This window comes from Falco biarmicus, chromosome 12 (genome assembly GCF_023638135.1).
Source record: "Falco biarmicus isolate bFalBia1 chromosome 12, bFalBia1.pri, whole genome shotgun sequence".
NCBI classification, from domain to species: Eukaryota; Metazoa; Chordata; class Aves; order Falconiformes; family Falconidae; genus Falco; species Falco biarmicus.
In genome coordinates this window covers 4,333,254-4,892,925 of record NC_079299.1, presented here as the reverse complement: position 1 = coordinate 4,892,925, position 559,672 = coordinate 4,333,254, and the positions used below count along the sequence as shown (strand labels likewise).

The 559,672-nt window shown below is 44.4% G+C and overlaps 9 protein-coding genes across 20 annotated transcripts; 2 read left to right on the top strand and 7 right to left on the bottom strand.

Moving 5' to 3' along the window:
• The first annotated feature begins 80,043 nt into the window (after positions 1-80,043).
• ALK (ALK receptor tyrosine kinase) lies at positions 80,044-361,279 on the top strand. 2 transcript variants are annotated; one of them, XM_056357022.1, is made up of 29 exons: positions 80,044-80,176; positions 128,929-129,048; positions 140,298-140,462; positions 194,019-194,220; positions 257,672-257,799; positions 285,575-285,706; positions 293,583-293,714; positions 295,177-295,277; positions 305,881-306,050; positions 316,938-317,032; positions 318,499-318,642; positions 328,050-328,212; positions 332,637-332,787; positions 335,182-335,313; positions 336,291-336,435; positions 337,302-337,484; positions 338,980-339,078; positions 340,059-340,211; positions 341,429-341,527; positions 343,267-343,453; positions 345,711-345,801; positions 346,730-346,794; positions 347,734-347,863; positions 353,513-353,610; positions 354,670-354,762; positions 356,492-356,593; positions 357,804-357,938; positions 358,504-358,594; positions 359,904-361,279. In XM_056357022.1, the coding sequence occupies exons 1-29, from the start codon at positions 80,128-80,130 to the stop codon at positions 360,606-360,608; spliced, it is 4,260 nt and encodes a 1,419-aa protein (XP_056212997.1). In that variant the 5' UTR covers positions 80,044-80,127; the 3' UTR covers positions 360,609-361,279. The 2 variants fall into 2 exon arrangements, with proteins under 2 accessions (XP_056212997.1, XP_056212996.1); XM_056357021.1 differs by lacking the exons at positions 80,044-80,176; positions 128,929-129,048; positions 140,298-140,462; ... (10 more) ...; positions 335,182-335,313; positions 336,291-336,435 and having other exon boundaries at positions 337,303-337,410.
• Positions 361,280-361,336: 57 nt separating this feature from the next.
• CLIP4 (CAP-Gly domain containing linker protein family member 4) lies at positions 361,337-400,664 on the bottom strand. Of its 11 annotated transcripts, none has more exons than XM_056357015.1 (19): positions 400,490-400,664; positions 398,806-398,840; positions 397,885-397,970; positions 396,476-396,537; positions 395,739-395,885; positions 392,857-392,996; positions 391,855-391,948; positions 390,944-391,105; positions 387,527-387,645; positions 385,374-385,610; positions 381,879-382,014; positions 381,012-381,152; positions 378,299-378,382; positions 374,981-375,121; positions 374,464-374,598; positions 372,125-372,248; positions 371,268-371,332; positions 370,558-370,630; positions 361,337-369,919 (listed from the first exon to the last, which is right to left on the bottom strand). In XM_056357015.1, the coding sequence occupies exons 5-19, from the start codon at positions 395,869-395,871 to the stop codon at positions 369,598-369,600; spliced, it is 2,106 nt and encodes a 701-aa protein (XP_056212990.1). In that variant the 5' UTR covers positions 395,872-395,885; positions 396,476-396,537; positions 397,885-397,970; positions 398,806-398,840; positions 400,490-400,664; the 3' UTR covers positions 361,337-369,597. The 11 variants fall into 11 exon arrangements, with proteins under 11 accessions (XP_056212990.1, XP_056212988.1, XP_056212986.1 ...); XM_056357013.1 differs by lacking the exon at positions 397,885-397,970 and adding an exon at positions 398,330-398,457 and having other exon boundaries at positions 400,490-400,663; XM_056357011.1 differs by lacking the exons at positions 397,885-397,970; positions 400,490-400,664 and adding exons at positions 398,330-398,457; positions 399,819-399,910.
• A 7,305-nt stretch (positions 400,665-407,969) lies between these two features.
• On the top strand, positions 407,970-418,734 carry PCARE (photoreceptor cilium actin regulator). The gene is made up of 2 exons (XM_056357835.1): positions 407,970-412,015; positions 416,083-418,734. The coding sequence occupies exons 1-2, from the start codon at positions 408,243-408,245 to the stop codon at positions 416,213-416,215; spliced, it is 3,906 nt and encodes a 1,301-aa protein (XP_056213810.1). The 5' UTR covers positions 407,970-408,242; the 3' UTR covers positions 416,216-418,734.
• A 9,291-nt stretch (positions 418,735-428,025) lies between these two features.
• TOGARAM2 (TOG array regulator of axonemal microtubules 2) lies at positions 428,026-455,339 on the bottom strand. The gene is given in 18 exon segments (XM_056357548.1): positions 428,026-428,303; positions 430,545-430,631; positions 436,211-436,427; positions 437,622-437,821; positions 438,751-438,758; positions 439,247-439,350; positions 440,089-440,206; positions 441,258-441,416; positions 442,631-442,709; positions 442,712-442,856; positions 444,622-444,727; positions 446,369-446,510; positions 448,557-448,730; positions 450,439-450,491; positions 451,729-451,875; positions 452,910-452,982; positions 454,292-454,426; positions 455,312-455,339. Coding segments are annotated over 18 exon segments (2,253 nt in total).
• A 28,494-nt stretch (positions 455,340-483,833) lies between these two features.
• Positions 483,834-488,025, bottom strand: LOC130157662 (ribosome-binding protein 1-like). Its single transcript, XM_056357547.1, has 7 exons — positions 487,641-488,025; positions 486,944-487,092; positions 486,597-486,719; positions 486,261-486,413; positions 485,808-485,926; positions 484,935-485,088; positions 483,834-483,872 (listed from the first exon to the last, which is right to left on the bottom strand). The coding sequence occupies exons 1-7, from the start codon at positions 488,023-488,025 to the stop codon at positions 483,834-483,836; spliced, it is 1,122 nt and encodes a 373-aa protein (XP_056213522.1).
• Positions 488,026-497,792: 9,767 nt separating this feature from the next.
• Positions 497,793-504,923, bottom strand: LOC130157660 (ribosome-binding protein 1-like). The gene is made up of 7 exons (XM_056357541.1): positions 504,319-504,923; positions 500,760-501,164; positions 500,063-500,211; positions 499,716-499,838; positions 499,380-499,532; positions 498,927-499,045; positions 497,793-498,207 (listed from the first exon to the last, which is right to left on the bottom strand). The coding sequence occupies exons 2-7, from the start codon at positions 501,142-501,144 to the stop codon at positions 497,793-497,795; spliced, it is 1,344 nt and encodes a 447-aa protein (XP_056213516.1). The 5' UTR covers positions 501,145-501,164; positions 504,319-504,923.
• Positions 504,924-524,114: 19,191 nt separating this feature from the next.
• LOC130157659 (ribosome-binding protein 1-like) lies at positions 524,115-528,307 on the bottom strand. The gene is made up of 7 exons (XM_056357540.1): positions 527,923-528,307; positions 527,226-527,374; positions 526,879-527,001; positions 526,543-526,695; positions 526,089-526,207; positions 525,216-525,369; positions 524,115-524,153 (listed from the first exon to the last, which is right to left on the bottom strand). The coding sequence occupies exons 1-7, from the start codon at positions 528,305-528,307 to the stop codon at positions 524,115-524,117; spliced, it is 1,122 nt and encodes a 373-aa protein (XP_056213515.1).
• An 8,939-nt stretch (positions 528,308-537,246) lies between these two features.
• On the bottom strand, positions 537,247-545,216 carry LOC130157658 (ribosome-binding protein 1-like). The gene is made up of 8 exons (XM_056357539.1): positions 544,614-545,216; positions 541,055-541,459; positions 540,358-540,506; positions 540,011-540,133; positions 539,675-539,827; positions 539,221-539,339; positions 538,348-538,501; positions 537,247-537,285 (listed from the first exon to the last, which is right to left on the bottom strand). The coding sequence occupies exons 2-8, from the start codon at positions 541,437-541,439 to the stop codon at positions 537,247-537,249; spliced, it is 1,122 nt and encodes a 373-aa protein (XP_056213514.1). The 5' UTR covers positions 541,440-541,459; positions 544,614-545,216.
• A 5,162-nt stretch (positions 545,217-550,378) lies between these two features.
• Positions 550,379-558,422, bottom strand: LOC130157657 (ribosome-binding protein 1-like). The gene is made up of 8 exons (XM_056357538.1): positions 557,816-558,422; positions 554,257-554,661; positions 553,560-553,708; positions 553,213-553,335; positions 552,877-553,029; positions 552,424-552,542; positions 551,480-551,633; positions 550,379-550,417 (listed from the first exon to the last, which is right to left on the bottom strand). Exons 2-8 carry the CDS (start codon positions 554,639-554,641, stop codon positions 550,379-550,381), a joined length of 1,122 nt encoding a protein of 373 aa, XP_056213513.1. The 5' UTR covers positions 554,642-554,661; positions 557,816-558,422.
• Between the last annotated feature and the right edge of the window lie 1,250 nt (positions 558,423-559,672).

The window sequence follows — 559,672 nt, the reverse complement described above, 5'->3', positions numbered from 1 at the left end:
CTTCCACCTTTCCTGTATTTGAGAATGAGAATCTGATTCAGCTTCTCTCATGCCCTGGCAGCTCTGCTGAGGCTGACCATCAGGGCACTACCAAACAGCTCCAGCAGCTGAGGGAGCCCTGGGCTGACACATCCCTCAGAGACAGTCTCATCTAGGTATCAGGTTTTTTACAACTGTACTTAGTTGTAGCCCACGCACCAGCAGGCAGCAAGACAAGTATTTAAAGAAAGAGAGAAATTTAAAGGGTATATTCCCTCGTGCGGGGGGAGGCACTGTCAGAAGCAGATGATGCATTGACCAAAATGCTGCCCACACCTCAGTTACTCGGGTGCACTGCCCTGAGTGAGTCACCCCAAATGCAGCTGATACATTGGCATGTCCCATACTAGCCCCTGCCTATCTGGCCAGCACAGCAGCAACACCTTCTGGGAGCATGCACTGCGTTCTGCTGCACCACCACACTCAGATGATGATATGGATGACTGCACGCACCCATCGGGATCCAGCTCCCAGGACGCCCACAGTTTTCTCTAGCACTTCAGAATCCGCTCTGAAGCTAAGAAGCCAGGTTTCCCGGGGGGTGACTCCCGAAGACCGCTTGAATTGGAAAATCAATCATAATTTTCCAGACTGGGTTCCAGTTTCAGCTCTGCTAAAGCGTGTTCATATTTTCCTATGGATCTGTGAAGCAGAGGTTTATTGCTAGTGGGAAGGCTTTTGGGGAATTTAATGAGAGAATATAGCTGTGCTCTGTACACCAGCTATGGCCACCCACACCATCAGATGGGCAGATTCCTGTGCAGAGCTGTGAGGAGGAGGAATAATTATCACAGAGCTGTCAGACTCACAAAAAAAAAAACCAACCCAAAAACCCCACAACCAAAAAAATCCACAAAACACACACAAACACACACACACACAAACAACCAACAAACAAATCCTGGGAGAAAAGAAGGGAATAAAAGGGTCAGGAGAGACAGTATGGCAAGATCCCTTCTGGGAAGCAGATCTTGCCATTAAACAGAAATGGTCTGGAGAATCCCAAACCACAGTACGAACTACAGGAAGCGCAAGGGCACAGAAACCACCCCCTGCCACCTTGTCCTGGAGCTCAGCTTCATCAGGGTCACAGAGGACGTCAGGTACCAGTCTCAAAACTGAGGCAATATAATGCCCTCACTCTTTACGTTCCGGCTGACATCTAGATCAGATGGTCTTTGTCTCACATGAAGAGACATCGCTGTGAAACCTTCAAGCTGGCGTAAGCAGGTGCTGGCATAAGCAGATTAGAGACATGGGTCCACCCTGCTGCTGCCTACCTGCTCCCTACCTGCCCTCGACCAAGGAAGCCCCAGCAAAGCTGGGTCACAGTGCTGTCACACCAGTGCCAGTGCCACCCAAGGGGATGGGGGCTCTGGTAATGGGAATAAGCAACCAGGCAGGTGATACTACTCCTTTCTGAGGTTGCTTTTAACTTCAGCAGAAGATCTTGTTCTTTGATGCAAAATTAAACAGAAGAGATCTCTAGTAATGCTGAAGCAAGCCCCCCTCTATCATGCTGTACTTCACATGCATGTAAGAAATATCTTAACTGTCTCCTTAGACAGAGCAGATCTGGTACGCTTATCAGAGTGAAGGCTCTGAAATGGGAGAAGAGGCTGACAAGCATCAGGAAAGGAAATAATCACTAGAGCTTCCTGGAAATGAATGTTCCTATTCCACCAAAAATGACAATATTGCAAAACACCCTTCAATTTTGATTCAGAATGAAAAAACAAAATATCAAAATTGGTATGGACTTATTTTTACAAGGAAAAAAAAATCCAGATCTATCAAAATATTTCTCAAAGAGTAGCAAACTTTTTATAACATTGTAATAATTTGCTTTTTATTTTTAATATTTTATCATATATTGTAGTGTTAAAGCACTATAAAATAATGAAAATAGCATGCACTTAAATGCCTCAATAGTGGCAAAATTTTAAAAAAGAAAGTCAGAATTTCCTCTATCAAAGCGAACTATTCTGATAGTTGAAACTCTTTGTTCAGATTTTCTTCTACCAGAAATTTTGTCAAAATAGGAACATAAAACCCGCACTGCTGGGTCCACCAGGCACCATGCTGTGTCTCCAGCGCCAGCAATAGGAGAGCCAGGTAAGGAGAGCACCTTTGTCGGCCACTTTCCGCAGCGTGTTCCCTGCTTATTCCCTCAGTACCCACAGCTGTTGGACTGGGGATGTTAAAGGGTACACCCTTGCCTAGTCCTTTGGTCTTTTGACCTGGTGTCCCAAATTTGTCTAATCCTTTTTTGAGCCTGTTGATGGCAGCAGGTTACATTTATCTGCTTTGAAGCTCATCATCTGCCACTTTTTTGCCCGCTGAGTTTAGTGAGGTCCCTCAGGTTGCTTTTGCTGCCTGCGTGGTGGCTGCATACTTGAAAAGGTCCAGTACCACTGCCAGCACAGAGATACCGCTGTTCACTTCCTTCTCCTGTTGTTGTTCATATATTAAACAAAACCAGTTCTAGCACTGATTCCTGGGGGACCCCATTGCTGGCTCTGCTCCGTGCTGACCACTAAATCCCACCCCTTGCCATGCTGTAACCAGCTTTCACTCCATGAAGTAATTCCTGCCATCACATGACAGCTTCATCTCGCTAATAACCTTTGGTGTGGAATGTTGCCAACAGCTTTTTGAGAATCCAAATGCATTATTCTCACTAGATGTCTCCTTTATCCTCTGTCCTTTTAAGTTAGAGAAGTCATTTATAAACAATTCAATTTTTATGAAAGTACATTTTCCAGTAAAACCTGTTCTGACAGGAGACATCAGAATTCAAAAGCATTGTCCATCAGAAGGACCTAAAGATTTTTAAAAATTGTGCAAACTCTGCATACAGAAGATTCTCCCCCAGCATGGAAGTGTTGCCCTGTGTGGGATGGAAGCCTGCAGAGCAGCTCAATACCTCACCATGGTACTTCTCCATCCAGTTGTCCTTTCCACTGAAGACTTGTAAAGCTAGATTTTAGGCTTGTAAAATACAGCAGTGCATATACAGACCTCAAATCCTTATTCTCTATATATCTATCTTTGGTACTGGGACAAATACAAGTGAGACTGCCTTTTCTACTTCTGTCTCTTTACTGACCTCATCCCAAAACTTTCTGAAGAACATGATTGTATTATGTATACATGATACCCAACGTAACTGGGCCCAGTTAATGAATGAAGTACTTATCAATACGGTAATGCATGTCCCTCGGAGCAACTGACACCACAGTGTAAAGCACATTATCTTGAGATTGCAGGGGAAATCTAGATGAGATTTTTAAAACGTCTCTTCTGATTTTAGGCTTTGACTGAAGCCAAAAATGAGCAACTACAGGACAAAAATCTCTGTTCTTCTGCCTGCAAGGTGTTAGGCAGTGACACTGTAAGCAGTCTTTTTTTCTGAGTTTACAGATCTTAGAGAGATGCTGTTTTCAGCTGCGATGCAGATATTTTCAGACACTAAACTTCTCACCGACTTAGTTGACTGCTTGATCAAATGGTTTTTATGGGACTCCTTCTGTGGGTAGAACTGAGCTTCAGTGATAGCTACAGGCTTTGGCTTACTTCTGTACCAGCTAGCAGAGCCCTGCGTGGTGACAGACAGAGATAAAATTACATTCCATGCATAATTTGGGCTTTAATGAGGGAAAGCAGACATTATAGGAAGAAAGAGCTCTGCCTAAATTAAGTTTCTGCTTAAAGGTGTGTTTCCTAAGCGCTCAGAAATCTACATGCTTTCTTAGACCACCTCATTCAGATCTGGTGAGCTTCAGGAAGGGGCAGGGTATGGTAAGTAACCCAAATTTGGGATCAGGGAGGCTGAGGGTAGCTCTCCTTTTGCAGAATTAACAGATTCTGGAAGCAGATTGGCGCTTTGCGTTCTTTGGAAAACATGAACCAGGCCTCAAAAGGTCTCAGTTTTACCCCAACACACATCCAGGCCCATTCTTAGCCCCCTTTTGCTTTGGGGCAGCCCAGTGACCTGGGAAGCCTTTACCCCCACTGCCTCGGGGGGAATGAACACTCAAATTTAAAGCTCTAATAATTACCACACATGATACACAGCACACAGCATGAAAGCACCTGCAAGCATCATGGCTGATGTGAAAGAGGAGGACCTGCATGAATCTTAATTGTTTTTCTTACTCTTTCTTTGGCTCTCTGGGTAAAAAGACCCTGCCTTGGCCAGGCAGGACTCCAGGAGTGATGCTGGGGACAAACAACATCCCAGTTCGGTGCTGGTGCCAGCTTGTCAGGTTTTGGTGCAGCTGCCAAGCCTCCATGCTGGGTCTGTTGGTGCAACTGCTCTAAGAGTGATGAAGGCAACTCCTTGCCTTTAGGGAGACGAGGTCAGACCTTAAAAAGGCAAGTACAGCTTTAGTTTGTAGTAGCTACTGCTTTATTCTGCATGCAGACCTTCATACCATCCTCAATAAAATCTAAAACCCATTGAATCTGGGAGAGCTGCAAATGAATGTGCTTTCCCCAGCTAAAAGCAAGGGGGGAAAAAAAGTGTATTTTAAAATAGAAGCCCTGTGTTTAAGTTTTACATTTCAAATATTTAAGCGCTTTTTCTTCTTTCATTCCTGCAGCATCGCCTAAAAGGCCAGCTCTGCCCAGCTATTGTCTGATTCACCACATGGCTCCCTGAATTTTCCCTGTCAGTCCTCAAATCGCAGCAGCTTTGAAGCGGATCCATCCAGACATTTTCCTCCACCTCTCCTTATAGTCAGTACCGCAAGAGCCCTGTGGGGCTTTTGAACTCAGATGCCACCTTCTATTATAAGGGAAAATAAAGGTTGTAACTCATAAAGCAAAGGAAACTCAGCTGGGCAAGGCAGGAGAAAAATTAAAAGCGATTATGAGCAACCCTCCCTTCCTCCTTCAGTGTGTTGGCTGCCGCAGCTGCAGCACATGAGAAAGTAAAACCAACTTTTTACACCTGTGCAGCTGCTACGGGTGAGCATTTCCACACCCGGCAATCGGCTCTGTTTTGTTTTTGTTTGTTTTTGTTTGATTTTTTCCCTTAACGACTCTCAATGCCCCCAGAGGAAGCCCGAGCGCCCCGGCGGGCCCCGGCGCTGCCCACCAGCCGCCTCAGCCGGGCGCGAGGCCGCTGCCGGCCGCAAGATGGCGCCGCGGCCCTTCCGGCGGGGCGGGCGCGGGGCGGGCGCGGGGCGCCGCCAGGGAGCCGGGGCCTTGAGGAGACCCCGCCGCCGCCGCTCGCCCCCGGTTGAGGATGGCGGCACAGCTTGGGTGCAGCGCCCAAACTTAACTCCAAGTAAGCGAAACCAGTTACAGGAAGGTGGTGCTGGTGTCTTTACTGTCAGACGCTAAAGATTTGGTGTTTATTCCAGCAACAGAAGGGCCATAGGTACTAGAGAAGTTGACCCGGGGGCTGGGCTCTAAACAAAGAGCCACAAACAGCAGGAAATTATTTTCCACGGTCTTGGAGGGGCGGGTGGCAGGGCTGAGATGAGTTTCGGCCCTGAAGGGCCGCCAGCCGTTTCCTGTCCTCTCATCGCTGCTGTCTCCGAGGGCCAGAGGCAGCTGTGGTGGTCAAAGCTGGTGGTGGGCGGCTGAGGGGCTCCCTGGCTATTGGTAGCAAAGCGTGTAAAATGCAGGCATCTGAGGCAGCCCCGCTGGTGCATTACTCCTCCAAAAAGCTCATTAGAGAGGTGGCGGAGCTGCAGCAGCCGCCATTTCCCCCTTTGTGCCAGGGAGGCCTGTGGCGTCGGGGCGCTGAGGCCTCCTCGGTGCAAGGAGCCTGCCCGTGAGCGCCGTCCTCTCCTGAGGAGATTGATACCTGTTGGGAGCAAGGAAAGGTACCGACAGAGGTGTCTTTAGCTGTATTTCTGGCACAAATAGATCCCTAGGCAGCGGTAGCAGGCCTGATAGCCTAAAGTCTCAGCTAACAAAAATCCTTATATCCTTCAGGAGCTATTGCCCTCTGATCTGGAGGTCTGTCCCTGTGTTTTAACTCCTTTCTGCCTCAAGGCTAATCAACAGAGCTTGCAAACCAATAACAAATCGGTTAAAAATCAACTTTATATGCAAAGCTTAAAATAAAACATCTGTATATATCCCAGAAGCCTTCACAACCTCCTGTTTTATTAGTATCTCTAAAATAACTTTTCTTTCCTGACTCTAATTCCAGCCAGAAGCACTCAGATAATCCTCGTAGGACTGTTATGTGTATTTCCAATTAAGCAATTTATAAGCACTGGCTGCGAGGAGCTTTTTGTTCTTAAGGAAATTATTTCTTCATTAAGCATAAAACAAGTCTTTTTTTATCCCTGCTTTATCTGAAAGCCCTTGTGCCCCTGTCACATATGGTTTAAGTACTCAACTATGTGGAAGGAGATTAATCATCTTGTATCCCAACAAGCAGGAAAGACACGGCAGCTGGGTCAGCCACACAGGGAATAGACTTTTCAGTGTTTGTTTTCAGAAAGAAATAAAAGTCAGACAGACAGACACTTACTTTGAAGCTACTTGCCTTTGCCAGAGGCAACCTACACAATCATAAGCCCTTCTGGAGTCTGAGTCATGAAGAACTGCTGCAGATAAAATGAAGACAGTCAAGAGGAAAAAAAAATCCCATTCATACCCAGCTAATGAGTAGAAGTTCCGAATTGCCTCTTGTTTTCCAGGCTGTATACCTTAATTAGATGAATCACAGAACACTGAGGGTGGAAAACACAGGCCAGAGAACTCATAAGAGTCCACTTCATTCTTTTACACTAGCAGTATTATCTACGTCCCCTCCAGGGAAGAATGTCCCTCCGTTTTTCTCGGACAACAAAGTCTCCTGGCATGAGGCATGGACTAGTATGGAAAATGAACAGCAGAAATGGTGTATGATTGACTTGAGCCAGTAGCATGAGTACGCTATTCCTATTCTTCTCCCCATATCCAACTATTCACACTTTCTGTAAGGGCACTAACTAGCCCACTTTCTGGTCAAGGTCAGACCCATGGAAAAATAGCATGAGTTGCAGTGAGCAGCAGCATGAGGGACCAATTTCAAAGTGATGGCCCACTTGCTAGTATTAGGAATTGAGTCATCAGAAAGCCTTCTGATGTGGTAACAGGAAGACATTATGAGCCTTGGGCATTCCTGGTATCCTGTTTTTGGCAGGGACAGAGTTAATTTTCTTCGTAGTAGCTGGTGAAGTGGTGTGGTTTTGAATTTAGCATGAGAATAATGTTGATAACACACTGATGTTTCAGTTGTTGCTAAATAGTGCTTACTCCAAGTTAAGGACTTTTCAGTTTCCCATGCTCTGCCAAGGAGGAGGTGCACAAGAAGCACGGAGGGAGCATAGCCAGGACAGCTGATCTGAACTGGCTAAAGGGATATTCCATACCATAGAGCATTGCGCATATAAACTGGGGGGAGTTGACTGGGTGCTGCCGATAGCTGCTCAGGGTCTGGCTGGGCATCGGTCAGTGAGTGGTGAGCAATTGTGTTGTGTATCACTTGTCTTTCTTGGGTTTTATTTCTCTCTTGTTTTTTTGTTGTCTCCCTTTTCCTTAAATTATGAATATTACTATTATATTTTATTTCAATTATTAAACTGTTCTTATCTCAACTCATGGGGTTTACCTTTTTTCTGATTTTCCTACCCATCCCACTGGGGAGGGGGAATGAGCAAGCAGCTGCATGGTACTTAGTTGCTGGCTGGGGTTAAACCACGATTCCTGGGACTCGGGGAAGAAGCCCCATGTTAGTGTAATAAGTAAAGTGCAGTCCCTTCATCTCTGTCTAAGCCAGGTGCGAAGGAGACAGCCTACCAAGGGGACAGTTCCTGAATGTCTGAGATTGATATTTGATATGTTTACAGTAACAAGTGTAGAGACATGGAAGAACTGATAACAGGAGATGTTAAGTAGTAGAGCTAGTAAACAGCTAACCTACAGAAATGGGTAAGAGACCAACACATCACATCATGTAAGCCTATGCCAATGCTTCGCTTGCACAGGGTCGGTGGAAAATGTCATGTATTGTGGTGGAACAGCAGCCCCACATGTTCCTCCCAGGAATGCTTGTATAAAATGGCTGATGGTAATGGAGCTAGTAGTGGTGTGTTCAACTGTTTAGTTCAAGGTGGACACCATATAGTTCAGCAAAGAGACAATGAGGTCAGAGTGAACTTAAAACCCTGAGGTTTCTTTCTTAGTCTCTGTATATCATACCATGCTCAGTAGCACCATTTATCATCTCCCTTTCTGTTACTAAGTGGATTTTATTTTTATCAGCACAAGGAAGAAACACATGACTCTAGTTCCCTCAGCAAGCCCAATGGCATTGTGTATTTTGGTTATTCTGGTTTTATGATGTTTGTCGCTCTTAAAGGGGAATAGGTTTTGAGGAAAGATTTGATGGAAGATGGGATAGTATGTGTCATAGTGCACGGCTCCTGGGACAGAGACAGCTCTACTGGCAAATGGAGAGTCAGTGACCTGCTAGGTTGGGGGAAAAAAACCAAAACCAAAACCCCCAAGTAAGTCACTTATGTCATGGCAGCAGGAGAGAAAGGAAGAGGATAGAGTGACAAGTAATACTTGGTGCTTGGTCAGCACTGTTGTCAGAATGGTGAGAGAACAGCAAAGTAAATGTCAGAAACAGATAAGCAGGTTGATAAAGGCACCGTGGAAAGCAGAGATGTGTAGAAAATGGTGCTGTTAGTGGGAAATCAAGGATGAGAAGGGACAAAGTAAATGTTAATGACACTATCATTTTGTAGGGTACAAGGGTGATCTGGACACTGTGCTTTGGGTTGACTGCAGTTTCAGAGGTCAGAAAGGGAGGAGATAATGTCAGGCAGAAGATAACGTAAAAGTGGGCAAGAGCATGATCTGTCCTGAGTCTTAGAAACATGGCAGAAGAAGAAGAATCACTGGTATTTAGGTACAGCCTAATGTGTGAAAGAGTATAGAGAGCAACGGGAGCTGTCTGGCTACTGACCTGAAGGAAAAGGGACATGGCAGCATCTTAGTCATAAAAAATAAGGAGAACGGGAGGAGGCAGTCGAGAAAGATCAGGATTTAATTTACTTCATGTTCAGTCAGCAAGAGACGTGGAGGTGGCAATATTGCCAAAGCAAAGCTGAGTTGAGGGAAATAGATTAGCGGTGAGTCAGATGTGTGAGCTCACAGTTGCACAGCTGATATTTGAACCTGTAGGAAGAGCGAGGATCTTATGAAGCTCCAAGGGGGCATTTCTTCCTGGGTGTTACAGTTCAGATCCCATCAGAACACACACAGTTCAACAACCCTTAGTCATCACAAACCTGCAAGAGCACATCGGAGACAGAGAAGAGAAAGGGAGAGCAGTGGCCAGATATGCAGCTGCAGGAGTATTCCTTGGATAGAGGTAGGAATTTGAGAGAAAATCCCTCTCACATTTAGATCCTCGCTGAAGACCTCACCTCTCGGGGGACTCTTTTGTGAGTAAAGGTTTAGAACATGTGCGTCAAGTGCTGTAGAGTATCTTTTGTAGCCAATCCAGGCAGTACCTAACCAGATGATGCATAACAACACGTGGACCATAGAGGCACTAGTCATATTTCTGTCTATAATTGCACTCATTAAAATCATTTTGTTTAACCAGCTTATCTTTGTTGGCTTTCCAGCAATACCGCTGAAATCTCTTGTGGTATTCAAATGTGTTTTTCTCCCCTTACTCAAGCTTTTGTGAAAAGGGAACCACTTTGTGACATCTCCTTGATTTTTACATGCCTGCTTTAGTGACTGCGATAGCAACATGCTCCTCTATTGCTCTGGAAACTAGCTTTACATGCACTGTTTCATGTACTCCTTTAATTCTTCCACTGGGGCACTAAATCTGGACTAAGCTGAAATACTAGGACAATAATTCTTAATCCACTGTGGAACATTAACTGAGTGTTAAGACAGCGATTTGCTGTATATTATGAACGTGGCTCCATTTCGTTTCCTCTCTGGAGATGCTGATTCACTGATGGAGTGATGTTCTTCCAGGCAGGAAAAGATTAAATAGAGACAACAGACTCAGAAGTAATAAATAAGGCTGTAGAACAAAACTGCCTGATATTATATTATTTTAGAAGCCGTATATAATCATGTCATCAGAGATGTGTTGTGATGCATGCGCACAAGGGAGCAGAGTTAAGGTGGTGCCTCTAATCTTATATTGTGCTGGTTCGTGACGTTACAGAGTTTACAACTACTGTACGTCACATCAATCCAGCGCTGGGAAGGTTTGCATCTATTTAGCTACAGCAGAAGTGTTTCCTTTTGGTTCTCTCTTAACCCTGTCATGGTCAAAGTGTTCTTCAAAGGAACTTGCGTACTGTTTCGACTGCCTCCCAAATGCAAAACTCAGGTGCTGGGGAAGAGGCAGGTCCTTTACTCCCCGAGATCAACAGAACGTGCAGTATAAAGCAACCCTGTTTCCTAGTCCCCGCTTCTGTATGCGGTATGTGGCCACTCTCTCCTTAGTAGTGCACTACTGCAGAGAGGCTGCATGGCTGAAGCTCTGAAGGCAAGTTTGGATAGTGCTTCTCTAGTTCACACAGAGCACAGGCTGGAATCACAGCCAGTCTGCTGGAGAATTGTCACATCACCTTGTCTTGAAGGGACCACCTTCAAAACCAGCAGCAATTAATGAAAGACAAGGCTGTTGCTTTTCTTTCTTGATTTTGTGGTTCTGCAGTCCAGACAGCAGCTGGGCTGATACTGTTGCCCTGGATGCTGTTCATACTGGTGCTGGGAGCTTACCAGACCACCCTTCCTTAAGCTTGGGACAGGCAGCACATAGGGAATATTGAGCATAGGCAGAAGGAAGGGGCTTGCTGGACTCTGTTTCTGTCTTTTCAGGGATAATGGCCAAATGGCATACGTGTCAGCAGCTTTTTGAGTGCACTAGTCTACTGCAGGGCCAAAAATTGGTCCCTGTAAATTGTGAAAATCAGGCAGTTGTAAAGGTTGTAATTCTCCTCCAAGTGGATCAAGGTGCAGAAAAGAACCTGAGGTTGCTTGTTCATTACAAGAAGCCACATTGCTGTAGGACCTAAAGGAAGCATGCTTCGTTTACCCTGAGCACACAAATGTCAGAAAGCTGATCAGTGACTGCTTGCAGGTTATCAGAGGGTTTGGGTCTCAGAGTTTTATGTGTGTGCAGAACTCCACAAAAGCCCTCCGTCTGTATCTGGGATTCCATTCCACTTAATCCAGACTTTCTTTAGAGAGGACTCGACCTCTATTCCTAAGCCAAATCAGGGATGCAGAATGCCCCATTTGTTTTTGATAGTATGTTGTGTAGCTGTGAGAGATCAAACTTCCCAGACATGCTCTGAAAGTGACCCTGCAGGTTAGGGTGTTGTCCCAGGCTTGGAGCATGTATCTCTAATGCCCAGCCCTTCTCTTTTGCTGTAGGGTGGGCTGGATGCATATGCTGGTGGGTTATAGTGCTAGCCGCTCTCAGTCCATGCTTTGGGGAACTTCAGCATTTCACAGCAGGGGCGTAGTTGACATTCTTAGCACATTCATTTCTTTCCCCTGGCATAGCAATTGATATTCCACATGGTGCTGCCTCATTTCTGGTCAGGCTGCTCTTTACAATTTATTTTTAAGGTTTCCCCCCAAAACTTGCCTAGTAAGAGCTTCTGTATAATTGCTCCTCAAGATTTGCATTGCAACACAGTATTAGTTCTTGGATCTGGCTGCAGGCTCCTATCACTTCCCCGCAAGGTTAATCCACACAGCTAACTTAATTGAATGATCTAAACATAGGAATATGCCTTTGCTTCTATTCTCAGAGCAGCATCTTTCTTTCTTGACCACTTTTAAAAATTATTTTTAATTTTACTAACCCTGTTGCTTCCACAATAGGCCTTAAAACTCCCCTAATTGAAGGGGGCTGTAGTGTCTGTCAGAAGAATTTTTTGGTGTATTTTTCTAAGTGCTTGTCAGATTCCCCGAGTTTTGCAGCCTTGAGTTAGGCCTGGCTGATTTGTGACTGATGGTGCCAGAGAGGTAGTTCTGGTTTTCCTTCCTCATTAGTCATTGCTTTAAATTATCATCAGCGATAGGTTTGTTTATCTTCCTCCTTACAGGTTCGCAAGGCTTCAGCACCACCTATGTCACTGGATTCAAAGAGAAAGGATGACAGACTGAACTGTATTTGCTTTCCAAAATCTACCTTTAAAGTTTCCCTCTGGACTGGGACTCACAGATTTTAATTAAATTTATCCTCTCCCCAGATAAATGATCCTCTATTTATGAACATTCTGCCTACATTTTCCCTTTGCTTCGGATCATTTTAGAATTGTTTCTAATTGTTGCTCCCATTATGATGTTTAGACTCCTGCTTCACAATTTAAAAACATTGTCTGTCGTCTTACCTATGCAATTATTACTTTGCCGTGTTCTTTTTGATCTTTCCATGCTAGCTCCAATAGCACTTTTTTTTTTTTTTTTTTTTTTAATTTGGCAGGTAATGTTCCTTAGGTTCAGACTCTTGTGATCCTATCTGCTCCTATCTGCCAGCATCCGTAACCTTTTCCTTATAAATAGTTCTTAGCACTTTGCCAAGATGTCATAATAAGAACGAAGTAGGAAAAAGTACAGATGCTAATGACATTTACTGAATCCTCCAAGTAATGATCCTTGGCTTCATCTCCTGCCAAAATATGCTTGATATGCTATCTCTTTGGTCTCTTGTTATGGTTATAAAAATGACCTTCCTCTTTATTCTTTTGCTGTAATTTTAAAAACTCTTGTTCCAAATAGATTCCAACTGCTTTACCTGGCAAGTTTAACAACCTGAGTACCACTAGCCTATTTCTTTGATGATAAGTGGAAGGGAAAGTAAGTGGGGGGTAAGCTGCAGTCACACCATCTGCCTGGGTGATCACAGTCATTTTTTTGAGTTATGAGCCTGTTTGACACTCTTTCTGCTAGTAAACAAATTGTCAAGGCAGTAAACAAACTACTAGTAAATAAACAAGGTAGTAAACAAACTAGTAAACTCTTGACAAGACACAGCTAAACTCACACAGCCTCCAAAACAATGGGACTGCATCCAGACTGCCTGTCGGGAACGATCTGTAGCCTTCCCCAACTCCCAAACCACGTGCAGGCATTGTCTGGAAGAGCGTTACCTGACCCAGAGCAGCCCTGTGCTAGGGCTGTACTAGCGGTTTGACAGCGCAGAGACTCCCTGTTCCAAGCCTGTGTCCAGGCCTCGACTTTATGTCCTTTGGGTGAGGTGTATATTGTGCTTTGTTCCTTAATTTTTTCTGGTGTGACTGTTGAGAATGGAGAAAGAGGTTCAAGATGCCTCTCCTGTGCTTTGTGCTCTGGGACTGAGGGTAAGGGGAATGTTTCCATTACTGCAAGGAGGTGTGATTAGGCTCCATGTGTGATAGAAGGCAGATGTTGCAGAGGTATCTCAAATGTTTTATAATACTGTCTTCCCAGGCACCCTTTCTCCACAGCTCATGTCAACCAGAATTTGGAAAACTATCTAAAATTGTTCAACCACACATAAAAATGATAAATATGTTGACCTGGTTAAAAATCTTGCAGTATTTTGACTTGGAACTCTTATTTCTTCCAGGCTTTATAGAAAAAGGCTTTTTTGGTATCGAGTAAGCCCCTCTCACTCTCTCCAAGAGAACATGAATTGGTCAAATCATAAACTCTGACTAATTTTAATTTGGACACCCTCAGCAGAAGCTTGTTAGAATTTGGCAGCTAAATTCCTGGCTGGTGAAATCTGCGGTGAGCATCCTCCAGCCCTCCAGCTTCTCCCTGCCAGCTCATCTGCCTGTGTGCAGCTCCATATTGTAACCTATAGCTGGGAGCTTCTCCAGTGGAGGGCAGAGCACTGCAGGGTGAGGAGTGGGGAGCAGGGCCAGCAAGAAGGCAGAGCAGATAAAAAGAGCAGAAGTTGAAGACTGTGCTAGGGCTTGATAGGAAGGAAGGGGAGTAAGCAGGGACAAACCGGAACCAGCATTTATACAGCCCCACGTCTGTTCTTTCTCATCCAGCATTGAAATTATCCAAGGCTTTTTTGAGTCTGCATGTTTGTTTGTTGGCAAATATCTGAATGTTCTGGTGATGAAGCATGTATCCTACATCCCTCAAGTCTGTTGACTGAATTTCTCCCTCATGCAGCTGATCCCTATGTGGATGATAATGGATATCTACTGCTACCAGTCACTTATTACCACATGTGGTAGAGATGTGTACTGGGGACCTAAAAGGTTTCAGTTCCATTTGGAGATCAGTAGGATTTCATATAATATCAATTATTTTTGATTAACATGGGAAGTGACTTGATAATTCCAATAAATTACTAGATACTTAAAGTAAACCCACCTGGAAATAGAGATTTTTATGCAGCTGAAAATTTTAACAATTGCCATTTCACTTGAGATAAAATAGAGAAAAAAATTACTGTATTTTTGTGGTAGAACATTAAAGCAAAATGCTTTCCTAATTTTTCTCTGAGAGCTGTGTCTTCAAAGGGTTAACAGACGAAGAAAATGAGGTGATCAAAGATTTTATGGAAGGATGACTTGGATCTCATAGATGGCAAAAGGCAGGGCTTAATCCAAAATTAACACACTATATGGGTTAATTAAAGGAAACAACTGTGAGAAAGCTAGTTCTACTCTTGAACAGCTCATTTAGTTTATCTTTAATGCAAATTGTCAGTGCAATTCCTGTAATGAAAATAAATCTCATTAAAAATACATCACTTCTCATATGTGAACCAAGGAAAGAATGTGCTCCTACCAGGTGAATTTGATGTTACTCAGCTGCAGAACAAAGGTAACGTGGAGTTCAAAATCCAGTCACTGTAGCTTTCATCTAGGTTTACATTTTCTGAAGAATCTTTCTAAAGGGTACTATCACTCAGTGGACTATCCCTTAATGAATGTGCAACAATGGGAGGCTGTAAACTGGTGACTAAAGAGCAGATTTGGAGCAACAAGAGCTTGAAACCCACATTCCCTCTTTACCTGTGGACTCATATTGCCGTAGGTTATACGTCTTTAGGTTTACAATCTTCTTGAGATTTTCTATGACTTCCTATTGAGTAGAAGTTCAGATAAAAGGAAACTGTGAAAGCAAATACTATTTGAAACTGTATAAAAATGTAAAAAACTATATTGGGCTTATAAATCATGACATCATATTATTATTATTCTCTTGGAGCAGTTTATGGAGCAGTAAAGCCAGAATTCTGTACAGAGATGAAAGTCAATATCTATCTCCATCCCTGCACCAACATTAGTAGGAAATATTGCTAGACATTGCAAGCTAGGAGGGAAAGAAGAAGAATATTAACTAGAGGTTTTTTTCCATATTATAGTCCCATGTTACAAAACAAACAAGTATATGTATGCTTACAGAACTTCTTTTCCACAGAGCAATAAAGAAGCAGATTCCTAAACATTTGGGAGGGCAAGGTCTGACAACTGCAACGTCGGGGAAACCTCTGGAAGCAGTGATCTCCCTCCCCTTTAAGGTGAGAAACTGTAATAAAACATTTGTATGGGAAACAGGCATAAAAAGAATTCTAATTATGTTTTCATTGTATTTTAAAATGTATGTGTAGGGTGCAGTATAAAATCGCAGCAAAGCTTTTCTCTCATATTTATGGTCCAGAAGGCATTATCTGTGCCTCTGGTCACTCTGCACGTACTGTCCAGGGCCGGGTTGAAGCTTCGGCATCTCAGTGAACCTTAAATCAGGCCTGTGACATGAGAGCGAGTTAAGAATCAAAGTAGTTGTTGAGCGTTTCGCTATATGTTCGGTATGTGGTACAGCCAGGAGGTGGCAGAGCAAGTCTAGTTTACCGCGTCTGAACCGCAGGCTCTAGGTATTTTCCAGTCTTGACGCTGTGGAAAGATGGTGAGTTGCTGCAGTTCTCCCATTTGCACCGTTTAGCGGTAACTGCCTGCACACGACTCACAACATTTGCAAGGCTATTAAGAGGGTCCCAGCAAACTTGCAGAGCTTTCTAGGAAATGCTGCCTGGTTATTTTTTTCTTTCTTTCTTTCTTTCTTTCTTTCTTTCTTTCTTTCTTTCTTTCTTTCTCTCTTTTTTGTTTTGTTTTGGGTTTTGTTTTTTTTTTTAATTATCATTTTGTACTGCTGACTCGACTCAACCCCTCCTTTCAGTGGCAAGCATGAGTCTTCTGTGTACGGATGTCCTTGCAAAAAAATGACATTGGCTTTTGCCCACAACAGCAAGTGAATGAAAGCACATCACTAGAGCAATTGCTTGACAAGTAGTAGTATATAATTCTTCATAACTATTAATATATATGCCCTCTCCTTTTTACCCTTGGTTACTGCTTAGCGCAGTAGGTGACCCACATGAAAAGCAGAGAGAAACCATATGAGAGGGCAAAGCAGATGAGCAAACAGAAAGAAAAAACAAATAGAGAATGACAAGCTGGCCAATTATCAGCTGGGGTATCTCTTGTATCAGCTTGAGTTGCAATCCGTGGCTTTTAAACTGAACAGCTCTGGGCTGGGTCAGCCCATGATGGGGGGTTGCTTGGGGAAAAACAGATGTTGCACAGAAGTATTGCCAATAGTTTGGTAGTCTAAACTGTATCTGCTTGTGAAATGACTCTCTTCAATAAGCAATACTCTTCAGCAGAATCTGTAATCTTTTTCTTAAGAGCTACTGCTGCTGCTTAGTAACAAAAAAGCAAAGATTTTTAACAGAAGCCCCAAGATCTCTGTCTTCTAGGTTTAATGGGATGCAGCAACCCCAGGACAGATATTGCTGCCTCCACAAAAAAAGGCATTTACTGTCCTCTGCCTTAAGCAGAATTTTCTGTCCCTTTCCCTGAGGCAGGTGTAAAAGGGGAGGTAGAAGAGGGGCAAGAGAGGGTAGAAAGTATTGCCTTAGGGTTTGACCACCTTTAAGAAAAGGCAGGAACACTTTGGATCTTACTGTTTTAAAGGACTCAAAAAGCTGAGTAGATGACAATGGAAATAGAAGCTCATTCAGTTAAGACTGCAAGAAGAGCAGGTGATTGCAGAGGTTTTTGAACACAGGGTCAGATACAAAGGCAAGAGAACATGCATGAGGGAGACAGGCAGTGAGAAGAGGTGAACAGAGGATTCTTTGCAGTGAAAGTACCAAAGTTATATTATACTCTAAATTCTGCATTTATTGTCTGCCCAAATGTCTGCTGGTTTCCAAGCAGCAATGAGTGATAGAATCTGACCCTAAATGGATGTAGTTGTCAAAGTCAACAATAGGAAGCACAGACAGGAAGAGGTTTGAGATCTTCTCTGCAATGCTGCCTCTGGTGATAGTTATTGCTAGAACTAGTCAGAGGAAGGAGGGAGACTGTATTTCTTCCAATCCCTCTGCTAACAGTTCCATTGTTTTTTTAAATTCTAAGAGAGGACCAACTATTATAGCTGGGGAGAAATTGCAAAAAAATATCACTGATATTCTCCTGGGGTTTTCTCCAACCTTCTGAAGTTTTAGCCAACCACAGATAAGATTTATGCCCTCAGTGCTAATGCAGGCAGCACCCGCCAGGCAGATGGAGACTCAGCTCTTGACAGAACTGCTTGGGTGAGAGAAGAGGTCACCTGCTATGGCCTGTGTGGCCCCTGACTGCTCTGCTAATACCAGATGCAGAGATGGCATCTGGAAGACCAACTTATGCCCACAGGCAACTGAAATGAGAGCAATTAGCACAAGCCGCCAGACAGACTGCGGAGATCCTTGTAACTTCCAATTGCTCCTAGCCAGGCTGGAGTTAAACTGATGTCTGTGACTCAAAGGCTAGATATCTTGTGGTCCCTTCTCTGAGTTTTGCAAACAGTTCTGTGCAAGTCCTTTCACATCAAACCGAGGGCTGCAGCTGCCAGGAGGTCATGCATTGCTCTAAGCATCCAGGTCCAAATCTCTTATAAAACAATGGTGTTTGGATTGGAAATGCTATTTTGATTCTCCTCTTTTTTTAGTTGCCCCCGCCTTGAGGATGATGGCTTAGAATAGCTGGAATATTTAAAAACTCCGCCAAGCGCTGTGCTGACAAAACAGCAATTTGTATATGCTCAGTACTTCTGGCTCATCTCAGCATAGAGTTCACATGCTGAATGAATCTTTTTCTTTCATCATTAAATGTATTAACTCGAGGTCATGCTCCAGTGACACTTGCACACAGCACCCGTTTCTGTCAGTCACAGCCATGCACAGAAGGAGCTTGAAAGGAATTAGCTCTGTCTAATAGATATACCCAGCTTGTACACAGCCCTCAGGATGGGAGCGATAGCATTAGGGACTGATGTGAAACTGTGGGAGGAGGGAATAGGGGTTAGCCTGCAGAAATGGAAACGCTCATGTTCGAAATGGTATCACAAATATATAATGCAGAGATATTTCATTTATGGCTGGTTTTGAGAGATCTACAAAACCTAGTAGTTGTGGCAAAGCCAGCTCCTTTTGTTTTGTATAGTTACAGTTATTAAGGCCAAATGACACTTTGCAGTACTGTGAACCGAAGCACAGTGCTCTGTATCGCTTCATGAGAAAGAAATGGTGACTGCATTTAGTCCAAAGCTGTAAGAAAATGGAGAGAGCAGACCAATAATACCAGCAGTAACAGAGCTATATTTCTTAAATGAAAATTAATTCAGCAGCAATAAATAAAGGTGGCTATTCACAAGCAGCCACTCATATTGCCGATGTGCAATGTCACATAAAGTGAGGTTAGGAAATTTGGGAATTTAGGTCATTTGTGCAATTGATATCTGAGGGCAGATCCATCCTTTCTTCTCCTTTCCACTTTCACTCCACAAGCTTCAGGAGACTTCTTCCATTGGGGCAAGACTAATTATTTTGGGACTGAGGACAATTCCACACTTGATTAGCAGGAACATGTATAAATTAGCAGCATCTAATTCTGCATTTATATTCTCATCCCAGAATCACCAAGTACTTTACTGAAAGTTTGATAAGGCCTTACTGCATATGTGCTGTAGGGAAATGGTTGTTTGTATTTTGTGGTCCAACAAATTGAGGCTTGTGGGAGGAGCTACTGAAGACCACTACAGGCAATATTCTGACCTAGGATAGGAACTCAATACTTTCAGCTCTTGTATGCTACTCCCTGAGTAATGCTTTCTCTCACTAATGGGCAAATCTGTCCAGAAGAGGAAGGTTAGGAGTGTTCTATTCCAAAAAAGAAAACTTGGATGCTCTGACTCTTGTTTGGCCTCCCTTTATGTCCAGAATAGGTTTACTAAGCTGATTGAAAGGAACAGGCCAACTCTTCTGTGTTACTAACGTTACTTACTTGTCCATAGAATTATCAAGAACTGTCTCAGAAAAATATTAAAGCTGAGTCATATACGAATAAAAGAAAACAAATTCACTCTGGCAGCTGCGATAGTGAATTTAACTTACTCTTGCTGTGCCTAGGCAGAGTGTGGCATATGGTACTGTGGTGATTTCATTTCATTTCAGAGTTTCTTTTTGACATATTGTGAAGTCTAATCACGTTTCAAATGGAGTTACTGGAAAGGCAAAGGCAACTCTTTCAATAAACTATAAACAAGGGACTCTGTGTGTCTTACTGGCACATGTAAAGCCACCTATGAGTGTCCCTAGAGAAGTGAACAGGTGTTGTAAACGTCTACATTCAATCTGTGCAAGGACCTCTGTGTCTCTAATATGTATAGGCAAGCAAGCAGCGTTCTCCAGAGGTTGAAGCAGAGGTTGTGTGTGGATCTCCTCCTGACTATCTGTTTTGATAAAATCTTCAAAGTGTGAAAAGCACAGGTGCTGCCTCAATTTTCCTATACATTCAGCAAGATACAGCCTATTCATTGATGATGACTCTAAGATTTCAAAGTGAAAAGTGATGTGTTAAGCAGGAGATAGGATTGTTTTACTGATTGAAATCACAAGTGAAAATACTGTCTTTTGAGAAGTATGCCAATTTTTAAGGCTATTGACAACAAAAATAAAGATGATTTTTACAGGCCAGAATGCAAATTATTGAATGGCACAGTATTACTATGGATCTTGGAAAATGGAGGTGTTAGTAGAGCTCTCATATTAAAACAACTGAGTCGTTGAGCATCATTGAGTGGCTATTGCTCAGACTGTGTGTTGTTTACAGTAATCTGGGTCTTGCTCATGTCTGACTCACGTCTCCTGCATTCTCATCAGGGATCTGTATTTTTTGCCATTCTGGCCTCCAAGGTACTGAGCCTCCTGGATCGTGCCATGTGTGGGAGGCTGGGATCAAACATCAGGGAGCAGTACCAGTCACTGCTAGTTTCCTGACGTGAAGATGTCAGATAGTGCCCAGCTCTAGGGATCCAGCATGGATTTTTCCTCTTCTAGCAGTTAAAAGTGCACTTAAGGGGAGTGGGGGCTGAGAAGCCAGAATATGAGTCAGAAAGGTGCAAACTTGTAGTTACAGAAGAATGGGCTTTTCAGCTCATGTTCTTCTGCGTAACAGCCCTATCATAGGGAAACTTCCAGACCTTGTGCATTAAGTATGACAGAAAGTGGATACCCATGGAAATGAACTGAGCAGGCTTTCACTAGACAATGTGCGTAGCTGAGATTCAGGGTGAAGAGTGGAATTGTTTTTATACCACAATTGCATGATAGTTCACGTATCTGTTTGGATAGATTTGGATAGGAATCCAGTCAGAATCCCCAAGGTCCCCAACAAAGGTGTCCTTCAAAGCAAGGAAGGTGTCATTCAAAGAGCCATGCTTCTCCACATAGGCAGAGACCATGTTAGAGAGTCAAGGCTGCCTTGTGGTGTCAGGCCAGAATCTCAGGAACCTGCTGCCATCAATGAGCAGATCCGCTTACTCACAGCTTTTGCTGGTATTAAGGGGAATCTTAACATTAAGATAATTCTGCTAACATTCCTGGACCCTTTTCTGGAGATGATATTGAAGTATGAGGAGTGGAGTCAGACAAAGAGAGGTCAGTTTTCAGGTGGTGAAAGAGAAAATGTGACAGCAGAGCACAGTAAATTAAGCAGGTTATTTAGTATGTAACAGTGACCACCATGCATGTGGTGATGGTTTTCTCCATGGCTCACAAGTCATTTAGTATGTAACAGTGACCACCATGCATGTAGTGATGGTTTTCTCTACTGCTCTCTGCATGCCTCTTACTGCAACTGAACAAAACTGGCCCAGAGTTGCAAATTTTCATAGAATGTGTAAATTTTGAAACCTGAGTCCTCCGGAATCCTTATGGTCTTTGCTGTAAGGTGCCCATCTGCACCTCATCAAAGTTGTCATAAATTTCTGGATAGGTTTGGAATGGATGACTAGATTACTGCTCTCATTAATCCACATATACTTGTTCTTTTAATTAGGCTAAAATTTGCCAAAGCATATGAAAAATTGCTTATCCCACTGAAAACAGAATTATATGCTGGGAGCTCGCAGCCCATTCTTCAGCTTTTGCATATTTTTATTGTATGTTTTTATGTTCTGCATTAAATGTGCTTCCGTGGGAATGTGTGCTGGTTGTGGTCCCTGTACCTTCCACCAGCACCTGCTTCTTGAGCAGGCAAAATGTGGAAGCACATTCTAGTGGTTGAGCTATGCAAACAGTTTATTCTCTGTTCTGCAACAGCATGGGTGAAGTGGGAAAACCTGTAACTGATCTGAGTTGATCCACAGTGAAACCTGACTTAAGAGGCTTTAGTTTTGAGCTTCACTTGTGTGTTGCAGGGAGACTCATTTGTTGTAACTTTTGAAAAGTAAGTGTGACTGAATTTGGCCTTGAAAGATCCCGTTGGGATGAGAAATAAAAGGATTTATATTAGAAAGTGTCAAAATCAAAAGTATCAATTTTCCCTCGTTCTTTTTTCTTTTTTTGCCAGTCATCAATGATTGTCCAAAATGCGTTCAGACTTCACTAATAGCCTAGGTTATGTCATGACACTGCATTTTTCTGCAGATAAGCTCTTCATTCCACGTTTGTGGCTCACCTCTTTGTTGAGTTAAGGTTTGCTGTGAGGATGATGCTAGAGCAGTACACTGCAGACTGGAGGGAGGGGAGCTGCACCAGCAGCAGTGTCACCGCCTGTGTGGTGCTGCAACCCTGCAGGCAAAAGAAAAAGAAACGCCAAACCCTGGTAGCAGTGGGATAAAACTGCTTAGGAACCCTCAGCTATGGGTTGCCTTGTTGCCCAGCTTTTTGTAAAGCAAGCCGGTTTGTCTAATTAATTGGGAAAAAGTAGGTGAATTAATTGGACTTAAATCCTTGGATGATAAATATTGACCTAAGCTTCCAAATGTCTATGCAACAGCTCTCCTTTTTGCACATGATATACAAAGAAATGCCACATTCTCCCAGTTCCAAAAGCCTTGCAGAGTTTCAGGCGTGTTTCTCCTGACAGAGCTTATGCTGAGCATGCCTGCTTTTTGCTGTGGTTAATTCTTTCAAGTCCAGCAAAAGGGTATTGCATATTTGAATTTCCCTCTCCCTTGAAAACCTTGTTGTCAGACAGCGCTATCTCTGAGGAAGACCTTGGCTGGGAGGCTGGGAGGCTGCATGTGTTTGCCAGTGGGGCCATAGGCTGACTGAGGACCCACCAAGGCAGTCACTGATTGACCCAGCATCTCCTCTCCTCAGATCTCCACAAAGAAACTTCTTTGTGAGGGACAAGCCTTGCTGTAATGAGTGCAAAATGAGGCTAAATTCCCTTTTTGTTCCCTACACACTTACTTATTCGCTCACTTCCCTTTGGATTTTACTGAAGTCAAACAAACACTGGTATAACCTAGAATAGAAGCAGCTTCATCGGTAAAAAGTTGTTTTTCTTCTGGGATCTTTCAGAAGACCACTTTGCCTCTTTTCCTCACCTCTTTTGAACTGGTTAATTAAACAGACATACTGGACTGGCCACTTGTGCCACAGATTTTTACTACACTTACTGATTTTAGAAGGACTTTTTTGTGTGTGCACAAAGTAAAGCAAGACTTCTGTAAATTGGAGGAGGTCCCATTTGCAAAATCAATGTAGTGAAGAATATAAGTGCAGCAATATTGTATGCTTTTATTAAAAATAATATCCGATGGTTATTTCGGTGAATTGTGGAGACATGAGTCGATGTTGGAGCCTGTGGTGAATCTCTGCTCTAGGCCAAACATCACAGTTAGTATCACATGCCCAGTAGGACCCTTGAGAGACACCGTGGAGACTGATAACTTTCTACACAGAGATGATACAGGATAGCCTCACACTGTTCCTTTTCTCCAAGTCCCTTCTCTCAGAGCACAATTCCTCCTAGAAGGGAGAACAATATTTCATTCTCAGTGGTCTGGGGACTGCGAGCAAATTTTATTCATTGTGATCCAGACAAACAATACCTTGAACTGGTTGAAAGCCACCATTTCACATATTGCTCAATTTATCACGACTGTAAGACTATAAAGAAAACATTAGATCATGTCCCACATAGCTGTATGTTCATTACCCGCATAACCATGGGGCAAATACTTACGTATGTCAGATTTGACATCATTCATTTTCAGACTGTGCTTTTGTTGCGAGGGAGGCCAGAGTTGCTTCAGTTCTGATGTTGCTTGTTCACAGAAAAATGTATGTTGAATTCTGAAAGAAAAAATTAAAAAAAGAAAAAATCATACCCATAGGTACTTTAACGGCCATATCACACTCCCAGAGCAGCAACAGATATCACCAAACTGCAGCATATCAGGGTGGTTGTTCATGTCAAAGGCAATTTTGATCAAATACGTCACCAAGAACACTTCTTTTGGAAGTGCCATGTCCTTACACCAACCAAGAGCTACCCGTCTGAGCTCAATAGATGTGACACCCCCTCTGTGACATCTGGGGGCGGCTTTGGCTGGCAATAACCTCTAGAAAAAAATATAATGCATGGGCACTTCAGAGAACAGCACCATACAGAGGGCACTCTGGTGGAACAGAAACATTTGGAAAATGCTCCCATCACTACCCACAGTTTCAAGTCTCTGCAGAATCCTTCTTCTCTACTACGTGAGCTGAAAACATACTTCAAACATACATCAGCATCTTTCCATTCATTAAGGTATTTATGTAGAGGTAGGATCTGCACTTGAGTCTACCTTGAGGGTGTAATTGTGTGTTGCTAATGTAATGGCTAGAGCTGGTGATCCAAACGGCAGCATATGAAAGGTCAATATGCAGAATGCAAGGTTGTGCGGAGCAATTGGAGGAAAAATGGAGTCTGATTTAACAGAGTAAGAAGGAAGAGGGAGGGCAAGGGCAGCAAAGGAGAGAGTGACAAGATGACTTTTAAAAATGGACCCTGCAGAGGTGAAAACAAAAACCTTAACTCCATCAATTATATGCAATGATGGTCTTAGAAAGAAAGAAAAAGGAAGAAAGAAACAAAAACTAGAATCAGAGCCAAACATTTAACTGATGTAAGTGGGTGCAGATTTCAGAGAAGCTGTTTCCCTGTATATCAGCATGGAAATATGCGTATATCCCCATCGGATGCCCTTAAAACATCATAGGTAATGGCATGCCTTAAAAGGCAAGTCACTGCATAAAATTCTGATCTCAACTACCCTAGTGAACATCCAAAAATGGTTGTTACCAAGAGTCTGCATGGTGCAGATGAAAGCAGGACTGAACTTGACTTCATGTCATGTTTGCCACCATACTGTGCATTTACATGCACATACATGTGCCATCTGATAAATCCATGTGACACTCAATTCTCCTGACAATCAGAAAATGTCAGAACCCAGTGCAGTGTTATTACAGATATTTATTTGATTTCCCACATAAATTTAAAGTAGTATCATATCTTAAAAAAAAAAAAAATCAAGCTGATTTCCTTGCCTTGAAACTATCCAGTTGCCGCTTCTGTGCCTCTATCACTGCTTTGAGATGCTCTCTTTCACTGTAATGTAAAATGGCTTGGACACTTGTGTAAAGTTCATTTCAGTATCTGATTAAATATTTCAGTTCCTACATAGCTCTCATCCCTGTAAAATTTGAATGAGTGCATCACTTGTCTAGGCCCAACTCCAGTGGAAGTAAGAATTTAAATCTTATTAAAATTATGCAACCAACCAAAAAAAAATTGATCTTTTATTTTCTTTACTGGTTCTTCCCTTGCTTCTCTGCAGATACAAAATCTAAATGTGTCATTTTGGGAAAGAAAAACTCTATCCAACAATATTAACCTGATTACTTGTTATTGTGGACGGGACAGTTACAGGTGGTATCAAAGACAGTCACAAGTCAATGTATCATGTACTATAAATTGATTTGAGTTTTTTTATCCTTTTAGTGAGACAGAAAGGAGTGCTATGGGTCTGTGACAGTGATAATAAAATAACAAAGGAAACAGGCAGGAAAAAGAGAACTAGAACTTTCTCCTTGTAAATGCTACTCCTGGTGTTGATTTTAAACTACAGATGGCTTGAAGACCATGGTACTGCACTGATTTATGTCACCTGAAGATCTGGTCTAGTGTATTACCACTCATTTCAATGTTGTCATACTCTGCTGAGGCCACAGAAGGGCCTGGCAGGAGATGCTTTTCATGTACGTGGAGTTTTGTGAAGTACTCTGGGTTTCTTCAGGTCACAATTTGAAGTACTGCTACATGAACCTATACCTCATGAGGGAGGCAATTAAAAGCAACTATATAAAAATGAAGATAGGAAGAGCAAGCTAATTTTTTGGCATGCCTGGGTTGCATGGAGGTGGTTCCCAGAAAGCCCTTATTCCCTGCACAGTTCCAGTCATGTGGTTGCCTATTAAGAAATTTGGTCTTTGAAGACACTGTTGCTACAGCGATTTCCAAAGGACATTCCAGGAAATATGGGCTGCAGGTGTGTTCAGAGGGATCCTGGGCCACCCTGGGGATCCATCATCCTGGAAGGATGGACCAGTCTATCCATTCAGAGTTAGAGACCTGACGCTCAGGACAGTGTTTGTTGTGTTTGCTGCATGTGCCTCATCTGACGGTAAACCTAACGAAGCCTCTGTTACTGGCCATTCCAAACACTCAGAAAAAGTGCAGATCTGTCATTTCTATTACAAAGTGACATTTTTACGTATAAGAAACCAAAAATGTTCTTTCTATAGTGTGTCTCAGATCCACTAAGAGCTGTTGTTCACCTTCCTCACTTTTAAATATCTGACAGGTGAAGCTACCAGAGCAGTGTGTTCAGCTGGGCCTTACAACTTCTCATTTTCTAGCGGGGTGTTTCTTGCATGCATTGAGATTGTCTTTATGGATCAGAGGAAGCATGAGAAGGATTTTTCAAAACAAACAAACTAAACAAAATCCAACTGGTCTCTTTATCCTTTAGCTGGAAGCCAGTTCTTCTAAAGGAATCTCATCCAACAAGAGAGCAATCATAGCTGTGGTGCTGAGAGCAAAACAACAAGCAATTTCCTGTACTTTTGTCTCTCCAATTTTCCACAAGTGCAAATAGCTTCAATTACTTCCTCAAAGTTTGATGAGTTCCACAGTGTGGCCACTGCTAACTACAAGGGAAATTTTTAGCTCCCTCCTTGACTCCTGCTTTTCGGTAACGATAAAGCCATGTCACAGAAGCATTGAACGTCAGTCCTACCTAATGACCTGCACAGAAACACAAGGGGAAAGGAAGAGGTGGTGGCAAGACCAGCCCAGCTGAAATGCTGCGGATGAAAGCAGTTCTGTGTGGCTGGCCTCCAAGTGCTGTGTGGTGTGAACGAGTTGAGTCATGCTCTGAACACCAGAGCATGAGTAAGAAAGCTCAGCCTCCTCTGAAGCTTGGTTTTATTGATGAGCTGACAACATCAGCTCCTGTTGCCAGCCTAGTTCCCCTGAGTCGCTCTCTGCGTGACTTGCTCTGCAGTAGTCCTCTCTGTCTAAATAGGTAGTCTCACCTGCCTGCAGCCAGGGCCAGCCGGAGCCACCTGCCATCGTGACTCAATGGCAACTGTAATGAATTTGGCATGACTAAGCATCATGGTAATAACACCAGAACACAGAGCAAGGGAAGAGGCATGCAGGAGTTCTGCCTCACCTTCTCGTACAGCATTGCCATAATACATGAATAAAGACTGACTTCAGGAGCAGTGGGGGAAGAGGCGGTAAGTCTTAATGTGTGCTGGCCCCAGTTTACGTGCTGAACTCCTGCTGCTGATTGAGCTTCTGTATTTGAGAGGCCCAGTGTTGACTGGGAAACAGTTCAGGTAACTTGGAAGTGACCATGATATAAAATATCTTTAGAGCTGGAGTTTTCAAAAGAGGTAGGTTCCTGATGAAGTACCAAGGGCATTGGGCAGTGGGTGCCCTGACATTCATAGCAGGTTTCAGGTTGGCAGGAGGGAGGAGGCAGACCTTGGTCCCAAAGTGTGGGCTTCTGTACCAAGCCCTGGGTGATGCTGCTCTGAACCCAGTGGATCTGCCCTTCTGAAAAGCACTAAGAGCACTCTACTTATGGAAACCACATCTTCTAAGCACACTGGAGGAAGCAAGCTTTGGCTCACTTCCTAATGTTTCCATTAAGAAGGTGATTTTTTTCAGTCGGAGTTGGTATTTCTTCAGTCAGTGTAGGAGGAAGACCACCTGTCTAATTGTGCTGATACACACTGTGTTAGTACTCACCGTGACTTCTTTGTCAACAAACTCCGCTGGGGAAGAATAACAAATGGATTGTGTTCAGTGAGTAGTTTGGAATAACAGTGAGAAGACAGTACAAGATTCACAAATCAAAAGGAGGGCAGCATTTCTTGAGTAGCTTATTTACTTGGGTTTATTTGCTCTGTGAGCTGAGAGTGAATGTAGAGTCAGAGAAAGGTGCTGAGGCCAAATAGACAGTGTGCCAGGGAGGTGGCAACCGGGACTGCAGGCAGTCTTCCAGCTCGCTTGACAGCTCAGGGGCCTTAACAAGGGGACCCTGGAGTAAGAACAGCATCGCCTACAGACCATGAAAACCTCTCCACCCATACCACCAGCATATGGAAGAGTACTTCCTCGTTCTAGTGGTGAATTTCTCAGCAGCTCACCTAGCACTGGCCTTTTTGCCAGCATTGTTGGGCAGCAGTTGCTACACTAGATGATAGGCTTGTGAAACAGGAGTTTGGGCAAGGCTCTCTTTGCCACTCTGTCTCCTTTTGCCAACCTCCTAGGTTAAAAAGTCATCCTAAATGGGAAACTGAGAAGCACATAATGACAGTGCTACCTCTAAAACTCTCTATCCCATCTTCTGTATGTGCTTATTGGATGGGTGAGGATAATGATTTAGATGCACTGGTGATTTTCCTTGACCTAATGACTCTCTAGGAACTGTTGCAAGCCTTCAAGCTTCCTTAAGCTGTATGGAATATGAGGACAACAGAAAAATGGTACATGATCTCACCTGCAGCTCTCCCTTCTCCGATGTTTTCATTGCTTCCTTGCAACTCCTATATGCCAAGACCTGGGCTAGGAGTTTACACAGAACATCCACCCTTTAGAAATGCATCAGCACACGATGCAGATTTCTTAAAAAGAGATTTTATTGCTCCACTATCAGTTGTCTGGCACAGAAAGAAAATTAGGTGAATATTCACCTACCCTGGAACATTGCTTATTTAAATGCAGTTTCAACTGAATACAAAGTTCTTTACTTCTTGGCCAGATTATTCTGCAGAGTCACTTGCTCTACAGCTGCTGCATCCTCCTGCTCCTACATGGCAGCATTTCAGCAGTATCTGGAGGGGAAGCGTCTGCCTGTCACAGCATTACACTGAGCTTTGGGATTCTCCCAAGTGGCAGTCATTATATCACTGTAAGGTGATATTATTAGTGTATTTTCATCCAGCAACAGTCAATGTCAGATTGTTTCACGATGTGTTCAACAGGCATCAACATTTCAAAAAACACCAGACAAATGTCTTTTTACCTGACCTCTTTAATGCAATGTCATAGATCATTTGTGTGTTTAACAGCTCTCAAAACATCGATGCGGGTGTGCTTACAAAATAGATATCTTCTCACTCCTTTTTTATCTCCTTCAAGTGCCATGAGAAATTATTTAAGGAAGTTTTAATGAAATGCATCTGTCACTTATGAAGATAAATAGCCATAGTATGGCTTTCCATTACTGGAAATGGCAGAATTAAATTAGAAAATTACAATCCTCAGCATCTTCCTTGACTTGTTTTTGCATAATGTGTTAGAAAATATGCCCACATAGGCAGAATGCTGCAATACCAATGGAGCATGTCATAAAACAAGACCTCTTTTAATGGTTGTTTTGTTAGTTTGCATTGGGGAATTTTCTCCTGTGGATGATTTTTGGTCCTGTTTCTGGGCAAGGATGCCCAATTAGTAAAGGAACCTAACTAGAGTGGTAAATAGATAAAACCCTCCCTCTCTTCCAAAACCCAAGTTCTGAACTTCAGTCTGTATTGTGTACAGCTCTCAAGCCAAATGGGAAGACCATGGTAGAGCATATGATCCAGACTGTATAATTCCTCATATCCCGTCTAGAAGGCAGTGTTACCTCCCAGTCCTTGGAGCCATACTTTGGACAATAGGAATAAATATTGCATTAATTTGCACTCTTAATAGAGAAAAAGATGGCCATTAAAGGATACATTTAAAGAAACAGTGGGGTGGTGTGAAATTGTCATTTCAGATGGAATGGGCTCCTCTTAGTCTCTCATTAGCAAGCTGGTCTTTTTGTCCTCAGAAGCAGATTGTTGGTAATTGGTTTTGTCTTTTTAAGTGAAGAGTTAGACTCCTTAGAGTCTGGCCCATTTAGAGTAAGCCAGAATATGATTTGCAGCCTTTAGCCCTGCTACTTCTGGAAGCAAAGAAGTAGCAATTGAAATAAGCACACAACTGGAAGTCCCTTGTGTTTCTCACCTGCGCTTCCAGCTGGTAATGGAGGATGCACGCAAAATACTTGTGTCCCTCAGCCCTCACGCCCGCTCCATACCAGCAGCATATGCGCTTACTCCCCTGCTCCATTGACCTCCAACTCACCCAGGACTTTGCCACTCATTCTCCTTGTATTTCTCTCTCTTTCCTTTTTTATGGCATGTGAATTTTGCATTTTTTGTTGCACAGGAGATGGCTTCAGCAGAGACAGGAGTGTTTTATCTGTGCCTGCTACCCAAACTCAAGTTTCTTTCTAGGCACGTTCCTAATGAAGCCTCATCCCTCAGTTCTTGAATAATGCTTTAACTACTCTGCTTTTATTCAAAGCTGGTCACCAATGCTGTAATGCCCTGCACCAGCTGGCATGTAGCTGTTACGCTACAGTTCACGCTGAGCCCAGTGCTGTCTGTGCATGTCGGTAGTGTTCAGCCAGGAGTCCTGCAGAAATGAGGAAGGACTGCCTTGCATCAGATGGCGTGGGTAGTCAAATGCAGATGCAAAGGTTGATGTGAGCAGAGAAGGTTTTTGCAACTAATGAATGTAGAAGGTTAAAAAGGGAGAGAAGGAATTTCCCTATCATCCCTTAAAAAAATGTGCTTATTTTCCTTCCAGATGAAATGGATGTAATTTTTGTTGTTCATGTTCTTTCCAACCTACTAAATTCCTGAAACATCCCAAAGATCCTTCTGAGGAAAGACAGGGGGTAGGGTGGGGGGAGCAGTAACTGAAGGTCTCAGTATATTGAATACATCTTGGGGAATCCCAGCGCTCTCTGAGAACAGGAGGCAAGCAGATAAAATGTATGGGGCACGAAGATGGGCTTGTTGAGAGATGAGGGCTTTTAAAGCCCCAGCTGCTTTCCTTTCAGCCTCATCTTAATTGAACTGCTCAGATAACAGCAACCCTGCATGAAGTAAATGCTGGTTATCCTAGCTTTGACCTTCAGTAATCCTCCAGGACCGTGGATAGGGATGCACATTGCTTCACTTTTTCCCTGACTATACAAAGGAAGAAATACTTGGATTTGAATACCCAGATGAACAGGAACAGCATAATTGATGAGCACAAATAGCACCAAGGTCACAGGGAAAGAGCATAAGCAGTGGTCAGTGTGGCAAGTGCCTGGTCTCCAGCAGGGATCAGTATTTGGTTCTTGCAGATGGCAATGTGCCCCTGTAATGCTCCCAGTTAGCAGTGGGATTTTGTTTGAGCACTTACATCCCAAGGGTAGCATGTCTTGCTGACCCTGGTAGGGGATGCTTTATCCTAGGAAACTTTGAAATTTGATTACCTTTAAGCTACCTGGCACTGCTCTGCATGTTAATAATCACACAATGATTAAACTCTTATAAAAATCCAACCTCACTATTTAACTCTATGACTTTCTCTGTAGCATATTCTACAAGTTGACTGCATCCTGTGCAGAGAACCGTTTCCTTTTATTTTTTTTTCTACATGTAATGCCCTTTAATTTCATCAAGTTTTGCTTGTTCTTTGTTCCTCCATGCAGTCTGGCCAGAGGTGGGATGAGAAACTTCTCCTCAGTGCCTCCTGCCATGTGGAACAGGCTTGTCTGTATTTCTTTGCTTCATTGGCTTTCCATCTCATTTCAAATCTCAGCTGAAAACTCCTCCCCCCTTACTTCTTTCTGCTCTTATTTATCTCTGAAGCTACGCTACTGGTTTCTGTAAAGAACTGGAGAGATGGAGTTTGCAGGACAGAATACAAAGGCTTAATCCTTTAACCTTTACTTACTAAGACACATGGCTGTACTGGAGGCAATGGGCTAACTGGTGTTAAGTAAAACCTGCAGGACCAAGTAGGTCTGTAGACCAAGTGGACATTCTTCTGGGATACATAAAGACTAAAGAATTTAGTTAGAGCATTCCTAAATGTAAATGCTAACATCAGCTCCAAAGCACATGGGCTACATGAGCAGTGTAACAGAGTATGCTGGCCCCAGTATGGACCAGAGCCAGATGGCCCTGTATAATTAGCAGATCAAGAAGATAAATGACCAGTAAGTGAGCTGTAGGAAGCCACAGACAGGTTGTAGGAAGGAAATGATCTTTCATGTCAAATCCTGACACAGCTCAGGTAAAAGGGAAGGAGAGGCTGGCAATAGTATCCAGAATGGACAGAAAGGCTAGGATTTTTTTCAGAGGGAAAGGCAGGACTGAGTTTTGCCTAATCTTTTTTTTAACGTTCTGCCTTGCAAGAAACTAAAGCATGATGGTACTGGGCTGGAGAATGAGTGCAGCTACCTTATTAAAACGCTGGCAAGTAAAGAAAGGAAAATGCTACAGGAGACTGACCTTAAGTTGTGGACATGGGCTTCCTTTGCACTGTGTGCTTAACAGCTGATCCTGGAGGGGAAATACACAGTTGTCTAGTGATAATGCAGAATGATTACTGCCTTGACAAAATGCTGCCTCTTTCCATGTCTCTGTATACTGAAAACCCTGAGGATTTTCCTTCAGTTTTGAATGCAAGGAAAGGGAAACAGCACTGCACATCATGACACGTTGCTTTTTGGCCATAAGACAAAGAGGATACAATGAATGCTGGGTAGGAGGCATTCTTGTAGCAACAGCAACAACACGTTATTACGCTTTGTGTTTCAAAGTGTCCAGACTCACAGTTAATCCAAGCCTGGAAGGCCTGCATGCTGGTGTGTCATCCTGTGCACTGTGGAACAGCTGCTTGGCCTTACTCCACCAGCCCTTGCCCAATACAGAACACTTTTCGCACCCCATCATGAATTTCAGGCTGTCGTCAAAGCCTTTCAGCTGCAGCCATCATTTATGACAAAAAGGAAGCAAGATACTGACTTTGCCAATAGTATTTTGCACATAATACTACTTAGGATATGTTAGATTAAGTTCTCAGGTGATCTTAGGTGGTAGACAAGTATGCTCTTCACTAAAAAGCCAAACTAGAAGCACATTACCTACTGACATAAAATCTGGGTCATTGGAAAGCCAGGTATGCAGGTAGTAACATCATCAAAGCCACTTGGAAGATTTTAATACTTTGAGGAATGCCTGTGCATCTCTCTCTCTACTTCCTTTTTGCCTCTGTGGCTATTCTCTGATGCTTCATAGCAAAGGGAAAAAGGGATAAAAGCCTAAGAAGCAAAACTATGTATGAAGTGGAAAAAGATTCTTCCTACCCCTGGCAGATAATCGGTAGAAGCTCCAGAGGATGGAGTAAATTTTATGAAAATATATAGTGTAAGCAACACCTTCAACAAATAGTTGATGAAGTTTTTTTTTTGCAAACCCACTTGGTTATGTAAGGACTCGTATCACAAGTTTAAATTGCAGTTCTTCACCCATCACTACTCTGTTTGAAAGGCTATTCCAGAGTGTCATTCTTCTGATGGTTGGAAACCTTCCCCAGTTTCCAGTCTAAATTTATTCGTGACCAATTTATATCTATTTGATCTTGTTTCAGCATTATCCTTTAGGTTAAATGATTCTTCTCTGACCCTGATACTTACTCCTAGATGTATCGATAAAGAGTCATTATCTCTCATCTGTAGCCTCATTTTGTTAGGCCGAATAAGACAAGCTCTTCGTACGTCTTTCTGTAAGATAGATCTTCTGTTCCTGAACTCATTTTAGAAACTCTCCTCTGCACCCCTTCTAATTTCAGTTGTCTTTTTTTGAACAGAGGTGACAGGAGCTGTAGTATCTCAAATGAGGCCTTACCAACACTGTATATGGCATTTCCCTGTCTCCACCAGCGAAGCCTGGCCTGATGCACCTTAGAGTCGGACGAGCTTTTCACCACTGTATCACACTGACACCTCCTACTCACCTGGCACTGGGATAGAAGCACAGGTTTTCCATGTGGGCAGCATGTTAGTTCTGTGTGATTTGCTTGGATGTCAAAGGATAGGTGTATTAGGAAGATGGAAGTTGTACTTTCTTCTATGGCAAATTTGTTCTTTTATGCAGAGCAGTTCCCAACAGAAATATTCTAGGGAAAATTCAGAGTGGAAATTTCCCTTCTCCCTTCACATGAATACAACATGCTTTTAAATTGGAGGCCTAACTCCTAAGAGGACCTAGTAAGCAAACACAAAGAGACAAGGCTATTTTGGACCTTGCTTTGCCAAACTGTGGGATTTTCTGACTTGTTTTGTTTTAATTAAAATAACTTTAGAGGAAGATGAAAAACAAAGACTTGCAAGTCTGAAGTCAATGGAAATAAAACAGTCTCAGAAGTCCTAATCTCTAAGGGCCTTGTCTCGACTTTAGGAGGGGCTGAGCTTGCTCTGCACCTCTCTGGATTAGGGCCTGAGGAAAGCAAACAATCTTTCCTGCCAAGGGCACTGTCTTTGTGGGCTTTTTTGTGCCAAGTGCAGAATGCAACAAAAGCTTAAATTACTTTTAAACAAGCAAATATCTAAGAAAAATGTGTGATCATTTGTTGGGGATAGCAACAGAAATAATTATGTAGGGATGCAGGTTTGTGTCTCGTTTTTTTTGTTTGTTTGTTTGTTTGTTTTTAAAATTATAAAGCAATCAGGAAAGGATATACTGCAATGGTGCAATTCAACACATGGTTAAAATGTAGATATTTCTTGTTTCAATAGGATTTTCTGGTTTTCTTGCTTGGATGTCTAGCCAAGCATTTAGTAGAGTCAATGTGGTGGTTCAGAAATGTTCAAGAAGTTCCCAGCACCTCTAATAAACTGTGTGAGCATTCTGCATGGCCAGAGTCTGCGCTGACTTGTGAAAATAAGTCACAACTTCACACTGGTTGTACTGAAATTTGATGCAGGTAATGGTGACATAGAATTGGATCCCTTCTTTAGGCTAAACATTTGGAAAAGAGAGAACAGATCTCATACTTTTTGAGGCTGTGCACACGAAATCAGCTGTTGTAACTGCTGTGCCAGTTCAGGGTTGGACACTTTTCTGTTTGAATATTGCACCTGTTGAAAAATGCAGATTTAGGTCAGTCAAAATCTGATGAAGTGATGTTGGTATTAAATTTGTTAGCAACAGACATTTCTGAGTGAAGGCTAAAATTGTTTGTTTGCTGTTTCCCAAAGGGGAATATTTCATTAAAACATTTACACTTAAGTTTTGAAATAGAAGGACAAGCAAAAACAACCTAAAAACAACCTGACATTTTATTTGATGGAAAATGATTGATGGGAGGAACCGGAGGAGGGGAATAAGGCAGTATTTCGCTCTGGAAAACTATTCTTTGTTTGCCTGTTTGTTTCAGGTCTGAACAAATCAAATCAGTTTTTGATGGTTTGGTTTGGCTAGTGCCCTTGGTCCTCAGGGGTGCTAATAAGACTGTGGAGACATGCAGATCAGTCTGCTGTGGTCATACTTACTTGTCCCCAAAGCTGATGTCTAAGGTTTTGGGGGGAAGCCATGACTTTCTTTTTAATAGACCTTGATGCATTTTTCTGACATGAATTTGTTTCATCGCCCTTTGAATCCAGTGAAGCCTTTTGGTATACAGAAAGCAATCTGGACAGTGTTACCTGCATTCCAAAAGCCACTAGACAAATTCATGGAGGAAAAAACCATAGCTCCATCCTTCCCAATACCCTTTCATGTTGCCTTGGTGGACCCAGTGTAACTGAGAAGCAGGTCCAGTGTCACTCCCGACGTTAGTCTGGCATGACCTCTCAGATCTTTGCAAAGCATGATACAAATTAGTACTTGCTGCAGTCTCTCAACTATATCCCATGTATACAAGAGTGAACTCAGCTCATTTTCAACACGGACAATTAAGATTCAGTAAGATTAAATGACTGACCTATTGTTACTTAACAATTCATTTGTGAAGTGTAAATGATTAATTGGAAGCTCTTGTCTTCCTTTCACCTGGCCAGAATGTTTTTATCGAAATGTAGGGAATAGACCATCAACAAAACTCTCCATCAGAAATCTGTAATCCTTTGCTGACGGCTTGCTTGGCAGGCTTTATGGATACTCTGGGACATCGTCCAAGAAGGGTGCGAAGAAATTAATTGTCTCCTAGCCTGTTTTGAAATATAGGTCAGCTTTTCATGGCTGTGCTAAAGCAAAGACAACCTTAATCACCTAGGACAGCCAGTAAAACCTGGAAAAGATAGAGGTTTTCAGACTCTCCCATTGAGGATCTTTCAAGGGAAAATAACGTTCTGACTGCCCTGGAAGTAGCCTTAACCGGCGGGGGTGGGGGTGGGGGTGGGGGGGGAAGACAAGCAAACAAGGAAGGCAATTATGCTAAGGTCCGGGACCTCTTGTTAGCTTCTCCTACTCTTTCAAACTCTTTCTTCCTAGCTGCCTTTCAGTTCCCAGAATATGAGGCCATTTTTTACAATTAGAAACTGAAGTAGAAGTGTTAAGTGACTCAGGCAGAGAAAATTTAACACAGCATTTAGAAACTCTGGACTCCTCCTCCAACATCTGAATCAGCAATGGAACCACTTCTGAAATGGTTAAATCATCATATGGGAATGATGCAAACAACTCCATTGGGCTGCTGTTGATGTGGTTCTGACAAAATTTTGCTCTTTAGCCCATTATGAGACTATCAATTCTTCTGGCCCCATCTGCAGCCTTTGCAGGGGAAGCAAAGTGACCCTGTTCAGACACAGTATTCCTCTGCAAGGTTCTTACAGACCTGGTTGGCAGCAGCCCGGAGTATCTAGTAGTGGGTGTCTTTTCCACCTAGGCCAGTCACATCTGTGAACACGAATGTACATCTGCTTGGCTTATTTGCAGAACATTTTGTGGTGAATTTGCTTCTTAGAACACATTCTTCATCACATTGGGGAAACAGCGAGTTAATTTTTAACCTTCCCCCACTGAGAGATTTAGTAAGTCTTTATCTCCTTGATGCAAATTTGCAGTACCAGTGTCAGAAAAGATGATCATCAGCACTTATTTCCTGGATGACTTCAGAATTATCAAGACAAACTGCACTTATTTAAGGGTACATTTCTCAATGCGCTCAGGCTTTCCTGCTGTCTTAACATCAGCAGCCATTTAACCACTCTATAAGCGTTCAGTATTTTTCCTAACTTGGTGTAAGCAAATATTGATCGTGACTGAGATAGTAATTGAGTTCATTCATGATAATAGATGGTCCATTGGCTGCACCCATTAAAGCTTCTTTAAAAGCAAGAAACAACTTTAATTGCTTGGAGAGACACGGGATATTACAGCAGATTGGAACCTATTAATAACAGTAAATTCAAGGTTTACCCTGGCTTGTTTATGCTTGTTAGTATTAAAGCTTCACATGGAATAGAAAGATGACTAAAAAGGGTATTCCAGACAGAATACCAGCCTGATTATGCAGCTTTTATAAAACATCCTCTTTAATCACAATATCTTCATACAAAGCTGCAGAACTTTCTTGAAAAGAGTCTGTTCTCAATGAAGTGGTTTCTTTTCATTATCTGAAAGATCTGGAAATTTAGCATTTGCTTTATGCGCTATCATTTTGTTTGCCATAGGAACAAAGGACCAGAAGGGATCACCAAATTCCTGTGAGTTAGTGCAGAGGAAGGATGCACACAGTTTATAAACTTCTAGTGTCTGTCTCTACCTGAAAACCAGAAGCAATTTACAAATTTGTCTGCATGTCTCCATGAACAATTTGATGGGCTTTTGCAAGCCAAAACCTTTAAGATACTAACAAAAAGCTGCTTCAGGCTAATGATAGTGGCTGGCAGGTATATCTCAGTACCTCTCAAATTTCAGTAAACCTTGGTACACAAGCAATGAGTTTCATTTTTGTAAATATCCAAGCAGAAAAAACTTGCCAAGAAGAGAGGATTAGTAATCTAGGGGCGAGGGTAGGGTACCTTTCTCATATATTATTGCAGAACCGTATGGTCTTCCTTCAGTCCTCAGCATCACCAGTGCTTCAAGGAAGAGAGCTGCTGAGCTTCCTTAGCTTTGTCCTGGAGCTCTGTGACCCTGATAGCATGGCTCCTCCTTTATCTATCCCAAAGCACCTGTGAAACAATACCAGATTAGGATGGTGGGATTTCATAGCCGTGATGCACCAAAATAAACAGTGAAACAGATCTCTGATTTCTTCAGTCTATTATCTACAATGGGTATTATCTGAAACCAACTGCTTCATTAAAATTGGCAGGCATGTGAAAAGGACTCTTGAGGACAGTTTCCATTGCACTCTGCAATATACGCAACTTTGTTTTTTTTCTGGATTTACAATGAAATGAAATATTATATTTATTATAAGGTCATTCCATATTTTTTTTAATAAAAAAACCCTCCTGTGGTTGGCAGCGTCTCTGAAGCTGACATCAGCAACATCTGGGAGCACAGAGTAACACCTCACAGATGCTGAGCAGCAATCTCATTGAAGCTAATGGGAAAGGCATTTGTTCATCGCATATGAAAATTAGGCCCCCAGCCAACATTTTCCCATTTGAAGTTAGGCGCTGCAATTGCTACTGAGTATCACAAACACATTGCCAATGTGCCAGCAACAGTATTAGATTTTTCAGGTATGAAAGAAGGTCTTCTGCAGTTAAGTATTACTATTCTTTTTATCCAACCTGAAAAGTTTAGAGCAAAGGCAAATGGATATTTGACAGTTCTGTCACACAGAAAGGCAGTATCCCCACAAATCTCTTCAGGAATTCCTGACACTACCCTCAACCCCGGCCCCCCAACACCTGAGGGAGGCCCTACGGCCATCAAGTCTGGGGCAGTCATTGAGTGTTGGGGGAGCATTACTTTAGGAAATTAATGAGGAAAAGCAACCCCTAAGTGCAGTGGGTTCATCTTCATTAAGCTGTTTGCTGACTCTGCTGTCAGTGGACTGAGAAGTCCACTCCCTAAAGTTTCTTGCATATGCACTTACTGATCATTATTTCTCTCGCAATGCTTGACTCAGCATTAAATTAGCTTCACAGACAGAAGGAGCATAGCTATGACTGGTTTTTGCTCTGAAATGGGAAAAATCATCCTTCTGTGATAGCGCAACAAATATTAAACAAAACGATCGGATGTATACAACTGCCTGAATTTAAGGTCACAGTACACCTCTGAAGAAAGGTCATTTTCACTCCATTTGCAGTAAGATACATGACCTATGATCCTAACATGATAATCCAAAGAGCCTCAGTGAACTTGTTCCATTTCCAGAGAATGAGATTTAAGAGTGTTACTACTTATAAGGAATTCAGAAATTGTTTTAAAAGCCACTGATGTGCCAAGCCACAAGCCTAGAAAGCAGACCTGCAATATTTTATTCACAGTAATTTTGGGGGGAGTATGTCTGTGTACTAAGGAGATAGTCTGGCTGCTGCTCTGAAACAGCAAAACCACAAATGCTTGGGTTTTATGTGAAATGCATTCCAGTGTAGCTTGGCTACGGAGTCTGATGTTCAGAGTAGAAAAGTCCCAGACAGGTGATTCAAAAAGGCCACGCGTCTGTAGGAGCCTTGAAGACCATAGAGCATGATGACCTGGACAAAATTCAGAAGAATTACAGGCACGTGAAGTCTGGACAGGAAAGAGGAAGGCGGGGGGGGGGGGGGGGGGTGCTAGCTGAGGGAGAAGGGATGTAGCTACACAAGGAATACAGGTTCTGTGTTTCAGAGGAAAAGCCATGACCTCAAGAGGATTCCTGAGCACCTCAAAATATGAGAGCCTATGACAGCAGTAAGGGAATGGAGGCAGAGAAATGTACACAGTGTTTTATTATTTCCTTGCATACATCAGCAGGTAATGTAAAAAGTGGTTGTGCTTCTACATCTTTTCATGAGCATGTCTGTATGTTTTAGCCATATGTTTAATTAAAACCCTGAAGAAGTGTATTGTAAATCCAGAGCACCTACAGGGAAAATCCTTTAAGCTATAAAGTGATTAGCACTAGACCTGTGGACTCAGATAAACTGAGCTACAGGTAGCTCTTTGCCTGCAAGGTTCAGAGCCTGGGACCCTGTGTCCGACACTTCAATGGTTCCGCAGTCTGTTCAGAGAAATGTATTTGGGAGAAGGCAAGACCCAACTGGGGGCTGCCTAACGAGGACCTGGGCAGCAAGAGCTCTTGCCAGTGTTTCACAGTCCACACCAACAGCTTTTCAGTGAGGCCTTGTTTCTGGGAGCTGTGGTTTGTACCAGTCAGTATAGGACCAGGCTTCACACTGGGCACTTTATGCTGAAATATTTTTGATTTTCCAGTATAGCTCTTTTGAATTAATGTGGTCAACTGAGTCTTCTTGGAGAAACTGCTTCCCAGACAGAGAATTCCTCTGCAAGGTCCTTTGGTATCTGTGAGACAGGAATGTTGTAGCTAGCTTGACTGCTTTTGAAATTTCAACCATCACTTCAAATGCCATAAAATTGGCCTTTTCCCTCTTGTGAGCACAATTCACTTGAGGGCACTGAAGCAAGGCAAGTTCATATTTGTGCCTGTATATTGCTCGTTCAGGTGATCAGGAAAGAACTCACACTTCATTGGTGATGTGTTTGATCCTACATGGTACAAAAATCACAATGCGGACTGCACAAACAGGATGCTTACTAGCTTCCACCCTGCTCTGTTCTCACCCATATACTTTATAACCTCCCTTGTGCACACCAGCATCCACAGGGATGTAAACTCTGGGGCAGATTTAGAAGCAGACCCCTGCATTTATGCAAGGTGAAGCAAGCAGAACTGCAGGAAAGGTAATGCTGGCAAATGTCTCCATGCTATTTTTTATAGTGTTAAAAGTAAGGTGAGACCAGGAATCTTGGGGGTTTTTTGGCAATGAGAATGGTGTTTTCCCCTGTTATAAACACAGTAATTCATCTTACTCCATTTTTGTCCCAAAACCTGCTTTATAGGGCGGTTTTTCCCATTCTATAGCCTGACAGATTTTCAGCATTGATTTGTTTGTTTTTCTTAATGGGGAAAACTATTGTACTGATGCGCCCTGGTGCTGGGTGATATTAACAATCAGTGGTTCATGGCTGACACTCGAAAGTCTGGGCATTAAGTGATGGATTAAACTTGTCATTCAAAAGCTCCATCCTGCTTTTATCTGTGGCATGCTCTGTCCTTGATAAAGATCCTCACCAAATAAGAAAAAATGCTTGGAGTATTCAGTAAGAAAGTAGGAGAGATGAATCTCGTTGGAAGTGAGACAATATTTCATGGAAGTGATGACTCATCTGTTTTTATTTTCCATGTATAATTCCAGGAATGTGTAGAAAGCTGTGACTAGGGGATACCCAATGAAAAAGAAGCAGCTTGGCTGGAATTGAGCACCAAATTTGCAATCAAGCTCTTAATTAGAACACAAACACTGTCAAATAGTAACATTATCACCTATAATTGCTCCAACAGAAAGAAACACTAATTGTGACATTAGCAGCCAGAATGCTTTCAGGCAGGATCTCTGTTAAAATGCAAACACACTAATTGACATGATGAGGAAGATGAAAAAAGAAGGTAATAAAAGAGGCTATTATGCTTTATCTTGGCAAATGGAAGGCTACTTTAGAAACACTCAATAGCTAAAGAAAGGGCAGGTAGCTTAAGCAAAGCAGTAAATGAAATAATGAGCATTGTTGATTCACTGCTTTTGTTTCAGGGAGCCAGAGTGATTACAAAGTGATGAGCAAGAGCCAGAATCTACTTTCTGCCTCATTAGTGTAAATTCTAAGTAGCTTCATTGAAGTCAGTACAGTTGAGATTTACAGGCTTTCAGATCTGGCCCCTCAATTACAAGCTCTGGATCAAAGTCTTGCTCTTCCTAGGACTTAGAGCAGCAAGGCAGAGAGTAAGGACGTCAACACATGCCTTTCATAAATTGGATGCAAATTGATCAGCAGTTGTTCTGCCTAACCCTAGCCAGGGAAGATGTACAGGAGTAAAGGTTGGGCTGTCAGCTGGATCCCATTGGTCTAAGATGCCTGTCAGGCAGTTTAGCTCAGCAGACTTAAGAAGCAAGACTGCACTGAATGGAGGGGCTATGGCTGCTGCTTCATGAAGTCTGCTCTCTTCCTACGCGGTCCCAAATAAAACGTCCATCGCCAGTTCCCTCTGTATTCTTTCTGCCAAGCTGACGTGTCTAGGTACAGAAAGTTTTATCTGGGACTGGTCCCCATTCCTCAGCTCTCTTGTTGAAATATTTGTTGTGCGCAGAGGCCTTGCCACTGCACCTTGGGTCTAATGTATCCCTAGAGCACAGACAACCGATGACTTGTACTGGAAACTCACTGGGAGGGGGAAAACACAAATGGCATCTCCCTCTGTTCTGTACACCACCAGTGCTTATACACAGTAGTCGCTATTTCTTCCCAAAATGTAACTGAAAAACACCGTTCTTAAATACCATCTCCTTGTTGATAGCTTGGCTTAGTCCCTCAGCAATGTTTCTCTCCTTTTGCTTTGCTGACACTGACATGCCTGTCGAAATTACCATCTCCACGTTTGGCTGTGGTGAAGTCTTCCCAAGGCAGCGCTGCCTGAGGAGCTGATACTGTTTACATTCTCAGCTAAGTACCAGCAGAATTAAAACAAAGCAATTTCTGATGCTTGCTCAGTCTATTATATACCCATCTTCCACTCACAGTACTCCAGTTTCCAATAGTCTTCTGATTGATTTTGAGGCCGCACGATAATTGCTCTGCTCTATTACCCTAGTAATATTTCCCATGAAGTTCTGGCAAAGGTTTGCTAGAATGTGGATATGTGAAGTTTACTAGGTCTTTTCCGACATCTACAGTTACAATTACAGCCCCAATAGGTAATATAGTTTTCCTGGCACAAATTCTTTAATGTTTGAGGTTTGTGAGTCTTTTATTGGCAGAGTGTGCCTTCTGGGGGTGTCACAACCTCAGCTGGCACACTGTTACGCTTCCACTGAAGTTCCATGTCTGGCTTGTTCTCTTTCACTTTTCTGCTGGCACTGAAATGTAGACCTACCAATGTGACTTTTTTCCTCCATTGTAAAGGTTAGTACTATATTTAATTCCCTTCCCCCATCCTTTGAGACTTCCTTGGTGTTCCTCTGCTTTTCAAAATTAATTGCCAGTGACAGAGTCAATTCATTAGCTAAATTAAAAACCTTGGAAGCATATTGTCGAGATCTGCTGATCCCAACCTATCACAGAGTTGAACAAAGTATTTCCTTACCTGGCCTTTATTAGCAGCTGTATTGGCCAGGCTTCTATTCCTTCCCAAATGTCCATAACACTCTCCCTGTTAAAAACCAATTTAAAAAGGAGATAAAAAGGCAGGCCAGAAACTCAACCACTGGAGATCCCTTATTGATTTCTTTGCCTCTCTTCATTCACTAATGGGTCCATTTTCACTTTTACTCTTTCGATGTATGAACAGCTGTTCCTATTTCATTTAAAGCCTATTAATAAAGACACCTCTTAATTTCAGTTTTCAGCTCTAACCTTCTTGTGTTTGGTAGGAATGAAACAGGGCAATACAGTGGGAAGAGTACACATACCTAATTTCCTTGGGACTATTAAATAACAGACTGTTAGCTGCCATGAGTCTCAGCACCCTACTGTTTTTTTCCCCAAGCACATGCAGATTATTTCATTGAGTGCCCTGTGTGCTTTAGGAATGCAGGGCTACATCACCACCCAAATGCAGGCAAAGATCATCCTCCCTTTGTCTTCTCCCCAGGCATCTCAGGGCTTTTTCCGTATTGTCCCCAAGGGAACATCCCCCAGAAAGGTCACCCACACCGATGACACTGACCAGAAACAAATTCCTTTACTCCTAGGTCAGGAATGTCACAAAACTTCCTCCTGCTCAACAGCTTTTTTTGGCAAATGTAGTAGAGAAGGCAGAGGCTGAAAAGATGGAGTGACTGATTCAACTTCAGGCAACAGCGCCCACAAATATGAACAGGGAGTGCAGGAGAAGACTGCAGTGTGCCACCACGCATTTTTTATCTCATTCTAAGGGGAGATCAGAGAGGAAAGTTTTTAGTCATGCCAGCCTGACTTATCGTTGGCGCCAGCTTTGGTTTCCCAGCTAAGATGGTCAGTGAGATGCCTGTACAATTTCCAAAACAAAGAGTAAATTTGAAAAGACATGGTCTGTCTTAGCAAGACATTGAGCACAAAGGAATCAATTAAATTGTTCTGTTCCTAGCATGAGCTGAAAATCTGAACTGTGTCCTGGGTCTGCCCAGTTATAGTCAATGGGAGACTTACCAGTGACCGAAATGAGCCCAGTATTAGGCTCAAATCGATTGAATCCTGGAGGAAAATACTGAGAACTGAAAACCATAGAAGTCCCACAGCAGCGACTTCATGTGATGGCAATCTGATCTGCGCAAGCAGGAAAGCAGTCCACAATAAACTGTTCGTAGAGATTTTTAGAACATTTCCTGTGCCCAGCATACCATTTTCTGCAATAATTGGAATTCTTCTCACTAGCATGTGATACTCAGGCAGAGCAAGATGATAGTCCAAAATGATGTGGTGAAGAGGGCAGGTTTGAGGATGTAGTTCTCGATGCGTGATTGAGATAGTGTTTATGTGACTATCCGCTAAAGAGGAGGATGAATGAAAAGACCAGTGGCTCATGATTAATTCAGTCCATTTAACATTTTTTACCAGTAAGGAGTCTGAGCTCAAAGGAATAGAAGCATACAGATCAATTTGAAATACTTCTGTGTTGGATTTTATGTTACAGAACACTTATGTGTATTTCAGTAAGTTTCCAGTCGTCTTCCTCCTCTAACAAAAGGAAGACCGAGCCCCAGAGTATTTCTAGAACTCGGGAGTGAAGGGTTAGGGTACACACAGTGGGTAAGTGCATCTAACGGGCTGTGAAATAAGAAGAGCTGGGGGAAAACGCGGCTGTGTCTGCAGCCCGTTACCTCCAGTTGGGGAAACGGCACCATCTTGGACGGGTTGCAGGTGAGCACATGTGTATGAGGCTGAATGCGGCACAAAAGGGGCTTTTTCTGGTTGAAGCGTGTTATCTAACTAAGCCTTCAGCGCTTGCCCTGAAGTTACTTCCTCAACTCTTCTGCACAGAAGAGAGCTTGGTTCCCTTTTCTAGCATCACGCCTGTAATTATGGTCTTCGGCACGACAATTATGGAGGCATTACACTGTGGTTCTGCCTCACAATATCTGTATATTAACATTAATTTGATATAAGCAGAAGAATAACTGCATGACAGAATAATTGCACTCTAATGATTATATAGTTAAAGTACCTGGATTATAAAAATATACATGCATTAAGTATCAAACTAAAGAGATAATAATAAGTCATTAATTCCTATAGGCAACTTCCAGAAATATGAATGAGTTATGATTAGCTATCCTAAGGCACTAATGTAATTACAGTAATTATATTGTATTTATTAAAGGTAAAAAAGGGGGAGAATTGCTGCATGAACCTTTCTTAAGGCTGTTGTTTTCATTCCGAAATGGAAGATTTTTGTTCGTTTTTTTAGAATCACTTATGCTCTAGGATTTCTCCCTCCCTCCTCACCTTTTTTTTTTTTTTTTTTTTTTTTGACATCCAGGATTCTTTTGAGGACATCAGCCTTTAAGGAGGTAAGGAAGCAAGGGAAGGGAAGAAGGGAAGAAAAGGAAGGAAGGGGAGAGAGAGGGAAGGGAGAAAACCGAACAGCTCCGTCCATCACCTGCACAGAGGGACAGAGAAGAGAGAGCAGAAGCGAGGGACGGGACCTCAGACCCCCACACCACCCGCGCGTGGCGGCAGGGCCATGTGGAGGTGCGGCTCCAGCCCTGCTCTTCCCAGAGCGCCGGCCTCCGGCTGCGGGCCGCTCCCCCAGCCCCGTGCCCGGGGGAGCGCCGGGGGCCGCTGGGCCATTTTTTTTCTCAATGAACGGCCCCCCCCCGCCGCACGCCCGGTCTCCGCTCGCCCCGCCCCTGGACATTTGCATAATGACGGCTGCCGGGGCTGGCATTGGCTGCTGGCGGGCGGGCTCGGGCGTGATGTCAGCGCTCGCTGGGTAATGCCTGCGTTGTGGCGGGTAGTTGGAGCCGGCAAAGCCCGCGCAGCGGCGGCTCCGGGCGGAGCGGCCCGGCGGCGGCCCTGGGCTGCACCGGCCTCCGCAGCGGCTCCGCATCGCGCTCCCCGGCGCCGTCTCCGTGGCCGCCGGCCCCGCGGGCGCAGGACGGGGCGCTGCCGGCCGCCGCGGGCGGGTCATGGCGGGGGGCAGGCTCCCCGCCCGCTTCCTGGCCGCCGCCTGCCTCGCCCTCAGCTTGGCCCCGGGGGCGGCGGGGCCGAGGGAGACCCCCGGCCTGTCGCGGCTGCAGAGGAGGAGCCTGGCGGTGGACTTTGTCGTGCCCTCGCTGTTCCGCACCTACGTGCGGGAGCTCGTGCTGGGGCCGCCGGGGCGAGCCGCGGCGCGGTGCCGCCTGCGGCTGGACTGCGCGCCTCTGCTCCGCGCCGCCCGCGGGGGGCTGCCGCGGGCCCTGCCGCCCGCCCCCCCCGGCGGGCCCTCGGCGGCCGGGCGGCGGCTGCGGCGCGCCAAGCAGCTGGTGCTGGAGGTGGGCGAGGGCAGCCTGCGGGACGGCTGCGCCGGCGAGCCGCCGCCGGGCTCCGCCGGGGCGCAGCTGGAGTTCAACCTCACCGAGCTCTTCGCCTGGTGGCTCCGCGCCGGCGACGGGCGGCTGCGGGTGCGGCTGATGCCCGAGCGCCGCGGCGCCCTCCCGGGCAGCGAGCGCGGGCTGTCGGCGGCCATCCGCGCCGCCCGCCCCCGCCTCCTCTTCCACGTCTCGGCGGCAGGTGAGCCGTGCGTTGCATGCCGCGCACCGCGCCCCTCGCCCGCTCCCGTCCTGCCCCCGCTGCGGCCGCCCCCGCGGAGCCCCCCGGCGGTGCGGCGCGACCCCCTGCCGGGACGTAGCTCCGCGCCGGAGCCCCACTCGCTGCCGGCCCGGCGACTGCGGGCAGCGCGGCTCCCCCGAGCAGTCGCGGCTTCCCTAGCGGCTTGTCTTGAAGGGCAGCGCTCTAGCGGCGTGAAATGTGTGGAGGAGCCTCTGTGGGGCCAGGAGGGTTATTCTGAAAGCGCTGAGGGATTTTTGCGAAATGCCAGGAGTTGGTTTGTCCCAGACAGCCGCAAGCCAGACTCGGAGGTTAAAGTGTCCTTAGTCTAAGGACAGCAAGATCGGGTTCTTTGAAACTTAAAAAATACCATCTTAAAAAGGGAAGCCTCCTCCAAGTGCTGCAAGTGATTGCAAGGTTACATGCAGGCAGACTTCAGGGAACAGCACAAAGCTTTCCATAGCTGAGGCTGACCGCTAAATTGGTACGTGGTATGGGCTATTGATATCAATACTATTAACTCTTTACACATACGGGGTAATGGCTGACGGACAAACCTGCAAGAAGCAGGTTTTCCTCTGAGTTTCCTGTATCTGGAACAAAGTTAATTTCTGTCCCTTTTAAAAGCACAGAAGAGCCTTAGCAAACTGCACCGTTACCAGCTATAGTGAGACCAGTTGTACATCTGAGGAGGCTGATACATGTAGCCCTGGTACCTCTGTGAAGAGAGGACCTGGCTTAAAATTTTGTTTCTGGGCAGTGGTGATTTGCAGTCAGAGGCAGCTCTGTTGCCTCACATGAAAGCTTTGCTTTGGGCCAGTGATTGAGGGAGATTTCCATTCTGTGTGTGCATTGTACTTTTAACACAAGCTCTGATTCGGGATCTCCCACTAAAAGAATATAATACCTAGAGGACTGAAGGGCCAAATAATTTGTCACAGTGAGTTAAGTTTGGTAGCTTTTATGAGGCTGTGTAGAAGTCAATGGTGTGTTCCCAAGTAGTCACATACTTAATGGACCACAGAATATACTTAACTAAACTCGCAAGATGTGACAGAAGCAAGCGTTGGGCTTTGAATACAGAGTTGGAGCAACTGATTTTTGATGCTCATCTGAAAAGCTGGGCCAGTAATCTTAATAACTACAAACTGAACCCATATCATTCTTTGCTGCTTGAAACAAAAATCAAAGCAGACCATTGGAGGGGGCTGGGTGCAAGTCAGTCTTCGGCTTGTAGCTGAGGTGAGATACCTGGGCTAGCTCTTCGTGTGTCAGTTCTGGCAGGGATAACACAGAGGTACTGCCTGCCACAAGGTGGCTAGGTGAGGCCACCACACCCTACCTTCCAGCAGGTCGTGCCTTGCCATGTTGCAGTAAAAAAAGAACAATTAATAAAAATTAAAGACACCAAAACCTACCGTCTCTTTCTTTCTGTTTGGGGAATTTATTGTAAGTAGCAGTTGTTTTGCTTTATGGATCTCCCTCATTGGCAATGAAGATACGGCCTTAGCTTTTAATGCCATCTTGACTCCCGTGCTTATAGTAGCACGGGAGGTGGAGGGCGTGCATTTGTTGTCTTTGAGGAGGAAGGTGTGCTTAACCCGGGTGAAGGGTATACAGGTGGACTAACAGGTGCCCTGATCTTGTGGATACAATGCAGATGGAGCTTTAACCAAAGTTAGTAAAACCCACAGGCTCTGGATGTTGTCTGTTGTCTCACTGTTGAGAAAAAAATGCATGTTTTTCCAGATGGATTAGTGGTTAGCAATGCCCCTGAAAAATCGTGTTGGAGACAAGGCTCTGCTGTCCTTACTGCAACGCAGTAATACGAAGTCAATCATAGGGGGTGCAGGAGAAGGAGGAGCAGAGGGAAGGAGTATGGACCTCATTTACCTATTATCACAGTAATAACTTCTGCTAGCAGCTGTTCATAACATGTAAAAATCCTAGTCTCTTCTTGGATTCTCCACCAGGGTTGCTAACGTGCTGAAGTTGTGTCACTATAAAATTGCATCTCTGCTTTTTCTGCAATAGCGTCTTAGTGTTACATGGCTTGGCACTGGATTTCTAACGTGGATTTGTTTAAAAACATTAAACCCCCGTTCCTTCTGCTTTGCAAAGGTGTTGCCTATGTGAACACCATGTGTCACTGCCATGCTTAAATTTGTGCTGTGTAGCCCTGCCAACAGCAGGATGTGCTGACACAGTGATAACAGTATGCACAGCATCCACCAGCCCGTAAGTGTGCAGATCCCAGCAATTATTAACACCATTGCAGCTAATGTGTATGGGGCTTAACTAAAGCCCTTCCTAAGGCAACTGAGCCTTTCCTTCATTGGTTAAGCTAATTGGAAATGGATTTCAAACAACACAATCCTCCCATCAACAATGTAAAGCTGCTTCACTTGCGTTGACGCTTAGCTTTTTTTTTTCTTTTTTTCTTTCTTTTTTTTTTTTTTTTTTCCTCCCCCCTCTCCTCTGCTGGAGATGCCCAGGATTTCAGTACTTCCCAGGAAAAGATGTAATTACCTTGCTAAATTATTTTTGCCAAATTATCCTCTGTGTGAATGGAGAATGAATTATGTTTTAGGAAGAGAAAAAAATTGCAAGGGAATGAATTCCTATTGACTTTAAGGGTGACAACAGTCCTGTAAATAATGCTTTATTCTCTTTAACTGTTACACTCTCTGATATTGGCTCAAAGGTATTTAACTGGAGTGAACCTTTTTCCTTTTTAACAGCATGTTTGCACAAAGCGTAAAGCAATTTGTCTCAGTGTGTTACTGAACAATTAGTAAAGGATGTACTTCCTGGACTGCTGTTTTTTAACTGACAAACCATAAAGTTCACAGGAATTTCTACAGGGCTTTCCTGCAAATACTGTCAATGCCAGATTTCTCTCACACTCATCCTCATGGGAGCAGAGCATCCTGCAAGAAAAAGCTTCCATTCAGAGAAGCTGTGGTCTTCAGCCCATCTACCATTTCTGGGTCAGCTTGGCATTTTCAAAATCGGGTAAGAGAGAGTTTTCCTCTCCTGGAAATGCTTTCAGAATTAGTATTGGCTTCTCTTTCCCCCAGTGCTTCTCTGGGACAAAAAAATCAAATTTATTTCAATAATTTCTGTGGAAGAAAACTACAAAAAATGCAGAGGAAGGGAGGGGCAAGCTCAGAGAGGATCACAGTGCTGCAGATCTCCCATATTTTAGGTGAACCTCACAACTACTAGGTTGCTGTTGGCTTTGCTCTCATCGCCTTTGGTGTTGACTGGAAATTCCACCCTAACTCCAAGGAAACCTTTTGCAAAATAGTTTAATCAAAACCAGTGCTTTGCCCTGGGAAACTGAACAGCTAGTGAACCTTTCTGTCAGCAGAGTCCTGGCCAGTTTTAGTTCTGGCCTTACAGGATTTGCTATATAGTGTTGAAACACAGTGGGTTTCTCTAGCAGTGTACCCTCTGGACAGGTTATTGAGCTTTCTTGGGAAAAAAATCCTCAATTCTCTCTACATAGAGACTGTCAGTTAAAGAGCTGTGAGCATCAGGACTGACTGTCCCTTCCCTCGCGTGACTGATCCTCTGCTGTTGGGCTTAGGATTTTGAGGGTCAGATAGGCTAGCATGTGTTGTGCAGAGGTCTTGGGAGGGCCACCTTGGCAAATCCATCCCACAAATAATAAAGTGTGGGTGGCCATGGGTTTGGGTTGGTCCAAGGTGAGTGCTCTACACTCGCACAGCCTCCATGGTGGTGCACAGCCCTTGCACCCTAACCCTGCATTGACGTTTGGATTTTTTTCATATTAACGTCACAGGTAACCAATCCACTCACTGTAGGGCACCTGAGCCACAAATGTTGCTAAATAGATTTCTTGAGAGTTTACCCAGGAAGTTTAATAAGCTGAAATGGCCATAAAATAACTTCCCATGAGAACTAATTGCTACTTACATATGCAAAGGTGGGAAGCATATGTTAAAAAGGGGCATACAGGGATGAAAATGAGTCATTCCTCCCTCTAAAGGTCAATGTACTTTCATTCATGGAATAGATTTAACATTCCAATTATATTTTTTAAATAGCAATGCATAACTTTTCATCCTCTGGCTAGGCAAAATATTACTCCTGCACTGTGGCCTTCATCTAAAATTTTATTAACTTGCCACATGTATTCTCCCTGAAACTGTCTGCATTCACTACATACCAGTGCTATTATAATGCTGAGGCAATTAGGCTTTACATCTTTAGGGTACTGCTACCGTGCACCTGAACTCATTTGCAGGAGGAACCCTTTGCCTAAAGATTAGAAGGCACTTCAGACTAGATGAAAATGTGGGCTTGAAAGTGGACATTTTGTAAATGAAAATCAGAGCTCCAAGCTGAAATCTGACTGTAGTAAAGCCTGCAGAATTCTTTCTGCATATTCTAGAGGTATCAGAGTTTAATCAAGGTCTCTTAGTTACGTTTTTCTTTTGTTATTTTTTAGTTTTGTTTTTCTGGTTTCAAAGAACACAATTTGGAGCTGTGCCGTACTGAGCAGAAAACTGGTAAGAGATGTCACTTTGCAGTTGCTCTCTTTTTCTCTCATCCTTGACTGTATGCAACATCTGAAATCTGACCTTCTGACAAATCAGTGGCAAAACTTGATAAATAAGACTGAAGCATTGCAGTAGGGCTTCTGAAAGGCTTTCATTGTAGTGCAAGTGGTTTTGTTCTTTTCTGTTGGGGTTTTGGGCTTTGCCTCAGCTATCAGGCCAGCTTTGCCAGTCCAAAGCTTAAGGATGGGCCTGAGTTGCACTTGGGTTTATTCTAGACATGAACTAGTGCAAAATGAAGTTTTTCTTTTCTGCCCTCAGGTTGTCGTGGGTGCCAGCATGCTGCATGCTGAGTACCAGTTGCTAAATCACAGTGAATTCTAAGTGTGCTTAGGAGCATCTTTCCCCATCCTTCCTGCCCTGAATATTAGGTGTGTAGCACCTCCCTCTAGGGCTCCAGTCACCGGTGCTCTCCAGGAACGTGAATTTAGTCAGTCCACAGTGCCTCTTCTTGAACTGTAAATACCTCTTGAAGAGGAATCCGGTTGCCTAGTGGTGGGTTTGCATGGCTTCATGGGCGGCATGATCCTTGGTCCTGCTGCTGTCCTGCCTGTGTCTGTCCAAGTCACTTTCCTCCTCTGTCAGCACCAAGAAAACTCATAGCATATGACTCTCTTGACTGATGGTGCCGTGTTCACTCTTTGCATGCTGACTGCAAAGATTTAGGGCTTTGCAGCTTTGTTGCCAATTATTTGGCAGATAGTGTTAGAAATAGTGCTCAGTCTTTGAGTGGTTCATGGAAAACATGCCGTGGTCACTATTCCACGTGGTTTTGCTTGGACCAGAGTTATGCAGTGTTGCTGACCTTTGATGGGAGTCTAGATAACGCTTAATGTGTTTATGACTTCCAGGTCTGTTTTCCACAAATTTTGCTTACTTTTAGGCTCATTGTTCTTATGATCGTTCTTATTCATAAGCCTGTTCAGTAAAATATCCATAAACAAACACCAGCAGAGGCACAAGTATCAGTTTATTGTGTTTATTTATTTTATTATTTTAATGGACATGTATGGCACATTTTTAAAAGATGTTTTGTCTAAACTTGCTGTGTTTTTATTTCCTCATCCTTAAAACCAGGGAATAAATACAGCAAAGAAGTGCACTGGGACACTTAAGTCATTAATTATACAAAAGTGGAGACATTTTTCAAGACGAAAGGTGGTTTTGCAGCATCTGATTGAATTGTATCCTGAAGTAATCTGGTCATTTGGTTCACTGCACATCTCACAGGAACATTACATGACAGGAAATAAAATCTGTGTTTGTGAATTAGCCAAAAAAAAGTAGAAAAAGTGAGGGGAGACTGGCAGTATTTAGCACTTACAAAATTCCCAAATAAACGAGCCTCATCATAGTAAAGACAGTATTACCTTTTCAGTATCAGTGCCAAATCGTTTGTGGTGGTGGTGTTTTGGGAGTCCCAAGTTATGGTTTTCCTCCCAGCTGGCAGCAAATTCCACATGGTGCCTGGATATTTCCTGTCTTTAAATCTCATACCAAAGTATCCGCTTGAGTTGCCCAGAACTAGAGTACTGTGACCAGGAGATCTACTTTTTTGGCACAAGTCATTTACCTAGCAGCGAACAGCAATTCAGGTGGCCTGCTTCCCAAATTTCTTTCTATCCACTGCACCACAGCATCTGTTTCCTGAGAAGCCACTTCTGAGCTCAACGGGGCTGCTGAGACTGCAGTGCTGAGCTGAGAAAGGTCCTTTATGAAATGTGCCACATTTGTCTTGCTTCTCTAATTCAGAAAAATTTGGTTGGAGAAAAATGTCATGGAAGCATAAATGCAGATTTGATAAGTCTGACCTTTCTTTTCTTGCGAACAATAAATGTCAGAAAGCTTAAAATGACAAGCTGGAACGGCTGGAGGTTATTTATGTGTTTAAATATTTAGGCAAGAAACACATTTTGAGACTACAGTCTAATTTACATGAGTATTTTGATTTATGACTGAGGCAGCCGCGTAGCTTCATGGTTGTCACTATCCTCCTTAGCATGGCTACTCAGAAATCCCCTGTGACAGCATGGATAGGACTTGGGTATCGCTGCTTTCAGGAGCTGTAAACTATGACAGTTGTAGTGAAAGAGAATCATCTTCACTTGTTAGACGTGTAGGATCTGTGACATGTGGTTGAAGTGTTCTAGCTGTATCCAGTAGAAAGAGCTGGTGGCTGGCTGCAGGCAGACTTCAGGCAAGTTTCTAACAACAGGTGTTTGAAATGAAATGGTAAATTATTGTACAAAGACAGAATCGAGCATGGAAAAATTGGTACCGAATATCCAGCGATCCTTACAGTTTGAAAACAGCATTCAGTATTTTGCATTTATTTTTCCTTTTGCTGAAGAACTTCAGTAGGTAGCTGCCAAAGTAGCTGCAAGAATTAAGTTCTGCTTTGACTTTCAGCTTAATTATCTTGTGGTATTGGGTCTGTCGTCAGTGAGCGTGGCACAGAGCGAGGAGGAGAGACTCATGAGGAACCGGGCTCAGAGGAGGGGTGGTGTATACACAGCTCTGCCATTAACGTGTCATGTCACACAAAATACTTCCAGAAGCAAGAGTAGTTTTGACTGCTTATGAACTCTGTTGGTAGAAGGTGCTTTTTTTTGTGGATTACTGGTGCTTTTGCTTTCTAAGAACGTCAATAGAGACAATAAGGTGCAGCCTGAACTTTCAGATTTCTAAGGGAAAAGCTAAACCAGCCTACCATATTGATTTATTCCCATCTCTACAGCACTAACCATAGGACTGCTATTTCCCTTGCTTCATTGATAGCAAACTTCTGAAACTTAAAAGTGCCATTGGTTTTCTTTGATGCTAAAAGAGATTGAGTTTCTGGGTTTGTTTTTTGGAAAAATTACTAACCCTGCCTTTGACTAAAGTCAAATGGTCAAATTTAGATTTGCAATTTGAATACTTTGTGAGGGCTTGGTCAGGGTTACTTGTAGCCCCGCAAGAGGTGAGGGCGAGTAGGATAGGCTGTGATTAATTTGTCGGGGGGCAGCTGGGCAGGGTGCATTTAGGAGTTGCAGCTGGGCACCGTCTCATTTGCAGTGAGGAGCTGCAGGTGGTGGTTGCTGGTGGCTGCTGGGGAGAGCTGAGCAAGCTGAGGGAACTGAGTGCTGGCTGTTCCAGGAACAGAAAACATCATGGAGACATCGGGGAAAAAGGTTTGTCCTTTATGATTTCTTACTTAAGGTATCAGAAATTAACAGAATGTGGGGTTTGAGGTTGTGTAAAACTTCAGTGGCCTGCCTTTTTCCTCCTGGATTATTGCTGGTGGCAAAGTGGAGATACTAGATGAACCTTTCATCTAGATGGTTCTAGGAATGTGGTGCATCCCTTTATAGCTTGTCTCTAACAGCTCTCCAGTTCAGTTTGCAGCTCTCAAAAGTCTTTTAGTGGTAGTTGAATGTTTCTATCGAGGCAGCAGAACTACCTTTCCTGCCCAAACAAGGACCTATGCTGAATCTGTTTCAGACTGTAGCAGTGCAGTGTGAAGAGAGGTGCAGGCTTTTCCTGCAAGCTTCTCCCTGTTTTCTTATTGACAAGCAACTCACTCTGGTCTCATACCTTAAAAAACCTTGTCATGAAAGAAAACCATGACTCCAAGTTACAAGCTGGGTAAAGGGAGAGAAGGTGATTCTGTGCAAGGTGAAGAGCAGAGAACATGTGGTGGTGAGTGTAGGGGGAAAAAGCAGGGCTACTGCCGTGGTGGGAGCACGGTGCGATATGGCTGTGCGTGGATTTTTGTGCTTTGTATTTCTTGATGTCTGTTGGGAAGAGGTGATATTAGCCTAACTACGTACTGAATGATGTGCGTCCGTAGGCATATCAGAAGTGGTGTTTCTCTGTATGTCATACTCCTTTTCAGGACTTCTACGTTATTGTAGATTTCTTTCCAACTCAGTTTTTAAAGCTTGCGTGGTTCTTCTGAATGCAGCCAGTGTAGTGCCTGTGACATACAACCAAATGAATATCTGTGACTTCACCTATCAGAAATCCATGGTGATCCTTCAGAGCTCTGCAAGTTGCAGCAGACCTCTAATTACAGCTTGTACATTGGCATTCGCCTGCTGTTTCTACTGGCCTGTTAAGTAACAGGCTATCTCAGATGCATCAGAATGTCTGGGCTTTTTATAGCCTCTTTCATGTTAGATCCTCAAAGTACTTTAAGTCTTATCACCCTGGTGACAATGCTAAGCACTATTATATCTTTTTTACAGAGAGATCATAGAAGCCAGGGATGGAAAAAGCATTATTTGATTATGTTAGACTGCAAGTGCTGAATACAATTTTCTCATATAGAATATAGTAAATTGCGATGTCTCTTTCTGCTTCAGCCAAAAGGCCAAGAAAGAACAAAAAATTAGAGTTGAGAGGCTTGGTAGCTCACTGGAAATACTGCAGCAGTTGTTGGCAAAACCACCTTCCAGTCTTGTGTGCTCCACCTTGTGTTTGCAATACTTGTCTTGCAAATAAATCTGGTTTTGTCATATTCCATGCTTTTTACAGTATTGTTTGCTTTTTGGTTTTGGGAGCATTTGTGATCTGCTGAGCCTCTCCCCTTTGGACATCGCCCTGTGGCCTTTCTGTTGGTAGGGCAGCGTATGTCAGCATTAGAGAGTATGATGCAATGGTTATTTCTGAGGGACATTTCATTATTGATGCTAATTAAACTTGAAACTAATGAGAAAGGATTACTTTTCAAGGCTGAAGAGGAGGCCAGAATAGTTATTATAGGTTAATTATTCTAAAAGACTCGGTTTAAGTAACGACTCATTTTGTCAACTTTTTTTCTTACGTTGTACAAGAACCTTGTTTGAAGAGGATTCGAAATATAATTGCTGCACTGACCTCATCTAGCTCTCAATCAGTAATCTCCTTCCATCAGCAAAAGGTTAATAAAATCTTTAAGGAAAGGAATTCTGTGCCTTATCTATGTGTAGACAATTCAGAATAGGTCTCCCTGCAAGTATTTCCTATTACCCTTCTGCATGATTTCCTTGGCATACTTTTTAGATTTCAAAAATGTCATATTCCATGAAGCTTCCAAAGTTAATGGTTGCTTTGCAAAACAGGTACATCACAGACGCAAAGAGTGAATCCAGTCAGGTCTGGCTAGAGAGTGTTGGCACATAAGTCATATAACCTTGCTTCCCTTTGTTTTTAAAGGACTCGAGCCTGTGATCAACCTTAAAAAAAAAATCCCTCCTCACTTTACAGGGCACCAAGGTGTCCATGTGATGATTCGTATTTCCTGAGTAACTAAGGAAAGGAAGAGACAAGGCTCATTTTACGCAGGAGCCAAGGTCCTTTTCTTGCTGGGAAGCGCTATGGCTTCACTCTCATGTTGTCGCTTTCTTCCTTTTGGCTCTTTGTAGAGATGAGTAATGGTTGCAGACTGTTGCAATACTGTACTACAGAGAGGGAAAGGGAGAGGTGGCTGGGTGATATTGTGAGTGCAGAAAGCGGATTGAAACGTTTGTGGACAGGGAGGGTATTAGCTGTAAATGCTAAGGCATCTTACGTGCTCCATTAAACAGTTGCCTGATGCCTTCTGTCTGGGCACCTGCTTTGCAGATGTGGAGCTCTTGTATTAGTGTGAGGGCTGGGAAGGCAAATACCTGTTTTTGAAGGGGATGCTGTGAGCAGCAAGGGCTCAAATGGGTGTGGGAGGTTGCTGCTTAGGAAAGCCCCTTGGTGGTGGGATGACGTACCTACTAAGTGCACGTTACAGTCTGAGGTGCGACACAGTGTCTTGAAAGGGCAGCATTCAACAGTCCTGAGTTCAGGAAAAGTTACATCCTCCATCTGGGCATTGATACCAAGTTAAAAGATAAATCCTCCTCTGAGCAATCGCTCTTGCCACAGGACTCTGCTTAGGCCAGCTCTTTGGATTTTGGATAATATTTGAAATGCCGAGTCCCTTTTGTGGTTAAAGTTTTAAATTGCACAAAGATTGATCAAAAGCCTAATGTTTCCTTCTCTGCCTTGCCAGCCTACTGTTCTTTATCTCCTGAAACAAAGCAGCATTAACTTTTAAGATCTGATTCAATAACATTTTATGGATAATAATTATGACTGATATTAAGCCTTCAGCAACCAGTCTGTATGGAGCCTTAATGTATTGAGGTTTATTACCAGCATAACCTATCTTTTTACATCAGTTGTAAAGCAGTATCAACGATACCGATAAGAGGAAAAAGAAATATCAATGAACTATTTGCCTCTGCTTCTCTGCAGGGTGTTCATATGCTTGCCACTTAATATTGCCAGCACGCTGGGAGTTTGCTGGTTGAGAGTTCTTGTTTACAGAGTCTGTTTGCGCAACTGCAGAGTTGTGATGAATGAATGAATGAATGAGAGAATGAATGAGCTACAGCAGTCCTGTGCTGGGAAAAGGAATCCATTAGTGTACAGACCCTGGAGACCAATTGATCATCCTTTCCTTTCCAATATTAAGTGTGTGAATTCGAAGTTTTCAAGGATGCTGTTTAGAGACAAGCCTCGCAACTTCCTCTGAGGCTTATCCCAATAATGGAAGTTCTTGAATGTACGAAACTTCTTTAGACACCCTATATTTGTGATTCCCACCCTGTCCAAGTTTCCCAGTTTCCCTGATCTCATTGGGACATAGTTGTATGTACACGTGTCCTAACTGTATATGGAGATGGTCTCCAACCAAACTGAAGATCAGGTTGAGCAGAAGAAAGCTCTGGTAGTTTCTAAGTCCTGAAGTTCTGTGCCTACCGATCTAATATAAATTACAGTATGAGAAAGGAAACTCGTCTTAGTTTCCATATGGAGTTGTCACAGAAAGTTCTATTGTATTGGCACTGAAAAAGTCACCTGAAGGACCCAGGACCGGGTCCTTGCTCAGCTGAACCATGTGATGTTCATGCATCATTAACTGTAACTGTACTATATAGTTGCCTTTTTTGCTTTGCTCCTCCTCATAACTTTCTGCATAAGGAAATCTGCCTCCCTGGTAAGTTCATATGAGATGCTGTCTGCTTGTGTCCTTTTGCCTTTTTGATGGGAAAGCAGAAGGGAATTCTAAAGTGCTCTGGGAGCTACATGGAGGTCTTGCTTTGACATCTCTAAATATGTGAGTAATGGGGTGCTTAGAACTGATTTTACGTGTGATGGATGCTCAACAATAAGGAATCACAAATTGTGGGCAGCAGAGCTTGGAGAGGAGAGCTGCTCAACAAGATTAATGGGAAGGGAGACCTTTAGTGTAATGAAAGACACAGTTCAGGCTTGAAAACAGACAATGACACACTAGATGGAGTTTTGAGGAGTTGGACAATCAGGTTCCCTCTGCAGGCAGTAGTGCTGAGCACTTGTGGAGTCCCTTCCTAGGTGGGAAACACAGAACAGCTGTGAGACAGACACACTAACTCTCACTCTGTCCACCAGCGAGTATACTGGTACTCCAAGGGACCAGTTGTCAAAGGGCTATCTGTCAAGCTGGTGTTAGGTGAAGGAAATGGGAATCTTGTTTTAAGAAGTGCAAGCCAATATGAAAACCAGGATGAGACTGTGGTAGAACATAGCTAGGTCTGAGCACCGTAGGGTTTATTTTGCAACCAAAACCCAGTACTTTTAAGTATCTCGCTGAGCACTTGGTGTAAGGTTGAGGCTGAAGTCAGCAAGATCGTCCTTGGATCTCATCTAGCCAGATTTTCCTGTGGAGATGAAAACTCAGGACCTTAGGCAAATCATGCAAGTGAAAGGTAATTAAAAAACCCAAAACCAACTAGGTCCTCTTTCAATCAGATATTTAGTAAGAGTTTAAAGGTGTATTTTATTACTAGTAGAAAGATCAAGTTTAAAAGACAACAAATATCTTGGTATTTTTATTGGGAATAATAAAATACCCAACAGGTGAAAGTGTGATTCATCTTTCCCTTCCACTGTAAGTTGTAAGCTGTTATTAATTCTGAATATCACGACTAAGGAGGTAGGAGCAGGGGGAAAAATTAGCAAAATGTTAGTGGAGCTGGCTACAGGATCATTGTTATGACTGCAACTGTTATTCTCTATCTCTGACAAGGATAATAGTGTGTGGAAATGAAGCCAGCAAACATGTAAAATACATCTAAATACAGAGGACAAACTAACAAATAATAACTGGACCAGTAATCAGATGCAGGAGGCCTTATCTGTAAGTACAGTGGCTTGAAAGATGGCAGTGCTGGTAGATAAACATTAAGAGGACTATGAAGCTGAGAATAAATAGAGCAATATCCTCTAAACAGTAAAGAGCTGGAGCATAAGACCCTGGAAAGACATTCAGGACTTATTGCTTGAGAAAGATCCCTAAAGCTGTCAAGCAGATGTGCAGCTGGTAAGTAGATGACTCGCTGGGACGTTGACTGAAATGGTAGAAGAAATAAATCAAAGGGGATTGCATTAGTGTAACTGAAGGCACTACATTACTTTGCTTTGAAGTATAGTGTCCTGTGGAGAAAGCAATGACTGTCATTGCATAAGAATGATCAATCTGAGTGGAGACAAGTCCCAGATTTAGGCTGTAGCATAGGGAGGGGTTTCTCTTCCATCCAGTCATAATTTCCAGGTTTTGTTGAAGGACTTGGACTGGTGTTTGATGGGAGGCATGAGGGGCTGATCCTAAGCCTACTGAAGCCAATGGCATCTTCCCATTGTACACCTGCTCCAGTCTCCTGCTCTCGGGTAAGGCCAGGTTGGGCAGGAACCACCTTTCCTGCTCTTTGCTATCAGGCTGTCTGCTGTGAGTGCCCGGGGAGACACAGCACATCTCGTTTTTTGTTTCAGAATTAAAAATAGATCTGGCATTTTATGTCAGCACTTAGTCTAGATGGTAAGCAAAAGATGATGTTGATGCTAAGTTTAGTGATCAAAACAGTATTGTCTGTGCTGTCCTTACACGGGCCAAATGATCGTTCGAGATGCTGAGAGCCCTTGTTCTTGAATTCTCACTATTTTGTGGAAGGGGCTTTTGGGCATAAACTGTTGCACTGTAGCATGGATCTTAGCCATTAAACAGTGTTGCAGCACTCTCCAAACTATCAAGCTGCAACAAGGTCTTTTACCATCTCATACCAACATACTCTTTGTGCCAGTCCCTCTGCTGCTTTCTCCTAGTCTCTGCTCATCCCAGGTGTGCGTTCTCTCTCTTCTCTCTGTTTTTTCCTCCCCTCTCTTCCTTGGCTCTTAACCACTTCATTGGCTGCCCAACCCCTTAACATAACCAGCCACAGCTGCACCTTACCTACATCGGCCAACCCCCTGCCCCTGAAGCCAGCCCACAGCTGTATGTTATCTATATTAATTAACCCAGCTTCATTCCTCTACAAAACACCTCTTGCTGTAGCCAGCTCTTACACCTTTGGCATCTTACGTCTGGGATTTGAGTTGAATGAAAGCAAGGGAAGCATCAGCCCAATAAGGGTAAGGAAGGAGTAAGAACATCCTAGTGCAAGCGAAGGGAAAACCCATCAGCTCTCCAGAGTCCAGTGATGGGAGGAAAGCACTTGTCAGGCTTATCAGAAGAAACAGAAAATTCTGATAAGTTACCATTTAAAATTTTTATGCCTACTGTTTATTAAGCATTTCATTGGGTGGGGTACAGATTAAAATGCTCAAGGGCAGGGAGAATAATATGAAAGTCAGACTAGATTATATTAAAGCCCCATCAGGAGAATTCTCGGCAGGAAGAGCAGGCAAAGTACTTAAAGCATAACAAAAACTCTTACAACTAACATGGAAATGCCTTTTAATCTTCTGTGTTACTTCAAGCTAGAATAATTCAGAAATATTTTTTCCTGGTCTCTAAACTGGTCCATCAATTGTTCCTTTGGGGCAACATCCTGGGAAACATCTGTTTTATTTATAGTTTTGATTTCATGGCAAGACCAAGAGTTCTCTCCTGGGTGCGCTGCAAGCCATCTTAGTATAAACTTGTATTCTAACTCAGGATTTTCATGCTGATGCTCTCGGAGGATAAGCTTTATAAGGTGATTTTTTTAGCTGCTCCAGGCACATCCCTATCCTAGCAATGAAAGCCTGGCTTTCAAGGTAGCTTTGAGAACACAGTTGTCTAGAGCCTTATCGCTGACCTCACCGCCCTGGTCGGTGCTTCCCTAAAGCCTGTCTCCAGATCCTCATGGATGCTTCCATTATCCTGGAACGATCACTGTGTCTCTTGAGAACAGAATCCTGCAAGGTCTGGAAGCAATTCAGTTTTCTCTGCATAAACTGCAGGTATTTCTTGCCTCTCTGTATCATCTGTTGTTTGGTGCAGGTTGCTGGGGTCGCACACAGGGGATTGTCAGTTGTTCCTTTCAGTGCGTGCCCAAGGACAGGGAGGATGTTTGCCTTCTGGAGCTAGTTTTTTTTGACGGCTCAGTTCTGAAAATCACCTCTGTAAAAAGTTGCAGGTAAAAGGCCTTCTGGATCAGAGCTGAAGCTGGAGCTGCAGAGGGACAAGTTCAGCTCTAGTGATCTGAATCTCACCTGCCTTAAATACAGAAACAAGTTTGGTTTTATTTCTTAGGCAAACCCATTTGTTCTTGAGAGATAAGGGCACTTTCAGTGTTTCACAATCAGCCACAATCATCCATAAAATGAAGAGTTACTTATTTTTTAGACTGATGCCTTGATAGTGAGGGACTCCATTTTTTACCAGTATTCATGCTTATTCCTGTGCTATTCAATAACAGAATATATTTACTAATATATTAAGCAACTAAGATTTCACCTGTTAACTGTTTTCCTTGAAATGCATTTTTAAAAGTGTTTATAAGTGGAGCTGTTGAGGAGGTCAAAATAAGTATGTGACACCCAAGAAAATGACAAATTGCTAGAGTTGAGCGTGGTGGAAAGTGAAGTTTTTCAGCAGTTCTATAGTTTTTCACGATCCTAATTTTTCAGTAAAATAATGGCATCAACAAACCTTGCAATGTTGCAGAAGCAGGAGGGAATAGAAGTGAATTTGGCTTTCTCCTAAGGCGTTACACTGAATAGGTTGTGCTGTGATCTGTGTCATTGGGGAACATCTGTGATACTGCAGGGAAGATAAGCTCTTGTCTCCTGTTTTCTGTATCTCTGAACACTTCACGTAGTTCACTCTATTCTTTTCCTCGCTCTTTTTGGGATCTGTTGTAATTTACCTGTTAGTTCTGATAAATGAATGTTACTACCCCAGTTAAAACCAGCAGTGAGTTGCAGCCTGGTGCACCTGCCAGGTCAGTGCTTGATTATGTGTGGTGATGGGTGGCATTGCCAGCAGTGCTGCCATAGGCCTGGGCTCTGGCAATGAGGTTCCCCAGGTCACTAAAGCTCTTGCCCCAGTTGGAACTGGGTATCTGTAATAAAACATCCGCTGAGTAGTACCCAAAGATCATATTTTTCCTCTCTACCTGGATGAGATACGTGAAGTACAAAAATCTGTTGTTACAGTTTGTTCTAGGAGCCGCAGGTCAGTTTCTTGGCACGCCAAAAACTTTTAATGAGTTCTGTCTTTGCAATTCCTAAACAGGTCCAGAAGTCCCTTCCAACCTCAACCATTCTGTGATCTGTGACTACATGGTCAAACAGGATTTGGCCAGGCCATTTCAGGACAGTTTGAGTTGTGCTGTTACCCTGTGGTACTTGTTCCTAACTGTATGATTCTGTCTTCTTGTGAAGGCCAGCAATGTGAGCATCGCTGCTTGGAATATTGTGCTTGGATTTATGGTACTCGGCATAGGTGATTGCTTTCCACACACGTCAGCAGAATAAAGCGGTGTCTCTCATTGGGAAAGTGACAGATTTCTGATGAGATCATCGAATCCCAAGTCATGCGTGAGTTCTCTAACTGCTTTAGGGCACGGCTTGGGTATCTGGTGGTTACACAGGACTAGTATTTGGCTGACTGGCAGAGACAGCAGGTCAGCCCATTGACGCCTGCCCACTCTGTCAACAGACCAGTGAACCTGCTGCTGTTTAATATTTGTATGATAATACCACACAGTTGAGAATTGAGTTATAAAATGCAGGTCACTTGGTAGATGCAGCAGTCGGTGAGGGAGCACGAGGTGACAATGAATTCAGATTAGCAAGCAGGGGCATTGCAGCTGTTTGTGCTCTAATCGCATCTCTCCAGATGTTCCTGTGATGTGCAGTAGAAGCCAGGCAGCCTCTCAACATAACTGTATTTCAGTGTTCAGCTTTCCAAACACTCTTCTGTGGTCTGTAGAGAAGAGAGAATTTAAGGACCTAAGCCATTTCATCTTCTGTGCTGTCAAATAAACTCTGTCATTCTGAAGTAACATTTCCTCTGTGTGTGTGTGTATATATACATATATATATTTTTTTTTTAGATTTCTTTTCACATTAAGATCAGCAAAAGCTCTTTCTGGGAAGCCTGATTAAAAATGCAGTTCCTCCCAGGAAAGAAAAGAAAATAACTTTTTCAGCATCAAAAGGCATCACAAAATTATCGTGAAAAAATGAAATTAGTTTTGAACATTATGCATTGCAGGAAAGTAGGTAAAAGTGACCTCAAGGCTTTCAGCTGTGGTTTGGTGTTTTTTGGGTTTTTTTTTGGTTTTTTTTTTGAATAGACATCTGCTAAGAATATAGGTGACAAAGCCTCTTGGAGGCAAGATCTGTACTGTATTGGGATTAGCTTCAAGACATTGATGTAGATAGCTAATTTCTTTGTGATATTTATCCTTGTCTGTATATTTAAAGTAAAAAAAAACAAACCAAACACCAAAAAACCCAGCAAAAGCCGTAAGAAACTGCCGTTTCTTTTCAGCTACATGCTGTTAGCGTTACTGGGAATGCCAACACAGATGGCTGCCAGCCCCGTTGCAGACCTTTGCCTCCTGGGATCGGGCTGGGGCATTGGCGAGTCAGGCGGTGGGAGGACAAACACTGCTTTCCTCATTTGCTCTTTGAGCTGGGTTGTGTTCTTCTGTGGCTGTATGACTAATCACGTAACTGCCTGCATTCTACTTGGGCCTTGACTCTATTAAGAAAGTAGACAAAATCTCAGGAAAAGGAGTAATTTCTTGGCTGGCCTTTTTGGCATTGTACAAAGGGTATAGAAGAGAGGATTCCAGGTGGCTTCAAATGTTACTTTCTATGTTGCATATGGCTCAAATCTCTTTAAACGGTGTCCTCCTTACATATATATGTTGCCACTCCACATCTTTAGAGAAAAATGAATTTGGCAAGATATTCACCGTTTTGTTTTGCAAGGCCTTAGCATTGAATGCTTCTCCAGCTCTAGTCTAACCTTCATCTGTAACCCACCCCTCTTCTGGTTCATCCTCAGACATCCTTTCAGATACACATACATTTCACAGGATTAGAAAATGTTTATTGTTATTAGCAAAAAATAATGATGCTTCCCCAAGGCCCATGTTTTATCCATGACTTTTATAAAGTGTGTGTTGCATCCTGAGGTGTGTGTGTCTAGCATTTCAGCTTGGAGCAATGGATTGCATACCTGAAAGGCAATGGTGACTGTCTTTCCAGTGTCTTTCATCAATCATTTAAGATGAGTTGTGTAAAATCCAGCTGACCCTTCTATAATAACTAGGGGCAAATAGCTTTGAATTGTCATTTTGATAAATTCTGGAGTATTGGCAGTGTTATGGGCTAAGGAGCCAGGCATTCAAGCCTTTCATCTGTCAGTGTCATTATGAAATGCCTTAAAAGAACAGGGGGAATGTGTCCTAGCCATTCAATAAATCTTATTCCCATGAATGACTGGATTTTGTGTGGTTTCATAATCTACTGAACTCTAATAGCCTATATCCTTTGCTTCAAAAATAGCTGTTAGAACAAGGTGTTTGATGCATCTGTATATTGTTTTTCTGCAACCCTTTAGACTTTTTTATGTCAATGAATGACTTTCAGTGGTGAATGCCATAGCAGCTATTGACCTGTGTAGTACACACATGGTTTTAACGATTTATTGTGTGATCAAAGCTAATTTTTTACTGAATGGATGCATCATCAGTCTCTTCCCCATGTTTCTGTCTAGGATGTAATACCAAAGGCAGGCAGAACACTTTTCACAGCAGCATTGCAAAGAAAAGTTCAAAACTAGGTGAAATAATTTTTGTTACATGCATTACCAAATGAAATAACGGGTTTAGTGTCGTATATAATGCCTACCACATGGTTGGGGCTTATACTGATTATTTAATGCAATCTAAGGACCTATTGCATTTGACTTGTAGTCAATGTTGAAAACTATAATTTTTAGCACAAATGAAAAGATAAGTTCATAGCTTTACACGCCATTGTTTAAATGGAACACAAATAACAATGATAATTAAAATTAAAATAAGCTTCAATGATAAGAAAGGATGGTTTGTGGAAGTCTAGTGGCCGCCTTCTACCCACTATAATGGGATGTCACAGTGCTTTGAGAACTAGTTCACCAAGTAAGCGACTGATGATGGGGACCAGTTTCCAATCACTACAAGATAGATCCTTAGCTCTGGTGAGGTCTGACTTGTTTTGCCAGCTGTGTTACCATTTCTTTTGGTTTTTTGGGAGAAGGCAGGAGGGGAAGAGTGGAAAGAAGAGGAGAGAAGGTAGTGATGCTGGATACTGCCTTGCAGTTAACGTGTGTTAGACTCATGGAAGCTCATTTCCCAGACACAGGATATTTCTAGCAAAATGGGAATGGATAGTACTGCAAATGCCAAAAGACAAGTCCATACGTAGGAATCCTATGTCGAAAGACCCTTGCTTCTAGCTAAATGGTTTATAGGGTATCAGGTTAGGGAACAGCCCATTATTTGAATTATATTAGGTGTCTCTAACTCTTACTAGGCTATTAACCATTCTCTGCAGTTTCGTGTTGGGTCATAAGGTCCGCTCTTCAGCAGTGAGGCCAGGAGAGCAATGTTCTTATGAGATACATTGTCCCAAAGAAGTTGCAGGCATTGGGCAGGGGGCAGTGAGCAATGCAGGCATCTGTGTGAAGAGATTTGTGAGCAGATGTGATAGTGGAGGAGTGACCTGCTGGGATTCCAGGAAGGAATGAGACTTTCTGTCTCTGGGGAGATAGTAGAACCAGGGCTTACTGGTAAGCTTCAGGCTTACTGTGCTTGTATTTTATGGCTGTGGTACATGTCCCTGTGCTGTGGATGGCAGAGGTTTCCAGGTGCTGCCTTTTGAGGAAAGAACCTGATTCTCCTGAGCATCTCCACATAGCACTAGTGTAACAGGATGAGTATCTTCTACCAAAGGTAAGGTTCCCTCATGCTCTGGAAGCCTGGTCAAATGTAGCACTTCCTCAGTATGTACCTGGACAAAACACCTGGGACAAAAACTAGAGCCTTTGCTGGGAAGTAAAAAAAAAAAAAAAAACCAACAAAAAAAAATACAGCACTGTCATTTGAGAGGAGATTAAAGCTGTGTTTAACATAGCTTCTTAAGCAAGTGTTAATTAATATAAACACATATGTAAATTTTTTGCACTAATTCAACTTTTTAACTGTCAGATTTGTGTGAATCTGTGTTCAAAAACGAGGCTGCTTAAGTTTGATAACAAATGAGATGTTCATGAAGTAACTTAGTAGTAAAGAGCAAATTGATGTGTTATTTTGAATACAGTGCAAAAAAAGCTTGCCATGAGAGAAACAGGAAGAGGCACCAGCAGTATTCATGCAATGCTGATAAATGGCAGGTGGCCACAAGCCTAACTGCGTCTTTTTGGTTGCTGCTAGTGATTTGTAGGCAGGTGGGTGAGAATGTTTAAGGCCTGACACATGGAGCGACAGATACCCTTAGTGCTTGTGTGCGCAGTGCAATGGCATGTCTTAAAATAGAGCCAGCTGCATGCATAATTAAGGAGAAATAATTGCAATGCACTTATGTAAATTATCTTGTGCTCCAACCCCACCACCCGTTTCCGTCAGGAGGGTCTCCTAGTCAGAGATTCACCTGATCAATGAGAAAAACTAAAATACTATGTTTGGAGCAAGAAAAAAATAGTCATCTTTAAAAGAACAAGAACAACATAATATGAGAGATGTATGTGGGTCCAAAGTATATAGTCTCAACATTAGCAATCTGGCAGTTCGTTATATGAACAAAAAATAATTTTAGAAACCTGCATGTGAATTTAGTGGTTCTGTCATTCTCGCTGTCTTGTAACTCAGATAAATACCTCATATTTCTGCTCACTGAAATTCTGCCTACGTAAGCTTTTTTCATTCAGCCTGTTAGACTTGTTCTGGCAATATATGACTGTGAGTTTAACCTCGTTTCTCTTTGAGCTAATTACAAGTTATATTGTATTTTTAATTTCTTTGGGAGGAACACAAAAACTCTATTCTGCACGTCATGGTTTTACATGTCTCCTGGATGACTCTTCTGGATGCATCTGGAGTATTGTTTTCAATAAAATATTCTTTCACTCCTCTTTGCTCATATCCCTCTTTCTTTATCAATTGAATAAAACCTCTGTGTATAGCTCTAACAGATTACTGTATTTCCAGATCACTGGTGACTGCATGCATCGGGTCCAAAACCAGAAGCTGGTGGATGTATTTCACCACTTGGGATGTTTGTAAAATGTTTGCATTGGCTATTCACTCTTCTCTGTATATGATTGATCACATAGCACAGAATATAATTTTTAAAAGCTCTGATGCCCCTGAAGTTCCTAAATCCTGAACTCCTTTTGCGGAGCTGTAACACAGATGGTGGTATGACCAGCTCCCGTCTCCGAGACCTCATTCTTGCTTTTATAGGATTGTTCTTAGAAGCAACAAGGAATTGAATCCCACTTAGCTCACGGTCTTTGGACTTTGCTAAGACTGCTACAGGGAGTGCAGGCTGCAGTGGTGATGGTCTTAGGGAGTGAGCAATTGCCCATTACACTTTTCACTCAACCTGGTGTTAAATATTGAATATGCCAGTTGGCAACTATAAAAAGTTGATTGTTTGGAAGTATCCCTGATATAGTTTGGACTTAAGCTCATACTGTGCAGTTTGTTTCCCGTCTGTAAGGGCTTTTCTGCAACAGGAGAAGTGTGCACGTAGTGCTGCTGTCCAACTAGAGAAACACGGTGACTGTACCATCTCCCTGCAGAAATTCATCCACTTTCCCATAGGACGCAATGCAACAGGGCAAGGAACAGGGAAGGCAGCAAAGCAGAAAAAATATAGCATAAAGCAGGAGATGCACATCTGCTCATTCTGTGCTACGTTTTATAATCAAAGCCCTGGAAAAAGTAAAACATCAAGTAATATATGAAGCATGACCATTGATTTCTATTTAATAGTTTCTACCCTTTTCTCACTTAGGGAAGCTGAATTCAAAATATTTATGGTTGGCTGTACAGCAAATGCTGGAATAAGCCTTTCCTTGCTCTTTTTGTGTTGCAGTGTTCTAAAATGCAGAGCTTGTGAAACTTCAGAATTTATTTGAGAAAGATATAAGATGTGGTGCAATCATGTAAAACTCCAAGGTGGGAAGAGTTCCTCTCATGCAGCAATTATCAAGTAAATCTATTGAGTGGTTCATCGACCTGACTTTTAAGTTGATTATCTCTCCTTGGAGCCGTTATTGTTGGTCTGTACATGCAACTGTTTTTGAGTAGTGGGTCTAGGGAAGAACATTTTCCCTTGAAAGCTAGCAATATATTGAAATAATTGAGCCGCTGTATAAGTGCAGTATATTGTGGATATGGAGTAGTAACTCCTGAATGAGTACAGAGTATGGAACTGCTAATACCACATTTTAGTACATGCTACAGTGTAAAACATATCCTGTGCTAAAAGACATGGTGTAAAAGCTACTGAAAGGATTAATTTAAATGCAGTATTTTGAGGAGGCATCTTATAGCACTCTAATGTTACAGCAGCCCAGATCACGGTGCCTACAGAAAATGTTGCCCAAAACTTTCCACTTACAATGTTCTTTGCTTATAATTTTCAGCCTTTAAAGCTTAGAAAAGAGAATTCTCCATGCTGATCATCTGCCAAAGACTCTTTTCAAGTAATGTTTCAGCTAGAACATGTTATCCTCTCTCAAAAATAAGCATATTAAGGTATTTTATTATGGGAAAACTTGAATTCTAAAGAAATTGATAACTCCCTGCACTCTTTTGAGTTGAGGAAGATGGAGCTAGCACTGCAATGGAAGGACTGATGGCAGCATCAGCAATAGTGAAGTCCCACTACTTACAAGAGTATAAATAAAACAGTGGGAAAAGCTTTGCCAAGCCATCCTTCGGTCTTCCAAAAGGTTGGCAGCAATTTTAAGTCAATGTATTGATTAAAAGGAATTGCTTGTTCGGTAAGTAAAACCTGCAAAACACTTATAAACTATATCAATTTCCCCCTCACATGGTGACTGTTAAATCTTCAAATGTAGTTGATCTGTGTCTATTTTAGGAAAATATAATTGAGATGGAGCCCATGAAATCAACAGCATCAGTTTGATCAGTCCCTAACATTTGCTTGGTTTTGTGTGCATGTGTGGTTTTTAAGGTTGGAATGAAGTGAAAGTGCAAAAACATCTCTGTTAAGGGTATCTGCAGACACTAATGAGATTAAATCAATCAAATGTCCTTTTTAGAAAAAGAAGTCAGGCTTCCATCTGATACAATTTTTTGAAAAATGCAGCCTTGAACTGCAGGGACAGGAACGGTTTCTTCAGAGCGGAGGTGATTTTTGTGGTGTGCATGCCTACGTGTCAGTGTGTCCTGCATGTAGCTGTGACACAAAGTGTTTTTATTTTTCCCCTCCATTTTTGGTGAGTTAGAGCTGACACTGCAATTGCCCCAGAGTACAAGAATATGGACAGCTGCTTCTGTGTCTGAGAGCAAAGATCTGAAAGGTCACTGCAGCCATGGACATCGCTTCTTCCTAGTTCAGATAATGGTGATCTATTTTGGGTATTCAACACTTCATGACATGCTTCTCAGGAGCTTTTAGTTTTCAGTACGTAGTTTACCGTTTTGAAGTATGACTTATACTGTAATCTCCATTTTATATAGATAATCTATTTAAACAGCTCTAATAACTGAAACATCTGAAAGTTTTATGTCTCACATGTCCAATTGCCAGTTCGTGTACTGAATTTGTCTTGAAGAAAATTGAAGCCTGAAGCTAGATACTAGTAAATTAACCCAGTTTCTAATCTTCCTACATGCTTTTAAATAAAATATTAGTCCAGGAATTATTTGGGCCTAAGTATTAGGCATTAATATATAAATTCAGTGTATAATTCATTAATCAGATGAATAATTTCTAAAGTATTAACAGAAGTAAAAAAGATCTTAAGGGACATGTGTTTATATGCATATGGACATTATAATGTATAAAATTATCATCCTAATATCCTATTGTGAGTTGTGTTTGATACAAATACTGCACAGAATGCAATGGAACATTTGTTCCTCTGCTCTCTGCTGCCTGCTTTTTTTTTTTTTTTTTTTTTTTCCCCCTATTAAAGCACATATACGTGGTCTAAAATAGGTTGAAGTCTCTAGAGATTGTGATAATCAGTCGTGTAAGATAAACTTTTACAGAGCTTCTTGAAGTTAAGGCTAAGTCTGTCTCCCAGTAGGACACATTTCCTTTAGGGTGTCCTTGTTTTATTTTATTTATTTATTTAGCTTGGCTTGCATAACTGTGGCCACATTTGAATTTTTTTCTGAATTCTCTGAAATGTTCTTTATTCATGAACAAGTGATACATCTTTCTCATGTGATATATTTGGACACCTTGGAAGTTCTGTGACCTTCTATATGAAGATGGATCGTTCTGTATGATCTCTTTTTCTTTTTCTCCTTTGGTGAAGTAATCTCTCACAAATCCTACCTTTACCTCTTGAAAAAATTTAACGAGTGCAGCCCTTTGAATGTGTAGACCACCTTCTTTATTACTTAAACAGCTTCTGCAGAGGGACATCATTCTCTGTGTGAAAAACACCTAATCCTACTGGTGGATAGTTGCATTCTTGAGTGGTATACTGAGGTCTTACTGATCTTGTGGCAACCCAGTAATAATTTTTGAAGGTCAGTCTAAGAAACACGGGTCTTGTGTTACTGTCTTAAGGAGAGGCCTGTGAGCATGCATCTGCCCTGTGGCATGCTCTTAAGTAAACCATCAGAAGCCCCTGGGTCCTGTTGTCCCTGGTGGCTATAACATATTTTTTTTGGAGTGCTGTGAGATTTTTTGGTCAAGTTAAACAGAATTACTGAAAGATTTGACTCCATACAGTACACAAAGGTATTAAGGACTGTGTATGGCTAGCCTGAAGATGGCTGAGAAAATTCCCCCAGATGGGGTAAAAGTCCATAGAGATAGTCTATGTAACGTTTCAAGCCGAACAAAAAATTGGAACCACTGCTCTCCTCTACAGACCGTGTATCCTTCTACATAGTGTATGAAATGCAGTGATCACACTTCTGTGAAAGTCAAAACCCAGCAATGCCTTCCCGCTTCTGCATCTCCAGTGTGGTCTTAGTCTAAACTTGGGATTAAGGAGGCGTGAAGAACTTGGTTCTGTGTGGGTTTGTTAGAAAAATGGCAAATGAAATTGTGTCAACAAAAGATGCAAGTGCAGCCCGGGCTACCTGTGCATGCAAAGATAAGCAACGTATGCAGGTGCCTGAATGTGCGCTCTTGAGTGAGCATTTCGAGGCTCAGCTTTTATGAAAGCTACTCTGAATGTATTATTTCCTTCCAGCCTCCTGTTTTAGGAATCTTAACTGTCATGTGAGGAACTTCAGGTTTTTCTGAACAGCTAAGTTTCTTTTGATTTTCACTATTTGCATATGACTCAAAATTTAGATTAGGAGCTTACCAGAAAAAGGGATGTACTGAAGTTCTGTTTGATATATAGTGGGAATTGAACACATAATTTGCTTAAATGCTTTTACAATTTTAGATTAAAAGCTACTTCTGAAAAGCAATAGATAAAACCTGGGATTTGAGTAAGATGGAACCGAATGTACAGATGTTAGAGAGGTCATTTTCCGTGCCCAGAGTGACAAAGATTTTGGTAAAAGCAAATTGTTAGGGCTTCCAGAAACCATGAATGGAAAGAATTAAGTCAGGTCTGTGTCACAAAAACATACTGATTAGTAAACTGCAGTAGTAAACTGTCTTTAATCAATTTTTAGTTCAAACAGGCTCCCTGTTACCTGCTGAACTAATGTCAGGCCATGGATGACAAATGGGATTTGAATGTGCCATATCTGGTAGCCCAGTGACGTTACACATTTCAAATCAGCAGGAAGATCTTTGTCTTCATCCGCCTTCCCATTCTCAGCATGAAATAACCTTGTGAGGGGTGGTTCCTTTAAATACATCCAAGTGGTAACCCTTGAGAATGGTATGGTCTTGCAAAAAAAGTCTTAAATAGATTTTCCTAGTCTGAAGTATTTAACGTCAACAGATGTTATGAAATTTCCCTGGAAGTGGCCTAGAATGGGAATGGAACATGTCATTTTCCTCTCTTATTTCAGATGGTATAAAATATGGCTGACAGCCAGCAATTCCCCCAGGTTAGATTGATGCAATCTCCTTCTGAGACGGAAATACTTCCTGGGCTTTTTGTTTCGTTCATGTCCCGTTTCCTGAGAGGTAGTCTGGAATTAGCAGGGTTAAAGTACTGCAAGGAAAAAATCCTGCTTTCATTCAAGGATCTCAAAACACTTGAAAAATTAATGATTACTCATTACAGTTCTATTAGGTAGGCAGATGATATAAATGTGTAGACTACACCTAAGTGATTTACCTAGGATTACTGAGCGGGGCTTTGTAAAGCAGACTGTCCTGCTGGTACTCCTAACTGCACAGGCGTGTTGGCGTCTGATCTCGTGGGATCTCTGGTTGTGCCCCAGCGTGGGTGGGGGGGGGTTCACCAGTGAGGTCCTACTGCACCTTCTGCTGAGAGATGGCTCTGGGCAAGTCTGGATGAGACTCTTGGAGCTGGCCTGAACTGCCAAGCCTGCAGTTCAGGCAACAGTAGCACTTTGATTATTTAGCAAAAATTCAAAAGGCACGGAATCCTCTGGATGTTAAGGTGGTAATGTTGATGAAATTAGAACCAGTACTTTTACATCTGATTTTATTTTTCTTTTTATTAATGGAATAGGGGTTATATCTTGCTATCTCTTCAGAAAAATGTTTTCTCTCCCTTCGTGCACTCTTGTCTTGTCTGATTCTGAAATGCACTAACTAATGGCTTGGATCTCTTACGCTAATTCTCCTAAAAGTTCAAGGATGTTGTGCTTGGATGTCTGCTAATTAATTAAAGGTTATGAGTTGGCTCTTAATCAAGGATTTCTTCTGAAATCCAGAGTCCCAAATACTCCAAGTGTATAATGTTCATGGTTGAAATGGGTAGGTAATGAGACTATTAGCACATTAAAATGGATCTCCATCTGTGATGCAATAGATAAGTCTAATACAACAGTGTACACAATTGCTTATCAGCGTGTAAATCAAAGCTCTGTGGCCCAAACCTGGATACCGTAGTGCTTTGTGTGAGCATTCACACAGTCAAACCGTATGGCAACAGAACGCCAAAATAACTGGAGATTACTGGGGGTGACTCGGGACGTGGCTGCTCTGGCACATGGTTATGGCAACCCAGGCACTGGAGCAGGCAGTGCTCTGCACGCGTCAGATCCACAGTAGGTGATGTGGAGCTTGCTTTCTTTCCTGAGCTAAACTACCTTTATGTATGTTCATGCTAGCAAAATGACCAGTGCGGGAAGGTCTTGGTCCTCTGGTGATGCTATTTATAGAGAATAAAAAACTTTTCCCTGCAAATACTTTCTCTGACGTCACAAATTGGACCCCAGACCCATACGCTGAAGGCTATGGCAGGTCTCTGCACAGGCATCGTGAGGAGCAGGGCAGGCACCAAGTGAGGGACTTGTTCCAAGAACAGGGGGAGCACAGGGTTGTGAAACAAAGAGCATTTAGTCCTCTGAGAGATCAGGGCCTCTGGATTCATGCACACAAAGTGGTTCAGACATTAGACATGTATTTATTTTTATCATCTATATATTTTTCCCCCCATTATTTTAGGTGCAGAGTTTAAATCACACCTTAGCTGAATCTCATATTCCCTCAGTCCCAATTGTTTTTTTTATGAAAAGAAAAATATTTTCAGGTATTATTTATTGTTACCTCCTCCAGGACTGTATTTTCTCAGTAGTACTCACTTTCTCACTGCCCTTCTCCCCCCTCCCCTTCTTTTGTCTGGTTGTCTTTTTAACATGGGAAATGCACGGGTAGGAATTTGCAGAGGAGCACAGAAGAAGAGTGAGGGGGCAGACTGTCCCCTCTTCTCTCCCATGAGCTGCCCCCTTACCTTGGACGTAAGGTATCCTTCAGCACTGTCTTCTCATTCCCCTGATCTCTTACTCCACAGTGTAACTGTACAGTTTGTTACTGAAGTCTGAGTGACTGGAAACTGGCTGAGAGGATGCTTTTCTATTTATGTGTCTGTTTTCCTCTAGGTGCAGGTTATTAATGGGCTTTTGTCAGCTATACTCACTAGTATGTAAATTAACTTTTTTTTTTTTTTTTTAAAGTGGGAGAGGGGTCATCTAATATTTTCCTTAAGCAGAAGTTCAGCCCTGAGGACTGCCACCATTAAACCAATCCCACTTTCTCCTGACCAGAAATGCCCAGCAGATAGAGGTTCAGAACATGAGGCATAGTTGCTACATTAATGTGGCAGGTTTCCTCCAGGGAATTAAAACCAATGTCAAGCTGCAGATCTGTTTCTACAGGCTATTTCAAAATGGTATTTCTAATCCAACAATAATTGGAGCCAGGCTATAGGAACTCTTCAGTGTGTGGAAAGGCTTTATAGGAGTGGAGTAAGCATTTGTTTATACAGGTATCGGACAGCTACACAGATTTATTTGGCAATTAGAGATTAGTCAGTCATGATCACTATTTTCATCACCACTTCATTGTTCCTCAGAAACATGAAGTACTTATTCTTTCCTGCCTTGAATACAAAAAATGTTAGGCCAACCTTTAAAATTGCTTGGTCAGTGGTTCTCAATATCTCATATTTCATCCAGCCCCTGAGACTGTATAATTAGGATATTAAGACATGCTCTTGATTAGATAGATAGATCTAATTGTAATTCAGATTCTGCTTCCTAGAAATCTGATTGTGCTCTAGTACCTGCTGCCCTTGTGTACTCAAAGAGAATCCAAGTTCTCCATAACTAAGCCAAAAAACCCCAGGTGTCAACCAACTACATGTCTAAATATACAGCTGAAATATGATACTTTCTCTTAATACTGGCTAAAGCTGATCTCAACATTGAACTGTAGCCATCTCACTTTTATCACGTAGAAAAACAGTTTAATCATGGTTTTGCTGCCTTTCTTTCTAGAGAAACCATTGCACACTTGAAAATGTGGATGGATGGCATGCAAAAAGATAATTCCTAACAGTCTTAGTGTTAAATCACAAATACTGTTTCTGTGAAGACTAGATCTCTGCTTTTGTAATCCATACAGCTAAAACTTGTATTCTGGGCTGTTGCAGCACCAGCAATTGTGAGCAAAGCTATACTGATGCCATGGAGATGGTGCTGTAGATGGTGCCTTGGTATTGGGCACCCGAAATGGCAGGCACCGGTGCTGCCAGCAAGGCTGGTGTGCTGTCTGCTGCCTGGCACTGCTCCAGTGGCTGTCTGGGTGCTGGGGTGTCTGGTCTGTTGGCTTCTAGCTGATGGATGCCACCCGTACATAAATATTCTGCAACTTCATAGAGAATAATAACCCTTTATAATTACAGCTGCACTTTTGCCAACTCCTGCAATTTTACTGTGAGCCTTACAGTATTTGATGTTTCTTCTTAAAAAAAAAAATAAAATCCCAATGAACAAACCAACCCGCCACTCTTGGAATTGAAGGAACTGTTAAGTTTTTGTGAAGAGACAGCCTCTTCCTCATGTAGCAGAGAGGAGGAGAAGTAAAGTACACCCAGCCTCCAATATTTGGGTTTAAAATCATGAGCTTTCAAAAATATATTGACTTGGATGCTTGCCTGTGAGTATTTGGAGAAATGAGCCCCCCCGTGGGGTTGGCATCAACTCCGCTACACCCTCCGTGGTGCATGTGAGCCAGGGATATCAACAATAGCTGAGCCTGCCTGACCCGGGAGGTTCAGTGTGCTGCAGGGGCTGGACTGCAGCAGCGAGCAGCAGGTTGACTTGCTTCAGCTGTGGCGGCTGCGAGCCACTGTAGCAACGCTTCCAATTTGGAGTCATACCTGGCTGAGCCAGATCTTTCAAAAAGAATTTTCATTTCTGTTTTTATGTAAGGGAGGAGAAAATTTCCCCCCTTTCTTTGCTCTTCTTACTTTTTTTTTCAGCCAGTTTCTGTCAAAGGGCAGGGGAAGAGTTGGCCACCACTCAGAAAATTTTCTTAAGCATTCGAGGAATTAAATACTATTTTGAAGAAGATGCTGCACTTGTGTACAAACAGGTATACTTTGGTCACATACTGCCTGAAAATATGGCAGTATATCCTCTGTAACTTGCTAATGTGTCATTAACAGGTTTCAGCATCTGCAATGAGCTGCGTGTAGTTTTATGTTGCAGTTGTTCTATTTTTGTGTCAGTTGTGCTAGCAGCTTAGAGCTTAGCTAATGTACCATTGACAAATCGCCCTCTTTGAAAGGAGGCTGTATATATTACATAAATTCATTTACATTGTATATATTCATTTAGAAATGAAACACAGAAGAGAGAAATCAGTGCTTTTCAAATCAAATACGACAAATTCACCAGCGGAAGATATTTGATTTTCTAGCTTTTAAAAAGCAGACAAGATATTTACCGTCCTGATGTATTTTGTTTTAAACTTAAAAAGACTAAAATATGTTCTAAAGCTGAGTTTTTTGTATTTGATTGGGAGAACTGTTCTTGTGGGCTTTTTTTTTTTTTTCTTTCTCTCTGGTTTTCAAGATGAATTTGAATTTACAAGGCTGTATTTTGAACACCTTGATTGAAATGCTGCAACTCCAATATCCTTTGGGCAGTTCTAATGAGACGAGAAGGAAGGAGGTAGCTGAATGGGCAATTACCTTCCACCCCAGAAACATTAACACTTTAATATATTGTTATTAATTTGTGTTGATACATTTTTAAAGTTTTCTGGGCTCAGATCCACAAAGGTTTCTGGGCGCCTACGTTCCACATAAATCCCACTGAGGCAATTCAGCTGAAGGCTGAGAACCCCAAACCTGCTGTCTGGTGCATTGGGGACTGTCCACGCATCACCATGCCACATCATCTTGAGCTATTTAAGGCAGCTCCAAGTGAGGTAGTTCAGCACAAGTGGGTGCAGTGCAGGAGAGGTGCTTGCAGAGAGCCCAGCCCCGGAGGAGCTGCATTCCACAAGGGCTGTGGGGAGCTGAGGGTGTCAGACTACCGGTCCCTGTTAACCAGACTTCCTAGTGCCTTTTGCATTGATTGGGAGTTTTATCTCATAGCACCCTAATTGTTTGAGTGTAAGTTAATAAAATAAATATTGTTAATTCTTTTCTTGAGGGTGTTGCCTGAGGACAATATCAGATCTTGATTCCACTGGTGTTTGGCGTTAGGTAAAGAGTATGGTTCATTCATCCTTGCTGTGGAGAAGTCACAGTCTAAATTACAGTTCACTGTTCTTTGGCTGTGCCTCTCCAGAATAATTTCTTTGATGAAGTAAGAAATCCATTCTTTCTGGGAACTATTTACAAATTCTGGATCTATTAAATGAATAGCTGCAGCTGGAAAAAAGTATCAGGAGTTAGATTTATTAAAAATGCCAGTGGTTTTGTTTTGTCTGTTTAACTAACTGGTTAGAGTGGTCACCCAGGCTGCAGAAATTCCAGGTTTAATTTCTTTCTGTGCCCAAAGGAGTTTGAACTTGCAGCTCCCACATTGCAGGAGAGCACCTAAGCCATCAAGCAGCGCTGGATTCAGTGGGGGAGGTGGGACTCTGCATCCTTGTCTGATGCTGCTCTGTTTTGTGCAGAGCTCTTGAATATTTGTTTCAGCAGTGTCCCACCTGCCAGGTGAGACATGTCTCCAGAAGATCACTGTGTCGTCATCTTTCCATTGGACTGGCCACCAATATTCAAGCGTTTTGTAAAAAAAGGGACAACTCCAGCAGGAGAACTGAAGGTGACCTATCTCATAAGGCTTTGTAACTTACTGGTTAGGGCACTTTCCTGGGAAGCAGGTCTCAAGACCTGGATGAGAGCAAGGGATATTGGATGCAAAAAGATTGCACCCTCTTTCCCACGCTGACTTCCCCTCCCTGCCACACATATACTCTCCCAGTTCTGCAGCAGAACTGAGAATTCAATTACTCATGTAACATTAATCTGAACAGAGAAGAGCTGTGCAAGTTGGGACTTGGAGAAGCAGAAAAGAGCATGAGAAGGCAGCAAATCTTTCTGGAAGGAGCAGTTCAGGGTTTTGTGTTGCGGGTTTTTTTTTAAGAGCAAACAGCTGAGGCGATAATAGAACAAGTGTATTTAGACTGATTTTTAGCTGTCTGTGACATTAAATGAGGCAAAGCTATGCCTAGGAACAAAGTGGGAAACACTGCTGGATATTTACAGGTGTTGGTTTCCTACGGCTCTTTTGGTAGGCTGAGTGAATGCTACATGGAGTCTTGTCGAGCCTTTCATTCTTTCTCCCCTTTTGTGAAGCCTAGTGTCTTCAAACTCTTTCAGAAAAGAATCACTTTTAAGAAGCTCTGAAAGTAAACAAGTTTGAAAAAAATCAATAATCTTGGTTGGTTGATACATGGAATTCATCACTGGATGAAACAACCAGTGCTAATGCATGTTGGACTGTGCATTGCCAGGAAGTGTCTGGCTGGGTTAAAAAGAGCAACTAGAGGCTGTGCTTAACTGTGAAGTGTGAAAACCTCAGACTGTTGCTGATGTGATGGCCTGGCTCGGAGCAGGCAGCGGCAGTGTTGGCTGCAGGCGTGCTACCGGGTGGGCTTGGGAGACGGGGGCTTAATGCGTTCTTTGTAACAAGCACCGCCTCATTAGGAGGTCTGCAAACCCATGATTTCCAAACTGTTACTGAAGGATGCAAACCCTGATGTTCTAATGAATCAAACTTTAAGGTTTTGGGTTTTTTGTTTTTTTTAAAAAGTAATTGAACCCTTCTTGTGGTCATCTCAGAAGGCTGCAGTGTGGGATTAGAGAGTCTTCTTGGTGCCTTGCTGAAGTGCAGTTTTGAGCATTGCTGCTCAGCCCAGGGGTGCCTGCAGGGCATTTGCTAGTGCATGTGCAGCTCGTTGTGCTCAGCGGGGGGGCCCCCAGTCAAGCATATCAGCAGCTGGGTGAGGCATGGTCAAATCGAGTGCAGAGCATAAATTTTTCAACTTGGCTTTATCAGAGTTCTGAATCTTTAACGGACAAACACATAGTAAGATGTTTAACTTAACTGTTGATGAGGAAATGTCATAAAAAGAGCTGATGGAAATGAAGGTAAAGAATTTCTTGATTGTCATCTAGACTGGTATTAGTGTCTGGCTTCACCATATAGATAAAGCGTGCTGCTAAGCAGTAGGCAATGGTCAAAAGAGAGGGTCGCACGGTCCCTTGTGTACGTAACCCCAACCTACGACTAAGCCTGGCTTCTTTGCTATGGTGAGACTGCAGCTAACCGTGAGAGCCAGACGTGAGCTGGGAACCGAGTCTTGAGCTTTGCATGCAATGTAAATGGAGCATCTCTTTAGTAGAGAGGACCAGAAAAGCAATATGCTGATGAAGACCTGCATGGTATGGAGGTCTGCTGCTTCCATCTGAATCGTGATCCAAGGCTTCAGGCAGGTATGTACGGGTACAGACACTGGCACAAAACTTCCAGAGGGTACAAGTGTACCACTTTCCTGTAGAGCTCTGTTTATCCCATATTCTCTTGTTTCAGCCCTCCCGGCATCTGAAACAGTCCCATTCCAGCTGTGTATTTGAGCAAACTGGTCCTCTTAGCACCAGTGTCCCTTCACAGTAAGCAGAATCCTATTCTGCCTCTTTTTTTCTCTCTCCACCCACCCACCCACACCTCATTATACTCTGTTCATGATAGTTTGCTGTGAAGCAATTCATGCTGCTAAGTCAAAGTCCACGTGGAGGTCTTCTCCAGATCACCCTCTGAAGCTTGCTGCCTATAACGCATCTCATTAAGCATCAAGTGGTTCTGTAAAACGCAGCTTAGGTCAAAGTGGCATGCTTTTTTACATATCTTAATCTTTGACTCGTCATATGTAGCTTGAATGCTTTACTTGCAGGGGCAGAATTATTTTGAAGAGACAATTTCTTGAAATAAAAGCATGTTCTTTAGCTTATTGATGCATCTGAGCCCAGAAGCAACTTCAAAACACATGCCAAGAGAGGTAGAGTGGTGGAATGCAAATGGTGCTAATTGAGCAGAAATTACTGCTCTGATTAATCGTAAGATGGCTCGGAGACCATTGTTTGACTGGAGTAGGGTTTTCTCCTGAGATGTGGAACCTATTTTTTTTTCTTGTTCTCTGCACACTCAGAACTTGTTGTTGCTGCTTAAAGCACAGAAAGGGGTTGCATAAACACTTTAATATTGCATGAGGCTTCTGTAAGCCTGAGTGATCTTATGAATGCTAAAACCATGACATACAAGCACAAATGAAAGCAAGCAGCAAAGATTGTGTAGTCTTATCATCTGGATGAACTGATAGATAAGCTAGCACACTTTGGTGGCTTGTCATGTTTTGTTTTCCACCCTGGGATAATTCAGCCACAAGCCTTAAAAATACTCTGCGTCCCATTATTATTATTTTCAGCATTGCCTCAATATTTAACCTCAACTAGAAGACCAGTTACACATCTCTAGATACAGCTAGGTACTGTGACTTAACAAAAATTAATCGTGTGTGAATGGAGTCTGTCATTTGGCTGAATCGCATTGCACTTTCTGATCTTATTAACTGTGCAAGTAACACTGAAGACTTTTTCAGTTGTTCTTGCTGAGACAAGGTACACGGCTGTAGTAAAATACCAGAATATCTGAGTAATACAAATACAGAAATGAGAAAAGGTAAAGACTTTGAATGGCAACCAGCTGGGACAACAATCTGTACTTGGTGACTCTTACCCTTTGCAGTCTTGTAATGACATCCTCTATGTAGTAGCTGTACCACAATTCTGAGACTGAGGCAGAAGTCTGATGGTACAGCTTTATAATATTGATTTTGTGCAATAAGTGGGCATAATCATCCTTGCTGGCTTCCACAAAAAGCTGACAAGATTCAAAGATTGAATGATTATAGTTGATCAGACCAGGAACCTATGATGTCTGCCTGTGGTCATACTCTCTTTTTTTTTTTTTTTTTTTTTTTAAAGTGTAAGAACAGAGCATGTATAAAATGTTGCATTCTTTGGTATTATTATAACCCAGTTTCCAGCAGTTTGTAGCAGAGGAACTTCCTTAGATGGAAGTTTCCATCAGCATCATCTTGTTTAATACTTTTTAATGGCCCTTTCTTCCAAGTATTTTTCTTATTGCTTTTGGAACCCTTTTACTTCTATGACATTTTGTGGACCTGAGTGTCAAATTTAATAACTGTATCATTTGAGAAACACTTGTGTTTTAAAAGTAGTCAGATGACTTTGCTCTGAATTCCTAGATTTTGACTTAAGAAAAATAATTACCATCTTTCCCCTGCCAGTCACTATTTCATATTTCCTTATTATAAAGCACTTCAGTCACCTTTTTTCCAGGCTGAAGAATTCTGCCTTATTTTAAGTTCTCCAGGTCTGCCATTTGGCTGATCATTTTTGTTGCCTTTTGTTGCCTGAAACTTTCTTAGCTCTTTCATGTCTGTTTTGAGAATGAGGGGAAGATGTAGGCATCTCAGAGGGGAAAATGGGACCAGAATTGTAATACAATGATGTTTCCTGGTTTTTCTTTATTTCTTTTTGCAAATTTTCTGAAGTTGACTTTTGACTCCTGTTGAGTGTTGTGATATTTTCAGGGAACTATGAACAGGAAGTCTAAGGCCTCTCAGAGCAGCACTGGGTAATTTACTCCTTGTTGGATAAATATACTAGGGCTGTTGATCACTATCTAATTAAATTTTGCAGCAAGGAGTGCTAACTATTAAGCTGTCCTGCTCTCCCTAATAAAACCTAGTGTTCGATGCTCTTTGTTGAAGAGGTTAATGGGTACCCTCTGCTTCTTTTTCTCCTCATTCGTCAGCCTGTTTTTCATTGCAGCTGTGATGGGGATACAGGCAGGGACGGTGTGGTTGAAATCTTGTTTATTTCCTGCAGTGATCACTGCCTGAGCAAGCAGGACTTGGTTGTGGGAGGATGGAAGGTACTGAAGAGAAATATGGATAATTAGGGAAGATTAGTGTGCTTCAATTATCTCAATTTACCTTTTTCATCTTGCTTTTTCAAGAGAAATGAAGTGGGCCTTGCGTAGATTCTTCAGTTATCTACTAATTATCAAGGCCATGTTAAAAAGGCTGACCAATTTCTGTCAGTCTTAAGTTATTAATATCGTAACATCTGGGTACTGCACAAACATGCAGTAACCGTGCAGGGGAGGTAGGGAACTAGCGGTTGGTATTCCCATCTTCAAAATCTTAAATAAGGTTTAGAAAACGTCAGCCCATACCATGTGGGTGCCTAGACTCGCAGAGTCCAGAGGCCCATCGGATCAGCAGGAGATTGATAACAAGTCCTATGGCAGAGAATTGAACCTTCGTCCCCAAGGATAATAGTGTATCTCCCCAGTGAACAACACATGCTTTCTCTGGCCAAATTTGAAACCACAGCACAAAAAAATGTTTGTCTGGCACTCCAGGGCTCCTACTATCCACAGATCGATGCTTTGCCAGAGAGCCTCAGGTGGGCTTCTGGTGGCAGCAGGAACGTAAGCAGCCCTAGACCTCCCTGGATGCACTGTTGGTCCCTGTGCCACCCTGTCCGTTGGGCTGTGGCCCAGGTAGATGTGAGTATTTTCCCTTCCCACTGCTTGCTGTTTTCTAATACGTAACACTGAATTAGCCTCCTTGCAGCAACTTTTCTAGCACAATTCCTTCCTTCACTGGATCCCTGAACAGATCTTGGGTGACCACAGTTTTCGGCTGCTGCTGTGATTCTCACGCAGACAGGAGTTGCCGTTACGGCAGCAGGAGCACGCGCTTTGTGGTTTACGGTTCTCTTGCCAATGGACTACCGAGCTGCTGAGCACGGCTAAGAGCCATGGGCTGGCCGGCTGTGTGGGCAGTTCTCCGTAGCCTTTGCTTACTGTGGAGGTAGTCTCTGGGCCACCTTACAGTAGTCTTCCAATTTATGCCAGGGTAATAAAAAAAAAATATCTGATTGTTGATGTGTTATGATGATTTCAATACATGCCCAAGGTTAACCTCACATAATGATGAGAATAACATGTTTGACTGCATTTTCCCCAACTTTCCTCCTTGTTCACAATCTCGTAGAAAACTCAGAAGACACTGCCACCTTGTTCACACGATGCAGGAATGACAGCAATTGAACCGTAGTGTCTTCCTTTTGCTTGGTTTGCTGTTTGGTTGCTTGTGTGTGCTGTTCTGTTGGGTCCAAATACATTTACAGCGAAACTAGATGCTTTATAAAAGGCCAAAAATAAGGAAAAGTTGTGAAGTGACAGAGTGGCTGTTAAGAGCTGAATAGTTTTCAGGTGCTTGCTATGTACATGGGGTTTCTCTGGAAGATGTACTCGTGTTAAAGGACTTGGTAAAGTCCCTTACATCAATTACTCTAGCTGCTATTGATTTTCATGTGAATTGAAGGGCTTTAGAACCATCCAAGATCATGCCCGATGTGATGGTATTACAATTAACCATTGCAGTGGCCAAAGGTAGCATTGCTAACGCAGGACTCTTAACAGTCCTCTTGTCTCATGACAAAGAAGAGATGGTCTGCACAGAGAACAGGGAGGATTCATTAGTTCACAGAACTAAGACAAACCTAGCGTGGGAGCAATGGTGTACTGGGTCATCATGTTTGCTTCCCCACAGTCTCAGTTGTAATCCCATTTAAGATTTAAGTAACCCCTTAAAAGCAGCTGAGATTCTCTTCCTGCTTCCCATTACTGCTGCAAAAATGTTCTTGCTGAACCTTATGCCTCTGCTGTTCAGAAGCTTTGTTTTCATTTCCAGGTGTACTTTCTTAACATCATTTTGTATTTGTTTGCTCACATGCTAATAATGCCGTTTGGCTTTGATGACTCTGTTTTCCCCTGCTCTTTACCTCCAGACATATTGAAGACAGCAGTCCTCTACTTCTTCACTCTGTATTCCTATCTGGTTTTTGGTCCCTTTGCTTTTTTCTCTTCACACTAAAAGCCATGCATGGGATTCAAGTCAAACTCATCCTGCTGGAATGCACCAGAGCAGATAAGTACCGACGGCTCAGATGTGTCTTAAGTCTCATTTTGGCTGATAATTACTGTTACTCACTAGATATATGACAGTACAGGCACTTTCTCCATAGTCTGGTACTTATATCCAGGCGTCCAAGTTTTCATTTAAGGCTTTATGTTCCTCCTCTTCCCAGAAGGATGAGCTACTGTCATTGTGAATAGCACTGAAATAGTCCCTGTTTCTGTGTGCAGGTAACTTCCTCAACACTCCTTACAGCTCTGTAATACATGGTTGGTTCAGTTCAGGCTGGAAATCAGCTACAGAATTCGTATCCAGCAGTTTTTGCAGGAATGGTGTGAAAATGTGTCATTGCGAGTTCCCCTAGCAGGACAGCTGGTTATCGCTACTTTGCTTTTAGCTACTGCCTTGTTTCTCTCTTGGCTTCTCCACTAACTTTCAGCTTTCCCAGTCTCAGATTCCCTCCATGGCGCTGTCTCAAATATTTTGTCTTTGCAGGTGGAATCTAAGGCACTGCCCTTGTTTAGAAAATCAGTTACCTTAGCAAATATCTGTGTTAGATCCGTCAGCTTTTGCTAAACCTAAGACACCTTTCAACCCTTTTTCCATTCCCACCACAATCTTCTGTGCTTCAGAAGCTGTTCAGCCTTGAATTCTGCCAGGGTCATGCTAACAGGTCTGTATATCTGGATCGCCCACCTTTTTACTAAATATAGATGCTGTATCTCTGGTCGTATGGTGCCACCACTACTTGATAGATATATTTAAAAAAATCTTTGCTGCTTACTTGCAATTACATGTGCCTTATGGCAGAGAACAAATAGGAACAGGCTGTAATGAATATATTAGGAGACTCTAAGCAGAGAGGTTGCTGGACAGAAACAAAATTCTGTGTTTCTTTTCCAGTCCAAGACTGAAACAGCCTCTATAGTATGTAATGGCATAATTCAGAGGTATCAGGAAATTCTTTTCTGTTTTTTTTATAGGAAATTTCAGTGAAGAAAAGCAATTCACTTTCATTAACAAAACGGTACTGAAAATTCTGACTCCATGAAAACCTTGCTTTTTCCGAGGAAAAAAACCAGAATGCTTTCATTTTTCTGTCCAGAAGCTTGCAAAAATGGTGTAGTCCTAGGAAGCGATGATGGAAAGACTGGGCCACAACCCTACACCTTGCCACTTCTGATTTTCGTTTTAAAAGCTTTGTGGCTTTTCTTTGTTCTACCGAATTTCTGCCGTATTCATGAAGCTGGCTGTAGCAGTAATCTTGGGTTTGAGGGCAGGTAGACCACACTAAAGAAAGAAGGCAAAGTAAGAGAGAACAATGTCATTCGCGATGGTCCTAGATGCTGTGAGGGCTCTTGTCACCAAGTCTGCAGGCTGGTATACATGGACCAATTTGCTTAACCCCTTTGCCTCCTTTGCCTGTAAACTGGGATTGCTGGTAAAACCTACCTTTTTAAGTACAGTATGTTGAAATCCTTTAAAGATTATTTGGTGGTGTGTTGGTTTTTTTGTTGGTTTTTTTTGGTTTTTTTTTTTTTTTTTTTACTTTTTAAAGTGGTAAATACTAAATCTACGTAAGTCTTCAAGTTTGATGACTCTTCTCACTGTAGGGTATATGCATTTCCTCTGCCTGGCTCTTGAAGATGCAATGAGAAATGTGGAAAGACTCATGGGCTCAGGGCTGGATAGGGGTGGGAGAGAGTATCCCTGACTGTTTCTGAGCTATTTCTTATCTCGTTGTGGCCTTAATCCTGCAGCAGTGGTCTGCACTCCCGCATGTAATGTGTAACGTTGCCTTCAAATCCTGGATATGGAAGCTCTCAAACCTCAGAGGATGTGTAAAAATTAAGTTTTCAGCGTAGCATCCATGTGCTGCATATAATATGCTGTTTTGTATTATTGTTTGGTGTAAATTCAGTAAGTTTTCACTCTCTAAGAAGGAAATATTATTTTCTTCCTTTACGGCAGGAGTGAGGGAGATTAAGTATTTGGGCCACCAGCAACGATTCCGAGGTTGGAAGTGTTAGGAGGCATTTTGACCGTTTCCTAGGTATTGTGCTCCTGTTAGTGACTGTTTAGCTCACTCAGCACCCCAGTTTTGTCCCCTGTGGACAAGAGAGACAAAGAGTAAGGTGGCAAGTAGTTAATAATTTCTGTAACTCCTGGTTGAAGCGGATTATCGTTTGAGATAGCTTGACTGTTTAGGCAGTATTCCCTTATTAATGTCCAGCTGTCCATGGGTACAACTTCTCTGTCTAAAGACAAAAGACCTCTCTTCTTCCATTGCTTTCCAAATTCTACCTGAGGATTTTCTGCATTTTGAGCAGGTGGAGGATAACCACTAACGTGTTCTTTTGCTTTCATGAAGAGTACATGGTTTGCTAGGGCGACAGGATAAAGAAAATGTTTCAGATAAGACTCAGATGATGTTTTTGTTCACACGTGTGCATGTGCCTAAATACTGTGCAGCTGGGCACATAAGAGTCTTGTTTCTTTAAGACTGTTGCCAGAGAGCTACTTTCTAAATGATGACACTTATATATTTTAATATAATGTATTGTGTTCAGAGGAATGTCCAATACAGTAATTTGGTACTCTATATCAGTTCTCAGCGAGTGACTAATCCATCAATTTTGTTCAGCACTACAAGTCAGAACATGATTTTTTCTAACTGCCAATGTGGCTAGCTTATGCTGCTTTTAGAAAAATCAAGTTGTGGTTTTTTTCCATCCCATATATCATAATCTCTGCCCACAGTAAAGAGTTTAGAACCTGGGCTTGACTGACTGGCTATTTTTCTTAGAGTCACATGAGGCAAAGCAGCGCACAGCTTACTCGTACAAACCTATTCAGAGTTTGAAGGTACCCTGTCATACAAATTTACTGAGCAGATAAGAAAACTTGGAAGGCACAAATGGGGCAGATAAGGACGGCTGCAAAATCCCATGGATTCTTTCAGCATTGGTTTGAGAGTTTTTGGTATTTTGCTTTGTTGTCTTTTTCTGGCATTGGTGCAGTGCATTTTTGACAAGCCTCAGCAGTTTTAGAAAAGCATTCAGAAGTTTTTGATGCTCATCTGAACCAATTCCATCTAATCAGAACAAGAGCTGAATGTTACTATTCACAGGAAGCAATTGTATTCATAGAATTTAATCTTTTCTCGTGTCCTCAATTTGTCCTCTGACAGAAGCAACTTTTATTAATCTGTTCGTTCACTGTTATTGATTGACCATTTATTATGCCAATGCATCCAGCTTATGTTTACGCATAAGCTGTTCAGTGAACGTAGTTGACAGTCGTAATTTGAAACTCTCACAGATTGAATGAAAGCACTGTCATATCCCTGTCACTTGCTGTATTTCAGCTTTCAGGGGTGATGGTACAGACTTCCACTGCAAATGCTTGTGATTTCAAATCTTAAACTTCTTCCAGTTGTCAGAGTATTCGCCTCCCGTTGCTGCTTTGGGAAGTCCCCATATTAGTAGACCCAGCAGCATATTCACAAGAAGAGACCACAACAAGGATACGGATCTGCTGTCAAATTGAGCTGGTGTTAAGAGATCGTACTGTGGTACGCTTCAGGACTACAGAAGACAGCTTTCAGCTAGCTTACCCATGGCATCGTGGAGCTCAGAGCTGGGCTATGCGCCTTGCCCTTCAGGTGGGCTTTTTGCAGCCTGCGGTGGTTGGATATTAAGTGTTACTTTAAAGCCGGCGCAGTATATATCTGCATTAGCCTGCAGCTGTTGTGGTGACTGCGGACTCCACACATGGTGACTGGAAGTTGACTAATGAATGCTGGAGCGCTGAAATATTTACCCAAAGCTCATTAAGGTTGTTCGTTAATGCCAGGCTGGGATAAAATTGTGAAGTCGTTGGCTTCTTTCTTTATATGTGTAGCTGTGCCAGATGCGTAGGAACAGTCCTCGCAGAGTTGCTTGTACACCATGTGTATAAATGGCAAAAGGCAATGAATAACCAGACATTTCTTCAGCTCATTATTTTTGTTTTGCATCAGCAGCATGATGAAGCATGGAGTTCAGCAGCTCTTCACTCAGAACAGACACTGCATGTGACCTTTCCCCCAGGTCATCTCTTTTCTTTGTGAGAAACGTGATTGTGTGCTCCCAGCACAGTGGAATAACGACTGCGTAACTAATACCCACGGTAGCTGTCCCACCTTGAATCTCTGGGCTTTAAGTAAATACACGGCCAACATAATGGCTATTTACACAACTTAATGTGATTTATCAAAAGTCACCAAGAATGAAGCTCTGCTGGTAAATATTGCTGCAGTTTTCCCCGCACATCGCATCTCACTGATCTTTGTCGTAACTTCTCCCCTCTTTACTAATCTGTTGGCCAACTCTACGTTTGCTCAGGTTGGTCACGGTTGGTTTGCTTTCCTCTGCGTGGTTTGGTGCCAGGGCTGGAGGTGCCTGCCTGTCCCTCCAGAAGCTGGTTTATATCCATTTTCCCCGTATACCGTGTGAATGAGTACAGAGGGTAATACCAGGCACTTGCACATAGATGCCAGGCAAAAGTTGTAATTTGGAGGTGGTTGCCTTGGTTGTACTACCAGCGAGCTGTGGTTGTCACTTGGGGAGCGCTGTGATGACTCTTGATCGATGTTGCCCAAGGTACCAATTCCTCCTGTTACTGATGACCCATGATTGCAAAGTGCCCAGGGTTTGTCCGTGGGTTTGGGAGGAGGAAACAGCGTTATATCTGAGAATCAAACAGCTGTAGGTTTGAAATTTGTGAAGAAAAGTGTCTGGGGAAATGGTACCATCTCCACAAGCACAGTTTTGTTAGGTCAGAAATGCAATTTATGTGGCTTTAGCAGGTGCATCTGAAGTTAAAAAAGCCCCGAACACTATTCTCGAATGAACGTTTTCCTTCTGGTTGTATATTCACTGCACTTTTTCAGTGTGAAGGTAAAGCTGTTCGATTTCACAGTGAGGTTATCGTTTTCCTGTTGAAACTCTGGTTTCTTGAGCATTGCATCTTAGTATCAAATCCCTCTTTGTCTCTGAATGGTTCCATAGCATTTCCTTTTAAATGATTTCTTAGCTGTTTTTGGGGTGAGCTGGCAGGAGGACACAGTGCTATGCAGATGATATGAGCCCTTCTGGCAAAACCTAGCAGCTGGAAGAAGGTAAAGGTAGGGCTCGTACCCTGACACATCACTGGTGTTTGGCCGACGGAGGGTTTCCTCTTGGGGAGTTTGTGCTTACAAGGTTGCTTGCTGAAAGGCTACCTGCAGGGCCTGATGGCAGCTCTTGTAAGGGTGATAAATTAATACATTGCACACTAATCTCAGTACAGCTACTCGCAAAGCAAAGCACTGATCAGCAAGGGAGAAGTTGGCTGCACTGTATTCCTTAGATGAGGAAGAAAATAAGACATGCGAGGTGTTCTCTCCTGTAGCCTCAGGGATAACTTTCCATGGTTTTGTGGACCAGCTTTATTAACTGGGGTTGGTCCTGCAAGAAAGTGCTAAATGAGTCCTGAAGGTGACTTGCTAATGCCACTCTGGGGAGACGGCGCGTTTGAGGGAGGCAGGGCGCAGTGCTCCGCTCGATAAAGTCCTGAGGGCAGGCAGGAGCTCCGGGAGAACCTGAAGCTGAGGAGACTGTTCAGGCCAAGCCTTGCTCTGTTCTCAATGTAGTTGATTGGTTTCCTTGTTTTAATAAAACCAGTTCTGAGGGAAGGTGAAGAGAGGGCAATGTGGAGGAAAGGAGACAGAGGAGGAAGCTAGAGTCGTTATATGGAACAGATCTGGAAAATTTGGAAAGCCACGAGACTGCGTCATATTTGGGCACTTCTAGGATGTGGCAGTGGTCGCAAATAGCCTTACTGTGGCATCATCTGTTAGGCTTTATTATCCTTGTTTGCTGATGACATTCCTGTTAGTCCTTGAAACATGCTGGGCATTTCTCCATTTCCTTCCTTTCGGTTATTTCCCCAGCATGCTTTGTCTACAGCCTCATGTTATAGCCAGAGCCAGGAGATATGCAGTTACTATTCTGCTTGAAAATACATTTTGAATAATGCTGCATATATTTCACAGATTTTATATCCATTCTGTAATATTCTAACTGCCGCCTTCACTGATGTACAGCCTCTAGATTTGGTCCTATAGTAATGGGAAAAAAATACTATATTACTTCCCGGCTCTTCTCTCCTCATTCTCCAATTCTCGCTTTCCTTGAAATATGATCTATTTTGTTCTTTCTATTTCTGTTCCAAACATATATTATGCATCCTGATCCCCATATACACTTGCTGTTACTGCTTACTACTTGGGATTATTTGACTTTACTGAAGCTAGCTAGCTGGCTTAGCCCTCTTTCTGTCCCCCTTCTTTCCTCTGCTTTCCCCTCTTCTTTCCCTTTCCCTCTCTGCCCTTCTCTCCACCCCCCCACCTCCTTTCTCGCCTGCTATTCATTTCTTTGCCTGCCTACTTTATTTGCATTGTTGATGAAATACTCTCAGGATAAAAATAATATATTTATGAAAAAAGCGGTCTTGCAGATTCACTAGAACAACATTGCAAATTACCAGTTGTACAAGTGTTTTGAAAATCTAGTTTCCGTTTTTCAGAGGGGAAAAAAAAGGTGCCTTAAAGCATTGTGCTATGTAAGTATAATTACTTTTAACCATCTATTTTGTTTATTACTTCATCATTTATTTCCCCAGTGAAATAAGACAAGTGAGTTTTGCTTTTTTGTTTTCCTTGTCAGTCCTGGTTTGTGCACTGGTGCCTTGGTTAGATGCTGAGTTTACAAGTACTGCAGAAAATACTTGATTGCTTTGTTCCTTTGCATTGGAAGGACTGATACATAAAATGCTAAAAAGGTGAAATTTCAATATCTTTTCTTCTGTGTGGCTCTTCCTGTGTCACTGGAGAAGAAGGAATTTATGTTTTTTTTTAAATATTTGATGGTTTATGTTCCATTTCAAAGCAAGATTTGGAAGGATCAATGCTAGAAACTGTTTTTGGAAAAAGAGAGATCTGTATTGTTCTTCTGCTCTGAAGATGGGAATAGGCAGGACGTTTCCTACACTCTTTCTAAAATTTTTAGGAAGTGGGAGGCAGCAAAGACAGTGCTCAGCTCCTTTGCCTGGTAAGAAACAAGGGCTGGCCCTGTTAGCGTAGGGCTGATCACCTAAAAGGACCTCAGCTGGTCAGCTCGTGCCTGAAGGTTGGCCTTGAAGAGGGATCTACTCACTCATGCAAGTACCTCTCTTTTTTTTCTTTTTTGTGTCTGTATGTAAGCTACCCTTGGAGATTATACCCTTTAGATACTGGCTCTGCAGACACCAACTTTTTTTGTAGATGTAAGCGAATGCTTTCCAAAACAGCTCTTTTAAAACAGTGGGCATTTTGTAACATCCCACCAAGCTTTGTTTCTGACCACCCAGGAAATCAGCAGGGAGGCTCTGAGATTTGCTTCTCCTGCAACATCTCAGCCTACATCCCCCATGTCCCTTTTCCAGAAAGTCACTTCTGCCCTTCTTAAGCCTTGAATTATTCTCATCAGCGTGACTGCAGAATCTGCAAACATGTCTTGTAGGGGGATCTACATGCCTGCAGATAGACGTCTTGCATCTTGGACAAATGCTGCCTGCCTGCGAGAGGTCTTTGCTTTTTAAAAGCAATATCCATTTTCTTCAAAAAGGCTGATCTGTCCCATTTGTGATGTATTTTCACTTCCGTGAAACTTGCTGAAGCAATAATCAGCCTCTTTAAAATTCTAGTCTCTGCTCACTTCTAAACCACTTGAATATTTTCCTCTATCCAGGATCTGAGTAGCTCACTCCTGTGCTTGCTTTCATTTTTTAAAGTAACTGAGAGGTTTGCATGAACAATGAGCTCATGGAAATGATGAGCAAACAGAATTACTTGGCCAAAAATTCTATCTTTCTGTGAACTGACAATATTACAGATTATCTGCTGGGCTTTCTGACTGTAATTCAGAGAAATACATGACTTCTCTGGCTTTATTACTGCATCTTCTGCGGGTGAGCCAGTCCTACTCCCCTGCATTTTACAGGCGTTGCTGTTATCCTCGTGTCGACTGACATTTGGGTCTGCCGATACAGTGCTTTAGCTCCCTCCTTGAGTGTATTTGATGGCCTCACTGTCTTAAGTAGTGGCTGGAATAAGAATTACGACTTTCTGGTTCAGAACTTCTGGAATAACCCTGTCTGGACCATTTTGTTCCCATTTGAGAAGTACTCATATACATCTCTGACCTGCTGTTACAGATAAGAGGAGGATATAGGCCCGTTCTGGTGGTTGTTCTCTTAAGACATTTCCTTTAATAGCCAACCTGAGATGGCCAAGACTAAGTCATGCTGACAGGATGTCATCCCATGAATTCTAAGGAGAATGCGTTACTCTCACAAGAGTTTTCCATTTAGTCTCTTGCCTGCTACTGATCTGAGCCTTCTTACCAACTGGACCTCAGTTTTTCCTTCCACATGCAATGGCGACAATGACTTGCTGTTTATCTCATGCTGAGATTTACTAATTCATAGTACTGTGGGAGCTAAATAGGAGAATGGAGAGGATTTATGGAGGAGGAAAGGCTTGTAGTGCTATTTCTTGCATGTTTCCTTTACTTCCATTGATGTTTATTTCCAGAGAGATCAGTCTTGCTTAATTTCTGCTTTAGATTAATAAAGATGTAATTTGTCAAGAAAACTACATAAGACAAGTGAGGCGTTAGATTTACTCAGTGGCCTGCAGTGGGCCTGGTGCTGTGTTCTCAGTGTGCACCTGCACAGCACGAGCACGGTGCACACCTAAGCACGGTGCAAGGGTTGTTTTAACCGTGAGTAGTGGCTGCTGCAGCTGTTCTCTGGCTCTGGACGGCAGGCACAGCTGCTTAAAACAGTTGTGAGCAGCGTTGTGCGTTATATGCCTCCAAATCCAACTGGCTCCTCTAGGAAACGTTTTTATTAGTGTTCAGATTCTGCCTCATCTTCCGAGCAGGTCCTACAGAGCTTCCCCTCAATTGCAATGTCTGATGGATTATGAAGACTGTGATCCAATATCCTGACTTTATTTGCAGTTTGATGGGAGCATGATAACTTCCTCCAAGTAACTGCATAGGGAGGATGGAAGTAAAGCAATCCAAAACGCTGAATAAATATGAATGGTAGAATCCAAAATAGGAAAGCACACACAGGAAGGTCAAGGAAAATGGATGGCTCAAGATTTCACTCTTGAGTGGCAGCTGTGGCAGGATTCCACCGCAGCCCATTCATACATGGAGTCATCAGTAAGTTTGCAAACGACGTGAAGTTGCAGGGGAGTGTTGTTCTGCCGGAGGGCAGGAGGCTCTGCAGAGGGATCTGGACAGGCTGGACTGATAAGCTGAGGCCAACTGCATGAGGTTCAACAAGAAGTGCCAGGTCCTGCACTTGGGTCACAACAACCCCATGCAACGCTATGGGCTTGGGGAGGGCTGGTTGGAAAGCTGCCTGATGGAAAAGGACCTGGGGGGTGCTGGCTGATGCTGAACATGAGCCAGCAGTGTGCCCAGGTGGCCAAAAAGGCCAATAGCATCCTGGCTTGTATCCAAACAGTGTGGCCAGCAGGACGAGGAAGTGATTGATCTCCTTCTACTCAGCACTGGTGAGGTCGCACCTCGGACACTACGCTTAGTTTTGGGCCCCTCGCTGCAAGAGGGATTCAGAGGTGCTGGAGCGTGTCCAGAGATGGGCAACGGAGCTGGTGAAGGGTCTAGAGAACAAGTCTGATGAGGAGCGGCTGAGGGAGCTGGGGTTATCAGGAGAAGAGGAGGCTCAGGGACTTACCGCTCTCTACAACTGCCTGACGGGGGCTATAGGCAGGGGAGGTTGGTCTCCTCTCCCAGATAACAAGCGATAGAACAAGAGGAAATGGCCTCAAGCTGTGCCAGGGGAGGTTTAGGTTGGATATTAGGTGGTGCTTAAGGACATGGTTTAGTGGTGGACTTGGCAGTCCTGGGTTAGTGGTTGGACTTGATGATCTCAAAGGTCTTTTCCAGCCTAAGCAATTCTATGATCACCACTGCTTTCAGCAGCCTGTGTGTAGCTGCTCCTCCACAGGTGCCAGATACTGCCTTCTTGATTGTGATAGAAAAATCCTAATACAACTAAATTGCCCAGGACTGTGTGTCCTGTAAAATGTAATTCAATCAAGTAGTTCCATGGGCCTGAATACACCTACCAGGCAGGGTGGGGCTGTCATTTCATGAAAGTCACATCTCTGTAGGACCTCCGCCAATATCACAACCTGTGTCGCCTTTGACAGTAGGAGAATAATTTTTCCTTCTACAATGCTTTGTAATATTACTGTTAACAATAGATAGTCTTACTCCTTTTTTTTGATACATCCTGACCAAACTGTTGAAAAACTGAACTTCACATGGCTACAGGGACAGAAAATAATGATTTATTACATAGTCCTTTACGTAGTGTTGTGTCAATGCACAGGCAAAGTATAAGTCCTAATACTTCATTCTTACAGCAAAGAAAAAAGGACTCTGTATAGTTAAAATGAAAACAGCATTGAATTAACATGTTATTTTGTTGAAGGCCACTGTAAAATCCAGGGCTTGCAGAAGGGAGACAGAATCAATTCATCCTTATTATAATTGCAAGGCTATGATCTTGTTTGCTTAGATGCTATGGTGATAGACTCAAAATTGGCTCTTGGTAAATACAACATACTTTTTGCATAATATTGGTTTAGCTGTTCCAGGAATTTTTCATCTCCAGGTGAAATTGCCTGCTAAAGCAATGTTGAAATTGGCCTTGGTTGTGTGGCTTTTTTGAAGCTTTGCCTGATCATTTTGTAATAGATCATGGTAAATTTGTTTTGTGATCCTATTAAGAAAGAACTGAGGAGACTAAGCATTCATCATTATAAAAATTGCCAGTTTTTTCTGAAGATTCATTCACAAGTGCAAATCTGCCTTGTCAATCTTCTTTTTTTTTTCTTTCTTCAATCTTTCTGTTTCCTTTACCCCTGCTGGTACCATTGCTCAAATTTTTGTGCAAAGTGCAGATATGCAATTTAGTGAGTGTAGAAAATGAAAGCCCTGAATCAGTCAGGTGTCATTAAAAAGCCCCTTCTTATCTTCTGAAAACCCTACCAGGGGTAAAGGTTTGACTCTGTGGTGTCACCAGTGGCAAAGACAGTTTGACTTTTCACCATGTCCACTCATTCCAGCCTGTGTCCTTCTGGCCCTCCCCACAGCTGTACCAGCGTGCTTATTTGAGGGTCTTAACTGGAAGAAAAATCAATGAAGTGAGCAGGATTTAAAAAGAAATAATCCTTAAGCTACTTAACATAGTGTGCTGTTCTTTGGGTATGATCCAGTTCAGCTGCAGCCCTGCGCACATTTGCATCAGTACAAGGTGACGAAAGTGAACAAGGAAGATGGGGAAAAGAGAAGGGGAAGGAATGAGGTGTTCTTAAGGAAAAAAGGACAAAATTGTGGCTGGACCAAATGCAGCATGGCATTGCATGCTGGCTTGCTGCTGGGGAGACTAGATCCTGTGAAGAAATCAGGAATCTGGCCTGAGTTAGGCCACTGCTGCAGGAGTGCGTGTGCTCTGCTTCGTTTTGATTGAAGGTAATAGCTGCTGAGGCAAGAAACAGGATCTCAGCTACAAAAAGCGTTGGCACGATGGGGGTGTGGGTGTAATGTTAGTAAACAGTTTAATCAAAATGAAAAATGAAAGAGAAGTTAAAAATGATGACCCCTTGCATCTTGCTGTTTAGATGCACGAGATAGAGGAACCAAGGAGCCTTACTTCTCCCTGCTATCAGAGGGATTGATCTGTAGTAGACCTGTGTTCAGATCTTTGCTCAATTCAGGACAGCACTTTTGCCTCTGAGACTCCCTTCCTGCCAAGCTGCAGGGCACGTTTCAGCATTCTTTCCCTCCCTCCCTCCAAAAGCAGTTGAATTTAACCTAAAATAATTGTGTATTGATTGAGATGGAGAGCAAAAGTAAAGCTGCCCCAGCAGCTGCGTTGTGACATGCCCCTGAGCCTTCCCAGCCCCGCTGCGAGCCAGGTAGAGTGGGGGCTGCAGCCCGTCTTCACACCACGTCTGAGCCATCACCAGCAGGTGAGAAATTGCACGGAGAGATCATACTTACTGGGGCGCTCTTTTTCATGGTATACCCATTAGTTGACCCCAAATAGATTTGGTTTTTTCCCCTTTGCCCATCTATCCTTTTTTTATTTTTATTTCCTTGTCAAACTACAAAAATAAAGATTGAACAGATTCAAATAGCATTGCTCTTAAATTGACTCAGTATAAGCTTTAGTCATAGATTCTATAATGTCACGAAGTTACTGTATTGACCCAGCACGGCTTAAGATGGGTTTGAGGCATTTTACATTATCCAATATGACAGGTTTGATAAAGCACTACATAAAGCAATATAGTCCGTCTTAAGTAAATTAAGCACTTTGAGATAACAAGTTATTGTACAAAGGGAATGTTTCTACACAGGATTTCCCGGAAACTTCTTGTTACCTAACATTATTGTATCAGAAATCTGGAGAAATTGTAAAATAATTGCAAAATTTGCAATTGATTGAATAGATAACTGGACTTTTATATATGAAAATGAGGCAGATAGCAAGGTAAGGTAAACAGCAAGCTTAATGCTCTGGATGCATCAGCTAGACTCGAGCAGTAGCAAGGTGAGCTCTGTTAAGCAATGAGCATTGTAACGCAGCCAGACATAAGTTTGCTAAAGAAAAGGGGCCATGTCTCATGATCTCGTGTGGGATGAGGATGCAGTACTTTGCAAAGCTGTGACATTGAAAAGGAGATTTCACCTTCGGGGTCCTATTTTTTGGAGCGTTTCTGTGGTTTCCTATTGTTAGATGCTCGGCACAGCTAAGCCTCAGAGCATTTGTAAAGACTTCAGTGTGGATTGAGTTGTCTGACTTTCCAGTCCTTGACTTTGAACGCTGCATTTGACTTTTTACTCCAGCGAGGTCTCTGTGATGAGCCAAATGTGAGCAGGGCATATTGCTGACACTGCTTCTGGGAACAGTAGGAGCTGAGCAAAACACAACGTGCATATTTATTTTGCTCATTTAACATGCGACAAATAATTTAAATAAATTAAAATGCTAACACCTTAATGGTAAATCAATGAATCACGTAATGGCAATAGATTCTCCTGTACCTTTTGTGTCTGCATTAATGCTGCATTAGATCAAATTACTTTTATTATGATGGATATGAACTGAACTCATTTAGCAACAGGACAGCCAGCAATTTCTTACCATAAGTCTCAGTGTTTGTCGGGGGCCTTAATTCAAGGAAACATGACAGTTCAAGGTAGCACTTGATTTTCTATACTTCAGGCTTCTGTGGAAATACCTTTTAGAAGGGCAGCTGAGGTTGGGTGTGCGTAGAGGGCTACACAAAACCAGTGAAATTGCTGAAATCCACATAAATTCTTGTTGTTTGGAGGATCTCTGCTATCTGGAGAAAAGGCATGGAAGAGTTTTGGGTTGGTCCTGTGTGTCGTCCCCGCCCCTTCCTCCCCCCCCTCCCCCCCCATCGTCCGTCTCCCCCAGTTATCTATTCAATAATTACAAAAATACCAACTTTGGAATTACAAAAATCTTGGACAGCTGATTTTGCTTGCAAATTGGTCCTCTTCACAGGAAAACTAAATGCTTTGTGTGAAAAACTGGCCTGAACTTAGAGTTCTAATCCCTGTTTTAAGACTCGGTGTCAGCCGTATGGGACTGATACCCCACCCTAAGAAAACCAAGGCCCCCACAACTTTTGTTGTTAATTTGTTTTGTTAGTCCTGAACAAAATTCCCAGGAAATTTCCCCCATCAGAAAAGGCAGTTTAGCTTAGCTAAACGTTTCCCAGCCTGTCTGGTTTTTTTGGGGTTGTTTTTTTTTTTTTCTGTTACAAAGATTATGATATCACTGTACATTTTATTAGGAGTGATCTTTTGTTTATAATGTACCACGTTGGCATTTGTATGAGATAATGTTCATCATCCAGGAGGCTTGAAGCAGGGACAACAGGACCGAAGAGCCAGGCCTTTATGTTAGCTGCGGGTCTCATACTGCCATGGAGAAGTAGCAGGTTCTTCACGTTCCTCTGACCATCTTTTAGAGAGGCATAATCATGTGCATTAAACCCTGCATCCTGCATCTGAAAGTGATGTTTAAGAGCATATCGGTGTGGATGGACTTGGACATCCTGGAGCTTGCTCTGCCTGTATTTGACATGGTCTTAATACAGCAATGTGACAAATCGTATGTGTCCTATGTACAGGGCATCCTCAGAATGAGTAGGCTATTTCCTCCTGTACTGCTGGGTAAGAGTGCAGACGTGCTCAGTTATGGAGTGGCTAATGCATTGTAAATCCATGTGCTAGTTTATCTTGCCGTAATACATCTGTCTAGCCAGACCCTTGAATTTGATTAAGTGAATTTTGGGTAAAAGCTATTGTAGTATGTGTAAGGACATTAGGCTTTGTTAAAAAAATCCTCCATGAAATTCAGAGCGTAGTACCTAACCTAAATTTACAGCAGTGGGACTTTGATGTGACTTTTTACTTGCATCTGAATCCTTACAGAGAGGTGAATTTCTGCGGTGAGATAGGCTGATATTTACTGAACTTGCTTTTCATTTGTTGCTGGCACATCACAAGCCATTTAAAAGACATCCTTTTTGCATTTCTGAACACAGTAGCGAGTACTGCAGCTTCATGCATTATTGAAGAGTGTGGCCTCAGCTCATACAATATAGTGGGGTTCCAAACGATTGACAGACACAAGCTTTTTATGCACACACAGGCGGGTCAAGAATGAAGTTCCAGAGAGGTAGAAGAGTGAAAGGACTGAAAGCAGATGCAGAACGTAAATAAAAGCTTGCGCTTATGCAAAAATGAACAAACCATTTTTACTGGGGAGGCAGCAGATGAAAATACTGGACCTTAGAAGTCCAGGTGACCTCTAAGCCCTTTTTTGTGATAATCTCAGCTGGCCAAGCACTCTTCCGCTCAATTTCTACTCCAGAAGCTATTTTGCTCGGTGTATAGCTATTGAATATTCTTTGAAGCAGAACCTCAGTAACCCATTTCCTGGTTGAATGCTCTCACCTGAAGGTCATATCTAGTCATCCATTCCCTTCACCTGCCCTGGACTGTAATGAAGAAAAGCCTGCATGTTGTTTAATAGCCAAAGGAAATGCTTTAGCATGAGGGAATTGAAGTGCTTGGTCCCTTGAGGTGATCAGGAAAAGATCAAGGGGTCACTTTGGGAGACTTCGTGTCCCGTTTTTCTCCTTCTGGCAATAGCTATGGATGTTAATCCAACAGAGCAGGGTAGGAAAAGGACCTGTGTGTGCAAAGTGACAGATCTCAACTTGGAGCACAGATTTCTATCAAGGGGAAAGGGGGCAGGGTAGTGTTGAAACAAAACGTAACAGCAGGTCCTTCCCCTGTCAACACCTTCAGGTCAAGTCTGGATGCCTTTTCTGGCAGATCTGTTCTAAACAGAAGGGATGATGCATAATAAAGGGGCAACAGGCTGAAATGTAAGGACGGTTGCTACACAGGAGCACAGATTAGATCTGAAGCTATGTCAATGAATTTATGACAAGGCTTGCTTCCAGGTGAGGGCAGGAGTTATTTCATGTCGGGCAGGTGTATGCATCTGAGATTTTGGAAGTTATCTGTTTTCCTGAGCAGCATAGCCTGAAGATTCTTTAATTTTTTTTTTTTCTCTTCCCATTGAAAACAAACAAACCAACCCACCCAGAACCAGGAGCTAACTCTGGTCTGCCTCAGCAGCTAAGCCAAGTTCTTTCCCTCTCGAAGATCCTCCAGATGCAAGTTCCCTCATGAGCTTCCCCCTTCCTGTGCATCAGCTTTAGCACCTGTACAGCCGCCTCCTTTACTGTCCACTCATTTGCTGGCCTGTCATGTTCCTGGGTTTGTGGCAACACATGGGTCATTGCAGATTCTCTTCGTATCTCTGTTTGTCTTTGCATGTGTTAATGCTAATTGGGCCTGGAAAAATACCATCTACTTGCATGCTGGTGTATACCTATAAAATATTCATACTAACATTGGCAAGTCAGTGTAGCTGGGACCTAAGTTAAGCGAGTAATATAATTTTAAGACTCTGGTAAATATACCAGTGGCTTTTGTTATCTGCTTTGTTTTCGCAAGTGTTAGTTCTACATACATATGAGATGAGTAAGCCAGACTTTTTGTTTAAGAGATGCTAAATTATTTCCATAAATCTTATATTGTTGGCTGTTTAAATTATTATGAGCCAAGGTGCCTGGCACTAAAGGCTACACACTACAATGAAACGCGTTCATATTTTCTGTGTTTATGAATTTAAATTATGGCAGGGTACTTTCTTTCTCTTCTGTTTCACGCTTTTTTGCCTCAGAGCACTCCGCTGTGGATATTCACAGATGGGCTAATAATAATCGCAAGGGCTGCCTATTTGTCACCCTGTCATGGCTTGCCAGAGATTCTTTATTTGTGCTATTAAAAGCACACAAATAAAAACACCTTTTAGCTGTTCAGTGGTCCTGCTTGAAGGCCTATTTAGTTTCCAGAGAGGAATTTAAAAATCAAGTTTTTAAATCTCAAAAATAATAAAGAATGAGAAATAATCTTTCCTACTTAATTGTAACTCATCTAGGTCTGCTTTCTGCAGTCCTACCAACACATACCACTTACGCAGTGTGTTTCCTTTCTTTATCCGAAGGTCAGGTATGAGAGTTGAGATAATAACCAAGCAATGAAGAATGGGTAACACAATGCGCTACCGGTTTGACAGTATCTTTATCTGTATCACTTATGTGTTAAAGAATCTTCACATGTTGAGCTTTTTTAAAGCAAAACTTTCTCTTACTTTTCTCAGCCAGGTGACTTTCCTTTTTTTCTCACACATTTTCCACCTTTCCCACTGAAACAACTGCTGGAGAGTCATAACATAGCAGCTATTTCCCAGTGTAAGGGAGCAGTGTACCCAGCCATTGCAAGACAAGGTGTAATGATGCATACGAAATCACAGGTAAAACTTGAGTGTGTAGCCCCAGGCAATTCTCCCAAGCAGGACTTAGCTGGCAGCCTGTGCTTCACATCCTCGTTTGTCAAAAATATCCTAAGAGTTTTTCACTGATTAGAAGTTATGAAAACTGTGCTCTCGTACCTTTGGTGCTGGTATGTGTAGCGCCACACTCATTCCTGTATGCTGAGCCAGGGGATTAGTTTTGCCAGTGTCTTCAAAAGTACCTGTGCAGCGGTACCCAGTTCTCTCCTGCCAACACACGTCGTCTGTGGCTTTGTTTGCAGGGGAAAGAAAGTTTTTGGGGTGGCAGGGAATGTATTTCTCACACAGAAAAACAGAGCTGATCTTGGCTGCAGATGATCGGTCAGGTCACAGCAGTCGGGAATGCTTGTAGTGCCAATCAATGGAATTCTCCTCCCCTGTGACTGGACTTTTTGTATGAAAGCTTCAAAGTTTTTTTCTGTGATGCTGTCTTCTAGGATCCTGATAAATTATGTACACTTGCTGGAGTTGGCTATCTGATACTCTCCCTTCTGGTGCTCTCTCTTGCAAAATTACTTCCTCTGGGAGCTTCTAGTAATGGGAAGAAATGGCCAAGATGAAGTGGGAGCTAGCTAATTGGTAGATGTAGGCTACCTAAGCATTAAGTCAAGTAATCCTACTTTATACTGGTTTTCTCAGACCTCATTTCTGTTATCTAAACTTGCTGCTATGTCTCCAGCTGGAAAACAGAGCTTAGCTTAATGAAGATGCACTTTCCCCACGTTTTACAATTGATCCCTCATTATAATAAATATATACAGCACATTTTCAGAGTTCTACCCCTGTTACAATCTGCTGTTCGCACCCATGCTAATGTGGCCATTTCGCTTCGGGTTTTGCTGTGTGCAAGTGACAAAAGCCATTAGTATTTCCCTGGAGTAGCTGATGGCCTCTTTCGTAATTTGCATGTCCCTTATTGGCATTGGGTGACTTGAGGTCCAGGACAGGTGCTTCTTTCAGCCTTTGCAGGAACCATAATGTTGTTTACTCTGAACAGTAGAGAATTTTCCTAAATATAATGCCACCAAGGGGGCCGAGTTCCTTCGAGTTGAGAATCCACAGAATTATAAAATCTGATCACCAGTTAGGGATCCCAGTCCTGACAAGTAAAGGAAGTCAAAAGGCAGGTCAGCACCCTCCATCTTACATGTGAAAGAACAAGCAGGTAAATGTGGAGCACGGTCTTGTAGACTCAATCCTAAATTGTTTGATGCTGCTGAAAAGCACCGCAGCTAATGAGCAGCTGTACTGGGTCTGCAGAGTTCTGCCTCCATACCAGGGGACACCCAGGGAGGCTGTGGCTTGTTCTGAAATGTTAGACCCTAATGTAGACAAGTCAGACCTAAAAAATGAGGTGCCTGGTCCTTTGAGGATCAGAAATCTATGGAATCTTTTATAGTCATTAGTGTTCTATTGCACGTAGTTGTGTAAGTTCAGTAGTAACAGACAAATTGCTGATGAGTGCAGTGGTGGTTGTCCTTGATACGTATTTGCTTTTGACATTCAGGATAATCTTAAGCATGTTCGAAATGTCAGAAGAAGGAGGTACCATGAAACACCCAGACAATTCATCTCAAGCTTAACTGTTTTATTAATTTCAAATGCTTGCATCCTATTATAATAATCCTTTTCTCCACCTCATCCTGCTTTTCTGTCCATCACCACCTTTGCTTAGCAATGATTATTTTTATTTACTTGAAATTTCAGGTCTTGGCATCATTTGTGAGCTGCCCAGTGCGGGCACAGTACTGAGTGTGTGTGTGTGTGCACGTGTGAGTCGCTCTAGTCGTGAAGACACTCAAATGTAAATATCTCTTAAGTTCATCTTTTAGCGAAGGTTGCAACAGTTTGTACTGGTTGATACAGGGCTACTTGTCAGATTTCCCTAAACCTCAGTTGGCCTAAGGAACAGCTTAAAGGTTACTATTCACAGTGTAGAATTTACTACCCAGATAAGTATCAGTGTAATGTACTTTGCTGCCTCTTGGCCTGCTGTGCTTCTCCAGCTTCCTTCTCCATGCTTTTTTTACTGTCTTTACAAGAAAACTGGGGGTTTATTCTTACTTGTTTCTTTCCAGCTCCCAAGATACTGTCTGTATTTTCCCCCACAAGAGGACTGGACAAAGGTTGCGATGGGTTTCATGTTTCTGTGGACCCTTGTTTATGAAAGCCCATGCTGTGAAGATGCGCAGACTACTGAAGAAATGTGTGTACTAGGGCTGTGATTAATTTCTGTTGTGTGAGCAAGGTTGGGCACAGCTGAGGTTTACTTTATTAGCAATAAACCAGTATTTCTATAGTTTTAATATTGTATAGTTTGTGATGTTAGAAGTTATATCACCCTTTAAGTCTTAAGTTCAAAGGTCCCAGTGCTGGAGATTTTTTTTTTTGTTGGCTGAAAAGAAACTCCTCACTGTTCTAGATTTAATGGCAATAGCACTTTTAGCTTTGAGTCGGCACTGGGGAAGGGTGATGTATTAAGGCCATCGCAGTGTTGTAGTTGTAAATGACCAGGGCAGTAAACAATGTGAGAAGCTCGGGCACCGGCAATATTCCAGTATCCACACTATTCATCCAGCCGTGCCTGTGTCTCCCCAGGGTTAAAGTGGTGGTGCTGTGCTGGGGGCTCTTCTTGCTTGCCCAGGCAGAGTGATGGAAGAGAGCTGCTGTCCTTGGGGGCTGAACAGGGAATGTGGGCATCACAGTGGTGGGCAGGGGAGTGGGGATTGTGCTTTCGAAGCCAGAGAGAGGGAAGAAGCCAGAAAGAGGGAAGGGTGCTCTCAAGCGTCTTGTGGGCCTTACTGGCAGCCGGTCCCAGACCCCCAGCGGGGTCAGATTGACTGGAAGCAAAAGAGTGAGAGAGAAAGAATTGCATCTTCCTACAGCACTCCCAAATCCATGTCCTATGGACTTAATGGAGTTGTGATAATTGGCAGAGGTACAGTCCTGTACCGTGTGTGAGTCTGATAGCATCACCAAGGAGTAGATGATGTCGTGTTCAAGCCATTTGGTATTTTTCATTGTGGTTCTCATTGTGTGTTTGGAGATATTTGCAGGGGAGAATAGCTTCTTGGTGTATTGTTGCTTTTTAGGTATGCTTCAGTGGGATTGAGACAGAATATCTTGACTTATTCTACAGCAGTGTGTTTATGGCATAAGTAGTGAGGAGATGCCCATGAGACACTATTATACTTCCCTTCCAGATGATGGATTGGTTATTCCAGCCACAAGGCCCATTGAAGGGAGATCAGAAGATAATTGACTGTCAAGCTTTTGAGCAATGTTAAGGTCAATTGCTGCAGAGGTCAGTTTATTTGAACAATGGGCCCGTTTACAAAGGGTTACAAAATGCTAATAATAATTTTTGCTTTAATGGAAGTCCTCAGCATTGTCAAGGGAGAATTAACTTTTAAGTGTTAAGCTTAAGTATCTTTTTGAAATCTGAAGGCTCTTGGACAAAGGACCCAGCATCATTATTTTTTTTATTGCAATGAATGTGAAGGTTTTGAAAAAAATATTTGCTTGAAGTGCCAAAAGTAAATGCTTTGATTGCATGCCAAAAATAATTGAATTTTACCTCCAGTCACTCAGCTGACTTGCTCGTATGTGCATGTATACCATATGCATATAGGTATGTTTATGGTTTTTTAAAATTTCGCAAGGCTGGGGAAAATAACTTGGTAGGAATACACAGCAACATGACTGAGGGAGGCAGTATGACTGCGTTAGTACTGTGAGGGAAAAAATATATCTTACATTGGTAGTAAGCAGAAGAGAAGTTGAACTACTCAAACTGCTGAGGCTTCTGCCCTGAATAACCATGGAGTCCGAGGCTCAGGAAGCTGCTGGTCAGGCCCTGGAACAGACTGGAATGGCAGACTCAGAATAAAACCTCATTTTTGTTTTTTTTTATGGGGCTCACTATAGCTTTAAAAAAACCCACCAAACACCACCACCACCACCCCCTCAAAAAAAAAAAAAAAAAAAAGAGGAGAGAATTCTTTAATTGATCTGTGCCCGCTTCACGTATGTCTAATTAATGGGAAAGCTGTAAGACCACGGAGAACCAAACTGTTGACTATTGCATACCTTTCTGTTTTCAAATCAAGCTTAGTATCAATGAGGTTTCTGGTAAAAATCAGCAAGATTTCTAGGTTGATCCATTTGTTGTGTTCACAGAGTCACCACTTGAAGTCACCAGAGGAAGCTTGCAGTCCTGCTTCTATCAAAACGTTGGAAAGCACTGATTTTGACATCTCTGCTTGCTTGAGCCTCTCTGCTTCTCTTGCAAGTGGGAGCCTTTGAAGGGGGAAGGAAATCACTGTCATACACACGCATGGAGATTAGTCTTTGTTTTAAATATCTCTTTATTTTTGTGTGTATGTAGAACGCCACAGTGAAGCAACATTAGTGGGAGTTCCCACGTCTCTCAGCCCTCCTGTTCTGCAAGAACTCTTTCTTCTTCATCAGTTATTAGTGTGTTTTGTCAGAAGGCTCAGGTGACCTAACACGGTTTTCAGGGAGAGCTGCTGCCAGGATGTTCCTTGGCTGTGTGCAAGGACCATTAGCTCAGTTCCAAGGATGCCAGTTTCTTTTTGTTACTGTGACAATAGTTTTGAGTTGTCTTTTGGGGCATTGGGGAGTATTGAGCCTGTGGGCTACCATGTCTGCTGTAGCCAGAACTGCACCTGTATGAAAGGTATGATAGATGCTGAAGGAGTCTGAGGAAAATCAGCAGGCTTTTTAGAAAAAACCCAACAAACCAGGTCTTGTTCCTATGGTGGGCAGGGTTGGAAGCCCAACAGAGGTTTGAACAGCTTTCAGAGGAGTGGCTGTGGGACTGTGTCTAGTGTTAGGAAGTACAAGGTTCCTTCAGGCAGGTCTGCGTGATGTTAGGCAGGCAGATGGGAGGGCGTGTGCTGGTGCTCTTAACCTGCTGGTGGATACACGACCACAGGAAAGCTACACGTGTGTGGAGGCGGTGTGCCCTGCTGAAAGGGGGAACGTACGCGCCTGGTTTGGCACCGGTAGTGAAGTCTCTGTGTTGTTACTTTCTCCACCTGACTTAGGCAAGGTGGGCTTGCAGAGCCAGGTTCACACCTGCCTGCACAACACCAGAAGACCAGATCCTTGAATGGATCTTGCCACTTTGAGGGATATGAAGACCTCCCAGGTTCCTAGCCTTTTTCCACTGCCTGAGTGGTTTGAAGAGGTGGTAAAACAGGAAAATCCCTTTCTCCTAATTAATTGCTACACGGTGGGGAACTCGGAGACCGAATTATTTCTGTAATGCCCCTAGGCAAAGGAAACAATCCGCATACCTTTGATTTTTACATTAGTTGTCATTTTCTCCCTGTCCTATGTGCTTCAGGTGGGCCATCCTGGATCAGCGTGTCACTTTTATTTCTTTTCATTCTTTATAATACTCGTGCAAGCTAAACCAAGTTTAGGAAGGTGAACAGTGCCTCTATGTAATTGTCTTGCTTTGTGGTTTTCATGTGCTGACGTACCCCTGAAATGTTTGTGTTGTATGTTGCTTAAAGGAGAGCTTACTGCTTGGCTCCCAGTCCAAACAAGTGAGATCCTAAGAAACCTGGAGATGTCCAGAAAGCTTAGCTGCGTAAATGCAATTGCAAGACTGGAGCAAACATTCAAGTGCCACCCTTATGTCACCTGTGTATGAAGAATCCTGTATAACTGGTTGTGGGAATCTGGAGCTAGCTGTGACCCTTCTTATACGACTGCAACCTGAATAATGGCAATGAGGAGGGGAAAGTGCTGATGGATGTAAAGCACATGAGGACTAACTCCATGTTAGTCACGTGCTGGAACACAAATACTGTGCTATGCAACCTACCGGGCTGCTCCAAGTGGATCTCTGTGGGTTATACAAAGCTAACTCTGTTTAGAATCCTCTGAAAATCCAAACCTCACCTGAAGAAAAAGCAGGGCTCACGTATGAGTTCATATCTGTGCAAGATTCCTGGCTAACCTGGAGCCAGGGCACACTGGGGTCCCTGCAGTGTCTGTGTTTTCATGTGCAATGAGAGGTGGTCTCTGTAGAAGGGGGAGGAAAAAACAGCAAGAAAGTGCTGCAATGCAAGTAACGCTGTGAGTTTAGATAGAAGCAATATCAGCAACCTGTATATTGCTATATCTGCTCCAGTTCATTCATCTGTACTTAATAGACTTCTGGCTTGTGACTGTTAATAGAGTTATAAAATACCACTTATCTGATTATAGTAAATAACTGATTGTTCTCTGTATGGTCAGATGTTTTCAAATTTTTAGCTATATTCTGCGTTTCTAAAATAAGATGTTTTGGACAGAAAAATGTAAAGTTTTAACATATCCTCTTCAGTTTTTGCAAGCTTAAATGATGGCACAAAATACCTGCCAAAAGAGAAGCAAGGCTTAAATGGTTACATGATCTGTTGAAGGTCACCACGGGCAGAAACAGAACTGAAAGAATTTGGAAAATGATATTGTCTAGGAAGGAGTGAGTTGATCTTGCCTGTTTCTAGGTACATATTGGAAGATACAATAAGTTTCTCTCACATTTTTTGTGTGGTGTTTTTTTTTTTTTTTCCTAATGTGGTTGTTATCAGTTGTTTTACGTAGGTATCTCAGTTTGGTGAACTTTTTTATTTACATACTTGGGAGTAATGGATTTCTTGCATACAGAGATGAGCAAAAATGATTGTAGCCGTGGCTTCTTAGTTGCAAGGCAGTAAAACAGTATGATGCTTATTTGCAGTGTTATACAAATGTATTAAGTCTGTTCATCACGTTGCCTGGCACTAATGCATTTATATGACTACAAATTCCATTACTTGATGCAACTGAAAGGACAGAGGACTTTGCCAGATAAGGGAGAAATCCCAGAGCACTCTTATTAAGAACCTGATGTCAGTCCAGAAAGGGATGGTATATCTTATTTTAAACACTCAACAAACTAAAGCTGAACAAAAGGGAAAAATAACAAACTCAAGATGGTTTAAGTTCTGCTTCAGGGCATAGGCAGATTGCCATAGAAAGGTAGAGGAATAATTGCCTGGTAAGCAGGCTTCATCTCTGAAACAGGCATAGCTTCGAAAAATAACGACACAAACCTCACTCTTCTTCTTATTCTTCAGTGAGTAGAAGTCTTATATGCTGCATGAGGTTGTTCTAGAGAGAGTTTTATTGAAGATTAGCTTTCAAAATACTGACATAAATTATTTTCTAAGACGGTCAAATGGGGCCTAGAAGTTTCTATGGTAGTATTCATGTTAAAATATTGCTAAAATCAGAGGGAATAGATTTGCCAGTCTTATGGTGTTCTAGTGCCAGATACCAGTATTTAGAGAAAGGCCTTTCCTAAAAGACTTCTGCTTCAGAGGTTGGTTGGATCCTGGCCACGACTGAGGGTGGCTCCTACTGACGGTGGGTGTGCAGGAGGCAGCTCTTTTGCCTGCCTGGAAGGTCTCAGGTGGAGTAATGCTGAGTCTACAGGCAGCAGGATCTGAGCAGGTGGGTGAGTGACGTGGAGTCAGGAGAGCTGGAGCAGAGGTAAGGAGCTCTGGGAAGGCAGACTGAGGGATCTTTCAGCAGACAGTTTGCTGTCGGCAAAAGCTGACGCCTCCTGACATGGTTGCCAGTGTACAGCTCTCACTATGCCAGCTAACGGTCCGTGTTCCCCAGCTTGACCCTTTCCAAGCTCTGCTGGGCACAAGGTGGGACAGGAGGATATGCATGCAGGTATAATATTTTGCAGGTCCTCCACATGACTCATGAGCATGGAGGGAAAAGGAGAAAGGGAAACAAGTTGTAAGGGTAGTTTAGAATTGAGAGGGATTCATATAAGCAAAAATAGGAATCATAAACTTTTTTTCCCCTATTTCTCAACTAGAACACAGCCACAACCTGGGGAGTCAAAGTTGTCAAAACCCCTCTGAAAACGCTGCTGGGTGCCCCTGCATCACTAGGTAGTTAGTGACACCCAGTGACACTTTGGCACCTCTGCCTTGCTGCAGGTAACACACAGTCCCTTTGAAAAATCCTTTCTTTGTGAATGAAGATAAAGACTGGGAGAGTGTTTTAAATTTGTAAATTTATTTTCCTGGTTGGTAAAGAGAAGCCTTGAAAGAGACTTGAGAGTGAAGTAGAATAATCAAGCAAGTCATTGATCTAAAGTTAATCTGCTGCAACTGCCTCAGCAAGTGCTAAAAATGGTCTCCTTTCCTCCTTTCCATAACTGAGGAAACGGCTTCTGCCAATATCCCTCCAACACCAGCAGCCCTTGGCGCTTTTGTCAAACACACTATGTGTTTGAACAGATCAAACAAAACTCATTTGTTGTTATTGTTTAAGATTAAGCTGTACTTACAGAATTACTGTGGCATTATTAGGCCAGTTTCCTAGAACACAAATAGAATGAAAAAAAAAAAAAATAAAAAGGAGGAAATTCTGTTTGGTTTTTGTTTTAAAACTCGATGCTGAGGTTTGAGTATCTGCTATTCTCAGCAGTGAATTATACAGTATTGTATTCTGCAAAGAAGCACCAAGAAGCTGTCTTAAAAACATTCTAATTGTTACACAAAGGTTCTATGTAGTATATGAAGCATTCAAAATGTTCCCCAAATGCTTGGAAGGTGTGTTTCTGGTGCAGAATAAGAGCAAATCATGCCTTTTAGCTTTGGACTCTGGTATGGTATTTGTACAAACATGGGCAGGTCTGACTATAAAACTGAGTGTCTGCTGCTCCAGCTGCAAAATGAAGCTACTGAGTGCCTCAAACTAACCAGGGAAGCCAGAAAAGGTATCTCTAGGCAAAATATTTTGGTGCTGACCTGCTGGGATTCTTGCAAGCAGAGTTTTGCTTTTGTGCTTTCACTGACGGAAAGCATTCAAAATAGGTTTTCTACCAAGCTATCAGAAGTCATAATTTTCTTAAATGAAAATTCATCAGTCCTCTAAGTACTCTTGAAAATGCACTATGGCTCGCAACAATTATTTTCATAAGATCTTAGAGCAATTCATGTTGGAAGGGAGCATGGGAGGTCTCTGTTCCAGCCTCCCGCTCAAAGCAGCGCCAGCAATGAATTCAGACCAGGTTGCTCAGGGCTTTATCCACTCAGGGTTTGAAAACCTGCACGTCTTCTCTGGGCCCCTGTCCTGCTGCTGTATCATTCTTCCAGGGAGGTATTTTCCCCTCCCCCCTTATGTCCAGCCAGAATTGTGCCAGCTCCAATTTATGCCCATGTCTACTGTTTTCCCACGACACATCTCCACAGCAAGGTCCCCCCACGTCTGTCACTTTTCCCTGGGCACCGAGGGCTGCTGCCAGCCCCCCACAAGCCCTCCCTTCCCTGGGCTGGAGGAGCCCCAGCATCGCAGCCTCTCCTTACAGGGCAAGTGCTCCTTCCCTGAACTGCCTCCAGTTAACTGATGTTCTTGTACTGGGTGTCCCAAACTGGATCCAGAGGTCTAACAATTGTGAAGTAAAAGGGACTAATCACTTCCCTCAATCTACTGCCTATGATCATCTTGATACAGCCCAGGGTGCTGTTGGCCATCTCTGTGTGCCCAGCCTGCACGGCTGCAGGGGGTTCCTCCTCCCCGGACAAGGAGCTTTGCATTTGTCCCTGTTGGATTTCACAAGGTTCCTGCTGGCCAGTTTCCCTGGCGTGTCCTTGTCCCTCTGGATGGCAGCCCTGCCCTCTGGCATACCAGCTGTACCCCTTCCTTAGTTGTAATCCACATACTTTATTTTCAAACAATACTGAATTTAAATTGAAAAAAATACCTAAGCACTGGTGGCCTCTACTCATCTTCCATGTAATTCCACTGATTTTACTAAATTTAGCAAGAAGAAAGAAGATTCTTTAGAAATGTTTTACAAGGAATTTTTCTTGTTTAAGGAAATTCACTGGTCTGCAAACCTTTCCTGTCTTTGTTTTCACCAGTGAGTAAATTTACCCCTCTAGCTCCTTCAGAGCATGGATGCCTGCCAGATCACAACTTTCTTCAGTTAAAAACAGAAAAGCAAATAAATATTCTATTCCTCCCTACATACCACCATTTCAGGATGAAGTTTAGTTCCAAAGAATATTTGTTCTACAAAAAAAAAAAAAAAGAGCCAAGCCTGGAAAAATCAATACATTGACAGAGAAAACTTTGTTTTTCTGGATCTGCCAGAGGATGCAGGCATTAGGTTGTATCCCACTTGGTTTTAGTTTTTTTTACTAGTTCTGCATTGCCTGGAGTTCAGCCATTGCTAAACTACTGGTAGAGATAATGCTTAAACCACACAGGGATATATTTTTTTTTTTTTCCCCAGTTCTTCAGTAAAGTATATTGCTGATGTTTAGCCAGCACATGGAGTCTTTATATATGTTAGCAGTATCTTTGGCTTTTGACCCCACAGTAGCTATGGATTGTGCTGAATTTTTGCTTCTACTTCAAGCCAGCCTTGCAGGCAGGTGTTGTAGGATGTTTTGCTCTTACTGCAAGACTGGAGCATGCTGAAATCGTGGATGCCACAGCATCCTGATGAGCTCCCCAAACGAATGTAATTCACTACCAACCTTAAAATGCTATTCTACTCTAGAGAATGACTATTCAAAAAAGGTCCTTATTTAATCAATAAAGTAACTCCCCATGTACATTCAGACACATATAAAATTTGTTAGTGACAACATGATGGCTTTTATTGCTTTTTACTTCTATTAGCACTGCAGAACCAATTCAGCTTTGAGCAAGCTGGAATCTCCACCTTCCTGTATTGTATACACCAAAAATAACAGCGGGCACAGCACGGAGGCTCTCAGGCACCTGAGCACTAGCAATAATGGTGCTGTTAACCCAGGTTCTGGTGAGTAACCTACCCTGACCACTGAAAGCACTGGGACTGCGCAGGTTTTACTGACATCATTATTTCAGTTTACAGGGTTTTTGCTACTATCTGCTCTGTACAAGGACAGAAGCAGCCCAGCTTAACTCTGACCCTAGGTTGTGTTTGCAGGTTAGGAAATTATTGCATTTTTCACTGTCCAGCTACGTGCTGCTGCTGCATTACTATAAAGTCCTATTATAGTATTTTTACATAGCTGACTTCTGTGCGGTAGATTTATATTGAAAATTGGGAGCTGTCATTCAGTTTGGTTAAGGAAGTGATCATTTGGATACTGACCTCCAACACCTGCAAAACTAGATGGAAGAAGAGAAGAGAGTCTGTGTACCTGCAGCATTCTGATCTGTTTCTGTGGCTGGTAAAGATACAGTTGGAATCTATATTACGGGAAAAGCAGCATTACTTAAAAGAGAGAAGAACTCAATTAAGGAAAAGAAAAAGGAAGAAAAGCCGAACAGGTTATCTTAAAAAGCTCAGATGAAATTCCAAGCAATCTTGCTTATTTCATCCGTATCAATTCTGATTGTCCGGTGTCAAGGTTTCACAAAAATTTTCTTGTACTTAAAAGTAGCAGTTTGGATTTTGATTACAGCACTGTGATGGACCTGTCAATCGTGACAGGTCTGTGATAAATCCTTTTTAGGCTATAATAGAAGTGGCATCATATTGTGCAGTTACTGGATGTGAGATGATACAGACCCCTCCAAGCCAGGGTTCCAGTCTGGATTTTGGTTTTGCACATCTCAAAATTCAGGAGAGTTTGACTGAAGGGATTTGACTTAGTTTCACTTTTAGCGGATGCAGTGTAGAAACCTTCCAGCTCTAGCTGGCCATCATGGAACTGGCAGGTTAGGTGCTGCTGGAGACACGGAGGGCAGTGACCTGAGATGCAGGACAGACTGCATTTCAGAATAGGAAACGGAGAGGAAGGAGGGAAAGTTCTTGACTGCTCCCACATGCAGCCCAGGATGCAATGGTCAGAAAGCAGAGGAACTACTGGCAGATTAAAACTTAGAGCTGGGAAAGTGAATTTGCAGCTCAGGCAGTCTGTACGAGGAGATAATGGTGTTAATTCCTGGGAGTAGTGAGCTGGGTTCTGATCAGCCTTGTGTAAGCAGGTGTACTCCAGAGATAGCGAGGAGCAGAGAAACAGGTTAATGACTATTTTTAGCAATGCAGTAAGGGCAGACTGGACAAGCTGGCATTATTTCCCTGATAAATCGTAGATTGTAGATGCTCAGGGAGCACAAGCATCTGAGATGGCAACTACTAATTGAAAGCTGCACGAGCTGGATGGAGGCAGGTGTCATCCACAGAAGAAGATACTCAGTTCCTCATTGTGAGAATCGGTCTGCTTCCATACTCTGTCATCCCTTCAGCGTCCAGGTGCTCTGGACCAAGCATTGCCCTTGTGAGAGGCGCCTGGCTGCTAAATGCCTGGCTAGACCTCCCCTCAAAGGCAGTACTGCCTCTGGTCCCAGCTCCCAGAGCCAGGAAGCAGTTCCCTCCCGATGGCATGAGAGATCCTAGGCTTCCCACGCGCGATCACTGGGCAGGAGCAGGGATATAAAAAAAGAGGGCAGGGAGAGAGCCTGTCCCTAGTACTCCTCTTGAGCAGAGGAGGGGAGGGGAAGAAAAAATGCAAAACTGAAGCAGATACAGCCAGTTCCTGAAGACTGCTGTTAGCAGCCCAGAAGAGTGACTGTAGGACATCCTTGAGCAGGAAGGCATAATGGCTTAGGGATGCCTGAGGTGGAGGCAGATAAGCACTGAGGAGAACCAGGGGGGGGAAAGAAAAGATGCTTTCGGTATTAAAATACCTTACTGGGGCCCTTATTATCATCAAGATGTGGGAGAAGTGTCCTAGAGCAAACAGGTTCCTGACGACCGAACTGTATTATTAGAGTTGTCTTGATGACCAAGTGGAAAAGTTAAGTGATCTGGTGGTAAAAAGCCTCTTACCATGCTTGGTTCTTTTGAGTCATCTGGTCACCTCTGTATAATTCAGGAACTTTATAAAATTATTCATACCCTCTCTTTGCAAGTTGCAACGCGTCTGTAGGATGGTGGTCTCTTTCTGTATTACCTGCTCCAGTTGTCTTTACGGACTTAAGATACCCCTTGCTGAGCCAGAGTCTCTCCTGAGATAAGGTTATCATGGCAGAAAAGCATGTTCCTGTTTTACTTCTTGCCTGAATTTCTTTTAGTAAATGGGGTGGAAAGAAGGCTGCTTACGTTCACAGAGTACTTACTTTCTTAGGAGTACAGACTTGGGATTCTAAGATCTATGACACATCCTCGGAGTGGGTTGAATCTGGGGTGACTTTTGCCATGTGCGAAGTGGGACAGTTTCAGTTTGTGCCTACAGCCCGCATGGTCATCTCTATGGCAGGTGGATTAAAGGTGGGGGAGATGCTCTCAGACAGCATTGTGGCATGCAACAACTATTTTAAAGCATGATAATTCTCTACAACAGTTTTGAATAACAAGTTACTACTTCTTTGTGTAATTTTATAGTTTCCCAGAATGTCTCAGGCTGTAGTTCCGGATAATGCATAGTCAGTTCATTAACTAATTGTGGAGGGCTGACTGTGATACTGGCTGCTGTTTATCTCTACTTGTTAAGCCGTATGGAAAGAGCCTTCAAAATACCCCAAATCCTGATAGTTTTTGTGATTGCTCATACTGTCATTGACAGAAGGATATTTGGCAGGCCTTGCAGCAAGTTTGTAAAACTGAATGTTTCAAAAGACTTCTCTCAGTTCAAACCCAGCAATTATGAAAAGGCTGAGTGCTCTTGCCTCCCTGGTGGGACGCAAACGTGCCGAGTGTCTCTCTGCGGCTCACTGAATTCAGTGATGGATCAGCTGCTTGCACGGTAAGATGGTTAAAGGTACAGCTAGGACTACAGGTGTGGGCAGCTTGTAAACAGAAAGGCCGATTTTTTTTTTTTTTTTGGCAGAGGAAAGAAAAATGGGTGTTTTTCATTCTGAAACTGCCTGCCGGTATCGAGGAAGGGTATGGATGTAAGAATCAGTGGCATCATTCTGGTGGGGATTCAGTCTGTTGTAATTCCTACAATGTTTGTTGTGCCATCTCTGACATGCAGCTCCCTTTCTGTCAATAGAAATAAATATCCATCTGAAGTTTGTAGCTAATAGGGAATTTATTTCATTTGAATTTTTTTCATGAGTTTACCATAGCTGTGCTCATTCTGGTTTGCTCTTTACTAAATTTTTTAAGAGACCTTGTTGACTCTTCACAAGTTTTTTTCAGACTGGCCAAGCTGAGTGGCTTCTCCAGTTCACGGTCCGTGTCAGGGGATTTTCGGAGAGATGCTCTGACAGCTGCATAGCAAAGTCATATCTTGTCAGATGCAGAGGAACTAGAATGACTTCAGTCGTTTTCTAATGGCAGATTTTCCATCATTTTGAAAACTAGACTTCCTATGGGAATATTTCAATTTACACGAAATGCTGAGGTCTTTTCAGTCTGGGAGAAAATAAAAATTAAATGCTTTGACCTTACCACAATGAAACATTTAGATCATTTACTTAATTTGGAATTATACTACAGTATACTTTACTGTAAAATTGACATGAAACACATTTTGATTCCTTTACACAAAAGCATTTGCTCCTAAGCTATTTTCCTATATAAGGTTTTATTTCCAGGAAACTTTGGATTTATTCTTGTTCCTTCCAACATGTGGAATGGAAAGAAAGAGAAATCATGGAGTTTCCTGCAAAGCAGAAATTCAGACTGCTGCTCGGATCCAGCACCTATTCAATACCACAGGCATTTGAAAGACCAACTGGTGCATAGCTGGAGTACCACACAAAGCAAACAAACAAAAAAACCCCAAGGGCTGAAATCTGTTGCCAGTAAATATTTGAGTAATTTCAAAGTATTCATCAACTGCGATCTGTCCATGAACAATTTGCAAACAGCCAACGAGTGCCAAATTTCACAAACAAACTGTTCATTGCAAATAGTTTGCCTCTTTGTGACTGAGAGGTATGTTATTAAGAAGCCAACTGTTCTTAAACAAGCTTTTTACCCTCTCCACAGTAAAAACTATGTGTGAGGAGCAGGACAAAAAAGTTTAATGGAAATGATATTTTGAAAATCTTGCTTAGACATTTCTTCATAAAAATATTTACTCTTTTTTTCTTCAAGGATTCCCAAGCCCATTGAGCTTCATTACTTCTGTGTTAGTAGTAGAAAAAAGAAGGCAAAAGGAGAAACTACGCAATTTATCTGAGATCTCATTGCAGATAAGAAGAACTGGAAATGGAACTGGCTCTCTTGAGTTCCAGTTCCCCAAACAGTATCTATGGAATGATAAGTAGGCTTTTATTTATGGCGGGTATTAGTGTGGTGCGCATCACAGAAGGTGCTGTATAACTCTCTCTCTCTCTATATATATATATATCTATAAAAATATCAACTTACCGATTTCTGTAGCAGATTTACAATAGAGGTCTGTATACTCTTCTAGATGCCAAAAATGAGGCATAGGTTTGTTTTACATCATTTGGGGCTGGCAGTGGAAAAGCAGCATAAGGCTAGCAGTGCTGCCTCGGCCTTTTCTGGCCTCCTCTCTCTTCATTTGTCGCCTTATCATCATCTCTAAGTTCACCTTTAGAGCAACTGATGAAAGTACTTTGATTTCAAGATGTGCACACAAATAAAACATTCCACACTTGGCGACTAAAGGTAAAACTTAAAAAAAAGAAGCCCCAGCACCAAAGCTGCTCACTGAAGGCAGCTGGTGATGCTTCCTCCTTGATTATTGCTTAAGGACCGCTATTTGCAAGCACCTTATCCCAGGAGGATTTTCTTGGGGAAAAGCCGTGGGAGGAAGGCTTCTTGAAGAGGTGTCATCTGTCATGACAAGTTGCCTGTCCTGATGAGTCTGGTGCTGAGACCACATTATGATGACTGATGAGGCCATCCAGAGCAGTTAACTCAGCCATTTGTAATCATTTCTCTTATGGGCCTTTCAGTAATCACTTTGGAGAATTCTTTTTGAGCAGCACAGGTTCTGGGGGGAAAAGAAACAAAGTTGTTTCTCTTTTGTAGAAAAGGATTTAAGTAGACAGAAACTTGAGGAAAACTAAACCCCAAAAAATCGGTATAGAGTATCTTCCTGTTCCCCTAGATATTCCTTCAAGGCTCCTCTGGTTTTATTTTCCTGTAGATGAAAGCCCCATCCACACACTGGTGCTGTTCCAGATGCACAGAATTTCACTTTCACAAGAGTGAAGTCATTTGCCAAGTGACTGGGGCTGGATTACCAGAAGTGGGGACCGCTGGGGAGAAGGAAATAGTAAGGATTGTCGTCTTTTCTAAACTTTGCTAACTTTGAGTGATGTAAATTTGAGCAGGTCATTTAATCCCATGGTTTCTTAGTACCCTCGCATATAAGAGGTACATAACTCTACCATATAGCCGTCATGTCCAGTTTTCCCCATGTGGTTCATATCTTCTGCTAGTTGTTTCACAGCTCCTTATGTTTCCATAAAGGCTAGCTTTTGGGACCAGCCCTTCTCGCGCGGTTTGCCACTTCTGAGGAAGGCTGTGTCGGTATGTGGGCACGCATAGCAGAGAGAACAGAGCGCTCCTCTCTTCTGCGATAGGCAGATGATGGTAACCTGCCTCTTCCTACATGTGTGGGTCTGGCTGAGCCCTACAGCAGCCCTGACGGTGCTGTGCTTGTGGGTAGCTACACAGGTGGTGATAACACACCAGTGTTCTGGCTACTGCTGAGCAGTGCTCCTCAGCATCCAGGCTGTCCCTCCAGCCTCCCCCAGGCACCAGCAGGCTGGGGGTGGGCAAGATCTTGGGAGGGGACATAGCCAGGACAGCTGACCCAGAGTGACCAACTGGATATTCCATACCATATGATGTCTGCTCAGATAGAAAAGCTAAGAGAAAGGAGGAGGAAGGGGAAACATTCGTTATTTACGACATTTGTCTTCTGGAGCAACTGTTATGTGTACTGAAACTCTGCTTCCTGGGAAGTGGCCAAACATCACCTGCTGATGGGAAGTAGAGAACATCTTTTGTTTTCTTTTGCTTCTATGCACGTGACTTTTGCTATTGCTTCATTAAACCGCCTTTATCTTGACCCACAAGGGTTTTTTCAATCATATTTTCTCCCCTCCATTCTGCTGAGGAGGGGAGTGACAGGGCGGTTTGGTGAGCACCTGGTGTCCAGCCAAGGTCAACCCACCACGCTACTCATCTTAGACTGTATGTCATTGATATTTGGACGGTGGTCTTTATACTAGCAGCCAAATAGAAGGCTGAGTAGGACTTCACAGCAGCATGGTTTGTATCAGCAGAGGTAACCTGGGCCATCCTGCCCCACAGAGAAGGCCCTGCCTGGAGCTGAGCACTGTCTTCTGTATCTCATAACTGAGCTGCTCTTGTGCCATCCAGCAGAGGATGGTGGCTGGTGGTATCAGCTGCTTCACAACATCACTCACCTCTCTTATGCGAATGTTGAAGATTAGTTAATACTTAAGATCTTTGGAAAGCAGCTATACAGAGAAAAATTGTGCCACAATGGTAAAAAAAAACACCAAACCACTTTAAAAAATCAGAGTATCTCCAGAGATACCGCTGCTCATTTTTCTTTTGTACCTGAAAGACAGAATGATGAGCAATCTCCCTTTTACAATTTTTACTCATAGTCAACTTGGAGGTGTCTATCTGGGTGAAGACAGCAGTTTCTCATGCCTCACTCAGGTGCTTCATGGACTTCATTTTGGCAGCACTTGCAGAACTTCCTTGAGAAGTACTTTCACATCTAAATACACCCCGGTTGTAGTCAGAGATGCTGTCCTTTACCTTAAGCAAAATTAAATGTTGCAGTGAAAATAGACAATCTAAGCGCATTGGCATCTTTCCCAGTAAAGGGAATATGAAGTAGTTTTTATTGTTACTGCCAAGACAGCTGTGTTTTAGATTGAAATAGTCATCGAACCCTTTTGCTATTTCTAGAAATAATGCAGCTTGCCTACCAATAACAAATGTCTAGTATTTTCTCTGGTACCAAAACACCCTGCACATTTGTTGCTATTCTGCAGCACTATATCTTAACAGAAGTGCCTAATGCAGCAAATAAATGGTTTTAACCATACAAATGGCAGGAAATTTATAACTGTCACTGCTTCACAGTTTGTGTCTGTTGTACATATGTAGGGCTTCATATAATTCCTTGGAGTGTTCACTTTATGTTTTGATACGACAGGCATTTTTTAAAAGTTTCTTTTTCTAAAATACCATTTTTGGATTGCAAGGTTTCAGAATTATTCCACGTATTAAAGCTGGACAAAGCCTCTGGAGCTGCAGTGACCTTTCTAAAGGTGTTGCTTCTGTCTACGTGGTACAGTCAAGGCACAGTTTCTATAGGAGACATCACTTCAGGATTTCTGTGTCTTTTGTGTGGGAAATCGCCAGTTTTTACCTGAAGTTCCTGTATTTTATTTTCTTTGTTTGTGATCTATTGTAATTGTGAAGGGGTGGGGACATTTGATTTAAAAAAAAATCCCTGGATTTGTATTTCTATATGTGGGACCATTATTAAGCCTTCTGCAAACACTCTCTTTCACATGCGCTTGTGCAATAAACATAGAATTTCCCTCCTTTCACAGAAGCAATAATGGTAATAATGATAGTAATGAGGAAAAACAAGGCTGACTTATGCCACTGCTGTTCTTTCTTCCAAATAACTAGTATTTAGTGACCACCATTTGCAGCTGGCACTGTTGAATGGTTCCAGGCAGCAAAACAAGACTTACGTTTGTGCCTGAGGTAGGTTTATGCCAGGTGGTGGATGAGTGACTGTTCTGGATGTTACCCCATGCTCTTTGAGGAAGAAGGATTGTGCACATGTCCAAAAAACTCTTTTCACGAAGAAAGGGACATATGTAGTAGTATGGGATATGGGGAATGTGGGTTCCTGGGGAAAGATGGATAAATCAGCTGGAGTTAAGTAAAGACACTTCCCAAATTAACTTGGTCTAAACTGGGACCTTTGAATTGTCTCTTGTGTCTGTGTTGGGAATGATAGGAAAAAAGTTTGTCCTTCCTTCTGAGATGCAGTAAGTGTGTGGAAATGAACTTTGTTTCCTCTCCATCCCCCATCCAAGCTCAATGCTGCAGTGCGGTGGAAGAGGTGGGTTTAAATGGTGAGGTCCTGTGTGACTGTAGTTGGATTTGGGATTGAAGGAGGGCATTTAGTGGCTATATATGGAAGCAAAAAACGTTCCCTAAACTTGGTTACAAATGTCTCTAGAGTTAGAGGTACCGACCTGACATGAAAGCGTGGGAAGGTGGAGTTACCACCATTTTCATCCTGATCAAAGAAGTCTTTACAAGGTAATGCAGGCTGCCGGCTCTGAGGGTGAAAAGCCTCGTGCAGACCACAAAAAATTTGGTGCAGATCTGCACCAAAACCTTCAAATACTAATTCCCCCAGAATTTAAATATTCAAGAAATTTTTAAATGGGTCCATTGACACTTAAGAAACATGGAGGCAAAAATAAGTGAGCATCAGATCGCCACGCCTTGAAAATAAGAGAGACAGATCAAAAGGTAGCCGTTGAGAAAAATATGAGCTTGTATTAAAATTTGTAGGGACTGTGGGCCACTGAGTATCTAAAATCTGTAGCTGTGTTAGTGATAACTGCTTAGTGGTGTAAGTTTGTGCATGTGTTCCAGGTTAGTACGCAGTCAGTGTAGTACAATGTAGTAGATGGTTTTAAGTGTACAAAGAGCAGGAGGTTGTTTCTAGGTTTGCTTCTTTCTTTTTCCTTAATCTCACTACCTAGAATGATTAGGAAGCGTGCAAATCTGTATGTGCAGCTGGATGTATGTTTTAAATATGGAAGCAGCTATGCAGAAATCCAAGGTAAAGGCACTAAACGGTTTGAAGTCAGTATGTGTAATGAATTATTAAAATGCTGTCAAAACAATTTTTTTTCTTTTTTTTTTTTTTTTTTTTTTCCTTGAGCCTGGCCACTACGCTTCTAGAGGTTATGTTAACTGGGTACAGGCTAAGGGAAAGTTCCATACAGAGGACTGATCTGAGATGTGCAAATATATGGACGCTGAGAACGTGTGGGATCAGGACCCCAGCTGTGACCGATGAGAATCATACTGATATAGCATATATACTGGTATAGGAATCATACTGGTAAGCAACTGCTCTGAAGTCCTTCGGATGAGGAACGCTGTAACAGAGAGTCCTTCTAGGCGCTGGCCCAGCAGGCACTGGAAGGGCTTCCAACAACTGCACATGGAGGAACTTCTAATGTTGACACACGTGTCCTCTCAGTGGGTTTGCTGGAGGTTTTTCTAAACTACAGTAGACAAATACCTCAGACAACCTCTCCAGAGTGGAAGGGCTCGCTTTATTTTTACACATAGAGAAAAAATTCAGAACATCTGCAACCAGAAGTACTTTAGTGAGCCTTAGTAGGAAGGTTACCAATTCCACAGGCTTTTATCTTGTGTTTTCCTGCTGTCTGCAGTGTCTGGAGGTCTGTCCGTGCTGCAGGGAGAGTTGGACATAATGGCTTGTGCTTTTCACTGCGTAGCTGGTTGGTAATTCAGATCCATTGGTTATCAGTCCAAACGCGAGGACGTGTATTGCCCTGTGTTGAACAGAGCAGCGCCACAGTCACCCCCCAACACTCCTTTTCTAGTTGTGATCCTAAAATATCTAAAAGCTGATACAATGCGCAAGCATCCAAAATTCAAAAGGTACATTTATACACGGAGCTTTGCTGCCAAAGGGCTTTTTGCCTTTGTTTAGCAGAGCTGCAGGCTAGACAAGCAGGAGAAGCACATCCCTTGGCGTGGTCCTGCCAGCGGCCTCAGCTTTTGAGGGACAAACCAGAACTGAGAGCAGTTCAATTACTAACACTCAGTCCTTTGTTTTCTCTGTGTTGCCCGCAGAGATGCTTAATTGTGCTGTAGAAGATTATTACAGCAAAGATCAGATCACTGTTGGATTTTTTTAAAGGTTTCTTGTTCGCACACAGATGAATAACAACTTTAAGCCATTCATAGTCTGGTCTCTAATTGAGACCCTGAGCTCTTTATCAGTGATTCATTGCCGTTTTCTGGTGTCTTACTGGGCAGGCCTTCAGCAGCTGCAGAGCAGCTGAGGTGCAGCAGGATGCTCTAGATGGCAGTAGATTTTTAAACTATGGTAGTTGAACTGGGTAGAATATAAGCTTGGTCATTTTTATTTATTTATTTTTAAATACTCTTTGGATGCCACTTGCTTTCAAAGTAGAAATTATAAATTTATTGTATTTTACAATAGATATGCAAATGCTAAGAATTCACAGAAAGCAGCAAAGAAAACAAAATTGTTTTCCCCTTCGTTTTAACAGGAAAATGTAGGAGTTTAAATTCCACCACCACCACACCCCCCCCAGTAATGAGGTACAACACACCAGTACTTGGTTAGTATTTTGCTGTTGTAATGCCTTGGCGGAATTGTGATTTGGGTGTTTCGTGCTCCTCTTCCAAAGCCAAGGTCTGCTGAACAGACCGCATCTCCGAAGACTTAGCACTGACTCTCCTTGCATCAGTAAATGTCCACAGAGCGTGGTAGGTAGGGACTGCCCAGCTGGTAAAGAATGGAGCTGGGACTACCTGTCTGCTGATGGAATAGTCAGGTTTGAGGCATTTGGGGTTTTTTCAATCAAAAGTTAAAATTCTCTGTGAAAAGGAGATGGAGAAAAAATACATTGCTAACAGAAAGGGGTTAAAAGAAAATTTTAAATAAGCCTTACAAAGACAAAAACAAACAAACAAAAGTAGTCAGGGCCAGAAGGATAACACAGTTGTTGAGATAAATACAGTTTTATCAGTGACACATGCTTCATGTACAAGAACTATATGCTATTCCCAAATTTACTCATCAAGTATCTGCCAGTAAGCGTTTTTGATCGCTTCTATGCCTCGTGCACCACGTCTGACTGAATCCACTATCCACAGGTCTGCTACAGCCCACTAAATGCAAATTTCTTCTCTGCAGCAATCCAGCACGGGTTCGGTGACACACACATACTATCGTTTATTTGCACTCATCAGGCTTTCAGTATGACATAAAATCATTGTAACATAATGCATTATTAAATATATTTTCCAACTGAAAAAGATAAACTTGACAGACTGTCAGTGAACATTTTCATACTTTAGAAAAGGGTTGTAAAAAGAAACCTGGGAGTACATCCACCCATTAACGTAACTAAAGCTTACCAACTATTGAGAGCAAGAAACTGTGGAATGAGCTTGCCCTTTGCCTCATTCTCTGGCTTGACTGCAAACAGAATTTGAATTTTGCTTCTGAATCTCATTTAGACAATTATTTGTATGAGCATAGTTGAGTCTCTGGATTATTCACCAGTTTACTTGGGCTGTTTGTTGGTTCTGGTGCTGCTTGGTCACCTCAATATAATGTGGGTTTTGCGCTTTCATGGACGACTGGGTATGTTTGTAGGTGGGAAGAGGAGAAAAATGAAAATTTCTAAGAGGCTGTATGAGTACTGATCGTGAGGATCAGCTGTGAATTTGAGAGCTTACAGGGAATCCTCAGAGGATCTTTTCCCCCTGATTGCATCCCCTTACCCCCTAAAACTGAAACCAAGAACTTTAGTGGAGCCAGAAGCTCAGGAATCCTTTATCAAAAACCTCTGGGGTGTACACTCTCAGCTAGACTGAGGTAAGCCCAGACATCTTGCTGATCATAGCCAGCGAGGGCTTCAGAAAAGCCAGGGTCCTGAGAGCGCTTCTGCAGGGTGGAGAAGGGTTCAGGGCCTCACGGTGCTGGATCTGCCCTTCCCAGGAGGTCCTGGGCCTGCCTCTGGATCTTAGGAGATGTCTGCAGAGTTTTCCATACCTAGGGCAGTCAGCTGCCTGTAAAGGTTTTTTTGTTTGTTGAAATGAAATGGAGTCGCCTTGGTCCCAAGTAATTTGGCTTGGGTTTTTTTTTTTTGTTTTGGGTTTTGTTTTTTTTTTTTTTTTTATAATAGGGGAGAAAATAACTTCTGTAATATTCTTTCTGTGGAAAATTGGTACCTTTTACTTAGAATTGGAATAACCTTTTCTGAAATGTCAGGCTTTCCCAGAGACTGGAAAAATCCACATCTTAATGGAGGCTGTTTCTAAACATATCATTGTAATATTTGCTAACAACTACTCTGTTGGTTGCTGTTATCAATCAGAACCACAAATACTACTAATGTTAGTTTCTGATTTCCATGCAAGCATGAATGATTTTGAGATGTGGATCCCAGTTACTAATTTACACATCTGTTGCAACTCTGAAATCTAGAGGACAGGTATATGCAGGTTTGTCACCTCACATTTACCACTGAGAAACTGGCAGTAATACAGCTGAGCAAAGGGAGAAAGCTTATCCTCTGAGTAATGAAGCAATATCCAAAGGTAGTAATAAGCAGTATTCGGTTACATGTAGGTGCAGGTTTTGGTTTAAAAAGGCATGGGTGTTTTCATAAAAGTTCAATTACATTTCTGCACTGCACGGAACTTTAGAAAAGTACATATGTTAATTGCTGGGGATATACTTGCTTTTTCTAGAAAGGGCAAAAAAGGGAGGAAATCCTGTTTGTTTAAAAATGACCCAAATAGAAAGCTTTTCCTGTTTTCCATTTTTATGTGAACATGCCAGGTTATTCTATTAAAGAGATATTTTTCATTAAAATGATACGTAAATATTTTATTTAATGAATTTGTGGCCTTGAGGCTTGACTGCAGTACACGAGCCATTTTCTATGTTTTTACCAAAACTTGGTGAGCTGAACGAATTTCACATCCCCTAAGGAGATTCCTTTGCGCAAGTTTAAAAACAGAAATGTCAAATGTTCTCTTCAGGTGCATGTTTCTTGCTGTGATGGAGTACTTGGGTCAGGATTTGGCCCTGGATATTCCTTTAGGCAGAAATATCAAAGAAACATCTGTTGTACCTTGCCATACTTTTGGCTACTAAAAATGGAGCTGTCAGCTTCCAGTGTCTAATCCATTAATTTTTTTTAAAGGTTAGGGTTACTGTTGACAAGTGACAGAGCACCCTGGTACAAACAACCAGAATGGGAGGATAGCATATTTAAAAAGGAGGAGGCAGAATTTTCTTAGTGCTATTTGGCTTCAATAGGAATAGTTTTGGAGAGGGGGAAAAGCCTTTGTTTTGTAAAAAGGCTGCAGCGTGATCTACGTTTGCATTGCCCTTGCTGCACAAGATGCGTTTGTTTAGCTGATAGTCTACTGTTATTGCCTTTCTGGACGTAAAATGCCCTGGAGGCGGGAGAGGAAAGGTCTCTCCTTTTCTTAACCTATAGCTCACTTCAAAATCAAATCATTCCTCACCGTGAAGAGTAGCCTCTTGGCTATACAAAAACGTTTTACCTAGCGTCTTCCTCGGGAGATAACTTAATTGGGAAAGATTCATAACTTCTGATACAATCTTCTTGTCTTCAAGTTCAGACCAATAGCCCAAGCGGATCATTTGAGATGAAGTTCCAAAATTAATCCTAAAGGATATGAGAAAAAGGAGTTCTTAGGTTAAAATGGACTGAACTGAATACATTGCAATCCTTAAAAATAGAGAAAAACTTCCAATTTTTCATGTTATCTCTTATGTGCCTTTTGCTGCTAATAGAGGGGAGGTTCAGGTGCCTGGACTGCCCTGTCTTCTCTGCCCAGATGTTCAACTTTATTTTTTATCATGATTCACTGCATATCTTGGTGACAGAGCGAACATTTCCACTTAGCTGAGGCTGAAGGTAGGCATGATTTCTGAAGAACACAACGTGCAGAGGCATTTTTCTGAATGTGAGGAGTGCCGGGGAATTTGGGGTACTGCAGCTGATCGTTGTTTCACTGGTTCCCAGGTGAGGCTGGCCAGGGTAGCAGCAGTGATTTAATGTTGAGTTCTGTGGCTGCAGTGTTAGGGAGGGAAATGCACCTCAGTGACTTTCAGGTTATTTTGCCATGGGAACAGAGATGGGGAGCAGTTCAGTTTTTCAGGTTGGTGTGAAATTTTCACAGGATTGCAAACCCACAGCTTGGCTCTCTATCAGTAGTAAATGGACAACGTCTGCATTCATTTGGGTCCGTTAGGGGTAAAGAGGCCCCAGAGTCCTTGTCTGTGGGAGACCTGTGATCAGGGCATTAAATCATTACCCATTTTGGAGAATCCCTGGGTACAGGTGTTGTATAACATGGATATCCATACTGGGCAGGCATCTCACATGTGGCAAAACATACATTGCTTTTAACGCTAGCTTATTTCAGGAGCTCATTTTTTATCAATATGCTTCTTCTTATTATTATTTTATGTTAGCATGAAAGTGAAGCACATTTGTAGTAAAAAAATCTTCTTCTAGCAACTATTATAACTACTGTAATGAAACCTGACGTTACTTGCCACAACCAGCTGTCCCAGGGGCTACTGAATGACACGTCATCTATGTCTTGATGTTAGGAAGGAAAAGCCAATATAAAGATTATTCCATAGTTACCTATCACTTCATCGTTCACAGCTGAAGGCAGGACACTAGGTGTGATACCTACCCTCATAAATCACTGGCCTGATCTTCTGTGTTGCTGTGTTCCAGGCAACAATAGGGGATATTTAGTTATTGTACCATAACTTAGCATAGAGACCAGGTTTACTTGAGCCATTTAGGCACATTAAGTTTTTTCCACTCAAGATTTGCTTAAAATACTGCCTGAGGCCCATTCTTGTCTTGAAGATTATTGCTCTAAGCAATGCGCGAGAGTTACAGCTCTTACATAAGAATGGTCATTTTTCCCTTGGTTTTGCTAGCATTACTCAGTTACAGGAGTGTGCTAAAAATGAGCTTGCACTGAGAATGAGATGGGGCACAACTAACACTTGGTATTTAAGCTTCTGACAAGTCCACCTGAAATTTCCAAGTTTTTCTTCAGTGGAAGTGGGAAGCAGAGCTTTAACAGAATCAAAGCAGTGTTTTCCCCAAGGCTTCAGCCATTTACCTTGTTTACTATTAGCCCCTTAAATGTATCTTTTATTATCTGTCACTATTTATCCGTTCAATAGGACAGTTCTTCAGCACTCTGAATTAATTACTACCCTAAGTTAGTTAATGCCTATTGTTACAGAAAGTTTTACCAAACTTTTTATTGAGGTAGTACCAAATTGTTTTACTGTTTTTACAGGAAAGCTTAGCATTGCATCTAAACTAGAAGGATTCAAGCAAGCAACTGCAGTATTTCTTACTTGAAAAAAAATTTACTGAATAGATCAAAAATGTACTTTTTGTATTCCTTCTGAAAAACAAATTCTTTATGGCTTCTGTGAAAAATCAGAACATATCAGCGATTCAGAGGTTTATTTTGTTCCATCAAACAAACCTCCCAAATGCAAGTTTTGCCTGTCTGTATTTCTACAAAGTTAAATCCTACCTTTCCCCTGAGGACCTCAAAAAATGAGATGAGAATACTCAAGATCCTGTTGTCTTGAGAAAATCCAACTTAAACGTTCACAGGGAAAATCTGTGCTTTCTGAGCTTATAGAATTCTGCTTTGCTCATTGACCTTGTGTGCTATTTCACATACTGTTTCTCTTTGCCCCTCTAATATCATCATGGTCTTGCAGAGTCAGTGCAGGTTTGTACAGCTTCTTGCCTATTGTGGGTCACTGTCGTATTCTAATTCCCCAAAGCATCTTTGAGATGGATTGGGCTGTTGAACAGAAGCTGGGTACATTTGCTTGTCATGCGTACAGGATCTCCTCATGCTAACAAAATTTTAAAAACCTCAAAGAACAACAAATTGAGGGACTGAAAGGTGAAAAAGAACTTGGAATCAGTGTGGGATTAAACTTGACAGTTCTTCTAGGTGATAGTAATTTTGTGATGTAAAGCAATTAATCTCCTGTCTCTCTGTGAGTGCACGTATCAGGAAGGAAGAACTGACCAAGAAGTAGTTGAATATAAAGGCTTATTGCGTGCGTCTATAAAGCTGTTTAAGATCTTTGCATTTGATGTGTACCATGCAAACAGCTGTGTCATACATAATGTTTGTATTTTTTTTTTTTTAAATGAAAGGTCTGAGCAGTTTGGATCTCCCAGCAAACAGCCCTCCTCTTCCTCCTGGTTACTCTGCTTGGAACTTGACTTGGGTCATGAGAGATACATCCCCTTTCTACTCCCATAGAGGACGACACAGTAAGTAGCATTTATATGTTATCCTAAAGAGGCTGTAACTAATTGCCCAAGGATATTGGTACAATACTAGAGCGAAACAGCACAAGTCAAATGATTCTTGATAAAATAGGGCACTAATAAGCCTTAATGCCCCTTACCAGCCACCACATGGGCCTTTCCCCGCCCTGCCCGTGGGCCCAGGAGTCCCATTTCAGCCCAGCCCAGTCCGATGTGGCCTTGGCCGTGCCATCTCTACAGAGGTACCTGATGGCCTGGGCTGCCGCAGCCTGCCCTGTTCCCCCAAAAGCAAGGGGCTGTAGACTGTATTGCTAGACTGTGATATTTGAGTGGTATGTTGGAATCCAGCAATATTATAAAGAGATGAGCTGTGTACCAAACTTATTTTTTCCTGCCATCTCCTTTTGTAATTCTCATCCCTTCCAAAATCTGGGAATGTGTTTTCATCTGTTCTCTGGTATGACCTACTTACTGACTATCCATAGCCATTCCACTGTGAAATACAATGGTTGTGGTTAGGACTGGACTGCATAAGGCTGTATCTAACATGCAATCCAGAAAGTGACTGAAGTAGAATATATTTACTATATATCTACTACCACTCTCTATGAGGGGAGATAAGGTGCTGAGAGGCTAATAAGATTTACTCACCCCAAGCCTGTAATTATCTGCTTGAGGGAAAAGTTTGACCTACCTATATGAAGGAGTCCCATATTTCTTCAAATTTATGTTGCAGCCTTTTATGTGTGCAATATATATTCTTTCCACTGGCATACAATATCTGCTCCTAGCTGTTGTATCTGCTTGAATGATGAGGACACACCAATTTCCTTTTGGAAGGGACAGTAGTACAATCTTTTTCCCCTCACTTGGTTTTCTCAGAAGTTGCAAGAATGGTTTTTAATTTATCCTTTATTACTTCTTCCTAAACTCTTTCAGTTTCTCAGTAATACTATTCTAAGGGAAGGCTTTGTTCTTAAAACCTAAAAGCATTCATTCTATCTGACAACATCACATGGAGATAAATGTAACTGCATCTAAGCAGAAATGATTTATTATGATTTTAGCTGGTTGCACAAGACCAAATTCTACCATATTCCAACCATCTGTTTTGCAAGGAAAGGCAGGAATTTCATGAGGTGTTTCACAAAATACAATCTTCACTCAGGGCAAGTCTGAACTGCTTTCTCCCTCAGTAGGTGTAATTCAGGACAAATACCTTGAAACTACTGGAGAATTTTGAAGAGGGGCAGGATTAATTTTTCTAGCTTTACACTTTTAACATTTCTAAAAGTTGTCAGAACCTCCTTTAAATTAAAGGGGAAGCAGTAGCCCTCAAAGTTAGGCATTTCTGACTGGAACACCCCATAGCCATCACTATGCTGACCACTTCAGGTGCGGGGGACTAGTGTGGGTACATGGAGTAGAGCATGTAAGCACAGTCCAAGCCTAAGAGGGCAATTCTTAACTCTCTATTCCTCTGCAAACCTGCTGCTTATATCCATCTGAATGTTCATTAGTAAACTTCCCAGGGATCTAGATTTCTGTCCAGAACTGCTGTGAGCATGACAGGGATGGACAGTGCCTTTCAGCAGCTGATTATTGGCTCTGGGTCTAAGGAGCTCCTTGAAGGTCACACAGGGACTCGGCAGAGCGAGGCAGAAGATAAAGCTAGACTGCCCAAGCTCTAGGCAAGTAACCTTGTCCCAGGACACACCCCTGCCTTCTGATTAAGTGGTTAATCCAAAATCACACAACAAATCATTAGCAGAAATAAAACCCAGCAGTCCTTTACTACTAGAGTGTTTTCCTCTTCTGTCAGAAGCTTTCCTTGCTGCTCCCAGTGTGACGGTGATTACAGTGTGCTCAATAAAACTTCTGTCAAAACTTTGTTTGCCTAATCATCTGATGGGACCTGTCTAATATAACTGGCTGACATTGCTAGAGTGGGGCAATATTAGTTGTCTTAATTACTTTTCCCGCTGTTTTGCTATTGGAGAAATCTCTTTGATTGAAAGGCTGAGTAAATTGACGTGTAGGGTCCCTCTCCCTCTGCCCAACGAAGTTCTCTGCTCCTTCTCTCAGAATTAAACATTCTGACAGACTGCATCTAGTAGTTCTGGCAGGAACCATGCTTGATGATATCTTTGAAAGTATATGCAGCAATCCTTAAAGATAATCATTGGCACAACAGGATACTTTAGTGTGATGCATTCACAAGACCTTTTTTTTTTTCTATTTTGTCTAGAGGTTTCTAGATTTGTCTCTATCCAAGCATTGATTAATTATCTACCATCTCAGAGATGCAAAATCCACCTGCCTTTCAGAAAACAAAGACTTAAGACAAACCACATGAAGTCAAAATTATCTGGGAATTCAGCCTGCAGGGAAGGAGTCTTTAAATCTCCATATTTTTGTGTTGTCTTTTGTTCTCTTTGAGGTACACTCAGACTATTTCCTGTGGCTAGAACAAACTTCTAATGCATTCTGCATATGTGAACTTACGGTAGCATATTAATCTCCCGTTTGCGGCACTGATGGAACTCTGTCCTGAGGCTTACATGATTAACTGCACCCAGCCACATATTTCATTTCTTGTCCTGGTTGGTTGAATATTAATTTTCCTTTCTGTATAGATAGGTATTGTATAAGGAATCAGTTGTCCACTGCATAAAATCCATTAAGCTTCTGTAACAGGGGTTCCAGATGATGGGTGCCCCTTAAGGCCTGGAAGCCTTCGTGCAGTTAATACACCCGTCTGTGCTCCACCCTTCAAATCCCCCCGGCCAGCCAACAGCACTGGATCTGGAGCGTGATCCTGGCAGGGTACACTGGCAACTGTGGAAAGTGCTACTGATTGGAAAAAAAAAATAAAATGCACTTCAGCCCATCTAAATTCTCTTCTGAAAGAAAAACGTTTCATGAAAGTAACAGGCATAAGTGTTGCCATGTTGGACTGTTTGGGAAACAGCAGATGGGTTTTGCTTTTTAACTATTCTTATGCCACCGTGCTGATTGTGCATCTCTTTGCCAGATCCCCCAGTAGCAGCTGAACTCCTTGGCTGTTCTGAACCAGCTTTGTGCAAAATACAGAAGTACCTCTTTCAGGCTGTGTCAGACTTCTGCAGTATAATTTAAAGATTTTTTTCTTTTCTTTCTTTCTTTCTTTCTTTCTTTCTTTTCCCTCTGAAGTTTACAAAATAGTGATGGTTTGGATTCCAAAGTTAGCTGGGACTAAAACTCAGTAGGGAAATAGCAGATTTGGCTACTAAACGACTAGTGTGCTTAAAAATGTCTACAAAAGGTGAGTTCAGAGAGGAGGAGCACATACCTTCAAGGGTCCATAATTATTCACAGCTTTGATTTTATAGGTACTGAAAGCATAATCCAAGGGATGGCCTCTATTAACAATTTATTAATAATTTCACTCAGCCCTGTGTCTTCAGAAAACTAATTTGACAGGGTGGTTGGTTTTGTTTTTTTTGTTTTTTTACACTTTCTAATGGAATGTCATCTGTGATGAGTTCATGATTTCCTGAATTGGGTTTTCTAAAAGGAAAAAAAAAAAAAAGTGTTGGACTAATTTTAGTGTGGAATAATTTGGGGTCATTCTCACTGCGTATTTGATGCTTAGTGGCACAGCAGTTGCTCAGCGAGGTGTCAGATTATTAATTTTTTTTTCCTGGTAGATTGTGTGCAACTTGCTGAATTCAAATACTCATGTGCATCCATTCAAAATACCATTTCATTCATGTGAGTTGGATATCAGATAGATACTGCTGACACGAAACTCAGTGAGTCTGAATGGCAAAGCAAAGATGGAGAGAAAGAGGGCACCAGCCAGATGAATTTGTGTTATGGTTAGGTTCTCATGACTACTCGTTTTATAAATCTACCACAAATCAGACTAATACTGACAACTTCAGAATGATAAAGCTATCATGATACTTGGCTCAGCATGGCACAGTGAGATGCATGGATATGAACTAATTGTTACAACAAATTCCTGTTTGGAGGGTGAGAGAGAGTCAGGAGAGGAATGAGAGTAACACTTTGTCCCAGAGGAAAAATGAATCAGTGCTTTCTCAGAAAAGAGAGATTGCAAGAGTGATATGCTACCTTAATTCAAACACATCCTTTTTACAATCTTAGAAGTACTTTGACATAGTTTTGGAAATAGTGTTATGAATATATTAGGGCAAGACTTCAATTAAAAGCAGTTATTCACACCAGATTAATAGAATTGCTCCATATAAAATAGTGGATGCTGTGACCCCATATACATATGCAAGAATTCTTGTTTAACAATTAGATGGTATTTTTGCCATGTGCAATCATGCTGAAATCCCGGGGGAGGAAAATTACAGGAAAACCTAGCTAAACTGAAGGCTGTGCTAAGCTAGAAAGAAAAAATCTTATTAGGGACAGATTTTTACTTTCTTTCAAATTATTCTTATAGACTCTTTCATCTGCAGATAATACACCAGTGACAGCTCAAAATTTTTTCAGTAATAAAATAGCATACAGAAAGACAACAAATGGTTTTTCTCCCTGTCTCTCAAGTATTCATTTTCTCTAGAGATCTTTCAATCTTAATGCAAGAGGTCCCTTGTATGAATTGTCAAAATATGACAGTTAATCTAACCACTGTTTTGTGCCAGCTGGAGCATATTTTCTAACAATCGCTGTTAGTTGGTACTTCAGTCCTTTGGCCCGCCCTGGCATTAGGAATGCGTTTTAATTTATTGTTTTTGCTGCATGCATGGGAGACTTGGTGGACAAATGTTTCTTGTGTGGAAGATGAGCTCTGTCATTTCTTGGAGCAGGAGGAATGAAAATAAGAGCTATTGCTGCTTGTTCTCCCAACACCCCCTCATCGCACCTCTCTATCTAGCTGTCTTGAAAGACTGTGCTTATAATTGATTGATAAAGGAGTCCTGGCCCTCTTCTTTGTAGCTTGATTTCCACTGAACAAAGCAGCTGTCAGAGATTTTGGTGATTCAGTCCCTGGTGCACACTGAGGAGCTGGGTGGATAGAAAGTACATGCTGTCATTTTAAAGAGTCTCTTAACAAACAAATGAATGATTGCATTATTGCTGTTTTCGCTAAGCAGTGGCCCGTCCAGCTGTGGCTCGCTCCCCAGAGGATTAATTGAAACGCTTGTGGCATGAGGGGAGGCAGGCAGCTCGCCCTGCGCCGGGCACCCAGGCCCCAGCGCTCTTCCTGGGGGCGATTCCCTCTTCTACGGAACTGGTGGAATTATGCCGCCTCTAAAACATTTTTCCTTCAGGATGCAATCTAACTTTGATAGCCCCTCCTGAGGAAAAGCTGAGCATTTCTCCTTCAAGGTGAGTGTTGAAGGGATGAGCAGTGCTGGCGCAGCCAGCTCTGACCCTGCCTGGCAGGGAGCATGCCCCTGTGACACCCCCATGACACCCCCAGGATGGCGGGGACAATCTGGCCACGTTGAAATTCTCCTCGCACACAGCAAGCTGTGACGAGCCCTCAGAGGTGCGCACACACAAGGGCCAGCCTGCCGCCCGCCGGTCCCCTCATGGGTAAGAGCCCAGCCCCTCACTGAGCCCCACCGGGACACCTCCTGTCCCCCTCCGTACCCCTGCGGGCTGAAAGGACCCGTCCCCGTCACCCAGGTGAGGCGAGGTGAGGCTGCCTCACCCTGCTCTGGGGTTTGGCTGGGGGCCTGCGCCTGGCCCGCTCCACAAGGCCACAAAATGGCGGCTGCGGTGGCGTGTGGCTGAGGCGAGCTGTGTGTCACGCCGAGGAGAGGCTCGTCATGAGGGAATGGCGACGTTCCTGTCAGTAAACTTAAGGTCAGGGCAGCGTACATAAAGCCCTGCTGGTGCAGGGGGATGCTGGAGCGGCAGCCCAAAGACCCGGCAGTTCTGTCGGCACAGGCAGTTGCTAGGGGTAGTAAGGCCTGGGGTGCCCAGCAGGCATATATGTGTCATACTATCCCTTAAAACGTGCCAGTTTGCCCTTCCTCAGTGCTGAGCAATGGAAGAAGGTGAACATGGCTCTTTAGGCTTGCTTTCTCGGCAGGAAAAAGGCAGTTAAACCCTGCCATTGTTTTTCCTCTTTAATTTGCATGGCCACGGACATCTTCTCCCTTTCCCCTCATGTGGTTTTTTTTTTTTTTTTTCTGTGCTCTTCCATCTTGTGGGGTGGCTTTGCTCATGTTAAATTGCTGCTGTATCTCCAGTTGCACGGTGGAAAGTGTCACTAGAGACCCACTGGCAAAGGGTTTCACCCCATCTTCGTGCCAGGGGGGCGATGCTCGCTTCCAAGGCCCTGGCCTCCATGTGCTGTCTCCTTGGGCATTCACCCGGCCGGTGAGCTGACAGACAGAGACCACAGTCTCCTATTTATGCTCCATTTTGGGGGAGAAGTGCTTACTGCTGCAGGCTTCCTTGTGTCACCCGACATGTGTACCCCTGTATTGGCGGATAGGAATTCACAAGGACCTGATGAGGCAATCAAAACCCTTAAATTGAATGCCCTGTGCCCTTTTCTATCCAGAGGGAATGGGGAAGGTTTTAGGAACTGGTTCTGTCCGTAGGATTAATAACTGGGAAATCAATTTGTCGTTTCCCTGTCATAAATTAAAAGCTTATAGGCCTTATAACATGAGTATAATAGAGGTTAGTGGGTATTGATGGAGGTCTCAAAGCTCACTCAGCAGAGCACATCTCTACTATACAATTTAAATTATGTCTCTTCCACAAGGAATATCTGTCAATATTTGTATAAAACGAGACATCCTGCACAAGAATATTTTATCTGTTTCTACACTGTTGCTGCGATTGCTGCTGCTGGAGGAGGTGTGTTCATGAGGAAGGTTGTGATCCTGTTTTGATCAGCCAGTGTAAGTGACCTCTACATCGTGTGCTTGTGCTGTAGGTGTAGTACAGATTAGCGTGTTTAAGATGATGAGATGCTTGTTAGGATGTACATCTCCAGGCTGGTCCTTCTGAGAACAGAAAACCTTTTACCTGCTCTCTTGTCTATTATAGTGAGGTAAGAAAGCAACCACACCTTTTCAAAGAGTTGACCAGCTGAGAGTAATGGAGGAGGAGTGATTTGTAAGAGTCAGCAGACCAGGAGTGAATTAGGACCCTTTTAAGTCAGACACATGTAGAACTAGAAAGGAGCAGGCTAAGTGGAAATTACTTGCTGGTAAATTTTTTGTGCTTCAGAGGACTTGTGGTTTAAAACAAATAAACCTAGCCTGTTGTTGGGCAGCTGAAGAAAAGATAACCAGAATAGCTTCTTAACAAGAACTGGCTTTTTTTACCTCTCTTTAAATTAGATTATTTTTGTTCTAGGTAAGGCATGTTTCTGTGACCTGTGGTTACACAAATGATCTAAGATGATCCAAAGACCGAATGATCCATAATCTGACCTGCAGCAATGTAAAGGGATATTTCCTGCATATTATTGTGTTTTGGGGTATTATTTATACTACTATTTTAAGTCATTTGTTTATTAGAAAACAGTAGTCTGTTTAACTGAAACAGAAGTAGTTGCTGCTCATAGGACTGACATCATCAGGCACACACACACAGATACCACTGTCTTTTCAGTTCGATAGTACTTAGTTTACTTTTCAGTCTATCATTGGTATCCTGTATCTTCTCACATACTAGAAACTGAAATGATTGATACCTTCAGCTTTTCTTAAACAGATGTTTATCTTGGTTTGATTATAAGCATCACTTTTGTTTCCTCTGTAAAGGTGTAATGATGATGAAATAGACTTCTAGTAAGTGAGCTGTTCTGTCTCTCTGGTGTCGAGTGGTTGCCAGTGCAAAAGAATGTTGGACAAGGGTTTGAGGTTTTTGCAATATATTTAAAAAGATACTTTGCAATTTTCTGGAATTTAAATTCCTATACAGCATTTAGGATCTATAATGCCAATATAGCTGTGGCATAAATACATATACCAGATATAAATCTCTGTGACATCTCTTTAAAAAAACACACCAAAAATCACAGAAAAAAACACTTTACTGACCAAGCACACTATTCAAGGTCTAAAGCTCTGTATCTAGTCAATGTATATTGGTAGTAGGTGTACAAAATAATCACTAAAAGTTGTGTTGGATTTAATTACCTTTCCTGAAGTGACTGTTGTTTCTCAGAATAGGGCAGAATAGCTTTATTCAGCTTCCGAAGGCACATGGTTACTTCTTTATACGCTTAGCTGGGCAACAAAAAAGTAAACTTGGTGTCACATTTAAACATTTAAGACAAAAGTAAAAAAGGAAAGAGAAAGACCTTTTTTATGCATAAGCATAAAAAATGGCAGATGACTTGTGGCAGCAATTCAAATTTTGTAAAAGTTCTGTATTTTCAGATTTGGTTTATATGGTCTTATAGCAGCTGCCACACCAAGAGCAGCTTATCAGTGAAAAAAATGTATGTATTTTATATAATGTTTTTTTTAATAAAGTATATTACATTGTCAGTAGTGAAAGACATTGTGAAAGAAGGAAAGCCTGAGGGTAGGAAGCTAACGTTAGGCTTGGAAGACTGGATGCTGCTTGCATAGACTTTGCTGTGTTGCATCAGATAGCATGTCTTTGTCATCATTTCTTTGTACTGAATAGGATAATAGCACTGAAATTTGTGTCTGATACGACACTAATTTAAATAAGAGCCTATGAAGAGTGCAGATATTCTGGTGACGTGGGGTGACTATCAAGTTCTGTAAAAGATGCAAGTATGTTTTCATTAAATAGCAGACACTCTCAGATGTATGAGCCAAAGGCGCTGCTTCTTTCAAGGAATAACCTGTTATAAAGGCCATTCAGCTTGACCATAACAGGCATGTTAGATCATGTCCACTTCTCTGTAGGCTATTCATTGCAAGGGAAGGAAATGGCATTGCTACTTGCCTTTTTTCCTTTACTTTTCCCCCTTCAGGCAGAGACTTTAGTTGTCTGCAGGGGTCATAACGCTAAATGTGACGACTGTTATTTAATCACATACCGCAATTAAGTTGTCCCAGTTGTAGGTCAGAGGCCTGCTGCGTTAAAGGCTCCACAACTGATTGATAGCTCTCTTTTGAGGAGGAGGTTCTGGGAAGACTGAATGGGGGAGCCGAGCTGGCTATCGAGTATGTGTAGGCACCATAATCAAACTGTCAGGGGGAGAGGGCCGGAGGAGGAAAATGAAAGTGCCTGTGGATGTCCATGAAGGGCTTCTCTGCTTGGGGGTAAGAGAGCACAAAGGCTTCTGTTCCCAGGAGCTGCACAGAAGAGGAGTGGAAGCAAGCAGTGACTGCTGGAAAAGTTCACGAAAATAAGAGAGACTGACCGGAGAGAGAAGCCCACAAAGAATGGAATAGTTGATTTGAAACGATTGCTCTTGCCACGTGTTGTCCTTGGCCTGGACTTTGCTTTATGTCATCCTGTGGGTTCTGTCCTTGCATGAGCTGTGTTTCTCCCCCTGCTGGTTTTTTTGACAGTGCCTTAAAGCTCGTGCTACTGAAGGTAACAAAACTACACAGTAACGATGATCTGTCTTCTGTAACATGTAGTTGGGAGTTTGGTTCCTCTTTTGCCTATTTGGGCTTTGAGACAAAGTTTAATAGACTCTAAACACTTTATAGGGTTAAAAAAAATGTTGGGTTTTCCTTTATTGTAAAGAACATCTAAGGGACCAGAAATAAGTGGTCTGAGGTTTGGGTATGATATTGCAGTAGTAAGCTGTATAGCATGAATATACCCACTGTTCCCTGTGGCCTAAATTGAAGTGTGCTTCATGTATCATGAAATTTATATTGATACTATAGAGGCCTGAAGAGTTAGAGACTTGTGCGTTCAAATTTAAGAAAATCTGTATAATCCTTGTTATTGCTGCTTGTGACATATATGGATTCCTTACATTATATGGTTTCCATGGTGTTGTGAGGCATTCAAAAAGCTGAGTGAATGATAAAGCACCTTATTAAGAAAATCAAATATAAACTGGAAAAATAGACTCTGCTCCTTCTAGCTTGCTGTTAAAAAGGCAAATTAGCTGGGAAGAGTATAGTGAGAGGGCAACGGTATTAACCTTCAGATTAGAAAATATTATATCACCAGGAGGATAGGCTGAACTACATAAATCTGTGCACACTAAGAAGAAATTAGATGTTTAATAGAGAATGTAATTGAAATTTAAAAAAAAAATAGTTAATTTTACTAATGTAAATTCAGATTTTTTTTTCCACGTGCATGGCTATGGCAGAACAGGAGACAGTGTAGAAAACTCCAAAGACCTGGATTTTTTTTTGTTGGGCTTTTTCAAATGGATCTAGATTTTTCAGAAATAGTGAGTTAGTTTAGAAACAGTTTCTTTCCATTACTTTCCAGAATATCATGTTGAGTGCTGACTGTGATGACAAAAGTAAATATATACAGGGCATTCCAGAAAATTTAGTAATCTTGATGATTAAAAGTAAAATCTGTGCAGGTTATCGCTGCGTGTTGTGTTAAGCAACATGAATTACGGTGTGATAGTAAATTGGACACTGGGAAGTGAATCACCGTTGCACTGGCAAGGTAATTGGTTTCTCAAAAAGAAACATCTCGGAAAGAAATGTCGGTGTTGGAGGCAGATGTTGGTTGTGCTGCCTGGAGGCTACAGTTTGCAACACCAGATCAGGCTTCTGCTGCCTCAGTAAAGCGTTTCAAACCCAGGGGGTCAGAAGGTTGTTCTGAGGGTCCAGTCGCTATGGCTACCAGCATGTCCCATGTGCCCAGGATGTATGACTTGCTTTGCAGAGTGTCATGCGCACTGATATGGAACATGACTATGAAGCATGTTAACAGTCTGTACGATAATGGTCCTGGTTGAATTTGAACCAGCATCCCAGAAGAGGCTGGTTTTCTGTCTGATTTTATCAATTGACTAAGCTATTTCCTTTTCAGTCTAGATGATACCTTTCCCTGCTTTAGCCTATGATGCCCTTTTATCTGAAGGGAAATTACTGGCTCTTGGGCATTCCTCTTGATTTGTTGCTACCTCCACAATGAACCTCTCTGTGCAGTCCATTTCAGACACATTTTTGCCTGTCTGTTTGTGGACTTCCTCCATTTCTTTCTACCTTGTTATGGAAAGAAGCAAGCCCTAACTTAATAAAGTGTAAAATGAATGTGTATACACATGTGTGTATACACACCTTCCAGCACAGAGGAAGCTGGATTTAATTAACCTGGTATGTTCTATGTCTGTTTTCTTTTTCCAGTATTTGACTGCAATTTTGAATCTCCTTGTGAGCTGGAATATTCCCTTACCTCAAAAGATCAGGAAACCCCCAACAGCACCTGGCTCAGAGTGAGTGCAGAGGAGATCTCACAGCTAAACATCCCAGATGGGCCAGAGAGAGATCACTCTGAGAATACACCTAAAGGTAAGATGAGTACAACTATGTGATGTCTTCAGTGTAGTGTTCAGTTTAAAAAACAAAACACCCTTACTCCCACCCCCAAACAAATCCCTAACAAAAAAATCCAAAACCCCACCCAAACAAACATGTCCTCCTAAAATAATAACACAGCTATAATCCTTTTACTGCAGCAAACAATGAATGCAAACAGTGTGGCAAACAAAGGAAGTAATTCTGCATATGAAAGATCTGGTTTTGTCTAAAGGCAATCTGCATCATATATATGGGAAGCAAATTATCAAATATAGTATTGTGTAAAATCTGATTCAGGCTGACCCATGCCCTGGATGGTATTTGGATGAGAACAGTACTACGGTGCCTATGTTTGAGTTCATTCAGTGTTTGGGAGAGATGAATAAAATAGTGTGATTTCAACTCTGCTCTAGGTCCTGTTTACTGCTTGCTTATTTGCAGACCATTTTAGGCAATATCCTTGTGTCCAGGGCTTAGGTTTTCTGTTTGGTAAGAAAACAAAAGAGGAGTTTTGCCCTTAATATAAGAAAAAAGTTCCTGTCTCCTAAAGAGAGCTGGGAAGCCTGAAAAGAGGGGAGTGCAACAGACTTTTCTCCTTTCTTGGAAGAAAATTTGGTTTGTTGGAATTATTCTTTCTGCTCATCATCATGTCTGAACAGCAACGTATTTCATTAAGATTATAAGTTCCAAAGAGATTTTTAGATCTATTTGTGCTCTTTTAATCCTGCTGGGAACACAGATAAATTCTTAATGTCCTTCCTGCTGTTAGCAATACCTGTTTGAAACCTCTTCCTGTGAGGGTCAGGTGGTGTTGATGAGAATGAAGCTACAAAATGGAAACGAGGGAGTTGGGACTACAAGCTTTATCCAGTTTTGTATCATCCACGAATTTGCTGTGGGTATACTTGGTCCCTTCATCCAGGTCATTCTAAGTTGAACAGAACTGGACCCAGTCAGAGATGGCATTTGACTTTGACAGCTTGCAGTCTGACTACTTGTAACAGTTCTTATGTTCAGGCAAATACTCAGGAAAAGTTTCAATGCCACTTTCGTGCATGTTCTTTAATTCTGTTTTCTCATCCATATCAATAGTACAGTAATTTTCTCTAGATAGCCATTATAAATTAACTTCTAAGGCCCATTGCTTGAGTACTGATTGATCAGCAAACAGTCATTTTGGTGAGATCTGTGTAGTGTGTAAAGCAGATGGACCACATTTGTGATGCATGCGAGTATCTTCTGATTTTCACATCAAAGAACATACATGCGCATACCAAATTTCTTGCTACAACGATACAGTCAAGCAAAAGTTTGAGGTAAATCAGAATGTTTGCTGCTGTTCTCCTTTTTCTTAAATTCTAGTGTAAGGTAGCTGCTGCTGAAGTTTAGGAATTAAAATGTGCTTGCTTTGAATAGGGAAGAGTAGCTATCACTTTCCTGGAATAGGGGAAAAAATGGGGAAAACCCATGAAGAAATAAAATACTGTGCCAGGTGAAGAGCAGTGCTGCGTGTTATCAATGTATGTTTTGGATTCTTTTTGGCAAAGCTGTACCTTTTTCTGTATTCAGCTTTATATGTCTGTCAAAGCAGAAGAAGGGGAGACTGTTGGCTGATGCTTAGCCCAAAACTCAGTGTAGTATCAGTTGATGATTTCAAATTGCCTATTGGGATAAAATTCCATTTCTAAGACCAAAATTTTAGGGTTTTTTTCTTCATCTGGAATATAGGCAATTTAGGTTGAATCTTGTATTCTGTTTTCACCTGTTCTGAGGGGCAGGTACCCAGTGTCACATTGATTGAGTGGATTTAGATTTGTGGGGTACCAGGGTAGGTTGTTTGGGGTGGTTTATTTTTTTCTTGTTTGCTTGGGTTTTTTTTTGGTTTTTTTTTTTTTTTTTTTTTAAATGATCAGGCATGTTGGACTTAGTAGTAATTTTCTCTTAAGCCCCCCAATAGGCCTGTAGGTCTGCAACTCATAGATGACTGTAACTCCTGTGTATATAAAGACTCATTTGAAAATCAACACTTGGAGCTAGCATCTCTCTATTTTAAATCACTTTAATTACAGCTGCTTGGCACAGATAGTTGTGTGGTCTGTTTCAATCTGAAATAATTAAGCCCAGTAATTCCAACCCCCACTGTTTCCTGCAAATTGTACTTCCAATTATCTCAATCTCATTTCATCTCCTTTGCAGACAGTAATGCACAGAGATAAACAGATAGCATAACTAGATTTTGGGATGGTTTAGCTCATCCTTGTCACTTGGCTATCAAGTCATGTCAAGACATTGATAGAAACAAATGCCTTGGGAATGATTCATTGTGCTTCGTATAAGTTTCTGTAAAAGGTTCAGTAGGAAATCATTGGTACGTCTCCCAGAGAGAGACACTGGAAGAACTGTATTTTTGCCCCTGTCTCCACAGCATGATACAGCTCAGTCTCAAGGAATCGGAACACATCAGCATGGATCAAGCTACCTAAAGGTAGAACTAGTTTCAGGTGTCTCAACATCTGGTTAGTCACATCAGAGTGCTCCGCTCACTTGGCATGCTCAGCATCTTGTGTCACGAAAATCATTGGCCTTGTGAATAGGGATAGACGGTGAGGTGGCGGTGTTTGATACTGAGTTATTCAGGGTAAAAGATTGGAGGTCTGGTTTGCAAGGAATTGAAAAAGGATGCTTAACTGGATAATAGTGGCAGGTGAAATTTAGCGTGGACTGTTTGAAATGAGGTGGTGGGAGTAACAGAGTTGGCATATATAAGGACAGATTCTGAGCTGGCTGTAATCACCTAAGCTGATTATGGGGTAAGAATAGAGCTGGGAAAACATCAGCTCAGTAGCAGTCGCAAAGTAAATGCAATGTTGGGACTTACTGGGAAGAGAACAGAAAATAAGAACAATATGCTGTGGTATAAATGTGTGGGGCAGCTGTATCTAGAATACAGCATTCTGTTCTGGTTCCCATGCATCAAAAAATTATTTAGTACAGCTGGGAAAGTTATTAAAAGAATGGAAACATGGATGATCTAAAGTATGTAGTGGCTGTCTTTTAGGAACACTTAAATTAACTAGGGCTGCCCTGCCCTGCAAGAGACATCTGAAAGAATACAAGGCAGAGTTTTGTAAAAATCACAGAATTTTATAAAATATGTGTAAAGGTTTATAAACTCCCAAGTCTCTCTAAAACACCAAACGGATGAGTACAGAAAGAATATTCATTATTTCTTCTAATGCAGAATTGACTAGTATCAGATTAAATTAGTAGATGTCAGGTTCAAAACAAAAGGAGATCCTTCAGTATATAACAGTAAAACTGTGGAACTTTTCTCCACAGGGTATTTTTGGTGCTAAAACCTTCTGTGGGTATGCAAATTGACAAGATATGTGCGTGGAAGAAGAACAGTTACAGCTATTAGATTCTCAAGTATACTTTTTCTGGCTCAGAGTCCTGAAGGCCAGTGGTGGGGAAGTACAACATTTTGCTCGCTCTATGTCCATGTTTCTTTCCTATATATCTACACCTGTCCGTTTTCAGAGCCAGATGTCTGAAGTTAATGGATCTTTGGTCTGTGCTGGTAGAATTGGTGTGGTGGTGTGAGTCCCCCTCACCTCCCAGCCCAGTTGTTTCTTCCCTTTGAAAAAGTAGAGAAATGCACTGAGGGTTGCAGGCCAATTTGGAGAGGCGGAGAAAAGGTGCTATTTAAACATGTAATATTATTTGCTATTCTGTTAAAGCTTTGTAAATAGTATGAAATCATGCAAAAATATTGGGTATTTGGTATGAAGAACTGCAGGACTGTCTGTTTTTAGAAGGCTGTGGAAGGAAGGCTATCGAGGTACTTTGCGGGGAGGGGGTGGGGAGTGGGTTGAAAATTTTGTGCTAAAATGTTTCGCTCTCCTCCATTCCCCGCCATCTTATAAGTGGACCAGTGGGTGATGGAACCACTACTGTATCTGCCAGCTGGGCCTTGCACGCTACGTGAAGATCTGCTGGACCTACTAATATTTCCAAGTCAAACTTAAGTAACTTTCTGCAGAATCAGAGATTTAAGGTTAAAACTCCACTGATGTGCAAAGATTGATAGGAAAACCTCCAGCGTTGGGATCTGAATCAAGCCTGTATGAACTGTAATGAGTAGGCAATCCATTGTGAATTACTAGACTTCTTTTCTTTTAATTCATGAATAAGCAAAAAGATGCCATGAAAAATTCAAGCATTCTGCAACACTGACTGCATTTATTTATTTTGACAAGTGTGATTAATTCTTAATTATTTATGATCCTTCATAATAGATTATACCAGCAAATGTACTGCAGTCTATTGTAATGAAATCCAAGGAACTGGAGATCTTGCAACTGGGCATTATTTCCTAAGGAGGCAGGTTAGACAACCCATTTTGTGGTTAGAATGGCAGAGTCTGTAGACCAAGGAAGTTACACTTTGCAGCTGTGTGGATGTATGGATTTTGTCATGCTCAAGTCAGAGAGTCATTTGCCGTTGATAAACCTGAGATGGGTCAAATGAGTTATAAATTCTGTGCTTCTCAACTCTTTGGTTCAAACCCAGGGTTTTCTGTGCTATGGGGGCCTCTAGGATACAGCTCTGAGTATCCTAATGTGGTTTAACATCCATCAGAAAGTGTGCCTTGACAGAATTCATCTCTCCTGCTACCTCGTTGCAGTGCTTGTATCTTCCTTCTGGCTTTCCTTCCTTCTTTCCTGCTTTCCTTCCTTCTCCACTGGTTCAGCTTCCTGTCAGCAACATTGCATTGCTGTGTTGCCGGTGGACGTGTGGAGGGCAGTAATTGTGGTCTGTCACCTGGGAGCACAGTTGTGCTTTCCTTCAGACTCAAATTTTACAAGGAAGAGGAAGAGAGAAACCACTAGTAGAAACTTAATCTTGTGTATTTAAGAAGGAGGGACCAGCCGCAGCTGGACCCAAAAGAAGTACACACAAACTGGATCCACATCTGTGCTTGATCAAGTGTCAGTGTGATCTGTTTCCAACCGTAAATACAGATTTAAACTTAAGAAGGATTAGAGGCTTGACCACTCCTGACTATGGTGATGCAAGCAGGTTGCGTGCCTCTCTTTTAAATCTTGTGATTCTAGATAAAGTGAGTGAATTTCTGCTTCTGTTATCTGAAGATTTCAGGACCATGAAAATATGCAGCTACCTGATAAAAATTTCAGAGATAAGTTGGGGCAGTATGACCACCATTTCAAACAAGAGTCAAGTAATAAGCCACCCTGCCAATGTGAACACCAATTGAGACAACTCCTTAATGGAAAATGTAGATTAAACTTTAATGAGGGATGGCAGGGAAAGTGGGAGATGAATGAGGACAGTGTCCTAACGAGCCACTGATTAGTTGAAAAGCTTTTACATAAGTTCTAAAATAAGAAGTATCTGCACATTGCATTAATGTGGTTTTTATTTTTGTAATTATTACTAAAGAAACGGAGCAAGGCTAAGGTACCGAGCATATTAGCAAATGGGAGATAATGAACTGAAGATTATAACATGGCTGTTGACTTTAATTTATGATTCCTCAGACAAAGAAGAATGAGGCAGATAATAAATACTGTTTTGTTTCAGATTATCACTTTATTAACAAAACAGTAGAGTATAAATCAATGCGGGTTTGCAAGAAGTAAGTAGTTGAGAAGTTATTTTTCATGTAGAACTATTAAGAAGAAAAACACTTGTAACACAATTCCACTAAAAATTGGGGAGAAAAACTTATTTCTGAAAAGATAGCTATTTACCTGGGGAAAGAATAAAGGGTAAAGAGTGTAGCTGGGCTTATGCTGGACAGACAAAAATCTTCCCTCTACATTAATCCTTAAGACTGGTTTGAGGATACACCTTGATCTCATAGAATTGATCTATCTTATGTGTCTTTTAAACAAGAAGTCAGGCTATTTCTTCTTTTCTTTAGTAAATCATTACATGGAGTTTGAGGTTTTGACAGAATGGGTCTGAAAAAAGCCCAGAATTGTATTCTCAGGAGAATTTCTGTTTTTGAAGAAAAGTGGTTTTGAACCTATCACAAATTTTAACAAAAAACTTTATTTTTGTTGTTTATTGCCCCCCTCTTTTTAATGCTGGAGAACAATCTGGAATGTCCTAGTCTGCAAAGATTCAGTCCAGATGGTTGAATAGTCCTTAAAAAGATACTGCTATGGTATGATGCCACCTTAGTGTTATTAAGTATTATTTATTCAGATAAGCTATAGGTATTCCATGAAGATTTGTAAACTTCACGCTTTTATTTAGCCAAAGCGGGATTCGGTTTTCTGGTAGTTATTTTCCTCTTTAAGATTTAGCCATTGAGTCTGTGGAAAAAACTCAGTTGAAGGATCAGCTACTTACCACAAGTAGAATAGTAGAAGAATTAAGTGAGATCTGGAAGCAACACATGGACTGAAAATTTTTTATGGATCTTATTGTGAACGAGAGATTTATGGATTTGTAGGGAAGACTATCAAGTTCTTTGTAAATAGAGAGGTTTTAAAAATAAAATATATTATTTACAGTGAATAGTTCTGTCTGTTCTAGTTCATTTAAATTTTGATACTTGGCAACATGTACATATCAAGTGTTACAACACAGTCCCATAGGAATTTATACAACATTAATACACTAAACGCAAACCAAACTTTCTTCCAGAGTCTATTGGGCTGTGAAGAAATAATAATAATAAAAAACCAGACTTTTTATAATGGTCAGATTCCAGCTTATACTCTGACAGTACAAGAAATGGACCAGGTGTTCTCAGCATTTTGCAGCTTGCTCTTCTCATTAGTACTACACTTGTGCTTTGTTATTGCAAAATTATTTCCCTTTAATGAGCCTGCTATAAAGAGGCAAATTATTGTCTCACTGTAGGACAGTGTTTGTTTATAGATTAGGTATGTATTTATATGGACTGTGGATAAGCACATGGGTTTGTTGATTTTAGAAATCTTATTTGTTCATTCCTTAATTCAGTGAAGACTTGCATGCAAACTCAACATGAGGCATTCTGTTCCCCAAGCTGAAAAAGAAAAATTAATTTCAGTGTGCATCAGATGTTAGTATGGTCTAATGGCTTGCTGCATGCCTGTGACTAATGTACTTCAACAAGTATATCAGAAAAGGCATAGACAATGAAGAATAAATGGGTTGTAAAATGGTCTCTTTCTCACTCCTAGAGACGCTTTCTCCTTGGTGAGATGAGAGGCATATTAAAAGGACAGCTGGAGGGAAGCGTAACCTGCTTTTGCCTGTGTTTGACCTTTTTATAGGAAAAGACTACTGGATTAACACACGTTTATTATTTTTTTCCTCTGTGATGTAGGGGCAGTGTTATTTATCCCCAAATGCTTGTGTACATCCATGCATATGTTGTGTTTGGGAGTTTTTAATTGAACTTTTCAAATATAGAAAACTCATATTTATGCAAAGAATAGTCAATTAACTAAAAAATTGTTATTTGATAGTTTTATTTTTTTTCACTTGCCTGCTACCTCTATTTTCTGTGTATTTTGTTACCGTGCCAGTGACAGCTCATGCATATGGCTCTGTATGTAAAAATACAATGTATGATAAAGGAGTATGAGCAAGCCACTTGGCTGCATATTTCCACTCCTTACCAACCATAACCTAATTAAATCTGTTGCCAATTACTACAATAACCTGTGCTTCTTTAGCAATTTACCTATAAGGCTCTGAGAATGCCTTACTGAATAAGGCACTTCGTATGGTTTTAAAGAGTTGGGAGAAGTGTTCTCCATGTCATCAAAGAGAAACTAAAGCACAGTGTGGTTAAATCAATAGCCCAAGGTGGGTTGTGCTCCTAGCTATGCCAAAATTCTGGTACCTTAACCTGTACTAACTGCTAGGTGCCTGTTGCTCTACAGTATTTTTGTCATGAAGTTGGCTCAGCCCACTTATAATAAAAAGACATCATCATATGGGATTTTCTACAGAACTGTTCTGTGAGGTTATGTTCAAAGCATCAGTAAATTGACGAGAACTGGAATATTTTTGCTATTGTTCTTCGCATCAGTGGTAATGTGTCTGTTGTGTTGCAGTAGCTATCTTACACACCTATGCTTGACTGAATTAAGAGTCACAGAACTCTGAAAGCTGAGAGGTTTTACTGCTGTGACTCTTGCCAAGAGCAAAGCACAACTAATTAAACAGCTTTGGAACTGGGATAGAGAAAATATCATGATTCAGTCAGGATCTTAGGGCAGGCTAAGCTAAACCCAAGTACAGTTTGACCACTTTGCGTAATCTAGAGAAGTAAATTTGGGTAAGGAAAGATAAAATAGATTTTTGTTACTTCTGTCCTTGGTTTTCTGGTTAAATTTGTGTTGTTTTGGATGGATATGTTGGTACTAATGGTTGCATGGTATCTCATCTTTGGGAAGACACAATTACATGTACTACTTCAGAGGTGTTGCAAGTATTCCCCAGACACGCCTTCAGAGGTTAAATCTTACTCTCAGGAATTGTTAATGTTGGAGCTGACCAAAGTAGTTTCATTTACCTTTACCTTGAAGGGGAAGAGGACCTGTGAGTTTAGCTGTATAATCCTCAACTTTTCTCTTATAGCAGCTTGAACTGGGCATGCTTAATTTATCCTATTCAAAGTAACCGAAGAATGTTGCAGTGTTAAAGATACTGAATGAGAATGGGTTTGTATCTTTAAAAAAATATTTTTCTTAATACCATGCGATGCCTGTTTAGGTAGCCCCAAGCAACTTGCCTAGATTCTAATGAATAATCATCCATTCAATTATGAGTTAGAAGCTATCCCTGAAGTTTCATCAGTTTTCTTTGTTTGCTTTTTTTGAGAGCACAGTGATTAAACAGATGGTATAATGTATGAACATGAGAATGGCCATCCTGGGAGAGCAGGAAAGGGAAGTAAATTTATGGCCAGATTTGCCAGAATGTTCTCTCGCTCTCCAGACCTGCGTGTATCAGAGATTGTGCACTGAGGGGAGCAATAGAGTATAGCCCTCCATATAGACCCCATTCCTATGTTGAGCAACACTGCCTTTCCATGCAGTGAATGACACTGTGCATCCCTCTCCTTGTAAAGAAATCACTTTCTCTAAGGCCTGGTAAGTCCCTTTAGTCTCAGTGGCAGTCTTTCTTGTCTATCAAATGCAAGCAATCTAGAAATGCTTGACCTTTGTCTTTCACCTTCCCTAAATAAACAGAATGTAAAAAAGATAAATACAAGTGATTCTCTTTTTTTAAAATGAAAAAAGACTATTAAAAAAAATAATAATTCATTTTGGCTCAATATGAATGGCTCGTATCACTTGCAAACCCAGATGGAAGTCAGCTTTGTTAGCTGAATGCTCCAGTGTCAAGAGATGAGAGAAGCAAGCACCACCTAATTGTAAATGGCATTTCCTTAAGAATTCAAGAAGTGTGATAGTGGGCTTTTAGCCATTGTTCTACGTTTTTACTTCTTCCTATTCTGTGGCTGTGAGCAGATCTTCCCACTCTTCTCACACAGTGAGAGGCTGTCTTTCTAAATTATCTGCTGTAAACACAAGTAAACAAGACGATGAGTAGACTTCTCCAGATTTGAAGAGGTGTGCAAACAGCAGAACCAGAAGGCTTGTTGCTTGCCATTGCCTGTGTTAAAAATAATAAACTTGATGCAGGAGAGAACTACAGTAACTCTGTATGTTGCTTTTAGTGTGGGTCATCTTGATGCTTTTGTGTGCTTCCAGTGGGAAAGTGGAAAGGTCGGGCAATGAAGGGAAGCATTTTGCTGCGTACCACAGCTAGTCATCTCTGGCAGTCATTTGGAACCTTGCAAGGCACATAAACAGGATAATAAAGGTTAGATCAGAACTCCTTTTCACCTGTCACAGTAATTTTGTTTATCAGAGAAAAGCCTAAGCTGCAGAACTCCACTATTGATTTTAAGCAGCTGAAGGTTCAAGGATGTTCTTGTTTCAAGGTGTTTTTTCAGAGCACTGAAGGAGATAAAAAGGCCATGTTAAAACAACATTATGATGCAGGTTTAATTCCACTCAGTCTTTTTCCTGAAGGTGTGAAAGTGTTTGGGGAGGAGGCAGAGGATGGTTTATATTTGACTGCCCTAGAAAATTACAGCTTTTCAGGCTGCCAACTGTGGATGGGGCAGGCTCTGCCTGCCTGAGTTGATCCTGCATGTCAGCAAGGTCACTTCTTCACAGGTGAAAGTTTACAGAGCTTGGAATTTTATGTACTGAACTCTCTTAGATTGGGGGAAAAGGAAAAGTTATTCTGTTAGCCACACTGCCTAATTACACACTAGTGCAAAACCATTTAAATTCTGTACTTGTTGGTTTATCTATCCAGCTGGCTAAGGGCAATATATTTAGTCTTGTCATGTAATGTTCAAATCAAGATTCTTGAAGAATTAACAGTTTAAACAATTTAATTAATCTTTGTTTTATCATCAATTAAGGGTTAAAAAAAAGAGTCCTAGAATAAGATACTGTAAACTATGATGGCTTCCACCTAAACTAATGACCTTTCCAAAGACTAACCAAGCCAAAGCAGTATCTGTTAAGCAAGAGCAGATTGTAAAAACAACTACTTAGTAAAGATGACAAACTATTTGCAATTAATGGCAACAGCTGAGTGAACAGAAACAATTAACATTTTTAATAGCAATTTTCTTTAGAGACATTTATTTAAGTATGAATACTCGTGTAGTGTAGGTAGCTGGCTGTTTCATCCATCCCTGGAGAAAAGTGAATAGAGGTGTAGAAGGAGTTTTAGCTTTGCTGAAGGAATTGATCACCTGTTTAGAGAAAAGAAAATCTGGATCACAGTTACCTGTAAACATCATGAAGAAGTAGTAGTGATCAGAATGGCTTTGAGGCGAAGGATGACTAAAATGTCCTCCAAGACTTTTCAAGGTTGCTGTTTGACCTGCTGCAGGCGGTTCTGTCTGTAGGCAGCATGCAGAATGAATGGTTAACAGTAGGTGTTTGCTGGCCAAGGGGCTCAAGTGATTTTTGTCGTGAATTGAATATGGACTTCTGGAATATTTGTGGTGCTTGGATTCAGAGTGTTATTCTTGATTGCCTTAAAAATCAAGGAAAACTCAAGAACTAAAAGTTAAAAAGTTGGCTGTATAGAAATTGAATTTGGGCTTCTATTAACACTAAACCTCCTGTTCCATTGTACAGCAGGCATTTGCCAGGATGCGGTGACAGGACTAAAGGGTATTTCACTGCAGATGAAACTTTGGGGATCAGCATTCAGGTTTTCCTTGTAGTGATGAGAAATCCAATTGCAAAGTCATATTTAATCTATGGAATTAAATCTATGGAAAAGACTCACATTACAGACAACAGTTTTAACTGCTCTCTACTATGTGTTTGGTTTTTTTAAAATCTGAATGTTTAAATGATACATTTCAGAGTACTTTGTGGGTGGGCAGGTGAATGTATTGCATTAGAGGTATGAATTGATTGCATTCAATGTTACAGCCGGTAACTCTTGGGGAGGGTGGGGCATCAAAGAATTACCCTGAGTGTGAAGCTGTTAATGGGCGTTGCAGCAGGAATGATCTAAATTACTTGCAAAAATTAACTTGTTGATTGCTTGGTACACTACTTTTATCAGCAAGCCAAACTTTTTTTTTTTAAAATGAAACTGAGTTACTGAATCATTTCTTGTTGCTAAAACAACTATTCATAATACTGACTGCAGAAACTTTAGTGAACTACAGATTACCCTTTCACTCTTGTAGTGTAATCAAAGCCTTGTTCTGTTTTTGGTTGCATTTTCTGAAAAGCATCATCCGATTCCCTCCTCTGATCTTTAACAGGTATTGTCCTCTTTTTCTCCTTTGAAAGCATCTTGGGTTTGCTGGATGAAGGGATACAAACCGCAGGAAGTGGCATTTTGCTAGCCCAGGTGTATTTGGAATGGGCCTGTTTGAGAAATTGCTGAAGTAGCTCCCAGTTTCTCATCATTTGGCTAAAAGATCATGTTAAGCTGAAGTCTGGGATGTTCCTTGGCACCTGACACTGTCATGAGGCCATACAGATGTGTATGGTGTCGCTGGCAGCCTTGCTGCAGGTGAGAGCAAGCATAGTGACAGCTTTTTCTTCTTTTTTTCTTTTTTTTTTTTAACATGGGTGCAATGCCTTTCTTAACTTAGAGATGCCAGCTGGGGTGGTAGCATAAGGAAGCAATGTTGCACCACTTTCTCCCATCTCTGTATACTTGAGGAAAATGAGTGCTTGTTATGTGCGTGGATGTTCCACACTTCCTGCGTGGGATCAGGGACAGAAGAAAGGCTGGAGTGAGGTTTGTTTCTGCACAGGGTGTTTCTGAGTGTGATCTCCAGCTAATCATCACTGATCCCTTACAGAGCTAGTGATAGACCAGCAACTTAGCCCAACGGCAGCTTGACAGCCTGTACTGCCAGCTTGTGAAACAGGTTCAGGAGGGAAGTAACATATTTTGCAAACTCTTTTGCAGTTTGGAAAATGAATGAAAGGATTGGTGGGACTCACCATTTTTATATTTTTTTTTCTGGAATTTAAACCTAAGCCAATGGCATATAGCTCAGGGAGGGGAAGACTAGGAGAGTAGCAAAGGGGGTGCGTCATGTAGAAACATAGCATATCTGGTTACTGGAAAAACTCTGCTGTAGGGCTCAGTCCTGCTGAGGGCCAGTATCTGCTGTGTGACAATAAAATACACAAAGAACTTCTCTGTATTTCTTAGGACTACTCAAATACTTAGAGCATGTGCTTAAGGGGTTTGTTAGGTTGAAATACATGGCTTGCTTCTTTGCAATGTGGTGTTCACAGAACGTGTTGTCTGTTTGATACCGTATCATCTCTGCTACGGAGACCTGTGCTTTGGTCACCACAGAACATATTGATAGAAGGAGAATGACTTGTCACTGGCCCCAACACGATGGTGTTCCTACTCCTTTTCGGGTGGAGATAAGGATTTCTCCCCTGCACCACCTTTGGTCTACAAAGTACTAGCAGTGAGACGAGGAGATAATTGATCACCTTTTCCATATTACCAGATGGCTCTTTAATTGATGAGAACCTTTTTACAATCACTTTTTTAAAAAGAAAAAATATTGCTTTAGAGGAATTTTCCCTTAATTGACAGCAACTTAATGAGGGGTTGTGACTTTGTAATCGATTTTCATTATTGTGTAGTTAATAGTGCTAAAAATAACAACTTCAACTTTGATATTGGATGATTGATTTGTGAAGCCACTTGTAAATAATTGATCTTTTATTCCCTAATGGTTTTTCTGTTAATGCTTTTTAAAATAAAGAGAAAAAAATTCAGGGAAACATACCAGTAGCTAAGGCAGATAATATAATGTGTCATAGGAACCACTGCTGCCATAGCTGGGTTTCTATAAGCTAAGAGCTCTATGTTTTAATAATTAAACCACGAAATTGGAAGTCAGGATTTCTAGGTGTTTTTCCCATTCTATCACTGACTCAGTAGGACTATGATCACATACTGCAGCCATTTTGTCCCTCAGTTTGCCAATAAGCAAGACTTTAAAATAGTCAGCAGACTGTCAAAATGTTGAAATGCTAATAAGGATCAGTTCTGGTAAGACTATTTTACAAAGACAGAGTAGAAAACTGCATCATCCTGTTATTTTAAGAATACATGTGCTCAGTTTACAGATGACAAGATCACTTTTTTCCTGTGCTGGTGACTGTCAATCCAAAAGACCATTTTCTTCTGGATTTTTTTCCCTGTTGTCAATAACACTAGAGGGTCTCTGACTAAGACCTTTGTGTAGCCTGCACTTCTGTTGAATCCTAACTGAGAGTTTTAATATTTGAAGTGGAGGAGCACCCTTCTTCATTCCCAGAAGCTGTCAGCCTTGTGGCATCGGAGATTTAAATTACATGTTAGAACAAGCCTGTTTGCTTGCATGTATATTAAATGAGGTGAGAAAGAACAAACCTTTTCAGATCGTTGTTTAGAGTAGGGCCACATCCTGTATCTCTGCTAAGTACTTTGAGTTCCTTCAGAGGGAAGGTGCTATAAGTTAACATTACTGCTCTGTGTGTAAGTGATAGTGGGTCGATGACAGTAATGGGACGGTGAAAATGGATTATCATTAATGTCAGCAAATACAGTTTTAACAATGTTAAACCCATATCTTTGTGAAACTAAATGAGATTTCTCCTAACACAGCTACTTATTTGTATTCACTATGCATTGCACAGAGTACCTCACTATTCTTAAAGCAACTACCAATCACCACGAGGAGTCAAGCAGACGCTGCATTCTCCATAATTACAAGCAATTTTCCAATTGAATTATCCCATGATTTAATTCCTTAGCTTGCATCTGGAGAGCATCAGCAATGTGCAGCTGTTTTGGCTTTGAGAATTAATTGTTGCTAAATGCATTAAGAATGGTCTTGCTGTAATGATCTCAGAAAAGAGTTAAATCCCAGTTCACTTCTGGATTAAACTTTTACTTATTTCGGGTTCTTCTGACTCAACATCATGATACGGGCGATGGGTTTAGTAGCATTTGTCTTGGGTAGTTGTGAATCTTAATTCAAAGTAAACATGTTGAGTCACTGAATTGAAATCATATTACAATGAAACACGAAGTTTAATAGAACCATGCTGTAGTCAGTAAAGGCTGGAGGGCTGGAGATTAATAATAAATTATGTTAGTTGATACTGCTGGTATGACTGCATAGCTATGGTTTGCAAATGAAAAAGATGGTAACTTTGTAAAGTACCCAGTGAAATAAGTATAACTTTTCACATCACAGGGTTCTCTAGGCAGGCCAGGTACTTCAAATATATAAAGAGCGTCTTAGTCATTTGTCCTCGAGGGGACATGCAGACTGTATGTAGACTGGGAGTAGCATGTGGGTTTTTTCTGAAACTAGAAAAAGAAATAGTAGGAATATTGAGAGCTTTGTGAGGCTGAGATTATCATCAGGGCTTTCCATAGTCTGTTAGATTCCAGTGAGAACAGATTTTTTTTTTTTTTATCGAAAGTCTCAAATTCTCTTTTTATTCTTTTTTTCATTAAGTATGAAGACTGTAGCCAGGGGATTTAAGAATCCTAAAATACAGTCGTGTATTTGCATAACTCCTGTAGGTTAATGAGAACATTCTTGAACTGTACTTAGTTAAACAATGATATGAAGATGTGGAACTTGTAAAGCATGCATTAAGTTTCTAGCTTTGACTTGTGTGACCTTTAGATTAGTTATATAACATCTAGGCCACTGTTGTAAACAAATACGTTTTGTGAATTGTTGTTATAAGGTAAGGTTGATATACTCAGTTGAACTGGTTTTGCTGTGTTAATTCAGGTAGCAAAAAAAGTCTAGGTTTTTAGCAAGAAAATGTTACTGTTAAATGAATATGGTTTAAAAGATATCCATCCTCAGATAGTTATTTATCCAAAGCTCTGGAACATAATTATGTGGCTAAATATATATATAAAAAAAAATCTGCTGGTTTAAGAGTTTTGAGATCCTGCAAGTCCTGTTCATGTGAAATGTGCAATGTGTATGATTAACTCCTCTGAAAGCTTGGCTGTTTTCATCCTGGTATTTGGAGAAGTTTGGGCCATGGTTTATACTAAGTCAAATTAGCTTCTGAGTAACATCCTAAACTACCTTAAGGTAAGGTAGCATATCCCTATTGAAATTCAGTGTTTTTTCTATTTAGCATGAGACAGATCTGCATTAGTATAGCTGCTTATAAAGAAAATTAATTTAAGGAAATAATTTACTTAATACCTGCAGGATATTTGATCTTACTCTGTGGTATAGAGCTTCTAATTATATTAATAATGGTGAATTTATATGAACCTAGAATAGAAAATAAGTTCTGTTTATGTATTGGTTATATTTCCACTAAATTTTTAAGACACTGGTAGAAAGTGTTACTGTTGCAGAGCGTATACACAGTTTATCACAGGTTCAGATCAGACTTCCTTTCTCAAAGGCAAGTTGTCTTTGCTCAATGACAAATATTGTATACAATTACTTCAGGGTTGTTTTTTTAGACTGTATCAAAGTGTGTTATGCTGAATCGCATCTACAAAGGAATTGAGAATCCAGTATTTGATCTTTTGCAACCTTACAATAGAAGAAAGGGGGTCTCAAGCCCCCTGTTATAAACACTATGCTTATCAAACATATTACAATGATAAGGAAAAGTAGGTTCTTATTTATTGGAATAATATAAACAGGATTGAGTTTGCCTAATGGTATGTCTGGCTCGTGATTTCTCCTTCCAGTGGAGAATTGTGTTGTGCAGGTTTAACGTAACCAGGATGCTAAGGCAACAGGCAATTGAATTACCTGCTTCTTGCAAAAGTTTCTTTTGTTCTTATCCAGAAAGCAGCTTTCTGTAGAGCTTGTCTGTTAAAGAATTTCACGCTGTTATTTTGGTTCCTTGAAGGAAGGCTTAATTTGAGAACATTGACAAGTAGCAAATGCCCTGAATTAACAACTTTCTTCTCTTAAAAACTAAACAAATTTTATCAGTTCTGTTCTGTGGCTGGAGATGTCTTACCCCATTCCCATACAAACGAAGCATTGTAGTTGCGTTTAGAAAGCCTGTGTGGGCAACTGCGGCTTCTTCACAAGCTGAAGAGAGAAACTCCTGGAGGAGGAGCAGTGAGAAAAGTGTAGGATTGTTGGACCAACTGATACAATAATTGGTGAGTTATTGCCTCTAGACAGTGTAGAGAACACAGAAGCAGTGGGATAAACGTGGCCACATAAGATTGAGAGGCGTTGCTAATGTAATAGTGGATAAATTAAGGAAGAATGTGATGCCTTTAGGATTGGAGTCCTGGAGGCAAAAACTGTAGCAGAAAATGAAAACTCTGGTACATGGAGCATAGTAAGAATTTCTGTTCCAGGCAGGGGTTTTATTGGCTAAAAGTCAAAGTAGTAAGAAGGACTTGAGAGTTTCTGTTCATTGCCGCAGCAGTCAGCTGCGAGGCTGGCGAAGATTTTCTGCAAGAGAGCAGAATATGCTGTTGTCAGTGCATAAAACAGTGACAGCGCCTAATGCAGAGTACGGCGTACCAGCCTGGCCAGCTGTGTTTGAGAAATAAAATCTAAGCCAGGAAAAGATATAGAAAAGGGCTCCTAAAATGGTGCTTAGGGAGCAGGGTTCTTGCCACACCAGGTGAGATTACAAAATGGCCCTTATTGGTCTGCTGAGGGGAGGAGTAGATACTGATGTTTATAAATGTATTTGAAGAAAGAAAGGTAAGTGTTGAATTACAGAAGAGAGCTAGCTGAAGGAGGGCAAGTGTTGACCAAGGAACATGTGAGCAAATACAGGCCACAAATTGATTTAGCATGGAAATGTGACCAAGATTACCAAGTATCAGAGCTGTGCATCAGCCTTGCAATGAAGCGAGCTGTAATCTAGCTAGTTTTAACATAACGCTTCGTGTTGTCCATCAACAGTTGAAAGTACTGCCTTTCCTGGTATTACTGTTATGTGTACTTCTTGCTCGAAAGTTTCTACTGTTCTAACTTCTGAATTGGTGGTAAGGCAGTTATTAGAGCAGGGTTTAACTGCTCGGCTGTTTACTGCACCTGTCCGTTCATACAGAACTGAAAACACCTGTAGCTCAGGCCATGCAGAACCTGTACAAAGTGCTGCACCATGTGCCACACGGTAGCGCTGTCAATTCTGGCACTGATACTGTTTCATGCAAGTATATCGGCTCTGACTTGCCATTGTCCAGTAGCTGGGGTTTCTCTGCTTTTCAGAAATCCTGGTTTTATGGTTTTATTTTCATGTGGATTTAGATGTCCTGATATAATGCAATTTCTTTTTACACCACAGAATGAAAGAGCTTCCACCACCACACAAGAGAACAGGGTGGCAGTAAGCCACTGGTGCTGTTTGCTTAGCTGTGCCATGAAGAAGTAAAAGTGGGCACATGGCATGTGCATTAGTCCCCCCAAGTCCTCTACCAGTCAAATACTGTCTGGTGCACCATTTACAGTTGGTAACTGAGCAGTTAAGGATCTTGTATTCTAATTACCTGGCCAATTATGTGCTGTGCAAGATTCCCTGCTAGTACTGCTGTGATAGCCTGAATTGCAGACAGTCTGGTGATTACACTGTCCCTCGATGATGAAGTCGATAATTAACAAGAAGGCATTTTGCTGAGTAGTGAACAAAGTCAAAGAAAGAACAGAATTAAGTTTTGAGTGCTGTAATATAGTTTTTATAGTGCTCTTCTCAGGGACAAGAATTGTCTTTGACCTCCCCTGAAATTAAAAATGCATACAAATGTGCAAAAATGTGGACCTGATTTCTTTACACAGAACATAATTTTGATGATCAAAGGGCTGGAGAACCTGACTTATGAGGAGAGACTGAAGGAGTTAGGTCTTTTCTCCCTGGAGAAGAGAAGGCTCCGGGGGACCACAGCGCAGTACTCCAGTACTCAAAGGGCAGCTACAGGAGACAAAGTCTCTCTCTCTTTATGCAAGGAGCCACATGCAGAAGACAAGGGCCGACAGATACAAGTTGCACTGGGAGGTGTTTCATCTTGACATAAGAAAAATATTTTTTTTACAGTAAGAACCATCATTCACTGGAAGAACTTCCCTGTCGCTGGAGGTTTTCAAGATGCGATTGGACGGGGTGCTGGATAATCTTATCTAGGCTCCCTTTCCCATAAAAGGTTGGACCAGATGATCTTTTGAGGGTCCTTCCAATGCAGGCTGTCTATGATTTTAATTTTAACTGTGTAAAGCACCTCAGCAACGTGTTTTTACTGTAGTAGCTTTATCCCAATAAAACCCAAGGCAGCCCATGCTAGGCCTCTTGACGAGCATTCATAGCTGAGTGTCTTTGTCATTTGTGCTACTATGTGGAATTCTGTGCTTCCAGCCCTGAAAATTTGAGTGTTGCTGTCCAGTGATGACTAAAGATGAAATTTTAATTGTTTATTTGTCCTACAGTCTCAAAGTAGGCATTAGACGTTACTCCTCACAGTATCAGGTGTTGTGTGAACACGCAGTAAACTGAACAGAAAGCCGCACAACTTATCCATGTCAGCCTGGCATGAGCTAGGAGTCAGGCAGACAGGGAAAAATTATGCTACATTACAGCATTTTACCTGAACTGATTTTTCTGAACGTCTGCTTGAGCTATCCTCTTTGGAATTTATTAGTTTTTATTGAGGGCTATCCACCTAGAAAATTTAATCCTTATGAAGGAGTTAGCTGAGAAAAATTAAAATAAAGAGTGTACTTTTCTGCCTTAGAAATTTCAAAATATTAACAGAAGTGTAATTATCCTGAATGAACAAATGTTACAATTACAAGTTATCCTCAACATTGTGAACATAATTAAATTATGGTAACTGGTTTAAATGAACTAAACCTGGATTTTTTTATTCTTGCTAAAAGTTAGAGCAAGACAACTTAAAAATATGCATGAACTTGTATAAACATCCTTTGGTCTGCTAAAAATCAGTTTTGTAGACAGAACAAGCCATTTTCCTTAAAAGAAAAAAATTAAGGAAAACATTAATTTCAGTCCAAAAACTAAACTTCTGGCAAAGATCTTTCAAAGACAACAAGTTAATTCAAGGGCTCTATGTTGCAGCTAATGTAGTTCATAAAAACAGCAATCATCATTTGGTAAATTAGTGCCTGAAAATGGGTTGACAAACATAGAAAGTATAATGCAGTAATTGCATGAGGTCTGTGGGTACCAGGTTATTATGGCATTGAAATTATCAGCTAAATTAAATCTGATTAGTTTTATATGTGTGTTAAACTTTGTGCTTAGATTCTGAAAATGCTTCTTGTGGTTGAACATGGTACCATCTTTTGTAAAAGTGTGGGTTTTGAGTCATGTTTGTCCTTTGAACAAGTACTTTATGAGTTCCCACGTGCAGCAGCTTCTTCCTTGATGTTTTTTAATGGCCTTAAAGGCAGAGAAATTTGCATCTGATCTTTCTAAGGGAAGTCTTACTGTTCATCGCCTTAATAAAATTGGTAGAAATAAATTGAAGGTATACAGAACTTCAACTGTTAGGGCAGACATACTGGCAGGCTCAACTTTCCTTTAACCAAAAGCAAACTGAAGTAACTTCCCTTAATATCTTTGACATTTGTGCATGTCAACCATCCATACCATTGACGTCAGACTAGGCTGGACTTTTAGAAGGAGGAATACTTATGCAATGTCTAACATCAAATCTGGCTGAAAGTCCTGCAGTGTGATAATATGTTATTGTTCAATTTTATTTTCTTTCCCTACCTGTAACTTGGGACAGAAACATGAGAATATGAAGTATATTAGATCAATTCATTAAGAATTCAGGCTTTTCCTTAGAGGTGTATGACAGTGTGGGAGAGAAATTAGCATTTCCTAAGTTGTAGGAAATTTCTCTCGTTATTCTACAGATTTTTATCAAAGCACAAAAAATCTGTATGGCCATAAACTTGTTTTTTTGTTTTGATTGTTGTAAGCATATATGTTTAGGTATCTGTGGGTTGTACTGTTAGAGAAGCCTTCATAACATGACTTGTCTGCCTCTGTAAACTCTTAGGAATGAAACCAGAATCTCCTGCTAGTTTTGAAGAGGCTGAGAGTAAATGGTGATGTCTGGTGAAGTAACCTGTGGGGAGGCCCTAATTTGGGAACGACAATGGTAATATCTCTAATTTTGTTTGAGACTGAAGGTGAGAGCTCTCATGCCACAGACCTAGTATCTCCCCACACCTAAGATACTGTTGCAGCACTGGTACTGTATCTGCTATATCATACTCTTTGCGGGGCTGGTGGAGAAGCTGTCATGTTGTGTAGGTATGGAATAAGCACCTAAAACCAACTTCCAGCCATGTCCAGCAGGGATGGCTTACGTTGTCATAACCAAGCGTTCATATCTCCCTACAGCTGTGGATATTTTTATCTCTGAATTTTTTTTTTAAATGCTTTTGGCTTCAATGCCTTATTGCAGTGAGTACCAAAAGCTAATAGTGTGTTCTATGTAAGTTTTTTCTTTTATCAGTTTTCAAACTGATAGATTTCAATGGCTAGACTTTTCTTCATCCTATGTTAGCAGAGACCTATTTAACATACAGGAAATTATGTTCTCCTTGATTTAAAAATAAAGAATAAAAAGAGAAAAAGCAGACTAAGTTTATTGAATTATTTAAAAAAAAAAATTTCAGAACCTGACTCTGCTTTATCTCCATGGGATTGAGATACCTGAGCAGTGTTAGGTACTTAACAGCCTGTAAAAAAATCTGTCTATAGCAGATGTGTGCTATTTATTTGCCTTTTTTCTTTAAGTCTTGCCAGACTTTAATTACAATGTTTTATACAAATGGGTTTTTATCTGGACAAAGCTTTTCACTGATTTTGTGGACTTCTTCCATAGTTTGCAAGGTGATTTGTGCTTCCCTTTTCAGTGAGGTTTAGCAAATCTGCTAAAAAGCATTATTGTAATAGTTTGAGTGCAAGTACATCAGGTCTGTGGTACTTCAGAAGCTTGCTATTGAACTACTGTGGCTTAATTAATTTCTCAGATAAAATAACATTACTCTTAGATCACTCAGCTTTCAAAGAGCGCAGATACAGATCATTGCTTTTTCTCAACAATGTGACTTTAGCTGGTCATACTCTACTGATTGTGTAACTTGTACATATTTTTATAATTCTTACTACAAAAAACTCAGTTATAAATGGTAAAAATCAGAGGCAAATGTAAGGAGTTTTCAAGTTACAAAACTCCCTCAGAGAGCTGGAGTGCCTAGAAAGTTAAATAATGAGTGTCCTCCCATTATTCTAAATAAAATGCACTTGGAAAACATCGATGAGAGGGACAAGGAAATATATTACAAGGGCCGCTGCTCAAAAGCTGTAGGTAGACTCCCACTTGTGCAGTAATTCTGGCTTCACAGCTTAAGGGTGTCTCTGTGGTTTTACAAAATGGGGAGATGGGAGGAGGACTAAGAAGGTGAATACTGATTTTGGTCTGCATATCCTTTTTTTGAGCTTAATGATTGAAAGGACGTGTAAAAATGTTGAGGGAGGGATGCTCCTATAGCAGAAAGGTAGGGCAGTGGTGTGGGATCAAGGTACAACCAAGTCCTGTGCCCAGCACTTGGGTATACTCTAACTTTCCAGAATATCAGAACTTGCAAAACTTGGCATTCAGTTGCTATAATTTTATCTGGTGATTAGAAGTAGACTCATTACACTGGGACCACAGAGACGAATGAATCAACATATGAGCCTTGTAAGAGACAAGTAACTAAGTTGCTGGGGAAACTGGGAATTGTTCCTAGTAATCTTGTTTACTAGTAAATGCTGTAGTCTGTAAAAGCAGAAACATTTTCCTCTGCTAATACAAATTCATTAGTTTGCAATTTACAGTGTAAGTTGATATAAAGCCAGATTCTACAAGAGCAAAGTTTATTTGTAAAGAGATTGTGCCATCAATATGGTAGCTAACTGACTGGAAGGTGTATTCTTTCTTTTCTCAAAATTCTATTTAAAAACCTAAATAAATGCATGTGGAATTGTACCTAAGTTTCATTAATGGTACAAAGCAGAGAAGGTGGCAACAGATTTCTGCAAGCTAACGTGAGACCAAACTATTTTCAAGAGCTGTTCAAGGGAAGGAGGAAGCCTGGAGAGGCAGAGGAGAGGGGGGTCGGTTAGAATCGCAGACTCTGGACTGTCCTATCTGCTGCCAGTGTGGAGCAACACTGTCAGGGGGCTGAGCAGATGTTGTGATGGTGAAATTTATTGCAGAGGAAACAGACTTTAGCATGAGAGCTGTGGATCTGCAAAGGTTAGGGCATAGCAAGAAAAGGGGGCAAGTCCTCTCCCATCAGTGGCATAAAATGGGGTTAGTGACTGCAAATGAACAATTATAACAACTCCTTCCTGGGAACCTTCGCTGGCATGCTTTAGGACATATACAAAAGTGCACGCGTTTTAGGCACACAACTTTGGACAAAAGTCCTTTATGTAACTAAAATGTCTTGGGAAATGAGCGGTTTTTTTAATTGAAACAACAAACCGAAGTTTGGAGTTAGGGTGAAGAGACGAGGGAAACCTTACACCCTCAAATCTGAAGTAAAACTGGCTTTTCTGGAAGCACTGTCTTTACAGGGAATCAATGTAAGAAAACAATTGGCGTGAATGATTGAAAGTGCTTAGAGTCTATACTTAAAACAGAAAGGTTCAAAATTTCTCCCTCTAACTAGTCATAGCTTTCATGTCCTTGGTATCTCTTTAAAACAAAAAGCCTGCATAAGGTCTGTGTATGATCTTATATGCTACAGAAAGAAAAGGTTTCTAAATTACTATATATGAAATCAATATAAAATGGTAGAAATTCAGATTCTTTGTTGAAGATGCAAGAAGAGCAGTCAGCCACACTGATTTATTTTTTGATGGTGGCAAAACATGTTTAAGTAGCACAGTCTAGATCTTGCAGACTGTATTTTTTTTTATTTATTATTCCACAAAATTTCTTGTATTTTCCTTGCAGAACTACCCCTTAGGGTTTCACAGAAAGAAACCCTTTCCACTGCATCTGGTTGCATACAAGAAGACTTGTAATCTTTGACTAAAGAGATGTCTGTGATTAAACTATCCCAAAAGCAAAGGGGAAAAAATACCGTTTTTCCTGTTCAGTTTTTGACTAGCGACCCCCTCCCTGATAGAGATGCCTTCTCAGTGAAACATTTGTCAAATAAGCTTAGGAAGCATCCTGGTTTCATAAAGATTGCACATTTCAGTTGGCTTAAATTGTTTCATTGGAGTTGGGTGGATCAGTCCTGCTTTGGACTGCCCTGGGGCATCCTGGGCACTCAGAGAGCCTCCTGCTCTGCCTCTGCAGCCAGTTCTCTTCTGTCTGTAATACATTCATCATCGTTGGGGTTTTATGCTTATAATGGCAATTACCTGTTCTTGAGTTGAACTGTATTTGCAGCTTAATAAAAATTTATAATGGTCTTTGGTAGTTTAGATAGCTTGATAGTTTTATGAGAGAAAGGACATTAAAATACTTAAAAATTGTATCCATTTTACAAAAGACAAGTGGTCTTTCCTTAAAGGATTCTGTATACATTACTGTACAGAGTAACTGCTGTTAAAGGGAATGATCAGACATGTTTTTATTAATAATTCAGGGTACAATCACACTCCTAATCATAGTCCTGCCTAGCAAATCACAGTGTCAGCATTGGCAATTCCATATTTCAGCTCAGTGGCCTCAAAATAAGAATTGAAGTATGGCATGATCATGATATTACAGGACTAAACTTGGAAAAACTGCAAAAATATTTTCATGGACGTTGCTTTAAGTAGCAATCTCATATAGTTTGGTGCCCACCCCCCCCCCCCCACCCCCAAATACAATTGTTTTGTTCCTTAATTTTCTCCATCTTTTCTAATGATTTCTTGTCAACCTGGCAGTGGCACACCTGCACTGTCTTTGCATTCTTATAAATCTGGGCAGTCCTGCTTCAAAATGTTCTTGTCCTGAAGATGGGGATTTACTCCCAAGCTGCTGCCGGTCGGTGTTCAGGCACACTTCACAGGATTGCTGGTGCTGCATAGCATTTCAAATAAGATTGGGTATTGATTGAGATCCTGGAGTTCCCCCCCCCCCCCGCCATGCTGCTGCAGATGTGATCATATAAAGAAATCAAGCCAACCCTGCAATTTAAAGGTTTTGGGATTATTGTGAGGGTTTTTCTTAATGAGTAGGTCATTCTTCAAAGTTCCTTTTGGGGGGAGATTGCTTTTTGTGGGAGTTTTTTAGGTTTGTTTTTGGGGGTTTTCTTCTTCCCCAGAATGTAGGTTTAGCAGTCATTTGCCTTTGTAGTCTACCAGTTTCCTATCTTCGTACGCTTGGAGGTTCATATGGCCTGGGAGCTGTAGTAGGAGCCGTACTCGTTGTTAGGAAGAGTACTTGCAGTATGTTCAAGTCAGCCTCCAGAGAGATTGCGTTTGCAGGCTGTTGTTTTAAGCTTGGGAAAAGCTTTTCAGTGACATGATTGTCTTGACATTTGATTTAATGTCTGAGGTTTTTTTTAAATTGGTGAAAGTAGTTAAAGATGATAGGATAAAACTAAATGAATACCATCTTACACAGCAGCAGCAGGGTACTTTATATAGCAACAAAGCATTAAAATGGGTGAATAATTTCAGATGAAAGGATAGACCTTGCATATTGTAATTGAAGTTCACATTCACTTCTCTAAACCTTTTGCTGAATAAAGTTACTGTTAGTAATAGTATAATACAGCAGCCTTCAGCCTTCTGAGAAAAGCTGGTGAGTCATGTTGCTAAGAAATTATTTCTCATGGTCAGTATGCTGCTGTTGAATTGCATGCATGCATTGCATGTTGAATTGCTTTTTTTCTTATTTATTCTATTTGCCACTGTTACTCCAAGGGAGCTACACCAGTGATCATATTATGCATTGTAAACTGTAGTTCCTATATTAATCACTTCTACTTTGGACTTCACCGTTTTTTAGTATATCTTTAATCTTTTTTCTTTTGGACAGCTTCTGCTATGGATTTCTAATCAGTTTTGCCATAACTTTTCATGTTGGAAAAGACAAAACACTTAATCTAAATATCACTACTGATAGTATGCTTGTCTGGGAGTTCCTCGCAGACATCTAGAACATCATTCATCGTCTCGGGTCAGTGCTGTCAGATTCCACATTTATATCCCAATTTATACCGAAACTGAATGGTATCAGTTGTAAATTAATATATTCTAGTAACAAGCATTTCCCCACCAAGGTAGCTTCCCTGTGCTCTTTCCTTGGCTAGGGTAGTAGACTGTGAAGACTGTTCTTGGAGTCATGTTTGGTCATCTGTGGAAAACAAATTAGTTAATAGATTTTAAGGCCAAAGGGGAACTTTAGATCATCTGACCTCCTGTGTACATGGTGTATAGAAATTGACCTAGTAATCTCTGTATTGATTCCAATAAGTTATTTATTAAAAATACACCTTGGTGAGAGATGGCTAGTGTTTGCTTTGCTGTGTTCAGTGGCAGTGTGCAAAGTACAGTAAACATTGTCAAAGTCTTGCATTGTTTCAGTTTTTGAAGAGGGAAATTGCCAGGTTTCTGATAATGTGGTACATTGCATTTATAATTTTTATTATATATATATATATATATTATATATATATATATATATATAATTTATATTATATAATTTATAATTTATATATATATAATTTATAATTTATGTGGGGATCTCAACAGACTCAAAAGATATTAAAAGGGTTTTGGGGGGTGGAAGGGACATTGGGATTATCCTTTATACAGCAGTTATTCTGAAAAGTAATTCATTACTTGGCTAAAAGTGTGTATTTTTGCCTTATAAAAAGAACAGTTTTGAAAGATGTCAAGTTCGGGACCTCTGTGTAAAAGAGTTTAGCTGGCTATAGTACGACTTCTTCCAATCTCTGCTTTGTCTCACTGCCTCACCGAAAACCATGTTGCTGATACTGAGAGCTGGGTACGAGCCCCCAAAAACTTCTGCATGACCGTGCTTGAAGTCCAGTCATCATGTCAGAACAACACAGGTTGAGCCTCTCACACAGCTGGTGGCACTGCGTGACTGCAGCCGCAAGTTCAATTGACCATCTGATGTTATGACTGTATTCTTTTCAGTGTCACTGCCAGAACAAGTATTTTCATATAGTCACTACTGCCGTGTTTTTCTTCCTGCGTGTCATTTGGTGCTGAACAGTATTAAAGTATAGGTTGCTTGCACTGGCTTTCTTTTTAATCAGTGATTTGACCTTTTATTTATGATTATCCTACCTTTGTGCTAATTGCAGGCTTTATTGCCGATTGTATTCTTCTTGATGTATATTACATAGCAGGACCTGTTCCCCTCTCCATTGTGAAAATATGTTTACTTAGTAGCTGTCTCCTGCCTATCATGTTGTAAGACTCATCAGTCAGTTCTGAATCCATTTAACCTGTCCCATGTTGATTCTCAGGATCACCTCTTCAAACCTTTTAAAAATACTGGTGTAACGTTGCATTTCACTTGGAAATTTCCTGTTATTCTAGGAGTTATAAACCCTAAGATTTTAGAGAACACCTTTAGCCATGACTTTCACAATATGCCAGTGTTATCCCTGAGTAGACTGACTGTGTTAAAAAACCAAAAGCAAAACAAAATAAAGGGGGGGGGGGTGTTGCAAAAAAAAAAAAAAAAAAAGCACAAGTTCAATGTACAGTGATTTGCTCAAAACTGTAACAAAGTCACTGTTGTCTGAATTTATTAATAGAATACCTGTAAATAAGATGGGGTTGCTGCTGAAAAGTTAAGAGTTAAACAATCAGCAAGCAGTCTTTTTGTATACTTCATACCTACTTTGGTACCTTAAAAAAAAAAAGCTTTAATTGCTGTTGCTAAAGACTGCTTCTGAATCGGTAGTTGAGTATGTTGGTTTAATGGTAGGAAAGTGCTCAGAAGGCTGGACTGTGTCTGAAAAAACCTTTTGCTCGCCACCATTTGAGTCTGTCAGCAGAGCCCTGCCTTGGCAAGAGGCTTCCATTTTGGATGTGTTCAAGATGATGTTCAAGGAGTCCAGCTGCCTTAAAGTGATATGAAATCTGGATCCCTGGCCATTGTTTTGAACCAGAAATAGCTTAACTGCTTGTTTGAATTTGTTTTAATAACGTGTTCTGCTGCTTTTAAAATGCATTATGGCATTTGGTCAGGCTGAACAGGAAAGATATTTATACAGCGCCCAGCAGAACTTCAGTTGCCCACACGCTGATGCATCTTTTCTGATAGCAGAAACTCAATTTTAAGTGATTGCATAGTGCTTGGATAGACACCAAGGGGGTGAGTCTTCTTTTTAATTTCAGTTTGAGGGCATTAGAGGTTTATATACAATTGTAGAGTAAATGGTGAATGTCGAGTTTGTTGGTTTTGTTCTTAATTACTGTGATTATGTTCACCTGAAGGTCATGTATGTCCCTAAAAGTAAATTATGTTCATTTATATGGCGCTTAGGGGTTTCACATACTGTACCTAACAGGTACATCGCTAAGCCAGTGGGTGTTCTTGTGTTTAATATGATACAGTTCTTCCTTTTTTTTCTTTCCTTCTCACTTTCTCCTGCTGCTTCCAGATCCATGGTGAAGGGTTGGATATTTCACTATTTCATCTGATGGAGTGAAATGAACACTTTCTGGAAGCTTTCAGCTTTTTAATTAAACATGCAGATAGCCGAGAAGCAGTATATATTAAATCTTTTATTAAAAACATGGGTAAGGTACAACGTTAATCAGTGGAGAAGATCTTGCCCTTGCTTTTCTTAATGGATTATATTAGTCATTAGATCATTAGAATGAGTTCAAAGCACTCCCTCTTCGTCTCATACTGTCACTTTGTTAATACCACTCTCTTATGAGTCACCTTCCCTTTTAGGCAGTAATAAATTTTACCTCTCCTCTCTTCTTTTTTTCCCAGCACCCACTTATTTGATTTGTTGTGTAACTTTCAAGGAAAGGCCATGTTACCTGGCTGAGGAGATGGAGAAAGATGCAACTGAAATGAAACATCTAGGCAGTGAATTAGCTTTGCCAGTTCATATTCTGCTTTGATTTATATTCTTTCAAATGCTTTTGAAGCACAAATATGTGCCGGTCTCTGGAAATGAACACTTAATCTCCTTCCCCACTTCCCCCCAAGGTTCACATTACCTACTTACGTTAAATCTGATTTATGCAATTGGCCAAGGCTTTATTCAACACCTCTATCACTTCCAAGTGGGGAGCTCAAAACAAAACAAAGTGCTTGGAGAAGTGCTCTTTGCTTCCTTACCGGTACAGGTGTGTGCTTGGGTGCAGCATGGCAAACCGGTAGGACTAGCTTTCTGCTTTCACAGCAAAAAAAATATTGGTAAGACAGGAGTCTGGCAGTGGGTTTTGAGACCTTTTCAGACCTGAGTCATCAGTTCAGATTCAGCCAGTCACCAGGTTCTGGAAGTCATTGCTGTCTGCAGGGCATTTGGTAGTCACCGGAAAATGTGTTGAAGGACTGTCTTTTCCATCAAAGAACTGTCCGCAGGAGCTGGCACTAATTGGCCACCCCTGTTGATAGCTTCAGTAGTGAAGCCAAAGATTCTGAGCTACCCTGTCAGTCAGTCCTGAGTGGACTCATATCATGGTAGCAAGGTAGCATGTGGGGACGTTTTCTTAAGTTTTTGCCTATATGCTTGTTCTAAGAAAAGCAATGATTTTCATACTTTGAGCTGGGAGATTGGCTGTGAATGCTGCATTTATTTGAATCTCTTTCCAAAAAAATACAGGACAGCAGTTTTTGAAAACCGTATTTTCCTTTGATGTAACTGAAAGATGCACACCCCCCATGCCCGAGCAACTGTGTGAGTAAGAAAAACTGGTAGCTGCATAGCTGGCTAGTGGGACTAAATCAGTAGTAGGTCACGGAGTGTCTTGCAGGATAGGATTCTGGTAAGGAGGATTTTTAAGGAAAGCCTGCTGTCCACGTTCAAACGAATATTCTGCACCCTGGTTCTAGTAAAGAAGAGGTCTCCAGTAACAAGAATGTAGTGAGCAGTTTCTTACCTGGAGAATGCAGAATGGCATGTTTTTACAAAAACTGTCTTAAGCCAGCTGCTTACTCATCTAAAGATTTCTGTTTGAAATAGCTTATTTGTATTGTGGCTTAATCTCTTCCTCCTGTCTGACTCTTCTTAGGTGGGAACTACATCTTTTATCTTCTGTTGTTTTGCATAGAAGTGTTGCATTCAGTCAGTCCATCTTAAAAAGGAGCATTGCCTCCTAAGAGTTAATGCTCATCCAGTCAGAGGGTGTGTTTGCATTACAGTGCAAACATAAAAGTTCAAACAGAGAATTAAGAATATTGAATTCTCTAAGACGCATACTTACTAAGCAGTTGAGCAATCTATATTGCACACAAAACACTCATCAGATAATTTCCAGTACAGAACATGTTTGCAAAAACTTCCCATCTGTTTGCAGATAATTCATGGCTAAATTAATAGCATATTCCTACGTTACTCTCTTATGGCAGTGTGCACCTTAGAAATGCCTGGTAAGAGGTGCAGCGAAGACCAGCTGTATTTAGAACAAAACAAGACACACCAGTTCCAGTGGTACATCGAAGGTACACTTACTTCATGATTCGTATTATTTGTAGTACAGTGGTTTCCAGGATCTATATCCCTGGGGAAGGGAAGTACTAAATTCATTTAAGAAACGCTCCTGTTGTAGAAGATTACATGAAAAAGGTTATTCAAAGCTCCCTGAAACTGATGAGAAGATTACAAAACCCAGGCCTTTCAATGGAAACTTTTCCAGTAATTTCAGTGCTCTTTGGATGAGGCCCAGTATTTATTTTCTTATTATAGGATTGCATTTATTTATAAGGAAATATTTCTGATTGCCTGCCGGTGTTTTCTTGTGATTTAAAGTTCTTAAAAGAAAGTCTAGTTCTGAATTTACAGATCAAGTATAGGGGGAAAAACATATTTTCTTGAACACTCATGATTTTGCAATTGTTGCTGTGATACCACCACCTTCCTGAGCAGATTCTGTAGTAGAGACCTGCTTGTTTCGGCATGCCATTAGATTTGCACGTGATGATTATCTGTCCACCGAGTTTCAAGGATCAAATGTAGCTGGGCATAAGTGCCCCTTTCTGCTGGGGGAAGAAGGAAAACTGAGGCAATATTGTGGGATCCAAAGTCTATAGATAAAAACTTGTAAAACAAACTGCTTTTCTGGAGGGCTTGGGGCATGTAAGTGGTCAGCTGGCGTTAGTAGCTTGGTGAAGTGTCACACAGACCCATTGTGTTTGCTTGCTCACTCTATTACTGTCAAGTTTCTCATCACCTGCTTTAGGACTCCTGCCTCAGTTGCCTTTAAAAACAAGCACACAAGAAAGTCTCACCAAAGACCACAGTCTGCTTCAGAACTGAGACTTGATCTGCATGGCAGTTGTACTTCCTCAAAGGCAGTCTTTGCTGCTGGGTCTGCTGTGCTGGAAGCCAGATCACGTTTGAGTTACGGCCTTGGCTTCTACACACTTTATTATGCGTTTATTAGGCTGTGTATGCCTTCTAGCATAGCTTGGTTACAGAGATAAATTTGGTGGTTATCAGATGTTTCATAGTATTTTCTCTTTTTTTCCTTCAGTTTCACTCATTACAGCAATGGAACATGTAGCTGTGATAAATTCAATCTGATGCTAATGTGTATGTCTGGTATCTGATTCATCTTTGATTTCATGGCTGAATCCCAAAGAAGGGAGAGAGAAGGAAATTAGTAGAGGATCATGGTGGCAAGCAGGATTTAGAAGCTGGTAGAGATGATGAAGTATCAGGAAGACTACTTGCAACAGAGAAGGTGATAGCTAAAGAGAAACCAGCATGCACAGGATGGGAACATACCAAAACCAGAGATAAGAAAAATGCAAAATTAATGTCAGTGATTTAAGACTGAGAGTGTGAGACCAGAAAGAAGGCGGCTGTGTGCAAGCAGCTAGAGCAGAGAGAGGAATTTGCACTGCGCAACTGATCCAGTTGCGTCAACAAAGTTCATTCAGACACCCCCTTCACCTCTCCTAGACCACTTCACAGACTACAAATACCTTTGCTGTTGCCATTGCTGAATGCTAAATAGATAAGTTGATCCTCTAATAAAATTTAGACATGAAATAAATAGGTCAATCCATTTATTCTCTAACTAGAGTTCAGAAGAATAATGAGGTTTGGCTGGAGGCAGCATGGTGCCCTGGAAGCATGTTGCTGTTTAGCCTGTTAATGGTCACAGTATGCTTAATGCTAATTCATTTAAAGCCATTCTTTTGTTTAGGCTAAAAAATAATAACTTTGAGCGACAAGCCCACCAACAGACAAACAAACCTTCAGTGTCCTGTCCTTCTGCTGAGAATAAATCTAAGTTTCTCTGATCCTGGTTCTGTCTTGTTCCGTAGGTACTCACCTTGCATCCTCTTGCCACTCTTTGCTACTTTTGTAATTTAGCTGTGGCAAGTCCTCATGTGCATGTCTGTGTGCCATGACATTTACGTGTCTGTTTAGCCCCTCCATTAATCTTGTAGGTGTGCACATTTCTGAAGAACATCTCTGTGAGGTGCGTTGGCAGTTAAGAGTAATGCTCTCCGAATGACCAATGATAGTAACATCAGTAACATTTCATTTTGTTTCCATCTTTCTCCCCAGGGCAAAATGTGTCAGTTTGTATTATATAGTGCATATGTGATTGCCATAGTGAGGACATGAGTGATGGAGGTGGATTGCCTTCAGCAGCAAAATGGCAAAGTCAAAAGGTATTCCTCCTTTTTGAGGATTTGTAATCTAACAGAATCACAGAATGGTCATGGTTGGAAGTGATCTCTGGTGATCGTCTAGTCCAACCCTCTGCTAAAGCAGGTTCCCCTTGAGCAGGCTGCAAAGAATCGCATCCGCGTGGGTTTTTACTATCTCCAGAGCAGGAGACTCCACAGCCTCTCTGGGCAGCCTGTCCCAGTGCTCTGCCACCCTCAAAGTAAAGAATTTTTCCCTTATATTCAGATGGAACTTTCTGTGTTGCAGTTTGTGCTGGTTGCCCCTTGTCCTGTCGCTGGGCACCACTGAACAGAGCCTGGCCCCGTCCCCTTGACACTCGCCCTGAAGACATTTGTATGCAGTGATAAGATCCCCCTCAGCCTTCTCCAGGCTGAACAGCCCCAGCGCTCTCAGCCTTTCCTCAGCAGGGAGATGCTCCAGCCCCCTCATCATCTTCACAGCCCCCGCTGGACCCTCTCCAGTAGCTCCCCGTCTCCCTTGACCTGGGCAGCCCAGCACTGGGCACAGCACTGCAGGTGTGGCCTCGCCAGGCAGAGTAGAGGGGGAGGGTCACCCCCCTCGCCCTGCTGGCCACGCTGCTCCCAATGCACCCCAGGATCCCACCGGCCTTCTTGGCCACCAGGGCACGCTGCTGGCTCATGGGCAACCTGCTGCCCACCAGACTCCCAGGTCCTTCTGTGTAGAGCTGCCCCCCAGCAGGTCAGCCCCATCCTGTACTGGTGCCTGTGGTTGTTCCTCCCCAGGGGCAGGACCCTGCACTTGCCTTTGTTGAACTTCATTACAGCCCTCTCCACCAGACTCCCCAGCCTGTCCAGGTCTCGATGCATGGCAGCGCAGCCCACTGGTGTGTCAGCCACTCCTCCCAGGTTCGTATCATCAGCAAACTTGCTGATGTGTGTGCTCAGTCTCCTCATCCAGGTCACTGATGAATAAGTTGAACAAGACTGGCCAGTACTGACCCCTGGGGAACACCACTAGCTACAGGCCTCCAAGGAGACTCTGCTGAGCTCGGCCATTCAACCAGTTCTCAGTCCACCTCACTGTCTACTTATCTAACCCACCCTTCCTGGGCTTACTTGTGAGGATGTTACGGGAAACACTGTCAAAACCCTTGCTGAGGTCAAGGTAGACAGCATCCACCACTCTCCCCTCATCTACCCAGTCAGTCGTTCCATCGTAGAAGGCTGTCAGGTTGGTCAGGCGTGATTCCCCCCTGGTGAATCCATGCTGACTACTCCTGATAACCTTCTTTTCCTCCACATGGTTAGAGATGACCTTCAGGATGAGCTGTTCCATCACCTTTCCAGGGATGGAGGTGAGGCTGACTGGCCTGTAGTTTCCTAGGTCTTCCTTTCTGAAGACTGAAGTGCCATTGACTTTCCTCCAGTCCTTGGGCACCTCTCCTGTCCTCCATGACCCTTCAAAGATGATGGAGAGTGGCTTAGCGATAACATATGCCAGCTCCCTCAGCACTTGGGGTGCATCCCATTGGGGCCCGTGGATTTGTGGGTGTCAGGTTTGCTTAAATGGTCTCTGATGTGATCCTTCTCTACCAGGGGAAAGCCTTCCTTTCTCCACACTTCCTATCTTGTCGCCAGAGTCTGGGAAACCTGATGGCCAGCCTTGGCAGTAAAGACTGAAGCAAAGAGGGCATTCAGTAACTCCGCCTCTTCTGCATCCTTCGTCACCAGGGCACTCACCTTTTTCAGCAGCGGGCCCACAGCTTCCCTAGTCATCCATTTGCTACTGATGTACTTGAAGAAGCCCTTCATGTTGTCCTTGATATCCCTCACCAGATTTAATTTTAAACGGACCTGAGCCTAACATTTATGAGATTGCAAGGAAGTCTTACTTCTTTCGCCTGAGCAGCAGACAGCTGTGTTTTGGGAAAAGACAGTTGCAAATAATAGCTGAGGTCTTGACGTGTGGTACATTCCTCTCTCTAGATCTTACTTGGCTGGATAAGAACTTTTTCATTTCTTACCCTGTTTCCTGGTGTTACTTAACACCATTACAGGCTTGCTGGCCTTTCCTTAAAATGTGATGCTTTTCTGAGCGAGGAAATTAAATTCCTATATGACATTTGCTTACATGAGGTAGGTACTGAGAATTAATATATTATGAATCATGTTTTAAGACTCCGATGAAAAGTGCTACAGAAATGCAAAATATTACTGTTTTTATGTACAATTCTCTTGTAATGTATGCGTATTTGCTACAAATTCATATTGACATTTATTATCTAAAAATTTTCAGGCTTTTGCTGTTAGTGTTGCAGGATTGATTTCAGTACAGTCTAGGTTTTGAAAGGCTTTCTTTTTTGAACTGCACTATGCAAATCACAGCAGTAGCAGTATCTCCAATTTCTTTTTCCTTTAATTGAATTTAGCAATTACAAAGCCATGGCACCTATGTGAACTACCATATGTTATTCATCTTTCTTATTGTTCTCAATTAGGGTGTTGTCTGGTATGGGGTTCTTTGTCTGCTGCTTCTGCAGTGATTAATATAATAGAGTTATAATCTCACTTATAATCAAACTTTCAGGAAAGCTTATTGGATTTCAGGTGACTTGTATGCAAGCAATTTCCCGACAGCCAAACTGGATGCTTGCAATTTATGGGATGTCAAACCTTTATGTTTCTTGGTCAGATTACTAGTATATGTAATAGTCAGGTTTCTGGGTTGTTGGGTCTTGGGTTTTGGTTTTCTTTTCCATTTTAGGGGCAGTATCTGTGCTTGATTAACTACAGGGTAATTTTATAGGAGGCCACTTTTTTCAGATACTTTGTAATTGGCTGGTTATCAAGGTAGCACAAAGCAATCACCTGTCAACATGAGTGTTCCAGGCATGGTGAGGTAAGGAAAGCTGACTGGAGAAAAAGCTTTGCTTGAATGAAAAAACACAAATAGGTTTCTTATGTAAACTATATATCCTGTCCATGTAGTAGGAACATTGTACTTATACATATATATATATATATTCAGTAGCTACCTTTACATGAAACAGGAAAATTAGTACTAAATTATAGGTTGACACAGTACACAAGTGTGTGTATTTCAACCTTTTAAACAAATCCAGGACATGGATTAAAATATCCCCAAATTGTGGGATGTCAGAATTCTGTCTTGTAAGTATTTTTACCCCATCAACAAGTAGCAGCCCGGTGCTGGAAATAATTCCTTTTGTCCAGTTACACACTGTTGTGGTTTAGATCTGGTGGGCAGCTAAGCCTCACACAGCCACACACTCGCTTCTCGCCGGTGGGGTGGGGGAGAGGATCAGACAGGTAAAAGTGGGAAAAGTCATGGGTTGAGATAAAGACAGTTTAATAGGTAAAGCAAAAGCCCCGCACGCAAGCAAAGCAAAGCAAGGACTGCGTTCACCACTCCCCGTGGGCAGGCAGGCGCTCAGCCATCCCCAGGGGAGGGGGGCTCCAGCACACATTAATGGCTACTTGGGAAGGCAAACGCCATCACTCTGAACATCCCCCCTTCCTTCTTCCCCCAGCTTTGTATGCTGGGCATGATGCCATATGCTGTGGGACATCCCTTTGGTCAGTGGGGGTCAGCTGTCCCGGCTGTGTCCCCTCCCAACATCTTGTGCCCCCCCAGGTGACTCGCTGCTGGGGTGGTGTGTGGAGCAGAAAAGGCCTTGGCACTGTGCAAGCACTGCTCACCCATAACTAAAACACCCCTGAATTATCGACACAATTTTCCTCAAATCCAAAATGTAGCTCATACAAGGTACGGTGAAGAGTCAACTCTATCCCAGCCAAAACCACTGCACGCACATTCTCTGTATGTGATCATCTTGTTCTCTCCTTGCAGCAAGTGCTATGTGCATTTGAAGAGTGGTGTAGTTAGTAGCCTTGGCACTTTGTGTATGAAAATACACATTTAAAGAGGGAGAGGGAAAATGTGGAAAAGTTCCTTTCTTATAGAAGACAAAGATTGATTTTATTCAAGACAGAAGTAGGGTACGTTGCTAGTTGTAGAAGAATAAAGGTTGACCTAAATGTGTCTTGGTTTTCTCACTATATAAAGTTTTTAGTTTCAAGTGGTCCCTGATAGTAAGGAACTATGATATGACATAATTCTTTCTCCCCTAAAACTAACAATTCTCTTATAATTGAGATCCTCTTAAGTCTCCCTGATACACTAAGTGCTAAGGTGGTGGTGGTGGTAATCTTCCTAATCAATCTGAAATAGTAGCTGCAAAGTTGAAGAGAGTGTCACAGCCTGTGAGAGGATGCATCATTGACAAAACAGAAAGGCAGATATGATTTGATTTTTTTGAAGCTGCTGGCTTGGGGAGAAAAGGTACTATATTAGAAGTATCTGAATTAAAAAGGCCAAAATTTACCAGCTGTGAAGGCTTTAGGATGATCTACATGAAATAAATAGCAGCTGCAACTTGGTTCTGACTGGGTAAGTATCCACATGACAGAAGACCTCTGTCATGAATTGATAGCCCTGCTGGAAGTCTAGAGGCCAAGGAACAAATTGTCACTGTTATTTCTATAAAGACGAGATTATTCTGTATGCTGTAGTGTAGGTGGTGCTAGCTTTACTCAGTACTTTAGCTCCCTAGAAAATATGAAATATTTTGATTCTTTTGAGTGCTGTTATATTTCAATATGGTTTATGTTCCAAGTGTTTATGAACCATGATCTTTGATCAGCCTTCATCTCTCCCCTGCACAAGGTATTACAACCTGCAAATAGCAGGCTGATGTCAATCCCTTGAACACCCTTTATATTTCCAGCAATAGCATCAAATTGAATTTGCTGTATATTGCTCTCTTAATTTGAGGACTGCAGACTGAACTGTATAGGACCATGAAGGTTGTCTTTTATGGCTTTGTATATTGTTCTTCACCACCCTATTTGTGTGGTTTGGGTCTTGTGTGCTTCATTTACTATAGAGATGATGCTTTTATTATAATACAAGGTGTCATCTGATTTCCATCTAGCTCTACCAGGTTGTATTTTCTCAAGGGAGTGTTTCTTGGTTTTGTGGACTGTGTAATGATGTAAAATGGCTATCAAGTTCTACTTTTCTTCTTGTTCCAAATAAAGGAAGACATTGCTCCAGTTAAAGACATTCTGCAGTTTGTAATTGAAACCTTCAAAAGTGCTAAAGCTTATACAGTATTTTAAAGAAGAAGAGAATATATGCGATGTAATTCATAATTTTGAGATTTTGTAGTAGCCTTCCAGTACTTAAAGGGGGCGTACAGGAAAGATGGGGAGAAGGGACTCTTTATCAGGGAGGGTAGTGATAGGATGGGGGGTAATGGTTTTAACTGAAAGAGGGTAGATTTAGATGAGATATTAGGAAGAAATTCTTTACTTTGAGGGTGGTAAGGCACTGGCACAGGTGGCCCAGAGACATGGATGCCCCATCCCTGGCAGTGCTCAAGGCCAGGCTGGACGGGGCTTTGAGCAGCCTGGTCTAGTGGAAGGTGTCCCTGCCCATGGCAGGGGCATTGGAACTAGATGATAGCTAAGGTCCCTTCCAACCTCATAGGATGGTTTGCATCCTATAATAATTTATTTTAGGGTCACCCTGAAAATGTTTGTGGATTTTCATTAATTTCTTTGCAAAATTAGTCAAATGTGCTATGTTGACATTTTTGCAAATAATGCCACTCATATTCACTAGACGAGTGTAGTACATGAAGCAGCAGTGAAAACTTAATTTACCGTTGTGCTTCAAACTTGGTTTCAGAAACTGTCCTTAGAGTATCTACAGTGTGTGAAAGCCTTTATCCTTGAAAGAGAGTGCTAGAAAGGGATCCCAGGTAAGGGCCACTTCAAAAAAACCTTGCTGGAATTGGCTCATTTTATTTAAACTTTCTAAGTATGAGGTCCAGTGCTCATCCTGGCCTTAATACTATACTCTGTGCAAACTTTAAAAATGGATGAAGACTCACTGGCACATTTATACATGTTCAGTTTGGTTGCGATCTGGAACATGCCAGTGTCTGTAGGACAGCAAGAGATGCTCCCTGTGAGCCAAGCTTGCCATGTTTGGCTATCATGTAGGGGTGCTTACCTTCTGTCAGAGGCTTTGAATAGCAAGTATCTCAAACCACAGTGGTCCTAAGATTCCCCATCTCATCTGTCTGTGCTTGAATGCTGAATTATAGCCCTGAAAGGAAGATGCTGGTGTCATGCATCTCGCCAGCATTCTTGTCTCCATCTCTCTGCATTCAGAGCTGCCATTCAGTTGGTTTTCCTACTAGAATGCCAAGAGCTGAAAATGACTACTGTACCTTTTCTCTTGATGCAGGAGTCACGTTGGGTGGTAGTTGTTCAGCCACCAAAGGGTGGCAGCTTTTTTTCTGTTTCAGCAGTTCTATTTGTTTCCTTTCACACATTTGTCCTAAAGGAAAAAACCTGTCAACTGTATCTAGCACAAGGGCTACAACCATACTGAGACTTAAATAAATTAAGTACCTTGATAGCTCATCTTCAAAGATGGAAATGGTTTGAAAGCCGCCTCAGCCTGAAAGTCTCTGCAAGGTTCCCTTCAGGATCAGTTCTACATTTGTAATGAACAGAATAACAATGTTATTCCCTTTTTCAAAAAAAAACCCCAGTTTAATAAAAAGCATTAAAACCTTGCCAGTTAGTATGAAAAATACTGCCTGCAGGAACTGTAAAAGTGCATGCTGTCAAATATGACATATATGCACAAATACCTATGGGCTTATTAGTGCCTCCGTGTAGTGATGTGCTGTCAGCATTGTATTTCTACTGTATATGACCTTGCGCTATTTACTTTTACCTAAAAGGAAAAAAGAGAAGGAGGAAGAGTTATTCAGTGAAGCTTGGGTATCTCCTGTAACCTTTATGGAGTCTCTGCCAACCACTTCGTAACAGCCCGTAGCACATTTGCTCTGTGTAGGACTCGGGTTATTGAAAAGCCATAGCGGTAAATCCTATGTGGCTGGATGTCACAAGAAATAGCAGAACTCTCTGTTTGCTCTTCATTGCTGTATTACAGCTTACGTGTCTGCTGCCTCCGCTAGCTTATTCCTAGGGGAGTTTATTTTCCATCCTTAAAAGAAGTCTTCCAGACTGATTTAAGGCCAAAAATAATGCTTTCAAAAAAACCCATGGGTTTATTGAACCTTGGATCATTTGACAGGTGGCCATAAGGTTTTATTTGAAGTCAAAGAAGGCAGAATCTTGTCTGAGTTTAAATAACTTATCCCTTGCCACAAGTTTTGGCAGCCTTGTGCTAATGCCTCCAATTAGGAAAGGAAGGCAGCATGGTCAGGCAAAGAAAACTGACCCGCCTGTGAAATGCCAAATGTAGGCAAATTATGTGAATGGTGTAAAAGTGGAGTAACAGGTAAGATTCCTCTCTTAGTAATACGGTAATGTACAGTACAGGCTTTTAGAAGCAGCCTTATTAAAACTAAGTCTTCAGCATCTTTCCATATCGCTCTGTAGAACACCAGTGACCTTTGTGATTTTAAAGATAACATGGGTGGTTTCCCAGAGGTACCTTAAATTCATTCTGCTTACTTTTGACTGTCATCTATGCTGTATTGCATAAACCACTGCACCAGTTTGCCATACTGCATCAGTTTGTGAAATGAGGTGTTTCTACTAGTGCTTCACTAGCAGATAAGTCGTCTATCACCAGAGTGAAAAGCTGAGGGCAAGGATAGTTGAGTTAAGGTAAGCTGTCCCCACTAATGGGCCAGATCTCTTTGAACTCCTACATCACTTCTGTACCTCTTGCACATACTATCTTATGTACCTGTTCATTTCAAAAGTAACATTTGCTGTGGTTTTGCTCTATAGGGATAAGCAGTGGGAGGCATTTAGGGCTTAATGCAGGTAGAATGAGACAGCACTGAGATCAAAATCCACTATGTATCTGCAGTATGGAACTACGCAAGTTTCATTTACACCACCTCACCAAAATGTCGCTTCAGTACTGATAATGGTAATGGCTTTGCGATGAGGACTCACTGAAACCATCAGCTGGAATCACTCTGTCAGGCAGAGCCAGCTTCTAAACTCTGCAGTGCCATCCTGGGCTGTGTAAAATCCACGTTATGAGTCACAATCCATTTCCAGTTCACCCTGCCATCCAGTCCTTGTTCTCTTATCTCCAGCCTAAAACTGGAGTAGGGAGATAGTCTTTTAATAAGACAGTAGTTCTCAGTCTGCAGCCAACAGAAAACAAAGAGAATGGAATTTCTCATTTATGCTATATCTTAGGGAAGTGAAAAGAGGATGGAATAATTGTAACCAAGATAGATACACAAGTCATAACCTTCTTAGCATAACTGTGCCTGTTTCTAGAAAATTAGAATGTCAGTGAGCTAAAGGTAATTTGTTCAGGATGCCAACAGAATGATAAGTCTATTTGATTTTTTTTCTCTCTCATTAGGTAGTTTCAGTAAGACTGAAAAGTGAATGTAGGTGGTCAGAAGAGCCTTGTGCCACTCTGCAGGTACACCTCCACCCATCTCTTCCCCAGCAATAATTCAATCTTCAATTCGATTTTGAGGCAGAGATGCTTGGTAGGGCTGTGATGACATTTCAGAGATTTTAAAGCGTTCTTTTCTGATTGTTCACGAAGAAGAAAATGTGTATGATGTGTAATGGTTAGTGCTGTTTAATTGATTTTCATGTAAAATTCCTCCATTATAGATAGGCTTTGTGCTGTCCAAATTTGTTGGGTATTTTTAAGATAAACATTTATCTTTTGAGAAGTAGAATTGATTTAGAAGTCATAAGGTAGGATTACAACATGTGAGATGATTGACATGCCCTGTTCAGTGGGCAGATCCCCTGTGGCTGTGTTTTTGTTTTCAGAGCAAAAATGCTGTACAGTCTTTCATCCATAATGTTCATCGAGAGCTTGAACTTCTACCATTTGTACTCATGTGAAACCCACATTGAAGCCCCATGGGTATTTGCCTGCAAGAAGAGTGGAGGGCTTGGTTGTCTGCACTGGAAAAAGCAGTGTCTTTATTATTTCAGTCAGTTCATTGTATTCCGAGCCCAAAAGTGTGATAGGCAGTTTGCAGAATAAGTAAAGAAGAAATGGCTCTTCCTCAGCAGAAATGTAATTTCTAAGTGAAACACAGTGCAATCACAGTAAGAATAGCAAACTGAAGAGAAGAGACAAGGCATGGTAATTGCAGTTTGGTATTATAGTAAAAATATTTTGAGATACATGTGTTTTAATGGTCACTGTTGACATGACTGAAGCTCCTCTTTGTTTCCTTGTGTGCTGTTGTCACTGTCTGTCCATTCGTAGCTGTCAGCTGTCTTTTCCCTCATCCTCTTGGACTCTTTGGTGCAGCGACTTTATAAGGTATTCTCTGCAAAGAGGTCTGGCCTTCGGTAAGACCCTTAGGCCCTGTAAAAAAAAAAAAGGTATTAAAAATGATCCATTGGTCTTCCTTGGTACACCTTAAAGCATTTTTAGGAGGAGATGACAGCACGACCTAGTGACAGATGATACTGATAAGGTGAAACTAGTCAGTGATTTTCTTTTGCATTTACAAGCCAAGACAGCCCCCAGACCTTGGCATGTAACCACACAGTTTCAAGAGAGGGGCAGCCAGGACTGGGAGAACACAAATTTAGGGACTACTTAAAGAAGTGGCATGCATTCAGATCCCTGGGACTAAGTACACCCAAAGGTGCTGTATCTAAAATCTGTGAGAAATTATTGCAATTGAAGGAGGACCTTGACAACTGGAAAAGACTAGTAGTGCGTTCGTTTCTAAGAAGGGCAAGATGGAGGACTTGGAGAACTATAGGCTCGTCTGCCTCATATCAGGCCTTAGAAAGAACATGGAGCATGTCCTCGTGGACTCCATTCCCAAACAGGCAGAGGACAAGAAAGTAATTTGGAACACTTAGCATGGATTTACCAAGGACAAACCATAGTTCACCAGCCTGATGTCCTTCTGTGTCAACTGACTGGCTATATGAGGAAAGGAGAAACCATGGCTGTACTTCACCTTGAGTTTAGTAAAGCTTTAGGCACCATCAGCCCTAGCATTCTCATGTGGGAGCTGAGGAGGTCTGGGTGGCTGAGCAGCCCTATTGGGCAGGCTGAAAACTGGCCATACTTTTGGGCTCAGGGCCTAATAATACTTGGTGGCTTCATGCCCAGCAGCAGCCGGCACTGAGCAGACCTGAGCCAAGGAGTCAGTATTGGGGCTGGTAGTGCTCAGTATCTTCATCCATGACCCAGATGATAAGGCACTGCTCAAATTTGTAGATGATCCTCAGCTGAGAGGAGAGGGGGCTTGGCTGATGCAGTGAACAGCAGAGCTTTGCTCCAGGGACCTTGATGAACCTGAGGACTGAGGTAACAGGAGCCCTGTGGAGTCACCAGAAGTGAGAAATTCTGTCCTTGGATTAGGACCTGCTGGTGCAGCATCCCACCAGGCTGGCGAGCAGTGGCCTGAGTAGTCCAGCTGAAAAGGACCTGTAGGTTACAGAGGACCCAACCCATCATGAATAGGGTAGGCAGCTGTCTAACCTAAGTGAGGTAGGAGGAAGGCAGGCAGCACAGAGAGACATTATTTATTCTGGACCGCTTGGTGGTGGTGAGGCCACACCTGGGCTGCTGTGTCCAGCCTTGGATCCCCTTCCCAGGTCAAGGGGGATGTGGGGAAACCGGCCGGGCCCAGTGGGGGCTGCCCGTGTGTGCAGGGGCCCACAGGACATGCCCCTGCGGGGAGGTGGAGGGAGCTGGGCTTGCTTAGGCCGGGGAGGGGTGCCTGGGAGGTGGGCTAGTCGTGGCCTGCCACCCCCACTGGGGAGATACAGAGGCGGCAGAGACAAAAAGTTCTCAGCCGTAGCGGGCAATACAATAGGTGGTGGTGACAGTTCGCTGTTTGGGGGGCCCAGGCTGGGCTTTAGTGAAGACTTTCACCAGGATGGGGGTGCAGCACTGGAACAGGTTATCCAGAGAGGCTGTCAAATCTCCATGCCTGGAGGCTTTGGAGACTTGGCTGGACAAAGCTGCAGCTGCCCTCATCTAAGTGTTGGTGACAGTGCTGCTTGGAGCAGGATGTTAGATGGAGACCAGTGGAGGGGCCTTCCAGTTCATGTGGTTCAGTGATTCCATTTTAAAAGCGACAGCAGTGGGCAGGCCATTTCCTTCCTTGGGCTGGAAGAGCTTCTCGAGGGCCAGAACCGAGACCAGATAGCTGGAGTCCAGTCTATTGAGATCTGATCTCAACAGGACATGTACCTTCATCTCAGCCTTCCTCTTTCCTTCACCTGTGCCAATATCTCTAGAATAGAAAGGAGAATCTGCAGGATTTTTTTCACAAACAAGACAGATTTAGGGGGTAGAGTTCTAATTAAAGAGCTAACTGCAAGAAGCAGATGAAACCAGCTTTTTCAAATGAATGTTGCCATCGTAAATAATGCTGTTGGCACTTGAGCAGTTCAAACTGCTAATTCTGTGTGATGCCTGATTTTACTGTATTAAGGTAGCAAGCCCCTCACTTTTGTGCTATCTTTTCCAATTTGAAAAATGAATTTTCAGATTCCTAAGGCTTAATCAGTTAATGTTTGTGCAATGTTTTGAATTTATAAAATGCTATCTAAATGTGAAGTTTAACTGTTGTTGGGGAACATTTTTTGTAAGTGATCTGGAATGGCCAGGGAGAAGTCGTTATGTGTAAGCTCCTGGACTCCTGTTCTCTTTTATTGATTGGCATGTCATTTTTCAGAATGTCTGTCAACGCTCAGAGAAGCTTTAACCCGTTGTCAGACCTGGGGGAAGGGGTGGTTGTCCCCTCACTTGTCTGCTTCTTGACAAGTGGTGTGTGGGCGAAACTTGCTTTTTTCCTATACCTGAAGGTCAAGTGGGTTTTTTGAATCAGCAGAAGGAAAACCATCAGCCAGCGCAGTTTTCACAGGAGAGAAGAGTGGTCCTCAAAAGGTTTCTTTCATCTGCATTTTTTTCCATCTTATAACTGGTATGCCAAGGCATTCTTCTCCCTTTTCATCCCTGCAACGATGACTTAGGAAAGCACAGAAAATATAAGGAAGCTCTGGAGCAAAAAGATGAGTGGAAAAGGGTCTGCCAGACAAAACTGGTATGCAGAATTGATAGTGCAGAGCTGGTCACTGAGTCACTGAAAGGCAGATTTGGGATGGAAGCAGCATGGAGACTAGAGGTGGAAGAAGGATGTGCAGGGATATGGCTACAGTTGCTTTATGCTATCAGACATTCAACAGGCCCTGGCTAGGATCATCACCTTTTCCAATACTTTTGGGGGAGAGTTGGCCAACTAATTCTCTCCTGGTATTGTGTGCATGGATGTACATGTATGTATGTAGCCGAGAGGCTGACAAGGACAGATTAAAATGTGTAAGACATTAAAATACACCATCTCCTCAAGATTTATCTTATTTATGTTATCTGTGGACCAATTTCACGATTCTCTGATGGCCTGAGTTATGATTCTTGTGCACTTAGAGGCTGTCATGTCAGCTTTATGTGATGAGTTTAATCCTGGCACAGATTGAAAAAGGAGGACGACTACACCAAATAGATTTAATTATGTGCCTTCTCTTGTGTCTTTTCTAATTCTTCAGGGGAATAATTCATAGTGCTTGCTACTTGTCTCATGTGGTCTCTGACATTACTGAACTGTGAGTTGTTGCAATACCCATTCTGTTGCAGGCTTGTTTCTATTCAGGTAGTTGTGCATCAGCTTATTGTCAAACTTCTTAATTTTTAAGCTTCTAGCCTCTTGAGTGTAGTCAAATAAGCACACTCCAGAGCGAAGTGGCAGCTAGAGGCACAGCATAAGGCTTCCTTTCACACCTTCCCCTTAACTACTGTGCACACTGTGAAGCACTGAACATGCCTTCTGCCTCTCTGTTTTTAATGACAGAACCAGCTTCCTCTTATCTTTCCCTTTAGGTCTGTCTTGCTCATGATGACAGAAAATTCTCCCATCTTTTAGCCTCAGAACAGAGATCTCAAAAGTAACTTGCCATTTCCCTCTGTCAGCAGCGAAAGAGAAGATGCGTATTAGTTAATCAGCTGTCCGAGGGTGAATTACTTAAACACTCTTCTGTTGTTCTCCAGGAAAGATTTTAATTTCAACATTGAAATTTAAGTTTTTAATTAACTAACTACTTTTTTTCAGTTTGGTGCTTTTCAGCTGGAAGCAAACACTGCTGAGATATTTAGGAACTGGGCTGTAACAGCATCTGGCTTTAGTTCCCACTACTGAAGGCAATACCTGGAGCTTTTGATTGTTTGGTTTTCTTTTTCTTCTTACTTGTGACTTTTCCCTTTTGAAAAACCGGATGTAAAATGCGTGTGAGAAAAACATCTTTTATTGTTGTCAATCTAAAGTAAGTAGTGTGACGGGATTTAGCTTTCCATATGGATATGCTAGGGATTATTGAAATTTAAACTAACAAATAGTAATAAATAGTATTCCTTTGGACTTCAGCGCACGCACTGTGCCTCAGTTTAGGGAAGCAACAGGGGAAACCTGTAAAAGAGCTGTGTGAAGGTCACTGCCAGGAGGCTGCTCCCTCTGCGTAAAGCTTCAGGGTTGCCTCTAACGGAGTAGGTAAATTAATAAGGAAAATTTCCGGGACTGGAGTGTGAGAAAAGGGAGGACTCCTGTCTTTCCTAACTTGGAGTTATGTTTCTGTAGCACTGCTGCAGTTCCCAAGGATCACAGTGAATATTGGTTGTTTGAGAGAGGTTTTGTATGAGTGAAGTCTTTGAATTTAAGAGAAATCATTTGGAGCAAATCAAATTTGCCTGTTGACTTTATTTTGCTTTGATGGAATATTTGTCTTCACTTTATATTCAGGAAATGAAAAATACTTGAATAGGAGGCAATTTTAAAGACCTTTGGCTTGGAGATCTCTGCTCTGATACCGATCTTGGCCACATGCTGTTTGCAGTTGTTTAATGACTGCCTTAACTTGTCCATTTGTGAAATGTATTACATGCCTACAAGAGTTAGTATGAATTCATTAGCGTTTCTGAATTGCTCTTGCATCATCTAAAGAAACGTGCTCACATACCTGCTAGGTATTAGAAGTGAAATCCTGGTTCTATTTAAGCTAATAGCAAGAACTCTGATCGACTTCAAAAGAGGTAAGATATCATCCAATTACCATAATTAGATTGTTAAGAATTTTCCAGCTCCAAATTTTGTAATAATTCAAAGGCCGTTACCTTCATGAATTTTAAGTCAGATGCAGTATAGCATGTTGCAAATCTTCTGGTGCTTATGCAGTCACATTGCACTCAGCACTGGAGACTATTCACATTCTTAGTGTTCAGCACATTTCAGAGCCTTGATGAGGCAATTAGAAAATCCGTATAAATAAGCCTAGAAAAAGTATAACGGTATTTTTTCTTAATGTTGTCACTCAGCTAGTGCCCAGTTCATCCATGACTTTTATCAACTGCTGAGCTCCTGCTATGAGAGTTTTCCTTAAATAGTTAATTTGGAAATTAAGTGTAAATTGACGAATCCAAAGACCAGCTCTGTGGGATGTTTTGTGAGACTAGTGGAAACGTTCTCTCCAGTCAGCATCTCCAAAGACCATAAAACTTGATTTAAGTTTTTTTTTTCTACTGTACAGTCCCCATCAGACATTGACTGTTAATAGTTTTTACAGCTCTAATTTAATCTGCTAGAGTATTGAACTTGTATGTGAAAGGTAATAAAATCCTTTTAGTGGGAAGATGGAGTTTATGTTCAGAACAACAATCTATCAGTTTTGCAAAGGATTGCTAAATTACTGCTTTATAACTGTGATCAGATTAAGTCAGCCTAGATGTGTTTTGAGACTTACTTTTCAAGGAAGTCAAAATAACAAAAATATGGTCTTTAGCTATTAGGGAAGAAATCTGCTTGAATTGGCATGGGGACACTTTAATTTGTATCAGGTATATGGACGTCTGTGTGTATTATTGGCTTGGGTGTGATGCTAAATACTTTCAAATAATGTGAACTTACCTAGTCATGGAATCTAATGCATGCCTCTTCTGTAACTGATTTTTATGTCCCATTTCCCTCTTTGATGTTATGCCTTTAGGATTAATTTGACTGTGTGATATCAATAACATCTCATGCTGAAAATCCTAGACCTCAGGTGCAAGTTGAGGAGTTGCCTCCATGTGTTTGTCTCAGAAGAGCTGGTTGCTGCTTTCTGCAGTGAACATGTTCCTGGAGAACCTTAATTTCCGTTGTAAATTCTCAGGCTGACATCTTTTTGGGCTGCAGCTATCTTTCCTAGACCACTGCCTCAGAAAGGTCAGAGGTTGCAATAGGGTGCACTGACCTTGCTGAGCATCATGGGGTTGTTTAGCAGAAGAACCTGACCTGACTCTGTACTGCATTTACCCTGAGACTGAGTAGGAAGGATTTGGGGTGTAAGCTGTTGGCAGGGTGCAGTCAGATCTGTTGGGTAGCTATCAGATGACTGGCTTTTAAAGGAGCTAGCAATAGGATACTAAGTCTGCCCAGTTCCTAGGGCCAAGTGATGGCTCTGTCTTTTGAACATCTCAGGGTTGCCTCAGCATTCGTTGGCACAAATTTCAGATTTTTGTGTGTCTGTATCAGGCAAGAATATTAGGCCAGGAATGGGCTTCATTGCTAGTGTGGTTTAGAGTTGAAGCCTTACCAGTCCGTATCCCTTCATTTGCAAACGTTTTTGGACAGGTGCTTTGTTCATAACGTATCTGTACATGCACAGTACATCAGCATTGGTTTTCTTGTTTACAAATATCTCTGTTACCCCATTAGTCCTGAACGGTGCAACTCAGAGCTGTCTTCATCATCTCAAAAACATCTTGCTGCTAAGATGATAAGCCACCCTTCCCTTTTTGTGACATGAATGTAAAAATGTTGTAAACAAGCTTCTAAAGGATCAACAGCAATGTTTAATGCAGGATATATTAATTTGTCTTGTAATATTCCTTTTATGTCAACTGCAGCAATTCCCTGTGCTTAAGCATAAATATCTTTTCATGTATGTTTGTCTGGTGACAGCAAGTTGCCAGAGATGTTATCAGACACAATGCAGGAAGATGAGTAAAACTGTTGCATTATGACTGCAGGTATTAAAAAGTAGGGAAAAATATGATTAAAAGCTGAGCATTATTGGTAGGTTTCTCTCACGGTGTTTAGAGGGGATGTGGAAAATAAAGTATTTGCATTTAGAGCAGCTTCTGAAGCACCCCAGAGCAGTATTAGCTAGTAGGGTTTCTGTCGCATAGCATGAACACAGGTGTATTTGGTGGAAAATGCTGAATGATGTTCCCTCTGCAGCCACGCGGCTCTGCGTGATGATGATAAATGAGCTCAGGACCCAGGAAGTGCTAAGTGTCTGGATCTGTGGCTGTATATCTAGTTACAACATGATTATTTTAACTGCATCTCTTTAATATCAGCATTGCGCTGTGCAGCCAAAGTCCAATTTAAAACCTGTAGTGGAAGCCTCCTGAAATGACTGATTGGTGAGCATCTTTCTGAAAAGTGAATAGACCTTTCAGACTCCTGAACATGATGCTAGCAGCATGTACTGTGAAGGGGCCTTTTATCTCTGCTTATATCCCTTGATACCTAAATAGCAGCAGAAGTTTGTTTGAAGCTAGAGTGCTTTTTCTAGCTATTCACCCAGGAAGATCCCAAGAGCCCTATTAGAGCTGCCAGCTAATAGGAGAAAATAAGTGCGAGGAAATTATAGCTGAAACCTTAGTCTTACAGGTCCACACAATGATCTTGGTTAGAGCATGCCACATGGATTCCCTCCCACCAGAGGGAAATACAAGTGAGCACGTAGCTTCTAATTTTGCCCAGAAAGTCCATTGGTGTGAAACAGAATATTCTTTCCCTTGGTGTGGATGGGGAATTGATCTTCATGTGATCTTTTAACTTTAAGTAGTGATCTCTAATCTGATCCTGGACATTGTGGTCATAGTGATCCCGTGGGAGGTCATGAAACAGTGACAAGCAGTGACTGAGAGATTGTGCCTTAGAGGGAAGGGAGAAATATAAGGATTTGTATTTGAAGTGTATAATTTCTCACTTCAGACATGTTAAGTACTTCTTTGTGGGTGTTGTAGGTGTTGTGGTTTAACCCCAGTTGGCAACCAAGCCCCACACAGCCACTCGCTCACTCTCCCCCAGTGGGGTGGGGGAGAGGGTCAGAAGGGAAAAAGTGGGAAGAAAAGTCATGGGTTGAGATAAAGACAGTTTAATAGGTAAAGCAAAAGCCCCGCACGCAAGCAAAGCAAAGCAAGGACTGCGTTCACCACTCCCCGTGGGCAGGCAGGCGCTCAGCCATCCCCAGGGGAGCGGGGCTCCAGCACACGTTAATGGCTACTTGGGAAGGCAAACGCCATCACTCTGAACATCCCCCCTTCCTTCTTCCCCCAGCTTTGTATGCTGGGCATGATGCCATATGCTGTGGGACATCCCTTTGGTCAGTGGGGGTCAGCTGTCCCGGCTGTGTCCCCTCCCAACATCTTGTGCCCCCCAGGTGACTCGCTGGTGGGGTGGTGTGTGGAGCAGAAAAGGCCTTGGCACTGTGCAAGCACTGCTCACCCATAACTAAAACATCCCTGAATTACCAACACCGTTTTCCTCACAAATCCAAAACGTAGCCCCATACCAGGTAATGTGAAGAAAATTAACTCTGTCCCAGCCAAAACCAACACGGTGGAGTTTGACACCATTGATTTAAGTAGCGTAAGTCCAGTCAGCTTTAATGAAAGAGGATTTGGGCCTTTGATAATGGGTTGTTGTCTTTGTGTATTTGTGAATATGTATGCAGCTGACTGACAGATGTGTCATGTATGCTCTGGAGACAGCAAATTCATGAAATTGGGTTTGTTTGAATTGGTGTTTTGAGTCTATTGCTTATGTGGAAGAGAGTATGTGTGACGTTAATGTACACTATATGTGTCAGGCCCGGTTACTATAGGAACTCATCTGTCTGCTCTGGAATAAGCAGATCTAACTTGTAGTGCGTGAACAAGAATCTTCAAATTCTGCTGTCTAACAAAGCCTCTTCACGTTCTGTGTGGTTTCATAGCAAGTACTCCTCATTTCAATTTTGGAAACCATTCCAATAATGCTGGAGCCAAATGTGGCTCTGAGAGTTCTTTCCTTAGCGCTTATGGACTAGACAATAAAAAACTTAGTGCTTATGGACTGACAGTAAAAGCAAAACCAAAACACCGCAGCAGGCAGGGAAGTCACCCACAAGATGGTTGAGCTTTCAAAAGTAAGAATAAATAAAGTTACATTTATTCTCTCCTTTTTTAAAATAAAATTTTTAAAAATATTTTTTTTAAAAAATAAAATAAGGTAATGTGTCATAGCTCTAGCATCAGCCCAGGTAGGCGATCTCGCCACAAGTATGCACTAGGAGGGATTTTCTGACAAGACTGTGTACGGGTGGTGAGGCCAGCACTGTGTGACAGCCGTGTCCTTCAGTGATGTTCTAGGTACCGCTCCACAGCAGCACAGCGTGGGGCTGTTCCCCCTAGCATCCTGGGAGAGCTGGCAGGGTAGCCCTCACTATGGCAAAACTGTATTCCTTTTAGCACTGTAATTTGGTAGGTGGAACTGGCCTTATGATGAGTAATAAGCCACAATTGCAAAATGTGAGCCCTGTAAATAGAAAAAAATATATATATAAATAGAAAAGCCAAAACAAAGGAGGTTAAGTGACTCTCACAAATTGGCTGTGGCAGCTAGCCTTGTCTCCTACTAAACAGCACCAATGTTTCAAGCCTGGCCCCCAGTCAGGGCATAAGAGGGACTATTCTTGGAAGCTCTTTTTATTTAGAACCATTGCAAGAAAAGAAGGAATGAGAACTGCCTTTGCTTTGTTTGTTATTTGTAAAATCTGACTCCCTGTTGCATGGCAGTAAGATGAGCAAACGGCTCTTGCACCTGGCAAGTTACCATCAGCTATTATTGCAATGCTTAGTGTCTTTCTGCCACCAGCAGAAGTCTCGTTGCTCCCTTTCATGTCACAGATTTCAGTGTTCTTATGGGGATGGTACAATTAAAGCCACAAGATTTAGTGCTCTAATTCTCTTTTGTTTGCAACAAAAGGGAGAGACAGAGAAAGATGATACATGTGGCTGGGGTTTTGTTTTTATTTTGCTGACCAGCAAAAGTACTGTGTATATATAACTGTGACAATAACAGAGTTTGTTTAAACTCATCAAACCATTCCATTAGTAACCGGATTAAAGGCCATTATTTCACATAAAGGAATCTTGTTATTAAAAAAAAAAATATGCTGCAACTGCATTTTACTTCTCTCAGTTTACAAACCTTGACATCTGAGCAGGCTGTACCTTATGTATTTCTGCATGTTTCTTTCAGTACAAATGTTTTCTAGCTTTAGATGTCGTTAATGTGACACCTGTGTCAAGAACGCTGCTTTTGACAAACATGGCAAAAATGCTGTTTATGATAAATGTGTGTATGGGAGGGGAAACGTGGTGGTTGGCAGGAATCCAGGTTTCATTTTTAGCCCTCCCGTTATTAACCTGTGTGTGACCTGAGATAAATTGCCAGATCAGACTTTTTCAAAGTGAACATCTGTGAGCACGAGTGCAATTCCCTTCTTTGAAACTGCCACCTGACAGTGCTCTTGACCCACGGTTCAGTGGAGAGAAATGGGAACAACCAAAGGACAATTCACCAGATCCATTTTAGGATGAGCTTAGAGTGGCCAGTTTGCATCTTGTGGTCCATAGCTTAGATACCGAGGTGAAGGTGAGCAGGATTCAGTTTCTGGCCCCTCTACAGGATTTCTTAGACACCCTGGATCTCAGCTGAGCCATCTCAGTGATGTAGATCATTCTTCTGATGGTTCAACCTTGGTATTTTCAAAGCTGAAGCTGCTGCTTCTGCTAAAATTCATATACACTTAGGAAGAGGTTTAAATTACAGCCCTGTTGAGCCTTAGTTTCTCACCCTGTGAAATTAAACTGTTAATCAGAACTGCATGTTTTAATAGATGGGCTTTATTAATGGGTGCTTCAGGAAATGAAATCTTGTTGTCTTGATTATCTGACCAGTCTTGCTAGAATCTGTGGAATGTCACAATTCTTTTGCTTCAAGGGTTGGTCCCTTTCATTTACCTAACTGCACCTTTCATTTACCAGCTACACACCCCAGTGTGCTTGCACTGTGGGCAAATTGGTAAATTAGTCAGCTGCCAAAAGGGAGTAATTTAACTTGTCTGAAATGAGCAACAGTGTGATGAAAATACATTACCTCTGTCCCACTGGATAAGCCTCAGATTGTATTGAAATAGAATTAGGCCAAGGGAGTCAATGTATTGGATAATGATGAAATGTTTAATGTGGATTAGCTGCATATAAAATTAATACATTAGAATGAAATACTAAAGAAATAAAATTGTCAGGCCTTTATCCTGCTCTAATGACTTAAAAATGCTGCACTCTTCTGTTTATAGAAGAGCAAAAGTAAAGCTATTGAATTTTTGTTCTTTATTTGGATGAGAGAAATAGATACAAAATATTATTAAAAAAGAAATAGTGTGTGTATATATATCATCAGAGCTGTCAAATCAGGATCCCACTGAACCAAGGCCATAATGTTTGAGTCTGAACCATACTTGAGAGGTTACAGAGATGGGAATGAAGTCCAGGAAGACTAGGTACATGAAAGCAAAATTCTAAACCTAAAACTCCTTAATCACCTGCCTGGACTTAAATTTCAAATGGTTGATTGAGTTTTATTGTTACTGTTTGTTATTTTTCCCTGCCCTTAATGTTTGTGGCTTTTTTTTGTTTTATGCCTTTTCTTCTGGGAGTTAAATCTAAATGTAGTCTTTGTTTTGGACCTGCCCAAGGTGAGTTGAAATATTGCCTGCCTGGGAAGACCTTAATGGGTTTAATACAAAATGGGCAAACTTTCCAAACTAGTTGGTAAAGATGATCTTTGACGACTGGGAGTTATGGAAGGGCTGCAGCATAAAAATTGTGAGTGTTCATCAGCACTCGGTGAGGCCTTTTGGTTTGTTTGGTTTTGGGTTCTTTTTGTTCCTAAAGCTTTCTTGTTGTCTCTGTTCTAGGTTCATTTCTGTTTCTCAATGCATCAGAGAGACCAAGCCCCATCATCCTGAGCCCTTGGCTGAGAAGCAGCAGTGACCAATGCGTAGTTCAAGTGGCTGTTTATAAATTTTACCAGCAGAGCGGAGAATATATTGCTCGTGTCCTTCCCATTGACGAAAGCAGCAGTGAAATCTTAGCAGCAGAGAGTCCAGGGAAACATGGGTAAGTCTCATCCCCTCATTTGACTCACAGCTTGGGTTGAGAAGAATCAAAACAGTGTGTAGCAATACAGCCACAACATGCATGCTGCACATCGGACAACACACCGAGTAGATGTGTGTCTTGCATGGGTCTAAATTATTGTAGAAACTGGAGATAGGTGGTTATTATACAAAACATCAGCAAACTACTAGATCCGTGTAACAGTGAGTCTCTAAGTCAACATCATCTTTACTCTCAGCGCTTGCAAGAACAGACATAATGTGGATACTCATCCAAAGTTTAAAGCTTTTCTGTCTAATTTGCTCTGTCTGGTTTCTTTTTACTGCTTCTTTACCCAAGTATACTATTGGGCTTAGAATATCTACTGACTCTTTGCAGTTTCATGTGTCTGCAACATTTTAAGTTTTGTCTTGGATTTGTGTTTTGTTTTTTTTTTTAAATGCTGTCTCTTGCCAATAAAGCAGTTCAGAGCTACTGCCAGAGGAGGAAAGCTTTTGATCTTTCAAGGGTGCAACTGTTTGAAATGTTTTATCCTCTTTGTGCAATTAGTCTTAATTGTTGATGATGTCTTAATTTGTCAGACTTCCTGTGCATTCTTGTAAATTTTGGTTAGCAGCAAAACAGCAGGAGCTGAATGCAGTAAATATCTCTAAATGCTATAGTAGTGGAGTAACTTAGAACTGAATTTGGATGTATGTGAAGCTAATGTTCTGCTTGTTAAGTATACTGATTTTTTTTATTCTTACTTTTTACTTCTGCTGTGAAATGTGTGTTAAGAAGCATAATTTTTACTAAGCATCTCAAATGTTCTTTGTTTTGATGTGATAGATTAGAGAGTTTCTAATAGCAAGTCCTGCTGGCTTGTGCTTGTAACAAGATGCGATTATCTGATTACTGTCTACAGCAAATTCAGTATTTTCCAGTAGCAAAAGGAGAATGTGCAATAAAAAACCTTACAGGAGATAACCTAACTCATAGAAACAGTTTGAATAGTTGTAATTCTCGTATAACACATGGCCTATAAAAGTGAGGAGGAGAGCTTGTGTGCAGATCTAGATCATACTTAGTTCCAGCAACATCATCCAAATTGTAAATTACTGTTGATGTCTGGGGAAAGGTAATTAGGGGAGCTGCAGCAGCTGTCTTCTTCCTTAGGTCTTTGCAAATGCTGTGCTCTATGTCACAGCTAATAAACATGCTTTGTGCGAAGTGCCTTCTGCATTGGCAATGTCAGCGTTCCTTGGCACTTGCAGAGAACACTGCTGTGTGCAAAATGCTTTGCTGTGCGGCATGGAGGAACTCAAGCTTGGATTTCTGGGCAGGCAGAACTCACCAGGAGCACAGGGCAAGTGCCAAATGTAAGGAGCCTTGAAGGGAAGGGAAAGATCACTTTAACTACCATAACAAATGAGTACCTTTGCCATCTGCTGGAGGTAATATGGACTACTCAGCTGTGCATTGCAGATGGAGATTGTCACCACAGTAAAGGGGGTCTGTGCTTTTGAAGAGGATGGTTTTGCTTATAGCTTGCCTGTCCCATACGCTGGCAGGAAGTGTAGCTTGCTCCCCAACAACATTTCTGTGGCACGTAGGGCAGTAAGGATGTGCCTGTGGCTTTCATGGTTTGGTATGGCTGACTCCTTGGTACCCTGTGTGCTATACAGCTTCACAGTTAGAGTAACTGGCTGGCTCATTTTCCCCCCTCTGGTCTTGTCTCTTCACTGTAAGAGGCAGTAGCTCTTCCCCCAGCTCAGCAATGCAGAAAGGCTCTGATATTGTGCCCACATAAATGTCACACAGGGATAGTTCAGTGTCTACCCACAGACTGCAGCCGCAGATGATAGGGTAGCGGTTTCTTATAATTGGCCCTGAACCTTCATTCCAGAATTTGAGTGTTCCTGTGCCCTGTTGGGAGTGATAATATTTGACTATCCCAGCTCTGATAACAAAACATGCAAATCTCACTTTTGTAAAATTTTTTTTTCTTTAGATAGGAATCAAGAGTAGCTGATCGGAAGTCAAGAATAATTCAATAAAGCTCTTAAATGAACTGGCAACCCTGCAGTGGAAATCTTTTCTGTTTAATATTTTATTTTCTCTTGGAAATTACAAAGAATTGTACTGTTTTGGAACAAATTCTTTGATCATGCTATAACCAAATTATTTCTAAAATGTTATATGGGTTTTAGCTCTGGGTGCATGGTAATGAATTCCTCAGTGATGAGCATGTGCTAGAAATAAAAACACTTTAAAGTTTCACAGGTGACACTTTGACTCTATGCACTTTACATACTGCAAACAAGAGGTGTAAAGTGTGCATAGTTGTATGTGCAGTAGTGAGTCCATGCCATTGCTTAAAATCAAACTCATAGGAGGAAATGTTTTATTGAAACAAATGCACCTGAAGTGTGGTAAAGCAATGAATTAATTTCAGGGTGGATTTTCTCATATCTTGGACAATGCACAGTGTCACTATCTTTTTACCCTTCTTTTTTTTTTTTTTTTCTTTTTGTCTTTTTAAAGTGCGTAACACATATATTAATATCTTACAAGGTCTTCACAGTTCACCTACGTTTACAAGGGAAAAAAGTAGATGCTGTCAGGTATTGCTATTTCATCCAGGGTGAAACCAGGCAAGCAAAGATTTCAGTTGACAGCACTTGGAGCTGATTTTAAGTTGAATATATGTAAAGCTATGACATTTTATTAGGTAGAAGCAGCATGGCACCAAATATTTGTTTGTTACCAGGGTTCAACTGTGTTGTCTTTGTGTGCAAAATACCAGGCGTAATTTTGATGGATACTCGACATGCATAAAGACTCAAAGGCAGAACTAGTGATGTTCTGTTTGCTCCTCTGGTCTCATTTGCCCTAGAAAAAAGTACCCCAAGCCTGTGGAGTAGAGTTGTACCAATTTCATAGTGATGCATAGTCATTACAGAAATTGTTGTGTGGAAGACACACATTTGTTTTATTTCCTTACTTGACATATTTTACTGCAGCGGATCTATTGCACATAGGAAAGCTAGCTAATGTAAGATGCATTAAATAGCAGTAGGATAGGGCAGATGGAGCAGATACCAGGAAGAATATGCCAGAAGTGATAGCTGTGAATGGTTCCTGAGTGATGAAACACTGGAGGCTGGCAAAGGGATGCTTGTTTTTTATTATACAGAAACTTTGCCAAATGCAGTAATAACTTTTCTACATACTATTTGCAACAATGCTTACCGTTCAGAAGATAATTATGTCCTTGTTTATCAGTTCAACAGAATTGTATGCTTTTTTTTTTAAGAGCAGAAGGATCTTGCTCTGTGTTTAATCTATGGCCTTTGGAACACCTTTGGTTAGACCTTCTCTAAGCAATCAATAAGACTCCTCTAGAGAGACAACCCATTACTGTATTCTGTTAGAATTAGATTTGTTGCATGATAGAATTTCTAGATGATCTGACTTTGTGGATGTGTTATTGGCATGGTTAATCTCTTCTGGCATCTCTTGCAATTCTGTTGTGTTATACAAGCACCTGCAAATGATACAGAGAGAGCATCAGTGCAATGCTATTGATCCTTTGTAATGGCAGAAGAGTTGTTATAATTCCTGCCATGGAGCACAGCACTTTCTGATTTATCCCGAATGCCCCTAGATGTGGGTACTGTCTCTCGCAGTTTTTCTGCTCCTGTGGTGCTCTGTACAATCCTTTCTTGTTGCTATTTAATCAACTTCCTTTTTTCTGTTACTGGAGGTGAGGAGACAGCAAGTACATTTAGGGAGCATATTGGTTATTTAGCAAAGCAGAGTTATTGCCGCAATTTGAATGTTGACTTCTGGGTGTTTTCAGACTGTCACTGTGGCCACTGATTTCATTTCACCTCTTATTTGTTTTGCCATCTGTTAAATTTATAATGATAAAGCTCATAAGAGTCTAAATCTGCTTAGTAACGTGGGGAAAACAAAACGAAACTTGTCAACAAGGTCTGAGTTTGTAATAGAGGATTGACTTTTGTTTCTTTTGAGCTGTGTATTTCAGAGAAGTTAGAGTTGGGAAAGGACAAAAATAGCAGTGTTCATTTTAATTACCATTATCGTTTTACATCTCTACCTGCACTATTAATGGTAAATTGCAGTATTATATGCTTTATATCAAACCAAACTTTTTTATAAACCCATAGCAAATGACAACATAACTTCAGTTTGGTCTTTCATTGTAGACCTTCCTCATCACTAATTCCACTAGCATCTTCTTGCCCCCCAAAATAATGTAGCAAGTGGATCTTAATAGTGTTCACATGACTGAAGGTAATTGAGGCCTCCCTGAAGATATGAGGCAGGAAAGATCCTCAGATCAGCTACTTCAGCAGGAATACCAGGATGCCAGCCTTGTTCAGGTGTGGATTCAAAAGATAAGACTAGAACTACTGGACTGAGTTCACTTCTGACACCTATCCCACGTTTCCTGCATGAGCTGGGCACACTGCCTCTTTGTCATGTTGCTGCTTTTTCTCTATAGAAAAGGGCAGGGTGGTTTTGCTGAGATATTTTTGTGTGTCTTTCTAGATTGTAACTGCTTTATGTTAGCGGCACTCTGTCTCTTTCTGCAAATCCTCATGGTGCTTTAGAGGCAAAGGGAGGTTGAGGCTGTTGCACTGACAGATCAACATGATCTGTTCTGTCACCCCACGCTTAGGTGGTGTGGGCAGTAGAATCCCTGAAAAGAGTTGTTGGAACTGAACTAATACATCTTTTGACTTATGCATACCTATACAAACCACGCAAAATTACTTGGCAGGGCATATGTGATTTTTGAGCTGTTGAGTAGGACCTCTATAGACTATTCTAGAGCCTTAACCAAACTTGAGATTCACCTGAAGACTTTTGTGTAAATATGTGAAGTAAAAGGTGTCTCTTAAATAAAACCTGAGATCTGAACATGCATGCATGAGCAAGGAAGCCATAAAACACTGCTAGTCCATAGAGCCGGTACTTTAGTAGGTACGTGTATATTTCTGCACAGAGCATTTCCAACAGAGACAAAGCACCTGTTTTTGAAGGTTACTACAAATCATGATAGGCTATTCCCTTTCTGGCATCTACAACTTTACTTGAGATTGATTGCATTGATAGATGTCAAGAAAAATATATGAAGAAATCACTAGCATCTGTCACATTTGACCTTGGGTCTTGAAGTCTGAAGGTTTCTTCTTGTACTAGTGTTGTTCCTGTTCTTTTTTTTTTTTTTTTTTTTTTTTTTCTTTTTTGTCTTCTTTCCAATAGCTTCACTAGTCTGTCTCACAGACCATGGGCTTAGTAGAAGGAATTTACTTTCCTGGAACCTTTTAACCTTTAAAGTACCTTTCTCAACTTAGTAGTAATATGAATTTTCTTGGCTTTTTTTGTGGATGAGGTTTTTTTCCTCCTCTTCCTTGAAAAAACACTTTACTAAGTTCAAGCCTTTGTTTTGTAAATGCCTGGACTACAATATAAGGAGAACAAAGACTAAAGTGTGTGTATTTGGGGTACTTCATATGGGCATTTGAACTCATTTTTATGCATCAAAATATGTCTCAAAAATTTATAGCACTTTTTACTCTCTGAGAATTCTAAACCAGGAGTTTAAGTCATTTAGTCTAAATTATATATTTGAGAAGTTCAGGTAATCCAGGAAAATAATCTGGATTTAGAGATTCATTACAAACTAAACTCTCCTGCCTTAGTGACGAGGCACTGCTAATCAGAGAGGAAACCAATTTTCTAGACAGAAAATTAGCACTTAAACTTCTCCCGTGCTGTTATCTACTAGACAACTTTTAGTCTCTTTCAGTCTGCCAAGTTAAATGCAAAGGAAGAAGAAGAGAGAGAGGAAAAAAAGGTATATTGGTGTCCCTTTTCCCATTCCCTTTTCAAAAGATACTGTCCTTGATACCTGTGAGGAGTTGGAGTCAGTCCTTTTCATAGCAGTTGTTGTACTTGGAAAAAAATTTTTCATCTCCACCTAACAAAACCTTGGTTCTTTTAGTATCTCAAGCCTGGATCTGAAGAAAGTTTTAACTCTGTTGGTGTTGGCACCTTGAGGAGTTCATTGCTAATTTGTTTTCAGTGGATGAGGAGGTTTAACTCAAACCCCCTCAGAACGCATCAGGTGAAATGGGGCCCGTCAAAGCTTTATGAAACAGTATGAACCTGATATACAAAAGTCTGCAGATGCGGAAAGGTTGTTTTCCCATTCCACCTGAGCACTAGATTATGTAGATTAAGTTGTCACTTTAGCACTAGAGGTAGGTACATGTCTGTATGCTCCTGCTTTAAACTTCTTAGTGTTTTTGCTGCTGATGAAGTGCTATATTATTTCTGGAGATAAACTTCGATCCTTTTTGTTGATTTTCTGCAGCATTAGTTTGCTTTAGAGCGTGCCTTATTTTTGCATGTCACCTCATGTACAACAAAGCAGTAGCTTCAAACTGCTCCAGAAGGATCTACTGTATTGTCAATTGCGATTGGGCTGTAGCAGTTTATTTCCTCTTACAGATGTGTATATGGAAGCGAACTGTTTATTACGAAGAATGATATATTAATATTACCAGAAACTGAATTTTGAGTGCCGTTCACTGTTGTGGTATATCATATTGTGAAGCAACAGTATTGTGTGACCTCTTGAACCAACCAAAGCCAATCAACATAAATTCAATAATGAATAAGTGCAATTACTTTTTTTTTTTTTTTTTAGCAGTTGATTACAGTCCCAATCGAACTGATTGGAAATCAGTTTGGGGCAGTAGCGGAGGGGAGTACTCTTTCTCATCTTCTAACATGTATTATCAGACAGTTATTAGGTGGCAGTGCTACCTTTTATTGATGTTTGCCAGGTTCAAACGCAAACGGGAAGGTCAGAGTTGTGCAGTCTACTTCCAGTTACAATTATAAAAAAGGACAAGGAAAAAAGCCATTTTAAAGTTGAAATAACAGTAGCAAATGAGGAAAATCTCTGTCAAACATATCACAATTTGGCTTACTACAGAAGCAAATTACTTATTGCGTAGAGAATGGAGCAGTAGAATCAAAATAAACTTATTTTTCAGGGTAAGATTTCAAGTTTATGGATACCTAGTGGAGTAGCCTTTTCTCCTGCTTTTAGTGAAGTGCTGAACACACTGTAGCCGAGGAGGGCTAAGATGGTGAGCTGGATGCCCAGTGTGTGCTGGCACAAGGGTCCTTGTAGCTTCTGAAATAATCACAGCACCTGTTGGTGACCTCCTTGAGCTCTGGAAGCTGCTTCTGTGCATGAAACACCAGAGGCTGGCACATCTGACCCTGTAGGAATGATGCAAAACTGACCATAGTAACAGTTGGGGCATCCTTAAAAGTGGCTGGTTTGTGTATTTGTTCTTTTGAAACTAAAAGATTTCTTAATATAAACTACTTCTTACGTGGCTGAAACAGTTTCTTCAGACCAGTTGAGCAACATAATCCCACTTTTATACTGGGCAAAAGAATCTTGTAATCTTAAATTTTTATACATTGTATCCTTCAGAATTATTTGCAGGCTCTTCTTTTCAGTTGTTATGTCGTTCTCACTTTCCAAAGTCTGGGTTTGGGTTTTTTCTCCCATTCTCTCATTCCTTCTCCTTGTTTCCCTTGTTTGATAGATACCTTATTTTCTTCTCTACCTGAGCCTTCTACTTCAATTTTTAAAAATCATCCCAAACTAATCTTTACAGCCCCATGTTGACGGTAGCCCATGTTGCACTTACAATCAGTGTAGACGTGCCAGGATGAATTTCAGTTTCCTAATACCTAAACAAGCAAACAGCCCACCACTCTTTCTCATCTTCTAATACATATTATCAGACAGTTATTAGGTGGCACGCACTACACACACTACCCAGCCTCTGCTCCCGAGCACGCACACACACTTCATTTTATCATCTTTCTTTTCTTTTCTTTTCTTCGTTTAGTGTCCCTTCTGCTATGTAGAATTGCAAGCAGTCTCTTTAGGATCCTTTGCTACATAGTGTATGCTTGTAGTATGCTTTCCCGCAGCCAAAATGCTTCCAACGTTTGTTTCCAGACACTAGGCAATGCACCTCATTCATATTGCCAGCCTTGTTTCTGGTTATTTTTCTGCTCCCCTCAAGCTAAGCTCTCTGACATTCTGCTGTTGCAAAGTTTTATAACTACTTGTGGTATAATTCCTTTGTGTCTCCTACTTATTTTTGACCTTAAAAACCTTCTGAGTTCTGTGCAACCTCCTCTGCGGCTGTCCCACCTTGGAGTGTGGTTTTGTCATTGCGCACAATTCCCTTGGGGCTTCCCTTGCTAATGCTTTAGAGTCTCCTTCTCATCCAAGGCAAATCTACCCTGCCGTAGTAAGTACTGTAGAAGATTTACAAGGTAGCATGCCTTCCTTCAAATTCAGAGAGAAATTATTAACTAAGTGCTGATAACCTTGCAAGACTTAACACTGTCCATACTGCTGCCTCACCAAAAATGGTGCCTGTTATTCTCAAGTGCTTGTAAATCATATATTTGCCACTCAAGAAAGAAGAAAGAACTCTGATAAACCTGACCACTAGCTTACAATTTACTTCTGCATATTAAAAAAAAAAAAAATCAAAGATTTATTCAGCAGGAATTTCAAGTTAATTCTCAAAAATGTCCTAAGTAGAAAATTTAAGGAAATTAAGGCTAAGAAACTGATTAGATTCTGGTGCTTGCTGTAGTGGTAGAGGAGGCTTGGGGTTCTTCTCAGTGATCAAGGAAAATACTGAAGAGACTTTTTTCTTGCAGGAATACAGTGAGGACTGCAGTGTTTGACATCAGCGTGAAGCACTTTGCAGAGCTTCAGAAGAATTTAGAACTCATGTACCATATTTGTTAAATAGTATTGCTAATGCCTGAAAGCATTTTTCTGTCAAACAGCTACCTTTATTTGCTTTGCAATTTTATTGTTTTCTATGGCACACATCTGGTACAGTAGAAACTATATCCTTGTAACAAACAATAATTTTTGTACTGACAGTGGCAAACGGTTAATGTCAGCGGCTAGTCTGGCAAAAACATGGGTTTGGGTTGACACCAACACCAAAGGCACAGGTTTCAGAAAGGGTTGTCAGATCCGCTTCATACTGCTTATTTCTCGACTTGTCCACTGTGGCAGGAGGGTTTTCCCCACACTGCTGAGTAATGCTTGTTCTTAAAATGAATCAATATAGCAAAGCCATAAACATTCATGGCTTGCACAGCAGCATTTTGGTATCTTGTACACAGAAATGAACAGTCCTCCCCATCACATTTAAAAGTACTTGCCTTTTCCCTACCTTTTTTGCAAGGGTTGTGTTCATCTGTGTTTCTTTATGGACATTAAATTCTCTGAGTCACCGAGTACAGTTGCCAGCTCTTTATAAACATCAGTCCATAACCTTATATTTTTTGCCTCTTAAATCAGGCTGACTAAATATGATTTTCTATTGGAAATAGCAGCAGTGAAGTTTGTTTAGTGAATGTAATTGGAGCTTTTCCTGATCATCCCTGGCTTGGCATGCCATTCATGCTGATGGATTGAGGCCACAAAGATGCATAATAAGGTTTCTTTTGATTAGGCAAAGCATTCTAAACTGGGACTTTGAACCAGCAGCACTGTCTGCCATCCTTGATGAACTTCACATGAGGATAAGACTGCAGAAGATCGGTGCAAGTCTAAATCTTTCATGAGGCAATGAAGTTTTTATAACTATGCTTCATCTAGCAAGGAATACAAGCAGTAAAGTGAATGCTGTCTCTCGTGTTCAGATCAGTGGCCAGTTATTATGATGCCTTTATAATAGAACAAAATTACACTAAGGGGAAGTTTTTATCAAAATATTTACATTGAAATACTTTTTAATAAAGAAGCCAAATAATCTGATTTTCTTCAGCAGAAGAAAAATAAAAAGTGTAGAAAAACTCCCTGTGCAGTGTGCTTGCTCAGAGATGTTCAGATAATTTTAGCTAGAAGATTGCTATCAGTACATTAAGAGCAATGGATGACCTGATTATTTTCAGGATGTTAAACAACCTAAGAGTGTCTAGCTAAATGTGCTAACACACCAGAAAACAAAAATGCAAGATGATCCATCTGGATATTGTCTTAGTTTGAATGGAGACAGTGTTCTCAAATCTAGCAACTGTTTTTTGCATCTTTGCTCCTTTCCTTTGTAAATGCCTGTCTTTCAGGAGGCAGTGGTGTGGGAACTGTGGGCTAATGCTTTTGACAATTCAGATCCATATCAAAACCTTGATGATTGCAATTTGTTATTATTTCATGCCAGATGAGCTATTCAGAGGCTCATTTCTATAGAGGTCTCTCGATAACATATGACACAAGTTGATTTCCTTTTTTTTAAAGCCAGTTGTCTGGGAACTTGGGCTCCTTTCATTCCTTTAGGCAATTTCTCCAGGTCAAGGCTGGGGCATGTATCTGAACTGTTTGAAAGGGAATTGACTTTGCTCTTAACTATTCCTGGTTTAGATAGGGGATTTTGATTGCCAGTATCAAGGCAGTTGCAGTTGACAATGACTGGTAAAACAGCCCTGTTCAAACAATGAGAGATACCATCAACTTCAGTGTTTATCAACAATCAGACCGCTATCAATTTTTAAATGTTTTTTTTTCTTGAGAACATCTTGCTTTCTTTTCACTTACAGCATGCTTGCTGTCAGTATTCTATTATGAAAGGAAGAAAAAAATATCCTATGTAATTTTGCTGAGTTCTTTCCTTAATTTGAAAATGGGGAGAGTGGTGTTGTCTTGGGCAACAGAATTTCTGTCTTTCCATCAGCTCTTTTATCTCTTATCACCTATTCCCAGGGCTTATTCATTCCCTGCTGTCTCTGTCTCAACATACTCTTCCCTTCTAGTTTTGTCTTCTAGGCTTTTCTTCTAAGCAAGCCTTCCAGCTCCTCAACAAGTCTCATTCTCTCTCTCCCTTCATCTTTACACCCTGTTTCTTGCTCCTGTCCTGCTTGCCCTTGACTCGGGTATGTATATTTATTCTTCACATGTTCTGGGCCTAGAGGCTGGGGAAGGCCCAGAGTGGCTTATTTGGCGTGCCCACAGCTGGTAGTAGTAGTGCCTGCTCGTAGCTGGATCTCGGGATCGAGCGGAGGTCCACGGTGAGGCAGGCCGCTGCCTGTCCCAGCCCCTGCCTTTCGGCTCCCCCTCGGTGCTCTTTGCTGAGTGCTCCGTGCAGCCTGAAGCATTTACCGTGAGAAAATTAGTGTCCAAGGCAGGCCAGCCACTGCCATAGTGCAGCTGGGAATAATGGGAGGGGGCCCCACTCCTGTTTTGTTGGGTTTTGGAAACTGAGCCATGATTATGGGGACCAACCCGTGTCGGTATCTGTTGTCCCTATACTCAAGAATAAAGGGGCACGAAACCCAGCTTGTTTAGTAAAGGAGGACAAAGCAGGGCCACCACAAGAACAGGAGGAAGCAGAATAAGAGGTAACCGCTCAACCCCTATCCCTGTATGACCACCCCCACCCCGGGGGAGCGCTGGACACCTTACCTCGTGCAATTCATCTGCTGCTTCTGGAGGAAGATCTCTGCCGAGAGTACACAAACATCATCTGGGTAGAGGCTTGCAAACCAGCCTCACTGAGGTGAATTTTCACAGAACGGGCCACACAAATGAAGCAAGTCATGCTGTAGCGCTTCAGCAGCGCTTGCATCAAGTGATCTGAAGGACTCTTAAAAACATTAAGACCCCGCTGAAGTAGGTGGTACTGTACAGGTGGACACACTCAAGCATTAAAGGGATAATCTGGCAACTCATTAGTGAGGTTGGTGTTCAACAGAAGTGTGGCTGAGTGGCACTGTATTTATGGAATTATTTTTACTAGAGTGCAGGTTTTAATGGGGACAAATAACGATGTCTGGATTTTCAGAGTCAAAGGAATTGTTTCCAGCAGAGATGTTAATGTGTATCTCCATCACCTCAGGTAAGTGGCCTAGCAATGTTTGAGGAGCAGGCATTAATCCGCTGAATTTCAGCATACGCAAAAAATCTAGATTCTGCATTTATTTGTAGGGGCAAAGTTAAGAGAAAAAAAAAAATTGTTCATAGGCTAGAAAAGTTCTAGCTGTGCATCTGCTCCTGCCCTCATCATGAGCAGCGCATGGCAGATACATTTCTACCCTGCAGGGGACAGGCATTGCACATACTCTTTCCATGTTCTTTTCCCGATGCCACTCCCGGCTCACCTTATTGCATTAATACTCCCCATGCCTAAGACACAGATGTCTGAATTGTGTCTAACTGAATTGTGAACATTTCTTTCCCAAATTAATCACTATCCAATCCTGATTTCATGTGCCTTTGATGCCTAGCTTTAATTGCCTTAAAGTAGAAAGCTTCAATGAACAGAGAAATTAAAATTGCAAAATCTTGATGGCTTTTTTTCAGTTGAGTTATCAGCCTCCACAGTCAACTTAAATGGTATGATTTTTAGTTGGTTCTTTCCTTTTTTTTTTTTTTTGTGGTGACTGTCATATTAGTTTTCCTTTTCTGACAGAGCTGCAGGCTTAACTGCAATGGGTATGCCACGTTTTAGCTCCAGAATACAGAACATGTTGTGCATTGCTTACGTTCTGGGAGAGATGTTGCAAGTCGGTGAAATGAGTTCTCCCTTTCTTTTGAAGCTGGACTTAGGAAGGAAATAGCCATTTGGAAAAACTGAAACCCCTGGTATATAACGGAGTCTCAGGGATGTCATGGAAGGGGCAAAAGCAGGAATGAAGCATGTTGTATCCAACTGAAAAGCTGGAAGTAATTTACGACAATCACATGATTTCTTTTATCCAGAAACTGTACCTTCCATGAAATCAGAACTTTTCATAGGAGAAGTTCAATTTTGATGAAGTGTTTTCCTTTAGGGCAAGCTAGGTGAAATACTGGTTTATTGGGCTGACCCCCAATACCTGGTCAGGATTACAGTGGGTGTTGTTTTGCTGCCTTAGTTCATGTATACCAAAGTTTGTATGTCCTTTCCCAGAAGGATTGTTCTTCATCCCTCTGATGAGACAGCATGTCTTCCTCAGCCACGGTGTGGTGTGCCATGGAAGTGGCATGACTTGAGGAGCATCGTCATGAGTGCTGGTGGGAAAACTTTGTACCAGGAATAACAGCACCATTTGAGTGCCTCTGTAGGACTGTGCCATACAGCAGTATGGTATCATAAGGGAGTGCAACTGAATGATGAACTGACTCTGAGAGAAATACTACAGGTCAGCTATATAAAGCAAAGTAAAACGTGCTGATAAATGATTACCTGTATTTTGCTTTAAAATTGCAACTGTGATGCTACTTTACAAATTCTTTGTGTTTCTTGAAGTTAATGAAGAGTAATAGCAAAGCCAAAAGGTCCCATGTTTTCTCAGACTGAAGAGTAAAGTTACTTTGTGGAGAAAAATCACCCTAGTTTAAGACAAGTTTATTAATTATTGAGTGAAAAATAAGTTGTCTGTCAAATTGCTAGATTTCAAAGTGACTTGTTTTGTTTCTAGGACTAATGTGACTGCATTTTCCCAGTATTGACTTTTTCTTAATGACTTCTGCTTGTAGACTTCTGTAATAATTTATGCCATGATTGTGCTCAGTTATTATCTACTGACTGATAATAGAGTTTGTTTTACAAACAACATTCATTGTAATGTAACTGTTCAGTATTGGCACAGCAAGCCACGGTAATAACTTTTGCAGGTTAATAACTAATAACTTCTTTACTCAGCTGTTGCTCAATTATCCATCAGAAAGTATTTTGTTTGCTGTTCCTTGTCTGTGACAGCCCTAGTGAGAGTGCTTTGGGTTTGTGGGGTTTTTCACTGTTTAGATGTAAAATGGCTTTTTATGCCTTTTTACCTTAGAAAGGTAATTTAAACATCCTCTTGGAAAGTCCAGGCTGTTCTTTAGGGGCAAAGACATAGCCTAGCCTTAATTGACTTCTTTTTATACAGTTACCCTTTTTGACCAGAATAGTTATTCAGAGTTGAAGGATCCACAGGTTGTCTTTGTAAGGAAGAAAAGTTGGCAACGAGACCGATGGTTTTGGTCATCCTGTTGATTTGAAAGCCTTGTGTTCCTGAAAACTGGAGACGTCAAACACCATAAAAATTTGCTGTTCACAGCTCATCTAGCCCAGAAGCTTCTCTAGTCTTGTTTCTGGGCCACTCACAGTACTTACTGAGCTATGGTGGATGTTTGCTCTTTTCTGTATATGATATTCCTGGTTTTGTTCCTCATTGTGCCTTCCTCACATGTGTATTATACTATATACAGGAACTGGCCTTTTCTGTCCCATTTCCTAAAAGTTACTGTTTTCTCTCTTTCTCTTTCTGCTTGACTTTATGTAGTGTGAGGGATTTTTTGTTTATGGGCTTGTGCACGTGATTTGTATGTGTGTGAGAGGCACACACACAGACATACACATACATACATACATACTACAAAAATACATACTTTTTGCTTTCTGACTTTGTTTCAACAGTCTGGTACTGTATCTTCTTACATCCTTCATCCTGGAATGATTGCTGAAGGGTGGCTTTGCTGATCCTTATTCCCTTTTGGAAAAGCCATCAGTGTTATTATGCAAGTCCCATCCATCTGCTAGGGAATGCAATTCTAAAATTATTTTTTAATGGTGTAGAAGAGGCATAAGCCCAATATGTTTTCAGCCACAGAAGGAGAAGGAAGGGAGGGAGTGTTCCTCTTCTCATTAATCAGAATGAGAATGCGAAATGGAAACAGCTTCCTAGTCATTTACTATTTGCTCCAAAGTAAATCTATCTAAATATTGGTGTGCTGATGATAGTAAAAATACGAGGGTAGCAGAGGAGGCAGGAAAAAAAGCCTTGTCATTAGCTTGTCATGCTCTGTAGCAAGGTACATGTGGGACCAAAGATATATGTACTATGGCATTTCTGTAATGAAAACTTGAGCAATAAAAGTGGTTTCTACTATGTTCTGGAAAAGGAACTCTCAGAGGCAACACATTAACAGTATTTCACATTACAAATTATTATTGCGAATTCAGCTATTATTTCAAATGAGAATTGTGTGTATTACAGAGCGAGGGAAGAAAGACAGCAGTTACTATTTCTTCTGTAAGCAGAATTAAGAACTTATTTATCTGGTTATATCAGTTATACCTTATAAATTTAAGATAATGCTTTCACAGAATGATGGGTCAGTTGACCCTAGGCTACTTGATGGACTTACACATGTAGTTTGGGTTACACTAATAGTAGTCAAATATGTGAATCTCTTCACTTTCATTGTGCTTAAACGAAAAAAAGGTATTCCAGAGTGAAAATGAGACTTGCTGGATATACCTAGTAAAGGGTGGTTTCCCATGCTGAACTTGCAGACCTCATGTTGTAGAAGTTGGATATTACCACATAACAGTATTTGTGCTCTAAGTGCAAATTATGTTATTCCTACCATGCCTAAAAATTTTGAGTTGTTTCATCCACTCCCCTCTGTCTACCCAGGAAGTGTCTGTGTTTGGAAAGCTGCTTATTTTCATTACCTTCTTACACTGTAATTAATTTTATGACCTTGCACAGGAGGTCACAGTTGTCTTCACAACAATTTGGAAGAAGGTTTACAATATCATTGAGAATTTCTGTATTAACATGTTGCTAGCAAAAAGCTGTTTCTATGTTGTTAGAATGATGAGTTTTCTCCTTCCTCCACTAACTTCCTTCCTAGAGGAAGAAGTGTCCCTTCTTCATCTTCATCTACCCTCCTCCTTTGAGTGGAGAGACAAGTGGTCTACCACTTGGCACCTTTTATGCTCTCAAGAAGCAGCCTCCAGCTCTTATCCCTGAGCTGTTTAGTTGGCTCTGACTGCACACCTCAGTTTCCATTTTCTGATTTCTGAATGAAATCATTGATATGTACTTGCACTTTGGAATTTGTCTTCAAATACATGTGAAAGTGAGAAAGGGATAATTTTTTTTTCTTAGTGTGTTAGTTGCTAGGTGTATAAATTGAAAAGTCTTAGTTAGAGACAACAGTAGTTCCAAAAGTGGTATGTCAGTGAAGTTTCTAGTTCTTTCTTTGCCCTGTTAAGCTGCAGAAAACTGAGTCTATGGGGAACAGGGTCCTATTTCCAATTTCTGCAAGAGCTTATATAAAAGGCAGGAGGAAGAGATGGTGGTTTGTTTGAAGGTTCTTCAGTTTAGCAGACAGGCTGGCTAAGATTAGATGGGGTGAAAGTATCATCTTAACACTTTGACTAACTGATCACTCTGAACTTACAGAAGGCCCAGGCTGATGTTAGAAGTCAAGAGATGCAGTTAACATTGGTTTCATTCCACTCTTCTAATTACTGCTTTCTGGAAACATTCCATTGTCTTACCTGTGCAGCTCTGTTGTGGCCTGGCAGAATGGGATGCTGGATGTAGTTGCCTTGGCGAAGACTCCAAAGAAGCATCGCGTAAAGTTTGCCCCTCAAATCTTATGTACTGCTCGCATTTGTGCCTTAGTGATGTAGCATCGAGATGGCAGGATATCTAATCCATATCAGCAACACCATTCCTTCATTTATATTTACATTAAACTTACGTTAACAGTATCATTAACATCTTAGTAATGTTACAGCATAGCCTTATCAGTGTATTTTCAAAATACTTCTTGTTGAAAGAGATTTGCAAAGTATTTTATTGCTAGCCAGAAATGGTTCTTACAAACCGGTGAAACACTCTCTAATTAAATGAAAGTAGTTAATTTTCCTTTTTCTTCTACTGAGATTGCAAGCCACAGTGGCACACCAAGATACCCTGTCTCTGTATTCAAAAGGAAAGTGAATTTTTTTCCTCTTTGCTATCACTTGGCAGAGGATCTGAGCCACTCAATTTACTTGCAGTCCCACATGTTGTCAAGATACAAGCCCCCAAAATTCTGGAGAAACGAGGGTGAGAGTGAAGCACTGTTGCAGAATGAGTTAATTTGCTATGAGGTTGCCTGGCTGAAACAGGTTAATCTCGGAGCTCAGGTGTGAATGAGGACATCTCAATTAGCAGTGTACTGAAGACATACTGTGATGAAAATACGGAATTTAATTTTGTAGAGGAAATGTGGCTGCCCAATCTGTGATGCAAGTACAGTGTATTACCCAGGTGCTTATCAGTGTCCAGCTCACTAGAAGTAAAGCAGCTTGACTCAGGAAATAATCTAAGAAAGGTTTTTGTATTTCCCTCTGTATTTCCTTGAATATTTCAAATGTTTTGAAATTAGGTTTTTCCTGTGGTATTCATCATTCCCCAAAAACAGAGACACCGAAGAGGCATTGTTATGAATACTCTGATGTTTCTTCTAAAATTGCTCTTCCGTGACTATTTGTAGTAGTAAATGTATTTATAATTATACTTGCAGGAAACATACATGGAGCAGGTACAATGTGAGTCAAAACAGATTTTAAAAGATCAGATAGCTGCTGAAAACATACTTGCTGCTTTCTTCTGTAGACTATAACCTGTCAAGTATAGGTGCTGTAAGGCTGAGTTCAGCAATGTCTGTAAAACACTTAAAGAGGCTGGTAACTGGAAGAATATATTCAGCTGTGCGTAGCATCAGTTACGTGGGGCAGGAGTTTTTTAATGTTTAGAAAAATTAGTATCTTATGGTGTATGTCTTCAACAGGGTAGCATCAGGTCTTTTCGGTGGCTGTTTCAAGGCCTCTTGATTATGAATCTGTCCATAGAGCTTAGTAGCCTTTCAGTCAAGTCTTAGTCATCAGCCAGGAGTGCAGCCCTGTTTTAGATGTATTTCACTTTTCTAACATCCTTTGAAATATGTAAAACCAGAGGCTGTGTCTATGTAGTATTTTTACATCTTTCAGTTTTAATGTGTGCAACATGTGGCAGATAAGTTTGATGAAAGAAATATGTGGAAATCTCTCAATTTCCTCATCTCTCAAATCTCAAAAAAAACCCCAAAACAACAAACCAAAAACCAGAAAACCCCTAAAAGTCTCACACACACACACACGTACACACTTTTTTTTCTTCCTTTTTAATTATTTTTTTAGCAGAATGGGAAATTGGCCTGTATTTCCCTTGCAATTTACAGAAAGTAAATTTCCATACATCAGTTTCAAGCGGTAACAGTCAGACAAGTAAATTGTGGATATAGATGTTGATTTTAGGTACTCTGAATGCTGGCTGCTGGTAAACCTTATCCTGGGGGTGGGGGTAGGTAGTGTGAGAGGTTCACCAAGGCAGAAAGACAAGCTACTAGAGAACAAAGTTATGCTAATGGTTTACCCATATATAATTTAATGCTTTGCACTTCAGCAACACCTTTCAGGTAAAAATCTTCAGGCCTCCATCAAATAATGAGGTTTTTTTGTGACAGCTTTTCTGCTGTCTTACAGATAGCTGATCAGAAGACTGGCAATGTTAAGGGACTGCTCACAGCTCTGTATTCGGAACCCAGCAGTCCTGTGTCACAGTTATGTGTGGTGGTGTAGCCGTTGTCCTACTGAATCTTTGCTCTGAACCTTGAATTTTTGTCATCACATTGTTTATATTGCCTTTTTTTTTTCCTCTGTGAGTGCTGTTTCTTCATCAAATCACCATAATTGGGATCCCAACCTTCAGCTCTCCAAGTGCTAAAAGCGAATTTTGTAATGAGAGGGTTTATGGCTTTAGTCTGATAAAACAGAGCAACAGATGGAATCACTTCGCTGTTCAGGATAAACTGTTGCTCAGAGCAGGTATGACATCTTAAAATATCTTCCAGAGTTCATTGGGAAACAGTAGCAGATATTTGTCTGCATGAAGCAAAACCTGCCCTGATTCTGAATATTGGGCAAAGCATGACAATTAGAGAGATTCCAAAATGTTTGATTCCTAGGGAAAAAGTATAGTGCTCTGTACCACTGCCACCACGGAGCCTGGAGGTGTTTTGTGCCTGTAGACAGACTAGAAGAGGCTGAAAGAAACACATGTGACAATTTCCTATTTCATTATTATTATCCATCTGTCTTGCTATAGCGAGTGTAATCCCTTCAAAAAGCGATCAGTGGTGGCAGTGGACTCTTACCAAGTCTGAATACAGGTTGCCAGCACTAGTCAGTATGGTGACATAGAATATGTTCCATTAGGTGAAAAGGCTCGCTAGACCTGCCAGAATGTGCTCTTCCTAGCATTGCTCATAACCTTTGCTGTTGCCTTGCATGAAAAGGTGGTGGTCATCAGATGTAAGTACCTGATAGTTTTACAGCATAAAGGGGGTTAGGTCAGGCTTGGGACCGCTGGCTAGCCCAGTGTCCCTGTTGTTCCCTTTTGTACTCCTAGCAAACAGAATCTTTTTTTCCCTTGTCAGACTAACAAATAAAATTCAGTAGTTAAAATTAAGAGACCAATCCTAAACGTTCGGTGCGTAGTCTCTGCTGCTATAAAGACTGTAAGGTTAACCCAAATCTCTACTCATTATAATTAGCCATTGACGTTCATCTCTCTCAGAAGTTGCTGATAGAAGTGTCAGATCAATCCAGGTTTCCTTGAGTAGGATGAGTGGCAGGAAAGCTGTGTTCTGGAAAGATAGGCAGTACCAGTGGTGCAGAGGTACAGTTGTAAAGAATGAAATTTTGAAGTCTGCTGAGCTCTCTTTTTATCCTTTAGCTCTTTTTCAGTCACTATTTTCAGCTTTCTAGTTTAGTATGATACTTAAGCGTAAGTTGAATCTTCACAGCACAGAGTGCTGCTGTTGAAAACTTTTATGTCCTTAAGTTACATACAGTTTCTTCAAATCTCACATGGTCTTTGGAAATTCATTCATTCATTGCTCCTGACTGAATCAGTAGAGATGTGTCCACTTGTAATCTGCTAAATTAAATACTCTTCCTTTCTATCATTTCCTTTCTTGTTTCTAGTGTATAGTGTGCAGATCTGCCACATGGCATTCCATTAGAGATGCATACAGCGATTTTGGAGGGCATTTAGCCTTCTGTATTACATTCTGCAGGCTGCCAACATCTTGTGACAGATCCAAGCACACAGGTGGTAAGATTGTGTCGATGTGCGGCATGGCTTGCCCTGTTTTCCCATGTAGGCTTGAAGAGTTGGCCAAACATTGGAATTGCCCAAATGTGAAAGCTGAGATTTGGCTTTGAGAGTTATAGGGAACACAGGCTGGATCAGATCTTTCTAGGTCTAATACTGTGTTTCCAGGAGTGGAATAGTCTTTTCAAAAAACTGTGCATTAAGTAGATGCTGGATTATCTGCTTTTCTACATCTTAGATTTTAACCTATGTTTTTACCCTAGTATTTTCTACAGCTAGAAATTGCTTTAGGCTTTGAAAGAATTAGGTTAATAAAAGAACATCTTAGGAGAGTTTTTGTTTGTCATTAATTCATTTTTTGACTTTAACTGTTTTACGTTGAGACAAAGCCAACACCTTTTCAAGTGTTGGATGTGTTTCCTTGTGAGGCCCTTCCCTTTGGACCTGCAGAACAGCCTGGGGTATATCCTGATGCCCACAGCCTAGACTACTCCCTGCCCATGAGTATCAGCCTTGAAATACTGGTCTGTCTGACTCATAGCTGGGATTTGTCTATTCTAGTGCTGTTTTGGGTGAGGTGAGTGTTGATCCCTCTTTTTGCTAACAGAAGTTCCACCATGAAATGAAAAATTTTTTTGAGAAGGCAGCATAACTGAGATAGGTATGTTTCTATCAAAAATTTGTTCTATTATATTTTCATTTTCAGATAAAAGTGTCTTTAGCTAGAAAATTCCTGACAGTGTCTTCTTAACAAATTATTTCTAATGATTTTAACATTCCATGCTATTAGAAAGATCTAGTCCCTTTCTGACCAGGGGGTTTTAATGCCATGTATTACAACTGACAGCTTGTTTGTTAGCATTACTTGTCTCCCAGCTTGTAACATTTGGAAGCATTGAGTAATCACTGTTACTGTGGAAGGAGGCTTTGAGTTCTGACAACTATTATAGCTGTGTATTGGTTTTAGGAGGAGTAAGTAAATGTGTGTGCAAGTGAGTTAACAGCTTAATCTGCTCTGTTTCTCCCAACATGACTCACTAGAGCGTTTCCGTATGCACTGCTGCCACTTCTGTCCCCAGTTGCTGCTTGACTGACGTTAGCCTGTTTGAGATCTCCATGCATGCGTTACTCACTCTGCAACATACAACATTTCTCATGCTGCTGCTGCTACTGCCTTTCAGATTCTCATTGTGAGATTCCCCTGCAAGAGGATCTGACTCACAGACACCCCTCCTGAGATCCAGTTAACACACTGAATTAAATTCAAGTAGTTCTTGATGCTTGTTAGTATCTGCTGTCTGACTGACTGGGATCTTGTTTCTTAGTCTTGAGATTGTTTGTAATATTAGATGTGTACGTGGTGTATCACAGATTTATGCCACTCCAGGGTTTATTTTGGTTTATTGTTTTGGGTTTGGTTTTTACGCTGACTGTGTATCCATGAAGAGCTACAGAATGTGGTCTTACTGTGCAGTGTGTCCTTAGTCTGCAAATGTTTCTCCACTTGCTTTGTTAGCAATTCATACTTTTGTAATATTATATTGTGCTCTCAGTTTTGTATACAAGCAATGCACTCCAGTGCCATTGAAGGAGCTGGGAAGAGAGCAAAGGTCTGCATCCAGTTCAGCTGTTGACCTGGTGGATCATCCTGAGCAAGGCTTTTTGTTTTGATTTCCTCAGCCTTGAGGAATGTTAGGACCTTGTTAAAGAATATGTGATCTTGGACCACCCAAAGTATAAACATTTGGCTGCAGTGTCTATTGGAAATGTTCAAGTGCTCACATGCAGTTTTGAAATGAGGCCCTAGTTAGAAGTTACTTTAATTGTTTCACAGAAATCATTGTCATGAGGCACTGTAAATCACAACTTTGTATCTGCTAAGTCTAAATCACACCTTTGTACCTGCTAAGTCTGCCTGAATTTTTGGTCAACTAGGTGCCAGTGCCACTGGGGATTTTCACACCACTTCTGCAAGCTCCAACTGCACTGTCTGTTGTTTGTTTCAAGGGATTAGGTTCCTCACATAGAACCCCCAAGTTAAGTTACATCGTAAGCTTGTGTCAGTTCTTGCCTTCAAGTCAAATTATTAACCCAAAGCAGTAGGCACCTGTGAAAACATTGACTTAAGTAATTAATCCAAAATCATATCAAAGTCCAGCTGGAGACAAATGAGTAACGAACATGTAAGCTAACAAGAAGGTACTGTAGTAGTATAAGGAAATGCAGCAAAAATGTTTGTCCATTGGTAAAAGGAAAAGGCAAAAGTAATGGATATTTTTTTAACTTGAGTCTTCACAAGCAAAGCCTGATCTGAGGTCTGTGTGCATATTGGCATGGTTTGGGAAGAAGTGCAGACAGCATCAGAGGAGCAGTAAGTCAGGGACTGATTACAGAAGGTGGTTGTATTCAAATCCATGGAGCTGGCTATTCCCAAGGGTCCTGAAAAAGCAGGCTGACGTGTTGGTGGGGTTGGTGTATAATGTCTGACAAATTATGGTAATTGGGAAGGAGGCCAGCAAATTCCTGATGACTAACAAGTGTTATACCAGTTTTTTAGAAAGGGAAGAAGGTGGAGAACCTGGGGAACTCATCAACCCCCATTCCCGTCCCTGGAAAGGGCATGGTGCACATCATCTTAGAGTCTATCGGACTAGATCCAATCAACTTTTTTATGATTTTGTTGTCTGAAAATGAAACCCTGATCTCTGATGTTCATCTCTTCGTTTCAGCTAAAGCTCTGTTTTGTATCCCCAGATGTGTTTTCCTGGATGTTGTATACTCATGGTGGGCTCGATGTTGTTCAGTCAAAATTCCTGTGAACTTTCAAAAAAGTTAGGTCCAGTCTGAAGCTACACATTGCAGCTTAGGTAGTTTCTGTTTGGTGTTTATTATCCTTAACAAATCAATTTTCAAAAGTGAATTTCTTTTTTTCTGTGAGGTCATTGAGTTTGGGTTCATTCAGTACCTGGGAAGAGAATAAATGCAGGGTATTTAATACCTTTCAGAGGTCAGAAAAAAATGATCTCTTTTTCAGTTTATTATGCTGTAACAATTATTTAATGTGTTACAGCACTGCTGTTCCTTATCTCTTTCCCAAGTATTGTGTAGTGGCTGGATGCTAGAGGTGGACTGCAGAACTAGTGAGATCAATAGTCTGGCACGTCTAATGTTCAAGCGATATGCAAGTAGGAAAAAAAACCACTGCCCTTCCAGAGCACAACGTAAGCTTATTTATTACTTCTTTAGCTATAAAAATATAGTTTAATTTTTCCAATTATATGTTACAGTTTCATATTGTTAAATGTTTCAATGTATACCGAAATGCTAGCAGCTCTGAAATGAGGAGAGGCTTTTCAGTTTAATGCGAAGGACATTTTTGTTGCTGTTTGTACACTTCGATTAAATAGAAGATACAGCAATTTGTCTGATGGTTATATTTTCAGGATAACATAATTAACAATAATTTGCTCTTTTCCTGATCCAGTGCATATATTTGAGAGATAATATTTATGAAATGCCAATGCTCTCCATGAAACGAAGACAGTGTAATCACACCAAAAAGTGAATTTCACATTCCAGGACTGTTTCCATTAACGCTAAACTACTGCCCCAGCAACCTCACTCTGTTGGTCCAGAGCTGCTGTCTCTTACATGCACCTTTTCCTGCCGTGTGGAATGCCAGGGGACACAGCAAGGTTGGAGCTCCTGTCACCTATGTCAGAGCTGCCAGCCTGGGATAAATCAGCCTGCACATGAAATTAAATTAATTAGTGCTGTAATGTAGAGATTTACAGGAAAAGCTGGTGGCAAGGCTGATTTTCATTCTCACACTTCACTGCTCCTGTGCCCTTTCGGGCGCCTTCCTGGTCTGCTCTGACACCGAGCTGGGTATGGGCTCAGCACAGAGGCAGCCCAGGCTCCCACGCTGGTGCTGGCTGCTGCTGCGTGCCAAGGCTGAATGCCATGTCGCGCTGTGGCACAGGACCGAGTCCCGCTAGCCAGCCCAACTGAGGGGACAGGACTTTACAGCAAGGGCCTGCGAAGGTGTACAGATGGCACTGAGTAGCAGTTCGCACGTGCTGTGGCTGCAGCCCCTCAGTGGGTGAAGCTGTTGTGCTACTGTCCACATCTGCGTGTGTAGTTGTGCTTGTTCTCTGAGAGTGCAACTCGGGACTCTCAAAGGAGTTACTGTACTAGATATGTCCCACCTCTTGGCTGGGAATCACCCAAACCATCTGATTCCACAAACAAATCTGCTGCAGGAAAGGAAAGGAACTGTTTCCCTGCCTCCTGTGCAACTTGAGCAAGAGAGTAGCTTTATTTCTTGAAATTCAAAAAAAACCTGAACAAAACAACCCCCCCCAAGTTCTGTGCTGGTATTGATCAGCTTCAGTGTGATACCACTGCTGCTGGCTCTGTGTTTATGTTCCCTCCTACTACATATATTGCAATTCTATCAATAAGAGTGATATGGGAGGAAATAACCATAGGGTCAGCATGTCATTATGGAGGAGAAGGAATCATTGTGTTTTATCCAAACCTCAACAGCTTGGTCTGCTGGGGATAAATGCTTTCCCTTACTGCTCTCTGGAATCCTGGTATTCTTCATCCAGTACGATCCCATGGTGTGCAATTGAATTGAGATTCATACGGTGTGGATTGCCGTCACAAAAGCATATTTGAGGAGAATTGCCTGGAAAACTTTGCATCTGAGGGGGGGCGTTTACAGGATAAATGCCTTCTCCAGCTTTAGGTACCTTCAAAACTAAGTCAAAGGTTGCCATATCCAATATACCAAACTCTGGTGGGTAACTGCCAGCACACCAGTGATCCTGTAATCCCACAGGCAGGACTCTGCCTCGCCAGCCGTGACTCGGGGAGGGTCTGGCTTGATTTAGTCGTGCATTTCCTAACAAGCCTTGGGGAAATGCGTAAAGTTACCAGTGCTCTAGGGCTGTAAATCAGTGTTCTCGGCACCGAGTTCTGCCAAAGAGATCTGTTCAGGGATGGTGGCAGGATTTTGGTGTTCTTTCTTGCATCGTTATGGAAGTGATCAGAATTGTGATGTTAAATGAAAGCAAAGTTAATTGTCACAGTGGGGATTTCATAGTAGTACATTTTTTTTCACTTGCTTCACTAACACGTTTCAATTTGCAGCTCTTGGAAGAAGGAGGGGCAGGAGCTACCCAAGCATCTGTAGCTAATGCCTGCTTGTGTTGGAGTTTGTCAGATTGCCTTAAAATACCTGTAATTTATAATGATTATGAATGGAGAGTAGGGCTGTGGTTTTGGTTCTTATACATGATTATCTGCTCAAATTCTTTATTTTGTATACTTAGTACTGTTAATTAGACCATAAGCTTTATAAAGCATACACGTTGGTACTAAATTTCTCTCTTGTTTCTTTTTATTAGCCATATTTCCACTCCCTAGTATTAATAAATCATGCGTCTGGCTTGAAAATAATAATGTTGGCAAGTTCTGTTAATTTGCCTGAAGCTTTTAAAACCTTTACCTCACAGTTTTAAACCTTTTTTCCCCAAAGCAATGATGACTAGAAACTTCTAGAGAGAGTTATTTGACATTGAGAAAGACATCAAATATCACAAGACTTGTAATGAATTCACAAGAGATGGCAAAGTAGAGCATTTTGAAGACATAGATGACTATGTACCTATTACATCCACTTTTCTAAATTATTAGTAAGTAGCTGTGTACAGAAAGTGTCACTCAGTAGTTGCTCATTTTCACATTCAAGCATCTGTCTTGCTTATAGACCAAGGGGTCTGTTTTGGGTACAAATGAGGCTTCCACTTTTGAAAGCCTGGCTGAAATCTATCATGATCAAGAGCAGTATTTTCTCCTTATCATAACAGAAACCATTTGTACTTAGTGCCAAACACTGTTGCTTGTACTTTTCTGATGGAAGAAGACCAAACACATTAAATGATCAGCAAAACAACGTTCTTATCCTTTAGCTGCCAAGTTGACTGGTCCTTGTGGACTGGAGCCCACCATGGTGTTCAAGCATTGTGTCAGATGTCATTGCCACAGAGCAGCCTAGCATTTCGTCCCTGCTCCTATTGACATGTGACTGCATCTGGCAAGACCTAAAAAAAGGTGTGCTTCGTTTCTGTGTTAGCACACAAATGGCAGTATGTGCATATGAACTTAATGAAAGTGTTGAACCTTCTGGATCTCAGTCCCAGAGGTCTGGGATAAGGTGGGAGGAGGAGGAGTGCTTTAATTCAGTGCTATGGCTGGTAGGTCCTATGGCAATACAAATGCTAATGATTAAGTAATAGTTTAAATGTTTCGGGGATTAGACTGAAGTTTACAGTGGTTCATGTGTGGTGTAAAATGAATTTAAGGACAACTTGCATTTCATTTTCCAGCTGACTGTCCATTTACGTGGTTAAAAGTTCAAGGAAAAGTTGGAAAGCAATTAGCCTCTAACGATGAGATGCAGCCATTTGCGATGCTATACTTTTTGGTTTTTTTTTACAAAGACATACATGCCGTTATTCTTTGATCAAACCAGTTAAACTTGCTTTCTCTTAACAGTAAAGGAAACAAAGTTCAGCTCATCTCATCTCTTATTCTTCACACTTTGCAGCACTTAGAGTGTTTATAGTTTCCAACTGTACAGCATTTTACACTTCCTACATTTAATTTTCCCTTTACCCCCCCCCCCCCCCCCCCCCAGGGAAAATAAAATTCAGTGTAAATATCTGTAGTCAGGGAAATGTGGTATTAAATGTGATACATGAAATAGATCATTCTGATATACTTTTAAGTGTTTGCTTGCTGGTTTTAATATGGTGTTAGGCTACACTGTCAGCAAAATGTTTGCTTTTTCATTCTGTGCAGTATCTCCTGTCTCACAGTGCAGTCTGGTTCAAGCTGTAATGACTTAGCATGCTACCTTAAAATGTGCTGACTCTGGTTATAAACACAAAAGGCGTATGATTTAAAACTGCCGGTAACTGACTCCCTGTCCCTCTGAATAACCATTGAAATGGTAAGCTTTTTGCCTAGATACCAAAACGGTAGAAAGTCTGTAAGCAATTTAGCCACCTTCTGCAGATACCAGAAACCAAGGCATGAAGAGTAGAGGGAATTTCCTAAGGCCCCACGTGCTTGAATGACACTACCAGAATTTACAGTATTATTTTTTTTTAGCTGGTTCTCCTTTTGTAGGTCCCTGCTTATCTTTATCTTTGCTTTACTTAGTTTTCTCTTCAATAACAATTTTTTTTTCTCCTTCAAAAATTTCTGAAGGTAGCAATAGGGTCTCAACATCTTGGATCCAACCACTTGAACACATCAGCATCAGAATATCGAACCTCTCTGAATTCCCCTTTAATGGGCCAAATCTGCACATTCAATGTGAACATCTCAAACTCTTTGATTGTGTTTCAATTTGCATTCAGATCAGATTGCTGGCCATTTAAATCTGTCTACAGTTAAAGCTGATTTGAAAGAAACATCAAGTACACATGTTCAATTAAGCTGAAGGTATTGTGCAGCATATAAATTGCAATCCATCATTCTTCTCAGCCTTCCTAAAATTAACTGACTGTATTTAATTCAAAGCAGCTATCTTTGTGGTTTAGGAATATACCGCAGTAGCACAGGGGAGAAATGAGCACAGCTCTCTGTGATGCTTAGCTTTGGTGGTCTCAAAATAATGGATCTGAACATATCTGTGGTCAACTTAACAGTAGAATAGGCAGCATATCATTTCTTTCCCCTGCTTTCCTGCTGTAACCATGTCCCATCAGCCTGGGACTGATGCACAGGTCTGTCCCGCCTGCATTATGTTCTGCTACCTTTTAGATTGTATATGTCCCAGGAACTAAAGTGAAATTTCATTTTCATTAATTTCATTTATTTCAACAGCTTCTTTGCGCTGCTTGCTTATTGTCATGTGTCGTGTCTTCTTAGATAAGCATTCCAAAAATGGACTTTCATCCTTGTTTTTTATGAATGTTTTGTATGAAAAGAGAACGAAGAGGAGATGATGTGAATCAAGTCATGCTACTGTGAGCAAAGTAGCTCCCCTGGAGGGGAGAGCTGCTATGACCCATGCTCACCTGCAAGGAGAAAACTAATTCCACCACACTTTCATATTACTTGTTTGTATGCATATCCCAGATGATTTTACCTTCCCGTTTCATTTAATGTAACCGTATCCTATTAAGAATGCAAAAACATACAGATTTCAGAAAAGATCCATCTAATCCAAATTGTTGGAGTCAGAGGTTGAGCTGTGTAGTCACATTAGAGTTCTCTCTGTCACCTGTTAAGAGAGGAAGCTTAATGGTAGCAAAAAGCTAGAAAATTTTCTCCCGGTGTGTTGCTAGCATTTCCCTGGCATGCAGTTGACTGAGTATTTAGCATGTAGCAAACTTCTTAGAAACACAAGGTTTATAGGGGCTTGCTTTCAAGAGAACTGTAAGTAGAAACAACTCCCCAGTCTGTAAGTGAAAGCTTCTGGGTCTAGTGGCCTGATTCATTGTAATATTTATAAACAGTAATTTAAGGAAAGTAAAAAATGGAAGGAGGAATTTTGGCCATCCTTAAATTTTCACCAGCACGTTTAAGACACCAGACTGGGGCTGAGAAATATGTAAACTGCCTTCTAATTAAAGTAGTTCAATATACAAAGGCTTCCTGGTGCTGTAATTCTAAGGTACAATATACATTTAATTATCCCCAAGGCAAAAATGACTTTCGGAGTGGTGTAATTCTCCCCATACACAGAATAATATGGTTTACTGAACTGGACACAAGCCCTGCAAGAGCAGTCGTTTTAGTGGTTCCTTGGAGATTACAGAGTAAACATTTTAAAATCTCATTTATAGTAAATGCAGTATTATTTTGGTCAAGCCTAATTTATTGTTAACAAGATTATTAAAGTGATATAAACTGAGGTTTGTTCCTGCTGGGTATTATGCACCCTCTGCTCCCAGCAAGGTTGACCAAAATTCAGCATCATCATTTCACCACCTTATACAGGTGTATAATACTTTCACGACAGTAACACTTAAAAGACTCTTTAAGTCCATGGAAGAGTAACACTCTTCCATAAATAAAATACTTTATCCCAAAGTAGCCATCTCTCCTTTTTTATAATTTCTTTTGCCTTGAAATTAGAACTAAACAAGGTGGGGAATGTGTAAAACTGTCTAATAGCAGTCACTATTTGATTTACTGTTACGACTGCCCTTTTAAAATCAATTGGATTTTTTTCTGTATTTAGCATTTGATAATCAGACACCTGAAGATTTTTCAGGAACATAGTCTAAGTTGCTTCAGAAACTTCAGAGCAGACTTTAGGTTTATTTTTTTTCATTTAGCTGTCAAAATCCAGGCGTAATACTTGTTCTTTCTTTTCGTATTGTTGAAGCGTGTCTTTTTTCAGGCAAAGAATCTGAACCTGGTTAAAAGTTGTGCTCCTGCTGTATATTTCTGGGGTTTGTCCTTCTGTAAAATGACCTGCGAAGCTGGATTGACTGAAGATGTGCACAGCTGGGAGCAAATACCTTATTTTAAAGTATCTTAGTACTGTTTTAAAATGACCAGTAGGTTTATTGAGGGACATCAAAATGTACCATGTGCTGTATTTCTTATTTACTCTTTTCAATTTAATTAAGGAAGGGGGAAGAAGCAGAGGGAGAGATTTCTGAAGCTATGATTCCTTTGGGAAGCAGGGATGTGTAACAGCTACTGAAGTCACTAGCCCGTTGAAGTGTTTGAATCTTCTCTTCACAGGTCCTTTATGCCTGGTTGTTCCTGAACTCTCTTAGTATTGTATTGGGTTTGTGTGGCAAGGTTTTGGTAGCGGGGGGGGTGCAGGGGTGGCTTCTGTGAGAAGCTGCCAGAAGCTTCCCTGATGCCCGATGGAGCCAATGCCAGCGGGCTCCAAGATGGACCCGCCGCTGGCCAAGGTCGAGCCCATCGGTGATGGTGGCAGCACCTCTGGGATAACGTATTTCAGAAGCGGGGGGGCAGGGAACACTGTGTGACAGTTTGCAGTGGAAGAGAGGAGTGAGACTGTGAGAGCAGCAGCCCTGCAGCCCCCCAGCTGGGGCAGGAGGAGGCTGGGGGGCTCCAGGCACCGGAGCAGAGTCCCCGGCAGCCTGTGGGGAGCCCCCGGCGGGGCAGGCTGTGCCCCCAGCCCACGGGAGAGCAGACCCCCACCTGCAGCCCATGGGGGACCCCACGGCCCAGGGCAGGGGGATGCCCGCAGGGGGCTGTGACCTGTGGGGACCCCACACTGGGGCAGGGGGGTGCCCGCAGGGGGCTGTGACCCATGGACAGCCCTCGCTGGAGCAGGGGCAGAGTGTGAGGAGCCCTGTCCCTGCGGAGGAAGGAGCAGAGACACGTGATGACCTGACTGCAGCCCCCATTCCCTGTCCCCCTGTGCCGCTGGAGGGGAGGAGGGCGAGAAATCGGGAGTGAAGTTCAGCCCGGGAGGAAGGGAGGGTTGGGGGGAAGGTGTTTTTAAGTTTTGGGTTTATTTCTCATTATTCTACTCCGAATGGTAATAAATTAAACTCATTTCCCCAAGTCTAGTCTGTTTTGCCTGTGGTGGCACTGGCCGAGTGATCTCTCCCTGTCCTTGTCTCAACCCATGAGCTTTCTCTTGTATTTTCTCTCCCCTGTCCATTTGAGGAGGGGAGTGACACAGCAGCTTTGGTGGGCACCTGGCATCCAGCCAGGGTCAGACCACCACAATCTGTTCTTGCTAGTTGATCGTGGGAGAAGTAACTTACTAGTTACTAGTAAGGTACCGGTTACATCTAGTAACATACCTTGTTGTACACTAATAGTAACTGACCTGTCACAGCTGAAGAGGGCCAGACAGGGTCAGGTCAAATGTGACTAAGTAAGAAACCTGAGTGCAAACTCACCCCTATATTTTGCAGAAGTTCAGGAATTGCAACTGATCTTTTTAAAGAGAAAGTGAAGTTTCATTTTGGTGTTTCTGGCTCCTTCTGCGACCAGGAACTGAAGAACTCTGAGCTAGGATTTGGAACAGCTTCTCAAGAAATTTCCATCTCTATTTTACAAACAGGACTACTTGGAAAGGTTTACACCCTTCTCAGAAGTCTTTGTTTTAAATCTGAAGCTGTGATGTATTTTGAGCTACTGATGTTGTGGTAAATGTTTTAGAGGTCAAGCCTATCTGCAGGAAGTTCTCAGTGGTGTGAAAACTGTTTTCAAAGGTGCTTTCTTTCTCAAAATGTTGCACAGTTTGACCACAAGTTCATCTCTGACCATCCTTTGGAAATTATTATTAAAGGACAGGTTACACTGGGTAGTGGTGGCTTCTTTTTTGTCTTGGCTTCCTTCTGAAAGCTTGTGTAGCTGTTAGGGCGCTATCTGTGGCTTGAAAGGAAAAATAATAGGAATGGAGGTTAATCAAGCTTTTTGCTACTTCTGTTTTGATTTGCGTGAGTTATTATTTTATTACTTTTCCAAGGCAATACAGTTATCTCAGTTGAAGGAATTTGAGGTCCTAGGTGTGAAAACTTATTGTTTGTGGTGTGTTGGGGGTGCTTTGGAATAGATGGCTTCAGTGCTTAGGAATGAAAATTTCTTCAGGATTTTTCATTTGAATTTGTTTCAGTTATTCAAATAAACAAACCCCAGAGCTCACACCTGAGAGCTAGGCCCTGCTTCGGTTTCTTCACTCTAACGAGGAACATGCTCAGAAGTTAAACCTCTATGTCTTGAATTCTGGTCAACTATAATATGTACAAAGCCATCTTTTTTCCCTGGCAGAAGGGAAGGAAAACAGCAACAAAACCCACTTGTGCTCATCCTGGCATTAAATAGGTGATAAAATCCCAATACCAAACTCATGATTATTTGCAATCTGTAGGACAGCTTAGTAAAGTACTTGCCCATGTTTATATTCATATTTTACATTTGAAAAGGACTGATTTTCCAACACACTGTCTCTTAAAATCAGCTAATCATCAACAATGGAGAGCTGTTCGTAGCTCTTGGACTGTGCCATTGATGTTGGGTTTATGTTCTGACTGGGAAGTTCGTCACCCTTCTTGCATCGGGAGGAAGGCCTGTGCACACAAATACATACAAGCAAAAGTAAAAAGTGGTTGTGATTTTTTTTTTGTTTCTGTGGAATGTTCAGAATTATGTGGAATGTGAATATATCAAGGGAGAAAAAAAAAAACGTATTACATCTTTTGTTCCCAAGTACTCTGGATACAAGTATATAAATAACATATGCAATTAACTGAAGCCTCACTGGGTTTGCATTGATGTACCAGAGTTCTGCATGTCACGGTGTATTCTGAGATTAATTCCCTTGTTTTATGCAACAGTTATTAGAACATCAGTGCAGTTGGTAATGTTACTGGTCTAATGAAAACAGATAAATGTTAACCCTGAGAATGCAGCAAATGAACTGGTCAGGCAAAACCCAAATCTCCAGTTACTCATTTCACTTCTGCAGTGACATTTAATTTGAAGCGTGTTGTGCACATTTCATTCTCTGATTCTCTGTACCGGGTGTTTATCCCTCTCTGAATTTGCCTCTTCTTTAATTAACTGCAGATATATCTGAAGTTCTCTCTTTTGAATGCTCCTTAGCCTGTTTTGAAGGAATGCAAAAGCACCTAGTATGCTGATTTTGGTCTGTTGCTGCCAGCGGGCCTTGAGGTACAATCTGTGTGCAGGTCATTATGTCTGATGCTCTCCTGAATCGAGAGGATTCTGTAGCCACATGCCCAGCCCTTGGACGAAGTGCTGTCCCTTCAAACCTCTCAAAGGTGGTGTGCAATCTGCAGCATACCACCAATGGTTTGGGCACTTCTGGTTCAACCACTTCTTCAAAAGAAAGCAATAGGGACATGTGCACACAGAAATAGCCTGTGAGAAGGGTTTCTACACGTGGCTGTCCTTGAAGAAGTAAAGCAGGGCTGTGCTAGGGAATGAAATGAGACTGTGAACATGACAGCCCTTTGTCCAGTGCCTGGGAATCAGTGCATCACTCAGCTCTGCTGCCTCCTCTGCCAGGCAGGGTCCTGCCCTTACCTCAGTAAGCTTTGGCAGGGTTTCCCACGGCTGTAGCTCATGAAAATGAGAGCAGATATATGACTGCTTTGCCTTCTAATGACTCCCAGTCCTCCTTATCTGAGACTGGCCTGCCTTTGTGAGTTACGTCATGGTCAAGCCATATCCTACTGATGGGTCAGTTCTGTTTGGCAGGAGCCAGACTTTGGTTCAGCAGATCTGAAGGCAACCCCTGCTTCATACCAATAAATACCTTAATGAACAGAAGAACATAAAATCCTCTTAAACTTTGTCTGCTGAAAGAAAGAGGTCACTGTGAAGGTTTCATCTTAGTGCATGTTTTTTTTTTTGAGGGAGACACAAACATACTCTACAGAGCTGAAAGTTCTGGTTTTTATTAGAACTGCTCAGAAACATTTGTACTCCAAGTTGCTGTGAAGTACTGGATTTTAACAGAAAAAGAAAAGTTTGTGAAACCTTTAAAAAAATCTGTTTACTATACTTTGACTAGCTGTATTTAGACTAATACAGTGCATCTTTATCAACTTCTGGGCCTCTTTTTGTGGCCCAAAGTGTTTGGGAACATTAAGTGATAAAAGTTTGAAAAGCATACCTAGCAGAGAAGGGACTGCATTTCAAGTCTTGTTTGAGCAGATGTGGGAAAGTAATGAAGTGTGGTTGTGTGAGATCTGTTCCAAGTGGCAAGGTCTGCAGTACAGGGTGGCTTTTGGTACCAGCAGTGATGGAGACAGCAGACATGGTGCATAAATATTTTGTTTGAGTAGAGCAAAAGGTGTAAGATACAGAACTCAAAAGAAACAAGTCTGACAAGGTAGGCTGGGAGCATACAAATACAGGTTTTTAAAGTTTGAGGGGAAACGGCATCATTCTCAAGGTTGGATGTGCTCCCTGCCCTTCTCCCCAATCTGTAGCAGTGTGATTAAGCTCCAGGCTCCAGAATTACTTTCTGATTAATAAAATTTCCCTCGGTGATTTCAGTTCAATGGGTACACTGACTCAGCCCCCTTACCCAAGAGCAAGTGAAGTGATCTATGTGCAGTTGGTTCTTAAGGGATTTCTTGGGAGAAATGTGCAATACAAATTCTCAACCACCTTCTTTATCCCTGTGGTTTAGTGCCCCACTTAGAACAGAATGGACCTTCTGGAGTGAGTTCTGGTTGGTTTGCTTTCAGGAGGAGGGAACCATAGTTATATCTTACTTGTTTTATGTGGCCATGTGCAAGACAGGAAATTTTAGTTATTTCAGTAGCATCTTCCTATAAATTTATCCCATCCATGGTGTTCTATAGTCAAGGAACAGAATTGGTTTTGGGTTTTTTTTTTTTTTGCAAATGTTCATCTTTAAATGGGACTGATATTTTAAATTGAGTATGGTGATCCTCTGATAACACAAAGTGGGTTTTGCTGGTGGGAGACTTGCTTCGCTGCGATGATCTTAGCCTGGGCAGCCTGGCACAACATGCAGACAGCAGCCTTGCAAATCGGGAAGTTCTGTGTCTTTAAAAGTGAAGGAAAGTCTATTTTCAGAGGTTTGGTGTAGAAGAGATCTTTTTCCTCCTATATATTGTCTGGTTGCAGACTTTTTAAGCTCTCAAGAGGTAAGTTTAAAACTTAAACTGGAAAACACGAGTGTTTTTTTGCCTGACTCTCAAAAAATATTTCCAAAACAGATGACAAGTTTCATGTATTGATTCCATCCTTTGCCTTTGTACTGCTTTTTTGCTTGTGCCATCTGAAAAAGTGTTTTTCATGGGATGGTTATTTTGGTTTGCTTTTGCATGTGTTTTATGAGACAGTAACACTAGATCCCCTAATCTTAGCCTATTAAGAGGTATTCAGGCCTTTCTGTATTCGAATCCTTAAAACCAAGTCAGCTTTTTACTTCTGGCTGTTTTTCTGGTTTTCAGGCATCCAAAAGGTAAAAACTGCTTTAATTCCATTTTAGTCTCAGATGGCAACATGCATGAGGCATCCTGTGTTTTGACCAACACCACTGTGAGATCTCACAGCTTCTTCCCCCCCTTCAGTGTAGACTTACTCTCCAAACCTTGCAATTAAAAATGAGATTAAATTCTGCATTTTCCTCTGAATGTTAGTCTCAGACTTTATTGTTTATATTCTTTCCTGTTTATCATACTCTTACATATATACGCACATTCAAATAATACTACTGAAGGATAAAATCAAGCATTAAAAATTTATGAAATGCCAGAATGTTTTCCTGTCCAATCTTAATTCTACCTCTTGTAATTATATTCATTATGGTACAGTCTTTAATTATGTGAATCATAGTATTTTTAGTACAAGACACATACTTGATTCAGCACAGAGGGTAGATGATGCTCACATAATGAGTAGCTATGCAATATTTTTTGCTCTCATTGTTCAGTTAATGCCTCTGTGGTTTATTTACTGAAATGATTCAAGCCTTGCTTAGAAGAAGTAGTTGTTCATTTCCTTAGGGGTTCTATTCTTATCACACTCACGACTAGAATTTTGAATACTTCAGATACTGATTTGTTTCTACCCCAGCTCAGTCAGGTGAGGAGATTATTTTTATTATGGAGTCATAAATCTGGTCATAAAACCTGTGCATGTTGTCATTTTCCTTTGGGAAACTGAGAAAGAGGGGGCTTCAAAAGTATTCATTGATTTTTAAGTGCCCAATCTAAGATGTGTATGAGCAGATTTTTATTATGTGACAACTATTCAAAAAGCATCTCCCATGTATTTCACTAGGACAGTGAAAAACTGGCAGAAGGGCAATCTTTCCTCACAGCTGCAAGATTACCACATTTCCCGTAAACCCATCTCAAAAAACCCCCAACCAACCAGAGAAAATAATTAACCCAGGAATGGTTTAATTTTTTTCTGTGCTTTGCTTGAGGCAACTACTCATCATGGAACAACTCTGAATGGGCATCTACCACAAGATTCCCCAAAATGGAAATTCACATTTATGAGAGATGTTGGAAACTACTAATAAGTCATTACGATATCTCTATTTACGGTTATTGTAAACTTTTTTATTAATAGTTTCTGGTGAATACAAGCATTACAAAAGTGCAGTGTATCATTCTTTTCCTCAGCTCTTAGTCAATGGTTTTGTCATTGCACAGTTTCATTTTATGGTGTCTTTTTTGTGTAGAGAGGAGGGGGATTTCTCCTTCTAAAAAGATTCTGCTGCAGTCTAAAATTCCCAGCTAAACATTACGCTCATAGGAGAAGTTCTTGCTTAAACAGAACACCACTTCTTGAAAAGAAATTAATTCCTAAAAAGATCTTGGCTGGCTGTATTGTAGAGTTCATTTGAAGAACGGCTCAGTAGATGGGGCTTGAGGAAGCTACCAGTGACACTTCTTATGCCTCTGTCTTTCCCTTTTATTTTTCAATCGACTGGGATTGCATCCATGAGCTGTTCCACCGTCATTTTGGCATTGTAACTCATGTTTTGATTTCTTGAAAATGGTGACTTACCTTTTCCTTCACATAAAATTTATTGTTGGCATAGTGAGTAGTTAATTCTTTGTCCTTATCAGCATGAAAAATGCACTGTCCTGATTGTGATCATTCTGCTTTGAACAAAAGTATGAAAGTCATTAAAGATCCTGAAAGAAATGATATTCAGAACTGCATGAGATTTTGTTCTGAGGTGATAGTGGTTTTCCCTAGGGCTGTGTCGAAAGAGTTTCTGTTTCTGGTACAGGCTAAATGCTATGGTGTCTGCATAGGCGAAACACCCACCTAAACTGCTTGGAATCCCTCCTGGCACAAAACAGAGTTTTGATTGAAAAAACAGAACGAGGTTTGTCTTGTATGATCTTATCCTAGCTTTCTCACTTAAATGAGAAAAAAACCTCCAAACAACTCTCTTTAAATGACAGGGAGAGCAAATTATGTTAATCATTTTAATTCTGTTTACATAGTGTGATTTTTTTTCAGCGTAGGCAAGCAGCATTTTTAAGTACAGCCTTTCTGTCACAGCTCTGTATGCTGTGAAACAGGCCTGAACCCAGACTGACCCAGGTAAGGTCATTGGGCCTGGAAAGCCAAATCTGCCGTGTTTAATGCACGGTAAGGCCACGCTAGAAGCCTTATTTCAATGTCTAAGATTTCAACAAAAGAAACAGAAGACATGTTAAACTTCAGTTTCGATTTAGATTAGATTAAATCTCTCCCTATACATTTAGGACCACAAAACTTCGTCGTTTTGGACGTGTCTGTAATTATTCTCCAGTCAGGATGCTTTTTTTCATTCTATGCTGCTACCATCCATGTGTGCCCTTCCAAAACAGGACTTGGCAAAGGTTTAGTGCTGAAATCCCAAGCCACGGTTTGTCTAATGACTGCCAGTGAAATTTGCACATCCTTTTTACCCCGGTTGCATACTTGCTGACCCTATATTACTAAGAGCTAATTTGTACCGTTGTGAGTTCTGCCTTACCCACATTGCCTCATCTAGAATTTTTCTGGACTAACAAAGAAACGAAGTTTTAAAAAGTTTGAAGCAGATCTGCATTAACAAATCCTGCCTCAGTTTTCAAAAATGGGTGATAATTCTGACCACCCAAATCTTGCTCTAAGTGTTATCCTGTGGCCTGTAAGTCCTGATCTTTTCAGAACTCTGGGTGGGGGTGCACAGCTCTCAGTGGCTTTCCCGAATTTTGACTCTCTCTGCAAGATCAAATGGTTTCTATCAGTAGGAAAAGGCCAGTATCAGAGACAGTGCAGTCCACCTCAGTGGGGTCCCACAACATGTATAACTGGGTATAAATTTGCCATGTATGTGCAAAAAAGCAGAGATTTATGAAGGTGTAACACGTGGCAGAGGACAGGCTATCCTGACGCATAACTGTAGCAATCCCCTGCCTATATTCCTTGCTGTATTCTTCTGCTTTTTGTTATACTTCTATTACCAGTTGGCAATGTTTGCTTAGTTGGCAACTTAATGATGATGCCTAAGAATCCCAGGATGTGACGGTAGAACACTGCACACTGGAGAATCTACCAATTTAGATTTTGCTAATATGTTCAAGGAGAAGGTCAAGTGGTGGTATATAACACACTGGTTTTGACACCCTCTGGACTTTGTGTTTAGATCAGTGTCTGAATTTCCCTGTGCTGCCTGTGGAGACTATTCTTCCCTAGTACTCAAGTTAGTCATGTAAAAGGAGTTTGACTTTAATGGTATCCTAAGAGGGACCCATCTATACCTTCTCTCAGCCAGTGTCTCATAGACAACGTGGCACTGTGGTCAAAGCAGCTGAGACCCTTCACTTCTGTTTAGGCTAGATGCAGAATCATTTTCTCAGGTGTTGAAAAGTTCAGAAGGAGAATGAAATAAGATCGTTTGCAAAATCCTACAAAGTAGGATAGGCCTTTTTGCTCTAGCATCATTATGTACAGATAAAGGTTAGGCTTTCATTGCAGACTTGCACAAGGCACATTATGTGAACTCGAGAAGAAAGTATGCTTGAAATTGTCCAGCACAATTTTCAGGAGAGAACAGCAAGAGCAACAAGAAAGTAATATAGGCTTGAGCAAACGCTGAAATAATGAGTGTCAATCTGTGTTTAAAAACCCTGAAGCAGATTGAAGTCATCAGTCTGCTTCGCAGCCCCCATCCATATTCTCTCCTCATTTCATCTGCATCTGCACAGCGATTTGTGGTGCTCGAGGAAAGGACATTAGAAGAGAACGGAGAACCCTGACAAAACCTGTCGGGTGTGCTCTTGGGCTGATCTTCTTCGGAGCTAGAGAACTGTAACTGGATCCAAAAAGCGTGGATGGTGAGCATTTGATATTTACCACAGAAATTTGGAGATGCTTACAGGGACAAGCAGCGTGAAGACAAGCTGAGGCTCTCCTGCGAGCTGCTCTTCCTTGCCTGGGCCTCCCTGTGCTTGCTTATGGCTTGTGCTGCTGACGGAGCCTCCCCTCCACCGCCCGGTTTGGTAGCAGGCCTTCTTGTACCTGCTGTCCTCCCAGCAGCTCCCTCTGGGTCTCTTCAGCCTCCTCGGCCTTCATTACATGTCACCTCAGCAGCACCCAGGGATCGTGGTGAGCATTGAATTAGCTCAGTGTTATAAAGGTGCAGAAAATGTTGCTTATGTTCACTGCTGTTAAAGAGAATTCCAGTTTCCCACCCTTCCCTCCTGACACTTTCTAAAGGGAGAGATGGGATTGTATTTCTGAGGCAACAGAAAAGGAAAATCCAGTCTTTGTGTCTTTATATTCTGGTCTGGAGGAACCTCCTTAAGACAGTTGCCACAGTTGCAGCTTCTTCAGCCTTCAGATGAATAGCAAGACAGCTTTTGCGAAGTGTTTTTTTCTAAACCTTGTTTCTCAGGAGTTGAAAATAAACCTTATGTCTTCCTGACTTAATATTCCCTCGGGGCTGTTTGTACAGCAAGGTTATACCTTTTGTGGAGTCATAACCTACCACCTAATGAGCCTTCCAGCGCGAGGGAAGACCTGATCTTCTTGTAATGAAAGGCAGGCAGGAGAGAAGAAAGAAACAAAACAAAACCCCTAAATAAAAACCTTCTGTAGGTTCTCTGTGCCTCACAGAGAGATGAGTCAGTGACCAAACTTTTTGGCTGTTGTAAAAAGAGCATGACAAAGGCAATGATGTCATAATCATCTTTTAATAAAAAATAAAAAGTTGAAAGACAATTTTATTGTCTGATCCTGCTGAAGTGCTGATCCACTTATCTTCTTCCTTACACCATCAACACTGGGGAAAGGAAAGAGGAGGATGAGAAGGCAAATGCTGAAGCGGAGAAAGACAGAAATAAAAGAACTGCTTCTGACAACCAGTAGCATTTTTGTAAGTTAAACTCTTTGCAGTTTGACAGAGCAAAACTTAAACTTGTATTTTAGAGGAAGTCTCACAGCAAATGCCATGTGTGTTGGAACTACAGCTCTGATTTCTCCTGGCAGTGATATCAGTCTGAATAACCAATGCTGAATGCTTGCTGAACCAGGGATTGGTGACTTCCAGGTGACCATCCCAGTCAGGAGAGCCACTCTCACCCTCTTGCTTGCTTTCTCCCTGCACCTATTTAGTATATTATATAAAATGAAGCAGGTACCACAGAGGGGTGCACTTTGGAATGCCCCACCAATGATGGTTGAGGTGGGATTTTGATTTGACCCTCTAAACTGATAAAGGGCTTTTCAGTTAAAGCCCTTTCTTTTTTAGCCAGACTGTCCTTGGCATTAGTTAGCGGTATTTTCAGAGTTCTGGGCAAGAAAAGTTGTGAGAAAACTTACTGTCAGCACCTTTGGGACCTCAAGCGGCCTCAGTGTAGTTGCAGGGAACAGACTCATTGCGGACCACAAATTAGAGTAGCTTAATTCTATGTCTGTGTGAAAGGGACATGGACAAAATATTTCCCACCTTTCCCTGCCTCAGTAAGAGCACTGATTCACATTCGAAGTCACTCAAATGAATGATGAATTACAGCTATCTGTAACTATTGTTAATTTTGCTTTTCTTCTTACTTCCTGTTTTCCCTAAGACCGAGCTATTAAATTCCCAAACAGTAAGTAGAAATATATCTGTTAACATTACTAATCTAAGGATTTACTTGCAAAGTAATGTCTTTTCTTCTAGGGTAACTACCCTGAAGTATTTAATTTGTACATTACATTTTTTCCACCCTTTCCTTGGTAGACCATAAAATACTAGTTGAGCATTTGGCTTTATGGCTTCTGGCAGAGTTGGGAAAAGATGGTAAACATTCAGTTCCGTCCTCTTTCTCCCCAAATCTAAAAATCCAGTCACAACCATTTTATTTTGCTGTGCTGTGTTCTTGCTGTACTGTGAAAAATTTTGACATTAAAACCACAGCACACCTTCTAAATTGAAATTCTCAGTATTTTCTTTTTCCTGTTTTAAAATGAAACTAAAGGTAACAGTACAGGTTTACCAGAGGGAGAACTTCCCCTAGAAGGAAAAATGATTTTTTTTAATGAATTCTTCAACATGTGCCATTTATTCTGAGGGTAGAAGAGCTGTAAAAATTTCATGAAGTAATCAAAACTTGAGAAGAGCAGGGAAGCATTGTCCGATCGATGGCTTCGAGAGCTGTGTTTCCCAGCACATTCACTCCCTAAATTTGACACTGAGAGCATGAAATTTCTGGTTTTAGGACACTGCCCTGAGGATTTAAGCAAGGCGTTTTACAGAAAGACATGTTCTAATGCTTTATAAAGTGACAAAATTTGCTTTCATTCTGTCAAATTGTAGTACTGTGAGCATTAATTAACTGTTGTGGTGCTGGAGTGGAGCCACGTGGATTAGATACCAGGATTATGGTCGTGCCCTTTACTGAAACTTTGTATGTCTCCCAGAGCTGTGGTTTGCAGCATGATACGCCAATTACCACCAAAGAGATTGGTAATCAGTGCTGATTAACAACAGAAGGCTTTTTGAACACAGAATTGTACACAGGGAAACATGCCCAGCAGGTGCCCTCTCTGATATTTAATTATAAGAGAATCTGATGGAGAGATGTGTTTACAGGACCAGCTCTGAATTACCTATGAGGGGGTTTCTCACAGACAAGGTTTAAAAGAAAGCACACACTAGTATCAGACGAAGGTTAGGACACCAGCTCAGTTAGAGCTAATTAACATCCTGTGAGTGCTTTGCCTTTTCAGCTATGCTGCCTAGCATCAGGTGTGGTACTTCACTGCACAAGAACTTTTTGTTGTGGACTGGAAGAGTCTGATTCCGAAGCACCTTAAATCAAAGATCTCCAAGATACTGCTACTGTAAGCCAAGGTTTGCAAATGATGTTTGAGGGATTTAGAAGGTGTCAAGGCTATGACTAATGCTGGTTTTCTGACGTGTGGGTGGATGCTTCAGAACCACATAGAGGTACGAGATACTACAATTAATGGATTGATTTGGTTGATCATGGGTGTTTTAGTGAAGTTCCAGATCAGGTGGTGTACTGTTCTGTGATGAACTAGGTTAGAGGAACTGGAAGTTAAATAGAAAATTGAAATATGATATTCTTTATGTACAGAAAATGGAAAGATTTTGAACACTTGATAATTTGTGACACAGATAGAAAATTAATTTTGTCCAAAGGCTCTTAGATTTGTTTTGAAATGAGTCAGTGAACTTGGCATAAATCTTAATGAAGCCAAGTGGGATTTTTGAAAGATGAACATTTGTCTGACTCTTGTCCCGGTGAAGCAGGCAGATGTGTTCATCCCTGACTTCATCTGGGGTAAAGGTCAACCACATCTCCACACCTGTTTTGGAGAAGCCTGTACTTAGTGCCCAGATCACAGTGACCTCCCTGACACCTGACATTACTTGGCACTCTTGTTTGCAGTGCGAGTGGATGGGTCAAGGACTAGAGATGCTGGATACCAACCTTGCTTTCTGCTTCTTAATGAAAAGCTGCTGTTAAGGTCATACTGGGTTGGGCTGGTGGGCAATGAGCACATACTTGCAGCGCTGCCTCTAATCCATAACTGCTCTGAAAACAGCAAGGCGTGTCAGGCCAACACAACCAAGATGAAAATGATAGAGGTAGGATGAGAATACTGTACTAGAGCTTACACGTAAAGCTTTCTTGAAGTGAAACTTCGCAAATCATTTTCTTTTTTCATATAAAAACTGGGGAAATAGGAGCATCAGTTTGAATAGATTCTCAAATTGGAACGGGATGGCTGCTGGAAATGTGAGAAGTAGCAATGCCAATACATGCTTTCTGACAGCGCTGGTTTGTGAGAGCGGAGACCTGTAGCCTTTTCCCAGCTCCTCCAAATAGTTCAAGTACTTTGGGGCAGGTGTATTCTCACAGTGTCTCTGCCCTGTTTTCCGCACAGAGGTGCCTTGGACTTGGTTAGAGCATCAAGGATTTACAAAGGACTTAATGGAAATGCATTCTTCCCACCCTCCTTTTCTGTATCCTTATTTTGAAGACTATTTAAGATGTCTTTTGAGATAGTTGTAAAATCAGTATCTTTTGCTTGTTGCATGTGTTTGACTGCAGCCAGAGCATGCACTTTCTTCATTTTTCAAATTATATTTTGATAAATACATGTTCAATATTTTTCAGTTTTTTGCAAGCTTTAACAATCTAAACCTCATTGCTATTATTCCGCGAGTTAGTCACCCAGAAGGATAGAACACAAACGCTCAAACTTGGATTACTGAAATATTTGTGTGTCTATGCAGTGGTCTCAAATCTTGCCCATTTTTATGTACAAGTCAAAAAATAAAGCACCTTAAAGTTTGTTATAAGCATTTCAAGGTTTTGGTCAATTAAATGATCACCTAAACATGTAATGAGTATTTAATTTTCACAAGAGAAGTGTAAGAGGATGTGTTGTTGACAGAGCTTGGAACAGGCTGCCCAGAGAGGTTGTAGAGTCTGGAGATGTTCAAAACCTGCCTGGACAGGACTCTGCAACCTGTTCTAGGTGAACCTGCTAAATTTAGCAGGGGGTTGGACTAGAAAATTTCTAGAGGTCCCTTCCAACCCTGACCATTCTGGGATTCTGTGATCCAAAGGTAATTGCTTTGAACTTAAACTGCAATTTGCAGTTTGTTTCACTTGTCACCAGATTGGCTTGTTTACTGACTACCTTCACAGAACCTGTTCTCTTAAAGGTAGGAGTGCTTTTGTTTTGAGGTAGTTACAATATTATTTTTTTTCCCCTAATACTCTTCTAAGCAAAGAGAATGAGAGTAACCACTGAGAAATCTGAATAACAATAGGGAAACTCTGAAGCACCTTGGAGCAGTCTTCTTATTATTTAGTATGCGTCTTGCCTGAGAGACAGGGTGGACCAGGACAACCTAGAGAGTGATGCTTTTAACAGCTGTGCCTCCCTCAGAGCTGTTTGAGTAGCTTGTGGTGCCAGTTGCCAGCAGGCTAATACCTCCTGCTGAGCCTGTGCCGAGCTCCGGGCAGTCCGCCCCTCCAGATGCCTGCTCATGTACGCGGTCCAACAACCTGCTGTTTTGACAGCATGTCGTCAGGTACGCGAAGGTGAGAGGTTACTCACTGGAGAGTGTAAAGGTGGAACTTTTTCCTAACCCAGCAGTACACTTGTACCCGGCGCCCATTTGGGGTGAGCCTTTGTAAATCTGGATGAAAAGTACCAAACAACTGTTGTAAATGGGTGTCTTGGCAAGCTAGCAAATGGTACTGAAGCTTTCCACATTAGTTTTTTGTTAAAGGAGAAGTCAGTGATGTGAAGCCTGAATTTATGCTCAGGAAATTGCTTTTCATCCTACAGCATGGCTTCTTGAGCAGAGGCGGGCTCAAACAATATGTCGAAAATTATCTTTTCACAGAATTTTGATCAAAGTACGAATGTCCTTGCCTCAGGAAGCAGTTTGTTTTTCCCCTGAGAAGTGATGCTGGAAAAATCAAAAAGAGCAAAGTCTGCTTTTGTTGGTCAAAATTCACCTATGAATAAATTGCATCACAGAGCTACTAACAACATTTTCAAAGACCATATCATGCTGTTGCTATAAGAAAAACTATTTGCAAAACTCAGCATTGCATGGGGACTCTTGCCATAACAATATTATTAGAAACTATTATTGTTTATAATGCAATAGAGTGTAGACATCTAATAATATTTGTTCTGATTTAGTGGAATCCAGACCTGAACCAAGTTATGCTGTTTTGCGGTTTGCCTGTTTTGGAAGTTTCATGTAAATTTTTTACTGTGAAATTATGTTAAGGCCTTTTGTAGGAACATATATATATATTTGGTCATCTCTTATTTTGAATAGAAAAAAAAATATTACTAGTATACATTTGAATCCTGAAGAATCCAAAGGAACTATCCAAATAATTCTAAATGCCCACTGATGTATGAATTTACTTATTTTAATTTTGCTTGTTTGTCACAAAGCTGAGATTCAAGGCTTCTTTTTTGCTCTTTAGTACAAATTTTTAGAACCTAGTAGTCCTCATGTGTCAGGAGCTTTTGAATAGGCATAAATAATTGTTTGTGACATGTAATTTTTCTTTTCTCTTAAAATTTCCCTTTTACTGAAAATACCTGGTTCTCATTCTGGCATGGAGTGACACAGTTCTAAATAGAGAAGCTCAGGTGAAAAATGATTCTGTTTACTAGTTCTTTTTTGTATCCCAGCATTATTTTTGTGTGTTTTCATAAGCTTTGGAAGATAAGAATTCTTCCTCCCATCCAGACTCTCTCTGTAAATGGGCATCTGCACTGCCGGAAGACTTTCAGCTCAACTTTCCTTTGTCACACCCTGAAAAGAAGGGTGCATCCACAGCTGCGACCTGTGATGGGGTTGGTTGAAAGACTAAGCTCTCTTGGCAGTGGTTCCTTCATCTCTAATTCCATACCACACTGTAAGATTGAGTAATACTGTTTAAGTCCTTTCCCCAGTAATTGGCCAGTGGAACCCCTAGCGAGTTACTGGTGGGCTTCTAAAAGGAAAACTTTTCAAATGCATGTTCCGTTCGGCTGCTGGCAGTTTTTGCTGAATGTTTCAAGTTGTTGTGTGTAGCACAGGCTGGCTGCCACTGCTGTACATTGTCAACTTAGTAGGCTTAGCTGAAAGAACATCTGAAAGTGCTGTTCTGGCCACCTGTTGCTTTCATACATTATTCCACAGAAACCTACCTCTGCGGAATAGAAATTATTCAGCTCTAGTTCTCTGCTGTGTGCAAGTGAAGAGAGATGAAGAAAATATGCATAAGAAAAACAACTTAGGGGAAAACTCTGTTACAGCACTCCAAAGGCCCTGTCAAGGAACGTTCTTTGGATCAGGGTTAAGTGTAGGTAAATCTGTTCAGATAAGAAAGAAGAATTTAGATAGGAATCTGAACCTTTATGGGAAACTTGTACAAATACGTGCCCAGTTTGTCATTCCCTCATTTGTGGTGGTTGGTGCAGTACAGCATAGCTGGTGGTAATCCCAGATCTGGTCAGAAGGCAGAGTCATGCCCATTTTCATTGTTCTTCAGGCACAACCCTAAAGACTGCAGACATTTAGCATGCTTCAGGCATTTTTTAGCTGTTTTTAATGCATTAAGTGGAACTAGCCTCTTTGGAGACTTAAGTGTTCCATTTGTTCAGAGATGTCTTCCTGCAATGCCAGTATGTTTCAATCATAAACTATAGGAATAATTGTTAGTGACAAGAAGAGGATTTAACCTTCACAGTCTGAATGCTGCCAGCACAATTTTCAAGAGAACCTGATCCTGAAATGGGGAAGGAATAGGTAGGCTGAGAATGTGAATCTTCATCTTTTGTGCTTCATCAGACATCACATAATACGAATACAGCATCCTTGTCTATTGTGATTAGGTCTGTGTGTGTCACTTGTTCCTATCTCTAGAAATTTTCCTTCTCTGTGTGCCTCACCTGACGTCTTTTGACTGTCACCTGAGCTGCCCTGGGCCCGTATGTACCTTTCTGTTGACACCTTGACTTTGTTGCTGATGCATAACCCACATATTCTCATTACCTTTTCTTCAGGATAAGTTTAGAAATGAGGGATTACTGAACTCAACTGAGTTTTGTAGTTCTTTTGCATAAAAATATTGGCTTTTTCTCACATTTAACATATGTTTTCCAGCAGAATTTGGAGATAGCTGAAATGGTAGTCCAACATGCAAGTCCAATTTGTCCTCAGAGGGTGAAAAGCTGTATCAGGGTTAGTAATCTAGAGACTTGACAGTTTAAATAAAGAAAAAGAAAAAAGAAAAAGAAATAAAAAAGGAGGGGGGGGGGAAGGCTTTGACCCTTCTGAACTCTTTGAATCTAAAAAGCTATTAGAAGCAAACAGCTTTTGATCACCATCAGCTTATGGCTGAGTTAAAACATATGACTTAAAGTTAGGAACATAAGACTGGGAACAATCACTAGGATTGCAAGAACTGGGACATTAGTTAATCTGTGCCTTTCTGGTCTCTCCACTGTAATGGAATTTTTTTTTTCCTTTCTTCAAATGAACTGAAGTTCACGAGTCTCACACATTTCTACACAGATTGCCTATTTCAGGAGGCGATGTCCTCTCTTTAATTTGCTGTCTTCACCTTGTCCCCATTCTTTTTTCTTTTCCTTTCTCATGGGTCCCTGCCTCCATCCCCCCATTTCCCAGAAAATGATGATGTTGAAATTCACTATTAAAACTCTTTTTGGTGTAGTATTTTTTCCCTCAGGCAATTTTAGATGGGATTTCTGATTCACACCTTTAAGTTTCAGCTATATGCTCTTTCTGATATTAACAAGGTATTTCTGTGAAGGTTGTAAATACAGGATTATTCATAAAGATTATCTGAGAAAAAGAACAACAGCTGAGGTCTCTTCTGGACTGCAATTTCTGCAGCTCGGTTCCCCCTCCCCCTAGCAAGATCACTCTACTTTTTTTCAGTGGCTTTCTTCCTGAAATGTTTCACAGGTTGCCTGGTGCCCTTTCAAGAATGCTGGATAGTGCACAGCATGTGTCTTTGCTCTTGATTCCTGACTGTATGAGTCATACTGACATCCCAAGGGCTGAAGGAAAACAATACAAGGCTGAGGCAGAAGTTTACATAGAGAAAGAGTCAGTCTGCGCTGGCCTTCCAGTATTTAAATACACTATTTTGTTTGTCTTGCACTAGGCGATTGTTTTCATCTGGCTGTTCAAAGAGCACCTGTTTTTCCCATCTCCTGTGAACCACAAACTACAACCAAGTGAGAATGTGGTCACAGGCTTGGGTGCCTCTGGGGCATCACGTCTGAGGCAGCTAGTGCTGTCGCATGTACTTTGGCCAGCTTGCTCTTAGCCATGTGCTTGTCTGTACTCTGCCTGATTCAATGCTTGCCGGTGCGATGGTTCTCCAACTCCCTCTCTGTCCTTCTCCCTGGCCCCTAGTCCTGACTCCCTTGCCAACAGGGTGAACTGTCTGGCCTGGATATGATCTGCCCATGCTCTCCAGTGCGGTGTTTACAAACATGTGTGGAGATTTTTGAGTTTTGAATGTTGCCCTTTGCTAACACAAAGTAACAAGAAGAAATAACCTTTTCTCCTTCCTTCCTTCTCCTCTGTTCATAGAGAATAGGGAGTGGAAAAACAGCCCAGGGTAAACCAAGCACAGAACAGAATGTCTAATAGGGTCTGAAGGGTTTCCCTCCAGGGAGCAGCTGCTGGAGACTTTACTAACTTTTGCACATTTAACAGGAAAATGGTTCTTTCACTCTGAAATTAATTTCAGAGGGGAGCAAAGTTTGAAACATTTGATAGAAGCTTCATTAATAACTCTTGATGCTCTTATAGCTCTTTGCGTTTTCAAGGCCTACATCAACAGGAACAAAGCAGAAATTACTTTAATTAGCTGGTAATAATATGTGTTTTCTTATTCATGTATCCTGTTCAGGGCAAGTCAGGTTCATTCAACCGAAACTCTGAGTCTATAGCTGAAAAAGAGAAATTGGAGCTGTGGCTACTGTTGAGCCTCCCGTACCATTGATTTGGGAGCACCAGTAATTGAGCATGCTTTGTTAAAGAGAACACCAGTGAAGACAGAGATCTTTAGCCAGTGGAGCATCTTCTACCTGTGCAGGACCACAGGATGTTTAAGGCTGAAGGACCCCTGGAATTCTAGTCCAGCCTGCCTGCTCAAAGCAGAGCTGAGGCAGGGTATTTGTACATATTGATAAGATGCTGTCTGAGCCTTCTCCAGGCTATGCAATGCCAACTCTCTCAGCCTCTCTGTGCATGTCAGATGCTCCGGTCCATACTGTCATTATCTAAAGTATTCATCTACCACCTGCTTATCAAAGTCTCTGGAAGCTATTCCTCCTTATGTGGCTCTAGGGTTGAGAAGTATTTCTTCTACTGGCAGGATTAATGTCTGAGTTAACTGAGATTGGATGTTTATGGAGAAAGAGTTCAGGGCTTCTAGCAGAAGAGGGCCTGCCCCACCTATCCGTCCTAGAAGGAGTGTGGCTACTTGGACAGGTTGCTACATTCACTGCTTTGACCTCAGGCTGCAATTTCTGTGAGCCTTTAGCAGAGTCTTGTGGTGGTCTCCTGTGTGTTGCATCTCTGCTTCCCCACTTTCATAGTAAGTGGACATCATGAAGATTTATTTAGTGGTATATTGAGCACTTCAGAGTGCCTTTTCCTGGCACCTCATGTTCAAGCTCAGGGGATTACATTATGTGCTCTGTTAAAATGCTGACAGTGTATGGTCAGAGGAATAAAACTGACTTTTTGTTTAGTAAAATTGAATTTGGTTTGTTTGTCCACTTGGTTGTGTGTGGTAGAACAGAAATTCCCTCAAGGGAGGAATATCTGTGTGGGTTTTTGAGCCAATTCCATTATTTCCTGTATAATCATTGCTGTCTGAGAACTTAGATGTCTGAGTAACAAAAGTTATAAGGCAAGTTCTTGAATTTACATGGTTCGGATCAGTAGGCATGAAATGTAATACATAGATTCACCATTTCTCTTGTTGCAATGGAGTGATGATTTACATGGGACATTACCTGCTCAGAAATGAAGTTTTTGCATCCACTGAGCGCCCCAGGATATAAATTTGTCCCTGTGAAAGTAGAAGAGGTGAGGAGAAGATGCCTAAATCTTTTTTTTATTATTATTATTTTTTTCATGAAGTAGAAATTGAAAACGTATAAACAGCAAGATGGGAATGCTGGAGTTGCTTGTACTTGGCATACTGTGAAAGGGGTTAGTTCACATATGCAAAGCAGAAGCAAAAATCTGGAAGGCTGAAACAGAAAATGACACAACTGCAACCAAAGCATTTGCTGCCTGTTTGCTCTGAATGTGCAGTTGGCCTTGGTCTTTTAATTATAATCCATAGGATGGCTCTGTTCCCTACTCACCCTTGGGTTTCCAGGAGCACGGAGTGCTTAAGGCGTGGGCTGCTAATACTATAATTGAAACAGCTGCTCTGCTCTGTAAGTACTTTATTCATTCACCTTTGAAAGTGTTGATGGATCTGTGGCGTGTTGTGGGCCTTTTCCATAGATGTGACTCTCCAACACAGCTACTTGCTGGATAGAACTAATGAAGAGAATTTGCTGTGGCTTTTAGTGTGTTGTCTCTGTTTTTGAAAGGAATAGAAAAAGGAAGGGAGTGAGGGGAAGGCTGCTTTTAGGCCATGATGCTCTGTGGACTAAATTCACTTTACGTACAAGACTAGATATCCTAATTCTCTATTATTCTCAATGACTTAAACTGCAAGTGGATGTAGAATATTACTAGGCCACAAGGTCATTATTTTTATATTCTGCACTGATTTTTGCATTAGCATATACAGCGAAGAACCTCTTGGAATTGTACTGCAAATGAGCAGAGCATTGGGAGAGGTCCGCACTAATTCAGGAAGGCCCCAGGCCAGCGGTGGTTCTGCAGCCCTGCATTTCTCTCTTGCTTTGGGACTGCAGTGGAAGGGCTAAATTAAATTGCTGTTGCAGTCCTGTAAAAGCCTGAAAACCTCAGGCAGTCAACAGAAGTTCAAGTATATCCATAGCCTTTCTCGATATACCTTCCTTTACCTGTTGTTTTTCCTTATCCTTGTATTCAGCTCATTTCTGAGTTACTGTCCAGAAAATAAAGAGTTTGTCACCTTGTCAGTTGAATGCATTTAATCAAAAGAAAGTCATCCTAGTGTGGGCTAATGGCAAAGCCGTGGTGCGGCTGGCAGTGGCTAACATGGATGTATTCAGTAGGGCTGTGGCGGAGATGGAGTTACTGACTAAAACGCTATCACTTGACTGCTCTGATGGAGCTTCAGCATAATGGCATCTTCCTTCCACTCGCTCCGTTGCTCAGTTCAGCATATCCTACAGACTCAGGCAGCTTTAACCCTCCCTGTGACTAGAGTTCAGTATACCCTAAGGCAGTTTAACCATGCAAAAAGCGTTGTGCGGGAGTATCTGAACTCTTAATTACCCAGGAGCTGGTTCACCCAAGAGCAAGCTGGAACTGCATAAAACCTTTGAGCCAGGCAGTGGCAAGGGCTGCTGTGGTCCATAGGCTGCTTTTTATTCAACAGTATTGATTGTTCTTGGCAGATATGGAGCCTGAGAGCTTTGTGGTTTTGTTTGTTAGGGAAAATTAGAGGTCATTGTGAGACTTTGAGAGTCAATAAATCTAAATTTTGATGAAAAAGGCAAAATCCTACTCTGAAGTAGTGGCATGTGGCAGAGCAGTGAGGGAAGAAAGAAAGGGCTGGAAATCTTACTGCATCTTTCCCATCAGCCTGCAGAACAGAGAACAGAGTTGTGTTCTGTTCAGGACAGGACGAACAGCAAGGAAACGGTCCTTGAAAATAGTATACTGAAAAATCCCTTTGATGTGACACAAACCAGATGATTAATGTCAGGAAATGCCATCTTGGTGTTGCTACCCAGTTTATGATACTTGTAGGTGAGCTGACAATATGTACCCCTGCACGGAAACAAACTTGCAGCTTTTGCTGTCTGAAGTGATCAAAGGTTGTAGGTTCATATAGCAAAACTTGTCCTTGGTCAGAGTTTTATTTATATATTTACAATAGGGTGGTGCCTGGATTAATTCAGCCTTTTTCTCTGAGCTGGGTATTGGTAACTTAATCAAGCCTTACAGTATGCTCAAGGCACTAAGCATACCTTTCTAAACCTAAGTTCACAGAAATGTTTCTAAAGTCACACTGTAATATAGGAGAGGCCTTTTGCCTCATTTCTGCCTTGTGAGGGAATCATGGAATGGTTTTCTTTCCAGTCTTTCCCCCAACAGGGGTGAGCTTGCAAGCAAGACTTGCTTTTGAGGCTGAGCTCGTGTTTCTGAGCTTTCCAGGATGCTGCCATGCCTGGTCTCCTTCCCAGAATGGTGTCTAAGGGTAAAAGCTATCCCAGCCAATGTTATTGAATTGCAGTTACTGATGTTTTGGGTCTGTTTGTGGGTTTTTTTAAATAAAAAGGCTACTTTTGAAAACAATTTAATGTGATACTGAGATGAACAGCATTGGCAAGACTGCTGTGTTTTGGGAATGCATGTAAAGGCCTAGGTATTTTCTTTATCAGTATACACTAAAGGCAGTCGTCATGTTTTGATGCAGTTTTAAAATCACTATTCGAAACCACCTTCAATTTCATTGGCAATATTAGCCCAAAGAAATTAGCTTCTTGGCTTAGGCACCTTTTTATTTGACTGTGAGGAGCCAGGAAATTATACTAGAACATCTTGTGGAGGCTCTTTTCTATGCACGCCCCTTGTCGAGGCTTTTCTTATTTATGCTCAAAGGATGCGTGTATGCCAAATGTTGAGACTAACAGGGAAATGTGTGCTGAACTAAATAAAACTTCTCTGTGCTCCAAGTTCTGGGGAGCTGAGGTCCCAGACAGTGGCTTAAACTTGTTTTTCCAGGCAGTGGCAGATGTGGTTGGCTACTCTTGGCTTCCCTTCTGGGTGTTCAGCATGGCCTGCTACAATTCTCTGTCTCAGAAATATTCAGTACTAAATGAGGGAGATTAGATCAGTGGGACAGAAACAGTGCCACACACTCAACATGTGTGGCAAAAGTTAGGCTTTACTGTAGGCAGCATTTCTTGGATTTGGACCTACACAGCAGATGCTGTTCTCATATATATTCCAAGTGTGGTAAGATAGCGAGGACATTGTTATCGACTACGATAGCGTTGCTGGGACTGCTACTATGTTGAAAGCCGTGCAAGCCTCACTTTCACGGCGTTTCTCTCTCTTTAAAGTTGACATTTCAGTTGTTAAGTAGTACGGTCTGTCTGACTTCTGATGTGCTGTTTGCTCTGACGAGTAGCTGCTGGCCTTCCAAGTTCCATTTCTTTGAGTACACTGACCAGGTGATTGTCTTAGTCACTCTCATTTTTTAAAAAAACATCTTTCTCAATACAAAGTTGAGCCCTCAGCAGGATAACTCTTATAATACACACTACATAAGCATTAATGGACACAAACTTTCTGCATTCCAAGCCTCATCTTTCCTCTTCAGTCCCTCCTAATGAGCTGTTTCTTTCAAAAGCCTGTTTGAAGGAAGCGAATTAAATTGGAAGAGGAAGTTGTTTATCAGGAAATACATCTTTCAGCTTCACCCCTGCAACTTCATTTCGTGTTACCCCTCACGTTGCTTATGTATCGCACAATTTTATGGGAGACATTTCACTTCTATGTATTTTGCACCATGTTTTATTTTTATTTACTTACCTGCTTTGCACTGCATATGGCACACCCGATGCAATCATATGCCTACCTCTGTTGCAGCCAAACGCTGTGAATAGCTGAAGTTATGGGAAAAGTGGCATTTGCTGAGGATTATCTGCCAGCCTTTTTGGTTTCTGGGAATCTCTGAAATCCAGCCAGGCTATTTTTTTTTTCTAATCAGACAGCTTCTTACGGGGTTTGACCTGATGAATGGGTTTTAGGAGCCTCTTACAGGAGGTTAGGGACTGTCTTGTAGTGGGCGGGGATGCCTGGAGTAGATGTTCTGTAAATCCTTCTGAACCTTATGATCCAAACGGTCCTTCATCTATTCCTTAATCTTTCTTTGGATATATTGATACCTTATTTTGAAGTCTAGGTTATTAAAGCTGCTAGATAATTGCGACATATCCCTGAAGGATACAGAGTTAAGCACAGGCTGTTCTCTTCAGTAAAACCTTCCCTCTCATCCACTCTTTCAGCTGTTGAACCTAAAATCTTTCATGGCTTTTATTCCCGCATATAGATGGTAAGCAGACACAATATTCGTACTTCCCTTGAGCTGTGTTGTGAAAAGCCATTGCTGAGTGCTAAGGTGAAAATCCTGGTTTAATTTGTCTCCCAGACATGGCTATTGAGAACTCAGTTATTTCAGAATATGTTGCCACTGCTTTTCCCTTTGAAAAGACATCCTTTCTTTCTGAAGCCTTGACTGTAATTAAGATTAGTTATTTTTCACTTTCAATATTTAAATAAAAAATGAAAACTACTCTTTGGCACACCTAAGCCGTACTGTACATTGGACTGAAAGGATGGAATTTCTGTCTGATCCTCAAAGACAATTAAGTTACTCCCTGAAGCATGAAATTTAATTACCCTCATCAGAAGCAGCATGATGCAGTGGATTAGGACATGGGAATAAGAATCAGGAAATTTTCTCTCTGATCCTAGTTCTGCTATCTAGTTATTGACTAAATGAGTCACGTAACATTCCTGTACCTCCTTTTCACCCACCTGAAAAATGAGGTGTTTGATTTCTTTGCTAAGGGGCTGTGAGGTCTGTGTAAGCATGTAAAAGTATAATGGTTTGTATGAATGCTAAATGTTCCTGGGATTGCTTTCGTTTACACGCTGCCAGCAGTTACTGTGATTTGTTTTCATACAGTGAAATCCGACTTTTTGGCAGTGTTAGTTTCATTAAACGAAGTGTAATCAAACTCATATGCAAATAGGGCGAGGACTACGAGAGGAGGTGACACTAAAGAGCCATTGTGCATCAAAAAAGTATGCTGAGCTGTTCTTTTCACATTAGTTTTGATGCTACACCTTGGATATGATTACTAATCGTAGCATCCCAGGGGTGCCTCCAACTGTGTACTTCTCAAGAGCTGGAAGAAAGTTCCACCTTGCATGGCTTAACTGGGGAGCAGAAAGGAAAGTTCAGTGACAGATGAACAAACTCCTCTGGGTAAGTTTAGCTCTATTATATTTGCAAGTGCAGCAAATCTCTTACTGGAGCGATTAGTCATGTCATGTCTGTGGGGAGCTCCCATGAAAAACTCAGAACTGTTCACTGGAAGTCGTGGAATACCTAATTAAAAGAATTTCTTCTGTCATTCAAAAACCCAGCACTTCCTTGTGTCTCAGCCCCACTTGGCCAACAGAGCTTTTGAGTAGAGGAGTTTCTTAGCATGCCCGTAGCATTAAGTTTACATTTCAGAATGGTCAGTAACAAAAATTATCCTCTTAAATATCTAGGTTACTCTTTCCACATATATTTTAGAAAGGAAAACTGAATTAATAATAACCCTGCCTTTTAATGGGTTATGTTCCAGTGCAAAGGTGACAGGTTACTCAGTTGAAAAGGTGTTTGCCCTCCACCATGCAATGTAATTTCATTGTCTGTCTTTGAATACCCCTTTCTTCCAGGGCCTCTGCCTGTATTAAGTTCCATGAAAAGAGTCTCATTTGTAATCACAAGAATTAGATTTAATTGTGAGGCTGCAGCTCTTCAGTTAATTACCCGATTCAATTCTTTACAGCGCTCAAATGTAAGTCTTCACATTTTCAGAGCAAGGAATTTACTTTAAGCAGGTTAGTAAAGAAAATTTTTTGTAACAGTGATTTTTCTAAGATGCACTCAGGAAAGAAATAAAAAAAATAATATTTTTAACTAAGGAAGTTGACAAGAAAATATATTTTTCTGTCATTTTTTTTCTTCTGCCATTTTAATAAATTTTCCCATGTAGAGTAGTTGTGTTGTGGCCTTGCAGCATGCCCCAAATATAGGAGGAGCTTCTATTACCAATGAAACCCTAGTGGCTTAATTGCAGACTGTCATTGTTAACCAAGAATAAGTATAATATAATAATATCCCTTGTGGGCTACTTGTGTCTCACTGAAACCTAAAGCAATTTCTGCCATATTGCGGTATCGCCTCAGTTCTACCATTCTCAGTAGAGTAGCTGTACAAAAGAGCCCAGGATTGCGGTCCTAAAAGGATGGGAGAGTTGGCTTCCTTCCCAGCACGAGGGGATATCACCGCAGTCTGGAGCCAAAATCTTATTGGTCACCTGTCCTAGGCAAGCTAATCGCACACTGTGCCTGTCTCATCGGTCAGGCCTAGCAGAATCAGAGAGCGTTTTCGTGGGGGTGTTATTAGCTTTATCTTAAAAGCGTAAAAGGCAAGAAAATCATTACAATTATTTAGTCTTTTTTTATGGTAAAACTTTCGTGAAGCCATCGTATAAAGGCATTTTGAGGGAAGGGCAGGGAAGCGTTCTTGAAGCCAGTCACAGGAATGTTAAAGATCTGATCCAATGACACCAATAAAGGTCTTAAGTGTATTTAACCTATAGCTGACAGTTACGTCTTGCTTATGCAAAAGGCCATAGGAAAGGGTAGGAAGACAGCTGGCATTAAATCAATAGAGGAAAATGTATACCTTTTTTCTTTCTCTTATTAAGTAGAATGATCTGTGAGCAGAAGGGGTTGCGTTGCAAACTTTCTGCAATGCACATCAAGAATTTTCTCGTTTAATGCTAAATAATCTCTTGCATTAATATTCAGTAACTTTATTTGTTGCCATTTTAGAAAGTAGATCCTTTCCAGGACTGTATCATCATGCATCAAATTCAGGCCCCGCTGTCTTTTAAGTAATTTTAAGATCAGTAAACTGAAATTAATTTAAACTTGATAATCAAAAGTAATTACAAGACAGTGTATTGTATTGTTTGAACTAATGAGAAAAAAGTTTGCATAGCCTCTGGGTCATTTTATTTTCTTTTCCTTCTGTCTCTTAGAATTGTATTGGCATCTTCTTTAAAGCATTTTTCAATTTTCTGTTTGCCGCAGCCTGAAAAGGTCTGATCTGGTTCTTCCTTTGTGCAGTGCCCATTAATTGCTGAAGCAAAAGAAAATCTGGAGCAGTATGGTGGCAAGATTAAAACCTGTTATAAACTCTTGTATAATTATGCAATGGCATGCAGGATGGAAGAAGTTATGTTCTTTCACCAATTCATCTAGTAAAGGGAAAAAGTTCTCTTTTGGACTCCTACTGATAATTTTTAATTCTGCCCTTAACAAGGTTTCATTCTCAAATATCAGCTTCTAATTTTTTCACTACCTTTATCATGCCGCAGGTGGATTTTGATGTGAAATACTCTGATGCGGTTGCTGCTATTGCTATTTAATTTTGTAATTCCCAAAAGTTCACTGAACCTTTTACCAAAGAGATAAAACTAAGTCCTTGCCGAGATACATTGCGTTTTCCTCCCAGACATACCATGATAAGTGTTGGTAACAATAGGAGTATTTTAGATGAGAGAGAGCCTGGACCTGGAGAAATAAAATCACTCTGTAACTCAGCTTAGGTATGAGGAGTCTGTTAAATTCCACAATTTTTTTCTGTAGCAAGTGGAAATGAGAGAGCAATGCGCAGCTTGAATTCAGAGAGCTTTTTTCTGTAGGAGAGGGGACAGTTCGAAGTTCTCATCTTCCCTCAACTCCCTATTAACAGCTCTTGGGAGCACATGAGCTGAATCGTGACCCAGGAGGGACCACGCAGCAATCATTTCCCACACCACAGTTCAAGCACATTTAGCCCTCATTTACTATATATAAGGCAATAGGATTTAAGGGTCAGTTCTTTGATTTTTGCTAATTGTTTCCGTAGTCTCCTCATATATTGAAGACTCTTGCTTTCAAATTGGCCTCTAAATGCGAGAAAGCAGTGGCTTTATCAGAGCCAGTGGGATAGTGTTCTGGGTGAAACTTAACTTGTGCCTAGGGGCTGGTGCGATCCAGCCGTGCGCTGTAACTGAAGACATAGGTGGCAACATGGGCGTCAGGCTGGCTGATGGCATGGAAATTAATTCTGCCTTCCAGATGTAGATGGATACCTGGGGAATGGCCACAAAGATGGTTGCTGTACATGGGATGTCAAGACTGAAGTCCCAAAACTTGTTGGAATCAAGCATTTTGAAATCCCTCTTTAGCAGGATGAAAGAGCACCCAGTGAGTATGTGTGTGTGTTAATTGGATTGCAAATCATTTATCCATGAAGACAGACAAACACAGGATGCAAGTGTACTGGCTTGAGATTTTACTTGAGAGTTCTAGCACTTCTTTGTTTTGTTTTGTTTGTTTTAATTCACTGCCTCCAAGAGAGCATCCTGAGTTGTACTTGCAATTAATCAGTGTTGGCATTACCCAGAGGAGCATGCAAAGTGGCATCTGAAGCATTAGTGTATTGATTAGAATTAATCAGGAATGTGTTCCTCCTGAAGCTACACGCTGTATGAACAACTGAAGAGTGTCAAAACTATAAATATCTCTCAGAAATTGAGTTTCCATGAAAACTGGATTATGGCTTCTGAAACTGGGTAACTACATGTGAAATAGAGGCAGGGGAGCAAAATCTCATACCTGGCAAACTTGAGACATGCATGGGAGGCTTAAGAAAGGTGAGGTTACAGAGAAGTACTGCGGCTTGCTGAGGATCGAACACCTGACCCTTGCAGAGCTGTGCAAGGCCCAAAGTGGTTTCTAGCACACCTTCATGTTAAGCAGCGTGAATGAGTATGTAGAAGGTCATGTGAAAATTCAGCCCTTGTACTGTGTTCAGGTTCTGTCAGCAACGTTTTCTGTTTCAGGGAAGAGTGATACAGCCTTGCAAGAGAAACTCTGGGTGTTGCCCAGGCTTTCTTTAAGCAACAAATTATCTTCAGATAATATATCCAGGTCTGAACTTGTCTAAACTCTGAAAATATTTGGATCTAGGATTTTGAGCTACTCTGTCACTGAAGACCGTGGTGTTACTAATTTCTGTCTCAATCTACGTATATCGCAGATTCTAGATACCTGAGCATACTTCTTTCTTATTGCAACTTCAGTGAAGGTCCTGTTGGGTGGATCTGGTGGCTTGCTGTATCAAAACACTGAGCAATGCCTAAACTACAATATAATGTGCTGGTTCACAGCATAAAGGATTAGATTAAGGTGTTAAACTGTGGTCTTTTTTTATTGCTTGAGACGGTATCTAGAGAGATCATCTTGGTTATTATGGCAAATGTTGTGGTAAAAATAGGTTTTGATGTTTGAAGCCTGTGCGGAGGTGATAGCTATGTGCACAGAAACTGATGCCTTTGTCCTTGCAGTCATCAGTTTACCGGTCTGATTCATCACTCTACAGAGTGCTTGGAGGTAACAAGAGCAATCTGTTATCTGCTGTAGTTTGCTTTTGGGACCTGTTTCATGGAATTGCGGAATGGTTGAAGTTGGAAGGAACCTCTGAGATTGACTAGTCCAACTTCCCTGCTTGATGCAGGGTGAACTACAGCAGGTTGCTCAGAGCCCTGTCCAGTCAGGTTATTAAGATCTCCAGGGATGGAGACTCCGTAAGATTTCTGGGCAACTTGTTCCATGTTCAGTCACCCTTAGAATAAGTATGTTTTCTCCTGTGTTGAAATGGAATTTTTTTGCCTTTCAATCCAAGCAAATTTGCCTTGTGCTTGCATGTTGACCTTTTGTTGGATACCATGATCTCATTCTGTCTTCCTTCCATCCTCCCATAGCATATAAACGTTGATAAGATCCTTCCTGAGCCTACTCTTCTCCAGTCCCAATTTTCTCAGCCTCTACCTGTGTGTTGGATGCTGTAGTACCTTAATCATCTCTGTGGCTGTTTGCTGGACTCACTTCATAAGTCCATGCCTGTCTTGCGATGGAGAGTCCAGCACTGGACCCAGTGCTCCAGATGTGTCTCCCCAGCGCTGAAGAAAGGAAAGAACCACCCCTTTGATCTGCTCTTCCCAGTGCAGCCCGGGAAGCTATTGGCCTTCCTTGTCATTATTGCTAGCTTATGTTCAGTGTTTTGTCCACCAGGACCCACAAGTTGTCTTTAGCAAAGCCGTTTTTCGGCCTGTGCTGGTGTATGCTTTGTTCCTCCCCGGAGGCAGTGCTTTGCGTTTTACTTTGTTGAACTTCATGAGGTTCCTGCTGGCCCAAATTTCCAGCCTGTCAAGGCCCATCTCAGTGGCAGCCCAACCGTCCTGTGTATCAACCACTTCTCCTGATTTGCCTGGACACTTGCTGATGGTGCGGCCTGTTCCACTATCTAGGTCATTAATGAAGATAGAAAACATTATTGGCCCCACTGCTGGCCCAGAGGTATACCACCAGCAGCTGGCTTTGTACCAGAGCTGGGCTTTGTACCACGGATGACAACCCTCTAAGCCTGGCAGTTCAGCCAGTTTTCAGTCCACCTCCCTGTCCACTTACACAGTCTGTACTTCGATCTGTTTGTCAGTGAGGATGGAATGGGAGATGCCATTCAAAACCTTAGTAAAGTCAAGGTAAGGAACAGCCACGGCTGCCCTCATCCGCCAAGCTGATCAGCAGCACAGAAAGCTATCGCGCCGGTTAGCATGATTTCAGCATCAAGAGGTTCCACTTCTGGTATTTCCCCATCTATCACAAAGATGACTGAAGTTGCTTTTCCGGTCTTTCTAAAATTACATTTGTAACATATAGGCCACCAATAGAAATTTAATAAAGCTCTACTAATTAACATCTAATGCATATCACTTATGCTGAAGTAGATCTTGCTGCTGCCAGGCAGTCTGTAGCACAGGATCTGTAAATGAGTCTGGGTCTGATAAATACATGTGTTGTACAGAAAAGCCTAGAGACCGGAGTCCCTGTTCTGCCACGAAATGACAGCAGAATCGACTCCCATCCAGATTTGCCCGTTGGGTCTCTCTACAGACCCAGCAGCTATTTTTAGTGCCCCTGATAAATCCACCAGTTAGTGTCATCTTTAGCTCATTTATTTTCATGTCTCTGAAGAAAGAGGCTGATACTTGGGATTTCTTTTCACATGAATCTTTGAATCTCAGACAACCTATTGTAGGAATTTGTACTGCAAAATATGAATATATTTTGTAACGAATCTGGACTTGAGTGAGTCTGCCTTTTCCAGTCTCGCATTGTGGTGATATAAAATACCTGCTTGGCAACAGCTCTGGGAGTTAATAAAGTTTCTGTGGTAAACTATGAGAGGCCTGAGAATTTCAAACTAAAGTTATTGCACCAGTAACTCAGAAAAGCAATTCCTAAAACTCCTGGCACATTTATCCAGAGGGTTAGCAGTAGCACAAAAATGGAAATCATTGTCGAGAGCCACTGCGTACTTGGAATTAAAATCCATCAGTCTTCTGAAGCTGAGGAGAACGATTTTCATGACATACAGATGCTTCTGTATTTCATAACCAAAATTAAATCTAGGTGTTTTTTTACTCTATTTGTAGGGAAATTCATATCCTCTAATCTCTATGATGTAGCTAATTTGAGATGACATTAAAAGAAATAATGCACACAGAAGCTAAGCATTTACAATACTCTCAATGCTTTATTTTATTTAATTTCAGTAAAAGCATATTTATCTGTTTGGGGGACAGGGACAGAAAAGGTGCAAGGTTGCCAAAATCCCCTTCTCAAGCAGGAACCTTGAGCACAGAAGTTAGAAAGATGAGATGTGGAAATGAAAATAACTGTAAAATAATGAAACATAGCAGCATAGTTTCACTCTTCTTCCTGGAAAAGGAGGGAGGAAGAAATTTGGTAAATCATTAAAAAGCAGCATTTACTTTTCAGGGTTGCAAGTTGAACTGTTAGCTGTTGGCAAGGTCTTTATGCAGCTCCCTTGCCTGCTGGGAATTTTGTCCAGTTCAGCAGAGTGTAATGACACCTTTGTGTCCCTGGTGAGATAAACAGTGTGTCTGCTCTGGAGAAAAAAAAGTCTTCTAGCTGGTAGCAGTACAGGGTCTGTGATTTGGGATTGATCCATGCTTGTAGCAAGCACAAGTGATGGTTAGTTGGTGCAAAAATGATTTTGGTGTACTTTTGGAGAAAAAAAGCATTTGGTGTACTTCTGCAGAAAAAGGCTCTTGTTATGGATGCCAGATAAACTGTCTAGTTTCTTTTGGTCAGAACATCCATTCCAGTGGGTTCCCTTCCACAAGGAAAATATGTTCTGTGCATGATCCATGTACAAACACAAACCCATACACCAGGTGGTGATGAGGGTGCTTGGTGAGAAAACATTTTTGTAAGAGCAGTGAAAAACATGTTGCCCCTGACCCAATTTGTCAACTAGAAATAGTTACAGTCTTCCTCAAAAATGCTTAATATTGGTGTTTGAAAGCAGCTTAAGGAACCAGAATAAGTTTTTGTTCTCATCTTTTAAAAAGTGGAGCTGGAACTGTAAAGAGCATTTCCTAATAAGGCTTTTAGACCCCTGTTGTCTAGTTTGGCCCCAGCTGACCAGTTGCAGTACACTACAAAGAGGTCTTTTTCCTAGGTGCTGTGTTTTTTCCTGTAACAAAAGAGAAATGTGAAGAAGTGGATTAGTAGTGACGAGTGGCTTTGCAGAATCTCTCGTCTCTGATCATGTTTATGGTTAGTGAGTAGGCACTGAATAAACTGGGGTGAAATGGGCAACGGGCTCTGTATCACTGCTGAGGTACTACACACCTCCTGGGAAGCAGCCCTTCACGAATGGTGTCAACAACTGGTTTTACTGGCAGCCTGTGCCCAAGAATGAAAGGTGAAACAGGCCAGAGCCTGATACTGTACAAGTATTTTATTCCTGAAAGTTTTCCTTGCAGATCGTATTTCCAGTATATTGAGGAAAAGACAGATACTTACATTTATACTGTCTAGTATAGATGTCTTTAGATGCATCTTGCTGGACACAGAACATTTGAAATGTAAATCAGAGGGTGACGTGTAAGAGCTGAGGGTGTAGGAGTAGTTCCTGCGCTGCCTGGCAAGGTGTTTCAGGTGGAGCAGCAGACGCAGCTGATCAGAGGGGAGAAGGTGGTTCTTAAAGACAGCCAGGCCTTGATGTCTCCTAGCATCTCAGAGAGGCTTTTTGTTCTTATTTACTTGTGGCAACAAGCAGACTAAATTGAAACACTATTGTTAGCCTCCAGGGCCGCTAATCCAGTTCCTTAGTTCCACTAATTACTTGGTGGGGCTGTTTGTCTGGGAGGCGATGGGGGGAAGGAAGTGCAAGGAGAAATGGCATGTGATAGTTGCAGTGCTTCACGCACGTGTAGATGTTCCAGCCAGCTGTACAGCTATATTAGAAGCAAAGCACAGTACCTCAACCAGCGACACAGCGCTGGGAATTACAGGTATTGTGCAAGCCCTGGAGACTGGCTTATTGCCTGAGTGACTAAGAGACTGCGCCGGTAAGAAGCAGGAGGAGGGATATTTAGAGGAGGGGTGTGTGCAATACAGATTTCACAGCTTGCTTTGCAAAGAAAGTTCTTTTAGACAGCAGGCAGACAATCTGGGAGCACAGAACTGACAGTAGAGTGCAATAAGCTGCTATTTAGCTGAGTTTTCAACATCTTAGCTGGGTGGAAACCTTGCTCCTTAGAAGCTTGTGTTGGCAAAATCCATAGGAGGGAAAGGCCTTGACCACAGGGCACTGTGAGGGGAGTGAGGGCTGGCATAGGAGGCACAGTACGATTAGCCATATGTGGAACTGCTCCTCTGGGGGATTTGGTCCTTGTCAAGTAAAGAAACCTTTCTCACCACTCTTCTCCTTTGTTCTTTCCTCTTGCTGTATGATGCGACCAGATGGGTGTTGCTTCAAAGGAGAGTTGGACACCTGGAGAAACCATTCCGGGTCTCACTGGAGTATGTTGCTAGTGGGAACAGGAGTATAGCCGCTGTGGATTCCTTTGCCATGAAGAACTGCAGCACAGGTAATGTCGAGTATTTTATTGCTTCTAACTCATAGTCTTTTAATGCCTTTTTGGAGAGGAGCACAAATTCTGGCTGCTACAGAACCTTCACAGAATGAAAGGTTCTCACCAAATCAATCATTTAAATAAAAAAAATAGGGTGCTTTCCAGGAAAGACTACTTTTAATGTTGCCCTACAAGTTTTTAATGTTTTAAAGGAAACAAGTTGTTGGGATTTTTTTTTCTCTTTGGAAAAAATTTCTAAGAAAATTTCACTTTGGGAGAGCCAAAGTAGTACTCATCTTGACTTGCCAGATGCCTGTCCTGACAATTTTCTGCAGTAGAAAGTAGAACAGATGAGTGGTTCCTAGACAGGCAGCTTACAAGCCATCTTTTTGATGTTCCTGGTAACAAATTTCAGGGTTGTTTTTTAAACAACTGTGGAAAATTTGATTCTAATAAAGTATGCCTTTCTTTGGCGATGTTCCAAAGCAGTTATGGCCGAGGAACCCCTAACAGCTCAGTGTAGTGCATGGAATTTTAATAATGGGCAACGTTAATGCAGGTTACTTTTTTAAATACAAGCTCTGTTATCAAGTATGTAAATTTAGTGCTTCATGCCACAGACAGCTGCATTTTAGTTCTGCCAGCTTTATGGAGCTTGTGAATCATACTGAAATCTTTAGGTGTTATGTCAGTGAAGAGTATTATTACTTAGAGCACTTAACACATTACCTTTTGTCCATTTTATTTATTTGGAGTACTGCTGTGTTGAGCTGCATGTCCTTCTTTTCAAGCTGTCTAGGACAGGTAAATCTGCTGGAGAATAGATGTTATTTTGGTTATTTACGTTGCTCTCCACAAAGGCCAGTTGTATTAGGGGGTTTATTGTACTGTCTATACATAAAGGCGATCTCTAAGCTGCAACAGGGAACAGCCTGACACTGCTCAAAGTGTGAGGCATGCTCAAACAGAATGCGCCTGTTCTGCTGATGATGTGCGGAATGCGTCTTGGTGTCTAACGGAGGCTGAAAATAAAGTATTTCAACTCCCCAAAACAAAAAAGTGAACGAGACAGAAGTCATTCAAATCCACAGTGCTTTGAGAATTCATTGCCACAGATTTCACAACAGGCTACAGGAGATATTCAGCTCCCATGAAGGTGTATGAATTATTCTCTTGGGAGTGCTTGAAGGAGAGCCATAGTGAGGGACAGTCAGTGGAGTGAAGGCATGATGTTGGCTGAGTGAGCTTATACCAGTTCTGGGCACCGTTCTACAGATGACAGATGTCAGTTGCTGAGGCTATTTAGATATATTGTGAGCAAAAGGAGGAACAAATCTCCCATTTTGTCTACAGATTTGTAGCCATTGGCTACTCCCCTGCTCCGCTTACAGGACACGGTGTATGAACAATACCACCAAGGAATAAAGCCACTTGTACTTTTTTGGCTTGGTTGAAACCACTAAGCCTTTTGCACACAGCTGAAGAGGTGGTACTGTGTCCTTTTACAAGAAAGATGGTGGTGGTGAACAGCCGAGGGTGGTATACCAGGTCTGGACGAAATGGGAAAAGCAATAAGAAAAGATTAATCTAAATCTAATTTTTCTGCAGCTGTTAGAAGCCTTTAGGCAGCCTAGCTACTTGGATGCCTTGTCACTGAAGCACCTAAAACACAGGTGAATTTGGGAAAGAAACATCTGAGAAAGAGTCGTAAGCCTGCCTATTTTTTCTAACCTTTTTTGAAGACTATGTAAACAACTTAAAAAGAAATTAAGGTCCATAGGCAATCTTAGGAAATCAGGCTACTATTTCCATAAGTGGATACAGGCTTTGGATCTGAATTAGATGACAACAGGGGCTTGAAGAAGGTAGGAGTTTGAGGCTGGTACTTGCTTCTGAGCATTAGCAATTCCATTTTTTGAGTTTTTTAATCATGGAAAAGATGGGATTTTTATTGCATTTGAACTGAAAAAAATAACAGCTTATTTGATACTGAATGGGGAATTAAAACTTAAAAAACTATTCAGATGCTGCTAAAATTGTGGGTTTGGGGTTTTTTTTTAAATTCTAAATTTAAAAATTGTAGATTCATATCCCATCTAACTACTAATTGTTGGGTGGAAACATAACTCTAATCATTGCAATGTCTTAGTTATGCTCCACATTTCCCTTTCTTCATTCAACAGTGCGGCGGATTAGAAAATCAAAGTGATTTTTCACTTGAGTATCTTCACATTTCCCAGTTCCCATCATATAATGACTCTTGATTGGGTCAGTTTGCTAGAAAAAAGGAAAGCCCTTACAGACTGTGGGGTTTCATTTGGTTTTGGTGGTGGCTTTTTTGGGGGCGAGGTGGTGGTGGATTGTTGGGTTTTTTGTTTTTGTTTAGTTTTAAATGCTCGGGATTGGCCAAACTGCATTTGGTGCATCTTTTACCAACTGCTTGCTGTAGTTCACCACCACTGTTCTTCTGATGCCCTCCATCCTCTGGCTTTAATTCTTTAGGGGCTTCTTAGCACTTGACATGTGCTAAGTGCTTTTTGCTTTTTACAGTAAGTTTTCCTGAACCATAGGATTAGGTTTTGATCAGAAAGCCCCTGCAGTCAACAGAAAGCTGCTTGGACTTCTGTAGGTTTTGGATCAGGACAGTTAGCAGGTAGCATTGCCCATCATCCTACAGCTAATTGACTTTCAATTACTGTCTGAAATGTGAAGCAGAATGTATTTGTCAGCATGTAAAACCTAAACTATTGATTGTCTAATTTGTTTTATTACAACTTACTATTTAAATACGTGCAGTATCCAAAGGGGGAAAAATATTACAAATTGCAGGGAAGTAATATATTAATTTAATAGTGTCAGTTAAAAATTTGTTCCTTCTACGAGTAAAGTAATTGGTACAGTGGCATTTTACAGTTGATGGTAATTTCTAGTAATAAAAATAGAGTTCATTTCCTAAGTAATGTATTGACTTATTAATGATATTTAATGGTTTTCTTACTGATTTTCTTATTGCAGTTGTAAATTAATTAATTTGCTAACTTATTTCCAAAAGTCTTAATTAAAGTATTTAATAGTAAGCACAAGTAAATGGCAAGACACTGTTTTACTTAGCAATGTTCGATTTGCCAGTTCTAAGTAACTTTTTAAGTAAGGGGTGTGGAGATCAAATGCTTCTAAAACGTGTTAAAGGTTTAATGATGCTCTGAGGCTGTTAAAAGCAGTTATTTCAGACACTCAGCCTGTCCAAGAGGAAGCACTTAGCTTTCAAGTTTTCAAGCTCAGTAAGCAACATAAAAAACATACTTATTTTGGAGAGGGGAGAGACTGTGTGTCGTTGATTAGGTGAATGCTTCTGTCCAACTCAGCAACAGCTTCTTTTCAGTAGGTACTGAAAGTACATAGAAATATACTCATTGCCTTCAGAGCTGGTAAGCAGTTAGGTCTGTAATGATCTCATGGTTGTAATCCATATGCATATTTCTGAAATGAGGTTAATGTTTTACTAAAAGCCAAATCATTGATCCAAAGCAGAGGACCTCTCAAGAAAGGAGAAATTCTGAAGACCTGAAGGTGATTTTACTGGAAGAAGAGAGTGTGAGGGAAGAGTAAAAATGTGGACTTGCAGCATGTATGAAGAAATATGAGCAACTGCCAGACAGAATTTTTCGTGATTCTGTTTAATAAATAGATCTATGAATCAACTGCAAGAAATCAATAAGGGCTCTCTCCAAACAGGATTACTTATGTTATCTGAATCATTACTGAAATGCCGGTTTTGTGTATTCAGACAAAACCTGAATATGTATCATTTCAGTTTTCCCACGTATGCTCACTTTCTGCAGTTTGTCTTATAAATTAATTTACTGAGAGGATTTTGTGGTTAACTGAACTTAATGAAATACCAGTGAGCCCCTTTTCAAAATGAGTTCTTGATGCTTCCTACTGGAAAATTGCCTAGAAAAGTTAACCTCTTCCAAACTGAGAACTGAAATAATTTCGGTGTATCCAATAGAATCGTAGAACAGCCCAAGTTGGAAGGAACCTCAAAGATCATCTGGTTCAACCTCTCATGGGAAAGGGAGCCTAGGTGAGATCATCTGGCACCCTGATCAGCTGCATCCTGAAAACCTCCACTGAGGGGGACTCCACCACATCCCTGGGGAGGTTGTTCCAGTGATTGCTTGTCCTCACGGTAAAAAATTTGAACAGAGGTTTCTAAGTGAAGTCCCACATAACACAGGGCTAATTTAGTTGTTAAGAATTAATTGATAAAAATTTCGTATAACTTTTAAGTTGTTTCACTTGAGTAAAATTGCAAGGTGTTTACAGAAGATTTACTTAACTGTGTCAATATATTTTTTATTAATTATTTGCTTAGTTGTAATTATGGGACAGTGGAGAGAAGATGTGTCCCTTTAGTGGAACCAACCATGTCTTCTTATATGGTCTGGAGACCCACCACTGGCCAGAAATTCAGAGAAACAGGCGAACAGAACAATGAGCATATTTGGTGTTGTGCCATTGTTATAAAACTGAAAAACAGACATTAAAAAAATTAGTAGTTTTACATTTCAGAAGTAGTTGTCTTTATTTAAGGTTTAGGACCAACACTTACCATAAGACAGGCTTGGCCTATCGGGTCATTTTTGTGTAAAGGAAACTGGAGAATTTCCTTTGGCACTAACACCATGCTTAAGTAGCTTACCAAGCCAGAGAATAGATCCAGAGTTAATTGAAGTCAATGGAACTATTCAGTATGTTTGGATTAAGTTCTGAGTACCCTTCATTAAAAAAAAATAAAGAATAGGCAGATTGGCTGCATTTTCCTTGGAGTGGCCTATGCTATTTATACAGTTCCACTGAGCTGGTTTTCCTGTGGATCTAATTTCACTAAGTAGGCATTTGGAAAAGCCTTACTATTTTAAGAATATTTGCCTCCAAATGCTTTGGCGACTACCTTCCTCCCCATTCACCTCTGCTCCCCCCATGAGGTAGGACCGATTATTCTGACTTCAGGTTGTGTGCCAAAAACCATCTCTAACTTGCTAGTGTTTTAATCCTGTAGGGATCTTGTGTTGGATTAAAAACTACTTTACAGATGAATGTGGTGGCTGTAGTGAAGTTAAATCATTTTAAGGTAATTCCAAAGTGAAAATTATTTCGCTTGTGGTTTGAGCCCATTTGAGTAAAATAAATTTAATGCACTTGTTATGGGGCTTATCTTTGTTTTCATTTTTCATTTTCATCTTTTTAAAATTAAGTTATATTAATGCTAGGAATAAAAAAAATTAAACAAATTTAGTCTTAATATTGTTTCTAGAAAAGGCAGAGTAACTCAATTAGAGGTAGAGGAGCTTCTTACAGTAGTGAATTAGTGATTATGCATTTCTGTTGCTGACTGAACACCAGCTTCTTGCGGAGCCAAATTTAAACAATGATGGTTATGTTAAATAATTTAATCTATTTAGAACAGTAGTTGTACTCACCAAGGGGTGGATGAACCTGAATATTTAGAGCATTTGGTTTTCATAGGTCTGTCCTGCTAGTATGTTGGTGAATGGGACCTTGTGTCCTGTGGTTTTATTTAGTAATCAACTGATCATATATTTGGTTTTTTAAGGTATGAGGAGGGAGGTAAAAAAAACATTTGAGATGGTGTAATAATGCTCATAAAGCTGGTCTTTAAAATCGATGCGTTCATACAGGTGGCAGAAGGGCTGGAATCTACCACAGCAGGATCAAACATGCGTGTTTCCTAGACAAAGTTACTCTCTTAGCAGAGTGGGCAGGTTCATCTACTCTAATTCAAAAAAGGTAGGTGATTTGGGTTAAGAAACAGAATTGAGCAATCTCAGGCCTTAAAATTCAAAACTTTAGTAATCAAAAGAGATGGGCTTGCTCATACGAGGTACTGGAAACTGTTTGAAAGACAGTGCAGATTCCTCAGTTCCCCTGCAAATGCTGGCAGTTGTGGTCTTAAGTACTTTTTAACGCTTTGAAGAATTGGCCAATACATTATCTTTTTAATGCTGTATATGATTTTTATCCTGACCTTCTCCCTTAATTAAGGCTTATTTCAACATGGGAGCCATTGATTCAGTGGAAGAAAATGAACTCTGTAATCTGCTTTCCCCAAATTGAACTTATTTTTATTACTATTAATTGCTGCCACTTAGTTCTTGTGATGTTTTAACTGCTTGGATTTATTGAAACAATCATAGGATTCACTATTAGTACTTGAGAAATGGGGAGGACAATGATGATTTATGGATGACCCAGTGATTTTAAACTAGTATTACCCCAGATTCAAAGATTTATGCAAGCTGATCCCATTGTGTAAGTAGGATGATAATCTGTCTCTCCATTTTGCTCCCCATAATAAACCCCTACATTTTCAAAAGACTGCTAGCCTGTAACAGACGGCACGCCAAACCTTGAATTTGCTAGAACAAAGTCAGGGGTAGTTGTGCTCTGAGTTTTGTTTTGTATAGATCCATGAAGTTCCCTCTTAGATGTAAGAAGGGGTTTTGATTTGAACAGGACTGATGTTGGAAGATGTTAAGACCTGGCTATGCAACTTGATTCATGTTTGTGAAGAATTGCAGTGGTCTGTGAGAAGAGGTGAGAGACAGCGGGGAAGCTTAGAAAGAGAACAGAGGAGGCAGATGATCAAGCATAAAGGATAAGAGTCAGGCTGTGTGAGAAAAAGAATAAATGAGAGAGGGAGAGATGAGGAAAGGAGAGATGGTGATAAACCGGTAACACTGAAAACAAATGACAGAATATTGGGCAGGAATAATTGGTCTAGATAGTGGAAATGATTAAAGAGTTTGACCAGTTAGAAAGTGATTGGAGTAAACATTTACAATCCAATTAATTAACTAGAGCAATCAAACTTAATCAGATAGCCACTCAATCAACCAGACTGAACTAACTTAATGGATAATCTGTTGAACAGGCAAAGAAATCAAGTGAGACTGGGAGAAATTCAGTGAATTGTGCAAATTGGATGAAATGCACAAGGATTAATCAACTAACATATAAAATTATCAAATGCAAAGATAAATACGTGGGATATTCAGGTGGAAGCTAGTCCCTTTTCTGGCGTGACTCACCAGAGCCCGAGGGACATTGATGAGCAAAATAACTTTTGGAAGATGAAAAACAAGAATGAGGAGAAGATGGGACAAGAAGGAAAGAAGATTTTCTGTGTGTGCTTCCAGGTTGTAGAAGATGAAATAATGCCAGCAGCAAGGACGTTATTTTTTTAAAAGCCTGCATAAGTGTCATACATACCGATGCTGGATTCTGAGGTACCACTGCTCTGTAGTGGCGCAATGCATGCAAGAATGAGAAGAGGTGTAATTCCTCCTCTTTCTTTGCCATGGCGAAAAGTTCTTTCAGTTTAGGCTCAGGGCACCTCTATACCTCAGGGCTTCTCTTTTGAAATATTCAGGTTCAGCTTGTTTTCTGTGTCTGAGAGGTCTCATTGCAAATCTGCCCCAGACTTCATATAAGACCCTGTTCAGCTCTTCCCTTTTCTTGTCCAAAACCTTCCCCTTTCCGCTTGCTTTGTCCCGCTGTTCTGTTTTTGAATGATCTGCTGCAGTTAGCTTTCTTACCAAATCCATTGCTGCACCAAACCCCAGACATTGTTCAGTAATTCTGCGCGGTATCTAGTATGGGAGAGGTGTGACACATCGGTGCCAGCAGTGATGGATATGGTGAAGTAGATGCTCTGCAATGGAACAACTGAAACCAAAAAGCCTCGACCTTGTAATTCCAAATCAAACCCATAATACATAAATAGACATGCCAGCCGACTGAGCCCAGTGCATCGATTTATCTCTGAAAATTTTAAGAATCTGTAATGAGGGACCGGAGTTTTCTGAAAAGGAGCACGTGCTCTTTCAACAAATGAGACTTCTTTATGCTATATTGGGAAACTCACACCCGGTGACTACACATCAGAATCTTGGTCAGAATCATTAAACCTGTACGTTGCGATTCTTTTACTTTGAAATCATGAAAAACATGGGTGAAAAGAGGAACTTTCAAAAGCTGTCAAGTGACTTAGGAGTGCAAATTAATGGGAACCATGCTCCTTAGTCTGCCAGGAGTTCTCAAAAATGCCATCATTACTGAACTGCGCTGAGGCATGCCTTCCGCCTGTGAATATGAGAAAGGACAGGCTGTGCACAGTGCTTCCATGGAGGCAGTTTTACGGAGTACCTCCATAAATGAGGCATACAGGGCTTTTATGAATTGAGCCTTTGAAAGCCCTGCTAGTAAGGCATATTGATCTGGAAGTCACACACAGATGATAAGATCTTAAGTTACAGTCAGGTTTTATGACGTGAAAGAATTTTAAGAATACTTTTGTCACCCGTTCCTTAAATGATTGCCGGCTGAAATGCTGAAGTTCTGTACAACTGGGAGGTTGCAAACACTTAAATGAGTCAGCTGGATTCTAGGTGCAATTCCATCCTGTAGTGTTTTGGGGCATGTTTGGTGGAGTAAACCTGTAAGCAAAATAATAAGTTTAGAAATGTTTTTCAGATCTACAAGGAAATATAATTTAATCAACTCTCACAGAGAGATTTTATCATGTTCCAAAAATAGCATCAATGATGGATTTTTCATTTGATGTGAATAGAGGTGAACAAAGCAAGTATTTTAATACCTAATTGAGGGTTGGGAGCCAATCTGTCTGGTTCGGTGAGATGGTGTGTTGTGGCATACTGGGATCTAAACTGTTTTGGTTGATTTGTGTGAGCCACAACCTAGAGTAAATGATTTTGCAGAGACTACAGTCGTTAAAGTTCCATGCACTTAAGCCTAAATTATGTACTGGATTTTCAAAATGTCATTTAGAGCTGTAAGCAACAACTGCATAAATCCAGCACCATATTATACAGTACAAAAAAAAGATTAGTATGTGAAGAGTGAGATTTCGATATTTCCGTAATATTATCAGTGTTGCTATTGATTTATAGAAAGTCACTGTTGATTCCTTAAGCACCTCGTGGAATAGCAGTGTATGTACCTGTGTTTATGAACATGTGCTAATGAAACCATAAGAAAAAGAAAGCAATCACTGCAAGATCTGAAACACTAAGTGTAAAGTTTTGGCAACAGTATTAACTCATCAGGGATTTTTATTGTACACATCAGTAATGAAACAGTAGTAAAGTGACTCACCTGTCTAAAAAAATTCCCAAGACAGCAAAGAATGGAAGTATTTAATGTATGTGAGCTATTTCCCAAAGTAAAGGAAGTGAGTAACTATGAAGTAATTTGGATGGGCCTTCAGCTAGTCAAAGTTGTAAAGCATATTGCACATCATCACATTAATTGTTGGAGCTTATATGTTTATCAGAGCTTTTGAAAAAGAAGGAGCCTGAGAAGAGGTTTGATAGGAACATCGCTGATTTGGATTTCAGGTTCTTTGTGATTGCTGGGCTCTTCACAGCCAACGGAAGAGTTTGGTTTGGAAAGGTTTAAGTTGTAGCTGGTTTTTTTATTGTTGGTAAAGGAGGCTGGAGCCAATGCTTAGTGTTTGCAATGATACATATTACTATAAAGTTACTATAAAGTTGTTTTTTTAAATATTGTCTTGCAAAATACATTTTATACAAACTATATTTTCTAAAATATAACTTGCAGCTGGTCAAGACCAATGAGAAATGCAAAATAACATTTTCTATTGTATGTTGGGGAAAAAAGTTCTACTCCAAGAGATGTTTGACCTGCTTGTCTTTGCAGAGAGTCCTTTGCAGTGGTCTTCCATGCTTAGGGTGTTTGTCTTCTGTTTTCTTCTGATTTCATCTTTAGGACACCTCCAACTTCCTCTGTTCCCAAGTGAAGTTGGGCAGTTTCTCTCTTGTCGGCAAACCTATTCCTCCTCTTTCCCTTTAGTCATAAAACAGTCCTGCCTACCTAATCTCATCACGAAACCTTTATGGCAATTATTACTCCTTTTATAAGTTTATATTCTAGCAAGTAGTCTTCATCTTAATTGTTGATTTGTAGAATATGGGCTAATTTGTGACTTTGTGTGGTTCGCCTTAAATTATAATAAATGTGCTTCTACTTGCTTCTTCTGTTACCAGCAGTACCAGACACCAGCAGTGTCCGTAGTGCGTTACAGTTATCTTTCTCAAGTATAATAGGAGTCAGAAGTCAGAGCATTCTCTGGTTCATATTATTTTTTGACTTTTCAACTAAACAGTGCATTCCTTTCCTGGATGGTAAAGGTAACTGCCAAAAGGAAACGTTATGACTGGGTGTCACCAGGATGGCAGGATGCCACCGAATGGAAGTCAGTTGTGCAAAATCACTCTTCCTACACTGCAAGCCCACACTGGTGGTGTTCTGTAAATACTACAGAGGAGTTGTTTGCTGTCTTCTTTTATTCATTTTGCTATAACATCTCAGACCAGTACTCATCTATATGTCTGGTCTGTGTGCACTGAATACAAGCAAAGGACAAAGAAATTAGGTTGCAAATTCCTTAGCACAAATACAAAGGCAAGCAGCAACAGGTTAATAAAGACCAAAGCCTTTGGCCTGGCCACAGTGAGTGAACATTAGATTAGCTGACATCTGAGATGTAATTAGTTGGGATGAAATGGAAAATATTTTAAATAGCCCTTTCATCAATCTTAGAAATGAGAAAGAAGTAGTGAGCAAACAGAATCAGGCCATTTGTGGAGGCAACAATAACCAGCAGTTTACTGGTGCATTCTAACAAGGTTTAAGTCAGGGCACTTGACTGATGAAACAGGAAAGAGTGGAGCTCACAGAATCCCAGAATGCTTGGGGTTGGAAGGGACCTCTAGAGATCATCTAGTCCAACCCTCTGCTGAAGCAGGGTCTCCTTGAGCAGGCTGCACGGAGTCCCATCCGAGTGGGTTTTGATTGTCTCCAGAGAAGGAGGCCCCACAAGCTCTCTGGGCAGCCTGTCCCAGGGCTCTGTCATCCTCACAGTAAAGAAGTTCTTTCTCCCATTCAGGTGGAACCGCCTATGTTGCAGCTTGTGCCCGTTTGCCCCTTGTCCTGTTGCTTGCACCACTGAACAGAGCCTGGCCCCATCCTCTTGACACCCACCCTCAGGATATTTGTTTGCATTGGTAAGATCCCTTCTCAGCCTTCTCTTCTCCAGACTAAACAGGCCTAGGTCTCTCAGCCTTTCCTCATCAGGGCGATGCTCCAGTCCCCTCACCATCTTTGTCATCTTGCTATCAGCTTTGAGCTTTTAGTTAGTGCTAGGCACTGCCTAGGCCTGCGACCGTGTTGGTATAATTGAGCGCTGTCTCTGGGGTCTTCTCTTCAGAAAATAGCGCTCATTCCAAAAGTTACTCGGGCAGACAGCTTGGTCATGGCAGAGCTTCACTGCTTGCCTAAGGAATCTTGCTGTACTTGTGTGGGTTTTACTAAGTGCCAAGTTGTTTGTAAAGAGTGTGTAGGAAAGGCATTAGGTGAAATGAAGACAGTTTCTTTCCCAGTTTACAAAGCCAAACAAAGGACTTGTCCCTTTCTCCTTATTTCTTTCTCTTAATAGTGTATAGGAGACCTCTTTTTTAACACATCTGCATTCTGCTGATGCTGGCTGCTTTTTTTTAGCATTAGAACAAAGGCCAGAATATATTTTCATCAGATAGGAGACAAAAAAAAAAATCTTCTTCTAAACTCCAACTTGCAAAGCTAATCCACAAGCAGTTCAGCACAATTCTCAATCTAGACCTCAACTGAACTGTCAGGGAATGAAATCTGTATAATAAACCAGTCATCTAATTCACGATATCACAAGATTCAATCTCCTTAGGCAAGATTTAGTTCAGACGTTCTGATGCTTTGTTGTATGAAGTTAGACAAGGTGGTATTCATCTTTTGTGACTTCAGCTATCTGAAAGTTAGGCATCATGTCAAAGCTAGTTGCTAGGGTCCCTCTGTAGTCAACAGAGAGAAAAAGAGGCACTTCAGAGAGCAATTCATTCCACCTTTAACATCATAGCATCATCAGAGTGTCAGAAAGGGGACAATGCTTTGCTTGAAGAATTGTAGCCTGGAATTTCTAACAGAACTATCCTTTTAAAGCCAGCGGGTGCTTTAATATCTGTAATCTATAAAGTCAGCCCACCAATTCCTCACTTTCAAATGAATAGTGCCAAGCAAGGAATCTTTAACCAATGGATTGTCTATTGAGCGTCCTCGACACTCACTGGTTAGCATGCTAGATAAATCATTTTATAGTAATAATTTTGCAGAAGTTTATTCAGAGTCTCTTAGAATAAAACCTGAAAACAAAATTAAACGGCTGTTGAGTGCAAGATTAATAGTGCTATTCAGGGACCCTTTACAATACCAGCATTACCAAAACAAGCTGCGTTCGTGCAGCTCTGACAGGATGCTTCCAGCCAGACCTGGAATCCTCTCTGCACTAAAACTAAAGCCACCAGCTGTTCTGGGAAACCTGTATAAGTTAAAACCCAGAAATCAGCCCTGAGATTTACCCTCTGTAGATGTTTTATAAATAGGTCTAGAAAAGAATATATCTTTAAAAAAAAACAAACAAACAAACAAAAAACCACTCCAAACCAACAGCTCTTTCACACAGAAGAACATTCAGATATAGAAGTGGTTTGTCAAAAGTAAAGTGGTTATTGGTAGAAGCAGAGCTACAGCCAAGAGCCTTCTAATGGAGCCCTGTAGATTATATTGCTTCTCTGCATCCTTGCAAAATCACTTATATGTAAAAGCTTTGATTTTTTTTTTTTTTTTTTTGACCACACTACTTTATGGGAGACCTTAATGAAGGCTTGTTGAAAAATCTACTGAAATTGAGTTCCAATTTGACATTGGATCCCATGCTGCTTTCCAAAGAGTGGTAATAGAGGATCCACATTCCTTACCAGTAGGTACAATTCCCTCTCTTGCATTATCTTTTTAATTTTTATTACCCTTGTGAACGACTGTCACTTCTGTTTAAGCAGAAGCAGTAACTAAATCCTTTAATAAAGCCTTAAACAGCAGTGCTTCTAAATGAGGTTAAGATCTATATTACATGCAACATTTGCCTTGAACCTTAATTCGTCCTGCATCTTCAAGGATATCTGGTTACCTTCAGGAGTTAGTAATTTCAGTTCCAGTTCCTGGATATCATTGAATTCTAGCCTAAATTTCAACTGACAGGACTTAGTTGGTATGATATAATGTTGAGTCAAATGCGGAAATTTCTACTCCATTGTGGTAGTATAATCAATGTTTCTTCTTTATCAGGAAAAATTAACCCAAAATGTTTTTATTTTCTGAACAGAAAATTACACTAATGTTGGGTGGGGGTTTTTTTTGTTATATGTGCATTGTGTTTTAATAATTTTAAATACTCTTCTGCAAAAAAAATCTGTTACTATCTCCTATACATAAACACACCCTTTTATCTCCATCTTTGATTTAAAGAAAGGTCCTTCTTGTGCAGCTCTAAATTGAGACAGAATTTCCTCTGAACTTGAACATATTTCCCGTTGCTTTTTTCCATTCTCCTTGGTTTAGAAGCAAACTTGAGCTGAATATCTCAGATAAAGATCAAGCTGTGTTTACGAGCTTTCCCCAAGGTGCACAGGTAATAGGAGTTTGCAGTCTGATGTTCCACAGTATGCCCTCTTTAAAAAAGGGAAAGAGAAGTACTCCCTCTTCCATAAATTGCTTTGCATGGAATAGTAAGAATATTATCATGTATCAGAATTATCTCGTGTATTAGAATGATGTTTTTTAAATGTGACTAGAGCACAGTCACTGAGTTGCGCCTCTACCTTGCAGCACAACTGTATTGTGACTTTGCTCCTCTAGTCTTTAAGCAGGTCACAAGAGTCTGTAAGATGTTTTAATGCAACCCAGAGAGCAGCTGCCATTTCAAAATGTGAGAGGTTAACATAAAATCTTTGAGTAGGTAAGAACTGTTGTTCTGGTCTCACCTGTCTGACTTTGAAATAAATTAGGGAGTACTTGCACATGCTGCTTCATCAGAGGATCAGGAGGGAAAGCGGTCTGAACAGATGGAGGCAATAACCTCTCCTGCCAGTGCAGCAGGGGGAGGATGTCTACCTGCAACCAAAGGGGCTTACCCGTACCACACCTACAAATAACTCTGGGATCTCGTTACAGTCCGGTTTAATTCATTGATGTTGACAACCGTGAGCTTGAAGTGCTGTTGCTATCACTAGAGACTTGCACTGCCTGGGATTTGTGGAGGAAAATACCTTCATCTTGTGAATTTGTGACTGTACAGTTGAAAATACTTGGGGTCTGTTGACTCATGGAGAGTAACATCTGTAGAAAAATGTGAGAGAGGGACTTTGCCATGTTTGCAGTAGCTGGGCTAAATACTTATAACAGATCTCAGGGCCCTTCTGTGGCGTTTTTTGCTGCAGTTTCTTCAAGCAGCAGATCTGTATTGTATCGAGTATGAATATCAGCAGAACTCAGAGATGGGCATGTCCTGAAAGCACCTTTTTGGAGAAATAAATCACATTTCTAAAGCATCTCTCCACCTTCAAATGCATGTCCGCTAAAAAGAAGCTTTGGCCCAGACTTGGTGCTGGTAGGTTTCTATTACTATTTTCCACTACAATGAAAAGCAATTTCCACTTGAATTTTGGAAATCTGAGCAGTTATAATAGTATCAAGTACTCCAGTGACAAAGTCTGGAAGTAATTTTGGTCAGAAATTGAAAGTCTCTGTTCATAATCTCATCCTAAAACTGTATTAGATACTCAGTGCTTCACCTATGGAAAATTTAATAACTCACACAGCATCAAAAATTGTTTGACACCACTTGTACATTGCTGAGTGAAGTTAGTGATTTATAACATTGCATGTGAGATGTTAGTATCTAATTTACTGCATTAATCAGCGAATGCCAAATCTGTTTGCAGATTGCATGTGGATCAGTTTAATCTGTCACCCTAATTGTCAGTGAAATTTTTAACTTTGAGTATATGTTAACTGTTTTCCACCTGCTTCTCAGTGAGAAAGCAAGAGCAGCGTGATACCTCCATAGTGCTCATGTGAAACTCTTCAGGCTCCACGGCTGTTTTTCACTACTTTCCAAATCTGAGATTCCCTCAGTTAAATCTGTGTTTTGCTAATGTTTGCACATTTTAATGCATGCCAAACTGAGAGAATGCTGTCAGTCCTGTCAGTGCTAACATGGTAGTAAGTTGTCGCTTTGGTGCACTGGCTGAGTGAGTAGATTTCAGGGGACAGGACCAAGCTGAAATGACCCAGGGCTTCCTCAGACAGATGCTGTGCTCGCATGTGGTAATGACTCAAGTGATTCTGTCATCCTCTGTGCTTCTGATTAGCATTTAGTGATACACTCGGTATAGCCTTTCACTTGAGAGCCTCCATGTGTTACACAAGGGTAAGCAACATCTCCATTTTTATTCTAAGATTGTTAAAAATGCAACTTAGTGGGACAAAGCTATTCAAAATTCTGGTCAAACTTAGTGTTTTCACAAAAAAAAAAAAAAAAAAAGCAAGAAACTAAATTTTAACGCCTTTTCCCTGGACTTTAGGGTGGGATATTTTTTTTTTTTTTGAAACTGTGTTAAAAGCCGTGAAGAAAAGATGAAATATCTGAAATGAAAGACATTTTGAACAATAGCAAGTTACCTGGAGCTAACCAGTATTTTATTTCAGGTCAAATAAAATCTTTTGGAGTAATGCTGAGCAAACATTTTTCTTCTGCAGGGGACATTTTCATTTTAGATAGCTCTTAAAAATGAGATTATTTTTTTTCCTGTGCTAACAAAACTATGCTATTCGCATAGTGCTAGTTCTAAACAATCGTGAGGCCACATATCCCCCACAAAGTGCTCTTTCTTTATGTCATGGGCAGCGAGATGGTAGCTTGAAGAAGTAAAGAGACTCATCCAAGGTCACAGAATAAGAGCCAATTTGGAAATCCTGACCATCAGATTCCGTATTTGATAGGCAGCATTTCTGAAGGTGATTTGCCAGCAGTTCAAGGCCGTTGCACATGCAGATGGAGCGGAGTAGCTCAAATGATTTGAGGTACCTCAAAAAATGATGCTGGGCTGCTGTGTTTTGCCTGTTTTGTGCTTGGTCCCTAGATATTTAATTCTTTCTTCATTTTGTTACATATTGGGTAAAGGATGCCAGGTTTTTTATTTCTGCGAATACACTGGTTGAGCTGGTACGTCATGGTCTACCTGGAAGAGACCTAATGACTGCTGTGAGATACTTTCACTTCTACTTTTTGCTAGCAGAGACGAACAAAATTGTCCAGAGACCTTCCCAGCAGGATTGTCATTGGACTGAACGGGAGAGGGAGGTAAACCAGACGTAGGATGGATAAGTTCTTGCAGCATGGAGAAAATTTTAACTGCTACCGACTGTGCTGAAACTGCTTCATGCGCAGGGGGGCAATAACTTGGATTTCCTGCCCTGTCTTTGCCAGGCCTTGTTTTGCTTAACTCTCCTACTGTTCTGTTGAAAACTTTTCAGAAAATGCAGTGGCTGTTGCCCATGAAGACACGGACACAAAGACCGCTAAGTTTTCTGCTGTGTAACCACCTGTGGGACAGTGGGTCATTGATTTTATCTGTAGGAGATGCTAGGGCAAGGCGCTTTTATCGTCTTTGTGATACCTCATTGATAGATTGTTTAAAATTGTATTGCTTCCTTAAAAGCAGTGGTAATTACCTGTGGGATGGGAAGGAAGGGTATGGTCAAAGCGGAGCTGAAAGCCTTTACTATAACTGCTGCCGCATTAGAGGCCTACTGCTGTTTGTCAAGAAATCCTGAAAAAGGAGGCAAGGCATTTTCCTGGTTTAAGTACAAATTCCAGGGCAGTTGGTTTTGCTGATAGTATTTCACTAAACTTTCTGAATATAGATTCCCTGTGCACTACAGGTTACGTTCCAGGCCTTGAGGTACTGCAGTGATGCGAGTAGCTGGCCTGTGACATCCATTATAGCTGGTGAGCTGCGTCCACATCCCATTAAGTTAAAGCCCCAGGAGGGCTGGAAGGCAGGAATTGTAACTGTTCTCTTTGTAAAAAAATACATAGTGGGTATCTAACACCTTTGCACTTGGTATAAGTTAACTATACCACGGAGAGGAATACGGAGCGGCCAGTGGATCACAGCAAAAACTAGAAAGAGTTTGTGTTCCCTAAGATGGCTGACCTCCCTAAGATGGCTGCCGCTCAGAGACAAGACTTGACGAAATGCATGCAAAAATTAAAGTTAAGTTAATTTTTTAGATTTAGGTCTTTTAGATTGATGCTTCAGGATCAAGTGTAGACACATGTAAATGTAAAGTGCCTTTTAGGTCTCTCCTAGTCCATTTTATGTCCAAAAGAAAATTCTGTTGTTTCTTTTTTATTATTCTCTGTGTTCGTGCTGTTGGGCAAGTCCTGTGCAGTACAGCTTGTTAACTGTAACCCTCTCCTAAGCTGACGGGTTTTTTTCCACCATCTCCTTTGAAATTTCACCACAATCCAGTGGATCTTTGGTGGAGGGTATACAGAATTTCATTATTTCCTTAAACTGGTTTATATTTCTCTTTTCTTAGTTCCTTACATGCCTAATTATTTTTTGATTCCAAATAAGTCAGAATACTATGCGTGTATGTCAGGGTACGGTTCTGTATGTCGTTTCCATGTGCTCTGTACCTCCTTCTGGACCTTTCCGTAATTATTCATGGTAGCGTACTACCCCTGTTTGCTACAAAACCAGACTAGCCCCATTTACTTTGCAGTGGGACTAGCAACCCCTGTTTCATAGTCTCTTTTTATTACTTGTTTTGTACCCAAATGTTTGGTTGCTAGGTCTTGATGAAGAATGAGCCGTAAGCAGTGTGTCCTCCTACTTCTCTATTTTGTATAATAATTGTTTGACAGTTATAAGGGATTTAGTTATAAAGGATTTGTCTGCCAGGAAGAGATGCATTTGCACTGTATGAATAGATTTATCTAAAGTCAACAAGGTGTTGCACTTTACTGAAACCTTCCCATTTGGGAGAAGCATTTTACCTAAAAGTAGCAGTAGCAAATTTGTGAGAACTTAATAATATTGCTGACAATAGTTAAGAGATTAATTAATGGCCGTCTGAATCAGCAAAATGAGGGGAAGGGGGGTTGGAAGAACCTCAAAGGGGAGCTTGCACTCAACAAAAAGCCTGTCGAAAAAGTGGATATGTAGGGATATTTTAGGTTGGCATAGATTTCATGGTGCCAAATTTGAAGATGAGAACTGTAAAAGAAATTACTGTTAGTTCTGACTAGTTCTGTAAAATCTTCCGAGAGTTTGATTGCACAGTCTGCTCAGGGAAGAGTAAAGAACTTTAAAAAAATCCTAGAGTCATAGAGAGAAACATGTCATAATATCATATAAATATCAATAAAAACATATAGCAACTGTTTTATTAAGATTCCTATGACAGTATTAAAAATAATTTAAAAGCTATTTTAATATTATTTAACGTTTGCCTAGCTATTCTACTGTGGCTAGCAACCCACAGGCATCTCATCCTGAGGGCATGCTAGCTCTGAGTAATGATACTGGTCAACCCTTACAGTTCTCTCTGCACCTTAGCATATTTATATATATTTCTCAGTTTGGGAAAGAGATCTTGCATGGAAATCATTAACCAAAGTTTCTTTTAGCGTGCCACAAGACAGTAGAGAGACTGCCTGAAACCTGGGTGATTGCCTTGGAATTGTAATGTCACCCCTTCTTGTGCTTTTTTCCCTAATATCTTCAGTACGTACCTTGGCTTACACAGAGATAATCACTGTGTTCTTCGCTGACATTGCGTGTTTTTTTTCTGTAAGCATTCCCAATTCATAAGTCTTCCATACGTTCAAGGGTTAGCAGAGATCCTCCAGCAGAGACACGGACCCCAGCAAGTAGTCCTTCTCAAGGCTTTTTTTTTTGATGTTGAGGGCCACTGACCTTCAGCGGCTTTGCTCCTGGGATAATTTCATTCAAGTGTAGCAAGTCCTTGAAGCACAGCCTGATACACCAGAGCAAGAACTGCTACTTCTCCATCCCTTTGGGCTGGCTTCAGAGCACCGAGATGTAGGCAGTTTTCAGTGCATTCAGCTGGAAGAGTCACCAGTGAGTCACCGCATCCACCAACATACTGATACTGAGGGATGTGGGGAGGCAGGGTAACGCGGCAGTGTACCCTTCTGCTTCCCTAGAACTGGAAGCTGGATAGCCTTCGTCTGCATTAACTCCCTTCCAGTGGCAAACCCGTTATGTGTCAACAATACTATTGCTTTCCCTCGCAGCAAGCACTTGCGTGCAATTTCATTTTGCTTATGCTTTGAGTTTTTGAGGTATTGTTGCTCAGGTTTTGAACGAAGTGAAAATCAGCTTGGCAGCAATTTGTTGCACTTGCAGAAGCACGGTTTCGCAGAGGATGGCACAGTGGGGAGTGGCACAACATGAACCTGTCCTCTCCAGCAAGCTTCTGCTTCTACCTGGAACAACTATTGCTCTTCTACTGTGGGGCCACTGCTTTGCGCAGTAAAGCATTTGGCTGGGCTGTGAGGATGCATCACTGCACCCTGCTGAAAGGGACAATATGCATGCTTGTGATTGTGCTGATTTGTGATATTCCACCCATTTCCCCCAGCAACTGATCTGCAGTAAGGCCATAAACCTTAATTTAATACTGCTGACAGCGAAAGGAGAGATACTGCTTTAAACAGTTATAGAAGCAGAATTGCATTTTAGAAACGAAAAGTATGATTCCTATCTAAAATGATGTTTGAATACAATTAGGTGTCATACCTCTATTTGTGTTTTTCGTGGCTAGGCATACAAATATGCCTCTGTTGACTGTTTTGGCAGTGCTAAAAGTGCATGACTGAGAGATTACTGAGTTACTGCTATTGCAGGGTTCAGAGAGAGGTTATAGCTGACCTGCATGGAATCAGCTCTTGAGCCAAGCAATCTTCTACAGGCTCTCCTTTTTGTGGCTTTTTTTCTTGCATCTGGGCAATTTCAGTCCAACTGGTAGAGGTTGCAACAGCAGCCAGAGAGTTAGTCTGGTTTGGGGATTTTACAGTCTCATTTAAGTAAATGAAATTGTTTGATATGTACCTCAGTTTCCTCATTTTTGATGGTATTGATGTTTGGCTGTTTTTTTGGTGTTTTGTTGTGGTGGTGGTGGTGTTTTTAAGAATGGAGAATTGAAAAAAATCCACTGTGCATAGTGGCAGTGTTGGTTGGACTTGGAACTGCGGTACTTGAACAGGTGAATATAAAACTTACTTTAATAATTGAAAGTGGATTTGAACCAAGCCTTCTAAGAAGCAAAATATAGAAAATTTCACGTATTTCCTGTCTTATCAGCTCTTATAGTTTACCCAAGAGACATGCTTGAATTTTGGAAGCACTATTTTTATGTCCTTTCTCCAGTAGCGTTTTATTTCATATGCAGTTCTATGTCTGATGTTGAGTGGACCCATGTTAAATCTGCTCCTTTGTCTATAAATAAGTTTAGAGATCTTACCCAGCTGATGATTTTGTCAGCGTCTGCCACATGTGGCAAGCAGCATTCATCTTCCAGTGAGCTAGCAATCAGTCTGGCCAGTGTTTCCCGTGGGTGAGGTTGCTAGCTGATAAGGGCTGGTGTGCGAGCCTGTTCAGACCCAGGGAGGTCTGATGGGAATGGCAGGACTAATAATAGAGGCTGGAGCTTTTTATTTTCCCTCTCCAAGGTTTGTATGTTGAAAAATTCACAGGAAACCAGAGAAAATAATTTTGGTCTTTTTTCAACCAGTTGCTTTGTCTTACAAATATAGTAATCACTGCTTTTAGGAGAGGTGTGAAAGCTGAACAGGGAGTTGTTTAGTTTTGTTGTTGGTTCTTTTTTAATCTTACAAAGATGCAATGGTATCTGTGAGAAAAAGGAATCAAATAGCAAATGCAATCTGATATTGAAACAAGGGCAACAAAAAGCAGCCAAAAGAAATGAGATTTGGGATTTTAATAAAATTACTCTATCCCATTGTATTGTTCTAAGTCAAGATGTTCATATTTAGGAAGGAAAACCTTAAAAATCTGCTGTGTGAGATGAAATTTAAAAAGAAGTCCTATGTCTGTGAATAGGTGTTTGGGAATAAGTGTTTTCCGTGTCTTTTGGCCCTTTTCAATTTTTGCAGATACTGCAGAATATGTAGGTATTGCACGCCTGGAAAATCACACTTCCTTTGTAAAATTCACTGCTGCTGTTTACTTGCTTACTGTTAATATTTGGATGTGCTGTTGGAGCTGCTTATTTATTGGTAAGCAAATCACAGAAAAAAAATACATATGTTACCATGAGCCCTAACAAAAACAAAAAAGCAAGTAGAGTTTGTGCAAGATGAATAGGAGAAAACATCATGTTATTTATTGCACTCAGCAATTATTTGCTGTCTCAGGAGCTATGAAGTTAAATATTAGATCCTCAGTCAACTTTCCTAATTGAAAAATGAGAAAGTGTGAAACATAGCTAACTTTCTTATTCCACATTCTTATTTCATTATAGGTTTAAGGAAGCTAGTTGTTGCTCTAAATTCAGGAAAGCTACATGGCACCAACTTTAATGTTGGAAAGTCATTCAATCAAAAAGTAGAAAAAGTAACTAGACCTGGTCAAAAGCCTTTCCCAGAGAACTCAGGGGGCCTGGCTGGTCTGAATGCTGTACAGCTCCATAGAAAGTTCATGTGACTGAAACGTGGCAGTGAATAAGTGCCGGCTTCTCGGGTGTGCAATGAAGCTTTCTTCGGTGTAAGCAATCGTACTGGCATTAGGCAAGGCTGAAGGAGCAGATGTTTTAAAATTTGTATGCTAAGCATAACATCCCTACTTTGAAACAGCAGCAGCAGAGAGGGGCAGCACATTAGAACTGAGCTGGCTGAATTACTGGGCGTGAGTGAATTCCAAACCAGCAAGTTTCCACTTGTGTTTCCTGCCCAACATTTTATCTTCATCTGAATTGATGTTTTCAGATTTCTTGGGTTTATGATAATATTGAGTTATGTCTAGAAACCTCCTAAGTCAGTACTTTCAATCCAGAATTGTTTTGAAACTTCTGTGAGAAATGGGGATTTCTTTTATTTTATGGTTAGATACATTTTGAAATGTTGACATTTTCTGTGAAATGAAAATTCTGTTTCCATGTGGTCTAATGAGCAAGATTTCTTGCCTTAGGAGTAGCTCACTATGGGAATGCCTCGCCCTTAGCATGCAGGGCAGGGTGTGCTCCCTCAATGGGAAGTTACTATCCTCTGTCCTGCCATCATCAAATATATGGCCCTGTTCATTTTATAGTGTAAATTATTCAAACTGCACTGAGAAGACAGAGTAAATAATTTCCTTACAGTTTTTCTCATGGCTCTGTTACCGTAATATCTTAGTTATCATCTTAGTTCCTTACAAATGTTAATGAAATGAACATCACAGAGCTCTGTGTGATGAGCTTATTCCCATTTTGTGTATAGACAGTGAAATAAGAAGATTAAAACCAATTTATGTAACTTGGAAAATGGGCAAGCTTTCAGGCATATGCAAACATGGGCTGCTTTTTCTGCCTGTATCAGGCAGTCTAATAAAAAGAGATCACCTCCTCCTACAAATGTGGCTTCGCTTGCATCCTTAGGCAATGACAGTAACAGTAACAATGCTGTTACAAAGATTAAAGTCAGAAATTATGGAGTGTTGACTAATTTTGACTGCCTGGCGTGAGAAACCTGGAGTCCAATCTTTTCCCAAGTGTTTATTGAGGGCATTGTGTTTTCCAGGTATCTCTCTCACTGGTCTCATTTGCAGCTGCGACCACTTGACTTCTCCGCAGATCTGAATACGGGTGTCCTGGGGTGGGTGCCTGGAAATTGAGGGCAGTGTAGCTTGCTGTGAAAGTTTTAATTTCTGTGATCTGCCCTATATCATGTTGGGAGTTTAATGGCCGTTAGCCAAGGATGGCTTCAATTCTCTTAAACATGAACTCATTTTTCTCTTCTTTCACTTTCCTAACTTCTTTATTTCATACTTTCCAGCTTCTGTAATGGTGAAAGCAGGGGTATTAATGACTCATATCAGTAGAAAATTCACTTTGTCCTGGAATATGGCTATCCTTAGCACCAAGTGAACCAAGCAGCTTTCAACTGCCTGCACTGCTAAAAGGCTGGAGGGCTGGAGATGAAGACTGAGGAAATGATGTGCCCATCAGAAATGGCAAGGCATAGAAAAATCAGTAATCACAGACTCCCCAGAATTCTTACTATCCTTTTATAGCTAGGCAGCAACTTTTCTTTTTCATGCAACCTTTAAATCTCCCATGTACTGTCTTTTTAAATATGTCTGAGTCAAAACCTTGAACTCAAACTAAAGGAGGAGCAGATAAAATTGAGAAGTTAATGAGAAACACTTCTGACAGATAGGCATTGTCAGTGAGGTTGCATAATCCCTGATTTTTAGTGGCATTTAGTGGCGTAACATTGGACTGCAGCACTAGCCAGTTAGAAGAATTTTTTAAGAAGTGTAATTAAATAGTAGGAAAGTGGGGTTTTTTTTGAGAGGTAGCACATACAGTGAGGTAAGCATGGTGGATTTCCATGGATAGGTATTTCTTACTACGTACAAGCAATTAAAAAAGCAAGTTTTTCACCTTGTGTATATACAGGGTCTTGCCTTGAGATCCACTGGAGTCAATTGAGTTGTGCCCAGCCAGGTTCCTCAGGGATAGCTCAGAGAGCAGCTGCTTGTTGGTAGAATGTACACAAGGGTGCATGTTCATCTCGGGTCTTTGTAATTTGTGTTTACCTTTTTGTGTAGAGTACAAATGACAGAGTTTTTGAACAACCACCAAGTAGTCTGCTGTTAAGCTCTTGTTTTAATATGTGCTGAATGGGAGGGCTTAACCTGACTGTATTGGTCCCAAAAGCTTTTGGTAGCATTAAAAATTATGGCCCAAGAAGCTGAATGTAACATGTCGAGGTATAATTATGTTCAGCTTGATTAATCCTGCATGATAATTAGCAGCGTAGCAAGTTTGCAAGATAAGGGATATCTTTGTGCATGCCTGGAAGAGTTTCAGTCTTCTGTCCCACCTGGCCAAGTGTGGTGGCAGTTGAAGGTTCCCATTGTGCAGTGTCTAAACATCACAGTCTCTCTGGCCACATTCCTCCGAGACAGATTCCCCAAAGCCTGCCGGCACACTTCGATTTCTCTGCTGGTCGAGGCAGGGGGTCAGAGAGCAGAGGCAACCGAAGTTGGAGAAAATCTGCTGAAAAGTGAAATGCATCCCCTTTGGCCCCACGGTCTGAGCAGCAAGCTGCTTGTCCTGCATTAGGCCAAGGCACATGATCTTCCCTTTTCCATCCTGCTCTGTGGAAACCAAGGCCGAAAGCGTGGGCAGTCCGGAGTCGGGGCTGTCATTTGTGGCCAGGGTCTGGTACTGGATTTGACCGCTGCCAAGGCTGAGCTGTGTTCAGAAGCAGGACCTATGAGGTACAAACTCAGCACTTGTTCCCCAAGGAGTTGTTTGTTTCTCCTTTCAATTTAGAGCCTGAAATGCCATTTGTTTAATGTTGCTGTTTAAATAATGATTTATAAGGCTGCAAGCCAGCCGTGGTACAGCTTAATGACTGCTATAATTTATGGATGCCACTGGCTACATAAACACTGCTGTAAATATAAAGGATGTCTCCCACAAATTTTACTTTGATACTTATTTGATACTATTCATTTTCCTTGCCTTACACATCTTCCCTGTGTGAGTTTAGGCCACTTCGCTCAGTGATCCAGGGCATTCTGGCTCACCTTGCCAGGAGTCATTAGGGCTGGGAAATGAAAAGATCAAATGTCTATTTTTGTTACAAAGTATTTTAATTAAAAATTAAGTTTCCTTGAGCTTGGATGCAAACATCTGCATCAAGTGGCCCATTAAAAGGGTCATTTGTATTTGGGCTTTTTTGGTTATCTGTTTGTTTTACTGGTTAATCATCTCCTTTATCCAATTTGTTTTGCCTTTGTGCACACAGTAAGCAAGCAAACAGGAGACAGGAATAAAGCATGCATTGTCACAGAGCCCAGCCATTCCCCGGGCTGCAGCTTTGCTATTTGTGTTCTCTAACCTATACCAGGAGCATGTATATACACGTCTAATGCAAATCTGAGCTAATTCAAGCCCCGTCTCCACAGAGATGAATGAGCATGCAAATCTGCTGCTTTGTTTCGGAGGAAAAGCTCCCGGAATTGCTTGATGTCTAGTTGCAAATGACTACTTTATATGCTACAGCCAGTTGACTTCAGGAGATTTGTGTTCCTGGGCTGCAGCAGTAACACCTGGGAAGACAGTAGGTGCTCTTGAATGCCTTGGTTCCATTATAATTAGTGTTAATTCAGTCATGTGCTTGGAAAACTGAGTGCCGTTATGAAGTTATAATGAACTGAGTAAACACAACAACTCCATTGCCTACAATAACCCATCCTCTGAATCTCTGCCTATGGTATCCCAGCAGCTGCTAGGATAAAACATGGACATTGCTGAAAAGATTGTGGATAAAAGTGTGGGGGGGGGCATGACTAATAAACGTGGGGTTCAAAACCATCTGTGAGGAAATTAAGAGAGACAAAAGTAATTCTGAATCTGAGTAGGACTTAAAAGATATTTAAGTGTCATGATGTTACTGACCTGATGGAAGCGCTCTAGGACATGTCTCAACTTTTCTTTAGGTTGTACTTCCAGCAACATGGTGCCATACAGGTTCATTGCACACCCCTAAGAGAAGGGATCACCTACTGAGTTACCAGGGTCCTCCTTACAGCTTTCTAGCGTCCATTTGCACAGACCTGAGCCCGCTGTGTCTGGCTTGTGGCACATGCAGAGCTTTGCATCGAACATAGGGAAAGCTCTCAGCAGTGTCCCTGGGAGTGCGTTTTTGCAAGGAGCACGACAAAGCCACGGAAGATACCTCCTCGTTGCCTTGAACCCTTACCAAGGGGCCCACAGAAATTGTCAGTAACTGGCTCTGAGTTACTTGATATATTTTTTCTGCAAAGCTCTCCTCTGCAGTCATGCCTTGACCCTGACTGAAATGCAAGGGCACTGTGCAGTCTGTATGCAGCAAGCCAGAATTGCTCTAAGGCAGTCAAAAAAATCAAGCTGACAACAACACAGGAGCACCCTTTTCAGGAGCTGGGGTCCTTTATTAAAAAGGTTTGGCATGTATTCCCCCCACTCCTGAATTGATTTGCGCCATAAAATAAGCTTGAAGAGAAATAGTGGTTGTTTTCCTACATGCTTCATTAATTTTTAGTTTTGGCAGGCAATATAAATAAAAGTATCAAGTGCACATCTAATTGAATCACCAGTGATTCCCAACTCCCTGTAGTACCAGAGAACATGATGTAGCTGTGCTGTTTAGCAAGCACGGATGAGTTAGGCAAACAATGGCTCAGTCTGCCCAGAGGCTTTGGTTTAATCTTGAGCATTTACCCATTCAATATGAGACAGGGTTGTTGCAGTGGGGAATTCACAGCACCGATCTCTTCATACTTCTAGGCTTTCCTTCTAGGAGTAGTGGCTGAAAGCAACATCTCTGCAGAGTCAGGATGGTTTTGGTGAATTGCACCTACACCCAGATTTTTGTGGAAGGAGCTCTGGCACGTCCCAGACTTAGCCTTCTCCATACATACTGACTGTAGGGTGTTGCTGAACTAATTCCTGCCTCCTCCTTCAGGTGGCTGACCTAGAGCACGTGTTTCTTAAAAAAACCAAAAACAACAAAACAACCCCACCCCCCCCACCCCCACCCCAAAAAAACCAACCCCAAAAAACCAAAAATCACCCTTGTCCTAAGTATCTCACTCGGCCACAATCACAGGGCTCGGGATGAGACAATTCCTGCAGTAAGGAAAATGATACCCGTCAGTCTGGATGATCTCTGACTTCTCAGCTGTCAGGGGAATTAAGTGCCTCCAGAAAAGGACAATGCTAAGGGACAAGTACTCTGGATCATTTCTGAATGGATGATACTGGGCTCTAATTGTAATGTTCAGCAACCTCATTTCATAAGAGTTGGCTCCTTTCCACATTGCTAGCTGCCTTTTGCTGCCTAATTTAGGTAAAATGAATTAGTGATTCTTGTATCTTGGTAGATATAGCCTGCTGTAGGCTCCCTGACTCAAGGGGAGGGGAGTGGGTATAGAAGAGAAAGAAAAGTAGAAGCCAAGAGCAGACTGTTAGCTGTCTTGCAGAGAGCATATGACTATGTGGTACACCCAAGTCATAGGTAATACATAGGTAATTGACAGGAAGGCACGATGAAAGCTTGCGTTCCTTCCAGACCCTGTAGCCATGTTATTCCTGGGCTGGACAAAGAGGATATCAGTCTTCAGGACTGTCAGTCTAGCAGTAAATTTACACACAATTAAAAATCTATCATGTGTATTGTGGTTTTTTTGAGAAGTACCACAGAGCAGGCTGCAGGATTTCAACCCTCTTTTTGAGGGTCAGAGATGCCTTCCAAGTTACTAGAAATGCCTGGGGAAATGAAATTCTCTGTCAGTGGACCATTAGGTAGTTGAGAAGATTGAACAGGTCAAAGAAAATAAAATAATGACTTTATCAAGTAATTATTGGATTGAGGGGATTTCACAAGATGTTCTCACCTTCAGTGTTATCCAGGATCCCATGACCTGTTGGTTGAGAGGATGGCAATTCAGTAATCTGAAGTGGGTTTTGTTTTCTTTTTCTCTAGGATCTGCTTCTGGCTCAAAAATGGCTCTGGAGGGTTCCTTCAGCTGCTGGAATGGGACGGCCATCGGGCTGGGGCAGGCATGTGACTTCATCAGGGACTGCGCCGAGGGAGAAGATGAGGGAGATATGTGCAGTGAGTAATCCAAAGCCCTAGGCTGCATCTTCCTTTTCCAAAAATATTGGTTGTTTTGAATTTTAATGCCTAAGACTTTAGCTCTAATAGACTAATTTGATACTATCAAAAGACCAGTATCCTCCATAACACATGCAGTTTCTCTGGATGTCTGCCTAGAGCAGACCATTTGATATGTTCCTGTACTCATCTGCATTAGTTCTGCAGCAGATTCTTAAGATGCTCTTAGCGCTTCATCTCTTCCAAACTCCTGATCAAAAAACCAAAGGAAGTACAGCCTGAATAGCTAGGTGCCTTACAGAATTACAAAATGTGTGGTTTGTTAAGAGGCTTTAATCAAAATGTAGCATAGCATGTGGCAGAAGGGAGAGGAAGGAGAAAACTTCTAAGATGAAAAATGAGAAGAGCCAGTAGCTTGCCTTTGACCAGCTCCTGTGTCTTGTACTCCCTCTGGTTTTCTATCCTCTCTTCAGCAGTCAGTAGTCTAATAACATACAGCAGAAGACAGATAGCAGCCTGAGTTTTCTGAAAACTTCCTGTGCCTGAATACTTTGTAATTGTGCTGTGTAACCTAGATACTTTAGGAACTTCCTTTAACCGTCTTGAAGATGCCTTACCTCTCTTCCTGTACCTCTGCATGTTCTACCTCCAGCATCTTCCCCTTTGCCAGTCTACAGACAGTTAGAAGTCAGTCGTATGGTTATCCGCATGGCAAATATATCAAGCAAAATAATCATCGAGAGTTCGTTTACTAGTTTAAAGTGCATGTGTCACAGCTGATCTAGCCTGTGGACTTTTGTTGACAGAGCTGTATTGATTTGGTATGCAAAAAACGTGTTCCCTGTCCAAAATACCAGTACCAGCAAAAGCCTTTGGAATAGAAAAGGCAATTATTCTCAGTTTAGTTTTCACATGTTGCAGCTAGAGCAGGGGAGAATCTGGGTAAGGCAATTCAAATAAGCTGTGTTGACAGAGGTAATGTGCACACTAACAGACTTTTGCTGTTTCTATCATAAACTTAAGAGTGACACACGTCATCTAGCAAATTCCAGTTCTTTGCTGCTAATAAAGAAATAAAGTACCAGATTTTACTGGTGTGGAGAACAGTGGTTTTACCTGAGATCATCCAGTAAGCTAGTTAAAAGCTTGAAATGATACACTTCTCCATCACATTAGACATTGTTACATATATATTTGAAATTATATCCATTAACAACACAGTGAATATTAAATTCACTTTCATAGGAACAGTGTCATCACTGCAGCCTTGCAGCTCCTTAGAACCAGTAATGTTCCATATTAGAAGTACTGGAACCTTTTTGCCTAAGAGCTTTAAAACAGCTCTAAAACCTCATGATGCTATTTCTGTTGTGTTCTACACTTTAATTAAAGAAAACTAGTAAATTATGATAATGAGTAGGTTGAATGCATTTTCATTTCATTGGAAGCAGAGAAGCATATTATTTACCATTAACTATATGTCCTGTTGTATCTGTCTACTATAAATGGCTCTGCCTTGTGAGGGTAATCCTGTCTATACCAGCGGGAGCAGCAGAGCTGTTCATGGATGCAGACTGAGTACCACCAGAGGGTGGGGTAGGTCCAGAGAAAGATGCTTACCTGTTATTTTCAAACATTGGGTGCACCTGTGGCTGGTGTCAGTCCATACTCGCATATCAGGAAGCTGGCTCTGCTTCTGCCCCTAGCTGCCTCCCCGTATCCCATGGTGAGCCGGCTGATAAAGTGACCAGTCCCCCTCACATACATCATCCGCAGAGGCTGGGTTGGTAGCCTTTTCTCCCTCCATGCAGCATTCATCCGTAGCTACTTGCGCAAAGCAGTATAGCTCTTACCGTTGTGTCAGCAAAGAATCTGCTGAGAATGTAAATGAGAAAATGCAAAAAGCAGAAGACATTTAACTGCCTGTTTAGCAGTGTCACTCCCTGGCTTCAGGAGAAGACCACATGGCTTGTATTCGACCACAGGTACCAGGAATGAGTGTTTTTACTCCCAGCCAAAAGCCCCAAAAAGCACCATCTTCCACCCAAGCAACAAAAAAGGCTGGCTTGCCTTAGCAAGGGCTGAGCTTGTGGGTATGTCTGCTTAGCCACTTACAAGCCTGCTCAGTTCTATGGCTGATTTCTCTGCTTTTGCCTCTTTACTGTGTTGACTATTTTTGGCATAAGACTTCTTACACAAAACAGAGAAATGATCTAATGTTTTGGATGTCAGTTACTACATCTGCGTGGCAGCCTAACACAAAACATATGTCATCTTTCAGCATTTGAGTTGTCATTTTACTCCTGAGCAACACGGATGTTTTCATCAGTTTTTTGCAAGTGTGGCAAAAAGTGATTCAAATAGATAAAGCAGAGAAAGGGGGTTCCCAAATGCTTCTGCTTATATAAAAGAGCTGTCAGAAAAAGATGTAGCTGTGCGCAAAATTGAGGGGAGAGCTTTTAAAATTACCATTAACCAAAGTCTTCTATCTTTGAGCTTCAAGGAAGTATTGGGTTGTGGGGTTTTTTCCTTTCACAGTCTTTTAGCTGTGCAGTTACCAATTCTTTTTTTTTTTTCCTTTTTCTTACTATTCATTTGATTTTTGTTCCTTTCTTAGCTCAAAACAAAATCTCCCTAATGCCTGCTGTTTGTTAACATCTCTTTACTTATTAATGGCCAATGAAATGTCACGGTGCTTGTTCTGCATGCAATCAATTAGTCTGTGTAGAGTGTAAAATCAGAGAGGGATGACCCCTAGAGAAAAGCATGTTGCTGTTTGAGTCATAATCAAATATTCTTGCAGGAGCGAAAGACAGCTTCAAAGAGGCAGATGCGGAATTAGATGCCGAACTGTGTTGATTTGGGATCAGACGTACAGATTTAACAGGCTGATGGAAGTGCGACACTGCAAGATACTTTGCAGAAGCACACTTTGCAGACACCTGTTAAGTCTTCAGATGGTTGCAGTCTTTTGTCTCTGTTAGTGAATTCAAGCTTTTATGGATTATAACTTATTGCAAAAGAATAACATTTTTTGTCTTATTGTAGTAGTCACATATGTGATATCCCTGGTATGGTATAAGACAGAGATGAAAACTCAAATCATTTATTAATACAGATTGGCAGAGCTGTGGTTTACAAAAAGGGAGGATTTGTTTCAGTAGTTTTCTACTTCTCTTTTTAGTTAATGATAGCTTGGATTTTGGTTCAGTAATCTTATGTTGCAGGGCAGCAAGTCTGGGCAAAAAATAAAAATTTTACTTAAAAGAAAAAGGTGCATATACTTTTGGCTAGTCCAAAGTTATTTTACTTTCTTTCTCAAATTCACACACAAAAAAAAAATCAGCCTGGGAAAATACTGGTTAATCAGTCAAAGTGTGTTAAGAAAGTAATGGCTATATGAAAAAAAAAAAACCAACAATATAAAAAATTAAAAAGAATGGAGGTCCTGATAGTATATTTATTATCTAGAGACCAAGAACTTAGAGGATTCACCCAGGACTGATTCTTTCTTCTGCCTAAGCGAATTTGAACCCATATTTCCTATTTCCATGCAGAATTTCTAAGGTTGTGGTCTGGAGTTCTGGTCTAATTCAGAAGAAAATGATCACTCAAGTCTTTCCAGGGGTGCTCTTCCACATTTTATAAATTTTACCTGGAATGGGGATTGAAAGTAATGTCCTCCATCTTTCAAATCAATCTCATAACGACTGGGTTGTAAGGGTAATTTTCACTCTTTGCCTCATTGGATATTTAAGGATGTTGAACACATTACCAGTTGAGATAAGGAGGCCTAGTCTCTGGTTCATGAAAGGAGAGACTCAGGCTGTCCTGTGTGGTTGGGGGAGCACGCATCTGTCAAAATACCAGATGGCAGCTAGGGTAGGAACCTATAAAACTTGAATTTGTAATAACATGAGCAAGTGACCAAAAAAGCATAGATAATTAATTCTGCAGGGGCCAGTTTACTTTCCAGGCAAAAATGCATGAAGAAACCACTGGATTAATTTATATCCTAGTGATAGATAGAGCCCAGCAGTTTCCCTGCAAGCAAAATGGTGAAATAGCAACCTGTTGCCATGCTGGGCTCTCTTAAGGTTCCTGTCTTGCATACACTAATCCTTTTGCCCCTTTCTTGATCAAAAGCTGTACTTACAGCAACAAATTGTAACCCCTGGCAGTTCTGAGTTCAGCAAAGCCTTCTGGCTTTAAAGGGTAACTCTTTGTCAACTTTTGAAAAGTATTTTCCCTTTTTATGCTTCATTTTTGGTAGGATTTGGCTGACCACTTTGCTAGCGTAGAGGCAGCCCTTGAAAAAAGCTCATGTTTAAGATTTATGTGCTTCTTTAAATTGTTTGAATAGCTGATCCATTTGGCTTCTGAGATTTCCTCCTAAATTTGATAAAGGTTCACACATACCAGAGTAGTCTTTTATGTTATGTTTGTCTCCTTTATAATACCAGTCTGAAATTTCATCCAAAATTTTAAACTGTAGTATCTGGTTGATTTAAACCTAGTGTTGAATCAAGAGCCTGCTCCATCTGCTTCATATATCATTCCAGTTGCTAATTTTTTCTTGCTATTAAAGGATGAAAAATCTGAGTTAACAAAAAAAAATAATATTTGAACCTATGTAGATTTTGCTTGAATGGTAATTCATTCTGAAGACTTGAAAATAATTTGCTTAGAAACAAGTTTAACATCCTACAGCTTTTCTCTACCTTGTCGCTCAAAGAGTGTCTTACATTCTTACAGTGCTCCAGTCTCACTGGATTACTCTATTCTCCATACCATTTCTACAGGCTGCCTCTTAATCTTAGTAAGGTCTAAATCTTTTGATATTTTTGTCACTAATGATAATATTCAACATGGCAGGTTCCAATAGGCGTAACTCCTGCCTCCTCATTTACTTGATTTTCCAATGAAGTCAGATTAGTTTTCCCTCATCAGCGCAGTGTCTGCACTAAGTGAGTTTGAATTACAAACATTCAGAAAATCGAGAAGTACACATCGAAGGGAAGCGCTAGCCAAAGAGGTCTTTGTGGAATAGCAATACTTGGAATCGTAGGTGCTGTATGTATCCAAAGTAAGAAAGAGTAGCAGAGAAAATGTATCCAAAGTGCATGGGACATCTGAAAATTCATAAAAAATTAATTTGTGGAGGAGGAATGAAATTTTCTGGGAAAGTAATAGCTTCTTATTGATGCCCTTCTTCATCAGCAGTGAGCTTTTTCTGGCCTCCAGGCAGGGATTGCTGCTTAGATGACTCCTCCTGCCGCTCTGACTTGTTTACATCATCCTAGATAGCGTATGGCCGTGAAATGAATTCAGTTGGACACCGAGCCAAGCTGTTTCAGTAGGAATTCAGGACACATTATAATTTGTCATTTTCTTTGGATCCCAGCCTCAGTCTGCACAATGAAATATAATCAAGTTCTGTAGAGGAGTAAAACACAAGGAAGCAACTCTCTGCTTAACGGCTTCATATTTAAAGACCAGGCTGAATGAATTTGGAGATTTTTAAAAGGAAAAACTTGGAAAAGCCTTAACTCCAGTACAAGTTTTGATCTTTTCATAACAGATTTGGGTGCTTGAAGAAAATAGCAGTAAAACATGGCTCTCACCTCCATGTCAGGTTCCAAGTGCAAATTTGGCCCTACTAAAAAGCCAGAGATGTAAGATTTGTTTCAGTTTCCTCTATGAAGTGAGTTATGATTCAAGCTTCTAGAAAACCAAGTATTTCTGGTCTAGGTGCTGCAGTTGCGGTGTTCCCCAGCTGTTTTCTCAGGGTAAACCAAGGAGCGGGTGCATCTGCCACTGACAGTGACTTGCCTTTTGAGGTGTGCAAGTCAGAGCTGAGGCCCTGTGAGCAGGTATTTGGTTGACCTGCAATCTCAGCCAGGAGCTCTACCGATATTTAGATATTTTGAGTGATCTCCAGTTTGAGTACTGGAGCCTCAGTGTCTGACAGAAATTTTATAGCTAGAAAATTTCAGAGGGAAAAATTTTTGATAGTTACAACAAAATCTGAATTTAGGAGCCTCCTTTTCTCACTAGAGAAGCTAATGAAATTGCCAGTGTCACCCAACCAGCAGGTTCTCTTGCTTTGCAAGTTTGTAGTCTGTCCTACATTTTGTAAGTGAAGAAATTTTTACTCTGATTTTAATAAGCAGTTGAAATGGAAAACTGATATCCTGGATATGGAAGTTTATGATATTTTTACCTTGTACTTTTAAACAGTTTTCTTGTATAATTTTCCTTTCTTTCAAAAAAAAGAAGGAAAAAAACCCAACAACCCACAACAAAAACCCCCAAAATTGATTTAAGGCAAGTTTAGGGGAACAGAGAAGGAGAAAACAAAGATGGGCTAAACTGTTTTTTAGTACAGATTTGAGTACGCAGTCCTGTAAAACTGTGAGAAGTCAAGAATATCACCATCCCTTTTACAGCTACATCTGTTTGTTACAGCAGTTTTTCCAGTTTATTGGAAGAAGGACCACCCCCACTGAGCAAGCATGTTCAGGGGCTTTGCACTGCCAACCCCAAGGACTGTTTAGTCTGTATAGCAGAGTAAAATGACTGGTTGCTCTTCTTTAATACCTAATGTAACTCTGTAATAAAAGGGCCCCTTTTCCACTCAGCCTAGCTCTGTGCTCTACCCTTTTCCCCATAAGACCCAGTTTGTGCCCTTTGATTACCAGGAAGCCTTCTGGTACCTGGCAGGGCTGTCAGCTGCACCCTGGGCACAGAGTCTGTATTAAGGATCAGGGGTGATTCACTGAAAGTGAAAATCATGCTGTAGTTGTAGTGATTTTGGGTGGCATTTTACAAGGTCCCTTTTCTGCCAATATTACTTAGTAAGTTCAGAATCTGTCCACATGCTGGAGAAGTGCAAAGGTAGAACTAGAGAGCAGTAGAAACTAGGGATGAGAGAGGGAGGCTTTATTGAGGCTGGTGGGGAAAAATATTTCATGAGTTTTGAAATAAATGAGTGATTCATGGCCAAGTAGATGTTGTTTATGTATGGCAATATAAGTATATGGATCAGGGCAAAAGGAGTAGTACTTTGCACCCTTTGTAAGAACTTGCAATGTAGGTAGGAGAAGGAGATGGAAGGTAAGAGTTACCTTCTGCTTTGAATGAGATGACTATTACTTTAAAACTAGTTAATTTAAAGGCAAAAAGCTAGTGTATCTTTATTGTTCGCAGCTGGAAACTTGCCCGAAATCCTAAGCCAGTGACAGAATGAGTGGGCTTCAAAACCTGGAAGTATGGCTTAAAATAAACTATCCTCTTTTTGTCCATTCATCTCGCCAAACAGATTCACAGGTGCAAAAACTGTGCAAAAAGAGGCACAAAAGGATTCAGTGCTGTACCTGAGACTGCATCAGCGCTCACAGAGAGGAGGTCATGTTGCTGAGCTGGGCTCACTAGAGACCCTAGACTGTGAGGGAGAGGAATCATGTTAGGAACTTACCCCTCTCCAACATTTTGTTCTGTGGGGCTGCGGAACAGTGTTTAGGAAAGCCATCTCCAAGATGCAAATTTGAGTGGGTTTATACCCGTGGAGCTGTAGAGACCAAGTATTTAGGAGACCCCCTTAGTGTATACAGAGATGTGTCCTTTCACTGGGGTTTGTCAAAGCATGGGGGATTCACTTAGTCGCAGCCTGGGGGGGTTGTTTCCCTTGCCACCACCTTCCCCGTGGTCAGGCACACACATGACTCCACACAAGGACCGAGTAGCTTTGGGGGTGCCTGCATGCCCTGGGTAAACTGGGTCAGAATAATCAATGCAGCTCCTCTGTGTGCCCAGGAGGCTCCTGCTCAGCTCACCTGGGTTCTTCTGTGTGTATGTGTGTCTTTCCCTCTTGCAGAAAAGCTTCCCTCTGGCTTTTACTGTTCATTTGAAGAAGAGGACTGTGGCTGGAGGCAGGGCTCCTCTGCATCCCATCCTTCTCCATGGCAAATTGGAAGCCCGGAGCACAACCGTTTTCCTTCAATAGAAGGTGTGTGACAGTAAATAGTAAGTGCATAGAATGAACAGCAGAGTGCAAAAAAGATACAAGATACACAAACAGTGGGGAGAGGGAATAAAACACAAGGCATGTTTTCCAGTGTACTTACATGCTCAGCCTCCAGTGGAGCAAAAGGCATCTCTCTACTGTAACTGCTTTGAGCAGAAGTCTGTCCTGCTCACTTCCTGTCTTGAGGGTGCAGAGTGGTACCCCAGGTCTCCAAGATTGACCAGATACAGAACTTGACCCTTTCTAAACAACTTCACACCAAGTGTTCATCTGCATGACCCTCCTCCATACTGAGCTGTTTTTTTCTTTGTTTTTCCTATTTACTTCCTCTGCTTCTCAGTACTCCTTTTTCCCCTGCTCATGTCCTTGTTTTCCTTCTCTTTGCTCCATTATCCCTCGAGATGTCCACTTCTATGTATAATTGCTGTGTACTTTGTTCCCCTACCCAAATCCCAGTTGTTCGTTTCTAATCCTTCTCATACAAACCAGTGAAGGTTTATACTTTGGGCACTGAACTACTGCTGGTTAAGTTTTGGCAAACAGGCTACCTGCCAGGATAAGCTTTTTCCTAGCGCAGTAATGTGAATCGTTGGAGGCTTTTGTTGCTGAGACACAGGGCATCTAAAGTGATACAGTAATAACAGCAGAGTTAATCGTGTATAATCTCAATATTGCTTTAGATCCAGAGTTAAACATGAAGAGTGAGATTCTCTACTTTGGCATGAACTGGTGTAGGCTACAGTGCAGCTATTCTGGTTTATGTCATCTGATGGCTTAGCCCACAGTGTCACAGACCACAAACTGATGAAGGCATAGGCAGCACAGCAAAGAGCCAGAAAGAGAGGGTACTGTGGGGAGCTGGCAAGTGCTGCTGATTCACTATTTGTCTTATGCTGCAGAGGCAATTTCAGTGAAAGCCCAAATAACTGGGCTCTAAGCAGCAGTATTCTCCTGAGCTGGAGGGCAGAGCTGAAATAGTGCAAATACACACCTTTTCATGCAGAGCTGCCAAGGAAAAACCCTAGTGTTATTACTGCCTGTGTTCCTCCTGTTACAACAACTAAAGGAGCAAAGAGGCCTCCAGCTGCGTTACTCTGGTGGTGTTTTGCCATAGCTGTATTTTGGTTTGGTTTTGACCGAGATAAATATTCTCTTCCAAGTTACTTTTAATTCATAAAAGATAAATTTTTGCTGTTCAGCCTTGCAATGAGGATAAATTTGACGTCATGGTGCAACAGAAGATAGGTGTAGGGGGAAGGCAGACAGACTCCTTCCATGTGTTTCCCAAATATGTTTGTTGGGTAGGTGAAGCTGCATCCCTAATAAATTGAAAAAGCATTCTGCTGTAATAGGAGCCAGGTGACATAGGTTCGGGGAGGTTTCACAAACCCTGAAACCAGAAGGGGAGTGCTGCAGTTTGACCTTCTTCCTCTCTTTTATCCAGGTTCTGTGCTCCTCCTTAACACCAGCAAAGCACCAGCAGTAACAAACACTGTCATGACCAGCACTGCATTTCCAGCTCCTTTGAGGAACTCCCCCTGCGAGGCAAGTCATGTTTTCTTTCCTTCTGCGATTTACAGAGCTTTTTTGTGTGTCTCACTCTGGTTTTCAAATATAGGCACTAGGTCAATAGCACAGCAACCGCTTTCTCTGATGGCTTATCTATAAAATATAATTATTTAATGCCCCTGTGTGCAGGGGAAAGATATGCTTATCTGCTTGAAATGCCACCAAATGTGCTCTGAAAAGCTTGGTGTATCCTGTCCTCATTCTATGGCCTCACATGATATATTACAATCTTCATAATTAGGTGTATGTGCTCTAGGGGTAGGGCAGCCAGCATTACATACACACAAAGAGGAAGAAGCTTACTGCATGAGCCAACATTGTGTTTGCAAGATCCAAGAAAGAATAGGCTTCGGGACTGTTCCCAAGCTGCTCAGTAAATATGGTGCATGCTTTCCTCGTATAGCTGGGATCCGAGCTAGCAGGTCTTCATCACGCTGCACATCAAACCTACCAAGCCTCATGCAGGCCTTGTTCATAGGAGCACTGAAGTAAGCAGCAGCAGAGATAAAGTCGTGTAAGAATGGAACCAGCTTCACAGGTTTGTATTCAAGCAGAAAAGCTATTGACAGTCGTAAGACATCAACTTAAGCAAGGATATCAAGGCTTGCCAGGCAACCTTGCACGTGGTTGTCATTTCTGAGTCAGTTGTACGTAACCCTAAAACTGCACCTTACAGAAAGATGACCTGCCTGCATCTTTTTACTTTAGTCTGTAGCTTCACAGATTATCTTATCACTGATAGGATTTATTTGTGACTTACGACTTTGAACCGTGGCTAGTGACTTAGAGCGTTTCACATCTTGAATGGTCACCCTGAAATGTCATGTCAGTGCCCGGATCTTGGAGCGGAGGGATTTGAGAAAATTGATCCCAGCAAAGCACAGTTTGTTGTTTGCTGGTTGAGCACTGAACAGACAAAAGAATCAGGTTCTCCCTGTTCCAGTGATCTTAAAATGCAGAAAGGCCAAGAAGGGATGCATTAGAAAGTCCTCTGGAATGAAAGTACATAGAAGATGGAGTTTCTTTGGCTTACAGTTTGGTTTGGTTCACTTCTGTTGGATATCTCAGTTCATACAGCAAAGTATATCTGGTTTTGCTTGCTTGATATATTCATGTCGTCTTCCTTTAGGAAATACATTCCACCTTGTTTTCCCTCCCTTCTGTGACAAAGGCATATGCAGGTTCTGAATATTTTAAGACCTTGTTCTGCTGTGGACCAGCAAGAGCGAGTGTTTTTCATAATCCACCTGACACAGGAATCAGAGTGAATGATTTCCCAATATGTGTATATTTTTTTTTCTTGTGTATACAACAGTGCAAATAATTAAACTTGCCATCGGGGGAGAAGCTGCCATGTATTTCATCTGCTCACATGCCATCCCACCTCCGTCACTCCCCTTGGCACTTAAAAGGCATCCGGACGCATCCAGCATTGCAGCTGTCGGTAATAAAGAGTGAAGGAGTTTGGCAAGGGTTTTGTCTCTTGCCTTTTCATATAGTGTCAAAGCTTCTCTTCTCAATGAGCCCCTGGTGGCTTCAAATTCTATTTTACTGGAACAGTCTGTCTGTGAGCAGAATAATTTAATTCTACTTTTCAGCGCAACACAAGAGGAGAAAGGAGATAGTCCCCCCTATGCACTTACTCCTCCAATAGTTGCCAACAAACTTCCTTATAGTGGAATTACAGTCAGAAAAGAGGTTGTGAAAATACCGTAATGCTGTCCTGTATTTATTCACCCTCAATCACTTCCCAGTTGAACTGGCTCAGGTTCAGGCATTAAAAGATGAGTTTTCTTCTACCTGTCGCTGCTGACAGCTTCACCTGGCATGTCACAACCAGGACAGATTCTCTGGCAACTGAAATCCCACTGACAAAATTCACTCATGATTCATGTGACAAAGAGATCTCAGCAAGTGCGTGCAAATTAGACTCATTTATTCTTCCACAGTCAGAGCAAGCCATAAACCTGCCCTCCCTCTTGTATTTGATCCAGCTCACATAATCCTTTAGATATCTGCTTGCTCTCCTTGCATGTTCGCTTACCTAGTGGGTTGTTGTGACAGCTGGTTCCAGTACCCCAGAGAGATTCAGCTCAGATTCACATCCTGCACTAATATATATTAATGATGGAGGCCGTCTTTAAGCCTGTCATTTAACATCCTTCCTCCTCCTTTTTATGCTATGTCTACCCCAATATCAATGTGCCCAGCTCAGCTGAACTCCTGGGGGTGAGGCTGAGTGTTCTGCCCCACCTACCCAGCTCGCTCACCTCTCTTGGGTGGATGAGGTTACCCCTGCTCTGTGCAAGGGACCATATGCTGCAAGCCCTGAGAGCAACCAGGAAGCAACAACCATCCCCAGATTGCTGATCTTGACTCCTCGCTCTTCTCTCCCTGCTACGTGGAAGCTCTGGGGCACTACTAGACCCACTGTTTCACTGAAGCTACTATTTTTTCCCCTTATCTCTTAATTTGTTTTTATTTTATCCGGTGATATTAGACAATATCACCAACCATAGCAAATGCTGACACCCTGCTTTTTAGCTTTAGGTGTTCATAGCAATTAATTACTTCAACCTCAGCATAAGGAGCATTACCTGCTGCAGTGCTGTTTACCAGGCTGGAGGTTTTGGCCAGAATGTCCGTGGAACCAGGACTCAGTGTTGGTGAGGAAACAGTCAAGCAGTCCACAGTGAGTGCCAGCCACAAAGAGTTTGCTAATGCTTCAAGCTTGTTTTTTCTCCCTCAGCCTGTCTGCTTAATCTTCCACTGTGATGGACTGGTAATGAAGATGACTGAACAGTCTGAGAAAATAACTAACAGCCTGGAGATTTGCAGGGTGGCCTGGTCCAAACACCTTGCCTGCTGAAGTTCTGGGCAGCTGTTTGCAGCAGTGCTGATGCTAGCACTCGGAAACCCCAGAGCCTGGACGATCTTTGGCATATGTATTACCGCCGAGTGCAGAATAAGTGCAGCCCTCCATCTTTGTGCTCGCTCCAGCCTGAGGTCGGTCATCAGGAGCATGCTGGGCTACTTACAGGCTGTGCTCCCCTATCATTTCCCACGCCCTGTGGGAGGCTTCTCATTAAATCAGAAAGGGAAAAACCAGCCTGACCTACTGTGTGCTGCCCCACATGCATCAAAAGATGAGGAGAGGGAAAAAAATGCACGCAGGAGATACTGAGCCTGTACTTTCCCACACATGTTTGGGATTGGCCCTAATGTGCCTTACACTTTGTGTATAGCTTTGTATTGTACTTTGCTCCTGTTTGTTTTGGGCAGCTTTATATTTTAATTTTCTTTGTTCTTCAGTGCTTTTGGCAGGTCAGCGTGTTAGTCAGTGATGCTGCCCTTTGTTCTTGGTTCAGTTAGTTTTTCTCTTTCTTTTTGTTGTTTTATTAAATCTTGGCTAGGGTATCCTGGCTTCAAAGAATCTCTCTTGTTTGCAGTCCAGGCAGTCTTTGTTATCTTTTTGCACATTTGGTAGAGTCCTTTCCCTATTGACCCCATTAACTGTGTGTTTAAAACCCAACTTATATGGAAGAGGGAAGCCGTGGGACTTTTGTGAAATCTTGGGGGAATGCAGGAAGTGGTACGCATTGTCCATGAAGAAATGCTCCATTACCCTGACACAGCCAGAAAGGGGAGATGCAACAAAAAGCTCGGGTAATGCTTCAGGAACCAAACTGAGTCACAGTAATCAAGAGTGAAATTCTTTTAACCCACATGTAAAAGTTCATTGGAAACAAAGCACGTGTAATTGAGCGTAGGAATGCATGTAAAGTGTGAAGAATTAGTCCAAACAGTGGCCTGATTTAAAGATAGAATTCATAGAGCTTGAGCAATAAAGCACAGCATTATTGACCCCTTCTCTTCACACTGTGATTCCCTTCCTCTGAGCAGGAATCAGTTGGCCTGCCCAAGGCCAAGAGAGCAAGCAGGATCATGGGGTGGTTCGACATTTTATCATTTTGAAGAAGAAATCCATATGCATGTCATTAGTAGCTCTACTGCTGCCTGGGAATCTGGGAAACCACATAGCAATTAAAGTCCAAGGGAAGTGCTGTCATCTCAGACATCAATCAAGGCAAAACTAAATTGCTTTGCCCCAGTTGATAGCCCCTAGGTGTGTACAGTTTCCAGACTATAATGGCCACCTACTTCTCGGTACTTTGCAAAGATGTCAGAGAGCTGATACAAGAGGGTAGCAGATAACCAGGGAGCACTCGCCTTACTGTGGAAGCTGGAGACTACATTCTGGCCCCCCATGTCTGGACAACAAGGCAGTCCCATCACCCTCAGTCCCAGCGTTGTTCCTGTACAAGTGCAGAGGCACGTACGTTGACTTGCTTTTCATTCCATTTATCAGTGATGCTCCCTGCTGTCTGCATCCTCAGGCTTTGAAGGATACTGTGGTGCCTGTACATCATGAGTCATACCTGTGTCTTTCCAAAACGTTTGGGCTTCTGTCATAAAAAGATGTAAGACCAGGTCCAGGACTGCTGCTTTCCATGAGGGCTTGGCACAGTGTGCACCTGCCTGGGCAGCAGCGGTTGTATGTACCCTGCAAGGTTTTGCCTTGTGGCGGATTATGACCGTTACTTCTGTTTGGAAGTCACTGCAGAAACATGAACGGTCTGGACACTGATTTTTTAGAAAGGCTGAGCTTAGCTCAGCACAAGGGAATCTGTGATAGGCCTTATCGCTGTATCTGAGAAGTAAAAGCCACGCAAGCAGTTTTGGTGTCTGCTATAACAGAGAAAGAGAATAACAACAGAGGTGGTGGTGTCCAGGTGGTGATGAACTTGAAATCAGCCTTTACATATATATCTTCACAAAAGAAGATGACTCTTTGCAAGAGGGACTGCCTTTTGATTTGGAACCAGATTATTTCATTTGTCTGTTAGAGCCTGGGTCAAACCCTTTAAAGGGTATGGTTGTGGCTGAAAAACGATGAAAACAGATTCCAGTGGTAGTAAAAGAGCTTTGTGCTTTTGGCCATGTTTACAATAATGAAAATCTTTTTCTGATGCTATTTTGACATTTCAACTCGCTATTTCGTGAAAGCCAGCATCATGTTATGTAAGTACATACTAAACTGAGCTGGACTTCTTTTAAGCTTGAAATTACTTTTTGAACGTGAACATACTCTCTCTAGAAAATAAATATAATACGTTGATGTAAAACAGTATAGTTGAAGTTTACCCTCTCATTCTGGTTTATTGATAAAAAGATGTTTTCATCCTCTGTGGTTATTAATTCAGTTCCCTTTTCTATGCAAAGGTGTTGTGTTTTTTTAAAGCATGCAAATCAATAATATAAATCATTCCTTGAGCGCATTCTGAGCCCCATGCTGACACCTGCAGAGTGTGTCTTTTTTTCTCCTCTATTCCTTGAGCTTTAAATAACTTAGAAGGGTACATGGTAATAACATTGACTCAGAACATTTATGAGCATGAAAAATATATGCCTCTAGCACAGCGTTTCATGTGCTTTATTTTGCAGAATGTTGTTAGCATCCTTTTTTATTATTTTAAAGTGTTGTTTTTAAAATCTGTACAGTTTATTCACTGTTACCTGTCTTTATCTTATCTTGCTTCCTTTGCCACCTGGCTTCTGTGTCATTGTACTGGAGGATTTATGATATCTGAACTTTCTTGAAGGCCTGGTCACCCCATAGTGCTCTGGTAGCAAAATTATGAACTCTTTCTGTTTCTTTTTTGCTGTCATCTTTATTTTGTTTGTTTGTTTGTTTCCTGAAATGAAGGTGCTTTCATTAAGGTTTTGATTTTATGCAAATAGACTTAATCAAGAAATAACATGAGAATAAATAGCATGAGAATCTCTTCATATAAAATGCAAGCTTCTCTTGCCTGCCTAGGTATTTTAAAGCTATATGATCAGGTTGGTTGATTATAATTTTATCAGTTACATAAGGTTTTTGCTTACACATCCGAGTCCTAAGCAAAAGCAGAGGTGTCAGCAGACTACAAGGGAGACTGACCACACACCGTTGTTGATCTGGCTAAAAAACACAAGCAAGACCTTTTGGTCATCTTTCTTATTCATAGGAGTCCAAGTCTAAATTGCTGAGCAGTCCTAATAGATGTCTTCGCTTGTACTGTTGTGTGCAACTATTTCTCATTTCTAGTTAAGAAAAATAGTATTGCCAATGTGATGAAATTCATGGCTCAAACATAGTTCATATTCATATACAAAACTTGCTGACACTTGGCAAAGGTATCCACAGCTATTGTCTAATTCTGTGTAAACTGTATTCCAACTTGCAGCTCCAGTTTCTCTTCAACGTTGAAGTGTTTTCCAGGCTTCTTTAATGCCTGACGCACATTTACTGGGTCAGTACATTCACATCTGGAAACAAATTCTACAGTTTTCTGTCCAGAGAAGACGACATAAGACAAGAGTTATGTTTTTCAGAAAAATAATATTTTTTTAAATTTTTCTGTATTTCAAGAATCTACACTTCCTGGTCAGGAAAATTTGGAGGAATTCCTTAGAGCAAGTGTTACAGGAGGAGGGCAACAGCTGGGGGCATGAGAACTAAGTAACGTGCTGTCTCACAAGATACAAGCCTGCGGTGCAGAGCTGGTGTGTGGGTAGTAAGATAGCCACCAGCGGGATCCCACTCCTGCAGTTCCTTGGCAGCAGGATGCCTGTAGGCTCTTCTCCATCTTTCTTAAAATACTGTACTCCAAGCCCTGTCTGAACTATGTTCATCTTTCCCCTTTTCTTTCGTTACTTGTGCTAAAGATGGACAACTAACCTTTTCCTGCCAAGTAGGACTGCAATGCTAATGGTCAGAGACATTGCCACTCAGAAAGGGAGGAAAAAGAAACAGCAACTCTCCTGACTGCCACTGAGGAATGTTTTATTTTTGCTGCTGTGAGTGTGTGCCATTGGTACTCAGTCAGACCTTTGAGTATTAGTTCATACCGGAATGTTTCTAGCCATTAAAGGAGACTCAGAGGTGTAAGCAGGCCTAAACTTCACCCAGAAGGTTCTCGGTATTTTGTTTCTTTTGTGCATAAGGAAGTAAAATGCAAGTCTCCATTCTCAGGTGGTCTTGAAATTATACAGCTTGTGGTAGCAAATCTACCCTCCTTGGGTTTTTTTACCTCTCTGCTGAACCTGCCAAGCCATGCTGATACTGATAAGGATTAGTTTTTTGTTCTTTCTTGGATGAATTGAGTCTCCTGTTTGTCAGTTCAGAAATTCTACAAACTCAGAGGCTAAGGGGATTGTCAGAAGGCATCTTTCCAGATGTTTGCAGCACAATGCATATGGCTATCTGACCCAAGTTCTGCCTCAATATGCTGCGTGTTTACCATGGGCGCTCTCTCTCTCTCTTTAATTTTCCCCAAATCAATTTAGAGCATTTCATTTACTGAGTCAGCGGGTTTGCATATGAACAGCTAATCACCACCTATGGTGGGTTCTAAAGCTGGAAAGCAATGTGCTGTTGAGCCAGTGTCTACCTGCAATGCTTAATTAATTTCTCAGTGATGTTTCTAGCTTCTGAATATTTTGCTGCTGGTTTAACACAGAGGGGAATGTTTAATACATAATGTTAGGGGTATGCCACCAACAGCCCAGATTCTGATTTTTCCAAATGTGCCACTGCACTACTTCCAGGATGCTTCGTGTGTGTAGTACCAGCTGCCATCATTGATGCCATATTCTGTAGAACGAATGCCAGCCCCATTTGGGGGGTCTTTGCTATGGTATCCAGCTCATCATCTGCTCTGGTTCACTTCAGCAGGTGTGAAAAGACCTGGACTGCCCTGCTGTGAAGCCTAGAAACCAGGGAAATCACAGCCAAAAATGCCCATTTGGACACGGTGCCAGTCGATTCACTCGGAGCCAGTTCATTAGAGTCTGCGTATTGCACTTTGCCAGCGAGCAGATCTCCCACATCTAATGCCAACTACTTCTTTCCTTCAAACAGCTGATGTGTGCAAAGGCATCCATCCCAATTCATCAATTGCTTCAGCTTTTGCTCTAGTGTTATATTAATAGCTATCAAAGGCTCGCTCTTTTCTTACTCCTGACCATGTAGATGTTGCCTCTTACTGCCTGGCAGGTCTCCAGAAGAGACAGAGGTCTGTAAGCTCCTGCATAGTAGGAGCTTCGGGGCTTTACCTCTCCCATTTTGAACTGTCAAAATGGCACAATGAACTTGCTTCAACTTACCTGTATTAGAAGTTTCACATGGTGCATTACAGTAGAGTTGACGTTAGGGTCTTAAAAGTGCTTCACATGTGGACTGCCAGTAAGAGGAGTTCTTTCCCTGCTATAGGTTGAGTGCTTTAAACATCCACTGGCATTGCAAGGTCATTAAAAAAAAAAAAAAAAAAAAAAAAAAAAAAAAGTTTAGTCCTGATCCATTTTCTCAAGGGAAATTACTTAGGTGGATCTGAAAGTTATTCCAATGTTATTTAAGAGAGAGCGCTTTTCACTGTAATTTCTTTCAATAGCCTGACTTAGTAGACACTTGAAAATATAAAATGCCCAAGTTCTTTCATCTCGATTGTCACCTGACATTAAGACCATGTATGCACTAAGAGTTAGGAGTAGCCATGCAGGTATCAAGTTTAAAGGCATCATCCTCCTACACCATAAACATTTGCCAGCCTGCCTCTTCTACCCGTGTTGGTTCTGGTGAACTTGTCGTATGAACTGGGCCCTCCTCTGCTGCCTCCCTGGCCATCACTTTGTGTGGTATCTGAAGCGGTTCCTGGCAGTCCTGCTCAGCTCTGCTTTTTCTCTCTGATGTCTGCAAGGTGAAAGTCCTCATGATTCATCCTGTGGTTTCCACTGTCTGACATTATGGAACTGGACGTGAGACGCCACAAGTCCCTTCCCAAACTTGAGGTGAAGGTGAGCTGGTAGTCAGACTTAAGCAGCAGCTCGTCCCCAGAAGTTCTGTGGTCTGGAAGGCCCCTGTGGTGGTTTGCTTGAACCACTCAAAACCTCACACATCAGTCTTGAATGTCTGGTCACAATAATGTAACCAAATGGATTCACAAACCCATACTTGCATATCGATTTGTACCTCTTACCGATGCTTGTGTCATATACACTAGCAGTACAACAGACCCAGGAGCAATTCCAGGCAAGCGCAGTGATTTTTGGACAGAGAGAGAGAAGAACCACATCTAGTTTTCTCAGCCTCTGTCATAGTTTTGCAGTGTAGTCAAAGTCACTGATTTCTTTGTAGCTTTGGAGACAGGCAGGTGAACTGCACTGTTTACCTAAATTCAGTACTGGTAATTAATATAAAGCTCATCTACAATTTTGTTTCACCCACTACAAAATTGTGAACAATATAAGCTAGGAATAATAGAAACATTTCTGTCCTTTCAACCCCTAAATCTGACTTCGCTGCCATGACAGACTTACACCATGAGATAGGTGTATCTCTACAATCTTGCAGTTGTGTTTTAGGCTGAGAAATGGATATGAATATTCTGTGCTATCAAAGCAAGAAAGTAAGTAATGTTATCAGGTGTTCCTGTGTAAAATATAAATTTAATTCCTAGCCTCCTAATTTAGTTGTTGGCTTTGAAATGTTAAAAAACAGAGGGCTTTTTTTTAACATGCGTGGATGCTAGATACTGTGCTGAACACTTTCTTGTGTCCAAAACATCCATCATTAATGCGGCTTTAATAAACCCATTGCTTCAGCATTCTCACCTCTACTGGTTATTGATGTGAGACTCAGCTCCTGCATGTGATAATGTCTATTTTACTTATGCTCTTTATCAACAAAGAGCTAGCTCTTCTTCTTCTTCCCAAGAAAATTAGAAGACTGTATTCATATAATAGAGATTCTGACACTAGCTTGATGTGGAAGGATTTGTTTTTATTTTCATATGACCAGGGAGAGAAAGTCATAAAATGAGAAAACTACATGAAATAAATTTACATATGGGAATAAATACATGGAAATGGACGCAATTACATTAAATGTGACAAAAATGTTAGAAACCCGGTTCTCTAAGGTATTTTAATTAATAAAAAACCTAATTATTGCTGAACTTTAATTGGAGTCTATAGAAACTTGGAAAGAGCTAAGGAAAACTGATTTTTTAAAAGAGTGTCTGGGGAATGAGGTTATGATTACTAGTGATGCCTGCTTATTGCAGCTATTCTCCTTGTGTTTTTGCTGCTGCTGGAATATAAAAAGTAAAAAAGTTGTTAGTCTTAACTTGAATCTCTTAGGTGGCTTCTGAGGGGAGTGTTATCTTTGTACTGCAGATAGTAGAGATATTAGCTTATCCCTTTTAAATTACAGGCACATATGTGAAAGCCAAAACAGATGTTTTGGACTCAACTTTACCAAAAAGAAAGGCCAGTAGTTCCACGATTAAATAGCATATACTAATTATTGCAGACTTCCATATCTGTGGAGTTTTCTGAAGGGATTATATGAGCATAAAAGAGGGAGAATCACCTTTTTGGTGATTAGAAAACAAAGAAATGAAAGAAGAGTTGGGAATGTTGTTAACTTTTGGATAATGTTTGTGATGTTTAATCTCATATGTTCTCTTTCTTCTAGCTACGAATGTCATGGCTCATCCATGGTGTCTTGCTGGGAAATATATCCCTGGTGCTGGTTGAGAACAAGACGGGAAAGGAGCAGACCCGGATGTTCTGGCATACAGATAGCAACAAAGGTTTGGGAATATGGCAGTGGATGATCTTACCTCTCCCAGATATACTGGATAGGTATGAGTCTCCTCGTCATTCTTCTTTATGGTGATCAGTCATTTCATCACTAGCTACCTAACAATGAAGATGGCCAGCATCGCTGCTGGAAGTTGTTCCCTCAGGGAGAGGAAATGCTTGGTCCCCGGGAGATATCTTCTGTTAGAGGCGGGGAATGAGAATAACTGAATAGTTAGAGCAAAGCACACAGGTTTGGAACTCCTGAGTGGTGGTCTTGGTTCACAGGCTGGGTCAATGGGTAGTCTACAGCAAGGTGCTTAAATTTCTGTCTCTATTTTCTTGACTGGAAATAATCATTCTCCTCACATACTATTTTATGTAGCATATTTGATCCTCTTATGTGGTTTGCTAAAATTGGATGTGAGCTTCATAGCTGATTTTTTTTTTCTGGGTATCAGATTCCCCGGAGTTCAATGTGTCTAGATCTGAGGATGAAAAAGATGGGAGAAGAACGTGCTGCAAAATCAGACAAGGATGCGTCTGAACACCTTTGTGTTAGCTGTAGCAGGAGGCTCAGCTTAATAAGGGGCTGTCTCAGTTATAACTATTCTGGCTTTAGGCATGAAAGGTTTATCTGGTAGCATATGCTTAATCTGGTACCATATGCTTATTTAGAGTGTTGTTTTAGCTGTTTCTTACAAGTTAGCTTTAAGGGAATGCTCTTGTTCATTGTTTACTTTTTGTGTGCGCGCTGGTTTATGCTGTCTGCAGAGAAGACACAGGCGTACTTCACCTCCTGCTGCCCTGGCCCTCAGGGTGTAAGATGCAGCTACGATCTGTGCCATGAGTACTGGTGCCCTTTGTCTTTTTGGAAATCTGTGCCCTACAAAAAATGGATTTCATTAAGGGATAGTTTGCCTCATAAGAAATTTGAACAAACATTATATGAATATGTCTTTTATCTTGCTGGCTCTTGGGGATGCACGTAGGCTGAAATACAACAAGGACACTGCCAACGCTTTGGTCCTGAATGTATAATTAATACGTGTGCATCAAAGATGTAAAAAATATCAGCATTAAGCTTATTGTGCAGTTGCTGCTGAAGCACCATTTGTAAAAATACCTGGTTGCTTCATTCCCTTCAGCTCTGTTTCCTTTGAAGAATGGTATATTTTGCCATTATTATTTGTGTGATTTATTTTTTTACATTGCCAGGGGAATGTTTTGTACCTGAATTATTCTGTATTCTTATACTACTGCTTTCCTTCAAATTGTCTCTGGTTGTGCAGTCGGGCAGAGAATACTTTGATCTTAGGAGCCAGGCTAGCGGTGGTTCATGTGGAATCACAGATTCAACTGGTAGTACGGTGCTGCCTATTCTGTGTAAGGTGCTGACACCCTTACTTCCCCATTGCTTGCAGAGAAAGGCAACAGGCTTCACTGAGGGAAGGGACTTTGTTGGAGGTTAAGACATGAGCAAGGAAAGCTTGGAAGTTTTAGTGTCTCTTGAAAAGTTTTTGTCATTTATTTACAGAAAGTGCGCTATTTTAATGATTTTTAAATTTTTTTTCCTAAGATTGATTTAGTTGAAACCAATCCTTCCTGGGAAGGAAGAAGTCTCCTATGAGACTTGGAAATGCTTCAGGCATCTTTCTCACCATCTCAAAACCTATATATACAAATTGGGAAGGAGTTCTATAGAAGTGTACATGGAAATGGTACTGGGGAGACTGCAGTATCTATACTTTGGAGATGATAAATGACGCTTTTATTGAAGTGTAAGAAGTATTTAATTGACGTGAACGCAGTGCTGGTGCTGCTGAAAGCTTGCTGTGCCTGTCTTTTTCTAATTGGTTCCTGTGTCAGTAGCTGTGAGGGTCTGTGATAGAAGCATGATACTGCAGATATTCCTACAGGAGGAGCTGAAACTTCAAATCACCTCCGAGAAGTAAAGCTCTTGAATAAAGCACACCAGTGTACCAGTTCCACACAGAATTAGAGCACATGCCATTGTGATTGGGAAGATGAATGGAAAGCATTATTAATAATCAGATAATATGCTCTAAAACTGCTCAAAAGCATGCTTGTTCAAAAGCTGCTTAGGCATAATTTCCATGTTTGGCTTATAGCACTTCAAAGAATCATTAGGAAGACTTCCAAGAAATTAGATCAGCTCTATCTTTAGAAACAGGCATTTCTTAAATGTTTGATATCCCTCAAGCTGTTGGGAGAAATTATATTTGGGCAGAAAATCACAGCTAGAACATTTCAGGTGAATTGGCAGGAACAGAAAGTAGGGAGGAGTATGACAAAGAAAGTAAATTGGACTGAGGGACGTTAGATCTCTAGCACTGCGTTAGCCTGGGCAGCCCTGGACACATGCTAAATTTCCTAGAGTACGATGAGGAGAGGATCGTCTTCTTTCCTTCCATTTGATCCTTAGGAAAGCATCCAGTTGCAATTTCACCCTGTGTGAGGTCTTACCTTTTCTGTGTGAACTTAGAGGATGAAGCCCTGGCTTTTACATCCTCCCAAAGTTAGCCATCCTTCCTTGTTCTGGAAAGTGTTGGCCAAACAGTCTGGAGAGTCAGCTCCTAAGGTATGTGGGTTAACAGAGCTGTAACCCAATTCCAAATGCTCACTATCTTCCGTGTGTGGAGGAGGAAGGGCAGAGAGCCTGCTGAAGGGTACGCCATCAAAGCAGCTACAATTAAAGGAGCCGATTGTAGGCCAGAGCTTCTTGAACTGTTGGAAGAACAGATTGCCTATCGGAGGCAAAAGACAAAGTCTCCGGAGGTGCTGTGTTTTAACTTGCCACTTAAATACACTCCATATGAACTAACAATCCTTGCGGTGCTTCGTTTGGCCCCCATGGAGCCACCTGCCCCTCCCTGAAGGACATGTTACCTGCAAATCTGACAATTTGCACAGATTAGCGAAACCTAGAGAATCGATCATTTTTACTTATCGGAATTTACTCATGAATGCAGTGCTAAAATAATTGGTTTGAGAGTAGTGTAGCAAACCACGTTATTGTAAAATTGTTATATTTGATGGAAAATTACTATTTGTGTTCCAATGATAAGTGATAAGCCTGTTGAGGATTGTTCTTTTTGAACTTCACGGAAATGCACATAGGAAACAGCCTTAAAAGCTCTGTTGTAGTTGGTAGCTTGGCCTCGCTTATTTTATGCATTGGTTTTTAGTTAGTAAGTAAATGTGAGTTTAAATTTATTAATGATCTAGTCATGGGAATGTGACAGCAAGAGCAAATAAAAGCCTGATGTAATTGGAGATTTGTGTAGCTAATAATTAGATCTTCTGTTAGTTTAACAGTATGGTTAAGGTATATCACATGGATAAAATACAAGCATATGTAACAAAGTGATTCTCTGGAGCTTGCTGTAGGCTGACGCTTATTATCACCAACCCACCTTTTTTGCTATGCAGTGGAAAAGGTGGAAAAGGATTAACTCTAATAGGTTGAAGCCTGGCTGAAAAAAATAATGCTTTAAGAAACAAACTTGAATTCTCTTGATTTCTGCTCCCTTGGTGAAGTTGAGGCCAGCCGTGTGGAACGGCTAAATGTTCTGTGGGTCCCTCTACCAGGTGGCTGGAGTTCCTGAAGTGGGCTCCACGTGAGCCAGCCCAGCCCAGCCGTGGTCTTTTAAGGCCTGTATTCTTTACTAAACCTGTCCTTTTCTTTAAAGATTTCACTGTAACTTCTGTAAGGGGAAGGTGGTAAAAATGGCAAGTGTTAATAGCAACCTGTCTAACCTCAGTACAATCTTCTGACAGAAGAATGTTGCATAGAAATAGAAAAGGAATTAAATGTATCTACTGGTTAGAAAGGTTTCCTTGGCTTCCTATCTTCTTAAGTTAAGTTTTTTAGCATTACAAAGTCTAAATTTGTAGCCAGTCTTAAGTAATACTGGCCGGATGGGGGAAGGAGGAGCGAAAGGAGAAGTTTGCTTGAGGTCTCTAAAAACTACATTTTCGGTCCTAAGTAGGGGCACTGCCTTGTCACTGACAGCAAGACAAGGCCCTGTGTCCTTTTAGCAGTGCAGCACATTCATAAAATAAAACCCAATTTTCACCCAGTTGTGCTCAGAGAGCTTCAAAATAGTTTTCTTGCTGATCACCATCTCCTGAACACAGAATGAGGGATTTTGTTATGTTGGAAGAGAAAAATGTGACTTGCCTGGAAGCCTAGGTATGGATGTCACCTTCCTGAGGAAGAAAGCAAAAAAGTCTACAGATCTAAGTTACCTCAGATGATATTCTGTTGCAACAAGTCAACGTTCACGTCCAGATGACTGTAATTTCTTTCTTTAAACTGGCTTCTTTACCTATGCCAGTCTTGCTGGCTTGCTAGATTTTTATGAACTACACTGGTGCTCATCAGTTTTTCGTCTACATATCAAAGTGGGATTCCCTTTGAGTCCTCGGGAGTGAGATCCTTTGGTCTGTCTGGCTCCTTCAGCAGCTCTGATCTCAGTGGCAGCCAGAGCAGCTGGGGACCCTCTCACTCATGGCTGCAGAAAAGAGAGTAGTAAAAAGTTGTCTCATACGACTCTGCCGTACCACTGTGGCTAAACACTCTTCCTGTCTAATAATTTCTTCTTGCATTGCTCTGTCTCTCCCTCATACCTCTTGCAGGTTTTCTTTCTAATAAGTTTCTGGGCATTAGGTTTCCCATCAAGGAAGAAAAAGAAAAGAAAAGTTCTCAGCAACATTTTATACCCAGAGGCCTGTTTTTCTCCTGTTATTCCTGACCTTTCTTCCCATTCTGCTGTGAAGAAACAGGGACTCTCCATACAAGCTAGACATATGTCTCCCTACACATTACCACATATATATTAATTGGTCAAATCTACGCTCAGATCTCTTTATTCTTTCTTCTTATATCCGTCCAACAAGCCTAGCCTGTGTTGCTCTGATGTGGTCCCACATTACTTTGATAAGAACAGAGTGAGACTTTAATGCCCATATCGCTGCTTTTCTGCAAAGTAGCATTAACTTTGTCTGCTGCTGTCCTCCTTCTGAAATAGTTATTCTGCTGGTGGCTGTTCTGTGCATCTGAAAAAGGGGGTTTTGGTGACTGTGTGTACAGAGTACCTGTGGCAGATTCTGTACGTGTATATATTCTGCATGGTTGCCTTTAATAACACCATTGAATCTCAGCCTTTATTACTAGCTATTAAGTAACTTCCTGCACGGCAATTCTGTCACTGTAACTGAGTTTGGTTAACATGCTTATATTTCTCTAAATAATCTCATTCCACCTAAGTATGTCTTTTATCCCAAATAGTAAGTATTCCTTTGTGAAGTGAGCTAACAATGCATCATTTGTAACAGAGACATTAATGGGAGCCTGAATGTAATAAGGGTTAGTGACCTGAAACTTCACTGTTCCGTAAGTGCCTCGTCTCAAGCAGGTTCAGCCGTAATTATTTTAGCTAGGTAGAGAGAGAAATCAGTTTCATCAGAGGCAAAACATTACAAGTTATGAAATGGGATCTGTACGTACAGGCATGCTGTGATCGTGTCACTGCATGGGGGTTTGAGTACAGAGGAGATTAACGTTCAATCTTGGTTAATAATCCCTATCTTTATGATAAAAAGAAAAAAAAAATGATTATGAGCCTTTCTAAAATAATGGCATGTAGACAGCTGCCTAAGTCTGGCTAATGGAAACCTGAAGTATCCGTATAAGCCAGAGACAATATTTAGGTGGCATTCAGAATTGTTACTGAAGGGAGGGAGCTGCAGAATTTGCCCAGAATCAACTTTCTGAGGTCTTCAGTTCAAGGAGAATGGGTTTTATTTCCCTCTGAACAGAAGAGGATATAAGATATTCAAAAGCTAACACTTCTGTGCAATGAAGACTTAAGATGTAAGCACAACAGTTTGTCCTCGTGGAGGCAATGCTAACATAACTATAGATGTATTTTTCATATTTGTAGCTAAGTATTTCCCTCTGTAAATAAACCCAGATATTTTTTTGGGGGGGAACCAGTCTTCTGTTAGGATCAAGAAAATGGTAAGTAACCAAAAAAACCCAACTGAACAGAAAAGCCAGGGTGATGTGATGAAGCTCAAATGCTGACCACACTGAAATAAACCCAAAGATCCTGAGGAATGGGGAAGATTGCAGCCCAGAGGTTTTGCCCTGTTTCTGTCAGATTTAACCGAGTTGAAATGTGCTTGGTCCTACCTTTCAAGGAACTGTTCCTCTGGATTCAGGTTTCACAGGTTTGGCCAAAGAAACAAACCAAAAGAAGCTTGTTTGTTATGTCTTTGGTGCCATTTCTTATCTGCCACTCTGAAATATTTGATCAGTAGTCACCCTTGAGTGGTTTTTGAATTTATGTAAAACTTATATCTTTCAGACAGCCCAGCTGATATTCCCCAACGGGGAGATTTGAATTAGGTTTTTTGGTTTTTGTCCACCTGGTACAGCATTTCCCATCTGCCTCAAACAGGGTTGTGTTTTGTTTGTTTGTTTGTTTGTTTTAAACAAAAAGCCTTTGTATGAGTTGCATTTACAGCTCAGCTGACACTCAACTCTGCGGGATGTAACTTGTGCTTCCCAATTGTCACACATCTAAGGAACTTTTTCTAGCTGTGCTCCTGGGGCCAAGTAGGGCAAAGCAGTCAAGTAGGACAGATAAGTAATTTCCGCCAGTTCTCAAGTAATGATTTTTCTAATATCCAAGCCGTTAAAGACTTCTGTAGCAGCCGTATTTTCATTTCTTTGAAGAAGCGTAGCTTACACACACAGACTTATCTGATGAGGATTTGGATTCCATGTGGGGAAGTTGCTGGGAGATTTTAAGCAACAAAGTCATGACAAACAAGCTTGCCAGCACTGATCTTCCTGCTCCTGTATAATTGCCTTCAGGAATACTCTTTCATGGCTATGTCTGTGTTTGCAGCGAATTTATCTACACGCTGCTGTGGACCAGTATCTGTGCTGGGTAGGTGCCAGTTGAAGTACTGTGTGCGCAGTCAGTATACCCCTCTTTGATCTGTGCAAAAATATCCATGACACGTTGTCACCTCCAGCATTACACTGAGTCACTGCAATAACAGACGCTTCTGGTGTTTCAGTATCAGCTTCCACCAAAGTCAGAGGAAGTTGTTTCATTGATTTCAGGGATCAAACAGAAAGAAATAAAAGGAGGGGGCAAGGGAACAAGATTGTCTGTGGGGGTTTTTTCGTTTCACTGATGTGTGACATTTCCATCTTCAGTTTTGATTAAATTTCCCTTAATTAGCCCGTTAAGCTAAACCCACCAAAGCTAATGATTGAAATGTTGGTTAACTGATGATCTTGTTTCATTGGAATTTGAAAGACATCACATTTCTAAATTAATAGTGGCATTAAACTGGAAAAGAGAAAAAGATGAACTATTTGTTGCAGAAATGCTGGTCTCAAGAGAAGGCTTGTACTGAAACTGCATTCATGTTAGAAGAAAAAAATTAGATTGATAGGCAACCAGAGCAGCACTGATGGTCCTAACAGTGTTTAACATTCACATGATTTTTGTATTTTGGAGCCATTTCTGTCATTTTTTTCATCCCTACTGAAGTTCAGGAAACTTCTCAAGTCTTCAGGTCCCAGTGCTCCTGCAGGTGAAATCAGCGAGGCTGTCTCTTGGCTGGAACGAACTGTAATAAAAGCAAAACCCAACCTATTGCATTCTTATATTGGCATGTTAGACGGCACTCCCTTCAGTGATGGAAATAGTGGTTTGCATCATGCTTTCCTGTTCTTAGGGGCTGAACATTTGGTAATTATCATAACAACCCTTTATTGTCTGAAGAGGCATGACATGAACGGCGCACCAAGGGATAACACCTTGGGCCCTGAAGCCTAGGTTCTGCCAAGGAAAATTACCTGAACCTATATTCAGAAGTATTTAGTTCCCTGCAGGCATAAAGAAGGTACATAGTAGTCTTTGCAGAAGTGTCTGTCTCTTCTGTTATGCAAAAAAGAAGAGACAGATAGCTGAGCTAAAGTCTGCAGAAATAGAGGGGAAAGCTGATGTGGAAATACTGCTTATTGTCTTTGTAATTCATTAGCATCACACAAACATACACATCAAAATGTCCACATGTCTAAGCGGCATTTAGTGCACACCCCCAGGAAACAGGCCAAAGATCAAATGCATCAGAGACCCCGTTCCAGTGGTCCCTTCAATGCAGCACCAAGGCTCACTCTGTGCAGGCCATTGATTTTCAGACACAGCCAACTGAAAGATGTGGAGCTGAATCTGGTTCCACTTGACCTCTTCCTGGAGGTTGCAGCAGTGCACAACAAGGAGGGAGAAGCTGCTGCTGAGCTGCAGCCTGTAGTTTTCAGCCCAAGGTAGGTGCTGGTGCTCCGTAATGTACCAGACTATGACCTGCAGTGGTTCAGGACCTGTTTCACATACAGGTCGGTCATCTCTGCTGCTGGCACAGTAACTTGCAGGAAAAAGTAGATCAGAACTGACTTTGTCCAACAGCTTTTGTTTAAAACTCACATGGCATGCCTGAAATTGAACAGCTTATGTTTATGCTAGAGCTTGTAATTTCATTTGAAGTGTTGTGGGATGTCAGCTGTGGAGCAAAGAGGGGGAGGAGGCAGGGGGAGGACAGCTGATGTTGTTGCAAGCCAGTTTAATATCCAAGGATTTTCTGTTCCTTCCAGTTCTCCTCTTCGACATTCCCACAGTGGGTTTCAGGTATACCAGCTAAGAACCGTGAGGCTTCTGGCAATGCCAGGCTGCAGTTGCGCTTTGCAGGGATTGCGAAGGCAAAAAATACACTTTGTGTGACACATATTTGGTGACCTTCAGATTTGTTTGGATGGAGCTGCCACATTTTGAGCTGATAAAGACGGATCATTTAGCAAGAAAAATCATGTTTTGCTCTTTGGAGTTTCCTTTGATGCTAGGGATACTCTTCCCTCACCATATCCACTGTTCTTTGTGTCAATCACTTGCTTTTTCATAGCAGCTGCTCATTTCTTTAGAACATAAAAAGTCCATTTTAGAAAAGTCTCTCCATATGTCCAGTGCATGTCTCCAAAGGGTGAGACATTTCAGTATTGAAGCATCACTGCTTTGCTTTACCAGAAATAAAGGAGGAACACAGTAGCTACATCAGCTCTTTTGTGTTGTGAACAGACTGTGTTCTGTTCTAAACCCTTTGCGCCTTTCAGGGGTTTCCAGGAGGTTTTTCCTGTTTGAAGTTTTTCTTTTGGTTGGGTCAGCTTTTCTGACTGCGTCCCCCTCTGTAGCTTAGCAAGAACACCAGTTGCTTCAGACGCTTCAATCCAGATATCCTCAAAAGGCACGTTTATCCCTGGGATCTGTTTTAGCTTATGCCAAGCCTCACTGTCATCTCTGGTGGTGAAAGCTGCACTGTGTTTGAGAACAACATGGAAGCTGGTTACATGTGTTGACAGAGGCAGGAGGCTCAGACAAAACCCTCACTCAAAGCACAGGAACATGCTATCCCAAGTAGATACACATACGAGCAGAGAAGCTTCACTTGAATTTTGTTTTGTGATGGTTTGCTAAGGAGAGGTGGATTTTAAAAACTGTAGGAGGCAACAAGACTAATGTAAGAGTACTGGTAGCAGACAAAAAAGCTGAGACCCAGTACTAAGGGTAAAGAACTAGAGTCTGTGGGAATAAAAATATTCTGCTGGTGTTTAGATTCTTGCTGCAGTAAAAGGACAGAATTTCTACAGCCTTTCAAAATAAATAGGGCTGCTCCTCAATAATACTTTGTTTTGTTATCAGTTTCTCATCTAAACTGGAACACCTGCAAGAATCCACATTCTGGCTAAACAGATCTAAAAGACAGAGCAGGAACCATCAGCAATAGATCTCCATGAAAGAGACCCATGAATGGCTTAACTTCTGCTGGTGTAAAACATCAAGATGCAAGAGAATGAGGTTTAAATAATATTACATATTCTCTTGCAGCTTGTTCTTACAGCATATAATAGTTTCATGTTTTTATAGTCTTGATGCAACCTCTCAGCATTGTATCTGACTTCTGGGCCATGCTCGGCTGCTTTTAGAAATTGTCCTCCTCCCTAAGCAGAGTATTACGACATTACGTGGCAGATATGCACTGGGAGAACGTGAACTTGCTAAGCTAAGAGAAAATGTAAGTCCATGAGCGCCCTAAATGAATGCGCAGTCAATATACTATCAGATTTGAAGTATTTGGTTATGGGTTATTTCTGCTCTTCCTGTTAACTGGTAATATCACTGAGGGTGAATTTACAGGGATCTTTTTTCTGGTAATGTAGGAGTAGCAGAACTTCCTGGCAAAAGCCAGCTGAGAGTGTGGCAGTGATTTAAGGCAAACCTGCTCAGCTTCCACAAGGAGATAATGAGTTCTGCTCTTCCTGTGGACTACCCCGTGTCATTTCCTCTCTTTTGTGACTGCCAAGTCTGTTAGATACCCTTTGCTTCCTAGGGAGTGGATCAGCACCAAGTACTTTCTAAATTAGTTTCAGCCTTTGATTGCCAGCTCCTTTTAGAAACTCCAGGTGACTTTGGGAGCCCCAGCCTACTTATTTTTCTTAACACTTTAGGGTGTAAATCACTTGTGAGAATAAAATTGTTTAGGTGTCTGATTTTTTGTGTGCCAGAAGCCAGGGGACTTTATTTTCTGTCCTGATACACCACACACACCTCCACATGCAGATTTGCACATATGCCTCTGGAAGCACCAGAGGCTGCGTTGCTTTTTCTGTCTACCCATATTCGTGTACAACTTCCCTCTTAGGATCACTCTGTCAATTTAACATTTTTTTATAGGGGGTGGGTGGGTGGGGGGGGAAGCTTCCTCCCGCATTCTAAAACTGCTTTAATTGCAAGGAGCTCCGAGTTTCATCCCTTTAACGGAATTTTATCCCTATTCTTCCCATCTGTGCAGGTTTTGGTTTCAGATCGTCGCTTCATGGGAAGAAGGATCTGATGCCATTATTGCTTTTGACAATGTCTCTCTTAGTCTGGACTGTTATTTAACAAGTAAGTTTTCCTTCTGTCTGCAAGTGACTTGTCTTTTATTTGCCATGTAATTGAAATTTGGAAAGGGGTTGAAACTGTGGGGAAGGGATTCAGGGTTGTTATCTTCAAAAGACTTTTGAAATTTAAAGGTGTGTTTCAGAAATAACTGTGCTTCGATGGAGGAGGCCTTTCAGATGCACACCTTATTAGTGGAGCTGACCAGTGAATGGGTCCCGAATTTGGCAGTAAATGGGTTGTGAGACATATGGTGTGGGAGAATCGGCTTCCAGCTGAGGCAGAAGCATCACCTATCCACCCAGGCAGATGCAGAAGCCAGTCTGTGATTATAGAGTTCCACATGACCTGGTGGGCTGTGTGACAGTTATCAAAATGAATGACAGTGGGACTCTGGCTAGGAAAAGACAGGCATCCTGTGACTGACACTAACTTTGCCATAACATTGGGCACATCACTCCAGAAAATTAGGACAAGATTATGTTATTTGGACTGACATGCATTTAAGTCTGAATCAGAAACTAGGATCTTCACTCTCTTCTACTCCTGGGAAAAATTTGAATTCTGATCCAGACTTTGTGATTGACTGGCCTCTAGAATATGCCCAGTCTATACCTCTGCTGCCAGATTCCACCGCAGTTAGATTGTTATTGAACATTTGTGTCTGGCTCATCCTTCATAATCTCATGCATAGTGAGTTGCTTAATTTGTAAATGTGTTCGATGATCTATCTCACTCTATACCTCAGACCAGCAACTTGCATGAGGACTAGAGGATTGCTGCTCTGAACATGCGGAACTTCTACCTTGTGTTAGCAGTAGAACTTCAGTGTATTCTTTCATCTCTTAAGCTTGAAGCTACAACCTCTGTAGCTTGGTTCAGACTGAAAATCTCTAAGCCACTTCCTCATCCGACAGCAGTCGGAATGTTTCATCTGCTTTGTGTTATGTTTATTTGCATTGGCTGGGGTATGAAGCTTTTCGTTTACGCAGTAATACCCCTTGTGTAGTTATGCACCCCTTTCTGTGCATAACTTCAATGTACCTCAGGTTCCAATATTCTAAAGAGATCTTAAAATTAGGCTGTAATTAAAAAAGATTGCACATACTTTTACTGGCTAAAAGATAAACTTCCAAACAGTTGCTAAATTATTATTTAATTTAATAAAATATTTTTAATTTATTTTTTATATATAATAAAAAAATAATAAAACATTTCTGCTTTGTGCCTTCATTCACTTGCTGTTTTGTTCCACCACTCATTCCTGCTTATTTTCCTTTTTTGTCACTGCTCCCTTAACAGCAATGGAAAGTCAATCTGCCCTTTCTTTTGAATAGTGTTATATCCTGTGGCTGCAGGCTCTTATTCTCAGCAGAGAAGTGTGCAGCCCTTAATTTTAGCTTCAGTTTTGGATTACATACTGACTCAGCCACCCTCAGTGATAAACCTGTCTCTGACTTCTTGTTTTCTAGTCAGTGGAGAGAAGACACCTCGAGGTACCACTCCAGACTCAAGCAATTTGCTCACCAGTAGAGGTGTCCAGAAGAAGTTTGGATGGGAACAAAAGCTTCTGGGAAATCTCCAGCTCAACACTGCCCCCATTTCTGGTCCAGCAGGTAATTATCTGGTCTGAGAAGCATTTTCAGACAGCAGAGATTTCCAGCTAGTACAGATTTCAGTGAGATGAGGCTAAATGCAGTATGATTCCTTTATTATTATTTTTTTTACCAAAGCCTTTGTTCAGAGCTTTTGCCAAGTCCCTTACAAACAAAACAAGCTCTAGAAAGGAATTACCTTTAGCTGTTAACAGTAACTGGGATTTTGATTGCAAGCTGGTGAAAGAAAGAACCAGAGGGAGCCTCTTCTTGAAGTAAAAAGGGGTTTTAAACTGTAAGATGGGATGGTTTGGTGTCACGGTCATATAGAAATAGGCAGGAGTCAAAGCAAAATGTCCTAAATGACTGAGTCCAGCATGTGGTAACCTGAACACCCATCTCTGGTTAATATAAGCTCACTTTGAAATAGCATAGCTTTGCTTTTTCAGTAATATTTTTATTGCCCATTTTGAAAGAGTACAGTATTCATCTTTGTTTTAAAAACATGATTTTTAGTTAGAGATTTCAGTCTTGGGATGAAAATTCAAGGCAATTCCTGTGGTATCTAAGCCAGCTTGCCTAATTTCTGGGCTTGATCTTCTGTTCTGTTCATGGTCTGTCTAAAATTGTCTCTAGCTCTTGAGGTTTGAAATCACTCCTAAAGCAATTTTCTCCCCTTTGTGCCCTTGGTTTACACAGGGCATAAATCAGAGAAGCTAAGCAGCGGCTTCTTGCAGTGGGAAGTCATTGCATTTCTGAGGGTCTCCACAGCACCAAATCACCTTTTTCTTTTGTGTTGCCGAGTCTCTGCTCTCAGTAAACACTGCAGATGTTTGTTCCCTGGGCTGTGCATTTTACCCAGCTTTAATCTTGTTTCTTTCTGCATTCTGTAATGCATTTAAGAAACCTCAGGCTGAGTCTGTCAAGGTCTTTACTTTGATGGCCATGTATTTACTGTTGTGCGAGTGAACCAGCAGCATCAGCACCACCATCAAGTCCCAAAGACTGCATTGACCAATATGAGCTCAGCCAAAAGTAATTACAGCTAATGTGATCTTTGGCTCCTGTGATGGATCACACGCTATAATATTTCCTTCTTAAGAAATCATATTAAAACAAAAAAACTATGTTCCTGTAGCTGAGGAAACAACAGGATAATAAAATGCCCTCCCCAGGTCCCCAAGCCAGCTTAGCCTACGCAGCAGGAAGCACAGTTTGGAAGCCAGGTACCACTTTGTTTAGATGACAGAAAATCCAAAGAAGCTCCATTGCTTTCCAGGGTATGGGCCTCAATTTGCTACTCTGTAATTGAAAACAACCTCTTACATGCACCTGCTGCTTTTACCTGTGCTTGGAAATCCATTGTCAGCAGAAGCAATAGTCATCTCTAGCAACCTCCCCACCCCCTCTGTTCTTAGGCCCTGCGCCCAGCTTTGTCATTGCTTATCATGGCTTGGCATGCCTCCAGGGTGTGTACACTGAAGGTTCAAAACATGTAATGCAGCCACTCTAAGAAAGATCCTAAAGCTTCCAGAAATCTGTTAACTGCTGTCATGTGTCACACATGGGACAATGAACGCGCTGTGTAGAATTAAGACCCCAAACTGCTACAAGTATGGTGGTGGTGCTCTCTCAGGTTTCTTGATGATAACCAGGACCAGCACAGAAAAATTCCTGTAGGTTTCAAGTCACACAGTTACGTGCAGTGCAAGGTGGCCATTAAATAGGTGATCACAGAGCAATGCAAATGCTTTCCTTTTTTCATTAATTGATTACATGTTACTTGCTGAAATGCCAGCTTTTTGCTGAAAGGTTGCAGGTGAAACTTGATTCTAGAAGAAGCCTGTAAAAAAGTTGTAAGAAAGCTTGTGTACACCAGAAGATCAAAGCATCTTTAGCAGAACTGGGAGTTTTGATTGAAATGTTGAAATCCATACAAAAGGCTGTGTGGTGTTTATTTTGATGTAAACCAAGCTTACTTCAGGTTGGTTTTTAAATTGATTAGGTATTAGTTTAAGTAAAACTGAAAGCCACTCAAGCCATAGCATCTCCCTGCAGGGAGTTTAACTTCCAAGTAAAAAGCCAATTTATATCAAACCAATGCAATTTTCTTTTATAGACCAAGGCTAGAATATGGGAAATTCAGGCATATAAAGATACAGTGAGCAATAATGAGGAACTCTAGGTAAACAAATTACTATCATGGAAACTGGAGGAGACAAAATAGGATTCTCAGTAGGCAAAAGGAGATAACAAGACACAGAGCAATCAAGCTTTAATTAAAGATTTCTTGTGCTTCTGAATAGGCTGTAAATGCCATGGGGATAGCCTTTCTTTTGATGTTTCAGCTTCTTGTCTGTCCTGACAATTTACACGTGTCAGGGCACAAGGTGCAATAATGATATGTTGTGAAATGTACAAAAACATTAACCTTTTTTCCCCTTAAATCTTGCATTGCTTGGTCCCATCTGATCTGCATATCCACCAGCCATTGTGCAGCCATGATTTCTTGCATGGAAACTCTCATCAAATCATTTTCTCATCCAGACTGGATTACTGTTTTCCTTCAGCTCCGGTCTCTTCCCCGCAACACTTAGTGGTTGCACAGATTTTGTCTTTTGCATCAGGGCGAGTTCTCTTATGAGTACTTTCATGGCTGTTTCTCGGAAGAACTCTGAGTCACATTAGTTAATCAGATGAAGGAGCTGAAAGGAACAGCAGAGCGAGTACTAAGTAAAAGAAAATTACATTTGGTTGCTCTTTGTGTGCAATTATACTAACTGAACTGTTGGCATAATGCAATAAAGGTATTTGCAGAATTGTATTTTTATATTAACCATCAATTAACACAGCGAATAACAGCTCAGTGCCCTCCCCCCAACAAAAGTAGCATCGTGAACAGTGATAGAAAATGTTCAGAGACAGATGGTGGGATCTCAGGTTATACAGGCATTAATTTCTTTATTGCAGTGTTTACACTTGCTATCTCTGTAGGATTGAAGATAGTAAAGGTGCAGTACTCAAAATCAACATACAACTAGATCCCAACATAGCAATGTTGAATGGGCATAACTGTTCTCCAGAGTTCATTATACAATTGAAATAAACAGGGTGATTCACACATTTTAGACCAACATTTTAAAGCTGCCCACTCTTAAGAATGGCAATTTAAATTATGCAGAAACTCCTATAAATCTCAGGAAAGGTTTTGAAATAATTTTGCCACCTCTACCCATCTTGGTCTTTGTTATCTTACATGCTGCTATCCTTTGTAATTGTAAACAAATAAATTCCAAAAAGTTAGTAGCATGTCTCACTTAACGCCCTTTATGGAAGACTCCTGCTATCTCTTTAAGTGAAATGTAAAAGAGAAAATAAATTTGTTTTCTTCGTGCTGCTTTGTGAGTTTCTGGTTCCAGAAGGTAGCAAGAAACAAGCCATTCTCATTGCTGTTCAAAGTCAGCAACTCCCTTGCCCTGTTGTGCTGACCACAGATAATTTCCCACAAGGATAGCCCATAGTATTCCCTTTACATGGACGCTTCAGAAAAATCTAAAGCTTTGAGTATTTCTTTGAAATGATACTCAGGATCGATCTGGCATACGTTTGTCATCACTGCAGGTGCCTCTCTCGTTGAATTGAGAAACATGGCCGAGTCTTCCATTGCCACCCTCGTTTAGAAAATAGAAAGAGGTAGAAACAGCAACTCCATAAACAGCTGAAAAGCTGGCCTCGTCTTAGGCTACCCATACCTGAGTAACTGCTGCTGGTCTTGCTGGCAAGACTCACTGATTTCTGTCATCGTTTTATATCCCATTAATACCATTGTGTAGACACATTTAACAGTTCGGGGGCTGCGATTGTGAGCACAACCTAGTTCTGCCATTTACCATCATCTTTCAAACCCCCTCCCCGCCCCATTAATCTCTGGCAAACTTAATCCCGGAAAAGCTAATAAACTCAAATTACTGCTCACAGGACACAAACAACAGAACCCAAAGCAAAATTGAAAGGTTTTCCCTGCCTTACATCACTGAACATTTTTCTTCTATGTGCTTGTAGTACATGTTGCCTACAGACTTTCAGCACAGACCAACCCTGGAGTTACTGTAATGTGTAACTGAGATTGCTCATCCACCGAGTAAAGGGTATATCCCGGCACACAACCGGGGCGCCAGGGGCAGCCAAATGTCCATGAAGATTAAGATGGGCAGTTTCCTGTAAGCCTCGGATTTCCCATATTGGCCAAATATCGTAAGGGAGTTTGTGAATGTTTTTGCAAATAAATGAAGCAAGTTTTCTGCTTGTTCATGGCATCAAGTTCGATGACATCTGCCTTAGAGGAAGAAGTAAAATGAACTTCCCTGAGGGACAACCAACAGAATTAATTGCTTTCAAAAATTTAGCTTCTGGGGTTCTTATGACCCTGAAGCATGAGACCTTGTAGCTCACGTTAATGGTATTTTTACTCTGTTTGAAGTAGGAGTAACCTCTTAGTCTGAATAGAGGTTGTGGCAGCGAGTTCCAAGAGCTGCCTACACATTGTTTTAAAGCACTGATGCATTTCTTTACTGCATTACTTACTCTAGGTTCCAAAATAAGCCAAGTACCATGGTGCTTGGTTGGTAATTTTCTCAAATCACAGTGAAGTTTTGGTTTGGAATGAGTTGAACCTTGGTTTGAACCAGCTTAGTTTAGCAAATGCCAGTTAATACATTTAAGCCTGTGAGGTATAGCTGAAATGCCTATGTCTGTTTTGTAGTACGGAGTTTATGTGCTGTGTGTGCCAGTGAAATTGCTTTCTACATTAGAAGAACAAATGTGCTTTAGGCTTTGCTGCACTGTTTTCTCTTCGTTGCTGCTGCCCATTATTTGCAGCAGTGCCTGCAGCAGTGCCTCCTTGGGCTGCAAGTAGTAGCAGAGCTTCAAATGAATTAGTCATTTTAAGTCTTGTGGGGTTTTGGTTTTTTTGTTTTCCAAGAGCAGGACATCACTCCCCTCTGCTGTGGCTGAAATCCAGTGCCTTGGTTGCTGTGCATTTTATGTACCTAGGCAAGCTGTGTGAAAACTAGAATTTTTGCTGTGCAAAAAGTTGAATTTCTGCTGTGCAAAAGAAAATGAGCACAAGTGATTGAGTGTGTAAATATATCAGAAAATGTAATTCAGAAAGGAAAGTTTGGAAGAACGAATTTTTTAAAATCCATTTTAATAGAGTCAAAATGGCTTTTCTTGCAAAATGTTGTTGCTGGGACCTTAGCAATGTGCCGGAGAGATTGCCAGGGAGCTTGAGGAGGGCAGGTATGTGGGTGAACAGGCAGAACAGCAAATGTTTCCTCTGCCGTGTTTCTTGTGAAAGGGGATTCTGTCAAATGGACTGATGTATAAATTAGTCACTGAAATGAAGTACCCCAATTCTGAATCTATGTGTAATCTTCACTTCTTTTCTTTCGTCCCCACCTTAAACAGGAATTTCCAGTTTTTAAACCCAGTTAGCATCTTGCCACTGCCAATGACAGGATATATAGGGACTCTACATTTAACTACCTGTTTGTTTTCACCATGGGAATGCTCAGCTGCTCCTGGAAAGTGGGCATCTGTAACTAGTGTGAAGTTGGGCACATTTCCGAAATCTGCTGGTTATTTGGGAAGACTCAGGCTGCAGAGTCCTACTTTTTTCCCGTCATGTGAGTGTGAGGTGCTGGCAGCGTTAGCCTGTCGCACACTGCAGCAGGAAGGAGAGGTGTCCCATGCAGTATGCGACAGACCACCGTTGGCACCAATGGAAAAACCCTATGCTTCTGACCTAGCTGCTTAAGGATTTTCGATTCAGTGCTACTGCTTTAATCTTTGGAGATCAAAATAATGCTTCAAATTGAATTAAACTGCTGTGGCATGCAGCAACCTGCAGCAGTGCTCTCTCTGAGCTTATGAGACATGCCGCAGTCATTTCTAGAATCAGGAGAAAATAAATATTTTAGAGGGAGTGAATGGTTATTCTTACTTTAAAAAAAAAGAAATGGTGGGTTATCTAAGATGGACAGTACTCTGTTTTGTTACTGGGTTAGTCATTCAAGATTTTGGGCTGCTGTTACATCTGTAGATCGAGGATTGGCTTTGTGAAATGTTTAAGAGAGAAGAGAGAGGGAAGTGTGAGGGTTTTAGCATGTATCTAGAATTGTAACTAAGACCCATCTGTCCTAATTACGCTGAAATGAGGGGCGACTTCTTCCCATGCCATATTCTGTCCCATTTAATTCAGCGACAAAGCTGTTGCATGTTGGACTGGCTTTCAGTATCACATATGAAAGTGCACATAAACAGGAGGAGGGCTTGTGCCAGTCAATGCAGCAGTGACAAATGAGGAGCTCGCACAACACCTGGCTGTAGGTTTTACTTCAGTCCTTGCTGGTTCAAATCAGTTGCAGTCTCCCCATGGACTTCGCTTGGGCCAGGCATCCTCCTGCAATGTGTTGGGCAAAGGCCACCAGCCAGTTCTGCCACTTGTGAAACACATTTTCTTCCATTCCTGTCTACCATCTACCTGCATAGAGCAAGTAATCACGTCTGCCGGCACTGACTGCAGAACCTGGGAGGCTTTACCTGCAATCTTGTGTATGCCACTTATCGATTACAGCGGGGCTGCTTTTGGAATGTAAGATAGTACCTTCTGTGCTCTGTCATCTCCAGGTTCCTTATGTCACACTCCCTGGTGTAACCTAGCTGTGGTTTTTCATTCCCTGTACTCTCACACTTTTAAAAGCCAGATTCTAAGAGTTTAGATGCACATCTACTAACCTTAAATTGCCAGCACTCTTTGCTCTTACCCTGATACTGCCCTTGCACTGGGACTGAGCCCCCCTCTAGCCTGTCCAAGAGGCAGAACATACAGAAGTTGTCCTGGTTGCTTCAGTTCGAAGTCTGAAAGCATGATGTTTGCAGCAGGAGGACATTTTGTCTTCTATTCCACCAGGGCATTGGGTTTTTAAGGAGACAGAGGGCTATTTAAAAGTATTTTTAAATAAGATATAGTTCATTGATCGCCTGTCCCTGGAACCCAGTGGGAGTCAAGAGCAGCCCGTTTCACATCCAGCAGTGCTGCGTTACATGTGTCATCGTCTAGAGACACTTTCGCCAAGGCCAGGTAAGCAGATACCTGAGGGCAAGATTTATTTAAAGGGAGTAAATTAGAAATTTAAAGCTTAATCATAGCAGCAGTATGCACAGGCTATGGTCTCTCCTAGGTTTTATCACTTCCAGTTTTCCATTTTGATTCTCTCACGTTTTGGGCTTATTGTCCCCGTGAAGGTCACCTGCTTCTACCTTTGGGAATGTTTGATGTTTCGCCAGAGACATCCAAATGGCTTCTTATTGTTCCAAACGAAGACACTTACCTGCCTGCTTTATAAAACATATGTTACAGTGCAGGTGGCTTAGCCCACTGGGATATTACAATGTTAAATCACTGTGATAGCTGACAGAATGAATCTCTCCTCTTCCATTTTGTGTGAGATTTTGCTTTGGTTTGGGGTGGGTTTTTTTGCAAGACTAAACATAAGTAACTTCTGGTGCAAGATTGTTGATATTGGAGCTGCTGAACCAATTTGATTTCGGAGCATTTAGACCTTGCTTTCGTAGGTGCTTTTCTCCTCTTACCTGTTGCTCTTGGGTTTTTGGGGATACATCAGAGGCAGAGAGAGGAGAATTCTTCCATTTGCTATCTACTAATTTTAAGACTTTATACTGCCACCCATTGCAGAAGGACAGGAGGAATAAGTAAAAATATATATATATAAGTATCTATATAAAATAAGTAACGGTAGCAAAATCTCTAGAGGACCCTTGCAGGGGAGCTTTGAGGAGGGGTGGCATAGATTTTGCAGTAAGAAGGAAGAGACTATTCTCTCAGCAGTACTTAGATTGGGAAGCTTTCCTAAAGTAGTAGTTTTGCATTGCTGCTTGGAACAGCCAAGACTGTATTAAAAAGTATTTTCAGAAATACCAGCCACTTTATTCCTTAAAGTCCTGCCAAATTTTTTGATCAATTTCAAGCATTGAATGTTTTTTATAAAAACGAAATGAGTTCAGCTTCAGGATTAGTTTGTGAAAAAGTAGTTCAGACCTTGTGCCCAGCTAAACTAATGTGTTTCCTTGGATTTCTGGTGTTTGAACCCCTCCAGTAACAGCAATGGTAGAACTGCTAGCCTCTCTCATCCAGACACATGAAGAACATCATTTCTAGACCATATAGCCCTGAATTCCAAGAAGCAGATCAAGTTAATGCTGCATCTGAGCTAATTAGTATCATCGCTGAAAGAGTGCATGTATTGCGTTAGTGGAAGCTGCGGGCAAAAATGGTGTCCTTTGAGAAAGCCATAAGGAGGGCTGGCTGGCCCAACATCAGTTGTAGAAATAATGTTTTTAGATGTATTTCAAATCTTTTGTCTTTAATGTCAGTAGGATTAAGTAACAGAGTTTATTATATTGTATAGATTAGCTTGTTAATAAGTATGAATGATAAATCATGTAATGTGCACCCAAAATGCTTTGTCCATCTGGGTCTTAGTTTTGATTACACATGAAGTATTTCCTGATATACGAGCAAATATGTTAGGGTGGGTTTTACAACAGCATTGTGGTCTTGCAGCTGCGCTGGCCTTGATAGCGGATTCTTAAGGGAAAAGGTGGCATTTTCAGCATCATGTATTCAAATTTAAAAATTAGATTTTTGAGGCACAAATTAGCAATGCCTTGTTCTAAAAATCTGTACAGGGCTATTACTTTCACTTGATGAGTATGGCTGTAATAGGGATGCATTGATTTACAGCCGCAGCTCTGGCCTCGAACATGCAGTGCTGAATTTTACAGGCCTCAGATAAGGTGTTTTGCCTGCTGAAGCTTAACTTGAACCTCTTGTAAGCAAATAATTATTCAAGATACAATTAGTTTATTTTAATGCTTTAATCACTGAGATGATGTTGCATTTACAGGGTTTTATCTAATTAACAGATACTTTCCAATATAAAATAAATTCAATAATCAAATGTCTGTAGAAACTGAAAGGGCTAAAATGTACCAGCCTTGAGGTTATGAGTGTGCACTGTAACAGCCCGGAGAGCAGAGCCCAAAACTAGGTGATCTGTGGTGCATTTTACTCTACTCTGTCATCTTTGCTTTTTTGAGCCTTAGAAAAAGTAAAGCTATGTTCACAGTTGTGATAGCTTTCAGGAGATGTAGGTGAAAAGCTGTCAAATGCTGAGATACACAGCACTATGAGTCTTTTTTAAAAGACTGCTGTGAGTATTCCTTCTCGCTAAAACCTCAAGGGCCAGGTTCTTCTCTTGGTCCAATGAGAGAGAGTGAATGAACGGCAGGATAGCTACTTGATCTTTGGACATTTGGATCATGCTTTGTATATGTCCTCATTTCAGAGCACTGGTTATTCACAACATGTGGTGCCAGTGGACCCTACGGCCCCACACAGAGCCAATGCAACGATGCCTACAGGAACTCCAACCTCAGCGTGATTGTAGGAGCTGAAGGGATTCTCCAAGGCATTCAGATCTGGAGAGTACCAGCAACCAACACATACAGGTATGGGAACCGTCTCTGATTGTCATGATGTATCGTTGCATTTGAAACTTATCCAAGCTGCAGACACATGCTAGGTGTATTCAGAGTTTGGCTGATATCTACTTGGGTTTTACTTCTCCTTGATCCTGTGGTTTCCAAACTTTCCAGTCTCAGATTTGTTGTCTGGAAGATGCGACTTTTTGGTGAAAGTGAAAAGAAAGAGAAGCAGCCATCTGAGGCAGACCAGTCTTCAGCCTAAATGGTTACAAGTTGGGAGAGCTCTATAAGTAGCTGAAAATCAAGTGTTTTGACCTCCCTAGGCCAAGGGGCGTACATATCCCATATGCCATCCACTGAATTCTGGCATCAGAATGAGTTTCTCTCACTCTTCACCTGGTATAGGAGGCACAATCATACGTCCGCATTTCTTATTGGACAGCCTGCATCAAGCTGTGCTCTGCATCCTGATGTTTTTGAATCTAGGCATGGTAAGTTGTGCCTGTAAGCCTGGCTCACCACTGTAGAATTGATTTTGGCAGCCAGCCACCTAAATGTTAGGCTCTGTGATACTGAGGGTTCTAATGCCTGTATCCCTCTGTGGAGTTATTTTCAAAGGGAGATGATCAGGTACGGTTCAATGCTACTTAATCAGACTTTTACCGATCGCTTTTTCTTTTTGCTCTTGCTGGGCAAAGAAGTACAGTCAAAGTTTAGGTCAGTGTATCCGAGTGGTAACATAAAGCTATTACATGCATCAGTCTGTAAGCAGAACTGTCTGTTTGAATCAATGACTGTCTCTAGTGGTTGTTTTTTATGCAATATTCCCTATTGAAACCAATGATGATATAATGAATTTCAAAGCAGAACATTCCACTGAAGGCTTCGAACAAATTTCAGTTAAAACTTACTAGCACCTTCTTTTTTTTCTTTTTATCAAAAAAGAATATTAATATTGAGGATAGATGTCAGTCTCTAGCAGAAGTCTACTGCAAAGAAGTTTTGAGAAACTAGCTAAGCTAGACTAGGCGCAAGTTCTGCCCGAGTGCCTATTACCACAAGGATTGATGGTAATGAAAAAAGCATTAATGATGTTTTACTCAGCTATCAAAAATGAGTTGCCTGAGGTGAACAGAATTTTTCAGCACTGGCATTCAGTAAATACAGTTATAAAGTATAGCCCAAAAGAGAAGAGGCAATAAAGCTACAGCATTGTCATTTCTTTAATATCACAGCCCAAGAAGAGCCAGAATTCCAGTGCAACTGTAGGCTGATTTTTGCTACATGATACAAAACACAGGTCCTGCAGGGAGGAGCTGTCTATTTAAGTCCTGTAAATGACCTAACAGGCTTTTAGGTTCTGTATAGATAATAGATGGCTAATGTCATTGGTAACCTATATATAAATGGATGACATTCTCTTCTGCACCTCTTAAGGCAATAGTAGAGAATTCACAGCCTGGGGAAAGGAGGAGGCAATTGTGGGCTTAAATTAACTTGACATCTTCCTGATTCTGGCTGCTGAAGGGGCAGCAGAGTCCCCCTGTATAGCCTAGCCTTAGGAAAATGTCAAGTAGCGATGTAGCAATATCAATTCTAGGCTTCCCGGAGTCTGGACCCACTGCCTGTATTTAGCTCTTCCCCGCAGGCCTGCTGCACTGTGGGTCCTGTAAGTCAGCCTGATAGCCATCTCCAGTATGCCTGACCCAGAGATAAAACCTCCAGCTGGCTCTTCGGCTCTTAAGCTGTTGTTATGCCCTATCAGTGCACTTTGTGTAATGTAGAGCAGTGAGTTACATTCCTGGTAGTTGAATAGGGATATAGATAGTGTGAGCATGAGGCAGAATATGCATTATTAAAATGCAAAGACAGAAAGCTCAACTTTGCACAAAACTCTACGAGCACAAGCATACCACACCAACCCGTCTATGAAAGTCTGGGCAGGCTGCCACAGACTGTAGGCAACTTCATTTGAAGACTGGAGTCCTACATGCTCCAGTGTTGATATGAACAAAATCATCTGGTTTTCTCCCACAGGACTGCACATTGTATAACAATAAAGTTAGGCAATATAAAAGAATATTTTTCTTTTCAGATTTCTTTATAAGCATTCAGAAGGTCTTGTCATCCTATATCTAGGCCTGTGATCATGTATGAGAGAAGTGAACTGTAATAAATTATGTGTTACCATCCATTATTTGAATTCTTCCATTTTCAGAGCAAGAATTGTTGGTCCGTTTTGCTGAGTGCCCCATTTGTTGTCACTTCCACTGTCCTCTCTTTTCTCTGGTCCCTTCTTGTAAGGTAGCACAGGAACACAACACAGTGGAATGCAAGAAGGTGTCCTAAGTTGGCCAGCCTAGGCACTGTATTTTCTTCTCAAAACTAGCTCCAGTATTTCCCATGACCTGTCTACCTAGAGGTGAATTTTTGCCCTCAGCCCCAGTTTGCCGATGCACTCTGCTCATCCTCATCCTTCCTGAAGACGCAGCTTTCTTTTTCAGTTCCTACAGGTATCATAGTAAAAGAAAAAGAGGAAGGCAGTCGAAGATATTCTGCATTCTGGTTGTATCTACTCAGAGTGGTCTGGATCTTTCTTGAGGGCAAATATGGTTAAATGGATTCCTTCTGTAAAAGAAACTTGTGCCCAAGGAGAGGGATATTGCCAACACTTGACAAGATAACCCACCTGTCTAAACAGTGACACCCATTTTGAATAGAGAACAACTGTCACCTGAATCTACTGGGTTTTCTTTGTCTGCAGCCTTTGAATGAGGCCAAAATGATTTCTCCTGACTTCCTGACATCATTGCTTGTATGCAAAATCTGTTCATACACAGAAAAATATGGCCCCTAATTGCAGCCAATTAGCCCTGCCAGCTCGCTGTGCCTGATAGCGCACCTCATTAGCCATAACAAAATTGTACAGCAAATCAACTCGGTCTTCAGATTCACGCAGCATCTGTTCAGGGTAACCCAGTGCTGTGTCCACCTCTTTTTCTGCTGGCTCCAGTGCAGCCTTACTGAGGAGTGATCGCTTTGGTTATCAGCAGTGGCGTGAACATAACCGTGTCACGTTGTGAGGATCTAATGTGCTTTATGAGGCGCTCGATGCCCCATAGTTGCTTCGGCATCAGAACTGCTCCATGCTGGCTGCCTCAGCGCAGCGTTGCAAGGTGAGTTCCTCTTGCTGATCATGAAGGCAGGTTGCTGGCTGGAGGTGAGCTGGCTACCCAGCCTGTTCAGGGTGCTGACGCACAGTGGGCACTGCTGGTTTGTTCTGCTCATAGCCTGCTTGCAGGCAGGGCTCTGCTGGGTAAAGATCAGCCAGGTGCTAGAGGAAAGCAGGAGTTAACACAGAGCACCTCTACTCTTAACTGCTAGGAAGTGGGGAGGAAGTGTGTTCTCAGCGCCGCAGTCACTGTTTACATGCTCCAGGTTGAATTTTGCTCTCATTGAAATAGCTGCAAAACTGCTAACGTCAGTGGAGAATCATCTGCTTATTTCAGACACAAATGGAGCTAGCTGTACCATCACTCACTTGCTCAGAAAGTTGAGTAACTCTGTCCTTTGTTGCAGCAGGGATGTGTGTTTTATCATGACTTTTATAAAGTATTTTGAATCCTTTGATAAAAGCTGCTTCAAGTATGTAAATTGTTCGCGTACTTGGGAAGGGAGAGTGAGGAGCTGAGCAATACAGTGGTACAGCCATCTTTGGGTACGTAACAACAGTAAGGACCTCTGAATCTTGATGGCTTGAAATAAGAGTCCCAGAGCCTTAACTGAGACCACAGCAGCCTGTGTATGCAACCTAGCCACCCCTGGTTGGAGACAGCAAGGTGTTCGTGGTGACTGTGAGTTTAACCAGAGGGCTTTTGCCTTCCCTTGTTTACTGCAGGTAGTATCATGTCCATCTATTCTTCTATATTCTGCTGGTCCTGGGAATAGGAGAGCTGTTTCCCATCTGGTCCGTGCTACCAGGACCAGTTATGCTGTCTGCTTTCTCAAATGTCCCCCTGTCAATCTCATGCTTAATGTTCTCTTTTACCATATGTGCTGTACTTACCGGTTCTTCTGCTTCCGTTCTTTCTCTCCCTTGCTGCAAACCTCTCAGGGGTATGCCTTCTGGGAAACAAGATGTGTTTCATATAGTAAAGTTTGAAACTACAGGGACTTGCTTACTCTGTCCTCAGTGTTTGCCCAAGAATCAACATGAAGGAAGCTGTTTTGTAGCTACCCAAGTTGACAGGTCCATGTAGAGCAGAGAACCTCAGTCTTCAAGCTTTGGGTTTGAATTTATTTAGTGTGTCAGGTCTTCAGGCCACGGCCCTGTGACACTGTGTACAGTTGAGGTGTGCAAAACACTCAGTGCCCAGAAGTGGTTTGTGCTGCCTTCCTCCTGTCTGGGACAACTCAGGTGCCAGGATGTCGTGTTCTTTTTCCTGCAGCATCTCAGGCTATGGAGCTGCTGGTGGGAAAGGAGGGAAGAACACCATGGTGCGGTCCCATGGCGTGTCTGTGCTGGGAATCTTTGACCTCCAGAAGGGCGATACGTTGTATATCTTGGTGGGACAGCAAGGAGAAGACGCTTGTCCTAGTGTAAGTGATTGGCCTTTCTGTCTTGCCTTAATCCCTTCTACAATCCATGGAGTTTGTCTGTTTACGGAGGGGGTTGGGGTTTGTGGTTTGTGGTTCAAGGTATAGGTACAGTTTTACTGGGAGGGCATGGGCGTGGGAAGGTGAAGTACCATGCTACTGTGCTCATCTCCTCTTCAATATTCAGGCCCCACTGATAACACACTGCAGGTTCCTGACTGAGCTGCATGTCTCGGAGCATCTGTGTGGGTTTTCAGGGAGGAAAGACAGCCTGCCTCCCTTTCCTCTGGAGATCGGTTTTCAAGGTTGACTGCACAAGGCTTTGCCTCTGCTCCACTGTGGAGCCCAGCCCTGCCATCACGCAGCACCCTGCAGCAATGCAGGCACTCACCTCACAGGACCAGCTTGGTTATGCTCCGTAGGGGAAGGGGAGACACTGCTGCCTCAGTCCTGATTTTTGTGTCACTAACCAATTGTTGCTGCAAATGCCTTGACAGAAAGGTGCAAGCATTATCTGATGAAATTTCACCTGCAGGTTTGCGCTGGACATTTAAATGCTGGGCATTTCTCAGCTGTTAACAGCTGGCACCCCAGAGATGAGAGCTTGGCAGTCTGCTACGGCAGAGAAAGGTTGAAGGATATAGACAATAGAGAGGGGTTCTCAAGGATGGGTGCTGAAGTAAATAATGCTAAAACTGGAATTATACTTATCTACAAACAAACCATTAATATGAAGCCTCTTTGAAATGAGAAATGCCCTAACTCAAACTTCCATCTAACGCCTATAACTAGGACATTCCAGCTGAGTGTAATATATGGACTCATTAAATTGCAGGCCACTGTAATCTTAGTGAGAATTTATTGAGTGCTAATGTAATTCTTTCATTGAGGCAAAGAGATTGCATTGACTTGTAGAAGGGACTTTTACTAGATTGGATTGTAATCAGTTATGTCTTTGCCATGAAGGATTTTTTTTTTTTTTAATTCAATTGTAATCTAGTGCTTCCTTTGGGTCATTGACTTTGTCATTTTATTAATCATCCCCACCCAAATCCAAATCAATTAAGGAGAGGGAAAACGAGGGACAGAATTGTCTGGTTCCATAGGCAAGTGTGCACACACCAAATGGATGCCATTCATTCTGTGGTGCAACCTAAACACATTTTGTGGTCGACAGAATAATTTGTAATTTGAAGATGCTTTTATCAGGTTCCTCTTCCAAAATAAAACACATACATGAAAGCAGAAGAAAGTAGAAAGTCAGTCCTACTGTAATAACTGTTTGTGCATTTTTCCCTTAAGGTGTTGTTGACTTAGTGAGTTTGGCGTGCATAATAAGAGAGTGTTACTGAGATGAAATGTATAAAGCAAAATAAACCGGAAGCAGCACTTGCAGCTTACAGATACTCACAGCAGAGTCCTGCCTGTCATGCGCTTTAGTGCTCCAGTTTAAAATCAAAGCAAGTTACCTCTTTTAGGTCATAGTTCAGAAGTACTTATAAATGGTGGTTTAATGCTGTGTTTGAAATCAGTTAGTGAATTCAGTGATTTGCCTAATACATTACATTTGCCTAATTCATTACATTTGGTGCTAGTTGGTAGAGGGGATAAAAATGCTAATTAGGAAATATGGAGCCTTTTTTGTGAGGTATTTTCTATAACATCAGGTAAACCTTGCAGTCAAAGGTGGGATTGCAGCTGGTTTGGTAGGCTTTGAACTAGCTAGCACTGGTAATTACAGTAAAATTGCTCCTACAGCGTAAGCATCAGATCAATGTCAAAACCTGCTTGGAAGTCTAGATAAATATTAGGTGGCTAGTCTACACCGAGTTCATTGCTGCTGTCTGTGCTGTGACTGCGTAGGTTAAAAGTAGCTCTGGTACATCTACGTGAGCCGCAAATAACACCTTAGTTCAGGACAGATGCACATTAGCTGCTTGGCCCCAGCCCGTGGGGCACTGGAAGAGGAGTACAGAAACCTGGGTTCTCTCTGTGTCTCTGCCATTTGGCTGTTGCATGACACGGGGCAAGTGACATCATGGCTGAGTTATTCCCTTCCTCCACTTGTGAAATACAGGTAGTTAATGCTGGGAAGTATTTGCAGTAAATCCTGCTACATCTTGTGTGTTAAAAGTTTATGGAGCTGTTTTACGTGGTAATAGGTATCAGCACTGAGCTTGCTTCAAAATAATTCTGTTAGATTGGCAGCAAATTCTTCTGATGATGTTTGAAGCACAAAGCAAGAAAGCATTCCCTTGCTTCTGCTTACGTGGTTTCACTGGAGGACAGTTTACGGGGGTGTGCACGTGTGTGTGTGTGAAGGGTCCAGGAGGCCTGTGTGAGTACAGGGATGTGGAGATTTCTCACCAGATTTCAAACCTGGTCTTCTTTTTGCAGACTAATGATGTTATACAGAAAGTCTGCATTGGAGAGAACAATGTGATTGAAGAAGAGATACGTGTGAACAGAAGCGTCAATGAATGGGCAGGAGGAGGTGGAGGCGGGGGAGGTGCAACTTACATATTTAAGGTATGGAAACATAGTCCCTGTGCACCTTCAGTGTGAACACATCCTGCCTCTAGTATGGCAGCCTGAAATACCTGAGAACCCTTTATACACCTCTCGGGAAGGGTCCATAAAGCGAGCTCCGGGTATCCTTCATTACCAGCTGGTAGCTGCAGTGGGCTGACTTGGCCCTTCACATTTCTTAGGACTGCTACGTGGTATGGCCACACTTGCTTCAGTGGCTTAGAGTTTCCTTTGCAAACATAATAGTTTGAATTGGATTTTGCAGTTTGAAGCATAATTTGAATGCAGATGTAACAGTTTGAACTGAGTTTTGCAGTTTGAAGCGTAATTCTACAGCAAAGGGTAAATTCCACAGGACTTTATTCCAATCTATCATTGCAGAACATTAGACTTCAGCTACACATTTGGCCTGTGTGGTGCAATGACAAGAGGAGTCGAGGACAGCCTGTATGTTTTCTGTTGGCAACTCTGTAGCTAGGGCCTACTGATCTTTTCTGTCATGTTCTACCTGAGACAGTACTCATTCCGAGCACCGGTTTCAGATGTTAACAATATGTTTAGATCACCCAGCTTCTACATAATTATACATAACTCTACATGCTCAGACAGTTTCCAGTGTAGCAGTCCTTTCCCAGTGGAGGCACAATACTGCACTATACAGAGCAGTGCTCCTTAACTGTTTGATTTGGTGAAAGTCATCACACGGTAACAGTACGAGGTTTCTAAGATCCATCAGCACCGTAGGTACAATTCATAGAGCTGCTGATGCCACTGTTCTCCATTGCATAACTTGGTAGGACTTGTGCTATTCATTAATCTTTTGGATGTGGGTGCATAAATAATGCAGTTGTAATTTGTAGTGCTCAGCAGTCCTAGATGCCTGCTTAGGGCAACATTCAGCAGCTAGCATGTGGTTGAACTTCCACTCGCATGTCTGACTCAGTTTGAACACCACCTTTGTTTCTGAATTTGTTAAGATGGAGAATGGAGAACCAGTCCCCTTGATAATTGCAGCAGGTGGTGGTGGCAGGGCCTACAGGGCCAAAACAGACACATTCCATCCAGAAAGACTGGAGAATGATTCCTCTATTCCAGGGTTGAATGGCAATTCAGGAGCTGCAGGTAAGGAAAGTTTATTCTTTTTAAGAAAACCTTTGTGAATATGTGGTACTACCAGATCCCTCCTCACAAGGGAGTGAGGTGAAACTCATGAAAACACAGTTCAGGGAGAACATGGAAGTATAACAGATGCATAGAGGATGTACCCACAGCGCAGGATACTTGGCCTAAATAAGGGTATCAGAGATGGTATAGCCAAAGCAATAGCAACATTCTCCCAAAATAATGTAGTACCTCTCATAAGCAAGTTGTTTGATTTTTGATGTGGGGATTTGCAGTGCCAATGTGGCCATCCTGCTCCCTGCACTGTTTTGTGGTGTGTAGACATACTCACAGTTTCCCTGGCTTATGCAGAAAGAGCATAATTGCACCCTGGCTAGAAGTCTCTGTGAAGAGACCTTGGACTGAGCAACCAGCAGAGCTGAAAGTGAGTCACTGGTGAGTATGTTGCATTTAGAGTGGGGCTGGGACATGTGTTCACACCCCTTTCACTAAATCCCTTTTGTTCCAGTTCAGAACCAACACAGGGTTTTTTCAAAAGTATTTTTTGCCAAGAGAAGGGGAAGGCTCTGTAAGCCAGAAACAAAGCGGCTGGGGAGTAGGCAGGGATATCTTTTTACATTTTCCATAGAAAATACTTCTCTTTGTATGGTAGGTGAAAAGGGGTGCAGGTGATTAACTTGGTCAGAAGCCCTACAGAAAGGTCACTAGCACTGTGTAGCAAGCACATCCCCTCTTCTAACTAAGGCATGAGATTCTTACTTTCAGCTGAGGTGCTTTGGAGGAGTGCTTGTCCAGCAGTTCCCTGCAGTGTTTTTTTTACACAAAAATAACCCCTACCTGTGCCTTTTCTCTTCTCTTAACTGCAGGTGGTGGAGGTGGCTGGAATGATAACACTTCCTTCCTGTGGTCAGGAAAATCCTTGCTGGAAGGTGCTACTGGAGGAAGATCCTGCCCCCAGGCCATGAAGAAGTGGGGGTGGGAGACAAGAGGGGGTTTCGGAGGGGGTGGAGGGGGGTGCTCCTCAGGTGGAGGAGGCGGAGGATATATAGGTAAAGTGGCTTCGTGTTCAAGGTGTCCCTTCCCCTCCTTTAGTGCTAATGATCAGCAAAATGCTGATAGTTCATTCTCCTGTAGCTAGCATATTTGACTGTTATGTACTAGTATGTTTGTGTGTTGCCTTTTTAGCACTAGATGAATGTATGGCATTTAGGCTTTGAGCAAATAGCCAGATGTCAGTCCTTCATCTGTAATCCTGGCTTTGCACTCTGCAAAATGTGCCATCAAGATCCTGCTGTGATTCTTGAGCCTTTCATTTCGGGGTTATAGTGCTGCAGAAGGAGGAGCCACAGGCTATGTGCTCCCGTTGCCAGCACCTGTGTTTTGAGGACTTTGGTCCTGGAGGCTGGCAGCCAGGCTTTATGCCAGGGGAAAGACGCAGCTTCTTCTACCCTGCCCTGCCTTGGTCCTGTGCAGGTGGTCTCTGGGGGCAGAGGCTCAGGCTGCCAGCCAGGACCCCTCTTAATAACAATGGTGGTGTTGACTTCAGTCAACAAGGAGCTAATTTCATGTGCTGTGGGTCTCAGGACAGCTGTCAGATGGCATTATGTTGATTATAACTGGTGTGGGCCAGATTCAAGATCTCTACTAACCCATAATCTCCTGGGCCACATAGATTCTTCAGCCATCTGCACTGTGGTGGACATTTTAACTCCTGGTTCTCCACAGCTTAAATCAAGTGTATGATAGACTATAAAACCTGAGATGGAAGTAACGAGTTTAAATGATTAAGTGCATGTTTTATACCAATGTTACTGTGTAATGCTTCTTTTTCCAACAGAATGCCTCACATGACATAATTTTAATTTCACTGAAGATGGTTAAAGAGGAAAAGCCATTTTTGGGTGGGGTGGGGGAATCTTTGCATGCTTGTAGTACAAAACATATGGCCCGTACTGTGCTTCTGATATGTACTATGTATTGCCCATACTTTGCTCCTGATATGTTCTGTGTGCCCAAGCACAAATAAGCAACTCGTAAATCCCTTCAATCCCTGCTCCTGGTGGACCACCCTGCTTTCAGGGTGCAAGGGAGAGGAAGAATATCAGATTATTTACTCCCTCTGCTGACACAGTACATACCTTGATCACCAAGGGTACTGAAGTTAGCCCTTGAGTACTGGTGTTTTCCAGTCTCTCGGCTACATTAATTTTAAGAAGGGCTTATCTGTTTCACAGCATCCAAATGGTTAAAGATGAAGTTTGTGCCTTAGTTTGCAAGTCTGCCTAAAACAGAGCTAAGAAATTGATTATCACAAGCTGCTGCTATTAAATTGAGCCGCTATTATGTCAGGCTCTAGAGATGAAAGACCGGTGGTTTGCGTTACAATGCACGAAATGTTCCCTATATGTTAAATACTTGGATTTACTCTCTTTCCTCATTTGGATGCCTCCCTAAATATGCTGAAGTCATGCATGTTGCAGTGCTTATTTGTATTTTAGTGCCAATGAGCCTCAGTCTGTTAAGGTAACTTCTGGTTTGACATAGGTGGCAATGCTGCAGTGGACAATGACCCAGAGATGGATGGGGAGGATGGTGTGTCCTTTATTAATCCAATTGGTACTTTATACACTCCAGCACTTAAAGGTATTCATATTGGTCAGAATTCTTTTAGTGGATTTATTTCATGTTAAGAATAGTTTGCATCTGTAGGACGCTTTACAACCTTTTGGGTATAGTTTAGTGTCATCATGAACTTGAGGAGGCAGCCATACAGCATAACAAAGTCCAGTGGAGAATAAACAGAAGTAGCAGGAAGAAGGCAGGTGGAGAGGACATCAAGGCTTTTAGAGATCACTTTCCAACAATATAGTCCACCAGCCTATAAAATAATTTTGGCCAAGGAAAGTGGTAACATAACCTCATAGTTCAGAAAAGTTAGGAAAGAAACAGATAAAGCACCTGACTGTTCACTAGCAAACGTGTTCCTTAGAACATCCCTCAGCAAAGTATCCAGGTCAGACCAGGATGCTTCTAGAGAAAACAGCCCAGTGCTCCTCGGTGTGTATGGGAGTGATAGATACTGCCACTCCAGCCTGTGTTTGCCCAGAAGTCAATGTCTTGAATACGTTTGTGATGTGTTCAGAAAATACAAAAATACCTGTTTGCTCAAAGAAAATGTTTGCTTTACAACAGCCAGAAGTATTTTCAAATACAGATGCACTCTGGCCTGATAAATTCAGCCAGAAATTTTTCAAAACATGGCCGCGTTTGGTCTCGGAGGGAATAAAGGCCAGGAAAGAAATGGGTGAGCCCCAGGGACTGCTCAAAGGGCAGCTTTCCCTTAGCCTTGGCAGCAGCCTCCTTGCCAGCCTGGTAGGACAGTCTGCTCAAAAAGAGCCCGTGCATCTCAACAGCAGTGGGGCTAATTTAGCTGGATATGATTTTCTGCATGAGAAAAGGACAGTAGCTATGGAAGGTGGGGAGAAATTGGTTTCTTAGATGGGGTCCACCCTGCCACATCTGGCAACTGTGACCACCATGTCCCCTGTTTCTGTCAGTGCCCAAAGGAATGATACGAATGATCTTTACAGTAATTAATTCTGCTTCTTTCATCTACTCCCTAGTGACAGAGGGCCACGGAGAGGTGGAAATTAGGCTGCATCTTAACTGCAGTCACTGTGAGATGGACGAGTGCCGTGTTGATCTTGAGACTCAAAAAGTCATTTGCTTTTGTGAGCCAGGCACAGAGCTGGCTGAGGACGGTGTGTCTTGCATAGGTAAGTAGGTGTATGGGATACGCTGCTAGTGTGTGGAACAGAAAATGTGTGGCAAAAATCTAGTTTGGACTGTTAAGACATCCTGAAAGTGTTATCTCTGCTTTCTTAGGACTGGCTTCTGTTGAATGTTACCTTCTTTCCTGCTGGTATATACTGCAGAGTTATTTTCTTAGGATATAGACACATCGGTGCTGAGGAATGGTGCACAGAGCAGCATTGCTGGTTTGCTTTATGGTATATGTTTGGCATACTGGGCAGCACTGAGGAGGGTCAAAGTTTGTGCCTGGTTGTGCTGATGCTCACATTCTGCTCTGAAGTCATGGAATTTTGCGCACTGAAGGAATTTTCCAGCTAAATTTAAATTCCAGGTCAGTCCTCTTAAGAACCAAAAAAATGTACAAGATGAAGGAAAATATAATTCCTGTGGATTTGAACATACAAGGTTCAGGTGCAAAATCTGTAAGAAATTCTGCAGGAGAGACCTCTGAGAAAAACTAAAGACAGTGCCTGTACTTGTCTTACTTGAAAAACCAGGTGCTCAGAGCTCCATTACCAGTTTTCCTTCATATTCTTGCCCAGCAATTAGAGCAAGTGACTCCAGGATTTCAGGGTCCCGCTCTCAGCTTTCTCACTGGCGTGGGAAAATTATTGTCTTTTTACTATTCCCATCTGTAAAATGGGTAAAAAGCACAGTCATTTTGCTAGGGTGAAGTAAACCTTAATAGATGATCACTGAATGCCTCGTGGTCCCAAGTGAGGATGCAGCTATGGAATACTTTGTACTACACTTACTGTTATCAGGTTTTTCTCCCTGAATTAGATGCATTTAGAAGATGACATATTGCAGTCCGCCTTCTGCTTTTGCTGTGATTTGGCATTGATAGCAGCACTTTAACCCTGGCAATGTAATGTTCTTTCCACCTCCCCAACCTCCTGCCCCTGTTTTTTATGGTCTTGTTTTCATACCCAGGGAGTGCACGCGGTAATTCATTGATAGCAAACCATCTGTTATAATGGCTTGATATTAACTGAGGGAAGTGAAACAATGAGGTATTAAAGGTCATAGATCCTGAGAACTGATCATGCCAGAGGTTGCTTCTGCACTATAGGAGCAGCTGATGAGTAAATGGAAGAGCAGAAAAATCTGTCTGCAAGGAAGTGGCTGCTTGAAGATAATTTCCAACATGTAATTCCTTCTTCTCCTGTCTCTGTTACAGCTGAGCCGGTGGTTCATCTCCCTCTCTCCTTGGTCTTGTCTGTAGTGACTTCAGCATTGGTGGCTGCTTTAATTTTGGCTTTTTCAGGAATCATGATAGGTGAGTGTTTCTGTGCAAAAGCTATTTTCATATGAGGGCTGGATCTGAGCCGGGGATAACTGGGCCCTGGGAGGCAAAACGATTCAGGTTTTTAGCTACTGCTGTATTTAATAACACCTTCCCACACACAGGCCTTAACTTCAGATTTCAGCCGTCGTTTCTACCACAGTGACCAATGTGAGGAGGTTTCAGTTACTGACTGCATCTTGAAAGAGACAGTATTGCTTGTGTTGTAGTGTACAGCTGCCACTGGTTTTGTCAGAGCTGTTGGTGCTTAATGCCTAAAAGCAGGCTTCCTTATTTCTGTGCCTGTGTACACATTTTGCCTCTTAATGTATGTCATTTAAGCTTGAAATTCTCACACAGGTTCTCCTTTTACAAACTGCTACTTTAGTAGATGTGGGCATTCTTAACATCTTTACATGAAATTCTGAAAGGTGTTTTTCACCCTTTCATTTTCTTATTTTAAACAGTAGCTCACCTGCATTCGTTTGCAAGCAGAATAGATTGGAGTCAAGGAAAAGCAGCCAGGGATTCAAACCACAGCTCAGCCACCTTTCTTTGTCCATGCCGTATATAGTCTGGGGGAGGGGAGGGCTGCCCCCAGAGCAGCAAATGGCAACTAGTAAATTAGGTTTGCACAGCTGTTTCAGTTTTAAGAATTTTGGGAGTTATCAGTTGCACACACATGGTCCTACATGTGTGATTTCTGGCCTGACAGTACTCCTTTAAAATTACTAATTACTTCTCAGGGAGCGGAAGAGTAATCCTCTTTCCATCCAACTAGCCTATCATTGCTATCTCAGGAAGGAGCAGCGATTTAAAGAATCAAAGCAAAAGCAATGAGGAGGAAAATGGAGGACAGGAAGGGTTTGTGGATAGGTCATTGCATCTGTCTGCCTTTGCAAGCGCATGTTTACCCCTTAAATTCTTCCCCTGAGCAACATCTGCTGGAGAAGATGCAATAGCTGTTACCGTCACAGTCTTTGGGCTCAATCCAGCTCCCACAGAAATCAATAGTAAGGGTAATAGTGATTTAACCTCCTCACGATTGGCATCTTGCTTTGAAAAAAATACTGCAATATCAATTACTATTTCAAGGAATATCCACAGGATGTCTTCTTTCAAGGTGTGATTTCTAATGATGTTTCAGAAGTATCAGTGAAGTGATTCAAGGAATATAACACTACCATAATCTGATTTCAAATGTAGTCCAACTGTTGTTTAGGAACAGAGGAAGTTTTGCAAAATAAGCTGTTTTTATCTACAGTGTCTTATTCTGAGGTAGCAGTTTAGTCCATCCATTTTGAACAATATGATGCTATAATTCATTCCAGGTTTTAGTCACTTCTGCGTGATTTAGAAAAGTTGGTTATACCCCAACTTCCTCAAGTCTGGAACTGGACTCATACTTGGAAGATCCAGTTAAAGTAAACAGAACAAAACAAAAACCTCAGAAATCAGAGATCTCTGCAAGTGAAATCCATTTTACTTCTTCCAAACAGTTTATGAGCAAGCCTGTTTCTTCCTAGGACGTGTAAATCAAAGCTTCCTGAATAACTTCAGTTTCCATTTTCTATCTGTAATTATTTGATGTACAGAAATATGATGGTGTCACTGTCTGGTTTGATTCACTGTAATCTGGCCACACAGTGAATTCCAGTGAGACGTGCTGTATGGCTGCTGTCCTGTTCCAAAGTCAATCTGTGTCTCCGGTTTACTGTGTTCTCCATATTTAGTATATCGTCGGAAGCACCAGGAGCTACAAGCCATGCAGATGGAGTTACAGAGCCCAGAATATAAGCTGAGCAAGCTGCGTACCTCCACTATTATGACAGACTACAATCCCAACTACTGCTTTGCAGGAAAGACCACATCCATTAGTGACCTCAAAGAGGTGCCTCGAAAAAACATCTCCCTCATCCGGTAAATTCATCTTTGCCTTGCCCATGGCTCACACTGCACGCTCACGTGTGCTGGCTGTTTTACACAGATGCAAACTCATGTCTCTGTGCAGGCACGCACAAATTCTCGTGCACTTTTTAGACTCATGCCCCTTTTCATAAGAAAGATGTAAAGCTGCAGGAGTTAGGCTTGTGTGGAGGGGACTAGACTTTGGCAATCTCCTTGACCTTTTTACAGGTGCAGTGTTAGTCTTCAGGGATTATGAGAGGAACTGAAGAGTCATCACCAGTCATTCAGACACATCTTTTGCAGACTGTGTGATTAACAGCCCGTTTCTAGAATTAACTGATTAAATGCTGGGAAGGCTAAGGCTTGTAGGAGGCTCTTTTAAAGTATTTGATGGGATCTTTGGTAAAGACAATGACAACCTCAAGTACCAGAGCAGGAAAAGCAATGGCCTTGAGACTGCCAGACAGTATTAAAAAGACAGGAATATAGAGCCAGCAGAATAATTATGTCTAGATCAGAACTTCTGGAAAGTTCGAGATAGTATTTTAAGAAAAACTTGGAAATTCAGAGTTCTTTCCCACATTGCTCTGCTGCAGGGTACAGTGCATGCCACTTGTGAATGTGACATTACCCTGTTACCACGCAGTTTTACACAAAAAGCCAAGAAGTGGAAGCAGGAGAGCATGGAGGACTAGGGAGCTAATGGCTGGTGCTAAAAAAGATGATGCTTAGAGCAGTCTATGCAGTCTGCAATGTTTTGCTGTCTCTTATCTTATTCCCCCTTACCTGCACATCTTGCTGTACTGCAGCTGGAAGTTTCCAGTGTACCCTGTGTTGCTGCTACCTTTGTCACTTGGGCTCTGAAAGGAATTTTGAAGTGTGGCAAGCTGCAGGGAGCAGAGGATACAGCTGGGAATTAATAAAGGCAGGGAGGCTGAACTTTTTGGGAAGAGGGTGAGTTATGAGCTGTAGAGATCTGTTTTATGCCCTCAGCTTGTAATAAGTTGGTCAGGCATAGCCAAGAATAGCGTCTCAAGCTGATACCTGCAAAATGTTATTAAAAGAAGTGGTTGAGTCACAGGCAACGCAAGTCCTCGCTGTGATTTCACTGCCTGGACTGGTCTTTATCCTGGCAAAACTATAGACAGAGCTTATGCAACAATAGAGCAGATTGCCCTTAGCAGCACCTGTTTGAACAGACAGGAGGGCACAGCCCATGCAAAAGCAATCCGCCAATAGGCCAGAGAACAGAATCAGCATGGCTTTCAGGCCAAGCCTGGCTCTGCCAGCAAAGTGCATGTTGTAGAAGTGAGCCTTATTAAGAACCTTTTACCCAGGCCAAGATGCAGGAATTTCTCTTAAAAGAGGCTCACACTACCTATTGCCCAGTGTGCATCCCATGCAGGTTTAAGAGGGACTCAAGATCTGGGATGCAGCCTCGGTCTCTGCCAGAGTTCGCTGTCGTTATGACATGCCACGTTTGTGGTGTAGTGGTTGTTGTACCATTTAACTTAACGTTAAGCAAGTGAAAGCTGAATAGACGGGTATGCAAAATCTGTATCATAAGGACATAGGACAGGATCTGTTGTGTGATTACTTTAATTCCTTTCTCTTTTTTTTCTTGTACCCTTATTCAAAATAAAACTGTAATTTTCATAATATGATCAGTGCCAGAAACGATTCTCAGCATGAATTCCTAGAGCTGAGTGCTTTACAAAGCACTGTCATCACCATTTACTAGCTAAGGTACTTACCCAGAATCACAAAATAAATCAGGAAAAGATACTTGGTTTAGAATTCAGGTCCTTTGAGAACCATTGTGCTTCCTAGTTTCTTGTTCAATGTTTTCTTTAATGGTGATGCATAAACATCATGGGAACTGTTAATGTGTTCAGGGTGTGGGAACACCAAGACTTAAGACCTATCTTTATTGACCTGTTTTGGAGCGCCTACCTCTAGAGCACTGATGCCAAAGCTGTAGAAGAGAGCTATCTGTTACGCGCTGCAGTGCCGGCAGCTTGATGTCACTGGGGACCGTTCACTTTTGGGGATTGCTTTCCCTACCAATGAAATACGTTGTCAGTCCAGGAAAGATCACATCAAGGGTCTGGTCCCCTGTATAGCGTGAGGAGTGGTATCGTCAGTGTCTATATCCAGTTCTCCCTGATTCACTACCATGAAAATTGTGAGCCCGTTCTGTGAGCTGTGACCACAGTGTTATAATGTGTTCTCTGTAGTAAAACCTTCTTGTCTTCTCTGGTCTGTCCAGGGGTTTGGGCCACGGAGCCTTTGGTGAGGTATATGAAGGTCAGGTGGCAGGGATCCCCAGCGACCCCACTCCCTTGCAGGTGGCTGTGAAAGTAAGTGACAGTGTATGAGTTATCATGATGGTTTCATGCACTTTTCACCCAGGAGTCCCAATGCATTATAAAAATGAAGATGAATTATGCGTTACTGTAGTACTGAAGGATGCGGCTAGAAAGGTTGCTGCTCTGTTGCAGCACTTTAATCCATCATAGCGATGATACAGCTTGTAGCAAATGGGCTTCTGCGACTATTAAAAGGGTCTGCAAGTAGTAAATGGGCAAAGATTCCCATGCAGCTGCAGTAGACTGCAAGTATGAGAAATAAATCCATCCTCTGTCCGTCCTCCATATGCTGCGCCTGGTGTGGTAATCTGTCCAAAGCCTTTGAGTCAGAGGCCAAAAGTCTTCACAGGGCCACGAGCAGCTGGCACATATGTCAAGGAGCCTGCAGGCAGGAGGTGGCTGGTTTTCCAGGGATCTCACCACTCCATTACAGGATGGGTACATACTGGATGTGAAGCTAAATCCTAAGAGACCCTGGTAGGGTTCTCCAGGCCTTCAGCAGCCTAGCTAGCTTGCTTTCTCCTAGAGGTTACGTAGCAGCACAGTCCTACAGCTGGTGATAGTTCACAGTCTTGCTGGGAGGTAGGAGTATTGAACTGTCAGAGAGCTCAGGGACTGTGGTCTCGTTCCTCGTCCTCTATACGGCAGAGTCCCGTAGGTTGAGCGCTGTTCCCTATGCACTCCGGGCTATTTCCTTTGCTGGGAGGAGGAGCACAGTGGCACTGATGGGCCGTGTGTTCTGATATTGACCTTTCAACAGGCTTCCCAATCTAGTTTAATAATGGACTAGCTATTATCTTAGAGTGAGGTCTCTTTAGAGAAACAAGGATTGCTGCAGACAATGTTAGTGCTTTTGTGCCAGGTGTTCTACCGCTGTAAGTTTAAACATCTCCTTGTCAACCTGTTCTTTCTTTTTCAGACATTGCCAGAAGTGTGTTCAGAGCAAGACGAGCTGGACTTCCTCATGGAAGCTCTTATTATTAGGTGTGTATGAGTAAGATGAACAGCGCTTGTGTAGGCTAGAAAAGCCCAGCACTGTAAAGAAGGTGCTTTGAGAGGCAATGTCCACGCAATGCATCTATACAGTAGTTTCAGCATACGGCTGTCAGTATTTTACAGAAGACAGGCATTGCCATCCTCTTCTGTTCTTACAGATGAAGAGGCACCAGATGATCAAGGGCTAAATTTTCAAGAGAGTCCACACCGGTTTTTGTTATCCAAAGGGAAAATCTTTAGGCCCAGCTTTCAGAATTGATTATAGGATCCTTTGATTTCTCTTAGAAATCAGAACATGTGGTAAAAACAAACCTTAGCAGTTTGGGTTTGACTAGTCAAAGCTAACAGATTGCATTGATTTAATGCTGCTGTCACGTCACATTTCAGTGGCGTCCTAGAATCCTAGAAATAGTGGCGTCTAGAGTCCTAGAATCCGTGGAAATAGTTTCCCATCACATTGAAGTGTGGAAAAATAGGGAAGTAGTAGAGACTAGACCTTGAGGAATATCCCCTACATAAGCAGGTCCCTGTGTCAGTGTACTCTGCCCTAGCCCAGATTCTGCCCCTTGGATAGGGAACTTAGGAGCAGAATTTTCTCTGTTTATTAGACATTCTTTGCTTCCAATGGCCCACGAGTCTTGCTGTAGCCCAAAAAGGATACAGAATATAGGAAGAGGAAAATCAGTCAAAAGCCACTCCTTCCCCACCTCTGTTTCTGCACTTATGCAGACAGCCACAGAGTGCAGGGCTAGCGCTTTAGCTTTATCCAGTTACCCTACCTTTGAGATTTGTTGCTTTCTGAAAAAAAAAATAAAACCCAGACCAAAACCAACAAACATACCCCACAGCAAAACATTTTGATTCTTTTCTGCAATTCTGCTTTTTGGATCAAAGTTCCTTCGTAACTGAGTCTCCCTGTCTCCACAGCAAGTTCAACCACCAGAATATCGTGCGTTGTATTGGGGTGAGCTTGCAGGCACTGCCGCGTTTCATCCTGCTGGAGCTCATGGCTGGAGGTGACCTGAAATCATTCCTGAGAGAGACACGGCCTAGACCGGTAAGAAAAGAGAAAATTGAATTTTATTCAGTAAGCTACTGCCACAAGGTAAATACATAACTATAAAAGAGCTGATCCATGCAGCTACTGTTTCCCGGCATTTTAGAGGGTCTGAAAATTTCTGTTGCTAGACCACCACTATGGGGACAGCACACGGATGTATAGGGGACAGCTGCTGCTGGGGTTATGCAGAGGTTCCTCATCCCTGGGCTTCGCTAGATAGCATTGCAGATATTATCTAAAGAAGGAACAAAATCAAAGTTTAAGAAAAAAGAAGTTAAACTTTACTCCTCCACTCCTCACACCATCTGGGGGCAGGTTGGGTGGAAGTGTTGAGCTAGTAATGATAAATCCATTATTTAAACTGCTGATCAGGTGCATTTCCGTGGATAACTGTTTGACTTAGGCAAGGAGAGAATCCAGGCTGGAGCTGTTGACTTAACAGCAAATATCTTTAGTCCAGAGTTTTAAAGATTTTCCCACTGAAATCAGCATCAATAGCAAATGACAGTCAGTTGGAAATGTGTGAGAAATACATTATGACTTTGAGAGAGAAATCGGTATTTCAGAAGAATAGTTTGCTCGGAGTCCCTGGAACAGAAAGGCACCCAGATGTTGTTGAAGTTTAGCACCAGGACCCAGCTTCATGCTTTGTCTCTATGTTTCTTTGACACAGGGCAAAATGCTGGATTTTATCAGTACAGGAGAGACACAAATTGACTGTAACAGAAAGAAATAAGATCCTTCCTCGAGGCATCTGGAAACAGATCAGTTTTGTATTTTTTCCTTGCAGTCTGGTTTTCAGACATCTAAAATGGTCTGTGTTGCTCAGGAGCACCAGTCTTGGATAAGTTGCAGTGAAGTGGCTCCTGCCTGACTAAGAAGGCTAAACACCCAGAAAGTCAAGATGTTTGAAATCTGAGCAAGCAGCTTTTATAAATTGAGGTTGGTTTTCTGTAGCACCTGGAGATGCTCTTGTCAGTTTCTACAAATGGACTGAACTTGGTGGTAGGTGAATGAAGAAATTCATGTTCAGCGTGGGCTCTGCTGTCACCCAGTACCCAGCAAAATGGCAGGGGCAGGGGGTGCTGTCTGGTAGGTGCTTTGCTCAGAACTGCCAGGATAGGCTGTGCTAGGTGTGAAGTGCCAGGTGAAACAGGATGGTGTAGGGCAAGGGTATCCATCACTTTGCAATGGAAACATCTTTTGGGCTCATTAAGTTAAGAGAAGCCAGCTCAGTAATGATCAGGGTCTTGTGAGGAAGCACAGAATACATTAGTCCTGAACAGCAGGACTTCAGTACCTACTTGCAGTAAAATGAACCAGTTGCTTTTGTCCTTAATATTTGTAAGATGTCTTGCCTGCCCCCCCCCCCCCCCCCCCCCCCTTAATCTTTATAGGATGCAGTCATGGGAGCCTTCTGATCCGAATTGTTCCTTTCTGTTTGCCCCTACCCCAGTCATGAGTTCTTCCTTGCGTGCCAGGGTTTCCATTGCTGTTAGCGGTAGCTCTGTGCAACCCCAGTGACAGCTACGTCAGAAGAGGTGGATGGTTCACTCCAGGCACCGCATACATTATTTTTCCTAGGTATTTCTCTTTCTCCCTTCACAGTCTCTCCTTCCTTTCCTCTTCTTTCCTTGTCTTTCCTGAGCTGTTTGAGTTTACCTGAGACTGACCATAACTACTACTACACAGGGGGCTGTTCCCAGCACCTTGAAGATCATCCCCTATTCCTGTGTTTTTAACTTGCTCCCAGGACTGAAGCAGACCTAGGACTGCTGCTGTTTCCTGCTCTGTCCCTGTCACACTTTGGGAAAGCAGATGGCTTCATTGCGGACGGGCAGTTGCAAGCTGGAGCTGATTCAGATAAACAGCTTCCAGCCCCTCTTTAACAGCTGGGTGAATGTGGACAGCCTGACTGTGTGCAGACACAGATCTACACGTTTCTGCTCCACTTCTGACTCCTCCCTTCCCCTTGCCTTGCCCTGCTTCTGCTACTATCCCATGTGGCAGCTACTTTGCAAGAATGACAGGGTAATTCATTGCCTGGCTGCCAGGGCAGCTTATGAGGGGCTAATGGCACCTGTGAGCGCTGAGAAATCAGCCTCTGGTGCAGGTGTTTCAGTGCTGGCTCGGAGACTGATTGATGAGAGATGTGTGCGGGGCGTTGTGCTCTGTGAGGTCTGGGATCCAGCTGTGGAAATGGATTTACCCTCTGTGTACAGTTGAGGTGTGACAAAGTCTCTCAACATAAAGCCCACGGCTCAGCACTGCTGGACGTACCTTTGCACTGCTCTTAATGAACCCTGAGCTGCTTTGTCCCTCCTATTGCCCGTTCGAGGAAGACAGGCAGAAGGAAGGCATAGCGGACTGGACCTCTAGTTTTGCAGGCCCATTAAAGGGAAGGAAAGACAAGGGACAGTGCAGGGAAACAGGCTTTGATGAGCTTTGCTTCCAACAGGAATTAGTAGAACGCACAAGACCTTGCTGACTGACTCAGTAACAGAGGTGCACTGCTTACGGTGCAGTATGCGCAGTATAAATTACTGTTATCATTTCCCCTTGGGTTTTTTCCATTTTTGTATTTTTCAGCTGATTTCCTTACTACCTTGTCTTTCCCACCTACTTCTGCTTTCAACCTGCTTGCAAGAGAGAGATTTAAGTGTTCATTCTGTACCTTCTTTCCCCCGTTGCTCTCCCTACTTCCCTGCCAGTAACTTCCAATTCATTTGCCAGTTTCAGTCAAATTTAACAGAGGTGCAAAAGGCATTAACTTGGCATTAATTCTAAGGCCTCAGGAAAAAGAAAGCACCACGCTAGAGTAACCACCAAGCAAAACAGTTGCCTTGTTTGGCTTGCCACTGTCCAGCAAAAACATGTGTGACTTGGAGCAAGACACACACAGCATGCTGCCACACGCCCAGCCACTGAAAAGCGTGGAAGGGAGCAGCGGGAATGGTGGAGAAGGTGAGGCAAGGGAAGAGGGAACTTAAGACATGGCAAGGGATGTGAAATGGGAAGTTAGAGCTACTGCAGGAGGTATCAGGACATGGGATCCAACTTAATGGGAGATCAAGATGCTGCCAGCCCAGGTTATTGTATGTTACTCACCTGTGTTCTTCATGTAAATAATGAAAGCAATGGTTAGCCAGCATGTAATGATTTTTCTGGACTCTAAGCAAGAATGATCGTATGTGTAAGCCAAATGTTCATCCAGCATCACTGATACAATGCCAATAACTCTTGTGGAATAGTCTCAGTTTATGCCAGCCAGGTCTACTCCATAAGCTTCAGATTCATACTTCTCCATGGGTCCAGGGTTTACAACCCTGAAGGGTTTCTGTGTTCCAGTTCTAATAAAATTCCACATCTATTACCCCTTCCCCCTCATCTGGAGAGAGGCAGTCTGGTAGATTCAGAGGCACCTGGAATTGGAGCCTTTGCTCATTACGGGCATTGCAGAGTTGTCCGTTCTGGGAAGTTCCGTGCTGGTCTTTCTCACACATAGCACAGCAATCAAAGAACAGCTCTGGAAGATAAATTGTATGTGGATAAATGATTCCCCTGCTTTGTGCTTTGCAGCCTGTTGCACAGAGCAGTGATTACACTGAACAATACACAGAATTTCATTCACCTTTAGCAAGATTCAGCCTTGTACAGGGAGTTGTGACAGTGGTGCTTCCAGCGTGCCCGCTGCTCTGAGAGGCGGTGCACTGCAGCTGGCATTGTCCATTCATCTGGGCAGCAAAAACCATAAAGTGAATCCTTGGGTGTCTCAAGGCTGCTCCCCTTGCAAAATGAATCCCAAACCTCCATTTCTCAAACAAATTACTTGGCTAAATTGCCCTTGGCTGGGCAGTCACATCTGTTTTAAGACTATGGAAGGTAGAAGGAATTCATCCAAGGAGGGGGTAGGAAGGGAAAAAAGGAAAAAAGAGAAAAAAGCTACAGTGTTCAGATCAGCTTGTAGCTTCAGCTGACTGCCTTGCAGTACAGCTCAGGTCTGGCATCGATTGCACAGTAAAGAATTGGGCTTTTTACTGGATTTTCACTTCAGGTTTCTGACCTTTGCTCAGAAGAGGAGAAAATGGGTAGACTGAGATATTAATTTCCCTTTGGTTATGCCCTGGAAGGGAGAAAGAAAGCATCTGCATCCTTTCTTACTGTAGCCGTCTTGTGTAGCTGGTGAGTCACTGTAACTCATAGAAGTAAAAAAGATTAGTCCCCTTCCCCACAAAAGGGGCAAGGGTGGAGAGGCTTTACGTTTCCAGGAAATGGTTACTCTACAAAAAGAAAGGCTTAGGGGAAGATGCAGTCCAATGTTTTAAAGGATCAGTTAAGTATATATATGCAATGCATGATATTGCATAAATAATAAAATACAGGCAGGTGGTACATAGTCACAAACGATTTTGTTTTATGGCACTGCACTGAAAAAAACCCAGGCTTTCTTCACACGGAGATGCAGCATTTTTCAATTATTTCATTAGTCAAATACTGAGGCCAGGTTTTCCCTAATCTCTTCAGAAGACATTAAGACTTTTTAGGTTTTACCAGCCGATGCTCACTGATTAACTACTGGCTGCTACCTGCTGCAGAGCCTGGACTTATTTCCAGTCCCAGGTAGCAGTGGTTTAGGTCAGGTGGCATGGCCAGCACAGCATCGCTTCAGTCCGGAGGTCTGTTCCATCCCAACAGACGGGCTGGCAGAGCCAGCAGTCCCTGTCACTGGAGAGCCTGTGCTGGGTTGTGCACTGCTGGGGAGGCCCACGGGCAGGCGTGCCTTTTGGGCACAGTGGTAGGAGTCATATGAGAGAGCTGGAGGGTGGGATAGGCTTGTTTGGTCCGGTAACTAAGGCTCATAAACACTTTGCTAGCAAATGGCTGCTGTGGAATAAAGCAGTCGCTGCCACCCAGTTGTTCGTCTTCACCCCACGAGCAGCAGCGATTTCCTCCTCCCCCAGGGGACTGGCCACAGGGCTCACTGATTCACACCTCAGTGCACAAGCTGATGGTTTGGCTTCAGAGGCTGGCAAACACGAGCCAGTGCTAAGCCTGCCCTTTTCACTAAAGCATCTGGCTCCTTCTGGCAAGGGCTGTAGACTTCATCAGAGGGGCAGGAACAAGAAGTTGGCAGCCCGAGTCTTCCATAGCCGTTGGCTACACAAACCTGTGTCAGCGCTCTGAGGGGCAAGATAAAACCTACACAGATGTGGAGGAGGGAAAAAGCAAATGTGACTCATGCCGTTACACAAAATGTCATTCTCATTGTTTAAGGTGACTCTAGAGAGGAGCTAGCAATAATACAGAGAAACGGAGTGAGGACCAGTTCAGGTTACAGATCTCCTTAAAAATCATGCAGAAAATTGAGTATCATCTCCCATGAGAACCGGGGGAAATTCCTACAGGGGCATCCCAATGGAGTTGGAAAGTCAGATCCAGCTGTTCTGATTCTGTCCCTGGGATTTGGGTGACATGGTGCTTGCACGTCCTTTGTATAGTTCATGGATATGAACTCTCTCTTGTGCATTTTTGTAATCCCTTTGTATAATCAGCTGTCACTTGTTGGAGAGTTCCCAGTGCTGTATTGGTGATGAATCATGCCATGTCCTTGCTTTTAACACACTTCTGTCCCTTGTCTTTTGGTAGAATCAGCCCTCCTCCCTTTCCATGCTGGACTTGCTCCACGTGGCTCGTGACATTGCTTGTGGGTGTCAGTACCTGGAGGAGAACCACTTCATTCACAGGTAGGTGACCACGTCTGTGTCAGCACGGGCATGACTTGCATACAGGCCAACACCAACGCGTAATGCCCTGCTTAGTATGTTTATGTCCTGCTGCACTCTAGTGGCTGGATACCTCTAAACAAGGTAGCTAAAATCCGAATAATAGAAGTAATTAACAGAAAATCTCCTCTATATCAGGTTGCAGAGGTCCATAGCTTTACCAAAGATCCTGAGCTCTGTCTCGGTGCCTGCCGTGTGCAGCCTGTTTGGCTACTCTGCGAACAGAAGCACAGTCTCGTGACAGAAGTCCTCAAAGCTCTCCCCATCACGCATTCTGCTTAGTGCCCTTCTGCTCATTCTGAAACCCTTTCCTTCTCCCTCTCGAAGAGCAGCTGTACAAGTACAGAAGTGCAACACCCCGTCACTGTTGTTACCTGCTCCTGCGGAACGGAGTGTTTGGCAAGTGACTAAAATTCTGCCCATTGAGCAGAGATGAGGAGAGAGGGACTGTAGTTCACTCTTCTAGAAGAGTTACCCACCGGGTCTGCCGCCGTGGTGGTCAGACCTCAGGGCTCATTTCAGCACAGCAGAGGTGGAGCTGGAGCTTCAGCTGCGTACACAGATTCAGGCCTATACCTTTAGTCTTCCTGACTCTGACCGTACGACAGCTGTTTGGCAGGATTTGAACAAGCACACTAGGAACAGGTCAGGGGATCATCTCCCACGCAGCTTGATACTGGGACCATCACTGAAATCAGTCCCATCGCGTGCGACTCCTCAGAGACTTAAAAATACCTCCTGGGGTGAAGGGAGGCTCACGGGAGACCCAGCCTTTCACTGGCAGATGCGATGTGAAGTTGAAAGAGGAAATGTTAAGGAGCAGAACTGCTCCTGCTCTTGGGGTAGACTGGAATTTGGGACATCACTAGTTATCCATAAACACTGACTTTTCTGGCTGCTGTGGGCTCTCTGCAGCTCAGGAATGTAGATACTATTCTTTGTTTTCTCTTTGGCTTGTGGAATTGTCGAATGATTAAGTGGTTCTTCTCTTTCTGTTGCTTTTCTTCCTATTCCTTGTAGGGATATTGCTGCCAGGAACTGCCTCCTTACCTGTCGAGGGCCTGGGAGAGTGGCTAAAATTGGAGACTTTGGAATGGCCCGGGATATATACAGGTAGCAGAGCTAAGCCCGGGGTCTCCACAGGTGGAAGCTCACTAAAGTAAGCAGTGTTTGTGCAGGAGAGCAGGCTGGCGTGCTGCTTGCCTAACCCTAGCAAGGCGAGTGTGGAGAGATCCCACCCTGATGGATCCCAGCTCGTGCTTTTTTTGGTGTTTGCCATCACCTATAATCAACCGGTGCTCTGGAGACTTTTCCCACTCCTGAGGGCTTTCTTCTGGGTAATGAAGTCTGATGGTCATAGAAGGTGTTTTCCCTCCCTCTTACACTCTGTCCTCAGTTTCTTGTCTTTACTTTCTGCAACTGAATGGCCCTTTTGTTGACGTGCCCTTTTGTTTTGTCGTCCCAAATCATTCTGAGTTTAATCTCTCTTCTTGATACCACCCCTGCCCCTTTGGTTTGGATTCATCGGTAAATCTCCTTGATTTACTGCAGATAAAGGAGGAAGGTGCAGAGGAAGGTCAGGAAAATGTAATCACCAAACTGGAATTCAGCCAGGACGCAGGGTTAACTACTCTGCTCTTGCAAGAAGTGCCAGAAAGTCTTTAATGACCACAAGTAGTCAGGGCTGCAGTTTGATACCTTGTATTCCAGATAGCGCCTCCAGAAGCGCAGCGCTGTGTCCTGCTGTGCTGAGGAATTGATCTGCCTCTGACTCGAGAAAGGAATGCCTTGTACTCGGTCACCTGCGCTGTTTATTCCAGTGCATTGCCTTCTATTTTTCCTGCCTGGAGATTCTCCTGTGCAATTAGTAAGCCAGGCCCGGCTCTGCTTAGCTTGAGATCTTGACAGTTTTGCAGCCTGGGGTGATGCAAGCAGAGTTCTACCTTCAAAAACCCAAGTGTATCATTAGAGCTTCTTCCCCCGCCACCCCCCCCACCCCACCCCCGCCTCCCTTGGCAAAGCGCTCCCACTCTGCCCCGCTGTCAGATGGACTCTGCTGGGACAAAGTAGCATCTGTCACAGTCACACAACGAGCAGAACCGACTGCCAAGATGAATGCTTTGGTGCTAAGTTTTCAAAGGTGCCTTTGAAGTTTGCACATGTTTCTGTGTCCAGGAAAATCCTTTGGATGCTCAGGCTGTGGAGTTACGAACAGTGATACCAGCTTGCGTGAGCAGCCTCCTGCAGCTGCCCGCACAGGATTTGGGGCTTGCGGGTTTGATTTTAAATGACGACACTAAAGACTAATTCCTGTCTCAGGAGCACGGGAGGTGGGTTTTGTACCACTGCCCCAGCTCTAACAGCCAAGCATCCTCTCCACCGAGCTCCTCATTCTTACAGAGGGGTTGGGATTTCACTCTCAGTGCTTTAGACTGGGTACCTGTGGGACAGGCTTTGTTTATTTTTGGTGGGGAAGCTCAAGGTGACCACTTGTGAGGTGAGGTGGAGATCCTGCTGTGGCTGGGAAGAGCAGCAGGACAGCGCTGCCAGAGGCAGTTCACCATGTGAGTAATTCACTAGGGTGTGCACACAGCTAAGGGTGACTTGGGCTCACCAGCTCAGGCCTCAGGTGAGGTGGATCAGGGCAGTCCTTCCACAGCCTGCCCATTTCCACCGGGTTTGGGAGAAGGAACAGGTCTCCAGCATTTTCTCTGCCATGCTGTTTAGCCTAAATTAGTCTCTCCTCTGGCTCATGGTTTTAATATTTGTAATTTTAAAAATCCCCAGTTAATGGCATTTTCTGAATTCTTGGCTGACTTTCTGTTTTGTTTGTTCTTTGCAGAGCCAGTTACTATCGGAAGGGTGGGTGTGCAATGTTGCCTGTCAAATGGATGCCTCCTGAGGCTTTCATGGAAGGGATATTTACATCAAAAACAGACACATGGTGCGCTTCCTTTCCTCCTCTGTCCGGTCTGTCTTGTAACCCCTTTTTAGAGTGTGAATATTTTGTAAGAAATGCGTGTTCTTGTTCATTTCTCCTTTACTAAAAAGACAAGCTGGGTCTTCCAGAGCCAGTGATCTCAGAGGAGATAAGGGAACAGAAAGGTCAGACCTGTGCAAAGGTGGGTGCTGCTGGGGCGGTAAGCAGGCAGGGAAGGGAGGTTGAGGCAGATGCAGGTGCTACTTTGCTGCTACAGGGAGGAAAGTGTTAGTTCCATGCTGAGGAAAGCAGCACGGGAGACTGCAGGCAGGATCCGTCCTGCCAGTGAGGGAGAAGTGTGTCATGTATTGTGGCTGTCACCTTTCTGTTGGCCTGCAGCACCACTGTAAGCTCTGGAGTTGCTGGTGGCTGGAGGGGAAGGGAAATTGGGTGGGCAGGAGGCAAGAGCTGGGGATGTGTGTGGAGGGGACGAGGCTGGTGGTCAGGACGCAGGTCCTGAGAGAGCCGCAGCAGAGGGTCAGAGGTGCACCCCCGTACAGCCGAGCTGTCTCGGCACCAAGCCGAAGCCTTTCGCATTGTTGTTCTTTGCAATTTTCATCGAGACCGTGACTTGCAAGCAGCTGGCCAGATTAATGCTTTGGAGGGGGTCCCGTCCCAGCCATGGTCCCCAGGGCTCTGCAGGCCACACCACCCAGCCCCAGGGCTGTGGTGTTAGCTTCAGAACGTCCTTACTGTGCTCTGAGCTACAGGCGGGGGCTATGGGGCTCAGGGCATCCGTGGGGATTCACTGGCATGTTATTTCAGGCAGGGTAGTTTATTCAAGAGAAAAAGTTTGTCATAAGTGATCAGGCCACTGCTCCATCCAGTCCTGCCTCCAGCAGTGGCTGGGGTCTCAGAAAAGCATAACCTGACTTTCACATTTGTTACACCCAGGGGAACAGTGCAAGTACAAGGGCAAAGCAACCATATTTATCTGCCTGTGTTGTAGACTTCACTCACTTAACAGTCAACTACTAGTCATTAAATGATTCAAAGGCCACCATTACAAGTGTGCAGGTTTTTGATGTCTGAATCCCGCAGCGGTGATTTCCACAAGCTGCCTGAGCACAGGCTGCAAAAAGCAACGGTGACAGCACTGCACCTGAGGGCACTGCCCCTCGGCGATGGTCATTCCCGTCTCCTTCACTTTGTTTTTCTTCACTTCTGTATTCAGGTCCTTTGGCGTATTGCTGTGGGAGATATTCTCGTTGGGATACATGCCCTACCCTAGCAAAAGTAACCAGGAGGTTCTGGAGTTTGTCACCAATGGAGGAAGGATGGATCCACCTAAAAACTGCCCTGGCCCTGTGTATGAGACACTAACTGATATATTCATGCAAATAAGTTTCTGTTTCAAATGCTGTTCTCTACTCAAAGGTTATTGACTTCTAAGATTACTCTTATCATGGCTAGATCGGACTGCCGGTGACTTCTCTGCTCTTTAATTTTTCTGTCTGTTTTGGAGAATAACGTGGGGCCCCTTCGAGAAGTACTGGCCACTGCTTGTTCGGTCAAAGACGCTGCAGTATTTCTGTCTCTTGGGTTAGCTGGGAAACTGCAAGTGCTTAAGACTGTTCACAGGCAGGGAAAACTGGGTTCCATTATCTGTAGTCCTGCCTACCTTTAGTGAACCGCCCATGGGATTTTGGGTGGGTGAGTTATTTCTCTGATGTGCTGTGGATTTCACCCCTCTGGTGGCCGTGTTTCGGTGGTTACCAGTACATCAGTTGTCCAGCTCCGGGGAATGCAGAGCACTCTTAAATATTAGAAGTCAGAGCGGTGATGCGCGCTCGTGGTTTCTGAGCTGCAGTGACCAGCTGGTATGTACCCACAGGATCTGCCATTTATAAGCATCTCCCATTCTGCTCTTCCAGTTACCGCATTATGACCCAGTGTTGGCAGCACCAGCCTGAAGACCGGCCAAATTTTGCCATAATCCTGGAGAGGATAGAGTACTGCACTCAGGTATCGGTGTGCATGCATCTCAGATGAGATGGGTGGAGAGGGTTCTTCTTGAGGAGTGCTCTAGGGCACGAGATGAGAAGGCAGCACCACATCCCTGCAGTCAGCGGTCCAGGGAGGCTGAGCTCAGCCCGGGCGGGTGGCTGGGATGTTTGCCTCATCAGGTGGCCGATCCTTCCTGTCTTTCACTGCTGAAAGGCACAGGCTCACACGGCTTTACCAACAGCAGATCTGTAGCTCTGCCTGTTTATACAGGCAAGATTCCAACAAGCAAAAGAGCTAAAACAGGTCAGTGCCTGTGTGCGCTTCACACGCTCCATGTCAGCCACGCCATCGCAGCGTTTACCCTTCAGACAGGGTCAGCGCGGCGCAGCAATGCTCCTGGCTCAGAGCACCCTTTGCAGGTGGCTTCTGCAGCTGTCAGCAAGTTTTGGAATCTGGCTGCGCTGGAGAAGGCAGGTGGAGACAGCCATGCTGAAGCAGTGGGCTTCTAAGGCTAGCTGAGGGGGCAAGGATGTGGCTGGCTTTCCAGGCTGAAATCCGATTATTATTTTTTTTACCATGATTTTTAGCTTATGAGGAGTGGCTTGGAAAGCAGTTTGCTGCCTGCATCGGTGCAGGCTTCTTGTGTGGCCTCTCACAGTTACTTGCCTCAGTCAGTTTGCTTTCCCTCGCTGTTTGGGAGGCTCGGTCTGTTTTTCATGTGTGTTTGGATCGTGGGGTTGGGAGGCATTGTTTCCTGCTATCTATAGCTTGCCATGGCATCTAGCAGTACTTAAAGCTTGCCCAGATCACCACATTTTTCTCTCAGTTTAATTTTTGAAACTGCTTAAATAGCTCAGAACTGCAGTCCCTATGGATTCGGGCTTCAAGGGGTCTGCCAGCATTGCCTTCTCTCTGCATTCCCATTCCTCCCTCATTGTATGGAGGCAATACTTCGTGGCTGAAACTTTCTCAGTATTATCTGAGAACGTTATGAACTTTGAGATCATATAGATTTCAAAACAACATTCCCACAGGAGATTTGGCTGGACATAAAAATGTTTTTCATTGGTTTTGTGCCTCTGCTGTTCTGTGGTGAGTTTTAGGGTTGCTTTCTTTTTAGAGTTTTATTTTAAGGGTATCCCATTGCATCTCACAGCTAATTGCATTTTCTCAGCAACCTCTACAGAGGGAATGGGGACTCCAGGTAGTGGGAGCAATGCTCTGTGGCCATGGCATGACAACTGTCAGGTGTGTTGGGCTTTCAAGCAAGCCCGAGTGTGCATGATGGTAGCAGACTTTGAGGAATTCTCGTTGTTCTCTCTGGCAGGATCCAGATGTCATCAACACCGCTTTGCCAGTAGAATATGGCCCGTCAGCTGAGGAGGAGGAGAAGGTAGCAATGCGCCCCAATGACCCCGAAGGAATTCCTCCTCTCTTGGTCTCCACACACCAGGACAGAAAGGATGACAAGCAAACTCTCCCATCTCCACCACCCCTGCCGTCAGCCATCGCTGCTGGAAAAGCTCTAGGGAAAGTGGGAGCCCTGGAACCGCCGGCACTGGGGAAGGTGCAGTCAGCCTCAGCGGGGGGACACATCAACATGGCCTATGCCCAGTCCAATCCCCCTTCTGAGCTGCACAAAAGCCGGGGCTCCAGAAACAAGCCCACCAACCTCTGGAATCCGACCTACGGTTCCTGGTTTGCAGAGAAGCAGGCCAGCAAAAACAGTTCTCTGCTGGAGAAGGAGATGCCCGAGAGGGAGAGTTTGGGACAGGAAGGAAACTGTACTGTGGGGCCCACCATTGTGACTGGCAGGCTGCCCGGCTCCTCCCTGCTATTAGAGCCATCTTCCCTAACAGCAAGTGTCAAAGAAGTGCCTCTCTTTAGGCTCCGCCACTTCCCCTGTGGGAATGTCAACTACGGATACCAACAGCAGGGCTTACCCTTGGAAGCCTCCACACCACCTTGTGCTAGCAGTTACGAGGACCCTGTCCTTAGAAACAAGAGCCACATAACCCAGCAGGGGCCGTGAGGGCCCTCGACCCTCTTGACTTTCCCCCCCGTGGCCCCTGAGCCTTGAAGAGATGTCCTGTTACCCGCCACACCACGAGCAAGGGATCCAACAGCATTACCTTCCGTTTTGTGCCAAACTTGCTCCAAAAGTGCCACCCTCGAAGCTGTCATTTCAACTAACCCGAGAGGCTTCAACTCACCAGAGCCCCAACAGAGTAAAAGAAACGAGCGGGAGGGAGGATACAGGGAACAGATGTGAACTGCAAGGCCCAGCTGCTGTTGCATCAACTCATACGCATGGTTGTTGTCATGCCCTTCCTGTGAGCTTTTCTCAGTTGTGCGTTCTCTGCTTGTGTGTAAAGCCGCAGCTTGCTGCCTCGAGTGTTTCATGTCTGGGGTTTTTCCGTGCCAAACTTGTGGTTGCTGTGGAACACCTGGAGATCTCCTGCAGCTGGCAGAGGTTGTAGTGGGTCTGGGGAGAGCAGCCTCTATCCAAACTGAAGGATAGGACAGCGCCGAATGGTGAGGCGGTGGCACGTTCCCGAGTTGTGTTCCAGCTACAGCCCGGTCTTCGAAAGTCCTTGAATGCACAGCACTTACAGGGGTGTTGGCAGGGCAATGGGAAGCCACGGGTCATACTGAAGGAGAGAGAGGAAGCGTGGAGGGTGGCTGTAGATGCTATGAGGCATTCTGCGGGGGGGGTGGTGGTGGTTTGGCTGGGGGTTTTGTTTTCTCCCCCCCCCCCCCCCCCCCCGCTGTGTTTAAGCACTAAAACTGAGTAAAGCCCTTTAAAATTCCTTCTGTCCTACAAAAGTAGGAATGTCCTTCATCAGGAACTTGTGCATGTCAAGTGGAACCAAGGTGAAGTTTTAAAGGACCGTGGTCGTGAGAGAGACTTCCACCATGCCCTGAAAATGGACAGCCACCTGCATACCTCCGAGGTTTACGATAGCCTTTGACATACCCTGTACAAACAACGTAAAGGCAGAAGACTACGTCGTGCCACAATCCGGATGCCAGATAGATACTCTCTGTATTATTTGAAGGGTGCAGACCCCTTGTTTCTTTTAACAAAATACGTGTATGATAGTGGTTTAAAGACAAACACTTCATTGACTCATTTTGTACACCTTGTGCATGAAAAATACTCCAGTTAAGTGTGTTGTCAAAACATAGATGTAGGAAATAATTCATGTGTAAAGATGTGCGTTAGTAACTTCAACTTAGGGTTGCAAGGAGCTGTTTTAGTATGAACGCTATCCAGAAAGGGGTGCCTGTTTCCATAGAAACGGGGGTAGTGGAGCATCAGCAAAGGAACGTGAAGGTGTTCTTCAGTCCGAGACTCTTCATTTCAGTGAAGTGACTCTGAATCTGGCCCTGGATCCAAACGTTGAGGTAAGCTTCCTGTATTCATAAGGGAACAAACCAGAATCCGCATAACATACTCCTGACCTTTGAGATGTGCAGATTGCGACTGGAGGGCTTGGTTTGGGCCACTACCCCTGTAGAAAGAACAGGAGGAGGGAGGCGGCGTGCTCTCAGCCTGCCTTTCTGACATCTCTGGTACCCAGGACTAAAACCTGGTTTTAGACAAATGCCAAAATTGCGTGTGGTGCTTGGTTCGAGGGGCTGTGCTCTGCTGTTAGGAACCTGGGTCAGGGGCTGCTCCGAATTTCACGTTCATCTGCGAGGGATGCACCGCAGCGCTGCTGCGTGGGGGTAACGAGGGTTGTGCTTCGGGTGCTGTGCTGCGTCCCGTAGGTTTCTTTAGCTTGAATTAAGAGAATATTTGTCATCTCCGAGGTTTTTAGGCTTACAGCTCTTGTCATGAAATAGCCACCAGAGAAGGATTTGGTCTAGCTTAGGACTGCGTTAGTGTCATGCTGGTCCCTCTCGCTGGGTAAACTCAGTGGGGAAGTTTTCTAGAGTCTCAGGAAAGCAGATTCATTCAGGAGGTAAGCACTACAGAACAATTTCTTACGCTAGTATATTACTCACATGTAATAGCAATTTTCATTTAAATATTCTAGGTTTCTCATTTTCAGAAGGGCTGAAGCTCCTCATTGTTTTCTTTAGCTCTTTTCATAGGAGCACGCTGGGTTTTTACTGCCCTGCCTCTTACGTGTTGCTGAGGTCAGGATCTGACCCGTATACTGATGAGTGTTCTCAAAGAATACACATGAACAAAAAGTTGCAAAGTTAATGATTTTTGACTAGCTGAAATTATTAATTCTTGGCTCTGGGGCAGCAGCTCTGATGCTGCACAAATGCAGATAAGCTGCCAGGTTATGATGTTACAGGTAGCATTTCTAAAGAAGCTTTAAAAGCACAAGCAGCAAGAGATGATTATAAGTTTGTGGGGGTGAAGGTGCTAAAGGCAGGCTCTCCCCAGCCACGGTGATAGCGTGATTACTGCTCTGCAGCCTGTGCTCTGCAGTTATTTTATCATAGAATTTCAACTGAAACACTCTTACAGAACGAGTTGTAACAAACGAAGGAGCTAAACACATTACTGCCTTCTTACCTACACAATACGTGAGGAGATAATTCTGGTCAGGGGAAATGGTGAATTACTACTGAAATTCTCTAGCCTGCTGGGTACGGTGCATTGTGATAAATGCTGTTCAGCTGGTTTCCAATAAGCTTCCTTCCAGTGTCTCCAGTGTAAAATGTTTTGTTGTGGGTTTTTTGGTGTTGGGTTTTGTGTTTTGTGGTTTGGAATTTAACTCTTGGAATTCAGAAATCTAGTTTGGGCTTGTTTTTAATGTAAAAAAATAACATCTCTGAGCTCTTCCATAGCAACCATTTAGTTTGGTACCCCTGTGTGCTGTCCAAGCACAGCACCCCAGTTTGCAAAAATTGTTTTGTAAATACTGATGCTAGTCAAATCTTACCACTCGAAAGAAGGGTTGGAGCGTTTGCCTGTCTCTTAAACCACAAATAATGCCATCAAGGACAAATTATTTCCATGAATTAATGGCCTGGACCAAAGGGTGCCTCTGCTACTAGTGTGCAGGCTGCAGTGAAGACAGTTCCCTGGTCATTTCACCGCTGCGTTAAGTTTTAAGTGTGTGTCCTGTTGCCACAGCTTTGCCAGGATTTCTGTGCCAATGCGAGATTTGATTTGTATCACTGGGATGGTATGAAAAAAGCTTTCTGTAATGATACCAGTTGCCTCTGTCATCAAATTAACGATTCACACTTCAGCACAATCAGTGACTGTGCCATCTCCAGGGAGCTGAAGGGCTGACAGAAACGATGCAGCGTTTAACTGTGTGAGCGCTGCAGCTGCCCTGCAGGTTAGCCCTGGGCGGAAGCATTACTAGCAGCAGTTTGGTGAGGTAGGAAAGAAGCTTCTGAAAGGCTTTGCCAGGGATGCTCCAAGGAGAGCAGGGGGAAACAAGAAAAAGGTCGGGTGCTGGGGTAAAGCTAACAGCGTGTTCAGTTACAGCCTCTGTGTGAGTGTGTAAGAAGCAGAGTAATTCATGCAACATAGTTGTAAGGAAACCGTGGCTTAAATTCTGTACAAGGTTCTTCATAGAATTTGTTTTAGCATTTCTCTTACAACATCTGGAAGTGTTCAGAGTTCACATTTCTTCTGTTCCAGTTTCTAGCAGTTTCATTCTAGCACAGCTCCTATAGCTGTACGTCATTGGCAAGAGTATTTTGTCTAGTCGTGAACTAGGGATTTTTAATTTCTCTGTCTGGAAAGAGTCAACTGTTCAGTTCTCAGAACTGCAGGGAACAGGAGGGGCACAAGTCACCATGACCTCATCGGACAAAAGCACCCCAGCATGTGTAAATCCCAAATTCCCTTATTAAAACTTCTGCACGCTAGGCTTACAGTGGTGTAGGAGAAAAAAAGCTATTTTAACCCTCTTACCCATTTTTGTCTATGACTTATATATTGTCTCAGCAAACTGTATTTAAAAAAAGTATTTTTTTAAGGAATTTGTTTTTAAGACAGTTAGTCTTTTTCATTGGCAATATTTACATTCTGGTCTTACGTGTCTTCCTCACTCTACAGCGGAAAAGTGGGAAGCAGTATGATCTACAGGATGTAAAGCACGACTGGGAAAATCCTGTGCTACCACACTCATAATGTGAAAGTGGCTTATTTCCACGTGGATGCTACCTGTTTCTATAGATGTTAGGTAGGTTTCTGCACCTGAAGGTAAATTAGGTTGGGATGCCTGTTTATCTACCTTTCCTGTTGTCCCTTCATCTTCCTTTTCGCTACTGAACCTTGTTTCTCCATCGCATGCCTGGAAATGAAGCGAAGCAAGAAGTTTGGGTGGTCCCTGCTTCCTCCAGGAGCAGTGGGAGGAGGGGCAGCAGGAGAGGGGCTTTGCTGTAGCGAGGGGCAGTACGGGTGCCACAGGCTGCACACACGAGGGCTGCGTGAAGGTGCTGAGTCAGCCTTTCACGGTGGTGCTGTAGGCTCAGCGCGAGAGCAGCTGCAGCACCGCTGGGCGCAGCCGTTTATACGCCATGTGATGCCGGAGGTCTGAAACCGGCTCCGCAGGATTGAACGTTGCCAGTCTGCTCCCGTTACTGAGCCAGCCTGCTGGGTGACAAGACCTGTGATGTAGGAATAGCATAAAACAGCCTTCCACAGCAGCAAAGGCATCCCGGTTTGTCTGTCCCAAAGCTAAACCCATCGCAGGAAAATGTCTGAATTGTCTGCATCTGGCTTCTTTTAGTAACAAGCTTCATTAGAGGAGTGTCTGTCTCATGTACAGCAGTTTATGCAACATTGTTTGTAAAGGAAGGGCCTGTGCACTTCAGGGATACAATGAAGAAAAATACTAATATATGGTCATTGAGTATTTTGTATTGAATAGTGTATTTGTATTGTAAACAAGTGTAGTGAACCACAAGGCATGAAGACAAATAAAGTGACTGTAGCCGGCTTCCTGTGTTGGGCTGTCTAATCACCGGATCGGCATCACAGTCGGGCTCTGGCCACCCATTTTTACGTGGTAACATTACAGAAGTATCGAGATACACCGACCCCCAAAGGCGCTGCTAACCGCAGCCAGCCCCCCTTCTGGCTCGCAGCAGCGGGGTAAAGGCTCGTTTGCATTGCAGATGTCACACCTCCACTTTCTTACAGAGAAAGGTGCCGTTCCGGCTACTACACACCAGCAAAGTTGGGGTTTTCCAGGAAACAGGCTAGTATAAAAGAGAACAGAGCAGACAGCTGAGAAGAGCATTTCAGTGTTTTCATTCCTAAATGTTTCTATCCTAATGACTCTGGGTGTGGGCTTTGAGTAGCTCTAATTATAAGCTGCGTTTCAATACAGTGGAGCGCCAGCACCAAGTCCTGCGACCGACGCAGGAAGAGGTGGGTCCTGCCCCAAAATGCTCACTTTCTGCCCCTCCCCGTACCACTCCTGTGCCGTAGGTAGCTGCTTTCTCAAGAAACTGTCGTTGAAATTAGAACTGACTTACCTATAAACGTTATTCTCCTTCACTTGCTTATCCACATTCCCCGCAGGATAGTGCTGTGGTTCAGTTAACAAGACTTTTTTTCCCCTGAGCAGGCAGCTGGCAGGCACCTCTCCACTTCCCCCACACTTTGGTTCTTTCCTGTCTTAACTGACCAGTGAGCTCCCCTGTGCTCTTCTAGGAGTGGAGCTAGTTCCCCCACCAGACAGCCGCCACGCACTGGTTTTGATCTGGCAGGGGCTGGCCGCCTTTGCTGCAATTTCCATTTGTTCCAGAGTTGTCTGTCTGCAGCGAGGCAGGAAAGAGGATGCAGGTGGGATGCAGGTGGGTACGCTGCTGCGTGGCTTCATGGACACTGTTTCAGGTTCCACCTGGTGTTTGACGAGGCTTCTGCAAAATCTGAACTCTGTAAATGCCGGACTTGCCACCTCTGTAACACTCTCACGGGTAACAGAGCTACCTCGCCAGAGAAACTAGGTTATGCTTTGCAAATGTGCAGTGCCGGTTTTGGATCCTTATGCCTCAGATCCTGCTGGATAGCAACACTTTTTAAAAGCACAGGCTCCCTGCCCAGAAAACCATTACTGTCAACATCTGCAAAACAGTCACTGAATCCTGCTGGGACACATCAAGAAAATCTTCCCCTTCCTGTCACACCTATGACCTCTCCTTTCCAGCCAGTGTCCAACGAAGCTCAAAGGATCTCATGGCTGAGAGCACTGAAGAACAACATTTCCTAAAACTGGACCCCAGAGACATGTTGTGGAACGAGGACAAGCCTCCACGTCTGCACAGGCTGCACAGAATTGCTGGGGACCACCTGTGTATTTATAAAACAGGTAATATTTTATTTATATGGTTTATAGGGACTCTGAGGCTCATTTGCCTTTTTTTCTAACCAGTTGGGGCTGCGATCATACAGACCTCAGCACAGCGCTTAATTTCAAACTTCACTGCCAGTTCTTTTCAGAATTACTTTTATGACAGAGTGTTCTCCAGCAAGAGGTGGAGAAAAGGATTACAGCAACTTACCTTGGATTTAGGGAAGCACAAATCCCTTCACATCACCAACCTGAAGACGGCTATCAGTAATCCTTTCTGGAATGGAGGGACTGATTTATTTCTGGTTCAAGCCACATAAATTTACAGTGCTTCTTGCTTCCTCGCAGAAGAGTCTCAGTGCTACCAGAGGAGCTCCACCGCGCTAGCAGTCCTGATCTGCTCCTCTAACCTGCACTGCTCTAGCTGCTTACAGCCAGAGCTTTCAGGAGAAACGTGCCGCTAGCTGACGCTGACACTGAAGGGGAAGCAGACTACACGGATGCTCAGACAGTACCTATGCCCTCTGCTCTACGCATCAGACAGACGCCGGTGAAGTCCTGCAGTCTTCGCTAGCCCAGAGTGGGCTGCAGTGGGTGTAGCTACAGACCTGTGGAAGGTACAGCCTGACCCCTTGGAGAAAAAAAAGTTACCAGTGAATCAGAAAACTCTTGGGAAGAGGTTATTGCTCTGTATTCCTTCATCTGTGCAAGACAGGCCACACAGAAATGGTGTGACTATAACAAACTGCCTGACCCACACACTTACTCCCCTGCGCATCTCTGGAAGAACTCCAGCTACCCGTCAGATAAAGCCCTTATCTCCATTCCATCTTGTCAGGCAGGAGAAACAGCGTTTCCCATAATGAGTGTTTCCTCACAGAAACTGAACTGCCCACCCAGGAGCACAAAGCTGGGACAAACTGGCAAAACCTGCTGTGCTGTACAAATGCTCTGTTTGACAGCTGACAGTACGGTACCACGTAGCTAGAAGATGTAAAAACTTCTGGGTTCTATTGTGCAGTTGCTGGGGCCCGTTTGCCTAATTTGTACACAAGAACAGAAGCAAGCAGACTGTGACAACCTCATGAAAAGTCTTTTCCCCATACCATTCACCAGCGTTTCATTTTACTAACACCAGCGAGAAACAGATACTGGACAAAGTAAAGTTCAGTACATCACTGAATATCTGCATCTTCAAATATAAAGCATTAATTTCTTTACATTCAAAATTTACAGCTTTTATATTCAATTAAAAATTCCTGCAAGTTAGATTACAATATGCATTATTTTAAATACAGCTCAAGAAAAACAGCTACGGCAATATTTAGAAGAAGTCAGCAGCAGAATTCTGTCTAAAAATAGGACATTATGATGTTATTTAAAGTGTCACTTCTTCAAGTAGGTCAAAGCAAGCAGATCATTTAAGAATAAAATGACTCTCCTGGCACACAAAACCATCCTGATAAAGTAACATTTACATACACTGAGCAATTAAAATAAATACACGTTTAACACACAGACAAAATATTAGCTGTGTCAAAAGGCTGATAGGCAAATAATGTCACATCAAGGTGTGTTACAAAGCTGTACCTAAAACGAGCCTTAATTTATCATAAGGCTCTTAGGAGAAATTTACACTTGAAACTGTTCTGAAGGAAACAGAAAGAAACGTGTATCCACAAACAAATCAAATAATGTTAACAGCTTGCTTGAAAACCCTGCATATAATCCATACCACTGGCAGGAATTACCGTGCTCTATTTATACAGACTTAATATTTATGATGAGGCTATTACGTATAGTTCCAATCTGGGTTTATTTGCATTTAAAAACTGATACTCGTAGCCTGTAGCACACCAAACAAAAAAAGGCTTTAAAAATGAGGGAAAGCTCTCCAGGAGAGTGCAAAGTGCATTATTTTAAAGAGTGCTTCTGACACATAACTCCTACAAACGCATACAACAAAAAGTGCTTTTTACTATAGACTGACATGCAGCGTATTTGTGCTTTTTAAAGGCTTTTTATTTAATTGCTGCTGTTCACTAGGGTAACTGCAAATCCTTGTGTTTGTCAGCCCTTTTGCGTTCTGGAGGGGAGAGGAGGAGGGGGAAAAGAAGAGGAGGGATCTGAATGATAAAATATAAAAATACTTCCACCAGTGCTTGAAAAAGGGATCTTTTTATTTTTATTTTTTTTTTGCTTGCTTATTGCTAGCAGCTGGTATTGGAATTGATAAAGTGCCTGGTAACTAGACTAATGTCACTCATTAACCACCTCCTCTGTCAAAAGCAGCAGTGCGCAAAGCATTATCAGTTTGTTACTACATGGAGTAAAATCGTTTAAATACTGCATGAATCACAAAGCAACTTTAGAGAACATTGGAAAATATACTCGCATTCTCGAACTGGGACATTATTCAAATAATACAGCAGCCCAAACCCAAGATGTTTTTGCAATAACCTTCCCAGACGAGGGCTGTTTCAGTAACAGAAACATAATAGTGGCTTACTTCTTAATGTGACTGAACTTGTATCATATCTCTCTATTTTTTTTAATATATATATTAAAATATATATTATCTATAAACATACATATATATATACTTATATATCTCTCTCTCTCTCTCTACGTAAAATGCAAATGCAGGTTTAATAATTAAAAAATAAGTTTGCCTTCCAGCTGGGGTGCTTGTGTGCTTTACAATACTTACTTCCTATTGTATGAGCACATTTTGGCTCAGCAAATATCATCTACAAGTTTTGCCCCATTAATCCCACGGTAGGTTACCCTGCTAGGTCGAACTAAGACCCCGTGGTTCAGCTTACAGGTGAAATAGCGCTTTTCCCCCACGGAGCCGTCATTCTTTCCCTTGGCACTTCTGAGCTCAAGTCCGAGCCATATCCCCGGTGCAAAGTCTGTAGGACCAATGTACCTGATTGTCCCCATTTCATTGGAGCTGGTCAGCAGAACCTGAGAGCCTTCATGCAGCTTCACCGGTCCCTCGGTGCTAGCTGCACTGGTGCTACTCCAGCTGCGCCGTAACACAGAGCTCTTAGATCTAGTTAGAACAAACAAACAAAAAATAAAAATGAAAAAGGTGTTTTTTTCTATAAACCATCCAGGGCAAATCTGTAGTTCAGTGAAATGCATGGGGAAAAAACCTCAAATTCCTTTTTTAAAAAAGTGTGTTTGATCACATGTCACTAGCAAAACATGTAATAACATTAGCAGGCTAGTACACATGGCAAGTCTGAAATACTTGGAAAATCAGTGTCCTTTCACCTGACGCTAGGATCCACAATATTTACCGTAGGTGAGGGTACTGGTAAATCAAGCAGTACCAGACATTCTACTTGGGGCTTGAAAGAGTTTTGCCAAAACAATTTTTAACATGCACGTGTCAGCCAGGATCACCAGGACAAAGTGAAGTCCTTTACCCAGCTGTGTGAAAATACAAGAATTTGGAGAACATGCAGTGATGAACGATTGGAAAACAATTTTAAGGCCAACCTGCATTCAAGGACTGTACTCCTGGATGCTCACGCAAAAAGAGTCTACTACTGGTCCATTTTGGAAGGGAAAAAAATGAGCACGTAAAGGTCTAGATATCGTACATGCATGAAGATTTTCTTTTGCACAAGAAACAGTAATGCTAACAGCCAGCTCACCTGAACATTTCAAACGCAAACCACTCACCTAACAAAGGAGTTTCTTCTGTTTATCTCCTTTTGTGAAGATGCAGAAGTGGTGCTTAGACTGCGTCTAAAACCTAAGTGGAAAGGTTAATAAGCTGTGTAGGACTTCTTAAACACCCTTTACGAACTCATATGCTTTGTGTTTGCTTTCATACTGCTTCCACTACATTTGCTACAGTCTCCCCTCCAATTTGGAAATTAAGCAATGAAACGTCTCATGAAAGCATCCATAAGACGTTCAGATTTTCAGAGAGGACAGAAATTAAAGTAGACAAACTGAACAAGGGTAATTTGAAGCAGCCTTTTCACAAAAAGCTTAGGGAAGGAAAAAGAAAAATAACCACTTCAAGTATCTCACAAAAGCTTTAGTAATTTAGTCATTCCCTACACTGATCCCTGCATCAATCTCTTTTAGATCGAGGAGCAGGTTCAATTTATGGTTAACTCTGATTAGAATGCAATACAGTGATAAGGGGAGAGTGTCAACAATCTTAACTCTGACATAATTATTTCTGCTAGTCCAGCGTTCATGACCACACAGTACTCCACATCCCTTCTGCAGGCTCCGCGTTAGGAAGGGACCACCAGACTGCTGGCTGGCATTTGGGTACCTCGAGAATCTACTGTGCTTTTGGAGAAGCTGGCTTTGTGCAGGAGGTTCTGCTTGCAGAACAGCTGCCTAAGCCAAATGACAGTGTCTTACACTCCTACCTGGAAAAGCGTGACTTATTCTACCCGACGAAGTCTCTGTGAGAGAATCCAGAGAACCCGTTAATCTGAAAAGCAGTAACACAACAAAGTCATTTCAACTCAACTCTGAACAAACCTGCTGCTGGAGGCCTTCTTGCCACATGTTGTTGAAGTTCCGATTCTTTCTTTCCTCCACCCACCCCCAAGGGACACCAACGTTCCAGCTGTAATCAGGCTGGTACGTAAGAGGTGCCCAGGGCAACCCAGTTTATTCGAGTTAGCTGCCTTTTACTCAGCAAGAGAGCACGTATGATTTTGAGGCAAGCTCTTTAACAGCTTGCCTGAGCTAGACGATTCAGGGAAAGAAAAGCAAGAACATGTATTTGCACCTAGTTACTCTGCCAGACAGGAGGCAAGAGCACAGTACTCCTCGGATGTTCCTCCTGAGACCTGGCAAAGAGACTACAAAGTGGTGGACGTTTTGGGCCCCCGTGCAGTTAGCTGGAATGGGAACAGTATTTCCAGTCATGTCCAAAGGCAACTCCCTTTTATAACCAAACGCAGCTCAGCGCATCAGGATTGGGTCGTGAGAGTCAGGTTTAATGAACACAGACTGCACCAGAAATGGGAGGCCCCGGAATGAACATACCTGAAGCGGCTACAAGAGAAACAGGGGGAGCTGCATTCCCAATTTATACTCTACTTTCAAAAAGCTGATCTAAAACCCACCAGGTATTTAATGTAGGGTATAACATTCCGCTAGCAGAAGAAAACATTTATTATTTCTTCCCTATCTGCTGTGAAACTTTGTTTCCCACTGGAAAACGTATTAAGAAAGTGTTCAGCAACACACACGTTAAAACAGCTTCAGCGCTTACCTCTGTACACGAGATGGTGGTGCAAATATACCGTATCTGGGAAGACAGCTGAAGTACTGAACGCCTCCCACAGAACCATCATTCTTCCCGTGAGGCTTGTCCAATTCAATTCCACACCAGAATCCTACATTTCAAAACAATAAAATCACGGTATTTTGAACAGAACACCACAGGCTTTTCTCCATCTAGACAGTTGGTGCAGCTGGCATTCACCCACATCAAGGAAAACAGTTGCTAGTTAGAAACCGTCTAGATAATAATAGTAAATATATATATATATATATAACAAAATAACTCTCTATGTAACTATGCAAAAATTGGTATCAGAATAAATCTAAAGATAATTATCTCAGCCTTTTTATATGCTTTCAAGGAAATAATTGACATTTGAATTGATACAGAAAACATAAAACCTTTGATCTATACACTGAAGCCAAACAGAACGTTACTGAATCAAACAGTGGCTATTGGAAAAAAAAAGGAGACAGGGAAGAGCAGCAGTGGTGGTTCAAGTTTCCCTCTTTAGTCCTCTGACCACAGGGGTTATGCCTCATCTGAGATCATCAACAGTAGAATTAAAAGTTTTGATATTAATTCATTCCTTCTCTCCATCTAGCAAGTTACAATTAATACAAATTGCAAGGCTGCCTGTATGATAGTGAGAGAGGGGTGTAAGAATCAGAAGTGGCCAGCAAGTCATCTCGTACAGAACACTGAATAGGCACCAAGATGTTAATAAGCTTGATCATTCATAACCCGTGATAAATGGGAGCTAATTATGTAAAGGTGCTAAATTTCATCCTCCATTAGTAGTCCTTATGCTATCCATCCCCAAAAGATTCAAAATTTAATTCAAGTCACTTGGTACTAAGGCACTGGATAAAATGGTAATTCTAATTATCAGCTCAAGAAACTCAGGAATGACAGCTCATGAATTAGAAGGGCTCGGTACACAGCAAGTTCTCCCCTTCCTGTATTTAGAATTAAATAAAGATCTACACTGCAGCAAAAGAAATAAAGTCTGGGTAACTTCCAGAGCTTTGATACATATTAAAGTTGAAATACTTAAAACTGCATCTGTCACATTTTCTATAAATTACTGGTTTTGCAAATGGTGAAGATTTGCATTGAGATTCTGTCCTCACTTCTTACAATGCAACGTTCTTCTCCAAAAAATTCTGTGCCCTGATTTGGAGCAGGAAGGAAGGCAGGGAGCCTTACGCTGTTGAACAGCTTTCTGGTTTTACACTTGTTACAGTGTGTTTGGAAAACCAGTCTTTTTCTCAACGTTTACTCTGTAAGCAACAACATGAAGGTACGAGCGATCACATTGAAGTGCAGAATCAGTTCATCACAGCATCTCAAGCAAGGACTGCCCACAATAGAACTGGGGAAAGGACTACAAATGGAAAAAGCCTGTACCACAGTCTCACAGTCTGCCATTCTAACATTTTCGGTTTAGTTTTGATGCCACCAAGTGTCAAGACAAGAGCATTGCCGCTTACGTGTCAACCAGATGGACCTCATTTAAACTAGGCACTTACACCAACACTTAACAGCTGGTTTTGCATTACTCTTGCAATCAGAAGATTATAGACAGGTAAGAACATAAAGAACATACTACTTGGTTACAAAAACAGTAGTATTCAGAATGTAGTTTCCCGAATTTAAAACAACTCACTTCCATTTGAGAACACCTGGCTTCGCTGCAATCTGTTTTTTAGCAAGGGGAAGGCAGGGAGGAGCTGAAAGGGAGAAGGATGAGAAAACGGTGGTAGCGTTTGGGGCTTTTTGAGACACTTGCAACCTTTCATCTGCACTGTGACCTAGGTTTTTTTTAAAGGTTTGTTAGTTAAGATTTAAATGTTCACCGTTACCCTCTTAAAGATGCCAAGAAGATAAGAATGAGACAGCTATATGGCATGATAACAGTCCCAGTATTGCAACAGACGAGCTGTGTCAAAAAGGCTTACTACAAAAGAGTAGGGAGTAAAGGCGTGTGATCTCAATAAACTATATACTAATTCAGAGACTAAACTGAAGGTTTTCAGAAAGCTTTGTAACACCACCTACAATTTCAACATCAAAATATTTCTCCTAATGAAGCCGTGTTAGTGGACAAGTAAAAGTCACGTTTTAAACCCTTGTTTCTTCCCAGCAGTTGCATTAGAGTAAAAACCAGCCAGTGAAACACAGGAGAGAGACCTAACAAACCAGTACATCTACAATTTTTTTTGCAGGGAGCGAGGAAAAGGATGTAGTGCTCTTAACATTCGTGTGCTCACACGTAAGCAATTCCATATTAATTCTACAACATACACAAAGAGTATTGCAAGTACCTGGTGCAAATTTTGTCATCCCGCAAAATCTAACAGTGCCTGTTCTCTGTCCTACCACCAGTACTCTGTCTCCAACCTGAATTTCTCCTTCAACAAAAGGACTTTTCCTCGTAGCCGGAGAAGAGCTATACAACCCTGGTCAACAGAAGAACAACATCTGAAATTAGTGACTTTGTACTTCAAAACTGAAGTCTTCAATATGTACCTTTAACACATGGCGACACACCACAAAGTTTGCTTAAAGAATTGCTTTGCTCTAGCAGGAAAGCTACGGACTACAGCCTTTTTTCTGCTGTTGAAAGGCACAGCGACCAACTAGAAGAACACTTCTCCTCTTGAAGATGTTCTAAAAAACTTTTTAAACGTTGCCAAACTTAAGTTTACGGTTAAAAGACTTCCCAAGCATCTTTCCTGAACCATCTCAGACTCTGAAACAGCACAAGCGGTTCTACTTAAGTACTCGGTACAGCAGCGACCTCCCACCTGTGAAGATACACCTCAATGAAACACACCATACCAGCACGACCTTTAGATGAGGCAGAAGACCCACCAGTCACTGCCTTTTTATTGCTGCTAGCCGAGTTCCGCTTCTTGGAGGAACTCTGTTTGCCTTCCAAGGAGGTAGTAGAAGAGGAAGAGCTGCTGTACCCCGGAAAACCTAAAAGACACAAAAGGAAACAGCCCTTCAGAGCTCAGATTCAGAAAAGGACCAATTAAGCAGAAGGGAAAGCTTCTGTTAGGAAGGAAGTTGTCCGTTCTCCGTAGCGGGCAGAATTCAAAGTGAATAGCCAAAACAAGCTGTTGTTAAGCAACATCTGCACACACACCTGTCGGGAATGACATCGGTGCATCATCTAACCCTGCCTTGGAAATAAGGTGATGAGTGCTGGGACAGGTCCCCAAAAGCCCCTTCTCTCTCACTCTCTGAAGTTCTTCTAAACCGTCCCAAGCATATTCATTAAGATATGGGAGCCTTATTACTAAGGGAACATACCGCCACACTTTCAGCACCCAGCCTATTACAGATTTGATGAGAAGTAGAAGGAAGGTGATACGATGCGAGTGAATTATTGTCTGGATTAGAGCCTACTATATTCCATTACATACTGTATTAATATTAAAATCTTTACTATAAAATAAGAATGGGAAATAAATCACTTTTATCTCCATTTGCAAACCCTGATGTCTAAACTGTCCGCCAAGACTTATGTTCAGCTTCCCTCCTTCCTTTTCAAGGCTCTCCCAGTTCTCCCCTCTCCTACTCCCTTCTGCCCAAAATGACACAGGGTACAGCAAGACACGTCTATGCCTCAGTTTCTCAATGTGAAAAATTAAGAGAATATTGCTTATTGAACTTTTCACAATTCTGAGAGGCTTAATTCATTACTTTTCTCAAAGCACTTTAATAGCAAACACAGGGTTAGCATGTTCAACAGAATTTAATCCCCCAGTCTGGCAAAACAGTAAAGAGCTGCAGAAAGGTCAAAGCAAAAGCTTAGGTATCTGGGGACAGAAATCTAAAGACTCCAAGATGCTGGCTGCAGCTACGCTACAAGGAAGAAAATGCAAATTACTACTAAATAAGCGGTGACTAAACAGGCAGACTCCGAGTCCAAGGTATATACATCCACACGCAATGGCGAACACATACTACAAGCCCCTATTCAGAAGTCAGTCCAGCGACGGATTCACCGCAGGTCAGAGCACCTACCTCCTCTACAGGAACACTACAAAAACTGCTGAAACCAAAGTGGTCATTGAGATGCTTCACTTTGTGGGAACTCACGGGGCGGGAGAAGAAAGAGCAGAAGCTCCTATCATCCATTCCTCCTCCATCAGGCAAAACAACTCTTTGTTGTATCACTCCTGACAGCGGAGTGTGTGACCTGGGCTACAAACCCACACAGCAGGGAGGTCTCGGGACTTCCTCAGCAATGTACTTCACCACATCATTTCTGTACCATTATAGGGGAGGGTCCCCTAATATAAAACCTAAATTACCACCGTTTTAACTCAAGATTTCTTACTTTCATTACACATGCAGCATGGGTTATACTCTTCCTTGTATTTGAAAGCTTCCTGTTCTAGCCCTTTAATCTTCTGTCTTTTTAATCACACAATCACAAATTCCAACAGTCTCTTCTCTTTGCTCAAGTTTTATACCTCTAGTTATTGTGGTGTCTTCTCTGAATTCTCTCCAGTTGATTCTCGTCTTTTTGAGATGCAGCGTCTAGAGCCAGGTGCAGTGTTTTAGCAGAGCCCTCGCCTGTGCCAAGCAAAGCACCCAGGTCACTTTGGGTACCTCACGGCTGACGCTGCTTTTTATACATTCCAGTACGAGCCCCCCTTTTGCAACAGCACGACACAGTGACTGTCCTTTACCTTGTAATACTCAATATCCCTGCGCCGTTCTCTACAAACCATTAGAGGACGTATCGTTCCCAGGGGATATTTGTACAGTTGACCGTTTCATCCTTGCCACAGAACTCTATAGCTGTCCTTACTCCTCTCCATCCTCCCCCTCCCTCAAGACCTTTTTTCCAATTCGTCAAGGGTTTGGGGGGCCGGTGGGTGTTAAAAAACACAAAACAAAACCCAACAGACTCTGTACAAACTCCAAAAACCCCCAAGCTGAAATAGCCACCTTATTTGACAAAGAACCACTGACAGCTACTTTTTCAGTTGGATGCTGGATTTTCCTAATGGTTCAGCATCTGCTTTATGACAATATCATCTAAACCACTAAATCCTGAAATGAGGCTTCACTGCACATCACTGATATCCCGCAATGCCTTTTGAGTCCCAGTAATTGCAGATATCATACTGTATCCATCAAACCGAGACCCTGTACTGCCAATTCACTTCGTTGTGTGACCAGAACCTGAAGACCAAGCCATTAAGCGCCCTCCACGAATCAAATGTTGGAAATCTCCACCTACACAAGTTTTTTTAGCTCGCTTATGAAAAAGTATCATCTAAGACAGGGCTTAAATTTTTCACACTAGCCTCTTCACCAAGTCTCCTCCTCACAGCTATTCACTGATGGAGGATATAAAAAGATGCTTTTCTTCAAAGGCGGCATATTCAAATTCACACTTCAAATTATTGCAAAGACATACTGCTTTTACCAACACTTAAGAGTATGATTTTATAGGCCAAACCTCAAAGACCACCTGATTTTTACAGTTTAAGACACCCCTGAAAGTCAGGTCCCTTTATGTTTAAACTTTCAGCAAACAAATTACTGATGCAGTAGAAGGCACTATCCAATTCTGAAACTAGGTAATTGCAAAGAATGATTCATATGTAAAAGGAACTTTTTAAAAAGCTTGAGTTTCAGTTTTCATATTTGTAGCATGTTATTGTGAGTCTTCTGTGATACAATGCCAAGCGCTGTTAGATGGGAACACTTTATTATACAGATACAGGAGTGAATAAAAATCCCAACAGAATACGTGCACAGTTCTTCATTAAAATCTAAGCAGTAACGATACAGGGCAAAAGGTCTCCCTCAGAAACCTAAGAAGGTAACTCTGCAGGTCCTCTGTAAGATTATTTACTGACACAGCTGCCAGCGTTAAGGGCTTGTCTATATTTTCTTGTCCATGTATTTGGAGAGAAGCTGTTCCCAGACCAACACAGAGCGCCAGCACAACATCCACACCAAATTTCTGCTCCTAGTAAACAGCCTGCTTGGGACTTGGGTACAGACAGGCAAGACAACTTTTGTGTGTAGTGCAGACACAGGACTTCTACAAAGGTAAGACAGTAATGATACTTCCTCTGCCCTGCCCAACATGTTTCTCAACATATTAAAAAATAAAAATTTAGTTACCGTCTTTCGCAGGTGCGTTTTTGCCCCTGTTAGCAGTCATAAAGCTGGTTTCAGAAGCACTGTCTTTTTTTGCCACATTTAAGCCTATTAAAAAATACATACAGTTAGATGCATACATCCTAACAATGAACAACAATTTTACAGGAAAGTCTGGCACAAAACCAATTTGACAGATTTGCAGATTAGTGGATGCACAGATAAAATAGATAAAACCGTACAATTCCTTAGACTCCTGATCAATGGGTAAAACAAGACTGCAGAATTGTTTTGATGGATAAGCACAGATGTTAAACCCCTTAAAACAGCCCAAACTATCTTGCCAAACAATAAACAAGTTGCCTGCAAAATATTAACGTTTATATTGAAGGAGTTTTACTCAAATCCTTCAAACATCTACGTCTATCATATACACAACACTCACTTTTATAGTACTTAAGGTCAACTACTCACTAATAATAATTTCACAATTTCTTCACTAAAGATTACACGTAACAAGTTTTGAGATGTGAGACCAAACCTTCAATCAGTCTGCAAATAACCAAGTAGGCCAACACGATTTTTAAGATTCTAACTCTTAGAGCAACAATGTCGTGATATGCATATGAACCAGTACTGCCACATAAGTGATAATTTGTGAACAGTCATCTTGCATTTCTGACAGTTTCCTACCCTAACTCAATGAAGAACAAGCTTATTTATCTATGATTTATCCCCTCCTTGTCATGAAAGAAAAATCACATCTTTTTTATTTAACTACGTCTGTCGATTTAATTCGGCTACAGGGACTGAACTAGTTTGCAAATATACTGTATTTTCCCAAATTTTATCGTTCAGCCATTAAGGCACCAGATCAAAAAACTAGTGTTTGTAACTGGAAACACATGTCTCAATCTGATCCCAGTAATCCTTTTCCTAAAAATGTGAAAAAGAACTATTATCATCAATCTGATGGATTATTCAAATCCACAAGAAACACATAATCTCTACAGTATTATATTTCACTTTGCAGCTTATAACCATATCTACAAAAAGCACGTTAATTTTCCTTGCATCCTTACAGACCAGCGTAGTGCAGGGACGAAGTTTAAAGGAAAGAAACGTAATCTGGTGATGTGCGTGAACACTGCAAAACAAAGCCCTGCCTCTGCAGCTTTATCTTCTCACTCCAGCCAGAGAATCAGCCAGGCAAATTAATTCTAACAGAGCTTTTGACACAAGGAAATGGCACCTTCCAGATTACTGTTAGCGGATGTAAACTCTGCTGGGCGGATGATGCCTAACTCACTCTGACTTTCACCGAAATCAAAGTATCTAACGTTTAAAATTTCCAAAGACACAAATGCACCCTTGTGGCAGAAAAGGTGGTCTATGACTGCCTACTACGTCTGGAACACACCGCCTGCGACCAAGGGAACAGCCCTTTCCATTATAGTTTAATGAGTTACAAACAGTTCACCACAAACGGAATCAAACATTGAAAAATATTTAACAGAAAAAGTCAGCTTGCATCTGCTCCTCAGCAAGACTCCTAACAAACCAATTACTGTGAGCAGCTTTTTATGCAAGATGTCCATTCACAAACAGCTTAATTTAATGCGTTAACGCATAAATGTGCTAATTGTATAAACACATAATTAAAGCAGACTTCCCCCTCGGTCTACATAGAGAAGAGTTACACAAGTCAACCCAAATACACCTCATCCGCCAGCCTGGCACATTGTTTCCATACCCTGCTTATTACTGGTAAAGTGTGTAGTGGTTTAGGGTGCTTGAAGAAATTTGAGGAGAACGTATGCATCTCTTCTACCCCTTAGAGCTGCGCTGCCTTACTATGAGTCACCTAAAAAGGGTTCAAAAGGCAAAAGAAATGCGCATGTAATGTATTTAATGACATCATAATGTTGCTGGCCAGACACGGGACCAGATGACGCAGGGTGGGCACTGTAGAAGAGTCATGGTTCCAATGTGTTTGGAGTACAGACAGACAGAAAAGATGCATCGCGCTCACTACACAGGAGGCAACTTAACACAGAAGGATTAAGAAATATGAGTAAATTACTAAGAAACTAAAACAGAGCCAGCGACTGAGCCTCTAACTCCAATCACTAGACTGAGGCCTTATTGCAAGGACATCCTTTCTCTTCTAATTTGCCTCTGGTTTTACTCAGATAACTTAATTAGCAGATAAAATAAAAATCAGTTAAATAGTTCCTTGATAATTTTGCCAGAAAATAAATTAAATTTCTTCAGCTTCTATACATAAAAGTGTATATAGATTAGTTTCTACATTTTCATTGATCTCAGTGAGATGTTTCAAGTTATCCAGGAAGATCTTCATAAATTGAATCACAACAAGTTTAGGCATTTAATTGATATCACAGTCAATCAGAAATTACTTTAATGACCGAAGAATAAATGTTGTGGTGAACTTTTTTATTTTTATAGACTATGTAAAGACTATAACCTGTCTTATAGTACCTCAGATCACTATAATCACTGAACAGCTACACAAAACATACTTCCAGTACCAGTTTACAGCCTAGTGAACTTCTAATCATGAGAATACATTGTTAATAAATTTCCTATCATCTTCTCATCCCAAGTGATGAACTAATTCCAAGCAAATATTTTAATACCAAATTTACAGGATTAGCACTAATTCTTGAAGACTAGTATCTCTCTATCCTGTCTCAACATACAAGAAAATACTCACCAGAATTCACTTTGGAAGTTACGTGTGTCACATCAATTTTCTTGGATTTGACCAAAGGTGAAGACCGCAAGGAAGAACTTCGTACAAAGCTTTTTCTGTGATCAGAAGCCTTGCTTATTTTAGAAAGCGGAGCAAAGATACCTGGAGAGAAAATTGTACATGCCAAAACAGAACCAGGGGTAATATTAATGTAACCAAACTTTCTGCCTACCATCTCTTACATCAATTTAGGGTTGTTTTTTTTCAGCCACGATCACAGCTTGCCGTGCTGTCAAAGAATTCGTAAGGTAGGAAGAACCAGCTCAAATGAACAGTGAAAGCAAAAGGCTTGTCAAGCAATTTGAACAGAGTAATTCAGGAAGTCACTAAAATCCATTGGTTACAATTTCCTTTTTGTTCTAACGGTAACAATCAGTCTCCACTCTTACAGAACACAAGACTTTGTGTATCATGAGTGTCCATGAAATATCGATTAAAATACCTCAAGCTGAAAGTTAGAAAACAACTACAAGTGTGACTATCTTAAAAAATTAAGACAAAGCAGATAAAGAAACAAGGCCATTATTGTTACAACACAAAACAGATAGTTTCAACAATATAGACAGAAAAACAGGGAAGACTGCCTCACAGTTTCAAGGAAATAAACTGAAATTGTGACTGGTTGGTTGTTTCAGTGGTTTTGCAAATAGTTGTAGTTAAAATACTAGGAACAGTTAAAAGAATAAAACAAACAAACAAAGCACTATGAAGAAAAGCAACAGAATTTTTCATATGTTATCCCAAAAGGTTTGTATCTTCCAAGACCTTTCTTAAAATTCTCATTTTTAAAAAAAAAAAAAAATCTAAGAAAAAAATTTAAGGTTATACCGCGTTTTGGTGCGCACTTGAAGTACTGGACTCTTCCGACACTTCCATTGTTCTTTCCTTCAGGTTCATCCAGTTCTATGCCAGCCCACTGGCCACTGGCAAATTCCGTTGTGCCACAAAATCTTAATGTACCAACCTGACGCAAAAAGCATCAACACAGAATGACTTTGTTAAGCAAGTACTGTTCATGAGAACGTAGCATCATTTATGGAGACAGCAAGTCATCTACAAGCTTCTGATCAGAACAAAGAAATACAAACGCAACCACCTCCCTCGACTACTGACGTTCCTACCTTTCAATGCCAGCAAATGCATTTTCCAAAGCATTTTCACCCTCGTGTGTCTATTTTGTATTAACCAAACGCAGTGGTTATTGACAGATCTCATAACAGACAAGAATTAGACGTTAAGCACCACTGCACAATACAGCTCCAAGTCAGCAAGGTACAGGAGTATACATGGCTAACAAGAAGCTTTACTTCCAGTGTTTTCCACAACTGTACTTTCAGAATCATGGCTAGATATATTGCTGAACTGGAGATTCCATGGAAATACCAGATTAAAAAAAATAATAATCTATAAATATATCTCTGTGTGTATAAATTTATATATAATTATATATATATAATTATATGTATAATTTATATATATATATATATATATAATCTCAGAGGTTCAAGGGTAAACCTCAGAGCCTACTTGATTTTTTCTTTGGAAAAGACTTCTAAGTCTTTTATTCCCTCCTTCTGATTAAACAAAACTTTAAAAGCCAGAAAATGTTTTAAACAGTTCGTGTTGTTTCAAAATATACTATACTATATACTCTGAACAGGTAAGTATATCAAGACTATCAAGACAGACCAGTCTGGCCGGTGGACCTCAGCCTCCACAAACATACTTTGTAAGCCCACACACGTCAACCAAAAGAGGGGAGGAACCACTAACAGAGATGCATTTAACATGGATTTAAATTCATTTTAATATTTGATTTTTAAATTAGTTTTAGTAGAAAAAACACTTTGATCTTCCAGTTGCTCAGTTTTCATTATCTCATGTGACCTTCATACTATTAGTTCATTTTTTGCTGTGACTTCACTGTCTAATCCAGCCCTCAGAGAGTACACAGAACGAAACCATTTTTTTCTTTATGATAAAACCTTCCAGCTACTCTTTCTTAAGAAGAAATAAACGTGACCCAGAGCCTGTTCTGCTTTTACTCTGAAGATCTCCTTTAAACTTGATTGTTATAAGCAGGTACATCACACTAACCTAGACGCAGACTTTTTAGCCACCAAGCCAGAGATCAAATTCAGCCAGAGAAAGCTTAGCCAAGCAGCCCAACAGATTCCTCTGCTCTCCAGGCACCAGCTGGAGGGCACTGGCTGAGCAGAGAGACCAGCAGGCATCTTAAACTGGAGGTGGAGATGGCAAAATTGAGGCTCCAGTTTCACACAAGCAAGGAGCAGAGGACACCTGACACATGAGAAACAGGGCAGGGACAGGAGAAAAGAGGTTTCTCCCAGCTACTACTTTCGCTGTGCTCCCATTTCGCTGAGCAGCCGTTCAGATAACCTGCATCTATCACCAGGAGCCGATGAAGCCAGCCGACCCCAGATCACGTACACACAAACACCTGCTCACACCGCTTCCTACCCCGTGAGGCAGCTAGAATGATAGGTGCAGGAGGAATCGAGAGAGGAATCCATTTTCCCTCTGGCATCTACTGTGTTTGGCTTTCAGGCTTCATTAAAGCTGATCTATTAGGAGACTGCAGATGCAGGAAAGAGAACAGGAATCCATAAACATTGCTCATAAAAATGCTGCTGTTTCAGTGCCCTTGTCCCAGCTTCCACGTTCCCGAAAGGAGAACTGATCCAAAAGAAGGTGAAGAACTGGGCACCATTTTCACCATCCTGTTCTCACTTTTGCACCACCCTGCACACATTTATGAGTAGCACAGGGGAGGGGAAGGCAGGGCTGAGATCAGCTTCTCCAGTCACAAGAATGGAGAACGTGGTAGGAAGCCATGTGGGAGTAATGCAGAGCAGCTCCTTGCACACAAAGAAAGGAAGGGAGGAAAGCAAATGTGGAAAAGGAAGACCAAAAACCACAATCACATTCCTCCTTCCCACCTGCCGTATGATGGCTTTGGCTTCCTAAAAAAAAAAAAAAAAAAAAAAAAAAAAGACAGCTGGAAAGCCCTGCTAGCCTTTGGCAGCAGAAAACTAGCTTCCAACAACTTCTTAAAAAACACTGTAACCGCATACTCAATTTAAAAAAAAAAAAAAAAAAAAAAAAAAGTCAAACTCGGGAAGCTTTATCCATATGCAGTAAGCACATTACAGTACAAACAGGTCTGTGGGCCTTACTTGAGGGAAAGAGGACTAATTTCTTCCCTGTCTTGCTAGAAAGCCCCCACTAACCTGCAGTTACATCATCTCCCCATGCTCTCACTGTGCAATGCCTTTCTGTAAAAGAAACTGCCATGAACTGCTTATTGTCTCTAAAGAATAAGCCGATTCCTGTATGTACTTCAGTTAAAATGCCTCCTGCGTAGCTAGCGATTCCCTTGCCTTTCCTGACCCAATTTCAAGAATACAAACAAAAATACAGCATGGAAGCTGCTTTGCACTTGTGGTGGGGTTCCCTTTAGAACTCTTCAGTTGTGACAATTACAAATCAGAAGTTATACTATAAAAACTATCAAGGTAAAGCTACTCAAACATAAAATTTTGCTCACAAATACCTTCAATATTTACCAGAAAAATATTTTAATCTTTAGAAGAGTTTTAGCACTCTTAAACTGTTCCAGAGCTCTTCCTATCAGAGCAAACAAAAGGTATGAATACTAACTGCAATATCAATGGTACATTTTTTAAATAACATTTTTAAAAACCTGTCTAGCGAGGTACCTTTTTAAAAGCTGGCCCAGTATTGGCTACATTCTTATACTTCCACAGAACCACGTAACGACCCCATCAGCACAGCATTTCTTCAAAGATTTTAGCTGCATTGCACCAGTGAAATTGGGTTCCTACAGGCTAAGCAGAATTAAAGTTTGCTTTTACTGCCTTCGGGAGACTATCAGGGGTAATTCACAAACGCCTGCTCATAACTGGAAGCTGGGCAATTCATGAAGTAATCTGTAAGTTTTACCATCATTTTGATGTGACGCCAAAACTGTTAATAAAAGCTCAGCCATGCTGATCACAGAATCATAGAACCACTTAGGTTGGAAGTACTATAGGAGCCTTAAAAAATTGTTTACAGATACAAAACGCAGACCATGCCTGTCTAAGCAGCCTTCCACACACAGCAGTGACCTCCTTTAACACGTAACTGTTCAGCTTACTACTTTCTGTAAGCAGATCCTCACTCCCATCCTGAGCTCACACCTTCCAGTTTCAGGCCCTCAAACTTGAGGTATGTCTCCAAAGGGGTAAACTAATCAACTGTCCAGAAATTAAGAGGGCAGTATCGAGTTGCTCATCGTACCTTCTGTCCTGCAATAACAACACGATCTCCCAGCTTCAAGCCAAGCGATAAAAGCATGGCCTTGCCTGTGACATGATCACAGTTTGGAATCGTGGCTTTTGAGATGTCACACGAGAGAGGCACTGCATCCAGCAGTATCTGCTTGATTTCTTTTGCACTGGCTGCTGCATCTGCCATTTCCAGTGGCATATCTACTGGATCAGGAACCACATCTGCTGGGATCTGCCCTTTGTCATTCTGTAGAAACGTAACATAGCACAGGATTTAATGTTGTGACAAGATAAAACTGGTCAGACAAAACCATAGAAGTTTATGATGCTTTTAATCCTCTTCATTAGATATTCTTCCTAGCATATGAACAACTATAAAAAACATCCACATTTTCAAATCAGGGTGCCAAAACATCCTTGGATCTATAAACTCGTATTTACAGCCTCTTATTTTCAGAAGTGCCAAGTTACCAACATTTTTCATCTTAAAAACATTCTTGGTACTCAGAACACATGAAGAAAGCCACCTGTGTGTATATATCTGTGTGCCTGAACACAGATTTAGGAAAATAAGCAAGAATCACGGTCTGTAACGCCAATACTCTAAAGCTAACACCTCCCAAAGAATTTATCTTTACCCACTGTATAGTTTACTCCTTGGTGAGACTTATTCCAAATGTAAGACAGAATTCAACAAATATACGTTGCGTGTACAGAATACACAAAGCTGATGTCTCACATAAATATTTGAATAAATCTGCTCAGGTTTGTTTAGGTACAGGCTATTCCATGAGAGATGACCTAAGGACAGAGTCCTTTCCAAACACCTCCCATTCCCAGAGCAGTGACTGTCACTGCCTGCATGTCCCATGTGACACCCACCTTAGGCCAGAGCTGTCCCAGTACCAGCTCACCTGGAGGTAAACCCTAACTCCAGCCCAGCTGGCCAGACAGCGAGGACAGCCCTGGCCTCTCAGGCTGCTACAATGGCAAGTTCTACCTACGCTTCCTTCAGCAAAGCCATCAGCATGGATCTTCGCCTACCTGCCCGTTTTCACACAGCCTGTGGAAACAATTATCTCAGCCTTCCAAAGCGGCCTCAGCTGAGCCCCTGAACTCAGAAATTACCAGAAGCTCCAAGAGGGAATGACACAAAGCAAGACTAGATTTGCTTTATTTCCTTAAAAAACAGAATAAAAGCTCAGCCTTCCCTCAGGCCCCTATAAATCTCCCTGCTCAACCCTGGAAAACTATAATCCTCACTACTCAGCATTTACACTCTGCTGCCCTCATATAAGCGAACTCTACATACTGTCTCTGGGCAGAACTTTATTGTGGGATTGAAGAATTAAACACCTACCATTCCTTAAAAATCTACAGACCAAGAAGGAGACCAAGAAGAAATACAGCATTTTTAAAGAGATCTAGCTGAAGTATCGTGAAGAACCGTATGAACAATGACGTTCCAGAAGACTTTACACCCTAAGTGATACACAAAATAATGACTTCTGAGTACCCTTAAAACAATTATAAATTCTGATTTTAAAAAAACACCTGAATTTGAAAATGGAGAATTGAGATACTGCCTATGCTAAAAAAAAAAAAGAAAAAAAACCAAAGGCACAAACACAACAACAACAGCCGCCCACAAAAACCAACAAGAGCCAATCAAAACCCAAGGTTTGTGGCTAGGCACATAGAGCGGCACCTCACACTGTAACTCAGGCCTATTTATTTGGTTAGTAAGCACAGCAGTTAATGCTTCTTCGTTACCGGTTACTTATGTTAAGACTAAGTTTACTGCTAAGCAATGCACTGCATTTCTGGAGGGCACAGATTGCACTCCTGTATTTCTGAAAAGATCCACCACCGCCAGAACAACTGTTGCAAGACACAAAGGAGTATTAACCAGTGGAAGTTCAAGCAACAAACAGAACATCATCTTGAAAGCTATCTGAACTAACGAGCTAGGCTGTGACGCAAAAATACAAACTGAAACACACAACTATGACAAAGCATACAGAATCGTCCACTAGGAGTTGCAATTTAACTGAGCCACTATCACTCCAGGTAACACATTTTCAGCCAAAATCTTGGACAGACTGTTCAGTTTTTCCAGGTACTTTTTTCACTTGTTGGTGATTCTACAGCCTAACACCTTACCCTAAAGGCAGGATTCGCTCCATGTTCCAGTAAACACTTGACAGCTCCTGTACACAGGTTAAATGCAGCAATGTGCAAAGCTGTTCCAAAATCAAAATCACTACAGGTGGCATCCACATCTGCAATTAAATATCACATGTGAGGTATGCAAGTCTGTTATGTAAACAATTCACCCTACAGGTTCCTTGAGAGAACTTTCAATTCTACGGGTTTTGTTAACATTTATATAAAGACACCATTATTTATGTACTAAATGCATATGAGAAGTAATTCTACATAGAATATCAACCTTTTCTGCATCTGTTTATTCATACCACGAACAGACCTGGAAGATGAGCATTTACTTTCATTCCTTTTATAATACCGATGACTTCACTGCAAAATTCTTGCTATTGAGGATGCCAAATCTGCTGTGCTAAGATTAACAAGCTAGTAACTTTAGGTTTGCATGTAAATTGATGTTTCTGAAACATTTCTATTTTATTGCTTCTAGGTGTCAAATGTTGAAATGAGATGCGTCTGCAACCAGTTATTTTCCTTTGTGACCAGGCAGTGGGGCAAGGGAGAACTGATTATACCTCTACTTTACATCAATTTAATTACGAATAGCCAAGCACAAACTAAGAGCTAGTGATTTTTATCATTTTTTAGTTTTCAAAGAATTGCACTCTGAAGGCTCTTGCACTGATACTTTGGAAAATGGAGCACTGCATTTGACCAGAAGAGATTTAGCATAATATGTATTTCCATCAGTTGTTCCAAATATATCTTTCAATCTGCTATGAAGTTATCACTGCTCTAGAACACTGGAGTTTTAATGTCTGTTTAGTCTTTGGCTCCTCTCCTAAATATGCAAAAGAGATGTTAGTTTGATTCAATTATGTGTATGACTGTTAATTAAAAGTACCAGCTGATTTAAGACACAAACCAAAAGCCAACAAAGTACTACCAATAATGTTGCAATTTGAAATACTGGGAAGGAACATAAAACTTCCCACCTCAGAGCTGTACAGCCTCCTAGTATTCTGCAGTATCAGCTTCCGTCCCAAAATCCACTAGCCCTTCTCACAATGTGATAAACTATGTAAGGGTGTCGATACAGTTGGGATGTACTTTGTTATACTAAATATTTTAGGGGCAAATACAACATCAACATATATAGAAGATATATAAATATATCTGTCTGTAGAGATATTTCAACTTTATAGAGACAACAAATCTGGGATCAAATTTAACAGGTTTACAATTGCATTAATATGAATACAAACTTAGCTATTTTAAATTCCATTGGCACACACATGTAAGACATGATGAAATCATAACAACAGCTACGCATACAGATGTACCTTTCATATACCAAATGTCAAAGGACCGTTACCAGTTTAAAAGTGAGTAGAAGCTGTGTAGTTGTACACAGCCCTTGAAACTTCCATGTCCAATACGGTAACAAGGCTATCAAGTATTTTTCTGCAAATTGGTTCTCCTGTGTGTGCAGAATACTGATCAGTAACGTCAGCTACTCAGTCAGCAACAGGTGCACCTATTACTATTTTAAAAAGTAAATGACACATACTTTTTAATATTTTTTCTTTCATTAGACTAGTGTGACTTCCTCAGGCTTGCAAGCTTCATGCTTGGAGTTTTTAAACACTTTTTTTAAAACACTTTTCTTACATTTTTGCTCTAAAGTTGGCATAGTAAGGGTGACAAAAAGGAACACATACTTCACACACCTAGTCACCCAGCAACTACCCCCAAACTATCCAGGGGAAATAAATATGCAGCAATGGTCTGTCATTAGCAATCTATGTGGGTTACAGTCATTGTCTAATGGCACCACACAACATTGCTAACTCTTGAGCCTTTAACAACTTTTATATTTAAAACCTCTAAAAGTCCAAGATCAAACTAGCTCTCTGTTGTAACAATTGATGAGCAAACCTGTACAAAGAATTTAACTGCAGAGCATTGTAAAGGAAATAGTTCCGCAGCAGATCAGAAGGAAACATCTGCGGTACTAGCTGTTTCACAGTGGGTGTCTCAGACTCAGTATACCATGGTCTTGAAATTTTTTTCTCCAGTTCAGTATGGAACCCTCCAAAGCACAGTTGTCTCCTACGCACATCCTCCCTTCTCTGCAAACTGCCTGATGAAGTATGGCACTAAGATCATTCTTGATATTTATCTAGACCATCCATTGCTTTCAAGTCACAGGGCAGATCATTTTATACATTTTCTGAGATTAAAAAAAAACCCTCATCTGCTTATCCAAGAGTTGCCAACTGCCAAGGCATTTAACCAGTGGTTTTCTCGGAAACCTGAGCAAATTCCTACCCCTTCTGTAGGCATTGCACAGAAGATGAGAGCACCAAACACAAACGAGGTCTGAGAGCAGACCTATCTGCTGATGCGAATTATGGAGACCAGACTACTGAAATGTGGCACAGACTTAACTGCTGTGCAGTCTTATTTTGTCTTTTGTTACTAGTCTACACTTGTTACCTCTTCAGCATGTCATACCAGTAACAGCGCTGCTTAACAATTACTTCCGTGATGATTCAGGATGTGGTAAGCAAGCCTTGAGTACTCCAAAAACCTATCAGCTTCTCAAAATTTTAAGACAGAGTCTTTAGCTACAACTAGCTAAAAAAGGACATTAATCATTTTAGAAAATGGCATAATCAGAAGGATATTCAGTAGAGCAAATTAACATTTGTACAATTTTAGTATTAAAATTGCTTACTGGTTTTGATATCCTGACCAAATTAGGAACAAATGATTCTGGTTCAGAACCATTTCTGTATTTCATTTGCATTAGTATAAATAGGGCTCAAATTATCAGTCCTTCACATGATCATTCCGAAGGGTATTATCTATCTATGCTAAACACTACAGTCAAACTCCTCCTCACACATAACCTTCTAGATAGCCAAGAAGTGGGAAAAATGAGTGTGTCAAAGTTGCTTCAGTCACTATTTTGCCACAGGCTGTTGCCAAATCCCCACTTCTCCTTTATCCTTCTCCCAGCATTTCAAACATACTTCTCAATGTTTAAGGAATCTTAAAAAACCTAAGAATTTACCAGAACAGTTACATCGTTGGCTTTCTACACACATTCTCTTAGTCCTTAACAAGTTAGAATTAACCTGTTTACTTTCCATTCTATTAGACACTTCACCACCCTATACAAAGCTCAAGTTCAAAAACCAGCAGTGGACTCACTGCAGTAAACGAAAAAAATTAGGTTAAGAGAAAACTGAACCAATGAGGCTGGCTAAAAAAAAAATAATAAGAAATTAGAAATTACTTATTTATGACAGATGAACAAAGCCCACACTTGAAGACAACTACACACCAGCTTAGGGTCAACAGTAACAAAACGCGGACAACTACATGAAACAAAAGTAAGATGCCTACCTTTTGGCTTTGCATTCTTCAAAATAACACTAATAAGTTCTGGAACATCAAAGTAGGCAGCATAATGCAAGGCATTCATATTTGTCCAGCGGCTGCGTAAACTGCTATCAGCACCCAAATCAATCAGCTGCGTCGCAAATTTTACAGCTGTTTCAACATCACCTGCAAGGGAAATTGTGTGAAGTATGCATTGGAGGTATATTTGACCTCTAAAGACATGCACATGCTTATGCGTAACAACACATAATGTACGTTAAACCCCTAAAGCTTACAGCAGAACAGTTACTATGCCTTTTTTTTTTTTTTACAATTAGGATGCAGAAATCTTTGCCTTTTATTATAAAGGGCTGACATCTCTAATATTTAAAAACACTACCTGTTTATTTCTAATGTAAATAACATGCACCCATCAAACCCAGGGATTTTTAGTATCTGATAGAAGAAAAAAATACGGCTGTTAAAACCAGAGTTAAATATACTCTTACTGCCAGTACTTACAATCGTAACAATGCAAACAAAGATTATTGTTTTCTTCTGACAAAATTAGGGTGAAAGAAAAGGCAAATACCAGCCAGTCACCTAAACATTCTGGTTTCACTGATAGAAGAAAACTGTCGATAGCTTACAGTTCCTACCTCAGTCCAAAACTACCTTTGCTAATTTAAACATATGTTTAAGCTGGTATTACTGTTTGCAGTTACCTATACCACTAACTCAACTTACTCCCAACTGCCACAGCCATAACACTGCACTACAGCACTCTATCTTCCTTTCTGATGGCTACTGGAAGAGCCAAAAAATAAAAAAAAATTTAAAATATGTACTGCAAGGAAAAATTCTGTAATAGTCAGTGGGATTAGCCTTTGTGAATTAATTGGGGTTTACATCTATAACGGCGTTTCTTTACTCACCAATACCATGAGCCCCTGATTTGCAAGTGTAATGCAAGAGAGTCATATCAGTCAGTCCATCTCTGTCATTCACATTGCAGCCCCTTTTAATGATCTGACAGATAAGTGGAAAACAAGCACATTTTAGCTTTGGCATACCTCTGACATCTGTATTATTTAGTAAGTTATTTCAGATATATTGATTCCTGAATTCATTTCAAGGGCTAATAAAAAAGAAACCTGTCAGAACAGACTGTAACTGCAGAACTGAGCAACATGCATAAATGTAATAAACAGTGTTACATTAGTATCACTAACCTTCATTGTTTACAGAATTTAAAGCTTTTTTATATTATTCTTCTGAGATACATTTCACATGCTGGGAAGTTAACTGCTTAACTGAACAATAGGCAAATGACATGCTCTATGAAGTCTCTCTCCTTGTTCTCCGATCTCTCAGCCATTTCTCCCTCCCAGAAAAAAAAGCCCCCAGTTACATTACGGTAGGAAGAATCTTTGCTATACTTCCCTACCTGTCTAGAAAAGCCTGTAATCAAGAAAAATAAGCAAGTAGGATGGAATTACTAGAAACAAGGTGTCTTCTGAATGCAGCCTATTGCAGGCTGCAAAGACATTTCAGTTCCTCACTTATTTTGTGCCTTGGAAACATTGCCCTTGAGGTCAGGCTTCACCCAAACTTCGTATTATTGGAGTTTATGATTACTGCTAAGCAGGAAACAGAAACACCAAGGTCAGGGGTCTCCCAACAACTGCTTTCAGAGGAAACCTTCTTTCTACCATCTATCCAAATAGACTGAATTTTTATCTGTTATCTTTCTCTTTCCAAATGAGAGCAGACAACATGTGGAATACAAGGCACTGATCAGTAACTACTTGTTAAAAGGCAGAACCTGTATCTGCAGGCTTGATTTGTTCTGCTTCTGAATGAACAATTTTTATTCGTTGTCAGCATCGTATTTCTTTAACACTGAAAGCATTCAAGGACCTTCATTTACGCCTCACCTCATTCCCAATAACATCAATATTCTGCTGCACCTGTGGAACCCACTGCCTTAAGATAGCAAACAATTCAGAAACTGACGTTTTAGGGTTGAAAAGTATTTCTTGGCATGCTGCATCATTGGGATCAAAGAAGGAAAACTCTGTAAAAAAAAAAGCAATCATTAGGTAAACTGTGAGTTTTAACACGCATCCAGTTGTTCAAAGTGAGAGGCAAAGAACAGCAGAGCGAGTCACTTCACAGCTAATCACACTGGAAAATCAGAATGTTGAACTAATTTAGAAAATTTTCTTTAATACCTGTTCTGTTTTTCCTTTAATACTAAGGTCTTGCTTATACTTTTGAGCAAGCTGTGAAGCAGCAACCAATACAAGTACTGCAAGACTGATTTTAAGTTTAGGCAAGGACTAGCAGAGATGTGCAGTGATTATGCCAATAAGGGTTTAACTCTTGCTTCAAGCTAACCGAAGACTGCTGATTCTAAGCTGTTTCCAAGCACCGACAAGCCTCTCAAGCTCTGCGATTAAATGCATACACGATTTCTCCATATGCTACAAAACATGTCTCTTCCTCCTTCTTCCATCAGAATTTACAGAAAATATACCAAAATACAAACACAGTCACAAACCTGGCAGGCATTCCATGTCCTCCATTATTTTCAGATATTTCATGAATGTATAAACCCAGCTGGTGGCAGCTGCAGGTAACAAACATCTTTAAAATTAAGCCACCACACCAAGATCAGGAAAAAGAAGAAAGGAAGGAAAAAAAAAAACCCAAACCCAAAAAACTCCATAGTTTTAAGATTTTAAGCCTCATGTTGCTTCAAGCAACCCAAAGTAGAGGTGGAAAAACCACCTTATTATTAAAGCATGATACTTCATCTTACTTACAGGTATATGTGTGTGCATGTATATACACATACTGTATTTTACATTTGAGGAATTTCTTCCAACTCTAGAAAATTACATGAAAGAATCCAGATAGCAATGGCTAATAGCAGAGGGAATGGAAGCAGAACCTACTGCCATCAGCAAATGACTGAACCATGGAAAACACTGAACTTTTACCCTCAGTGCAGCTATTGGGGAATTGCCTTTTTAAAAGTTCTCAAATAAATGTACAATGTCAGCTTGCATCAATCACAGATACAAAGCTCTCAGAACAGACATACAGGTTAAGCAAAATAGAGCATCAGCCATCTGGGCGTATGACACGGTATAAACTACCATCACCTTTCCTCAAAAACAGCAGACCGCTTAACAGACAAAAGCCCACATGGAGCTCGCTTCCCGGCTACCTCCATTGCCTTGATTCAACAAGAACAGAGAGGAGAACAACTGCGCTGATACTTGACATGAATTTTTATTTGCACCTAGTATATCAAAAAAAGCAAACCCAAAAAAAACAAAGCGTGCGTCTCATCTAGGCCCATGCAGCGACACAAATCTCCCGATTTATCTACTAGCAGTTAACTTCTGCATAAAGCAGCTGATCTATTGCTGAAAGCTATCAAGGAAACAGACGACTAGCTAACAAGATTAATGGTCTGGTGCAACACGCATGATTCTTACTCTAGCAGGAAGATTCCTAGCTATGAACCTGAACCAAATGATAGATCAGAAATCAACTCCAAGAGCTGATCAGCACGCTAGCGTAAAACCCCAAGAATATATGAAGTACTAATAACAACCACCGTAAGTGCTTAACAGGGGATCACAGTACTTGCACACCAATAAAATGTTACAGAAAAATTGTTGAAACAAAAAGTTCCTGGAAGGGATGACAATGGCATCTAGATACCTCAAAACATTACTTTCTCCACCTCTGTCTTTCCCATGCACCGATTACGGTGCTCGGCTCTGTTAAGGAAAAATAAATGCACTTTATGTAACGACCCAGAATCTTTGTTGGGGCTTAACCTTCTTTACTCAGATTCAGTAATATTACCATTACACAGGTGACAGCAACCCATAACATGATTTTTTTTTATTCAAATGAGTAGGCACAGACCAAGTAGGACAGACAGGAGTGATATCACAGTGTTATTAGAAGAGATCAGGACCCAACCATGTTTGAAGAAGGACAAATGCAAGGCAGAATGGAATAAATTATGGCAGCACTTTAGAGTGGAATAGGATGGACAAGTATTGAGAACAGGACTAAAGGATGTAAAGACACATGTTCATGTGGAACTCGTAAATTTCCAGCTGTGCTAACTCATCAAATGGGTCTCAAGACTGCCGAGCCTCTCAAAGACAGGACATGTACCGTAATCAACTGTATTCAGGAAAAATATATGTAATCAGTGCATGGGAGAAACAGAGGGCAAGGCAGTAATTTTTAAGAGATATAGATGCTATTAACGTGTTCTGCAATATTCAAAGGCATTATAATTGTACCTATCTATGAAGATACTTACCTACAGTGACAGTTTAAAATATTACATACCCTGTTTAAAATATTGCTATAATTTGTACACGTGAAGACAATTCAACATGATTTCAAAAGCTGATCACCGACACTTGCTATAATTTTCTAACACTCGTTTGACAGTCCTTACTACAACAAACATCCACACTTCCAACTGGAATATCCCCCTATAGTCTATTTCGTACATACTGAAAGCATGAGGAAAAGCCTAACTCTACTGGTTTTAAATGTGATGTAGATGCTTAACTACATTCCAATACTGCAATTTTACATCTTAACACAAAACCCTGTTCTACATTGAGATGTAAAAATCCTAAAGACACCTGATCACACACACAGAGAAGAAACAAGAAGGAAAAAAAAATCATAGCTGTTGATAGCTTTTCTTAAAATTTATTACTCAAATTTATTCTCTGCTGATCACAAATTCATTTCTGTTAAAAGTACATACCACAGTCTGAAGGCATTGGTGCTGCAGCAACAGAAAAAGTAACAGATGTTTCAGAGTTTGGGAGCAAGAACCGTTCCCTTTCAATGAGGGACTCTCCTCCTAAGGAAGATTCTGGGAGATCCTCTATGGTCATCTTCTAGAAAGCCACTTTAGGAAGGAAAAAAAAAAAACAAAAACAAAACCTTCAGTAGAAATACTCGGCGTTAATTCTATCGTAGTAAGGTGCAATGAGACTAAAAACTTCCCTTTTTGCAAACCTAAACTATTACTACCACCATCACATTATTACAAACTAATAAAGTTAATTAGTAAAAGCTAGTAGGGTATGGCATCAAGGACAGCCAACTTCTAGTTTTGACTTTGGCACTGAACTTACACGTTGTTAATGAGAACCACAGTAATTCTCCCCAGTTTTCCACTTGAGTAGTAACGAAAATAATGCTAAAATTACCAACTACACAGTGGTGATGAATGGATTAGTGTGTTTTACAGCTTTATGAAAATGCAAAGCACCAAGTACCTGCCCTCACACTCTGCATGCATACTCCTTTCCTTCATCACAAGCAAGAACGTGCTACCAGCTGGCGCCTTCTCCTCTTTTAAAATTCCCAGCACTTTAATCCTCCCACACAAAGCTGCAGCCAACTCATTACCGAGTGATTCACTCCTGGACTCATGATTCCGGATCAGCTCCTTTCCCAGCTTCCCCCCTCTATGTTTTAAAATAGCATACGTACCACAGTGTTGTCACCTCCACCCTGGTGTTGTTTCCAGTCAACTTTTCAGGCCTTAGAGCAACCTAGGAGAGAGAAGAAAGACTAAATGGCTGTACAGAGTTAAGGCGACACTTTCAAACAACCAGGCCAAGCTACCTTCTAGCTACAGTTCACATGCTAAGATCAATGGAGAACTGGCTGCCACTTGTAAAGACATCTACTGGGGTAAACTCAGTAACAAAATAATGAAAATCATTACTCTTAATTGAAACTGGCATTATTGCACTGTTGGAGACTACATCTCACAGCTGAACAAATGCAATTCTGCATCTTGAATTTGCATAGCTAAATAGTCGGGACAAAAGCACTGCTTCTAGTAATCAACCTAAACCTTTATTCTGGGGATTGCTATACAGTGGTTTTTACTCTGGAATTTTTTTAGCCAGTTTGCTTGACAGAAAGAATTCATGGAGCTTCAGGGCACGTTTTGGTTTTATTACATTTAATCTATACACGAGTAAACAGGAAAAATAAAAAAGCAGTCAGTTCTTGAGACTTCGATTTTTTTTCATGTATCTTACATACAACAAAGCTACGTGAATAGATTTATTCTAGTATTTCTCCAAATAAATTCATCACACTATTTAGGAACATCACATAATCTACATTCTAATATAAAAGGCATTTTAGCCGTGGATTACAGATGCTAATAATGAAGGATATTGAATAAACTAAAACCTCCTCTTCTTGAACACCACACACAGCTCATCCTGTCCTCAATTTGGAAAAGAGATCCACACAAAACATGCTGCTGCTTCTCCAAGTATTTTATTTCTGCAGTCTTACAAAGTTATACAAATGCATGTGCTGGCACAAAGGGAAGATCAGGGAGGCTACTGGGAAGGGCAGGACTATTTCTTCCCACAGCATTACCAAACTGCGTTGGCTTAAGCGTTCTAGATTCAACAAGGACAAAAATATCACTAATTATTTCAATTATTATTTTCATCCAGTAAGGAAAAGTTAAGAGTTTACATTTTGAATGGCTTTAAGATCATCAGAAACATCATGTACAAGACAGTAATGACTTTCTTGCGCGAGGGACTAGAAGGTTTCTTAAGCTGCAAGTCACTAACTAAGTCTCCTTAGTAGGGCAACAGTGATACAAATTTGCTACCATTTGATATTTGTTCAGAGGCTATGTCTAAACAAAACAAAACAAAGCTTTGTAAAACACATAAATCCAAAACCATTTTTCACAAGTCGCACATCAGACACTCTCACAAAGGAACAAGTAATATGTGTGACTATAGAAGAGATTATAGTTGAACCTGTTCATTTAGGACAGGAAAAGAATTAAAAGCTTTTAGCACAGTACTGCCACTACCACACTGAGGAAACAAAACACACACAATGAAAAGTGGCCAGACCTGACGGAGCAGATGTTAATAGGAAGAGGTGAGATTTGTAAAGCATGATGACAGAAGTTGCTGGAACTAGAAATCAACATAGAAATCTGAAAATTAATACAAAAAAAGGACTGTTTATTGCACACAGACAAGCAGACCCAACAGAACAGAACCTGTGTGTTCACAGGTATCCAGAGCACCTTTTACTCCGAGGGGCCAGAGGAGAGAATACAATCCGTCACGTGACTGGGAAGAATTCAGCACACAAATTACCAAAGCAAAGCAGGCAGGGAAATAACCCATGCTGTCGGGCAGGTGACGTGAAGACCCGAGTGCTATAATACACGTGCCGACCCAACTGCGTAAAGAATGGCTTCACGTGTTCACACGAGTGCCAGCACCCCCTGACCTAAGCATGCACACCCATACACCGTGGGATTTTAAACTGGATCTAGAAATATATTACCATGTCATGACACAGGACTGAACCATGCAATGTCAAGGCAACAACATGTTCTGCACCCATGACTACCTCCAGAGACTGCTAGCTCAGGTGTAAGAACATCACAGCCACTTAACATCACACACACATACCTGGAAAGGCAAAAGGAGAGCAGAAGGTTGAAAACTATTTCAAAGAAAGGGAGAAAACAAACAGACATTGTCCTCATAATGACTCCTGTTATGAGCAAAAACACAACTGCCTGAGGTACTCATCATATCCAAGACATACAGACTGAGGTGAGAAGACCTGGGGACATGGAATGGAAAATCTTCCAGAAGAGCAATGATTTCCTTACATGAAAAAGTAAGTAAGTTCAGACCGATGGAAAGAAACGGTTAGGAGAAATTCGATGAAACAAAGGACAGAATTCTCCTGTTCGCAGCATTGCCAAACTACCATTCAGCACAGTTTAGCACAGCAGAGAGTATCATACTTACTATTTGCCAGCCATATTTGCTCTTCTAAACTGAATCTGAAAAAAAAATAGAAATATCATTGGAAAAAAAATACAAAAACTTACAGGAGTCATCAGGTGCACATGCTGACAAATGGACGAGCAACTACAGGTTTCCTGATAGCCACACGCTACAGAGAAACGTAGGCTACCTCTGCGTTGAAAAAAAAAAAAAAATTGTATAATACAGGATCCAACTTTATCACGTACTCCAGAGTTTGTAAGCTTCTATTTGTGTTCAAGCACAAAGTTTTCCTGCAAATGCTATAGAAAACTTGCAAATTGCGGAAGCGTTTCGAGTGGTGAGACACGGTGCTAGGGCTCTGACAGCAGAACTTGTGTTGTGAAATTCCCTGTCACCAGCGCGGTGCTGTCGCTGCCAACACCCCCGCGTAAGGCACTCCCTACCGCGCACCGACATGCGCTCAGGAAGGGAAAGTCGCCGCCGGGGAGCGAGCCCCGGGCAGCGCGTCCCTGCTGCCCCGCGGCAGCCCCGCTCCCCGCACACCGGGGCGCTCCAGACCGCTTTCCCCAGCGGCGTGCGGGGCCCTCTGGCAACAGGGCACCCCGGGTTGAGAAGCTGTAAGTCTGAGGCGAGCTCAGCCCGCAGAGCCGCCCGGGTGGGCTCCGGCCGCGGGCTCACGGCCCCCCGCCGTACCCCACCCCCACCCCTCACCTCACGGAAAGCGCCGGCTACCGGCGGGGCTCCCAGCCGCCGCCTCAGCGCGCCGGGGCGGCCGGTACCGCACCCCCGCCCCGCCGTTCCCCACAGGGGCCTCCCGCCCTGCGCCGCCCAGGGGCCCCCCTCAGGTACGCGTGCGCCCGCAGCCGCCGCGGCGGCGGGGGATCGGGGCCAGGGCCGGTCGCGGCCCGCCCGCTGCGGCGGCTCCCACGCCGCCACTCCGCACGCAGAGAGAGTGCGGGGAGGCCGCCGGCCCGCGGCCCTGCGGGCGGTACGGGGCCGCAGCTCCCCCCACCCGCTTCCCTCCGCCCTACCTGCTCCCCGCGCCGAGGGGCGCTCCGGGGCCTCCCGCGCCCGCCCGCACTGACGGAGCCGAGCCAGGCCGAGGCCGACGCCCCGCCCCCGCCCCCTCCCCGCCCCCTCCCCGCCCCCGCCCCGCCCCTCCCCGCCCCCGCTCCGCCCCTCCCCGCCCCCGCTCCGCCCCTCCCCGCCCACCGGCCTATCGGCGGACAGCGCCCCCCGGCCCGCCCCGCCCCTCTCGCCCGGCGGCGCCCCCCTCCGGTGATGGCGGCGCTGTTACGGCAGCGCCGAGGCGAGGGCAGCAGCGAGGCGGGCAGCGCGGCCTGCGGAGCTCCCCGCGCCTCTCCTAAGCGGAGATGAGCCGGTAGCTCGCCCCAGCGCCCTGCAGGAGGCGTTTCCGAGCGCACCCCCGTCAAACACAGCCTGGAGAGGCTGTTGGGCCCGCGGGGGCTGCAGCCCACCGCCCCCCGGCGGGACAGTCCCCGGCCGCGGGCCCGGGGACCGGCAGGGACGCGGCGCGGCCGGCGGGGGAAGGTGCGGGGCACGGCCCCGAGCGCAGGGGCTGGGGGGCGGCGCTGCCTGCAGCACCGAGCCGTAACGTGCTTGTGCACCCACGGCCGCGTCAAGGGGGCTTGCTTCAGGGCACGCGTGGGCACCCCCGGCTCGGAGCCCGGGACTCGGGTACCTGGCTTCCCCGCTATCCCAGTGACCGACCGGAGGAACCAAAGTAGCAGCTCCCAGGGTGACCTTTCGGCCGGGCAGGGGCTGCTTATCCAGCGCCGCACAGCTGACGGACAGCTCCCGCCCAGGAGTGATGATGGACAGCCACAGCCAAGGAGTGATTTCTATAAACCCATGCCGTGCCAAACCCGTCCTCCTACAGGTCGAGCCCAGGCTGCTCGAAGGGAATCTGGCCTGGATAAAGTCTCCGACAAGCCGTGCTGAATTTTGATGCTCAGTCACTATTAAGGAAATAGAACTGACGTTTATAGTCAGGTAGTTATTGTTTTCCCAGTGATGATACCAGTTGGAGGGGGAAGGCAGGACAAATAAGGGGGCTGGCAAGTGGAAATTACCTCAGGGGAAGTACTGGGAAAGTCCAGAGCTGCAAGTGCTCTCCGACCCCAAAGATCTGAAAACTGAAAGAAGGGGAACATGGACTTGCAGTTGTAACAGTAAACACGATACCCACTAGCTCGAGAGAAGCTATGATAATTCATCTATTTGTTAGAAATCTGCTGTCCTTTGTAAAAGCAAAGAAAAATTTTAACCTGCTGCCTGCTCTTTTTACCTCACAGGTACTTTAGAAGAAGGGGTTGAAGTGTAACCAAAGACATGGATGTAAGCCAGATTCAACGTCAGCTTAGCAGTGGCAGTTGATGTCTGCCTTTTTTGAGATGCTTGAGATTCTGGGCACAGGAAATATTTTATGGCTGATACTGATTAATGGATTTTAGTGAAGTGCCTGAAATGGAAATTATTACCAATTCTGGAGAAGACTAGAATTTAGGAGAACTTCAATGGAGCTCAAGTGCAAGCACAGGGAGAAATGGTGTCAAGTAGAGTTGAATGGAAAGTACTAGACTGAGGGAGGTTACTGATGACATCCTGGAGTATTATTCTTGGAATTAATCTTTGTTTCATATTTCCCTTTAGTTATTTTGGCAGGAAAACCAGAAAATTGATGAGATGGGGAAAAAAATGAACTGCGGTTAAAAAGGAATTAACTAATATGATTGATGTATGGGATCATCATATGGAAGTCACTGCAGAAGAGAAAGATGTGATTGTAGCCGACAGCTATGCAATGAGCATAATTGCCAACATAATGCAATGGCATAAAAAGCAAACGCTTATCTTATGACGTGTAACTGGAGAGCGGTGGCAGGGAAGTGTTCATGCCAGCAGGTTCTGCCATCTCCTTGGGAAACTGCACATGGTGGTGACTACCCTTCCTCAGTGTAGCATGTCCAGGGATGATCTGCTAGCACGGTCGAGGAAAAGAACAGTATTTTAGGAGGTTACCAGAGCACGGATTGTCTAATGCAGCAGAATGAAAGCTGAGACAGAGGGTATGGTTGCCATCTGCCATAAACCATGGAAAATGGTGTGTGAATTCAAAGGTAATGTTGAATATAAAAATAAAACTGTGTGAATAATTTTATGCTAGAAAGGTAAAGCAAGCACCTAACAAAGCATCTCAGGTTCTAGAACCTCCTGGTTGGAGCAATAAAGGCAAAAACCCTAACATTTTAGCTCTGAGTGAATCCTGTGGCTTAGTGCTGCAGCCACAAAGGAGGCTGGCCACCATTGCCTGACAAAACCCCTGCCTGTCCTGGCTTCCACTCCTGGGCTTTGCAATGCAGTTCTTAAAAATAATAATAAAAAAAAAATGTTGAAACCTCATGCTGTACCTTTTTTCACAGTATCTTTTCCAGACATTCCTACGTGCCAGGGTGTTAGTCTAAATAAAAGTCTGTTCAGCCTATGCTGTGTGACTCATTTGGCACTGCCATGGGTAGCAAAGGGGCTGAGCACCTGCAGAACTCAAAACAATGGGCTGCAGCAGCTCTGACCACCTCAGGAGGAAAATGGGGAAACAATGCTTGTGAGCAACAAGCCTGTTCTAACGAAAATATTATTTCCCTGCTTGCTTCTCCTTTGGGCAGAAATAGGGCATGACTAGCCAGTCCCTTCACAAATCTATATGTCAGAGGAAAGGAATTATTTCAATGGCTAATGGTGCAGCTTCAAGTAGAGCCACTCTAGAGCAAGGATTAGGGTAGCAGAGAGGTTCTGAAAGTTTCAGTGATACTTACATATGACTTCCCGTGCGCTGCTGGACAGCAAGCACATTCAAAAGATGGTGGATACTCCAGGGGCACTCCTCAGAGCTGGGTGTGAAACAAGGAAGCTGTGTATCCACCTGCAGTCAGGACATTTCCCTCGTACAAAAAAGGCAGCCAGTCACTGTCAGTCTTTCCAGCCCTGCCCATTATTTCCAAAGGGACATGCCACCCTTCCTCCCTCCAAGCATCCACCAGTGCCCCGCTGTGCAAATTGCCTTTTCCAGTTCCTGCTGGGCACTCCAGCTCCCAGTTCCTCAGATCACATCCACCACTTCTGCACCCACAGCCTCGAGCCTAGCACTTCACCAAAAGCCACTCGGCTCTTCTCTCAGCAGTGCCCAGGCAGTGGAAGGAGATCATCTTCTCTCCAGAGCAAATGCCTGTTCCACACACACATGCGCCAGGACAGCTGCGCCAGCAAACCTCGCTGCCGAGCGGCAGCTGCCACACTCCAGGCTGCCTGCACGTGTGATGGGGTTTCACACAGCTACCAGGGCACACGCTGTGGTTTGAGGCACGGTTTGAGGAAGCCAGGAGGAATGCCATCTTTATCTCAATTATCAGGGAAAACCTGAGGTTCTTCAGGGGAGGGAAGCCACGGGGAACTGGAAGAGGCATGAGGCTAAATAGCTGCACTCTTTTCTATAGCGTCTTGGGGTATTTTTCAGAAGCACAAATCACCTGGAGCTCACTTCTCGATCCCAAATGAACACTGTCACCTTCCACTAGAAGTGCGAGAAGCCACTGCCTGCCTGCCTGTTACATTGCCAGTCCCTGACCTGTCAGGAACTTGCTTTCCTTGAAATTGCTCCACGACCGCAAACCTGCTTCCACTTGTGAGAACTGATGTAACTACTGCCTAGGGTAATGGGACTGTCCCCTTTCAATTTTCTAGATTTGCCTAACTCTGGAAAGCTATACTGCTTTATGCTTATGTAACAGCTTTATGCTGTTTCACACAATTCTTAGTCCTAACTCTTAACCTTTTGGCAGTCACTGTCTTGGCCATTGATTCCCATGGTGGATGTATTAGTTACAACAGACAGCAAGCTTTTACACACCCGTGGATTTCTTAGCAAAGAGAAACTATGACTAAGTGACCAGAATACACACGTGAAAAAGAATAGTCAAAACGGAAATTCACAAAATTACTGCTGACCTCAAGTGGTCATACAAGTTTTTTCAACTCCTTTGGATCATAGGAGTGTACCAACAGCTGTGTGCAGGCAAATCCCCCCAAAACTACTCTCTTTAATTTTCTACTTACATTTCTTCCTCTGTTAATTCATTTTAAAAGTATTTCTTGCTGGAGAAGGAAATGGGTTTCCTACCTGTCTGCAAAAACTGTTTTTTCTTGTCCTGTTGCTGATTAAAACAAAAGGCTTTGGTTTTGCAAAACAGGTTGTTGGAAACATTGAGATCTTATTTATTGTCTCATGCAATCAATCTGAAGCAATTTACTTAGAGATCAGAAAAAGAGAAGGCACAAGCTGAGCTTCAGACAGCCAGTTCTGAAAAGTTCAGCCTTGACCCAGAATCAAAATGAATTTTGTCTTTCACTTGCACCATCATCACCAACAAAGGCTCCATATAGACTCACTGGTTTCATTTCATGCTTTGCAAATAGATTTGCTTCAAACCATGATATTCCTATTCCTTACTATTGTTAACAGGTTTCCACAGGGGAAACAGGGTGAAGCTTTGTAAGTATTTCTGTTAGTGATTGCAGAAAGGAGAGAATCTAGTCCATCTCCCAAAACAGCGTCAGCTCTGCAGGAGAAGCTGAAATAAAAAGCAGTGATTTCTTATTTATTTACTGATATCTAGGACAGCAGCATGAACAGCTCCCTGGTTGTATTCAACTTGCTGATACAAAAGAAGAAAAAGCAGGTTTCTTTCAGAGTAAAATAGATCTGTAAAGTTGTTGTTATCACTTAAGCTCTCCATAATTCCTCAGTGAGCAGAAATTCAGTTTCCCCAGAAGTCATCCACAAATACAAACCTTAAATTTTTAAGGTATGAGCATTTATGCACATTCCCCTTTTAAAATCCACAACCTCTCAAAAGTAATCCCTCATCGTCATTTTTCCTTGTTTCCATAACTTTTAAGCTTATATTACTAGCTTAAAAACTGTATGAAATTTCGGTGTGAAACAAGTGACTCTTCCTTCGTAAGACCCTAAAATCCATCCCATGGTTACGGCATCGGTAACACCTTTGGGCTCTGAGGACCACACATCTCCGTCCAGGTGCAGGCCTTACTCTCGCCTTTTCTAGGGCACTTAACAGTGCCGCTTTTGGACTAGTCTTTGATTTTCATCATCTATTGCACCACATCTGACAGGGTTTGAACATTTAAATTCTTCCCTAGAGGAATACGACGTGACCAGGCAGCTCCCTCAAAATGGGAATGCTGCCAATTTGAACAGTAGGAAGAAAGTACATGAACGGAAGAGCAAAGGAGATTTACACAGAATCCACATGCAAGGGGAAGCCTCCTTTAATCCTTAAGTATTTGATTTTTTGTCCTTTCCTAAGGTCTGTTCCTCCAACACAGCTCTGTGTTCATCTGGGGTACTTGTAAAATCGCTCAAGTCAGAATGTACACATGGAACAACACTTGAGCATCTACTTTGACACGGCCAACTGCTTCCTTTTCAACTTGTGTTCTGCAAACAGTACCATCGTAAACCAAAACACATTACTATAGTAACTGTACTAGGAGCAATATCAACATCTAGCAATCATAAGTTACAGATTACAAATTCATCTAATCCCCTTACACTCAAAAATAATTCCTTGTCATTCTCCTCATTGACATTCTCTTCTACCTAACTTATCCATTTTATCTTCTCTTTTGTTGCACAACCACGAGACAAAGCATTTCCCTTAGCATTTTCCATAAGGTAAAGCATTTGTTTTTTTCTGAAGTGCCTCAGACATGCAAAGCAATATATCAGCTACTTAGTAACAAGAATATTGATGAGAAAAATGAAGTTTCATAAGAGGTTCAAAACAGGCTCATGAAAGTTCCTGCTCTCACACAAAAGCTAAAAAATTTGACACAACATTAAATAGTCATATTGCATGTGCATGCAAACTGCAATTAAAGTTCAGATAAAATAGATACCACGTTAAAATGCATTTTCTATGACCCCAGATCTCTATTTAATAATAAATAAATTGAATATTGGATTATTATTAATATTTAAAATAATAAATGACTACACAATAAATAATCATAAACCACGATTTAGCATTTTTTAAACTACGCATGTATTTCCTGTAAGATGTTAATGCATGGTGAGAAAAACAATTAGACAAAACAAAAGTGACATGACTATAAAATCAAAGGAAAAAGTGAAGAAAACTTCCCAAATACAATGATCAACTCACATAGAGCTGATTGTCAAAATTCCCAGTGCAAACAACGGAACTGTTGGAGCTGCTTTTTGAACCAAAGTCACAAGAGACTTTATAGCACAAATATTAGGTGACGACAAAAAGGTGTCTCTCAACTCCCACTGCAAACAGAGGAAGGGCACTAAGGCTGGCTTCTGTGTGTTTTCCTTGATTTATTGTGGAGGGCTGCATCTTGACCATTAGGATCACTAGGATGAAGCAGCTGCCCAAATCTGCTCCATTTCTCCACTTCAAACACATAAGATACATGCCTAAAAGGGAATGCACACCGTGGTGAGACACAGGAGCAGCTACAGCGTGAGCTACATGACTTGCAAGAAGCAGAGCCAAGGAGTAATTACCTGATGCTTTCCAGAAAAGCACTGAGGAAAATGACTATGCCATCATGTATATTAGGTACAATTAATGTGTTCCAAAAGAATTACTTTAGAGAAAGCACAGTGAGTTTTAAAAATTTTCCTGACAATCACTGTCATGCCTTGTCCCATGCAAAGCAAGGCCATCTTACTCCCCCTGTGGAACAGAAAAAGAGATTTGAACAAAAAGGCTACAGAGAATTAACAACTTCCCATGCAAAGATATTCAGCTATTGCAGTCCAGCACCAAGGAACGAATCATGTAAGCAGTTCTTTAAACTCTGAGAATGTTTTATAGGCTTGGAAGCATGCAAAGATTTTGGGGAATCAGAGGAAATACCCATGACGATGCAGTTTGAAATCACATTGCTAGAAAGAAGCAGTAGGCTTCCAGCCAGTGGTGGAGTTGGCCACTGTTATCGGCAGTCTTTGCGACACTGAGAAGCGGCCACCTTCACTAGAAAAGCTGCATCTGGAAATTAAAAGATTAATCTATTTAGGCCAGTCTGAGTAATGAAGAGGGAAATCATGGTTGATTGCTATTATCACCCTCACCCACATACTGCCCTTTATAAACAAATACTTGGAAAAGATAAATATCTTCTGCTTCATTCAACTCCTACTTCGGCTTCTGCAATTTCTCTTTCAGAGTGTATTATTCTGTTCCGACTTCAGAAGTTATCCAATGAACAGTTTGGGTATTTTTAAAAAAAATTTCTCTATATATTTTTGATTTGTTACCTTTTTTCTTAAGAGTTTTAACCCATAAAGTCTCGCAGTTAAGAGAACTAAGCCCTGGCCAATGTAAAAGAAATAAAGGTAAGCAAGTCACTTTCGTGACTTCAAACTTCATCCCAAGACACTCAGAGGAAGGAAAAAATGAGTTTTCATTTAATTTGGTTTTAATCTGAAATTTTACAGTTTAGATCCACTAGATGCAGACACCATCTTAACAACATACACAAAACTTATTCTACAAATATTGTTATTGTGCAGTTTGGATGTTCAGGTTGGGAAGCTACCTAGAAGAGAAAAAAATAGTTTCAAAATCTTTTTTGGAAGTCTGAGAAGAAAAAAGTAAATGGATTGTGATGGGCAAGTAGGGGAAAATTTTGAAGATCCTCAAGGCAGAAGCCTAACAGACATCTCTAACCCATTTTATTTTGTGTCTTGTACTCTTCAGTGGGTATGTACTTGGTCAAGGTCACATTTCTCTTGGTTAAGGAGAATCTAATGGAATTTATGCACCTGTTCAAACAGTTTCATCTTCCAAATGCAGTCTCCCCCTTTCAATCTCTGAGTTCAACTGTATGCTATTTTTTTGCAACAAGGGAAAAAAGGAGGGACAGGTACCAAGTTCTTTTGCTTCCCAATATAGTGCAGAAAAAAATCTGCCTTTATAAATACAACACGGGTGCTGACTGGCTGGTGCCTGCTTACCCTAATGAGCTTAAAATCTTATTTGTAGTGGACATCTGTCAAGACAGAAGTGAGGCACATAAGTCCTTAATCCATTAGCTCTAAACCCAGCAGAGCGTTCACACTCCCTTTTTTGAATCAAAGACAAAAAACCCGAGTTGGAATGTACAGTGGAACAGTGCACAACTTCAAGAGCAGCTCCTAGGCAGTAAGCACGTGAGATTTCAAGGCAAACAACAATGAAAACTGATGACAAAACTGGAATCATGATGGAAAACTTATGAGAAACCGGCCGGTCTGCAGTTCGGGATGAAACAGTGAGTTTGATTCTTTGCTGTGTTTTCCCTAGTTCATCTGGATTTTTAATAAAAAATAAAGCCAAAGAGAAAGGATGGGCTGCACACCTTCTCACAGTGAGATTGCTAATACTATTGCAAGAAGTGGTCTTAAGGCTTTGAATAAACCCAGAAGTATTTTGCGTATTGATCCAGGAGATAAAGGAATTCCTCTGCTAGTTAAAGGTTCATCTTGCTACAATACTGATGAATTCCACCAATATGGGATCCAGGGGAATGACTATCTGCGAGAAAAGGAGGACAAACTATCAGAACAGGACAAGAGTGATAATTTTCAGTTATCTTCCCAGGCTCATTCAGATCCCCAGATTTCCAGGGAAGACAAGAGAATTGAGAGGACAGCCACAGATGCTGAAATTGTTATGTCTGAACTGATTGAGTCTCAAAAACACATCACTGAGGCCATACAGATCAGAAAGCAAAGCTCTTGTGAATCAGAAGCGTCCGCTTTCATTTGGGATGACAAGAATGAAAGCAATGCAAAGCAAATCCCAAAGAAAGGAAAGAAGCAAAAACCCCATAAGCTGGCAAAGCAACATCGACCTAGCAAAATTAAAGAAAAGTCCATTTTGGCCCTGTGCGAGACAGAGAAAAAAGTAGATTTCCCAGAACTGCTGGTTAAGGCTCATCAGAGTGCATATGCCTACTTAAATCCCAACCTCTCCAAGTATGAAACTATAATCCACATGGCCACCGAGGCTACCCAAACTCAGCTCTTCCTACAGCAGATGGTAAGCTTTCTCGTGCTTCGCTTCGATGAAATCAACCAGCTCTTGGAAGAAATTGCTAATGATGGGGAAAATCTTCTCAAAGATGTAGGTGGGAATCTGGCATGGCCAGCAGAAAAAGGTGATTTGAAGGAGCACCCTGATCTTCTGCAACAACTACTGCAGTACACGGTCAATAAAATGCAGTTGCTGAGCGGGACTCTGGCCTCCCTCACCTCAGATGCCCTGCAGGAGACATGCAGCTACCTGCGGTCTGCTGCAAGTAACTTGGAAGGAAAACTGAAAGCAAAGCAGTGCTTCGATGAGCACCTGCTACGGACAGTAAGGCTGCTCGAAGCCTCAACAGTGGGATCCTCTCAGTCCCATGGTGATGACAGGACTCTGTATTCTGAGGACAGTGGCATTGGCGTGGACAATGAGTCCCTCAAAGAGTTCAGTGCTCTCAGCCAGCACGGAGGACAAGCAAGCTGCGATTCCTGTGGGCATGGACATCTGTCCCAGGAGCACACCAGAAAAGCGGAGCACATGCGTGATGGGAAAGTGTCACCAGGCACAGCTGCATCCCATGACTGTGCACTTGAAAGACATTTTAAAGATATATTTTATTCACCTGTGCGGAGTAGGGAAGGGACTTCTGGTCAGGGTGGAGTACCAGAAGGCATTTCTACCATACACCAATATGCAAGCTTGAGCAAAAGTCATTTCCATAACTCCTTCCACTCTGACTCTACTCAGAAAGGTGAACATTTCAAAATCTGTGAATCAACAGATTTTCCTTCTGATGATGATGTTGACGACGATGAAGAGAGCACCCTGGAGGAAGATGAAGACAATACAAGTTTGTCAGAAATGGGGAAGGATGCTCTGCCAAGGAGGTCCCTGTCTTTGCCTACAGTCACTGATAACACACAGAGGCAGTCCATCAAGAGGACGGAGAACACAGAGACAGAGGAAATTATTATGAAGATGAAAGATGCCATCAGTGAAAAAATCAAGTTCGTCCCAGCTAAATCCAGGCGTAAAGAATGGATAGAGGATGAGAGCGGAAAAGAGGTCCTGGCAACAAGGCCCAGTACGGCAACGGGCAGCCAGAAAACCTTCAGGAAACAACAACGGTCCAGGTCAGAGGAGTCTCTCAGAAGCCAGGCAGAGGACCCGACCCTCCTAGAGCTTCAGAGAACTCAAAAAGAGCTCAGCAAGAGGCTGGAAATGTTTTATGGAAAGGATACAGATAACAATGTGGAACCTTGGAAATCAAGAACAGCACCTTATTTGCAGGATGAGCAATTTACATCTAGGTCCTCTAGCAAACTGAAGGCGTGCCTCTCAAAAAATTTCAGCATCCTGCCTAACCAGGATAAAGTCCCTTCGTTCATGGTTGATCAAAACCCTGCCCATCAACTGGATGAAAAAAAGGGCAGGAAACCTTTAAGAGCTACTAAGCCCACCCAGGAGACATCAGGAGGAAAAGAAAAGGAGCCTCCTGGAGCACAAATGCTCAATGGCAGCAGCTGTGTCTCCCGACAGTCTGTCAAAAAGCTTATTGAAACATTCAGTCCTGCTGATGGTCTTGTAAAAGCCTCACCTTCAGGATCTTTAGGACCAATAAAGTGCATCAGAAAAATTGGGCTTCCAGTCATCCCACCCACCATTCCCTTTCAGGGAGGCCTGGCACCTTTAAATCTTAAGCATCGTATTTCACCAGTAGAAGACACAAACCCTTCAAACACCAGTGGAGTTTCTTCTAGCTTTCCACATGCCTTTCCTCCTGCACCAGCTGCAGAATTAAGCAAGAAAGACACAAAAGAAGAGACTGATGAAGACATTGAGAACCTGCCACCACCACCACCTGAAATGTTAACGGACACTTCTTTAGACTTTTCTGAGTGTGAAGAAACTGCAAGAATAGAGGGAAACTCTTCAGAAGATGCCAAAAAGCCTCCCAAAACAGAATTTCGTGCTACTAAGAGATCACAAGTTTCCCCAAAAATGAAAGCCTCCCTTCAGTCCATTGACTTGTTGCCAAGTAAAAATATCAGCGGCCCCAGTGTCATTTCTAATAAAGGTGTAAGAAATACTGGAGCAGGGGATGAGAAACTGCAGAGGTACCCTCGGGAGCTGAACCCTACCAACGTGCATGTCCCTAGCCCGGAGGAGATACTGGCAACCCAGAGAAAAGAGGCTGAGGATTTGTACAAGCAAACCCATAAAATTATTCCTCTTCAAAATCCCAGTGGGGTTTCAATCCCACACAGCAACAGCTCAGAGAGCAAAGAGCCCAATTCACCTCCAACTTCAGTGCAATACCAGAAGCACGGTTCTGCCGATTCGCTCAGGAGAAACAAAAAAGGCTCAGTGTTTGCCAGGAGGGTCTCCCCAACAAGAACTCCTCCTTCCTCTCCACTAACTGAGAAGCGGCCTTTCAACCCCCCAACACACTACAGACACTCTCTGCAGGCTTTTAGCAGCCCACAAACGAGCTCACCCACCATGCAGAGGAAACCCAGTCCCCCCTCTAGCCCCAGGGTGCCCAGCCCACCCTCACAGAAGAAGCTGCCCTCTCCACCACCTCAGCGAAATCCACTCAGCCCTCCCATGGGGCACAAGCAAAGCTCGCCAACACCACGCCGGTTGCTGGGCTCCCCAGCCTACCGTCAAGATGCCAGCCCCCCTCCATTCCCCACTGCCCCCTCCCCACCAGCCTCCCCATCCTGCTCCTACAAGGGGCTGAGAGCTGGGCTGGAGGCTGGGGACGAGCACCAGCTCTCCTCCTCCAAGAGGACCAGCAATGTCCGTTCAATATTCTGCCCAGCCACCTCTTCCTTATTTGAAGCCAGACCTCCAGCGGTACCCACCAAACCCACTGCAGAGGTGGCCAGCCAGCCTGAAGCTTCACCACTTTCCCAAAAGAGCAGTCTGTTTTTCCAGCAACCTCAAGACCGGACCAGAAAGCTCTCCCTGAGTGCTGCCAATCCTCAGCCATTCGTGAGGAGAAGTTTCTCTGACCGACGACCAGGGGTCCAGTTTCGTCTCCCAGCTCCCGTAATGACTGGCAGCGAACCCGCGCTTCACCAAGCAAGGTAAGAATCTTTCCACTTCAGACCAAGAAAGCAGAAGTAAAGCACTGCGTTGGCTTTCTAAACTCCTGGTGGGAATTTAATGTCGTTAAGAGATTTCCCTGAAAGGTGCCCTGTTCTTGTGCAGAACAGATGGCTGGGCAAAGATAACATGATACTTGGACTAGATCGGTGTAGGTCCCTTCCAACTGAAATATTCTATTGTCCTGCCCCAAACTTCAGTGGACTACTAGTCTGAATAAAGGGAAGAGTTAACTTTCCATGGCTTGCTCAAGCCTTACACTTACACATCCGCTGTGACAGGCACCCCAGGGAAAATTCAGTGTTGGTTTCATGGCACAGAACTCTATTTGTGTGGGGGCTAAGGCCATCCATGTTCAGTTCTTAACAGCTCTGAAGTAACCCTCAAGTTATAAATATCTTTAAACAACCATGAGAAGGTAGGCTTGGACCAAGAGGAAGGGTATCGTTCCTAACATCAGCCTCTAAGCCAGTAAACTGTTCAGCTGAAATCGGTATTATAATGTTTCAAATCATCTGACAAGAATGATGGACAGATAATGTGTAGGCAAGGTTCTGTATGGATGTAATTATAGCTCAAAATGTTGAGCTTCTTGTGTAGGCTTTCAGATCTAGGTGCTGATTTCAAGTCTGATGAGTCCACAGCCCAAGCCCCATTTTGAAAGCGGAAAAAACTCCCACGGCAGTGCAGATTCTTGCTCTGAAAAAATCATTTTAAAGAAATTGAAGCATCAACACATGGCAATGTTTGCAACCACCGGTGGCCATTTTTAAAAAATCTGGGCTTAGCTTTACATTTTCTCTACCATTTAGAAACAATAAAGCGCAAAACCAGCCAGGAAACAGAAATGAGTATTTGGGAATGCTCAAAGATCAGTGTAACAGCCTGGGAGTACCACGTGTTGTTATTCTAGTTCCTTAGCATCTTAGGATGTTTAAGTCCATTAAACTCTAAGCTACGCAAGAGGATTAAAGCCCTCGTCAGGTAACCTTTCCTCACGTGAGGAGTGTTTGTGCTCTTGCTACAGAACAGCTACAGAAATCACAAGAATCATACCCATGAGTAGGGGTTGCAAGACCAACCCTAACAGGACATAAAATTGCCCTTGTAAGTGCACCAGCACTCAGTGTGCTGGAGTACAGGGATGGACGTGCTTGTCCAGGCATTCCCCCACCAAGGACAGAATAAGGACCAAGTTTTCCACACCGGCAGTAGAGGAACGTGCTGAACAAAACATGCAGAAAACACTGGGAAGTACAAACAGTTTTGCATTTCCTAAAGGTCCTGTACATTGTTGCTGGGTTTTCTGTTACGTACTGTGCAAAGTCAGCTTTGTCTACCCCAGTGCCTGCTAGCAAAACTAAATGTTTTCAAAATAAGCTTTATGTCAAACCTTGCAAGACAAAATCCCTGGCAGTTTTATGGATCAATTTTAACAACAGTCTATTATAAATTGTTAATTAATTTATGCTTCAATGGGGTGTATTATCTTTCTGTTGTAGTCTGTCAGAGCATAGTGAGTAATATAAAAAACCCACTGTAAATAAAATCATCCCTTTCATGAAAAAAATTATATATCTCACTGTTATGATATACAGTATTTTGGAAAGACAAAATATATCCTGAGCCAAATTCAGCTTACCATTTATACCAACGGACATCAAAAGTAGTCCTACTGAGTTAGCCCAAATTTATATCAATGTAAGCAAAAGAGAAACGTAGCCCATTAGTTACTGCATGCACCGATTTAAGATGCGGTACGCTACTGTGTGTTTTCTTACACTTAACATAAGCTGCCTGCAGTAAACTTTTACAGACCTTGCACTGAATACAAATACCACAGCAAATGTGTCAGTGGGCAGGGAAGGACCATTTTAGGAATCAGCATGTGCCAAAATCTCTGAGAGCACCTCGCATCACTGCTGGTCATCTCCTCCCACTGAGAACCAGAGTGGTTGCCACAGCTGTGAGCACCACATCCCTGTGCACAGATGCTGACCCCTGCTTTTATAACAGATGTCATAACAGATAAACCACCATGTTCTGATCCATCTTTGTCCTTCAAGTTCATGAAGCAGCTTTGCAATTCATTCAGCTGACAGAACAAAATTTCAAATGTCTCCATAAACCAGATGTTGTATTACCTAAATCTCCTTGTTCTGGCCATGTTTGCATCTGGTCTCAATTCAAAAGCTATTCCACCCAGCTGTCAGTCTCCTTTCCTTCATTCCTTCCCTCACTCTACTTCTGCTCTCCAAATGTAACAATGCCTTTGTTTTGGTCCGGGGGGAGGGGCCTTGTGTGTTATTAGCAGCTTCAAGCACTAATCACAGGAGGAAGGGGGAAGAGTCAAACTTGCAATAGCATCACTCTTTCATAGGTAAAACATGTTGAAAATCAGTGAGTTAAGCCAGTTTCTTTCACGCTCCCAAACTCTGGGATATATCCCCCTACTTTTTCCATGCCCAATTAAAACATCCATTTGCTGAGAAGCAGATTGCTAAAGATAATACAGCAGGAGCTTATACAAGCAGCATGTTCCTCATCAGGCAGCTGAGTTCCCTCTCCCACCCACCCCATTTTAGCAGAAGCAAAAAAAAAAAAAAAAAAAAAAAAAAAAAGGCAGACTCATTTTGCTAGCTAGCACTGCCGGGCATTAAATGTCAGTGCTGTGCGCAGATCTGCGTGTCTCCTGCACACTCACTGCTCCCCTAGAAAGCGAAAGGCATTTGTTTCCCAAGCATGCCTCTCCTGCCCATCCCATGCTGTAAGGAGTATCAGGACTCAAAACATCATTAGCCCTAACTGGAGCTAAAGCTTTTGCATTTAGGCTTAGGGTACCTGGACAAGAGCCTCCGTTTCAGGTTTCAGTGCTCAAGTCAGTACAACTGGTTCTCACTTGGACAGCCTGTGGATCAACAGACTGAGCTAACTTTGCTGGTTTCTAGGTTTGGTCATTTGATAGCAATCAGCAGTTATTGACATCTTATCAGACCTAACGTGTATAATTGCTCTGCTCATAGAAATCCTGTTAATCTGTAATAGGATTTCTGTGCATGCAGTTAAACAAAATAATATTTCATTGCGACTGCTAATCTCCCAAGGTAGAGCAGAGAGAGAAGATTAAACACTATTGCCTGTTCAAGGAGGGCTTGAGAATAGATTAGGTTGACTGAATCACGCCCAAAGCAAGTTGCCCAAGTGAGACCTCCTGCAACTAAGGGATATTTGTATCTGGATTAGTTTCATGACTGGTCATGCATCATGAACCTCTTCATTCAGCAGTTCAAATCATTGAAGTCCTAGCAGTCAGAATAGGAGCATAACAGCTTGCCTGTAGTCGAAAGCTAATTCAGTTTAGCAGTTTATGTCCTTTAAAATACAGTAATAATTGCCAGATAACTCTGGGATATTTCCCCATGTCGAGCTTAAACCACTTGAATTAGTTACAGCAACACAGGGCAGATTTCAGCACAAAAGCTCATGGCGTGAGATATTCCTGACTAGTTCCTCTGCTATAATCAGTCTTGAATCATAAAGTCCCTGTGACCCTGGAGACTGCCAGCGTGACCTCAGGAACATCATTTACACATTCTGTGTCACAGTCCTCCTGTATGGCAGACTGATCCCACCAGAATACCCCCCCCCCACCATCATGCTGGCATACCGAGACACCACTGTAACCACCTTAAGCAGAGGCCTAACGGAGGTAAGGCCTTTCCTCCAGCGGAGTCTGGAACGAGACTTTTCACTTGCAGATAGGAACAGATCTGAGTGAACCCAGATTCACACTGATCCCCTGTTAAATATACAAAATGTTTCCTTGCTTCCCAGGAGAGTTTTGGGAGGGACAGTACAGTGCATTTGCATCACAAGAATAAAATCTGGATGGCGCATATAAAGAGCATGTAGAGAGGAGGAGACAGGGAATGACAATAGTATCGTGCAGCATGGGTTCGAGCTTCATGGGTTAATGTGGTCTAATCAGTGCTGGTTTAAAAAGTCATGATTCATTAGCCCTTTGACTTAAGCATCTTTACTTCTGCAGCTGGGAGGAGAGCCCTAGAAAAGCAAGCGACACTTGGAACAACAGCCCTTGTGTTCCTGAAATCAAGGAGTCCAACAGATCCGCTTCCCACCCCGAACTCTACGTCGTGGGCCAGGGGCTGCAGAGGGAGTAACAGCAGAAGCACCCACGAAGGCAGAGGCATGAGCAAGGCCAGAGGCCCTGGAGGGAGGAAGCACCTTTCCCAGGCCTCCAAAAGGTGGCTTTGTGTTTTTCTCGCAAGGAAACAACACAACAGGATTGCATCTGAAAACACAGACTGGCCCCAAAAAGCTAACAAAATATCAGCAGAGCGGTACCCAGCTGTTTCTCCTTCGGACTGCATTTCATGGTTTAACTCAAAGATCTACACTGAGCAAAAGAAATGCTTTGGAACTGGGCATGTCCGAGGCAAATTGGTTTGAAAAGACAGGACCTGTATCCAAGTCCTTTGTTTCCCTGTTTAGATAGAGGAGTTCAAAAACTATCAGAAATTATCACTATTTGACATGTTATTCATTCAGGAGGCATCACAGTTTCAGTTATGTAAAAAGTGGCTGCTGTGACATTTCCAGGGGGGGAGGTAAAATCCTGAATTAATTGAGTTTTATTGGAAAAACATCAATGGCTTCAGCAAAGCCACATCTTTACACTAGGTATTTATCAATAAATTCCCTCTCAATCAGAGAGGGAATAAGGTCAAACACAAATTATAACAAAATAACCCCTTTTAAAGGAATAAAATTAGGGATCTTACTCCCTCAGAAAGGCTTTGATCTTCTAAATCACCTTTGATTATCACATAATCTCATCACCTCTAGCTTCCAGGGTACAAGGCTTAATCCTGATTAGAGTAGTTTTGTAATAGCCCAATCAAACAACATTGTAAATCCTGAAGCACCTAAGGACATGTATTTTTTTTTTTTTTAAAGAAGAGAATGTTACCATAGAGAATCCTGTTTATATTTTTTCTGATATATGCAGTTTGAGGGGATTTATTGTAATTTCACTGAAAAGTCTAGACAGATTCTTGTAACAAAAACATGAGTTATTTACAGTCAATTAATCCTAGGCTTTTACAGCACCCACTGGAATACAGCTTGAGAATTTACTGGATCTTGCTCATCTAACTAATTTATCATCACAATTGAGATGCAACTTCTAATTAATGCAATTTTAATTAATTTGATTTTATGTGTTTTCACATACAACTTCAGCACAGAACAAGATCCAGGAAAAAAACAAGCAAACTATTTGTAGTCCTATTTTGATAGGAACAGTTTTAATTTTTCCTACAGTTTTCACAGTGGTGGTATCTGGGCACTTCACCTTCACACAGAGTTTTTGACCCTTCCTCCCCACCTTCATGACATGGGAACTAAGGCTCATTTTATGCTGTACAAGGGACGCCTTTGGATACTGAACTCCTGAGATTTAGCCTAGTGCCTTAATCACAACCATCCTTCAATAAATTCTGTGCCATTTTACACCACAGACACAAGGAAACCTTAATTGTTAAGTTTAAGGTGGGTTTGAATATAAAGAATATATAAAGAAACTCAGTGAATAGATGCTGTGGACTGTCAGGGGTTCGTGAGCTTGAGGTGGCAAAGCAGCCATAGCCACAGTGAGCAGCCAGGAGATGTCAACAGAGCCACCTTGTAACCACACAGGCAGATGCACCGTCCCCTATCAAGTTGGAAAATCACCAGGGAGATACTGCAAAGATCATCAGCAGGGCAAACTCTGCAGGCCATCTTCCCCCTCATCAGAAGTGTAGTTCTCTCCCTACTGCATAAAAATACAAATACATTTCTGCATGTGTTTGGGGTTTGTCTGTTCTGCTGGCAGTAACCACCCAGAACGGAAACAAACCAGAAATCTGGCAGCAGAAAACCTGCACTTTGTGTGCCTTAATGTAGCTTTGAAGATGAAAACGTAAGAGTGGGAGGACAGCTTCTGCTCAGCTACTACAATCCTTTTATCTCTTTATGGTTTCATGCTGAAATTCCCAGCACCCATGATGAGTGATAAGAGAAAGCATTTATTTATATCCCCCAAGCACCAAACTCTGTGGTGCAAGAGCTACAGTAGCACGTGGAACAACACTCAGCAATCAAGATGGAAGCCTACTCACATGTGTGTTAGCTGGACATGGAGTCAGCCAAAGCATCTTTCCTCAAAAACCAGACTCCCCTGAAGATGTGGAACACGAGCTGGCACCCTGCCACAGCATCTCTCCCTGCTTTGACTAAGGCCCTGGTCATCAGGAACCTCATTGCAAACACAACCCCACCTGCAGCTGCTGAAGGACTCTGATGCTGCAGCAAACTGAGCCTTGTATTCAAGAAACAGAGCGTCTCCAGGAGTGACTACAAGTTTGTAATGTGGACTCATGACTACATATAGCTAACATTCTCTTTGGTACAGTTAATGTACAGGACTCTTGCAAATAAGGTGTCTACCTTCAATTTGTATTGCAAGCATGAGATTAACTATAGTATGCGGGAAATTATAGTTTGGCTCACCACTTTTTTTTTTAACAAGTTTTTTGGATAAAACTTCCATTTTCATTAATACAACTGTTTTATAAGACTGTACTCAACTTTAAGATTTATTTTTTATTCATGTAAATAAATCACAGGTTTTATATGCAGAGTATGAATTTGATCCCTCTTGCATTCTGTATACAACCAGCTTAAACCTCAGCCCAATGTTACGCTATTGATTCCTTCTTGGTGCACTAACTAGTGCCCTGTGCTATAAAAAGTCCGTTTGCTTCATTCTTCCCCACCCCAGCACAAGCTTGTCTTGTGTTTTACTGGTAAATCAATTAACTGAGGTTGCATTTCCATTAAGCAAGTACACCTTTTTTTTTTAGGCTACAAGATGCAGCCTGGGCACTGACAGAGCAGAGCACAGGGCAGCTGTGCTCCCCCCCCCCCCCAGCCCTGCTCTAAGCTTCAGTGACCTGGCAGTTTGGTACTCAGTTCAGTAGAGGTTCCCAGTACAACCACAGCTAACTTGAGCATGGGGCAGGGGGTTTGTCCCAAGAGTTAGTATCACAGTGCACCCGCTGCAGTGGAGTCTCATGGCAGAGGGGCCGAGGACAGAGCGAAGCAGTATCAGTTTTCAAGCCAGAGCTCCATAGCAGCAAAAGCAGCAGCTAACAGCTCCATGCTGCACTTTACCTGCAGACCTTTAACAAACTGGCAGCTGCCCCTTGCTTCCAGTGACACTGCTCAAACCTCAGACCTTTCAGGGACTTGTCATTTCATACCCTCAGCATCTGAAGACAACTAGAACATCAAAGGACTGCATACACTCCAGTTGCTTAATTTGACTCCAAGAACCAGCTCAGAAATTAGCAGTATGGTTGAGAAGGCTGTGTAAGTTCTCAATAAAACCAGCTTATTACAGGGTTTGCACTGCCACACCTCTTAACATCCAAGGCATTTCATAATCATTGGTAATTATAAGCATTTCAGAATCAACGTCTCCTGAACAGATATCCTGCTAGATTAGCAAATCATTAATCCTTCCACATCAGAAATACTCAGTTCCATTGTCATTACAGCATGTAGAGATGCATGTTGCAGGTATGAACCTCAAGCTGAGATTTTGATCTTCCTGGGCAAGACCCTGATGGTTTCATAACACTTGCAGCATGGATTAGGAGCTCATTTCCATGTTGTCCTGAGGTAAAGGTAAATGTTCATGCATTTTGGATCATGTATGTTGGATCATCTGAAAACTGGGGGCAAAGATCCCAAGTCTGCATTTCTTGCCCACTGCCCGACTGCCCTTTTTGGAAAAATAATGAAAATATTAACGTTGAAAAAAGATGTGCAGATACAGATAGTAAATACTCAGCAGGACAAGGTGATCAAGACCCAGGACCATGTTATCCCTCTGATCCCATTTCCATTCATCTCACATATGCCTGCCCTGCATTTGTCCTGTTCCACCACTGCTAGCGTGAAATTATCTACAGCCCTCACTGCCCCTAGTTGCTCTCCACTTTACTGACATTCTGAACTTCAAAATCTGGCCTCTTACCTCTCATCATCATTATTTTCTCTTTCTTTACTAATATACAACTCCGTGATCACATTAAGTAACCCCATGAGGATTTCTGAAGTTAGATATATAGAGTACACCCTTTATCAAGGTTATTCTGAAGGAGAAAGGGGTGATAAGCCTATCTTACTCCATATGAATCCCTCCTGCTTTAATAAAGTTTTCCTTGAGGCATAGATGACTCGTATAGCAATTAAACAAAAAGCTTTCGATGTTATAGGCTGCCCTTCATTTATTATTACTACTACTGAACCACTGGGTCTTCAGTATATGAACGAGCCAAAGCTGAAGCCCAAGGAAGCTAACAAAGAGCTGTCCCTCCCCACAGCAGTAACTGTAAAGCTCTGAACAAACCTTCCAGCATTCCAGGAGACACACAGAGATATGTAGCAAGGCTGAGATGACTCAACAGGTAAAACCTAAACCAACAAATTCAGTAGCTGCTTGGCTTTTAAATGTGACTCTAAGAAGTCAACCTAATGGGGCAATTTCAGTCTTGCAGCCTTATCCTCTCTTATAACTAATATTCGTTTAATATGTCTTGCATCCAAACTGAAAATTAAACCTGTCGTACAATACAATGGCTTTAATTTGTTATTTCTTAAATGTTTTCCTCCACTTTGAAGCTTTGTGCCTCTTTGCTTGTCAATACAGTTATCGTGGACAATCAGGGCACAAGTCAACACATCTTTCTGGACTTTTTTGAATATTGAGGGTTTTATCAATAACCTGATATCCATGAATATCCTTTGATCTTTGTATTTCAGAGAAACACATGCATATACATACATGCATTAATTATCATGAGACCTGGCATACAAGTAGGTTTCCACAGCACAGTGTTTCACGTGAATAAGCCAGGGAACAGGGAGCATCAGGGATGCCCTTGTGTCACACAGTGGTCTGCAGTTGAGCAGCTACTAAGACACGGGACTCCTGGGAAGCAGTTCCATAATTCTGAGTCTTAGACAAATTTCGTATCAGTCCGCATAGCATGTTAAACAACAGCTGGTAACAGGGTATCTCTAAGGTGCAAGATAAAGAAAAAAAATCTAGAAACCACCGTGGACAATTAGAACAAAATACAATCCTACATTCTTCTATGTTGGAAAACTCAGTGTATCAGAACTATTTATCCTACCAATAACCAAGAGAGGGAGAAAGCACGTACATCTCTGGGCTCTGCTAGCCCAAGCAAGTCAACAATTTCCCATTCCCAGCCAAATAGCTAGATGAAGCTTTTCCACAGAAATAAAGCCACTGGAAACACCACAGCAGTAGAAGCACAGCAGGTATTTGGATGCTCGGTGTATTCCCAGTTCCCTTGGCTGCCCAATGGCTCTGCAGCCTGTCTACTCCCGACACATGACAAAACTTGTAGCTCTTCAGAGGTTGTTTACAAACCAGCAAAAATAGAAAGGCATTTCTTTTAAATAAACAGTGTGGCAATAACTTTAAGAGATTTAATATAGACTCCTTGCAGCCAAAAGGAGACTGGGGCTCGTGTGAGCTTCTCCTTTCGGATTATGCTTCCCAGGAGACTGATGTGCTCCAGAAGTACAAAGCAACAGCGCTGGGGCTGACCACCTCCTACCCACCCCTTTGCCAATGACAAGCCAGTCCTGCTGGAAGGTAAACAGAAAGCTAGCCCAGGGCCCAGTGGATCCAATTATCTCAAGTTTTCCATCTCAAATTTTCGTTTCCTCCTAAATTTGCATAAAACTGAGCCAGGACCCAAGCTATATCTAAATTTAGTTTTGTAAGCCAAGCACTCCCCAGTACTCCGAAGCATTGTCAGGAGGACCATGCATCATCCATGTTTGTTTATTAACATAGTAATAGTTTGTTTATTAACATAGTTTATTAACATGGTAAGTTTGAAGACTAAAAAATGTTTCTGGTATGAAAGAGCAATTGCTTTAAGGAGAGAAAAAAATGCCATCCTTTAAACACTGGGTGTGCAGGTAGATGTAAAGTTTCACTGCCTTTTAAGATGGTGCATTAAAAAGACCTGAGATAATATTGGGGCAGGGAGGGTGGTAAACAGGCAGTTTATCTCCCTAATTTTGTCTCCAAGGAAAACCCAGGAGGAGACATTCACTGTGCTGGTAACTGCAACGCTGTAAGCTCAGGGACCGTTCTTCCCTTGAACGTACTACCCTGCCTGGACTTCACTAAGCCAGCATTAGATCCATAGCTAAGAAAATACACGCAGCCACATAATATAGATATTTTCCTTCAGAAAGCCTAATTAACACATCAGACATGCATTTTTTCTGTACCATCGGAAACTGGCAACCGTGCAGACATTGCTGTCAAAATGTTACAGTTTGCACTGGGGTGTGAAGTGCTTTTCCCTAAGGCAGAGGAATAATGGCAGCTACAAATTAAAATGTAAGTTTAAAAAGATTTAAATGATTACAAAATGAAACTTTTAAATAATTTCTTAGAAGGCAGCATTGTCAATGATTATACAGTCCACCAAGAGTCGGAGCCAAACCCAGAAGCGCTTGTTCCAGCTACGCAGGAATTCATTATGCTGGCAAGCGCTGGCCCACAGCAGTAAATTCTCACACAGCTCTGGGCTGAATGGCACCCAGGCTGGGGTATAAATAGATCTGAGCAACCTTCCTCACCTGTTATTGGCCTCACAGTCAACTCAGCGTTCTGCAAACAAGTTACAAACAACACTACTTGACTGCTGTCCTGGGTAAATGTACATATATATGCCTTTTGAAAAGCAGTGCAACTTTTCCCAGTGAAATAAGTTTCCTCTTCTTACATATACAATTGTCATTGAAGACAGCTATGAGCCAGAAAGGGCTCAGATTGCACATGTGCAAAGCTTTGGGATTTGGGCCAACTTTTCTTTGTTCAGGTCTATTACTAGTACAGAATACATCTAGTTAGAAAACCTTATTCTATACAGAACCTTTTGGGCACATTGTCCCCCAAACACGTAAATAAATTCGTAATGCCAAATAGCAGCAGCAGATGACACAAAGCAGCTGTGGCCAAAGAGGAAGAGGAAGAGAGGGCCAGTGAGGAAAGCATACGGCAGAACAGATTTATTCCTTATTAGAACTGCACTGAGGAAGATTTTAGGCCAAGACTGACTTGGACAAGAGCAATCTATAAGTCTGTGAAAAAAAAACCAGAAAAAATAAAAGGCTCCCTACAGGTGTGAAATGTGAATTGCTCTCAGCCCTGTGCAGGACCAGAAGAGGAGCACACTGTTACCGTTACCTTCAAATGGAGTGTTCCTTGTAGGATCACTGGGGAATGAAACAGCAGAACCTGCCAGTAGCTGCCAGACTGTGCGGTGAGGTGCCACCGCTGCAGGAGTCTGGCCTGCAAGGGCACCTACTAGACCCATCAGGCTGGTTTAGCTGGGGGGCGGCTGTTCCCTGGGCAAACAGGAGCATGTTTTGTTTGCACTGGATGATACTGAAAATAAAAATCTGCCAGAATAATAGAGCAGTCAAAGGACTAGAGATCCTAGTACTGGCACAATTATATTCATCTGAAAGTCATCTTATTAGTATCGCCAATTTCCCTTCTTGACATAATATGTACTACTGTTCGAATATTTGCACTGACAGAAATGTGCCAACCCTGAGCAGTTTTACAGCCCAATTTATTATATACAGTGACAGTATACACAGAGGAGGACTACTGTGTAGAAGTGTTTCCATGCACAGACAGGCAATTTTGTGTATAGATGTCCATACATCAGTAGAGGAAGCAGAAATGGCAACAGTTAAATCACAAGTGATAAGCCTGAGAGCCCGGGCTTAACTGCAGTGCTGGCCACCAGGCACGTGTGCCCTTCCCAGGACCCAGCGGCGGGTACGGACAGACCTGAGCATCCTGCAGCCTTCACCACAGTCTCCAAGGGGGACAGAGCTTTTGCATTCTGCTCTCAAACACAGCAGAAGTGAAACATGCTCAATGACTGTGAAAGCAGCACAGCCTTCATTACCCAGGGCACAGCTATTAGCATGGAGAGAAGCTCTACAAGCTCTTCTACCACAACTGATTCCATTCAAAAACTAGTGGAGGTGCTTTGAAGGATACACAGGGCCACTCTGTTGGCCAAAGATACTGGTTTTTTCAGCTAAAGATACCAGAGCAGAGTGTAGGCTTAAAGGTTCAGGTCAACTCTAATTTTAACTAGAGTGGTTTTCTCACCTCTGCCTGTATCAAAGGCAGTATCAGAGTATCGGGATTCAGTGTCAGCTGTCAGAGATTTGGTAGCAATGCAACCCTTTCATTCCCATCATCACTATTTAACAAGGATGAAAATAGCCACCCCAGTACAGCCCACCTCCCTCAGCCTGAGAGACTCCAGCAGCTGGTTCCCAAGCCCACCTTTCAACTTGGCAAGGGCAAATTCTACCAAAATCGCCTTATTACAGTCCATGACCCAGCTGCCTGTCTGCAAAAGCAGCTCCCTCCAGGTGCATTCTTTAATTCTCTGCTCCACCTCTCACAGCAGCACCACCAGGCAGCACTGACATCATTTACAACAGGAGCCTTCAGCCTCCACGCCACACTTGGGGCCTGTCCTTCCTTCCTTGTCCTCCCTCCCTATTAGCCATTCATTTTTCCATACCGTCCCCATCCCCAAAGTCTTGGCACTGCCAAGCTCATGCATTTATGTTCCTGCAGGGGTTTCTGGTTGCATTTCCACAGGGAGATTCAGGGTCCAGCTATTGCATTTGCACAGCACAAGGGCTGTGAAAAGCAGACAAGCCATGCCAACAGGCATGGGCTTTGATTCTTGGTGAGAAAAAAACGCCCGTTTCAGGAAATGATCGATTTTGCAACTAGATTCAGAGTACATGGCACCGGTGTCTCTGCTCATGCAGCTTCAGAGCTCTAACGCCCCATTGCACAGGGAGGTGACACAAAACCACTCCCTTCCTACCCTGTAGAGGAACATAAGCTTTCTTCCCTCCTTTATGGCAAAAGCCATGTTACCTTTTGCCCCCCACCTTCCCTTGAGAACAACAACTCTTACCTTCAGCAAGCAGGAGGAACCATCTGTGTCAGCCAGGGTCTGTCCTGGGGCTCTGGCAGGACGCAGGGTAAGCGTAAGCCCACATACAAGATCGCCATCCATTTCTTCTGCTATACCAACGTCTGTGGGTTAGCAGCTGCACCGCACATTACACGCAACAATGAAATGATTTAAACTGGCCCTGCCAAGTAGAGCTTGCAGTCTCCTCTGGTGGGACTTCTGTAACAAAATTCAGAAAAATTAAATATCTAAATTCTTACCGGTGTCGGAAGGAGGCCCAACACTGCTCTGCCTTTTGTTTGTATCAGCCAAAAACCTCAGCAGTTTGTTAATAAATTCTGAGAGGTGGACCTGTGCAAATGGGAGGCAAGAGAGCTCACCTAAGCTGAATTAACCCCTCTGCAGACCATCACATGGTCAGCTGGATTTGATCTTACTGAGTAGGCGTGCCCCTTTCATGGGGAAACTGTCAGCTGGAGAGTTAAAAAAATTAAACACCTGGACAGAAAATGGGCCAGCAGGCAATGTTTTACTCTGGTGGACTGTGGGGACCAGTATGCACGAAAGCACCACTTGAGGCCAAAAAAGAGTTAAGAAAGCAGTTCCACTGGTTATTTTTCAAACCCACTTTGCGAGTGCTACAACTAAACATGTAAAACCAGACTCTGGGCAGCCACATATGAAGTGCACAAAAGCTTTTTTTCCTCCCAAATGCAGAAACGTCCCTCCACGTTCCCAAGGGCCCAAGCACAGCCAAAGAGAAAGTAAAACCAAAGAGCTTTTTATTCAGCCCAGCAAAAGCAGCCTGTACAGAGCAGCACTTCCTGGGCTCCAGAGGGAGAGATCTGCAGAGGAGGGAAAAGGAAAGAGCAACTTTGGAGGTCGTGGAAGCAAAATCAAGAGGCTCACTGGAGATGCCAACTGCTTAAAAAGAAATCAAAATTGCATGTTAAAATGGATCTGAGGCAGCAGCAAACTGCAAGTGCTTAATAAAGTGACAGCGTTCAAGATCTGCTATTTACAGTCAGCCACCCTCTAACATCCTCCAGTGTTTCACCCTTAGCGCTGGGGTGCACACAAATATTTTGTGGAGCCCTAGCATGCCTGCAAAACAACTACCAGGCTGCGCCTGTTTCTGGTAAGCTCTTAGAAAAAATTCTCAAGAGGATAAGCTCCACAACGCTCTAGCAGATTTGCAAGGGCTGTGGCTTCCACCAGGCTCTGCAGGATCCCCACAGACACTGGTGTTTCACACCAGCCCCTGGTCCCTGGCCTAACCATGTTCCAGGACTTCACAGAGATGAGTTCCTGAGTGCTCCCTGCTACCAAAAGTCAGGAGTTACAACAGAAAACAAGAGAGAAAAAAAAAAATTAGAAGACTCTGCTAAATAATTTCACCACTTGAGTACTGTACTAAAAAGAAAATGGGACTCCTTAAGGGGTGACCCAATGAAACAATAGTATCTGGCAAGTTGAAGCCCTGCATAGATTTAGCTGTACCAAACAATGCAGCAAATAAATATAAGACCCCAAGAGCCCTAGGATGGGCACATCTCCCCAGAGTATTCTTTGGCCTCCCAGCTTCATGCAAGACCCTTGGACCTGCCAAGAACCTGTCAAGGCTCTTTTAATCTTCCATGGTCCCAGGGTGTTTCATGCCATTATTTTCCCATTTTTCCCTCTCCCCAAAACTTCCATTTTTCTTTCTTTCAAAAAACTGCCACTGTATTGAGGATTATATGAACATAGATCAGGCCGCTTTGTTTACGTGTCTGACTATACAGATGCACCAACATCTGCTGCTTTCAGCCCTTCCTCTCTTTTTCATCCTTTCTCCCCTTGTGCTTTCAAACCTTTGTATGGTGAAGGACTGGCACATCCCTTCCTCACTCTGTTTCCTGAATCTCAGGTTCAGAAGTGTTTTACTGGTTCATATAAGGCAAAGCCTTCACTTCTCAAAAGACAGAATAAAAGACATTTAGAAAATGTATTTTTAAAAACTATACTTTGTCCCACGATGCCTGCCTGCAGTTCCCCTCTCCCCAGTTTCTGTAGGGCACACTCAGCCCACTCACTGCCTGTGTGTCACCCAGCACCCCCTGCAAGGTGGCACAGCCCCCTGCCTCGAGCCCCTCTCCTACACCTCCTCAGGGGTGCCCCAAGGTGCTGGGAGGCAGTCAGATGACACCCGTCACCTCCACACATCAGTCCATTGCACAGGGGAGCACAGGGGACTACAGACAAGATGCATCCCCTGAAATGGGAAGAAAATTTCAGTGCAGCTGGGGAGATTTCTACTGTCATGGGACTAGGGGTCTGAGGATGACCTGGACATCTCAGGTATCTGCCGTTGCACCAGGAGCTATCAGAGACTTGTAAAGGGGCCCCCTTGCAGCTTGGCACCTATAATGTATACTGGCACGTACAGGGAGTTGCACATCCTCTGATAACCCCACTGCATAGCCTCTTGCCTAGGAGGTCCCAGTCACCCCTTGTCTGCTCCCCGAGTCGAGCCATGTAATCTTGTAGCCCCAGTGCTTCCAAACTGCATCTCTTACTTTGTAAGTAAATATATATATGCGCACATCTCTTACTTCTAAGTATGTACAGAAATATATTCTTTTCCTTTTTACAGTTACAAATTACATTTACACACAGGTTTTTATCTTTTTGGTATCTGCAAGCTTCTTAGGGAACATGAGCTTAAGACAGAAAACCTCTGAAAAAGACTTCCTTTTATTTTTTTATTATTTTTTAAAACACTATCTAAAGAAACACTGAATAACTACCTTCCATCCTACTCTTCAAACCAATGGCACTGCCATATCCACCTTTGCCACTCGTCACCTCTCCATCTGCTTCCTGGAGCACACCAAGCCTTCATCTGTCAGGTCCAAAATGCTCCAGAGATTCTGTGCCACGTGCTGAGTCTGGCTTTTGGCAAGCTCCTTCAGCTTGGAGCCCATCACTTTGTAAAGGGTCTTTGCAAGCCTGATGACCGCAGTCCCAATATTGCCGCCTCTGAGAGGCAGGGTCCTGTTTCCCAGGAAGAACCAGAGTGTGGGCAGGGCACAGCGATGGATGGCTTGGGGTTTCCAAGGATAAACAGATGACACAAGCACTGTTGGGCGAGAGACACAAGCTGTTTAACAACCTTAATGCAAACAAGTACCTTTACTTTTTGTTCCTAGAAGTCTTTTCTGGCTAGTATCAGCAAGCACAAAGAGCCCAATAACCCAGAAACAGGCAACGGTTGCTGGTCATCCCCTGAACAGAACAACCAACCTCTGAGGGCCTTAATTTCTCCAAATCAGAGGCTTTGTATCCATGATAGATTTAGCAAAGTGAATCATACCCATTTTGTAAATCATTTCACTATCTGCTTCTGCACTACAAGTGGCAAAAATGTCAAATGGCTGTTTATTTCCATTAAAAAGTTGTCTAAACCAGCTGCTGAAGAATTTGAAATGCAGCTTAGAGAGGTAATTGACAGATTTCTAATAAAAAGGACGGTTGCTGTTTTGTGACCTTTGAAGAAAAATGCCAAAAGTCTAATGTGGCTGTTCCCTTTGTCCAGTGGCACACAGCAAATGGCAGTACTATACCACACTTCAAAACTCCAGCCCACAAAAGATGTGTGCTGCTTGACAGTTTTATTAGAAAGATCAGTGACTAACTGATGTCTTTGGCACAACGGTCTAATTTGAGCTGTATTCCCCTCATACTTGGTGGCTTCTAATGAACAGCTGTTTCAACCTTTAGGATGTCTTCCTAGGTAATTACCCAGACCCCATTGCCATGGCATTTGAGCATCTCACAATTTTAATGGCATTTACTCTCACAATGTTCCCTGAAATAGGGGAACAGAGAGAGAGAAAACCTTACATGGGGGGTGAAATTTAACCAAAACACACACATTCCCTCTCATTCCCTCTGAAGTCTGCTTTTAGCTCATTTTCTGAACTACACTAAATACAAACAAAAAATTACTACCCACGTGCTCCTTGCATGGCAGATTTTGCTGAGAGATCAAAATCTGAAATGCTCTGGAGACAGAGTTCTTATTTTCTGTTCAGTGGAAACATTATGCCGTAACCACTTACTATTCTGTAGTGGAAGGACCTTCATTTTCTCTACACTGTTAATCTAGCATCAGGCATCAACATTTAAACAGCTCCTGGAAGTACCTCACAACAATTCTGGTAAGCACAAGAAGGGTTATGGTACCTATTTTAAAATGAGAGTTAATTTGAGTTTAAATGCTATTAAATACAGTGGTCACTATGGAGCTTCAGAAGAGAAAGAGCTGTCTGTTCCCACTAAACCCCAGAGAGAACACCTGCTCTCTCTGAAGGAGTCCCAATTTACGTTCAAATGCTTTCTTTGAAAAAGAGATTAAAATGACTATAAAACTAAATTCTATGTTTATGGAGATTTACTTTATTCAGGTTATCTTTAAAGGCCCTTTTACGTTCACTATGGCTAAACATGCCCTTTTGAGATTCATAATGAAGAAGCCAAGGGTATTAAACCTTGGAATAAAAGATGCTGGTATAATCAGCAGTGGATTTAGCCCTAACTAAAGCAAGGCTATAAATAGTCTTCTCTACTATATATTGAGATTATAATTTTTTTCCATTCCTTGGCTACTGCTGACATAGCAAGCTACTATTCTAAATCAATTATCAGCTGCATTTGCAGCGTGTCGGACACCACGGATCTAGAAATAGACTGTTTGCACACCCTGAAATGCCCCGAGTCCCATGGCATCTCTGCAATACAGGCAGGGAGCCTCAGTGGGCTGGGCTGAACTGCAGTCCTGCCTTGCACAGAGTCCTTGCCTGTAATATGTGTGTTGAGTTTCCCCGTACACTGTGAGCCCCAGGCTCCGCAGGATTCAGCCTCAAGTTTCTAACAGGAAAACAAGAATCCCGTGATGGCAAAACAAGTGATCCTCAGAAATAGCACTTGCCACAATTCTTCGTGAAGGATGGTCGTTCACTTTAGAAAAGGGACTTTCAAGAGACCTCCATGACCTTTACTGGACTGTCCTTCAAAGAGAGGAGCCAGCCAGGGTATTTTTAGCCCCTGTCTTTCCTAAAGGCGGGTCCTGAGATGCCCCAGTGAGAGCTCAGTGCTGGAGCCTGAGCACCATCCTCATCTCACGTGCTGCACACCTCTGCAGCAGCCAGGCAAACCCCTGCCAAATACGTCTGTTGTGTGTATTTTGCAGGAGAGACAAGCTCAGGACCTTCTGATGCTTGATGAGCTACTGCACTGCCTATTCCGAGGCATTCCCTCTAAACATTCCCTCTGAAGACTTCTTCACTTAGAAGTGGAGATTAGCCGAAGGAGGCAATACCTGAGAGAGATTCTGTGATGATCTGCAGAGCTTGGCCTCTGAGGAAACGCACTCGGCTGGCAAGTTCTTGCAGCAGCAATGAATTATCTGAAAGAGAAACATGTATTTCTGCTTACTCTTCTGAGGGTACAAGGAAAAAAAAATAGCAGGAGGGCAGAAGTAACTGCATTTTTAAAAATAAAAGTACATTTCTGCCAGTTTCTGAGTCCTTGTCTTCTTTTTCCTTCAGGCTTACTTGGAAGGATTCTAAATTCAGAAAAGAAAAGCTCTCATTTCACATTTGTAAATCCAAAGCTGACTGCTGTACAAGGAGCTGTGTTAAACATTTCACATCGGGGCCCTCAACATTTAAATTATGTGTAAGCAGGGAAAAGATTTTCTGTCTGGAGCTTCACAGAAGTGAGCTCCTCCCTCCGCTGAGGAAAAGGGTGAGAAGGCTCAAAAGTTCACACATCCATTCACACTTCAAGGATAAGCTGGTGTTAAGTCTTTAAGTTACCTGTTGGGATCTACGGACAAGACTCCAAGTTAATCTCACAAGAGAGAATTGCTGCTCATTTCTCAAAGTTACTCACTCTTGGGGGCTCTTGTAACATCTCTGAAATCAGATCTTGTCAGAGAGACTGGAAAACAAACTGATTTCCTAATACTTGACTGTCATACGTATTTCAGTTTTTCCTGTGCTGCCTGCTGTTGACTGGAGGTCTGGTTTTAATTTGTAAACTGTTGCCTGGATTGGTCTGCAAGCCTCCAGTCTTACAGCTTTGACAAGCCAAGCCAAGCTCTTCTTGGAGGCAGAATGCGCAGGGGATGCACTGTGATACCTCACAGTGTCACCAGAAGTGGCACCAATAAAGCAGGCAACCTACTTCTCTATGAAACACTACAGAGCCAAATCCCAAAGTGGTTTTAAGTAGCACTGTGCTGTTAAGTGCTCCTTTTTGCATGAGATATAAAAAGGAAGTCCCTAGTGACCTTCTTGCAAGCATGCAGTAAAGAACCGATCCTGCTATCCTAATTAAGCTGCTGCTTTGGTAATTACACTCTTCTCGTTCACCTTTTTAAACAGACACCTATTGCCTCACACTCCTGCAGCATTGGCAGACGCTGCTTCACACTTGCTGTTCCTCCCTAGGGAGTAACTTTACAGCTGATGCTTTGGAAAAAACACGGGAAAAAAAAACCCAACTTCAAGATCTGGAGATCTTGAAGGAGTACAAAATGTTAGTTCATCATTAGTATCTACACAGATTTTCAGGGGAAGACTTGGGTTTTGCTTGGTTGAGGGGGAACTGTTAGCTTGCTTGGGTTTTAGGAAACTGAGTCTATAGGCACCATTCATCCTTCAATTTAAGGGTTTCAAATGCCCTGTGCATTTTGAAACAGCAAAGCTCAAGTCAGTAACAGATTTATGCAACAATTACTTTAGCAGCCTTGAGAGACCTAAAGACAGAGGAGCTTTTAATGGCTGTTAGAGAAAACAAGGCAGCAGGCTGTTCAATACTTATTAACTTAGCTTTCATTCTCTGTACTACAAATTGGCTAAACCTGTTGGCCACAGGACTGACAGCCCAGCACCTGCAATATGAGCAAAAGAAGCATCTGCTTCTCCATGCTTTCATTTTCACTGTGGTCCCCTCTTTGCCACCTTAACACCTACAGGGGAAATTCCTCTTCCCTTCTTGCAGGGGGCTGGTTCCTCTGGGAGTTACTTGGGCTACTGGCCGGACTCCATGCCCTGGCATCAGGCAGTGGCCATCTGAAGGGCATTTCTTTCATGACAGAGGACAGGGTAGGACAGGTGTCAGGGGAGAGCAAGATGTATGTCTTGGTCTCATTGCAGTTGGGCTTGACTTGATGATTCGTCCCCATCTACAAGGTGGTTCCCTTGAGTAAGGTTAGGGTCACTGGTCACAGCTAATGAATGTGTGTGGCCTCCAGCTGGGGATGTCCAAGCCAATGTCAGGGTTAAGCTAAATAAATTATTCAGGCATTATTGGAAGCAAATTGTTGGTAGGTAAAATTCTGGTCTCTGGGATGGGAGCTTTTTTGTTTTGCTTTGTTTTTACACCAAGTGATCAAGCAATTTTCTAACCAGCTTGCATTCCTGCATAGATCGTTAAAGGTGACAAAGGAGGAAGTCTCACCTAAAATTCAAAAGATGAGGCACGTCAACAAAGAGTCTCGGAGCAATAGCTGGGCTCTTAGCCATGAAACTCGGTGGAGCAATGGGGCAAGATACTGCACTCCCTTACTCTAAGCTAGGAGCAAAGCACAATCCTTTAGAGTTCTGGGGGGCGGGGGTGTGTTTGTCATTTGCCACCTGATTTTAAATTGTAAAGGCAGACAATTTTAAAGCACATGGGAAGGTTTCACTCATGCATTTTTCCAGCAGAGCCTTCCTTCCCCCACTAAAGCCCCAGGTGTTGAATTCTGAAATATTTGTGATTCAGTTGCCTGTTTGAATTCTTACTAATGTCCATAAAAATGAGCAGAACCAAAAATATATATTCCACCTTGTTTGCTTGAACTGTCTTTGGGGTAAAGTCAGTGTGATGAGAGACAAATGTGCCTTGCTCTTGTTCAGACTTCTGCCAGCCTGGAAAATTTAGAGTGATGCCTCAGAACTAGTGAGAGGGAAATGACAGAAAGCTCCATACAAATCCTGAAGGGATCTGTCTGCCGCATCCTCTGTTAGCAGGATTCTGCAAGTTTTCCCAACCTTCTCCCAGGCACCACAAAAAATGGGTAAGAGCCAAGAGCAGCACAGGTCTCACACCCTTCCCTGCAGTTCATGATCTGGAAGAACCCTATACTTGGGACACAGAAAGGCAGCAGGTCAGCAAATCCACTGAGTTTGCAAAGCAGCTGATATGGAGAAAGTTGCTAATTCCCCTTTAAGACCTGCCTTTTCAACACTAAAGTTTTCAGGCATATTCACCCAGTGCTGCATTTTCACAGCTGACAATAAATCTGTGTGGCAAGGGAATTTACAGCAGACCTTGGCTGTGTAGTTATGGGCTATAGCAATCTTGCCCCATGCAGAACAACATCTGGGGCAAGACATCATTTCCAGCTGGATTTATACCTGTTTGCTCTAAAGAAATGAACTTGGCAAATCACAAATTCCCTTTTAAAAAAAGAAGACCCAGATGAAAGGTGGAAAACAGACAGGATCGGCTAATGCCTGTAATGTAGAGCCTTCTAGGAAGCTGCTCTGCAGAAGCTCCGATGGGGCAGTGTCCCTTTGTGCCAACAGCAAAGCAATTCATTTGGGAACTCAAATTCAGCCCAAACAACCTCCAAAAATTCCTTTGTCCCTGAACTGGAGCAAAGGTGTCCTCCAGGATTTCTTGTGCAGCTCCTTCTGTACCAAAGTAGACAAGAGCCAGCGGCTCCTGGCACTTTGCAGAAATGCTGGTACCCATTCAAGCCTGTCTGGGAGCTGGTGCATAAGGACTGCACCACCACAGCTTCTGGTTACCCAGCTCAGCAGTTAGAGTCAGCAGGAATTCAGGTCCTTTTGATATATAGCACAAATGACACAAGTGATCTGCAAACCTGTCATCAACCATAGAACCCAAACACCTTTACGTGGGACCTGCTTTCCCAACGTAGACAGAAATCAGTGTAAAAAAACTCCTGGTGAACACTTTTACTGATGGCATTCATCTTTCCAAAACCAAACTCCTTGCATGCATAAATATGCACACACCAGCCCTCATCTCACATTTCAACACAAGTCAGAGTTGGAGTGAACAGCAGGTGGAGAGCCTGAGGGACCAGAAACTTCTGGTCACAGCTGCACCAGTGACAGTGGTAACACAAGTATTGCCAGTGTGCTGCTGAATCTACACCAGAAGAATAAGAGGGAAATTCAGGCCTGGATTCATTTGACCAAACTTTAAACACTTCACTGAGGTTTCAGTGGGCAGATGCAAACACCTGCAACAAGCTACCCAGAGCAGCCTGAGCCTCCCTCCCTTACGCAAAATTGTGCAAAAAGAAAACCAGGCAATAGCAACATGTCTCCACTATATCCTTGCAGGTGGATCCTCCAGGGGATCCAGCTGCCTAAAATAAAGTGCACAAGAATAACCCAAGAGTCACAGAGAACAACACTTGCTACAGACTTGGGTCTGGTTGTCAACTGTGGCCCCTGGCTGCTACCAACCCTACCAGCCCCTTCTTCGCTTAGAGCGCCACACAGTCCAGTGGCCTGTGCTTGTACTCATTGTCGTGAATCATTACCATCAACCATAAAACTGAGGTGAGAGAAAAAACATCTCTGCGTAATCCCACTCTGCTTTACTCCCATCCTTTTATTGCTGCTTTTCTGACTGCCCTATTTTTGGTTACTGCCTCCAAATTAAGAGAGATTGAAACCTGTGGCAGGTGAGGGGAAGCAGGGAGCTAACTTCAGGAGAGTATCTCCATATGCTTTTAAGAAACACATGCTACCCACATGCATACAATCAGTTTCTAGAGCAGATCACAAGGGAATAATTCCAAATACACTAACCAAAAAGTAGCTGTTAAAAGCTGGTTTGATGAACTGTAAAGGCACCAGCATTGACTTCTGTACTATTACCCATGAAGGAACATGCTACTGTATTTGCCAGTCCAAACACATTTTGGGCAGCGATAACAGATGGGCTGGGCGTGCACTCTGCAGGGCAGGTGCTCCCAACCAAAACGAGCCTGAGGATCCCTGAGAGGTGGAGCATGACCCTGGTAGGCAGCAGAAGACATGCTGCACAACCTGCAGTGGGCCATATGGTCCAGGACACAGGGCAGACTGGGACCTCACCCTCTTCCTACTGCAGATACACATTTAACATCAATAGACATACCTGCAGCCCCATGCTCGAGCAGCCAGAAAAGAGGACGGTAAGAGGATCCTTACCCTTCTGGAAGAAGGGAGCTGAGGCATTTCGAGCCCCACACACACGGAGCCTCCCAGCCTGACTATGGAACAAGCATTTCATCCTTCATCTGCTCTCCACTATAATCTTTCATAACACAGCATCTTATTAAATACAAGATCACAATCTTTGCATTCAAAAGGACATCTTCATTTCAGCTTTACATGGATAAACTACTACACAAAACTGCAAAATGAGTAACTGAGCTCAAAGCTTCTCATATTGGGGTCAGAGAGGGCCAGGCACGCCTGTCAGGAGAGCTGCCACTGCCAGAACGTGGAAAAAAGGCCGGCGAGAACAAAGACCCTCCACCACTCTTCCCACCGTGTGTTTCACCATTTGCCTTAGTGGCTGAAAACTGAATGCACATTTTAGAAATCCAATTCAATAAAAACAAAACGCATGCAGTTTCCTAGGAGGAAGGAGGAAAATCAGCCATAATAGATGCTAGTCACTTCCCTCATGCTCTTCCGGCAGGAATTTCAAATAATGCCTATTATGTCATCTCTATGGAATTAAAAAACACGTGAACCAAGTGATAAACAGCATCCATTTGGCTGCACGTCACAACACGATACAACAGAACGGGATAGGAAGAATGCAGACAGGACTTCATAAACCTCTTGCAGCAGCCAGATATTTCTACAGACAACCACAGGTATCAACAGACTCAGTGTCCACTTGACTCCCAAGACGGAGAAGTTGCAGTTGAGGATAGTCAATGTCAGAAGTCAGCCTTACCCAGGTAAGCAATGGATGCTTCCAGAGCTTTCACAGCCGCAGAATAAATCCCCATGTGCTTTGAGTTCAGGTTGTCGGTGACTGCTGCTACCAGAGCGACCAGCACTGCATGTAAGGCACCTTTGAGCACGGGTGTCATCAAAGCCAGTGCCTCCAGCGCCCGCTGGCTTACTTTCTTGTTGCAATCCTGAAGTCTCAGGACAAAAACATCAAATATCTGTTCAGAAAACAAACAACACAAAAGCTGGATTAAAATGTCCTTGTTTCAAGAAGGGATGTAGAACGTAACAAATTAATGTAATCCTTTCTGTCAGGTCAGCACTTGCTAGCACAACTTCACTGTTTTCCTGTGGACTGCTCGCTGTAGTGGTTGCACAACCTCATGCTGGGTGAAAAGTTTTTCATATTTTCTTAAGCAGTTTGGATGGGGACAGGATAGTTCATATGGTGTTTCTGTTTACCTATAAATCATTACATTAATCCTATTTTAATAACACCAAATAGTATCTTTGGTATAGAGGTATGAAAACAGGTATTTACGATGCTCATTCTTCCATAAAGTTGTCTCAGGTACCGAGGGTAGTTTTGATTTTGCCAAAACAGTGGCTGGATGAGATCCAAGTTTTGTTTTATCTGTCTCAGAACCTGCATCTGAAGAAGTGCAGGGCTCTGATGAACTCGTCAGTATCCAGAGCATTTGTCTAGCAAACAGGTAGACTTCTGAAGTTTACTGTGCTGTGCAGTTCTCATTAGAGCAGGTTCAGTCCCTTGACAGCCACATTATCAGGCACTGTTTTCTGGAAAAGGGGAAAAAAAGCAGTTGCTTGGAGGAGAAAGAACAGAAGATCTATCTTTAGTCATTTTCCTCCTCTTTCCAAAGAGAAAAAGGGACTCCCAGGAAGGATGAGAGAAGTCTTTCCCAATCAGGAAAGGGATGAGGATGGAAGTGAACAAGCAGAGCTGTAACTGCGCAAGACAAGATAAAGTTTACAGAGGGATCTTAAAAAAGAAAAAAAAAAATATTTTTTTAAATCAACTCAGCTTGATACTTCTCTCCCCCATCCCAACCCATTTTTTTTCTAGAGAACAATTGCCAAGCTTTCAGTGCCTGGGTTTCCTTTATTTCAACCTAACCGGTAGTAGGAGACAGCAGAAGCTACAGGAACATTCTGTCATCATCTCGTGAACAGGACTAAGAGGCACCTGCCAGAGAAATACATCTGGACTGAAATCACTTGTCCTGAAGCCTGGAGCTGAATTACATTATTCTGGGTAAGAAGGGACCAGCCTGTTCCAAACAACCAGTATGTAGCTAGTTGATAGTGTAGCCAAGACACACTAGGTTAACTTTACTGCTACAGGCTTGGGAAGGGAGCTAAGAGGAAAAGAGCAATAGAGATGCCCTACATACTTGGACAATGTTAGTGGAGATGAGCCGGGGGCTGCTTCTGCAGTGATCCAGGAGGAGCTCCACTCCCTCCATTCGTCTCTGAAACTCGTTGGCTGTCAGGAGCTTGTAAAGCTCACTAAGCTGTTCAACTTCTTCCACAGTCCGAAGTGGCCGGCAGTGTTCTGTCCGACGGGGGTAACATGCGTCCATCAGAGCCAGATCTCAAATGGGAAAATAAAAAGAAGGTTAGACCTTTTGGTGATAATATCTTCAGTTAATTGTGAGGAAAACATCCCAAAGATATTTCCTTATTATGTGATACTTCAGCTAGATCCTGATCTGAAAAGCAACTTGGATCTCATGACAATCCTTGTAAGAGACAATCTGCAAGTAATGTTATCACTAGGACTTATTCAGGAAAACCAAGGCAATGAGGATAGGATTCATCTCATTTGTCTTCAGATGTCTTCCCAGGTACCCATCCAGCATCCCTTCCTGGGGAAAAATAGGCACTACTTCCAAGTTGAATTGTCTCATCTTACGGGAGGTGTCTGTATTATAAGGAAATCAATTACTCTGGGGAAGTGTCTCTACAACAGGTATGGGAATCTGGATAAATAGCATAGATGCATCTGAACAGATGAATCCGACCCAGAGAGATTAAGGGGCATATCTGAAAGGATCCAGAGGATCAGTAATGTTGGGAATGGAGACAGTGGGTTGTTTTATTATAAAACTATTCCCTACACAGTAACAGAGGCAAAACCAGAAGCCAGATACCCCACCACTACACTCCCATTATTGCTTCCCTGGGGACTGGATCCACAGTTTAACACACCCAACAGGAACAATTCACTTGGATCAACTCTCTCTGCTATGAGCATGGGAAGAGCCTACCCATGCTAATGAGGTGTGTGGTCACCCGCCACCACTGAGCACAACAGAGCTAAAGAAATCCACTTTGTTATCAGAGGAGGACAAGTACAAGTAGCTCTTCTGCTGGCAGGGGGAGACAGCAAGGACCAAATTCCTCTCTTGAATGCTGATTGCAGCAGAAGTGAAAAAACCATGCTGCCCGTCAGCCAACCATTAATGGCTCTGAATGACATGAATAGCTACAGAAAAATTCCACAGTGAGACATCTGTTGACGAGAACTGCTCAGGAACTATCTTCCTGGTACTCTCTGAGGGTCAGAAAGCCATGATTCAGCCAGGCCAAACTACTTGCATGGAAAGTATTATTTTGGGGAATGGCATCTTGGTCCTAGACTGGGACTTCTTGTCAAACCACCCATCTAAAAAAGACTCCACTCAGTAAGAATACTGTGATTGAAACTACTTGGCCCAACCGAAACAGCAGAGACACGACCCTCTCACCACCTCTGCAACACTGTCCTCACCGCTGCACAGGATTTTGTGAGCTGCAGCTGGTGGGTGTCTCTTCCTCTCTCTCTGTTTTTGTGGAAAACCCTCCAGAGAAGTTGTGTTCAGCCTAATGCAGAAGTAGACATTTTTTGTCAGTGAAGGTCTGTGGGGTAAGGCAACAATCTCTGGCACAGCCCGTCTCCATCAGGAAGATTTTACTGTGGAAGAGACATGTAAAGCTTGTCATGTGCTCTGTCAGATATAACAGAAGTGCTCACTACCTTCCATCAGAATGTAGCTCGTCCTGGGGCAACATCAAGCCACTGTTCCTAGCCTTCCCGGAGCTCTTGACAGATAGAGGTTCACATTTATGGTCTTCAATACCCTATGTATATATATTAAAAAAAAATAATGAATCTATCGAAGATAAAATGGGAAATTACTTTCCAAATATCCTCTCCATCCCTCTGGGGCTGGGGGGGGGGGGGGGGGGGGGGGGGTGCGGTGCGGGGAGTGAGCAGGTGGCTACATGGTGCTTGGTTGCCAGCCGGGGTTAAACCACACACACTCACTCTCCCTATTCCTGCACAAAGGCACATTTCTTTCTAGAAAGTAAACGTTGAGGATTGAAAAAACAACAAAGGGATGATTTTCCACTGGATGCTGAATTCACAAAGCTGCTTCCAGCTCCACAGTGCATGACAGCAGGGCAGTACTCCCAGAATACAGACAATATTTGTACCAATTATGATTGTGTTGTGCATCTTTTGTATATTTGGAAATTTTCTTGGCACTACAACTTCTTTCTCCTATTGCAAAGACTATTATCTTCAGTATAATCTTCAGAAGCACTATTCTCACTTCCTTGCTTTATTGGGGGCAGGGGCGGGGGGCAGGTAGTGGGGTTTTCTATACCTTGAAGGTAAAAACATTTTCTCCCATTTCCCTATCCTGTTTGTGGCTGACATTCAAAATACACCCACTTTATTTCTAACAATACTAATTCTTTCACTGCACTTAAACAGGCTGAGGATCAACAGTTCATTCCCAGGAGCCTGATTAATCTCATCTTAGCAACCTCAGTAGTTACATAAATGAGACATTCCTCCTAGCAAGCACTTACTTTCTGCTTAATTTTCGCCATAATATCTGCCAAGCCATTTGAGGGGACAGACTGTTTCAGATACTTATCAAACTTGCGATGACTACTCAATATACTCAGCATCTTCAGTGCATAACATCTAACAGAGGAAAGAGAGAAATGAATACAGCTGATTACTCTTTTCTCCCTTGTGATTAAGCAAAGGAAAAGCGTTAAGAGAATAAGCTGATATGTTAAACTCTTCATGTGCAATACCTTCATGAGAAGTTACTACCTATTCAGCACGGAGAGCTGTTTACCTCCACTTGTCATCACTGCACAATGCTGCCAGCTGAACACAAGAGGCAAGAGGAAAACACAGGGCAACAGGAAAATACAATTTCACTCTACAGTTGTGAGTATGTTTCTGTGGGATCAAAGGATCCTGTGGGACGAGCGAAGCACATCTGCTTTGCTGTCGAGGCTCATTTGCAGTGTCTTGCTGCCATTGCACAGTTTGCCTTTCTTTACCTGGCAAAGAAGCTAGGACAAATCATCCCATGCTTACTCTTTATTATTCTATACTACATGTATGCACACAGGCAGCTCATGTGTTCTTGGCATCTATTAATGGGAATCTAAAGGAATAATCAAAGTAAGGGGGTTTGGTTTGGTTTTGCTACTATGAAACCACAGCTATCTTCAAGAGGAAATCTGGAGGTCATTCAGCCACAGACAACATTATACAACTCCAATTACACAATGGGAAGAAAAAATTTTGACTATTGTAGGCAACTAAATCTGCAGAAGAGGTTTAGAAAGACTGAATGCATTGGTTAAAGACAGCTGGATTTTTTCTAGGACAGTATTAACCTTATCAGAAATAAATGCTTGGGATCCTTCAGTGATGAACAGTGGCCAACTCTTTGCCAATGCATTGCACACATAAGACGAAACAAAACTGTTGGACTGACTAATCTGAGCTCAGTTGATCTCAATAAAGACTCATTCAAGTCACAGGAATTTGGCAATGATTATTGTTGCTGGATAACCTCATGTTACCCAGAACAGTCATTTTCCCAGACATTACCCACACTGTGAAGTCACTTTCTTAAATATTTACTTTATCTTCCACTCTTTTGTGCTTTTATTATTTACATTCAAACATCAAACAGTTTTCATATTTTAGGAAGTAAAATGAAGACCATCACCTTGTGTCCTGATGACAGTCCTGAGCAAGCTGCACCAGCACGCTCACCAGCAGGCTGGCATTGACACGTGTGCTTTTCATGACCTTCTTGGCTCTGAGTTGCTCCACCACAGTCAGTAGGTGTTTGGTTGCACACTTCCGCACCAGGACGTTGTGGTGCCTGGAAACAAGAGAACAAACACTGGGGCAGAGGGAAAAGGAGGGCCAGAAGCGCAGGCCTTGGTCATGGCATGCTCCCTGTCATTGCCGGGGGAAGGAGGCCGGTGTTCTCACTGCAATTTTAGCCACCTGTAGAAGATTCTGTCCTCAGATAAAAACAAATTTCACATTGTACAGAGAGACTGCCTGCAAGGAAGAGGGTAAAATTCAGTCTCCCTGGACTATCAGATGCACAATTCCCTTCCCTACTCTGATGGAAGACAAATCATGCTGACTTGTCAGAGGATTCCCACTACACAGACACGGCTGCAGCAGGATTGAGCTTTATTCTACCCATTTATCTCCAAGTCTGCAGACCTAGAAAAAAAAATGGGGGGAAAAACCCTGTGGGCCATGCAGCTGCAGAAAATCTAGTAATGCAGCAAACTTGTTCTTTGAGCCTTGACAAGAGCTATGTTTGAATGATTTACCCTTTTCAAAAGCTGAGGAAAAGACAGCAGTTGTTCTAGCTAGATTTCTAGAAAGTGCCTGTTTGAAACTATCAGGCACAGCACAGATGTTTGAAGGCAGCGTTTGCTTCAGCTGTCCCGTGGGAGTCAGCCTGTGCAAGTGCCTGTAAAGTGACTCAGCATCTCAAGGCTAACATGCAGCGCCAAACTGGAGTAGAAAGTGGAGCTCTAAGGACATGACAGACACGACAGGCCCCTCTTGGCTGGAGCTGCACCTGCTGTGCAGGCTGTGCCACAGCCAGCAGCTTCTCCCCCATGTGCTCCCTGCCCCAGCAATTAGCCTCCTTATTTCTCAAGTGAATGGCATTATGATGATGCATGTTTTTTCCCAGCGCCTCTGTGGTCAGCGTGGTGAAATATCAAAGGGCACTCACTGCTGGAATTGCCATTGTCCCTCTTCCCACAAAGCCACAAGGCTATATCACCACCCTGTGCAGGGACTTTCACTTCCCCATCATTCACCATGCCTAGACAGTGTTGACAGACTGTGAGAACAAATGCGCTGGAGTCGGGCAGAAGTAGATGGTAAGACGAAGGCAGCGAGGGTCCTTGTTTCGAATCTAAACTCAAATACCTAGTCACAGAGTACACAGAAGATGCAGGAGAAAGGACCTTCCCCTCCCATCATTCCCCTTCTGCCACCCCTTCCTTCCTCCTGCCCACACAATTTAAGGTGAAAGATACCACCAAGAGAAGAACAACGTACTGGATTCCACTAGCCATGAGAGCAGTCATTGCTCGTGGAGGAGTCACGCTCCCCACCATGATCTCCAGGGATGTGTCTGAATGAATTCGTTGGAGTGCCCCATCCTCTGGAGCAAGACCTGAGCAACCCCATCCACCTCGTGGTCCATGCACTCTTTCATGGTTCTGAAGAGCTCTCCAAGCGTCCTGATTGCCGAGCCAGACACCTTCGAGCGGGGGTTGTTCACCTGGAGAAGTCATGAGGGGAAATGTAAGAATCACCTTGTAAAGAAAATCAGTTCCCCTAGACAAATGTCCCAGGAAACAGCAAGATGGAACACAAGAGCAGAAGACCACAAGCAGAGAAACACACTTACTCTGATACCAACTTCTTTGGCCTCAGGCCTGCTTATGCAATACAATTTTAATGAGACTGCAGGCCTAAAACATATTGGTTCACCTAGAATAAAATGTGCTGCTTAGCCCATAATGTACACTGCGTTGATTTTAGGCCCTTTCACTGAAAAAAAAAAAAATTAAATCTGGGGCTGTTTTTAAAGTATAAAGGCACAATTCATAAAGACAAGATAGAGGAAAAATAATACCTTCCTCCTGTCCAAAAGTGCAGCACTGGCAGTTTGAGGACTCAACCAGGAAACAAAAGATATGGGCTCAAGCCTACAGACTAATTCGCAGCAGGGACTTGAGTCCATCTGCAGCTCTGTCTACTCAGGAGAACCCTAGCTGTTGAGCTCAAGGCACTCAAGCAGCCTGGAAATCACGTGCAGTTACAGCTGCAATCAGTGGGGTTTTACAGCATTCAGTGCTGCTCTGGAGTGATCCCTGCTTCCAAAAGGCTCTCCCACAATGGTAAGGAAGAAGCACCTCAGAGTCCTGCACTTCATTTGGAAGACACTTTGAAGGACAGACCAGTGGTTCTTTCTGCCAGATTTAGTTGTGCCTGTTCATAAAAATTCATGGCGTAAATGCTAGAAGTGCTTGTGAAAGCGAAATCTGGGACTAGAGTGAAACGAAAAATGAAAGCTGTCTCTGCACAAGTGTGTACAACAGAGAGGAGGAAATCTCCTCAGAAATATGAAAGTGATATAAAAACTAGATGAGCTAAGCTGAAAGGGCTTCTTCACCTAACCCCAATCTCAGAGGGGGAGAATCTGAGCATATCTAAACAGAAAGGTTGGAAGAGTCCAACAACACAAGGGGCATTCAGGCCTCCAATGTCATGAAGTGTTGGCGAGGAGGACTGACCTTCATGGAAACGAGCTAACTTGTACTGTCATCTGCAAGCAAAGGAAAATGAAATCTGTTTGGCAATTGTGTACAAGGCAGCTGGTTCAGGCCATAGGCAAATGCCAATTTGGAAATATAGCCACAGATACTATTAAGGAGCTTAGGTTGAGACCTCTCTGCTAACTGAGAGATGAAATAGTGGAGATGTGCACGACTGCCCTGCAAACTCTATGGCACGGCCGCTCCAAGCACCCAGTGGCTGCAGTGCAAAATTCCACCATGCATGGAGGCAACAAATCAATGGAAAGGGCAAATTGCCAAAAAGCGCACAGAAATGAAGACGACAACATCATCGGAAAATGCTAGAAAATAAATTCCTGCAGTCAATCCTCCAGGATGCTGAGGAGGAAGAGAAAGTGGAAGGAAACTGGGAGGCAAAAGCTGCAGTGTTTAATTACAGCTTGGCAGAGATTTGGGCTGTGGCAAATCACCTGATTAGTGTCTGTTTCTGCATGTGTATATTGCACTGTAATGACACCTAGGCTCAAAGAGGAGAGAGGCCGATGCCCTACATACCAGTAAATGTAACTATAGGTACAGACCAATCATATAGATAGGTGACACAGCTATTAGAAAGATGAGGTCTAAAAACAGTAATGAAGGCAGACGCTGAGCACACCTGTAGATGAACAAGCACATATCTACTCTACACCCTATGTAGTAGCAGCGAGGTAGGTGGGACACAATTAAACATGGTGTTCTTACTTCTTTGGTAACTGCCAAGGAAACATCATGAAGTCTACAAAGAAGGACTTCCGAGTGGTAGGCAGCCAGGCATCTGACATTGAAGAGTCCCTTTGTCTTCTGCTCCCTGAAAGGCAATTACCAAAAAGATTGATTTTTCTCACCACCCAAGAACTAGGCAGCAACCTCTGAAGTTACCAGGGTCTCAGCTCAAACAAACAAAGGGAGGTGCTTCTCATACAACATTTAATTAAATCATGGAACTCGTTGCCAGGCGGTTAAAAGCATACAGAAATCCAAAAGGCAAATAGGTAGTTTCAGAGTGGATGGGTTAATTTTCAGCCATTAAAGAAAACAGCCTTTCTGAAATCCCTGGCACACGAAGTCCCTATGTCACTACTCCTCGAAGCTGGGAGACTGTCCCATGTTTCTGTTTGTTGCACCCTCCCTGTAACCAGTCCCTGAGATAAGAGTCCCAGCTGGTTGTTACTGGTGCATTTTCTCTCTTTGCTCTCCCCAGAGGGCAGTTCAGGAGTGAAAGTCTGCACTGTCACTCGATAGCTGAGTTTGCACTCTGCAATCCAGTTGTGCCGCCCACCCCCCCCAAAAAAGCAGCGTGTCCTAAAAGGTTCTACACCTAGGCAAGAACAGCTAAACCACGAGATTTTCCAGAGAATCACTACTTAAAAATAACACCCACAACATCAACGTGTTATTGAAAGTAGTAAACCTCCACCTCTTCCAGCACTTTCTTTATGAAAGACCTGAGCTACACGAAGGCACAGGATGCAGTCACTGGTTCACCAGGGCTGCAGGGCAGGACTAGGAGCCCATCCCCTCTTGGGGTTCCCGACCATCACCCAGACCCCCCACACCTGCAGAAGCTCTCTGCATCTCAGAGAGCACCAAACAGGAACGGGGAAGAGAAAGAGGAGAGGGGCAAAACAACATGATCACACAAGGAGATGCATCATGGAAGAATTTTCATGGTTGCCCCTGTGTGAATGGAGCCCTAGTGAGTGTATGCTGGTCCTGAAATCAAAAAGACAACCAATATCACCTGAAATTTGTAAAGTCTCCTCCTGCCTGTGTCTAATTTCAGGACACACTGTGATTATCAACAAAGTACCTCAGGCCCATATTCAGCAGTGAGAAGGAAAAAGGTGAATTCTTAAAATGCAACATTCCTAAAGGATTTTTTTTCTTTTTCCTTGTCTTCTGCCATGAGCCCTTCAGGAGAAATGACAGGCTGAGCCATTCTGCACCATGTCTCAGTCCATTTCTCAGAAACAGGAACTCCCCGAAGGCATTCCTGGGACTCTCATGCGGGAGGTCACACAGAGACCCTGTGGCCTGCTGCTGCTGCCAGAAGTGGGACCAGAGACAAATCCTTAGACAGTCCCACCTGGGCCAGTGACCCAAGGCCACCCAGTCTCTGAACTCAAGACCACTGTTGTCCTGCTTCTGGCTACAGCCAGCACATCATCTTGTTCCACAACCTTCTCTCTTCCCTGAAGATTTTGTTTGCAGCTACATGGAGCAGAAGGCAAATCTAGGGAACAGCACGGATCTGCTGTGGCTGTAGCACTGTTATGGACCAAGGCAAATAGAAGGCTGCTCTCATCTTTATGCTGTGATTGCTTTGGAGTGGTTTCACTAGTTCCCTTCAGACATCTGGGCTGTCTGGGCTCAGAGGCACTAGAAAAGAAATGTTTCTAGCCTACCTTTACACTGAGAGGAAGAAAGAGTGAACAGAGGGCTTTCTTACCAGTCATTGCTGCCGAGCCATGTGAGCGCGTTGAGCAGCTCCTGCTGTGGGTGAGGGAAGGCTCTGGCCTCCTGGGTGTCCTCCCACTCTGGCTCCTCTCCCCTCTCTGGGATGCCTGCAGCAATGACCAGCAGTGAGTTTGCTGTAAGGAGAGGGTCAGGCACCAGCATTGCATACCCGCGGGCAAGGCACCCCACCACCGAGCAGAGTGCAACCCAATCTCCCAGTCAAAACTACCTAGGGGTGCAAAGTGGCATTGGTTCAGAGACTCCCCTGCTCTCTGGCGCACTGCTTTCCCCAGCACCCAGCCATCTCCCAGTCACCCCTAGCTGGGCACCAGCTCTTTGTGTAAATCTGAAATTTGCGCACACAGAGCCAGCTCCCAGGTCCATGTAGGTACCACAGCCAGCTTGCAGATTCATAGTGCTGCAGAGCTCACACTCACTGGGAGCCAGTGCCACCCAGCAGAACTTGCTACTCCAGGAGTAAGCTCCTGAGATGTGCACATACCTCCCTGTATCACCTCCCTGTTACCTGCAGCACTGGGGGCAGTGGCACCCCGTAACTTTCGAGGAAAGATCTCCAGTTGCCCCACAGTGGGCACCAAGCCTGAACAACCACGTCCTGCTGGGCTGGGGCAAATCCCCAAGGACCAACCACCAGGGAACAGCGATACCTGGCCCTCTACATCTGACAGTGCCTCTGGTTCCATTTACTTCAAATATTCTAGACAGAAGGCAGCTGAGTGCCCATATATTTTAGCATACTATTGGGAAAGTAGTAGTCTGTTGGGGTTTTGCCATTTTCCAAGTGTTATGAATATTTACCATTTCAGAGGTACCGTACCACTGGCTGTATTTTGAAGATGCTGAGGTGAAATTGGTTTGTCATCAAATGTGCTTGTTTGCAAACCATGCAATGCCTAAGCTTTATCTTGTGGAAAAATGCAATTTCTAGTCTAGAGAAGAGTGACAAACAAGCCTTCCAAATGTGAACTGAGAATAAAAATATGTAAATACAGATGCAAACTGCTGGCAAACACACTCTCTTGATGATAAACACACAAGGTACAAGAAAATTCAGATGATAAATGCATTTGTTATGAAACCTATTTGTCATCAAAAGCACCGTAGGTCAAAAATGTCATGTCTTGCACGCAAAAGCTCATTCTCTAAAGCGTTAATGAAAACACCTGATCTGTCTAAAAGTGCTGAGTACACTTCACAGATACTGCACAGAATCTAGACAAACTGCTATGGTCTCTGTAGGGTTTGTATGCTATCTTGCATGTTCTACAAAGTATGGAGGATGGAGGAACTGTAGAATCAAAAATCAGATGGGGACTAATTGGGATGTCACTGATGTCACTGTCACTGCACAAGTATGTAGATATACACATCTCTATTGAATATGAATGGAGAGCCATATCAGGCTAGTTCTGGTCAGTTTTGGAAATTGGAGTAGCATCACTAGAAAAGAGCATTCAAAGTATCATTCCTAGCCCACTTTTCCTTAACTCACGCTATTCAGGATTGTAAACCAAGGTAGGCTGCCAACAAAGGAGAGACGAGAATCACTATGGAGTCACTACCTGCTGTGTATTTACTGCAGGTAGCAAGCAGCCTGGGAGTACCAGGCAGCGTCTCCTGTATGCTATGCAGAGCCACTGTATTTGGGTGGATAAGAACTTGCAGGTGCGACAGCACGGTTGTACCAAGTCACTAATTTCCATGCAGAGACAACCCTTGCTGCAATAATAGAAACGCTGTCTGCCGAGGTGGAGAGCCGCACAGGCAGAGGGCCAGGATGGTGAGTTGGCTAATTGATCATTGTGGGACACATACGTGCACGGTGAGCACACCCTGCCAGACTGCACCAGAGCTCAGCCCTGCAGTTACAGCTGCCTCCTTGCACCAGTGTTGTATTTTGGACTGTCAGTCTGGACAAGAGCTAGAGCTTAAGGCTTTACCACTAAAGGTAGTGGTAAAGCTCAGCTCAGCTTTCCTGTGGAGCTGTAAGCACCACCTGGTCCAGTACCACTAAGCTGGAATGGATCCAAAGCAGGCTTGCTCTCAATCCTCAGGACAGTCTTTGAACCCAACATCTTACCTGGGTTGAGCAATGAGGTGGTTTGTGCTCCTTGTGCAAGGAAAGAGCTGGTGTGGGAGCTGCAGCAGAGCAGACTCACCTGAGGATTTGCGCGGAAGCCTGCCGTTCTGACCGATGACGGGGATGCTGGGCAATGACAGCCTCTCAACACGCTGCCTCAAGGCAGTACCAGCGCGCTCTCTGCCTGCTTGGCTTATGCTGGGGAAAATGGTATCTGTCCCAATGTCAGGCAGTGGGTCAAAGCCTGCAGAGACTGAAAACAGATGAGCAGATCTGTTTGACAAAGAAGAGCTGAGACATGGAGATTGCCCTTGCCAAAAAGATTCTTGTCTGTTCCTATCCATTCTGCTTTTAGTCAACATCTTCTCTTTCCCAGTTACGGAAAGAACTCCTGTTTTTTCATACCTATGTGCCTTTGTAAATGTAAGAATCAACATTTCCTCCTCTGCATTGGAATATTTTAGAGGGCATTTAAAGAAAAGCTTAGGATTGCTAAAAAGTTCTAAAAACCGGAATTGTGTTCTTGAAGCTAGAGAATTCATTTTCCCCAAGACGTTTCATTCTATCTAAATTGTAGGAGATCAGGCCATTTTTGTGGCAGCCTGACTAAAGGCTGATTTTCGTAATGGGAATAGCACAGCGCAGCTCACTCTGAAATACTCTCCAACAGATCTGGTAAAACTCGGAGAACTAATCGTTCCTTACATGGCTTCACAGATGATAAAATCATGTGATAGCCAAGCAGTAAAAAAGGAATAAATTTTTTAAATCAGGGTTTTTTCCCTGTGGAATGGTCAGGTCAGTAGTAAAAGAGAGAGGTGGTTTAACAATACACCTCGTTTCTAGCTTAGAATGGATTCAGCAATAGTGTCACCTTACTTACTCAGCAATACTTCTCCCTAGTTGCGTTCAGCATCCTAGCTGCGTATCAGCAATAAAAGAATCATTCCTATGGGGCATGCCCATTATTTGGCAGAACAAACACTGTGCTGAGGGCTCAGTGGATCTTATGCCTATTTCTGCATCAGCAAAATTATTTGTTAAATTCTCATGTCTCCTATCGCTACAAACCCACAGATGGCAAAGGGACAACAATGGTGTCATTGAGGTTTTCCAGTTAAAAGTACTGGCTGACACGGACACTGCATTTTGTCCTGTGCAACTCAGTGATAATGCAAGGCAAGGAGGGGGAAGAAGCCAGTAGGCATTTCCTATCCCAAGCTCAGTTTGCAATACTGACACATATGCAAATAGAGCAGGGGAAGAAACCTGTAATCATAAACCTAGCATATGTGGTTTGAAGTAAATGAGTTGCGCAAATGAAACCTCAGTTCATTACTCGACATTTAATTTCAGCTTGTGCTCTAAAAGGACAAAAAGCTCTGATCCTGCATAGGCTGGATACTTTTTAAAGTCTCTTTCTCTGTAAATGGAGAATTCACAAGGACTTACTATCACATAAGGTTTCACTATTTCTCACAGTGCAAAAACAGGCAGTGTTGATGAATCTACCTCAGACCTCAAAGGATTTAGTTCAGAAACTGCTCCAAGGGAAGGTTTTTTTCCTTAAAGCGTAGGAGGAAGGAGTAGCAACATTTCTCATGTCATGTGAAATACCTGATTTTTCTCTAATCTTCATGACGTGAGAGAGCATGCAGGGAGACAAAAGGTATGAGCATGATGTAGAGGAATCTTTTCTTTTCCTGCTTTGCATTTCCAGGGCCCTAAGGTACCCCTCCAGCTCTTGCCATTCATAACTCCATGCTGCCATTCATAACTCCATGCTGGAGTCACTTTCACTGAATCACCGGAGCACATGTCCCAGTGACTGGGCTCTGGGGCAGCCCTCCGAGCACATCAAGGAACTGAAAAAATGTTACAGGATGGTTTTTAACCACACTTTCACAATGCCACCCATGGATCAGGATTCCTCTGGTCATTTTAGGACAGCCATACCCTACACCTGCCTGCAGATGTATGGGTCTTCTCTTCACTTCTTCTGCCTGATCTTGCCCTTAATTAAGAAAATGGAGGAGAAAAGAATATATGAGAAGACAGAAGGAGAAGTAGGGGGGTAGCATTAAAGGAGGCAAACTTTCTTAGTATGGTCTTTCTGATGAAGGAGGAAATGCAATCCATAAACACGATAATATGCAAAGCTGATTAATTGCCATTAAACTTTCAGTTGCTGAGTCACATAGAGCTCATCAAGCTCCAGCTAAAATGCAGGAGTTAGCCTTCAGTTTGGGCCTCGACTATCCAGTTCTGCTGTCTTTCATTTTGGAGCTAAGTGGCTCTCGCCGTTACATACATCCTTTCTGAATCAGCAAGAGATGTCAAGTCTGTACTGAGGGCAGCCAACTTTATGCTGCTTCAGAAGTCTAACTTTGCCTGGCCATGCCTAAAACTGATGACAGGATCTTGTTGCACATGGTAATACCACTGCTGTCTCCTGAAAACACTGTTACACCTCCCTGCTCTTTCCAGAAGAAAAAATGTTTGTCCAACTCAACTGGTAGGTAAGTATATTCAGTATGCACTTTAAAAGCCATGCTGAAGCTTTTAAATTGGAAGTATATTTCTATGACTCCTTATTTATTGTTCTAACTAGGATCAGGTTGACAGCTAGATTTCCCCATGCATATCCAAGCCAATATCTATCAGTTACAGCTCTGTAACTGTCCTCTAGCACCTTGCCCCCTTTGATCTTAAAACCATAGGTAAATATTAAACATCTATAGGACTTTACATCTATAAACTGAGATTTGCCTGGGCTCTCTTTTCACAGTGAAGGCCCAGACACAGAGAAGTTACAACTGACAGTTACAGAAGTGGCACCTGAATTTGCAGATAGCTATACGATAGCCAATGTTTGCCCTAACATACTCTTGCAGGTACAAAAATTGGCAGTCAAACATCACACACAAAGCCAGATGCTGTATTCCAATCCATGCAATACAGCTCCCACATGGCCCCACAAAGATTACAGAACAAATCAGTATCAGAGTCCAACAGAAGACCCGCTTTTAAGGTCCTCTTAAGTCCTACCTCCTCCTCCCCGCCGCCAGCCCTGCTCTTAGCGTGTATGAAGCTGGTTTTGACACTGTGCTGGATCATCATAGATACACAAAATGCTGAATGCACACACAAATTTTCACAAATATATTGGAGAGCTGACTGTGGAAAATAACCTTCCAAGGCAGGAAGCACAAGGTGAATGGCATGCTGGAGAACCAGACACCTTGGCTTACCTCATCTCCCAGGCCTCTTGGAAATCCAGGTGCTGAGAGCTTGGGAGACACAATGCAGTGCTGTCAGGAGCCCCATCAGATGGTCTCACAGACTTGGGGATAGGAGGAAACAAAGCCATTCCCAGTGACTTCTTCCCGTTCCCACCACTGCAATGCAAAGGCAGCAGCAAAGCCTGGAAATAGTAGAACGCAGTGCTCACTAGAACTCAGTAGAAGAATTCAGCAGAAGTGCTCAGAAATAGTAAAATGCTTGAGCATCCAACCTACCACCTTTGATGCCCCAGGAAGTTTAGCCATGCTCTTAGCTAGGGCTTGCCAGGAAAAGTCAAACTGGTGGAGCAGCTTAGCCTATGAGGGGCAATCAAAAGGGAAGCGGTGAGGGAAAGACCATGTCCCATGCTGTTGCCAGCTCTCTCCCTCACTCACCTCTCTGGCAGCAGCTGCATTCCCACCTGGCATCTGCCTGCTTGGCAGAAGGACATTCTGGGATGCCGCTGCCCTCAGCCTTTTGGAATGGGTTTAGATCACTATCCTCTCACTACCCCTACCAGCCAGTACTGAACTTCAGCCAAGTCCCCACAGAGTCATTTTGCATGCTCCCAAAACCTACTTTTCTCAAGTCCATGATTTTTTTCTGCCTTTGCCCTTCCTACAGTCCCCCCATCAGCCTTTCAGCCCGGATCCTACCATGGTCTCTGGATGCTCGGTGCTCTCCAGCTCCCACACAATTCATCATCTCAGGCCTACTGTCATTTATCAAGTTCAGCAGAGCTCCCTACCCTGCTGCTCTGTGTAAGGTCTCTCTGCCTGCTGAAACTACTTCAGGCTCCTCGTGCCATGGCTAGGAAGGAGGATAGAGAGCCTGGGGGTAGATGTACAGCCTTCCTTAGTATCCCATCATTCTTGTCACAGCTGAAGAGCCAAATCAGGACCTGTTCAAACTCCAGGGAAACCAATAGAGTTAATGTCAAGGATACATTTGGTCTGGGATCTGCAAGACTGAAGTCAAGTATACTAGCCCTTTCTTTATCCTGTTTACAAAACTTAGTCATCTGCCTTCTCCTGCCCACCACAGCAAAATCAAAACAACTGCAGCTTCTGTCCCTCCTGCAAAGGCAACCAAGCGGATGGGCTCTGGACTTCATGCCCCACAGCCAGAATTGCCAGTTCCTGTCACTTACCCCTGGGCAGACCCATGGGAGAAGACGAAGCTGCACAAAAGCTGCTGAACTCTAGAAATGTTATTAGAGTTACCTGTGCGGAAGAACATGGCTGTAGAACTCAAAAGCTGAGACAACCCAGATATGAGTTTGCAAGACTGCCTTTTTCCATCTAAAAATCCACCTTTTCCATCTAAACCAGAGCCGATATAAAAAGCCATCAAGATACCAGTATTTGCTGTCAGCAACAGTAACCACAATGTACAGATGGTTCACAGATACATCTATTTTACTAACTGTAGAAGGATATGCTTGACCAGATTAGGCACATTCTGTTGCTCTGACCGGTTGCTGCTGTTTTCTCAATCATAAAACACAGCAGGAGCCACTGGAGAGCAAACCATTTAAAGACCTCTTTTCCTATTGATATATGCTGAGGACATGAAGTCTGCCATACACGCGTTGCAGACAGCCTGAAGTGCAACACTGTTCACATCCCTCTTTCTGGGACCCTGGGTTAAGACTTGGTGAGAAACATGGCAGAAACCACTTCTGTCCTCAGTGCTGGTGTCATGCTCACTAGCCTGGTTGACCCAGACATCCAGGGGAGAGATGGCCCTTGAGGATGGAGGTTCCTCATCTCATTTAGAGAACCTCCCGTTCTCTAAACTCATCTGCTGCTTCTTCTGGGCTGTCAATATGGACTGAAAAAATGGATAACCCATTTGAATGAGGCATTCAAGGGTTTTTTAATCATTCAGAAGATCAGTTTGTTTTTATTTTTCGTAAAACTAGCACCAGTTTAATTCTGATCAGCATTAAGCTAGCAAGCCAGGAGAGAGAGACTGAAGACCACACTAGTAAGAGGGGAAAAAAAGATTCCCACTTCTGGACCTGGCTTCTGTGAAGACTACCAGTAATGACCAACATGGTGCCGGTATTTCTGGAAAGCAGAAAGACATCTCAGCAAGCAGCAGACCTTGCCAGTGTTTCTACAGCACTACCCCATCCTCAAGGCCAGATCTTATGGGCAAGCAGAGGAAGAACTGGGAATTTACCAACAGCGAGACCACACATTGAGAGCAAGGATAGAAACAGGACTTGCACCTCATTACCATGTCCAATTTATGGCCAGCTGGGCCACAGTCCCTGTTCTGGCTGTCAGTAATAGTGATTTGGCTACTGTTGATAACAGAAAAAGCATAATAAATTAATGATAGAAAAATGTGATGCCATGCACACCACTGGAGGAGGGCAGCATCATCTGCAGCTCTCCACCAGCCACCTATTCTGACACAGAGCCAGGGCTGACCTCCAAGAACCATGTATCCCTGAAATTGGTTTTGGGTTTTTTTCATTTGGCTGAGGCCACCATCGCATATTGAACCCCTTTCTGTGCTCACCTTCTTCTTCAGTGCTCCAGCTGCTGCCATAAAACTGCAAGTTCGAATTAGTGCTTCCGCCTCGCAGAACTGTGTATCTGGGTTTGAATCTGGGAACACTCCCACAGTAGACAGCAAATGGAGGGTGGTACTTCACTTTAAAATAAAGGCAGTATAAATGACTCAAATTCACAGCACTTGATACGAAGAAACAGACATCTCTTCTCCACAGAAGACTAACACATCAGTAGTGCACGCCAGTCTGCAACAGCCTGACTGACACGGTGTTGTGCCTGCTGAAGTGCTTCCATTCCAGCACTGTGACAGCGGAACATTCTACCAATCAGCATGTTGTTTTCTAATTGCCTGACCATGACTACAAGCTAGGCAACCCACAATGGTCTCTACAATTTGGTAAGGTGTAGTCAGTAGATGCTTTCCAAAGGTAGTTTTAAAGTTCTTTGTTTCCGTAAATCCCACTCAGTTCTGGGTTGGGTTTTGCTGGTTTTTTTTTAATTTCTCTTCATGACAAAGGAAGTACTAAGACACAAACAATTAATCACCAGGTGTCATAACTAAAAGAAGGTTCACACTCTGCATTAGATGTTCCACATATTCAGTGCTTCATTCTGCTTCACTGTTAAAGGGGTTTCTTCTCTGCTTTCTTTACTGCAGAGACACCCAACACCAACATAGACATGGCCAGCCTCGAAAAAATTGTGATCTTGGCTGTTCCTGAAAATTCAAAATTATATACAGTGTGTTTCCCTGCCCCTTATCCCAGCCAAGATCTTCCCCATTACCCAGCCTCTAAGGCTGGGCTCTCTCTTGTACAGCATTAAGAACAGTTGCTGCACTTGTCAGCATCTCCAGGGTCTCGTGACCAGTGCTTTGAATGCAGCTTTTGTACACGCTCTGCCTCCCTGAGCCGAACAGCAATCCTGGGTACCAGCATTGCTGCTGCAGGCGAACATGCTGCAGGAACAGGATTGTAACAAGCCCTGGCTGAAGAAGTCCCCAGCCTGCTGCAGCCCCCTTTACCTGCTGCAAAGTCATCTTGCATTGCCATGGCGCGGGGCACGGAGCGTCAATGGCTTCTTTGAAGATGAAAATCTACTCGACATGCTGGTGGTCGCTGGACCTGACACAGCTGCTTTGTGGGTTCCTCGGCAGCATCAGGAACCTACATGGAAAAATAACACTGCTAGTGCAAGTGACAGCCACCGATCCCTGGCATTGCCCTGCCTACCGGGGCTCCTATGTACAAAACTGCTCAAGGCAGGGGGTGTCAGAACAACATAAAAATATATTCGAGCTATGCATTTTCCACATTCTGTCAAAATCATGGCCATAACATCCAAGTGTTGGAGGAAGACTGCTGTCAGCATAAGGGGGGAAACTTAACTCCACCCCAGCAGCTGCTCTCCCCATGGCTGTACAGGCACGGCAGCAGAGGCAAGTCTTTCACCATGCCCACTGTTGGTGGACCCAGGGCAGGATGTTGGAGTCGCTCCCACTGAACTCAGCACTGCTGCTGCAGCAGGAGCATTGTTTCACACATTTGATAAAAAAAGAACTAGAATGTCACACCGCACTTGCCCCAAGAACAACTGAAAAACTAGGGGGTAGAATGGTTTGCTCCTTTGTAAGACAAACACACCCAGATTTAAGGGGCACTGGGCTAACAATACAGCAGATCCATGTGTAACCCCTATCCCTAGCATTTCCCACCAGTCTGCAAGATTTTTCCGTAGAAAGGGGAAGATAACATTTTGCAACACATCCATGAGTAATTCTGAGCCACAACTCAAACCACAAGCTAAATACTTCCAAATAGGGCACCCGTTAGGAAAGGAAGGAGAAAGCAGTTGAAACAACTGCCGTTGTAGCTAAATTGCCTGCATTTATAGTGTTGCTGAGGAATCTACAGCACTTGCAGCACTTCAGAAAGCCTGAGGCTACAGCCCAATCCATATTTAGGGATGCCAGCTATTCAGAAACTATCTGCCACGCTCACAGCAGCAAATACATATCCCATGGGACCAGTGGAGTTGTAGACAGTGTTATAGTGTACGAGGTATATGAGGGTAAAGGAAGTTTATGCTTAGCCCTTCAGGTTAGTGCTGTAGTAAAACATGACACTTTTCAGCTTCAGTATCTGCAGTCCATTTCCTTACTGGTTTGGTTGCTTTCCCTTCAAAACTCTGTCAAGGTTGCTTTCCACCTTCTGACAGAGACTCCAGTCACCATACAGGGTTTAGGCTTCCTTAAATGTATTAACCCATTTCTTACAGCCTAAGTGGGAGGTAAGAGGGGATTTTGCAGAGCATACCTTAGGATAAGAGGTCAGGATGTTAAGCCAGTAGTAGAATTCATATAAACAGTTATACAGCGAGTACAGATGGATGTCAGTGTGAACCGCTTTGGAAAAGGCACTTACAGGTGCCTCTACAGCTCTGCAAACAGAGTGACTATCACATGGTAGCTAAGAGCAGCCAGAAGGATCAATCACTAACACAGTTCAGTTAAATCATTACAGAAAGAAAAATGCCTCTGCACTTGATGGAAGAAGGAAAGGCAAGTCCCTATTAATGTGTTCTGTAAGCTGGAAACAAATAATAAAGAACACCTGTACAAGGACTCTAGGTACCCTACTATCAATCAAACTTACAATCAGATAAAACAGTATCCTCGTGCAAATTTCAATAGAAATTGTTCATATTGCAGCAAGGCCCTGTACTGCTCCAGCTCCTGCCCAAGAGGGTTAACTCCACTCAAAAGCTGTCAAAGCATAAGGAGTAAAGCAAGCGATTTCAAAAAGGTTGAAGTTAGCTCAGAGAGTTAACTCACTTCTGGCTTTCACCCTTTTTTGTTAGTTTAGATAAATTCAGAGCCACAGCTTAAGGTCAAGGAATGAAGGTGCTTAGAGGGTTTTTAGAGCCTAATTCCCATTACTTGCAATGAAAGGCAGGCACTAAATACCCTTACAAATATGGGGGCACCATAGAATCTTAAGATCATTGAGTCCAACCCTTAACCTAGCACTGCCAAGTCCACCACTGAACCATGTCCCTAAGTGCCAAATCTACACATCTTTTAAATTCCTCCAGGGACGATGACTCAACTACTTCCCTGGGCAGCCTGTTCCAATGCTTCACCACACTTTTGGCATAGAATTTTTCCTAATATCCGATCTAAACCTTTTCTGGTGCAACTTGAGGCCATTTCCTCTTGTGCTATCACTTTTTATCTGGGAGAAAAGACCAACACCCCCTCGCCTACAGCCTCCTGTCAGATAGTTGTAGGGAGCGATAAGGTCTCCCCTCAACCTCCTTTTCTCCAGGCTGAACCCCCCCAGTTCCCCCCGCCACCCCCCACCAGCCTGGTGCCCCGTCCCCAGCCCCCGCCCAGCTCTGGACACGTTCCAGCCCCTCCGTGTCCCTCTGGCCGTGAGGGGCCCAGAACTGAACCCAGGATCCGAGGTGCAGCATCACCGGTGCCCAGCGCAGGGGGACGGTCACTGCCCCGGCCCTGCTGGCCACACTGTTTCTGACACAAGCCAGGGTGCTGCTGGCCCCCTCGGCCACCCGGGCACACGGGGGGCTCATGCCCAGCCGGCCCAGCCAGCCCCCCCGGCCCCTTCCCCCGGGCAGCTCCCCAGCCCCCTGCCCCCCGCCCGCAGCTCCTGGGGCTGGTGTGACCCACGGGCAGGGCCTGGCTCTGAGCTGGGGCGACCCTCACACCAGTGGCCTCGGCCCCTGGGCCCAGCCCCCCCTGCAGAGCCCCCTGCCCCCCGGCAGGGCAGCACTGTCCCCAGCCTGGTGCCACCTGCCACTGACTGAGGGAGCGCTCCATCCCCTTGCCCCGAGCATCGACACCGACATTAACCAGGGCTGGCCCCAGCACGGAGCCCGGGGGACACCCCGTGTGCCCGGTGCCAGCGGGATGGGACTCCATCCACCACCACTCTGGGCTCGGCCACCCAGCACAGAGTACACCCATCCCAGCCATGAGCAACCAGTTTCTCCAGGAGAATACTGTGGGAAACGGTGTCAAAAGCTTTCCTAAAGCTTGCCTAGGCAGACAACATCCACAGCTTTCCCTCATCCACTGGGCAGGTCACTTTGTCGCAGAAGGAGATCAGGTTAGTGAGGCAGGACCTGCCTTTCACAAACCCATGCTGGCTGGGCCTGATCCCCAGCCGTCCCACATGTGCCACATGATGGCACTCAAGACGATCTGCTCCATAACCTTCCCTGGCACCAAGGACAGGCTGACAGGCCTGAGTTCCCCGAACCCTCCTTCCAGCCCTTCTTGTAGATGGGTGTCACCTTTGCTGACCTCCAGTCAGCTGGGACCTCCCTGGATAGGCAGGGCTGCTGACAAACGATGGAGAGTGGCTCGGTGAGCTCCTCTGCCAGCTCCATCAGCACCCTCAGGTGGATCCCATCCAGCCCCACTGACCTGTGTGTGTCTCAGTGGTGTAGCAGGTTGCTAACTGTCTCCCCTTGGATTATGGGGGCTGCATTCTGCTCCCCACCCCTGGCTTCCAGCTCAGGGAGCTGGGTACACAGAGAACAACTGGTCTCACTATTAAAGACTGAGGTAAAGGCAGTATTGAGCACCTCAGCCTTCAAACTGTGTTTCCCCCACATGCAATAAAGGATGGAGATTGTCCTTAGCCCTCCTATTGCTGCTAATGTATTTATAGAAGCACTTTCTATTGTCTTGTATGGCAGTAGCTAGATTAAGTTCTAACTGGGCTTTGGCCCTTCCACAAATTTCCCTGCACTAACTTCACAACATCCTTGTAGTCTTCCCGAGTTGCCTGCCCCTTCTTCCAAAGGTCATAAGCTCTCCTTTCTTTCCTGAGTACCAGCCAAAGCTCTCTGTGGGACTCACTCCGAGTGGGACTAGGGCATAAAGCAGATCGGATTAAGGTATATTTTCTTTGATCTCATTGCATAGGATGAAAATTTAAGAAATACATCAGTGGCAACTTTGGCTGGTTAAGATCACCCCCTAAATGAAGCTCAGCATGCCCCATTGCTTAAGGTATGAAAAATGCCCAAGAGAAAGCAGGAAATACCAGAAATAAGTGTATCCTGTAGCTAGGATAGAAAGCTGCTGACTTACCCTGTAACACAAAGACAGGCTCTCCATGCCTCAGTATGGTTTCTCTGCCAGGTTGCCCTACCTAAATGCTAGCATGCTAGCAAGTGTAATTAGGAAGGGCATCACACCTCCATGGCCCCCAGAGGCTTAATTGCCTGAATTCAGGGCATAGTTCCTAATTCAGGCCAGCTACATGACATAGAAACCCCCAAAGTACAGCTATGTAGGGCCACCCCTTTCTCCCTTGCACCAAAATCACTGTAACCAGAACAATCATGGCAGAGCAATTTGCCAGCAGCCTGGGAGAAGCACTAGCTGTGCAGGATTCATCTTCTGGCACTGCCGATACGAGTATGGAAAACAAGCTGGTGCCATTCTCTGTACAGAGAACAGTGGCAATGGTTCACTGCTGAGTGGAAAAAAAAAGTTAGACAACTGCTTTCTGAAGAGGAAAAAGGTGGAATAAAGCTGCATTTGAAGAGCTCAGGCCCTGGTGATCCTTCAGTAGACAGTAACTGTACTGTACTCTGGTCATCCTTCTGCTGGGTTAATCAAGAGGAAATGCAGCCTCTGGAATTTTCAGCTTCTTGGGATCATTAGCACCCAGTAAATTAACACAGAGATTATTTAATGCTATCATTACCTTTTTTCCCAGCTAGCAAGCTGTCTCTCTGGTGCCTTCCCAGTGCAACAAACATACAGCATCGTTATGCGAAACATGCCAATGCCAACAACCCTACAGAGCCCACCAGGACTGGAGCCACTGTGGAGGTTGAACCCAGTATCTCACTAGCCAGAGGCTTGTTGTGAAGACAAAATAAAACTGGAGTGATGACAGTGGTTTGGGGGGGGGGGGGTTGGCCAGTGGATTTCAGCTGACAGGGTCATAATGCAACTATAGGATGAAGTTTTGACGTAGAGTAAAAAGCCATCGCCCAGTGGAACTGGCCAGTTTCCCCAAGCCTATGGGAGAATCACAAGGCCAATCCCTGTGCCATGAATTGCATCTCTCCCTACTTTTCTAAGTCTTTGGTGTCAAAGCTGTTTAGGTTGGACACACAGCTCACAGGAATCATTCCTGTGTCTGTCTGCACAATGATCCAAGTGAGATTACACATCCAAACCCTGTTTTCTCTTACCATTGAACTTCATTGTTTTGAGGAACTTCTGAACCAGCAGATGTGCTTCCTCAAATATTTAGTGTGCATGGCAAGAAGCACAGACAAACGATATAATGTTAAAAGCATCACTCACATGATGCTCTTTTTACAAATTCTGCCTTCAGCTTTTATTGGAAGATCTTAAAAGTTCAGTGCCCCTGTCAAATGCTCCTGCAATGGCTGCTTCTCAGCAGAGCAGGACTGCTCAACCATAAAACAAGAGTTACCCCAAGCACCAGTTCACCCAGGGCAGCAAAACAAGAGTCAGGAACAAGCTGATGTGAATGCCAAACCTCATTAGCTCGTTCAGAAAGCACTAGAACAATCCCTCATTCCAGCTCTAATGAGGTCTTGTGCTGGACATCACGGTTATTTGAGTACTGTATGCAAGCTTGCTCTCACTGCACACTGCGATGCTTCATTGGAGCTGTGGCCAAGGGCGGTCATTCCTCAAAGGTGGGTGATCAGTTGCTCTGTGGGCTCCTTTGACTGACAGCCACAATGAGACAAGAAGGAGCCAAGTACACTGGCACACCTTTGCCTACCCAAAGTGCAACTCAGCCTCTACCAAAAGCATTGAAAAGTTCCCTGTCCTTACCAAAGCACTCTGAAGAAGACTCTGAAACTGTGAGAGCCTGAGCCCATGCAGGGGTTTGGAGAGCACCTCATGCACAGACGGCCTCACCCCAAGGGGCCTCCAGGTGCTAATGCTGTATGGACACAAATGAGCTGATGGCAGTAATGCTGCAGGGGCTAGTGCTAGAAAAAAGCATGCAACAACCAGCTGCTGCTTCTCTTCTGAGAGCAGGTCTTCATAGCACGTTAGATTTCTGCCATGAAGGACTCCAGGAGAGGCTCTAGATGCCCTACACTCAAGACTCGGCTACAGAAGCAGTCGTCAGCACCTTGAAGTAGATGTCTCCTCAAATTAAGTCCAAACAGTGGCCCGTGTCTTGAAATGTTAGGCCAGTTGTTTGTCTGCTCACATTTGTTTCTTTTAAAAGAATTTTTCTTAGAAGTATCAGACTCATCTTCCTCTGTGCCTTTCTCTCAGCAGCCTCAGAAACAGGGGTCTCCTACCCCTTACTCCTGTGTGAAGCCATTCCAGAGACCTAATAAAATAGTTCCCTGGCCAGTAGTTTTCCCCTGGTAGGGCCCTGCATGCTGTTCCATATGTCTTTCATAAAGGCACAAACCAACCCCAAGCACTCTGACTACAGCAGGTTTTCACAAACAGCTGCATAAATCCAAGATAACTTCAAGTAAGCATCCTAAGGGCTCTGTCCTGTTCCCGTATAACCATCAGGCAGGGAAATTCTCAAGGAGCAGAAGCAATTTTGTTCAGATGCCACATGGGATCCAAGTTTTGTACTGAAGTTTTTCATAATGAGTAACAAGCACTGGGAGCATGAGGTACAGGGCTGACATGAAAGCAGGAGCATATCCTCTAATGAGACCAGTTTAATTGTCCATTTTATTACTCTTATATCTATTCCACTAAAGTCCCAGTACTGTTCTTAGTGCTGTATGAACCCTGAAATACAACAGTTCCCACTGCTCACAATTTATTCCCTAGTCTTTGCAGTATTCAAGCACCTCTCTCTTGTTCTGGGCCTAAGTCCACTATTCAAGCACCGTTTAAATATTTAAAGCCTCTATTCACCTAACCTACAAGGTATCACTTAACTCCACAGGCACTGAAATCCCTGGAGTGCCCACGAGTCCACAGGCTGACGCCCACGGAACACAGGGGATGTCTGGCATCTGACCTGCCGCTTGGAGCCCCACAATGCAGTGCCCAGAGGACCCAATGTAGGCCTTTCAGTCAGAGTGGACAAACGCCTATTTTCCAACACCTGACAACTGGCATCACCTACCCGGGGTGAGCTGGAGGCCACCAAGAGGTAAAGGAGTAATAGGCTGTCTCTGCAACAAATCACAATGCTGACAGAGATGGGGACAAAAAAGAGCTGTCAGATATGAACGTGCAGCACGGTAGAGCTGGCTGATGAAACCCTGCAATGGTTTGGCTCACTGACCTGACCAAAAACACCTCATTTCCCAACTGCCATCACTTCCAACATCCAAAAGTGAATAAAGAAGAACAACATGAAGAGTGGATGTCTGCAGAAGCAGGGCTAGGTCTGCTGCCAATTCCTTGACTGGTTTGCAGAGAAATATAAATGTTTAGGAGCCTGTAAACGTGACCTCTGCAGGCCACAGATTTTGAATAAGTGAACTTTAGTTTCTTACAGGTCAATATCTCCAGCTGGAAAATGCAAATGACGCTTGAAAGCTTTGCAAAGCTCTCAAAGGCCCTGGGGTGGTGGATATTATGCAAATACAAGTGGTTAGTGTTGTCATTACAGCAGCAGTCTCTGCAGCAGAGCCTCAACTTGCTAAATTGTAAGGGGTGAGGGAGCATGGATATTACCAGGAGGAAAGGGAATGGAAAAGTGAAGCAAGGGCATTCTTTCCAGAGAGAGAGAGAGAGAGAGAGAGAGAGAAACAGAAGGAGAAAGTAACCAGCAAATACCTCTGATAATGAGAAGAGTCCCTGTATCTCAATCCTTCAGAGAGTTTGGTTTGTCCTCCCTCTGCTGCTGTGGCAGGCCAGCATCTCCACAGCCCAAAAGAAATTCAAGATGCATTAGACTGCGGATCTTCCCTCCTCACCCCCTACACCTTTCCCAGATCAAATTTTCAGGGATTCATACTTTTAGTAATATACTCCTTTGAAAACAGAGGCTAACCTGGAGGCAAGTTTGTTTGTCAGGGTGATACTGCTTTGGGATTAGGCATTTACCTATCAGAGAGCCTGCAAGCTCAACGAAGTTCACTTCTCCTCTCTTTGCTTGGAGTAAAATGATTCCACTTGTCCCCCACATCCTTTGGTGCCAATGTTAAACTTAGCGAAACAGCAGTTTAAACCACTGGCAAGAGCCAATTTGATTATCATCCTGGAGGGATGAAGTGTCACCCCCCTGCAGCCACATAACACTGAGCTAAACCTCAGCAGAAGCCGATTCAGAAAACTGATTTGAGTTTGACTTCCCTTGATTCGACTTGGGAAATTACACTATGAGCCGAGGAAGGACCAACGGTGTATTTTTCGCTTTTTGGCCCCAGTCAGAGCAAGGGCAGTTTGAGCAGGAGCTGAGCAGGGACTTGCCTGTTTGCCCACACACAGCAGCCAAGGGAGCCCTGGCAGCACCTGAGCCGAAGTGGGAGCTCTCACCCTGCCTCTTGGGGCCTGGACGGGGTCAGGCTGTTGCTCTTACGAAGAAGAGGAGCTTCCCTGTCAACAAACCACTGCCACCTGCTCTCCAGCTCCGGCCTGTCCTCCCCCCTCCTTCCAACCTGCCACCCCAAGCATTGCTCTGCTTCCACACCTCCCAGTACTGTGTTTCTTTTAAACGACACCCAAACTCTCCAACACACAGCTGGAAATCACCCAGCAGAAGCTTCTCTCATGTGGCTTTCAAGACTTTTCAAAGGAACTTGAAAAGAGAAAGTTACAAGGAAAAATCATCAAATATTTCCCCCAGATTTGATTGCCTTCTGGGAGAGACACTTGCACCAAGCAACCTCCACCAGAGCACACTAAAAGCAAGCCCTCTGCCTGGCTCCTACCGGAGCACCACCTTGCTGAGAAGGCAACAGTGCACAAGACAGAGCAATCCACCAACCTCCTTCACAAACACGCGTATCCTTCGCTTTGGAAATCTAGCTCCACGTTGTTAAGCTTGTAATCACCCCAGAAGCTGTCAAGCCCCGCTGCAGGTTGCCTCCCACAAGGGAACAAGAATTTCTTCTGCTCCAGACCCTGTGTTTCCAAAACTGGAAGCAGGGACAGCCATTTCTCAAGCTGGGCCCCTTCTCCAGGAGGACAGCAGGCTCCCCCTTCCAGGTGTATGAGCCCAGCAGGCAAACAGTGTCACATACCAGGAATAAACAAGGCTGCATAGCAACCACTTCTCCGAAGAAATCTGGAGCGTGAGATGCAAGGAATATCTTTTGTTGCCAGGGCTCGCAGGCAGCTTGCTGGGTGCTACAGCCACAAGCACCCAAGGGACCTCAGCAGCACCCACACCTGCCTGCCTGCAACAGCTGCATGAGAATCAGCCCTAAAGCTTTGCACAACACTCAAGCAAACACTAGAGTATGCGTGCTGGAAACTGATAAAAGGGAGGGGGAAGTGTCCTCCCCCCTTCGCTGCAGGATTTGATGACATCTCGGTATGTTAAATTGCTTAGGTAGGCAGTGTGAGCTTGGAGCCCGTCTTGCTTACATACCAGCCCTAAGCACTGTGTTCACACAAGATCAGAAAACGAGGAGAACTAATTCCTTCAGCCTGGCCATCTCCAATGTGGCACAACCACAGTAACTGCAATCTCCACTAAATGCTGCCAAACTGGAATACACACACCCATTACAAATAATTTATACCTTTTCCCCTGTGCTGTGGATAATTGTGCAATATGCAACACAGAACGGAAATTTAGCTTTGCTACTGCAAGTGTTTTGTTGTTGTTACGTTCACTCAAAAGCTACTTTCAAATGTAAAAACAATAATATTTTCATCATTTCCATGTCTAGTTTAGAAATCTTCCATAACAAGGTCACAGCTGGCTGTTTTTATAAACACCCATGTACACAAAAAGAGAAGTTTTGTACAGAGGTGCAAGGGCTCACATGAGGTTCTCTGTTAACCATGAGGAACCGGAGTTCAACCAATCTTTACAATGATTTGGATGGAGAGTGTCCACGTGAGTACTATAAGAAAAGGAATTCAGACACTAAGCAGCGAGTCCTGGGCAATTGTATCCAACCTACAAGCAAACAGGTAAGTGGGAAGGGGCTCTTTAGTTGTAAAAAAGTGCAATAATTCAGCTCCTACAGGTGGGAAAAAACCACAGAAAACCATCTGTAGGAGTTAGCAAGCCTCCTCCAACTAGCAAAGGCAGAACACGCACCATGTTGTGATTTGGGGAGGTGACCGTCACTTCACTTGGTAAAAGCAGCAGCAAAGCCAAAGGGAAGCATCTTCCTGTCACTGCCGAGCCACCGCGTTGGTGCTGGTGCTGTAGGAGTAAAGGATTAAACCAAGCAATTCTCTCAGCTTCTCCAAGGCTGAGGAATCAGCTATGTGAGAAAATAACAACCCTATATATCGCCAAACAGCAGAACAGTAGCTGATTGCAGCAAACGGGTCTCCAAATGTGACATCTCCTGCATGAAACAGAAGAATTCTTCTGAAAGGCTTCTCTCTTTTGCTATAAACAAGAGGCAGAGGGCTGCCCTCACAATCCAGCACTACTTTAGACCTTAGGAGACACAGGGAAAATTCTGCCTCAGCCCTGTTGCACGCTTCAAGCAAGACTTAACTTGCTCCAGTTCCTGCCTGCAAAGCAAGCATAGCAGAAATGCTGCTTGTTCACCTTTCTTCGTATGTTCTTTTAAGGCAATAAATCCTTGAAGGTAGGGAATTGTCTCTTCCAACACGTGTGCATCATCTAACAGCGCTGGCACAGCCATCAACTAGGGACTTTACTACAAAATAGTGGTGGCAGGAGATCTTCCAAAGGACTTTCCTCAGTACAGTGTTTGGTCGTTCCCTTTAAGGGCCCAGCAGTGAGCTACCAGCTCAGCTCTAGTGAAAAAGTTAAACTCCTGGGTGTCTCAAAGTGAGCACTTCCACTGGGAAACAGCATCACCAGCACTGAAAAGTGTGACCCTTGTTAAATCACCAAAAGTGACAATAGCAGAGCAAAGATGGTCAGCTGGTCAGACTAAGACCATCCAGGAGCATCTAATGTCCAAACTCCCGCCCTGAGCACCTGCTTACACTCTCTTCTCTTTTGGCTCAGTACTGCTGAAGCTGATGGGACAAATTCAACCAAAAAGAAACTGGAGAGCCTACACGCTTAGCCTTAGGAAGAGTAAGCCAAAGTTTTCTTTCATACTTTCTAAAAGGAAGAAAAAAAATGCAGCCATGATCGGGGAACAGAGTACCTTCCCTCCTGAGCCTAACTTGTGTCAGAACCACTTCACCTCCCACAGCGTCACCCAAGGGCCATGCTCTTCTGTCACCTGCACACTCTGTAATGATGCAGTACGTTACATGGGGGAGGGCCAATTTCCACGTGCTCACATGCATCCTGGAAATGAAGCTGGTGATGGCTATCACTGTTCCTTTAGACAGCCATGGAATAAGCCTTGTTACGAAGTCAAACACTCCCTCTCATCCACCTATAGCACCCCAAGCCCAAGCACCTTTGCCAGTCGTGTGTCCGTCGTCCCCCCTCCCCCGCATCAAAGAATAGTCCAATCATGCCTCACAAGTTAACATAACAAATTGCCTTGAAAAGCCCTTTCTCTAGACACGAAGCATGGCCTCTCTGTTTCAACAAACATCTTTGCTAAACCTCCACATTCTGCTTTGAAGCCTCAGTGCACCACAGGTGGGAACACAGGGCTGAGCAGGGCTTTCCCACCATCTGCAGCAGCAATGGAACACATACCACCTTACACACTTGTCTAGAGAAAGCTGCTCAGCTATTCATCTCAGCAGGTTTTCTTTCACATGGCTTGCTTGCTGAGGGGCACGGTTCGTGGCAGCCTCCTGGTGCACAGACAGCTTCTTTTTTGTTCATGGGAACCTCTGCCAGTTCAGGAGCCCTTGGGCTTTCCCCATGGCAACTTCATTTGTGTATTGGGCGAGGGAGATCGATACTGCCTGGCATACAAGCCCCAGGGAGAAACAGCCCAAGCACACAGAGTAAATGTTAATTAGAGCCCAGCAGACAGGTTTGTAGTAGGGAGCTTATACAGACCTTCTGCTTACATGACCTACAGCAGCAGAAGCCCTTTCTTAATTTACTACTGGAGACACCAATGAAGCTTTGCAGACTGGTAGGGAAGAGCTGAGTTTCAGTAACAAGTACAAGCTGTGCTCCAAAGCTTCCTCCACTGATAAAAATTAATGTCAGCTGAAATACCAACATAGAGAAAAGGTGGGTATGAAGGCCTTTTATTTTTAACATGTTGATTTTTATCAATCCTGAATTCACAGTGATCAGAAAAGAGAGGAAAGAGCTGGACAGAAAATGGGAAGGATACAGACACTGCTGTACCTTCCTTCCTTCATCTGCTGTTTTACCCACTCCTGGGGAGTATCAAGACTTCCCTGGCTTTCCCTTATTCATTAGACACTGTCTCCTAACCAGCAGGGTCCCAAGAGCTTTGAGAGACAGACCACCTTCTACAACCCTTCCTCCACCAAGTGCTGGGATGAAGAATCAAATTATTCAAACAGTGACAAGAGAGGTGTGCAGGGCATGCAGCTCAGTGCCAAGAAAGGCAAGCAGAGGGGAGCTGTTAGGATACAAAAGCATGCAAGGTAGAAAAACCTGCAGCTTTGGCATCTACATTTTCAGAAATCCCCCTTGCAGTGGAAGACTTGCGCACCACTGCGCACCGAGGCCAATGCTTGAAACAAAAATCTCAGAAAACCAGTACTTTGGTTTCCTTAAAGATGTGTTTTGTGAACAAAGCTCATGAAAGAAAATGGGAAATGAAATGACAACTTTCCACTTTAAAAGCATAAACACACATACTCAGAAACACTAAGGTCAGAGAAACTTATGACAGTAGTACTTTGGATTCATAATTACGTTGCAACTTCCCTCTGCATTGCCACAAGTGGCACTTAACAGCTCTTCATGACATCACTCAAGAAGTGTAAAAATACACTGGGAAACTGAGGCAGACAAAAGCGCTCCAGCCTCACTAAGGACATCAGAGTAAAAAAAAACTGCAGGGAGAGCAGCAAAGCACAGCTTCTCTTGATCTAGCAACGACTGTCTGTGGCTGGGTAACAACTGGGAATGGGTCAGCTGGAGAAGAAAACGCTGAGGCATTTCAAAAAGAAATCTAAAACAACATAGGGTTTAAGGGTACTATTTTCCTTTACAGAGATACTTTATTAAGAGCTGCCAGATCAGCAGTATCAGAGCTTTATATGTGCGGATCAGGAGCTTTCAGGCTGATGGATAGAGTATCTTGACTACAGCTTGCCAAATTTTTCCAGTGGAGAAACACAGTGATTCCACCAAATTGATGTGATCTATGGAAACATGTTTATGTTTCACAGCAATAGCTGTGAAAGGGGTTTAGAATTAAACATTTGATATTTTTTCTTCAACACCTTCCATGAAATTATAAAATGATCTCCATTCTGAGTAACCTTAATTGAGCACAGTGAAACCCTACCTACCACCTGCCTCAGACACATTTCCAGATCAGACCTTGTTGAGACAAAAGCCTATTCCCCATGCTCCTTCAATACAGTGGAGCAGAAATTGCTGTATGCCTGGGAAGTCATAGAGAATATTTTAACATCTACAAGGGTTGAAAAACAGGACTTCAGGAGGCTTCTTGGACAGTCACAATACAAAGGGATGCAGGCCAGAAAGTTCCGAGCTGCAAGTGTGTACTTGAGGACAAGGATGAGGTGTCCCAGACACTCAAGCACATCACAGCACCAGTCCCCAAAGAGGACCCACAAACTGGAACAGAGACCACCGTGAGGTAGCAGAAAGACAGCCCAGTTTAGGATTGCCCAGAGCCCATCTAACACCCTCTGGTGACCCAGGGCACTGTACAGACACACACTGTGCCTTGCCACCTAATGCGTTCAGGATCATGTGGTCCTAAACTAAGGCCACTTGCTTCCTCATGTGGCCAATCTAGTTAACTGTATACTGGCTAATTGCAGGCTTTAACACTCTACCAAGTGCAGCATCTCACCACCTGTTTGCTCTGGCATCCTGAAGAGTCAGCAGCCACACAAAGCTGCACCTCATCTGAGGGTGCAGAGAAACCAACTGCTAGCGCCTGCTGTCTAGTACAAGCCCGCGTTTCATTTGCTTTACCATAATAGAACTGTTATTATAGAAGGGGAGGGGGGGGGCGGGGGCAAAACCAAACCCAAAACCAATCACCATCTGAGGAAACCCTTCACAAAGTCTGGGGGCACATGGGCACAGGGGAAAAAAAAAAGAAAAATACCTTGGTTCATGTCAAAAGCAGGGCCAGCGAGCCAGTGTGCTAACACAGTATATGCAAATACACCTCTCATATTCCTGAGGGTTAGATACGACTCAAAAGGCCAAAGCCTTCTCTCCAAGTTTACCTGAAATCAGCCCAAATAACTTTGCAAACTGAACCCAGCTGCTATGTTTTTTACTGAATGCCCAGTTCCCTGAAGATCAGCATGGGTACCTGTCTGGTGCAGCCAGACCTGGGCTGGTGCACCTTTAAGGGGGTGGGCAAAGTCCATCAGCTCCCCCAGTGCTGCCCCATGGACCACTACTACAGAGCAACACACGGTGCTAACTGCAGCCCTACTATACTGGCTCTGCTGCCTTGAAGCGCCATTGCAAGGGTTACAGGCCCTGATGACTTGCTTTGAAGTGCTTTGGTGAGCTACTGTGGACAGTGAGGCAGCTGCCCAACATCAAAGCTGCACAAAAGAGAAAACACCTCCGAACACCGCCACATTGAAGCCAAGGCAAGAACCATGAATGGAGCCCCAGCGATGCAGAGTTCAGTCCTCAGACTTTAAAATCCCTCTGCTCCTACAGAAAGATTAGTTGCACTTGTCCCAGGAGCCCCATTTTCCCCCTCAACGCTACTCATCTGCTGAGCAGAAAATTTGTCAAGCACGGTTTGGGGTGTGGGGCTGAGGCTTCATTCAGGACTGCATTTCTGATTTGAAGGACTCATGAAGATTAAAAGCAGAGAACACACAACCTCAAAACCTGTAAACCAACAGGTACATTCATGGTAACAGAGACAGGCCACCATGGAGATGAAGGATAAAACGTGCATGTTTAGAAGCCCACGTTTTACCAGGTGGCAGCCACCAAACCACGTTTGGGATGCTGGACCTGCTAAGCCCTCTCTGTACCCCCATAGCACAGCATGGGTCAGGCAGCGGCTGGCCCTGAATGCGCTGGGGGAAAAGTGACACAGAGGAGCAGAGCTGTTTCTTTATATCAAGTCTTACAAACAGCTGGAAAAGATCTCATTTCATTCATTTCTGAAAGAGAAAAAAAATGGGATCGTTTGGATGGAAAAGTAAAAGTGCTAGCAGATGAAAAGATTTGTTCAGGCTATTGAACATGCCATTTATGTAATGAAGGTGAAGGAGACTTGAACTGGGAACAGAGACAAGAGAAATTAGGCCTGCAACCCCTTTCACCTGCCATCAACTTTGAAGAGGTCTTGAAAAACACTTTCAGCTTTCAGCAATCCCTAATAAGAGCTTGCCAAAGCACATACCACGAGCTGGAGGATACGCAGACTGAGGCAGGTAACAGCCTGTCTCAAACAGACAGCAACAAAACAGCTTCTTCCTCACTTTCCTGAGCTGGAGGACATAATGACAAAATAAACACGGAGACAAGACACAATGAGGAAGGACCCCATTTCCTTGTTAATGGCTTTCCATTCAGATTCTCTATGGATCCAGAAATTAACTGCCTGAACATGACAGAAAGGAAAAACAGGCATAGGCTGGTGGACTTTCCTTTAAAAAAATAAAAATCCAAGTACTCACAGACCACAATAAATTAATGGACAATACTGCAGCGGTAGATGGATATATTCCTCCTTTCACCTTCGCTATTTCAAACAAAACTGGTTTTTTCCTCCTACAGTGGAGGAAAAGTTTTGTATGGCTACCTTGAACTGCATGTAAGGGGTGGGGTGGGATTTTTGGTTTGGTTTGTTTAAATAGCTGCTCTTAAAATAAAATTGTATAGGATGCAATTCTGCCTCCTTTTCCCTTCACTGAACCTGCTGAGGGGGTGGGGGAAATAGTAGGAATCAGAGGACTGAGTCTGACTGCACTGAAATCAAACAGCCACCATGGCCAACCTGTGGATGTTTTCAGAAAGAGCTCCTCTTCTGAATCACATTATCCATGTCAATCTTGGGGAGAAAATAATTTCCAGTCACTAGCCCACAGCAGAAAACAGTAACAAATGAAAAACAGTCAAGCTATCGTTTACACTAGATGCCAGAAATGAAGTATGGGGGGATTCTGCTGGCACAGTGCATCGGTGGGAGAAGTGAGGAGGAACAGCTTTGCCCCTGCCCACTCCAAGGCAGTGGCAGCACAGTGGGAACAGCTCTTTTAGCAGACAGCTCCTTTTCATCAAGCTGGTAGCTGTGTGCTGAGCCTTTTGTATGAAGTTTTGTCACGAAAAGAGGCAAACAACGAGTGTATTGAAATCCCATAATCCCATGCTGGCAAAGCTCGAAGCAATTTGAGCCTCCAGGCCAAATTAGACCTCATGACTGCACCTGGAGGCAGGCAGGTAACTGAAACATCAATACATCTAGAAGAGACCATGTGAGTGCCATAAAGAGGAGAATCTGGGGGTAGGGAGAAAAACTTCATGGGGAACACTAGTAGAGGTAACTGCTAACGAGTTTGTGGATCCTGAGCCAGCCACTCCTCAAGGCCTGCAAAGTAGATCCCACACAGCCTCACCAAGAACAAGGGTCAGCAGCTCAATGGGGTGCTGCATTTTGAAGTGCCTGTATACCTTCTCGTATCCTCTCTGGACTCCAGCTGCAATAGCATGTTCTTCCCCACATCTTGTTCATGGTCTTGTCCAACTGCACTGCAAGCTTGCCCAGGCTGGGGATGCTTTCTGCAGTGTTTTCCTCAGGGATATGGTAAGTACAGCAGTGTGCACTTTGCCCTCCAGCACACATTTTTCTGCAAGAAACTCTAGATGTTCAGCTACAGACAAGAAAGTATTTTGGTAAACTAGCCAAGGATGGTTAAGCTTTCTTTGCAGATGGGGAAACTGAGGCACGGAACTTGGAAACACAACTTTTCAGCCTTGTCAGTGGTTTCCCAATCGCTCGGTCCCGAGGTACTTTGGATACCACTATGATGGATTCAGCTGCTAAGGAAACAAATCTCTTTCCATACACCCTACTCACACTGTGTCATTCAGTTCCTCATCTGAGTAAGAGCAATTATGTCAGTGGTTTCACCATTATCTTAAAGCAAAGCCAGGACTTCACCATCTTTCTTGAACATAAAACTCCATCATCTAGTTAACAACATTTTCTGAGACTTTAGCACGGCTTTTTATAAGACATGCTGCCTCTCAAGGAATGAGAGGATTAAAAGGTGAGCTTCCTGCAGGGAAGAGCTTTATGCTCTGCTATGGGGCATCAAGTGCTGCTTTGTATCAACATGGGCATTTCTTAATGCCGAGTTTGATGATTTTTAAGCAGTTACTGAAAGACAGTGGAGGTTTGCATTTCTTGTACCGAGGAGTAGTAATGTCAGCATCCAAACAAAGAAGTGTCCTTGAAATGTGGCTGTAACGGCAAGCTTAATGCTGTGACAGGCTCTGCTGGAGGCTCAGGCAGGGTCACTTTCCTTTCTACAGCTGCCAAAGAGCTCTGAGTCAGTGAGGCAAACACTGACCATGAAAATACAATAAACAGATCAATTCTGGCTGCTCAAGCTTTTTGGTTTAGGTTGAGGTTTTGGTTTTGGGGTGTTTTTTTTTAACCACGGGATCCACAGGAAGCCATGACAAGAGGCGACAGCATACGTCTTACCTCATTCCCATCAGCGCTAATAGCAAACTTGTAATTGATTTTAAATGTCAGGGAAAAAACTTCAACACACGGACTAAAAGATGAAATAAAGCTTCTTTATGTAGCCTGTTGTCTGTGCTTTTTTTTAAAAGATGCAACAAAAACCTTCGCTGGAAATAAAAATACAAATTTTCGCCAAACACATAGTTTTATTGTGGTCTTTAATTTTGCACAAAACAGGTAAATAAAGATTTTTTTTCTTGATTGAAAACGATTTTCAGTTAAACAGTAGTTGAGATGTTCAGAAACATTTGAGAAAACCATGCAAACATCTGGGGGAAAAAAGCTCTTATTTTTATGTCAAATGCTTGCCTTGTAAGCTTCTACTAAAAAAAATAATTTTTATATATATACATATATATGTACCTATTGCTTTTGTAGGAAGTCTAAAGGTTTAGGAATTTCCCAGAGAAGCTACAGCTTCCGAGAGGAAGTTCTCAGCCAATGTTTTTCCTGAAGCAAAGAAATGACCCACTGGCATCTCAGGGGTCCCCAAAGAAGCTCTAAGGAGAGCCGCAGAGGAGCTGTGGAAGGGACACGGCGCACACAAGCCTTGCCCATGCTCCTGCAATCCGGAGTGGCACAGCGTTCAGTGACAGAGCCTTGCCTGGCATAGACTGAAATGTGCCGCTGGTTCAACCAGCAAAGGAACGAACACAGAGGCTGGCTGCAGACCCCTGAAGCCTGTTACACTGGGTATTTAAGGTAAGCCTGTGTGTGATGAAGGAAAAACACAGACCTGTTCCTCTGAGCGCTAATGTGGTCTGTTTGGACCAACCGTCTGCTAAGGCTCACCCCAAAAGCTCTGGTGGACACCTGCAGGGGTGGATCCAGGCCCCCTCCTCATGCTGGCCAGAAAGCTAACCACTGCCATTTCAGCATCCGAGTGGCCTTCCTGGTGTGAAGAAACATGCAGTGCGCTGTTTCTTTGAGGATCAGTGCCACTGGCTACAGGCTGCTTTTTCAGAAGTGTCAGAATTTTGTGTATCAGCCCTTAGATGTAAGATATATCTGCTACAGAGCCACCAGTGCATCACCGCAGGAGACAGGGAAGGAGCTAGCATCGACTGAGTCTGGTTTTCACATGCATTTTGCTAGGAATAACAAAGGCTATTACAATCATGCATTCCCAAATGATCCTTTAAAACTTTTTTTTTTTTTTTAAATACAACTCAAACACTAGGAAGTAAAATCTGCTCCCGTGCAGCTTGTCAAGGAGTTCAAGTTCCTTTGGGAAAGGGCATTAACCACGCAGCAAACAGCATGTTTGCTGCAAGGAAGACAAGGGAGACCTACCTTTGTAGGTCTTTGTTTTTTGTTTACATGCTTCCATTAGTACCAAGGAAAGTTTAACTCTGGGCTGGGGGACATGGCATGCTCAAGTCCTCAGGTTTCAGCAGTCAGGACACCCATCACCCTGCAACTTCTCCTCAGCAATTCAGTCCCAAGGCATTAAGCTGTCACAGCTCACTGCAAAATTGGACTTGATGACACCTAAGCAGATTCATTAATGCATTAAGCAAATGCTATCTGATTGGTTCTTTTTTTTTAGGCGTTTGGCAAGCAGTGTGCAAACAAACCTGAAGGATGAGGCTCTTGGGGGAGGGCAGGCAGCTCGCCAGTGTTCTTGCTTGAATAGAGGGAAAGAGAGTGCCAGCTCCACAAAGCTGCACTAGAAGAATTTACAACCTACTGCTTGCTTCGAGACAGCAAAAGACAGAAGGTGGCATCAGTTGCTTCTGTCTTCTGGAGACATGATGCCGTTTCCATACATGTCATAGCACACAAAGCATTTCAACTGTAAAGGCAATATGGCACTAGTCAAGACCAAAACAAATCCCAAAGGACTAAATGCCCCGCCCCCCCCCCCCCCCCCCCCCGCATGTGGGCTGAATGACACAAACCATCTCTGCGTTCATCTTCAGGACTGTCCAGGGGATATTCTCATCATCCATAACCACATGGCTGCCAGCTATGGAGCTGCATTGATTTACAGCCTTTACTGCTCATTCCTCTTCCATCCTAACAATACAGCCTAACCAAAGAAGCCACCAAACCAAACCAGTGTGAAGGGAGGCAGTGCCTGGTGTCAGGCACATATCTTCGGTGTCAATTCTGTCACATCCCACAACACGCACCAGCTGTCACAGGTGGTGAGACTCAAACATCTGTCCTTCCCCGACTCACATTTCATTACTGATAAACACAACTATTAGCCCTGTTATTTGGTAGAGTTACAGTTTTGCAGGACACTTGAATCCATTACGACTGGAGTGTGTTTGCCTTGTGGAGGCAACTTGCCTGTAGTACCTTCACCCTGAGCTATGATCTCATTAGAGCTCACAAATTAAGCAAAACCAGGCTGGAAAGACACTTGGAGGAGAATTCTTAAGTGTGACAGGACCTGCAATTCCATAAGAAACAAACTTCTAGGAGATACTACAACGTAAACAGTTTGGTAAGACATTTTGTGCTTGACTGCAAAATGTGCCTTCTTTGCAGGGGGATAAATCAGTAAAATCCACACCAGTATGGTCTGTATATTAAGTATACCTATATGAAGTATAGAAATACTATCTGTGGGATCTGATCAAATAGAATGTAGCTCTTTGTGGTTTTTTCAGCTGAATTTCCCTTGAGGCACCCACTACTTGCATTGCTATTCTTCACTCAAGGTGACTGTAAAGCACCTATATGGCAGGGGATAACGCAGCCATTCCCTGCGTGGTGCAAGAGTGGCCGTACCCTGCGTCAGACCAAAGGTCTGCCTGGCCCACAGCCATCCTCTGCAGTGGGCTACAGCAGATGCTTTATGAAAAGTAAGAACAGACAGGCACATAGCAGTAATTAACCTCCTCTCCAAGTTACTTTAGTTTACCAGAACTAACGCACTTGATTTTTTTTTTTTTCTATAAGAAACACAAATGCCAGCCTTGGGGTTCTGGAGAACCTAGCAGAACAAAATAACACACAAGCAGCACAGTGCTTACTCCTTCCTCCCATATCTAAAGAGTCTGCACAGCCTGACACTGCAACTGTCTCACTGTTACAGAATAATTCCCATTTCTCATCTAGGCTTTGCACTTGCCAGTGGAAAGTCCTCATGTGCCACTTCACCACAAAAAGGCTACCTAGAGTGCCACCAAAGGAAGTGAGGCAGCCGTACTTCAGAACCCCTACTGATAATTTCCTCATTTTGGTTTAAAAATCTTTTGTTTCTCTCAACACCTATTTAATTCTACTGCTGAATATTTAAAGAGGTAAGATGCTCTGCCAAAGGTTTAACTGAACTGCTGGTTCAGGTAATGGCTGATAAACCTCTCAAGTTTTAAGCAAAATACTATCTATTGACACAGGTAATTTTCTTTGTGTAGAAAAACAAGCTTTGATTGAAAAGTTTGTGAATAAATTAGTTGACAAATATAGCTCATTTTGCTATCTACAAACCAATACTGACTTTTATGCAGAAACTGATTATTAGCAAATATTTTCCAAATAGCTCGCAGAAGCAACATTCAGCTGAGTAATTATTCTTGGAACAATTCACCACACTGCTGCCTCTGCGCTCATAGCACATGCGCACGTGGGTGCCCAAGCCATATGGCATTGTTCCTGCTTCCTAAGTAATTGAAGCGGGCAAAAAACAGAAACAAAATGAACCCCAAATTACAGCTACTCTTCAGTTTTAATTTTGAGCAAGCGATTACACGTGCTAAAATTCTTGAATATTTGTGAATTCCGAGTTATTTCACTGAGCAAACCAGTAGCAAGGCAAAAAACCTCCTGCAATGGCAACCACAATACAACTTCTCCCAGAAGGTATCACAACACGATCACGCGTTTCATTCACAGAAACATAAACCAGCCTTTCTTCAACTCATTCAGCCTGCTCTGTTAGTTTTTCATCATAGGACTCAGTGAGTCTGAAGTTCTGCTCAAAGCAGTCATTTGCTGCAGAAGAAGGTACAGCTGCATCCAAGTTAAGTTTTTCTGAGTGTGTCCTACTGGACAGAGACCAAGGGGCTCTGCAACTGCTTGGATAACACTGGAGAAGGCATTTCTGTTTCCCGTGCCCTCGGTGTTGAGAAGGACGTGAGACCACACAGTTCCACAGCCCCAAACCCCTGCGAGCTTACCCTGTCACCCAGCCCACCCGCTGCTGCCCCACAGGGAAACTCTTCTGCACACAGCCAGGTCAGGGCACACAAGCCCCAAAGAGCTGTGCATCTCAGTGGTAGAGCTGAAGGAGTAAAAGAGCCCTGAGAGGTCAGGATTGGGTCCATTTGCTTTTTTCCCCTCAAACACCCAAAGTTTCAAGGAGGTGTCCCAGGAATCTGAACAGAGGTGCGGCTGGAATCTCTTGGGGTTCTTCAGCTCTTGTCTAATTCATAAATTTCCCAACAGCTCACATCAGGCACTCTGAAGCAGAGCCCAGGTTTATGGCCTCCCTTAGGCTGACATATTCTTATCTGCCCACAGAACCATGGGGCTCTGGTGCCTTGCTCTAGAACAGGGAGCCCAGGACTGCCACAGCCAGGCTCTGGTGGGCAGGGGAGGTGACCCAAGCCCCATCCCACCTGCCAGCTCACACATTCCTGGTTAAGCACAGCTCGTCCCTCCCCTTTGAGGGCCCGTTCAGTTAGCTGCGGCTTTATTCCTCTTACAAACCTCTGCAGCTAACTGGCAGCTAGCTGATTTCATGCCCTTCGCATCCACTAAATACAACGGCTCATTTATAAATACCTTTTCAAGCTTCCCAGGCAGTGCCGGGATGCTGGCCAGCACAGCTCCAAAGCCAGGTGCGCAGACCAAAGGCAGAGCAGGGGGCTCGGGGCGCTCTGGCAGGGGATCCTGTGAGGTGTCCCCGTGAGGCACGGCCCGCCCAGCAGCGGCCCGCCACAGGGCCCGGCCCAGCCCCTCGGCCGCGGCTGCCTGAGGAAAACCTGCTTCAGGCCGGGTGAAACAGCGCGGAGACAAGGAGCTGTGAGGGAAAGAAATGCGAGGAAGGGCCCTGCGAGCACGGAGGGCAGGGAAGGAGGGAGCTGCAGGCGGGGGATTGCCCTGCAGCCCCCGGAAACGAGGCCTGTTCCCCCTGTGGGGCCGCAGCCCGCGGCGGGCGCTGGCGCCGGGGCCGGGGAGAAGCTCGGGCGGGAAGGAGCGGCAGCGAGGAGCCGCCGTGAGCTGAGCTGAGCCCCCGGCCCCGGCGCCACTCAGAGGGGGCAGAGGAGGCGGCTCATGCGAGAAACGCAGTGAAGCACCTAAAAGCCGACAGGCAGCAGTTGCACAGCTGACAGGAACCACCGAGAGGCAGGCAGGAGCCTCAGTGGCTGCGAGAGAAGGCCTGGGGCTCGGCCCGCTCAGCTCTTCAGAAGGGACAGTCAGTACTGGTGCAGAGGAGCTAGCTCCACAAGAAGGGCAATCGGTAGCCTTCTGACAGGGTTGTGCTAATTGCTGAAAGGAAAACTACTCATGTGATAAGAGTCAAGGACAACACTAGGATAAAATAATTGTGGCAGTGGGAGATCACGACCTCCTACTCAGATGGCCCCCCTGAAGACAGTGAATCCCCCGCTCGGGGAGCATGCTCAGTAAATTTAAAATGAACTGTACCTTTGAATTGAAGTGAGAAAGCAGCTGACCAATACTTAGTAGGTGTAGACTTTGGGCAGAACTAAACAACTTCACTGTATAAATACGTATTGTGAGTACAAGTAGGTGTGCAAGTTAGGAGGAGCAATCCCCTTTGCACCCGGCACTGCAATAAACATACCTGCGTTGTAACTTACCCAGAATTACAGAGTTTAATTCCGCACGACACCTGTTTGAAACTATCAGGCACAGCACGGATGTTTGAAGGCAGCGTTTGCTTCAGCTGTCCCGTGGGAGTCAGCCTGTGCAAGTGCCTGTAAAGTGACTCAGCATCTCAAGGCTAACATGCAGCGCCAAACTGGAGTAGAAAGTGGAGCTCTAAGGACATGACAGACACGACAGGCCCCTCTTGGCTGGAGCTGCACCTGCTGTGCAGGCTGTGCCACAGCCAGCAGCTTCTCCCCCATGTGCTCCCTGCCCCAGCAATTAGCCTCCTTATTTCTCAAGTGAATGGCATAATGATGATGTTTTTTCCCAGCGCCTCTGTGGTCAGCGTGGTGAAATATCAAAGGGCACTCACTGCTGGAATTGCCATTGTCCCTCTTCTTTGCAGAGACTGAAAACAGATGAGCAGATCTGTTTGACAAAGAAGAGCTGAGACATGGAGATTGCCCTTGCCAAAAAGATTCTTGTCTGTTCCTATCCATTCTGCTTTTAGTCAACATCTTCTCTTTCCCAGTTACGGAAAGAACTCCTGTTTTTTCATACCTATGTGCCTTTGTAAATGTAAGAATCAACATTTCCTCCTCTGCATTGGAATATTTTAGAGGGCATTTAAAGAAAAGCTTAGGATTGCTAAAAAGTTCTAAAAACCGGAATTGTGTTCTTGAAGCTAGAGAATTCATTTTCCCCAAGACGTTTCATTCTATCTAAATTGTAGGAGATCAGGCCATTTTTGTGGCAGCCTGACTAAAGGCTGATTTTCGTAATGGGAATAGCACAGCGCAGCTCACTCTGAAATACTCTCCAACAGATCTGGTAAAACTCGGAGAACTAATCGTTCCTTACATGGCTTCACAGATGATAAAATCATGTGATAGCCAAGCAGTAAAAAAGGAATAAATTTTTTAAATCAGGGTTTTTTCCCTGTGGAATGGTCAGGTCAGTAGTAAAAGAGAGAGGTGGTTTAACAATACACCTCGTTTCTAGTTCAGATTTCTAGTTCATCTCTGGATGTTGAAGCAGAAAAAGGAAAAGGGCAGTTGGCTACTCTGTTTTTTGGGTAAGCATCAAATGGTATTAGGTGGAAACTACAAAAACTCCAAGGAATAGAGGCGAGGGATATTAGAAAAATGTTAGATGTTGCATAGATGGTATGTCGAAACAGGGATCAACAAAGGAAACCACTAATACTAAGTTGACAGCAGCCTTCAAGAGCACTCAGAAGGAACGAGGAAATGATGCTTTCAGAGGAAACCTGCAAAGTAGAATGGGGGCTAGAGGATGAGGAAATGGAGTGTTTGATTGATACTGGAGCTACATATTTGGTTTTGAATACAAACAGGCATGAATTGAGATGTAATATGATAAAAGTTATTGGTGCCACGGGGGAAGTGAAACGACGGCCTTTCTTTCAGCCACTGAAACTTAAAATTGGAAAACAATGGATAACTCATGAATTTCTTTACTTACTGGGAGCTCCAAAGCCCCTAATAGGCCAGGACTTATTGGAAAATCTAGAAGCTCAAATAATGTTTAAGAATTGGAGTGGAACATGTTATGTGGGTTATATACGCCCCTTCTATTTCCTACTACCAGGGGAGAACAGAGATAGTTTAGGAGTTAGGACATATGATGACCTTAATCGATATCAGCGGTCCATTGGCACTTCTGTAACAGGCGGTAGTGATCAGACTTGGGGCCCAGGGAAGTGGACCCCTCAACATAACCTACAACATTATGGACCTGCTACCTGGAACCCCAGTGTGTGGCTTAATGGTGCTCGAGAACCTATCTGTAATCTAAATCACATTATTCGATTGCAGACTGTCCTAGAGATCACTACTGACGAGACAGCGCATGCCCTTGACCTATTGGCAGATCAGGCTACGCAAATGCAAACAGTAATATTGCAACATCGCATGGTTCTCGATTACCTGCTAACCGAAAAAGGAGGTGTTTGTGGTAAGCTAAATTATTCTAATTGCTGCTTAAAATTGATGATAGCGACAAAATTGTTCAACAGATTACTACAGGAATCCGAAAGCTGGCCCATGTCCCAGTCCAAACCTGGAAGAGCCCAGGTTTAGATCTATTTTCATGGCTTCATGTAGCCCAAATATTAAGCGTATCCTCTTTTTTGTCTTACGTGGTTTAGCCACATTTTTGGGTTTGCCATCTATTATTTCTTGTTCTATCCGACTTATTCAACATGTGGTAACTCAAATGAAATCTGCAACAATGGCAAATGCAAAACGTTATAAAAACTTCGCATAATCTATACACCACCTAATCGGCCAACAGTTATAGACATTATCTAGGATGCTTTCATTTTTATCTTAACTTTTCATATATCAATATAAGGTTTTAAGACTATAGATAATTTTAGGTATTTGAGGTTGTTGTTTGTAAGTATCAACAACGCGTGAGATAAGCCATAAGGTGGGAAGGAAGAAAAGAAAGATTTGCACAAGAGCTCACAATCAAGGGAATCGCTGCTGCAAAAGCAAAAAAGAAAAAGCTGAAAAGCGGAAAAAGATCGCATCACTTTGCTGCACCTGCTGCTGGGGGGCTCTCGCTACCGGGGGCTCTCCGAGGGTGATGGCCACCCTGCTACGCTCAACAGCTTGCTCCAGCCCAGTTTGCAATGCTGGTAAAATCCAGGCGTTCCCTGACTTTTTGAGGATCTCAAAGGCAAAAGGTATCAGGCCAGGCATGCTGCAGACATGACAGTGCTGTCACTGGCCGTCCTTGGTTCATGAGGTCCTTCCCATGCGCCGCAAAGCCCAGGTAGAGAAACTGAAGGCTAATGGTGGCTGCGGGGAAAAGCTCTGCTCACCGGGTTTGTCCCTCCGGTGCGGGGAGATGGACCTGCCAGAGCCCGGGGTACTTGTCGGGTATGCAGCCTATGCACGTACAACAGGGCTGGGGGTTGCAGCGGCAGCAGGGCTTGTAGTGAGTGCGTGGGGTCTCAGCTGCCGCGCAAGGGGCTGGGGCCACCACCTCCCGGGGACACACAGCCCTCTGGCCAGGTGCGGCGCTCCATCACCTCCCATCCTGAGAGGCACTGCAGGCAGTGATGGAGGGGTGTCACCGAGCCACCCACCGGATCTGGGGAGGCGGGGGTGGTCCTTCTCGCGGCTCAGCGTGACCCCCCAAAGGTGCTCAGCCCATTTCTGCAATGAGCATTGACGAGCTCAGCACTGATGGGTGCCCCGGCTTCTGGGGGCGGCAGCCCTTGCTCAGTCAGCGAAGCCCCAGCTAGCTCGGTGCCTCTGGACAAGGGTGGGAGGCAGGTCTGGGGGGCAGTGGGGGGCTGCGTGGGGGCTCTCAGCTTGCCATTCCCTCAGCCTGAATTCAGCAGGACCCCATCTTCTTGCCTGATCAAAGACCCCACAGCCCAAGTGTGACTTGCACATCCCTTCTCCATCATGACCCAGAAAGCTGCAGTGCTGGGGGGACAGGACACGTGTCTACCCAGTCCTGCCTGCGTGGAGTCTCTGCTGTGTCTGATATAGAGGCTGAGCACATGCTGACTTCTCTGGGAGCAAAACGGAGGCACGTCTGGCCTTCATCCCCGTCCTGGCCTTGGTTCTTCACACACCCAGCAGGTACCAAGTACTTTGGGGGCCTTTTCCCCCCACCAGCTCCTCAAATGCCGCTGATGTCAGCGCTGCGCTCAGCAGCTTTATTGTGAGGAGACAGGCACCGAGTTGTGACATGGTCTCTGCCATTCCCTAAGAAACCAACTTGAAATAAAACAAAAAGGAAAAATTAAAAAAAAAAAAAAAGCCACAAGAAGGGGAGAGAGAAGGCTGGAGAGCCCGGCAGTGCCCAAGGACCACCACCACGCAGCACCCGCAGGGTCAGAATTACAGGGGTGCGCTGAGGCTTAAGCGAGCAGGAGCAGCCTGCGCCGGGCTGGCGTGGCTGTGCTGCTGTGCCCTGTCCCCACGCTCACGCTGCTCTGCCCTGTCCCCACGCTCAGCCTGACCCCATGGCAGGGGACCTCGGGGTGCACCGCCAGCGTGAAAACACACGTGGCTGGAAGGGAAGGGTTCTCTCCTTTGCGTGTCTTGGAGGAAAAACAGAAGGTATGGCTGTTTGCAGCACAGCGAGCAAGGCGGGGAATAAAGGATCTGCTCCCGGCCACAGCTGGGTCCTTCTTCAGTGACCCCAAACACCTGGCTGGCTTGCAAACTTAATAAAAATTAACAAACAATAACCGGGAAAATGAAGCAAGGATAAGCTCTTTTCACTACGTCATTATAATTGCACCGACACCCAGAAGTACACAAAAGGATACGTGCCAAGAGCCACCCATCAAAGAGAGGCTTCCTTCCGTGGTGGCTCTCACTTTCACACTTCTTTCACTCCAACCAACAAAAAAAAAGGAAAATAAAAAGAAAAAAATAGAAATAATAGAAAGGGAAAAAATAATTGCAGCAGTTGATGTACAAGCACAGTCTTCCCTTTTCACACATGCGTGGGTTCTGCCTGCCCCGACGTGGCCGGAGCGTCTCCCTGGGGAACAAACTGTTGGTTGTACAAAACACTATGAAGATTTTCTTACAAACACATGCCTGCAGTGTTTACTGGTTGGGGTTTTCTGCAATTTTATTTTCCAATAATAAATATATTATATAATATGTAATAATAAAAATGTTACTAAACCTAGTTTCAAACCTAGGGTTTAGGTCCCTACTGGCTTGTAACTTTTATCTACAGTAAAGTCAGTATATGTTTTTATTTTTAGGAGCGGTAAGGTCTAGCTCATAGACTGGTCAGGCTGAAGTCCCTTTCTTCAAACCTTCCTCTTCCCCCTGGAGAAGGAAAACAGAGGTGGGTTACTCAGCTGGGTCTCAACCTTATCCTCGTGGCAGCTCAAGCATCAAAGCATTTCACAGGTGGGCCAGGTCCTGCCTTTTGAGCAGGGAGAACCATGACCACCATCTCCTATGCTCCCCGAGCTTCCCCAAAGCCACCCAGATGGCTTCTGGCAGCAAGTGCCACCTTGTCTCTGGTTTTCAACCACTGCCTGACACGCGCTTCCCCCTGCCCTCCGCCAGCACCAAGGGGAGGGATGGTTGTGGCCACCACAGGGACCATTTCCTGAAGCTGTTCATTCACTTCTTTATGGTTTCTGCCCCTCTGGCCAGTTGGTCCTGGTAACCTTCAGTAGCTCCTGGAGTTTGGTTGTTTCCTGGTCCAGGTCCCTTGTTATATTTTTTACCAGTTTTTCCTACATAGGAGTCAAAAGAAGGCATCTGCCTGAGCCTCCCTTGGCCCTCTGGTGACCTTCCCCCCTCCAGAACATCTCGGGTCACCTCAGGTCTGCACTGAGCCGCCGCGGTGGCCACAAGCCAGCGATGCGCCACTGCTCCAGCGGCGTGCTCAGAGGCCCTACCTGGGAGGTGTCCTTTAAACACCCCTAAACCCCCAAATCCAGGCACCCCCCGGTGACAACAAACAAGCCACAAGCTCTACCTCGTGCACCAAGGGCTTCAGAGTCGAGAGGGAGCACCCACGTCCTCGTGAGCACCCGCTGGCAGGGGCCACTGGGTTTCCTCTCTCACCTGAGGCTACCACTCATCAGGGTGCAGCATCTAGGCTTCCCCCCACCCTCACAGCCGGCTGGTGAGCTTCACAGGTGAGCGAGAACGGCTCCCACCAGGGCAGCGTGCCCCCTGGGCTTTGCCGGCGATGCGCAATAGAGCTCCTGGCATGTGACAAACTGACAGGGGGTCCGCCAGGCAGCTCGCTTTCCAAATGCGGATGCTCATCTCCCCCCGAGCTCTCCCCATGGCCAGCCCCATGGATCCCACACAATTCAGCCACGCGCCCCGTCTCTCTGAGGGGAGCAGGTTTGCAGGCGCTTGCCTGACCTGCAGCTGCTCCATCTGCATCTGCAAGGCTGACGCTTTGAGCTCCAGGCTCTTCCTCTGCTGCTCCTTTCGCTGCAGCACCTTTGACTTCTCAGACAGCTCGTTCTTCAGCTTGGCGTACTCCTTCCGCAACCTGGCCAGCTCAGGGTTGTGCCTGCACCAAGAGAAGCAGCGTTATTCCAGCCCGCAGGCCAGTCAAGCATCCCTGGCGTTACCCAGGGGGAACACATCCCCCTGTGGGCCTGGTAACAGGGCTTGAAACATCTCAGCGGTGGCGTTCGCCTGTTTCTGGGACACGCCTGGTCCTTCAGGGACGGGGTGCAGAGAGCTGACACATCACTTTTCAAAAGCTGCGTTTCCATCACAGGAGGCATTCCTTTCTCATGAAGGAGAAGTCGCAAGGATCTGTGTTCCCAGACACAGCAGAAAGCACTCTAGGCAGCTGGAGTCTGCTCTGTAATTAGCTGGGCGCTGTTAATCACCAGCCATTTCAGACCTTCTATAGAAAGGAGCGTGACATTCTTCTCCCTAGCTCCTGTTTGTTCTGTATGCACCAGGCAGGTCCCCGAAGTGGGGAGCAATGCTGCAGCGCCTTCTGGTCCCCTCTGCCCCCCTCCGCTGGCATCAGCACAGGTGACCCCAAAGCAGAGAGGGTTTCCCCTGCCCTTCCACTTGGGAAAAACATCCTTGTTTCCCCTGCCAGGCCCCCAAAAGCCATTTGGCAATCTCTTCCTCACTCCCTCCTCTACCTCCAGCTAGCTGGGGTGCCTGTAGAAGCACCCTCCAGAAAGCGGGTGGCCAAGCCTGATGGACAGCCACCCCCAGGGCTTGCCAGAGGGCGGCCCCAGGCTCTGCCCCCCGCCCCAGTCTTACTTGCTCTCCATCCAGCTGCTGGTCTGGTAGAGGGCATCCCTCAGCATGGAGTTCTCCTGCTGCAGGCGAGCCAGCTGCGTGTTGGGTCTGTTCTCCAGCTGGTCCTGCAGGGTCCGGATCTAGGGAGAGCCCAACAGGGGTTAATGCCGCCACCGCCGGTCCCTCTGCTCCCTCCTGAGAAGCCCACCCCATGAGCAAGAGGGACTGGCAAGGAAGCCACAGCGAGGTGTCTGCTGATGCTGAGAGCCCCGGGGCTGCCGCATCCCATGAGGATGCTCCCACCTCCCTCTTCTAGCTTGAGCACCACGGGGCAGGAGCACTGCGGGGCACTCGCCCCTCCCTGAGGCTCTGGTCCCGTCGTCCACCTCGGTCTTCTCCAAAAGACCAGCACCTGCCACCGAAGGCCAGCCGGCAGCCAGCGGAGGAAGCTGCAGAGCACCGCGTGGGGCTCACCTTGTCCTGGAGCTGCTGCGTTTTCTGGGCATGGTCCTGGTTGATGGCCTGCGTGCGTGCCTGCACCGCTGCCATCTCCTGCTCGCGGGCCAGCAGCTGCTCCTTCAGCTTGCCCTCCAGAGCCGTCACCTTAGCCCGCTCGGCCACCAGCTCCTTCGAGGAGAGAAGCCACCCGGTCAGTCCTGAGCGTAGGAATTTCCCTGCTCTAAGGGGACTTGAAACAAGTGGCCTCCGAGCTCAGAAGGCTTTAAAAAGTGTAACCCTTTCGGAGGTGCCCCCATGCCGTGAGGGGCAGGGCCCGTGCCAGGGGTGCCGGGAGGGCTGCGCGGCACTTACCTTGCTCAGCTCCCGCCTCTTGTTTCTGGCAGCGGCTGCAGCCTCCTGCTCAGTGGCGAGCTGCTTCTCCTTCTCCTCCAGCCGGCGTTTCAGGACAGCGACCGGGCCACCCTTCTGCTTGGCCTGCCGGCACAGGGTGGCACATCAGCGGGGACCGCCACCGACCGATCCAACCCCTCCCCCCCACACGCACAGGATCATGCCCTCTGCCCCAGGGAAAATTCAGCTCCCGTCTCTAAGGCTGACCCTCGGGGGACAGCCTGCCCGAAAACGGGCTGCCTTCACCCCTCCGCACCCCCCGAGGCTCGGCCCGGCCCTGGCGGCCACGGCGGTGCTGGCAGCCCTACCGTGTGCCAGGTGTCCTGGACGATGCCCGCTTTCTCCCTCAGGATCTCGATGAGCCGCTGGGCCTCCCCCTCGCTGAACGCCGTGCTGCTGACCGTGGACACAAGCGTCTTGTAGGGCAGGTAGAGGGGCCCATCCGAGTCCGCAGGTGCTGGGGAGGAGAGAGGAGGGGTTGGGAGCGCTCGAGCCAACGGCAGGGCTGAGTAGCATCACCTCAGTTGACTTCAACCCCGTAAGTGCCATTTCACGCCAGCAACCGCCCAGATGTCCACAGCCAAGTTTGATACCTCTCTAACCGAAAGCAATGTGACGAGCGCTGGGGACGGCGCTCACCACAGACAAGCGTTCCCTGAGCCAGCTGCCACCTCTGCCTGGCTCTGCTCCTGCTCCTGCCGCCCTGCCACCGCCCTCCATCACACTGAGCGTTTCCAGCCAGAGCTGGGCACGCTTTGCTAATGCCAGGGAGCAGAGACATGGTGGGCATCAGAAGCTGGACTCCATCGTGACACAGCCTCCCTAGGGGACATCGCTCCACGCAGCGGTGCCGGTGGCGCAGAGCAGCAAGGTCGTCTCCTGCCTTTCACTAGGCAGGTTCGTTCCAGCTCTTTCTTTGCTAAGGGAACGAGATGACTCCAGCCCTTCTCCTATCCCTCTGCTGGCTTACTCAATGGGGATATACGCAGAGGAACTTGGCCTTACCTGGCTCGCGTTTCTTCTCGGATGCACCTGCCTTCTTGACAGGTCCATTAGGCTTCTGCTCCTCATGGGTTGGAAGAACATTTGGTTTCTTGATAGTGACGGAGCTGACAGCTGGAGCACTTTGGTGCTGCTCTGCGATCTTTCCGTTTCGTTTCTCTTCCTTTTCCTTTCCTTTTGCTTTTTTCTCTACAGCTTCCTCTTTCTGCTTTTTCTCTTTTTTCTTCAGCTGGGCAGTTTCATTGTATTTGCCTTGCTTGGCCAAGGCTTCCTCAGAAGGAAGGAGGACCTTCTCCAGGAAGGAGAACAGGAAGATCCCAATGGCCAATACCACTGTCAAACCTCCAAAGACTACAACATCCTGTGTTGGAGGTTCATAGACATCCATCGTGCCTTATTCTTCTGTGCCTGCAAGACACCAGGACAACAAGGAGGTGCAACGGCCTCTCTGGGAGCAGGGAGTGTCCTATGTCCATCTGTGTTTTCAAATGGCACCACGCTCCAAAAAGTGCTCAGGATTCACACACCTCTAATGAGGGCAACCTGACGACACCCCATCCCCCCACCCCAGGTTTGTGCTCCTGCGCAGCACAGCCAGCGCACAGTGCTCCATCCGCACCGCAGGGACCGCCTGTGCTGGCTGCAGCAATCTCCAGAAGAACCAAAGAGGGGGAAGAAAAAAGCAGGGGTGCAACCAGAGAGAGCCATGAGCACAGTGCCCATGACATGTCCAATGGGACGCTTTTGCACGACCCTGGGCGATACCTGCAGCCCTGCGGCAGTAAGAGAGCCCGTTTTCAGACTGCCTGGTGCAGTCTGGCCAAGACCTGGGCTCTCCCTGGGGCACCTGGCCTTTTCTCTGCACCCAGGCGCAGGTGGAAGTGCATCCAGGGTCTCAGCTTTGGAATAAAACACCCCCCTGGCAGGGGAAAGCATGCACGGGAGAGCTTTCCCCAGCTTTGCAACAGCCCTGGCCGCCTCCCTTTGCCACCCGCGCCCTGCGGCACTGCTGGCCTCTGCCCAGCCTGGCAGGGAGGATGCGCGGTGACCGCATCCCACTGGGTAGCGGCTCCCAGCGGCCAGTGATGAGAACCAGCCCAGCAATGATACTACAGACAGCACACAGAGAACCAAGATGCTACCACCTCCTTGAGATGCAAACACCAAGAAAAGGCCTAAGTTCAAGCCAAAGAAAAGCAGAGCATGGCCATTAACCGTCTCATCTCCCCGGCAGATGCCCGCAGGAAGAAACGAGACTTGCAAAGGGAGTGCTGGATGTGGCACTTCTCTTTCCACCTCTGCCATTAACTGGTGGGCAAACCGGGCACAGGGTCCTTTCCCACCCTCCTCTCCACGCTCAGGTTCTTCACCCATGACACACAGAGCAGCAACGGAGACCGTACTGCCTGGTCTGAGACCTGGCAGGCGGGGTGCAGCCCCACGCGGAGGAAGATGCTGCTGCCTCCACTCTTCTTAACCGCTAACCGAAGCCCGTCCCGAGTCTGGAAGCCAGTCTCTTCCGCGCTGTCCCACTCGCGCGTTTCCCCCGTGGGGGCATCACCTCCACGTGGCTCACAACCCCCCAGATGCTGCAGTCAGGCAGTTCATCTGCGCAGGGGCACTTCCCAGGAGGTGCCCGGCTGCGCTTTCTCGTGATCAACGCATCAAGCCCTCGGCTATCAGAAGTTCCCACCCCGCACCTAACTGAAAACATTTTCAAATTTCCTCTTGAAGAGACTGCAGGTTGAGGAGGGAGGGAGGGGCTGCAAAGGGAGGAGGCAAAATTAAGGCTATAACTAAGGAGATCAGCACCTTTTCAAAACCTCGGTGCTCGCAGGGAGAGACCTCAGAGCCTTTCCCTTTCTAACAGCCGACAGCGGCAAACTCACTCCCAGCCGAATCCGCACCGGTGCAGCCAGGGGGACACAGTGCAAGGAAAGTGTCACCTGCAGCCCCCAGGGGGGTTGTTGAGGGATGTTTCAACCAGCAGCCCAGCTCTCCCTGCCCGCCTCTCCAAGCACCCCAGCCGAAGCAGCAGAGAGCTGGCAGGCGGGCACGCTGCCAACACCAGCTGGAACCAGCCTCCCCCGGCAGGGCCACCTTCCTACCCCAGGGCACCGCTCGAGATCCCAGCTGATACTACAGGCATCGCTACCCCAGGTCCGCCCAGGCCGTTTCGATTTCAACGGCCTCAGCCGGCTCCATCCCAGCACAGCTGGTGCCAGCTCCCTCCCTCCTGACAACGCAGCATCACTTTGGGATGGTCCCCATCGGGCAGAGGGATTATTCCTAACCTGCAGGGTGAAAAGGGCTGCGTTTCCTCTTCCTGGCAGGAAATAGAAGCGAGGGTCCAGAGAACATGTACCCACGTCCTTCTGCTGGCTTTAGGGCCAGACCAATGCTCCCCGGAGCTGTTCCGGGGCGGAACTGAGCGCCCTGCATTCCTCACCTGGCAACCCCAATGTGCCGGTACCAACAGAGCTGCTGACCTCACAATGCCATCGCCAACAGAGCTGCTGACCTGCTGCTGCCACCGCCAACAGAGCTGCTGACCTCACACTGCCACCACCAGTAGAACTCCTGACCTCCCAATGCCACCGTGGCAGACTTAGGCCAAAATTTGCAGCTCCAGCTTAGGGCAAGGGCATCGCTGACTGATGGCAAACGCCCTCCAACCCCACCAGCTGCTCCCGCCACCTCCCAAAGCAGCTGGATGCTGGTTTGGGCTTTGGGTTTTGGTTGGGGTTTCTTTTGGGATACTAGTGAGAGATGAGAACTTCGCAAGTGAAATGCCCTGTGACGGAGCTCAGATGAGCTCTGGCTAAAACTTACAAGGTGTGACTGAATTTTGGAGGCAGTAGAACTGTGCTCAGGACAAGAGCAGGTTTTGCAATGTCTGTGACACCATAGCTGTGCCATGCAGAGCAGCACATCTGCACCACACAGGCTGGAAACCGTTAGATTCCTTCCAGAGCTGCTGCTGTGGCAGAGGACGTTCAGCCCCGTGTCTGTTGAAAGACACGATCTCAAACATACTGTGCAATGGTAGTAATTAGCAATGCGCTTGATTTAGAGGTGTGGTTGTGATTTCTCATTTGAAAAGGCACTGCGTCTCCACGTGGAGAAGCAAAGTTCTAGTCAGCCTGTCAGACACCGCTAACCAAGGAGTCAACACCTTGCTGCAGCATTCAGAAATGTCACGCTAAGCCGGCCTGGCTTGTAGCCAGAGAGCGCTGCCCCCCCCTCGCTTCCTCCTGCTGCACTGGGCCACAATCTTGCAGCCTGCAAGACAGACAGCATCGTTGTGCAGCAGTGCCAGCCTTCACAGGACAGCTGGCCAGTGGACTGGAACTACCCAGGGAGGCTGTGCTGCACATGCGGAAGTTAAAGAAAGAACTCCTGACAAAATGCAGCTTCTCTCCGCACCAGACAGGCTTGGGTTGGGCTCCCCGCCCTCCAAGAAAAGAATCCATTGTTGGTTCCTTGGAGCAGCAAAGCCTTTCTGGTCTCTACAGCTCAGATTCTCACTCTGATTCTTTCACCCACCTCTCCAGAGCCAGCGGGAGCAGAGTCAGCCATTGGAGCCTGCTTGCGTGTAGCCTCCTCACCCGCCGTATCCAGGGTAGCCCTAGAAAGGAGAGATCCGCTCCTGAGAGAGCCTGCGGTGACAAGGGAACGGTCTGAGCACGCATGTAGTGAAAACGTTCTCCCTGGTGTTTCTACATTGCTACTTGGCGTGTAGCCAGATGTCTCCTCTGACACCCGTCGGGGAAAACCATCCAAATGCCTAAGCTAAGGCAGGACTTACCTGCTTGGGTGACCCGATTGCCTCTTCTAATGTTACTACCAAGTGTGTTTGATTGATTACTAGCATGTTGGAATGCCGCATTATTGTGCGTTTTGCCTCTTTTTTTAGGCAGAAAGCATGAATGCCAAGCAAACGGGCCAGAGGACCTGACCGAGCTTGCATGGCTGAGAAGCCAGGAGGCTCCCTGGTCGTAGCTCTTGAAGCAAGTCCCGTGTAGATGTCATGGAGTGCCACAACTCTACAGGCATTCCATGTTTCAATAGATCAGTCATGTAAAGCAACCATTCTAGGCAAGGGTTTCCCTAACTGTAGGGAAGCTGTCTGGTAGAGTAGGTTTTGGAGATGTAGCTCGTATGTACAAATGACCCTCAATAAATCCCATCTAAGGATTTCTCTTGGTGTATTAATATTTGCATGGGTTGCCCGGCAGCCCAACACTGTCCCCGATGGATTAACACTAAAGGTCTCCCAAAATTGTTGGTCCAGTGCTGCAACGTGTCAGTGTATCACGGGATGAAAGGGCGGTGGGTGGGTGGGTGGGTGGGTGGGGTGAGAACAATCTGGTTCCTGCTCTTAATTTTCTAAACTGTAAAAGGCAAAATTCAGTCAGTCTTTTGGAGGCTACTGGTCAAATTGCCAAGCTCAGAACCCGTTTCCCCTGTAACCATTAAATACAAAAGTGAAAACCTCTAGTGAAAGTTAGGCTAAAACGACCTGTTTTAGGCACAAAAACTGGGTTAAATTCTTCGTGCTTGCAGTTGCAGAGCAGTACTTATAAAGGCTAATTCTGAAGCGAAATAGCGATAAAATAGACACACTTTTCTGGAGAAATCGTCCTAATCCACTCTTGTAAACTCGCGGTGCAGGAAACAAGAGTTAAAGGTTCACTCGTTCTAGAGGGTCAGTGTTCTTGTTGTGAAGTGCCTTGAGTTCCCTTTCAGCCTGAGGGATTCTATAAAAACGGCTTTTTGTTGGCATAGTTGAATTTAGAACTACCTTCGTTTCTCTCATACGCACTTACTAGCGGGTCAGATGCTTCTGCAAGACAGAAGCGGCACTGTCCCCGCCGCTCCCGGCACAGCAGCAGGCTGCGCTGGCTCAGCCGCAGGGCCAGGGAAATGGTGGTCCATGACCTCACGCAGCATGTGCCCTCTCTGGCCACGCTGCGCGGTTCAAACCTTGAATTCAAAGGCAGGCGGTGACGGACTGCTCTGACCTGGCGCCCGTGCGGGTCACCGCGCTGGGAGCACAAGGGTTTCCGATGCAAAGAGATCCACCGGAGCGAAGCTTTGTGACTTTTGAGAAAAGCAAAGCGGCCTGGTTTGTGCTGGGGCTTTTCGCCTGTGTTTCAGTCAGCTCTGAGCTCACCCAAAAGCGGCTCGTCGTCGTCCTCATCAAGGGCTCGTCCTTGCCGAGGTGTCTGCAGGACTGGTCTCTGTCCAAAGTGCAGGTTGAGAAGGAAATGTGGTGACACAGTGGGACTGGTGCTGCCTGACAAACCACGGGAACTCCCAGCCCCAGATCCACCTGATGACGCGCCTCCAGACTGCAGGCATCTTCCAAGAGACAGCCAGCCCAGGTGACGCCGTGGGGGACTTCTGCCTGGGATTTCCTCCCTCGGTTAGGAAAGGGAGCAGGAGAAACCCTGCAAAGGGGGAAGGATGTCAGACCTGGAGGGCAGGAGTGCAGTCTGCACAACGGGAAAGCCCTCGCTCGCATCAGGGACTCGCCTCCAAAGTGCCTTAGTCCCAGGGATCTTTTGAGGGATGAGAAGCCTGAGGTGGCACTTCAGGCCTTGGCTAGGTGCGCTCCCGCAGCTTAGTCTGGGCTAAGGGGCTTTGGGGCGCTCGCAGGAAGTGCCCAGGTGTTGTACTGGCCTCTGGAATACTCCTGCGTGCCACGGCTGGCAGTAGCTGGCAACCTTCAGAGCTATAATGCTTCAGGCTTGTCCCCGCCATGGAGTCAGTGGGCCCAATTTTATTATCTCCCAAGGCTGTTTATCCTGCTGCCGCTGGAGACTCTGTGGCAAGCAAAATGTTTCTTCCTGTGGCTGTTGAAATCCTTTCCGTTACGGTTTCTCCCAGGTCACCCAGACCTTTTGAAAAGGCAAGGCGAGCAGGGAGAGAGAACATGAGGAACGCTTGCTGTAGCCTGGCCACTTGCTGAGGAGGAAACGGCTTCCCGGCAGGACTACACGAAGAAGAAAAAGGCGAAGGGGTTCAGGTGACGGACCCAGCTCAGAGCCACGCCAGCTCAGCAGGACTGCAGCCCAGGTAGGGCAGCTTGGCTGCAGCAAGAGCACAGCGGGTAGAAACCCTTTCAAGTCCACGTGCAGGCAAGGGTTTCCCAACAGCCATTTTTGTCCATGACCCTGGGGACAGGATTGGGATGGGAGATGGAGACTGGTAATTGAGGCCTGAGCATGAGCAGCAGGTGCTGCAAACACAATTTAGCGGCTCCAGCAAAGGTGACCTTGGGTGTCTAAGCTGTGGCTTGATAAGCCCGTCACATAGCCAGGCTGAAAGGTAACTCCCGCCGTGGCCGGAATCGGGCAGAAGGATCCAGCATTCCCATCCAAAATCCCCCCAGCTGGGCAGTTGCTTCATCTTTACCAATTAGGTGCCTGCCTGCGGATCCCAGCAGCCCATCTACCTGCGGATCCCAGCAGCTGATCGGCCTGCCCTGAGTCACAGGCTGACAGGTGCCCAGCCGACAGCGCGAGTGCCCCCAGCAAAGCAGGCATGTTGCAAAACGCCACGGGCTCCCAGGAGAGCAGGGGCTGGCCAGTGCTCAGCCCTGTGCTGGTGGGCAAGGCTTGGCTTTCCCTACCCCCTCAGGGTGGACTTCCCCTTCCACCAAGGTGCCGCGGGAAGAAAAAAATCCCAGCAGTACCACTTCAGGTGTGGAAAATTAAGCTCAACCTCTTTCCCCAAAGAGATGGGAGGTTTTTCAGCTTTGCTTAGCAAGAATCTGCCCATCTTTCCTCCTAAAAGAGCCAGCTCGGCGACGTGTCCTGGAAGGGCATCAATGTCCCCCCATGCTGGGGACACCAAATCTGCTCTCACACAGTTTCTGGAGCATCATCAGAGCCCTTAGTGTACTTGGGACACCGGCTGCCCTCCTTGTATTGGCTGGTTTGGGGGCTTTGTTGCTGCTTCTGTGTTAACGCCTGGGTACCATCTGCCCTGTTTTGCCCAAGAGCTCACAATCAAGGGAATCGCTGCTGCAAAAGCAAAAAAGAAAAAGCTGAAAAGCGGAAAGATCGCATCACTTTGCTGCACCTGCTGCTGGGGGGCTCTCGCTACTGGGGGCTCTCCGAGGGTGATGGCCACCCCGCTACGCTCAACAGCTTGCTCCAGCCCAGTTTGCAATGCTGGTAAAATCCAGGCGTTCCCTGACTTTTTGAGGATCTCAAAGGCAAAAGGTATCAGGCCAGGCATGCTGCAGACATGACAGTGCTGTCACTGGCCGTCCTTGGTTCATGAGGTCCTTCCCATGCGCCGCAAAGCCCAGGTAGAGAAACTGAAGGCTAATGGTGGCTGCGGGGAAAAGCTCTGCTCACCGGGTTTGTCCCTCCGGTGCGGGGAGATGGACCTGCCAGAGCCCGGGGTACTTGTCGGGTATGCAGCCTATGCACGTACAACAGGGCTGGGGGTTGCAGCGGCAGCAAGGCTTGTAGTGAGTGCGTGGGGTCTCAGCTGCCGCGCAAGGGGCTGGGGCCACCACCTCCCGGGGACACACAGCCCTCTGGCCAGGTGCGGCGCTCCATCACCTCCCATCCTGAGAGGCACTGCAGGCAGTGATGGAGGGGTGTCACCGAGCCACCCACCGGATCTGGGGAGGCAGGGGTGGTCCTTCTCGCGGCTCAGCGTGACCCCCCAAAGGTGCTCAGCCCATTTCTGCAATGAGCATTGACGAGCTCAGCACTGATGGGTGCCCCGGCTTCTGGGGGCGGCAGCCCTTGCTCAGTCAGCGAAGCCCCAGCTAGCTCGGTGCCTCTGGACAAGGGTGGGAGGCAGGTCTGGGGGGCAGTGGGGGGCTGCGTGGGGGCTCTCAGCTTGCCATTCCCTCAGCCTGAATTCAGCAGGACCCCATCTTCTTGCCTGATCAAAGACCCCACAGCCCAAGTGTGACTTGCACATCCCTTCTCCATCATGACCCAGAAAGCTGCAGTGCTGGGGGGACAGGACACGTGTCTACCCAGTCCTGCCTGCGTGGAGTCTCTGCTGTGTCTGATATAGAGGCTGAGCACATGCTGACTTCTCTGGGAGCAAAACGGAGGCGCGTCTGGCTTTCATCCCCGTCCTGGCCTTGGTTCTTCACACACCCAGCAGGTACCAAGTACTTTGGGGGCCTTTTCCCCCCACCAGCTCCTCAAATGCCGCTGATGTCAGCGCTGCGCTCAGCAGCTTTATTGTGAGGAGACAGGCACCGAGCTGTGACATGGTCTCTGCCATTCCCTAAGAAACCAACTTGAAATAAAACAAAAAGGAAAAATTAAAAAAAAACAAAAAGCCACAAGAAGGGGAGAGAGAAGGCTGGAGAGCCCGGCAGTGCCCAAGGACCACCACCACGCAGCACCCGCAGGGTCAGAATTACAGGGGTGCGCTGAGGCTTAAGCGAGCAGGAGCAGCCTGCGCCGGGCTGGCGTGGCTGTGCTGCTGTGCCCTGTCCCCACGCTCACGCTGCTCTGCCCTGTCCCCACGCTCAGCCTGACCCCATGGCAGGGGACCTCGGGGTGCACCGCCAGCGTGAAAACACACGTGGCTGGAAGGGAAGGGTTCTCTCCTTTGCGTGTCTTGGAGGAAAAACAGAAGGTATGGCTGTTTGCAGCACAGCGAGCAAGGCGGGGAATAAAGGATCTGCTCCCGGCCACAGCTGGGTCCTTCTTCAGTGACCCCAAACACCTGGCTGGCTTGCAAACTTAATAAAAATTAACAAACAATAACCGGGAAAATGAAGCAAGGATAAGCTCTTTTCACTACGTCATTATAATTGCACCGACACCCAGAAGTACACAAAAGGATACGTGCCAAGAGCCACCCATCAAAGAGAGGCTTCCTTCCGTGGTGGCTCTCACTTTCACACTTCTTTCACTCCAACCAACAAAAAAAAAGGAAAATAAAAAGAAAAAAATAGAAATAATAGAAAGGGAAAAAATAATTGCAGCAGTTGATGTACAAGCACAGTCTTCCCTTTTCACACATGCGTGGGTTCTGCCTGCCCCGACGTGGCCGGAGCGTCTCCCTGGGGAACAAACTGTTGGTTGTACAAAACACTATGAAGATTTTCTTACAAACACATGCCTGCAGTGTTTACTGGTTGGGGTTTTCTGCAATTTTATTTTCCAATAATAAATATATTATATAATATGTAATAATAAAAATGTTACTAAACCTAGTTTCAAACCTAGGGTTTAGGTCCCTACTGGCTTGTAACTTTTATCTACAGTAAAGTCAGTATATGTTTTTATTTTTAGGAGCGGTAAGGTCTAGCTCATAGACTGGTCAGGCTGAAGTCCCTTTCTTCAAACCTTCCTCTTCCCCCTGGAGAAGGAAAACAGAGGTGGGTTACTCAGCTGGGTCTCAACCTTATCCTCGTGGCAGCTCAAGCATCAAAGCATTTCACAGGTGGGCCAGGTCCTGCCTTTTGAGCAGGGAGAACCATGACCACCATCTCCTATGCTCCCCGAGCTTCCCCAAAGCCACCCAGATGGCTTCTGGCAGCAAGTGCCACCTTGTCTCTGGTTTTCAACCACTGCCTGACACGCGCTTCCCCCTGCCCTCCGCCAGCACCAAGGGGAGGGATGGTTGTGGCCACCACAGGGACCATTTCCTGAAGCTGTTCATTCACTTCTTTATGGTTTCTGCCCCTCTGGCCAGTTGGTCCTGGTAACCTTCAGTAGCTCCTGGAGTTTGGTTGTTTCCTGGTCCAGGTCCCTTGTTATATTTTTTACCAGTTTTTCCTACATAGGAGTCAAAAGAAGGCATCTGCCTGAGCCTCCCTTGGCCCTCTGGTGACCTTCCCCCCTCCAGAACATCTCGGGTCACCTCAGGTCTGCACTGAGCCGCCGCGGTGGCCACAAGCCAGCGATGTGCCACTGCTCCAGCGGCGTGCTCAGAGGCCCTACCTGGGAGGTGTCCTTTAAACACCCCTAAACCCCCAAATCCAGGCACCCCCCGGTGACAACAAACAAGCCACAAGCTCTACCTCGTGCACCAAGGGCTTCAGAGTCGAGAGGGAGCACCCACGTCCTCGTGAGCACCCGCTGGCAGGGGCCACTGGGTTTCCTCTCTCACCTGAGGCTACCACTCATCAGGGTGCAGCATCTAGGCTTCCCCCCACCCTCACAGCCGGCTGGTGAGCTTCACAGGTGAGCGAGAACGGCTCCCACCAGGGCAGCGTGCCCCCTGGGCTTTGCCGGCGATGCGCAATAGAGCTCCTGGCATGTGACAAACTGACAGGGGGTCCGCCAGGCAGCTCGCTTTCCAAATGCGGACGCTCATCTCCCCCCGAGCTCTCCCCATGGCCAGCCCCATGGATCCCACACAATTCAGCCACGCGCCCCATCTCTCTGAGGGGAGCAGGTTTGCAGGCGCTTGCCTGACCTGCAGCTGCTCCATCTGCATCTGCAAGGCTGACGCTTTGAGCTCCAGGCTCTTCCTCTGCTGCTCCTTTCGCTGCAGCACCTTTGACTTCTCAGACAGCTCATTCTTCAGCTTGGCGTACTCCTTCCGCAACCTGGCCAGCTCAGGGTTGTGCCTGCACCAAGAGAAGCAGCGTTATTCCAGCCCGCAGGCCAGTCAAGCATCCCTGGCGTTACCCAGGGGGAACACATCCCCCTGTGGGCCTGGTAACAGGGCTTGAAACATCTCAGCGGTGGCGTTCGCCTGTTTCTGGGACACGCCTGGTCCTTCAGGGACGGGGTGCAGAGAGCTGACACATCACTTTTCAAAAGCTGCGTTTCCATCACAGGAGGCATTCCTTTCTCATGAAGGAGAAGTCGCAAGGATCTGTGTTCCCAGACACAGCAGAAAGCACTCTAGGCAGCTGGAGTCTGCTCTGTAATTAGCTGGGCGCTGTTAATCACCAGCCATTTCAGACCTTCTATAGAAAGGAGCGTGACATTCTTCTCCCTAGCTCCTGTTTGTTCTGTATGCACCAGGCAGGTCCCCGAAGTGGGGAGCAATGCTGCAGCGCCTTCTGGTCCCCTCTGCCCCCCTCCGCTGGCATCAGCACAGGTGACCCCAAAGCAGAGAGGGTTTCCCCTGCCCTTCCACTTGGGAAAAACATCCTTGTTTCCCCTGCCAGGCCCCCAAAAGCCATTTGGCAATCTCTTCCTCACTCCCTCCTCTACCTCCAGCTAGCTGGGGTGCCTGTAGAAGCACCCTCCAGAAAGCGGGTGGCCAAGCCTGATGGACAGCCACCCCCAGGGCTTGCCAGAGGGCGGCCCCAGGCTCTGCCCCCCGCCCCAGTCTTACTTGCTCTCCATCCAGCTGCTGGTCTGGTAGAGGGCATCCCTCAGCATGGAGTTCTCCTGCTGCAGGCGAGCCAGCTGCGTGTTGGGTCTGTTCTCCAGCTGGTCCTGCAGGGTCCGGATCTAGGGAGAGCCCAACAGGGGTTAATGCCGCCACCGCCGGTCCCTCTGCTCCCTCCTGAGAAGCCCACCCCATGAGCAAGAGGGACTGGCAAGGAAGCCACAGTGAGGTGTCTGCTGATGCTGAGAGCCCCGGGGCTGCCACATCCCATGAGGATGCTCCCACCTCCCTCTTCTAGCTTGAGCACCACGGGGCAGGAGCACTGCGGGGCACTCGCCCCTCCCTGAGGCTCTGGTCCCGTCGTCCACCTCGGTCTTCTCCAAAAGACCAGCACCTGCCACCGAAGGCCAGCCGGCAGCCAGCGGAGGAAGCTGCAGAGCACCGCGTGGGGCTCACCTTGTCCTGGAGCTGCTGCGTTTTCTGGGCATGGTCCTGGTTGATGGCCTGCGTGCGTGCCTGCACCGCTGCCATCTCCTGCTCGCGGGCCAGCAGCTGCTCCTTCAGCTTGCCCTCCAGAGCCGTCACCTTAGCCCGCTCGGCCACCAGCTCCTTCGAGGAGAGAAGCCACCCGGTCAGTCCTGAGCGTAGGAATTTCCCTGCTCTAAGGGGACTTGAAACAAGTGGCCTCCGAGCTCAGAAGGCTTTAAAAAGTGTAACCCTTTCGGAGGTGCCCCCATGCCGTGAGGGGCAGGGCCCGTGCCAGGGGTGCCGGGAGGGCTGCGCGGCACTTACCTTGCTCAGCTCCCGCCTCTTGTTTCTGGCAGCGGCTGCAGCCTCCTGCTCAGTGGCGAGCTGCTTCTCCTTCTCCTCCAGCCGGCGTTTCAGGACAGCGACCGGGCCACCCTTCTGCTTGGCCTGCCGGCACAGGGTGGCACATCAGCGGGGACCGCCACCGACCGATCCAACCCCTCCCCCCCACACGCACAGGATCATGCCCTCTGCCCCAGGGAAAATTCAGCTCCCGTCTCTAAGGCTGACCCTCGGGGGACAGCCTGCCCGAAAACGGGCTGCCTTCACCCCTCCGCACCCCCCGAGGCTCGGCCCGGCCCTGGCGGCCACGGCGGTGCTGGCAGCCCTACCGTGTGCCAGGTGTCCTGGACGATGCCCGCTTTCTCCCTCAGGATCTCGATGAGCCGCTGGGCCTCCCCCTCGCTGAACGCCGTGCTGCTGACCGTGGACACAAGCGTCTTGTAGGGCAGGTAGAGGGGCCCATCCGAGTCCGCAGGTGCTGGGGAGGAGAGAGGAGGGGTTGGGAGCGCTCGAGCCAACGGCAGGGCTGAGTAGCATCACCTCAGTTGACTTCAACCCCGTAAGTGCCATTTCACGCCAGCAACCGCCCAGATGTCCACAGCCAAGTTTGATACCTCTCTAACCGAAAGCAATGTGACGAGCGCTGGGGACGGCGCTCACCACAGACAAGCGTTCCCTGAGCCAGCTGCCACCTCTGCCTGGCTCTGCTCCTGCTCCTGCCGCCCTGCCACCGCCCTCCATCACACTGAGCGTTTCCAGCCAGAGCTGGGCACGCTTTGCTAATGCCAGGGAGCAGAGACATGGTGGGCATCAGAAGCTGGACTCCATCGTGACACAGCCTCCCTAGGGGACATCGCTCCACGCAGCGGTGCCGGTGGCGCAGAGCAGCAAGGTCGTCTCCTGCCTTTCACTAGGCAGGTTCGTTCCAGCTCTTTCTTTGCTAAGGGAACGAGATGACTCCAGCCCTTCTCCTATCCCTCTGCTGGCTTACTCAATGGGGATATACGCAGAGGAACTTGGCCTTACCTGGCTCGCGTTTCTTCTCGGATGCACCTGCCTTCTTGACAGGTCCATTAGGCTTCTGCTCCTCATGGGTTGGAAGAACATTTGGTTTCTTGATAGTGACGGAGCTGACAGCTGGAGCACTTTGGTGCTGCTCTGCGATCTTTCCGTTTCGTTTCTCTTCCTTTTCCTTTCCTTTTGCTTTTTTCTCTACAGCTTCCTCTTTCTGCTTTTTCTCTTTTTTCTTCAGCTGGGCGGTTTCATTGTATTTGCCTTGCTTGGCCAAGGCTTCCTCAGAAGGAAGGAGGACCTTCTCCAGGAAGGAGAACAGGAAGATCCCAATGGCCAATACCACCGTCAAACCTCCAAAGACTACAACATCCAGTGTTGGAGGTTCATAGGCATCCATCGTGCCTTATTCTTCTGTGCCTGCAAGACACCAGAACAACAGTTAGTGGGGACAACAAGGAGGTGCAACGGCCTCTCTGGGAGCAGGGAGTGTCCTATGTCCATCTGTGTTTTCAAATGGCACCACGCTCCAAAAAGTGCTCAGGATTCACACACCTCTAATGAGGGCAACCTGACGACACCCCATCCCCCCACCCCAGGTTTGTGCTCCTGCGCAGCACAGCCAGCGCACAGTGCTCCATCCGCACCGCAGGGACCGCCTGTGCTGGCTGCAGCAATCTCCAGAAGAACCAAAGAGGGGGAAGAAAAAAGCAGGGGTGCAACCAGAGAGAGCCATGAGCACAGTGCCCATGACATGTCCAATGGGACGCTTTTGCACGACCCTGGGCGATACCTGCAGCCCTGCGGCAGTAAGAGAGCCCGTTTTCAGACTGCCTGGTGCAGTCTGGCCAAGACCTGGGCTCTCCCTGGGGCACCTGGCCTTTTCTCTGCACCCAGGCGCAGGTGGAAGTGCATCCAGGGTCTCAGCTTTGGAATAAAACACCCCCCTGGCAGGGGAAAGCATGCACGGGAGAGCTTTCCCCAGCTTTGCAACAGCCCTGGCCGCCTCCCTTTGCCACCCGCGCCCTGCGGCACTGCTGGCCTCTGCCCAGCCTGGCAGGGAGGATGCGCGGTGACCGCATCCCACTGGGTAGCGGCTCCCAGCGGCCAGTGATGAGAACCAGCCCAGCAATGATGCTACAGACAGCACACAGAGAACCAAGATGCTACCACCTCCTTGAGATGCAAACACCAAGAAAAGGCCTAAGTTCAAGCCAAAGAAAAGCAGAGCATGGCCATTAACCGTCTCATCTCCCCGGCAGATGCCCGCAGGAAGAAACGAGACTTGCAAAGGGAGTGCTGGATGTGGCACTTCTCTTTCCACCTCTGCCATTAACTGGCGGGCAAACCGGGCACAGGGTCCTTTCCCACCCTCCTCTCCATGCTCAGGTTCTTCACCCATGACACACGGAGCAGCAATGGAGACCGTACTGCCTGGTCTGAGACCTGGCAGGCGGGGTGCAGCCCCACGCGGAGGAAGATGCTGCTGCCTCCACTCTTCTTAACCGCTAACCGAAGCCCGTCCCGAGTCTGGAAGCCAGTCTCTTCCGCGCTGTCCCACTCGCGCGTTTCCCCCGTGGGGGCATCACCTCCACGTGGCTCACAACCCCCCAGATGCTGCAGTCAGGCAGTTCATCGGCGCAGGGGCACTTCCCAGGAGGTGCCCGGCTGCGCTTTCTCGTGATCAACGCATCAAGCCCTCGGCTATCAGAAGTTCCCACCCCGCACCTAACTGAAAACATTTTCAAATTTCCTCTTGAAGAGACTGCAGGTTGAGGAGGGAGGGAGGGGCTGCAAAGGGAGGAGGCAAAATTAAGGCTATAACTAAGGAGATCAGCACCTTTTCAAAACCTCGGTGCTCGCAGGGAGAGACCTCAGAGCCTTTCCCTTTCTAACAGCCGACAGCGGCAAACTCACTCCCAGCCGAATCCGCACCGGTGCAGCCAGGGGGACACAGTGCAAGGAAAGTGTCACCTGCAGCCCCCAGGGGGGTTGTTGAGGGATGTTTCAACCAGCAGCCCAGCTCTCCCTGCCCGCCTCTCCAAGCACCCCAGCCGAAGCAGCAGAGAGCTGGCAGGCAGGCACGCTGCCAACGCCAGCTGGAACCAGCCTCCCCCGGCAGGGCCACCTTCCTACCCCAGGGCACCGCTCGAGATCCCAGCTGATACTACAGGCATCGCTACCCCAGGTCCGCCCAGGCCGTTTCGATTTCAACGGCCTCAGCCGGCTCCATCCCAGCACAGCTGGTGCCAGCTCCCTCCCTCCTGACAACGCAGCATCACTTTGGGATGGTCCCCATCGGGCAGAGGGATTATTCCTAACCTGCAGGGTGAAAAGGGCTGCGTTTCCTCTTCCTGGCAGGAAATAGAAGCGAGGGTCCAGAGAACATGTACCCACGTCCTTCTGCTGGCTTTAGGGCCAGACCAATGCTCCCCGGAGCTGTTCCGGGGCGGAACTGAGCGCCCTGCATTCCTCACCTGGCAACCCCAATGTGCCGGTACCAACAGAGCTGCTGACCTCACAATGCCATCACCAACAGAGCTGCTGACCTGCTGCTGCCACCGCCAACAGAGCTGCTGACCTCACACTGCCACCACCAGTAGAACTCCTGACCTCCCAATGCCACCGTGGCAGACTTGGGCCAAAATTTGCAGCTCCAGCTTAGGGCAAGGGCATCGCTGACTGATGGCAAACGCCCTCCAACCCCACCAGCTGCTCCCGCCACCTCCCAAAGCAGCTGGATGCTGGTTTGGGCTTTGGGTTTTGGTTGGGGTTTCTTTTGGGATACTAGTGAGAGATGAGAACTTCGCAAGTGAAATGCCCTGTGACGGAGCTCAGATGAGCTCTGGCTAAAACTTACAAGGTGTGACTGAATTTTGGAGGCAGTAGAACTGTGCTCAGGACAAGAGCAGGTTTTGCAATGTCTGTGACACCATAGCTGTGCCATGCAGAGCAGCACATCTGCACCACACAGGCTGGAAACCGTTAGATTCCTTCCAGAGCTGCTGCTGTGGCAGAGGACGTTCAGCCCCGTGTCTGTTGAAAGACACGATCTCAAACATACTGTGCAATGGTAGTAATTAGCAATGCGCTTGATTTAGAGGTGTGGTTGTGATTTCTCATTTGAAAAGGCACTGCGTCTCCACGTGGAGAAGCAAAGTTCTAGTCAGCCTGTCAGACACCGCTAACCAAGGAGTCAACACCTTGCGGCAGCATTCAGAAATGTCACGCTAAGCCGGCCTGGCTTGTAGCCAGAGAGCGCTGCCCCCCCCTCGCTTCCTCCTGCTGCACTGGGCCACAATCTTGCAGCCTGCAAGACAGACAGCATCGTTGTGCAGCAGTGCCAGCCTTCACAGGACAGCTGGCCAGTGGACTGGAACTACCCAGGGAGGCTGTGCTGCACATGCGGAAGTTAAAGAAAGAACTCCTGACAAAATGCAGCTTCTCTCCGCATCAGACAGGCTTGGGTTGGGCTCCCCGCCCTCCAAGAAAAGAATCCATTGTTGGTGCCTTGGAGCAGCAAAGCCTTTCTGGTCTCTACAGCCCAGATTCTCACTCTGATTCTTTCACCCACCTCTCCAGAGCCAGCGGGAGCAGAGTCAGCCATTGGAGCCTGCTTGCGTGTAGCCTCCTCACCCGCCGTATCCAGGGTAGCCCTAGAAAGGAGAGATCCGCTCCTGAGAGAGCCTGCGGTGACAAGGGGACGGTCTGAGCACGCATGTAGTGAAAACGTTCTCCCTGGTGTTTCTACATTGCTACTTGGCGTGTAGCCAGATGTCTCCTCTGACACCCGTCGGGGAAAACCATCCAAATGCCTAAGCTAAGGCAGGACTTACCTGCTTGGGTGACCCGATTGCCTCTTCTAATGTTACTACCAAGTGTGTTTGATTGATTACTAGCATGTTGGAATGCCGCATTATTGTGCGTTTTGCCTCTTTTTTTAGGCAGAAAGCATGAATGCCAAGCAAACGGGCCAGAGGACCTGACCGAGCTTGCATGGCTGAGAAGCCAGGAGGCTCCCTGGTCGTAGCTCTTGAAGCAAGTCCCGTGTAGATGTCATGGAGTGCCACAACTCTACAGGCATTCCATGTTTCAATAGATCAGTCATGTAAAGCAACCATTCTAGGCAAGGGTTTCCCTAACTGTAGGGAAGCTGTCTGGTAGAGTAGGTTTTGGAGATGTAGCTCGTATGTACAAATGACCCTCAATAAATCCCATCTAAGGATTCCTCTTGGTGTATTAATATTTGCATGGGTTGCCCGGCAGCCCAACACTGTCCCCGATGGATTAACACTAAAGGTCTCCCAAAATTGTTGGTCCAGTGCTGCAACGTGTCAGTGTATCACGGGATGAAAGGGCGGTGGGTGGGTGGGTGGGTGGGTGGGGTGAGAAAAATCTGGTTCCTGCTCTTAATTTTCTAAACTGTAAAAGGCAAAATTCAGTCAGTCTTTTGGAGGCTACTGGTCAAATTGCCAAGCTCAGAACCCGTTTCCCCTGTAACCATTAAATACAAAAGTGAAAACCTCTAGTGAAAGTTAGGCTAAAACGACCTGTTGGCACAAAAACTGGGTTAAATTCTTCGTGCTTGCAGTTGCAGAGCAGTACTTATAAAGGCTAATTCTGAAGCGAAATAGCAATAAAATAGACACACTTTTCTGGAGAAATCGTCCTAATCCACTCTTGTAAACTCGCGGTGCAGGAAACAAGAGTTAAAGGTTCACTCGTTCTAGAGGGTCAGTGTTCTTGTTGTGAAGTGCCTTGAGTTCCCTTTCAGCCTGAGGGATTCTATAAAAACGGCTTTTTGTTGGCATAGTTGAATTTAGAACTACCTTCGTTTCTCTCATACGCACTTACTAGCGGGTCAGATGCTTCTGCAAGACAGAAGCGGCACTGTCCCCGCCGCTCCCGGCACAGCAGCAGGCTGCGCTGGCTCAGCCGCAGGGCCAGGGAAATGGTGGTCCATGACCTCACGCAGCATGTGCCCTCTCTGGCCACGCTGCGCGGTTCAAACCTTGAATTCAAAGGCAGGCGGTGACGGACTGCTCTGACCTGGCGCCCGTGCGGGTCACCGCGCTGGGAGCACAAGGGTTTCCGATGCAAAGAGATCCACCGGAGCGAAGCTTTGTGACTTTTGAGAAAAGCAAAGCGGGCTTGTTTGTGCCGGGGCTTTTCGCCTGTGTTTCAGTCAGCTCTGAGCTCACCCAAAAGCGGCTCGTCGTCGTCCTCATCAAGGGCTCGTCCTTGCCGAGGTGTCTGCAGGACTGGTCTCTGTCCAAAGTGCAGGTTGAGAAGGAAATGTGGTGACACAGTGGGACTGGTGCTGCCTGACAAACCACGGGAACTCCCAGCCCCAGATCCACCTGATGACGTGCCTCCAGACTGCAGGCATCTTCCAAGAGACAGCCAGCCCAGGTGACGCCGTGGGGGACTTCTGCCTGGGATTTCCTCCCTCGGTTAGGAAAGGGAGCAGGAGAAACCCTGCAAAGGGGGAAGGATGTCAGACCTGGAGGGCAGGAGTGCAGTCTGCACAACGGGAAAGCCCTCGCTCGCATCAGGGACTCGCCTCCAAAGTGCCTTAGTCCCAGGGATCTTTTGAGGGATGAGAAGCCTGAGGTGGCACTTCAGGCCTTGGCTAGGTGCGCTCCCGCAGCTTAGTCTGAGCTAAGGGGCTTTGGGGCGCTCGCAGGAAGTGCCCAGGTGTTGTTCTGGCCTCTGGAATACTCCTGCGTGCCACGGCTGGCAGTAGCTGGCAACCTTCAGAGCTATAATGCTTCAGGCTTGTCCCCGCCATGGAGTCAGTGGGCCCAATTTTATTATCTCCCAAGGCTGTTTATCCTGCTGCCGCTGGAGACTCTGTGGCAAGCAAAATGTTTCTTCCTGTGGCTGTTGAAATCCTTTCCGTTACGGTTTCTCCCAGGTCACCCAGACCTTTTGAAAAGGCAAGGCGAGCAGGGAGAGAGAACATGAGGAACGCTTGCTGTAGCCTGGCCACTTGCTGAGGAGGAAACGGCTTCCCGGCAGGACTACACGAAGAAGAAAAAGGCGAAGGGGTTCAGGTGACGGACCCAGCTCAGAGCCACGCCAGCTCAGCAGGACTGCAGCCCAGGTAGGGCAGCTTGGCTGCAGCAAGAGCACAGCGGGTAGAAACCCTTTCAAGTCCACGTGCGGGCAAGGGTTTCCCAACAGCCATTTTTGTCCATGACCCTGGGGACAGGATTGGGATGGGACATGGAGACTGGTAATTGAGGCCTGAGCGTGAGCAGCAGGTGCTGCAAACACAGTTTAGCGGCTCCAGCAAAGGTGACCTTGGGTGTCTAAGCTGTGGCTTGATAAGCCCGTCACATAGCCAGGCTGAAAGGTAACTCCCGCCGTGGCCGGAATCGGGCAGAAGGATCCAGCATTCCCATCCAAAATCCCCCCGGCTGGGCAGTTGCTTCATCTTTACCAATTAGGTGCCTGCCTGCGGATCCCAGCAGCCCATCTACCTGCGGATCCCAGCAGCCGATCGGCCTGCCCTGAGTCACAGGCTGACAGGTGCCCAGCCGACAGCGCGAGTGCCCCCAGCAAAGCAGGCATGTTGCAAAACGCCACGGGCTCCCAGGAGAGCAGGGGCTGGCCAGTGCTCAGCCCTGTGCTGGTGGGCAAGGCTTGGCTTTCCCTACCCCCTCAGCGTGGACTTCCCCTTCCACCAAGGTGCCGCGAGAAGAAAAAAATCCCAGCAGTACCACTTCAGGTGTGGAAAATTAAGCTCAACCTCTTTCCCCAAAGAGATGGGAGGTTTTTCAGCTTTGCTTAGCAAGAATCTGCCCATCTTTCCTCCTAAAAGAGCCAGCTCGGCGACGTGTCCTGGAAGGGCATCAATGTCCCCCCATGCTGGGGACACCAAATCTGCTCTCACACAGTTTCTGGAGCATCATCAGAGCCCTTAGTGTACTTGGGACACCGGCTGCCCTCCTTGTATTGGCTGGTTTGGGGGCTTTGTTGCTGCTTCTGTGTTAACGCCTGGGTACCATCTGCCCTGTTTTGCCCAAGAGCTCACAATCAAGGGAATCGCTGCTGCAAAAGCAAAAAAGAAAAAGCTGAAAAGCGGAAAGATCGCATCACTTTGCTGCACCTGCTGCTGGGGGGCTCTCGCTACTGGGGGCTCTCCGAGGGTGATGGCCACCCCGCTACGCTCAACAGCTTGCTCCAGCCCAGTTTGCAATGCTGGTAAAATCCAGGCGTTCCCTGACTTTTTGAGGATCTCAAAGGCAAAAGGTATCAGGCCAGGCATGCTGCAGACATGACAGTGCTGTCACTGGCCGTCCTTGGTTCATGAGGTCCTTCCCATGCGCCGCAAAGCCCAGGTAGAGAAACTGAAGGCTAATGGTGGCTGCGGGGAAAAGCTCTGCTCACCGGGTTTGTCCCTCCGGTGCGGGGAGATGGACCTGCCAGAGCCCGGGGTACTTGTCGGGTATGCAGCCTATGCACGTACAACAGGGCTGGGGGTTGCAGCGGCAGCAAGGCTTGTAGTGAGTGCGTGGGGTCTCAGCTGCCGCGCAAGGGGCTGGGGCCACCACCTCCCGGGGACACACAGCCCTCTGGCCAGGTGCGGCGCTCCATCACCTCCCATCCTGAGAGGCACTGCAGGCAGTGATGGAGGGGTGTCACCGAGCCACCCACCGGATCTGGGGAGGCGGGGGTGGTCCTTCTCGCGGCTCAGCGTGACCCCCCAAAGGTGCTCAGCCCATTTCTGCAATGAGCATTGACGAGCTCAGCACTGATGGGTGCCCCGGCTTCTGGGGGCGGCAGCCCTTGCTCAGTCAGCGAAGCCCCAGCTAGCTCGGTGCCTCTGGACAAGGGTGGGAGGCAGGTCTGGGGGGCAGTGGGGGGCTGCGTGGGGGCTCTCAGCTTGCCATTCCCTCAGCCTGAATTCAGCAGGACCCCATCTTCTTGCCTGATCAAAGACCCCACAGCCCAAGTGTGACTTGCACATCCCTTCTCCATCATGACCCAGAAAGCTGCAGTGCTGGGGGGACAGGACACGTGTCTACCCAGTCCTGCCTGCGTGGAGTCTCTGCTGTGTCTGATATAGAGGCTGAGCACATGCTGACTTCTCTGGGAGCAAAACGGAGGCGCGTCTGGCTTTCATCCCCGTCCTGGCCTTGGTTCTTCACACACCCAGCAGGTACCAAGTACTTTGGGGGCCTTTTCCCCCCACCAGCTCCTCAAATGCCGCTGATGTCAGCGCTGCGCTCAGCAGCTTTATTGTGAGGAGACAGGCACCGAGCTGTGACATGGTCTCTGCCATTCCCTAAGAAACCAACTTGAAATAAAACAAAAAGGAAAAATTAAAAAAAAAAAAAAAAGCCACAAGAAGGGGAGAGAGAAGGCTGGAGAGCCCGGCAGTGCCCAAGGACCACCACCACGCAGCACCCGCAGGGTCAGAATTACAGGGGTGCGCTGAGGCTTAAGCGAGCAGGAGCAGCCTGCGCCGGGCTGGCGTGGCTGTGCTGCTGTGCCCTGTCCCCACGCTCACGCTGCTCTGCCCTGTCCCCACGCTCAGCCTGACCCCATGGCAGAGGACCTCGGGGTGCACCGCCAGCGTGAAAACACACGTGGCTGGAAGGGAAGGGTTCTCTCCTTTGCGTGTCTTGGAGGAAAAACAGAAGGTATGGCTGTTTGCAGCACAGCGAGCAAGGCGGGGAATAAAGGATCTGCTCCCGGCCACAGCTGGGTCCTTCTTCAGTGACCCCAAACACCTGGCTGGCTTGCAAACTTAATAAAAATTAACAAACAATAACCGGGAAAATGAAGCAAGGATAAGCTCTTTTCACTACGTCATTATAATTGCACCGACACCCAGAAGTACACAAAAGGATACGTGCCAAGAGCCACCCATCAAAGAGAGGCTTCCTTCCGTGGTGGCTCTCACTTTCACACTTCTTTCACTCCAACCAACAAAAAAAAAGGAAAATAAAAAGAAAAAAATAGAAATAATAGAAAGGGAAAAAATAATTGCAGCAGTTGATGTACAAGCACAGTCTTCCCTTTTCACACATGCGTGGGTTCTGCCTGCCCCGACGTGGCCGGAGCGTCTCCCTGGGGAACAAACTGTTGGTTGTACAAAACACTATGAAGATTTTCTTACAAACACATGCCTGCAGTGTTTACTGGTTGGGGTTTTCTGCAATTTTATTTTCCAATAATAAATATATTATATAATATGTAATAATAAAAATGTTACTAAACCTAGTTTCAAACCTAGGGTTTAGGTCCCTACTGGCTTGTAACTTTTATCTACAGTAAAGTCAGTATATGTTTTTATTTTTAGGAGCGGTAAGGTCTAGCTCATAGACTGGTCAGGCTGAAGTCCCTTTCTTCAAACCTTCCTCTTCCCCCTGGAGAAGGAAAACAGAGGTGGGTTACTCAGCTGGGGCTCAACCTTATCCTCGTGGCAGCTCAAGCATCAAAGCATTTCACAGGTGGGCCAGGTCCTGCCTTTTGAGCAGGGAGAACCATGACCACCATCTCCTATGCTCCCCGAGCTTCCCCAAAGCCACCCAGATGGCTTCTGGCAGCAAGTGCCACCTTGTCTCTGGTTTTCAACCACTGCCTGACACGCGCTTCCCCCTGCCCTCCGCCAGCACCAAGGGGAGGGATGGCTGTGGCCACCACCAGTACCGTTTCCTGAAGCTGTTCATTCACTTCTTTATTGTTTCTGCCCCTCTGGCCAGTTGGTCCTGGTAACCTTCAGTAGCTCCTGGAGTTTGGTTGCTGTCTGGATCCGGATATGGCTTAATTTTTGTTCAAGTTCTTCCTGCACAGGAGTCAAAAGAAGGCATCTGCCTGAGCCTCCCTTGGCCCTCTGGTGACCTTCCCCCCTCCAGAACATCTCGGGTCACCTCAGGTCTGCACTGAGCCGCCGCGGTGGCCACAAGCCAGCGATGTGCCACTGCTCCAGCGGCGTGCTCAGAGGCCCTACCTGGGAGGTGTCCTTTAAACACCCCTAAACCCCCAAATCCAGGCACCCCCCGGCGACAACAAACAAGCCACAAGCTCTACCTCGTGCACCAAGGGCTTCAGAGTCGAGAGGGAGCACCCACGTCCTCGTGAGCACCCGCTGGCAGGGGCCACTGGGTTTCCTCTCTCACCTGAGGCTACCACTCATCAGGGTGCAGCATCTAGGCTTCCCCCCACCCTCACAGCCGGCTGGTGAGCTTCACAGGTGAGCGAGAACGGCTCCCACCAGGGCAGCGTGCCCCCTGGGCTTTGCCGGCGATGCGCAATAGAGCTCCTGGCATGTGACAAACTGACAGGGGGTCCGCCAGGCAGCTCGCTTTCCAAATGCGGACGCTCATCTCCCCCCGAGCTCTCCCCATGGCCAACCCCACGGATCCCACACAATTCAGCCACGCGCCCCATCTCTCTGAGGGGAGCAGGTTTGCAGGCGCTTGCCTGACCTGCAGCTGCTCCATCTGCATCTGCAAGGCTGCTGCTTTGAGCTCCAGGCTCTTCCTCTGCTGCTCCTCTTGCTGCAGCACCTTTGACTTCTCAGACAGCTCGTTCAACAGCTTGCCACAGCTCTCCTGTAACCTGGCCATCTTATCGTTTTGCCTGCACCAAGAGAAGCAGCGTTATTCCAGCCCGCAGGCCAGTCAAGCATCCCTGGCGTTACCCAGGGGGAACACATCCCCCTGTGGGCCTGGTAACAGGGCTTGAAACATCTCAGCGGTGGCGTTCGCCTGTTTCTGGGACACGCCTGGTCCTTCAGGGACGGGGTGCAGAGAGCTGACACATCACTTTTCAAAAGCTGCGTTTCCATCACAGGAGGCATTCCTTTCTCATGAAGGAGAAGTCGCAAGGATCTGTGTTCCCAGACACAGCAGAAAGCACTCTAGGCAGCTGGAGTCTGCTCTGTAATTAGCTGGGCGCTGTTAATCACCAGCCATTTCAGACCTTCTATAGAAAGGAGCGTGACATTCTTCTCCCTAGCTCCTGTTTGTTCTGTATGCACCAGGCAGGTCTCGGTTCTCTGCAGCACCGCTCCCATCAAGGAGCCAGCTACGTTTCTTCTGAAGTTGGTGAGCACAAGCTCCCCGAAGTGGGGATCAATGCTGCAGCGCCTTCTGGTCCCCTCTGCCCCCCTCCGCTGGCATCAGCACAGGTGACCCCAAAGCAGAGAGGGTTTCCCCTGCCCTTCCACTTGGGAAAAACATCCTTGTTTCCCCTGCCAGGCCCCCAAAAGCCATTTGGCAATCTCTTCCTCACTCCCTCCTCTACCTCCAGCTAGCTGGGGTGCCTGTAGAAGCACCCTCCAGAAAGCGGGTGGCCAAGCCTGATGGACAGCCACCCCCAGGGCTTGCCAGAGGGCGGCCCCAGGCTCTGCCCCCCGCCCCAGTCTTACTTGCTCTCCAGCCAGCTGGTGGCCTGGTAGAAGGCATCCCTCAGCATGGAGTTCTCCTGCTGCAGGTGAACCAGCTGCATGTTGGGTCTGTTCTCCAGCTGGTCCTGCAGGGTCCGGATCTAGGGAGAGCACAACAGGGGTTAATGCCGCCACCCGCCGGTCCCTCTGCTCCCTCCTGAGAAGCCCACCCCATGAGCAAGAGGGACTGGCAAGGAAGCCACAGCGAGGTGTCTGCTGATGCTGAGAGCCCCGGGGCTGCCGCATCCCATGAGGATGCTCCCACCTCCCTCTTCTAGCTTGAGCACCACGGGGCAGGAGCACTGCGGGGCACTCGCCCCTCCCTGAGGCTCTGGTCCCCTTGTCCACCTCGGTCTTCTCCAAAAGACCAGCACCTGCCACCGAAGGCCAGCCGGCAGCCAGCGGAGGAAGCTGCAGAGCACCGCATGGGGCTCACCTTGTCCTGGAGCTGCTGCGTTTTCTGGGCATGGTCCTGGTTGATGGCCTGCGTGCGTGCCTGCACCGCTGCCATCTCCTTCTCACGGGCCAGCAGCTGCCTCTTCAGCTTGCTCTGCATGTCCATCGCCTTGATCCACTCAGCCACCAGCTCCTTCGAGGAGAGAAGCCACCCGGTCAGTCCTGAGCGTAGGAATTTCCCTGCTTTAAGGGTTCTCGAAACAAGTGGCCTCCGAGCTCAGGCGGCTTTAAAAAGTGTAACCCTTTCGGAGGTGCCCCCATGCCCAGCTACACCGTTTCGCACTTCCATTTCCTCCTGCATTATGCTTTGGGCTCAGTGGCCACTGGATGCCACAATGGGCCAGCCAAGACAAAGAAATAAGAGCCTGGAATTTTATTCCCTTCACCCAGGATCAATAACATCACATCAAGTTTGGGGCAAAGCAGGAAAATTAAAAAAACAAAACACCCCCACAAACCAAACACACACCCCCCTCCGCCCCCTGCCAAGGCCTGTTGGCTGGCTGGGGTGATGCCGTGCCGCTGCCCTGGGCTGCCTGCACAGGCCGGGGTTTAGCACAGCACTCAGTGCACAGGGTGGCTTCGCCCTCTCCTCTCCTGCCTGCAGGCAGATGGACCTGCTGCAGCAGGGTCCTGGCGGCTGCAGGGCAGAAGGTGCTGAGCACGACGCGCCGGGGATTCGTTCTGACTTCAACACCCAACAAGAGGTGGAGGCAAGGGGCTGAGTCAGGCAAGGGGCTGTAAATAGCACCAGGCTCCTTAAAAAGGGACTGATCAACACCTTCTCAGCTCAGGGGCTCTGGGCAGTGGTGAGAAGGGCTTTATTGTCCTCCGTAAAGCAGCAGAAAGCTGCAGTCTCTTACGGGCATGGCTTCAGCCCGCTCCTGCTGCGGCTGCCAACAGGGGCTACCAGGCAGCTCTTTGGGCCGGTACCTCCCCACGCTGCATCAGGCCCAGGAGAGGAGCTCAGGTGGGCATGTCCTCCCCTTTTTGGGGAGAAAACAGCAAATGGATGAAGGACCCAGAGAGCCCCTAGGCTTCACCTCCAAGGGTGGGTTAAATGCGGGCACTGGGAAGCATACGGCGAGCCGTGAAGGGCAGGGCCCGTGCCAGGGGTGCCGGGAGGGCTGCGTGGCACTTACCTCGCTCAGCTCCCACATCTTGTTTCTGGCAGCAGCTGTAGCCTCCTGCTCAGTGGCGAGCTGCTTCTCCTTCTCCTCCAGCCGGCGTTTCAGGACAGTGACAGGGTCACCCTTCTGCATGGCCTGCCGGCACAGGGTGGCACATCAGCGGGGACCGCCACCGACCGATCCAACCCCTCCCCCCCACACGCACAGGATCATGCCCTCTGCCCCAGGGAAAATTCAGCTCCCGTCTCTAAGGCTGACCCTCGGGGGACAGCCTGCCTGAAAACGGGCTGCCTTCACCCCTCCGCACCCCCCGAGGCTCGGCCCGGCCCTGGCGGCCACGGCGGTGCTGGCAGCCCTACCGTGTGCCAGGTGTCCTGGACGATGCCCGCTTTCTCCCTCAGGATCTCGATGAGCCGCTGGGCCTCCCCCTCGCTGAACGCCGTGCTGCTGACCGTGGACACAAGCGTCTTGTAGGGCAGGTAGAGGGGCCCATCCGAGTCCACAGGTGCTGGGGAGGAGAGAGGAGGGGTTGGGAGCGCTCGAGCCAACGGCAGGGCTGAGTAGCATCACCTCAGTTGACTTCAACCCCGTAAGTGCCATTTCACGCCAGCAACCGCCCAGATGTCCACAGCCAAGTTTGATACCTCTCTAACCGAAAGCAATGTGACGAGCGCTGGGGACGGCGCTCACCACAGACAAGCGTTCCCTGAGCCAGCTGCCACCTCTGCCTGGCTCTGCTCCTGCTCCTGCCGCCCTGCCACCGCCCTCCATCACACTGAGCGTTTCCAGCCGGAGCTGGGCACGCTTTGCTAATGCCAGGGAGCAGAGACATGGTGGGCATCAGAAGCTGGACTCCATCGTGACACAGCCTCCCTAGGGGACATCGCTCCACGCAGCGGTGCCGGTGGCGCAGAGCAGCAAGGTCGTCTCCTGCCTTTCACTAGGCAGGTTCGTTCCAGCTCTTTTTTGCTAAGGGAACAAGATGACTCCAGCCCTTCTCCTATCCCTCTGCCGGCTTATTCAATGGGGATATACGCAGAGGAACTTGGCCTTACCTGACTCGCTCTTGTTGGATGCAGCTGCCTTCTTGACAGGTCCATTATGCCTCTGCCCCGCATGGGCTGGAAGAGCACTGGTTTTCTTGATGGTGACGGAGCTGTCGACCGGAGCACTTTGGTGCTGCTCTGGGATATTTCCGTTAGGTTTCTCTTCCATTTTCTTTCCTTTTCCTTTTTTCCCAACAGCTTTCTTTTTCTTCTTTGCCACTTTTTTCTGCTGCTTGGTCTTATTAATGTATTTGCCTTGCTTGGCCAAGGCTTCCACAGAAGGAAGGAGGACCTTCTCCAGGAAGGAGAACAGGAAGATCCCAATGGCCAATACCACCATCAGACCTCCAAAGACCATAACACCCAGCGTCTGAGGGTCATAGGCATCCATCATGCCTTACTCTTCTGTGCCTGCAAGACACCAGGACAACAGTTAGTGGGGACAACAAGGAGGTGCAACGGCCTCTCTGGGAGCAGGGAGTCTCCTATGTCCATCTGTGTTTTCAAATGGCACCACGCTCCAAAAAGTGCTCAGGATTCACACACCTCTAATGAGGGCAACCTGACGACACCCCTCCACCCCCACCCCCAGGTTTGTGCTCCTGCGCAGCACAGCCAGCGCACAGTGCTCCATCCGCACTGCAGGGACCGCCTGTGCTGGCTGCAGCAATCTCCAGAAGAACCAAAGAGGGGGAAGAAAAAAGCAGGGGTGCAACCAGAGAGAGCCATGAGCACAGTGCCCATGACATGTCCAATGGGACGCTTTTGCACGACCCTGGGCGATACCTGCAGCCCTGCGGCAGTAAGAGAGCCCGTTTTCAGACTGCCTGGTGCAGTCTGGCCAAGACCTGGGCTCTCCCTGGGGCACCTGGCCTTTTCTCTGCACCCAGGCGCAGGTGGAAGTGCATCCAGGGTCTCAGCTTTGGAATAAAACACCCCCCTGGCAGGGGAAAGCATGCACGGGAGAGCTTTCCCCAGCTTTGCAACAGCCCTGGCCGCCTCCCTTTGCCACCCGCGCCCTGCGGCACTGCTGGCCTCTGCCCAGCCTGGCAGGGAGGATGCGCGGTGACCGCATCCCACTGGGTAGCTGCTCCCAGCGGCCAGTGATGAGAACCAGCCCAGCAATGATGCTACAGACAGCACACAGAGAACCAAGATGCTACCACCTCCTTGAGATGCAAACACCAAGAAAAGGCCTAAGTTCAAGCCAAAGAAAAGCAGAGCATGGCCATTAACCGTCTCATCTCCCCGGCAGATGCCCGCAGGAAGAAACGAGACTTGCAAAGGGAGTGCTGGATGTGGCACTTCTCTTTCCACCTCTGCCATTAACTGGCGGGCAAACCGGGCACAGGGTCCTTTCCCACCCTCCTCTCCATGCTCAGGTTCTTCACCCATGACACACGGAGCAGCAATGGAGACCGTACTGCCTGGTCTGAGACCTGGCAGGCGGGGTGCAGCCCCACGCGGAGGAAGATGCTGCTGCCTCCACTCTTCTTAACCGCTAACCGAAGCCCGTCCCGAGTCTGGAAGCCAGTCTCTTCCGCGCTGTCCCACTCGCGCGTTTCCCCCGTGGGGGCATCACCTCCACGTGGCTCACAACCCCCCAGATGCTGCAGTCAGGCAGTTCATCGGCGCAGGGGCACTTCCCAGGAGGTGCCCGGCTGCGCTTTCTCGTGATCAACGCATCAAGCCCTCGGCTATCAGAAGTTCCCACCCCGCACCTAACTGAAAACATTTTCAAATTTCCTCTTGAAGAGACTGCAGGTTGAGGAAGGAGGGAGGGGCTGCAAAGGGAGGAGGCAAAATTAAGGCTATAACTAAGGAGATCAGCACCTTTTCAAAACCTCGGTGCTCGCAGGGAGAGACCTCAGAGCCTTTCCCTTTCTAACAGCCGACAGCGGCAAACTCACTCCCAGCCGAATCCGCACCGGTGCAGCCAGGGGGACACAGTGCAAGGAAAGTGTCACCTGCAGCCCCCAGGGGGGTTGTTGAGGGATGTTTCAACCAGCAGCCCAGCTCTCCCTGCCCGCCTCTCCAAGCACCCCAGCCGAAGCAGCAGAGAGCTGGCAGGCAGGCACGCTGCCAACGCCAGCTGGAACCAGCCTCCCCCGGCAGGGCCACCTTCCTACCCCAGGGCACCGCTCGAGATCCCAGCTGATACTACAGGCATCGCTACCCCAGGTCCGCCCAGGCCGTTTCGATTTCAACGGCCTCAGCCGGCTCCATCCCAGCACAGCTGGTGCCAGCTCCCTCCCTCCTGACAACGCAGCATCACTTTGGGATGGTCCCCATCGGGCAGAGGGATTATTCCTAACCTGCAGGGTGAAAAGGGCTGCGTTTCCTCTTCCTGGCAGGAAATAGAAGCGAGGGTCCAGAGAACATGTACCCACGTCCTTCTGCTGGCTTTAGGGCCAGACCAATGCTCCCCGGAGCTGTTCCGGGGCGGAACTGAGCGCCCTGCATTCCTCACCTGGCAACCCCAATGTGCCGGTACCAACAGAGCTGCTGACCTCACAATGCCATCGCCAACAGAGCTGCTGACCTGCTGCTGCCACCGCCAACAGAGCTGCTGACCTCACACTGCCACCACCAGTAGAACTCCTGACCTCCCAATGCCACCGTGGCAGACTTAGGCCAAAATTTGCAGCTCCAGCTTAGGGCAAGGGCATCGCTGACTGATGGCAAACGCCCTCCAACCCCACCAGCTGCTCCCGCCACCTCCCAAAGCAGCTGGATGCTGGTTTGGGCTTTGGGTTTTGGTTGGGGTTTCTTTTGGGATACTAGTGAGAGATGAGAACTTCGCAAGTGAAATGCCCTGTGACGGAGCTCAGATGAGCTCTGGCTAAAACTTACAAGGTGTGACTGAATTTTGGAGGCAGTAGAACTGTGCTCAGGACAAGAGCAGGTTTTGCAATGTCTGTGACACCATAGCTGTGCCATGCAGAGCAGCACATCTGCACCACACAGGCTGGAAACCGTTAGATTCCTTCCAGAGCTGCTGCTGTGGCAGAGGACGTTCAGCCCCGTGTCTGTTGAAAGACACGATCTCAAACATACTGTGCAATGGTAGTAATTAGCAATGCGCTTGATTTAGAGGTGTGGTTGTGATTTCTCATTTGAAAAGGCACTGCGTCTCCACGTGGAGAAGCAAAGTTCTAGTCAGCCTGTCAGACACCGCTAACCAAGGAGTCAACACCTTGCGGCAGCATTCAGAAATGTCACGCTAAGCCGGCCTGGCTTGTAGCCAGAGAGCGCTGCCCCCCCCCTCGCTTCCTCCTGCTGCACTGGGCCACAATCTTGCAGCCTGCAAGACAGACAGCATCGTTGTGCAGCAGTGCCAGCCTTCACAGGACAGCTGGCCAGTGGACTGGAACTACCCAGGGAGGCTGTGCTGCACATGCGGAAGTTAAAGAAAGAACTCCTGACAAAATGCAGCTTCTCTCCGCATCAGACAGGCTTGGGTTGGGCTCCCCGCCCTCCAAGAAAAGAATCCATTGTTGGTGCCTTGGAGCAGCAAAGCCTTTCTGGTCTCTACAGCCCAGATTCTCACTCTGATTCTTTCACCCACCTCTCCAGAGCCAGCGGGAGCAGAGTCAGCCATTGGAGCCTGCTTGCGTGTAGCCTCCTCACCCGCCGTATCCAGGGTAGCCCTAGAAAGGAGAGATCCGCTCCTGAGAGAGCCTGCGGTGACAAGGGGACGGTCTGAGCACGCATGTAGTGAAAACGTTCTCCCTGGTGTTTCTACATTGCTACTTGGCGTGTAGCCAGATGTCTCCTCTGACACCCGTCGGGGAAAACCATCCAAATGCCTAAGCTAAGGCAGGACTTACCTGCTTGGGTGACCCGATTGCCTCTTCTAATGTTACTACCAAGTGTGTTTGATTGATTACTAGCATGTTGGAATGCCGCATTATTGTGCGTTTTGCCTCTTTTTTTAGGCAGAAAGCATGAATGCCAAGCAAACGGGCCAGAGGACCTGACCGAGCTTGCATGGCTGAGAAGCCAGGAGGCTCCCTGGTCGTAGCTCTTGAAGCAAGTCCCGTGTAGATGTCATGGAGTGCCACAACTCTACAGGCATTCCATGTTTCAATAGATCAGTCATGTAAAGCAACCATTCTAGGCAAGGGTTTCCCTAACTGTAGGGAAGCTGTCTGGTAGAGTAGGTTTTGGAGATGTAGCTCGTATGTACAAATGACCCTCAATAAATCCCATCTAAGGATTCCTCTTGGTGTATTAATATTTGCATGGGTTGCCCGGCAGCCCAACACTGTCCCCGATGGATTAACACTAAAGGTCTCCCAAAATTGTTGGTCCAGTGCTGCAACGTGTCAGTGTATCACGGGATGAAAGGGCGGTGGGTGGGTGGGTGGGTGGGTGGGGTGAGAAAAATCTGGTTCCTGCTCTTAATTTTCTAAACTGTAAAAGGCAAAATTCAGTCAGTCTTTTGGAGGCTACTGGTCAAATTGCCAAGCTCAGAACCCGTTTCCCCTGTAACCATTAAATACAAAAGTGAAAACCTCTAGTGAAAGTTAGGCTAAAACGACCTGTTGGCACAAAAACTGGGTTAAATTCTTCGTGCTTGCAGTTGCAGAGCAGTACTTATAAAGGCTAATTCTGAAGCGAAATAGCAATAAAATAGACACACTTTTCTGGAGAAATCGTCCTAATCCACTCTTGTAAACTCGCGGTGCAGGAAACAAGAGTTAAAGGTTCACTCGTTCTAGAGGGTCAGTGTTCTTGTTGTGAAGTGCCTTGAGTTCCCTTTCAGCCTGAGGGATTCTATAAAAACGGCTTTTTGTTGGCATAGTTGAATTTAGAACTACCTTCGTTTCTCTCATACGCACTTACTAGCGGGTCAGATGCTTCTGCAAGACAGAAGCGGCACTGTCCCCGCCGCTCCCGGCACAGCAGCAGGCTGCGCTGGCTCAGCCGCAGGGCCAGGGAAATGGTGGTCCATGACCTCACGCAGCATGTGCCCTCTCTGGCCACGCTGCGCGGTTCAAACCTTGAATTCAAAGGCAGGCGGTGACGGACTGCTCTGACCTGGCGCCCGTGCGGGTCACCGCGCTGGGAGCACAAGGGTTTCCGATGCAAAGAGATCCGCCAGAGCGAAGCTTTGTGACTTTTGAGAAAAGCAAAGCGGGCTTGTTTGTGCCGGGGCTTTTCGCCTGTGTTTCAGTCAGCTCTGAGCTCACCCAAAAGCGGCTCGTCGTCGTCCTCATCAAGGGCTCGTCCTTGCCGAGGTGTCTGCAGGACTGGTCTCTGTCCAAAGTGCAGGTTGAGAAGGAAATGTGGTGACACAGTGGGACTGGTGCTGCCTGACAAACCACGGGAACTCCCAGCCCCAGATCCACCTGATGACGTGCCTCCAGACTGCAGGCATCTTCCAAGAGACAGCCAGCCCAGGTGACGCCGTGGGGGACTTCTGCCTGGGATTTCCTCCCTCGGTTAGGAAAGGGAGCAGGAGAAACCCTGCAAAGGGGGAAGGATGTCAGACCTGGAGGGCAGGAGTGCAGTCTGCACAACGGGAAAGCCCTCGCTCGCATCAGGGACTCGCCTCCAAAGTGCCTTAGTCCCAGGGATCTTTTGAGGGATGAGAAGCCTGAGGTGGCACTTCAGGCCTTGGCTAGGTGCGCTCCCGCAGCTTAGTCTGAGCTAAGGGGCTTTGGGGCGCTCGCAGGAAGTGCCCAGGTGTTGTTCTGGCCTCTGGAATACTCCTGCGTGCCACGGCTGGCAGTAGCTGGCAACCTTCAGAGCTATAATGCTTCAGGCTTGTCCCCGCCATGGAGTCAGTGGGCCCAATTTTATTATCTCCCAAGGCTGTTTATCCTGCTGCCGCTGGAGACTCTGTGGCAAGCAAAATGTTTCTTCCTGTGGCTGTTGAAATCCTTTCCGTTACGGTTTCTCCCAGGTCACCCAGACCTTTTGAAAAGGCAAGGCGAGCAGGGAGAGAGAACATGAGGAACGCTTGCTGTAGCCTGGCCACTTGCTGAGGAGGAAACGGCTTCCCGGCAGGACTACACGAAGAAGAAAAAGGCGAAGGGGTTCAGGTGACGGACCCAGCTCAGAGCCACGCCAGCTCAGCAGGACTGCAGCCCAGGTAGGGCAGCTTGGCTGCAGCAAGAGCACAGCGGGTAGAAACCCTTTCAAGTCCACGTGCGGGCAAGGGTTTCCCAACAGCCATTTTTGTCCATGACCCTGGGGACAGGATTGGGATGGGAGATGGAGACTGGTAATTGAGGCCTGAGCGTGAGCAGCAGGTGCTGCAAACACAATTTAGCGGCTCCAGCAAAGGTGACCTTGGGTGTCTAAGCTGTGGCTTGATAAGCCCGTCACATAGCCAGGCTGAAAGGTAACTCCCGCCGTGGCCGGAATCGGGCAGAAGGATCCAGCATTCCCATCCAAAATCCCCCCGGCTGGGCAGTTGCTTCATCTTTACCAATTAGGTGCCTGCCTGCGGATCCCAGCAGCCCATCTACCTGCGGATCCCAGCAGCCGATCGGCCTGCCCTGAGTCACAGGCTGACAGGTGCCCAGCCGACAGCGCGAGTGCCCCCAGCAAAGCAGGCATGTTGCAAAACGCCACGGGCTCCCAGGAGAGCAGGGGCTGGCCAGTGCTCAGCCCTGTGCTGGTGGGCAAGGCTTGGCTTTCCCTACCCCCTCAGCGTGGACTTCCCCTTCCACCAAGGTGCCGCGAGAAGAAAAAAATCCCAGCAGTACCACTTCAGGTGTGGAAAATTAAGCTCAACCTCTTTCCCCAAAGAGATGGGAGGTTTTTCAGCTTTGCTTAGCAAGAATCTGCCCATCTTTCCTCCTAAAAGAGCCAGCTCGGCGACGTGTCCTGGAAGGGCATCAATGTCCCCCCATGCTGGGGACACCAAATCTGCTCTCACACAGTTTCTGGAGCATCATCAGAGCCCTTAGTGTACTTGGGACACCGGCTGCCCTCCTTGTATTGGCTGGTTTGGGGGCTTTGTTGCTGCTTCTGTGTTAACGCCTGGGTACCATCTGCCCTGTTTTGCCCAAGAGCTCACAATCAAGGGAATCGCTGCTGCAAAAGCAAAAAAGAAAAAGCTGAAAAGCGGAAAGATCGCATCACTTTGCTGCACCTGCTGCTGGGGGGCTCTCGCTACTGGGGGCTCTCCGAGGGTGATGGCCACCCCGCTACGCTCAACAGCTTGCTCCAGCCCAGTTTGCAATGCTGGTAAAATCCAGGCGTTCCCTGACTTTTTGAGGATCTCAAAGGCAAAAGGTATCAGGCCAGGCATGCTGCAGACATGACAGTGCTGTCACTGGCCGTCCTTGGTTCATGAGGTCCTTCCCATGCGCCGCAAAGCCCAGGTAGAGAAACTGAAGGCTAATGGTGGCTGCGGGGAAAAGCTCTGCTCACCGGGTTTGTCCCTCCGGTGCGGGGAGATGGACCTGCCAGAGCCCGGGGTACTTGTCGGGTATGCAGCCTATGCACGTACAACAGGGCTGGGGGTTGCAGCGGCAGCAAGGCTTGTAGTGAGTGCGTGGGGTCTCAGCTGCCGCGCAAGGGGCTGGGGCCACCACCTCCCGGGGACACACAGCCCTCTGGCCAGGTGCGGCGCTCCATCACCTCCCATCCTGAGAGGCACTGCAGGCAGTGATGGAGGGGTGTCACCGAGCCACCCACCGGATCTGGGGAGGCGGGGGTGGTCCTTCTCGCGGCTCAGCGTGACCCCCCAAAGGTGCTCAGCCCATTTCTGCAATGAGCATTGACGAGCTCAGCACTGATGGGTGCCCCGGCTTCTGGGGGCGGCAGCCCTTGCTCAGTCAGCGAAGCCCCAGCTAGCTCGGTGCCTCTGGACAAGGGTGGGAGGCAGGTCTGGGGGGCAGTGGGGGGCTGCGTGGGGGCTCTCAGCTTGCCATTCCCTCAGCCTGAATTCAGCAGGACCCCATCTTCTTGCCTGATCAAAGACCCCACAGCCCAAGTGTGACTTGCACATCCCTTCTCCATCATGACCCAGAAAGCTGCAGTGCTGGGGGGACAGGACACGTGTCTACCCAGTCCTGCCTGCGTGGAGTCTCTGCTGTGTCTGATATAGAGGCTGAGCACATGCTGACTTCTCTGGGAGCAAAACGGAGGCGCGTCTGGCCTTCATCCCCGTCCTGGCCTTGGTTCTTCACACACCCAGCAGGTACCAAGTACTTTGGGGGCCTTTTCCCCCCACCAGCTCCTCAAATGCCGCTGATGTCAGCGCTGCGCTCAGCAGCTTTATTGTGAGGAGACAGGCACCGAGCTGTGACATGGTCTCTGCCATTCCCTAAGAAACCAACTTGAAATAAAACAAAAAGGAAAAATTAAAAAAAAAAAAAAAGCCACAAGAAGGGGAGAGAGAAGGCTGGAGAGCCCGGCAGTGCCCAAGGACCACCACCACGCAGCACCCGCAGGGTCAGAATTACAGGGGTGCGCTGAGGCTTAAGCGAGCAGGAGCAGCCTGCGCCGGGCTGGCGTGGCTGTGCTGCTGTGCCCTGTCCCCACGCTCACGCTGCTCTGCCCTGTCCCCACGCTCAGCCTGACCCCATGGCAGGGGACCTCGGGGTGCACCGCCAGCGTGAAAACACACGTGGCTGGAAGGGAAGGGTTCTCTCCTTTGCGTGTCTTGGAGGAAAAACAGAAGGTATGGCTGTTTGCAGCACAGCGAGCAAGGCGGGGAATAAAGGATCTGCTCCCGGCCACAGCTGGGTCCTTCTTCAGTGACCCCAAACACCTGGCTGGCTTGCAAACTTAATAAAAATTAACAAACAATAACCGGGAAAATGAAGCAAGGATAAGCTCTTTTCACTACGTCATTATAATTGCACCGACACCCAGAAGTACACAAAAGGATACGTGCCAAGAGCCACCCATCAAAGAGAGGCTTCCTTCCGTGGTGGCTCTCACTTTCACACTTCTTTCACTCCAACCAACAAAAAAAAAGGAAAATAAAAAGAAAAAAATAGAAACAATAGAAAGGGAAAAAATAATTGCAGCAGTTGATGTACAAGCACAGTCTTCCCTTTTCACACATGCGTGGGTTCTGCCTGCCCCGACGTGGCCGGAGCGTCTCCCTGGGGAACAAACTGTTGGTTGTACAAAACACTATGAAGATTTTCTTACAAACACATGCCTGCAGTGTTTACTGGTTGGGGTTTTCTGCAATTTTATTTTCCAATAATAAATATATTATATAATATGTAATAATAAAAATGTTACTAAACCTAGTTTCAAACCTAGGGTTTAGGTCCCTACTGGCTTGTAACTTTTATCTACAGTAAAGTCAGTATATGTTTTTATTTTTAGGAGCGGTAAGGTCTAGCTCATAGACTGGTCAGGCTGAAGTCCCTTTCTTCAAACCTTCCTCTTCCCCCTGGAGAAGGAAAACAGAGGTGGGTTACTCAGCTGGGTCTCAACCTTATCCTCGTGGCAGCTCAAGCATCAAAGCATTTCACAGGTGGGCCAGGTCCTGCCTTTTGAGCAGGGAGAACCATGACCACCATCTCCTATGCTCCCCGAGCTTCCCAAAAGCCACCCAGATGGCTTCTGGCAGCAAGTGCCACCTTGTCTCTGGTTTTCAACCGCTGCCTGACACGTGCTTCCCCCTGCCCTCCGCCAGCACCAAGGGGAGGGATGGTTGTGGCCACCACAGGGACCATTTCCTGAAGCTGTTCATTCACTTCTTTATTGTTTCTGCCCCTCTGGCCAGTTGGTCCTGGTAACCTTCAGTAGCTCCTGGAGTTTGGTTGTTTCCTGGTCCAGGTCCCTTGTTATATTTTTTACCAGTTTTTCCTACATAGGAGTCAAAAGAAGGCATCTGCCTGAGCCTCCCTTGGCCCTCTGGTGACCTTCCCCTCTCCAGAACATCTCGGGTCACCTCAGGTCTGCACTGAGCCGCCGCGGTGGCCACAAGCCAGCGATGCGCCACTGCTCCAGCGGCGTGCTCAGAGGCCCTACCTGGGAGGTGTCCTTTAAACACCCCTAAACCCCCAAATCCAGGCACCCCCCGGTGACAACAAACAAGCCACAAGCTCTACCTCGTGCACCAAGGGCTTCAGAGTCGAGAGGGAGCACCCACGTCCTCGTGAGCACCCGCTGGCAGGGGCCACTGGGTTTCCTCTCTCACCTGAGGCTACCACTCATCAGGGTGCAGCATCTAGGCTTCCCCCCACCCTCACAGCCGGCTGGTGAGCTTCACAGGTGAGCGAGAACGGCTCCCACCAGGGCAGCGTGCCCCCTGGGCTTTGCCGGCGATGCGCAATAGAGCTCCTGGCATGTGACAAACTGACAGGGGGTCCGCCAGGCAGCTCGCTTTCCAAATGCGGACGCTCATCTCCCCCCGAGCTCTCCCCATGGCCAACCCCATGGATCCCACACAATTCAGCCACGCGCCCCATCTCTCTGAGGGGAGCAGGTTTGCAGGCGCTTGCCTGACCTGCAGCTGCTCCACCTCCTTCTGCAAGGCTGACGCTTTGAGCTCCAGGCTCTTCCTCTGCTGCTCCTTTCGCTGCAGCACCTTTGACTTCTCAGACAGCTCGTTCTTCAGCTTGGCGTACTCCTTCCGCAACCTGGCCAGCTCAGGGTTGTGCCTGCACCAAGAGAAGCAGCGTTATTCCAGCCCGCAGGCCAGTCAAGCATCCCTGGCGTTACCCAGGGGGAACACAACCCCCTGTGGGCCTGGTAACAGGGCTTGAAACATCTCAGCGGTGGCGTTCGCCTGTTTCTGGGACATGCCTGGTCCTTCAGGGACGGGGTGCAGAGAGCTGACACATCACTTTTCAAAAGCTGCGTTTCCATCACAGGAGGCATTCCTTTCTCATGAAGGAGAAGTCGCAAGGATCTGTGTTCCCAGACACAGCAGAAAGCACTCTAGGCAGCTGGAGTCTGCTCTGTAATTAGCTGGGCGCTGTTAATCACCAGCCATTTCAGACCTTCTATAGAAAGGAGCGTGACATTCTTCTCCCTAGCTCCTGTTTGTTCTGTATGCACCAGGCAGGTCCCCGAAGTGGGGAGCAATGCTGCAGCGCCTTCTGGTCCCCCCTGCCCCCCTCCGCTGGCATCAGCACAGGTGACCCCAAAGCAGAGAGGGTTTCCCCTGCCCTTCCACTTGGGAAAAACATCCTTGTTTCCCCTGCCAGGCCCCCAAAAGCCATTTGGCAATCTCTTCCTCACTCCCTCCTCTACCTCCAGCTAGCTGGGGTGCCTGTAGAAGCACCCTCCAGAAAGCGGGTGGCCAAGCCTGATGGACAGCCACCCCCAGGGCTTGCCAGAGGGCGGCCCCAGGCTCTGCCCCCCGCCCCAGTCTTACTTGCTCTCCATCCAGCTGCTGGTCTGGTAGAGGGCATCCCTCAGCATGGAGTTCTCCTGCTGCAGGCGAGCCAGCTGCGTGTTGGGTCTGTTCTCCAGCTGGTCCTGCAGGGTCCGGATCTAGGGAGAGCCCAACAGGGGTTAATGCCGCCACCCGCCGGTCCCTCTGCTCCCTCCTGAGAAGCCCACCCCATGAGCAAGAGGGACTGGCAAGGAAGCCACAGCGAGGTGTCTGCTGATGCTGAGAGCCCCGGGGCTGCCGCATCCCATGAGGATGCTCCCACCTCCCTCTTCTAGCTTGAGCACCACGGGGCAGGAGCACTGCGGGGCACTCGCCCCTCCCTGAGGCTCTGGTCCCGTCGTCCACCTCGGTCTTCTCCAAAAGACCAGCACCTGCCACCGAAGGCCAGCCGGCAGCCAGCAGAGGAAGCTGCAGAGCACCGCGTGGGGCTCACCTTGTCCTGGAGCTGCTGCGTTTTCTGGGCATGGTCCTGGTTGATGGCCTGCGTGCGTGCCTGCACCGCTGCCATCTCCTGCTCGCGGGCCAGCAGCTGCTCCTTCAGCTTGCCCTCCAGAGCCGTCACCTTAGCCCGCTCGGCCACCAGCTCCTTCGAGGAAAGAAGCCACCTGGTCAGTCCTGAGCGTAGGAATTTCCCTGCTCTAAGGGGACTTGAAACAAGTGGCCTCCGAGCTCAGAAGGCTTTAAAAAGTGTAACCCTTTCGGAGGTGCCCCCATGCCGTGAGGGGCAGGGCCCGTGCCAGGGGTGCCGGGAGGGCTGCGCGGCACTTACCTTGCTCAGCTCCCGCCTCTTGTTTCTGGCAGCAGCTGCAGCCTCCTGCTCAGTGGCGAGCTGCTTCTCCTTCTCCTCCAGCCGGCGTTTCAGGACAGCGACCGGGCCACCCTTCTGCTTGGCCTGCCGGCACAGGGTGGCACATCAGCGGGGACCGCCACCGACCGATCCAACCCCTCCCCCCCACACGCACAGGATCATGCCCTCTGCCCCAGGGAAAATTCAGCTCCCGTCTCTAAGGCTGACCCTCGGGGGACAGCCTGCCCGAAAACGGGCTGCCTTCACCCCTCCGCACCCCCCGAGGCTCGGCCCGGCCCTGGCGGCCACGGCGGTGCTGGCAGCCCTACCGTGTGCCAGGTGTCCTGGACGATGCCCGCTTTCTCCCTCAGGATCTCGATGAGCCGCTGGGCCTCCCCCTCGCTGAACGCCGTGCTGCTGACCGTGGACACAAGCGTCTTGTAGGGCAGGTAGAGGGGCCCATCCGAGTCCGCAGGTGCTGGGGAGGAGAGAGGAGGGGTTGGGAGCGCTCGAGCCAACGGCAGGGCTGAGTAGCATCACCTCAGTTGACTTCAACCCCGTAAGTGCCATTTCACGCCAGCAACCGCCCAGATGTCCACAGCCAAGTTTGATACCTCTCTAACCGAAAGCAATGTGACGAGCGCTGGGGACGGCGCTCACCACAGACAAGCGTTCCCTGAGCCAGCTGCCACCTCTGCCTGGCTCTGCTCCTGCTCCTGCCGCCCTGCCACCGCCCTCCATCACACTGAGCGTTTCCAGCCAGAGCTGGGCACGCTTTGCTAATGCCAGGGAGCAGAGACATGGTGGGCATCAGAAGCTGGACTCCATCGTGACACAGCCTCCCTAGGGGACATCGCTCCACGCAGCGGTGCCGGTGGCGCAGAGCAGCAAGGTCGTCTCCTGCCTTTCACTAGGCAGGTTCGTTCCAGCTCTTTCTTTGCTAAGGGAACGAGATGACTCCAGCCCTTCTCCTATCCCTCTGCTGGCTTACTCAATGGGGATATACGCAGAGGAACTTGGCCTTACCTGGCTCGCGTTTCTTCTCGGATGCACCTGCCTTCTTGACAGGTCCATTAGGCTTCTGCTCCTCATGGGTTGGAAGAACATTTGGTTTCTTGATAGTGACGGAGCTGACAGCTGGAGCACTTTGGTGCTGCTCTGCGATCTTTCCGTTTCGTTTCTCTTCCTTTTCCTTTCCTTTTGCTTTTTTCTCTACAGCTTCCTCTTTCTGCTTTTTCTCTTTTTTCTTCAGCTGGGCGGTTTCATTGTATTTGCCTTGCTTGGCCAAGGCTTCCTCAGAAGGAAGGAGGACCTTCTCCAGGAAGGAGAACAGGAAGATCCCAATGGCCAATACCACCGTCAAACCTCCAAAGACTACAACATCCAGTGTTGGAGGTTCATAGGCATCCATCGTGCCTTATTCTTCTGTGCCTGCAAGACACCAGAACAACAGTTAGTGGGGACAACAAGGAGGTGCAACGGCCTCTCTGGGAGCAGGGAGTGTCCTATGTCCATCTGTGTTTTCAAATGGCACCACGCTCCAAAAAGTGCTCAGGATTCACACACCTCTAATGAGGGCAACCTGACGACACCCCATCCCCCCACCCCAGGTTTGTGCTCCTGCGCAGCACAGCCAGCGCACAGTGCTCCATCCGCACCGCAGGGACCGCCTGTGCTGGCTGCAGCAATCTCCAGAAGAACCAAAGAGGGGGAAGAAAAAAGCAGGGGTGCAACCAGAGAGAGCCATGAGCACAGTGCCCATGACATGTCCAATGGGACGCTTTTGCACGACCCTGGGCGATACCTGCAGCCCTGCGGCAGTAAGAGAGCCCGTTTTCAGACTGCCTGGTGCAGTCTGGCCAAGACCTGGGCTCTCCCTGGGGCACCTGGCCTTTTCTCTGCACCCAGGCGCAGGTGGAAGTGCATCCAGGGTCTCAGCTTTGGAATAAAACACCCCCCTGGCAGGGGAAAGCATGCACGGGAGAGCTTTCCCCAGCTTTGCAACAGCCCTGGCCGCCTCCCTTTGCCACCCGCGCCCTGCGGCACTGCTGGCCTCTGCCCAGCCTGGCAGGGAGGATGCGCGGTGACCGCATCCCACTGGGTAGCGGCTCCCAGCGGCCAGTGATGAGAACCAGCCCAGCAATGATGCTACAGACAGCACACAGAGAACCAAGATGCTACCACCTCCTTGAGATGCAAACACCAAGAAAAGGCCTAAGTTCAAGCCAAAGAAAAGCAGAGCATGGCCATTAACCGTCTCATCTCCCCGGCAGATGCCCGCAGGAAGAAACGAGACTTGCAAAGGGAGTGCTGGATGTGGCACTTCTCTTTCCACCTCTGCCATTAACTGGTGGGCAAACCGGGCACAGGGTCCTTTCCCACCCTCCTCTCCACGCTCAGGTTCTCCACCCATGACACACGGAGCAGCAGCGGAGACCGTACTGCCTGGTCTGAGACCTGGCAGGCGGGGTGCAGCCCCACGCGGAGGAAGATGCTGCTGCCTCCACTCTTCTTAACCGCTAACCGAAGCCCGTCCCGAGTCTGGAAGCCAGTCTCTTCCGCGCTGTCCCACTCGCGCGTTTCCCCCGTGGGGGCATCACCTCCACGTGGCTCACAACCCCCCAGATGCTGCAGTCAGGCAGTTCATCGGCGCAGGGGCACTTCCCAGGAGGTGCCCGGCTGCGCTTTCTCGTGATCAACGCATCAAGCCCTCGTCTATCAGAAGTTCCCACCCCGCACCTAACTGAAAACATTTTCAAATTTCCTCTTGAAGAGGCTGCAGGTTGAGGAGGGAGGGAGGGGCTGCAAAGGGAGGAGGCAAAATTAAGGCTATAACTAAGGAGATCAGCACCTTTTCAAAACCTCGGTGCTCGCAGGGAGAGACCTCAGAGCCTTTCCCTTTCTAACAGCTGACAGCGGCAAACTCACTCCCAGCCGAATCCGCACCGGTGCAGCCAGGGGGACACAGTGCAAGGAAAGTGTCACCTGCAGCCCCCAGGGGGGTTGTTGAGGGATGTTTCAACCAGCAGCCCAGCTCTCCCTGCCCGCCTCTCCAAGCACCCCAGCCGAAGCAGCAGAGAGCTGGCAGGCGGGCACGCTGCCAACGCCAGCTGGAACCAGCCTCCCCCGGCAGGGCCACCTTCCTACCCCAGGGCACCGCTCGGGATCCCAGCTGATACTACAGGCATCGCTACCCCAGGTCCGCCCAGGCCGTTTCGATTTCAACGGCCTCAGCCGGCTCCATCCCAGCACAGCTGGTGCCAGCTCCCTCCCTCCTGACAACGCAGCATCACTTTGGGATGGTCCCCATCGGGCAGAGGGATTATTCCTAACCTGCAGGGTGAAAAGGGCTGCGTTTCCTCTTCCTGGCAGGAAATAGAAGCGAGGGTCCAGAGAACATGTACCCACGTCCTTCTGCTGGCTTTAGGGCCAGACCAATGCTCCCCGGAGCTGTTCCGGGGCGGAACTGAGCGCCCTGCATTCCTCACCTGGCAACCCCAATGTGCCGGTACCAACAGAGCTGCTGACCTCACAATGCCATCGCCAACAGAGCTGCTGACCTGCTGCTGCCACCGCCAACAGAGCTGCTGACCTCACACTGCCACCACCAGTAGAACTCCTGACCTCCCAATGCCACCGTGGCAGACTTAGGCCAAAATTTGCAGCTCCAGCTTAGGGCAAGGGCATCGCTGACTGATGGCAAACGCCCTCCAACCCCACCAGCTGCTCCCGCCACCTCCCAAAGCAGCTGGATGCTGGTTTGGGCTTTGGGTTTTGGTTGGGGTTTCTTTTGGGATACTAGTGAGAGATGAGAACTTCGCAAGTGAAATGCCCTGTGACGGAGCTCAGATGAGCTCTGGCTAAAACTTACAAGGTGTGACTGAATTTTGGAGGCAGTAGAACTGTGCTCAGGACAAGAGCAGGTTTTGCAATGTCTGTGACACCATAGCTGTGCCATGCAGAGCAGCACATCTGCACCACACAGGCTGGAAACCGTTAGATTCCTTCCAGAGCTGCTGCTGTGGCAGAGGACGTTCAGCCCCGTGTCTGTTGAAAGACACGATCTCAAACATACTGTGCAATGGTAGTAATTAGCAATGCGCTTGATTTAGAGGTGTGGTTGTGATTTCTCATTTGAAAAGGCACTGCGTCTCCACGTGGAGAAGCAAAGTTCTAGTCAGCCTGTCAGACACCGCTAACCAAGGAGTCAACACCTTGCGGCAGCATTCAGAAATGTCACGCTAAGCCGGCCTGGCTTGTAGCCAGAGAGCGCTGCCCCCCCCTCGCTTCCTCCTGCTGCACTGGGCCACAATCTTGCAGCCTGCAAGACAGACAGCATCGTTGTGCAGCAGTGCCAGCCTTCACAGGACAGCTGGCCAGTGGACTGGAACTACCCAGGGAGGCTGTGCTGCACATGCGGAAGTTAAAGAAAGAACTCCTGACAAAATGCAGCTTCTCTCCGCATCAGACAGGCTTGGGTTGGGCTCCCCGCCCTCCAAGAAAAGAATCCATTGTTGGTGTCTTGGAGCAGCAAAGCCTTTCTGGTCTCTACAGCCCAGATTCTCACTCTGATTCTTTCACCCACCTCTCCAGAGCCAGCGGGAGCAGAGTCAGCCATTGGAGCCTGCTTGCGTGTAGCCTCCTCACCCGCCGTATCCAGGGTAGCCCTAGAAAGGAGAGATCCGCTCCTGAGAGAGCCTGCGGTGACAAGGGGACGGTCTGAGCACGCATGTAGTGAAAACGTTCTCCCTGGTGTTTCTACATTGCTACTTGGCGTGTAGCCAGATGTCTCCTCTGACACCCGTCGGGGAAAACCATCCAAATGCCTAAGCTAAGGCAGGACTTACCTGCTTGGGTGACCCGATTGCCTCTTCTAATGTTACTACCAAGTGTGTTTGATTGATTACTAGCATGTTGGAATGCCGCATTATTGTGCGTTTTGCCTCTTTTTTTAGGCAGAAAGCATGAATGCCAAGCAAACGGGCCAGAGGACCTGACCGAGCTTGCATGGCTGAGAAGCCAGGAGGCTCCCTGGTCGTAGCTCTTGAAGCAAGTCCCGTGTAGATGTCATGGAGTGCCACAACTCTACAGGCATTCCATGTTTCAATAGATCAGTCATGTAAAGCAACCATTCTAGGCAAGGGTTTCCCTAACTGTAGGGAAGCTGTCTGGTAGAGTAGGTTTTGGAGATGTAGCTCGTATGTACAAATGACCCTCAATAAATCCCATCTAAGGATTTCTCTTGGTGTATTAATATTTGCATGGGTTGCCCGGCAGCCCAACACTGTCCCCGATGGATTAACGCTAAAGGTCTCCCAAAATTGTTGGTCCAGTGCTGCAACGTGTCAGTGTATCACGGGATGAAAGGGCGGTGGGTGGGTGGGTGGGTGGGGTGAGAACAATCTGGTTCCTGCTCTTAATTTTCTAAACTGTAAAAAGCAAAATTCAGTCAGTCTTTTGGAGGCTACTGGTCAAATTGCCAAGCTCAGAACCCGTTTCCCCTGTAACCATTAAATACAAAAGTGAAAACCTCTAGTGAAAGTTAGGCTAAAACGACCTGTTTTAGGCACAAAAACTGGGTTAAATTCTTCGTGCTTGCAGTTGCAGAGCAGTACTTATAAAGGCTAATTCTGAAGCGAAATAGCGATAAAATAGACACACTTTTCTGGAGAAATCGTCCTAATCCACTCTTGTAAACTCGCGGTGCAGGAAACAAGAGTTAAAGGTTCACTCGTTCTAGAGGGTCAGTGTTCTTGTTGTGAAGTGCCTTGAGTTCCCTTTCAGCCTGAGGGATTCTATAAAAACGGCTTTTTGTTGGCATAGTTGAATTTAGAACTACCTTCGTTTCTCTCATACGCACTTACTAGCGGGTCAGATGCTTCTGCGAGACAGAAGCGGCACTGTCCCCGCCGCTCCCGGCACAGCAGCAGGCTGCGCTGGCTCAGCCGCAGGGCCAGGGAAATGGTGGTCCATGACCTCACGCAGCATGTGCCCTCTCTGGCCACGCTGCGCGGTTCAAACCTTGAATTCAAAGGCAGGCGGTGACGGACTGCTCTGACCTGGCGCCCGTGCGGGTCACCGCGCTGGGAGCACAAGGGTTTCCGATGCAAAGAGATCCACCGGAGCGAAGCTTTGTGACTTTTGAGAAAAGCAAAGCGGCCTGGTTTGTGCCGGGGCTTTTCGCCTGTGTTTCAGTCAGCTCTGAGCTCACCCAAAAGCGGCTCGTTGTCGTCCTCATCAAGGGCTCGTCCTTGCCGAGGTGTCTGCAGGACTGGTCTCTGTCCAAAGTGCAGGTTGAGAAGGAAATGTGGTGACACAGTGGGACTGGTGCTGCCTGACAAACCACGGGAACTCCCAGCCCCAGATCCACCTGATGACGCGCCTCCAGACTGCAGGCATCTTCCAAGAGACAGCCAGCCCAGGTGACGCCGTGGGGGACTTCTGCCTGGGATTTCCTCCCTCGGTTAGGAAAGGGAGCAGGAGAAACCCTGCAAAGGGGGAAGGATGTCAGACCTGGCAGGCAGGAGTGCAGTCTGCACAACGGGAAAGCCCTCGCTCGCATCAGGGACTCGCCTCCAAAGTGCCTTAGTCCCAGGGATCTTTTGAGGGATGAGAAGCCTGAGGTGGCACTTCAGGCCTTGGCTAGGTGCGCTCCCGCAGCTTAGTCTGGGCTAAGGGGCTTTGGGGCGCTCGCAGGAAGTGCCCAGGTGTTGTACTGGCCTCTGGAATACTCCTGCGTGCCACGGCTGGCAGTAGCTGGCAACCTTCAGAGCTATAATGCTTCAGGCTTGTCCCCGCCATGGAGTCAGTGGGCCCAATTTTATTATCTCCCAAGGCTGTTTATCCTGCTGCCGCTGGAGACTCTGTGGCAAGCAAAATGTTTCTTCCTGTGGCTGTTGAAATCCTTTCCGTTACGGTTTCTCCCAGGTCACCCAGACCTTTTGAAAAGGCAAGGCGAGCAGGGAGAGAGAACATGAGGAACGCTTGCTGTAGCCTGGCCACTTGCTGAGGAGGAAACGGCTTCCCGGCAGGACTACACGAAGAAGAAAAAGGCGAAGGGGTTCAGGTGACGGACCCAGCTCAGAGCCACGCCAGCTCAGCAGGACTGCAGCCCAGGTAGGGCAGCTTGGCTGCAGCAAGAGCACAGCGGGTAGAAACCCTTTCAAGTCCACGTGCGGGCAAGGGTTTCCCAACAGCCATTTTTGTCCATGACCCTGGGGACAGGATTGGGATGGGAGATGGAGACTGGTAATTGAGGCCTGAGCGTGAGCAGCAGGTGCTGCAAACACAGTTTAGCGGCTCCAGCAAAGGTGACCTTGGGTGTCTAAGCTGTGGCTTGATAAGCCCGTCACATAGCCAGGCTGAAAGGTAACTCCCGCCGTGGCCGGAATCGGGCAGAAGGATCCAGCATTCCCATCCAAAATCCCCCCAGCTGGGCAGTTGCTTCATCTTTACCAATTAGGTGCCTGCCTGCGGATCCCAGCAGCCCATCTACCTGCGGATCCCAGCAGCCGATCGGCCTGCCCTGAGTCACAGGCTGACAGGTGCCCAGCCGACAGCGCGAGTGCCCCCAGCAAAGCAGGCATGTTGCAAAACGCCACGGGCTCCCAGGAGAGCAGGGGCTGGCCAGTGCTCAGCCCTGTGCTGGTGGGCAAGGCTTGGCTTTCCCTACCCCCTCAGGGTGGACTTCCCCTTCCACCAAGGTGCCGCGGGAAGAAAAAAATCCCAGCAGTACCACTTCAGGTGTGGAAAATTAAGCTGAACCTCTTTCCCCAAAGAGATGGGAGGTTTTTCAGCTTTGCTTAGCAAGAATCTGCCCATCTTTCCTCCTAAAAGAGCCAGCTCGGCGACGTGTCCTGGAAGGGCATCAATGTCCCCCCATGCTGGGGACACCAAATCTGCTCTCACACAGTTTCTGGAGCATCATCAGAGCCCTTAGTGTACTTGGGACACCGGCTGCCCTCCTTGTATTGGCTGGTTTGGGGGCTTTGTTGCTGCTTCTGTGTTAACGCCTGGGTACCATCTGCCCTGTTTTGCCCAAGAGCTCACAATCAAGGGAATCGCTGCTGCAAAAGCAAAAAAGAAAAAGCTGAAAAGCGGAAAGATCGCATCACTTTGCTGCACCTGCTGCTGGGGGGCTCTCGCTACTGGGGGCTCTCCGAGGGTGATGGCCACCCCGCTACGCCCAACAGCTTGCTCCAGCTCAGTTTGCAATGCTGGTAAAATCCAGGCGTTCCCTGACTTTTTGAGGATCTCAAAGGCAAAAGGTATCAGGCCAGGCATGCTGCAGACATGACAGTGCTGTCACTGGCCGTCCTTGGTTCATGAGGTCCTTCCCATGCGCCGCAAAGCCCAGGTAGAGAAACTGAAGGCTAATGGTGGCTGCGGGGAAAAGCTCTGCTCACCGGGTTTGTCCCTCCGGTGCGGGGAGATGGACCTGCCAGAGCCCGGGGTACTTGTCGGGTATGCAGCCTATGCACGTACAACAGGGCTGGGGGTTGCAGCGGCAGCAAGGCTTGTAGTGAGTGCGTGGGGTCTCAGCTGCCGCGCAAGGGGCTGGGGCCACCACCTCCCGGGGACACACAGCCCTCTGGCCAGGTGCGGCGCTCCATCACCTCCCATCCTGAGAGGCACTGCAGGCAGTGATGGAGGGGTGTCACCGAGCCACCCACCGGATCTGGGGAGGCGGGGGTGGTCCTTCTCGCGGCTCAGCGTGACCCCCCAAAGGTGCTCAGCCCATTTCTGCAATGAGCATTGACGAGCTCAGCACTGATGGGTGCCCCGGCTTCTGGGGGCGGCAGCCCTTGCTCAGTCAGCGAAGCCCCAGCTAGCTCGGTGCCTCTGGACAAGGGTGGGAGGCAGGTCTGGGGGGCAGTGGGGGGCTGCGTGGGGGCTCTCAGCTTGCCATTCCCTCAGCCTGAATTCAGCAGGACCCCATCTTCTTGCCTGATCAAAGACCCCACAGCCCAAGTGTGACTTGCACATCCCTTCTCCATCATGACCCAGAAAGCTGCAGTGCTGGGGGGACAGGACACGTGTCTACCCAGTCCTGCCTGCGTGGAGTCTCTGCTGTGTCTGATATAGAGGCTGAGCACATGCTGACTTCTCTGGGAGCAAAACGGAGGCGCGTCTGGCCTTCATCCCCGTCCTGGCCTTGGTTCTTCACACACCCAGCAGGTACCAAGTACTTTGGGGGCCTTTTCCCCCCACCAGCTCCTCAAATGCCGCTGATGTCAGCGCTGCGCTCAGCAGCTTTATTGTGAGGAGACAGGCACCGAGCTGTGACATGGTCTCTGCCATTCCCTAAGAAACCAACTTGAAATAAAACAAAAAGGAAAAATTAAAAAAAAAAAAAAAGCCACAAGAAGGGGAGAGAGAAGGCTGGAGAGCCCGGCAGTGCCCAAGGACCACCACCACGCAGCACCCGCAGGGTCAGAATTACAGGGGTGCGCTGAGGCTTAAGCGAGCAGGAGCAGCCTGCGCCGGGCTGGCGTGGCTGTGCTGCTGTGCCCTGTCCCCACGCTCACGCTGCTCTGCCCTGTCCCCACGCTCAGCCTGACCCCATGGCAGGGGACCTCGGGGTGCACCGCCAGCGTGAAAACACACGTGGCTGGAAGGGAAGGGTTCTCTCCTTTGCGTGTCTTGGAGGAAAAACAGAAGGTATGGCTGTTTGCAGCACAGCGAGCAAGGCGGGGAATAAAGGATCTGCTCCCGGCCACAGCAGGGTCCTTCTTCAGTGACCCCAAACACCTGGCTGGCTTGCAAACTTAATAAAAATTAACAAACAATAACCGGGAAAATGAAGCAAGGATAAGCTCTTTTCACTACGTCATTATAATTGCACCGACACCCAGAAGTACACAAAAGGATACGTGCCAAGAGCCACCCATCAAAGAGAGGCTTCCTTCCGTGGTGGCTCTCACTTTCACACTTCTTTCACTCCAACCAACAAAAAAAAAGGAAAATAAAAAGAAAAAAATAGAAATAATAGAAAGGGAAAAAATAATTGCAGCAGTTGATGTACAAGCACAGTCTTCCCTTTTCACACATGCGTGGGTTCTGCCTGCCCCGACGTGGCCGGAGCGTCTCCCTGGGGAACAAACTGTTGGTTGTACAAAACACTATGAAGATTTTCTTACAAACACATGCCTGCAGTGTTTACTGGTTGGGGTTTTCTGCAATTTTATTTTCCAATAATGAATATATTATATAATATGTAATAATAAAAATGTTACTAAACCTAGTTTCAAACCTAGGGTTTAGGTCCCTACTGGCTTGTAACTTTTATCTACAGTAAAGTCAGTATATGTTTTTATTTTTAGGAGCGGTAAGGTCTAGCTCATAGACTGGTCAGGCTGAAGTCCCTTTCTTCAAACCTTCCTCTTCCCCCTGGAGAAGGAAAACAGAGGTGGGTTACTCAGCTGGGTCTCAACCTTATCCTCGTGGCAGCTCAAGCATCAAAGCATTTCACAGGTGGGCCAGGTCCTGCCTTTTGAGCAGGGAGAACCATGACCACCATCTCCTATGCTCCCCGAGCTTCCCCAAAGCCACCCAGATGGCTTCTGGCAGCAAGTGCCACCTTGTCTCTGGTTTTCAACCGCTGCCTGACACGCGCTTCCCCCTGCCCTCCGCCAGCACCAAGGGGAGGGATGGTTGTGGCCACCACAGGGACCATTTCCTGAAGCTGTTCATTCACTTCTTTATGGTTTCTGCCCCTCTGGCCAGTTGGTCCTGGTAACCTTCAGTAGCTCCTGGAGTTTGGTTGTTTCCTGGTCCAGGTCCCTTGTTATATTTTTTACCAGTTTTTCCTACATAGGAGTCAAAAGAAGGCATCTGCCTGAGCCTCCCTTGGCCCTCTGGTGACCTTCCCCCCTCCAGAACATCTCGGGTCACCTCAGGTCTGCACTGAGCCGCCGCGGTGGCCACAAGCCAGCGATGTGCCACTGCTCCAGCGGCGTGCTCAGAGGCCCTACCTGGGAGGTGTCCTTTAAACACCCCTAAACCCCCAAATCCAGGCACCCCCCGGTGACAACAAACAAGCCACAAGCTCTACCTCGTGCACCAAGGGCTTCAGAGTCGAGAGGGAGCACCCACGTCCTCGTGAGCACCCGCTGGCAGGGGCCACTGGGTTTCCTCTCTCACCTGAGGCTACCACTCATCAGGGTGCAGCATCTAGGCTTCCCCCCACCCTCACAGCCGGCTGGTGAGCTTCACAGGTGAGCGAGAACGGCTCCCACCAGGGCAGCGTGCCCCCTGGGCTTTGCCGGCGATGCGCAATAGAGCTCCTGGCATGTGACAAACTGACAGGGGGTCCGCCAGGCAGCTCGCTTTCCAAATGCGGACGCTCATCTCCCCCCGAGCTCTCCCCATGGCCAGCCCCATGGATCCCACACAATTCAGCCACCCGCCCCATCTCTCTGAGGGGAGCAGGTCTGCAGGCGCTTGCCTGACCTGCAGCTGCTCCATCTGCATCTGCAAGGCTGACGCTTTGAGCTCCAGGCTCTTCCTCTGCTGCTCCTTTCGCTGCAGCACCTTTGACTTCTCAGACAGCTCGTTCTTCAGCTTGGCGTACTCCTTCCGCAACCTGGCCAGCTCAGGGTTGTGCCTGCACCAAGAGAAGCAGCGTTATTCCAGCCCGCAGGCCAGTCAAGCATCCCTGGCGTTACCCAGGGGGAACACATCCCCCTGTGGGCCTGGTAACAGGGCTTGAAACATCTCAGCGGTGGCGTTCGCCTGTTTCTGGGACACGCCTGGTCCTTCAGGGACGGGGTGCAGAGAGCTGACACATCACTTTTCAAAAGCTGCGTTTCCATCACAGGAGGCATTCCTTTCTCATGAAGGAGAAGTCGCAAGGATCTGTGTTCCCAGACACAGCAGAAAGCACTCTAGGCAGCTGGAGTCTGCTCTGTAATTAGCTGGGCGCTGTTAATCACCAGCCATTTCAGACCTTCTATAGAAAGGAGCGTGACATTCTTCTCCCTAGCTCCTGTTTGTTCTGTATGCACCAGGCAGGTCCCCGAAGTGGGGAGCAATGCTGCAGCGCCTTCTGGTCCCCTCTGCCCCCCTCCGCTGGCATCAGCACAGGTGACCCCAAAGCAGAGAGGGTTTCCCCTGCCCTTCCACTTGGGAAAAACATCCTTGTTTCCCCTGCCAGGCCCCCAAAAGCCATTTGGCAATCTCTTCCTCACTCCCTCCTCTACCTCCAGCTAGCTGGGGTGCCTGTAGAAGCACCCTCCAGAAAGCGGGTGGCCAAGCCTGATGGACAGCCACCCCCAGGGCCTGCCAGAGGGCGGCCCCAGGCTCTGCCCCCCGCCCCAGTCTTACTTGCTCTCCATCCAGCTGCTGGTCTGGTAGAGGGCATCCCTCAGCATGGAGTTCTCCTGCTGCAGGCGAGCCAGCTGCGTGTTGGGTCTGTTCTCCAGCTGGTCCTGCAGGGTCCGGATCTAGGGAGAGCCCAACAGGGGTTAATGCCGCCACCCGCCGGTCCCTCTGCTCCCTCCTGAGAAGCCCACCCCATGAGCAAGAGGGACTGGCAAGGAAGCCACAGCGAGGTGTCTGCTGATGCTGAGAGCCCCGGGGCTGCCACATCCCATGAGGATGCTCCCACCTCCCTCTTCTAGCTTGAGCACCACGGGGCAGGAGCACTGCGGGGCACTCGCCCCTCCCTGAGGCTCTGGTCCCGTCGTCCACCTCGGTCTTCTCCAAAAGACCAGCACCTGCCACCGAAGGCCAGCCGGCAGCCAGCGGAGGAAGCTGCAGAGCACCGCGTGGGGCTCACCTTGTCCTGGAGCTGCTGCGTTTTCTGGGCATGGTCCTGGTTGATGGCCTGCGTGCGTGCCTGCACCGCTGCCATCTCCTGCTCGCGGGCCAGCAGCTGCTCCTTCAGCTTGCCCTCCAGAGCCGTCACCTTAGCCCGCTCGGCCACCAGCTCCTTCGAGGAAAGAAGCCACCCGGTCAGTCCTGAGCGTAGGAATTTCCCTGCTCTAAGGGGACTTGAAACAAGTGGCCTCCGAGCTCAGAAGGCTTTAAAAAGTGTAACCCTTTCGGAGGTGCCCCCATGCCGTGAGGGGCAGGGCCCGTGCCAGGGGTGCCGGGAGGGCTGCGCGGCACTTACCTTGCTCAGCTCCCGCCTCTTGTTTCTGGCAGCAGCTGCAGCCTCCTGCTCAGTGGCGAGCTGCTTCTCCTTCTCCTCCAGCCGGCGTTTCAGGACAGCGACCGGGCCACCCTTCTGCTTGGCCTGCCGGCACAGGGTGGCACATCAGCGGGGACCGCCACCGACCGATCCAACCCCTCCCCCCCACACGCACAGGATCATGCCCTCTGCCCCAGGGAAAATTCAGCTCCCGTCTCTAAGGCTGACCCTCGGGGGACAGCCTGCCCGAAAACGGGCTGCCTTCACCCCTCCGCACCCCCCGAGGCTCGGCCCGGCCCTGGCGGCCACGGCGGTGCTGGCAGCCCTACCGTGTGCCAGGTGTCCTGGACGATGCCCGCTTTCTCCCTCAGGATCTCGATGAGCCGCTGGGCCTCCCCCTCGCTGAACGCCGTGCTGCTGACCGTGGACACAAGCGTCTTGTAGGGCAGGTAGAGGGGCCCATCCGAGTCCGCAGGTGCTGGGGAGGAGAGAGGAGGGGTTGGGAGCGCTCGAGCCAACGGCAGGGCTGAGTAGCATCACCTCAGTTGACTTCAACCCCGTAAGTGCCATTTCACGCCAGCAACCGCCCAGATGTCCACAGCCAAGTTTGATACCTCTCTAACCGAAAGCAATGTGACGAGCGCTGGGGACGGCGCTCACCACAGACAAGCGTTCCCTGAGCCAGCTGCCACCTCTGCCTGGCTCTGCTCCTGCTCCTGCCGCCCTGCCACCGCCCTCCATCACACTGAGCGTTTCCAGCCAGAGCTGGGCACGCTTTGCTAATGCCAGGGAGCAGAGACATGGTGGGCATCAGAAGCTGGACTCCATCGTGACACAGCCTCCCTAGGGGACATCGCTCCACGCAGCGGTGCCGGTGGCGCAGAGCAGCAAGGTCGTCTCCTGCCTTTCACTAGGCAGGTTCGTTCCAGCTCTTTCTTTGCTAAGGGAACGAGATGACTCCAGCCCTTCTCCTATCCCTCTGCTGGCTTACTCAATGGGGATATACGCAGAGGAACTTGGCCTTACCTGGCTCGCGTTTCTTCTCGGATGCACCTGCCTTCTTGACAGGTCCATTAGGCTTCTGCTCCTCATGGGTTGGAAGAACATTTGGTTTCTTGATAGTGACGGAGCTGACAGCTGGAGCACTTTGGTGCTGCTCTGCGATCTTTCCGTTTCGTTTCTCTTCCTTTTCCTTTCCTTTTGCTTTTTTCTCTACAGCTTCCTCTTTCTGCTTTTTCTCTTTTTTCTTCAGCTGGGCGGTTTCATTGTATTTGCCTTGCTTGGCCAAGGCTTCCTCAGAAGGAAGGAGGACCTTCTCCAGGAAGGAGAACAGGAAGATCCCAATGGCCAATACCACCGTCAAACCTCCAAAGACTACAACATCCAGTGTTGGAGGTTCATAGGCATCCATCGTGCCTTATTCTTCTGTGCCTGCAAGACACCAGAACAACAGTTAGTGGGGACAACAAGGAGGTGCAACGGCCTCTCTGGGAGCAGGGAGTCTCCTATGTCCATCTGTGTTTTCAAATGGCACCACGCTCCAAAAAGTGCTCAGGATTCACACACCTCTAATGAGGGCAACCTGACGACACCCCATCCCCCCACCCCAGGTTTGTGCTCCTGCGCAGCACAGCCAGCGCACAGTGCTCCATCCGCACCGCAGGGACCGCCTGTGCTGGCTGCAGCAATCTCCAGAAGAACCAAAGAGGGGGAAGAAAAAAGCAGGGGTGCAACCAGAGAGAGCCATGAGCACAGTGCCCATGACATGTCCAATGGGACGCTTTTGCACGACCCTGGGCGATACCTGCAGCCCTGCGGCAGTAAGAGAGCCCGTTTTCAGACTGCCTGGTGCAGTCTGGCCAAGACCTGGGCTCTCCCTGGGGCACCTGGCCTTTTCTCTGCACCCAGGCGCAGGTGGAAGTGCATCCAGGGTCTCAGCTTTGGAATAAAACACCCCCCTGGCAGGGGAAAGCATGCACGGGAGAGCTTTCCCCAGCTTTGCAACAGCCCTGGCCGCCTCCCTTTGCCACCCGCGCCCTGCGGCACTGCTGGCCTCTGCCCAGCCTGGCAGGGAGGATGCGCGGTGACCGCATCCCACTGGGTAGCTGCTCCCAGCGGCCAGTGATGAGAACCAGCCCAGCAATGATGCTACAGACAGCACACAGAGAACCAAGATGCTACCACCTCCTTGAGATGCAAACACCAAGAAAAGGCCTAAGTTCAAGCCAAAGAAAAGCAGAGCATGGCCATTAACCGTCTCATCTCCCCGGCAGATGCCCGCAGGAAGAAACGAGACTTGCAAAGGGAGTGCTGGATGTGGCACTTCTCTTTCCACCTCTGCCATTAACTGGTGGGCAAACCGGGCACAGGGTCCTTTCCCACCCTCCTCTCCACGCTCAGGTTCTCCACCCATGACACACGGAGCAGCAGCGGAGACCGTACTGCCTGGTCTGAGACCTGGCAGGCGGGGTGCAGCCCCACGCGGAGGAAGATGCTGCTGCCTCCACTCTTCTTAACCGCTAACCGAAGCCCGTCCCGAGTCTGGAAGCCAGTCTCTTCCGCGCTGTCCCACTCGCGCGTTTCCCCCGTGGGGGCATCACCTCCACGTGGCTCACAACCCCCCAGATGCTGCAGTCAGGCAGTTCATCGGCGCAGGGGCACTTCCCAGGAGGTGCCCGGCTGCGCTTTCTCGTGACCAACGCATCAAGCCCTCGTCTATCAGAAGTTCCCACCCCGCACCTAACTGAAAACATTTTCAAATTTCCTCTTGAAGAGGCTGCAGGTTGAGGAGGGAGGGAGGGGCTGCAAAGGGAGGAGGCAAAATTAAGGCTATAACTAAGGAGATCAGCACCTTTTCAAAACCTCGGTGCTCGCAGGGAGAGACCTCAGAGCCTTTCCCTTTCTAACAGCCGACAGCGGCAAACTCACTCCCAGCCGAATCCGCACCGGTGCAGCCAGGGGGACACAGTGCAAGGAAAGTGTCACCTGCAGCCCCCAGGGGGGTTGTTGAGGGATGTTTCAACCAGCAGCCCAGCTCTCCCTGCCCGCCTCTCCAAGCACCCCAGCCGAAGCAGCAGAGAGCTGGCAGGCGGGCACGCTGCCAACGCCAGCTGGAACCAGCCTCCCCCGGCAGGGCCACCTTCCTACCCCAGGGCACCGCTCGGGATCCCAGCTGATACTACAGGCATCGCTACCCCAGGTCCGCCCAGGCCGTTTCGATTTCAACGGCCTCAGCCGGCTCCATCCCAGCACAGCTGGTGCCAGCTCCCTCCCTCCTGACAACGCAGCATCACTTTGGGATGGTCCCCATCGGGCAGAGGGATTATTCCTAACCTGCAGGGTGAAAAGGGCTGCGTTTCCTCTTCCTGGCAGGAAATAGAAGCGAGGGTCCAGAGAACATGTACCCACGTCCTTCTGCTGGCTTTAGGGCCAGACCAATGCTCCCCGGAGCTGTTCCGGGGCGGAACTGAGCGCCCTGCATTCCTCACCTGGCAACCCCAATGTGCCGGTACCAACAGAGCTGCTGACCTCACAATGCCATCGCCAACAGAGCTGCTGACCTGCTGCTGCCACCGCCAACAGAGCTGCTGACCTCACACTGCCACCACCAGTAGAACTCCTGACCTCCCAATGCCACCGTGGCAGACTTAGGCCAAAATTTGCAGCTCCAGCTTAGGGCAAGGGCATCGCTGACTGATGGCAAACGCCCTCCAACCCCACCAGCTGCTCCCGCCACCTCCCAAAGCAGCTGGATGCTGGTTTGGGCTTTGGGTTTTGGTTGGGGTTTCTTTTGGGATACTAGTGAGAGATGAGAACTTCGCAAGTGAAATGCCCTGTGACGGAGCTCAGATGAGCTCTGGCTAAAACTTACAAGGTGTGACTGAATTTTGGAGGCAGTAGAACTGTGCTCAGGACAAGAGCAGGTTTTGCAATGTCTGTGACACCATAGCTGTGCCATGCAGAGCAGCACATCTGCACCACACAGGCTGGAAACCGTTAGATTCCTTCCAGAGCTGCTGCTGTGGCAGAGGACGTTCAGCCCCGTGTCTGTTGAAAGACACGATCTCAAACATACTGTGCAATGGTAGTAATTAGCAATGCGCTTGATTTAGAGGTGTGGTTGTGATTTCTCATTTGAAAAGGCACTGCGTCTCCACGTGGAGAAGCAAAGTTCTAGTCAGCCTGTCAGACACCGCTAACCAAGGAGTCAACACCTTGCGGCAGCATTCAGAAATGTCACGCTAAGCCGGCCTGGCTTGTAGCCAGAGAGCGCTGCCCCCCCCTCGCTTCCTCCTGCTGCACTGGGCCACAATCTTGCAGCCTGCAAGACAGACAGCATCGTTGTGCAGCAGTGCCAGCCTTCACAGGACAGCTGGCCAGTGGACTGGAACTACCCAGGGAGGCTGTGCTGCACATGCGGAAGTTAAAGAAAGAACTCCTGACAAAATGCAGCTTCTCTCCGCACCAGACAGGCTTGGGTTGGGCTCCCCGCCCTCCAAGAAAAGAATCCATTGTTGGTTCCTTGGAGCAGCAAAGCCTTTCTGGTCTCTACAGCCCAGATTCTCACTCTGATTCTTTCACCCACCTCTCCAGAGCCAGCGGGAGCAGAGTCAGCCATTGGAGCCTGCTTGCGTGTAGCCTCCTCACCCGCCGTATCCAGGGTAGCCCTAGAAAGGAGAGATCCGCTCCTGAGAGAGCCTGCGGTGACAAGGGGACGGTCTGAGCACGCATGTAGTGAAAACGTTCTCCCTGGTGTTTCTACATTGCTACTTGGCGTGTAGCCAGATGTCTCCTCTGACACCCGTCGGGGAAAACCATCCAAATGCCTAAGCTAAGGCAGGACTTACCTGCTTGGGTGACCCGATTGCCTCTTCTAATGTTACTACCAAGTGTGTTTGATTGATTACTAGCATGTTGGAATGCCGCATTATTGTGCGTTTTGCCTCTTTTTTTAGGCAGAAAGCATGAATGCCAAGCAAACGGGCCAGAGGACCTGACCGAGCTTGCATGGCTGAGAAGCCAGGAGGCTCCCTGGTCGTAGCTCTTGAAGCAAGTCCCGTGTAGATGTCATGGAGTGCCACAACTCTACAGGCATTCCATGTTTCAATAGATCAGTCATGTAAAGCAACCATTCTAGGCAAGGGTTTCCCTAACTGTAGGGAAGCTGTCTGGTAGAGTAGGTTTTGGAGATGTAGCTCGTATGTACAAATGACCCTCAATAAATCCCATCTAAGGATTCCTCTTGGTGTATTAATATTTGCATGGGTTGCCCGGCAGCCCAACACTGTCCCCGATGGATTAACACTAAAGGTCTCCCAAAATTGTTGGTCCAGTGCTGCAACGTGTCAGTGTATCACGGGATGAAAGGGCGGTGGGTGGGTGGGTGGGTGGGTGGGGTGAGAAAAATCTGGTTCCTGCTCTTAATTTTCTAAACTGTAAAAGGCAAAATTCAGTCAGTCTTTTGGAGGCTACTGGTCAAATTGCCAAGCTCAGAACCCGTTTCCCCTGTAACCATTAAATACAAAAGTGAAAACCTCTAGTGAAAGTTAGGCTAAAACGACCTGTTGGCACAAAAACTGGGTTAAATTCTTCGTGCTTGCAGTTGCAGAGCAGTACTTATAAAGGCTAATTCTGAAGCGAAATAGCAATAAAATAGACACACTTTTCTGGAGAAATCGTCCTAATCCACTCTTGTAAACTCGCGGTGCAGGAAACAAGAGTTAAAGGTTCACTCGTTCTAGAGGGTCAGTGTTCTTGTTGTGAAGTGCCTTGAGTTCCCTTTCAGCCTGAGGGATTCTATAAAAACGGCTTTTTGTTGGCATAGTTGAATTTAGAACTACCTTCGTTTCTCTCATACGCACTTACTAGCGGGTCAGATGCTTCTGCAAGACAGAAGCGGCACTGTCCCCGCCGCTCCCGGCACAGCAGCAGGCTGCGCTGGCTCAGCCGCAGGGCCAGGGAAATGGTGGTCCATGACCTCACGCAGCATGTGCCCTCTCTGGCCACGCTGCGCGGTTCAAACCTTGAATTCAAAGGCAGGCGGTGACGGACTGCTCTGACCTGGCGCCCGTGCGGGTCACTGCGCTGGGAGCACAAGGGTTTCCGATGCAAAGAGATCCACCGGAGCGAAGCTTTGTGACTTTTGAGAAAAGCAAAGCGGCCTGGTTTGTGCCGGGGCTTTTCGCCTGTGTTTCAGTCAGCTCTGAGCTCACCCAAAAGCGGCTCGTCGTCGTCCTCATCAAGGGCTCGTCCTTGCCGAGGTGTCTGCAGGACTGGTCTCTGTCCAAAGTGCAGGTTGAGAAGGAAATGTGGTGACACAGTGGGACTGGTGCTGCCTGACAAACCACGGGAACTCCCAGCCCCAGATCCACCTGATGACGCGCCTCCAGACTGCAGGCATCTTCCAAGAGACAGCCAGCCCAGGTGACGCCGTGGGGGACTTCTGCCTGGGATTTCCTCCCTCGGTTAGGAAAGGGAGCAGGAGAAACCCTGCAAAGGGGGAAGGATGTCAGACCTGGAGGGCAGGAGTGCAGTCTGCACAACGGGAAAGCCCTCGCTCGCATCAGGGACTCGCCTCCAAAGTGCCTTAGTCCCAGGGATCTTTTGAGGGATGAGAAGCCTGAGGTGGCACTTCAGGCCTTGGCTAGGTGCGCTCCCGCAGCTTAGTCTGGGCTAAGGGGCTTTGGGGCGCTCGCAGGAAGTGCCCAGGTGTTGTACTGGCCTCTGGAATACTCCTGCGTGCCACGGCTGGCAGTAGCTGGCAACCTTCAGAGCTATAATGCTTCAGGCTTGTCCCCGCCATGGAGTCAGTGGGCCCAATTTTATTATCTCCCAAGGCTGTTTATCCTGCTGCCGCTGGAGACTCTGTGGCAAGCAAAATGTTTCTTCCTGTGGCTGTTGAAATCCTTTCCGTTACGGTTTCTCCCAGGTCACCCAGACCTTTTGAAAAGGCAAGGCGAGCAGGGAGAGAGAACATGAGGAACGCTTGCTGTAGCCTGGCCACTTGCTGAGGAGGAAACGGCTTCCCGGCAGGACTACACGAAGAAGAAAAAGGCGAAGGGGTTCAGGTGACGGACCCAGCTCAGAGCCACGCCAGCTCAGCAGGACTGCAGCCCAGGTAGGGCAGCTTGGCTGCAGCAAGAGCACAGCGGGTAGAAACCCTTTCAAGTCCACGTGCGGGCAAGGGTTTCCCAACAGCCATTTTTGTCCATGACCCTGGGGAGAGGATTGGGATGGGAGATGGAGACTGGTAATTGAGGCCTGAGCGTGAGCAGCAGGTGCTGCAAACACAGTTTAGCGGCTCCAGCAAAGGTGACCTTGGGTGTCTAAGCTGTGGCTTGATAAGCCCGTCACATAGCCAGGCTGAAAGGTAACTCCCGCCGTGGCCGGAATCGGGCAGAAGGATCCAGCATTCCCATCCAAAATCCCCCCAGCTGGGCAGTTGCTTCATCTTTACCAATTAGGTGCCTGCCTGCGGATCCCAGCAGCCCATCTACCTGCGGATCCCAGCAGCCGATCGGCCTGCCCTGAGTCACAGGCTGACAGGTGCCCAGCCGACAGCGCGAGTGCCCCCAGCAAAGCAGGCATGTTGCAAAACGCCACGGGCTCCCAGGAGAGCAGGGGCTGGCCAGTGCTCAGCCCTGTGCTGGTGGGCAAGGCTTGGCTTTCCCTACCCCCTCAGGGTGGACTTCCCCTTCCACCAAGGTGCCGCGGGAAGAAAAAAATCCCAGCAGTACCACTTCAGGTGTGGAAAATTAAGCTGAACCTCTTTCCCCAAAGAGATGGGAGGTTTTTCAGCTTTGCTTAGCAAGAATCTGCCCATCTTTCCTCCTAAAAGAGCCAGCTCGGCGACGTGTCCTGGAAGGGCATCAATGTCCCCCCATGCTGGGGACACCAAATCTGCTCTCACACAGTTTCTGGAGCATCATCAGAGCCCTTAGTGTACTTGGGACACCGGCTGCCCTCCTTGCATTGGCTGGTTTGGGGGCTTTGTTGCTGCTTCTGTGTTAACGCCTGGGTACCATCTGCCCTGTTTTGCCCAAGAGCTCACAATCAAGGGAATCGCTGCTGCAAAAGCAAAAAAGAAAAAGCTGAAAAGCAGAAAGATCGCATCACTTTGCTGCACCTGCTGCTGGGGGGCTCTCGCTACTGGGGGCTCTCCGAGGGTGATGGCCACCCCGCTACGCCCAACAGCTTGCTCCAGCCCAGTTTGCAATGCTGGTAAAATCCAGGCGTTCCCTGACTTTTTGAGGATCTCAAAGGCAAAAGGTATCAGGCCAGGCATGCTGCAGACATGACAGTGCTGTCACTGGCCGTCCTTGGTTCATGAGGTCCTTCCCATGCGCCGCAAAGCCCAGGTAGAGAAACTGAAGGCTAATGGTGGCTGCGGGGAAAAGCTCTGCTCACCGGGTTTGTCCCTCCGGTGCGGGGAGATGGACCTGCCAGAGCCCGGGGTACTTGTCGGGTATGCAGCCTATGCACGTACAACAGGGCTGGGGGTTGCAGCGGCAGCAAGGCTTGTAGTGAGTGCGTGGGGTCTCAGCTGCCGCGCAAGGGGCTGGGGCCACCACCTCCCGGGGACACACAGCCCTCTGGCCAGGTGCGGCGCTCCATCACCTCCCATCCTGAGAGGCACTGCAGGCAGTGATGGAGGGGTGTCACCGAGCCACCCACCGGATCTGGGGAGGCGGGGGTGGTCCTTCTCGCAGCTCAGCGTGACCCCCCAAAGGTGCTCAGCCCATTTCTGCAATGAGCATTGACGAGCTCAGCACTGATGGGTGCCCCGGCTTCTGGGGGCGGCAGCCCTTGCTCAGTCAGCGAAGCCCCAGCTAGCTCGGTGCCTCTGGACAAGGGTGGGAGGCAGGTTTGGGGGGCAGTGGGGGCTGCGTGGGGGCTCGCAGCTTGCCATTCCCTCAGCCTGAATTCAGCAGGACCCCATCTTCTTGCCTGATCAAAGACCCCACAGCCCAAGTGTGACTTGCACATCCCTTCTCCATCATGACCCAGAAAGCTGCAGTGCTGGGGGGACAGGACACGTGTCTACCCAGTCCTGCCTGCGTGGAGTCTCTGCTGTGTCTGATATAGAGGCTGAGCACATGCTGACTTCTCTGGGAGCAAAACGGAGGCGCGTCTGGCTTTCATCCCCGTCCTGGCCTTGGTTCTTCACACACCCAGCAGGTACCAAGTACTTTGGGGGCCTTTTCCCCCCACCAGCTCCTCAAATGCCGCTGATGTCAGCGCTGCGCTCAGCAGCTTTATTGTGAGGAGACAGGCACCGAGCTGTGACATGGTCTCTGCCATTCCCTAAGAAACCAACTTGAAATAAAACAAAAAGGAAAAATTAAAAAAAAAAAAAAAGCCACAAGAAGGGGAGAGAGAAGGCTGGAGAGCCCGGCAGTGCCCAAGGACCACCACCACGCAGCACCCGCAGGGTCAGAATTACAGGGGTGCGCTGAGGCTTAAGCGAGCAGGAGCAGCCTGCGCCGGGCTGGCGTGGCTGTGCTGCTGTGCCCTGTCCCCACGCTCACGCTGCTCTGCCCTGTCCCCACGCTCAGCCTGACCCCATGGCAGGGGACCTCGGGGTGCACCGCCAGCGTGAAAACACACGTGGCTGGAAGGGAAGGGTTCTCTCCTTTGCGTGTCTTGGAGGAAAAACAGAAGGTATGGCTGTTTGCAGCACAGCGAGCAAGGCGGGGAATAAAGGATCTGCTCCCGGCCACAGCTGGGTCCTTCTTCAGTGACCCCAAACACCTGGCTGGCTTGCAAACTTAATAAAAATTAACAAACAATAACCGGGAAAATGAAGCAAGGATAAGCTCTTTTCACTACGTCATTATAATTGCACCGACACCCAGAAGTACACAAAAGGATACGTGCCAAGAGCCACCCATCAAAGAGAGGCTTCCTTCCGTGGTGGCTCTCACTTTCACACTTCTTTCACTCCAACCAACAAAAAAAAAGGAAAATAAAAAGAAAAAAATAGAAACAATAGAAAGGGAAAAAATAATTGCAGCAGTTGATGTACAAGCACAGTCTTCCCTTTTCACACATGCGTGGGTTCTGCCTGCCCCGACGTGGCCGGAGCGTCTCCCTGGGGAACAAACTGTTGGTTGTACAAAACACTATGAAGATTTTCTTACAAACACATGCCTGCAGTGTTTACTGGTTGGGGTTTTCTGCAATTTTATTTTCCAATAATAAATATATTATATAATATGTAATAATAAAAATGTTACTAAACCTAGTTTCAAACCTAGGGTTTAGGTCCCTACTGGCTTGTAACTTTTATCTACAGTAAAGTCAGTATATGTTTTTATTTTTAGGAGCGGTAAGGTCTAGCTCATAGACTGGTCAGGCTGAAGTCCCTTTCTTCAAACCTTCCTCTTCCCCCTGGAGAAGGAAAACAGAGGTGGGTTACTCAGCTGGGTCTCAACCTTATCCTCGTGGCAGCTCAAGCATCAAAGCATTTCACAGGTGGGCCAGGTCCTGCCTTTTGAGCAGGGAGAACCATGACCACCATCTCCTATGCTCCCCGAGCTTCCCCAAAGCCACCCAGATGGCTTCTGGCAGCAAGTGCCACCTTGTCTCTGGTTTTCAACCGCTGCCTGACACGCGCTTCCCCCTGCCCTCCGCCAGCACCAAGGGGAGGGATGGTTGTGGCCACCACAGGGACCATTTCCTGAAGCTGTTCATTCACTTCTTTATGGTTTCTGCCCCTCTGGCCAGTTGGTCCTGGTAACCTTCAGTAGCTCCTGGAGTTTGGTTGTTTCCTGGTCCAGGTCCCTTGTTATATTTTTTACCAGTTTTTCCTACATAGGAGTCAAAAGAAGGCATCTGCCTGAGCCTCCCTTGGCCCTCTGGTGACCTTCCCCCCTCCAGAACATCTCGGGTCACCTCAGGTCTGCACTGAGCCGCCGCGGTGGCCACAAGCCAGCGACGCGCCACTGCTCCAGCGGCGTGCTCAGAGGCCCTACCTGGGAGGTGTCCTTTAAACACCCCTAAACCCCCAAATCCAGGCACCCCCCGGTGACAACAAACAAGCCACAAGCTCTACCTCGTGCACCAAGGGCTTCAGAGTCGAGAGGGAGCACCCACGTCCTTGTGAGCACCCGCTGGCAGGGGCCACTGGGTTTCCTCTCTCACCTGAGGCTGCCACTCATCAGGGTGCAGCATCTAGGCTTCCCCCCACCCTCACAGCCGGCTGGTGAGCTTCACAGGTGAGCGAGAACGGCTCCCACCAGGGCAGCGTGCCCCCTGGGCTTTGCCGGCGATGCGCAATAGAGCTCCTGGCATGTGACAAACTGACAGGGGGTCCGCCAGGCAGCTCGCTTTCCAAATGCGGACGCTCATCTCCCCCCGAGCTCTCCCCATGGCCAGCCCCATGGATCCCACACAATTCAGCCACGCGCCCCATCTCTCTGAGGGGAGCAGGTTTGCAGGCGCTTGCCTGACCTGCAGCTGCTCCACCTCCTTCTGCAAGGCTGACGCTTTGAGCTCCAGGCTCTTCCTCTGCTGCTCCTTTCGCTGCAGCACCTTTGACTTCTCAGACAGCTCGTTCTTCAGCTTGGCGTACTCCTTCCGCAACCTGGCCAGCTCAGGGTTGTGCCTGCACCAAGAGAAGCAGCGTTATTCCAGCCCGCAGGCCAGTCAAGCATCCCTGGCGTTACCCAGGGGGAACACATCCCCCTGTGGGCCTGGTAACAGGGCTTGAAACATCTCAGCGGTGGCGTTCGCCTGTTTCTGGGACACGCCTGGTCCTTCAGGGACGGGGTGCAGAGAGCTGACACATCACTTTTCAAAAGCTGCGTTTCCATCACAGGAGGCATTCCTTTCTCATGAAGGAGAAGTCGCAAGGATCTGTGTTCCCAGACACAGCAGAAAGCACTCTAGGCAGCTGGAGTCTGCTCTGTAATTAGCTGGGCGCTGTTAATCACCAGCCATTTCAGACCTTCTATAGAAAGGAGCGTGACATTCTTCTCCCTAGCTCCTGTTTGTTCTGTATGCACCAGGCAGGTCTCGGTTCTCTGCAGCACCGCTCCCATCAAGGAGCCAGCTACGTTTCTTTGGAAGTTGGTGAGCACAAGCTCCCCGAAGTGGGGAGCAATGCTGCAGCGCCTTCTGGTCCCCTCTGCCCCCCTCCGCTGGCATCAGCACAGGTGACCCCAAAGCAGAGAGGGTTTCCCCTGCCCTTCCACTTGGGAAAAACATCCTTGTTTCCCCTGCCAGGCCCCCAAAAGCCATTTGGCAATCTCTTCCTCACTCCCTCCTCTACCTCCAGCTAGCTGGGGTGCCTGTAGAAGCACCCTCCAGAAAGCGGGTGGCCAAGCCTGATGGACAGCCACCCCCAGGGCTTGCCAGAGGGCGGCCCCAGGCTCTGCCCCCCGCCCCAGTCTTACTTGCTCTCCATCCAGCTGCTGGTCTGGTAGAGGGCATCCCTCAGCATGGAGTTCTCCTGCTGCAGGCGAGCCAGCTGCGTGTTGGGTCTGTTCTCCAGCTGGTCCTGCAGGGTCCGGATCTAGGGAGAGCCCAACAGGGGTTAATGCCGCCACCGCCGGTCCCTCTGCTCCCTCCTGAGAAGCCCACCCCATGAGCAAGAGGGACTGGCAAGGAAGCCACAGCGAGGTGTCTGCTGATGCTGAGAGCCCCGGGGCTGCCGCATCCCATGAGGATGCTCCCACCTCCCTCTTCTAGCTTGAGCACCACGGGGCAGGAGCACTGCGGGGCACTCGCCCCTCCCTGAGGCTCTGGTCCCGTCGTCCACCTCGGTCTTCTCCAAAAGACCAGCACCTGCCACCGAAGGCCAGCCGGCAGCCAGCGGAGGAAGCTGCAGAGCACCGCGTGGGGCTCACCTTGTCCTGGAGCTGCTGCGTTTTCTGGGCATGGTCCTGGTTGATGGCCTGCGTGCGTGCCTGCACCGCTGCCATCTCCTGCTCGCGGGCCAGCAGCTGCTCCTTCAGCTTGCCCTCCAGAGCCGTCACCTTAGCCCGCTCGGCCACCAGCTCCTTCGAGGAAAGAAGCCACCCGGTCAGTCCTGAGCGTAGGAATTTCCCTGCTCTAAGGGGACTTGAAACAAGTGGCCTCCGAGCTCAGAAGGCTTTAAAAAGTGTAACCCTTTCGGAGGTGCCCCCATGCCGTGAGGGGCAGGGCCCGTGCCAGGGGTGCCAGGAGGGCTGCGCGGCACTTACCTTGCTCAGCTCCCGCCTCTTGTTTCTGGCAGCGGCTGCAGCCTCCTGCTCAGTGGCGAGCTGCTTCTCCTTCTCCTCCAGCCGGCGTTTCAGGACAGCGACCGGGCCACCCTTCTGCTTGGCCTGCCGGCACAGGGTGGCACATCAGCGGGGACCGCCACCGACCGATCCAACCCCTCCCCCCCACACGCACAGGATCATGCCCTCTGCCCCAGGGAAAATTCAGCTCCCGTCTCTAAGGCTGACCCTCGGGGGACAGCCTGCCCGAAAACGGGCTGCCTTCACCCCTCCGCACCCCCCGAGGCTCGGCCCGGCCCTGGCGGCCACGGCGGTGCTGGCAGCCCTACCGTGTGCCAGGTGTCCTGGACGATGCCCGCTTTCTCCCTCAGGATCTCGATGAGCCGCTGGGCCTCCCCCTCGCTGAACGCCGTGCTGCTGACCGTGGACACAAGCGTCTTGTAGGGCAGGTAGAGGGGCCCATCCGAGTCCGCAGGTGCTGGGGAGGAGAGAGGAGGGGTTGGGAGCGCTCGAGCCAACGGCAGGGCTGAGTAGCATCACCTCAGTTGACTTCAACCCCGTAAGTGCCATTTCACGCCAGCAACTGCCCAGATGTCCACAGCCAAGTTTGATACCTCTCTAACCGAAAGCAATGTGACGAGCGCTGGGGACGGCGCTCACCACAGACAAGCGTTCCCTGAGCCAGCTGCCACCTCTGCCTGGCTCTGCTCCTGCTCCTGCCGCCCTGCCACCGCCCTCCATCACACTGAGCGTTTCCAGCCAGAGCTGGGCACGCTTTGCTAATGCCAGGGAGCAGAGACATGGTGGGCATCAGAAGCTGGACTCCATCGTGACACAGCCTCCCTAGGGGACATCGCTCCACGCAGCGGTGCCGGTGGCGCAGAGCAGCAAGGTCGTCTCCTGCCTTTCACTAGGCAGGTTCGTTCCAGCTCTTTCTTTGCTAAGGGAACGAGATGACTCCAGCCCTTCTCCTATCCCTCTGCTGGCTTACTCAACGGGGATATACGCAGAGGAACTTGGCCTTACCTGGCTCGCGTTTCTTCTCGGATGCACCTGCCTTCTTGACAGGTCCATTAGGCTTCTGCTCCTCATGGGTTGGAAGAACATTTGGTTTCTTGATAGTGACGGAGCTGACAGCTGGAGCACTTTGGTGCTGCTCTGCGATCTTTCCGTTTCGTTTCTCTTCCTTTTCCTTTCCTTTTGCTTTTTTCTCTACAGCTTCCTCTTTCTGCTTTTTCTCTTTTTTCTTCAGCTGGGCGGTTTCATTGTATTTGCCTTGCTTGGCCAAGGCTTCCTCAGAAGGAAGGAGGACCTTCTCCAGGAAGGAGAACAGGAAGATCCCAATGGCCAATACCACCGTCAAACCTCCAAAGACTACAACATCCAGTGTTGGAGGTTCATAGGCATCCATCGTGCCTTATTCTTCTGTGCCTGCAAGACACCAGAACAACAGTTAGTGGGGACAACAAGGAGGTGCAACGGCCTCTCTGGGAGCAGGGAGTCTCCTATGTCCATCTGTGTTTTCAAATGGCACCACGCTCCAAAAAGTGCTCAGGATTCACACACCTCTAATGAGGGCAACCTGACGACACCCCATCCCCCCACCCCAGGTTTGTGCTCCTGCGCAGCACAGCCAGCGCACAGTGCTCCATCCGCACCGCAGGGACCGCCTGTGCTGGCTGCAGCAATCTCCAGAAGAACCAAAGAGGGGGAAGAAAAAAGCAGGGGTGCAACCAGAGAGAGCCATGAGCACAGTGCCCATGACATGTCCAATGGGACGCTTTTGCACGACCCTGGGCGATACCTGCAGCCCTGCGGCAGTAAGAGAGCCCGTTTTCAGACTGCCTGGTGCAGTCTGGCCAAGACCTGGGCTCTCCCTGGGGCACCTGGCCTTTTCTCTGCACCCAGGCGCAGGTGGAAGTGCATCCAGGGTCTCAGCTTTGGAATAAAACACCCCCCTGGCAGGGGAAAGCATGCACGGGAGAGCTTTCCCCAGCTTTGCAACAGCCCTGGCCGCCTCCCTTTGCCACCCGCGCCCTGCGGCACTGCTGGCCTCTGCCCAGCCTGGCAGGGAGGATGCGCGGTGACCGCATCCCACTGGGTAGCTGCTCCCAGCGGCCAGTGATGAGAACCAGCCCAGCAATGATGCTACAGACAGCACACAGAGAACCAAGATGCTACCACCTCCTTGAGATGCAAACACCAAGAAAAGGCCTAAGTTCAAGCCAAAGAAAAGCAGAGCATGGCCATTAACCGTCTCATCTCCCCGGCAGATGCCCGCAGGAAGAAACGAGACTTGCAAAGGGAGTGCTGGATGTGGCACTTCTCTTTCCACCTCTGCCATTAACTGGCGGGCAAACCGGGCACAGGGTCCTTTCCCACCCTCCTCTCCACGCTCAGGTTCTCCACCCATGACACACGGAGCAGCAGCGGAGACCGTACTGCCTGGTCTGAGACCTGGCAGGCGGGGTGCAGCCCCACGCGGAGGAAGATGCTGCTGCCTCCACTCTTCTTAACCGCTAACCGAAGCCCGTCCCGAGTCTGGAAGCCAGTCTCTTCCGCGCTGTCCCACTCGCGCGTTTCCCCCGTGGGGGCATCACCTCCACGTGGCTCACAACCCCCCAGATGCTGCAGTCAGGCAGTTCATCAGCGCAGGGGCACTTCCCAGGAGGTGCCCGGCTGCGCTTTCTCGTGACCAACGCATCAAGCCCTCGTCTATCAGAAGTTCCCACCCCGCACCTAACTGAAAACATTTTCAAATTTCCTCTTGAAGAGGCTGCAGGTTGAGGAGGGAGGGAGGGGCTGCAAAGGGAGGAGGCAAAATTAAGGCTATAACTAAGGAGATCAGCACCTTTTCAAAACCTCGGTGCTCGCAGGGAGAGACCTCAGAGCCTTTCCCTTTCTAACAGCCGACAGCGGCAAACTCACTCCCAGCCGAATCCGCACCGGTGCAGCCAGGGGGACACAGTGCAAGGAAAGTGTCACCTGCAGCCCCCAGGGGGGTTGTTGAGGGATGTTTCAACCAGCAGCCCAGCTCTCCCTGCCCGCCTCTCCAAGCACCCCAGCCGAAGCAGCAGAGAGCTGGCAGGCGGGCACGCTGCCAACGCCAGCTGGAACCAGCCTCCCCCGGCAGGGCCACCTTCCTACCCCAGGGCACCGCTCGGGATCCCAGCTGATACTACAGGCATCGCTACCCCAGGTCCGCCCAGGCCGTTTCGATTTCAACGGCCTCAGCTGGCTCCATCCCAGCACAGCTGGTGCCAGCTCCCTCCCTCCTGACAACGCAGCATCACTTTGGGATGGTCCCCATCGGGCAGAGGGATTATTCCTAACCTGCAGGGTGAAAAGGGCTGCGTTTCCTCTTCCTGGCAGGAAATAGAAGCGAGGGTCCAGAGAACATGTACCCACGTCCTTCTGCTGGCTTTAGGGCCAGACCAATGCTCCCCGGAGCTGTTCCGGGGCGGAACTGAGCGCCCTGCATTCCTCACCTGGCAACCCCAATGTGCCGGTACCAACAGAGCTGCTGACCTCACAATGCCATCGCCAACAGAGCTGCTGACCTGCTGCTGCCACCGCCAACAGAGCTGCTGACCTCACACTGCCACCACCAGTAGAACTCCTGACCTCCCAATGCCACCGTGGCAGACTTAGGCCAAAATTTGCAGCTCCAGCTTAGGGCAAGGGCATCGCTGACTGATGGCAAACGCCCTCCAACCCCACCAGCTGCTCCCGCCACCTCCCAAAGCAGCTGGATGCTGGTTTGGGCTTTGGGTTTTGGTTGGGGTTTCTTTTGGGATACTAGTGAGAGATGAGAACTTCGCAAGTGAAATGCCCTGTGACGGAGCTCAGATGAGCTCTGGCTAAAACTTACAAGGTGTGACTGAATTTTGGAGGCAGTAGAACTGTGCTCAGGACAAGAGCAGGTTTTGCAATGTCTGTGACACCATAGCTGTGCCATGCAGAGCAGCACATCTGCACCACACAGGCTGGAAACCGTTAGATTCCTTCCAGAGCTGCTGCTGTGGCAGAGGACGTTCAGCCCCGTGTCTGTTGAAAGACACGATCTCAAACATACTGTGCAATGGTAGTAATTAGCAATGCGCTTGATTTAGAGGTGTGGTTGTGATTTCTCATTTGAAAAGGCACTGCGTCTCCACGTGGAGAAGCAAAGTTCTAGTCAGCCTGTCAGACACCGCTAACCAAGGAGTCAACACCTTGCGGCAGCATTCAGAAATGTCACGCTAAGCCGGCCTGGCTTGTAGCCAGAGAGCGCTGCCCCCCCCTCGCTTCCTCCTGCTGCACTGGGCCACAATCTTGCAGCCTGCAAGACAGACAGCATCGTTGTGCAGCAGTGCCAGCCTTCACAGGACAGCTGGCCAGTGGACTGGAACTACCCAGGGAGGCTGTGCTGCACATGCGGAAGTTAAAGAAAGAACTCCTGACAAAATGCAGCTTCTCTCCGCATCAGACAGGCTTGGGTTGGGCTCCCCGCCCTCCAAGAAAAGAATCCATTGTTGGTGCCTTGGAGCAGCAAAGCCTTTCTGGTCTCTACAGCCCAGATTCTCACTCTGATTCTTTCACCCACCTCTCCAGAGCCAGCGGGAGCAGAGTCAGCCATTGGAGCCTGCTTGCGTGTAGCCTCCTCACCCGCCGTATCCAGGGTAGCCCTAGAAAGGAGAGATCCGCTCCTGAGAGAGCCTGCGGTGACAAGGGGACGGTCTGAGCACGCATGTAGTGAAAACGTTCTCCCTGGTGTTTCTACATTGCTACTTGGCGTGTAGCCAGATGTCTCCTCTGACACCCGTCGGGGAAAACCATCCAAATGCCTAAGCTAAGGCAGGACTTACCTGCTTGGGTGACCCGATTGCCTCTTCTAATGTTACTACCAAGTGTGTTTGATTGATTACTAGCATGTTGGAATGCCGCATTATTGTGCGTTTTGCCTCTTTTTTTAGGCAGAAAGCATGAATGCCAAGCAAACGGGCCAGAGGACCTGACCGAGCTTGCATGGCTGAGAAGCCAGGAGGCTCCCTGGTCGTAGCTCTTGAAGCAAGTCCCGTGTAGATGTCATGGAGTGCCACAACTCTACAGGCATTCCATGTTTCAATAGATCAGTCATGTAAAGCAACCATTCTAGGCAAGGGTTTCCCTAACTGTAGGGAAGCTGTCTGGTAGAGTAGGTTTTGGAGATGTAGCTCGTATGTACAAATGACCCTCAATAAATCCCATCTAAGGATTTCTCTTGGTGTATTAATATTTGCATGGGTTGCCCGGCAGCCCAACACTGTCCCCGATGGATTAACGCTAAAGGTCTCCCAAAATTGTTGGTCCAGTGCTGCAACGTGTCAGTGTATCACGGGATGAAAGGGCGGTGGGTGGGTGGGTGGGTGGGGTGAGAACAATCTGGTTCCTGCTCTTAATTTTCTAAACTGTAAAAAGCAAAATTCAGTCAGTCTTTTGGAGGCTACTGGTCAAATTGCCAAGCTCAGAACCCGTTTCCCCTGTAACCATTAAATACAAAAGTGAAAACCTCTAGTGAAAGTTAGGCTAAAACGACCTGTTTTAGGCACAAAAACTGGGTTAAATTCTTCGTGCTTGCAGTTGCAGAGCAGTACTTATAAAGGCTAATTCTGAAGCGAAATAGCGATAAAATAGACACACTTTTCTGGAGAAATCGTCCTAATCCACTCTTGTAAACTCGCGGTGCAGGAAACAAGAGTTAAAGGTTCACTCGTTCTAGAGGGTCAGTGTTCTTGTTGTGAAGTGCCTTGAGTTCCCTTTCAGCCTGAGGGATTCTATAAAAACGGCTTTTTGTTGGCATAGTTGAATTTAGAACTACCTTCGTTTCTCTCATACGCACTTACTAGCGGGTCAGATGCTTCTGCGAGACAGAAGCGGCACTGTCCCCGCCGCTCCCGGCACAGCAGCAGGCTGCGCTGGCTCAGCCGCAGGGCCAGGGAAATGGTGGTCCATGACCTCACGCAGCATGTGCCCTCTCTGGCCACGCTGCGCGGTTCAAACCTTGAATTCAAAGGCAGGCGGTGACGGACTGCTCTGACCTGGCGCCCGTGCGGGTCACCGCGCTGGGAGCACAAGGGTTTCCGATGCAAAGAGATCCACCGGAGCGAAGCTTTGTGACTTTTGAGAAAAGCAAAGCGGCCTGGTTTGTGCCGGGGCTTTTCGCCTGTGTTTCAGTCAGCTCTGAGCTCACCCAAAAGCGGCTCGTTGTCGTCCTCATCAAGGGCTCGTCCTTGCCGAGGTGTCTGCAGGACTGGTCTCTGTCCAAAGTGCAGGTTGAGAAGGAAATGTGGTGACACAGTGGGACTGGTGCTGCCTGACAAACCACGGGAACTCCCAGCCCCAGATCCACCTGATGACGCGCCTCCAGACTGCAGGCATCTTCCAAGAGACAGCCAGCCCAGGTGACGCCGTGGGGGACTTC

Bases quoted from the DNA above. Each gene is read 5' to 3' on its own strand.
- CLIP4 (XM_056357015.1), bottom strand. From the start codon at position 395,871: ATGACCATAGAGGATCTCCCAGAATCTTCCTTAGGAGGAGAGTCCCTC. The intron at 381,153-381,878 runs GTATAACCTTAA...TTTTCTCTCCAG, and splicing joins CAAGTGCGCACCAAAACGCG to GTATCTTTGCTCCGCTTTCT. The intron at 371,333-372,124 runs GTAAGCGCTGAA...ACTGCTTTTCAG, and splicing joins CCACCATCTCGTGTACAGAG to ATTAACGGGTTCTCTGGATT.
- LOC130157662 (XM_056357547.1), bottom strand. From the start codon at position 488,025: ATGGATGTCTATGAACCTCCAACACAGGATGTTGTAGTCTTTGGAGGT. The intron at 486,414-486,596 runs GTAAGTGCCGCG...CTCTCCTCGAAG, and splicing joins AGAGGCGGGAGCTGAGCAAG to GAGCTGGTGGCCGAGCGGGC. The intron at 485,089-485,807 runs GTAAGACTGGGG...CTCTTGGTGCAG, and splicing joins AGCAGCTGGATGGAGAGCAA to GCACAACCCTGAGCTGGCCA.
- LOC130157658 (XM_056357539.1), bottom strand. From the start codon at position 541,439: ATGGATGCCTATGAACCTCCAACACTGGATGTTGTAGTCTTTGGAGGT. The intron at 540,134-540,357 runs GTAGGGCTGCCA...CTGTGCCGGCAG, and splicing joins TCCAGGACACCTGGCACACG to GCCAAGCAGAAGGGTGGCCC. The intron at 538,502-539,220 runs GTAAGACTGGGG...CTCTTGGTGCAG, and splicing joins AGCAGCTGGATGGAGAGCAA to GCACAACCCTGAGCTGGCCA.
- LOC130157660 (XM_056357541.1), bottom strand. From the start codon at position 501,144: ATGGATGCCTATGAACCTCCAACACTGGATGTTGTAGTCTTTGGAGGT. The intron at 499,046-499,379 runs GTGAGCCCCACG...GGCTCTCCCTAG, and splicing joins CGCAGCAGCTCCAGGACAAG to ATCCGGACCCTGCAGGACCA. The intron at 498,208-498,926 runs GTAAGACTGGGG...CTCTTGGTGCAG, and splicing joins AGCAGCTGGATGGAGAGCAA to GCACAACCCTGAGCTGGCCA.
- ALK (XM_056357022.1), top strand. From the start codon at position 80,128: ATGGAGGTCTGCTGCTTCCATCTGAATCGTGATCCAAGGCTTCAGGCA. The intron at 129,049-140,297 runs GTAAGTAGCATT...TTCTTTTTCCAG, and splicing joins CTCCCATAGAGGACGACACA to TATTTGACTGCAATTTTGAA. The intron at 332,788-335,181 runs GTAAGTGATTGG...TTCTTTTTGCAG, and splicing joins GAGAAGACGCTTGTCCTAGT to ACTAATGATGTTATACAGAA.
- PCARE (XM_056357835.1), top strand. From the start codon at position 408,243: ATGGGCTGCACACCTTCTCACAGTGAGATTGCTAATACTATTGCAAGA. The intron at 412,016-416,082 runs GTAAGAATCTTT...TTACTTCTGCAG, and splicing joins CCCGCGCTTCACCAAGCAAG to CTGGGAGGAGAGCCCTAGAA.
- LOC130157657 (XM_056357538.1), bottom strand. From the start codon at position 554,641: ATGGATGCCTATGAACCTCCAACACTGGATGTTGTAGTCTTTGGAGGT. The intron at 553,709-554,256 runs GTAAGGCCAAGT...TCTCCTCCCCAG, and splicing joins CGAGAAGAAACGCGAGCCAG to CACCTGCGGACTCGGATGGG. The intron at 550,418-551,479 runs GTCAGGCAAGCG...TTCCTTCTCCAG, and splicing joins AGGAGGTGGAGCAGCTGCAG to GGGGAAGAGGAAGGTTTGAA.
- LOC130157659 (XM_056357540.1), bottom strand. From the start codon at position 528,307: ATGGATGCCTATGAACCTCCAACACTGGATGTTGTAGTCTTTGGAGGT. The intron at 527,375-527,922 runs GTAAGGCCAAGT...TCTCCTCCCCAG, and splicing joins CGAGAAGAAACGCGAGCCAG to CACCTGCGGACTCGGATGGG. The intron at 524,154-525,215 runs GTCAGGCAAGCG...TTCCTTCTCCAG, and splicing joins AGGAGGTGGAGCAGCTGCAG to GGGGAAGAGGAAGGTTTGAA.